The sequence below is a fragment of the Schistocerca piceifrons genome, chromosome 7, assembly GCF_021461385.2.
Source record: "Schistocerca piceifrons isolate TAMUIC-IGC-003096 chromosome 7, iqSchPice1.1, whole genome shotgun sequence".
Lineage (NCBI taxonomy): Eukaryota > Metazoa > Arthropoda > Insecta > Orthoptera > Acrididae > Schistocerca > Schistocerca piceifrons.
In genome coordinates this window covers 240,663,391-241,240,106 of record NC_060144.1, presented here as the reverse complement: position 1 = coordinate 241,240,106, position 576,716 = coordinate 240,663,391, and the positions used below count along the sequence as shown (strand labels likewise).

Genomic DNA, 576,716 nt, shown 5'->3' with positions numbered 1-576,716 from the left:
TGTAATGGTTTTGCGAAAGCATTATATATGTCTATATATATTGTAACTATACTTGTTATGTGCTTTTATAGGTGCTTCATGTTGCTGGAGCAACAGCTTGATATGCATATAACTGTGATTCAGTTACTGTAAATTTTCAATTTGTCAATCTGTGTTTACAATAATCACATACAATACAAACATTTGGACGTATAATGACACTATGTTTCTATGAAGAATATTTTGACATCTTTAAACCAAAACTAAATAACGTTCTGTGCTATAATTCTTATACTTTACAAAAATGTTTACCCAAAGTCTAAACATTCATAATCTTTCTAATTTTGTTGGCTTCTTAAGAAGACAAAAAATTGGTAAAGGGAAATAAAAATATATTAAGAACTGATGACTGAATTTAGTTCTGAAATACTCTATTATTGGCAATTATATTTATTATGTTAACAGTGAGTATTTTCACATAGCGTGAGTGGCCTCAGAATTCCTTATCTCATTCTCAATTGCTCACAGCCGTTTACTGGATGATTAAGATGGAAATGTTGAGCCCTCTGCACATTTCACCATCAGCAGTAAATGACTATTATGGCCATACAGAGCCCATTAAGAACTTTCATTAATGGTTAACATTCACTAACTTTATACATAGATGAAAGTAGCATCTGAGTGCCAGTTTTCCAACAATATTCAGGAACAGCATTAAGCAGGGATTTTTCTGTGTGATTTCCACAACATTTACTTGTAACTGCTCATCTGGTCGTCCAAATGTCACTCTACTAAATTCTGTAGACCACTTTTGCTGAAACGTTTCTGACAAACTGATAATTGCAAGATAAAAATTGGTCGTAGTAGTTTATGATGCATTGTTTACTCCTATTTAGCAGTTTCCTTAAAGGTGATTTATCTGAAACCGGTCGCCAAGAATGAACAAAAAGTGATTTTATCTGTTGTGTGCAAAGGTTCTTTATAATCAGTTACCAAGTGAAATAAGTATATAGACACTCATCAAAATTTTTTTTCTGAAACGATTAATGTATATGTGTTACACAATTGATTCCAATAGGAAGAAATGGACTATGCAATGTTTGATAAATCGATAAGTTCCGTATCCTGGTTGTTAGCTATTACTAAACCACTAACATATTATGGTCAAATTTCTCCTGCAGTGTTTTAGTGCATTTCATTATGATTTTGCGTATACACTGTCCTGCCGATGAAGAAACGTGGTGTAACATTCTCAGAACAACATATCTATGTAGTTGGTATGAATTTTCATCTCTGCCTCTGCTACCTATAGCAGGTTGGTTGTTTTGGGGAAGGAGACCAGACAGCGAGGTCATCGGTCTCATCGGATTAGGGAAGGACGGGGAAGGAAGTCGGCCGTGCCCTTTGAAAGGAACCATCCCGGCATTTGCCTGGAGTGATTTAGGGAAATCACGGAAAACCTAAATCAGGATGGCCGGACGCGGGATTGAACCGTCGTCCTCCCGAATGTGAGTCCAGTGTCTAACCACTGCGCCACTTCGCTCGGTACCTATAGCAGGACCAGACGTATGGCATTAGCAGCAATGATTCCCATCAAATCTCACAAATTGTTTCCATGACCATAACAATGTATTACCTATTCGTAGACAATGCAAGACAATGTACTGTTTCACTTAGTTCCCATTTCTTTACTAAAGTAGTTTGGGGTAGTGAAACATGATCTCGTTATTTGCTGTTATCTCAGGAGTCAAGATAGCGAGTGATACATAAATGAAAGTCATTCGTTATTTTCTCCGCTGTGATGGAAATATTATTAGGTGTTCAGCTGTTCTATTTCTGGCGATCATATCTACACTCCTGGATATTGAAATAAGAACACCGTGAATTCATTGTCCCAGGAAGGGGAAACTTTATTGACACGTTCCTGGGGTCACATACATCACATGATCACACTGACAGAATCACAGGCTCATAGACACAGGCAACAGAGCATGCACAATGTCGGCACTAGTACAGTGTATATCCACCTTTCGCAGCAATGCAGGCTGCTATTCTCCCATGGAGACGATCGTAGAGATGCTGGATGTAGTCCTGTGGAACGGCTTGCCATGCCATTTCCACCTGGCGCCTCAGTTGGACCAGCGTTCGTGCTGGACGTGCAGACCGCGTGAGACGACGCTTCATCCAGTCCCAAACATGCTCAATGGGGGACAGATCCGGAGATCTTGCTGGCCAGGGTAGTTGACTTACACCTTCTAGAGCACGTTGGGTGGCACGGGATACATGCGGACGTGCATTGTCCTGTTGGAACAGCAAGTTCCCTTGCCGGTCTAGGAATGGTAGAACGATGGGTTCGATGACGGTTTGGATGTACCGTGCACTATTCAGTGTCCCCTCGACGATCACCAGTGGTGTACGGCCAGTGTAGGAGATCGCTCCCCACACCATGATGCCGGGTGTTGGCCCTGTGTGCCTCGGTCGTATGCAGTCCTGATTGTGGCGCTCACCTGCACGGCGCCAAACACGCATACGACCATCATTGGCACCAAGGCAGAAGCGACTCTCATCGCTGAAGACGACACGTCTCCATTCGTCCCTCCATTCACGCCTGTCGCGACACCACTAGAGGCGGGCTGCACGATGTTGGGGCGTGAGCGGAAGACGGCCTAACGGTGTGCGGGACCGTAGCCCAGCTTCATGGAGACGGTTGCGAATGGTCCTCGCCGATACCCCAGGAGCAACAGTGTCCCTAATTTGCTGGGAAGTGGCGGTGCGGTATCCTACGGCACTGCGTAGGATCCTACGGTCTTGGCGTGCATCCGTGGGTCGCTGCGGTCCGGTCCCAGGTCGACGGGCACGTGCACCTTCCGCCGACCACTGGCGACAACTTCGATGTACTGTGGAGACCTCACGCCCCAAGTGTTGAGCAATTCGGCGGTACGTCCACCCGGCCTCCCGCATGCCCACTATACGCCCTCGCTCAAAGTCCGTCAACTGCACATATGGTTCACGTCCACGCTGTCGCGGCAAGCTACCAGTGTTAAAGACTGCGATGGAGCTCCGTATGCCACCGCGGTTCCTGGTGTGTCCGCTGTGCCGTGCGTGTGATCATTGCTTGTACAGCCCTCTCGCAGTGTCCGGAGCAAGTATGGTGGGTCTGACACACCGGTGTCAATGTGTTCTTTTTTCCATTTCCAGGAGTGTATTATATTGTTCATACAGCTTCAGTATATCTTATCCCACTCTCAAAAAATCACAAGCATTGCGTGATGTCAATGGCATTGTGGAGCGCTCTACGCAATGAAGCTTCGGCAGTAAATTTTATAATAAAGCCAAACATCGCTTATATGTTGTAACCTAGATTTATCATTTTGTACTGAACGACATACAGCACTCCATTCCGATGGCTCCACGCTGAGAACGTCACTAAGCCCAATTCACTATATTTATACACGGTCCTGTCCCCTGATTGTGACCACCGCGTATGTTGCATGAAACGTGTAACACCCACTCACAAGATTAATAGACGACATAAAAAGCGTGTCGGTTCGAACAGACGTCCATAAGGTCATTGTCACTGATGTTCGGACCAAGGGTGGAGACGTTACCGAAACGACTATGTTTGTAAGCTTTTGCATTCCGCCATGGTTAAAGCATATCGTGCGTGGCAAAATGGCACTATCCAAGAGCGGCTCGAAGGCAACTACGATGCACCACTGGTCACACATAACGGAGGTGGATATGTCTACAGACGAACAGACGTACAAACATTGAGTTATTGTGATCGTTTCATAGCTTTGGTTACTGATAATAACTTGACACCAGTGGCTATGTGTTTTAATTTGTACACTACAGCACCGAAGATGATCATTATGTGATTGAAAATCGATTTTGCTGTCAACAAACCATCAAAATTACGGCCAACACTGACCTTCCTTCTAATTAAATACAGAGCAACTAACCTTCCAGCTGATCCAAGGGGCTACCAATATCGTCTCCTCAGCGATCGTTCAGCAAATGTTGCCACGCATGGGTCTCCACAGAAGTTATACATGGATCAATGCTGACTGCTGTTCTTCGGTGACCAACGTAACTGGACGTCAGCCGAGTGGCGGCTGGTGGGGTTAAGATGAATACTGTCTTCTGCTCCATCTGATAGGAGGCTGTTGGCGTGTATTATGAAACCAAACACCCTGCTACAATCGCTGAGAGGATACAGGTCGGAGAAAAGAGTGTTAACGTCTGGGAATTGCTCTCATAGTATTACCTGGGTTATGTCATCATTTTTAACGGTGCAATGGATCAACACAAGTATTCATCTTTCCTTGAGGAACTCGTCCAGCCCTACATGCAGCTTTCCCTTTCATCAGCACGATAGCGTCTACCAGCAGGAAAAGGGTCACTGAGTACGTGTTATGAAAAGGGTTAGTGGTGAAAACCAAAAGCGAGCATCTTTTAATCTGAGTTTGATTTTACCATATCTCCCTGAATTTACTATAACTGGCTTGCTCCGCCCTAAAGTTAGGCCCTATATTCCTGGCCCAACGCGCTGCTTCAAGTGTCAACACTCCTGTTATACCAGCAATGGCTATAACGGTCAAGCTACAAGTGGGAGATGCGGCTTCACTGCTCACTAATCCGACATTCAATATACTGCGCTGTGTATGTTTTGAATTCTTCCCATGTCCACTCCGTTTCGGGCCCAGAATGACCTGTTTTCGTTGAGAAGAAGGAAATAGAGGAGATTAATGTGACACGACGTTTCCCATTCTCCGACACGAAAGGATGGTTAAGGTCTCGCAATCGTCCTTTTGTGTAGTCTTTTGCTTTGCCGTTGAAGCAGCGTATGAATACAGACCTCTATAGTTGATTAAGGAAGCTTCAACTTCTCTTGAAAATGCAAGCCTGTATCGGTAGCGCTACAACCCAGTAATAATGGCGGATGCCGGGTGTAGTGTCGATAACAGAGCCTCACAGCAGATGAGATCCAGAAAACTGATTCTATCAAAATAAAGTTGCCACTTGCCCCAAAATCGAAGCTGAGGCGAAAACCATCAAGGCAAAACTTTCAAGTCATCAGACCATGCGATTATGATCCTGTCAGATGGATAAGGTGATGACCATATTTATGATTGTATAAACATCGATCTCTGCTAAAAGGGAACCACGAGTCCCCTAAATATCCCCTCCCCCTGCCCCCTCCCTACCATACTATCAAGCTACCATGGAGTAGCGGATGGAGGGAGGACAGGAAAACCTCACTGTTAAAATGGTTTCGATAATACAGCGTAACTGAAGGGTTTCAAGACACATATGGAGGTATTACATCTATTAACTCAGGGTAGACTAACGTGTCCCTGACTTCAGGACACACATTTAAAATTCTCTAACATCCCTTAGCTATGTGGCTACATTCTCCACAGTAAGAACGACCCTAGTGAATGGAGAGCTAAAGGAGAAGTGGCTATTTTCGTCAAGAGCGCCTACCACTCCTCGATTATCTCCCTCACAACCATTGTGTAAACAGCCACGGTACCGGTATACGTGCATCAGTTTACGATATGTTCACTTTACCTGGTGCAAGGAAAAGAGATTCCTCATGACCTCCACGTCTTCAACGGGTTTGGTGATTTTATGCACATAATGTGGCTCGGGGCTCTGCAGACACGTGCCCCAGTGCTAGAGCAATTTAGAGCCTTCACTTGTCCCCACACATGTGTTTGTTGAACATGGTTTGGGACACGCACTTCAGCACAGCTTCAGGATTGTTCAGTGCCATCAAAATTGGCTCAAATGGCTCTGAGCGCTACGGGACATAACATCTTAGGTCATCAGTCCCCCAGAACTTAGAACTACTTAAACCTAACTAACCTAAGGACATCACACACATCCATGCCCGAGGCATGATTCGAACCTGCGACTGTAGCAGTCCCGCGGTTCAGTACCATCGATCTCTCGGTATAATCCCTATCCCTCACACATGCTGCTCAACATTTTCGATGAACTGCACATAAGTGACCACTATCTAGTCTGAATTCCCTTCCTGACACTGTCGTGCAAGTAATACATCCGCCACTTTGGATACTAAGTGGGGTATAGAGGACGCTTTACAGCTAACTAGCTGTTTTTGAACACTGCAACAGCGTCCAGGATTGGGTGGATTGTATTATCCAAATTATCAATCACACAGCTGGAGCATCCAGTCCACAGTCTTCAGGTCACTGTGATAGGCATTGCGTCCCATAGTGGAGCGACAAATGTCATATTGATCACGTTCAGGTCGGCAGTGCTATATGGGTTCAAGTGCCGGCCAACTAGTGAGAACCTTGCAACCTTTCGTGTGACGACGGCGAAATGTCACAAGAAGTGATCGTGGTAACCGTTCCTGACCATTACAAACCGTTTTACTAAAAGTACAGTTGTATAAGATGCCATTAGCGCGATATCTGCCAAGTGGCTTTTGAAATGGACAGTTGAAATGTCTAAACCACTCCGAGAGACATTTCCATACCACGGCGACCTTTTTTTCACAGGTAATCCAAACTGCCAGTCAGGGCTCAACTGTCCAGGGTTGGAGAGTGGTTGCTGAGGGGAGCAGTAGGGACTTCATTTCCACCACTGAGGCAGAAAACAAATTTCACTTATCCACGTAGGAGCTGCATTCTGCATTAGCTGCAGTTTGTGACACATTGTCTGGTCACAGCATAGTCCATTATAGTATGTTGCGCCTCCTCACAGGATGTAGGAGAAAAGATCATCCTAACCCTTTTTAACTTCATTTGGGCGTCGTATGACTATTAATTCCTCTTTTAAAACCTGTGTTGCCTTCACTAGTTGTGTGGGAGAAACCTTGGAGTGGATGGTAACAGCCATCTTCTCTGGATCTTAGAATCCTGTCAGCTCTTTAGCGTGGTTGCAGGAGGTATCGCTTCATATTTGATTTCCTGATCCTCCATGAAGAGGCTCCTGAGTATACTTTTTGCCATCAAAAAGGCTGCATGTTAACTATAGGTAGCTCAATGATTGGGATTTTCGAAGATGTTTCTCTTCTAATACTGTCCTTCGTCTCACCCTGTTATTCTACATATCTAGGTAGTGAGGTTTAGAGCAGGAGGACGGTGTCCCTCAAGACAGCGTTTTAAGTGTGATTGTGTTTACCACAGCTCTTAATAGTGCCAGATGTTAAATGTCACATCCAGTATTCTTTGTTCGTTGATGACTTCTCCGTCTTCTGTTCCTCTTCGAGCCTTGCAACAATAACTCGTCAAATGTAACTAACATTACGAACGGGCGGAGCAAAGCGGTTTTAAAATCTCAACCGAGACATCGGCGTACGCCCATTTTAACTGCTCTCTTCATTTTTAAACGTTCATATTTTACGGATGAGGACACTGGTCCTAGTTTTGAGTACACAGTGAGGTTTGTGAGTCTCACATTTGAGTTACAACCGTCATGATTGACACATGTTAGCGATCTGAAAAGATGCTCCTTGAAAGTTTAAAGAAATGTCTTTGATACAGTTAATGCACAGCAGACCATACTTCTTTGCTCCGGTTTTACAGGGTGCACGGTGTATAGGTTCGCACGAACTTAGCATTTAAAGATGATGGGCGTAGTGAACCATGGATGACTTGGGCTGGACACTGCGGTCTTTTGCATCAACCCAATTCCGATCCTATGTGCTGAGACGGTGAGCCACCGCTTCACGTCGGCGATGATTCCTCATGGTGCGACAAGCATCTAAGACACTGTTCAGACCAATGCACACCTGCATACCACACTATTTCTCAATCACCAGTGGAGAGGCTTCTACACGCAGGGAAACTAGGTCCTATGGGATTCTCGCGAAGGATTGCCTTTTAGAGATGAGTGTAGCTGGATTCAACTTTCTATATCAAGGTTGCAGCCCGTTATTATTTTAGATTTCATGAACTGAAATGAAAACTTAGCTCCCAATTTTACGTTTTCTTTAGCATGTTACATCTCATCACAGTTTTACAACTGTGTTTACAGATGATTACCAACAAGGGGACTCCTTTGGCTATTCAATCGTCTTTCCCGTCATACGTGCAGGATTCGCAGAGCTCCGTGTGATCCTGAAGGCCCCAGAGCTGATGAAGCGTCTTTAGGACACACAGAGTCTCCGATTCCCTTGCTGCCTTATAATCCATGCAGCGCATGTACCCTGCGGGGGACTGGCCCAGCTCATTCACGACCTACTGTACTCCTTACAGTTGTCATTCTTGCAAGAGCCAGGGCATAAGGAAAAGTAGGAAAATTAAAAAGCCGACAAAGCCTTCAAGCATACATGCATGGAACGTACCGTTACAGAATGCGCCATTTCAAGGCAAGTTGTCATTTCACAGATCCAAGCAGTTATGGGAATAGGAGTGGCTGGCAGCAACCGACAATAATCTACGACTAATGAAGCCAATTACTCGTGTCTGGAACATGGCGATCCTCATGCTGTCCGCTCTGACGAGATGAGGTGGTCTTGACCCGCCTCTGCAACACCACAGTCCCCTCACGCGGCTTTTTACTCTGGGGAGAGGACCACCAAGTCCAGTACACCTCGTCTGAAAGGGGTGCATTCTATTTTTTGACAAGTGGGCAGAAGAGAATTTAGGTGAGGATCTGTCCTCTACCTCAAAGGGGGCTCGCTCAAGCCATTTTCTTCCTGCACTCAGTCAGCCGCAAGTGTTTGCTGTCTTCTTCTAATTCTTTCCGCCGTTTTTTCCGTATTTTAATGTGTGATTTCCGATGTTTTGCATGTGTGTGTGTGTGTGTGTGTGTGTGTGTGTGTGTGTGTGTCTTACAGTTTTCAGGAATTGATTTCCTAATCTTCGATTGGGAAATCTCATTTTAGTAATTTTATGATAGTCCTGCACACTCGTCTCTTTCCATTTTAGTACCGACGCTTAAGATCTTGATGTCAGATCGCCACACCGGCCACAGCGTATTTGCGTGTTTTGAAAAGGACCAGGATGAGTTTGCTGTACTTCCCTGTCCAGCAAACTGCCCAGATTAATATCCAATGGAGAATCTGTGAGACCAACTCGACCGGGCTGTTTGCGCCATGGAACCTCAACCGAGAATCATAGAGCAACTGGTCACTGCACTGGAATCGGCATGGCTCCACATCCCCGTCAGAAATTTCCAGGATCCCACTTTTCTGCATGTCTCGAAGTGGACCCTCACTGCAGCAGGCGGCTATTGATGCTTTTGACAGGAGATCATATGACTGTGACTGGACAATACACCTTGTAAACCAAAAACATTTAGTGTCCAGTCTCGAACGATATCAAATAACAGTATTCAGTAGGACAACTACTGGAATGAAACACAGTATGATAAAACTTTTTAATTTCCACATATTTTATCGGCCACATCTGAGTGTCATCAGTCTAGATGGAATTCCCACAGTATACTGACAAATTTACACTGACCAAGGCATTAGGTGCTACTTTCTAGTTCAAATTATTCCCCTTGCCGGTAAAACAATTTATTAGAAACCTTTTATTGTTCTTGTGTGAGGTTCGCCTGTGCTAATAGATATACACACCCACAAATAAATCCTTCGTTATCATAATCTTTAGTTTTTTCGGTATCTTCAAATTCCTGCCTGTTCAGTATTGAATATTGCTGGATACCTCTGACTGTCACATCCATTACACATCTCCTTGAAATATAGATAAAACAAGTGGCGGTTGGATGCATTGCGACTATTTTCCTGTTTCTCTACAGTAGCACCTGATATCCCTTCTTGGAAAGTGGACTACGAACTAGGGTACTACTTTTCATACTTCCTTCCACCCCTCATTTCGCCGGAAGCAACAGCAATAGGTGTATCGAAAGCCGTAGCTGAAGGAAAAGAGAGTGTAATTACCATGATATTAGTGAATACTGGCATTTGTTAGACGCTGTCATATACTCTTATAACCATGTGGCCATAGTGGTACGCTGAGCGTAGCCAAATTTGACCAAGCTCTGTGTTCGCGTTAGTTCACAAGCATATAGTAGAGCCTGACAGGATATATTCATATTAAGGGTAACTTATAACTGTATCTGGGGCTTCGGAAGGTGACGGCGTTCAAACTGCAGGGTAAATTACTGAGTAACTTTGTATACGGGTCTTTAAACAGTAACAAATTTTACTGTCGTCGGGAATAATTCGATCAGTAGTAACCAGGCAGTAAGTTTACCAGAATTCAGAGTTACAGAATTATTCTGATTCCCAAATTGCTGGACACTGAAATGTTTCTAACTTGGAATTACGACACTTAAACCCAACCGACTCCGTGACCTCAAAGTGCCTTCTATCACATTACCACGTCATCTACACACCAACAAAAGAGGCATAGCTCTACTTAAGTCAACCTAGTGTTACTCAACCTGACCAGCAGTCATAAAATTAGATTTATTACAATATTTCCACAACTTTAAATATTCACATTAAACGCTCCTCTTTAATCTCACGTTTTCGTTCTGCAATATTATCTCTAAAGTTATCATCAACAATCAGTTTCATTTATTCTCTTTGCCATACACGGTGCTCCATCTGTTACTAGTCAGTAGAGCATGTTTACACACCGCCACATTGTTGCTATGCAACGTACCATTGCTGACAAAGTTCACGTGGCAATTTTGGCTGTTCACGTTCACGCCACAGTACAATGTTTCTTCACCTTTTGTGATACTGTGCTTCAATATGACAGGATGCCCGTTCACAGAGCTCGCATTATCTAGAACTAGTTGTGTGAGCACGAGAATAAAAGATGACATCTCCACTGTTACTAGATCTTTATGCTATTGAGCCTTTGTAGTCTACTTTGGAGAGAAGGGTGGGTGAAAGCTATCCAGCTTGCTATGTGGTCGTTTTCTCCTAACTGACACGGAACATAATTATCATTCACTTATTTAAAGTAGGATACCACATAAAGTTGTACAATGAGTGGTGCACCTGAATATGGATAGAAGTAAGAGTTTACAATAATCGTGAATCCCTTTGGGTTTGACTCTTTACGCTATCGAGTCTTACTTTCTGCTAACACTATTACTGAGGGACCGATATAGGCCGATATAGGATCTTAAATGTATTTCTTTCTGAAACCCTGTCAGAAGAGGTGGTCCAGACGTCTTGGGGCCGATAGAGGATGGAACTGTCCGGAGCCCCTAGCAAATTATGTGACTGTAAAACTTCAGTACTGTGAGAGCCTTAAGAATGCCTTATTAGGCAGATAGACATCTGCAGAGTGGAGAAAAACACGACACGCTTTGGATTCGAAGTACAAAGCTGTAGCAAGGAAGGGAGCACCCATAAATTCCTAATCAACCTTTCACAGCGGCTTTGGTTGGTTTACGATAATTATTTTGGAAGTAGAACTAAGGTCTCACATTTGCGTACGTGCCTTCCCTCTTATTGGCAAGGACAGTAAATCACGCTGTTGGGAGGAGATGGCTCCACTCTTCTGCCCCCACTCTTGCAGACAATTAACATCTTTGGTTAATCACTTCAAAATACGAAACGGAAGGGATTTTTGTAACATATTTCTCAATTTTTCACTGGTTTCACTCGCACTCTGTTATTGGATATAGCGTTTCCGCGGCTGGGAGAGCCACCATGATTTCTACAGTAGCAAGCAGACGACCTCCATCTTAGGCAGGCATTGACAGCTCAGCGAATCTATCTTGCACTGTTTGGACTCTGTAACAAAACTGAACAGAAGCTGTAGCTACACTCAGAGTCCACAACCACTGCTTCAGTCATCAGCTACTGCAGAACTGTATAAATCTGATGACAGTGTGCAGATATTGTGCGTGTCGTGATAAGGAGACCGTGAGCTTGTTTATTTTGAGATTTGTTTGGCTTAAATGAATTAGTTCTGGAGCTCATTTGACTTCCTGTGCGCTTAGGCAAGGGAACTGGTGCTACCATGTAATTTTCTTTATGTGAAATTTCTGTTCTGATCTTTACTTCCATTGATTAATGGGATTTGCAAATCATTGGCGTTTTAATCGCTTCACTCACAATCCAACGTCCAGCCACTCATGTCGTAGTCTTCCGAGAATCTCACTGACTCATTCTGTATTCCATGCTCACTGTTCAATCCACTTTTATTAACAATCCTTTGAGTTTTTTAGATACATTTGACTTGATTCTGACGTTTTGATTCATTTGATAATTTGATGAAACGGTTCTTGAACGTATCAGAGCGAGCTATAGACCCATGTAGTCATGTTTGTTACGACCATCCGTATTATCACTTCAGAATGCGTTAGGTCCCGTTTCGTGGCTTTTCGTTAATTATTTTCGTATGATTTCATAAGTGCAATGATCTCTTTACTGATCTTACTAACACCACAGAGGTATGCTGAGCAGCCAATAATAGCCTCACGTAAATGTTTTGCCGTCGCTTCTGGAATGCTAAACAGTTCAGTTGACACTTTACAGCCTCCACCTTTGTTACCTGATATTACCACTATTTTGCAGTAACAATGGTATAATACTCTTAATAAAGCGTTATAGGATCCACGTTTATCCATTCTGAGACGACATGATGTCATTTTCAATGCCAATTAGTTTATTACACTGTATCAGTCACGGGAGTGTGTTGTGTTTTTGGTGTTTCAATATTTTCTCCACCCCTTTACTCAAACGTGGGTTACATGCATTCAGTGCATGTCTAGATCATTTGCTTTTGATTTTGTAAACATTGTTAGTGTTAAACGTTGATACCTTTGTAGATCATAATTTCATATGCACGGTAATAATTTCACTAGCCGGAATCATGGACTGTCTTCTGCTTTTTCGTAGCATGTAAGCAATTTTGATATTTTCAGAGAGTAAGTTAGTTTTCGGTGTTAACCAGTTCCTGGCCGATATAGCCTCTCTTTCCGAAACACGCGGCGGCACATTGTCCCCCCCCCCCCCCCCCACCCCAACTCTCCTCCACTCGAAATTTCCAAGTCACTGAGCCGCTGAAAACTATCGAGCGGTCCCCGGCTACTCATGACTCGGTTGAATAACATAGGTACTCTGCCCAACGCCGAGGCTGGCATAAGTGGCCCAGCCACGTCACGGCTGCCATAAAACATTCAATTAACGTTCGGCATATACATACTACACTTAGGCAGCTCGCCACTCGTAATGACTCAGACTTACATACACTATCTAAGAAAAATTTAGTTCGTGTTTCACAGTTTTTATTTTTCATTTTCCGTTAGTATAGTGTTCTGCGTCATACACAGAATCCATCCCATATGCGGGGAGGTCCAAATAATGGCAGTATAAGTTTCACGTAAGTATCTGGCATGATAAACGAAAGAGGATGAAAGTTGATGTACACCTCCAGTATGTCTCTCTGTTTTGTGTCATTCAATTTACTTTCCATCAAAAAATTCTCAAAACATTTTTATAAATCATCGTACTCTTGCATACCACAATATGGGTTTATAAGGTTTCGACAATTATTTCTGGCTATAGCCTATGTCCTACCCTATGTCCTTTCAGAAGCACGCAACGTACATCCACCCATATTACTCTTTTAATGATGCAAGTATTTTCTTTACCTAAAGACGTTTGTTGGTTCTGCCCCACACTTTCTTTAGAGTTGTAAGAATGCAATGGATTTATGCAGGATCACTCATTACTCTACACAATACGCCCCAGAGGTGCAAATAGCAGTAAATACTTTTTATAACGTTTTCGTTGAATGTCAGGTTTGGCCTTCACAGACTAACATATCCTCGGCTGAACGGGCAGCTATTCGATCTATTAGAGAGAACGATGAATTATTAATTTTACTAGCAGACAAAAGCAACATTACCATTTTAATCTCCAGGGCCGATTATGTGAATAAGATGTATGATTTGCTTAAGGATCCGTCGTATCGTATATTATAGAAGGATCCCACTGATGGCATAAAACGGACGACGATTTTACCTCTGAAGAAGAGCTCATTGCCTAAGGACATTACTAAAAATCTTCGTCCTGGTGTGGCCGTTCCACCTACATTATATGGAATGCCGAAGGCCCATATGACAGGGTCCGGTTACGCCCGATTGTTAGTAATTTGGGTGCTTCGACTTAAAACTTAGCAAAATGTTTAGCGTCGGTCCTTAGTCTTCATTTGAGAGAAGGTGAACACCATATTTCGAATATCATAGATTTTATTTAGATTTGAAGTCACTTCATCTTGGTCCCTGTGATTTACTTGTCAGTTTAGATGTGGTGTCTCTTTTTACTCGGATCCCTCTTGAAGAGTCATTGATCTTAATGAAAACTTGCTATGGAAATGACGACGTCCACATATTTTTTATTCAATGACAAATATATTGAACAGACTGAGGGTGTGGCCGTGGGAGGTCGTTTACCCCCCACAGTCGATAATCTTTTTAAGGAGGACTTTGAGTATGTGGCCCTGAAAAAATCATTTTTGAAGGGTGCCTGTTTTTTGAGGTATGTTGACGATTGTTTCTTGTTGGGACACAAGGAATATATTCTCTGCACTGGTTATTTGAACATTTTAATTGTCTTCGTCTTAATATCGAATTCATGTAGTGATTTATGGGGAACTCTTGGGATGACCCAACTCTTGGCTACAGAGGTTGTAGGAAACCGACACTTACTTGTAGGTATTTACATGCTCTCTGATGCCACCACCGTTTCAAAGTACAGAAGTCAACGGGACCTTGGTCAAAATGGCATACGCTATCTCGGATGCTGAGGATTTAGCACGTGAGCTGCAACACCTGAAGAACATTTTTAATCATATCGGCTATACGGACAGACAAATCCGACGAACTTCTGAATTTGGATCACTACCTAAACCAGCTGAAGACATCTTTAGTTCCATGGCTTTCCTTTCGCATACTGGGAACGTGTCTGGCAAGATAGGAAGAGTTTTGAAGAAACATGGAATTCCGCCTGCCAGCTAAGGTTATAGCTCTTTTCGGCTCTATTATGAAGGATTTAGATTTGAGGGAGCCTGGCGTGTACAAAATAAGGCGTGAGTACGGTAAAATATACATTGTCCCAACTATTGCTACCGTCACTGACACACACAAACACACACACACACACACACACACACACACACACACACATACACGCACACATAAACACCATACGCTATCGTTACAACCTGACACGTCAACGGTGGCTGAGCACTCTCTCAAAGTGGAGCATTGGATGCTATACTATGAGACACAAGTGGCTGCAAGCGCCTCCGTGTTACTGGAACTGTTTTAAAAGAATGTCGAAATCTGACTAACAGATAATATCATTAGCCGTGATAATGAATACCCGCTAAGTAAAACTTGGAATGCTGTTTAATAAGATGTGGAGAAACTACATCATTTGAATCGGCCAGCCATGAGTAACAATTTTTAACAAAATATCGTTTTTCGAAAGTATTCACCACAGGAGGCGCTGCAATTCCTCTTGCGACAGAGGGCAGCGACAATGATGAAGCGCTTGCGCATTACCTTAATGAATGCGCTTTCGTATTTTCTCTGCATATAATGATGCCGTCCTTCATTATGTGAATCAGTTATCGGTGAGAGCGGCTCAGCTTTTCTCAGCTGATGATGGCAGCCAGGTAGACCGCGGAAATATTGTATGCAGATGACAGTTTGATCCGAATAAAGAACCGCCAAGAATCTGATCTATCAATATGCTGGGAAAGCCTACACACACACAAACACACACGCACACACAGACACACCTCTTAATTGCCACTAAGTGGGGCTGTGAGAAGATGTTATTTTGCAGAATCCACTAACATCTTTTTGAATTTTCTTTTTAAAATTTCATTTTCCGTACCGTCTTTATGCGATGTTATGACTTTATCTGTATTTCGTCTCTTGATATACCCTGTGGTGACAAAAGTCATGGGAATATGTTGTAATATCGTGCGGCAACACGTTTTGCCCTGCTAGCGCGGCAGCTGGGTGTGGCATGGACTGAATAAACCGGTGGAAGTCCCTTGAAGTAATATTCAGCCATGCTGCTTCTTTAGCAGCCCATAACTCGGGAAGTGTTGAGGATTGGGAACGAACTGATCTCTCTATTGTGCCCTATAAATGCTCGATGGGATTCATGTCGGGCGATCTGGGCAGCCAGATCATTCTCTAGGATTGTGCAGAATGGTCTTCTAACCAGTCACGAACAATGTGGCCCGTTGCAGTAAGTACTGGGAGATGAAGTAGGTTGCACAGGATAGAGTAGCATGGAGAGCTGCATCAAACCAGTCTCTGGACTGAAGATCACAACAACAACATCAATTTTTCTCCTTTCGAAGTATGTACAGGATAAACCAACATAAAATTGTGTGAGAGCTCTCATTTCTGTTATTTTGTTACAGTGGTTACTTCTCCCTATGAACGTAGTTTTCAATATAATATTTTGGCATTCGTAGGAGGAAGCTGGTGACTGATATTTCGTGAAAGGGCCCCGCTACAATGCGAAGTATCTATGTTTTAATTATTACCACCGCAACTCGCGCATCGTATCCCTGAAATGGCCTTCCAGATTACCATAGTACAAAACAAGCTGCTACATTTTGAAATTTGTCTATGATCTCCGTCAATTCTATCTAGTATGGATCCTAAAACACATAGCAATACTCCAGCCGAGGACGGACAAGAGAATCGTAGCCAGTCTCTTTAGGGGTTTGTTCTATCTTCCAAGTTTTCTGCCAATAAAACGCTTTACAGATCGGATTATGTTGGCTAGCGCTCCAATTTATAGAGTTCGCATTTGTACTCCGTAGTTAATTTACGTGGAATGACAGCCTTTAAAATTGTATGATTTACCTTGTAACCGAAATTTAACGGTTTTCATTTAGAGGTCATGTGGATGACCTCATAAAATTTACTATTTACAGTCGATTTCCGCTTCTCGCACAATACAGATAACTTGTCTAAATCATTTTACAATTTTTGATCTTCTGATGAATTAGCTTGATGGTAAATGACAGCATCATCTGCAAACGATCTAAGACGACTGGTCAGATTGTCTGGTAGGTAGTTCATATCGATTAGGAACGGCAAAGAGCCTATAACACGTCCCTTGGGGAACGCCATATATAACGTCTGCTTTACTCGATGACTGTCCGGAAGTTACTACAGACTGTGACCTTCCTAACAGGCAACTAATGCAGTCTCACAACTGAGACGACACCCCATAGACACGCAATTTGATTACAAGCCATTTGTGAGGAATGATATGAGAAGCCTTCCGGAAATCTAGAAATATGCAATCAATTCGAGATACGTTGTCGACAGCAGTCGTTGTTGTTGTTGTTGTTGTGGTCTTCAGTCCTGAGACTGGATTGATACAGATCTCCATGCCTATCTATCGCGTGCAAGCTTCTTCATCTCCCAGTACCTACTGCAACCTACATCCTTCTGAATCTGCTTAGTGTATTCACCTCTTGGTCTCCCTCTACGACTTTTAGCCTCCACGCAGCCCTCCAATACTAAATTGGTGATCCCTCGACGTCTCAGAACATGTCCTACCAAACGATCCCTTCTTCTAGTCAAGTTGTGCCACAAGTTGCTCTTCTCCCATAACCTATTCAATACCTCCTCATTAGTTATGTGATCTACCCATCTAATCTTCAGCATTCTTCTGTAGCACCACATTTCGAAAGCTTCTATTCTCTTCTTGTCTGAGTTATTTATCGTCCACGTTTCACTTCCATACATGGCTACTCTCCATATAAATACTTTCAGAAACGACTTCCTGACATTTAAATCTATACATAGTCGTTATTTCATCAGAATAAAGAGCTAGTTGTCTTGCGTACGACCGATATTTTTTGAATCCATATTGACTATGTGACAGCAGATCGTTTTCCTCGAATTAATTCATAAAATGTAATACCGTTGTCTTTGCTCTTCTAGGCAGTGAATCTCCCCATCCGAACAAGCCTCGGAATTCCCAAAGGTACAGATCGATCGCCGTGTGTACCTTGGCCGGTAGGCGTCGTTAGACGCCGATTTCGATTGGCATATGTTCCGCACATCTTTCTCCCGGCCGTAGTCAGTTTTCGTGACCGGGGCCTCTAGTTCTCAGATAGCTCCTCAATTGGACTCACAAGGGCTGAGTGAACGGCACTTGTCAGCAGCGCTCGGCCGAATCGGACGACCACCCATTCATGTGCTAGCCAAGCCGGTTAACTTCGGTGGTCTGGCGGTAACCGGTGTTACCACTACGGCTAGGCCATTGGAATCTTGGGGATGTGTGGATGATATTTCTTCGAAATGCTGATATTACGTATCCAGGCACTACAAACGAACTGGAATAGTTGTTTAGTTGCAAACTGGGTCAGTCTACCATACAGTTCCGCAACCCAGAATGCAGCACGCTTTTCAGCACCAGTTACACGTGTATTTCACACTGTAGGACAGTGGGATGAATCTGAGTCTGTGTCTCGTCCAATTTGTTCGAGGCGGAGGGATGTGAGGGCGATCGTGCGGAAAGTGTCGTGTGACGAAGACTCAATCCGGCGGGTAATCGCCCCCCGCCGGCGTCGCCCGCGGCCAGCGGCGATCAATAGCGCCTCTCGCCGGCCACCGGCTGGTTGCGCGCTGCGCTCTTAGGGCGGCCGACCCGCTCCGAGGGCGCTAGCCGCGACTTCGTGGAACGGGCCGGTCACCGCATTCTTCGTGGGACACTGACAGGCCTAGTAACTGATCGGCTACCTGCGGTTCCCCAAGGAAGCGCTACAAGTACTCTGCTGGTCCTAATCTGCACCACTGGTGCTCAACCCATCGATCGCGTTCTACTGGTCGATCGCAAAACTTCATGAGTCAGTCTCTGAAAACCTTTGTCCGCGAACTGCATTAGGTACTTTCCTGAAAAAATATACTAACGCAAAAAAATCGCTACACCAAAAATTATGTAAAAAAACTAAAATCTAGACTCAGCCAGAACGGGCTACGAAGGCCCTACGGTACCGACCGGCCGCCATATTATCTTTGGCCCTCAGGTGTCACTGATGCTGATATGGAGGGCTATGTGGTCAGCACACCACTCTCCCGGCCGTGCGTCAGTTTACGAGACCGGGGCCTCTAATTCTAAATCAAGCAGCTCCTCAGTTTGCCTCACAAGGACTGAGTGCACACCGCTTGCCAACAGCGCTCCACAGACTGGACGGTCACCCATCCAAGTGATAGCCCAGCCCGACAGCGATGGTGATCTGACGGAAATCGGTGTTACCCCAACGGCAAGGCCGTTGGCAAAATATAATGTAGAGTAGTGAAATTTCGGGAATACATCTGTCTGGATAACATATTTAAGTGATTAAGTTTCCAAGATTACTGGTGAGTGTAAGAGCGAATAAAGTCATTGCAGAAATGTGAAATGCTGGTATATTAGTAATCGGTATAACCGCCAGAACGTTGAATGCGATCTTGGAAACGTGCACGAACTGTGATGTATAGGTGTCGGATCTCAGTTTGTGGGATAGAATACCACGCATGTTGAACTTTACCCGTCAGCACTGGGACGTTAGTGCTGTTTGCTGGAACTGCTCGACCGCTACCGTCTAAGGTTAGAATCCTGCCTCGGTCATGGATATGTGTGATGTCCTTAGGTTAGTAGGGTTTAAGTAGTTCTAAGTTCTAGGGGACTGATGGCCTCAGATGTTAAGTCCCATAGTGCTCAGATGCATTTGAGCTGTTTGTTAATGGCGCTGAAATTGTTGTCCTATGATGTCCTGTACGTGGTCGATTGGAGACAGATCTGGTGATTGAGCAGACCAAGGCAATATGTTGCCAACCTGTGGAGGATGTTGGGTTATATGAGCTGTTGTGGGCCAGCGTTATCCATTTGGACCCCACCTCCTCCTGGAATGCTGGTTATGAATAACAGAACAACAAGTCGAATCAGAGGGCTGACGTACAAATTTGCAGTCCATGTGCGTGTGATGACCCCGAGAGTGCTCCAGCTGTCGTACGAAATCGAACACCAGACCATAAGTCCAGGTGTAGGTCCAGTGTATCTAGCACCAGACACGTTGGTAACGGGCCCTCAGCTGACCTCCTCCTAACCAACACACGCTCATAACTGGCACCGAGGCAGAACCAGCTTTCATCAGAAAACACAACATCTCCTATGTGATATCCAATGAGCTCTCGCCTGACATAACTGAAGTCGTCAATGGTGGCGGTTTGGGATCAGTGTAGTAAACGCTACAGGGCGTCTTGCTCGTAGCTGTCCTCGAACTAACCGATTTGTAACAGCTGTTACAAGCTAGAGAATCTGAAAAAGTTAAATGCAAAGGCTCAATCTAGATGTAGCAGGAGACAGTGAAGAGAAATGGAAAGAAGTCAAGGATATCTGGCCATATCAACAGCAGCAGAAAATGGTACAACGGTCTCAGGATTTGTTATGCATAGGAAGGTATGGCAGAGAGTGTGTACTGAACTGTAGGAAAAGAGCGATATTGAGCTTTAATGAACAGCTGCGGCGTCGTGGTTCCTAGTAGGCCTTCAGCTGCGAAACGGACGTGCGGCGCGCCGAGCAGCGTTCCACAGGTATGCGCTAAGAACTGCGTTCGTTGTGATTTCGTGCTCTCACGTTCAACGATTCCTACGCGCGTCCAAAGGCTTATGAAGTCGAATTGTTCTTCAGACGACATGCATGTTGATCCCCACGAGCTGATAGGCATATATGTCTACACCAAGATGAAGAACGAAGAGGTATGTGCCGACCTAGTCCGACGTTCCACAGCTTTCGCTATGTTAACGGTAACCGTTCGTACCATGTGCAAATTCGAACCGCATTTGGAAGTCCCGGCCGCGATCGCCACTGAATTCTTACGGCCTTATGGCACAGTGCTAAGCTACGTAAAAGAGAAATGGAACACCTTTGCAGCCGGCCGGAGTGGCCGAGCGGTTCTAGTCGCTACAGTCTGGAACCGCGCGACCGCTACGTTCGCAGGTTCGAATCCTGCCTTGGGTATGGATGTGTGTGATGTCTTTAGGTTAGTTAGGTTTAAGTAGTTCTAAGTTATAGGGGACTGATGACCTCAGAAGTTAAGTCCCATAGTGCTCAGAGCCATTTGGACACCTTTGCACCTACTATGTTCTTAGTGGAGTCCGACAGGTACGCATCGAATTCCACAAACACGTGCCGTCGTTCGTCTTCATCAGCGGTTGTCGAGCCATCATTATTTATAATGGACAACCGTGGACGTGTACCAGCTGTGTACACGAAGGAAGTGTCCGATCAAACTGCCTTCAGCACCGCCCTGTCCAGGTGCCACGTGCGGAACCAACACAGGCAGGGGTGTCGACCATACGTGGAAGCGATTCGGCCTGTGTGTACAGACGCGGCGCCCATGACCGCGAGCTCAACCGCCGATGACGCCGTGACGGCCCCGCAGCCCTATCAGGACACAGCGCCCGCCATCACCACCATCGCTACCACCAGCAGCACCGTCGTCGTACCGGTGGCGTCATTTCCAGACACCAGCCTCACGGAAAAGGTGCCGAGCCCAGGCCCTCGCCTGGGGTGGACACACGGTCCCGCAAACAAGGTCACGAAAGCGTCATAAGAAACGCCGCCGCTCGACAGAAGACGACCAACGAGGCAGAAATAGGAATCAAGCTGCCTAGACCATCTCTGACCCCTCGTTGCCAACAGACTTTATCAGCACTGCCCCAAGGCAAGCATACAACGCCAAAAAAAAGGGCGGCAGTCTTGCCCACCCCAAACGTACCCATGATACCCATGACTCCTCGGGACAAAGACGAGGCGATGGAGCCCATTGATCGTGACGATAAGCCGCTACCGACCCCTTCCTCAGTTGGTGAATAGGAGGCTGAAATGGAGGCAGAAGATGCACGAAACCTCATTGACGCTCCACCGCCACACGGTATTCGTGCCCCACTTGGGGAGAGTCAGCACCTGAAGAAGAGCCGCGTTATACATGCCTGCAACAAGGATGGGTAGCCAAACGGCCCAATTACGCCCCATTACCACAGAGGGGCTACCATTTGCATGTATATACTTCAAATTTGGATGTCCCACTCAACCGTGTGGTTACAATCAACGTCAGCGGTATGTCTCATAACATACTATGGGCAGCAGACCTGGATATCATCTTAATTCAAGAATTTTTTGTATGTCCATCCTTCTGACAGGAGGTCCTCGGGACGACGGCTGTTTGCTATTGTGAGAAAATGAAGCGCCTACAGCGGTCCTTATCATTTTACTCATTTTGTAGTTACCAGTTTCGGCGCATCAATGCGCCATCTTATTGCTGTAGTTGATGCTCAAAAAATGAATTCAAATGACTCCGAGCACTATGGGACAACATCTGAGTTCATCAGTCCCCTAGAACTTAGAACTACTTAAACCTAACTAAACTAAGGACATCACACATATCTATGCCCGAAGTAGGATTCGAACCTGCGACTGTAGCAGTCGCACGGTTCCAGACTGAAGAACCGCTCGGCCACCGTGGCCGACGTAGTTGATGCTGAGGGGCTTGACACGATCATCAGTGGCCAACATGACTGGTTAGGCAGACGGTCTGAAAGCTTTGGTATCAGCATTCCAACCCTCAACTCAGTGACACCGCAAGCACCGGTGGACACGGCAGTGGATTAGCGTGTCGACATGCAGTCTGCAATTGCTACACCATTTGCCAGCATTGCAGGACGTTTTATGCCAACGACCTGTGGACTGCCGACGAATACGATGGCATCGTGGGCGATTTCCCCTTCCGCAGAATAGTGGACCAGGACGACGCCTTTCTGGTTCCCATGGCTTCTGAAGACATAGCAGTGGCCTTGGCACATGGCGCCCTGAACAAATCACAGCTACCAGACGGCTTACTGAACGAATTCTACCGCGCCTTCTATTCCCTGATGGGATCTCAGTTGATTCAAATATTTCAAAATGTCCTCCGTGACGATTCTACCCCATTGATTTTTTCGAAGGCATCATGATACTTCTCCCAAACGCAAGTGGCTCTCTGCATTATCTCTCTTACTCCCTGAACGGAAAGCGCATTATAAACTTTTCGCCCGTATCCCTTTTACACGCCGTGGGCCACAGTTGGACACGTGATCCATCCTGAATGAGATTTTCACTCTGCAGCGGAGTGTGCGCTGATATGAAACTTCCTGGGAGATTAAAACTGTGTGCCCGACCGAGACTCGTACTTGGGACCTTTGCCTTTCGCGGGCAAGTGCTCTACCATCTAAGCTATCGAAGCACGACTCACACCCGGTTCTCACACGTTTACTTCTGCCAGTATCTAGTCTCCTACCTTCCAAACATTACAGAAGCTCTCCTGCGAACCTTGCAGAACTAGCACTCCTGAAAGAAAGGATACTGCGGAGACATGGCTTAGCCACAGCCTGGAGGATGTTTCCAGAATGAGATTTTCACTCTGCAGCGGAGTGTGCGCTGATATGAAACTTCATGGCAGATTAAAACTGTGTGGCCGACCGAGACTCGAACTCGGGACCTATGCCTTTCGCGGGCAAGTGCTCTAACATCTGAGCTACCGAAGCACGACTCACGCCCGGTTCTCACAGCTTTACTTCTGCCAGTATCTCCTGTCCAGATAAGCTTAGGCGGCGACAGCATCCACAGGGGACATAGCACCTACCGTGACGCCACGACGTTGGCGTTGGCCTACTGCCTCGGAGGCGCCCTGGTCGCCGTCGACTTTGAACACACTTTGATCGTATCGTTTCCTTCACTCCATGCCTGAACGCATGGGTCTCTCTCAGGCATCCGCAGCGTGATCCTAAGCTTAATCCATGGGGCGCAATCCCGGTTTATGGTCAACGTTCACCAGAGCGAACAGACCATTTTTCTATGGTCAGTGCGACAGGGATGTCCTTTATCAGGAGTTTATTCGCTGCCGCCTTCGAACCCTCACTGCACGGTCTTCACCAAGGACTGGAAGGTACATGCATCGAGATGTGACCTTTCAATGTAATGCCTTTCCTGACGTCATGGTGCCCTTGGCGCAGTCGAGCGTTGAAATTTAAGCGACCCTTCAGTAGTTGTGTCGCTACGGCGCAGTATCGGGCAATGCCGTCAACATGCGCAAGATGACGCACATGGATGTCGGGAGAACCCTGCTCTACCCAACAGCGATCCCCTTGCAGCAGGTTTCCGAACCAATAGCAGTGGTATGGTAGTCCTCCAGTACAATTCATCGAACTGCGACAGCCACATATCGCTGGCTATTACAATGGACACATGCGCGGCTCCATGACAGCAAATTCTCCGACATGGCTATGATTCTCTCGACAGTTACATCATCGCTTACCTAGGGTCTAAACATAACTATTTTGCATACATTCTTCCTCTAACGGTCTCCATGGCTTGGAGTTTTCAGCTGGCGTACGGATATTTTGTGGGCGTGGGTCGATACTCAAAGCCCGCTACACAACTTTAACGAGCCCTCCTTTGGTGGGAGTCCTGGGGTTAACTCAAGTCCCCATGCCGCTTGCCCAGCCCGACGTCGCCTCGCAACCACCACCGCTGTGGCGTTCCAGCAGCCCCGCGCGGGAGGCGGCGCCTTACTCTCCGGCGGCTGGGTTCCACTGCCTCCTTCAGGAGGACTTAGCTGCAGATCAGCCTACTGCACCGGGATATATTGGTACGGTCGCCGGTGCCGCAGCAGCTTTTCCAAGGGTGGAGAGGTGTTATACCGGAGCCAAGGTAGCCCCTAAGGGCGGGCGACCCATATTATACCACAGAGAACGAGGCTGTCTACACCCAAGGCGTGCCAAGAGCACCATGGAAAACACCAGCTATTTACATACATGACAATGGAAACATACATTCCGAGCACTACTTCCTGCAAGGGGAGCTCGAGCCACGGCCTGCAGGAAGTATCACTAAGGCTTAACCTGATTGGCTGGAGACAGCTATATAGGGGCTAGAACCAGTCCCGAAGTTTAGTTCACGCCGGATGCCGACCTCGTGTACTGCGACCGTTGAGGATTACGTCTTCGTCTCGGAATTGGAATGATACTAGTGTGTGGAAGATTGGAAGTGAACTTTGGTTTGCCTCAATTAAGAGACATTTTTTGTTATTGTTACCTTTCGTTTGTATGTTCAGTCATCAACCTTGTGAAAAATTGCGGATTGTCAGTCACAACAAAGACCATTCGTGCTTGACGTTAGCCACGCCAGTAACGCCCTGAGGCGCGAGATCACTCACTCTTCGCCTGGGACGGCAGACGAGGACCTGGCTCGGCAGCTGTCATCGGAATCTACCAAGCAGCACAATAAGGCATCTGCCACAAGGAAGAAGACGACTGTAAACATGGCTGATAAATAATTGAACTTTAACCATGTTTTACCATCGTCAGAGATGGTTCACAGGTAAGCAACTGTTCTCCTGACTTCATGCAAAGGGGTCTCCGCTCGGCCGCTCTGTGGTACTCCCGTTTACAGCCATATTCAGTGATGCTGCAACGACCCTATGGTCTCCAGGTTCTCTGTGCTACGAAAACTGAGTCGAAAAGTTGTAGCCTACTTGCCACCAGTCAGTTAACTGATTAAATTGATGGATTGTCTTACTACTTACTACAATACCTTCCCTATCACGATAATGTTCTTTCAACATGCGGTTCCAATAAAGTCAGTAATCATCTCAATATGCTGCAATGCGTTAGCGCTATCGGGAAGCCAGTTTAATGTCACATGAGCAATGCCATTTGCATAGTGTTTACAACAGAGCAGCCACAACCACTTATAGATGTGACTTTTCTCCTTGCACGATAAATACAGTAAATTCGCTTACATCATACTTATTCCGAAACAACCAACCAATCATTGTACAAAACAGCCCTTCGCTGTCATAGAAGTCATTATAATATTTTATTATTACAAATCAGGTTTTGAAGTAATTAACTGTGCTTTCAGTTCATTCTCTGTCACACTCGTGTCGGTACTATGTAACTTCGATACATCTTAGGATCATGCCAATTTCTGTAAATTGGAATTTCGTGGTAACGTCTTATGGGACCAAACTGCTGAGGTCGTTAGTCCCTAAGCTTACACAATACTTAATCTAACGTAAACTAACTTACGCTAAGGACAACGTACACACCCATGTCCTAGGGAGGACTCGAACCTCCGACGGGGGGAGGGGAGCCGCGCGGACCGTGAAAGAAGCCTCAGAGCACACGGGTACGCCGCGCGGCTCAATTTCTTGATAGTACTTAAAACTAACAACTGACTTCGTGGCTTACCCTTAACTTTAACCTAGAACAGACACAGAAAATAATGAGTAGCTTAATCATGGCAGCAAGATTCCTTGCTTCGATTTGAGTGGTTCCTTCCATACACGGCAACAGACATACGAGGCTTCTACAGAAAGTAAGTTCCTATCGGTCGGGATATGGAAACCACTGGGAAAATCCGGAAAAGGTTTGCACAGATGTGTTGGGCAGTGTCTCTAGTATGTCCGTAGACCGTGTCGCGTCGCTCTTTTCAGTCTTGAGTGAACATTGAGCACGTAAATATGGTTGGGGAACAGCGTCTCCTGCCAAGAATGACGGCCTGGTTAGAGATTTCGCCTGTGTCATGCAGCCCACATAACACAATTGTCGAGCAGTTCCTTCTTCATGCCGATTCTTTGCCGCACACTGCATGGTCAATGAAGACGCTCCTGCAGAGTTTCCGATGAGGAGTGTCTGATCACCCACAATACAGTTCGTAATTGGCTCCCCCTGAGTCTCACCTCTGCTCACAAGAACCGTTGGCAAAGAAGAAAAATTTTTCCACAGACAACGAACTGCACACCAGTGCAGATAACTGCCCGAAAGCTCAGGCGGCTGCTTTCTATGACTAGGACATTGGAAAGTTGATACACCACGAGAAAATAAAGTCGGAGCGGCGACTATGTAGAGAAGTAGGTGGAAGGTGTACCTAACTGTTTCAAATGAAAGGTTTCTGGTTTTCACTCTGGTTTCCATTTAGTGACTGATCGGCACTTACTTTCTGGACAACCCTCGTAAATCTCATGCTGTACATGTCCGCAACTCAACACTCTACTTAAATGTTGTTTTAGAATTATACTCTACTTATTATAACTGTAGCCCTGCTCACCTCATATGCCTCTAGTAATTAAATATCTATTTGATTCTCTAATTTTAAACTTTAGTTTCTTTACTCAGTAGCAATTACAGTTAACTATTTTTTAAATAGCTCCCTTTTGTGAATGAGTAAACCACTTCAAGCAGTCATAGTTTAATAATGTGCCTCAAACCCCTAACATGACAATAATACTATAGTAGCAAACATTATTAACCTGTATTCACACCCAATGTTTCTCCCTCTAGAAGAACTTCTGAAATACTATGAATTATTGTCCTTTGTACTATGCATACGACCCCCACAACATGGACCAGAGCCGTTTACATCATTTTCTTCCCAACAATTTCTGTAGTTGTCAGCTCAAGCAGTTCAATCATCTCTTCATATGATCGCTCCTGAAGATTTCGTACCCAAGGGCAGGGCGACTCCTTTGACTGCCCTTAGTATTCCGACCTCTGGCTGTAGTGTGACACATTTACTTTACTGTCTGGATGATCGACGCAACCAGTTGGATCTTGATTCAGCCAATAAAGGTTTCTACGGTCTGGCTAGTCATCTCAGTTACCGGGGTCATCTTCTTGCTAGTTGAAAAAACAATTGAACTGTCGATTACTTCATTTATTCCTCCTGCCAGTAGCCAGCGAGCCTTTATTGTTATTGGCCTTATGTCGATAGGTCTTTCCCAAGGATTTAGATTTCCCAACATCGTCTGATCCAAATCATCAAGCATTCCTTGTGCTTCGGTAAGATCCCTATCCATCGCCGTTTTTGAGTTCCTAAGTTCAATCGACTTTGGGCACCATTAGACGAGATACGATTCTTGAGGCCAGCTTGAGATTCGTTAAAAGTTCGAAAATTTTCTTTAGACATACAGCCCCATTGGTCAGCATGACCTCTCAAACAACCAACCACGAATCTGATCTTACGTGCTTCATTGTATACCTTTGGGACCACTCTTTGAGACTATTTCAGAAATATTGCTCGATGCATATACCCCAGATCATATAGAGCAAAGCTTTGTAATTTCTCGATCCATATTCTTTAAAAACAGTTACATCGTTTAATCCTTGAATTTTAGATTCCAATAATTGTTTATTTGTTATTTAGACCTACAGAGGCTATCTCAAATTATAGAACCTTTTCTTTTCCCAGAACCTTATCAGAATACACAACAGCAGTGTACTTCGGATCATAAACCATCAAACCATGTTCCTTATCCATTTCCTCAACTTTTTTATTTACTTAATTATATACAGTTTCCATTACTTCCGATTAGCCCTTATGTACATCACAGAAATGTACATCAGTTTGCTCCTTCTTCAGGCTGACTACAGAGTTGGGATTATCTATGATTAGGTCATCTTATTAACTACTGAAAATCCTTCCATAACTACTTTCTGAAATTTTAAATAATTATCCACGTACTTATTTATTACTTCCGATTTCATACTCTCACTTTCATGTTGTACCCGGCTAATATCCTCACTAAGAAATTTTCTTACTGAATTACTCTCAGGTTTTATTTCTTTTCTTAATTCTCTAGGTTGGTGGTGTAAGTCCTCTTGTATTTAGTTCGTAGATCTTCTAAATTCCAAAAATCAGATTTCAGTTCTTTATAACTATCATGTAATCATCCAACTTGCTTCCATCCTAACAATTTCAGTTTTCACTTCCCATAAAGACTGGAGCTTATTTGCGATTTTAACTGTTGACCACCAGATTCAATATTACTGCGCATCTAAGTGTTCCAACTAAACTCTATTAGAGTCTCAGATCCTAATTTAGAGTCTACCTCTCGAAACGTAATGTTGGTATCACTACATAAACTTCTCGAGCCCCTATTCCCAAAGTCACTTCCGTTTCTACTAGTTTCCTCCTGCTTTGGTTTGAACCGACAACTCATAACTTCGATCTCTATCATAAACATTCGCTACACATTCAGTATATGCTACAAATTATTCGTTATCACATTGTATGACCCGTAAGTCAGTTTTATAAGCTCCTTTCCCTTCCTTGAATCCGTAGTTCCGATATTAAAATAATAAATATGATTGTAGCTGGAGCGTTGATCTGCTGCTGACGTATTGTATATGTAGCTGATAGGCCAGTGATGAGTGGACTAGAGATGTGTCGTTTGCGAACTAACGGGTCCAACGGAACGGTTCACCAAGATGAACGTAACGAGCGAGGAACGAATTCTAAGGAACTGTCTTTCATAGTTCACTTCGGTCGCGGTTTTCTACTTCTAGTTCCCAGGAACCGGAAACAGTCGGTCTCGTTCCCGCAACAGTACATCGGCCGGTCTCGTTCCAGCCTCGGTCCCGTTCCCGTCTGCTTCGGTCTCGGTCTCGCTCGGCCGGTGTCGTCCTCCTCCGCGTGGCCACTCGTCACAGTTCCACTGCCGACTGTTCATGGTTAGTTCAATATCGAATTGTTGTTATTCGTTTCGTTCGCTTCGCGCACCCATTCTAGATGTGTTTCAAACTTTTTTGAACTCTGATATTCTGGTTCTTTTCGTATTCTATTCGTCGTCCACGACCGGTAATTAAAATGTAATTTATAATTACGTAAATTACATAAAAATTACCTGGTATGTAATAGATACATCTTTTCTGGTAAAAAACGGCGTATCAGCTTGCTTCACTAGTACTATATAAAGCAGAAGAAATACTTGTAAAAAGGCAACACTTTTTGTTATTATTCCTGGAAAGGACATCGACGCTGCACAGACAAGTGGCTATATTCTGTCTTTTGATCCAAGGTAAAAGAGCACATTCATTGTTATGGAATGCAGACCGACTTACAACCAAATGAAGCCCGCGCTTCTTAATCGAGTGTATGGTGTCACATTTGGTAAAAAAATATGATAAATCCTACAATATTATTTCAGTGGTACTTGACTGCTCTTTGTCGCTTACCAATCGTCATCTATTGTTTCGAAGTTGTTTGCATTAGCTTATCTGTTATTTCTTCACAGCCTAATGATTACATGTTTATCTACTCTGCTCGTTGCGGTTAACAAATAGTGCGTAATTGACAAGCAGTCTGTAACTGGGGCCGGTTTTTCGTGCACCACCTTATATTATTTCACTGCGATAAGCCATTTAACGCTACAGTTGGCTAAACGAGATGTTTCGCAGAATCACGAAAATTAAGTGTCTGAGAATTCTGTTATGAATAAAAACTCTGTACTAGAGGGGGAGGCAAGTGCTCCTCTTGGCGCCTTCCATCATCAGTCACCTATGCTACAAATTTTCAGTTTTTCATAAGAACCATATACCAAACACAATGAACGATGAACGAGTAAAAATGAACGGTTCCCTAAATCGAGCAATCACCAGTGAACTAGTTTCCAAGGATGAACGATTTTGCCCATCTCTAGAGTGGAGTGCAGTGGCAGATCCCTCCATTGAACAGGGACCAGTAACCCCTCGGTTATTCGGCCACTCGACTCACTGATGGCGCGATGCCCCAATAGCTGTCAATGGCTTCACATGCGCCAGTGACGCCTCCAGTCGCAGCTGACAGGTGCTAAGTGCGCCTGCTACTCGCACTGTTAGTTTTAGAGCCAGCACTGCGCTTCTCTCTGATGTGTACAGCACTCACCAGACAACACTTGAACAGTTTGCTCCACCCCACTCGGTCAACTCAATAGCCTGACGCCCACGAATTGCGCGCTCCTTGCCACCGAATTTCCGACCTCTGCTTAGACCACCAGTTCTGCGCCGGCTGACCTAAGCTCACGAGATTCTGTCACACAGATGAGTTGAACTGGACTCCATGCTGAGAAGAGTAGAGCAGCAGCTGTAGTGTCCCACCACGTTGACAGGAAGTGCCTTGTCACTGCTGGCAAACCAGTTTTACGAAATAACTTGAAATGGTTCAAATGGCTCTAAGGACTATGGGACTTAACTTCTGAGGTCATCAGTCTCCTAGATTTAGAATTACTTAAATCTAACTAACCTAAGGACGTCACACACATCCATGCCCGAGGCAGGATTCGAACCTGCGACCGAAGCAGAAGCGCGGTTCCAGACTGAGGCGCCTACAACCGCTCGGCACGAATTACTTCACATAAATTAACAAATTTCACGAACAGTCATTCCAGAAAGGTCAGCAGCTTGGCGACCTATCAGGAGAAATATCCTGAAAGATGTTCTTGGATTGATGGCCCAAACTACCCAGTTGCGGACAGCAGCCAAAAGGTGCAAGAAATATCCCCAACTTAGTCACGAAGTTTCGGGAAGCTGTTGTAACTGATTAAATCCCGATCTCTGATTTATGATCAATTTGCAGCACTGGGCACGTTCTAACAGTTGGTGCTAGTCACAGATTATAAATGGTTCAATGTCTTTAATGTGACCACCTGTCAAAAGCCTAAATACCCACAATTAGCAGCACAGAGTTTTGTAAGACTTACAGGATGAGACTTAGTGAAGTTATGGAATGTACCGATAGGAATGTGGAGTCATGCTATGTACAGCTCTGGTAGGTTCTCGGTTGGAGATCCACAGCATGAACAGCCCAGTCAAAATGGTCCTAGAGATCCTAAACTGGGCTTAAATCCGGTGAGTTTGGTGGCCAGAGGATTATGATAATGTCATCCTTGTGCTCTTTGAAGCAAGCAAGTACACAGCGATCTGTGAGGCTTGTTGTATTCTCTTGATGGTAGAGATCATCGTACTGTGACAAGAAATTGCATGTAGTGGTGAAAATGAGCCCCTATGCTAAATGCATGCGTGTATTGATCCACTGTACCTTCCAGAATGACGAGCTCACCTACGGATTGCCATGAAAACAACGCTGAGACCATAAGGCTCTCATCTCCGGCCTGGATGTTACCGACGGTTGTTGCTGCTTTCAGATGTTTCACGTCGATGGAGCACGACACTTCCTTCATCTGAAAAATCTACCGGTCTCCACTCAGCGTACATCCAGTTGCGATACTGGAATGCTAATTCCAGCCTTCATCGCCGATTAACGTCAGTCAGCATGGGTGCATAGATGGGGCACTTACTGTGGAGACCTTTACGAGGCAATGTTGGGAGAATGGTCAACGATAAGACACTGTTAGTAGAATCCTGGTTCACCTGGGCGGTCCACTGATCAACGGTATCACCTCTGTTCGTCTGTACAAACCCCCGCAGCCGGCGTTCAGCCTAGTCCACTACGGCCTGTGGTGCAGTATTTTCGCCTCATCGCCAGATTTGAACAGTGCCATTTTTGATCTCCGGCAGCGCGCGAACATTTTAGAAACTTAATCGTTTCGGAAACACTTCCACCCATGACCCAAAAGCCTATTCTTATGACCCTGTGGAAGTCAATTAAATCGCCTCATTTCTGCATTACGCCACCGATGTCCTCCAGTCACAGATTTATGTATCCTCCATCGCTGGTGTTACCGTCTGTGAGCAGTTACTGCTCGTTGACGTCGAACAAAGGTCACATTACGTGTCTGGACTGTGTATAAATTAGTATAACTAACTTGTTTTTTCTCGTAATTGTTTTTCAACTTCGAACTAAATGAAGTATTCATAGCTAGACTTCATTCCCTCTAGAATGATATCACATCAGTTATCATCTGACTGCTAGTCACAAAGTCATAAACTGCTGTAATACAAGTGACGTAGAATGTTTGTAAAGCAGTAGCATTACTGCTTATGTACGGTCGTTGCTTAGCTTATAGTTTAATTTTAAATAACATTCGATATAACGTCTATAAAATCTGGTCTTGAGCATTAGTCCTTTGAGAATACGATCACATCATGAACGTGTAACTGAAAATGCGAAAGAGACTTTTCAGAGTCTTCATTAATCGGCTATGACTTGCTACCAGTTGTACCAGTACATTAGGATGCAGCGAGGCTCACACTAACACTAGAGACTATTTCTTGATGGCTGAAATAAAACTGAACTCCGTCCGAACAGGTCTCGGTAGACCCAACAATACTGACCGGTCGTCGCGTCACCCTCGGCCTATATATGTTTTCTTGGCTGGAGCCACCACTTCTCGGTCAACTGGCTCCTCGGTTTGCCTCGCAAGGTCTGAGTGCATCCCGCTTGCCAACAGCGCTCGGCAGACCGAGTGATGTGATGCTATTATCCTGTCCCGTCTTCTTGTCAGTGTTCTCGCTGATTCTGTCCAAGAATTCCTCACTCCTTACCTTATCAGTCCACCTAATTTTCAACATTCTTTTGTAGCACCATATCTGAAAGCGTTCTACGCTATTGTTTCAGTTTTCCCACTATCCGTGCGTCAATACTGTACAATGCTGTCCTCCAAACGTAGTCTCAGAAATTCCTTCTTGAGATTGATGTTTCTGATTGATACCGGTGGAGTTATTTTCGCCAGGAATTCCCTCGTTGCCTGTGCTGATCTGCTTCGATAGTGACGAGTTATTTTGCTTCAAGGGTGGTGAAAGACCTTAACTTCATGTGCCTCGTAATCACTAGTCTTGATGTTAAGTATCTCGCTGTTATCATTTCTGCTTCATCTCATTACCTTAGTCTTTTTTCCGGATTACCTGGAATCCATATTTTGTTCTCATTAGACTGTTCACACCATCCAGTGTATCTTTTAAGTCATCAATTTCACTAAGGACAGCAATATCATCAGCGAATTCTGTCACAATGATATCGTTTCACCTTGAATTTAAATCCACCTCTTGGACCTTGGTTTTATTTCCATCACTGCTTCTTCGATGTAACAATAGAAGCAAAGGTCTACTTCCTTGTATTACACTCGTTTTAATCCGAAATCTAATATTACCGATCTGTGTTGGTTCTTCTGCACACTGTGCCTTATCCGTCTTTCCCCATAGCTTAATCCGATTTTCAACAAAATTTCGATTTTGCACCATTTTATATCAAACGCTCTTTACAGGTCGACAAATCCTCTGAACGTGTCTTGATTTTTTTCCAGCGTTCCTTTCGTTATCAAGTGCAACGTCAGCATTGCCTCTCCCGTGCCTTTACTGTTCCTAAAGCCAAACTGGTCGTCTGATTGTCTATTAACTGATCCTAATTTTCCTTTTCATTCTTCTGCATGTTACTCTTGTCGTGAATTACACACATCACTCATTAAGATGAGTGTGCGATAGTTCTCGCATATGTTATAACTTGCTAATTTCGGAATTGTATGGAATAACCTGTTGGTGTACTTCCAGCCTCATATATTATGTGCACCAACATTAACAGTCTCTGTAGATCCCTCGTCGACATTGAACAGCGGCTAGTCAAATATTTAATGATGAAATCCGCCAAAGAGTCGTGCTATTCGGATGTTCTTTTATTTTGTTTTCGGTACCAGTTTCAGCAATTCATTATGCCATCTTCAGCACCCTTATGCACCTCTAAAAAATTATCGATATTGGCATACTGGGGCCACATGTTCCTGAATGACATGAATTTGTAGCTCTCGTGCTTGAGTTGCAGTCAACTCTTCGAAGGAAGCACTTGAGCAACGAATTAACGACCTCCAAGAACATATGGCCCCAGTATGCCTAAATCGATTATTTTTGAAACGTGCGTATGGGGCCTGAAGATGACATAATGAATTGTCGAAACTGGTCGGGAAAGTAAGATAAAATAACATATCAACTGTACGTCTGTTTCGCGAATTGCATTGTTCAATATAAAACGTGAACAGTCGTTCGGCTGTCACTTTCCCCAATCATTTTCGGATTTCCGATGGAACGTTCTCTATCCCTTCTGTGTTATCGATCTAAAAAATTTTAAATATTTCCCATATTCTGACTGTTACTGGATCTCTTATGTCTTCCAAATCGACTCCTATTTCTTCTTCTATCATGTTATCAGACAAGTCATTCCATTGCGGAGTCCCTCCATGTGCTCTTACCTTCTACTGGTCCTCTCCTCCGCTTTTAACAGTGGAACTCCCATTGCACTCTTAATGTTGCCACCGTTGCTTTCAATTTCACGGATTTTTTTTTACTTTTTCTCTGTGCTGGGTCAGTATTCCCACGTCCATTTCTTTTCACATCTTTCCTACAGCCATTTCCCTTTGACTTCCCAAAACTTCATATTTATTTCATTCGTAAGAGTTTTATAATGCTATACGCCTGTTTTTCCCTGAATATTTTTTTTTACTCTCCTCTTACTTCGATTAATTGAAGTATTTCTTCTGTTACCCAAGGGTTCTTCAGAGTTATCTTACATGTACTTAAGTCAGTTTGTCCAACATATATGACTGCGTTTTTTTAGTGATGCCCACTCATCTTCAACAGAACCGCATACTCTGGTATTCCTTAACTTCATTCCTAATTACTTCCTTCCGCATTGATTCTTTCGAACGATTCTCCTAAACTTCAGCATACACTTCATCATTAGTAATCGCCTTATTATAAAGTATTTGATTTCAGAGTCTCTGTCTGCCCGTGATGTAAACCAGCAGCAACCTCCACGTATCTCCAGGCTTTTTAGAAGTACTGTATAACTCTTCCTCTTGTAATTCTCGAAAAAAGTATTCACTGTTACAACCTGAAATTTAAGGTTTCAAATTTGCTGCAGTTAATGTAAAACGCACTTCTTCTTACTAGAATTTTAGCAATAATGAAAAGTGCTATTATAATGTTCTACCAAGAACCGACGGAAGTTTAGTCAACAGGCTTTTGTCAATTTTTATAGGATGCAGAGGCTAGTTTTGCTGTCATATAGGAATTATTGTCAGCATCAGCTGCCTATGACGACGTAATCATAAACTCTGGCTCTGATGCAGTCACAACCATTTTTTCGGTAGAGAGTGGCATGAAATTTCAATAACAATCAGGTGATAAAGCTTCTACTCCCAGATGCGACCTTCGTGTAAAGGCAAACTCGCATTCCCCTCGTTAGCAATGCTTGGGCACTTACACTGAGTGGCAACTTCTACTGCGGCAGGCGAGGTGTAGGGTCACTTTGGGCGAAGTTTCATTGTCAGCAAATCGTTTATTCATACTGGTCAAACGTGGCAGCAAGTCGATTGGACAGAATTAAGAATATCCGATTCGTTAGTCATATCGACTTAGGTCGACACCAAAACCTGAGAACTTGTTGTTATACTGAAATTCGATGAGACATAATCCAAAGAAGTTCTATTTTGGGAGAAGCAAGTGACATCGAAATGGCGGAATATTGCAAGAAAAATAGAGATTGACCAGATAACAGCGTGACTGCAACCACTCCGTCGTATTGCTTAACATAGAATCACAATGGATTGATGTGCTAACTGTGACAAACCAGGAGTATCATTTGTGTGAAAAAGTAGATTGGTTCAGGAATACCAACTACTTACAGTGTTTAGGAAAAAAAAAAAAACATAAAACCGATAGAGACATCTGACGCGACACATGCATGGTCTAGTGTAAACCAACTGCGGTGCGTGGCGGAGGGTACCCTGTACCTACTCATTTCCTTTCCTATTCCCCTCGCAAATTGAACGAGGAAAAAACTACTGCCTACACGCCTCCGTATGAGCCATAATTTCTCGTATCTTATCTTCGTCGTCCTAGCGCGCAATGTATGTTGGCAGTAATAAAATGTGGCACACAGCTTCAAATGCCGGTTCTCTAAATTTTATCAACAGTGTTCCTCGGAAAGAACGTCGTCTTCCCTCCAGGTATTCCCATCTGAGTTCCCGAAGGATCTCTATAATACTTATGTGTTGTTCAAACCTACCGGCAACACATCTAACAGCCCGCCTCTGAATTGTTTCGATGTCTTCCTTCAGAGCCCAAACATTCGAACAGTAGTCAAGAACAGATAACACTAGCGTTCTGTATGATGTCCTACAGGTGAATCACTCTTTCCCAAATTCTCCCAATAAAAAGAAGTCGACCATTCGCCTTCGCTACCATAGTTCTCATGTGATCGTTCCATTTCATATCGCTTTGCAACGTTACGCCCAAATATTTAAACGACTTCACTGCGTCAAGTAGGACGCTGGTAATACTATATTTGAACATTACGGTTTGTTTTTCCTACTCATTCCCATTAACTTACATTTTTCCACATTTACAGCTAGTTGCCATTCATCACACCAACCAGAAATTTTGTCTAAGTCGTATCCTTCTACGGTCTCTCAACTTCGATACCTCATCCCATACCACAGGATCATCAGCTACCCACTTTCCGCCAAATCGTTTATGTATACAGAAAACAACAGCGGTCCTATCACACTTGCATGGGGCGCTCCTGACGATACTCAAGTAAAGACTTCATACTGAGTTCTGTTACTTACGAATTTTTCCAGCCACACATATCTGTGAACTTATTCCATATGCTCCTGCCTTAAAATTCTTTCCGGAAATCTAGAAATATGGAATCTTTTAAAACCATGTAGATTTGTGGACATAACATTCTCTGTCTCAATAAAGTTTAATGTTTTCGAATTGAGAATATTTTCAGGGATTCTGGAGGAAACCAACGGTAGCGATATTGGACTGTAATTTTGCGGGTCCGTTCTTTTAGCCTTTTTACATACTGAAGGGACTTGCTCTTCTTTCTAGTCACTTGGGAATTTGCGCTGGACGAGAGATGCATGATAAATACGGGCTAGGTGAGGGGCCAGTAGTGCAGACTGTTCTTTGTAAATTCGAACTGGGATTCCATCCGGATCTAGTGATTTATTTGCTTTCGAATGTTTCAATTGTTTCTCTACGCCAGGGGTTCTAATTACTATGACGTCCACTGGGGGGGGTCTGTCTTATGGTTAAATGAATGTATTTTTGTCCGATTCTTCTTGAACTTGAAATTTAAAACTTCGGCCTTCGTTGAGATGCCACTAGTAAACAAGGGACTGCATGAAAGCATTAGTTAGACCTGCTTAGTGATTTTCCATATGACCAGAATTTTCTCGGGTTGTCTGCCATATCTTTTGAGAAGGTGTGATGGTGGTAGTTGTTGTATGCTTCGCCCATAGATCTTTTCGCAGAAGCACAAATCTCTACTAAACGCCGACTGTCCTGATTTGTGCGTTATCTTTTGAATCGAGAGTGTCACAGCATCTGCTGTCTCATCACGCTCCGAATTTCGTTATTAAGTCATGGTTGACCTTTCCATACTTTATCCAATTACTAGGCACATAACCCTCCAGGACACCACTTACAATCTGCTTAAACACTGCTCACAATTCCTCTACACTCATCTTACTGAAATTAAGTTACGTGAATTCACGGTCTGAGTGGGTTGCTAACAACGCATTATCTGCTCTACCTAGCTGAAACACTCGCCTGGCTTTCTTTACTGGTTTATTAACTTTCGTAATCATAGTTTCTATAAAGACATCATGATCGCTAATCCACGTTTCTATACTGACGTTGTCGATAAAGTCCGACCTACTCTACTGGCCCTTAAAATTGCTACACCACGAAGACGACGTGCTACAGACGCGAAATTTCACCGACAGGAAGAAGATGCTGTGATATGCAAATGATTAGCTTTTCAGAGCATTCACACAAGGCTGGCGCCGGTGGCGACACCTACAACGTGCTGACATGAGGAAACTTTCCAACCGATTTCTCATACACAAACAGCAGTTGACCGCGTTGCCTGGTGAAACGTTGTTGTGATGCCTCGTGTAAGGAGGAGAAATGCGTACCATCACGTTTCCGACTTTGATAAAGGCCGGATTGTAGGCTATCGCGATTGCGGTTTATCGTATCACGACATTGCTGCTCGCGTTGGTCGAGATCCAATGACTGTTAGCAAAATATGGTATCGGTGGGTTTAGGAGGGCAATACGGAACGCCGTGCTGGATCCCAACGACCTCGTATCACTAACAGTCGAGATGACTGGCATCTTATCCGCATGGCTGTAACGGATCGTGTAGCCACGTCTCGATCCCGGAGTCAACACATAGGGACGTTTGCAAGACAACAATCATCTGCACCAACAGTTCGACTATCAGCTCGGAGACCATGGCTTTGGTTACCCTTTGCGCTGCATCAGACAGTAGCGCCTGCGATGGTGTACTCAGCGCCGAACCTGGGTGCAGGAATGGCAAAACGTCATTTTTTCGGATGAATCCAGGTTCTGTTTGCAGCATCGTGATGGTCGCATCCGTGTTTGGCAACATCGCGGTCAACGCACATTGGAAGTGTGTATTCGTCATCGCAATACTGGCGTATCACCCGGCGTGATGGTATGGGGTGCCATTGGTTACACGTCGCGGTCAGCTCTTGTTCGCATTAACGGTACTTTGAACAGTGGACGTTCCATTTCAGATGTGTTACGACCCGTGGCTCTACCCTTCATCCGATCCCCACGAAACCCTACATTTCAGCAGGATAACGCACGACCGCATGTGGCAGGTGCTGTACGGACCTTTGTGGATACAGAAAATGTTCGACTGGTGCGCTGGCCACCACATTCTCCAGATCCCTCACCAACTGAAAACGTCTGGTCAATGGTGGCCGAGCAACTGGCTCGTCACAATACACCAGTCACTACTCTTGATGGACTGTGGTATCGTGTTGAAGCAGCATGTGCAGCTGTACCTGTACACGCCATCCAAGCTCTGTTTGACTCAATGCCCAGGCGTATCAAGGCCGTTATTACGGCCAGAGTAATTCTTCTGGGTACTGATTTCTCAGGATCTATGCAACCAAATTGCGTGAAAATGTAATCACATGTCAGTTCTAGTATAATATGTTTGTCCGATGAATACCCGTTTATTATCTGCGTTTCTTCTTGGTGTAGCAATTTTAATGGCCAGCAGTGTATTCATAGGTACAACGTCTAAGATATGTCCATGGAGTGTGGGCTGCCGAGTTAGCTGCTCAAGACTATTTTCTGAAAACAGTGCTCAAACTACTTCGCGTGACTGTGTCTGTACCCCCAGCAGTGAAAGCGTAGTCCTCCCAGCCTATACTTGGTAGGTTAAACGAGCCTTCAGTTAGTGTTGCATGATGTGAGTATTTGTGTGCTGCTGACCGAAGACTTTCTTTGAATGATTCTAGAACTGTCGCAACGGAAACTGGTGGCAAATAAAAACATCCTACAACTGACTTGGTTTCTCTTACACCTGTTATACGCGATCAGATAACTTCACTGTCAAATTCAGCTTCGACCTCAGGAGAGAAAATATTTTTGTCAACTGTAATAAACACTCCCTCTTCTACAGCTTCTAATCTGTCTTTACGATTTACGTTCCATGTCTCGCTAAACATCTCAGAGCTTTTCACTTCGGGCTTCTGCCAGCTGTTGGTCTAAAGAATAATTTGAGTACTTTCCTGGTGAGCAGTAAATTCGGGAACTTTATTACAAATATTTGGACAATTAACCGATAAAATTTTGGGAATTGAAGTGTCTTTATTTTGAAGGCCATCTGACTTGCCTTGCTGCGTATAGACTAGTGATTGTTCATCAGAGCACCTTAAACCACCGTCTAGCCTAAAAATCCCTCACGTGCAACCCACAAGTACTGTGCTAACCGAGTAGCTGCTTCCTTTGTGTAGCGTAACACTGACCCATTAAGAGGAGTCCTACAAATCCCCACACGGTAATGCAGGTGAAGAAATTAGCAGCCAAGACCGTCACAGAGTTGGCGAAGCCTATGGTTTAGATCCTCGACTCGTCTCAAAACCGAAGGACCTCGATTAACTCTGGGATCGTGCGAGGCTAGCTGTCTTCACCACTTCCGCCAGCCGCCTGTAAGAACTGAAGATGGCCTCATAACCCATGCAACACGCGTTGTGGGTGCAAACGTGAGCTACAACTTGCAGAAGACTGCACACTGAATGCTCCATAGCCGCAACCAAGGCCCCTCCACATCTCGTTTTCACATTGACTTTACTTCCAGCCCTGAGCTAAAGATCTCTATAACGTGCCTAACGTTGGAGCAGCCGATAACTAATAATCACACCTCCGTGAGCCTGCTAGAACCCTGCTGAAGGAGCGACTACTTGTCCACTCACAGGGTGAACGGGCGAGGCCAGTCGTCCAATCTCCACATTGGCCCTACACTACAAGCGACGCGAACGCGTTACCAACCACCACTCACCTTGCTGTGTGGGTACACACAGTGTCAGGTGAACTAGATGCTTCAGAAGCAAAGGCCGTGGGCGAAACAAACGATGCATAACATGTCCTATGCTACGCCTCGGATTCTCCGCCTCCGCAAGAAGCCGAGACAGCAACTTGAAGATGTAAGGCCGTAGCCAAAACCGTATTCACCTGTTCGCGAACTGCGGCCAGCTCCTCCTGCGTCCGCACAAAGCATGCACACATCCTAACCACCCTAACACGACTAACATAGAAAGTGAACTGTCAAGGCAGACAGAATCCTTGATACATAGCTTGAGCTTGCTACCCTCCTGATGTGTCACCAATGAATGCTACAGGGTTAATGAAATATGTATCTGGCTGTTCAGTGAGCAACTATTGTGCTACATAAAGAATAGATTTACACTTACAAAAACGCAAGCACCAACATGCACCAACTTCAATAAATATATACGAGGAAAAAACTGTAAAAAATAAACACTTAACTTGCCCATCTGTAAAAGTATTTCAGCTGAGAGCTCCAACCTCGCTGACTGGCATACTAAATGAAGGGGCCGGCTGCTTTCCAAACAAAACAAAATAAATCAGCAACTGCTGTGGTACAGAGTGAACGAATTAACATACGAAAACTTATAATCAATCCTCTTAAACAGGAAATACGCGCGAAATGTAGTAAATATAATACGAGAAAAGCACAGAAGAAGATAAAAAAGTAATTGCTCGGTAGATGTGTATCATCCGAGAGCTGAATCCCCCGCTAAGTACCTCACTAAACGTGTCGGAAGCTGATTGTAAAACAAACCAAGTGAGCAACTATTGCGGTAGAGAATAAATCAATTTATATTTACCAAAACGCGACATCAAACCTTTTAAACGCGAAAACACGGACCAAATTTAATAAAAGTGGTTCGAGAAAAACCCAGAAAACAATAAAAAATTTGACTTGCCGCTTTGTAGATATGTATCAGATGAGATCTCAAGCGTCACTGAATGGCTTACTAAACGAATAAGCTGGTGCGTTCAAAACAAAACCAAGAGCTACTACTGTGCTACAGAGGAAGTGAATTTACATTTACCAAAACGCGACATCAGATCTCTTAAATAGAAAAACACGCACGTGTTTTGATAAATATAGCACGCGGAAAACACAGAAAACAATAAACACTTAACTTGCCGCTTTAACTTCGACGTCAGTGAGCAGTAACCACTCGCAGACGGCACATGGCAGCACTATCTGTGGAGTGTATATACTCGTGAAGCGTTTCGAAGGCGGCGGAAAACAGTGCACTCATTGTAATGCTTAAACGGTGTTTTTTATCTGACGTAGAGGAGGGTATGATTATCGGTTTTGACGTCAAAGGTGGAAAAAGTATCGGAATGGCTAAGTTTGTAAGCTTCTCCCTTACCGCCATGACTGAAGTTTATCGTGCATGGCAAAATGGTGCTCTCCAAGACCGACGCCATGGTAAATGCATTGCTTCACATGCCATAGATGACACGGCTGAATGATGGCTGCAGAATTGTGTAGAGGCGAATAGATGTACAACTGTTGAGCAACTGACAGCCATGGACTACCAATAGTGTCTCCCTAATGACCATTCAACGAACGTTGCTGTGTATTGTTTTCTGCAGCTCCTGCTAGACTGCTCATTGCTGGTCTTCGGCAACTAAGTATCACAAGTGGACGTCGACTGAGTGACGACAGATTTCCTGTTCAGATGACTCATGGTTCATGCTCCATCGGACTAATGGAAGTTAGCGGCTACCACGTGAAACGTAAAGCGTCCAGACTGGGAGCGATTCCCTTTGTGGTCATTCCATTCTAGAAGCCACAATTTATCTACACACTTACGCATATAAGTTTGGGGATCATGTTCGCCCGTACATACAGTTTGTTTTCCCTCGACGCAACAGCATCTACCAGCAGGACAATGCAACATCTCACTCACCTCCCAGTGTATGTTCATGGTTCGCACAGAACCAAAATGAATTTACTATACATGGCAACCAAACTCTCCGGATTTAAACCGAATCGAAAACCTGCGCGACCACATCGATAGGGATGCTCGAGCCATGGATCTTCAACCAAGGGACCTAGCGCAGCTGGCAACGGAACTGTGGCCTGCATGGCTCCACATCCCTGTCTGTGCGTCACTGACTCTCCTCCTACATGAATCGCCGCGTCAAGATCTGGTTAATCAGGCTTTGGACAAGTGGTCACATTAATTTGACTGGACAGTGTAGAAGCGATAAGGACAGACAAGGCAGAAACCATCAACATAAACCGCAGTACAGCAAAAGGATTCGTAATGAGAACAAGGGAAATGTATTTCTGTTCCAATTGCCCCACTTCAGTGCATCACGTGCTAGAGGGATGTTGGGGAATGGAGAACACTCTGATATCAAAAACTGTGCACGTACAAGATATCTTTACAGAAGAAATCTGAAAAAAAAAGCAACAGTGAAATCCTTATCTACGTAGGCCCCAAAAATGGTTCAAATGGCTCTGAGCACTATGGGACTTAACATCTTAGGTCATCAGTCCCCTAGAACTTAGAACTACTTAAACCTAACTAACCTAAGGACATCACACACATCCATGCCCGAGGCAGGATTCGAACCTGTGACCGTAGCAGTCACGCGGTTCCGGACTGAGCGCCTAGAACCGCTAGACCACCGCTACGTAGGCACAAAAGTGAGTGATTAGTTACGGTACAATGAAAGTCATGAACATTGTTTTGACTCATCAGACATTTGGCTCATTCAATGGGGCTCGATATGATTTTGTCTTGTGCCAACCTCTTCATCTTAAAGGAGCAGGTGCACTCTAGCTTCTTTAGCTTCTTTGAGATACGTACTAATTAGTACGCACGAAAGGCTACGCTCTTGTCTAGCACCATTTCAAATCGAGTATTTCGTTCTTGGTCTCCTGTTCTGATTAGAGTCTCTTGGTTATTGTGCACATTGTATATTATCCGCATAACTTACTGCTAGTGTGCTCAGAACTTCTAACACTTTGCCCCATTTTACACTGAAGAAAGCATTATCCAAGTTGCCATTTCGTATGAAGTTGTGCTACCTAACCACAGAGCACTTGGAAACACGACAGCAGCTGGTCCAACTCTCTCACAAAGAAATAGTGTCCGAAAAAAATTTAATTACTACCATTGATTGCTGATTCAGATTTACCTTTGAATTACGAGTCGATTGATACAGGTAACAGACTAATCGGTATAGTAGTTCAAAATACAGTGTAATTAAATACTAATTAAATCATATCAAACGAATTTTCCCCGGCAATTTGGGACCGCCGTAGGCTTGGGTTGTCTCTGAACTCCCGGCTCATGAAGAGATTATCATTTTCTGACGGCAGATCTAATTAATATCTTGTAAGATATGATATCTGGAAGAGGAAAATAGCCTTAGTTTCAATTTCAGTCCTTCGTCATCAGTGGTGGAGGGACAACCCACCACCATTTTCGCAGAAAACCTGCTATCCCTTGTCTCCCAACCTATGGATCACGGTCACTGTCTTCACAGGCCAGAACTGATGTGCAAAATACGCATCTGTTAGGTTGATCACGGGGCTTCTCTTCGGACCGGCGGAGGAATACATTGTCTTTGGGTGTTCGTACACAAAAGTGACAAGAGACGCCATTAACATCACAGCTAAAGTCAGTTATTGATTGCATCAGGCTCATGAACATCGTCAGCGAGTGGATTGCCGTCATTATGCATGGGTGTGCATGCTTGTCATATAGATAGCGGCCACTGATCGCGAGACTCGCTACAGTACGGTAAGTAATCAGTTTACACCTGTTAATCAGTAATAATTCCGAAGCGACAGTGTAGAGCGTGCACGAAACAGTAGGAGCGGTGATCGTATCATGTATCCGGAATAGTAATCTGAGCTGCACCTGCTCGGTTCGCTCTCCTCAGTTATCATGACTATTCAAGTATCTCTCTGTGCATTAATTGAGAGGTTAGACCATACAGCACAGTGTCGGTAAATGGGTTTTGTTTAATTGTTTTTGTGCCTTATCTGAAGAAAGACTGGTTCTCGCCAGTTTATTAGCTTAATCAGCGTCTAGCAATCATTGTCTAGTAATCATTATTCACTTGTAACAAGCTACCTCTCCTTTAACGTGTCCTTCTGATACAATAAATACATTTTACTAGATCTATGTGATTTTCCGTGGTCAGTGTGTTCCCCCTGTTGGCTCTTTTACTATCAGCTTATTACTGAAACTCCAGCTGAAGGTGATGAAGCTTGATGCTGGCCTAATTCGGAACATCTGCAGCAGCGCAGGTAAGTTTTAACACTGCCAGATGTCAAGGAGAACAAAGAAACTGACATCCAATTTAATCATTGCTAATATACTTTCAGTTAATGTCATCACTCGACATCGTTTCAAGAAACAGTGCAGCCTGAAAGTTATCTTGATATTAGCTAAGTCATGCTTCCATTATCACTCGCAACGTACAAAATGCCTTCCTGGTGCCTTTTTGTATATAATTCTTATCATAAATTTGGAAATATGAATCATTAAGCAGATTGCGCGATAGTTAACGCACTTATCCTGGACTAGATGTCTTCGGCTTTGTATGGATTATTATTTTCGAAAGTTTTACTATATGCCTCCAGTCTCAGAGATTCAACACACTAGCCTCAACACTCACCTGTATGCCGCATCTCCCAATGATATCAGAAACTCCTGACGAATGTTATCTATCTCTTTTGCGTTGTTAGGTCGCAAATCTTTTAATGCTCTTACAAACACTGCCTCTGGTAATGGATCCCCTAAGACTTCCTTTTTGACTCCCATTTCTTCCTTAATCATGTTGTCAGATATATACCTCAACCCACACGTAAAGGTCTTTAATGAATTCTCCCTACCTATCCGCTTCCTTGTTTGTGTTTAACGGTGGAGTACCCATTGCACTCTTAGTCGACGCACTCGCTTTTAATTTCACCGAATGTTGTTTGACTCTTCTTTCTGCTGAATCATGTCTTCTCTGCACATTCCATTTATTTCGTTTCTAAGTCATTTATACTGGTTTTTTATTGCCTTTGCGTAATCATTTTTACTGCTTCCTTTCGTCATTCAGTTGAAATATTTTTATTTCTTACCAAAGGTGTCGCATAGTTTTCTTCCCTATACCTGTAATTGTCTATCCACCAACCGTGATTGCCATTTTAGAGATGTCCACTCGTCATCAACTAAACTGCTTACCGTGGTGTTCATTATGTCAGTATCTAAAAACCCAGAAAATAACGCATCATCCTCAGTATTTTAGTTTGACACTTCATTTAAAACAGATACTTCCATAGGAACCTCTTAAGCTTAAGCGTACTCTTCATCATTAACAAGTTGTAAAGGTAGTCTACAACTGCTCCTGCGTATACCTTAGAATCCTATATCTAATTTTAGAGTCTCTGTCTTACCAAGACGTAATCCATTGGGAACATTCCCGTGTCTGAAGGAATTTTCCACACATACCTCCTCATATTGTCATTCTTGCTTAGTGTATTTTCTGCTACACACTACAACATATTACAGAGCTCAATTAGTCTTTCTTCTCTCTAATTACTGCTATCAAGCCATCATTTAACATTCTATTAATACCGCGTGCCCGTTTTCCATAATTATTTGACTGTCATCTCCTTGTATGAACAAAATCACCCATTCGATATTCCCATATACTTTCTCCATCTCTTCATGCTCCGTTCACAACATGTTATGGACGTCGGTTAGCTGTTGATTCTAATAAGGACAACCCTGTCACTGAACTGTTCACTCCATCTCACTGTCTGCCCTAATTTCCTACTCGCGCCGAATTCTACTATCGTTTTACCATTTTGTGATGCAGCATGATAATAATTGTCCGACCAGCCACCCTTATCTTCTTTCCACTTCGATCCGCTAACCACCATTACATTTAGTCTGAGCCTTTGCATTTCTCTTTTCAGATTTTCTAGTTTCCGTACTGCGTTCAAACTTCAGATATTTTTCCCTAATACTCATACTACGCTACCAATCTTTTTTTCATAGGTACCTCACTTTTGACAGTCCCGTCCCGGAGATATGAATTAGGTATTACCGTGAATCTTGTGTCGTTGGAGAAATCGTCAAGACAGATTTCCAGTTATCGGGCACATGTCCTGAGGACCAACGTTGCTTGTCTTCTATTGGAATGATTTCCATTGTCTAAATGAGGCCTTTGTAGAAGCATTCATCAAGAAGGCCGTTAAAGGAATCATAATGGCGGCTCGCTAATCCGATGTCCTGCAACGCATGGACATCTTGTGAAGTTCTAACAACTTTTCAGACATTTCTCTGAAAATATGATTCTGTACAGATTGATTTGAGAACTGAAGATATGTTTTAGCATTATTGCTTGTTCGAGCATAATTTATCATGAGTTTGAGAAAGGTAAATATTTAGAACGATTTTTTTTCTTTATTGGTTTCGGTCGGTTAGTATGATTGTTGAGATGTGATTAATAAATGGCATCTGCTCACATAACTTGGACTCAGAGTTGAAGATACATCATTCGTATCCTATTTCATTAACTGACTTCATTGAAGAGTCTCTTTTATAAGAAGTGATTTTTCTGAATATGCTTATATTGTTAAGGAATGCAATTCGTAATACACTTTTCTAATGCTAGTCTCTTTTCAGACATTCAGTAAGTTTAGTTTCTTCCGAAAATTTTGTTTCGTAATTTTGTGTCGCTGCATTGCACTTAGCGAAACACAGTTACGTACAGTAAGACATGAGGTTTTTATCATGGCTATTTTTCATCACATTGCACTTGGAAAGATGTTTCTTCAGTCGGTTTGCAGCGGCGCTGCATATTAATATACACCACTCGCGAGTAGCAAGGTATGTGACGAAAACTTTTTTCAGCCAGTTCGGTATTACAGTAAGAACGCAATAAGAACATTAAGTGTTGCATTTCAAAATCATTGTCAGAGTCTGTCTCGGTAAAGTTTTGATTTTCATTTCTTTGTCAGATAGTTTTATTCTGACAGCGCTGTGTTAACATGCTCACGTGTGCTTCGTTTAATGTTTGGAACTTTGTCTGTTAGTTGGGGGGCCGGCCGGTGTGGCCGAGCGATTCTAGGCACTTCAGTCTGGAACCGCGCGACCGCTGCGGTCGCAGGTTCGAATCCTGCCTCGGGCATGGATGTGTGTGATGTCCTTAGGTTAGTTAGGTTTAAGTAGTTCAAAGTTCTAGGGGACTGATGACCTCAGAAGTTAAGGCCCATAGTGCTCAGAGCCATTTGAAACATTTGTTAGTTAGGTACGGAAAATAACAGGGCATTTTCACCGACACATTTTGGATAGTTATTCTTTCAAAATTGGATGTGTAATTTTATGTAGAAATTTTATTTTGTTAGTTTTGTGTGTTGTAATTGTAAGACAAGAATTATGACGTCACGGATTGTCGGACTGTTTACTGCGCTGCACAGTACAAAACGTCACACAGAAGTCTACTGAGTATACAGTTTTACGTTTTCTATTGCAATACAGTTATATAGTTTCAGATTTATTTCGTGACTCTTTTTTATCATATAGCGTTTACGTAAGCGAATGACTTGCATAGTTCAGGTTCACATTACAACGCAGACACACATGGAATTTAAAAATAGAAAAGCAATATACATACACAACAACAACAAACAGCAAACTAAAACAGTTACTTCTACGCAAAACACCTGAAAGATTTTAGAAATTTTCTGTTATTTTCATAGGCAGATGAATGTACTTCGTCGATTGTGAAGTTACAGCAACCATTTTTTGCACCAACTTGCACACGCACTGCTTTCCTGGCGAATAGAGTTGGAATTTTATATAGTTCTCCTTATGTATTAACATTAGTAAATTGATGATTTGTGCTGTTTTAAAGCATTTTTTGGGTTAATTGCGTGATACTCGTAGTTTCACGATTTGGTGAAAAGTAAATGTGCAGATTAAGGTCACTGTAGTGCAGATTTTACGAGACTCCTTTTACTATATGTTGGATATTTATTAATTAGCCATTATCTCGGACAAATTATCTTCTCGTGCACTGCCAGTGATAGGCGGGGGACTCTGTGGCCAGACTCGCATGTTGACCGCTGCCCATTCTGCCGCCACGCCCCGTCCGCTGAGCAGGAGGGTGCCTGTGAGTCTCACCACGCCCCTGCGCCTTCTTGCCGCTTTGTCTACAGCGTCACTCCTATTAGTTCAGTTTCAATCTTCCTTGTTCACAGGTGCACATATTTTTTTGTCCCCATGGATTGGTAATAAAGACTTTTGTACGCTCTGTTGTCCCCCTCCCCCCCCCCCCCCCCCCCCGTCACGTCACTTGTAGAGTGCGCTGCGATATAGTGTCTAATGTTCGTCTCGTCCGACGCAGACCTTTACGTTGTGTTTATGCTTTAATTCTGTTTTTGCTGTTTAGATTCTTTATTTACCCTTAGAAGGGCACCGAGCGAGGTGGCGCAGTGGTTAGACACTGGACTCGCATTCGGGAGGACGTCGGTTCAATCCCGCGTCCGGCCAACCTGATTTAGGTTTCCGTGATTTCCCTAAATCGCACCAGGCGAATGCCGGGATGGTTCCTTTCAAAGGGCACGGCCGACTTCCTTCCCCGTCCTTCCCTAATCCGATGAGACCGATGACCTCGCTGTCTCGTCTCCTTCGCCAAACCAACCAACCAACCTTAGAAGGGCACAATTATAGGAATGAAGATGTTTTGTTTAACCTGCATTCCTGTTCAACAAAAGAAAGAAATCAAATCAAATCAAATAAAATGAAATACGGAGGGAGGTCGTTCACGGCAGAGAATGGCGAGCTACCGTGACCAGGCGTCAGGTTCCGACCTCTGCCCACCCTGTCTCCACCGGCCCGAACCTGACCGCTCTACTTCCATAAAATTATTTTTGTTGTTACGGTCTTCAGTCCTGAGACTGGTTTGATGCAGCTCCCCATGCTACTCTATCCTGTGCAAGCTTCATCTCCCAGTACCGACTGCAACCAACATCCTTCTCAATCTGCTAAGTGTATTCGTCTCTTGGTCTCCCTCTACGATTTTTACCCTCCACACTGCCCTCCAATACTAAACTGATGATCCCTTGACGCCTCAGAACATGTCCTACCAACCGATCCCTTCTTCTAGTCAAGTTGTGCCACAAACTTCTCTTCTCCCCAGTCCTATTCAACACATCCTCATTAGTTATGTGATCTACCCATCAAATATTCAGCATTCTTCTGTAGCACCACATTTCGAAAGATTCTATTCTCTTCTTGTCCAAACTATTTATCGTCCATGTTTCACTTCCATACATGGCTACACTCCATACAAAAACTATCAGAAACGACTTCCTGATACTTAAATCTATACTCGATGTTAACAAATTTCTCTTCTTCAGAAATGCTTTCCTTGTCATTGCCAGTCTACATTTTATATCCTCTCTACTTCGAACATCATGTTATATCCTCCTTCCAAGACACTGTCCATTCCGTCCAACTTCACTTCCAAGTCCTTTGCTGTCTCTGACTGAATTACAATGTCATCGGCGAACCTCAAAGTTGTTATTTCTTCTCCATGGATTTTAATACCTACTCCGAATTTTTCTTTTGTTTCCTTCGCTGCTTGCTCAATATACAGATTGAATAACATCGGGGAGAAGCTACAACCCTGTCTCACTCCCTCCCCAACCACTGCTTCCCTTTGATGTCCCTCGACTCTTATAACTGCAATCTTGTTTCTCTACGAATTGCAAATAGCTTTTCGCTCCCTGTATTTTACCCCTGGCTCCTTCAGAATTTGAAAGAGAGTATTCCAGTCAACACTGTCAAAAGGTTTCTCCAAGTCTACAAATGTTAGAAACGTAGGTTGGCCTTTCCTTAATCTAGCTTCTAAGGTAAGTCGTAGGGTCAATATTGTCTCACGTGTTCCGATATTTCTACGGAATCCAAACTGATCTTCCCCGAGGTCGGCTTCTACTAGTTTTTCCATTCGTCTGTAAAGAATTCGCGTTAGTATTTTGCAGCCGTGACTTATTAAACTGATAGTTCGGTAATTTTCACATCTGTCAACACCTGCTTTCTTTGGGATTGGAATTACTATATTCTCCTAGAAGTCTGAGGGTATTTCGCCTGTCTCATCCATCTTGCTCACCAGATGGTAGAGTTTTGCCAGGACTGGCTCTGCCAAGGCTGTCAGTAGTTCTAATGGAATGCTGTCTACTCCCGGGGCTTTGTTTGACTCAGGTCTTTCAGTGCTCTGTTAAACTCTTCGCGCAGTATTATATCTCCCATTTCATCTTCTTCTACCTCCTCTTCCATTTCCATAATATTGTCCACAAGAACATCACCCCTGTATAGACCCTCTATATACACCTTTCACCTTTCTGCTTTCGCTTCTTTGCATAGAACTGGGTTTCCATCTGAGCTCTTGATATTCATACAAGTGGTTCTCTTTTCTCCAAAGGTCTCTTTAATTTTCCTGTAGGTAGTATCTATCTGACCCCTAGTGAGATAAGCCTCTACATCCTTACATTTGTTCTCTAGCCATCCCTGCTTAGCCATTTTGCACTTACTGTCGATCTCATTTTTGAGACGTTTGTATTCCTTTTTGTCTGCTTCATTAATTGCATGTTTATATTTTCTCCTTATACAAAAAATTTTAAAAATTAAAAATTGGTTCAATGAGCGTTTGTCCACGAAAGGAAAAGTTCTAGGCGTCGGTGAGCCGTGCGTGGCTCGTTTCCGAATTATCTCTTAATTAACATCCTGTTTTCGCCGTACTGCCACCTCGTTACGTTGGTTTCAATTACTTGTGTCACTGATATGCTGCTTCGACTGCCCCTGAGCGGCAGCAGCAGCGCTTATCGGTATAACTCCTGCCGGATTACCTTCGCTGGGCTGCTATTACTTCCCGGTCGTCGTGTGTCGACCAGTTAGTTGGAACGTGCCAGCAGTTAGTTCGGACCTGGCAGTGTTTGAGTTGGCACGCGGCACAAGTTCAGTCAGGGCGCGGCAGCAGTGGGGTCCGGACCACCATCACTTGCCCGGCGGTTGCCGATACACATGATTGGAGTGGGGGCGACTTTCGTTGTTCGTCGGTCGGTCGTCTCGCCGGACGACGTGTATTTGGCCGGCGATAGCTTATTGGTTAGCTGTGTGTGCTGACTCGTGATTCGTCCCTGTTATTGTACAATCACTGCCGTTAGCATTGTCTAGTTCTTCGTGCATGTGGTCGTGTAACTGTGTGTAGTCTGTGTGATTTGGACTGACAAGTTGTATTAAATGTTGTCGGCGTACTGCCTCTGAGCAGTCGGTCGGTTGGCGTGGAGTAGCGAGGAATTCTCGGAGGGACGTAGTTTGGCCTGTGCCCGCTAGCGGACTCTATGCGGTACCGGTGTGTGTGGCTCTGTTCCCATTGCTACGAGGTCCGTGGCTCTCCGACCCTCGAACATCTGGGCGCCCTTGTGTGGACTGCATTATTTTTTTAACTTGTTCTTGTTGTTGGTAATTGTATGGCTTCTAGCCACACATTACAGTTTTCTTACTCTTAAGCCTTCAGCCTAGTTTGTAGTAATGTTTGGCATTTGAAAAATTTTTTGAATTTTTAAGTCTTCGGCCTTCAGCCGATTTGAATTTAACTTCTTTACTTCAATCAATTGAATTTTTAAGTCTTCAGCCTACAGCCGGATTCAGTTTCAATAGTTTCTTCTTAAGGCCTCCAGCCTATATTAAAGACCTGTTTCACGTAAGGAACTTGGTATTTAAAAAAAAATGTTTTGGAGTTTTAAGTGTTCGGCCTTCAGCCGACTTGAATTTAACTTGTTTACTTGAGCCTATCTAAAGATCTGTTGTAAAATAAGCATCCCTTTTAAATTTATGATTATGCTTGCGTTTTAAGTCATTGGCCTTCAGCCGTTTTTAAATGAAAGTGGCTTTCAGCCGGTAATTAAGTCCCAAAGATTAAATCGTGTGTTTAAAATATTTATTTTGGGCTCTTGTGACGTTTGATCAAATAATAAAGTTGTACGTTCGAGTGTAGCTGAAAACCCCTTATCTTGACCCTTCCCATAATTTATTCTAGCTGTCCTATCCTGCGGGTTAAGCAGGGCATTTCAGTCCGTATCTTGAGATTTAGAAAGGTACTACAAATATTGTATCATCCCATTAACAAAACAAAACGTACTTAATCCGGTATTTCAGTCGACACATGAGCTAAAAAAATAACGTACCCTTGTGAGTGGATGTTCCCCTAGCGGACTTCTTTGGCTCTACATCCGACAGCTGTGAGGTGTGCACGCCACGGCGCGTTTAGCAGATTTAAAAGCACCCGCTGTTCCATCGTAAACCAGACGTTAGTGCAAATTAGTAACTGATAAAACACTTCAAATGAAATTGAAGAATTAAAGAGAACTGCTGACTGAATAATGTAGTCAACATATTGACAAAAGCCGCGCGGGGTAGTAACGCGGTCTAGGGCGTTTTTTCACGGCTCGCCAGAGTGGCCGCTCGGTGCTAGGCGCTACAGTCTGGAACCGCGCGACCGCTACGGTCGCAGGTTCGAATCCCGCCTCGGGCATGGATGTGTGTGATGTCCTTAGGTTAGTTAGGTTTAAGTAGTTTTAAGTTCTAGGGGACTCATGACCTTAGCAGTTAAGTCCCATAGTGCTCAGAGCCATTTGAACCATTTTTGTCAAGGCTCGTGCGGCTTTCCCCGTCGGAGACTCGAGTTCTCCCACGGGCATGAGCGTGTGTGTTGTCCTTAGTGTAATTTAGATTAAGTAGTACGTAAGTTTAGGGATCGATGACCTCAGCAGTTTGGTCCCATAAGACCTTACCACAAATTTCTAACTGAGACAAATTTTGTTTGGAATGGAATAGTGTATCGTCAGTGAATCACATTCAAGTCCGATGATGGTCTTACAAAATGTCATTATAAGCGTTTCCCATCCACATCAAGTTGAATAACGAAAATCGTAGGGAGCACATTTACGTAGCGTAAAATAGCTAACTCTTGGGAAGAGCCGGCCTCTGTGGCCGACGAGTTCTAGGCGCTTCAGTCCGGAACCGCGCTGCTGCTGCGGTCGCAGGTTTGAATCCTGACCCGGGCATGGATGTGTGTGATGTCCCTAGGTTAGTTCGGTTTAAGTAGTTCTAAGTCTAGGGGACTGATGACCTTGGATTTTAAGTCCCATAGTGATTAGAGCCATTTCAACCATTCTTACGAAGAATCGCAAAAACATTCTGCCAACCCAGTTACAATACCAAAGTCCAATTACTACAGTTTTACTGCACTACTATTCATAAAAGCCAATCACGATACACAATCATTCGTGCCAAGCTAATGACCTTCAGTCACGCGGAAAGGGCAACAGTTAGAAGTATTGTGATCACGACTACGTCCATGTGGCAGCTCAAATTTTGTCACTCGCTAATTTTGTAAGAGTTGGAACTGTGCGGCAGCACTAGCGCTCAGAAATCTCAGTCCAGCTCCCGGCTAAATGCTGTCGAACCATTCCATATTCGACCCTCTCCATCTAACGCAACAACCCCAAAGACCACTAGGCACTCCAATGCCCCCTGTTTGAAACCTTGGAAACGCTCGTCAAATTCATGAGTTGTTACAGAACTGTTGTTGAAATGAACGTCATCTAAAATTACACACGTTTAAGTACAATACAACCCATCGCAACGTGACTCTTTTTCAAGCAGCATACTCTGCCACCGTCCAAAGCATCACAGCATTCTAATGTAAATATTATGGCATTTATCGATAAAAATAATTAGTGGTGTCGTGATGCGCTACTGTAAGATGTGTAAAGCATAAAGTAACATATATATATTTAAATGACTGTGCCTTGTAAAAACACATATATAGATCTTCAATAAAATTCTTCAGGGTATCAGACCGCATCGTCATAATTTAAAATGCGCCAACGTTTCGGCCAGCGTTGCAGCTAGCCTTCATCAGGGCCTTACGTAAGGCCCTGATGAAGGCTAGCTGCAACGCTGGCCGAAACGTTGGCGCATTTTAAATTATGACGATGCGGTCTGATACCCTGAAGAATTTTATTGAAGAAGACAACGGCCGCGGAAGCCTACGCTTACACATATATAGATTTCTATTAGTCATTGTGACACTTTCAGTCAATTGTTAAGACACTCTAGATTTAGAATATATGTGGTTTAAATAATGGCTAATTTCAGTCGACCAATAAATACATCACTTGGAACACAAGAAAAAAGGTATCTTATGTTTAATTAAATCTTATAACATATTCCATAGATTTTTCAATCTATCAGTTAAACTTCCCTCGAAAGTTTAAGTCTTAGCAATAGGTAAGACCTTGTGTCATATTCAGTACGTTCTGGTTTTTGGCCCTACTTACATATCGCCACCTCTTTAAAAATTGTGTGAGTGAAAGTCAATAGCCGTGCGATCTAGGGCGCTGCAGTGATGGACTGTGCGGCTGGTCCCGGCGGAGGTTCGAGTCCTCCCTCGGGCATGGGTGTGTGTGTTTGTCCTTAGGATAATTTAGGTTTGTAGTTTGTAAGCTTAGGGACTGATGACCTTAGCAGTTAAGTCCCATAAGATTTCACACACATTTGAACATTTATGAAAGTCAATAACAGTTGACAATTTTTTTTAGGTACTCACCTGTGGTAACAGACGTATAGAAAGAGCGTTGATTCTGCTAAATGTGCTAAATGATATTTTCATCTTCTAGCCCTGCTTGCAAATCAGTCCCTCTTTACAGAAATATATTGTTAATACTAAACAACAACAATTAATGAAGTTTGTTTTCTAATTTTTTTTAGGTGGGCTCAAAGTACCCCCCCCCCCCTCATCCATTCCCCTTTGTAATATCCGTTATTGAAAATGTGTTCCTTTTCCTAGGGTTAAAGGTATAAGTGAACCGTGCTGAAATCAGACTACGAGTTTCTGTAGATTATCTTAAGCTGCGGTTCATTCCACTGACTCGTAATAAAGTCGTCGTTACTCTAATACCAGTTGAGGTTCAGGTAATCTGTATATGTAGGATTCCGACTGACATGTCGACGAAGAGTGTAATTACATTGCAGACCACCAGTTTAAAATCATTGTTTACCATAATTAATGACAGTCTGTGTTACTCGTGAACTGGAGGTCACAAAGCGAAGTGTAACCAGCTTGGGAAATGGGGAAGCACACTTTGATACCCTCAGACTCTTTGAGAGGCCACAAGTTCTAATATTTTTCACGTATTTCTAAATTATATGAGGTTCGAGGAAAGCATCACTCGGTCACCGGCGCCAAACACACCGTTAACTCTTGGGTTTCACCTGTTGTTTCCAGTCGCCTAACCCCTTTCTATATACGTTAAACACGCACTGATGAACCGTCATACTCCGGCGTTGTTTGACCGTATCCAAGATAAGCCCAAACCTAGACTGTAAACTCACGCACTCTTTTCGTAGTAACATTTGCTGATTACCTCATATTGATACCTTGAACCATTCACGAAGTAAATGGGGTGTTGTGTCTGACGTGGCTTTGATTATATACACGTGTTTTCCGAGTTTCATGTAGAAATTCAAGCATATTTGTTAGACCACAGAGAAAACTACCACCGGCACCCAGGTAATACTTGTTCCAAGGCATACTTTTCAGGTGTATTTAACAGTCTGTGAAGTGAGTTCTGTTCGTGCAAAATCAAAACGTGACATGTTGGTCAAGAGGACCTCTGTTGATTTGAATCAGATTACACTGAATTTACAAAATTTTAAAAAGAAAATTAGGTAGGAGGACTATAAATGTATCACAGGTCAGTATAGTGAAATAGGAAGAAGATAGAAATTTCTGGTTATGATATTACTGGTAACGAAATTAATGGATACAGCACCTGAAAAAGTAAGATTAGAAATGAATTTGAAGGTATGTCGAAGAAGTTACTCCAAACCATTCGATGATCAGATTATTCACATCAGAGCACAAATCAAACCAACGTCAACAACTATAGTTCATTTATAATGAAATTCGCGTCCTTACCATACAATACGCTGAGGTGACAAAAGTCATAAGATACCTCGTAATATCGTGTCGTACAACAACTCGACGTGGTATGGATTCAACAAGTCGTTGGAGGTCCCTAGCAGAAATATCGAGCCATGCTGTCTCTACAGGCGTCGATAATTGCAAAAGTTTTGCCGGTACAGGATTTTATGCACGAATCGACCTCTCGATTATGTCCCATAAATGTTCGATGGTATTCAGTCGGTCGCTCTGGGTGACCAAATAATTGGCTTGAATTTTCCACATGTTCTTCAAACCAATAGCGGACAACTGTAGCTAAACAATGTCATCCATGAAGATTTCTTCGTTGTTTGAAAACATGACGTCCATGAATGGCTATAAATGGTCTTCCAATAGCCGAACATCCAGAGGTCCCAATCTATTCCATGTAAAGGCAGCCCATACCATTATGGAGCCACCACCAGGTAGCACAGTACTGACAACTTGAGTTCGTGGCTTTGTTTGGTCTGCGCCACACTCGAAACCTTCCATCAACACTTACCAACTGAAATCCTGACTCATCTGATCAGTCTACAGTATTCCGGCCGTCTAGGGTACAATCGATACTGGCAGGAGCCCAGGAAGGGGTTGCAGGCGATGTCGTCCTGCTAGCAAAGGCACTCGAGTCGGTCGTCCCCAGCCACAACCCATTAATGCTAAATTTCGCGTAATTGTCCTAACAGATACGTTCGTCATAGTCCTACAATGATTTATGTGGTTATTACACGCAGTGTTGCTTGTCTGTCAACACTGGCACTTCTAAGGAAGCGCCGCGGCTCTCTGTTGTTAAATGAAGGCCGTTGGCCACTGCGTTGTCCTTGGTGAGAGGTAGTGCCTGACATTTGGATTCCCGGCACACTCTTGACACTGTGGATATCGAAATATTGAATTTTACGCAATGGAACGTCCCATGCCTCCAATTCCAACTGCCATTCCACGTTGTATGGCCATAATCCGTTGAAAATGTTTTCACATAAATTATCTAAGTACAAATGACACCCCCTTTCTAATTAATGTACGAGATACTATCGTCATCTCTATATGTGCGTGTCGCTATCACATGACTTTCGTTACCTCACTGTATGTGTTTTATTTCGTCCTCATGCGTGTCGGTATTTTGCCATTGTGAAAGGACATAAGGAAGAACGAATCTGAATCAGCATATGAATCGAATAATACAGATAGCGAACCTGTACCACCAAAACACTGTTGATACGGAGAATGACGTCCATTTTATTCGTACTTCACATACTGCAACCTCTCTACTTTGACAGGTATGAGAGTGTGGCTAGTTGTAACAGCAAAAATGTCCACATTAGCTTTGCTCGTGGACGTCAGACACACCAGAATTCCATTAGGCCACTTTCTGTGTTCTAAGGCTTATTTCCTCTCGCAGAAGATCGCGCCCTGTTGTGGTCGCATTTACGATTTGAAACTGAATCTGTTACGGTAATAATGCCGGGCAATTTTCAGGTAAACAGTACGTAAATTCTTTTAAGAGATACCTTTCATTTGTTCAGTGATGCAAATTATGCCACAACACTGTTCACAACACAGTGATCAACGATCACACAGCATTCAACATGTACGACTGCTTCGTTCGACCTCTAACCAGAATGCTAGTCACAAACTTGAATTCACTAATGTAGATCATAGTTTAACATCCCTCAACTGCTAATGTCGACCAATATTAAACGTTGTCAACAGTGAACATACTTCTACTCAGACATCGAACTCTACTGGCAGTATCTGCTGTGGTCGCCACCCGACATGCAGTGCTGTAGAGATTAACGTTTAATAAAATTAGATGACTAGCAGTTTGTCTTTCTGAAAGGTAAAAGCACCAGAGAAGCAATTCTGACGTATCAGTAGATAATGGAAGGAAGACCAAAGAAAAATCAAGACCCGTTCGTAGGATTTGTCGACCTGGAAAAAAAACGTTCGACGGTATAAAATGGTGCAAGATGTTTGAAATTCTGGGAAAAATAATGGTAACCTATAGGGAGAGACGGGTAACATGCAACATGTTCAAGAGCCAAGAGGGAATAATAAGAATGGATGACCAAGAATGAAGTGCTCGGGTTGAAAAGGGAATCAGACAGGGAGGTAGTTTTTCACCCTATTCTTCAATCAGTACATCGAGAAAATTATGATGGAAATAAAAGGAAGGTACGGTTCCCTGATGACATTGCTATCCTGAATGAAAGTGAAGAATTACATGACCTGATGAATGGAATGAACAGTCTAATGAGTGAAGAATATGGATTGAGAGTCAATCGAAGAAAGACGAAATGAGAACAGCGAGAAACTTAACATCAGGATTGACGGTCACGAAATAGATGAAATTAAGGACTCCTGCTCCCTAGGCAGGAAACTAACTAATAACGGGCGGAGAAAGGAGGACATTAAAAGGAGACTACCACTGGCACAAGGGAATTACTGGCCAAGAGATTTCTACTAGTATCAAACGTAGGCCTTGATTTGAGGAAGAAATGTCTGGGAATGTACGTTTTGAGAATAGAATAGCATAGATGTGAGCCGGCCGGAGTGGCCGAGCGGTTAAAGGCGCTACAGTCTGGAACCGCACGACCGCTACGGTCGCAGGTTCGAATCCTGCCTCGGGCATGGACGTGTGTGATTTCCTTAGGTTAGTTAGGTTTAAGTAGTTCTAAGTTCTAGTGGACTTACGACCACAGCAGTTGAGTCCCATAGTGCTCAGAGCCATTGAAGCATAGATGTGAGACATGGACTGTTGGAAAACCAAAACAGAACAGAGTGGACGGATTTGAAATGTGGTGCTACAGACGAATATTGAAAATTTGGTGGACTGATAAAATAAGGAAATAGGAGGTTCTACACATAATCGAAGAGGAAAGGAATTTTTTGAAAAGCACTCACAAGAAGGATGGACAGGATGACAGAACAACTGTTAAGACATCAGGGTGTAACTTCCATTTTACTAGAGGGAGCTGAGAAGGGCAAAAACTGAGGAAGAAGACAGAAATTGTAATACTTCCATCAAGTAACTAAGGACTTGCTAGCAAGTGCTGCTCTGAGATGAAGAGGTTAGTACGCGGGAGAAATTCGTGGCAGGTCGCATCAAACCAAGCGTATTTCGAGCAGTGAACAAACCGTAGCTTATGTTACTAATTATGACTACTGGTGACCTTGCATTCCAGATCGCTGTCGTTGGCGTATGCCACGCAACTTAACTGTCAGCAGCAGTCTTTGTATTTTTGCTTGGACCAGTAAGAGGCCAGGAAAAGCAACACTGTCGTGTAAGGTGATACTACGACAAAGCAATGTGAAGTGGACAGGGTCTTTCCGTGCGAACAGATATATCGTTGTTTGAGAATACCGAACAGTTCGCCTTGGGTCAGTTCGTCAGAAACAGTGCACATGCCCTCCTTAATCTTTTGCAGAAGTGGAAATTCTCAAAGACAATTGACAATGTTTGACAAATAATGATGCAAATCAGGAATTTCATCAACTCAACTTCAGATTGATTACCTTATGTAATGCTTTATCATTTAAAACAAAATTAGTTTATGCTCTACATAAAATTAAATATTAATATGATCTTTTCTGAAACAAACTTATGGGACTGTTTCCCCGAAATGAATATAAAAGTTTTAGATAATTTCTGTCTACTTATACTCTTAAATTTATTTTTAGAATTCACACAGTTGTTACTGAATAACCTCAAACAGTAATATTACCCTCGATTATAGTATTGAACAGCATACATCATACATCATTCAGGATATATCTAACAATTTGTACAATGAAACATTATAAATTTATGAGCTTTTTTCTGTCCATGTTTTACATTAACCGCTATCAATAATGCCTCTTTCGGCAGTTTTCCGTCTCTTTAAAAGATCTAATTACTTGGAAAAAAATGAAAGAAAATACAGGATCATTCTCCATACTTCGGTGCCTTGCTGCCTTTTTAGGAGGAAGTCTTTACAGTCTCGTAATACAAAACCTCGTTCGACGGGAGTCATTTGCCTTTTGTGTGCTTTCAGCCAGGGTGAGGTGACACTGAAATCGCACCGTCTTTTCACTCTTTATTCTTGGCATGTTTCCGGTAATGTCAGTTCTCCGTCGACCTCTCTCGTCATCATCAGGATTTTTGCGGTAATAAATAACTTGTTTATCTGTAGAACTGTGAGTTACAACGCATACAAATTTTAAAATTTACGGTTTTAAAACAATGTACCGGGTGACCAAAAAGTCAGTATAAATTTGAAAACTGTATAAATCACGGAATAATGTAGATAGAGAGGTACAAATTGACACACATGCTTGGAATGACATGGGGTCTTATTAGAACAAAAAAAAAAAAAATACAAAAAATCAAAAAATGTCCGACAGATGGCGCTTCATCTGATCAGAATAGCAATAATTAGCATAACAAAGTAAGACAAAGCAAAGATGATTTTCTTTACAGGAAATGTTCAATATGTCCACCATCATTCCTCAACAATAGCTGTAGTCGAGGAATAATGTTGTGAACAGCACTGTAAAGCATGTCCGGAGTTATGGTGAGGCATTGGCGTCGGATATCGTCTTTCAGCATCCCTAGACATGTCGGTCGATCACGATACACTTGCGACTTCAGGTAACCCCAAAGCAAATAATCGCACGGACTGCGGTCTGAGGACCTGGGAGGCTAAGCATGACGAAAGTGGCGGCTGAGCAGACGATCATCACCTAACGACGCGCGCAAGAGATATTTCACGCTTCTAGCAATATTGGTTTTCTTTTTTCTTTTTTTTTTTTTGTTCTAATAAAACCCCATGTCATTCCAAGCATTTGTGTCAATTTTTACCGCTCCATCTACATTATTCCGCGATTTATTAAGTTTTCAAATTTATACTGACATTTTGATCACCCGGTACATATATCGATTAGAACCCCAGCCATTTAGGCAATTGTTGAGCTGTAGCGGATAAAGTTGTAGTCGAAGTCAGTGGTTAATGGCGGTCTCTGAGTTGTGTTGTATTCAACGGGAAAAGGAAGACACAGGCAAACATCCGTTCTAAGTCTTTAACATGAATAGATGATGAATAAATTCTTATATATGTTACAAAGGAAAATGTAGCCACAATATTAGTATTTACGATGACTAAAAAATTGTCCGAAAGAACTAGTAACATACTGAGATCAATGTTGACTGCTTCCACCGTTAGAACCAAGATCAGTAATATTTTTCTCTCGAGTTCGCACCATTTGTCACTATAACTCCGGTCGTCTTGGAATATCATACAGCGTTATTCATAAGCACGTCTCCCAGAAGAAATTGTGCAATACCTACACGATATACCGATATACACATACACGGTAACCCACACGATATACCGCTCTATACACATATCAGTGTATAGAGGAACTCTCCTAGTGTTCAATTCACAACATAGAGGCACAATACGGATACCGTTTGTGACGCAGAAAACCTCAATATGATAGTGAAACTATAGCCATACATGTCGCAATACGACAGGTTCAATATCAGTGGCCGTGATAATTATCCTTTTCGTAGCTCTTCCAAAATAAGTAGCAGTGGAGGCAACCAAACACATTCTTAAACATGACCCTGCAAAAATATACAGTTAAGTCAGGTGAGCTTAGAGAATAGGAGACGCATGATGGGAAGCACGACCAATCCAAATCTGAGACAGCTCAGCACTGCGGTAATTACAAATCTCTCAAGGAGAGTAAAGAAGAGCAGAGCATTGTTGCACCATGAAGTCTCCGTTGTCCTGAGGTAATTCTGACGTAAGCTGTTGCTTCAACGTGTCGAGGTGCACGGAAGCAGGCACATTTTCCTCCTAGAAGAAAAATGGTCCATATATTTTCAAAGGTAATTTGTCACAAAAGATGATTACTTTAGGTGAATTACGTATGTGTTCCAAAAACTAGTGTGCATCTGCTGCGCGTCAGACGCACTTTATGACTATTCATGTTACCAGGCACATGAAACGTGCCTTCGCACTGAAGACCAACTTCTGTGAAAAACCATCTTCCTCCGTAACGTATACTCAGTACGAAATTGTCGCCGAACAGTTGTATTAGACTTACATACAGCTAACTCAATAACACAAAACACAACATCGCACCACTAAATGTGTTCAGAACAGTGGTGTACAAACTCTCTTCCCCGGAACCGTTCCAACTGCTGCTCCTACCCAATCAATCGAACGTGACTAGGCAGGTACATGTTTGCGTAGGTGGTTTCACTGCAGCTGATTTATCATAACGGTGGGAGCAAAAAAATTAAGAAACCAAACTTAAATGAGATTGAAGAGAAATTATGAATTGGGCAATACGTACGCCATGAAACGGAGCTAAAGACCAGCAGGAGAAAAGTTATATTTATGAGGCAGCTTCAAATCAATCGGCAAGTGTCTCGCAATGCAAATCGTGTAAAATGTTGCTGAACACTCATTCCGAAACCTCGAGTGTGTTACGGCATGTTTGTATATTTGACCATCAGTTTCCCCACTCCATATATGTTTTGAAAGAGGACAAAGACGAAGGGGCTAGTGTGTGTAAATGTGTGCAAAGGGCTTGATGTCTTTTATCAGAATATAGACTTTTTAAATTTAGGGCAAATGTTGACTGACCAAGGAAAAGATATGGCACTGTGGCTATTAAAAACCACATTGTGGTAGTGTGCAACGTAATGAGAAACTAGATCTGAATGAAAGCTTCTTCTTTCACACATTTACTTTTCAAATCAACATAACATGAAAAACTAAGTTCGTGTGTTCTAAAATGCATTTACAGAATTTAGAATGAGCTACTTTGGCCGCTTAAAACGAATCCAATGAACCCGCAATACACACCTTGGAAAAATTATTTAAAACTGATATAACTGGTGTCATATTTGAATGGAACACATTAATGTTACAGAAACTAGACTTCCAGAACTTTATTTGTGTTTGCGTTGCAGTAGAATAGACTTCTTTAGGTTCTTAGGTACAAAGGATCTACTTTGAGACTTATTTCTCTTTAATACAGAAATAAGGTATTATAGGGGACCTGAAGATCGTTCAGACTGAGAACATCCAGTTGTAGTAGGAAGAGTGTAAAGCTGGAAAGGTTGGGTTGGGTTGAGTTGGGTTGATTTTTTTTTCGGGGGGGGGGGGGGGGGGGAGGAGACCAAACTGCGAGGTCATCGCTGTCATCGGATTAGGGAAGGATGGAGAAGGAAGTCGGCTGTGCCTTTTTAAAGGAACCGTCTTGGCATTTGCCTGAAACTATTTAGGGAAATCACAGTAAACCTAGATCAGGATGGTCGGACGCGCGATTGAACCGTCGTCCTCCCGAGTGTGTCTCCAATGTGCTAACCACTGCACCACCTCGCTCGGTGAGCTGGAAAGAAAAACGTTCATACCGAAAAGTAAATAACCCCGATATACGCCAGAAAGGAAGAAAAGGACAAATAAAATCCACCATTTTCTGGCCTACAATGACCCAAAATAAATATATACTTCGATGAGACTCGTCTGTTGATACCTAAGTATTTTCGTAAATATCCGTACCCTATTCATAACATTACAATGAAGGCGTACAGAAGAAACTGTTACTTAGCGTAGCATAGCTGGAAGAAGGGAAAGCAAGCAAGACTCCTTTAGCCCACTTGGGTTGGGCATAGATTGGCTTGAATGGGAGTAAAGCAGCTAGCCCGTTCCCCTGACAACGGACAACGTACGTGCCTGACTAACAGGCAAGCATGGGAAGGTTAAAAGCGAAGTGTGTACACCTCTGCTTCAAAAAACCTGCCACTAGTGGTGCTCTCTCCATGTGTGTCACGGCGCGTATTACAAATCGAAATTTGAAGAGATGCTCTATCCACGTTGTCTTTCGCTTCCCTGTATGCCTTATAGTTTCCTGAAACCCCATATGTTTATATAAGGCCCGTTGTATAAAACGTAAAACATCGCTAACATTCAGATCGATGAAGAGTAGCTAATTTTTACGTTAAGCCAAACTGTATTAATTCGGAACTAATTCACGGAAGACGAATCTCTTGACATCAGCTTTATTAAGTTCATATTCATGAAAGGCATAATACGACCATTCAGAAGTAATCCTCACAGATCAAAACATTTATCCAACTGGGAGATGAGATGTTCAATTCCTGTTTCCGTATCCACAACAGAACAAGAAGTGCAAATCACGTGGTGAAACGTCCAGGCTGTTCGGAGAATGTTGCGGGTGGTTACATGGTACCACCATTTCAAGCCCGAGGGCAAACCACAGGGTGAACAGTGGAAAAACCTCACATCTCTCTGCCAAAGATATCCAAAATTGTTATGATCTCCTTCTTCGACTGCAGAGAATAATTATGTTGCACGATAACGGGACCACACACCGCGAGTTGGATGAGGGCTACACTTTGGCAGTCTGAGTGGGAAACACTGCAGCACCCTCTGAACAGCCTCGTTCTCTCACTGTGTGCTTTTCACAGTTATGGCGACTTGAAGGAAGACACGTGTGGATGATGATTTCAGTCGGACGAGGAAGTGATAGAGTGTCGAAAAGCGAGAAGTTGGAGATTGAGTCCAAGGTGCTAGCATGAATTTCAGTATGTCACTATTGGGGCTGAAGATCGATATGTAATACAGCTGAGATAAAGTAATTCGAATTTAGCGACTTAATTTCGTATTATTTCGTAGAGCTGTGGGTCGTCAACAGAATTTTTTCTATATTTTATTGATTAAGGTTTCCGTGAGAACTGCATATAATATTACTATTAGTGATTGGTTTGGATCATTTTTATTCATTCTAAAACCATTATCTGCATTTGCAATGTTACACTGTACGTAGTACATTAGTTTCTGCAGCGTATCTATAAAACAGATGTTACTTCAACCGCGACATGGTCGCGTATACAAATAGTGATCCAATACTGTCAAATGTAAAATATTACATGTGTAACTGTATTCGTCTTTTAATGTATCACAATTTAGTTTCTATGAGAGTTATCAATTTTAAAAGTTTGCTACATGTACAATCCCAAAGAAAGCAGGTGTTGACAGATGTGAAAATTACCGAACTATCAGCTTAATAAGTCACAGCTGCAAAATACTAACACGAATTCTTTACAGACGAATGGAAAAACTAGTAGAAGCCAACCTCGGGGAAGATCAGTTTGGATTCCGTAGAAACACTGGAACACGTGAGGCAATACTGACCTTACGACTTATCTTAGAAGAAAGATTAAGGAAAGGCAAACCTACGTTTCTAGCATTTGTAGACTTGGAGAAAGCTTTTGACAACATTGACTGGAATACTCTCTTTCAAATTCTAAAGGTGGCAGGGGTAAAATACAGGGAGCGAAAGGCTATTTACAATTTGTACAGAAACCAGATAGCAGTTATAAGAGTCGAGGGACATGAAAGGGAAGCAGTGGTTGGGAAGGGAGTGAGACAGGGTTGTAGCCTGTCCCCGATGTTGTTCAATCTGTATATTGAGCAAGCAGTAAAGGAAACAAAAGAAAAATTCGGAGTAGGTATTAAAATTCATGGAGAAGAAATAAAAACTTTGAGGTTCGCCGATGACATTGTACTTCTGTCAGAGACAGCAAAGGACTTGGAAGAGCAGTTGAATGGAATGGACAGTGTCTTGAAAGGAGGATATAAGATGAACATCAACAAAAGCAAAACAAGGATAATGGAATGTAGTCTAATTAAGTCGGGTGATGCTGAGGGAATTAGATTAGGAAATGAGGCACTTAAAGTAGTAAAGGAGTTTTGCTATTTGGGGAGCAAAATAACTGATGATGGTCGAAGTAGAGAGGATATAAAATGTAGGCTGGCAATGGCAAGGAAAGCGTTTCTGAAGAAGAGAAATTTGTTAACATCCAGTATTGATTTAAGTGTCAGGAAGTCATTTCTGAAAGTATTCGTATGGAGTGTAGCCATGTATGGAAGTGAAACATGGACGATAAATAGTTTGGACAAGAAGAGAATAGAAGCTTTCGAAATGTGGTGCTACAGAAGAATGCTGAAGATTAGATGGGTTGATCACATAACTAATGAGGAAGTATTGAATAGGATTGGGGAGAAGAGAAGTTTGTGGCACAACTTGACCAGAAGAAGGGATCGGTTGGTAGGACATGTTCTGAGGCATCAAGGGATCACCAATTTAGTATTGGAGGGCAGCGTGGAGGGTAAAAATCGTAGGGGGAGACCAAGAGATGAATACACTAAGCAGATTCAGAAGGATGTAGGTTGCAGTAGGTACTGGGAGATGAAGAAGCTTGCACAGGATAGAGTAGCATGGAGAGCTGCATCAAACCAGTCTCAGGACTGAAGACCACAACAACAACAACAACACATGTATTTTACAAAATGTGTTTTTATCAGATTATGTTTTTGCGTAAATGATGACTACATCTAAGCCGACAGTAGCGACATCTATAGATGATGTAGGCAAACAGATTTCTGGCAGCTATTGTACTACAGTAGCCAGTAGCAATAATGACTGTGTGGACGATGCTGACTATTCTGCACCATATTTTAGATCCATACGACGATGCTATGCTGATTATATGTATATGTTTTGACGATGCCATTATGGCCTTATCACTTTAGGACATGGTGTAAAAAAGGTACGTTTTACCGTATTTTCTGTACATCTCCCTTGTTGTATGATAGTATATTGTGATACGTATTGCTGTGTTATGTTGAAAGACATACTGCTCACTAGGTGTATATATTTGTTTATTATGGATCTGATGATGGTCATTACGGACTGAAAGCGATCATCGTCCAAAGAATTCATATTGTGATCAAAGACTGGAATAAAAAACATTTAAACAGATGTTATGTGACTCTATCACGATTGTCTCGATACTTTCAAATTCCATAGGTGTAATTCGTGCATTTACGTAATTAACAAATCGTAAATGTATTGCGTTGTTGATCCCGATACCAATAACGTTGGAACTACGTGTATATTTGTTCTTCCCGACACGCATGTAACAAATTGTTTTAGTTTGGTGTGCAATGTCGAGCTACAATTTGCCAATGGAAACTGACTTACCAGAAAACAGCATTGCTGCAAAGCAGCATTTTTATTTAGATGAATAAAAATAGCTATGTAATAAGTTCGTTCAGATAGCCATCTAGTGCAGCAGCTGTTAAAAATCAGTTAGCAATCGTTTGTGGATCTTAAGCTTGCTGCAATTAATTAAAGAGAATTGTACACCAGAAGCGTTTCGATTTTATTTACAAACTATCTTCTGTGTCATTCTGCGCATTTGATGCGTACGTCTGCACATTGGTCGTAATTTTAGATTCAAAACATCATTTTGTTTATAAATCTTTGCAGTTCACTTACGGTGTAGTGGAATTAAGGAAAATGTGAAGGGAGGACCCACCAATAGAACTTTGTTTTCACACAACCTGTTTATTTAAAAATACATAAACAGTGTTTTAAAGGTAATCGAAGCATTTAACCATGAAATTTTATTTTGACCTTAAACCTTAAGCTGAATAAGCTGTCAATCTTTGCAAAAGAAATCTGAAGTGCTGCATTGCAAAACAGCAAACAATATGACAGTGATTACAAGACTCCCGGCCCTGCAGTCCGCCCATTATCGAACGAAACAGCGGTGTTTACTACCGCGCTGGACACATTCTGTATTATTAAATGGCCTTCAGCAACACATGAAAACTATATAAGGACCATTGATGACAAGAGTTATTCAATTACTCAGAGCAGATAACTTTTAATTTGAAAGCTGTATGTCCAAAGGTTCGGGATGCACATGCGTGACTGGGCTTAAAGGTTAAAAAGATTAGCAAAGAATATGACAGTGATAAGGCTTTTTAATTTCAATCGGCAACCAAGGTGCCAATGCATCTCAATCCATCCCTTCTGACCATTTTATTTTGAATAAAGCCCTGGGGACAGTTGGCTGTTAGTACTTTCAAGGTTACTCTGATAGTCAGTTATTAAGACCGCTCTGATGGAACGTCTTAAAACATTACTTGTGAACACTTGTTGCAAGAGAACTCACTTGGCGGAACCACAAGATCCAGCTGAAATACACCTATAAAGACTCGATCTTTCAAACACAACAAGGAACAGCTTAGCACAGCATGTTGTTCATATTATAACTAATGACTGAGGAACGCAATTACAATCAAAGAATTGCACCGGTTAACAGCTAAATCTAACCTCAAGGTCCCTCCTTTGTGTAACGCAACATGTGGCTTCGTACAATTTTTCTGGCTGTATTACGTCCAAGACATGATTAATTTAAATATTAACGATAGGGTACAAAGCAGAAACGACAGGAAATAAAGTAATAGAACAAATTTTCAAACGACAACTATTATCTTAGTACAACACTACTGCCTATATTTACGACCAAAGAGCCGACCGAGTAAGACTCTAAGGTTCGGATACAAACCAGAAAATAATAGGGAGGGCAAGTAGACAAAGAAACAAGTCACGACGAGGATTACGGAATGTTAGTTCCCTTTATCAGCTAGCAGTTCCGTGGATCTACTGTGCGTTGCAGCGGTTACTGAGTGGTGCCGATGAAAGCCAGGAGAAGAGGGCAGCCAGGCCACGAGCGGTCGTCCGACACAAATGTTGTCAACCAACGGACGGGATGTCGGCCTGCTGTTTGCAGTCGACGGTGACCCCGGTGAAGTACTCCGGTATCTTCGCTCTGCACAGGCCCTCCTCGCGCAGCTCGTGGCTTCGGTGGCTCGGACCTCGTGTCCCGTCTTGTCGCGATGCTTCGTACCTCCGTCTCGGGCCAGCGAACCCAGTAATTATTTATCGGCAAGGAAAGATCTAAGGACACAACACACAGATACCAACTCTTCCTCATAGATATTGGCAATGGGACCGCAAAAGGGATAGTCGAAACTAGACCTGAGCCAGTGATGCAAAACTGAATAGTCTACTAACTCAATGGCGCCACGGCTCAGTTTATACATTCTCCAAACGACTGCTTAATCCCACTTTGTTACCATAGGTTGAAGTCGGTATAAACTTCTTTACACATAGACACTTGGCAGTTTTTGCCCTTTTTCACTTTGTCTGGCGCTGCATCTGTGATATTTGCACTTCACCTCAGAACTGAAGTTATGTGTGTTCTCACTCAGCACAGTTTTACAGTGTTTATGTTTGTCCGTTTTTTTCTCGTGTGGGTTGTAAGCATTACCAACCTGTGAAACTACGTTTCTATATTTATGTAATTCGTGTGTGTGTGAGAGTGTGTGTGAGTGTGTGTGTGTGTGTTTGTGTGTGTGTGTGTGTGTGTGTGTGTGTGTGTGTGTGTGTAGGCTGATGGGGAGGGAGAGGAGGAAAGGGAGAGAGATTAGAAGATGGAGGAGGATAGAGGGAGAATGTGTGTGTGTGTGTGTGTGTGTGTGTGTGTGTGTGTGTGTGTGTGTTTGTAAACCAAACGTATAAACATAACTACTGTAATACCCCACTGAGTGAGAACACACTTAGCTTCAGCTCTGTTGCCTAAAAGTGAGATGAAGTGTGTACATCGCAAATGCAGTATGCCAAGTGTATATGCGTCACCAAGTTTCTTTCGACATCAGTTCAACTGATAAATAGGAAAGAAGTATGGTTTGGAGAGTATCTAAACTTAGACAGAAACACCGTAATTGAACTGCACACCAGCTTTATAAACAAAATGCTATTTTAAATCTAAAATCATAATAATATACAAAGGTGTGAACCCAACTTGCAGTATGTCCCCAGAAGATGTTTTGTAAATAAAAGCGAAACATGTCGGGATGTGAAGTTCTCTTGAATAAATTGCTGTAAACTTAAGTCAGATAAATCAATAATAATTGATATATTATACCTACTTTCACCGAGGAGGGTTAATAATAATCTTAAGTTACAAGTTATTTCGAACTTAACTGGGACAGGTGTGTGCCTTGTGGACCGCAGCCAGAGTCACTGGGAGGTGAGAGGCAGCCTCTTTCCGCCCCCGCCTATCTCGCCTTTACGCAGCCTCCCCCACTCGCCTTACAAGCCAACCACCCGCACTCCAGCCCCCTGCCCTGTGCCACTGGCGGCTTTTCCGGGCCGGGCCCCGGAACTTGGCTGCGCGGTCTGCCACGAGCCCACCGCCCCCGCAACACGCAATGAACTCCCCAGTCCGCCACCGTCACCGCTGCCAAACTTTGTGATATCCACCTACTTCCGCCGTACCAGCAGAAATACCACAAGGACGCTTCTCTTTCACTCCTCGTTCTTCTTGAAGCTCACTTACTTCCTGCAACCGATGCTCAAATGTATGGTATATTGACAGGTCTCTTACGTAGACGAGCGAGTCCAAGGCACTTTTCGATAGATTGATACTCGGGGTGAACTTGCACTCCACCGCCATAATTTCGGAGGATGGTCACGCGTATTTTCTGAGTACACTGTTGCAAGGGTCTGACGTCCCCGGTGACACGTTGGAGACTAGTTACATTTTGTTTGGTTTCTTATTCATACTTTTCTATGTATCGTGCACCGTCTGCCGTGTTCAATTCAATGACGCAAGCTGCTGTCGACAACAGCAGTGCCCACACTACTCTTCTACATTTGTGTCTACATGTACTAACACACTCCGCAAGCCACGGTGCCTTATACCACTCACGTTCCTTCCTGTTCCACTCGCAAATACGACTAGGGAAAAGCTACTGTTTGTATGCTTCCGTGAGGGCCGTAATTTTCGTTCCAGTAGATCCGTAATGAGAAATTTTCCTGAACGTAAGACATGTCAGAAAAATAAGAATACACATCAAATACACTGACGGAAAAAAACCACAACACCAAAAAATAATTATTGTAGAGCAATGAAATTTCGGGAAAACATTTATCTAGGTAACATATTTAAGTAATTAACAGAAGTTGATATAAGTCCGAGATAAGCCACTGCAAATGTGAATAACAGGTGGAACCATTAGAATGTTAACTGCAAACCCGTATCTGTGCATGCATTGTGCTGTACAGATACTGGATGCCATTTTGTGGGCTGGAGTTGCATGCCTATTGCACTTGTTCTGTCAGTACAGGGACACCTGATGCAGTTTGTGGATGACGCTGGAGTTGTTGTCTGGTGATGAGCTCGACTGGCGACAGATCTGGTGATCTAACAGGCCAAGGCAACATATCGACTCACTGTAAGGCACGTTGGGTTTCAATAGCGATATGTGGCGTTATCGTGTTGGAAAACAATCTCCTGGAATGCTTTTCAGGAATAGTGGCACACAGTCACACGAAATCGCACCCCTGACTACAGCTGAAGATGTAAGTCCAGTGTGTCTAGCACGCAGGCAGATATGTTACAGGCCAACTGGCCTCCTCCTAACCAACATATAGCTATCACTGACACCAAAGTGGAACCAGCTTTCATCAGAAAACCCTACAGACCATCCTGCCCCCTCTTGACATCACTGAAATCGCAAATGACGACGGCGTGGGGTCAATGGGATGCATGCTACAGGGCGTTTGGATCGAAGCTGTCCTTCAAGTAACCGATTTGATTTTTCGTTGTGTCACTGCGGTGCCAACTGCTGCTCAAACTGTTGTTGCAGATGCAGCAGAATGCACCACAGCCATACACCGAATACGATGGTCTTCACTCTCGGTAGGGTCACGTGGTTGTCCGGAACCAGGTCTTCTTGCGACTGCGGATTCTTGTGACCATCGCTGCCAGCAATCACGTACAGTGCCTACATTCCTGCCAAGTATTTCTGCAATATCGCAGGTGAAAGATCCAGGTTCTCGTAGCCCTATCACACAACCTGGTTCAAATTAGGTGAGGCGTTGATAATGGCATCTTTGTCGCCTTAAAGACATTTTTGACTGTCAACAACTCACCACCTGCCATCTCAGAGGTAGCTGATGCTCACGACTGTTTCAGCATATATTTAAATCAAACCTGATTTCTGTCCTCATAGCAGCGCTAGCAACGCCACTGTCATGCGACTGGCGCACAGTTTTAATAGACATCATGATTCAGATGTAGAAACACGCCTACCAACTTTCGTTTATGCCGCACAACTCCTTTTTTATGTTGCGACTATTTTCCGTCAGTGAATTTATAAAGAAATGACAAATGAGTTTATGTTTTGACAATCAGCAATTTTCACTCATTATCACTACTTCGCATAGTGCTCGTTTTCGTGTCTTGCGGATTGTAATGCATGTTTGGTTGTAACGCAAGACTTACGTACTTGGATGATCTGATAATGGATGAGCCACACGAAACTAGTCATCACAAATAAATAAACTTCCCACGCAGCTTAAGAATGTTTCTTTAACAGTTACTGTAATCACATAAAAAGCGGCAGACCGGTTCAAACCCACCAAGCTGGTGATACAGGAAATCAAACATACCACTTTACCTTGCACATACTCTAAGTTAATTGGACCTCATGGACGTGGATTATTGATTTCAACGAAAATAAGTAACTTGTCACAAGAGATGCAAATGTTAAATAAAATGAGGTGCATATGATAATCCTTAGGCTGTGTGTAGCATTTCATCATGAGATGGAAAAATCATTTTTTCTGCGCTATGTACAATGATCAAATTACTCCAGCGAATTTTTACTAAAGCTGAACTGTACTAGTAGGCGCATAATTTGATATCACATGTAACACAGTATAATGTATCATTTTATTCACAGACATTTTTCTGCGACCTCCACATCGTTAATTGTCGAACGAATTAGATTCCAGAGTAGTTCCGGCGAGATATGCAAACATAGCTGTAGTTATTTCTGTCTTCTATCAGAAAATATAAAAGGTATAACCGCCATTTTACTAGCTCCTTCTTAGAAAAACCTCAGTTCTTCATTAGAGCTCACTTCTTCAATAGACTCACTTCTTGTACAATACTCAGATTCTGAGCGGATGTTTGCTTAGGTTTCACTACGGCATTAGCGCTGATTGAGTCTAGTAACCGGAATAAATATTGAGAAATATGATTTCATCATAAAATTTCGGGCTCTTCCTGAAAGTATATTAATGAAGAAAGAATTCTAAAATAATGTAATCGGATGTAATAAAAGAATACGTAGTGTGAACTTACAACTGCAGAATTGTCTGTTGATTCTTATCAAAGAATTACTTCAGGGATATTGATAGGAAATCAAGAGTGTTTAATTGACAGTCGATTATTGTTTCTTAATCTTACCTGGAAGACTATAATTTCATATGCGTTATCCAGACTACTTTTTATTTTGCTGATATTCTAACGTGCCACTAGTTCAAAATGGTTCAAATGGCTCTAAGCAGTTTGGGACTCAACTTCTGAGGTCAGCAGTCCCCTAGACTTAGAACTAAATAACCTAACTATTCAAAGGACATCACACACATCCATGCGGAGGCACGATTCGAACCTGTGACCGTAGCAGCGGCGCGGTTCCGCACTGAAGCGCCTAGAACCTCTCGGCCAAAGCGGCCGGTGAACCTGCCACAAGTATCAGATATAAACATTCAGTTTACTCACATTAAAGCCTTTAATAATTCAAATGGTTCAAATGGCTCTGAGCACTATGAGACTCAACATCTGGGGTCATCAGTCCCCTAGAACTTAGAACTACTTAAACGTAACTAGCCTAAGGACATCACACACATCCATGCCAGAGGCAGGATTCGAACCTGCTACCGTAGCGGTCGCGCGGTTCCACACTGAAGCGCGTAGAACCGCTCGGCCAGCATGGCCGGCTCTTTAATAATTAATAATCGTTTCGAGTGTCAATTGCCCCCTGAAAAGACGTGTAATTGAGCTATTGAATACAAGCACTTGGAGCGACAGCGCAGTTTTCGCTACTCTCTTGCTAGTAGAAATTTTATTCACTGAATAGCCAAAGAAATTGGTATACTTCCCTAATATCGTGCAGAACCCCCGCGAGCACGCAAAAGTGCGACAAAACGACGTGACATGGACTCGACTAATGTCTGAAGTCGTGCTGGAGGGAACTCACACCATGATTCCATAGGAATACGAGGGGATGGAGATCTCTTCTGAACAGCACATTGCAAGGCCATCCCAGATATGCTTAGTAATGTTCATTTCTGGTGGCCAGCGGAAGTTATTAAACCACAATGTAGCAATTTTGGACGTGAGGGGTGTCGCATTGTCCCGTTCGAATTGCTCAAGTCCCTCGGAATTCACAATGGACATGAATGGATGCAGGTGATCAGACAGGATGTTTACGTAAGTTTCATCTGTCAGATTCGTATCGACATGTATCAGAGGCCCCATATCACTCCAACCGCACATGCGGGAGACCATTACAGAGCCTTCACCAATATGAAGAGTCCGCTGCTGTAATGCAGGGTCCATGGAATAGTGAGGTCGTCTACATACCCGTTGACGTCCATCCACTCGATACAATTTGAAACGAGACTCGACCGAGCGGGCAACATGATTCCAGTCATCAACAGTCCAGAGTCGGAGTTGACGGGCCAAGACGAGAAGTAAAGCTTTGTGTCGTGCAGTCATCAAGCGTACACGAATGGGCATTCGGGTCCGAATGCCCATATTGATGAAGTTTCGTTGAATGGTTCGCACGCTAACGTTTGTTGATAGCCTAGGACTGAAATCTGCAGCAATATGCGGAACTATTGCATCTCTTTCACGTTGAAAAATTCTCTTCAATCGTCGTTGGTCCTGATCGTGTAGGACGTATTTTTTCGGTCGCAGCGATGTCTGTGATTTGATTGGTTACCGGCTTCCTGATATTCATGGTACACTCGTGAAATGGTCGTACGGGAAAATCCCCACTTAATCGCTGCTTCTGACATGCTATGTCCCATTGCTCGTGCGCCGACTATAACACCACATTCAAACTCACTTAAATCTTGACAACATACCATTGTTACATCAGGAACGGATCTAACAACTGCGCCCGACTCTTGTTGTATTATACAGGCGCTGTCGACGGCAGCGCCGTATTCTGCCTCTTTACACACCTTTGTATTTGAATACTCATGCCTATACCAGTTTCTTTGGCCCTTCAGTGTAATAATGCCGGCCGAAGTGGCCGTGCGGTTAAAGGCGCTGCAGTCTGGAACCGCAAGACCGCTACGGTCGCAGGTTCGAATCCTGCCTCGGGCATGGATGTTTGTGATGTCCTTAGTTTAGTTAGGTTTAACTAGTTCTAAGTTCTAGGGGACTAATGACCTCAGAAGTTGGGTCCCATAGTGCTCAGAGCCATTTGAACCATTTTTTGTGATAGAGCATGGCAAGCGCCATTGTAGTGTACACTAAGAAATTAATCAATGGAATATAAAGAGCTGCCAACCAATAAATCCTTTAGGCACTTCTTAAACTGAATTTTATTAGTGGTTAAACGTTTTATGCTTGCTGAGAATTATTGAAAATGTGTGTTAATGGATAACGAAACCTTTCAGTACCGAAGATAGTGATTTTCAATCTGTGTAAAAATTATTCTTATTGATAGTATCCATTCGAAGCAAAAGTTGAAAAATTGAAATGTTTTTCGTGAAAAATTTGATTGCCAATGAAATATCCTGGGAAGCTGATGCTAGTAGTTCTAGTTCCCTGAACAGTCCTCTGAAGAATGTTCTTCATTTTACACTACAAGTAATGATTATTACACGCTTATGGATGCGGGTAAGTTTGTCCTGGCTACATTAATCAACCAAAAATACAATGCTATACGACATTATTAAATGAAAATAAGCATTGCATACTAAGATCATTTCGGTTTTACTGCACGGCATTGAAAATTCTGATCTTTGTAGGTGCTTCAGCACTTCTACGGTATGCTCATCCCAGCTGAATTTATCATCCATCTGTAATCCCAAGCTTACAACTCGCAACCTTTCCTATGTTTCTTTCATCATAATTTAGGCGTCAAATGACGGAAAGCTCTTGCAAGCTATAAATTGTAAACGGTATGTCTCTTTAAAGCTTAGTAAGAAATATTCGGCTAGGAAGCATGTATTAATATCCATGAGAATTTCAATAATACATATTTTTAAGTTTAGGGCATGGGTTGCTATTTATTGCAGTGTTTATGCCATCTGCAAACAAAACAGGTACAGATGAATGGTCACTGATACATCCAAGAAAAAGCAAAGGCGCTCAGAAGGAATCTTGCTGGACACCATATTTACTTACCTCACACCCGTGTGACGCGTGATAATACATTCACTATCGTGTGAGAGATGTAAGAGTTGAACCATATGGCAGCATTTTTTTGGTACGCCACAGAAATTAAATTTACTTAGAAGGATACTGTGGTTTACACAGCCAAACGCCTTCTAAAATCTCAAAATATGCCTTTAGCCTGTAATATACAAGGTACATCTCATTGTATGTGTAGATAGCATTCTCAGTACCACAAGTACATATAAATCCGAACTGTGACTTTATCGATATACACACATCAAAAATAATTTTGCATCACCTCAGGTCCGAGAGTTCTGGAACCTGTACAGAAAATGTGCTGTAGATTTATTGAGTTAAACTACAACGATTCATTAAATATGTCCATTGTCAATTACATTATAACTCAAATTTGCTCTACAGTGTGTGAACAGCATCACAACTCTTGTAGCCCAAGCACAACACAGTCCCGACTTACGTCGGTTAATGAAGAGCATGCCTATTTTAACTGTTTTTTGTTTTAATAATAAGAAAAAGTAATATCAACAGCATGCTACTTGCTGAAAATCAGTTACGTGTTTCGTCCATAGTCTGCCATTGCAACGTCACATAAGAGGGCTTAACAGTTGGTTTTTGAGCTTATGACGGCAGTAGCAGAAAGGACGTAATAAACAAGAAGTATATTAAATAATCCAGATGGTTTTATTCATGAAGAATGCTATCAAGTCACGCGATCTCAGTCTTAACGGAACACTATTGTTAGGACTGAAATCATGTGACACGATAGTATACACACATCAAAGAAAGTATTGCATCACCTCAGTTCCGAGACTGCCGGAACCTGTACTGAAAACTGTAATGGAGATGAACATAAACATCATTTCCGCCCTTCTATTGCTCATGGAAACCACACATTGCTTGTTGTACCACCATACAGCGAGGGCTTCAGAGGTGGTGGTCCATATTGCTGTGCAAACCGGTACCTCTAACACCCAGCAGCACGCCTTCTTGCATTGATGCATGCCTGTTTCGTAGTGGCATACTATCAAATAGTTCACCAATGCACTGTTTGTCCAGATTGCCCCAATCCTCAACGGTGATTCAACGTAGATGCCTCGGTCTGGTTGGGGGGGGGGGGGGTCACGTCACCCATAAACAGCCCTTTTCAATCTATCCCAGGCATGTTTGATAGGGTTCATGTGTAGAGAACACTCATCGGTGAAGAGAACGTAATGCCAAACCTGAGCGATCCATTAAGCATGTTGTTGGGCCCATCTGTATTGCGCTGCTTGGTGTCGTGGTTGCAAAGATGGACCTCGCCATGGACGTCGGGAGCGAAGTTGCGCATCATGTAGCTTATCGCACGCGGTTTGAGTCGTAACACGGCATCCTATGGCTGCAGCAAAAGCATTATTCAACATTTCGGCGTTGCTGTCAGGGTCCTTCCGAGCCATAATCTGGAGGTAGCAGTCATCCACTGCTGTAGTAGCACTTCGGTGGTCTGAGCGAGGAATGTCATTGACAGTTCCTGTCTCTCTGTATCCCTTTGATGTCCGGGGCGCCTGGACACTTCCCTTTTTGAGAGCCCTTCTTGGCACAAAGTAACAATGCGGACGCGATCGAACCGCAGAATTGACTGTCTAGGCATGGTTGGGCTACAGACAACACGAGCCGTGTACCTCCTACCTGGTGGAATGACCGGCTGTCGGACCCCCTCCGTCTAAAAGGCGCTGCTCATGTGTGGTTGTTTACATCTTTGGGCGGGTTTAGTGACATCTCTGAACTGTCAAAGGAACTGTGTCTGTGATACAACATTCACAGTCAGACGTCTATCTTTAGAAGTTTTGGGAACCGGCGTTATGCAAAACTTTTTTGATGTCTATATTATTCGTTCCGTTGCTCGAAGCTTTGATGACGGACAACTTGTAAATATGATTCTCGAGCAAGACGTTGGATGCCGTGATATTTCCACAACTTTTCGCCAGCGCAACAGTCCGACATCTTCAGGTGCAGTGAACACACAGCTAAGGCTGTGACCGAAGCCTCCTGTTTTTGCCAGTTTAGAAGAAACTGCGCAAGCATGAACGTGCCAGCTTCGGTGATCAATGCACAGATATCTTAGTCGGTTGCGAGAGCGACAATTATGAACATGTCGGACGACGGAATAAAAGCTTCGATGCGCGCACAGTAGCTGTCAATCATGCTGCGAGCCGCCGTCGGCCGCCACAGCGCCCTCTGTTGTGAGCCACATGCCGATAAACTTGTCGTGTGCCCATCCTAGCCGTTGTCATCTCTTTGCGGTCGCTGTGATTTCAAAATGGCCAGCACCAGATCCCATGCTGCACTAAGTTGGTATCTTGTGTCGCTATTCAACTAATTAGCCCAGCTGCAATTTTTCACTGTTTCCCTAATAGCACTGGCCCTTACGAAGACGTCGACGTATTGCTGCATTCCATCCTGTACTGGTACAAAGCTCGTATACTGTGTTGGACTAATTAGAGACATTACGCTAGTCCAAATTCTGCTCCCTATCCAAACATAGTCATTTAAATATCGAAACATATTCTAATACCTGGTCCTATACCTTAACGATTGGTACGCATTTAGGGTCATTTTAAATTCCTTTCATAGGGGTAACGCTGTCAGCAGCTTGCTCTTGTAGTGTTATAGGGAAGAGTTGTAATTAGTAACAAGAGTAACAGTAGATGTTAGTGTTATAGTCTGTTCATAACACTTGAAACAGTTAATGAATTTTATTTTGTTAAATATAATTATTGCTTTTTGTACCATAAAAAAACTAGGAAGATCTTAAATGACTTAATTTTCAGACATTGCATAACGTACATTGTAAGGAGAAATAAAGTTAGTAGTTTTCATTTGACTGAAGTAACTTTAATCTTGTCACTTTTAGTAAATGAATTCAAACCAGCTACATTTAAACAATTACTATTACAAAGCATTCTGTCAAAGTTTTGTGTCTGTTGCATTCACTGTTGTTACTATTCAACTGATATAAATAAAAGTGGAAACGTGCGTTTGTCAAAAATTGTGTATCTCCAAAAGTTCTTCACGGATTTCTTTGAAATTTCGACACAACGTTGCATTTAAATATCCGCGTCCGTTTATATATACCTACTGGCGCCCCGTATGGTATATATATTTACAACACAATTTTAATTATGGCTGACAGCAACAGCCGTCAATAAATTCTTAATATAGAAATCATACAGCCAGTCCGTTGCATAAGTTTAATGTAAAAACCGTGACCAAGTTTCACTATCAGAAAGTGTATATTTTCCAGATGGAAGTAACATATAATATTTTAAACACTTTATAAATAAACGTCTTAAATACTTAATAGGTGACAATATTGAAATGGAGAACATGGAATAAAACTAGTACTTAAGTAAATTAAATGAGTTTAAAATTGTAAACATATATAATAAGCTAAGGATCGTATGTCAAACGTTACAAAATGTGAAATAAAGTACTCCATGGAAACGGTAAAAACTGTTTCGCATTACAGCTACGTATAAAGATGAAATTGGACTAAGCGTGTAGCAACTAGTTACGATGTCAGTAAATGAAATGTAGGGCGGGCCATTTACTGGGGGCTTGTAGCGTGATAAAAACCTCAACTGTGTAAAACACGCTACCGTTGCAATAATGCATCACTGTGATACATATTTAGATGTTTTAAACAAAGTAAATTGTATGTAGTATAAAAGAAAGGATGTATGAAAGATAAAAAATGGAATATAATAATTTTTATATAAATGACCACTACAATGTGTAGTAGAAATCAATAAAATGGTTACTTACAAGTATGTGCTGAGAATAAGGACCGCACTTTACATAAAGTCTGCAAAACACAACGCGGTATGCAGTGCCGTCTGACGTGCAGTCGGGAAGGAAGAACAGAGTCCACAAAGGAGAGATAAGCAACGATTTCGAAACGGGAGTGAATGGAAACACGAACCAAAACGTCATATAGTTGCGAGAAACAACATAAAGGCGTTAAAGACGCTTTTGTTTTGTAACTGTAACTGTTTGTTGAAGATGAGGCCGTCGTTCCTGATCTTATGTCTAAAGATTTCTCGTTCTTCCAAGACATCAAGTTTTCATCTCCTCTCTATGTAGAACCACCATTTCATCTGCTCCTTTTGCATTGTGTATCATGTTCCGCGAAAGTAGTTATGAATGTTAATACGTTCCTTCCCTAGCAAGTGTTTCTTTAATAAAAAGCCGTACGGCTTTGTCCGGTATAAAACGCGGACACATACTGTAACTTTTTCAGTGTTTCCAAGTGTTAAGTATTTCAGACGTTTAAAACATAATGGGTAACTTTGTATCTTAAGAAGAGACCCTTAGTGGTACTGAAACTTGGTAGTGGCTTTTACATTATAGTTGTCCAACAGGTTGGCTGTATACTACATATATTGAGTCCCGCTATTCCGAGTTAATTGGGACTGAACACTGTTCGGCATAGCGGGAATTCAGAATAGGTGATTCTCGTGAATAAACATATTGACTTGCCATGGCGTAAATTAAGTCCGGGGACCTTCGACGACTCATAGAGCAGACGCCCTACCTGTCGCTCTTCCTGCCGCGTTCCGAACACGTTTGTTGCAAATTTATAGTTAAGCTTTGTTCCGTCAGTGTTGAGTTACTTTACCGTGGCACTGTGCATTTCTTATTTATGTTAGTAGTCCTTCACGCCAACTGTTAAACATTAAACATGACAAATAAACGAAGTCGCTCTTCGTGTGTTTAAAAAAAATCTTCATGTGTTAAAAAGACTGGACATAGGAGAAAGAGCTACTAAATTATCGCTCGAATATGGTGTTGGAGAAGCTATGATTAGTGACTGGAAAAACGTTCGCTTTAGCATTGAGCATTTTGTTCTGCTTCGAGTGAAGTAACTCCTGAAAAGCGGCAAAAATTGACTGAGTCTTGAAATGAAAATCTTGAGAGGCCTGATTTTCGTTGTTCACCAAAGAAATTCCCATTTCTGGTCCTTTGATAAAACAAAAGGCACTTCAACTGAACAAACTTATAGGTGGTGACCTGCCACATTCAGCTACCTCTTGGTTTTTGGATCTTTGAAAATGAGGACATGGAGTAAGACAGCTCACGATTGCTGGAGAGAAGCTGTACGCTGACAACGAACCAACTGTCAATTACCTAAAAGAATTTAAAGACTTTGTTGCTTCTCAGAAATGCTCAGCACAGCAAGTGTGCAAAGCGAATGAGACCGGACTTCATTTTAAGGCTTTGCTTACCGGAAGTCTTGTTTCGCAATAGGAGAAATCTGCCCTATGGTTGGAAATGCACAAACAACATCTAACTGTCTTAGCTTGCAGCAATGTCTGGGCAACAAACAAACTTCCAGTGAATGGTAATAGGCAAATCGGAAAAACCACGGGCATTCAGCAACTTGTGTGATAAGAATGAAAAAAAATTCTTGCTTGAGCTCGATTTCATCAAGGAATGGTCCGAACACAATCTGTCCCTAAATTGACTGCTATCAGGAGAGAAAAGGGTTTGCCTAATCGTCCTCTGCCGTTTATAGACAATGCTCCGTCACACTCAAAGGAAACGAAACTTGTCTGTGAAGCCATCAAAGCAGTTCTTATGCCAACGGATGTAACTTCAGTTCTCAGCCTGTGGATCTGGGTTTATTGCAGACCATTAAACACCTTCGCATCTTACTTAAAAAGGGTGAAAGTGAAATCACAATCCTGCAAAAACTTTAAAAAATTACAATTAAAGATGTGATTTACTCGTTGGTTGAAGCAAGGGATAACACCACTTAAGATGCATTACGAAAATCATGCAAAAATCTCTGGCGTGCATTGGAATTTGTTGAAACAGCTTTTGCACCAGTGAAGTACTGTGACTTTTTTCCACTAGTCAAGAAAACGTCTGGCTTTGATGGCACAGATGAAAGCTGGGTTGACGAGTGGACTGCTGCTGATAATGACAACCAGGCGTATGGAGACGAAGACATGGTAGAAATGGTGCATGGCTCATCAGTTCATATCGACTCGGAGGAATGAGAGCAGGAGGTGAAAGCTCAAACTCAACTCGTATCAAACACACAGGCGCGGCAAATGCTCTTGACCTCCCCTTACTATACGTCGAACAACACGCTTCATCAACAGCAAATGATGTTACGTTCGTGCGACGATGGCGGAAGATTACAGCCTCAATTCCATTCGGTGTTCTTCGTCGGAAAAAGATGACTGACTTTACGTCTTAAGTGTGTGTAAATTGGTTATTTTTTGTGTTTAGAAATGCTTACAAATGATTCTACAGAATTCTATAAATGGAGCCGACACATACTGTCTGTACTGTAGTGTAAGTAACCAGCTTTCATTCCAATACGGGCCGGCCGCGGTGGTCTAGCGGTTAAGGCGCTCAGTCCGGAACCGCGCGACTGCTACGGTCGCAGGTTCGAATCCTGCCTCGGGCATGGATGTGTGTGATGTCCTTAGGTTAGTTAGGTTTAAGTAGTTCTAAGTTCTAGGGGACTGATGACCACAGATGTTAAGTCCCATAGTGCTCAGAGCGATTTGAACCATTCCAATATGGTATCGGGCGTTTTCGTCAAGCTTAGGCTCTATGTATGTCTCTATTTAACTTATTCAAATAAATAATAAAGGTTCACTTCTTCACGAACGTCTTTTTAATTTATCCTGTTTTTGAGTTAAAAAATCGGCATTTTTTCTGATTTCTGTACGACATAGTAGGATTTGCGGAATAGCGGGCATAGGTATACCGGGGTCTAGTGTATAAACACGCTGGTATACGAATGCAGCACTGTGCCAAAATTTCAAAGGAATCAATAAAGAACTGGATATTTTAAACTTTTAACAAATGAACAAGGGAATTTTGTTAACAACGTATTGCCTTTTGAACAAGCTGACATGAGGATTTTTCTAACAAAGTCTCGTATATATGTTGTATATAGATGTATACCATATGGCGCTCCAGCAGGTATATAGAAACACGCACGTATTCGAATGGAAGGTTGAGTCAGATTTTCAAAGCAACCAGTGAAGAATTTTCGGAGCTTTGCGATTTGGCGGAAAGGAACATTCACATTTATTGACATAAAAATTTAAATATTCCAGGGTTCTAAATCTTAAAACTCCGAAAGTTCCTTTCAGATTTTGACGCAGCGGAACATTTCACTACCCGCGTGTTTTTATGTGCATCCTATAACGCCACATATAATATATAAAAATGTAAGTAGTAAGTATCTAGGAAATCTATACAAAACTTATACGTTCGTTTGTTCCAAATCTTAATACTCTGAAAGTTCTTCACTGTTCCTCAATATTATGAGACAACTTTGCAATAAAATTTGTGCGTGTTTTATATACCTATGGTTTTATATACATTACATACATTGAAGAGCCAAAGAAATTCGCATACCTGCCTAATATCGTGTAGGGACCCCGCGAGCACGTAAAACTGCTGCAACACAACGTGGCATAGCCTCTATTAACGTCTGAAGTAGTGCTGGAGGAAACTGACACCATGAATCCTGCAGGGCTGTCCATAAATCAGTATGAGTACAAGGGGGTGATGAACTCTTCTGAACAGCTTGTTGCAAGGCTCCCCAGGTAAGCTCAATAATGTTCATGCCTTGGGAGTTTGGTGTTGAGCGCAAGTGTTTAAACTCAGAAGAGTATTCTTTGAGCCACTCTGTAGCATTTCTGTACTTGTGGGGTGTCGCATTGTCCTGCTGGAGTTGCAAGTCCGTCAGAATGCACAATCGACATGAATGGATGCAGGTAATCAGACAGGAAGCTTACGTACGTGTCGCCTGTCAAAGTCGTATCTGGGGTCCCATACCACTCCAGTGCACAAGTTCCACGCCATTACAGAGCCCCTCCCTCCATCCCCCCCCCCCCCCCGCCCCCCAGCTTTTACAGTCCGCTGCTGATATGCAGGGTCCATGAGTTCATGAGGTTGTATCCGTACCCGTACACGTCCATCCGCTGGATGCAATTTGAAACGAGACTCGTCCGATCAGGCAACATGTTTCCAGGCATCAACAGTCGATGTTGACAGGCCTATGCGAGGCACAAAGCTTTGCGTCGTACAGTCATCAAGGGTACACGAGCTGGCCTTCGACTTCGAAATCCATATCGATAATACACTCCTGGAAATGGAAAAAAGAACACATTGACACCGGTGTGTCAGACCCACCATACTTGCTCCGGACACTGCGAGAGGGCTGTACAAGCAATGATCATACGCACGGCACAGCGGACACACCAGGAACCGCGGTGTTGGCCGTCGAATGGCGCTAGCTGCGCAGCATTTGTGCACCGCCGCCGTCAGTGTCAGCCAGTTTGCCGTGGCATACGGAGCTCAGTCGCAGTCTTTAACACTGGTAGCATGCCGCGACAGCGTGGACGTGAACCGTATGTGCAGTTGACGGACTTTGAGCGAGGGCGTATATTGGGCATGCGGGAGGCCGGGTGGACGTACCGCCGAATTGCTCAACACGTGAGGCGTGAGGTCTCCACAGTACATCGATGTTGTCGCCAGTGGTCGGCGGAAGGTGCACGTGCCCGTCGACCTGGGACCGGACCGCAGCGACGCACGGATGCACGCCAAGACCGTAGGATCCTACGCAGTGCCGTAGGGGACCGCACCGCCACTTCCCAGCAAATTAGGGACACTGTTGCTCCTGGGGTATCGGCGAGGACCATTCGCAACCGTCTCCATGAAGCTGGGCTACGGTCCCGCACACCGTTAGGCCGTCTTCCGCTCACGCCCCAACATCGTGCAGCCCGCCTCCAGTGGTGTCGCGACAGGCGTGAATGGAGGGACGAACGGAGACGTGTCGTCTTCAGCGATGAGAGTCGCTTCTGCCTTGGTACCAATGATGGCCGTATGCGTGTTTGGCGCCGTGTAGGTGAGCGCCACAATCAGGACTGCATACGACCGAGGCACACAGGGCCAACACCCGGCATCATGGTGTGGGGAGCGATCTCTTACACTGGCCGTACACCACTGGTGATCGTCGAGGAGACACTGAATAGTGCACGGTACATCCAAACCGTCATCGAACCCATCGTTCTACCATTCCTAGACCGGCAAGGGAACTTGCTGTTCCAACAGGACAATGCACGTTCGCATGTATTCCGTGCCACCCAACGTGCTCTAGAAGGTGTAAGTCAACTACCCTGGCCAGCAAGATCTCCGGATCTGTCCCCCATTGAGCATGTTTGGGACTGGATGAAGCGTCATCTCACGCGGTCTGCACGTCCAGCACGAACGCTGGTCCAACTGAGGCGCCAGGTGGAAATGGCATGGCAAGCCGTTCCACAGGACTACATCCAGCATCTCTACGATCGTCTCCATGGGAGAATAGCAGCCTGCATTGCTGCGAAAGGTGGATATACACTGTACTAGTGCCGACATTGTGCATGCTCTGTTGCCTGTGTCTATGTGCCTGTGGTTCTGTCAGTGTGATCATGTGATGTATCTGACCCCAGGAATGTGTCAATAAAGTTTCCCCTTTCTGGGACAATGAATTCACGGTGTTCTTATTTCAATTTCCAGGAGTGTATTTCGTTGAATGGTTCGCACGCTGTCACTTATTGATGGCCCAACACTGAAATCTGTTGCAATCTGTGGATGGTTGCAGTTCTGTCATTTTGAACGATTCTCTTCAGCCGTCGTTGGTTCCGTTCTTGCAGGATCTTTTCTGACGTCAGCGATGCCGGAGATTTGCTGTTCAGCCGGATTCCGTCGTACGGGTGAATCCCCAATCGTCTCTCCTTCAGAAACGCGATGTCTCATCGCGAGTGCGCCTACTATGATACCACGTTCAAACTCACTTAAATCCTGTCAACTTGCCATTGTAGCTGCTATAAGTGGTATGACAACTGAGCCCGAGACTTGTTGTCTTATGTAGCAGTTGTCGACCGCATCGCCGTATTCTGCCTCTTTAGATATCTCTGTATTTGAATATGCATACCTTTACGTTTCTTTGGCGCTTTAGTGTAGAAATAAGTAATACATAAAGGGCGAGTTGTTATTATCAAAAATTTCAAAAAATCCTTGACAAATTTTCTTTCGGCTTAAAAGCTTATTATTGAAATATAGAATGTGAATTTGCATCAGCAGTGTACAAGTCTCAGTATCAGAGGGATGGCTGGTGGGTGGGGGGGGGGGGCGGTGGCGAGAGGAGATGACATGAGATGGACAGAAGGTGGGAGGAGATGGAGATAGGAAGTGGAAGGTAGGAGATCGACGGGGGGAGGGGACGTGGGGAGAATATGAACAGAGAAAGAAGGGAGGATGTGACGAACAGAGGGAAGGGGAAGGAGGAGCAGATGGACAATGAGAGGAGAGGGAGTAGATGGCCAGAGACAAGGGGGTGAAGAAGATGAGAACTTATATCCGATTCGCAAGCATACTACAGACGTGTGCTTTATGTTTTCTTTGCTTTCCATTTATCCAGACTGAGCCACAGCGATGCATGGCCGAGAACGGCTGGTACCTTGTAATTTGTAAGATGCAATTAATTAAAGTAATGATAGATAGTTGAAATAAATTTTTAGAATTGAATGCCAGTGCACAGAAGAAAAAGCACATTCCGTAACTGTTGTCAATCACTAGTCTGGGTTTTCTTTAAGTGAATAATGAAATAAATTGCCTGTAGTTTGCCGTGTCAGAGACAGTGCTATTGAGAATGTTATGTAAAATTACTTCCAAACATTCTTCACGTCTCTTATCAAATGGCTCTGAGCACTATGGGACTTAGCATCTGTGGTCATCAGTCCCCTAGAACTTAGAACTACTTAAACCTAACTAACCTAAGGATATCACACACATCCATGCCCGAGGCAGGATTCGAATCTACGACCGTAGCAGTCGCGCGGTTCCGGACTGAGCGCGACTCTTATCAATTAGACACATCAAAGATTCTCTAAAGTATATCCGTGAGCAACATTCTTGCATTAAGGTGGTGCAGCTCTTGCAACAGACCGTTTATAATTATGTTCATGTCCGTAGAACGTTAAACCTTAATCTTCATTCCATCCAGTTTTTTCGTATTTTGATCTGAAAAAGTCTTGCATCGACGGCCACACCTTAAATGAGACGACGTATTATTTCGTAACTGCTAATTATTGCCCTCTTCTATAAATTATGGCAGTGTTAGCACGAAATAATTAATATCTTGACGAGGGCACCATTACATAACCATACTCAACCCCTAGTAGCTGCCTACTCCCCACATTTCAGTCTGTCTACGGTACACGTCGTTTCACAGAAAAGGCGGACAAAACGGAAATGACAAGACAAACCTGAGAACCCTGACTCCACCCTGTCCGCTAGACCAACCTACAGACCATTTGCCGTCGCAGAAATGGCGTTCCCCAGACTAAAAGACAAGGGGAAAAGCTTGGTCACCCTCAGGCCTAATGGATTCCTCATGTCTTTGGCAGAATACTACTCTTTCGTAATAATGTAAAATTGGCTGTGTAGTTTAGCTGTGAAGGTGATTCCGGTTTATGTACGTGATTTGATTGTGACCGCCGCAGGCCCTTGACAGAACAATTTCCATAACAGGGTGGTATTACGAGAATTGTGCCACTTTAATCGGTGTGGTAACACGTACTCCTTTCCTGTCGAACTTTCATACTGTGTTAAAACATTTCAGAATTTCTGAGAAAAACAGTGACACGGAGGGAGGAATAGCCAATGCTGAAGTTTCAGGAACTGGAGTAGGCTATGGTCGTTTCAGTTGTTTCACGAGGAAATGAAACAGGGAGGAACCATAAAATAATAGCCACTGCAGGGATCTCTTCTTTTCTTCCAGCCGGGACACTTTCAATCTGACATGCACTAAATTGAACATCATTTGTAGTTTACCTATAGAGGCAACACGTTGGCTACACTCATATTGGACCGTTACAGCTGAGCTGTAGACTCAAACATAAAGAACTTAGAGGCCGAGAAACTAGCTTCAGTGTCATTCTTCGGAAACACATAGAAATATGTGTGAGTTTCAATACCACTTGGCAAATAATTGTTTACAACATTCTCAGAAACAGCGGCTACCTTACAGATATGAGTATTTTAAATATTTAAGGATATAACAACGAAATGATTATGCAGGTATTAATTTTCAGAATGGTTTAACATCTCTTTCGAAATAATCATCTTTAAATCACCATTAATAAATGTTATCGGATATCGAAAACACACTACGTAAATATAGAAGTAACGCTTTTCTGCTATACTTTCTTTGGGAGTCACTTGTGTTAAACAATTTCTTAAATTTTAACCACAGGTAAAAGTACAGTGCTGCTAAGTCTGTTGAGTGTTAAGCCATTTTGTGTGATCAAAAGATCGCTTGAGCTATCTCCAATTTTTGTGTTCTTTAATTGTGTGTGCAGAATGGACAAGATATTTGATATATTTTACCTCGTGAATCCCGTTAGTTATGCCATTTTTTGACCACATGGACTGCCTTGCGTGTGGTGCGTTATCCTCCAATAATTACGCTGTATGTCTGTCACATCAGCCAAATGTGGATCAATGATGTGCATCTTCTCAAACCCTCTTCATAAGTTGGCGGACTAAGACAGTTTTATGGCTAATTATCTCAGCAAGCTTCGATTTCCAACTGACGAGCAATGTATATTTCGGAGACTGATTTGCGCTTGGTTTGTGGATGCTGCTTTGTAAGTGAACTTATCTTGTGTACCAACGCCGCACCACTTTCTAGTTTTCACGGACACTATTCGGAAACCTGTAGCTGATTTTGGTTATTCCCTTCGTTCCGTTGGTGAAGTGAAATACGATAAGGATTTTATGGGCTAGAAAGCAACATCCAGAGACCACCCTGTTGGCTGGTGACACTTGCACATTAAAGATGCCTCATAGGGACAAGGGGACACTGCGTTGTATCTGCTAAAATAATGGTGGCATTTCTCTGAACAGCTGCTGTTCGATTTGGCAGACGTATTTTATTCATCGCTTTTGTAGTACCGTTCAAAATTCTCATAGAGATGGGAAAGAGCGATTTGTATTCCCTTTGAAGAAACTTTTAACGTCCAAATCAATACTACTTATTCGTGATGACCACTTGCAGACTATCATTCTCTGACCGTCTTTTGATCATCGTGTTCCACTATGAATGTATCACGCATGCCATTATAGTGGATAGCAAGGAGTACATTCCACACAGGTTTGGACGCTGATGACCTCGCTGTTGAGCGACCTTAAGCTCCTGACACACACACACACACACACACACACATACACAGACAAGCGCTCGCTTGCAAACACACACACACACACGATACAGGTTTGTTAAAAAAAACAAAAAGAAAAAAAAAACAGATTTGTCACAAATAAATACTGAAATCCATGGGCTAGTAGGACAGAGTGGATGAGATAGCACTCGACATATAAACTTTATTTGTTAAAACACACAATCACACAAGCAATAATCAAAAACTCTCAAGGTTTTAACGAAAGGCCTCCTTTGATTCAATTTAGATCGGCTGGAGGCCACATCGAAAATCCTAGGCACAAGATCTAAGCAAGGAACTGAGGTACAGATCTTATAGAGGTTTTACTTCTTTAGAAAAAAGAATTTTTATCTTCAATTTAAATAGGCTGAAAGCCTGAGCTTAAATTTTTCCCATAGAACTCGCCTCAAGGTCACACATTAATCAATAACAGTGTTATGGCTTAAGTCCACGCACAGTCAGTGTAATGTTTACAAATGCGGGGTTGGCAGATGCCCATTTGACGTATGGATTAGCACTGGGCAATAGCCGTGGCGCGTTACGTCTGTATCGAGACAGATATCCAGAACGAAGGTGTCCCGACAAGAAGACGTTCGTAGCAATTGGTCGGCGTCTTAGGGAGCACGGAACATTCCAGCCTATGACTCGCAAGTGGGGAAGACCTAGAACGACGAGGACACCAGCAATGGACGAGGCAATTCTTCGTGCACTTGACTATAACCCTAATGTCAGCGTCAGAGAAGTGGCTGCTGTACAAGGTAACGTTGACCACGTCACTGTATGGAAAGTGCTACGGGAGAACCAGTTGTTTCCGTACCGTGTACAGCGTGTGCAGGCACTATCAGCCAGCTGATTGGCCTCCACGGGTACACTTGTGCGAATGGTTCATCCAACAATGGGTCAATCCTCATTTCAGTGCAAATGTTCTCTTTACGGATGAGGCTTCATTCCAGCATGATCAAATTGTTAATTTTCACAATCAACATGTGTGGGCTGACGAGAATCAGCACACAATTGTGCAATCACGTCATAAAGACAGATTTTCTGTGAACGTATGGGCAGGCATTGTTGGTTATGCCTTGATTGGGCCCCATGTTCTTCCACCTACGCTCAATGGAGCACGTTATCATGATTTCATACGGGATACTCTACCTGTGCTGCTAGAACATGTGCCTTTACAAGTACGACACAACATGTGGTTCATGCACGATGGAGCTCCTGCACATTTCAGTCGAAGTGTTCGTACGCTTCTCAACAGCAGATTCGGCGACCGATGGATTGATAGAGGTAATTTCAAGATCAGAGATATAAAAGGGATGGATAATGGTTCAAATGGCTCTAAGCACTATGGGACTTGACATCTGAGGTCATCAGTCCCCTAGACTTAGAACTACTTAAACCTAACTAACCTAAGGACGTTACACACATCCATGCCCGAGTCAGGATTCCAACCTGCGACCGCAGCAGCCACGTGGTTCCGGACTGAAGCGCCTGGAACCACTCGATCACCGCGTCCGACTCTAGGCCTCGGGAGTCCAACCTTTGAGCTTACCTGGGCCACACCGGTAGAAGAGTGTTTCTGGGCAGCACATAATATAATTAACGCTAACCATAACCACAGAATAAAGTCTTTAGATCTCCAATGTGGTAGTTTTGTAGGTGCAATTTAAGTAGCCATAAGATAACGGATCTGCGCATCTGACAGATTGTCCTGTTATATGAACGAAACTTTCGATGTTCAAGTACATCCCGGGCAGCAATGTTAAGAACGGGATGGAAAAACGAGACAATAGCATATTGTGGCGGGAGATTCAAATCGAAAATATGCAATTAAACGTAATTTTAACATCGCGATTGGCCCGTCTGAGGCCGAAGCATCGGGGCTTTCCTTTTTCTAATTCGTACTAGCAAGAAAACGAAATGAATGAGCACTACAACTTGTCTGAATGTTGAAAGTAAAGTGAGCTATCATTTAGCGTCACGAAATCTTTTCGTACTGCGTATCTGCTAGAATGTGAAGTAAAATGTCTAAACAGCGCAATTACCTTCCCATTAACTCAGAACGTTTGCCGCTCCTTAGCGTACAGTTAATGGCCCCCTCCGGTGTAGAAGAATTTACATGTTTGGGAGAAAATTCACGTCTTTTACAAATCTATTTTCGTTCGACTACTCTTGTATGATTTGAGTGATCAGAATGACTCCAGCAGTACGGGCAGACGTGTGACCGCTCCTCCGCTCCAGCTTCCACATTTTTCCGCAGAAGCGCGGCTGTTAGTCACTTGAAGGCCAGTTCCTTCTTTTGGATTGCGGTCCGTTCCAGAAGACAGCGGCATCCTCGCCTTACATCAGCGAGAAGTCTCGAGACGCAGCCGTCGCCGTCAGGGCAATTTATCCCTTGTTCCATCGCCCATGAAACTAACTGGGCTTTCTGGATTCATTTGAATAACTTGAGCGGCGAAGTTGGTCGCGCGTCCCCCACAGTCCCTGGGATGCCCAGGTGAGTTATGGCGCGCGGTTTCCAGGGGACGCGATTCTCCTTACCAACAAATAGCGCCATAAAAAGGCCGGCAGAGCAGTGGAAATGATTTGTGTCACTACCAAAGTCAGATTCCTCACCGTCCCCGACATTCTCTGGAAACACTTTTCGTTTCATTTAGGGCGCATCACTTAGATTCTTGTCCAAGAACTGTTTGTCAGCGGTAACCTAATCCGAAGACAGGCAGCTTTGGGCTCATTGCGTTTGAAGTTCAGTGTTTTCATTCGTGAAACAACAGCTTCAGATCACCAAAAAAGGGATATCCCGGAGCCTTCACTGACTGTACACGTGACAGAACGGCTAAATCAACAAATCACGGAACAAACATAGTGGAGGACGCAGTGAAATATGTTAAAATGTCGTATATCGGTATAATATCTGATAAATTAGCTAGGTTATTCGAAAACACACGCCTAAAAATTAGCTGCAGCAGAATCAAAACTCACCTGAGAGGCTTACATAAAACCGTTTGACACTCGGCTACGTACAAAATTAACTGCAGCCAATGCAAGAAATATTACATATTGTATAGTCTTAATGTGACTGAGTGGTTTAAGCATTGTATGATGTAACAGCCACTGCCCGGTTTTATGGTTCTGCAGTAAAGCCGCGAGTAATGAGTATAATGTGCAGGGGCACTATGAACATAATGCGGGACAGTAAGTTGCGATTGTGGGTCTCACAGGAGAGGTGCGAGAGGTAAGTCCCTGCAGTCGCAGTATCCTCTGTGACGTCGGTGGGTCAGATGGATAGCCGGCACGGTAGTTCAGCGTCTTTGGTCAGAGGGTTAGCTGTCCTCTGTAATGAAAAAAACTGACTAAATCGATCAACAACGAACTTAAACGGACGTCTTACTACGTCCTCCTCTTTCCCCCACCCCCGAGCAGATGCAACGAACGAATGCGAAGAAAATGAGATTAAGAAAACTAAAAAGTAAAATAAAAAAAAAGAAATATGGATGGAGCGTCTGTCATGCAAGCAGGAGATCCCGGGTTCGAGTCCCGGTTATGGCACATATATTTAACTGTCGCCGTTGACTTATATCAACGCCTGTATGCAGCCAATGGAATTCATTACATTGTAATGGTGATACATACTGCCGAAACTAGTAATCCCGTAAATTTGTTAACATAGCGATCTTGGCCAAAGAAAACTTGGTTTTCACAATAAGACAACACAACAAATCTATAGATCGCCTCTTGCACTGAATGATATGTCAGGCGACCAAATGTTACGTAGGTAAGACAGGCAGATTTAAATTTAAAGAACATATAGACTGCTACAGATTAGAAAAATGGACAAATGAGCAGTAGTACATACATTAGTGACACAGGACACCCTTTCAAATTAGATGACAAAATGTAAATTTAGCATAAAATAGAAAAAAGTGAAAGAATTGAAATCATCGAAGCAACGGAAATTCTCGTTCAAAACACAAAAAATCGTTGTACTGATCTTGATGAGATAACTGAATTCTAAAACTCAGTTTTCTCAGTAGGCTTAAACCACCACTAATGTCATAGATAAAATTATTTAAGATGTGCCAGTGTGAAACAAGCGACTACCAGACTGTAATTAACGTGAATATCGCTGAAAGAAATGGTAATCGGTACTCATTCACACGATGCTAGGTCGCCATATTGATTTTAAGATAATATACTCTTTCCATATTTGGAGACTGGTTTATGCAATGAAAGTACGTCAGGAAACAGTGCTCAAATAAGCAGAGAAATAGTGTAATGTCGGACAACGGCTCCTCCAATGCACCAACGATGCATATAGAGCTTCGGGACGTCAAAATCTTAAGTAAGGAACCGACCTTTAGAGGGTATATCACACAGGTGTCACACCATAATAACTAATACAAAATTAGATAGATGTATCTAACCAGTCTGTAGTTGCAACCACACCAAAGGTGCTCAGTGGCACACCAGCAGAAGACAGCACTGGACATCAATTTATCGATACCTACTGCTCTCCCCTTCTCCCACCCCCACCTCCACCCCCACCAACAACGACAATAGCGAGTCCTGGAGAAGAAAAATTAAACAAAAATATTCTAGGGTAAACAATTGAAAGTCCGAGTGGGAACATCAACAATTATGGAAGGACAGATCGCTACTCACCGCAAATGGTGAGAGGTATTTATCGCTTAATAGATGTTTTAAGTTCTAGGCTAATTGAGAGTAAGAGATTATAGTTCTAAGTAATATCTGTATGCATAAACGCCTGATGATGTACTAAACATGCTATAAACGCGTCCCAGTGTGTTAAATTAAACATAAAATCAATTATTAATGCTATTAATACCAGAATATTACAAATAATAATGGAAGGTGCTGATGTGTATGAACTGTCCGTCGTTCCAGCCCCCATCCCTCCCACCCCCGTCACCGGAAACTTATTTATCAGCTAACGGTGAAAAAGACCCTGACGGGTGGTATGGCGACTCCCAGGCGGTATCGACTGATCGAGGTGGAGCTGTCCACAAATTTGTACATTTCAAAAAAATGTTCAAATGTGTGTGAGTTCCTAAGGGACCAAACTGCTAAGGTCATCGGTCCCTAGACTTACACACTACTTAAACTAACTTATTCTAAGAAGAACGCACACACCCATGTCCGAGGGATGACTCGAACCTCCGGTGGGAAGGGCCGTGCAAACCGTCACATAGCGCCTCAATCAGCATGGCCACTCCGCGCGGCCTGTACATTTCAAAATACAGAAAAAGTGCCCAGGAAGGAGTGGTAGGAGAGAGCTGCTGAATGATACAAAGCTGTGAAGCCGTGAATACGTTGTTGTGCACTTCAGGCAACACAGCACTGGCTGCGAAAGACAAAGGTCCCAGATTCGAGTACCGTCCAGGCACACAGCCCAGTATGTTCTGCTGGAAGCTTACATTTCTTTCTGGAGAAATAATCACTGTTATTGAGAAGCCGGTCAAATGTTCACGTGCTACTTTTGTTAGCATCTTCGGAAAGAGGATGGGCATTGTGTGATGAAACGAAGATCACTAACGCCTGCTCCCGCTAAATGGTTCGACGCCCACAGAACGAGGGGTTCGGAGGCTCGTGTGTTCCGTGAAGTAGGATTGCTAGTGATTTGTGGCATCTCTGTCGACAGAGCACAATGCTGGTGCACGCACAAGTGCTTCAGAGCACGCCGTTTAGCGTACTGTTGATCATGCAGCTCCGCAGTAGACCACACCTATTTGTTCATATGCTGATGCCTCGACAACATCAATCACGATTTCCGTGGTCAAAGGCGCACTGAGTTTCGACCGTCGATCTTCTCGTGAATCACACTTTCGCTATACTATGGTTATGGTCGTCTTCGTAGTTGCCGTCATCGAGGTGAATGGTGGCTCGAAACGTGCAGCACACCATGGACGTAGGATGTGAGAACAATATTATGTTAAGGGAAACATTCTCCTGCACTTGAATGGGGGCAGTGGTAGTAATGGAAGACACGCTGAAAACTTCGAGTCACCCGCATCCCTTCATGCTAGGCGTCATCCCCGACAGCGATGTTGTATTTCAGCTGTATAACTGTTCGCGTCTCAGAGCCGGAACCGTGTAAAGTGGTTTGAGCAGCATTATAGCGAACCCACGCTGATGTCTCGGGGACCAAATTCGTCCACAAATCAGCGGCCGGTGCGACATACCTCCAAAATACTACCAACAAACTGACGGTTCCATGATAGGAAAAATTTGTTTTTTATTTCATTTCAAAGGCAGACAAACAAGCTATAGGGCAGGTGGTCATAATGTTTTGGCTCATGGGTATAGCTCGTCATGGACACTCAAATTGAACAATTGACTTCACAGTACCAAGCAGGTGCGGAACACCAAGCTGCTAGGTCACAGGAATTTTTTGACTGGTTCAAGTGCCGTGCCCCTTGGCAACGTCTGCGTACATCACATGCACGAGTCATGTTATCACTAAAAGTGATTTATATGTATTTGACGATGCTGGTGCTGATTCCGCACTTAACATTTGACGATGTCACTATGGCTGCAGCATATTAGGACTTTGATTTTATGAAACATATCTGATGATGGTCATTAAAGACCGAAACCGGTAATCTGTTAAACAGAAAAGATTGTGACCATAGACGTAAATTAAAGGAAACAAACCGGAAAATATGTTTAAGGAGTGGGATTGCACCAAATGCAGGTACTCCACCTTGTTACGCTTCAGCATGTGAAAAAGAACAATGATAAATATATATAGGTAGACAATGAAGGGTGGTCTGTTCTCATGCACGTCGATCCATTAAAAACACTGTAGCGTACGCCAATGGTAATTCCGTTTCTGTTTCTCTTTAGTAAACACGTCCATGTTGCCACTCTACTGAACCTGACTGTCGGACGATAACGATTTAGATAAAGCTGGAAGAAGTCGTGTTGTCGTTTAACTTTAACCACCGCACACACGTAGCTCGTCGTACACACGGCAGCCGTCGGCACAATCTGGCTAATTTTGCAACAGGTCGGGTGCGGCCGCAGAGGGCGCCAGCCATCCAGCTGGCGAGCGAGCGAGCGAATGTGCTGCCCCCGGTGGCAAACGCCCGCGTTGTCGGGCAATCAGGACGAGCGAGCAGCGTGTAGTCTGGCGGCGCTGCACGGCCTGGGCGGGAACACGGCGCGCGGCGCGGGCACAAACAGACAGGCGTCGCGTCAAACAGGCCAGGGCACAAACACGCGCGCGCCCTGCCGCGCTGCGTTGCGCTAGTAATTACGTATGCAAACTAATGCTATCAACGAGCTGGCCAATTAACTGCTACAATTGCAGCAACAGCGCGTAATTAATACGGCTGGCGGGAGGTACAGAGCGTGTCGGACGAGGCGACAAACGGCCGCCCCCCGTCTGGCGGACCCTGTGTCGGTTGTACTTGTAGTTGTGGAGGTAGATGGGGCGCTCGGCTCTCAGCTGCCACCACCGCCTTGGCGCTGTGTGCACACCCCTGTGCCGTCCATAACTGCCGCCGCCGCCTGCTGTGTAATCGGATAACGAGATCGCGCCAGCGCGTCATAACATCCGTTTGATAGAGGGACAAGCGTTTGCAGGAGAAATCTATCCCGTGAACTGTTTAAGCTAGTGACAAATTCTCTAACGTAATACTGCCGCTTACCGAACAAGCGTAAATGTCGAAATATTAGTATTGTTTTAGGGCGCGTTCGAAATACGTCATTTCAATCATCCCACGATTCCAAGAGGAGCTTCGCGGCTGTTATTTAATCACTGGCAATTCAACTAACACCTCTGTAGGACAATTTAAGCGGCACCCCACTAAGTGTTTGCGTAGAGGAGGAAGATCTAAACCATATATTCCTTCAACTTTCTCTGGACACACAGCGCATAATCGTACTTTCAATTAATCGTCGGTCTCTTGGTCATCATTTCTCAAACAGCCTGTTATGCCCATAGAAAATTTTAATTTTTATTCTTGCTTTTGTGACCATAATAAGAGTCCAGGCTCCATACGCAAACAGCCAGCTGACATTAAGGAACAGTCCACCAGGACGGAGGGACAAGATAAGTGGAGGAGGCTGCCAAGTATGTCTTGTTGATCAAATAACTTTGTGTTTGACTTCCTTCCAGAGGAAACAGCATAAATCAAACTTGCGCAATGGAAGACAGAAGCACCAGAGCGATAATACAACAAGAGAGAGTGTCAGTCAGGTGTGGAAAGGACTCCTGTGGAGCCAACTTAAGTTGTGTGCAGCTAGAAACGAAAGTGTCGTGTGGAACCGAAGGCATTCTTGCGCAAGCCGACCAATTAGAAACGAGAGTGTCCTGTGGAACCATAGGCATTCTTGTGCAATCCGATCACTTAGAAATGAAAGTGTCTTGTGAAACAAATTAACTCGTGTGCACCCAAGTACATGAGGAATGAAATAAAAGGTCAGGCAGCAGAATAGCTAGAGGCAGAGATTCAGATGCAGATTCAGAGCCAGTGGCGGCAATTTGGAGATTCCGCAGTGAGATACCAGCGGGGCCGAGTAGGCCCATAGCAGCCGATACAGCTGATAAAGACTTCAGCTATAAGAAGACGGTGATAGACTCTGGTGGACACTCAGGAACTGCCAGTCAAGTAGGATTTTTAGAGTTTCATTGGAATAGTGTTGAACAGAGGCTGTCAGTCTTTGTCTCAATTACTTACATAGATTTCAGTGCTCACCAAGAACAAATGATTGCTTAGTACTTGTTTCTTGTATGTGCCAGCAATTAACTTTGAAGTAGCCAGTCCGAATAAATAGACTGAATCTTACTAAGTGGTTTATGGTCCAACACCTCACTTAAGTATATGTGAGAATAAACTTGATAGAAACTAACCAATCTTTTCTGCCTATTGCAATTCTGTGACCTATTTTCAGGAAACTTATTTGCTTAAAACCAAGGAGATTCTCTCCCTCTCATCTCCGATATAAAGGCTGACAACAATTTATAACTAACCCATTGTCGTTAACGTCCCAATTGCGCTACAAAGTTCGCACTTACTTCATTCTGGTAGAGTGAGGCTGTGCCGGGATGCGACAAGCCTCCGAACCCGTATCAACTACTGTACAAGTGACAACATTAGAAAATATTTCCCTGTGGTGCTAATTAATACTCTTGGTATTTAGAATGCCACGTGAAAGTCACTGTGTATCTCCTATATGTCTGTGTCTGGATGCTGGTATAACTGTATGTATGGCCGTAATACCCAAACCTAATTCTTGTAAACTGTTCTGTTCTGTGTAGATGCTACTTATAGAGCTGCACACATATTCAAATCACTGTCCGCAGCTTTTGAAACAATTCTAACATGACATACAAAAGAACATTTCATTTTTAATTTAGATATATGTTCATTCATATGGATTGAAGTGGGAATACCCCAGACGTGTACCAATGGCCCAGCATTCTACCTATATGTATCCTGTATTACATTCTTGTCTTGTTTACTTTCAGTATACTGCGATTCTAAAAATTGTTTTATGTAATCAGTCCTTTGTTAAGCCTATGTAACTTCGTAGCATGGTACGACTTAAACTAATATCTACTTTGAATTGTCAAAACAAACTGTAAAATATGATTACATATCCAACGTTGAGGTGGCTGTATGGCCAAGTCCCGAAACCAAATAAATAAATAAATAAAATGTACATAAATAAGGGGTTCCGGAAAGCCCTATCTTTCCAACGTTAAAATAGCGTTTATAAATTACATGTTTTTTGATATAGTATTTGAGCTAGGTAGTTGAAATTTATATTTTTTTATTGGGGTTTTGGCTACAAATTAATGAAGTAATGTTTAAAAATTGAAATTCAGTTGTTGGCAATTAATTATTTTTATTGTAACGAGAATTCACTACTTTTTGTACAATTTTTTGTTTATATATTACACAATACACAGGATCTTGGAAAAGCCTGTGTTAAGTTACGCTGAAGGGACTGTGTAACATCCCTGAAAATTTCAAGCACATTGGTGAGGTAGATCATGGGAAAAAATGTAATTTTTTGTGAAAAAATAAAACTTCTGAGAATAGAGCAACACAGTTTTAATGCATTCCAGCTCTACAGGATGGATTATTTCTCATCTCCTGCAAACTCTTTCTCCTGCTTCCTCTTTGTCCTCCTCCAGTTTACTCTGGCTTTTATTTCTATTCTATTTAGAGCACTGTCAGCAGTGTGAAGAGGTTCCTTGTCTAAAGCAGGTATCATTCGTACCATGTTCAAACCTATCTTCATCCGCATATTTCAAAATACTTTGCACCTGAAAATGTTGCTGATCGCTACAGTCTCAGGTTCAAATCCTGCCTCGGGCATGTGTGTGTGTGTGTGTGATATCCTTAGATTAGTTAGGTTTAAGTAGTTCTAAGTTCTAGGGGACTGATGACCCCAGCTGTTAAGTCCCATAGTGCTCAGAGCCATTTTGAATCAAAACGTTGCCATCATTAAAAGTAGCAACAGCATCATACACACCAAAGTGAAGTGTCTCTACTCAAACAAACACAGTCTTCGGGAATCTTGATCATATAAACACTATTGAGCCGCGCACGGATCGCGTTTTTCCCATTTATTGTTTGTCATCTTCTATTACGGTGCTGACGCCTCGTTTTCTTATTCTGTTTACTGGCGTCACTAACTTCCTGCCTTACCTACCCGTGAGCGTCAGCAGCAGCGCATATCGATAAGTGCACTGTCGTACCATCTCTGGAGCGACCGACAGAATTTCCGGGTCATCGTGTGTCTGGCAGTCAGTTCGTGACGGAAGAGCAGTGCAGTCGGGACCCAGCAGCAGTGAAATTGGGGGACGGAGCGCCGGTGAGGCGCCGACAGCCAGTGCTCGCCGCCCGCTGGCGGGACGACCGTTGGTTGTTGGTCACATCGACCGTTGTCTACTTGGTCCTTTCACTGCTTTCTGGCCTGGGGAGTTGGTCGGTTGGCGTGGAACAGTGTGGAAATCTCCACAGCACGTGGTTTGACCGGGCCCACTGGTGGCCTCTATGCAGTGTCAGAGTGTGTGGTGCTGTTCCCATTGCTGGGAGGTTCGTGGCTCACCTATCCTGATCATGAAAGTTGAGTTTTGAATTAATCCACCAGCAAGTCATGACTGTTCACACTGTGACGTTTCGAGTTCATTGTCGGCTGTTGGGATATTCCTGCGATCAACGATGTGTGTTTTCAAGTTGGCAAATTATAGTCACCCTCCAGTGGAGTTTAACTGTACTTGGTTATTTGGATTGAAGAGCACCAGCGGAATCTTCGGCCTTGTGGCCGTTAACGTTCCAGTTACCTACACTGGCCGTAGACAAAAATTCGGGTAGTGTATTTTCCTCATCGTGTTGTCGCTGTCCAGTATGGTGTGTAGTTTGACAGCGCAATGTATAATTGGTTGTGGGCGCCAATACCTTCTACGTTTTTCCATTGATCTCCCTGTTTTGTGCTGGTCAGGTGAAGGGGAGGTTATCTCGTCGGTGGGTCCGTTGACTGTCGGTTGAGTTGTCGTTGGATCGACAGTGGTTGGGCCGATTGCCTGTTTCACCTAAGCGAGCGTTAATGCTTGAATTCCAGGCGGACCCTCGGAACTTCTGAGAGTTCTTGGGTGTACTGACTTTTCTAGTTTGTTCTTGTTATTTGTACTTGTATGGCTTCTACCCGATTTTATGAATTTAAGTTGTTTTGCTCTTAAAAGTGTCAGATTCTTTGTGCTTTCAGCCGATTTTGAATTAAAGTTGTTCTCCTCCTAAGCTGTCAGATAGTTTGGCCCTTCAGTCTAATTTAGGAACTATTTTACGTAAAGAAATTGGCATTTTTAAAATTAATGTTATTGAGTCGTAAGTGTTGGGCTCTTAAAATGTCATATTCTTTCAGCCTTCAGCCTAATTAAGGGACTGTTTTAAGATAAGGGTTTGCCTTTTAAATTTCTGATTTTGGTTGAGTTTTAAGTTATTGGCTTTCAGCCATTTTTAAATTAAAGTGATCCTGCCCTTAAGGCATGAGACTGTACGTCGCATTCAGCCACTAATTAAGTTCCAAAACTAGAGCTGTGTTTTCTTAAAAAAAAGTTCTTAGCTCTTGTAACGTTTGATCAAATAAAAGGTTGTATGTTCGAGTGTAACTGACAGCCGCTTATTTTGGCCACTTTCTACAAATTAAACTACCTGTCCTGTCCTGCGGGTTCAGCAAGGCGCTCAACAACGGGGCGTGTTTTTTAAATAAGTACAGTTTTGAAATTAAAAAAAGACGTGCTAAGATATCATAATAATTTTATTTTTACATGAAAGTCTGTACTTTAATCTACGCACTGACGCCATTACAGTCTGATTCTTCCTTGTTTGCGTTGTGTACCGAGCGTTTAAGGTGCCTCCGATGATCCTGAGTCGAGCCGACTGTGACGTATGGACTGTTATAAGATTTCTTAGTGCTAAAGACCTAAAAGCGATCGATATTCATAGTGAGATCTGTGCACTTTACGGAGAAAACATCATGAGTAATGGAATGCTAAGAAAGTGGGTGAGAGCATTTAAAGATTGCCGCACAAATGTGCATGATGAACAACGGAGTGGGCGTCATTCGGTCGTTGTGCAGGAAATGGACTTTCCTAATGTTTCTCGTAGTGTTTTGTATGGCATTGTGACCGAGCACTAGAATTACCAAAATTGTGCGCACGTTGGGTACCGAAAATGTTGACGGATGTTTACAAAACCAAACATTTAGACAGTGCATCGACTTCTCTTGAGCGATACCACAACGACGGTGATGATTTCTGAAGCCAAACTGTTACGGGCGATGAAACATGAGTGGCCTACGTCACACCAGAATCAAAGCAACAGTCCATGGACGTTGAGCAAGGGCTTCGTTTTGCTGCAAGAAAATGCCCGTCCGCATGTGGCGAATCAGACCAAAGATCTCATCACATCTATTCGATGGAAAACTCAAGATCATCCTCCGTACAGCCCCGATCTTGCGCCCGGTGACTACCATCTGTTCCGGCACTTGAAGAAACACCTGGACGGTCAGCGTCTTCAAGACGATGACGAAGTCAAAACAGTGGTGATGCATTGGTTAAGAAGTCAGGCGGCAGACTTCTATGATGAGGGTATTCAAAAACTGGTACAACGTTATGATAAGTGCCTGAATACTGATGGAAATTATGTAGAAAAGTAGATTAAGTTACAGGCTTTCATGTAAAAATAAAGTTATTGAGATATCTTAGAACGTCTTTTTTTTAATTTCAGAACGGTACTTACTTAAAAACACGCCTCGTATCTTGGGGATTCTTGACCATATAACACTACTTACACATTCATTGGAGATTTTAGTTTTTCCATGAATACACTTTTCAACAGTCCAGGTGCTGCAAAGTCTCTGAAAATAGGTTGTATCACCTCTATTTCCGCATCAGGCAGACCATGCTTATGAATGTACGCTTCACCAGTTGTTCTTACAACAAATGCTTTCTCTTTCGGGACACCAGTAATGACGGGAACTTTCATCGGTTGACAAAGTATGAAAAAAGAGCCTAAGAAGTCTTCTTCATTTCGTCGACACTGTGTGTGTTTTGCTAATAACCGTTCCATAATAGTTATGTATTTTGTCAATTACACCGTTAGATAACCTTTCCTTCCCATCCAATCCTTCACCATCACTGAGTTTTTATTTTTTGCACGAAGCTTTCAGTCGCCGATGTCTTGATCCCATCTGTTTCTGTACGTGTCCAATACATACTAATTTCTACACTACAGTCCCACCCTAGGGCTTCAGTTCTTGAATATTTCTGAAACTTTTAGCATCACCGTCACTAACGTAATTCACATATCCCACTTCATCACAACAGAACGTTCCAGTATACTAGCAAAACTTCCTTTCCACTACTACTGCCACTATAGTTAGTTGTGCAATTATTTTAATACATACATTTTTTTGGACACCTACAATATTACGATATTACCGCCACATGCACAACTTTAACTGTATATGTACCGGAAGCAGATACTACACCATGAAGAGGCTTGTTTCCCCATTTATGCCAGGTTATCATCAAATGCTGCAGTCAAGTCTCTACTACCAGTGTTTTCTACTACTGTCTCTTGCGCAGCGTTCTTCTTAGATTATATACAGACGTCTTCTAGTTTAGACCCTAATAATCAATTACAGTATATAAACTTGGTTGGGGGATTTGGAAGATTAATCATGTACAGAGAACTGCACCTACAGCAGTCTCTTGCAAACTGTAAGCAAGGCATAAAGAAAGCTAATGTTATGTTCATACTTTGTGCTACCATTTTCATCATTTGGAGTTACTGCAACACTGTTCCAAAAGGTGGTGAGGTATGAACACTTACCCCACTTCTAATCCATTTTATTGGCAAGTTCTACGTGATTTTTTGTAGAGTTCCAGACCAACTTCACTACACTGAATACATCCTACACAGTTTGATAAAATTGCGTTGTGAACTGACATATATATTTGATTCACATCCGATTCTCCCATAAAACATTTATACTTTTCACTAACTGAACCAAGCTTCCTCTGCAAAGTGCTTTCTTTCTGACTTTCATTGCAATGGCCAGGTGTACCAGCAGGGTTGGTTTCACATGCTTGGTTACTGTCATTGTTACTTACGGTAAAACACATACCTTTGGCTTTCCAACATTTTTCCTATTCTTAAAAGCCTTCAGAGGCTTTGTAGTCACTTTACTCTTACCCATGATTATCCTTCAATAAAACAGAGACTTCAATGAACAGAATTCTTTACTACTATTTTCAGGATTACACAAATTAAATAAACATGAAACACACGACAATCAAGTGAACGATATGTATCGAACTATCACAAGTTAGCCACAACACTTATTTTGTAACACTTATTTTCTCTCGCAACATCAAAAAGCACATGATGAGAATGTAGATTCATCAGTACAACAGTTTAAAATCGCCACAGTGGGTCACGCCATGCAGAACGTATTTCAAAAATATTTTAAAAATAGTTGTAGTCTTCTGGACCGAATAGATTATCCACACATAAAAAGAACCTTCGCATCAGCCGATTACTAGAACAACAGAAGATAGACGTTGACTGTGGATATTGTAACACAGACACAGTCCCTTTGACTGTTCAGAGATATCACTAAACCCGCCCAGAGATGTAAACAATCATTCATGAGCAGCGACTATCACACGCAGGGGGTCCGACAGCCTATCAGTTCCAGTCATTCCAACAGGAAGGTGGTACACGGCCCGTGTTGTCTGTAGTTCAATACTGCGGATCGATCGCGTTCGCATTGTTACTTTGTGCCAGGAAGGGAAGTGTCCAGGTGTCTCGGAGTGAACCAAAGCCATGGAGGAGATACAGAGAGACAGGAACTGTCGATAACATGTCTCGCTCAGGCCGCTCCAGGGTTACTACTGCATCACATGGCCACTAACAACGGAGGCCGGCTCGGAGGAACTCTGACAGCAACGCCACCGCGTTGATAATGCTTTTTATTACAGCCATAGCACGTCGTGTTCCGTCTCAGAATGTCCGCAAAAGGCTGCATGATGCGCAACTTGACTCCAGACGTCCATGGCGAGATCCATCTTTGCAAACACGTCACTATGCAGCGCGGTACAGTTGAGCCCAACAACATGCAAATGGACCGCTCAGGATTGGCATCAAGTTCTCTTCAGCGATGAGTGTCGTATATGCCTTCAAACAGACAATCGTCGAAGACGTGTTTGGAGGCAACCCGATCAGGCTGAACGCCTTAGACACACTCTCCAGCGAGTGCAGCAAGGTGGTTCCCTGCTGTTTTGAGGTGGCATTATGTGGGGCCGACGTACGCCGCTCATGGTCGGCTGTGCGATACTTGAATGCCATCCTCCATCCGATAGTACGAACATATCGGCTGAATATTGGGGAGGCATTCATCTTCATGGACGAAAATTCGTGTCCCCATCGTGGACATCTTGTGAATCACTTCCTTCAGTATAACGACATCGCTGGACTAGAGCGGCAAGTGTGTTCTCCAAACATGAATCCTATCCATCATGCCTGGGATAGACTGAAAAGGGCTGTTTATGGACGACTTGACCCACCAACCACTCTGGGGGATCTACGCCGAATCGCCTTTGAGGCGTGGGACAATCTGGGCCAACAGTGCCTTGATGAACTTGTGGATATTATTCCACGACGAATACAGACATGCATCAACGAAAGAGGATGTGCAACTGGAAATTAGAGATAGCGGTGTGTACAGCAATCCGGACCACCACCTGTGAAGGTCTCGCTGTATGGTGGTACAACATGCAATGTGTGGTTTTCATGAGCAATAAAGAAGGCGGATACGTTTTTTATGTTGATCTCTATTCAAATTTTCTGTACAGGTTTCGGAACTCTCGGAACTGAGGTGATGCAAATTTTTTTTGATGTCTTTATATAATTTGAAAGAGGAATGTCTCTTGACTTTTAAAGCGCAAAAATGTAAAATCTGAACTTTTCAGCCCCTTGACCAATGTGGTTGCGTCAATTCTTCGGAGTGGTCTGCTGCTGATTACTAGAATTTCTAACGTCTAAACCTTCTTATACAGGGGAGCAACCGAAATGTATGATCAAAACATTCAGCAAATTTCCCTCCCTGTGGAGGAGAAAATCTATTACATGGACGTGGGACACAATACGCTTAATTTCCATGTTAGAACTCAGTGTCTAGTTGAACACATTAACGATCTGCATGGAAACGAATCCTCATCTGAGAACAGCGCAATGATGTTAATAGCATGTCCACATTACCTTCGATCAAATGGAACAACAAACATTGGCGACGGACCTAAGAATGAGTGATTACAATAAATTCTAGCCTTATCTAATCAAATGGGAATTTTGAACATTTCATGTGAGAAAACGTTTCGCGTAATGTTGCTATGTTGTAATTCTGTGTTTTTCTCATGATTAATGTGATTATAAAGGCAAGTAATGAATGAGATCTAACACGGAAATAAAGCATTTCCGTATGCACTAAAGTGAAATTTGATACACCGTTGAACGAACCATTCGCGAAAGTGTACTGTGGAGGAAAGTCTCTTGCTGATGGTGCTTGCACACACTGTACATGGTACGGGTACGGCATGTTATCATATAGTACTCTTGAGACAGTGATATGGTCAACAGTACTTGGTGCAGCTAATTGTCACACACTGACGATAGGGTTCTCGTCAACAGCATCAAGGAGTTCCTCCTCTAGTTGGGATGTCCTCGTCTTTCTAGGTCAAAACGATGTTTCATTCACTCCCTATTTACTCTGCTTTACAATGAATGAGTTTCGATGAATCCTCTGCCAGCCTCTTCATTATGAATTGCAGAGAACCCATGGAGTTAAAGATGTTGATGTAGCAGACGTAATGTATAGCAACTCTACGATTTACGTCAGATGTTTAGCTCACAATAAATTATATCTTTGTCATTAAAATAAATTCCAGGGACCCTATTTTTGGCCTAATTTCGGGATTGGTAAACATTTGCTGGTTGTACACAGCTGCTGATACGGAATATAGCTGAAATGCTTGTGCTTCCGCTCTTCTGATGTCCTACTAACTGTCAAGTTCATCAGTCGCGTTTCGTGCACGCAGATTATTTTTTTCTTAATGTAATATTTTGTAGACACAACATAAGTTTAACACCTGCATGGTAAGCAGTTTGCTACTTTAGTCTCGTTTATTAGTGATATATGGTATTTAAAGAAACTTGTGAGCTACATTACAATGCAATATATCGTTACATGTTTCGGTAAGTCATCCACGTTTGCCAAGTGATACAGGTACCCAGTTTCGGGTACTTCAGGTTGCCCAATGTCGAACATCTGACAAATGTGCCCCGTTGCAGATTTCGCTTCTTACTTCTTTTCAGAAGATGGCTGGTGAGAAAAGAGGGTGTTGGTTGACTGGAAGAAGTACAAATGTGAAAACTGCAAATGACTCAATGTATTTATAAATGTATCATTATTGCAATCAATTTTTCCTCATGAAATAACTCTGTCCGAAATTAAGAACCAAACGATCCACTTTTAAGTGGAAAGAAGAACAGGAACTCCATAGATATATTAATCTTGTGGTTGACTACAGTGAAGCCCAATTTACTTTTCGCCCTGAAGCTTGCATTCGATGATGTTCCACTGAGAGTCTTGGGCTTGTGATTCCAACAGTATTCGTTGTGTGTTAACATTGATGCATAGCAGTGTGGATACGTTTACAGACGAAGAGTTGTCGAATATGCTCTTGGCGTTTGTGTTTACTGGTACACTGCAAGATTGTCACAGTGATCTGTTGCTGATCTGTTCCTGCAGTGACGGCAACCGAATCATAGTACTTTTGCCTGTGTGCACAGAAGCCTATAAAAATCCAGATCGTTTCAAATTAAATGTTTTGGTGATTGCTTATTACAGGCTTTAACAGAAGCAAAATTAACTAAGATGAAAATTGTATAAATCCTAATTACATCATTATCCCATCACAAGGCAACAGAGATTTTTGGGCCGTTTTACCAAAACATTCAGAAAATATCCCTAAACAACCTCCGGAATTTTGTTGTTGGCATTCTTTTAAGCCGCCTATCACAAAAGCTGGGATATTTCTGGAAACGAGCAGCGCAGTTAGTCGATACGATGTTTTACCCGAATAATGGCTTCAACAACTCTTGGCAGGGCTTGAATCACGCTGTAGTCTAGTCTTAAAATTTAGTGGAAGAAGGATGCCAATCGTGTGGACATTATAAAATGGTTCCCTGACACAACATAGATACAGGATCCATTTTACATTAGTTCATCGATCATCACGTTGACATCTTTCTGCAGTAGGAGGTACAGGAAATTTCATTTTAAGCACTTGTTCATTTGTGCCTTTTTACACATGAGGAGGGGAACGACGTACCCCAAACTAAATCATGATCGGCATGGTTGCGGCAGTTAAAAGGGCTTAAATATTTTGGTAGTGACCACAGTATGTTCTGCTTGTACTTACAGGTTGCTGCAGCTAGTGTGAATAGTAATGCTGACACTGGACATATCGAGGTTAAGTAAAAGAGGTAACTATGAATGGAACAAATTATTGATTAACATTTTGTGTTTTTATCAGGCAAAGTAATTCCTGTCGAGACTCTTTCTACTGAAACCGATAACCGTTTGTTCTTGAAGGGATCGGGAAGCGAAAATTAGTAGATTATGATAACTACTGTTGATCGACAGCTTGAGGATCTCGGACATTCCTTTCTTGTGAAAAAGGATATCTTCCTTCCGCAAAAGTCAAACATATTACCATTCCAGAAGAATAAAGTAATGGATTCGTAAATCTAGACGGTTTTCTGCGCTGGTAAAGAAAAGTTGTGAAAATAGTCTGCACAATGCCATCGGGAGATTAATAATTGGCAAAAAGTACTTCGAAGGTAGATGAGCAGAGAGCCCATTACGAAGGCGTCTCAGATTAGGTTCCGAAGTCTCAGTGTTTTAGAGTGTGAGGTTTTCTTTCAGTAACTGTTGAAGAATAAAAATTAGTGTTTACAGAAAGAGAAATAAATGGCTTGTGTTACGTTACGTGTTCTTTTCGACAAAACACCATCACCGCAGCTTAATAAAAAGTAGAAATACAATGGCATTACGTTCCCCAGGTTCAAATGGCTCTGAGCACTATGGGACTTAACTTCTGCGGTCATCACTCCCCTAGAACTTAGAACTACTTAAACCTAACTAACCTAAGAACAACACACACATTCATACCCGAGGCACGATTCGAACCTGCGACCGTAGTAGTCGCGCGGTTCCAAACGTAGCGCCTAGAACCGCTCGGGCACCCCGGCTGGCGTTCCCCATGTAATTTATACATTATGTATATTGTATGTTCAGCGCAAATCTCAAAGATGGGGCTGAAACCACAACTGAGTTTTTATAGAAAATTGCATTCACAAACTGATATTTAAGTGACGTACATTTTTCTTTGGCTTATATTCGTTATACTGGCTATGTTTCATTTGCGTTCGGTTGAGAATTGAAGCGAAGATTTTGAAGTGACAGAAAAGTATTACAGTCGATAAATCATTACGTAGCATGCCTGTTGAATTCTGTAATGTAGTTCCAAGAAGATACTTTTTTTAATTTAAATTTCAGCTAAAAATTATGCTAGTTGTAGAGGGCCTACTAATCCAAACGTTTTGTAAGTAGGCTGTTTATGTTTTCTTATTGGCAACGTTACGTAGCGCTCTGTATGAAAATCACTGGCTGCGCTATGTGCAGTCTGTGGCTGGTTTGCATTGTTGTCTGCCTTTGTAGTGTTGGGCAGCTGGATGTTAACAGCACGTAGCATTGCGCAGTTGGAGGTGAGCTGTCAGCAGTGGTGGATGTGGGGAAGTGAGATGAAGGATTTTTGAGAATGGATAATCTGGAGGTGTGTCCATCGGAAACAGTAGATTTGTAAGAGTGGATGTCATGAACTGCTATGTACACTCCTGGAAATGGAAAAAAGAACACATTGACACCGGTGTCTCAGACCCACCATACTTGCTCCGGACACTGCGAGAGGGCTGTACAAGCAATGATAACACGCACGGCACAGCGGACACACCAGGAACCGCGGTGTTGGCCGTCGAATGGCGCTAGCTGCGCAGCATTTGTGCACCGCCGCCGTCAGTGTCAGCCAGTTTGCCGTGGCATACGGAGCTCCATCGCAGTCTTTAACACTGGTAGCATGCCGCGACAGCGTGGACGTGAACCGTATGTGCAGTCGACGGACTTTGAGCGAGGGCGTATAGTGGGCATGCGGGAGGCCGGGTGGACGTACCGCCGAATTGCTCAACACGTGGGGCGTGAGGTCTCCACAGTACATCGATGTTGTCGCCAGTGGTCGGCGGAAGGTGCACGTGCCCGTCGACCTGGGACCGGACCGCAGCGACGCACGGATGCACGCCAAGACCGTAGGATCCTACGCAGTGCCGTAGGGGACCGCACCGCCACTTCCCAGCAAATTAGGGACACTGTTGCTCCTGGGGTATTGGCGAGGACCATTCGCAACCGTCTCCATGAAGCTGGGCTACGGTCCCGCACACCGTTAGACCGTCTTCCGCTCACGCCCCAACATCGTGCAGCCAGCCTCCAGTGGTGTCGCGACAGGCGTGAATGGAGGGACGAATGGAGACGTGTCGTCTTCAGCGATGAGAGTCGCTTCTGCCTTGGTGCCAATGATGGTCGTATGCGTGTTTGGCGCCGTGCAGGTGAGCGCCACAATCAGGACTGCATTCGACCGAGGCACACAGGGCCAACACCCGGCATCATGGTGTGGGGAGCGATCTCCTACACTGGCCGTACACCACTGGTGATCGTCGAGGGGACACTGAATAGTGCACGGTACATCCAAACCGTCATCGAACCCATCGTTCTACCATTCCTAGACCGGCAAGGGAACTTGCTGTTCCAACAGGACAATGCACGTCCGCATGTATCCCGTGCCACCCAACGTGCTCTAGAAGGTGTAAGTCAACTACCCTGGCCAGCAAGATCTCCGGATCTGTCCCCCATTGAGCATGTTTGCGACTGGATGAAGCGTCGTCTCACGCGGTCTGCACGTCCAGCACGAACGCTGGTCCAACTGAGGCGCCAGGTGGAAATGGCATGGCAAGCCGTTCCACAGGACTACATCCAGCATCTCTACGATCGTCTCCATGGGAGAATAGCAGCCTGCATTGCTGCGAAAGGTGGATATACACTGTACTAGTGCCGACATTGTGCATGCTCTGTTGCCTGTGTCTATGTGCCTGTGGTTCTGTAAGTGTGATCATGTGATGTATCTGACCCCAGGAATGTGTCAATAAAGTTTCCCCTTCCTGGGACAATGAATTCACGGTGTTCTTATTTCAATTTCCAGGAGTGTATATTATGACTATTAAGGTATATACAATTTTTGTTCTCAATTAAAATCTTTCATTTTCTAACTATGCCTATCAGTAGTTAGCGCCTTCCGTAGTTTGAAACTTTTATTTAGCAGCAGTAGTGGCGCTCGCTGTTTTGCAGTAGTTCAAGTAACGAAGATTTTTGTGAGGTAAGTGATTTGTGAAACGTATAGGTTAATGTTAGTCAGGGCCATTCTTTCGTAGGGATTACTGAAAGTCAGATTGCGTTGCGCCAAAAATATTGTGTGTCATTTGAAGCACAGTCATGTATAATTTTTCAAAGGGGACGTTTCATAAGGCGACCCTGCCAGGATTCGAACCTGGAATCTTCCGACTTTGTTCAAGCGTTGTGTCTAACTTTTGTAGCCTTTGTCCCATTTGTTGCATTAACTGTAATAACAATGCACTGGCATTGCTGCTTGTTTTTCCAGTTTGCATTTTTTGCCATTGCTTTTTGTGTTAATTGTTTTGTGATGCTGCATTGCCTCGTCCCTTAGTTTAGCATCTGAGCTCAGTAGATTTAAGTTAGCTTAAGATGGGGTAGGATATATAAGTGAACGAGTTGTGATGAATTCGAGGAAATGCATTGAGAAGCTATAAGAAAATGGTTTGGCCAAAATTTGACATGATAGGAGTGGCAACCTTTTACCATATATTACGAGGAGCCAACTAAAGAATTTGGTTCTCGGTAGAAACTTTTTCTTTAATTATTTCGAAATAAACCTCAATTTTTCTGTAGCATGCAGGGAAGTGTACTGAGGTCTAATGTGAGTCCTGCTAGCAATTAGCGTTAAGGAATGCAATTTATGCATTGAAACAAGATGTATTCATCATCCACTCAGACAAGACATTGTTTCGAAAATTCTCTACACAGAAATGATGATTGTGATTGTTAGGAAAGCTATGACTTTTCAGACATCATTAGTGAATCTTTTACAATTTGCAAGACACATTTAGCCAACTTTGTGTCGTTTCCAGGGAACACCACAAAGAGGTAGTATCTCTTCGTTCCACATTATATTTACAATATTCACAGGATGATTATTTATTTACGATTTTTGCAATAGGGCTATCGGCGTGAACTGAATCCCTTTTCAATATTTACAAGTGTTGCAGTAGCTTCAGCCATTTCCTTTTCATTGTAATTTCTGTGCATAAGCCATGAAAATAAGAAATGATTTTATATTGCCGTCAACTTGGAGTCTTGTATGGGTCTTAGAAACTCTCTCATCTGTCTTAATTGCGGACTTCTTTCTCCTTTTCCGACCTAAAAACTAGTTGGTGCCCATGATATTCTGCGTCTTCTCTGAGAATTTTTAGTAATGTATTTATCTTTCGATTCCATCCTTGTGAAACATTGTTGGTGCGGAGACGCCTTCCTGCACAGTGCCATATATCTCTTGGCATGTCTCCATTATCCAGCCATTGTTCAACAACATAGTCATAACAATCCTGCAGTTTTTCTCCTGAATGCATAGCCACCCATCATCTAACATGTCCAGGGGAATGTGAGCCAAAGCGGAACACAACCTTTTGTGAAAACGAATTTCTTCGTTTTCCTTGTAGGCAGCAACAAGGCCGCAATTCTTCACTTGCCTCCACAGGCACTGATTGAAATGGTAGTTGCAGCCATTAATCTTTGCATCAGGAAACAAATGTGTTACTGATTGAATGATTGCAGCTTCAAAATTCATCATGATAGCTATAGGATTCCATCCAGGTACGTTGCTCTCAACAGCTGTGAAAAAGCGATCGTACGTTTCTCGCTTTTTATTGGGTAGCAAGGCGTACACAGTTGGAACTGTGTTTGTTTCCTCCTCAGAACTAGATATATCAGCATGAACTATAAATAACTGTCCAAACTGCTTGCTGGAGCTTTTGAACATTCCATCGACAAAGAACGGATTACAGCCTGTTAAACAGGATTTTCCCCTTTCGCTGGCGAACACCGATATCCTATCATTTGGTCCTCTGTCATCATCTGCAAGTAAAAATTTGCTCCCATCTTTTATTAGCAAATGATGTTCTTGCAGAAATATTCCTGCACCATCGGTCGGATCTTGTGTAGATCCCATGCTTTTTGGCTGATGCGTTGTAGCGATCGTTTTGCACTCCTGTGTGACGGCAGTGATGTGACGATGCAGTAGTGAACTGCGGTGCGCTATCTGTCTGGTGTTCCTGTAGACCGCCCGCTACCTGTTCGGCCGGGTCTCCTCACAAATGTCGCTCCTCACGACTGTCGCTCCTCGCAAGTGTCGCAACCCCCTGCCGCATAGAGGAGTCCGTGACTGCCTGCTGCACATCCCATAGGAATTTTCGACCCTTCGAGGCTTTTTCTAAGGGAACGGGGAGGTGATGATCAGGAGTATAGAGAGAGTGTCTCCCCTTTGAGTTAGTGTAACATCAGTATTAGATATGTGATATGAGAACGTGCGTTATCATGAAACAGCAGACACAACGGTGCGTTTCGAGAGACATGTCATCTCTGTCAGCGAAGGAACGAATGACAGCACGTTAGCTCTCTTTGGGTGCATTTGATAATAGCTTTGCTCTAGTTAACATTTCCGTATTCACCGCAATCACGCCGGAAAGACACGAATGCCATCCTAGTCCCTTACCTACACGTCAGTGCAAACTTACCCACATATTGCATATATGCTGCAGCACCGCTTTCAAACGGAAACATTTTGATCGGCCCTTACAAAGAATGGCACACTAAATTCTGCCCCGAGTTTGGCTCTAAGCACTATGGGAGTTAACATCTGAGGTCATCAGTCCCCTAGACTTAGAACTACTTAAACCTAAGGACATCACACACATCCATGCTCGAGGCAGGACCATAGCAGCAGCGCGATTCCGGACTGAAGCGCCTAGAACCGCTCGACCACCAGCTGTTTGGAGATAATCTCATATACACAGATATTTTATAGGAATTAGTGGTAGGGACTGATCCATTTGCGAGGAAGGAACAAACTCTTATAAAAAATGCCCTCAGCCTCCAGCGTATGCTACATGTCGATAACGTGGAAGGACATTAAGCAGAAACAGTCCCTTAAGTTTAGACAACATTGTCCACAGGAGAACAGTGACCCGGTACTCTAATTTGGCTAAAAATATTAAATATTAAATTATTTGAACAAATGAAACCTATTAGATAGGTATTATTTTGAAATTATACCGGTTATCTTTGAGGTGAGGCTGAAATTTATTGGCATGACAGAATTATAAATAATGAACCAAGCGTGACACACTTCTTCCTCCCCGATAAAAGAGAGGTCTTCCAAGTTTTCTCTGGAGTCATTACAGACTTGCTAATATCGAGATGGTGAAAAGTGAAGAAACAGGAGCATATGAGGAGCTGCACGCTCCAGATGAAAACGCGATGATCGTTCTCACTGTGAATGGGTTCCAATATGAAGTAAGAGGAAGCAATCGTTCACTTCATATTATCCGGCGATACTAATAAGATGCGCCTGTATTGCGGAAGGGGGATTTCAAAGGGATTTTTCACAATGGACCTGCTGGGAGCGGAGCTCTGGAAGGGCAAGCGCTCTGTGAGCAGCAGGCGAGTTCGTTATCGGCGTTCTGTTACATGCCGAAGTTTCACCACGGCACGATGAAGAAGAAATCGGCTCTCCCCTACCACTGCGTTGCCCGTAATATGTAATAAAATATCTCCCTTAGCACTTTCTGAATTTGGTGTAGTTTCAAGATGGTCGTCAGGTGGTTTTCGTCGCTAAACAACGATAGTAGGAAAGCAAAGTGCTCTTTGGATGAAACATCCACTCTGGCCGTTCCTAAGAATATGGCAGTTGTCAAAATGGTTCAAATGGCTCTGAGCACTATGGGACTCAGCTGCTGAGGTCATTAGTCCCCTAGAACTTAGAACTAGTTAAACCTAAATAACCTAAGGACATCACAAACATCCATGCCCGAGGCAGGATTCGAACCTGCGACCGTAGCGGTCTTGCGGTTCCAGACTGCAGCGCCTTTAACCGCACGGCCACTTCGGCCGGCAGTTGGCAAAGGTAGGCCTATCGGAACAAGAGCAATATGATGCTTAGCTAAGCACCTTCGTTACCAATACGCACGATTAGACAATTTGTTCTCCCTAACACATTTTTGAACTCCACCTTCAGACATGCACCTGTCTTAGAAACACAGCAATCAGAACCTCTTAGCAGCGCGCGCGCGCAAACACACTCAGACACACACACACACACACACACACACACACACACACACATACGCACACTATTTTCTTCCACTCACAAACTAGAGTTTTACTGCCATAAAAACGAAAAAGTAACGAGCTTCCTACAGTAAGGATGCCGTTAAATCACTCCCCTACAGTGGACACGGCAACTGAGGAGGGTCTGCTAAGCGTATGCTGTTTCTTGGGCAGAGGTTCAGTCATACACTACATAAGATGCGAACATTACGAACGTAAGATATTTCGACAACCTACCAGAAATCGTAAACGCTAAATGAAAACTATTAACGGGTGTCGCGTTTAATTTAGTGAGCTACTGGGCGACTGCTAGTGATGCTAACAACAACGTCACATGCTGAGAAGTTCGCCCCAAAGCTCGCTCTTCTGAAGTAACAGCGACGAGCTGTGTCAGAAATTGTCAGTCTAGCCGACTGCAGCACCTTGGATCTACATTTTGCCAAGGGTCCTCTGTATGCCAGTGCTGGCGGATCCTCGCATTCTGATCGTGTTATCACAGCCGCTTCCCCACAATGAGCGTTGAAGGCTGCTGCCTCACCGAAATTCGCGATTGTGGATCTCTAGTTTCCTTGAATTGATCTGCACCTTCGCTAGTGGTAGAGCGTTGTAGAGGGGACATGGACGAGGCCCTGCGCTTTCAGTACGTGCTGCTCCGGAGGTAACTGCACCACGTGCTTCCATCGCTGGTATTCCTTATAGTTGGTAACATAGTATCTGATGTATTGGTAGAGATCTGGCCACTGATTCCTCCGTCTCATTCTTTATAGATTCCAAGAATTCTTAGATAACTGGATGTGAAAAGATGATCGAAATACTTCAGGATAATTAGCGATGGATGATCCGGGGTAACGACCAACTACTTTCATCCCATTGGATAATAGTTTCTCTTACTCAGTTCTCTGTTTATTAACACGAATTTTTCTTTGGTCGGGACCTCCGTTTCCAAGGCTTTATGATTTTCATCAGTGCTGTAACTTCCCACCGTTCTCCAGCAATGGCATTTAATATGGCGATGACTAGATTTTATCTCCACACTGCTGGGGTCTGCCAAAGGATTCCCTGAAAAACGTCGGAGTATTAGCAACCTGCTGTGGTGCCCCATTACAATGGTGAATAGTTTGATAAGAAATACCGCCGTGACATTTTGATGACCCTTACAACTGCAAGGCACTCATTCGCCTTCTATTGTAGTATCTCACGGATTTGGAGGGTATTCTGAAAGAATAATTATTCTCCATTTCAGTACCTACTAGAATTCACACCTATGCCGTAACTGCTAGCAATGGTATAAAGCTCTGTCTCGGCATTCTCTTCACGCAGCGCTAATACCAGAGGACATGTTAGCACCTCCATAACGACAAGGAATATTCATTCTTGCGTCTCGTTCCAGGTAAATACCATATCTCTTTCCAATAGATCTTGCAAGGGACTTCCCATGGTACAGAGGTTCTATACTAATCGGCAGTAGTATGAAAATATTTTAAGAACTCTTCTTACGTCACAAGCGTAGTGATGAGTCGGAAAATCTGTGACCGCACGTATTTTGTCTGCATCGGTACTCCATCGCTATTCTCTACATGCCCGAATATTTTCCTTTCTTGCGTGGCGCAGAGGTACTTCGTCGGATTCGGGCTGATATCTGCAGGCTAAACACTCTTCATCAGGTTTGTTAGGCAGTCAGCTTTTTTCGTGATAAGCACAATGATATCCTAGCAGGAAAGAGACGTCGTCTCTCTAATGAATTGAAGCTGGTTCTCCATCGTATATTCGAAGGCACCTGGAGCTTTATACAGTCCAAACGCAATAGCTTTGATCTCCGACACGGCCGGGAATCGAACCCGTGCCCGCTGTGTGCAATAAGATGCGCCGACCACTCAGCTAACGGCGTAAACTTTCGGAAAATGACTCCTCGTTAAATTTATCATTTTATCATCGAGAGTGAAGCATTTATCGTCTCTGGCCGATAGCGCTAATTTACTGTCATTTACAGTGGAAAGTACATGTAGCTTTGAACGAGTTATACACTGAACAATCGATTTATCCACATATTTATTAAATCATCCACAATGATGAGCAGTTTAATTTCATTCCGGCTATCAGGAATGATTAAAATATTATTAAAGTTAAACACGTTGGGCCTCAATGAGTCACTCACAGAGTCTTTAAGAGTAATTACGGCTGCACCCTGCTATTCAGCAAATAATTCATTAGCACACATAAGACTCTACGTGTTTGACCATCACTTCTTTCATGACAAGTTCCTATTCCAGCAAGTTAGTAATAAAAACCGCTAACACCGAAAGCACTTCAGCCCGATTCAAACAAAAATTCCTTCGCTGTGATTTTTCAGCCAAAGTGCTGCCAAACCGATATGATTATCGTCCTCAGATGATTCCAGATTAAATAAAAACATTTAAATAAACATCTACAGAGGCAGTTCTCTCCCTCTTTTTCAATTTTCATTCTGCCTCCAGCCTCTCCACAGCTCTTCGCTCCCCAGTACTGCATCCATGTTGAACACTCATTACTACCACTAGAGCCCTCCCATCGCGGGCCACAGTCACCAGAAGATCCAGTGTCCCAGTTGCAGCTTGTGATTATATCCACTGCCGCCCTTCCTGCTATTATCTGGCCCTTCCGCATCTACTGACTTCCACGGGTAAAGGAATTCTCCTGGAAGTTGTTAACATCACGCTGGAAGCACTTCACATCGGCGTTCTGCACTTCCCGCCAATTTTTATCTCTGCTATTGCTTATAATGGTTCTTGTACTACCGGCTCCCCTGTTTCGGCAACGTATAGCACCACACATTGACTCCAAGAAATCTAGAAACTTTGTTTTCATGGGCTGTGGGCCACATCCCACTGCAAATAAATCTGCGGCTCTTTAGAATGCAAATCCTGAGCTCTCCAACTGTTTCTCTAGTTGTGTTAATTCTGCACTTCAGACACAGAATTCGCGCATACTGCCTTGAATACCTTTTTAATTCGCTTCGTTCAGGGAAGCTTTCTGCTGTTGTATCTGCTTCCTTATACCTAAACATGCACTTAGCAAGGATGCCCCAACCGACCAATGACCTCGCTGTTTGGTTTCCTGCCCCGAATCCACCACCACCATCACCACCGAACCACGATCCCTAACTCACACAATCTGTTATCAGTGAACGCTGCCGCATTTTGATTCGCCCACACCTGTGCATCCCCGCCGAGCTGCTCCTTAACAAATTCAATTGTAGCCTCAACGGACATGTCTTCGACAAAACAATCGTTGGACGATGATAGAAGGTCTTCTCTCTGGTACTTGTTTTTCACACTAAATTACACTACTGGCCATTAAAATGGCTACACCAAGAAGTAATGCAGATGATAAACGGGTATTAATTGGACAAATATGTTATACTAGAACTGACATGTGATTACATTTTCACGCAATGTGAGTGCATAGATCCTGAGAAATCAGTACCCAGAACAACCACCGCTGGCCGTAATAACAGCCTTGATACGCCTGGGCATTGAGGCAAACAGAGCTTGGATGGCGTGTACAGGTACAGCTGCCCATGCAGCTTCAACACGATACCACAGTTCATCAAAAGTAGTGACTGGCGTATTGGGACGAGCCAGTTACTCGGCCACCATTGACCAGAAGTTTTCAGTTGGTGAGAGATCTGGAGAATGTGCTGGCCAGTGCTGCAGTCGAACATTTTCTGTATCCAAAAGGCCAGTGCAGGACCTGCAACATGCGGTCGTGCATTATCCTGCTGAAATGTAGGGTTTCACAGTGATCGAATGAAGCGTACACCCACGGGTCGTAACACATCTGAAATGTAACGTCCACTATTAAAATTGCCGTAATTGCGAACAAGAGGTGACCGAGACGTGTAACCAATGGCACCCGATACCATCACGATGGGTGATACGCCAGTATGGCGTTGACGAATACACGCTTCCAATGTGCATTCACCGCGATGTCGCCAAACACGGATGCGACCATCACAATACTGTAAACAGAACCCGGATTCATCCAAAAAAATTACTTTTTGCCATTCGTGTACCCAGGTTCGTCGTTGAGTACACCATCGCAGGCGCTCCCGTCTGTGATGCAGCGTCAAGGGTAACCGCAGCCATGGTTTCCGAGCTGATTGTCCATGCTGTTGCAAACGCCGTCGAAATGTTCGTGCAGATGGTGGTTGTCTTGCAAAAGTCCCCATCTGTTGACTCAGGGATCGAGACGTGACTGCACGATCCGTTACAGACATGCGGATAAGATGCCGGTCATCTCGACTGCTAGTGATACGAAGTCGTTGGGATCCAGCACGACGTTTCGTATTACCCTCCGGAACCCACCGATTCCATATTCTGCTAACAGTCATTGGATCTCGACCAACGCAGGCAGTAATGTGGCGATACGATAAACCACAATCGCGATAGGCTACAATCCGAGGTTTATCAAAGTCAGAAACGTGACGGTACGCATTTCTCCTCCTTACACGAGGCATCACAACAACGTTTCACCAGGCAACGCGGTCGACTGCTGTTTCAGAAATCAGTTGGAAACTTCCCTCATGTCAGCACGTTGTGGTCGTCGCCACCGGCGCCAACCTTGTGTGAATGCTCTGAATGCTGATCATTTGCCTATCACAGAGTCCTCTTCCCGTCGGTTAAATTTCGCGTCTGTAGCACGTCATCTTCGTTGAGTAGCAATTTTAATGGCCAGTAGTGTATTCAGTTGGGGCTTGCGTAGCCAGTGCCCCTCTTTCATTCACAGCTAATTTATTTAGCGTGGCTTCAATCGATAAAACCTCTCTTTCTGTCTTTCCGCCACTTAAGCTACAGTAGCGTACACAATACTCATCTCTGATTTCAGTGAATACGGGTCAGCTCTGACCCATTTGGCACAGAACTCTATGGCCTATATTATAAGACAATGGTTTCAGTGAAGACTGCGTCACTTTTCCCCTAATATCACACAATGTCCTCATAGTATCTATCGTCTGTCCCAAGTCCCTCTCCACCACGGTAATTCACTATAAGTATTATTTAACAGTAACTGACTTGTACTCCCAATATGTGTGACAGTGATTGATATATACTCCGAATGTGCGTGACTTACTTCTCTAAATACTGGATGTGGAATTGAGGCTGCATACGTACTTTGAAAAATACACAGATAAAGCAACAGGCTTCCAAATCGTTTAACAACCTCAACTGTTTAGATGTAATTTGTTGATATAGTGAAAGATCAACTAAATCAGTAAAATGAAACATAGACCATTTGGTATGAGGTCTGCTGATGTGAACACTAGTAGCCTTTCCATTGCATTGTCTCGAGTTATCTGCTAGCCGTAACGTCACGAAAGACAATACATGAGTGTGTGGCGAAGTGAAGCATTTCTCATTGATCTAGAACATTTAAAGAGGGTCAGGTAACACGACTAAACCCAGCTGATACAAAGAGGTAAAGCTACTTGGTTGTAAGCTCACTCAAATGATACCTTTTAATTCAATAAAATGACGTATGCAAATTGAGGGAGAAAGATATTACAATGTATTAAAAGATTTTTTGCAAGGTAGTCAACCCCATTAGTTCGATCACAATTGGTCTCAGTTACCGCACAATAATCGTCAGTGGTGCAGTTATCAACAAAATCAATGAAGACGTTCTTCCTACTTGAGAGTGAAATAGCCAGAGTTTGAACACAACTGGAGTTCACAAATGTGTTAATAGAACTGAATTTTGCTTGGAGACTTGCTTCCTAAATATTGTCAAAGAAATGCTGATTTTCGTTATAATTTGAGCAGATGACTGAAAAGTAATACAAACTGCAAAAACAATAGTGATACGTTTAAAATCCATAGACTGAGCAGAAAACGGGCAGCGATCTCATCCAAATGCATGAAGAACCATGTTCGAAGCGCGTATCTATTTCATTCATTCGAAAACTAACACCTTAGTGTCCCAACATCAAGAAAGTCTAAATCCAGAGTGGCTCCCTGTTGCGACCACGTTATCTAAAACTAAAATTTTTGCTGCGAGAGTTCTGATAGCTTGCCGTAGTCCAAAGTCTGATCTCATGAGACATCCGATGTGTGGCTAGACAGAGAGAAATTCCGTACACAGCAAGGTTATGCAGCATGTAAGAGCTACAATATTTTGGAAGGAAACAGATGACTGACGAGCTACGCAATTGCCCGTTAATAAAAGAAGCTGAAGCGTATAGACGACGAGTTTCGAGCTGAAGCCCGTAACGTATTGAAACGTCTCTAGGAGCGCTGCTTACAGCAGAGACTCAGCGTGGGTGATAATGATAGTGATAACATTATGGACATAATGTTGACAATCCTGGTCACTACGTAGACTGCAATCACTTGTCTAACATTTCACGTACATAATTGTAGCAGCGGAGATGACGAGCCGAGCATTCTTTTGGCGCCCCAGCATTATAGACTCTCCTTATCGTTGGCTCGCTAACAGCGAGCTGGAACGGCAGTCTTTATGTTATTTTTTTTCCTTTATTGTAAATTCCTTTGAGAAAAGGGGGGCTTCCAACGGCGCTGTTCGGCCTATAGAATAACAAAATCGTACAGGAAGACATACAAACAGATAGACATGAATGTAAAAAACAGTTTGTATGCATTAGAGTGTGATGGAGGTGTTCCGTGGACGGCACATGACACATAAGCAAGGTGGATAGAGGTACAAACGAAGGCAGTAAGTTGTCCACCGAACGAAGGAGCACACTCAAGAGAGCACTGACGCAAGTAACTACGATAAACACTGTTGCACAAAATCTGTAGGTTGCCTGTGCTGTTTTCAAATATGTAACAAAATTAACTTCTCCAACAAGTGCAAGGTTCGTAGGGTGGTCTGTACGGATACGACAGAATGCACTACCTAACGTTTTCCAGTAAGCCGTTCATAAAAGCCAGTTTTCCTGGGGCTCATACAAAATTTAATCAAAAGTATTCGGACACCGCAAAAAATATATGTTTTTCATATTAGGTGCATTGTGCTGCCAGGTACTCCATATCAGTGACCTCAGTAGTCATTAGACATCGTGAGAGAGCAGAATGGGACGCTCCGCGGAACTCACGGACTTCGAATGCGGTTAGGTGATTGGGTATCAGTTGTGTCATACATGTGTACGCGAGATTTTCACACTCGTGAATATCCCTAAGTCCCCGGTTTCCGATGTGACAATGAGGTGGAAACGGGAAGGGACATGTACAGCACAGAAGCGTTCATGCCGACCTCGTCTGTTGACTGACAGAGACCGCCGACGGTTGATGACTACCACCCAGGAATTCCAAATCGCATCAGGATCCACTGCAAGTACTATGACAGCTTGGCGGGAGGTGGGAAAACTTGAATTTCATGGTCGAGTGGCTGGTGATAAGCCACACTCACGCCAGTAAATGCCAGACGACGCCTCGCTTGGTGTAAGGAGCGTAAACATTGGATGGTTGAACAGTGAAAAAATGTAATGTGGAGTGACGAATCACAATACACAGTGTAGCGATGCGATGGCAGGGACTGGGTATGACGAATGCTGCTGAACTTCATCTGCCATCGTGTGTAGTGCCTACAGTAAAATTTGGAGGCGGTGAGGTTATGGTGTGGTCGTGGTTTTAATGTAGGGGGCTGTCACCCCTTATTGTTTTACGTGGCACTGTCATAGCACAGGCCTAAATTAATGTTTTAAGCACCTTCTTGCTTCCAACTGTTGAAGAGCAATTCGGGGTTGACGATTGCATCTTTCACCACGATCGAACACCTGTTCATAATGCACGGCCTATAGCTGAGTGGTTACACTAAAATAACATCCATATAATGGACTGGCCTGCACAGAGACCTGACCCGCATGGTATAGATCAACTTTGGGATGTTTTAGAACGCCGACTTCGTGCCAGGCCACACAGACCGACATCGACACCTCTCCTCAGTGCAGCACTCGGTGAAGAAAGGGATGCCATTCCCCAAGAAACTTTCCAGCACCTGATCGAATGTATGCCAGCAAGAGGGGAGCATGTCATCGAGGCTAAGGGTGGGTCAACTCCATATTGAATTCCAGTATTACCGATGGAGGGCGCCACAAACTTGTAAATTCCTTTCAGCCGCGTGTCCGGATACTTTTAATCACGTAGTGTAGCTGAGGTTCCACTGGTAATGTCGAATATTTTGTGTTGCTCTTAGGGAAGGTAACATTTATATACCCAACACAAGAATCGACTTACTGTAACTCTCGTGCAGTACAGGGTCAGAGTTTGAATGTTACACACTTTCTCCAGCTTAGGAAAATTGAGCAAACCGTTTGGTTATTTTTGCATTAGATTTGGTCGAAGGTGTGCGTGAAGGCGGGGTTCCTGAGAAACCTGAAGAAATCATTATCCATTATCGTAAAATCCCCCAAGAACATTGTTTTGGATGCCAAACCCTAGCCACCAATTCAAAAACAGCTAAGCACAAAAAACGGCTGAAGTTTTGGCGATATGTTCCTAAAATGCAGATATCTAACAACCATGGAAATTTCCTTAACATCTTTGTACCTTTTCTAGATATACAGGTACAGATTTATGCTACACTACTGGCAATAAAAGCTGCTACACCAAGAAGAAATGCAGATGATTAACGGGTATTAATTGGAGAAATATATGATACTAGAACTGACATGTGATTATCTTTTTACTCAATTTGGGTGCATAGATCCTGAGAAATTAGTACCCAGAACAACAACCTCTGGCCGTAATAACAGCCTTGATACGCCTGGGCTATGTGTCAAACAAACTTGGATGGCGTGTACAGATACAGCTGCCCATGCAGCTTCAACACAACACCACAGTTCGCCAAAAGTAGTGAGTGGCGTATTTTGACTAGCCAGTTGCTCGGCCACCATTGACCAGACGTTTTCAATTAATGAGAGATGTGGAGAATGCGCTGGCCAGGGCATCAGTCGAACATATTATGTATCCAGAAAGGCCCGTACAGGAACTACAACATGCGGTCGTGCATTATCCAACTGTAATGTGGGGTTTCGCAGGGATGAATGAAGGGTAGACTCACGGGTCGTAACACATATAAAATGTAACGTCCACTGTTCAAAGTGCCGTCAATGCGAACAAGAGGTGACCGAGACGTGTAACCAATGGCAACCGACCCCATCACGCCGGGTGATACGTCAGTATGGCGATGACGAACACACGCTACCAATGTGCGTTCATCGCCATGTCGCCAAACACGGATGCGACCATCATGATGCTGTAAACAGAACCTGGATTCATCCGAAAAAATTACGTTTTGACATACGTGCACCCAGGTTCGTCGTTGAGTACACCATCGCAGGCGTTCCTGTCTGTGATGCAGCGTCAGGGGTAACCGCAGCCATAGACTCCGAGCCGATAGTCCATGCTGCTGCAAACGTCGTCGAACTGTTGACTCAGGGATCGAGACGTGGCTGCACGAGCCGTTACAGCCATGCAGTTAAGATGGCTGTCATCTCGACTACTAGTGATACGAAGTCGTTTGGATCCAGTACGGCGTTCCGTATTATCCTCCTGAACCCACCGATTCCATATTCTGCTAACGGTGATTGAATCTCGACCAACGCGAGCAGCAATGTCGCGATACGATAAACCGCAATCATGATAGGCTACAGTCCCACCTTTATCAAAGTCGGAAACGTGATGGTACGCATTTCTCCTCCTTACACGAGGCATAACAACAACGTTTCACCAGGCAACGCCGGTCGACTGCTTTTTGTGTATGAGAAATCGTTTGGAAACTTTCCTCATATCAGCACGTTATAGGTGTCCCCACCGGAGCCAACCTTGTGTGAATGCTCTGAAAAGCTAATCATTTGCATATCACAGCAACTTCTTCCTGTCGGTTAAATTTCGATTGTGGACCACGTCATCATCGCGGTGTAGCAATTTTAATGTCCAGTAGTGTAGTTTTAAAATTCGCATGTAAATCCGGTGTGAGGCTAAAACGTTGTTTACAGTTGGTAGCATGGAGAATTATGCTGTAAAGTGTCCCCATTACGATTTGAAAGATTCTGGGAACGAAATTTTGGCATGCGAGCATACTCGTGCTTTTCCATTCTGAGAGAGGGCACAATGGTAGTGGCAGTGGTAGTGGGAAATAGAGTGAAAAGAAATAAGTACTGGGAAATATTAAACAATCATTGTGAATAGAGAAAGCGAAAGTGAAAGTTGCAAAAGAAAAAGAGGTACACAGTGACAGTGGAACGTAGTGACAGAACAGCTCTAGGAAAAGAGTGAAGGACTGAAGGAGACAGTGCCAGTGGGCGAGGATTAAGGAGAAAATGAGGGGGAGAGAGGGAATGACAGTGAGATGAGAAAGTGGCAGTGAATGAGATAATAGCAGTAAGAGAGAGAAAGAAAGAGACCGTGACAGCGACAGGAGGCAGGGCAGAGCGAAGGAGACAGTGGCTGTGAGACAAGAGACAGTGACACATTGACACAGGTAACGGCAATGAGTTGGGCTGATGAAAGAGTGACTGAGAATGGACAGGTGTGAATGCATAAATATAAGCGATTTACAGTACTGGGACAATGTGATTGACCGAGCTACGACTAGGGGAGCTTGTGGGACTGAGAGGCGAGTTGCATGTTAAAAAAGAGTCAGTCTATTTTCACAGACGGAGTTTGGGAAAACGTTCTAAGGTACTTATGTTGTTGTTGTGGTCTTCAGTCCTGAGACTGGTTTGATGCAGCTCTCCATGCTACTCTATCCTGTGCAAGCTTTTTCATCTCCCAGTACCTACTGCAACCTACATCCTTCTGAATCTGCTTAGTGTATTCTTCTCTTGGTCTCCCTCTACGATTTTTACCCTCCACGCTGCCCTCCAATACTAAATTGGTGATCCCTTGATGCCTCAGAACATGTCCTACCAACCGATCCCTTCTTCTGGTCAAGTTGTGCCACAAACGTCTCTTCTCCCCAATCCTATTCAATACTTCCTCATTAGTTATGTGATCTACCCCTCTAATCTTCAGCATTCTTCTGTACCACCACATTTCGAAAGCTTCTATTCTCTTCTTGTCCAAACTATTTATCGTCGATGTTTCACTTCCATAGATGGCTACACTCCATACGAATACTTTCAGAAATGACTTCCTGACACTTAAATCAATGCTGGATGTTAATAAATTTCTCTTCTTCAGAAACGCTTTCCTTGCCAATGCCATCCTACATTTTATATCCTCTCCACTTCGACCATCATCAGTTATTTTGCTCCCCAAATAGCAAAACTCCTTTACTACTTTAAGTGCCTCATTTCCTAATCTAATTCCCTCAGCATCACCCGACTTAATTAGACTACATTCCATTATCCTTGTTTTGCTTTTGTTGATGTTCATCTTATATCCTCCTTTCAAGACACTGTCCATTCCATTCAACTGCTCTTCCAAGTCCTTGGCTGTCTCTGACAGAAGTACAATGGCATCGGCGAACCTCAAAGTTTTTATTTCTTCTCCATGAATGTTAATACCTACTCCGAATTTTTCTTTTGTTTCCTTTACTGCTTGCTCAATATACAGATTGAACAACATCGGGGAGAGGCTACAACCCTGTCTTACTCCCTTCCCAACCACTGCTTCCCTTTCATGTCCCTCGACTCTTATAACTGCCATCTGGTTTCTGTACAAATTGTAAATAGCCTTTCGCTCCCTGTATTTTACCCCTGCCACCTTTAGAATTTGAAAGAGAGTATTCCAGTCAACATTGTCAAAAGCTTTCTCTAAGTCTACAAATGCTAGAAACGTAGGTTTGCCTTTCCTTAATCTTTCTTCTAAGATAAGTCGTAAGGTCAGTATTGCCTCACGTGTTCCAGTGTTTCTACGGAATCCAAACTGATCTTCCCCGAGGTTGGCTTCTACTAGTTTTTCCATTCGTCTGTAAAGAATTCGTGTTAGTATTTTGCAGCTGTGACTTATTAAGCTGATAGTTCGGTAATTTTCACATCTGTCAACACCTGCTTTCTTTGGGATTGGAATTATTATATTCTTCTTGAAGTCTGAGGGTATTTCGCCTGTTTCATACGTCTTGCTCACCAGATGGTAGAGTTTTGTCAGGACTGGCTCTCCCACAGCCGTCAGTAGTTCCAATGGAATATTGTCTACTCCGGGGGCCTTGTTTCGACTCAGGTCTTTCAGTGCTCTGTCAGACTCTTCACGCAGTATCATATCTCCCATTTCATCTTCATCTACATCCTCTTCCATTTCCATAATATTGTCCTCAAGTACATCGCCCTTGTATAGACCCTCTATATACTCCTTCCACCTTTCTGCTTTCCATTCTTTGCTTAGAACTGGGTTTCCATCTGAGCTCTTGATATTCATACAACTCGTTTTCTTATCTCCAAAGGTCTCTTTAATTTTCCTGTAGGCGGTATCTATCTTACCCCTAGTGAGATAGGCCTCTACATCCTTACATTTGTTCTCTAGCCATCCCTGCTTAGCCATTTTGCACTTCCTGTCGATCTCATTTCTGAGACGTTTGTATTCCTTTTTGCCTGTTTCACTTACTGCATTTTTATATTTTCTCCTTTCATCAATTAAATTCAATATTTCTTCTGTTACCTAAGGATTTCTACTAGCCCTCGTCTTTTTACCTACTTGATCCTCTGCTGCCTTCACTACTTCATCCCTCAAAGCTACCCATTCTTCTTCAACTGTATTTATTTCCCCCATTCCTGTCAATTGCTCCCTTATGCTCTCCCTGAATCTCTGTACAACCTCCGGTTCTTTTAGTTTATCCAGGTCCCATCTCCTTAAATTCCCACCTTTTTGCAGTTTCTTCAGTTTTAATCTACAGGTCATAACCAATAGATTGTGGTCAGAGTCCATATCTGCCCCTGGAAATGTCTTACAATTTAAAACCTGGTTCCTAAATCTCTGTCTTACCATTATATAATCTATCTGATACCTTTTACTATCTCCAGGGTTCTTCCATGTATACAACCTTCTTTCATGATTCTTAAACCAAGTGTTAGTTATGATTATGTTGTGCTCTGTGCAAAATTCGACCAGGCGCCTTTCTCTTTCATTTCATCCATATTCACCTACTATGTTTCCTTCTCTCCCTTTCCCTACACTCGAATTCCAGTCACCCATGACTATTAAATTTTCGTCTCCCCTCACTATCTGAATAATTTCTTTTATTTCATCATACATTTCTTCAATTTCTTCGTCATCTGCAGAGCTAGTTGGCATATAAACTTGTACTACTGTAGCAGGTGTGGGCTTCGTATCTATCTTGGCCACAATAATGCGTTCACTATGCTGTTTGTAGTAGCTTACACGCATTCCTATTTTCCTATTCATTATTAAACCTACTCCTGCATTACCCCTATTTGATTTTGTGTTTATAACCCTGTAGTCACCTGACCAGAAGTCTTGTTCCTCCTGCCACCGATCTTCACTAATTCCCACTTAGAAAGAAGGAATGAGGCCGTTGAACCCACTTGTCATTCATAATCATTTAAACAGGAGTACATCTTGTTAAATAGCGGGCGAAAAAATATTCACGCTGAAGAACGATCAGGCCGACCTTCAGTTGTGACTGACGATCTCAACAATTGAGGAAAGATGTCAACAATGTAGAAGACTCAGTATTTGTTGACTGAGCTTGAGCTGTCCTGCAGTTTCGTGAACAGGTCTTTATCAAATTTTTAGTGTTGATTTGGGCTGTATAAACATGTTTCCCAGATGAGTTCCTCCACTTTTGACACACGAACACAAATACATGGAATAGCAGCTGCACTGAATTTTCTTGCTCGGCGTGACGTGGATGGGAAGTAATTTTAGAAACAACGTTTTTACTGGTAATGAGACCTGGGTTTCGTTTAAAATGAGGCGCAAGTCAATGAAATGGCATTGTTCACTCATCAACAAAACGAAATAGAACCTAAACAAATTCTGAACGCAAAAAAGGTTTTACCCCAATGTTCTGCATCGAAAGGCCGTCCAGGTTATCGACTTTGTGCCTAAAGGAAAGACTGTAAATGCAGCAGCCTTCATTTCCTTTCTTTACCTACCACCTTGCGCCGTCGAAACAGTATTTTGCTGTCCAGCGGTATTGTGGGTCTTAGCGATTACCCTCAGAGGCATTCTTCCGCGTTAACAATGGATTTACTTCGTCCTTTTACGTGGAAACCTTTCGAACATTCTCCTTATAGGCTCGAGTAATAATCTTCTTTTCCTCAAACTGAAGTAATTTTATGAAGGAAAGCACTACGGGAGTACATCGAACTGAAAGGATACATTAGCGATTGTTACACAAATTAGCGGCAACTGGATATGCAGAAGGCTTCGGGAAGTTTATGTAGCGCATGTAGAAAAATAGTTAAGATACCGCAAAACAGATATACACTCCTGGAAATTGAAATAAGAACACCGTGAATTCATTGTCCCAGGAAGGGGAAACTTTATTGACACATTCCTGGGGTCAGATACATCACATGATCACACTGACAGAACCACAGGCACATAGACACAGGCAACAGAGCATGCACAATGTCGGCACTAGTACAGTGTATATCCACCTTTCGCAGCAAGGAGGCTGCTATTCTCCCATGGAGACGATCGTAGAGATGCTGGATGTAGTCCTTTGGAACGGCTTGCCATGCCATTTCCACCTGGCGCCTCAGTTGGACCAGCGTTCGTGCTGGACGTGCAGACCGCGTGAGACGACGCTTCATCCAGTCCCAAACATGCTCAATGGGGGACAGATCCGGAGATCTTGCTGGCCAGGGTAGTTGACTTACACCTTCTAGAGCACGTTGGGTGGCACGGGATACATGCGGACGTGCATTGTCCTGTTGGAACAGCAAGTTCCCTTGCCGGTCTAGGAATGGTAGAACGATGGGTTCGATGACGGTTTGGATGTACCGTGCACTATTCAGTGTCTCCTCGACGATCACCAGTGGTGTACGGCCAGTATAGGAGATCGCTCCCCACACCATGATGCCGGGTGTTGGCCCTGTGTGCCTCGGTCGTATGCAGTCCTGATTGTGGCGCTCACCTGCACGGCGCCAAACACGCATACGACTATCATTGGCACCAAGGCAGAAGCGACTCTCATCGCTGAAGACGACACGTCTCCATTCGTCCCTCCATTCACGCCTGTCGCGACACCACTGGAGGCGGGCTGCACGATGTTGGGGCGTGAGCGGAAGATGGCCTAACGGTGTGCGGGACCGTAGCCCAGCTTCATGGAGACGGTTGCGAATGGTCCTCGCCGATACCCCAGGAGCAACAGTGTCCCTAATTTGCTGGGAAGTGGCGGTGCGGTCCCCTACGGCACTGCGTAGGATCCTACGGTCTTGGCGTGCATCCGTGCGTCGCTGCGGTCCGGTCCCAGGTCGACGGTCACGTGCACCTTCCGCCGACCACTGGCGACAACATCGATGTACTGTGGAGACCTCACGCCCCACGTGTTGAGCAATTCGGCGGTACGTCCACCCGGCCTCCCGCATGCCCACTATACGCCCTCGCTCAAAGTCCGTCAACTGAACATACGGTTCACGTCCACGCTGTCGCGGCATGCTACCAGTGTTAAAGACTGCGATGGAGCTCCGTATGCCACGGCAAACTGGCTGACACTGACGGCGGCGGTGCACAAATGCTGCGCAGCTAGCGCCATTCGACGGCCAACACCGCGGTTCCTGGTGTGTCCGCTGTGCCGTGCGTGTTATCATTGCTTGTACAGCCCTCTCGCAGTGTCCGGAGCAAGTATGGTGGGTCTGACACACCGGTGTCAATGTGTTCTTTTTTCCATTTCCAGGAGTGTACTTTCACCGCCATAGTTACCTTGACCGCTCATACACCAAAAGTTTTACAGCGCTTTGCTGGCTCTCATTTAGATGTTTAGAACGTACTTTCTGGTAGTAAAGTCCCATCGGCAACATGTAGTGCCGATATTCTTACGCAAAAGCTGGCGAACCTGTTGTCACTTCTAATTGTATGCGAAAAATTGTGTTGAAACCATGTTGTGCAAAATCTATCGATACGATTCAACTGCCAAGCGATAACCGTAGGTGTTTTCACGTATATCATTTATGTTATGCGGTTAATTCTCAAATCAAACCACTGATTTGTTTTTTGTTCACTAGTATATCTCTGCCACTACATTACGTACTCTGATATCGTGTGAATGTTTTCTCTGTTTCGAGATAAGGCCTAATTTTGACCACTGGTCATGGTTACTACAGGATTATAGGTATGTAATTTTTAAGCAGTGCTGATGCCAATGACAGTGATGATCTAATAAATACAGTCATTAAGCATCTGTATATACGAAAAACAAGTGTCAAAAAATGGTTCAAATGGCTCTGAGCACTATGGGACTTAACTTCTGAGGTCATCAGTCCACTAGAACTTAGAACTACTTAAACCTAACCAACCTAAGGACATCACACACACCCATCCCCGAGGCAGGATTCGAACCTGCGACCGTAGCGGTCTCGCTGTTCCAGACTGTAGCGTCTAGAACCGCTCGGCCACCTCGGACGGCAAGAAGTGTCAGTCAAACTGCATGCAACAAGGGTTAGGAACTGCTTCAGGTACAACATATATTGTCAAGTATCTACGATAACAAGGAATGAAGTTTGCTTCTCTACAAGTGCTACACATCGTCTCGATAAATGAAGAACAAATAACCTTAAATCTAACTGTAATGGATATTTTGATACGAACGTAGATCATCTTAGATGATAAAATTGAAGCATTATGCTACATTCGGAGTTATGGGTGGGTTCCTCATTTTATGCTTCTTAATATTTACAATTTTTTTATGACGCTTAATAAAGCACTTGGAAAACTTCAGAAAAATGTATTTATTTTTAGGTGGTGGAAGTTTCATTGCGGTTTTGAAATATTGACCATAAAGCGAATAGTAGCTGACAGCCATGGTGGAAGTATAGGACGCACATGTATTACCGAATCCATGCTAACTTTGACCACGTAAAATTTTGCTATTAATTACTCTGCATGTTAGAAAATAAGTTGTACTAATGTGTACATAATTCTTTCACGCAAGTCTGTATGTTCACTAATATAAATATCGCTGAAGTGAAAAGAAAAGCATGGTAATCATATTTGAAATCTGAAAATCTTCAAAGTATACCCGGTTTACGGTATAAAAACATTTTTAATATAATTGTTTCATTGTCTTCACAATATAAACTGTCTGGAGGAACAAAAGCTATTTACTTGTAGAATCCCTTATGGAAGACCAACCACAGTCCTTCACTACAGAGTGGATAACGAGTAACGGCAACATTTAGTTATTATGTCATCGTTAACAAGACTTAAATAAACTAGTTGCTCTATCAGCGTTGTGTTTATGATCTCATACCAAAATCATATAAACTGCGAGATGTTCCATTGCCTGTGCTTTTACTTTGCAACCGAGAAGCACTGACGGGACGTTCTTGGTGGAATACCAAAATACTGCGGGCTGCTGCTTGAATTCAATACCAGAGGTTACTTGAATAGTAGAGATGGTAACACGTTGATGAAAAGAGTCGCAACACTAGGAAGGAGTTGCGGAATATAAACCAAAGTTGGTAGACATGTTTCTACATCTGAAAGATAATGTCTGTTCAAAGTTGGCACTAGTCGCATAAGAGTCACGCTGGTAGCGCCATTATGAGGATGCAGATCAGGTTTGCTTTAAATACACGCGGCAACGGTCTGAACGTTAGTTACCATTGAGAATGGACGTGGTTAGTTGGTGTCAGACAAGAATGTCTTTAAGACGACAAAGAAACCATTATCAAAAACGAGGTCGTTAATAGGGCTACGAGATGCTGTAAATTCCTTCTGCGACATTGCAGAAAGACTTGGCAGGAAAGCAGCCACTGCACGTGACTAACGGCAGTGATGTTAACGTGAATGTACGGTCACAGGAAGACGGGGCTCCAGAAGACCACATAGCAGTACCGAGAGGCAAAACCATCGTGTTCGGCGTATGGCTATGGCGCATCGTACGGCATCTGCAACAACAACCTGAAGAGTAGTTGGTACCACAGTGTCACACAGAACTGTACAAATCGGTTACTTCTAGGACAGCTCCGAGTCAGACGTCCTTCACTGTGAATCCCACTGATCCCATTCCACCACCAGTTGCGTCTTCAGTGGTGTCAAGCGACGGCTCATTGGAGGTTATGGTCGAGGTCGGTTGTTCTTCGATGAAGGCTGGTTCTGTCACGGTGTCAGTCATAGCCGTGTGTTGGTTATCAGGAAGCCAGCTGAAGACCTGCAACCAAACTGTCTGCTTGCTTGACACATTAGACCTACAGCAGGCGTTACGGTCTGGGTGCGATTTCATATGACAGCAGGAGCAGCCACGTGGTTATCCCATGCAGCCTGACCTAAGATTTGAAACTTCCTGGCAGATTAAAAGTGTGAGCCGGACCGAGACTCGAATTCAGGACCTTTGCCTTTCGCGGGCAAGTGCTCTACCATCTGAGCTACCCAAGCATGACTCACGCCCCGTCCTCACAGTTTTACTTCTGGTAGAGTACTTGCCCGCGAAAGGCAAAGGGTCCGAATTCGAGTCTCGGTCCGGCACACAGTTTTAATCTGCCAGGAAGTTTCATATAAGCGCACACTCCGCTGCAGAGTGAAAATCTCGTTCTGACTTCAGATTTTTTTGCGATCCCGGCGATTAGACCTGTTCTGCCGTCATTCACAAACAGCATTCCAGGGGTGTTTTCTAACAGTATAACAATCGATCATATACAGCTCTTGTAATGCAATAAGCTCTACAGAGTGTTGACATGTTGGCTTCTTCTGCTCGATCACCAGATCTGTCTGCAATCGAGCACGTATGGGATACCATCGGAAGACAACTCCACCGTCATCCACAAACAGCATTAACCGTTCCTGTATTGACCGAGCAAGGGCAACAGGCACGGAACTCCACCCCACCAACTGATATCCGGTAGATGCAAAACGCAGTTCACACACATTCACATGCTTGCTTTCAAAGTTGTTGCGATTACAACGGTTATGGTTATTAATGTACCAGCATTTCTAATTTGCAATGTCTTATCTCACACTTGCACTAGCCTGTCATTTTGCAACGTTGATCACGTCAATATGGTTCCTAGACAAATGGTTCCCGAAATTTCAGTACTCTACGTTAGTTATTATTTGGTCTTACTATTTTTTCCGTCAATGTATTTGGAATCAATTAGTCATAATTTGTCTGTAATTACGCAATTCCCTTTCTTTGACATACACTGTCAAGTGCGTCTCAGAGATGAGATGTGGCAACCACGTAGAATACGTGTCAGCGTAACACCCATCTCAGGTCAGGCAGGCGGGATCCTAGCTGGTGACACGGCGAGCCTCCGAAACCCGGCCTGACACGATCAAGAAGCAATTAGCACCTGGCACCTGCACCTGCCCCTGGACCCAAGGGTGACGTGATGAGGGGTCGGGGAGGGGGAGGAGGCAGTCGGGGAGCCTTTGAGCTCCTTGGCAGTAGCCCAGATTCCAGATTTGGCCTGAGAGTCAGCAAGTTAGTTAAATGCCCTCCCAGCGTTGCGCCAATTAGTAGCAAGAAGCTCCGAAGGCTGCGCCGACGTTCCCGAAATCATCCCCTCGTTAGAGATCACACTTTCAACTTTAGAAATGCGAAATGCTGGCACTCGATTCTTATCGAAGTGGTGTCGTGACGGGAACTGTCTAGTGAACTTCTAAATACAATAAATCGCGGAGTTGCGATAGAAGTATCATAACTAACATTTCTACCTCTAAATATGCACTCCGCAAGCAACGTCACAGTGAGTGGTGGACAATACCTTGCGCACTACTGCTCGTCATTCTCTTTCCTGTCACTCTCGGATACGAAGTGAGGGAAAAACCATTGTCTAGGAGCCCCATAAGAGGCCTGATTTCTCTTGGTGATCATTACGGGAAATGCACGTTGGTGGCTGTAGAAAATTTTGCCACCAGTCGCAATGGTGTTCCACTACAGGAGATTCCATCCGATGAAAGCTTGTCTTGATACCAGGTTGTGATACAAGAAGTTAAAAGAAATTATTACCAATTTCTACTTGAGGTAGTATTGGTCACAGCTGGAAAAAAAGTGCCTGTAATATGTCTGGAAATACCTGATAACATGTGGACCAATCTGGCTTCTCATTCCCATCTGTGTGTTACGTAGAATATTCACTATAGGCAATGCTCCAGTTGGTAACCACATATTCTGAAGCATTCTGAAGCACTTCTTCATATTCACTTATGCAATCTATCAGACACATCTGGTTCCCTTGCATCACACGCATTGGCCGCACTCTCCTGTAGTGTCTGCACGTCGTCGATGGGCTCGCGTCCGAAAACCGGGATGGGCATGTAGTTATCCCCCATCGCTCATGAATCGTTGTAGTGAGTCACTTTTCACACGATCGTAAATCACAGTAGTTGTAGTTAGCGTTACCGTTAGTATTCGCCAATAGCATCAGTAACTGATAGCGCAAAAATCGCTGACACAAAGAATCTGTTAATATGCGTGTAAAAGTGCATCAACGACAAATTCTGCCAGTACATTGATAGTATAGCGATACTGGTGCCCCATCTCCACGACTGTTCAAGGATTTTCATCTGCCTACACGTGCGTATTGCGGATTTTACTATCCCATCTCTTGTGGACCGTCACCCCGCGCACGTGTTCCCGGATTCGATTCCCGGCAGGGTTAGGAATCTTCCCTGCCTCTAGATAACTTAGTGTTGTTGTGTAGTCTTCATCATCACCATCATCATCGTCATCCATCCTCATTACGGTCGGCAGAACTCAATGGCAAACCACCTGAACTAGGACCTTGCCTAGTATGGCTGTGAGGGTCTCCCGTATCGTCCCCTACGCTCCTCGGAGTATGGGACCTAATCATCATCTTGTGGACCGTGCCTTATCGGTAAATTAATCGCAGGCTGTGAACTTTTTGCCTTCTGCAATATGTTGTAGAAGCTGTTGGCGGAACTGTAATCGAACATGGTTGTCCGCTGCCCGAAGAGGTTGCACGTTATGCTTGTGAAAGCAACTGCTCCTGCATGACTGAGCACGAAAGAGAAACATTAATAATTACAGCATCTACATTTCTTCCCATATTGTTTGAGGATCATGTTCTACATATCCTAATAACTGCTACTCTATGTACGGTAGGTGAAGTGTGCAGGGCATACGGTGGACCGTTGTCCAGTGTCTGCAAAACAATAGAATCGCCTGCTGTTCCAGCTGATGGAATGCAGCGCTGTGGATGTCGTTTGGCATACAGTTGAAGGGCATGGATTTTGCAGCCATTTACTAACCCATAAGATGAGAGCGTGGCACTCATTTTCCTCATGGAATGGTACACCTCCTTTGGACTTACAGCAGACTACATTTTTTTCATATTGCACGAACGAAAAATCTTGTTCGGCTAACGCAGTGGATTGGCAACACAACCTCGACTGACTGACGTAGCAGATCCGCACACTGCTATGACTGGTATTAGCACCACCATCCTTGTCCTGCATACAGAATCGTGCGGCATCAAAATAAACAGCAAGACTAACTACACCACCGAATATCACATGCTATCGTTATAAGTAAAACTGTCCTTATCTTACTAGGTAATGATTTCCTGTTCCGTATTTATAAGAACATTTCTTCTTTGCAGTTGGTTCTGTGGTTGTAGAGCTAGAGGAGGTTGTTGACGGATGGTGGGGCAGTAAGAGAGAGGAATGGATGACGAACAATGAGTGTGCGATTACAGGGACCGATCAGCATTCGCTCGTCCAAGTGGACGGCCACTTGTACCGGGGTGTGCTGGTGTGGAGTGTTGGGCTCGACGGTGTTGCACCCGATTGACTGTCTGGGTTAGCGTGTGACCGATCCCGTTGCTGGATGGCTCACTGTTCTGTGTCACTTTGTACCCAAGATACTAAATTCACTTTCTCCCTCTGTGTGAACTCCACCTAAGCGTGACATATTTGAGTGTACACCGTGTTTTCCTTTTATTGAAATTTGTTCAGTATTTATGCGACCTTGTCATTATTGCTTAGGCGTGAAATTAACTTGGTTACAATAGGTTTTTCGTTGTAATATGTTCTAGAGCATATATTACTGACCACTGAGGCCAAATATCGAGCCTGGCCTTTAACGGGGCAAGTTCTTGCTTGCCCAACTTTTGCATGAATTGTAACATCGGACATGGTCGTGAGAAGCAAACGCCAGCGGCCCAATGAATTTTGTCTCGTTTTCTGTTCACGCATTGGAAGGTCTTTGTGAGATCCTGTACGTCTCTGAAAAGAAGTAATTTATTGCTTTAATGCTGTAAATTATATTACTACTGTGATCTCGTGCTTAGGTTCAATGCGTAAGCATTGCTCCTTACTTTTTAAACTTACTTAAGTGAATTCCTTTTTCTTTTGTGGCCATATTAACAGTTGCTTGTTTAATCAAACTAATTCCTTTGTTTGGTCGTTACTGCTAGACGATACACCGGTTAACCTTTGTTTTAATTATGCAGACATTGTAACATATTCAATTCATCGTTTACTGCGGCATATCTTCTAAGTTCTTAATCTTATGGCTTTCACACCGCACTTTCAACCAAGGTGTCCGCTACCCCAATCCATCCATCGAAGCCTTGCCTCCACCAACCCAGTCTTGTCTTGTATTGCTGCTTGATTTGAGCATCTTTCAATTCTTAATTGTTGATTGCTGGGAATTTTGGAACTGTTATTACCTACTGTTCCACAACTGTTACTGCCCAAAGGGCGTTCCAAATCTTTGCTGTAAACCTGGACCTGTAAATTTTAAAATTATGTCAACAGCATAACTTATAATATTTTGTATATTGCTGAATTGCTATCGTCAAAATCGCCCTAATGTAATCTTAATTGTAATCCCGAACTTGTAAAATATTTCTAAGTAAGGACCACCTTCCTTGTTTGAAGTTTACCCCCTAATGAGTGGTTTTTAAGTTTTTATTGTAATGCTCTTTCTGTAATTTTAATGATTATAGACTTGCCCTAGCTGATATCTTACAGATACCTCAAGGACTTCCGCATGTATTTTTATGAACATCGAACTTATCTTAAAGAGTAACAGTTGTCCTGAAAAAGAAAATAAAGTTTGGTTCGCCTTACTGAAATCAATCTGGCAGTTACTTTTGAGTTACATATTATTGTTTTTAAGTATATTGTCACGTTCTTTAAAGAATATAAAAGATCTACGATTACGTTGAATGAAAGTCTGAGCTATGGTGTGTATACAAAGCTCGAGTTATCGTGTAGCTTGTTGTAACTCCAAATGGTGTGCTTACTTTGTGTTATTGTTACCAAAAACTTTGTACAAAGTGATTGGGCAATGCAATTCCCAATACCAATAACGAAATACAGTCACTGCAAAATATATTCAGGCCCTTAGGTACTGAATCATCTGGTCCTGTCCAAAACTGTTAACTTTGGTCCCTACGCAGATAAAAAATAAATTGAATTGTCTTACCTCTCAAGCAGCAACCAAGTAATGCGATATGCTCTGATCCCTCATCAGTATATGCTACCAAAAGGATCAGTACTGTGCATTGCTGGCATTAATACTTTGAAATGCACATGAAATTCTTTTGGCTTATAAATGAAATCATTTAAGAAAAATCTAACTTCTTTAAAAAACATGATCTGGACGGGGAGGCGGAACTGATCGTGGTGAATTACTAACAGATTATTTTAGTAAAATTATATTGCAAGTTAAGTTTGTATTTTGAAAAACATTTGACAATTTAAGTTACATTTTACTAATTGATCGACAAACAATGAGATTTATACAGCAAGTATTGTCTTACCTCACTAAAAGGACTTAAATACAAATCCTCAAATTACATACAGCTTTGTTAGCAGATCTTAGCAACATTAAAAAAGTGAAATATCTGACTGACCTTTTTATCAAATCAGTATACGTATATTCTGGGGCTATTCAATAATTGCTAATTATCAGCCAACTCATCTATACTAACGCTTTGGCAAAACCAAATTCATACTTACTTAACATCTGTACTTCGCTTGCATGTTCAACAATACTGACATACCTACAATAGTCTAACATTAGTTGGCTACACACAGCACATCACAAAAACTGCCTACTGCATCGTCATTCGCTCACAAACGGCTACCTACCGCTGTGAGACCGGCGCTGTCTTACTCCAACACTACAATCTCAGACCAGAAGCATTATCTTTGGCTCTGTGGTCGTGCATAGTCAGCGATCCGCATTATAAGGCCTATCAGAGGCATACATCGTTTGTAATAAAGTTTCAGTTTATTTTACGTAAATGTTCATATCATATTCGGGTGCGACACACAAGTGTGTCCCAGTAGACTCCTTTCACAACCCTCCAGCTGGGTTTAACAAATTTGACACATATTTGGAAGTAACTTTTAAAACAAATATGTGGTAAATTTGTTACATTGCTGATTAGTAGAAATCTTCAGTAGCACAAAACCATTGCAGTGTAGTCCTAAAGACCATTATAAAGTAACATGTCATGACTGTACATCAAAGTTTAACTATATAACAATTTAATTGAAAGAACTGAGAGTGCCCAGGAGCACTAGCGTTAATCATAATCTGGTTATAATATGAGTAAATTTTCTTGTAAACAAGGCTGCTGACAAATCATGTAAAGCAGAATCACTATATAATCCTGTCAATATAATGGTATAGGATTGGGCAAGGGGAAGCAATAGTCATGGCTGAAGCCTATGATCATGTTGAAGTAATTGCATCATAAAGTCCATTTCTTTTTGTTTTGTGCATGTTCAACAACTAAATAGTGACCAACGTGCATTGCAATCAGTGTACCAAGACATATGAATTCTGTATTAAGTTCCTCAGTCATGTGCAGCGATACAAGGGGTACTCAGCAACGCATTACAAACAACCACAGTTGGTAATTATCATAATGTCAGTAATCATCACTGCTCTTCATAGTAAAGATTCTTCTGAGATCAAACCGATATACATAGTCACTTATGTTGAAGTGTGAACATAGTAATAAATTGTTCCAGTACCATGAACAGAGGTGGGATCAGACTGGATAATGGAAGGTATGAAAAGGTAGCGAAGTTAAAGTAGTGGAACATGATCATTTCTACCAATGTCTCCATCGAGCAATCTATCTCATCAGAAAAAGTTCAGTATCCTAATGAAATTACGTGTGGGAAGACACAACAATGCTTTACAGCAGGGTGAATAGGCAAAACTGAAAGTGAAATCTGAATAAGACAACATAAATAAGTGTGGCAGCAGGCTGCCAATTAGACGTAGAATAACCTAACATCACAGAGAACGTCTGTGGCTCATAATATTTTACTATGGCTCTCAGTGGCCTTGTATATGCAATATTGAGAAACAATTACTTAAGAAAACGTAACAGTAAAACTAAGAATAGAATTGCTCCATGTGTCCTTGTACTCGAATTACTTGCATTCTTAATAAAGAAAATATCAGTGAGAGGCTCCTAGTGACATTTCGACATACATAAATTCTGATCTTAGAATCTAAAACAATGTTTCAGAAATCATGTTTGTGGCACACAGTGGCCTATTTTTACATACCATAAACATCAAAGCTGAGAAAGCATAATAAAATATCATTTACCTATAACTTGATATTGCACTCACAATAACATCATAAAATCGAAGTATGGCATCGTGTCAGTAAATACACAATATTTGCAAGTGGTGTAGCACCAATAACATCATAAAATCGAAGTATGGCATCGTGTCAGTAAATACACAATATTTGCAAGTGGTGTAGCACCATCGGGGCTTCATAAATTCGAGCCTACTTAGGCTTCTGTCTGTAACAATTTGCATATCTACAGGGAAGGATGTGGGAATGATTGATAAGGACATTGTACGTTACCTGTAAAGATAACGATTAACAGTCAGTCTTCATTTGTCTTGGGTCAAGAACTGCTATGGTCAAAGGAAAGAAAAATGTGATTACAGTCTATGCAAGCATAAAAACCGGAGTACTAAGTGCAATATAGCTTACTGACTAGATAAATTTAACACATTAAAGTAAATTATGAGATAAATATACAGAGATACGAATGAATTAAAGAAACAGTGGAACCTGGAAATGTGATTATTAACCTGAAAATGAAACATTCATCTATGCTAGCATAAGAAGGCAGTATCATATGGAGTCAATTTTTTTTAGCTGCAAAGCTTCTGTGACAGTCTCCTACAAACAACTCCTGTCATGTGGCACAAAGTAAGACAGATTTTCCTAGAAAGGACACAACATACAGAAAATACTTATTAATATCATACAATGTCGTTGTAGAAAGAACATCAGTATATAATCATTACTGGAGTGCAGTTCAGGGCATGAACATCATTAAACATCAGCATTCCATGATTATTCCAAAACTTTAGTTCAGCACATACCATGAATACATTAAATATTCTAACAATACTCTTATATATAACACAAATGGAGAGAAAAGAATTTCCTTAACCCTAAATCTTTATAGGCAATCTGCCTAATATTCCTAGTACACTAACAGGAAAATGTTTACAAAGGTCTGCCAGTAGACAGTGTGATAAGTGTCAGTGGTGTTTATTATTCCATATAAATGGCTTATATCATGCTTTCTTTGCAATGTATTTCCTGCACACGTTTACGAGCGCCACATTTTACACTTTCATGCGCTTCTACTTATGAGCTAGCTTGGATGCAATGAGACTTCGTTACACTGGTGCAGCAACTTATACATAATGGATAAGTATATCCAACAGACATGATTTACAGGGTAAACTGATTTCTTAAATCTACATAGGTGAATGCAAGCAAACTATTGACATCATAAAGTACAAGAGATATGTAGAAAAACAGAACACAACACTGGGCTTAAAAGAAGCATGGCAACATCTTAAAATACAAAGAGCGATTAACCTAACAAAAATATAGTAATTCATCAGTCAATAGAAAAATTCAGCATAGCATCATAAGAAAATAGCACATTACCTGATACCAGCAAAGACCAAATAGAATTAGAAATAAATGAACATAAGATATGCAAAAGCCATATACCAAAGGACAAAAATTCTTATTATAAAAAAAAAATGTTTGAGTTACAGTTTGCAGCGGCCAGGCCCCAAAAGCGATGTCATCCGCTGGATACATGTCAAAATAAATTGTATCTCTTTCAGTTTTATTCATGCACACGCTTGTGAAAACAGAAATATGCAAGGCCTTTAGTTTCGGTAGAGAACCGACTTGCAAGATTCTCCCTATCGGGCACGTCGCCACCTAATAAAATGTTGAATAATCAAGAGAAATTGTAATTGTTGTTTCCATCATTCTTACGGATTGTGACATCAGATTGGGCTGGCGCATCGTCGATAGTAAAACTCCGTTTGCTCAAAATAACATCAGTATCCGTGTTGAAATTCTGAATACGACTTCCACGAAGTTTCTGTGTTTCATTTTCTGTAGTAACGGACATCGTCTTCTTGTAGTTGCTAATTTTGGGTTCTAACTGTAGGTTCTCGTGATTATACGTAGCTGACTTGAAAGAGATAAACGGAATGGTGATATATTGCTTGGTTCCACAGAAATCCTTAGTAGATCGTACAGAAGTGCTGTTACAAAAATTTTGCTTCTTAAAATGGGCTGCTAAGTATTTCAGTGGGCTGTAAGGGGTATGCGTAGTTTGCTTTGCTTAATATTACTTGCATAATTCAAAGATACAGTGTAAGGGAAATCGTCATTTCCTTAAAAAAAATTGCGTTGTAACGCAGTGACAATCTAATATTTTCGGTATGTGTCACGGAAGGAAACAAACACAGTTCTGTGTGGAGACTGAAAGCGGCGTCTGATGTTTGATTGTTCCCATCATTAATCTTAGGGAAATAAAAGTTATTTGTTGAGGTTTCATTTTGTTCATAGGATCTGGTCTGCAAATCGATCAGTGGGGAATAGATTTTATCATCACAAAGGTTTGACAGAAGCAGGAGTATTTGCACACGATAAAGCGGAAAGCTGCTGTGTGAACGGAAGGTCTTCATGACAAAAGGCGGCGTTGTGTGTACCATTTTTGTGTTGATAGGAAACTTCGGTGCTATTAGTGTCATTATGCTTAACATGGGTCTCGATAGCTTCACTGTTAACCGTTTCAGACTGCATCGGTGGCTTAACAGGGCGGTAATGAGTGTTACTACAGACAGTGTTATCGTTAGTATCAACGAAATACAATGAAACTTCTGACGTGGGAAACTTAGCTTTGTTATCAGATTTGTTAGGAACAATAGACTCAGCTATGTTTTCCGAGATTAACAAACCGCTCTTGCTGACGGTAGCGTCGGAGGAAAAACTGACAATTTTATGATACGTAACAGAGGTCATTGCTAATGTCTCAGTAAAATTATGCTCCGTATTGTCGATGGGATTTTTAATAGGATGTGTTGGTTGCGACGTCTGTAACGGAATTTATACTAGCATCAACATGGAATGTAAGAATAGTGAGCAACTGCTGTACTACTTCCTGTCTTTGTACTGCTAATGACTGTAGAAACTGATTGCTTTCCTCTGTGTGCATTCGGAAAAAGCCTTAGTATCGCTCTTCTGAGGTCTTGGTATGAACATTACGACGTGCATCTAACATAGTGTCTTGTTGATCTATTTTCTCATTAATTGATTGTATTTCATTGGTAAGATTTTCAAAGGTTTCACTACATTGATGTCTTAAAGCATTAATGTCATCTCTCAGACGTTTGGTACTGTCTGTGAGTTGCCTGGCTATGGCTTCAATTTTATCCAAAGGCGTTTTTCACTGACAATGTCTGTATCTATCTGCTTTAAACGCTTATCAGTCGTTTCTGTACACGATTTAAGCTTCTGACTTACGCTGGAAAATTGTTCATTAAACTGAGTGGTGGTATCAAACATGTTTTTATCGTATTTCTCATTAATGATTAGTGTTGTCAACTATTTTTTCTCGTATTTCTTGTATGATGGAAAATCGTTCTCGTATGATGGAAAATTGTACATCATTTTAATTTTTCTGTTTAACCATTATTTGAATGAGAGTGTGAAGCATGGTTTCCGTCTTCTTTTGAACTGGTACTACGGGTGTCACCTGTGTTGAGGTTTGTACTGTGGAGATATCATCTGCAACGATGGAGGTCTCGTTGGTTGCATATCTGCATAATTACCGTTTACGGAATCAGACATTCTTAGAGACAGATTGAGTACTTTGCACTACCGTGTCTTCTGACATACAGTTGGCACTCTCATTGACTGTACAAGAACTGGAGAGTTCATTGTCCTGATTCAGTAAAACATCCTGTTCTGACACCTGCATGTTAGCATTAGCTACCTCAGCGTTGTACAGGGCTATTACAAATGATTGAAGCGATTTCATAAATTCACTGTAGCTCCATTCATTGACATATGGTCACGACACACTACAGATACGTAGAAAAACTCATAAAGTTTTGTTCGGCTGAAGCCGCACTTCAGGTTTCTGCTGCCAGAGCGCTCGACAGCGCAGTGAGACAAAATGCCGACAGGAGCCGAGAAAGCGTATGTCGTGCTTGAACTGCACTCACATCAGTCATTCATAACAGTGCAACGACACTTCAGGACAAAGTTCAACAAAGATCCACCAACTGCTCACTCCATTCGGCGGTGGTATGCGCATTTTAAAGCTTCTGGATGCCTCTGTAAGGGGAAATCAACGGGTCGGCCTGCAGTGAGCGAAGAAACGGTTGAACGCGTGCGGGCAAGTTTCACGCGTAGCCCGCGGAAGTCGACGAATAAAGCAAGCAGGGAGCTAAACGTACCACAGCCGACGGTTTGGAAAATCTTACGGAAAAGGCTAAAGCAGAAGCCTTACCGTTTACAATTGCTACAAGCTCTGACACCCGATGACAAAGTCAAACGCTTTGAATTTTCGGTGCGGTTGCAACAGCTCATGGAAGAGGATGCGTTCAGTGTGAAACTTGTTTCCAGTGATGAAGCAACATTTTTTCTTAATGGTGAAGTGGACAGACACAATGTGCGAATCTGGGCGGTAGAGAATCCTCACGCATTCGTGCAGCTAATTCGCAATTCACCAAAAGTTAACGTGTTTTGTGCAATCTCACGGTTTAAAGTTTACGGCCCCTTTTTCTTCTGCGAAAAAAACGTTACAAGACACGTGTATCTGGACATGATGGAAAATTGGCTCATGCCACAACTGGAGACCGACAGTGCCGACTTCATCTTTCAACAGGATGGTGCTCCACCGCACTTCAATCATGATGTTCGGCATTTCTTAAACAGGAGATTGGAAATCCGATGGATCTGTCGTGGTGGAGATCATGATCAGCAATTCATGTCATGGCCTCCACGCTCTCCCGACTTAACCCCATGCGATTTCTTTCTGTGGGGTTATGTGAAAGATTCAGTGTTTATGTGGTGTCACCGCCAGACACCACACTTGCTAGGTGGTAGTTTAAATCGGCCGCGGTCCATTTAGTACATGTCGGACCCGCGTGTCGCCACTGTGTGATCGCAGACCTAGCGCCACCACAAGGCAGGTCTCGTGATACGAACAAGCACTCGCCCCAGTTGTACGGACGACCTAGCTAGCGACTAGATGTACGAAGCCTTTCTCTCTCATTAGCCGAGAGACAGAATAGCCTTCAGCTAAGTTAATGGCTACGAACTAGCAAGGCATCATTAGCCTTACAGTGATTGTAATTAAAGTCTCCTGTGTATCGTCAAGAGCGATGTACCACAATGATTGATTAAAGATAAGTATTAATCCAGCTACGTACTTTTCTTCATAGCATTAATTACGTAGCCTGTTCCAGTACTTCACGCCCGTCTGCGTTAGTCTAGCGTGCATTTTCAGCCATCTCTATCTACAAGGTGTTGGCCCAGCTGCCGACACATCAGTTTAAACCTCCTCTACCAAGAAACGTGCCAGAACTGCGAGCTCGCATCAACTATGCTTTCGAACTCATTGATGGGGACATGCTGAGCCGAGTGTGGGAGGAAATTGATTATCGGCTTGATGTCTGCTGAATCACTAAAGGGGCACATATCGAACATTTGCGAATGCCTAAAAAAACTTTTTGAGTTTTTGTATAAGTGTGCAAAGCATTGTGAAAATATCTCAAATAATAAAGTTATTCTAGAGCTGTGAAATCGCTTCAATCATTTGTAATAACCCTGTACACTATACCGGAATTGACAGTCTCAGCAGATGGTAGATTGGATGAAATCATATTGTTAGAAAATTGTACAGTGTTTCGGAAAATTGAACTTACGTTATCTGCCGTGTTTTGTAAGTGTTCTCAACATTGTTCTCCATAATCAGAAAATCGTCCACCTCGTCATCTTTAATTGTCAGGTCACGCGCCGGAACCTTAACACTTTTGCGCGGCGCCGCGCTGGATTAGCCGGGCGGTCTAAGGCGCTGCAGTCATGGACTGTACGGCTGGTCCCGGCGGAGGTTCGAGTCCTCCCTCGGGCATGGGTAGGTTTGGTTGTCCTTAGGATAATTTAGGTCAAGTAGTGTGTAAGCGTAGGGACTGATAACCTTAGCAGTTAAGTCCCATAAGATTTCACACACATTTGAACATCTTTTTTTTTTTTTTTTTTTTTTTTTTTTTTTTTGCGCGGCATCGCAAATGAAATACAGGGTACAAAACGAACGACGAATAATACTGAACAATCAAATCAATGGAAACGAGGCTGAGCATAAGAATGCCCGTGAACTGTGGAAGAAATTTTGTGCTGGTTAGTAAACTGCGTTGCACCAAAAAGTCTAATGACTATTATACCAGACTATTTTGATATCAGAAATTTTGCAAAGTGAACGAATGCAGAGCTGTCGCGAAGTGCAACATTCTTTCAAAAAGAAAAACTTTCGAATACTTAGTAAAATTATTTTGCTTTGTACGGAACACACTGAATGATAGCGAGTGCATACCAATAGGTATATTGTCTTACCTCTAAACCCACAACGGTGGAATATGATATATTCTGAACTCTCACAAAAAATATAAATATGCTAGCTACAGGCTCAGCAGTGTAGAACGTTAGCCATAATTAATACTTTGAAATGGAAATTAAATTCTTCTGGCTGATAGATGAAAAGATTTAAGAAAAATCTAACTTCTTTGAAAAACATATGACCTGGACATGGAGGGGTTACTAACATAGACTTTTCATAGCATAATTACTGTTGTGGCGTAACCAGCTAGCTACGCCACGCTGAGAAGGAAGCCGAAAGGCACGCGTACACACACGCCGACTGGCGTCAAGTCTGGAACAGGATACGTTAAGACTGCTATCAAGAAAATACGTAGCTTTGGAATATACTTAACTTTATTCTTTGTTGGTTTACAACGTTCTTCTTGAGATATTTATACGATAACTCTCAAACTAGGTAAGGCTAATGGCGCCTTGCTAGGTCGTAGCCATGGACTTAGCAGAAGGCTATTCTAACTGTCTCTCGGCAAATGAGAGGAAGGCTTCGTCCGTATAGTCGCTAGCAATGTCGTCCGTACAACTGGGCGAGTGCTCGTCCGTATCTCGAGACCTGCCTTGTGGTGGCGCTCGGTCTGCGATCACACAGTGGCGACACGCGGGTCCAACATGTACTAAATGGACCGCAGCCGATTTAAGCTACCACCTAGCAAGTGTGGTGTCTGGCGGTGACACCACAATTACATTGCAAGATAAGATTGTCTTTTGAAATATATAGACAATTGGAGTTAAATTTTACTAATTGATCCACAAAAAATGAGATTTATATTTCAAGTATTATCTAACCTCTCTACAAGGACATAAAAAACAAATCATCAAATTACATGTAGCTCTGTCAACAAATCTTAGCAAAATTACAAAAGTGAAACATCAGACTTGCCTCTTTGTCAAATCAGTTTACGTATATGGGGTTATTCAACAATTAGAAATTATCAGCCAGCTCATGTATACCAACGCCCTGGAAAAACAAAACTCATAATTATTTAACATCTTTCCCATGCTTGCATGAAGACTTCTGCTTCCATGTTCAACAATACTGACATACCGACATTATCTAACACATGGTGGCATCACGCAGCTCACCACAAAAACTGCCTACTCCACCGATTTCCGCTCACAGACGGCTACCTACCACTGTGCGCCCAGCGCTCTCTTACTCAAACACTACCATCTCAGACCAGAAGCAGAATCTTCGGCTCTGCGGTCGTGCAGTCAGCGATCCGCATTATAAGGCCTATCAGAGACATACATCGTTTACAATATAGTCTCAGTTTAGTTCACATTAAAATTCGTATCATATTCGTGTGACACATACAAGTGTTCCTCCAATAGACTGCTTTCAATATCTTGTTAAATAAAGGAAATACTGTGGTTCAACAAACGACTTTCCGTAAACTCAGCCTGCACCTTTCTTCCATCCGAGCATCCACTGAGATTTCAGAATTTACCTTAAAATCTTTCTGGAAAAATTTACGGGAAGATCAAACTCCATAACTGCCAAGCGGCAGAAGGCTTAGAAATTGTCTAGAAATTTTTAAGTATTACATCAAGGTCAAGATCAGTTCAGAGCCCCCGAAGTTTTAGAAGTATTCCCATTAAAAAATTAAGAAGAATCACTTTTACAGAAACAAATCAAGATATCTACAGTTCTTACAAAACAGGAGAGTATATGCCCCTCCTCAAAAACCTAGACCATGGTGCCAGCTACCAAGTATGTAACAAATGTAAAAACAATGGCAGCAAGCAGACCTGTAGGGGGGTAAAAGTTTGGAAAATTGGCAACGATTCCCAGTATATGGTTGTGGTAAACTAAACTTGCAATAGATTTAACCTGGTAAAATTTATTCACTTTCTGATGGTTTCAAACAACCTTTCTTCTTACAAAATTTTGAGTCTTGATTCTGGGAGAAGAAGACAGATAAGGGCCAATTTAACAAGGAACTGACAATTTAGAAGTCCCTGAGACATCACAGAAAGCGTAAGACCTTAGGTGGTGCGACCGACGATCCGCAACTGCAACTTGTCAGGTATTAGTGGGCTCAAAGAGGTCCTAGCACCGTACTTCGCCCAGAACCACACCCGCTTCCTTTTAAGTTTTCAACTCAGCCGTGTATTGAGGCACATCGGAACAGTTTGTTAGGCGGTCGGACAGCCAGGAGCTGAGTCAACATAGAATATAGTTTGTAAGAGGTCCATGACTAAGGAACTTATTGCTAGCGCACTTGAGCTGATTTAACTTCGATTGTTTGCTCACGCGCTGTCTGCGATATGTAAGCTATAAGAGAATCTTAGACCAAAGAGCAGCGTTGTATGCAGTACGAACTGTGTGGCAGTAGGAGTAAGTTGTTGCTAGCAGTCGTGTGTATGGAGTTAGCTGGGCCGGTCGTGGGAGCGATGGCAGTGCCTCGATGTAGTACAAGGTAAAAGCAGCCTCGTGAATGTGTACTATTGTTATATCAAGTCCCATGTAAATATTTTTAAAAAATCTCTTAATAACAATCTTCCTTATACAAAAATTAACTTTTGACGATCATTCATATCAATGTGAAGAATTTACTAATTTATCCATTGCATGGTCATCCCGATCATTGTAAAGAAAAATCAGTTGTTTCTTTTTATACATGACAAATCTATCGGCCAGCAATGCGCTGGGCTGTGCCAGAATAATTTCTTATAGGAACAGATATATTTGCGTTATGCAGCGACATTATTGAGGTAAGAATTTTCAGTTTATTCAGTATGATCGTTCAGGGCCATGACGCAGCACTGCTGACGTCCAAAATTTACCGTTTTAAATGCACAGTCAATTATTGAAAGGTTATAAGTGAGCCATAATTTTAATTAGGACGTTAGTCACATTTTATTATTGGTAGGTTACGGAATTTATCTGTTGATAGGCTACGTTATATGTGAATGCTATAATATATATTTTCTTATCTGTGGGGAGGTTAACACTAAAATTGAAATATATATATATATATCTACTGTTGGGGAGGTTACACAAAATGTAAATATATATATATATATATATCTGTGAAGAGGATACACTTGGCCAGGATCGTATTTTTGTGAATTTCTGAGAACTAGTCAGTTATATATGTGCTCTTATTTGCTTAATGTTAACACAAAACGTGACATATTCAGATACACCATCACACAGAACAGAAAATAGAGTCGCTAATTTTGGCATGGATCACGTTATGGCAGTATTGGCACAACTTAATGAAAATTTCAAACAACTTAATGAATCGAACAAACAACTTAATGAAAAACAAGACAATCTTAATGAAAATTCCAAACAGTTGAATGGAAAACAGGACAACCTTAATTAATCGAACAAACAACTTAATGAAAAACTGAACAACCTTAACGAAAATCTCAAACAGTCGAATGAAAAACAAGACTACAATTTCAAACAACTTAATGAAAGTTTCAAACAGTCGAATGAAAACCACGACTGGTCTTTCAAACAAATTAATGAAAAACTTGACACCTCTATTGAACAGTTTACTGAACAGATTACAGCCGTTGCCGAGCCATGTAACGAAACTAAAAGACAGTTACATCAGGAGAATATGGCTAGTGCTAGGAATAGTAGGCAATAAATTAGATCCGTTGCACAAGACGCATGTAATACACATACAGCCACAACTAAATTGCTTAGAGCTGAAATTAGTGCAGTTGCTAAACAATATTCAGAAAATGCAACACAGTTTAAATAAATGTCAGCAGAACTTTCACGCACACTAGATGCGATAGTACCCACGAAATTTGACCATTAGAACAGCCAAATTGACGAACGGTTTAATCACCACCTACAAAACAGTGAAACGTGTTACCGTAAATTTATACAGGAACAGAATAAAGTAAAGATACAAGTCATGGAAAAATTAGTGCACAGAGACAGGAAGATTAACGTAAGTTGTTTACGAAAGCAAAAACGTACGTAGACAACAGCATTGCTACAGTATCACACGAAATCAAACAGTTGAACACCGAATTGCATGATGAAATATCCGATCTATAAACAAAAACAGACACTGATATTCAAACTTTGGAAAATAAATACACAGTAGACTTTCAGAGAGCGACCAGCAGACTATAACAGTTGGAATTAATACAAGATCCTGATGCCATTAAAGCAGACGTTAAGAAATTAAACAAAACCACACGTAAAATGTAAAAACAAATCGATGCCTGTGACACTAAAAATGACGATCAGGTAAAAGCACTGACTGAAAAATTTGATGAATTGGCCAGTCTTATTGACGTTATCGAAAAAAACAATGACACAAAATCAGATGATACGTCACCAGTTTCGTTCAATCAAACACCCGAATTCCAAAACATACAGCGGACAAATGATGCATTACGTAGAAAATTGCCATCTTTACAGCAAGAAGTGAGAGAAATGAGAAATGTTTCAGCCTTTAACACGACACAGCATACGCCACATTCCGAATATTTGTCACACTCACACAGCGAGTGTAACTTAGGTAATTTACAGAGAGTACGTCACTTGGATTCCAGGCAGACAAAGACAAACGGATTATCATACTATCCTGATCGAGTTCAGACATTTAGAGACGATAATTTTGATTACAAACACTCTCTATTCGTTAGGATCTTGAAGGTAGTTAATAATGATATAACACAGATTCACCCTTTGGATTGGATACAACGATTTGCTTTTGCATTTCCACCGGCTTGGCCTGTAATGCAGAAATTAAAATTTATTTGCAGTGCATATGAGGCCTCAGGGGATTCGTTACACTTCGATGAATATGTGGCGTAGCGTGCACAGGGCCCCGAGCCATAGTAGTGCTATTTCTTCTTTAGTTTTCTCCACTGCTGCCTACTCTTTTACTATCCTTTATATCTATCAAAACAGCTCTTCATCTATCGATCTATCTAGGATTAAGAATGAGTAAAGACAACCTCATACGACAAGTTTTATCTGAAAGTGACAGTTATCATTACACGCTCCAGAAACGACAACCACGAGAACTTTAATACCAGACAAAAGTTTAATCATCAGTATGTACAGAATTGTCAGCAACAGCAAAGCCATTTTGGTAACAACAGAGGTTTTTCCCGACAACAACAAGAAAACCAGCGGGTTAGCATACCTAACCAACAATGTAATGTGCAAGGTCAACCAAGCCTTAATGTTTCGCCGCCTACACGTTTAGCGTCGGGTCCACCAAATAGTAACGCACCGCAACAAGGAAATCAATGCGTACAGAAAACATATCATTTCAATTCCTATCGCAATGCGCCGTATAGGAGTGACTATCATGACAGACTTAGATGTAATGAGCACAGATTTCAGCGTACATCTAATAACAGTAGGTCTTACGAGCAGCAGACTCATCCGCAACAACAGATTATCATGAATGAACCAGAAAGTCGTTACCATCCCAAGCCAAATACGTCAGGAAGAAATAACAGAACAGTACAAATAGTGGAAATGCCACAGCATCCTCCCGCAAATGATAGCACGTCAGATAGAATTTGACTAGATACAGTACAGGTTGCATCTTCCAGCAACGTAAGCAATACCTTTGATACACAGAATGTTGTTCACGAAACTGTTATTACTTTTGACGACATCCGAGACACACTTTTACATGAAAAACCAGATATACAAAAAACCATTTCCCACCCTGTCATTGAAGTAAAGATTCTATCATCCACATTTTCAGTTGTAATCGATTATGGATCACCTATGTCAGTTATAAATGAAGAAACTTCCAGCGAATGTAACAAAGAGAACACCTATCCTACGTTACCATTAGGCAAATCTAAAGTCAAAGGAGCAGTATCTCGTAAGGGAGTAGATGTAAAATTACAGACACACTTATCATTTTGTATTGCAGGTCATACGTTCCACTCAAATTTTTGGATTGTTCCCTTATTGACAACAGACGTTATTTTAGGTACGAGTGTTTTGGTACAATGCGACGCAGTTATTGACTTTCAAAATTCCTATTTAATGTTAAAGGATGAAAATTTACAACTGGCATTAGAATTTCAGCACGCTTTATCTGCAGAAGAACAAGCAATTAATCGAACAGAGGTCACTTCGACATCGCGTAACATAGACTGTCATTCCACATTGTTCACAGATACGTACGTACACAACTACGATACACCAGACGAAGCCGACTACGGCGTTATGCAAATGATTTCTGAGAAAGTAAAACAGAGCAGGGCAAATACAGACAACGAACGTACTCAACTACGCAATATTCTTTTACAGCAAGCTCCAGTTTTTGACAACATCCCTGGTACTATGTCCAGTTTTATGTATGAATTTCAAGTTAAACAGCACGACACATTTAAAGCTAAATATTATTCCATTCCTTACATCCACAGAGAACAAGTTAAGAAAGAATTGCAAGCTATGCTTGACCAAGGAATAATTGAAGCGGCAGTTAGTCCTTACATACACCCACTGCATATTGTTAAGAAAAAGGATGGTTCACTTCGACTTGTGCCTGATTCGCGACATGTCAACGACATTATTATTAATGAAGCAGATCGCCCACAGATACTAGAAGAACTTTTACAGAAATTTCATGGTACTGCTATTTATTCCACATTAGATTTGAAATCGGGACTTTGGCAAATTCAGCTCCATCCGAACTGCAGAAAGTACACAGCATTTCTCTGTTTCGGTGACTGTTATCAATTTTGCAAATTACCGTTCGGTTTAACAATTTCTTCAGCAGCGTTTATTCGCGGTTTGAATACTATACTTCCGACAGAACCGAAAGACAGAATCACAACATATGTAGACGACATTCTTATTGCAGAAGCTAACTGGTCTGAACACAATCTGATTCTGGAACAACTGTTGCAAACTTTTCGTGCACAAGGTCTCACAGTTAATCTTAGCAAATCGCACTTTGGCAAAACATGAATAAAATTTCTTGGACATGTAACTTCAGCAGAAGGTATTGCACCTGACCCGAAAAACTTCAAGCTTTACGTGACGTTACTGTTCCAACGGCGAAGAAACAACTGCGGAGCTTTCTCGGATTAATTAACTTTTTCCGTAAATTTATTCATTACTCTGCTTTAGACACACCTAGATATGCCAGTTAACGGGTAAAAACGCTATCTGGTCCTGGGACAGCCAAGCACAGTCTGAATTTTTCAATCTGAAACAAGCTATATTGAACGCATCACTTTTATTACAACCAGATCCTACCAGATTTTTTTCATTGCCACCGACAGTTCTAACACCGCTTTAGGCATAAACATTTTTCAGGAAATTGCAGAAGATGGCACTACAGTAATTAACAACATCGCCTTTGCAAGTCGCATTCTGTCACCTGCTGAATGCAATTTTTCTGTTACAGAACTTGAAACATTATGTGTTGTATGGGCATTTACCAGATTTAGGCATTTTCTTTATGGAATACATACTACCGTTTACACAGAACATAGAGCTATACAGTTTTTACTTTCCGCTAAATGTACAGATGATAGATTAATCAGATGGAAACTTTATTTACAGGAATTTAATTTTACAATTGTTCACATTCCCGGTACACAAAATGTTGTAGCAGAGGCACTATCCAGTTCTCTCAAGAACAGTCAGCAAGACATCGCAACCAACTTCTGCCAAGCAAATTTTAGCGTCATGTATATTCAACAAATTGTATTCGAAAATTTCATTTCGTCGTTATTACGAGATATAGCACAAGAGCAGAGTAAAGACAAGGTATGGAAGGAAACTAAACACCTTTGGCAAGGTAGGAATAACCTAACCATTAGAAACCATTATACGGTACGCAATAATATTCTGTTTCGCCGCTCTCACCCTGACAGCTACAACTGGTTATTATGTATTCCTGACGAACTTGTTAACAACTTAATTTTGTATACTCATTTAAGTTACGCACATTATGGAGCCAGAAAATGTTTTCTTATATTGAGACAGAACTGTCATTTAGCAGACATGGAGAAACGTATTTGACGAGTTTTAGCGTCATGTAAAATCTGCCAGAAAGATAAATCAGACACGACATCACATATTCCTCTGTTACATCCCATTACACCCGTTAAATTGAGGCATATGGCCGCTGAAGACATTTTTGGGCCGATTCCCAGATCTAATAGAGGTTTTTGTTACATCTTTGTCGCTGTTGAACTCTCTTCGAAATTTGTTACCTTCACTCCGTTACGCAAAGTAACTGCTATATCTATTTCGAAAGCATTTGTAAAACATTTTTTATTTCATGTAGGGCATGTATTGAAAGTAATTTCTGACGATGGACCACAATTTCGATCTGCAATATGGACACGTATGTTACGAGCTAGAAACATTTCTCCGATCTATATATCCAGGTATCACGCTTCTTCGAGACCTTCTCAACAATTGATGAAAGAAATTGGTAAACTATGTAGGATATACTGCCATAAAAGACATATTAATTGAGATACACCCATACTCTCATTCCAGGATGTAATTAACTCCACACCAAAGAATCTACTATGCTATCTCCGACTGTTACATTGAAAAGTGTTGAACCACGTAAGAATATTAAAGAATTAGTTTCCTTTCCTACATCTCGTCGACTACGCCACCATTAAATAATTGACATTGCGTTCAACAACATCAAACGTGCCGCAGAACGCCGGAGAAGAGAGCAAAAACAGATTTGTACACGCCGTGACTTTCACATTGGACAGAAGATATTGTTACGCACACACTATTTATCCAAAAGTGGAAAGAGTAGATGCAGTAAATTTGAGCTTCTATACGCAGGGCCATATAGAATTCGCAGCATTCCTCATCCCAATGTAGTACATGTCGAAACTTTGACAACCAGAAAAGCAAGGGCACCGTATTTCCTATATTAAACCCTTTATTGAATAAACATACTTTATGACTTATCACACTGTAATACCATTTCCAGATATTTTTATGACCACTTATTGATGATGATTATATTTTTTCTTGGCAAGTGCCCGGAAAGGTAAGGTTAGCAGGTCGCATTTCTTGTCGTTATATATCAGACTGTGCACATTTTCATTATTGGCGTATGTATGATTGTTTTCCTGTCGAAAGTAGAATTTTTGATTGTATGCACTATGAAATCTTTAAGATGTAACAAACACCAGTTGACTTTAACATTTTGGCCTTATGATATCTCAATATGTTGACTATTCTACATTTTTTTCTACTACATTATGATACTGTGTGTACATTTTTTGCACTTGAAAATTGTTTATGGTTTTGACCTAATATGTTTTCTGACATGCTATGCTGTATGATTAGTTACACCACTAGAAACAGGTTTTTATTTAATGGGTATATGAATTCAATGCAAAATATTGATCCATATCCATCATTTTCAGAAAGCAATACCGTGTAAAAGAAATAAATTAAACAACCACAGTGGTTTACTACAAAATGGAAATTTTACTATCAGAATGAAAGAAAGAAAATGCAATACCTTGTCATGAAGAGTAAATGGATAAATATTAACAAGCATTAACAAAAATGTACTATACACAATGTATAATAGCAGTCTTAACTAATTATTTTTCTTTCAGAATATGAGGCGATCGATCATGCTGTCAGACAGAACTGCACATGTTAATTTTAGTGATGAAATATACTAGAAGTAAGAAACTCTGTACTAGGAATAGTTGTATGAAGTAAATGGTAATATGAATAATAAAGTGTCTATTTTTTTGCAGATGATGATAAATGATGATCAGTAGTTATATGAAGAATATGGTAATATGAATAATGGAGTTTTTCTTTGCAGATGATGATAATCATGAAGTTTATATATTTTCTATTAGTTAAGAAATGCTTTGTAGTTATTTAAGTATTTGTTGCAGTTCCTTTTGACAATATGTCTTATGTCGCATAGTATAATGACTGAATGTTATGGGAAAGACAGCTAGAGTACATACATATTAAGTACCCGTTTCATTACCTGTTAATTCGAAGTTTACTTCTTTTCAGCATAATATAATTTTTTTCTTTCAGGTCAGTAATCCATTCTGTATTTTTTCCAGGAGAAGCTTTTCATGATATTAATATGCTACAAGCATTTAATTGGTAAACCTGTTCTAGTACTTGCATTCATTTTTTATCCAGTTTTGTGTATCATTCATAAATGTGATCACATATACTCTATTTGTTTCAAAATCTTACTAAAGCTGACTCATGACGAATGACGTTATTAATCCTTGTTTCCAGCAAATATTTTCATGCCCCAGCAATTGACTATCCATCCCAATGCAAAGCACTGCTAGCACAAAAAATATTATTACCAGTCCCAGGTATTATCAGTATATAACTAAAAATTGCTATGAGTTTAAGATATATTTCTAGTCCTAAACATAACGCAAATTTTTCTGATGTATTGAATCCATTATATCTACGTATTATTGGACTACAGACATTGAGTAATAGTTACACAGTGTTACATTTTAAATATGTTTTATGTCACTTGCATGATATCATATATAAACACTAGCAGCTTGATGCTACACCCAATAACTCCTGCTTTGAATGATGACTTCTAAATAATGCATAATAAATGCCTTATAACTAGCCTATGATGCTACTGATTACTGTAAAGAGATGACTTATGCATAAATGCTATGCCAATAATTACTGTAATGAGATGACTTATGCATAAATGCTATGCCAATAATTACTGTAATGAGATGACTTATGCATAACTGAATGCCAATGATTACTGTAATGAAATGACCTATGCATAAATGCTATGCCAATAATTACTGTAATGAGATGACTTATGCATAAATGCCATGCCAATAATTACTGCAGTGAGCTGACTTATTAATAATGTTCTGTTACATTCCATAAATGCTATGCCAATAATTACTGTAATGAGATGACTTATGCATAAATGCTATGCCAATGATTACTGTAACGAGATTACTTATGAATAATGTTCTGTAATACTCCACACATTGTACATAAATGTTTAGTAACCAGCCAATGAGTGTCAATAATTATTCAAATCGGTTGATACACTAGTGTAATTCTGAATGATGACTAGCATAAAACTGAACATATCCTTCACCTTCCGACCTAATTACCAGCAATTACTGCAATATCCGTATGTCCTGTCCATCCTCATGATCATGGAGCACTATATTTGGTTTTTGCACTAACTCTACATCGTTGAAAGAGTATGGACTCTACAAGAATGTGGTGTTGACATCAAGCTGTCCACCACTCTGACCGGAGGAGATGTCATTATGGTCCTACTGTTTTGTGTACCTAACGTACCACCAAAATGCTAACATACAATATTAATACAACATTTCAGTGTCTTGGCTACACTGATAAATACTTCAGGGAAGAGAACTTCAGATTATCTCACTTGGTGTTGTGCTTCTGTAGAAAGATATGGACATTCAGTGCAGCTACATCCAACGCACTGTGCTACAACCATGATGCTGTCCTTCCCATTCCTTCCCTAGTTCATGTAAAAAAATGGTAGAGACTCATACGGTGCGTGTGTACTTTATTTCATCTTAATGTTTAATTCCTGTAAAAATGCTGAAGACTTTTGCAGTGTGTATGCATTTTATTTCATTTATTAATGTATTCAGTTCTTGTACAAAATTCTAAAGACTTTTACAGTGCGTATGCACTTTATTTCCCTTCTTAATGTATTCAGTTGTTGTAAAAACTGCTAAAGGCTTATGTAGTGTCTATGCACTTTATCTCATCCCTTAATGTGATCAGTTCATGTAAAATTGTAAATATCTCATCCTTAATGTGATCAGTTCATGTAAAATTATAAAGACTTATACAGTGCATGAGCACTTTATTTCATTTCTTAATGTATTCAGTTCATGTAAGTATGCTAAAGACTTCTACAAAAAATGGTTCAAATGGCTCTGAGCACTATGGGACTCAACTTCTGAGGTCATTAGTCCCCTAGAACTCAGAACTAGTTAAACCTAACTAACCTAAGGACATCACAGACATCCATGCCCGAGGCAGGATTCGAACCTGCGACCGTAGCGGTCTTGCGGTTCCAGACTGCAGCGCCTTTAACTGCACGGCAACTTTGGCCGGCAAAGACTTCTACAGTGCGTGTGTACTTTATTTCACTCCTACATATGTTTAATTCATGTAAAAATGCTAAAGACCTTTACAGTGCATGTGCACTTTATGTTATTTGTTAAGCGTGTGATCATTGCTTGTACAGCCCTGTGGAAATGGAAAAAAGAACACATTGACACCGGTGTGTCAGACCCACCATACTTGCTCCGGACACTGCGAGAGGGCTGTACAAGCGATGATCACACGCGCGGCACAGCGGACACACCAGGAACCGCGGTGTTGGCTGTCGAATGGCGCTAGCTGCGCAGTATTTGTGCACCGCCGCCGTCAGTGTCAGCCAGTTTGCCGTGGCATACGGAGCTCCATCGCAGTCTTCAACACTGGTAGCATGCCGCGACAGCGTGGACGTGAACCGTATGTGCAGTTGACGGACTTTGAGCGAGGGTGTATAGTGGGTATGCGGGAGGCCGGGTGGACGTACCGCCGAATTCTTCAACACGTGGGGCGTGAGGTCTCCACAGTACATCGATGTTGTCGCCAGTGGTCGGCGGAAGGTGCACGTGCCCGTCGACCTGGGACCGGACCGCAGCGACGCACGGATGCACGCCAAGACCGTAGGATCCTACGCAGTGCCGTAGGGGACCGCACCGCCACTTCCCAGCAAATTAGGGACACTGTTGCTCCTGGGGTATCGGCGAGGACCATTCGCAACCGTCTCCATGAAGCTGGGCTACGGTCCCGCACACCGTTAGGCCGTCTTCCGCTCACGCCCCAACATCGTGCAGCCCGCCTCCAGTGGTGTCGCGACAGGCGTGAATGGAGGGGCGAATGGAGATGTGTCGTCTTCAGCGATAAGAGTCGCTTCTGCCTTGGTGCCAATGATGGTCGTATGCGTGTTTGGCGCCGTGCAGGTGAGCGCCACAATCAGGACTGCATACGACCGAGGCACACAGGGCCAACACCCGGCATCAAGGTGTGGGGAGGGATCTCCTACACTGGCCGTACACCACTGGTGATCGTCGACGGGACACTGAATAGTGCACGGTACATCGAAACTGTCATCGAACCCATCGTTCTACCATTCCTAGACCGGTAAGGGAACTTGCTGTTCCAACAGGACAATGCACGTCCGCATGTATCCCGTGCCAGCCAACGTGCTCTAGAAGGTGTAAGTCAACTACCCTGGCCAGCAAGATCTCCGGATCTGTCCCCCATTGAGCATGTTTGGGACTGGATGAAGAGTCGTCTCACGCGGTCTGCACGTCCAGCACGAACGCTGGTCCAACTGAGGCGCCAGGTGGAAATGGCATGGCAAGCCGTTCCACAGGACTACATCCAGCATCTCTACGATCGTCTCCATGGGAGAATAGCAGCCTGCTTGCTGCGAAAGGTGGATATACACTGTACTAGTGCCGACATTGTGCATGCTCTGTTGCCTGTGTCTATGTGCCTGTGGTTCTGTCAGTGTGATCATGTGATGTATCTGACCCCAGGAATGTGTCAATAAAGTTTCCCCTTCCTGGGACAATGAATTCACGGTGTTCTTATTTCAATTTCCAGGAGTGTATTTTTTTATCTGTGGGGAGGTTAACAGGAAATGTGACTGATATATATACTTCTGCTGTTGGGGAGGTTACAAACTAAATAGCCCAGTCTGCAAGGCTGACAATCTGATCTTAGTATTAGATCAACGTACACAGCAACCATGCATAACACAAGAATAATCCTCTATTTAAAACGTATCCAAATTTGTTGCCAAATTAAAAAAAAGAATAACACATAAATAAGATTATAACCCTTGAGTCAAAGAAATAATCATAGATAACTACAATTTAACAATTTTTTTTCTACAGAACTCTGAAAATGTATATATTGACAGACATTTAAACAAGAGAGAAATATCAAGACAAGATTAATCCAAGGTGATTACAAGTTACCCTCCACACATCGACTACACTGACAGCGTAAGATTGACAGCCCATTGAAAAACGTCACTAGGTGCAAATACTGCACTTTTCCAGTATAGGGCATTCATCAATAGTCAACAGTGTCCGCTATATGACAGCCGTCTCCCTGTGCCGATAGGGCTAATAGACGCCCCATTGGATTGCCGACGTAATCCTAAAACTCAATTTAGAAAAAGGTTTACCAAGTCGGTGGAATAATCGCCTTGTAGGACTCCTATTAGTTCGACCCTTTCACAGAGCCACGAAAAAACAATATCATCATCATCATTATTTAAGACTGATTATGCCTTTCAGCGTTCAGTCTGGAGCATAGCCCCTTCTAAAATTCCTCCACGATCCCCTATTCAGTGCTAAAATTGGTGCCTCTTCTGATGTTAAACCTATTACTTCAAAATCATTCTTAACCGAATCCATGTATCTTCTCCTTGGTCTGTCCCGACTCCTCCTACCCTCTATTGCCTAACCCATGAGTCTCTTGGGTAACCTTGGTTCTCCCATGCGTGTAACATGACCCCACCATCTAAGCCTGTTCGCCCTGACTGCTACATCTATAGAGTTCATTCCCAGTATTTCTTTGATTTCCTCATTGTGGACACCCTCCTGCCATTGTTCCCATCTACTAGTACCTGCAATCATCCTAGCTACTTTCATATCCGTAACCTCAACCGTGTTGATAAGGTAACCTGAATCCACCCAGCTTTCGCTCCCATACAGCAAAGTTGGTCGAAAGATTGAATGGTGCACAGATAACTTAGTCTTGGTACTGACTTCCTTCTTGCAGAAGAGAGTATATCGTAGCTGAGCGCTCACTCCATTAGCTTTGCTATACCTCGCTTCCAGTTCTTTCACTATGTTGCCATCCTGTGAGAATATGCATCCTAAGTACTTGAAACCGTCCACCTGTTCTAACTTTGTTCCTCCTATTTGGCACTCAATCCGTTTATATTTCTTTCCCACAGACATTAATTTCGTTTTCGAGATGCTAATCTTCATACCATAGTCCTTACATTTCTGATGTAGCTCTGAAATATTACTTTGCCAACTTTCAATCGAATCTGCCATCAGAACTAAGTCATCCGCATATGCAAGACTGCTTATTTTGTGTTCACACATCTTAATCTCACCCAGCCAGTCTATTGTTTTCAACATAACAGTGGAGACAGGTTGCAGCCTTGTCTTACCCCTGAAACTACTCTCAACCATGAACTCAATTTACCGTCAACTCTAACTGCTGCCTGACTATCCATGTAAAGACCTTTAATTGCTTGCAAAATTTGCATCCTATTCCATAATCTCGTAGAACAGACAATAACTTCCTCCTAGAAACCCGGTCATATGCCTTTTCTAGATCTATAAAGAACAGATACAATTCCATGTTCCACTCATAACACTTCTCCACTATTTGCCGTAAGCTAAAGATCTGGTCCTGACAATCTCTAAGAGGCCTAAACCCACACTGATTTTCATCCAATTGGTCCTCAACTAATACTCGCACTTTCCTTACAACAAGATTTTACCCACAACACTGATCAAAGAGATACTTCTGTAGTTGTTACAATATTTTCTGTTTCCATGTTTAAAGATTGGTGTGATTACTGCTTTTGTCCAGTCTGATGGACCTGTCCCGTCTCCCAGGCCATTTCAAAAATGGTTCAAATGGCTCTGAGCACTATGGGACTCAACTGCTGAGGTCATTAGTCCCCTAGAACTTAGAACTAGTTAAACCTAACTAACCTAAGGACATCACAAACATCCATGCCCGAGGCAGGATTCGAACCTGCGACCGTAGCGGTCTTGCGGTTCCAGACAGCAGCGCCTTTAACCGCACGGCCACTTCGGCCAGCTCCAGGCCATTTCAGTTATCCTGTGTAGCCATTTAAGGCCTGACATTCCACTGTATTTGATGAGTTCCGACTTAATTTCATCCACCCCATCTGCTTTATTGCACTGCAATCTAATGACCATTTTCTCCACTTCCTCAGATGTGATCCTATTTCCATCATCATTCCTATCCCATTCTACCTCGAAATCTGAAACATTACTGATCGTACTTTCACCTACATTGAGCAACTCTTCAAAATCTTCCCTCCATCTGCCCAAGGCATCCACAGGATTCACCAGCAGTTTTCCTGACCTGTCCAAAATACTTGTCATTTCCTTCTTACCTCTCTTTCGAAGACTGCTAATTACACTCCAAAATGGTTTTCCAGCGGCTTGACCCATAGTCTGCCACCTCTTTCCAAAGTCTTCCCAAGATTTCTTCTTGGATGCTGCAATTATCTCTTTGGCTTTGTTTCTTTCTTCAACATAACTTTCTCTGTCTACCTGAGTTCTAGTATGTAGCCATTTTTGATACGCCTTCTTTCTCCTTTTACAGGCTCCCTTGACTGTGTCATTCCACCAAGCTGTTTCCTTCATCCTACTTTTACACACTACTGTTCAAGACATTCTTTAGCCACTTCTGGTACTGTGTCCCTGTGCCTTGTCCATTCCTTTTCCAATGACTGTAATTGACTACATTCAACTAACTAGTTCCTTTCTGAGATCGCTGTTATGCACTTGTGCCTGATTTCCTTATCCTGAAGTTTCTCCACTCTTATCCTCCTACATATGGATCTGACCTCCTGCACTTTCGGCCTCACAATCCCAATTTCACTGTAGATTAAATAATGATCAGTGTCATCAAAGAATCCCCTGAAAACACGTGTGTCCCTCACAGCCTTCCTGAATTCCTGATCTGTTATTATATAGTCAATGACAGATCTGATTCCCCTGCCTTCCCAAGTATACCGGTGAATGTTCTTATGTTTAAAAAAGGAGTTTGTGATTACTAAGTCCATACTGGCACAGAAATCCAAGAGTTGTTTCCCGTTCCTGTTGGCCTCCATACCCTCTCCAAATTTACCTATAATCTTTTCATACCTTTCTGTTCGATTTCCAATCCTGGCGTTAAAATCACCCATGAGCAGAACACTGTCCTTATCCTTTACTCTAACAACTACATCACTGAGTGCCTCATAAAAACTATCCATCTTATTTGGATCTGTCCCTTCACAATGCGAATATACTGACACAATCCTAATTTTCTTGCTAGACACTGTCAAATCTATCCACATCAGTTGTTCGTTTACATACCTTATTCCAACTACGCTGGGTTCCATTTCTTTCCTGATGTAAAGCCCTACACCTCATTGTGCTATTCCAGCTTTGACTCCTGACAGGTAGACCTTGTATTCTCCCACTTCCTTTTCTTTCTCTCCCCTTACCCGAATGTCACTAACAGCTAAAACGTCCAGCTCCATCTTACTTGCAGCCTCTGCCAGCTCTACCGTCTTCCCAGAGTAGCCCCCATTGACATTAATAGCTCCCCATCTCATTACCATTTGTTTGCCAAGTCGTATCTTAGGAGTCCGTGGTTTCTCAGTTAGAGGTGGGACTCCGTCACTTCCAAAGGTCCGAGGCATTTTGCTCTGATTGTTGCCAGCATCGTATTTAAAGTACCAGGGAAGCAGGTTGCTAGCCTTACTTGCCCCGAGTCCCATTGGGTTTTACCCCTAACGGTTGAGGGACTAACCAGTGGATTTGGTAGTCTTTGTCGCATGAGCACAAAGGTGACCACCACTCAGAATATGTCCGAGATGCCCAACCTTATTCCAAAGTAACTGGTATCCCGACTGTCGGGACCACTTACTTGGCCACTCATACGTTGCCCGTGGTTCATGAACTAGGACATGACCACAGGAACCCACACCATGAACCACAACAATAACACAACTCAGAAATATCAACCAGCCACTGTGCAGCAACAGGACCAAACGTAAGTAATCAAGGGCACACAGAACCCAGAAGCACTCAAAAGACCCAATACACGTCGACCGCTGTGACGAGCGACCGCACAACCACTGTCGTTCCAAACGAAATCACAGGCAAGGGAAAAAAATTGCAAGTGAGTCACTAACTGACTGCTGGTTGCCATGAGGTCATTTCGACAGATGGGGCAGCGGCAACACACTTCCGATGGCAAACCAATAGCCGTCAGCCACACGCAGAACGGAGCCTCTGGTCACTTCCCACACAATCGGCCAAGCGTCTTCTCGACAGCTTCAGCTCGGATCCCCAGCTTCCTCCCAACGCTGTTGAAGTTAGACTCGCACGCCCCGAAAATTCAGTCGAACGGCAACGGCGTGGCGGCAGAGCCACCGGACAACCAGAGGAGAAACCAAGCATCTACATCTATATCTAGATCCGTACTCCGCTAGCCACCTGACGGTGTGTGGCGGAGGGTACTTTGAGTACCTCTATCGGTTCTATCGTAGCAGAGGAAGTCGCTACGATACGAGCCGACACGGCTCACTAACACTTTTATTAATTGAAGTGTATTGCCAAATTTGTATTTATGATGATTACTGGTTCGGTTCAGTTACACAGCATTATGTGATCTATTGTAATTGCTGAGCAATCGTAAGTTATATGTGATACACTCAGCCTCCTTAAGTCACCGATGTACTTATGGAGACTGAGAGCAGCACACGCTAGTGAAGGGTGGTTACCGAGCTACAACAGATCTGAAAATCTTGTATAACTCGTGAATCGAGTACTCGTTATAAACACAAATTCCACAATAAACTGCAATAAAAGTATTACAATTCTGATGTGAGTTTATGGACCAGTTGCGTAAGACGTGATCATCGAACCGACTGGTAGAAAAGTTAATCTCGGAATTGCATCAGGTTCTCCTTTAATCCGACCTGGTGGCAATCGCAAACAGTCGAGCAGTACTCAAGAACAGATCATACAGATGAACTTCTTACGATCTCCTTTATCTCTGAGCTACAGCTTCTGATAATCCTCTCAATAAACTGAAGTCTGAAAACTATAAGTGCTCGTATCTCTGCAATGTTGCCCGTTGTTATTTAACCGACTTTACTGTGCCACACAGCACACCAATACTGTCTTCGACCATTAGAGGATTGTTTTCATATTGATCTGCATCGACTTATATTTTTACACCCTTAGAGCAAGATGCCATCACATCTAATATAAATTATGTGGAAGTCATCCTACATCATTCTGTAGTCACTGTACGAAGACTCTTTCCCGCACACAGAAACGTTATCGGCCAACATTGGTGTCCTTACAACATGTCACATCGATGGCGGATAAAGAGAACACATATATTACTATTACATTTATCTGGGGGATTCCTGACGACACTTTTTATCATTGATGACTCGCCATCCAGGACAACGTGTTCGATTATGTCACTAAAAGCCTTCGAACCACTCACATATGCGAGAAACTATTCCGTATTAGCGGACCTTCATTAACAGCTTTCTGCGTCAAACTGTGTCAAACGCTTTCCAGAAACCTAGGAATTTGGAATATGCGCTTCTGTTCGGTAACGTAAGTCTCAATGCTTACGTTATCAGACACTGAATGGCTTTTTAGTTCTGTAGATAACGTGGCAGGATGTGGCGAGTCTCGTGTTTCATGCTTTTTCTCCCAGGAAGCTTCATTCCTGAGTATGACAGGGCTATTTCTTGCGTAATATCTAACCCATGTGAAATATACCGTCGGAGTACCTGAGGACTGTTTAGGATCTCATTTTTCCTTTTAATTCTATAATGCATGATGAGTTCTTTTCTTCCATAGTTAGCGGATAATGAACTTGTGGCGCAATGGTTTCCTTGATACCCACCGCAGGCGAAGTGAACTGCCAGACGCAGAAGGAAGGGGGGGAGGGGGGTTGGCGGTCCGTTCTAGATCCATGAGAGTAGGCCGTCGACCTATTCTCCGTGCCCGAAGGTGAACCGAGCTTTTGAGCAGATTAGCGACACTTGCGGAGGACGGCATCTGTAGCCTGTGAGTACAGTAACCTACATAAGATCTCGCCGCATTGACAGATATGAATATGGAGTTTCTCCTAAAGCTTTTGACCACCCGCACAATGCCTGTGCGCCTCGGAAAGAAAGCATCTTACCGTAGCGTTGGAGACAGAGGACACTTCTGTACGCAAGCCTATGTATCGTGCTGCTAGGTCGACGGCGTCACGATCATAAACGTTGCTCGGCGCTCGCAACTTTTAACTTTTTGGAGCGACCGCTTACCATAGTTTGCGGCTTGCAATCTACCAGAAAGTAGCGCTGAAAATTCTGGAATAAAGTTATTAGATTTATTACTGGTAAAATGAGGATCACGGCCTCGAGTTGGCTTCGACTGCAGTAATCTAAATAGTGTAGAAAACATGTTGTTCCTTTAATTACATTTCAGAGATACCACCTTTAGTTTCAAAGTAAACAAGTTTTCATAAAAGTTTGCAGTCAGATTTTTTGATAACAATAGGTTTCAGACAGGGCATGTTTTTTCTTAGAATTCTGGCAACTAGATTTCTCAATGCATTCTGGCGGTAGAATTTTGTAATTTTCGTTACGCAAGCTATCAGTTTTAAGGGCAGGTGTGGGCACCATTCAAATCAAACCGGAAGGCCTACGTTTAGCATCTAACAGATCGCTCAGCATTAAAACACACAATAAGCATTACAGATACAATTTCTCGAAAATAAAATGAAGCAGATAATCTTCCACCTCTTGTACCAACTGGCAAAAACCGTCGAGAATTACGGAGAAGGGTTGTAAAAAAGTCACATCAATCAGCAAAGAAAATCGGTCGTGCGTGTACGAAACTCATATGAATGTCCGCTAATCAGATTGTGCATTTCAGAAACTGGTCATGCGTGTACGAACCTCATATGAATGTCCACTAATCAGATAATGCATTTCAGACCACACGCAGGGTGAAAGAACGCCGTGTAAAATATTAACACAGCGTTCGCATTTAGCAAACCGACAGAGAATACCATTGCTGATCGCTGTACATCTACAGGGTATACAGTGGAATTGATTTATTTATTTACTGAGTCATCAGTCTTCTGGTTTGATGTAGCCCTCCACGAATTCCTCTCCTGTGCCGAAATTTTCAACTCAGAGTAGAAGTTGCACCCTACGTTCTCCGTTGTTTGCTGGATGTATTCCAGTCACCGTCTTCCTCTGATGATTTTACCCTATACAGCTCCCTCTACTACCATGAAAGTTATCCAAGGATAGTTAACCCCTGATGCCTTAACTGATGTCCTATCATCCTGCCCCTTCTTCTTGTCAGTGTCTTTTACATATTCCTTTCCTCTCCGACATTGCGCAAAACCTTCTCAATCCTTACCTTAACAGTCCACCCAATTTTCAACATTGTTCTGTAGCAACACATCTCAAAGGCTTTCATTCTCATCTGTTCTGGTTTTCCTACAGACCATGTCTCACTACCATACAATGCTGGGCTCCAACGTACATTCTCAGAAATTTCGTCCTCTTGTTCAGGCCTATGTTAGAAACTAGCAGACTTCTGTTGGCCAGGAATGCCTTCTTCGCCAGAGCTGGTCTGCTTTTGAAGTCCTCCTTGCTCGATCAATGATAGGTTATTTTGCTCCCCACGCAACAGAATTCCTTAACTTCGTCTATATTGTGAACCCCAAATGCAATGTTTTGTTTCCCGCTGTTCACTTTTCTGCTAATTCTCATTACTTTCGTCTTTCTTCGATCTACTCTCAGTCCATATTTTGTATTCATTACACTGCGCATTTCATTCAACGAAAGGTGCAAGTCTTCTTCACTTACACACATGAAAGCAATATCATCAGCAAATTTTATCGTGATATCCTTTCACCCTGAATTTTAATCCCACTGTTGACCGTTTCTTTTATTTCCCTGATTGCTTCTTCGATACATAGATTTAACAGTAGAGGCGAGCGACTACATCCTTATCTTATACCCTTTTAAATGCGAATAGTTCGTTCTTGGTCTTCCAGTGAATAGTTCCTTCCTGGTTATTGTACGTATTGTGTATTACTCGCCTTGCCTTCTGTAGCCGGCCCCTACTTTAGCAGAATTTCGAACAACTTTCATCATTTTACATTGTCGAACGCTCTTTACAAGTCGACATGTCCTGTGAACGTGTCTTAGTGTTTCTTCAGTCTTGATTCCATTATCAGCTGCAACGTCACAACTGCCTGTCTGGTGCCCTTTCGTATTCTAAAGCCAAATTGATTGTCATCTAGTACAGCCTCAATTTTCTTTTCCGTTCTACTGCATATTATTATTGTCAGCAGCCTGGATGCATGAGTTGTTAGTCTGAACTATGCGATAATTCTTGCACTTGTCGGCTCTTGCAGCCATCGGAATGGTGTGGATGATGTGTTCTCCGAAAGTCTGATTGTATATCGCCAGCCTCATACATTCTATACACCAACGTGAACGCTCGATTTGTTGCCACTTCCCCACATGATTTCAGAAATTCCAATGGAATGTTATCTACTCCTTATGTTTCATACGGTCTTAAGTGTTCCAAAGCTCTTTTAAATTGTAGTATTAGATCCCCTGTCCCTTCCCTTTCGACTCATGTTTTCTCTTCTATGACGTAATCAGACAAGTCTTGCCCCTCGCTGAAACCTTCAATGTTCTCTTTCCACCCATCCGCTCTCTCCTCTGCATTTAACAGTGGAATTCCCTGTGGACGCTTAATGTGACCATCCTCGTTTCCAGTGTCACTGAAGGTTGCTTTTTCTACGTGCTGAATCCATCCTTCCGACAATGATTCTTTTCCTGTGTCTTCATCGTTTCACGCGCGCATTTTTCTTGAGTTTCATTGCACTTTCTCTTTGTTTCGTTCCTAAAGGACTTGTATTTCTGTATTCCTGAATTTCCCTGAAAAATTTTGTGCTTCCTCCATTCGTCAATCATGGTTTCACACGGTTGTCTTCCCTGCACCTAAGGTTTTCTTTCCAACATGTGTTATCGCCCTTTCTAGACATGTCCAACTATACTGCTTGCTGACCTAAAGCAGCAGAGGACTACAAACGTATCTCTTCATTCGCTAGTACTTCCGTCTCCCTTCCTGACTGCTCCTTTAACCTTCAGCCAACCCTTCACGATTACTAAAGAGTGAAACGAGCCCAACCTGCACATGGGTAGGCCTTAGAACCCAGTATATAATTTCGGAATCTCTGTCTTACCATGATGTAATCTAACTGAATCCTTACTGAAGCTCCTGCCCCTTTTCGAAGTATACCTCTTCGTTCTCCTGTGATTCCTGAGCAGAGTATTTGCTGACTGATTGTTATAGCAGAACTCAATTAGTCTTTGTCCTATCTTTCCTCTTTTCCCAAGCTCATATTGTCCCGTAACACATTCTTCAACTCCATCATCTAGAACAGCACTCAATTTCCCAATGACTATTAGATTTTGATCCCGCTTTGCGTACTGAACTGCCCGTTCAATATACTCATACATTCAGTATCCTCATACACTTTCTCTGATTCTTCATTTTCTGGTAGACACGTTGACATGTGTACCTGAACTACTGCTGTCGGTGCTGATTTCCTGGCGATTCTGATGAGAATAACGCTATCACTCTTTGCCCTACCTTCCTATTCATAACGTATCCTAGTCCCGTTAAGCTCTTTACTGCAGCTGCTGATATTAGACAACACTTGTCTATCCAGAAATCCTTGTCTTCTTTCCATTTCACTTCACTGACCACTCAATATATTTGGATTGAGCGTTAACATTTCCTTTTCACATATTCTAGCTTCCCTACCACGTCAATCTTCTGACATTCCACGCCCCAATTCGTACAACGCTATCCTTTCGTTGTTTAGTCAGTTTCTTTCTCATAGCCACCTCCCACTTGGCAGTTGCCTCCTGGAGGGACCCGAATGGGGGACTAATCCAAAATGTTTTGCCAACAGAGAGATCGTCATGATCGTTTTTTGATCACAAGCCTCATATTCTGTGGATACGCATTGTGTCTATAATGCAGTGGTTACCGTTGCCTTCTGCATCCTTATGGATTTGATCATCTCTGATTCTTCTGCCTTAATGGGCAGTTTTCCACCCTAAGGGCAGGAATGCCCCCTGAATCTCTATCCCCTCGTCCGCCCTCTTTGATTATGTCGTTGGCTGAATAAGAATGACTTCCTATGCTGTAAGTCTCACCATTGCTGATGATTGATGTTCAAGATTTAAGGAGTGGCGAGGTTCGAACCGGAACAGAGGATGTTTTAGTTGTGAACTTGATTCGTTATCACTAGACAATAGGCAGTGATCCACTGATAGTGTCCGGGCCAAATATCTCACGAAATAAGCATCAAACGAGAAAACTACAAAGAACGAAACTCGCCTAGCTTGAAGGGGGAAACCAGATGACGCTATGGTTGGCCGGCTACGTGCCTGTCATAGGTCAAACGGATATCAACTGCGTTTTTTTAAATAGGAACCCCCATTTTTTATTACGTATTGGTGTAGCACGTAAAGAAATATGAATGTTTTAGTTGGACCACATTTTTCGCTTTGTGATAGATGGCACTGTAATAGTCACAAAGGTATAAGTACGTGGTATCACATAACGTTCCACCAGTGCGAACGGTATTTGCTTCGCGATACCAACTGCACCGTTAAACTGCACCGTTAAACTGCACCGTTTACCAATTGCGGAGAAGATCGATATCGTGTGGATGTATGGCTATTATGTTCAAAATGCTCAACGGGCGTGTGCTATGTATGCTGCTCGGTATTGTGGACGACATCATCAAAGTGTCCCGACCGTTCGCCGGATAGTTATGTTATTTAAGGAAACAGGAAGTGTTCAGCCACATGTGAAACGTCAACCACGATGATGATGCCCAAGTAGGTCTTTTAGCTGCTGTCGCGGCTAATCTGCACATCAGTAGCAGACTAATTGCGCGAGAATCGGGAATCTCAAAAACGTCGGTGTTGAGAATGCTTCATCAACATCGATTGCACCCGTACCATATTTCTATGCATCAGGAATTGCATGGCAACGACTTTGAACGTCATGTACAGTTCTGCCACTGGGCACAAGAGAACTTACGGGCGATGACAGATTTTTAGCACGCGTTCTATTTAGCGATGAATCGTCAGTCACAAACAGCGGATACGTAAACCGGCATAATATACACTACTGGGCAACGGATAATCCACCATGGCTTCGACAAGTGGAACATCAGCGACCTTGTCGGGCTAATGTATGGTGCGGCATTATGGGAGGAAGGGTAATTGGCCCCCATTTTATCGATGGCAATCAAAATGGTGCAATGTATACTGATTTCCTACGTAATGTTCTACCGATATTAGAAGATGTTTCGCTGCATGACAGAATGGCGATGTACTTCCAACATGATGGATGCCCAGCACATGGCTCGCGTGCGGTTGAAGCGGTATTGAACAGCATATTTCATGAAAGGTGGATTGGTCGTCGAAGCACCATAACCTGACCCGCACGTTCACCGAATCTGACGTCCCCGGACTTCTTTCTGTGGATAAAGCTGAAGGACATTTGCTATCGTGATCCACCGACTTCACCTGACAACATGCGTCAGCGCATTGTCAATGCATGTGCGAACATTACGAAAGGCGAAATACTCGTTGTTGAAAGGAATGTCGTTACACGTATTGCCAAATGCACTGAGGTTGACGGACATCATTTTGAGCATTTATTGCATTAATGTGGTATTTATAGGTAAACACGATTAAACAGCATGCGTTCTCAGAAACGATAAGTTCACAAACGTACACGTTTCACATTGGAGCAACCGAAATAAAATGTTCAAACGTACCTAAGTTCTGAATTTTAATTTAACAAGCCTACCTGTTACCAACTGTTCGTCTAAAATTGTGAGCCATATGTTTGTGACTATTACAGCGCCATCTATCACAAAGCGAAAAAAGTGGTCCAACTAAAACATTCATATTTCTTTACGTACTACACGAATGTGTAATAAAAAATGGGGGTTCCTATTTTAAAAAACGCAGTTGATATCCGTTTGACCTATGGCAGCGCCATCTAGCAGGCCAACCACAGCGCCCTCTGGTTTCCCCGTTGAAGCTAGACAAGTTTCGCACTTTGTAGTTTTTTCGTTTGACACTTATTTCGTGAGATATTTGGCCCGGTCGCGATCAGTGGACCACCCTGTAGAACACAATGAAAGTTTTGTTTACTGAAAATTGTTTTTTGGTACTAGATTATCAAAGAATTGATAGAGGTACATCGGGTGGGAAAAATTAATCGAGACAATTGCTATCAGTTCATTAACAATACGACCCAATTATGTTCTCTACTTGCTCTCAGCGGAGACTACAGAATGCACCGAGCGCCAAAGCTGACGGCTACCCACCTCACAGCTAGGTTTTGCACCTCCGCTATCGAGAGGGATGCCTGATACCATGGGGACGGCCGGTTACGACACTACGGTGGTGACCCATTTGCGATTGTACATAAAGAGGTAAGGGGGGTGTGCTTCATGCCCGATTTAGTAGCTGCGCGGTCAGCTAGGCGTGTTTGCAAGCGAGGGGTCCCGAACTCTTATTTCCGGACTGGTCGGAGATATTCTCCGCTCGAGGACTCTATGTTGTGTAGTTCTTACCTTCGTACCGTGATAATTGATATTCAACTGTAGAGGTGGCTTAATGGGCACGTCCGGAAAGCAAAAAAAAAAAAAAAAATAAATAAATAAGGAAGTTGTTTAATATTAGGTTAAGCCACGGCTTAACGGAAGACTTGTGACAGGTGGGCAGATAGAATAGCGTATGAGATAGTAATACCTCTACCAACTGCATTCCTGAAACATCGAGGAATGAAGAGCATATCCGCTGTCAGTCCACAACTCCTAACGACCACGTTATGTGGAAAGTTGTTGCCGAATTTACACAACACTTTTCCTATTTGTGCTGAAGACGTAAAATAGGTTACGAGTTTAGTGCAATATTAGTTGTTCAGCACTAACCCTGTATTTCACCATGAGGAAGTGAGACTTTGCGAGAAGAAGCATCAATATTTCACTTGTACTATCCACTGAAGTGTATGACATGTACGACAAAACTGAGAAAGGCTCAAAATAACATCAAGGTGAAATATTAATATGATGTAACAGAACACAGGCAAAGAAAGCGGCTTACCTAATTTAAAGAAAGAAAGTGAAAGGGGTGAAAACAAACAGTGCATGCTTTATCAGTGTCAGAGTAGGCGTGAAAGTTTTTAGGACCCATGTACTGAGGGCCAAATGATGATCGAAAATAATACAGGAAAAGTTTGCTGACAATTCTTTAACATATAAACAATTATGTTCTGGTCATGCATGGAAAATGTCATCCACAGTTCGACAATACAGTGCTGGAAGAATGCTGCTACAGAATATTTCGCCCCAATTCGACTCTCTGGCGTTCGATACTGCTACGCTAGTGGGGTGTAATTACATAAATGGAGCGACTGTGAAAGCTGAATTCCCTTGAGTAAGAGAAATGAAATTTATGGAACCTGCCAAAATGTCTGTTAATCAACGCTTTTACCTGAGTGAATCAGTAACGCTAACTCATATCTTCGCGATTCGTTGTTGCTGGCTAGTGAATACTTCAGATTCACATTCCGGCCATTAATCTAATTACTGCTGCCTTACACCGACGTTGCACGACCAGCTTAGTGTATCAGCTCGACAAAGCATTTAATATTGAATGTAAAACTTTGACGTCAGAGCGTGGGGCTAATTATGGTGAAGTGGATATAAATCCATAACGACACAGTGCCAGAAAATGCTAATCGTGTAACCTATTCTCGCTGTTCTCCACACAGTTTCCTACAATTTGATGCGGTTTATCCCGTGTGTAACAGTTATTTCAAAACTGTTGTTTAAAAGTACGCTGGTTTCATTTACAAATGGCTGCTGACGACAACGGTACTTAGTTTCCCCATTTACCGTAGACGCATCGCAGGTAATTAGCTTCATTACCAAATATTATTTTTGAATTATCGTCCGAATTATCAATAATACTCAAGCTCTATATGACCTACTGCATCATATTGCGGCATATAGCGCAATGTACTTTCAATATAACATCTAAAAATGCCGTACGGAATATCTAGGTAACAAATACTGGATTTTAGATTCCATACGCCGATAACTCGCAAGTGATTACGCATTTAGTTGATGCAGAAAATAAAATACAACCATAATATACACAAGACTACCACTTACAAACACTGAATAATTATTAGATGGATGGCCGGCCGTGGTGGCCGTGTGGTTCTAGGCGCTTCAGTCCGGAACTGCGTGACTGCTGCGGTCGCAGGTTCGAATCCTGCATCGGTCATGGATGTGTGTGATGTGCTTAGGTTAGTTAGGTTTAAGAAGTTCTAAGTTCTAGAAGACTGATGACCTCAGATGTTAAATCCCATAGTGCTCAAAGCCATTTGAACCATTTTTTTTTTAGATGGATGCTGTTGATATAATCACAGATATACTTGAAGTTATATGAGGCTACAGATACTGCAATATGAAATAGCTCAGTAGGCAGTTCACTTGAAGAGAAATAGACACCTCTAAAACGAGCAGTCACAGAATTGGAAAGGAAAACATATGTACAAGGAAGACAACTGCGATGAAATCTTGGGTAACAGAAAAAACTTCAGTTGGTCGATGAAAGAAGAAAACAGTATTCAGGGAAAATCTGGAATACAGTAAGTCACTTAGAAAATAAATAAATAGGAAATGCAGGGAAAAAATGGCCACATGAAAAACGTGAATCAATTGAAAAACAAATTACGTTCGTACAGGCTGACTCTACATATAGAAAATCCAACCTTCGTTGAAATTAAAAACAAAGGCGGCAACATTAATAGTGCAATCGGAATTCCACTGTTAAATGCAGAGGAGAGAGTGGATAGGTAGAAAGAGAACATTGAGGTAGTCTGTGAGGGGGAGAATACATCTGTTGACGTGATAGAAGGAGAAACAGGAGACGAGACGGAAGAGGTATGGGATCCACAATTAGGATGAAAATTTAGACGAGCTTTGGAAGACTTAAAATAAAATAAGCCAGAAGCGATAGATAACATTCCATCGGAATCTGGGGTATAGGAAACAAAACTATTATTCACGTCAGTGTTTACGATGTATTAGCCTGACGGTAAACCATCAGACTTTCAGAAAAACGTCATCCACGCTATTCTTAAGGCTGAAGGAGCCGACAAGTGCGAGAATTATCGCATAATCAACTTAACAGCTGGTGCAAACAAGTTGCAGACAAGAACAAAATTTAGAAGAATTGAAACGAAAAATGAGAATCAGTTAGATGACGATCACGGGAAGAATTGAATTACCGAGCAAGCCAATTCGTCTAGTATACAACGTCTTAATTTAAGAAAGATATTTCTGAAAACGTACATTTGGAGCAGGGAAGTATGTGGCAGTGGGAATGGACTGCGGTGAAACCGGACCAGAAGAGAATCAAAGTACTTGAGATGTGGTGCTGCAGAAGAATGTGGAAATTTGGTGGACTGATAAGGGAATCACAAGGTTCTCCACAGAATTGCCGAAGAAAAGAATATATGGAAAACACCCAGAAGAAGACGGAATAGGATGGTAGGACATCTGTTAGGACATCAAGGGATAATATTGGAACAAATAAGCCCTCGGTCACAAATATTAAGTCAAAATTGACCTGGTTTCGACGCTATATAATAGGAGGAGCAGGTATCGCAGATGATCTTATAAACGCCAGAACATTCTGTAGGGGAGCGAATGGATTTCAAACTATGATTTAAGTTTCTCTTTACATTATTATTAGTAGAGAAGACAACATTGCAGTTGTATTTGTTGCGAAGCATGTGTTGAATCTGATAGGAAATGGGTCCTATGAAAGGAATAGAAAAACGTTTTTTTATGTTAATTTCAGTGCATGATGTTTTGAGCGTGGTAGTTCTTGCTGTTTTCTTTTTTAGGATATCGATCACTGTGTTAGGCGTATATTCATTATTAACTGCTATGGTTTTTAGTAAATTAATCTCCTCATAAGATTTTTCTGTTGAAAGTGGTATGGAGGTGGCGCGGTGGGCGGCAGAGTGAAAAAAGGCCATTTTTTGAGACAGTGGATGAAAAGAGGAAGCAGGCACCATTTGGTCAGTTTACGTTTCTTTTCGATAAATATTGAAAGTGATGTTATGTCTTCTATTGTAAGCGGCAAGTCTAAATAGTGTAATTGGCGGTTTTCGTTTTCCAGTTCAATAGCGAAAGAAAAAGTTTTTTCATGGAGGTCGTTAAAAAGTTTAAATATATGATCAACTCTATCGGCGGGTCCGTTATAGGTGACCAGAATATCATCAACGTATCTTGTGTAAGAAAGGATACCTAGTGAAGCGGCTGAGACACGGTTAAACAGCTTTTTTTCCAAGAAATTGATAAAGATGTCGGCAAGAATGCCGGATGAAGGGTTGCCCATAGCGAGCCCATCAGACTGCTGGTACAGTTGTCCGTTGAATTTAAAGTAGTTGTACTTGACAACGACATTATTGAGATTCATAAAGTCGGTAATCTGTTCATCTTATGGATATTTTTCAAGTTGACGTAAGTCTACTTCCACAATGATGAGCGTCTCATGTACCGGGACATTGGTATAAAGATTTTTAATATCTAATGAAAAATCATGGTGTCTGAACTGCATACTAAGTTTTTAATATTTTGGACTAAAACGTGGCTGTTAGAAATGGAATAATTATTTTCGAAAACGAAGGACTTTTTCAAAGTTTCGTGTAGAAATCGGGCCAAATCGTTATATGCGCTATTCATGCTGTTGGAGATTGGACGTGTTTTCAAGGGATAACTTCATTCGCTGATGAGGGAGCTTTAGGGGGTAAAAAAGCGGATCAGGACAATACAAATTCCTTAGGTGCAATGCACCACGGTGTAACTCATAATGTGTACTGGTGAAACAGTAATTCGTACTAATGAAAGTTACAACCAGATGTGAACATGCATAAATTTCCAAAATAATACTCGAACTCTCAATAGGCTACCATCAGGTTTAAAATATTTTAATGTGCGAGTTATGCAATTATCGGCAAATAAACTAGTCGGTAGTAACATTAGTAGCAATAATTTTATTCTCTCGCCTATCACTTTCACAGGGAGATTGAAACTGTCGTCGTATCTCAGGTTAAGAAAAAAAAGTGTAATTCCTTATCTACAGACATTTAATAATTAGGAGTCTAGTTTGACAAGGTCTAGAATACACTCCTGGAAATGGAAAAAAGAACACATTGACACCGGTGTGTCAGACCCACCATACTTGCTCCGGACACTGCGAGAGGGCTGTACAAGCAATGATCACACGCACGGCACAGCGGACACACCAGGAACCGTTGTGTTGGCCGTCGAATGGCGCTAGCTGCGCAGCATTTGTGCACCGCCGCCGTCAGTGTCAGCCAGTTTGCCGTGGCATACGGAGCTCCATCGCAGTCTTTAACACTGGTAGCATGCCGCGACAGCGTGGACGTGAACCGTATGTGCAGTTGACGGACTTTGAGCGAGGGCGTATAGTGGGCATGCGGGAGGCCGGGTGGACGTACCGCCGAATTGCTCAACACGTGGGGCGTGAGGTCTCCACAGTACATCGATGTTGTCGCCAGTGGTCGGCGGAAGGTGCACGTGCCCGTCGACCTGGGACCGGACCGCAGCGACGCACGGATGCACGCCAAGACCGTAGGATCCTACGCAGTGCCGTAGGGGACCGCACCGCCACTTCCCAGCAAATTAGGGACACTGTTGCTCCTGGGGTATCGGCGAGGACCATTCGCAACCGTCTCCATGAAGCTGGGCTACGGTCCCGCACACCGTTAGGCCGTCTTCTGCTCACGCCCCAACATCGTCCAGCCCGCCTCCAGTGGCGTCGCGACAGGCGTCAATGGAGGGACGAATGGAGACGTGTCGTCTTCAGCGATGAGAGTCGCTTCTGCCTTGGTGCCAATGATGGTCGTATGCGTGTTTGGCGCCGTGCAGGTGAGCGCCACAATCAGGACTGCATACGACCGAGGCACACAGGGCCAACACCCGGAATCATGGTGTGGGGAGCGATCTCCTACACTGGCCGTACACCACTAGTGATCGTCGAGGGGACACTGAATAGTGCACGGTACATCCAAACCGTCATCGAACCCATCGTTCTACCATTCCTACACCGGCAAGGGAACTTGCTGTTCCAACAGGACAATGCACGTCCGCATGTATCCCGTGCCACCCAACGTGCTCTAGAAGGTGTAAGTCAACTATCCTGGCCAGCAAGATCTCCGGATCTGTCCCCCATTGAGCATGTTTGGGACTGGATGAAGCGTCGTCTCACGCGGTCTGCACGTCCAACACGAACGCTGGTCCAACTGAGGCGCCAGGTGGAAATGGCATGGCAAGCCGTTCCACAGGACTACATCCAGCATCTCTACGATTGTCTCCATGGGAGAATAGCAGCCTGCATTGCTGCGAAAGGTGGATATACACTGTTCTAGTGCTGACATTGTGCATGCTCTGTTGCCTGTGTCTATGTGCCTGTGGTTCTGTCAGTGTGATCATGTGATGTATCTGACCCCAGGAATGTGTCAATAAAGATTCCCCTTCCTGGGACAATAAATTCACGGTGTTCTTATTTCAATTTCCATGAGTGTATATCTTATATCCTTCCAACACACTCCAGAAAGTTTGGCTATGCAGAGGACTGGGCAATAGCTGTTGTTGTTGTGGTCTTCAGTCCTGAGACTGGTTTGATGCAGCTCTCCACGCTACCCTATCCAGTGCAAGCTGTACTGGTGAAACAGTAATTAATGCTAATGAAAGTTACATCCAGATGTGAAAATGCATAATTTTCCAAAATAATACTCGAACTCTAAATAGGCTACCATAAGGTTTAAAATATTTTAATGTGCGAGTTATGCAATTATCGGCAAATAAACTAGTCGGTAGTAGCATTAGTAGCAATAATTTCATTCTCTCGCCTATCACTTTCACAGGGAGATTGAAACTGTCGTCGTATCTCAGGTTAAGAAAAAAAAGTGTATTCCTTATCTACAGACATTTAATAATTAGGAGTCTAGTTTGACACGGTCTAGAATATATCTTATATCCTTCCAACACAGTCCAGAAAGTTTGGCTATGCAGAGGACTGGGCAATAGCTGTTGTTGTTGTGGCCTTCAGTCCTGAGACTGGTTTGATGCAGCTCTCCACGCTACCCTACCCTGTGCAAGCTTCTTCATCTCCCAGTACTTACTGCAACCTGCATCCTTCTGAATCTGCTTAGTGTATTCATCTCTTGGTCTCCCTCTACGAGTTTTACCCTCCACGCTGCCCTCCAATGCTAAATTTGTGATTCCTTGATGCCTCAGAACATGTCCTACCAACCGGTCCCTTCTTCTTGTCAAGTTGTGCCACCAACTCTTCTTCTCCCCAATTCTATTCAATACAATAGCTACCCAACATGAAACTTTTGAAAGAACTGAAGAAATCCTAACTTCTGATCTACATATATTAAGCCCCTGTCTCCGCAAATGGAGGTTACAAACTTATTCAAGTAAAACAGAAGTTTCAAATTTTCATCTCTCCAATAGATTATCATACAGAGCCCTCGATGTCTATTTGAAGGAAACAAATTTCATCATAATATGCACTCAAAATACCTTGGGATGGTGTTACATAAGACACTTTCTTTCCAAGGAGCATTTGATGCTAACATCTGCTAAGCTCAACGCCAGAATCAAGATTCTCCATAATTCTGCTCCTCTCGTTGGAGATAGTCAGCAAACACTCTCTGCGTATCAGCATTGGGTTTGGTATACTCAGCACCAGAGTACTGTGCGCCCGACTGGTTTAGCAGTCCACTCATAAGAAAGATAGACTTACAACTTATTGAGGCTATGCACATTGTCAGTGGGTCAATACGATCTACTAACACATACTGGCTACCTCTCTTGAGCCACATTTCACCTCCTGATATCAGGCGGAAGAGCGAGCAAGTGCGTGAATACCAGAAGATTAGTAATAAAATCGATTTTCCAGTAGTGGACGACGTATTCCCTGTGGAGCGAAATAGACTAAACACAAGACATCCGACTCTCACTGCAGCCAGGACTCCCATGGAAACTGAATTCAATCCCATTGATGAATCCAAGCGCTGCTGGTAACAAAACTGGTCTCCACAATGCCCGCATCCAGAAGAAACCCCCTGGATTCGACCTTCCTCGGGTAATTTGGACTATCTTGAACCGCATCCGAACGGGCCATTGACGATGTGCAGACGCTCTCTACAAGTGGGGCAAATGTTCATTACCATCCTGTGACTGTGGTGCGGAACGCCAGTCAGTTGTTCATGATGAAGCGACACGTCTCGCACATGCCTACAAGGATCGTTTCGAAGATTTCGTCACAGCGACGAGTGGTTTATGAAATACATAAAACACCTTGATATCCGTCTATAACTGTTGTTATTTGGGGTATTCTACGCTGGAGAGCTGTGCTTAAATGTTGATGTTTAGTAATTTGTAATCTTTATGTATGTACTGCAATGCGATAAATAAGTAATAATTTATTTATTCCGGTTGTCTAGTATAACCTCTCCTCGTACTATTTCACAGATACTACCTACTTCAATTTCAATACATGTTTGTTGGTTGATTTGTGGGGGGAACCAAACAGTGACTTCGTCGGTCCCATCGAATTCATGAAGGATGTAGAAAGAAGTCTGCCGCGCCCTTTCAAAGATACCATCTCGGCATTTGCCTGAATAAATTTAGGGATATCACGGAAAACATAAATCAGGATAGCTGAACGTGGGTTTGAAACGTCATGTTCCCGAATGTGAGTCCAGTGTCCTAGCCACTGTGAATTCCACTCTACGGTAAACTACTTTTGAAAGACTGTATTCAATCTATCCTTTCTGAACACGAAGTCATTTGTAAGAATTTCGGATGAAGTTATTTCCGGCTGTAACCTGCTTTCCGTATCTGTAACTATTTGAGTTTCAATGTTTTCTATTAGATTTAAGAGCTCTGGTTCTTTTCCATCACAACTACGACAGTTTACATTTACAATATTGAGTGTCGCTATTTCTGGCCTCTTCCTGTATTCGTCCTACACCCTCTGAAACTGAAGTCCTTTCTGTACCTTTCCGAGATTCTCTAAGCTTAAGAGCCGCCCATTCCCCTCCACACAACTCTCATTACCTATGTAGCCACTTCTTAACCTATTTGGCGAACCTAAAAGCCGATCACAGCATGGCGCAAGTCGAGGAATTGGCAACCTGCACGTTCACAGAACCATCTGAGCCTCAGATTCAGACCCTCAACTCGGCCACAGTAGGTTCTGTCGACAATGCTACAGATAGCGAGCTCTGACTTCATTTTGCAAGCAAGACTGACCTTGAAGTCCGTCTGTCTGCCTGTCCGTCCGATGGTGAAATAGTTTTTCTGAGGATCGGGTAACTATATCAAGCTGAAATTTGTGTCACATACCGAAGCCTACAGTCGCTTGGGTGTGTTAAAAAGTGAAACTTCTAAGTAAATGGACTGAAAAGGTAAGGCCATTTGTGTACATATTTTGACGAAAATAACTCTTGAAAACCTATAGGGCACTTCCCGTAGACCCAGGACCATGACGTTTGGCAAGAAGCTGGGTGTCACTGTAGATGTAAAGGAAAAAATCAAAGAGTTGTAAGTTTTTAATATCATTATATTATAAAAAATTTTGTCATTTGTTATCCGACTGACAGTCTCCCCGTCCGTCTGTTAAGAACCTTTCCCCTCAGGGACGGGCAGGCGTATCAAATGGAAATTTATCTCACGTACTGAGGTCCCTTGCTTTGTAGTAAAAGCGAGATTCTGAGCCAATGCTATCATTTACATCACGTATTTTGACACTCGCAAAGTCACTCATCAGAACGTATAAGGAGCTTCCCATTGACCTAGAATCAGACGTTGGCGGTAAGAAGGGATTCGTAGTACAAGTAAAGGGAAAGACCTGAAATTGTAGTTTATAATTATACCATAAGAAACATTATGTTGTTATTTGCTAGACGGCTGTCTCTGTACGTTTGTCTGTTAAGTTACGTTTTTCTCAGGAAGGAGTAAACGTTTTAAATTGAAATTTAAGTCACATACTTAGGATTATTGGTGGTATAAAAATGTTAAACTTCAAAGTCAGTGCAATCGAAAGACAAGGCCATGTATGTCACATATTTTGAAATTTGCTAACTCACCCATTACAAGTCGTAGTGTACTTCCCCTTGACCTAGAATGAGAAAATTTGGCAACAAAACTAGGTATCGAAGCGGGAGAATAATTCGTAAATCTATCGCAACTAAAAAATTTCTTTTGGCGTTTGTTATCCTACTTAAAATTAAAACGGCCCCGTGTATGATACCTTGTTAGTATCAATGTAGAAAGCAGGCAAAAATCGTCGAGACTCTCAACTCTCGCGACGGCTGATGTGTCTATGACCATAATTAAGTTTGTACACAACACTCCGACCGCGAGTCCTGCTCTCACCTGGTCGATTTTTATTCTCTCATCATTACTCTGAAGAGATCTGATTCGGTCCGCCACGGATTCCTCGCTTCATATCAGAACAGCATTCGCAGGCCACGGTCTCTGTTATCTGCATTCTAATCTCTGTCTTCCTCTATAGTTGTTACCCTCTACAGTACCATGGAGATTATTTCCTCTAGTTTTAACACATTGTCTATCGGCCTGTCCCTTCTTCTTCTCAGCGTTTTCCTTACATTCCTTTCTTCGTCAATTATGAGGAGAATCTCCTCATTCATATCTTGCCAGTGGATCTAAATTTCAATATTATTTAGAAGTAGCGCTTTTCAGACTCTTTAACTCTTCTTTGTTATGGATTTCCCCCAGTCCATTATTCACTACCACTGACGTCTGTCCTCCAGACTTACCTCCTAAGAAATTACTTCTCAAATTACAGTCAATGCTTCATACCAGTGCACTTGACCAGGAATGCCCTCTTTGGCCGTGCTAGCCTCCTTTTTTTATCCTCCTCGTTGCGCCTGTGATGGGGTATTTTCTTCCAACGTAGCAGTGTTCCTCAAATTCTTCTATTTCGCCGTCAGTCTTGATGTTAAGTTCCTGACTGCATCTCATTAAATCTGTCTTTTCTCGGTTTACTCCCTACCCATGTTCTGTAGTCATCAGACTGTTCATTCCATCCAACAGATCCTGTAAGTCTTCTTCAGTTTCTCGAAGAATAGCACTGTGTAAGAGGTCCGAGCACATGTAATACAGATGTAATTTTATGTAAGAGGTCCGAGCAGATGTAATTTCGATGTATTGCTCATGCGCTACCTGCGATATGCAAGGTATAAGAGAATCGCTGACCAGAGAGCAGTGTTGACTGTACGAACTGTGTAGCTGTAGCAGTAAGTTGTTGCCAGTGTGTGTGTCTGCTCTGGTCTGGTCTGGTGTATCATGTTGGCTGGGCCGGTCGCGGTGCAGCGATGCCGGAGCCTGAGTATTATTGTACATGGTAAAAAACAGCAGCCTCGCGCATATCTAGTAATATCATGTAAACTCCCATGTATATCTTTTAAAAATGTCCTAATAATAACAAGCATTCATTTCAATTTAAAAAATTTAATAGTTGCCGACTTTGTCAAGGTGAGAATTTTTGCTTTTTATTCAGAATGATCTTACAGGGCCATGACGCAGCACTGATGTCGTCCAAATTTTACCAGGTTACTGAATTAATTTTTTATTACGAGGTTTAGGAATTTTTCTGTTTCGAGCCTATATTAAATGAGAAAATAATTTTGTGAGTACATTAAATGGGAACCAGTTTTCTTCTGAGGTTACACTATAATTAGAATCATTAACCAAATATTATTTAATAATATATATTTTTGTGGGGAGGTTACAACTGTCATCAGCGAATCTTATCATTCTTTCTTCCTGAATTTGAATCCTTCTCTCGAACCTTTCTTTCATTAACGTCATTGCTTCTTCGATGTGTAGAACAGTCAGTAGGGACGAAAACTGCATCCCACTGTCACACCATCTGCAACCAGAGGACTCCATTAGTGGTGTTTCAATCTTACTGTTTCCTTCCTCGATTCTTGTAGATATTGTATATCACCCATCTTTCCCTATAGCTTACTCGTATTTTAGTACAGTTTGTAGCATTTTGAACAATTTTACGTTGTTGAAAGTTGCTTATAGATCAGTAAGCCCTGTGAGCGTATCTTGGTTTTTCTTAAGCCTTGGTTCCCTTATCAGGTGCAAAGTCAACACTGCCTCTCAGGTGTTTTTATCTTTCCTTATGCCAAACTAATTGTAGTCTAAGGGAACATCAATGTTTTACCATTCTTTTGCCTCCTCGGCAGCTTTCATGCATGACATGTTACTCTGATTCTGCGATAGTTTCTGCACGTACCTGCCTCTCCTATCGTCGGAAAATGTGTGGAACCTCTGCACGCTTCTCCACCCTCTTGGATGAGTCCGTTGACACAACGAATGTGGCTTTTTGTGCTGGAAATCATTGTTTATTACTTTGTTCGAAATTCAAGCTGTAGCTACATTCGAACCCGTAACCCAGACCGTTTTGATTACTAGTCAAAAACGCTACACCTAGACAACGAGTACAGTATGACTGTGAATAACAACTTCTTCTCACTGACGATTAACTAGTGCCTAACTGATCAGACCCATGTTTTGTTTCCAAGATATTGCAGTCTATTCCAATTACCTCTTGCTACTGTTTTGCTTAAGATTATGCTTTTTGCCCTCTAAAACAGTTGGTGCTCTATCACACTAATATTTTAGCTTTTATTAACATAATTTTGCTCCAACGTACATATCAGGCTTTCTTGTTATTCTACACTCTACTACATAATCAGCATGGTTATAGTAATAATAATAAATTTTACTCGAAACCCTGTATCATCTAACACTGAAAGTACACCGCAGCAAAGAATCTGAAGTTATCTACTATCGAAAACTGTAAAGTCCTTCCTTCTGTTCGACTATTTCAACGTTAACTAAAGTTCACGCTATCCTTAGGAGTATTTAAGAATCTGTGGCTTGTCTTGGGAGTTAGCTGCATGTTGGAAATATATTGCAGTGTAGCTTAAACGTTAATTTTTTAAAACAATGTTGTGTTTCTTCCACGGACCATCCCATACCAGCTATGTTTGTAATCATAGCTATGTTTGCAATCATGTAACACAATTATTGTAAACGACTTTTGTAAATTATATTACAAACAAATGAATTTTTCGATCATATAATCTAAAAATGTTTCAACTGACTTATCAAACTACAGAAATGGTGAAGTTGTAATCCCCATAGTGACATCATCTTCATTTAGGCTTGTTGAGTGTTCCTTTAATTATTTCGACATCCTCGTGTGTATTAAATAAGGGATGAGTAGGCATGGATCCCTGTGGCAAAACATTATTCAGTAGTTCTGGGCAGCTAGTGTCCTTCCCTGCAGTTACTGTAAATGTCCTTCCAATGAACACGTAGTCAATTAGTTTTATCATATGGTTACATGAGACAAGTTGCAATAATTTATAAAGCAGTCCACGCCTACAAACTGTGGCACATGCTGCACTTAGGTCGATGAAAGTAACTGATGTTTTCTGCTTCATTGGATATCCTGGTTCAATAAATGTTGTTAAATATAAGACTTGATCAGTGTAGGTCTGTCCTGGACGGAATCCTGCTTCCTCAAGGAGAGGGTTGTAAACTACTACTGGACTAATCCGATTATATAGAATTTTTTCAAGGAACTTATAAATAGTGCGACTGGGTGGTAGTTTTTAGGCTGGTCTGGTACCTTGCGGGTATTAGATATTGCTATGATTTTTTATTGCTTCATTTTTTGTATGACTGAACCAGGCAGCATAATATCAGTGAAGAAATCCGCCAGCCATCTTTTTGCATAATTACCACTATTCAGAAGAAATTCTGCATGTATTCCGTCACTTCACAGTGCCTCTCTGGGTTTAAAGTCTTAAGAGAAGCTGAAATTTCAGGTATAGAAGAAGTTCTTGAGAAGTCAGATTGTTCCTTCACGTTCTTTTTGCGCTATGTAAGTTTGCGTCTGATGTGTGTTGTATGAGTTTTATACTTTGATGCTCTTCATGTGTCACAAACTTTTTCGAGCCTAGTGTAGATCTGGGTCAAGTAACAGAGGATGTAGGTTCATTATGCAAGGATTTCACAAAGGAGGATGCTGTGGTTATAGTGGGTGATTCCTGAAATATCATTGACAGAGACTCTGAATATTCCATAGAGAGTGACCTGTGAAGATAGCATCAACAACGAAGCATATGAGTGTGGGATTTGTGTCTGTGTTGAGACGTCATGAGCGGCCTCATTTGAACTCTTCCGTCAGGAGGGTGAACTTGGAGTTGGAGTGGCTGCTTAGGACGGGTATAGGGTCCCATATTGGTTTCATTCCTGTGGATGCTATCGATAGGTGGGACTACACTAGGCATGGCCTTCACCTCAATAGGAAAGGGAAGGGATTGATTGCAGAAAACTTAAGGGGGGATACTGTCGCAAGTGGTAAAATACCAGTGGTCACAGGTGTCAGAGGGATGCCTTTTTTAGGATAGGGAAGGGGGAAAGAAAACGAGTCTTAACAGAGATTGGCAAACACACTCAGTTTGAGAAAACAGATGAACAGGAGTCAGATTTTAGCATACAGCCTCCACTTAAACAATGTTTAACAGAAAGTAATCAGAAACCGTCAGTTCATCGTCGCCAAAGCAGTTACAATCCCATTAGTATGCAGTATCAGTTATCTTTATTATACCAGAACATTCAGGGACTCAGTAATAAAGTTGATGAACTACTCATTTGCATTGGTGAAATGAATTCATCTAACCAAATTGACATAATCTGCCTCTCTGAACATCAAGTGACCACTGGTATAGACATTTTAGACATTTCTGGATTTACACTAGCTTCATACCTCTACAGAGTAGATATGGATGGAGAAGGAGTTGCCACATTTATTAAAAAGTGCCATAAATTCAAGAACATTGACATTAATAAATTCTGTTTAGAGCAGCACCTAGAAACATGTGCAACAGAAGTAGAGTTCCATAACAGATCCTACATAACAGTAACTACTTACCGAGCACCTGTAGGAAATTATAATCTATTTATAAATCATCTAGAAGCTCTTTTGGGTTATTTAACAGGAAGAATCAAAGAAATTTTGATTGCTGGTGACTTTAATACAGATTTTCTAATGCTATCTTCCAGTAAGCATTTACTGCACTTAGTAATGTTGTCTTTCAATTTAACTCATACTTTGCAACTAGGATCACAAAATGCTGAAGGACAGCCATTGATAAAATTTTATAGACAAATCAAAGAAACAAAATCATATCATAAAATCTTTAATAAATGGACTATGAGATCATGACATGCAGCTCCTTGTTTCAGATGTAAATTCTAAGCAGATTATCAAGACTGCTAAATCTGAGTACAGGAGAGTAGTCAATCAATCAAAAATTGAGTTATTTAGAAAACTGCTCAATGATAGGAACTGGAAAGATGTTTATAGTGCTCATGACATGAATGAAATATATAAAAATTTCATGAACAATGTGAGTACCACATTTGAAAACTGTTTTCATCTAAAAGTTACTCAAATTAAACAGAAGTCTATAATAAAACCATGGATTACACAAGGAATAAAGATTTCCTGTAAGTCAAAAAGGAAAACATATTTGTCAACCAAGAATAGCTCCAATGCTGATGATTTAGCTAAATACAAGGAATACTGTAAAATATTAAAAAAAGTAATTCAAACATCTAAACAAATGTACTGTCAGGGAACAAAATAAAAACAACATGGGATATAGTGAAGGAGGCGACTGGTAGAACAGGAGCAAATAGCATCAGGGGTAGATGATGCATTAGTAACCGATGGGCATAATGAGGCAAATCTATGTAACAAGTACTTCATATCCCTTACTGATAGAATGGGATTGTCAGGATCAGTATATAATACCCTTGAATATCTGAAACTAGCCTTTACAAATAGCTTCAGGTACATAACTTCCATAATAAAATCTTTAAAAACTAAGCATTCTAGTGGTTACGATGAAATATCAACAATTTTAATTAAGGCATGTTCTTGGGAGTTTAGTAGAATTCTAAGTTACTTGTGTAACCAGTCAATTATAACTGAGACATTTCCTGACTGGCTAAAATATGGAGAGTTAAGCCTCTATTCAAGAAAGGGGATATAGACATAACATCAAACTACAGACCGATTTCTTTTTTGCCAGCATTCTCAAAAATTTTAGAAAAAGTAATGTACAGGCAGCTTCTCAACCATCTGACAACAAATAACATGTTGTCAAGCACACAGTTTGGATTTCTGAAGGATTCTGATATCGAGAAGGCTATGTACACCTACAGTGAAAATGTACTCAGCTCATTAAATAACAAATTACAAGCAGCAGGTATTTTCTGCGATTTGTCAAAGACATTTGATTGTGTGAACCACAACACCCTTTTAAATAAATTAGAATTCTATGGTGTCATGGGCAGTGCTGCAAAATGATTCAAATCATACCTCACTAACAGGAAACAACGGGTGTCAGTGCAGGGACTAGTGAATTAAGTCATCAGAATGGGAAGAAATTACATGTGGTGTCCCACAAGGATCCATGTTATGGCCATTGCGTTTTCTTGGGTGTATTAACGATCTCTCATCAGTTACACTGGCAGCAGCAGAGTTTGTTTTGTTAGCACATGACACAAGTATTGCAATAAATAATATGTCGAGTGTAGTTATAGGAAGATCTGATAATGATATTTTCATGGATATTAATAAATGGTTTAAAGCCAACTCACTGACATTAAACTTTGAAAAGACTCACTATATGCAATTCAGAACCTGTAAGAGGTTTCCACCCGGTATATACACAAAGTATGCAGAAGAGCAAATAGAAGAGTTTGACAGTCTTAAATTCCTGGGATTAAGACTTGATAATAAATTCAATTGGGAGGAGCATTCCACAGAACTGCAGAAACGACTTAACAAATCTGTATTTGCAGTTCGAGTGTTAGTTGACATAGGCGACATAAAAATTAAAAATCTTGCATACTTTGCCTACTTTCATTTCATAACATCATATGGTATAATTTTTTGGGGTAACTCTTCAAGTGAAACAAACGTTTTCAGAGCCCAAAAGCGCGTAATACATATTATTTGTGGAGTAAATTCACGGACGTCCTGTAGAAACCTTTTCAAAGAACTGGGTATACTAACTACTGCCTCAGTATATTTACTCCTTAATGAAATTTGTCCTAAATAATATATCTCTTTTTCCAACAAACAGCTCAGTTCATACATACAATATCAGGAAAGAAATGATCGGCACAAGGACTTAAAAGCACTTACTTTAGTTCAAAAAGGGGTCCACTACTCAGGAACTCATGTTCAATAATTTGACAGCAAACAAAAAATTTATTTACAAATAAAAATGAGTTAAAAAGGAGCCTGAAAGACTTACTACTGGCCAACTCCTTCTACTCCATTGACAAATTTTTTAATAGAAACAAATGGTGTATTGTATCATTCATGCTATTAGTATAGTTATTTCAGCTTGAAAAAAAAAAGATAAAGAAAAAGAAAAAGAAAATATTGATATGTTCCACATCCATGAGGATCTCTTCAGCACGGATCTATGGAACGAAAAACTAATCTAAACTAATCAAATCTAATGTGGACAACAGTTATGAAGCAACCATGTTAGCTGACATTTGAGTGTTGTTCATTTCCATCCAACTTCCTTAGTAATGACAGTAATGATCATGCTCTTCTACTTGGTGTTTGAAAACTGAGTGACTCATTAGTCTCTCTCCACCTAATTCGTCTGGCTGTGTTGAGGTTACGCAGTATGTTATCCGCTATCTTCGGGTCCCCGCGTTTTACAAATTCGCCATATTGTGTCCCAGTTGTTTCATTACAACATAGAATATGTTGCTTCTTGTAGCCCGTAGGGATGGTCTTCTTTGCTGCACTTATCATAGCTCCTACAAGCCACTCATAATTTTTTGCGTTTGGGGATATCTACCAAGATATTTGCCCAGATTTTTAGCTAATGCGTCCCTCTTTGCTTTCCTGAAGTTCCATCTACTTTGTGGAAAGCATGAAAGGAGTGGAATATTTGTCCCTATTTCAATTAAGGTTGGACGGTGTTTGCTGTGTAGGAAGTCTTCTAGCACAAACCATGAACTTAAAAGAGGTATTGTATTTTCATAAGTTGTCACTAAGCACTGATCGGGATTATACTCCTGTCTCCAAGATGCTGAAACGAACGTTGCATTATCCTTTGCATCAAACACTAAATCTAAGCCATCGTATTCTGCACAATTTTCAATTTCTTTACCTTTTCGAACACTTTCTGTATAGTTCCATTATGATAGCTGTTAAAATCTCCGAGGTGACACCGATATGACCTGTGAAGGCCATAGATAACTGGGGGTTTGTATAGATTAATTGCTGTTAGTTCTCCTATGTTTACGGTAACTTCGTGGTTGTCTTCGAGATCAGATACAGAGCAAAGATGTGCATTCTTCATTGAAGATCGTACTTACGTTGCCAATCCGTAGCACAGTGGTATGTAGTACCTAGTAATTCAAAGCCAAGAATTTTCCCTCCCTGATTTATTTGCTCTTAATTTTCAGTACGAGTTTCCTGAACAACAACAACATCGATGTTGTATTTTGATAAAATCTTCTGTAAGACTTGGCAATTGCAATTTCTCATGCCTTCAAAGATGATCTGACATATCCTGATGACCGGTCCAAAGTTTATAGCTGGAGATCCCGAGAAGAACCGCGTGAGTCTATGTCTTGTGACAGATTCATTTTAGCCTGGAGATCCTTGAGGTTATCTGGCTGCCTCTGCTTCTTGGCCTTAAATATTTGCCAAGAAGTGACTGTTCTTGTGCAACGTGCTGAGAACACGTGTGACTTACGGTATGTCACGGATGCGAGCAGTCATTGTCCCCCAGTAAATTAATAATTAGTTCCTTTTGCAACCCCCCCCCCCTTAGATAATACAGTTGCCGAACAGTTCAAAGAAACTTGTGTGACATTTAAAATAGGTACCCAATCATACAGTTATCGTTCGTGGTGACTTTAATTTACCCTCGATATTTTGGTGAAAATATATGTTTAAACTCGGTGGTAGACATAAAACGTCGTCCGAAGTCGTTCTGATTGTCACTTCAGAGAATTATTTCGGAAAACTAGCTCAGGAGCCGACTCGAAGTGTAAATGGTTGCGTGCGAAAGCATACTTCACCTCTTAGCAACAGCCGCGCGGGTTAGCCCCCCACCGGCTGTCGGAGTTTCGAGTCCTCCCTTTGGCATGGGTGTATGTGTTGTCCTTAATGTAAGTTTAAGTTAGATTAAGTAGAGTGTAAGCCTAGGGACCGTTGACCTCAGCAGTTTCGTCCCACAGTACTTACCACAAATTTCCAAACTCTTAGCAACAAATAATCCTAACCATATTGTGAGTATCATGTCAAATACAGGGATTAGTGACCACAACGTTGTTGTAACTAGGCTGCATGCCGTAACATTGAAACCCAACAAAAATAAACGCAAAATACATCTATTTATAAAAATTTGATAAAAATTCGCTTGACACCTTTGCAGGAGGCAGACGCCACTCCTTCCCAACTAACTCTGCAAGATAAGGCCAGATATTTAAATTCGAAGAAATAGTATCAAAGGCAGTTGAGAGATATATACCAAATGAATTAATAACAGATGGTAATATCCCACGAAGTACAAAAAGCAGGTCAGAACACTGTTGCGAAAACACCAGAAACAAAAAAATGAAAAATTTAAAACGAATTCCCCAAGATTAGCGAAGCTTTACAGAAGTTCAAAATTTAGCGCTAAATTCAGTAAGAAGCGCATTAATAGTTTCCAAATTGAAACTGTGTTAGGAAATCTGGAAGAAAATGCCAACGTAAGCAGCTTAGAAGTAGATAACCTAGGTATAGCCAAACAACTAAAAACAATCAAGGAAAGCAAGGACACAGGAACTGGTGGTACACTAGTCAGGTTCCTTTAACAGTATGCTGACAAAATAGCTCCACACTTAGCAACCACATACAGCCGCTCGCTCGAAGAAATGTTCTAACCCCAAGAGTTCAAAGTCCCACAAGTCACGCCAATCCACAAGAAAGGAAAACATCGATATGCAGTAGAACTTTGGAACATACGCTGTGCTCGATCATTATGAATCAGATCGAAGAAAACGATTTATTGACAAGTAGCCAACATGGATTCAGAAGATATTATTGTTGTCTAACGCTACAGCTCTCCATTCTCACAAAGTAATGAGTGCTATCGACAGGGGTGTCAAATTCATTCCACATTTTTAGTTTTTCAGAAAGCTTTTGACACTGTTCCTCACAAGCAACTTGCATTTAAATTGCATGTGTTCGTCAGGATAGTGGTCAGGAGCGGAGGGCGTTGTAAAATGAAAATTAATTGAAGTGGAATGGACCCAGTTTATTCTTGTAATGATGGTACAGTGGTGCCTACGTAGGGCCGAGCAGCCCCAAGAGGGTTTGCCGTCTGCTCATCAGAGTGGCAAAGGCTAGAGGAGCGACTACTCGGGGCCGAGGTCAGAAGCTAAGTGAGCGCGGAGCTGTTTCCAAGCCGCCCTCGCCGCTCCCGGCCGTGTCCCCACGTGATCACACGATTAGTCTCTGATTGGAGGATTTATTCCGCCAACGCGCCTTGCTAGTAGCGTACCCCCGTCAGCGCAACCAACCCGTGGGACTTGAGTCTGACCGAGGAGCACGTGGCAGGAATGTGCCGACCATGGTCTTCTGGTCAGCACCCTCCGGCCAGCCCAACATTATGCATGGAAAATTCTATTTAATCAAATTTTGTCGGCAATGATCCCTCTTGGGGGGTCTCCTCCCCGGACATCCTTTCCTCTTCCGAAGAAGGCTCTCTGGATGAAAATGAATGAGCTTATTCTAATTGATTATTCCATTTAAAAAATTTATGCAAATATGTGCAAAAGTTACAACGTGGCCTGAAGGGCCTGAAGGAAGGCTCTTGAATAACAAACTTCTGAAGTTGGTGCGACGGCAGTGGGGCGTCGCCATGCTGTGAGTGTGTGTCGGCGGTATCAGTGGTGGTGGGTACTCAGGCGATGATGAGGTGCACCGGAGCACAGCACACTGAAACACTCCACCCTCGTGGGGGTGAGAGAATGCTCCCAGGCCTAACAGTCACAAGGGGATTTTTCCCCATAATATTACTTTGAGTTCTTAAATCTAGTATTACAATGGTAATTGCCCAAGAGGGTGAATGAGAACATTACAAAATGACAAAAATTTAAAGAGAAAACAAAATGACTTACATGAGGGTTAAGATTCGACAGTTAAATTGTGATTCCATAGACTTTATATAGAAATACAAATCCATTACAAAATTAGTTCATTGACCTGCTACGTAGACTACAACTTAATTCTGAGGGGGGGTCATGCCTGATCGCATGCACCAAGGTTGGCAAGTAGTTTCAGGTGTGATATTCACCTTCAGGTTGTAGGGGTGGTACTACTTCTCGGAAGGAAGTGAAATATTTGCAAAACCCTCTTTTACCGAGTATCCAGGATACTATAACCAGAATCATTACAATGATGATTACCGAACCAGCGCTGCGTAATACAATTGTGGTTAATCGCTTGGTTTGTTGCCAATCAGCAATATTTATGGCCACTCGGTCAAGAGCAACTTGGTTGTGTTCCTGGGTAAGGAGATGATTGATCGGTTGGAGTAGATCTGAATCATTGGTATTCGGTAAATTCTTTAGCTTCTCATGGTGATGGAGTTTAAAAGAAAGTTGAGGAAGGTATAAGGTAAATGTGGGAATGGTGACACGAAAGGTGGGGTGCAATTGAGCTGATATCCTCATGGAAGCAGTGTATACGTTACATCTTGAACTATTATACACTAGGCCACTATTATTCAGTTTTACCCGGTACGATTCAGTCTCTGACATTGAACGGTGGCGCACGAGGGTGGCGGTGACAGTCTGTGGAACAGCGAACAGAAAACTGTTGCCAACAGGCTGAATTATTGGTTGACGAAGTGAGACCAGAACACGAAGACATGGAGGTGTAGTAGTTTTAGCTGAAAACAGTGACATCTCGCACTCAGTAGTGTTAGTGTGTAAAATTAGCGTGGAGCATAAGTAATGTGTTGTATGGAAGCAACTGGATAGTTCAGCTCGAGAGAGAGTGGCGTGAGTTTGTCGATCCCGACTAACTTTTAAAAATTCTTGAGTCTGCCAAACAACATGGTGGTGAAGGGTAGCCCAAGAGACTGGAAAAGTGTATATTTGATAGCACTCGTATTCGCAATTTGCGCACGTGATTGGCAACCTCAATCGCATCCGAATACCGTCCGAATTACGGGTAAGTCGGACCTGCAACGCAGCTTAGTAAAAGGGGAGGTTGCTTTCAGCTTCCAATGTTGATAACGGTCGACTGCGAGAGAAAGTATTAGTGACCCTACAAGTAAAAATTTCCTGGCTTACTGGATGAGTAATTCAGAGATGACAGAGGGGGTACAACGTTGTAGCAATAATTACCTGGCAAGTAGCGACGATGGACCGGTTCAGTCACGCTTACTGATGAAGACCACGAAGTAGAATCACGGCAGGCAACCAACAGTTTGGCAGCCGTGGGGGTAGCAAGGCGGCAAGGCAATGGGGTAATTCAACACTGAGTATCCGCTGATCAATCACGCGTCAGCAAAAAGGACTCTGAACGCGGAGGCAGTACCACGCAGCGCAGACTAAGCGTAACTCGCTGGAAAAATTTTTCCACCTGCTATGGGACGAAGGCCTAGTGTCGTTAATTAATTTGAGATTTTGTATGAAGAAAGTTGTTTTTTTATTTTATTTTTATATTTTTTATTTTTTTTAAATGAATAAAATCAGAAGGAATCCTGTGATCGCGGTGTAAACCTGCACAGCCTAGGCACCTCCCACGCGTTGGCCACTACGCAGAGGCACCCACCTCGCTAAGGCTCGACACGGCGAGACAGTCTCAAGTTAACTCAACAATCATAGGATCTTTACTTACAGAAGTGGTCAATAGAGAGATTAACTGTACTGAAGTCGGAAATGAATGTTAGCGAGAGCGAGTCTGTTGCTCGTGAATACAGAGGCTGGGCTTGAAGCAGTGGAGGCGGCGCAGCGCAGCTTTATCAGCGCTGAGCCGGCAGAGTGCTGAGCTCAGATAACAGCGTCGGAGAGCGCTAGTGGCTCTGCGTCCGAGACCAAGACATTGTAAGTGCAACTTAAAAGTAACAGTTTATTGCAAGGCAATAATACACGTATAGCTGATGTCACAAAGACGTTTGATTCCATTTTAACAGAACAACTTAAATGTTCAACAGGTAAATTGACTACGTTGTTGATTAAAGGAAACTGCTACTGAACATAACGTACATACGTACGTACTTCCCTTTCCCCTTCCGAAGAGCGGAGGGCATAAACGATAAAAGCCTTGTTCATGTACCTAGTATATGACAATAGAGGTCTGGTAACATCAACAAGTTACACCAAGGTTGTGTGGATATGAACAGTGTGAGTGTGTTGTAAGTTGTTATTGGGCGTATGAAGTGTTGTGTAAATGTGTGACTAATGGTAGCTGATGGCGGATACGAAAGTGTACTAACATTAATCATAACTATAAATTGATAAAAATAAAACATGACACTGAAGTAATAATAATTGACAAGAAATAAAATAAAGGGAATATTTCCTGAACGTAAACTTCCGAATGGGATACGAAATCCGTCAGGGGAAGTTGTTTTTTTAGTCGGTTGACGAAGTGAATATGGGACTACGTCAGTAGAATACGACAGTGTGTGTATATAACAACATTGTTCTTAAAAGTGTAGTTTGCACTGTCAGATGGTGAAAAGCAACGAATCCGTTCAGCAACGGAAAGGCTGCCATTTGGGGAACGGTATCTGAATCTTTGGCAGAATCCGATGATTTTGAAATGGAATTGCCATGTAGAAGAAAGTGGCGTTGTATAAAATGTAGCCGGCCGGTGTGGCCGAGCGGTTCTAGGCGCTTCAGTATGGAACCGCGCGACCGTACGGTCGCAGGTTCGAATCCTGCCTCGGGCATGGATGTGTGTGATGTCCTAAGGTTAGTTAGGTTTAAGTAGTTCTAAGTTCTAGGGGACTGATGACCTCAGATGTTAAGTCCCATAGTGCTCAGAGCCCCATTTTTATAAAATGTAATAAAAGAGCGTCTGGGGCTCAGTTCATTTGTGGTAGAGTGCCAAAAGCGTAGTGTGAGCGCAAATTGTCTCACGGTCATTGATGTATGAATTGTTTTGTGGTCAGCCGAGGAGCCTAGGATTCGGTGACGTGTAAGTACAAGTTCGCGGTGCGGATGAGCTACCTGCGAGTGACTCGACTAATAAGTTCAGCAGTGCATTAGTGCAATCTGCAGATTTGGATTGATGATTATTTAATTTGCAGGGCAATGGAGCAACCTGCGGACAGTGCTAAGGCAACCTGTCTAATAATTGAGGGGTTGGCAGTGCTTTGGAGCTATCTGCGATACCGTGGTTCAGCGGGCCTAAGCGCGTCCGTCTGACTTAATAAGAATTAGTGTAGGCACATGGGTTTCCTGCGATACATGGAATAAAAGTATCAGCGGCGTTATTAGCGACCTGCTGTACTAGGAAAATATCGACTGTTCAAGCAATAAAAATAGCTCTGAAGCTAGAATAGCATACATGCATAAATAGCGTCACTTTTTGTGCGCGAAGTATATAACACTACATAAAATGAAAATCATGAACTATAAATCACTAGCGCTAGCATAATGTCATAATTAAACACAATGACATACACTCCTGGAAATGGAAAAAAGAACACATTGACACCGGTGTGTCGGACCCACCATACTTCTCCGGACACTGCGAGAGGGCTGTACAAGCAATGATCACACGCACGGCACAGCGGACACACCAGGAACCGCGGTGTTGGCCGTCGAATGGCGCTAGCTGCGCAGCATTTGTGCACCGCCGCCGTCAGTGTCAGCCAGTTTGCCGTGGCATACGGAGCTCCATCGCAGTCTTTAACACTGGTAGCATGCCGCGACAGCGTGGACGTGAACCGTATGTGCAGTTGACGGACTTTGAGCGAGGGTGTATAGTGGGCATGCGGGAGGCCGGGTGGACGTACCGCCGAATTGCTCAACACGTGGGGCGTGAGGTCTCCACAGTACATCGATGTTGTCGCCAGTGGTCGGCGGAAGGTGCACGTGCCCGTCGATCTGGGACCGGACCGCAGCGACGCACGGATGCACGCCAAGACCGTAGGATCCTACGCAGTGCCGTAGGGGACCGCACCGCCACTTCCCAGCAAATTAGGGACACTGTTGCTCCTGGGGTATCGGCGAGGACCATTCCCAACCGTCTCCATGAAGCTGGGCTACGGCCCCGCACACCGTTAGGCCGTCTTCCGCTCACGCCCCAACATCGTGCTGCCCGCCTCCAGTGGTGTCGCGACAGGCGTGAATGGAGGGACGAATGGAGACGTGTCGTCTTCAGCGATGAGAGTCGCTTCTGCCTTGGTGCCAATGATGGCCGTATGCGTGTTTGGCGCCGTGCAGGTGAGCGCCACAATCAGGACTGCATACGACCGAGGCACACAGGGCCAACACCCGGCATCATGGTGTGGGGAGCGATCTCCTACACTGGCCGTACACCACTGGTGATCGTCGAGGGGACACTGAATAGTGCACGGTACATCCAAACCGTCATCGAACCCATCGTTCTACCATTCCTAGACTGGCAAGGGAACTTGCTGTTCCAACAGGACAATGCACTTCCGCATGTATCCCGTGCCACCCAACGTGCTCTAGAAGGTGTAAGTCAACTACCCTGGCCAGCAAGATCTCCGGATCTGTCCCCCATTGAGCATGTTTGGGACTGGATGAAGCGTCGTCTCACGCGGTCTGCACGTCCAGCACGAACGCTGGTCCAACTGAGGCGCCAGGTGGAAATGGCATGGCAAGCCGTTCCACAGGACTACATCCAGCATCTCTACGATCGTCTCCATGGGAGAATAGCAGCCTGCATTGCTGCGAAAGGTGGATATACACTGTACTAGTGCCGACATTGTGCATGCTCTGTTGCCTGTGTCTATGTGCCTGTGGTTCTGTCAGTGTGATCATGTGATGTATCTGACCCCAGGAATGTGTCAATAAAGTTTCCTCTTCCTGGGACAATGAATTCACGGTGTTCTTATTTCAGTTTCCAGGAGTGTATATTGACAGGAAAATAAAAACACAATGATGTATAATAATAACGCTGTAAGTAGTCGGAACACTCAACGTAAACATGTAACACTGACCACCTGGGGCTGGCTGCTAGGCTGCGTGTGTGTTTGTTTTAGAACTGACGATAACAAATTGAACTGAAAGGACAATTAGGCACAGTTCCCGTAGCGCTTACATCACCGGCTAATCAGACGCAAAGTACGTATCTCACAATGGATCATCAGCCGTTATTTTGGGGCAAGACTGCAACAAGGGAGAGCAATATCTCGGTGTAAATGGGTGGTAAGATTAAAAGACCTGTACTGTCGGAAGAGGGTACCTAACATGTTGTGGGGGCCTCCTCATCGACAGAAGAAGGAAAACAGGATAGAACAATGACCACGGCGGTAGAGTAAAATAAATCTGGAGGGCAAAAATAACTGCGTAGCAACCAAGGAACAACCGCCCACCGATATACGGCAGCCCGGACGACTGGTCGTTTGTGCCTCGTCAGTAGCGTGAAAAACCCGTGGCATTGCATTGGTTTGCCCATATCTGGCCTTGTCCAAGGAAGATAACGTTAAATGTCCTCATAGTTCGTTGTGTAAGAGGGTTAGGGCTGTAGTTTGTAGCTTATACAATGAATCAAAGCAGTAGTGAAACTTCACTTATAGGATTGGCAGACTAAGGTATGCAGAATAATGTAAATCGTTAAGAACTTCGTGTGATTTATCCAGCAAATGTGAAACAAAACAAGGAAACGAATTTAAACAATGAATCACATCTACATAATATTTATGTTAAGATTTATTGGGATGTTTGAATGAATTTTGTTTGCCGTGTCTTCCGGCTGCACGAAAGAAACCAGCTTGGAGCTGTTAGCGAGCGCGCAGCGCACGCGTAGGTGCGGAGTAGGCACCGGCACGTCAGCGGTTATGTGAGACGGCGTGTAGCCGCGAGAGACCGGCCGCTACTGCAGCGACAAATATCACGCGCTTAGCCTGTACCAGAAACAACGATGAATTAGAAATTGCTAATTATCTAGAATAAGAGTTTTTTAAAAAGGCTGTTAGTTATATAAAATGATGGTAAATGCATTGCAGTCATACACGGAGGATACGGCAGTAATTTGCGGTTTGTTTTTGTAACTACTCGGACGCGCCGCGTGTTGAGACGCTGGAGGCGGCAGCGCACGTGGTGATAAGATACGTCATCGCGCGGAGCGCTGTTACTGGCTGAGAAAAAATGATGGCCGCTGACCAGTTCTTGGCGAGGAGATGGGACAGCGCTGAAGAGAGGAGGGGAGGCGACAGCTGATGTGTTGCCCCGCCAACAGCTGGTCCCGTAAACAAAGCGTACGAGGCGTATGCATTTCAAGTCCTGGCTTTATCTGTTCCGATTATGTACGATTAGCTGCAGCAAATACAGAACTACGACATATAGTACAATACAGTAGACGTCAACGTAAAAGTATTAAGAAAAGCTCGGAGTAAAAATACTCCACATGTACTGGTTTGGCCAATAGATGGAAATAGAGGACATTGAAGAATATTACTCGGAGTTAGCAGCCGCGGTACTGCCAACACCAAGTGTGATGGTTGCATTTGAACCAAGTCAGTTGCGTGACGTCTAATGCGTAGCATTGCTTGCAAAACATAAAACATAATCATACATATAAAAATGAGCAAAAATACATGTCAGGACTGGAAACTGACAATTGAGAATGGCTGGGATCTCCGTGGTGGCCAGGCACGTCTTGCTTCCAAGTCCCTGGAGAAAATGACTTAAACTAAGCTGCAATAAAACATCACATAAAACTCTAATTAGGCGTGATTAATCACGCGACCTCAACCCATAAGGTTGTCGATTCCGCAAAGGGTATCTACAACCCTGTGGAGGTAATCTCCTCCGTTTTTTCTTTCGTCTTTGTTCCACTTGAGGTGGAGGTGACACACGCGGATCGGGGGCTGCGACCTGTTGTGGTGACACAGCCCTACAGTGGTAAGGTTGCAGGCGGTCAAAGTGCACTATCACCGTACGATCGGTTAATTGCAGTTCTGCATTGACTGGTGAGGTCAACCGTGCAATCCGATACGGGCCTTCAAAGCGGGGAGAGAACTTTTTAGTTCGTCCCTATTTGATTGCCGGGTTTCGTAGTAACACTAAATCACCTGTTTGATAAGTCGGTAAAACAGCATTTTTGTTCTGCCTGTGCAACTGTTTATTAGTAGCTTTGATATTATTCCTCTATCTTATACCAGATCGCTTTTAGCCGGCGGGCTAAACCTTTTACTTCCTTTATTTCTACACCTTGAGGTAGCTTGCCTATTTCGAACGGCGAATTCATCGGCCGTCCAAACACAGCTTCGTAAGGGGTATACCCCGTGGATTCATGTATTCGGGTGTTGTATGCAGAAGAAATATACGGTACATATCTGTCCCAATCAGCGTGCTTTTTTGCAACATAATAGGATAACATTTTACAAATTGTACGGTGTACGCGTTCAACGCGACCGTTGGCTTTAGGATGGAAGGGAGTTGTACGCCATTTTTTGATTCTTAGCAATTTACCAACTTGTACAAATAAAGCAGACATGAAATTGGTTCCTTGATCCGTTAAAATGGCATCAGGACTTCCAAAAGGTAGTATCACACGATTTACAAACTCTCTCGCCACAGTTTCAGCTATCATGTCGGGGAGGGGAACCAAAATTAGATAACGTGAAAAGTGATCAATAACAGACAAAATGTATTTGTTACCTTGTTGCGACTGTGGAAAAGGACCTTGGAAATCTAAAGCAAGAATTTCGAAGGGTGAAGATACCTGAGGAAGTGTTTGCAGCGGCACTCGCGGATGCCTATTTTGTGCTCGTTGTTCACACGGCAGGCAATATCTTACATACCTGTCCACGTCACGTTGTCGGTATTGCCACCAATAGCGTGTCGCAATTCGAGCGTTCGTAGCGCGTTTTCCGCTGTGACATGCTTGGATTGTATCATGGCATTGCCGTATTATACGTTGCTGCAAGCATTCCGGTATTACCAAACGATTTCCATGGGGAGTTCTTCGATACAAAAGGTCGTCTATTACTTCAAATTCTGGCAAGGTGGCGTATCTTTGACATTGTACGTCCACCTGCTGTGCTTCTTTTAACTCTTCAATTGATACCTCAAATGATTGAATGATACGCACTTTTCTACTTAACGCATCATCATTTTGATGCAACCGACCAGGCTTGTGCCGAACTTCAAAATCATATTTTGACAGTTTCATGGCCCAGCGCGTAAGTTTGCTGCTAGGGTATTTAAGATTCAATAACCACTACAGAGCAGAGTGATCGGTAAGAACTGTAAACTTGCGACTGGGTAAACAAGTAGAGGTGAACTGGTTAAAATAGTTTTCACTGTTTGAAAGGGGGTCGAACATTCATCCGTCCAAACAAAAGGAGTATCCTTTCTCAACAATTTAGTAAGTGGTTTGGTAATAGTAGCATAATCGTTAACAAAACGGCGGTAATAATTTGCAAGGCCAAGGAAGGATTGTAATTCCTTTAACTTTGTTGGAATAGGAAAAGTGTCTACTGCTTCAGTTAATCGTGGATCTGGCTTGACTCCGCTGGAACTGATGACATGACCTAAATACTGCACTTGTGATTCAGCAAAAGGACATTTTTCTAATTTTAAGCTTAAATTAGCATTTTGCAAGCGCAACAGTACACTGCGTAGATGTTCAGCATGTTCAGCAATGGATTTTGAGAATATAATTATATCATCAAGATACACAAGGCACATAGTAGGTTTCAACCCACGTAATAGCAGATCTGCAAATCGCTGAAAGGTTGCTGGCGCGTTGCGAAGCCCAAAAGGCATCCTTAAGAATTCATATAAGCCACCAGGAACTACAAAAGCTGTCTTAGCTCGAGCTTGAGGAGCAATTGGAATTTGATGATACCCACTACGCATGTCTAATGTTGTGAAGTACCGGCAATTGCCCAGACAATCGAGTGTTTCATCGATCCGGGTTAATGGATAATGGTCTGGAGTAGTAGCTTTGTTTACTGCTCGCATGTCTACACAGAGGCGATAGGATTTTTCTCCGTCTATAGATTTCTTTGGAACGACTACAATTGGGCTGGACGACACACTAGAAGAGGGTTGTATTATTCCTGCTTCTAGTTGCTGGTTTATAGTTTCGTCTACCACTAACTGAAAATGGTAGGGAATTCGGTACCCTTTTTGAGCTACTGGCCTAGCATTTCCGGTTGGAATCTCATGTTCGATTAGATCTGTTGCTGGTAAATATTTCCTGTCTTCAAACAACCATGAATACTCATTCAATACTTCATTTATTAGCTTTTGTTCATGCAATGGGAGGTGACTAAGCTTAGCTTTAAACTTATCTGTCAGATGTGACGTGATTATCAAAAGGTGTTGAGAGGCGGCAGCAGTCTTTTTCTTTTTCAGAGAAGGGGATCTCATTGGCAACTCATCTTCTGTGATAACCTGTAAGCTGGCTAAAACTGTACCGCGCGGTATTTAGCTTGCTTGTGACTAAAATAGTCTAAACACACGGGTACGCAATTTTCTTTCTGTACTTGCTGCGCTTTGCACGGGCTACGTTTTACGTGAACCTGCATCTGGTCAAGAGTTTCATTCTGGCAGAGTGGATCTACCAAGAAATGAACCTCTTCGGATTCACGTATCCCGACAGGCACCCAAAGGATCTTTCTTGTGCCTTCTGGTATTCCACGGGAATATCGGCTTTTAGCATCGTTACGGGAGACTCCGAAACTTGGGAAACGGATCCTTTTTTCCCAGCTCCGCTCGCCCGCAACGTGCAGTCACGTCCAAAACGGTGCACATTTGGACGGTATTTAACCTATAGTCAATAACCCCCTGGAAATGACGCAGAAAGTCACTTCCCAGGATGATGTCGTAATCCGTGCGCCTGTTCCGTACAACCTCCATCGTAAAAGCATATTCTGTGAATGTAAGCGTAGGCTTCCGCGGCCGTTGTCTTCTTCAATAACATTCTTCAGGGTATCAGACCGCATCGTCATAATTTAAAATGCGCCAACGTTTCGGCCAGCGTTGCAGCTAGCCTTCATCAGGGCCTTACGTTAACTGCTAAATGAACACACTTGGTTCCTTAAATAGCTGCACGAGAAAACCGTGTCGTTACTTGATTGGCTGTAAAAGGAGGAGGAGGAGGGGTGAAAGGTATGCTTTATTGGTGTTTCCTTTATTATCTGTCATTGGCTGAAATAGCTGTTTTCTATTGGTCTTTATATTAATCCACGCCATTGGAGGAGACGCACGAATAGCGAACAGGTGATGGCTGTGACGTCACACTGTTTCCATGCTGTCCAGAAGCCGGCTGCGGCGTGCCATTGCTTTGTGTGCTCGCGACCACTACTGTGGCTCTCCGCGTGTCTGCATGGGCCGCCGCGGCTCTGCCGCCGCTCCGTAGCCCTGCTATTGCAGGCAGCCAAGACCTCGGAAGCTTGTACCCGTCCTCTCTATTCATATTGGCGGGTCTTTTGGCTATTTCTATCGCCTCTCTAATCTTTCTTTTGAAAGTTAGAGGCTGTTTCGCCAGGACGCGGGCTTCTTGAAAAAATATTGGTTTCCCGCACTCGTCTCGGTGTTCCGCCACTGCTGGCTTCGTGTGTTGTTTCAGGCGGATATATCTTTCATGTTCCGAGAGCCTTGTGCTAATCGGACGTCCCGTCTCACCTATGTAGACTAATCCACACGCACAACCAATTTCATACACGCCAGCTGTGTGTAGTTTGTCAACTGCATCCTTGGTAGAACCGAGCATGTCTGATATTTTGTTTCTGCTTCGGAAAATTGGTTTGATGTCGGCTTTTCGTAGAATTTTGCCAATACGTTCGGTGACCCCATGTACATTTGGCAACACAGCAATGCTCTGTGCCTCCTTCTCCTCTTCCTATTAGTCTTCTCCCTTGTCGACCTGGTGCTGTCTATCATCTGCTTCCCATAGCCATTAGTTACGAAGATGGACCCGAGGCGTTCAAGTTCTGTCTTCAGATGTTCTTCGTCGCTTATCCTGTACGCTCTCTTCGTTCGCGTGTGCAGGGCAGACTTCTTCTGTGTGGGGTGATGGTGGGAGGAGGCGTGAAGGTACCTGTTCGTATTGGTTGGTTTCCTGTACACTTTGTGGCCAAGTTTACCATCAGGTTTTCGATAAACTTCCACGTCGAGAAAATGCAAAGCCACCGAAGCAAAACATTAACGCTGAGGAATACCATGCCATCAAGGAAGTCAGGGACAACCCCCACTTAGTAGTGGTACAGGCAGATAAGGGCAACGCCACTGTAGTCTTGGACACAACTGATTACAACAAACGAATGGAAGATATTCTCGCAGAAGCTATCTACAAGAAACTTCAGGGAGATCCGACTGCCAAGGTAATCAAAACGACGCAGGCACTGCTCAAGCACTCTAGAATCAACCTCGACAAGGCCAGAAGGTTCATCCCGCAAGTGACACAGGCACCAAGGATATATGGTGTACCGAAGGTACACAAAACCGACTTCCCCTTAAGGCCCATAGTAAACAGTATAAATTCGCCGACCTACTACCTAGCGAAAGAACTGGCACCTAGGCTCCGACACCTAGTGCATCAAACCGAGTCCTACGTTAAGGATTCCACTCACTTCGTGTCTCTCCTAAAGGAAATGCGTGTTACGGACCAAGATCTGATGGTTAGTTTCGACGTCAAATCCCTATTCACGAATGTCCCAGTGTCAGATACTGTGAACATCCTAGAAGAACGCGTGGCACCTGATATATGTGAGCTTGTGCGCCACTGTCTGACGACCACATATTTCAAGTGGAGAGGTCAATTTTATGAACAAACTGACGGTGTAGCTATGGGCTCACCCCTATCGCCTATCGCAACAGAAATTTTCATGGAGGCATTTGAGGAAACAGTCCTCCAGTCCGCACCATTACGTCCAAATTGTTGGCTTCGCTATGTCGATGATACTTACGTCATCTGGCCCCACGGAGAAGAGGAGTTACAGAACTTCCACAAGCACCTTAACCAACAGCATAGGAAAATTCAGTTTACAATTGAAACAGAGAAGAATGGGGTGCTGCCTTTTCTCGACGTGGAAGTTTATCGAAAACCTGATGGTAAACTTGGCCACAAAGTGTACAGGAAACCAACCAATACGAACAGGTACCTTCACGCCTCCTCCCACCATCACCCCACACAGAAGAAGTCCGCCCTGCACACGCTAACGAAGAGAGCGTACAGGATAAGCGACGAAGAACATCTGAAGACAGAACTTGAACGCCTCGGGTCCATCTTCGTAACTAATGGCTATGGGAAGCAGATCACGTTTGTCTGTATGCCTTTCAATCGACCCTGTTGCAAGGGACTGGAAGGTAGGGGCATTTTTCAAGCTCTCGACCGACGGCACATAGTTCCGCGCTTCGTCGGTGAGTTTCATTTTCATCACGTTTAAGAGAAATTCATCTGGCCAAACGCAAAGCTTTCCAATGTCCTGGATATTCTGGACAAGCGTTTGAATATCCTCGTGCAGCTTTCCAGCGAACGCCGGAATAAACGCTACTGCTAGAAAGCTCTGCACCAAAGTAGAGGTGGCTACTGCCACAGGTGATTCTGCACTAGTGTGTGGTGGAGTCACCTGCTTCGGCTGTTCTTCCAGTAGCACTTGCTTAGCAACATTAGATTGTCGAGAAGCCGTTTTGAGATCATCTATCTGTTACTTAAGCTCCGCTTTAGTTAAAATTAATTGATTTAACTAGGACTGCAGCGCCAAGAGGGGATCTTCATCCTCTCCGGCTGCTCCTGCCTCCGATTGCTGCCTGGTGATCGGCATGTTACAATAGTGTGGGCATCTACACCACCGTAGCGTCGCTAGCGACTTACATTATTTGGTGGCGTGCAGACGACGGACGGCGGCGGTGTCGACGAGCGGCGGCATGCGCGTAGATCACGCGCGGGCGCAGCAGGCGGCGGGCGACAGCACGGACAGCTGCGACAGCACGGACAGCTGCGACAGCACGGGCAGCTGCGACGGCGGGGCGGTGCGAGGGCCGCACCCCGACCCTGGCGCGGGCGGTGACCCGTGGCAGCTGCGGACAGCGGCGGCGGTGGCGGCGGCGTCGGTGAGCGTGACTGCATCGCGGACCCTCCTCGGCTCGCGTCCGGCGGCGAACTGCGTCACGCTTGTGGTGCGCTAGTGCGCGGCCACGCACATTCTGCAACGCGGGCGACCGGCTGGCACGCGCATGGCGCGCTGCAGCCTCGCCACGTTCGGTCTAGTTTCCTTTACTTGCTCAGCCTCGGCCCCTTTGTAGTACTCATACTCAACTGATGGGTTGATTTTACAACCGTAAGGTGGGTCGCACTTGTTCGTCAGGATAGAGGTCAGGAGCGGAGGGCGTTGTAAAATGAAAATTAATTGAATTGGAATGGACCCAGTTTATTCTTGTAATGATGGTACAGTGGTGCCTACGTAGGGCCGAGCAGCCCCAAGAGGGGTTGCCGTCTGCTCATCAGAGAGGCAGAGACTAGAGGAGCGACTACTCGGGGCCGACGTCAGAAGCTAAGAGAGCGCGGAGCTGTTTCCAAGCCGCCCTCGCCGCTCCCGGCCGCGTCCCCACGTGATCACACGATTAGTCTCTGATTGGAGGATTGATTCCGCCAACGCGCCTTGCTAGTAGCGTACCCCCGTCAGCGCAACCAACCCGTGGGACTTGAGTCTGACCGAGGAGCACGTGGCAGGAATGTGCCGACCATGGTCTTCCGGCCAGCACCCTCCGGCCAGCCCAAGCCGGCTACGGCCGAACTTTATGCATGGAAAATTCTATTTAATCAAATTTTGTCGGCAATGATCCCTCTTGGGGGGTCTCCTCCCTGCACACGTGCCTTGGAGTATAGTTCAAATATGGTTCAAATGGCTCTGAGCACTATGGGACTCAACATCTGAGGTCATTAGCCCCCTAGAACTTAGAACTAGTTAAACCTAACAAACCTAAGGACATCACACACATCCATGGCTGAGGCAAGATTCGAACCAGCGACCGTAGCGGTCTCGCGGTTCCAGACTGCAGCGCCTAGAACCGCACGGCCACCTCGGCCGGCTGGAGTATAGTCTGATTTGTGTGATTGCATTCGTGATTTCCTGTCAAAATGGTCACAGTTCGTAATAACAGAAGGAAAGCCACCGATTAAAACGGAAGTAATATCTGGCATTTCCCAAGAAAGTTTTACATTCCCTCTCTTGTTCCTGATCTACGTAAACGATTTAAGAGGCAGTCAGAGCTGCCGTCTTCGATTGTTTTCAGATGTTACTACCATTCACCGTCGTATAAAGTTATCAAATGATCAAAATGAATTGGAAAATGATTCACACAAAATATATGTATGGTGCAAAAAGTGGCACTTGACTGCAAATAACAGAAGGCGTGATGTTATTCACATGAATACTAAATGGAATCCATTAAATTTCTGATCCACGATAAGTCACACAAATTTAAAAGTTGTAAACTCAAATAAATTCTTAGAGACTACAGTTACGGATAACTCTAATTCGGACGATCACATATAAATTGTTGTGGGGGAAAGCAAATTGCAATTTATGAACAGAATTGTCCGCCCCCCTCTGAAGTACTGCTGAGTGGTGTGGTATCCGCATCAGATAGGACTGACGGAGTACATCGAGAAAGTTCAGAGTGAGGCTGTTCGTTATGTACTATCGCACATGAGGGAAAGAGTGCCACGGACATGATACACGAATGGGATGACGGTCATTTCAAAAGAGACGTTTCCCGCTGTGGCAGGACCTTCTCATGAAACTTCAATCAACAACTTTCTCCTCAGTGTACGAAAACATTTTTGGTGAAGCCCACCTACAGAGGGAGAAATCGTCATCCTAATAATATAATAGAAATCAGAGCTCGCACGGAAAGATCTAAGTGTTCATTTTTCCCGTGCGCTGTTTCAGAGTGGAACGGTAGACAAGTGTCTCAAAGGTGGTTCGATGAACGCTCTGCCCGGTGCTCAATTGTGAATTGCAGAGTAATCGTGTGGATGTAGAAGTGATACTATAAGGATTCCGTTATTACCAATTGAGGTATGGAAGCCTAAAAAAGAAGAAAAATATACCCATGTGCTTCTTTGAAGCCATGTGGTTTCTTTAATGCAATGGTGTTGGTATATTTTAGAGGCGTCTCGGATTTTGTTTTTCGATGACAAGACAAAATGTACTTCTATAACTGTGACTCAAATAACCGCAGATAACTACTACATGCACATCACTTGAGAGGAAACAACTCGCTTTACGTGCCTTGGGACATGTAGCTACTGATCACTGTGAGTGAATACCCAATTCCTTCAGCAAACGAAGAACGACCGATCCTCCACGTAAGATGACGTGTTTTCAGCAGTGAGACCCGTTCGCGTCTTAATGCCCTCACATCCTAAGTAGTTTAGACATATAATTCACACACATTTACAATAAACATTCTGAATATCATTTTCTGTAGGTGTAAGTAATTTTTAAAAGGGTGATAATTTTCAACTGTAAAATACTTTGGAAATCGTAAATTGGCACAATAGCTGCATATCAGTAAAAGAAAAAAAAAAAAAAAAAAAAAAAAAAAAAACAAACCAGCATATCCGTCCTATTATGATCCTTTCTGTCCAGCGTAACCATACTCTAGTGTAACTTTAATTAATTGGGAGATTTTTAGGTAAGAGTGGTTTACCTGTAAAGGACACCGCATATAGGACGGTGGTGCGACCTGCTCTTCAGTACTGCTCGAGTGTTTGAGATCCGTACGACGTCGGGTTGAAGGAAGACATCGAAGCAATTCAGGGGCCAGCTGCTTCATTTGATACCGGTAGATTCGAACAACACGTAAGTGTTACGGAGGTGCTTCGGCAACGCAGATGGAAATCCTTGGAGGGAAGGCGACGTTCTTTTCGGGAAACACTGTTGAGAAATCATCTTGAGTATAAATAACCACTTCAACTTTATTTAATCTTTTATTATTGTGTCACTACAGGTTTCGTGGCACTAAAAACCATATCTTGAGGTGGACATATGACATTTGAAGCTTACTATGGAACGATTCTAGCGTCGCCGACATACATTGCGCGTAAGGACCACAGAGATAAGATACGAAAAATTAGGGCTCATACGGAGGCATACCGACAGTCGCTTTTCCTTCGTTCTATTTGCGAGATTAGCAGGAGAGAAAATTACAAGTAGTGGTACAGGGTACCCTCCACCACGTACTGTACGGTGGCTTCCGGAGTATCTATGTAGATGTAGATGTAGATGTAGAATTAATGCAGGAAACTATCTCATTGACGCATAAGGCAATATGCTGACAGGACAAAGGAATGGGCAGACTAAAATATGAAGAGAAAATGCTACTTCAGTCTGTGGCTACGTACTTCTTACCTTATGGATCAATCCGATACTCTCCTGCATTTTGTAAGTTCGATGTATTTAATGCGTAACGTTGATCTTGGTATTGGTACAAATGGTCGCAACTAGCCACATCTCTCATAAATAATGTCGCTGTAAATACCTGAATATTGTTCTTTTACGATACTTGGTCGTTTACTATGTATGGTCGTCTACATATAGCCTTTATGACACACCATGATTTTTCAGAAATACTCTTATCGACTACATGCGGAAATGATAAAATTTAGTTACTCTCCTGAGGAACCCCAGGGACTACAGCTCCTAAGCTTACATTGTCAGGGGTACGCCTCTTACCTATTTCTCGTATTAAGGTCGGTACGTGTAAAAGAAAAAGAATTTTACAAAGCAAACCAGAGAAAGTAATCAGTTATTTGTAACAAGACCGCTGAAACTTTATTTTCAGTAACGAAGTGGTTTTCTTGAGTTTACCTTGAGGAAAACAACGTACAGATTTTGTGAAAATAATCGATTAAAATTAACTGTGGATTTTGGAATGAAATTACGTTAATAACAACTTGTATGATCTAGTTATGTAAGTCTCTTCAGAAGGGCGAAATCCCTCCGACCCAACCTATCACGATACCCAACAGTAGTAGAGCACTTTCACGTCACAGACCTTTCCATGAGTTTACGTCGAGGAGGATCATTGTGAAGAATTCTTCGCACATTCAAAAGGTCTTATATCTAACAGCAGGCAACCCACAGCTTGTGAAATCACAGCAAAATCTAGAATGATGTACAGTTGAAAGCTTTATGAGAATGACAGAACATCATAAAATATCTTAAATGTAATATGTCTGTGAACCTTTTATGCGGACAAAGAATTTCAGAAGAAGTGGATCGATAAACTCGTCACAGAAGTCAAGAGTATCACGAATAAATTTAATAAGGCGACAGAGAAAGGTTGCATTTTTCATAGTCACTTACATCTTCTTTCCTCCTATACACAAACTCGTTCCTATCAGATATGTCAAATATGGTAGATCTACGCACACCGCAGATGCATTAGGCCATTTAATGCAATGCAAGCAACCACTGTTAATGCTTCTACCATTGCCAAACCTACACTCCTGGAAATTGAAATAAGAACACCGTGAATTCATTGTCCCAGGAAGGGGAAACTTTATTGACACATTCCTGGGGACAGATACATCACATGATCACACTGACCGAACCACAGGCACATAGTCAGGCAACAGAGCATGCACAATGTCGGCACTAGTACAGTGTATATCCACCTTTCGCAGCAATGCAGGCTACTATTCTCCCATGGAGACGATCGTAGAGATGCTGGATGTAGTCCTGTGGAACGACTTGCCATGCCATTTCCACCTGGCGCCTCAGTTGGACCAGCGTTCGTGCTGGACGTGCAGACCGCGTGAGACGACGCTTCATCCAGTCCCAAACATGCTCAATGGGGGACAGATCCGGAGAACTTGCTGGCCAGGGTAGATGACTTACACCTTCTAGAGCACGTTGGGTGGCACGGGATACATGCGGACGTGCATTGTCCTGTTGGAACAGCAAGTTCCCTTGCCGGTCTAGGAATGGTAGAACGATGGGTTCGATGACGGTTTGGATGTACCGTGCACTATTCAGTGTCCCCTCGACGATCACCAGTGGTGTACGGCCAGTGTAGGAGATCGCTCCCCACACCATGATGCCGGGTGTTGGCCCTGTGTGCCTCGGTCGTATGCAGTCCTGATTGTGGCGCTCACCTGCACGGCGCCAAACACGCATACGACCATCATTGGCACCAAGGCAGAAGCGACTCTCATCGCTGAAGACGACACGTCTCCATTCGTCCATCCATTCACGCCTGTCGCGACACCACTGGAGGCGGGCTGCACGATGTTGGGGCGTGAGCGGAAGACGGCCTAACGGTGTGCGGGACCGTAGCCCAGCTGCATGGAGACGGTTGCGAATGGTCCTCGCCGATACCCCAGGAGCAACAGTGTCCCTAATTTGCTGGGAAGTGGCGGTGCGGTCCCCTACAGCACTGCGTAGGATCCTACGGTCTTGGCGTGCATCCGTGCGTCGCTGCGGTCCGGTCCCAGGTCGACGGTCACGTGCACCTTCCGCCGACCACTGGCGACAACATCGATGTACTGTGGAGACCTCACGCCCCACGTGTTGAGCAATTCGGCGGTACGTCCACCCGGCCTCCCGCATGCCCACTATACGCCCTCGCTCAAAGTCCTTCAACTGCACATACGGTTCACGTCCACGCTGTCGCGGTGTGCTACCAGTGTTAAAGACTGCGATGGAGCTCCGTATGCCACGGCAAACTGGCTGACACTGACGGCGGCGGTGCACAAATGCTGCGCAGCTAGCGCCATTCGACGGCCAACACCGCGGTTCCTGGTGTGTCCGCTGTGCCGTGCGTGTGATCATTGCTTGTACAGCCCTCTCGCAGTGTTCGAAGCAAGTATGGTGGGTGTGACACACCGGTGTCAATGTGTTCTTTTTTCCATTTCCAGGAGTGTATTTCTGTCAGGATAAAGACTCAACTGATTCACAGAACCCGGAAACTAGAATTTACAGAGGTGCCAGTAAATGCACTTGACGAAGATGAAGGAGCATCAGCAGCCGGTACTATTTCCAACCTCATTCCTCGGCCACTGGGAACATTATCAACCTAAGTAAGACAGAAGAGATTCAGTAGCAACTATCGTATGAGACTTGCAATATCAAATATATCTTTGTAATGCTAGCTGTCTTTTTTTGTGGAGCTTGGAACTTAGAGGGCTCTGTTCCACGAACCATAAGCAGATTACATACGGTAGTCATATTACTGCTAACATGACTACAATACGTAATCTGTTTATGGTACGTGGAATAACAAATATAGATTTAATCTGTAATTGCAAATTAATTTTATGTACGTAAATAAATAATTGCCGGTGCATAGGGGAATAATGTTCTACAAGATTGTTAAATAATTTCATCTAATTAGAAATTGTATCAGGCGATAGCAATCACACATGAAATTATGTGACTATTAACGATTTCTCTCGCTATATACAATTACTGTGCACTTCTCGCAGCGGATCACAGAGTTTTCAAGTACACCTACAAACGTACGTGTGCAGTTATTTCCTCTATAAAATAAAATAACTCATTTGCTGTTTTTTTATTAATACCAAAGGAAGTTAACGAATGCACATATTCAACAATAATTTTCGATGTTACTGAGCAAAATATTTACGACTTTAGATTATTAATGCAACATTTAATTTAATTCAACAACTAATTTATTCCACGTTTAAGTTTAATGTCAAAATTGGCTCAAATGGCTCTGAGCACTATGGGACTTATCATCTGGGCTAACTAACCTAAGGACATCACACACATCCATGCCCGAGGCAGGATTCGAACCTGCGACTGGAGCAGTAGCGCGGTTCCGGACTGAAGCGCCTAGAACCGCTCGGCCACCGCGGCCGGCTAAAGTTTATTGTCCGTAGGCTATGAATCTATTTGTACAATTGAAACACTAGTCTGTTAATCGTAACTGAAAAGGAGATAAACAGGATTGGCCGAAATTGGACCCGAATTTGTGTCGCGTACATATTGTATGCTATATTTTAGAAAGACAGTTTTGTCCGTTTCTTCGTAGTTACGACCACACGTCTTTTTCCCGGCACTCGACAACCCTTATACGATCTGTATCCAAGGTTAAGACGCAGCTTAATGACGGAACAAGGAGGTTGTAATTTTTAAAGGCGCTATATATATAAAAAAACTTCAGTAATCGTTCATCATCCACCTACCGCTGCCATCATATAAAGACAAGTATGACTGTAAACGGCTACTAATACCTACCAGTTTAACAAAATCCGTGGCTGAACACCACAACACACTATAAAATTTAAAATTACGTTGACCAGCAACATTCATGCGAGTAAAACTTTGAACGTAGCCGCAAAGGTTCAGTGACCGTGTCAGAATTATATTGTAACAAATAAGCCCTCGGTCACAAATATTAAGTCAAAATTGACCTCGTTTCGACGCTACTATGAGCGTCGTATTCAGAATTAGACTAACTGTACTAAAACATTAGGTATATAGTACATTAATAAAATTAAAGTTTGTACTGACTCGAAACTATGCAATACTTACAAGTCACATATTCAAAAAATTTCGGCCGGAAAGGAGACGTCATGATCACTTGTCAGATGGCGAGCCGGTAGGGGCTGCTCGTACTGTTGGCAGGGTTTGCAACAAGACTGAGGTGCCCACTGTAGAAAGTGTGGGCAAGCAAACATGGTGTTGCTACGAGCGCCATCTAATAGCCGCAGAAACAACTAGGCTACTGTACATTCAAAATTAGACACATGAAATTGTGATGCAGCTGATTCAGGCATAACGTAAGCATTAATAATAACAGGATGAAGTTACATATTTATATGCTTTAAACAGAGATACATTTTGTAACGTAAAAAGCGTTAGTTATGACATGCAAGAAAACAGCAAAGATGTGACAGGAAAACAACATTTCGGTAAACTGCATGAGGATATCTGAATCAAAGATCAAGCAATGGCTTTATACAGTGAAAAAAGTTTTTATTTCGCAGCTGCAGCAGTTCGTTGAGAATGAGGCCATCATAACGAGTGAACTGATTACTGATTTTATGAATCTCATTAATGTGGTTTTCAAGTACAACTACTTTGTATTCAACGAACAACTGTACCAGCAGTCCGATGGGCTCGCTACGGGCCGACTTCTTTATCAATTCCTTGGGAAAAAAAGCTATTTAACCGTGTCTCAGCCGCTTCACTAGGTATCCTCTCTTACACAAGATACGTTGGTGATATTCTAGTCATCTATGAGGGACCCGCCGATAGAATTGATCATATATTTAAACTTTTTAACGACCTCCACAAAAAAATTTCTTTCACTATTGAACTCGAAAACGATAAACGCCAATTAAATTATTTAGACTTGACGCTTACAATAGAAGACAATAACATCACATTCAATATTTTTCGAAAATAAACGTATACTGACCAAATCATGCCTGCTTCCTCTCTTCATCCACAGTCTCAAAAAATGGCCTTTTTTCACTCTGCCGCCCACCGAGCCACCTCGATACCACTTTCAACAGAAATGTTTAATGAGGAGGTTAATTTACTTAAAAGCATAGCAGTTAATAACGAATATACGCCTAAAATAGTGGACGATATCCTAAAAAAGAAAACCGCAAGAACTACCGCGCTCAACACCTCATGCACTGAAATTAACCCAAAAAACCTTTTTTCTATTCCTCTGATAGGATCCATTTCCTCTCAGATTCAGCGCATGCTTCGCAACAAATACAACTGCAATGTTGCCTTCTCTACTAATAATTATCTAAAGAGAAATTTCAATAATAATTTGAAATACATTCGCTCCCCTACAGAATGTTCTGGCGTTAATAAGATCATCTGCGATACCTGCTCCTCCTATTATATAGGGCAAACCGGACGTGCTTTCACCGTCAGATATAAAGAACATCTTTTGAGAAAGAACGGCACCAGTCCCCTAAATTCATCCTTTGCCTATCATCTCTACAAGTGCCTAAAGCCATGGGTGATAACAATATTCCGCGTACCGAAAAGAAGGGGCGTAGGTTACATCTCTTGGAGGAATTGGAAATTTTCAAACATCTCATTCGTCATGAGGGCCTCATTCTCAACGAACTGCTGCAGCTGCTAAATAAAAACTATTTTGACTGTATAAAGCCATTGCTTGATCTTTCATTCAGATTTCCTCATGCAGTTTACCGAATTGTTGTTTTCCTGTCACATCTTCGCTGTTTTCTTGTATGTCATAATTAACGTTTTTACATTACAAAACGAATCTTTATTTAAATCGGATAAATATGTAACTTCATTCTGTTATTATTAATGCTTACGTTATGCCTGAATCAGCTGCATCACAATTTCATGTGTCTAATTTTGAATGTACAGTAGCCTGGTTGTTTCTGCGGCTATTAGATGGCGCTTGTAGCAACACCATGTTTACTTGCCCACACTTTCTACAGTGGGCAACTCAGTCTTGTTGGAACCCCTGTCCACAGTACGAGCAGCCCTTAGCGGCTCGCCATCTGACAAGTGTTCATGACGTCCTCTTTCCGGCCGAGATCTTTTTTAATATGTGACTTGTAAGTACTGCATCGTTTCAAGTCAGTACAAACTTTAATTTTATTAAGGTACTATATACCTAATGTTTTAGTACAGTTAGTCTAATTCTGAAGACGACGCTCCTAGTAGCATCGAAACGAGGTCAATTTTGACTTAATATTTGTGACCGAGGGCTTATTTGCTTATTTTTCACAATATAATTCATGCAAGTAACGGTTCATAATACACTCCTGGAAATGGAAAAAAGAACACATTGACACCGGTGTGTCAGACCCACCATACTTGCTCCGGACACTGCGAGAGGGCTGTACAAGCAATGATCACACGCACGGCACAGCGGACACACCAGGAACCGCGGTGTTGGCCGTCGAATGGCGCTAGCTGCGCAGCATTTGTGCACCGCCGCCGTCAGTGTCAGCCAGTTTGCCGTGGCATACGGAGCTCCATCGCAGTCTTTAACACTGGTAGCACACCGCGACAGCGTGGACGTGAACCGTATGTGCAGTTGAAGGACTTTGAGCGAGGGCGTATAGTGGGCATGCGGGAGGCCGGGTGGACGTACCGCCGAATTGCTCAACACGTGGGGCGTGAGGTCTCCACAGTACATCGATGTTGTCGCCAGTGGTCGGCGGAAGGTGCACCTGCCCGTCGACCTGGGACCGGACCGCAGCGACGCACGGATGCACGCCAAGACCGTAGGATCCTACGCAGCATCGTGGTGTGGGGAGCGATCTCCTACACTGGCCGTACACCACTGGTGATCGTCGAGGGGACACTGAATAGTGCACGGTACATCCAAACCGTCATCGAACCCATCGTTCTACCATTCCTAGACCGGCAAGGGAACTTGCTGTTCCAACAGGACAATGCACGTCCGCATGTATCCCGTGCCACCCAACGTGCTCTAGAAGGTGTAAGTCATCTACCCTGGCCAGCAAGTTCTCCGGATCTGTCCCCCATTGAGCATGTTTGGGACTGGATGAAGCGTCGTCTCACGCGGTCTGCACGTCCAGCACGAACGCTGGTCCAACTGAGGCGCCAGGTGGAAATGGCATGGCAAGCCGTTCCACAGGACTACATCCAGCATCTCTACGATCGTCTCCATGGGAGAATAGCAGCCTGCATTGCTGCGAAAAGTGGATATACACTGTACTAGTGCCGACATTGTGCATGCTCTGTTGCCTGTGTCTATGTGCCTGTGGTTCTGTCAGTGTGATCATGTGATTATCTGACCCCAGGAATGTGTCAATAAAGTTTCCCCATCCTGGGACAATGAATTCACGGTGTTCTTATTTCAATTTCCAGGAGTGTATGTATTATTTTATGCTCTCCTTTTTTATTTTACAATAATAAACTTCGAAACGAATAAAACTGGTTAGTTAGTTTCCCCTCTTGTACTGTAATGTTATTCAACCGATTTCTGCTTGATGTTAGTAAATAACTGTAGCAGCACGTAGATATCGTACAATGATACCTCATTTCGGCACTAGGCGAACACAGACAGCATCAATACATTGTATTCCTGTTACAGTATACTCAATGACAGTCACTTCAGTTCAAATTGGATTACGTGGTTCCTTTGCGCAGGAAATTTCCCGTAGAACTATAGATAAGGCCACAGCATCTACTACTTACGAACAGAAAGTTACCTACTGGCTACTGAACACGCCTGCATTGCCACGATGTGCTCAGCTATCTGAGTGACCAATTATATTTCACAATACGAAACACGAAACAGGTTTTTCAACTGAGAGGTAGAAGTTAATAGTCGTATAACAAAACTAGTCGTGAATTTATGACATATGCAAAATATCGTGAAATCGAAGAGACATAAAACACACACCACAACAACCGACAAATTACTTGTATTATGCAATAGTTATCAGGCATTAAATACATTTTTCAGTGCTGTTGATTACTTCTTACATTATTTTACGTTACTGTTTATTCAATCAAGTTGTCTCCATTTATTCCACTCACAACAGAATACAAGTATACATCGACTCTTAACAAATTTTCCATACAACAAATAATCCCAGACACTTGTCGACCTAGATCAGTGCTGGCTTTCTATTTTTTTTTCTTTTTTTTTCATCTTGCATTCGTTGAGGTGTCAACTTGATGTGGAGTAAAACGATTCTTTCTGTGGGAATTTCGCTAGACAATTAGTTATCGTTGAAAATTTGATACATTTGATCAGAACTGCCGTTTTCTAATTAAATAGACGCCACATCGAAATTACATTATTCTTAAATGACTACTTCCTAAGTGGCATGAAGAGTTCCTTTTCTTGTGTCGATTCTCCTCATTTCGCAAAAGAACTGCTGTCTCATACTTTCATTATTTGTAAAGTAATAGCCGGCCGGTGTGGCCATGCGGTTCTAGGCACTTCAGTCTGGAACCACGTGACTGCTACGGTTGCAGGTTCGAATCCTACCTCAGGCATGGATGTGTGTGATGTCCTTAGGTTAGGTAGGTTTAAGTAGTTCTAAGTTCTAGGGGACTGATGACCACAGATGTTTAGTCCCATAGTGCTCAGAGCCATTTTTTTTTATTTTGTAAAGTAATAAATTTATGGCGCCTGATAATCCTAGACAAATATTTATGATCAAAAGCGATTCCGTGTCATTAAAGAAGTTTTGTTTGTTTTGAAACTACAGTGGTTCAGTTTTGTCGCACGTGTAGAAGCTTCTATTCACACGAATCTATGCCCGGCAGTGTAAGGCTGCTGTCCCAAGGCAGCCTAATGAGTTTCAGTGAATGGAAGAGTGGAGGGAGGTACACTTCACACGCAGCGGAAACGGGGTATTTGGGTGAGGTTGCAGGACTGAGAGGCCCGATGTCGCTTTGAAGCAATCATGGAAGTGCTCAGCTGCAAAGATTTAAGGACACAACGACAAAATTATACAGGAAATCTGAGTCCAACTCTTCTCCAACTTGCGTCAATTACCTTAATCACTGAAACGTCGTGGTTTGATAGAGCTACCATTACAGAGACGAGTCGTCGTGAAAGAGGAAACTGCTGGAGGGCAACATACAAATCTGTTTCTCGAGGACTGCGATTTACTTACTACCTCTTTCTCTGTATACAGGGCCCCCATTACATTTTCAGCATAAATACAAAGTGTGGTACTTGGACGTGTCTCCCAGTTACAGAAGCAGTTCCTAACGAGAAATTTCAAGTACGAAAATTATTGGCGTGGGAGATGAGTCGGTGTTAACAGTTTTCCTCGGAGAGTTAAATGGCGAATGTGGCGGCGGTATCCACGAGAGCGACGCCGAGGAGCCGGCCGGAGCGGCACTGTGGCCCCCGTTCTCTACCACCCTCCTGCTCCCGCCCGGTTCGCTCCTCTCACAATGGTCCGGGTCTCTGGTGGCGGCGCAGGGCACGGCACAACCGCCAAACGAGCGCCTAAATGGAGCCACGGTGAGGCGTCGTCAGCATCGGCCGCGCCTCGTCCCCATCCGGAGAAAGTCGCAATGGATCGAGGGCCCTCTCGGTAATGACGTCATTAGTGACGATTCCCGACGCCGTGACTCCCGCGGGCCTCCTAAGGACCCGGATCGATTCCATGGCGACGCGGCTGCCGGCCCCGCCGAGAGCTGTCCCTGCCTGATGGATGAGCGCGCCGCTGCGCCGCGCTCGGACTCCCTCGGCAGGCCGGCTCCCGCCTCTGCCCCTAATAGAGACGTTCGTTACCGGCCAGCGCTGGCCCGGCTCCAGGCTTTATCGATGCGTTATCTCCACTGTTTCGCTGTATGGCCATGATAGCATCAAGTTCTTGATGGCGTCAGTCTACGAAACTGTAATGCGCTCTAAGTTCTCAGCCTATATCTCCCTTTCACAACATCTATTCCATCCATGACAGAGTTCCCAGAGTGAAATTTTCACTGTACAGCGGAGTGTGCGCTGGTATGAGACTACCTGGCAGATTAAATCTGTGTGCCGGACCGAGATTCCAACTCGGGACCCTTGCCTTTCGCGGGCAAGTGCTTCACCATCTGAGCTACCCAAGCGACCCGAGAGTCCTGCTTGGGTAGCTCTGATAGTAAAGCACTTGCCCGCGAAAGTCAAAGGTCCCAAGTTAGTAGCTCGGTCCGGCACATAGTTTTAAACTGTGTACTTTTTCTCCCGGTTGGACATGAACGTCAAATGTATACATTATATGTTTTTACGATAAGTTGTTGTTGTTGTTGTTGTTGCGGTCTTCAGTCCTGAGACTGGTTTGAGGCAGCTCTCCATGCTACTCTATCCTGTGCAAGCTTCTTCATCTCCCAGTACCTACTGCAACCTACATCCTTCTGAATCTGTTTAGTGTATTCATCTCTTCGTCTCCCTCTACGATTTTTACCCTCAACGCTGCCCTCCAGTGCTAAATTTGTGATCCCCTGATGCCTCATAACACGTCCTACCAACCGGTCCCTCCTTCTTGTCAAGTAGTGGCACAAACTCCTCTTCTCCCCAAATCTATTCAATACCTCCTCATTAGTTATGTGATCTACCCATCTAATCTTCAGCATTCTTCTGTAGCACCACATTTCGAAAGCTTCTATTCTCTTCTTGGCCAAACTATTTATCGTCCATGCTTCACTTCCGTACATGGCTACATTCCATACAAATACTTTCAGAAACGACTTCCTGACACTGAAATCAATACTTGATGTTAACAAATTTCTCTTTGTCAGAAACGATTTCCTTGGCATTGCGAGTCTACATTTTATATCCTCTCTACTTCGACCAACGTCACTTATTTTGCTCCCCAAATAGCAAAATTCCTTTACTACTTTAAGTGTTTCATTTCCTAATCTAAACCCCTCACCATCAGCCGACTTAATTCGACTACATTCCATTTTCCTCGTTTTACTTTTGTTGATGTTCATCTTATATCCTCCCTTGAAGACAGTGTCCATTCCGTTGAACTGCTCTTCCAAGTCCTTAGTTGTCTCTGACAGAATTACAATGTCATCGGCGAACCTCAAAGTGTTTATTTCTACTCCAAATTTTCTTTTGTTTCCTTTACTGCTTGCTCAATATACAGATTGAATAACATCGTGGAGATGCTACAACCCTGTCTCACTCCCTTCCCATCCACTGATTCCCTTTCATGCCCCTACACCCGTATAACTGCGATCTGGTTTCTGTACAAATTGTAAATAGCCTTTCGCTCCCTGTATTTTACCTCTGCCACCTTTATAATTTGAAAGAGAGTATTCCAGTCAACATTGTCAAAATTTTCTCTAAGTCTACAAATGCTAGAAACGTTTGCCTTTCCTTAATCTTTCTTCTAAGATAAGTACTGTATGAGTAACATGTGAATTTTACCAAGGAACAATATATTATTCTACAATGTATGCCTATTCCATGGAGTTGAGATTCTATGTGTGAACTCTGACCTCTCCTGTCATTACTATTTTTCTTCTTGGCTTATAATCTGGACGCGAACCGTAAGGAGCGTATAACGAAGGTTCATCTTGCTGTTTCAGCCAATGTAAGTTGTTAATAAAACTGAAACTAGAGTTGTTTGTGACTTAAAAATTGTGTCCGTGTTGAAATCATTTGTAATCCTAAACCTTGCTTGTCTAGAGTAGACATGGGCCTTAACAGAAATTCATCCTTGTTAGGCGCCATCTTAAAAAATAATTAAGAACTTTCTTTTAGCTCATCGTAGAGACTTACCGCCGGTTGGAAATCTAAACCTTTCTTTCAGATTCTACGACCCTGGCGGTCGCTGCAAATAACTGAAATAGATTCACTTAGAGGTTGTCTCAAAGTTGCGAGATAGCATCCCAGGCAGGAAGGCCTGGTGACAGGATTCTAGTTCTGGTATAAAATTTTGTTTGAAAAAGCTACGCTTGTTATCTTATATTGGGAATCAAGACGAAACCACGATTCTGATTTACGGAATTTATTGTTGTACATTGAACGGACTGGTGAAATATTCTCTGGTGCTACAAGCACTCGGCTTTTGACTTGACGTTGACTAGGAATACATTGAGGAATATCTGTGGTGTTTTAAAAGATAAACAAATGAGTATTTACAATTCTTTAACCCCTGAGAACTGAGCTAGTTTACTGAGTGCTTATACGCCTTGGGCTAAATTAAACAATATGTTAATAATATTCCTACATTACTTACTTCTCTTTTATGCTGAGCCACTGCATTAATGTGTGTTTCATTCTATTACATTACACTGATAGTAAAGAAAAAGAGTCACAACTATTTTTATTTTATTACATTACATGTGCCTGGAAGTTTCTTATCAGTGCACATTCCGTTGCAGACTGAAAATCTGGCTCTGGAAACATCCCCCTGTCTAAACCATGTCTCCGCAATATCCTTTCTGCCGAGAGTGCTAGTTCTGCAAGGTTCGCAGAACAGCTTCTGTGAAGTTTGTCAGGTACTAGACGAAGGACTGGGAGAATAGACGCTGTGAGGACGGATCGTGAGTCGTGCTTGGGTAGTTCGAATGGTAGAGCACCTGCCCGCGGAAAGCAAAAGTCCCGGGTTCGTGTTTCGGCTCGGCACACAGTTTTAATCTGTCAGGAAGATTCATGTCAGATTCACTTCTTAACCCATTAAATAACTCTGATATGAATGGAATGAAGACTGTTAAATCGTAAATCGAGGAAAAGATTTAGGCTGACAGTAATTACAGTGACAGGAATACCCATGGTGATATTCTTAACCGCTTAAATACACAGAGGTGACAAATGTAATGTTCACCTCCTAATATCGAAAGTAACTGTTTGTATGCCGCCAGCAATGTTAACAAAACCGCGTCGCAAGTGGTGATATTATTTTCAACTTACGTGGCGAGCAGTTAACTCTTTTTATTAGAAGTCATGGCGAAAGACCACTTAATGGGCACTTACCGCAGAGTTGCCCACTGAACTGCTCATAGTGCTGGTTGTCCATCGCTTTCTGGCTGAGTACAAAAATAGTTTTCAGGCCCTCGTAAAAGACTGCGAAGCACTAAAATTCTTATCTAATACGCCCTTGAAGGGGCAGACTTTCGTGCGCAAATTAACGAGTCGATCATGTCCAATAAATGACCGACGGGAGTCATGTCGGGTGATTGGCCAGGTGAAAATTCCATTGTTGTTGGGAAATGGTTTACAAGTAAATGATCACAAACATATCCGGTTAATGATCGGTTCAGTTGGACCAGAGGACCCAGTCCACTCAATCAAACACAGACCACACCATTATGGTCCCACCATCAACTTGTGAAGTGCCTTGTTGACAACCTGGTCCAAGATTTCATGGGAGCGCAACCAATACGAGCCCAGGAAAGGCGCTGCAGGAGATGTCGTGCTTTTAGCAAAGGCGTTCGCATCGATCGTCTGCTGCCAAAGCCTATTATCCTTGTCTTAACGGATACGTTGGTCAAACATCCTGCACTGGTTTCTGTAGTTATTTCATACAGAGTTGTTTGTCGGCAATGACAACTCTACCCAATGCGGATGCTCTCGATCGTCAACACTGCACCGTCCATGGTGAGAGGTAACGGCTGAAATTTGGTATTCTCGACACACTCTTGACACTGTGGAGCTCAGAATACTGAATTCCCTATCGGTTTGCGGAATGAAATTTCCCATCTGTCTACCTCCAACTACCATTCCACGTTCGAAGTCTGTTAACTGCCGTTGTGCGGTCATAACCTCGTGAGAAAACATTTCACATGAATCACCCTTGTACAAATGATAGCTCCACCAGTCCAATGCCCTTTTATATCTTGTCTACGCGATACTGCCGTCGTCTGTAAGGGTGAAATCACTATCACATGACTTTCGTCACTTCATCGTATTATTATAAGTATCCCCGTGACCACAACCGAGATCACTAACACACGCCTGTGTAGTGGCATTCGACATGGCGGTAAGCTGGTTAGAATCCTAGCGCCGGAAGACGTTTTCACCGCCAGTATTTGGCCGACGAGGGATGGAGGGGTGATGGCGTGAAATCCTGTCCATCAGTGTTTCCACTAATGTCGTGATTTAAATTCCGAACCTCTCCACAGTGTCTCAGGAAATGAGGGCACGTGAAACCTGATGGTGACCCGTCCGTTGGATGGGGAAGTTAAGCTTGGCGGCCACTGCTACTGGAGAGGTGTAGGCTGTGTGGCGGCACTGGGTATCGCTGTCTCTCTTCTCTCATCACACTCTCACAAACACAGCACACACACACACACACACACACACACACACACACACACACACACACACACATACACACACACAAATTGGTGCAAATGGCTCTAAGCACTATGGGACTTAACATCTGAGGTCATCAGTCCCCTAGACTTAGAACTAATTAAACGTAACTAACCTAAGGACATCGCACAGATCCATGCCCGAAGCAGGATTCGAACCTGCGACCGTAGCAGCAGCGCGGTTCCGGAACACACACACACACACACACACACACATACACACACACAAATGATACCTGCTACCATTACACTCACCTATACGCTAAAACAGCACATTCTGCACAACTCTTGCATATTCTCAAAGTGAAGTGCCAAGGCGCATGGAAGGTCACCTGCTCCAAAAAGCATCTGAACCCACACAATGAAAAAAACCATTTAGTAATGCTGTACAACATTTACATATATTTTTACCATAAGAATCAGTATCATGTGCAACTCCAAGGGGTGGGAGTAGCTAAATTGGGATCAAGAACCTCCTCTAAACACATCTAGACAGAGCTATTTTTCATTTATTAAGTCTCCAAGAATTAATAGTTAATTTGAGAGAGTATATAAATTCACGTGTGGTTTAGTCTAATCAAATGTGCTAGGACTCGGGTTTCAACATCTCCACTGCTTAAATTTTGAATAAAAATCGTTAACAATGGCGGCCGAAGACCTCCAGCACAAGAAATCAGGCTCGTTCTTCCAGCAGCCCTCTGAAAGAGGGCAGAGGAGTGAACCGACATTCAGGACTCTTGCTTGACGTTGGTGTGGGAATCTAACCAAAAGAGGCGGAAGAATCAGCAATGATAAACGGCATGAGAATGCAGAAGGCAGTAGAAGTTACTGCATTAAAGACACATAATATGTATCCACAGGAAACATGGCAAGAAATAGGAAACGTGTCATTGTCAAAGTGTTCCGGACTAGTGACCCATTCGGAATTGCGGGAGGTGGTTGCCAAGGGGCAGATGACCTTGAAAACTGGTTGAATAACCAACTAAAGGATGTTTTACGAGCCGGGGTGTGAAATGTCTGAAGTCTGAATGTAATAGGAAAGTTAGAAAATCCTAAAAAATGAAATGGAAAGGTTGAATGTAGGTATGGTAGAGATCATTGAAGTGAAATGATCGGACGAACAAAGGGGTAATACCAAAGGCAGCAGAAAATCGTATAATGAGAGTAGGATTGGTTATAAGTACGAAAATAGGGCAGCGATTGAGCTAATGTGAATCTTTGAGTGATGAGCTCGTTCTCATCAGATTAGACAGCAAAACGACGCGGACGACGATAGTCAGGTGTACATGTGGACGTCGGAAGTAGCAGATGAAGAAGCAGAGGAAGTACATAAGGACACTGAAACGGAGAATAGTATGTAAAGTGAGATGAAATCTAATAATCACGGGTTTGGAAAGTGGCTGTAGGATAAGGAATAGAAGAAAAGTTTAAGGTAGAATAAAGCTTCGGCAGTAAGAAGAGAAAGACTAACAGAGTTCTGGAATAAATTTCAGAAGGTAATACGCGAATAATCTGTTCAAAAATTGCAAGGGGAACTGGTCTACTCGGAAAAGACCTGAAGATACCAGATGGTTCCAGCTGGATTAGATCAGCGTTAGATAGAGATTTGGAAAAGCGTGTCCAGGAGCACATACTGACTCAGATCACAGCTGAGTAATGATGAAAAGCAAACTGAAGTTTAAGAGAGTTGTCCGAAAGTGGGATTCTGCAGTACTGAGGAATGACAAGAGGAGTCTGAATTCGCTAAGACTGTGGGCACTGGAGGAATGGAAATGAGCGTACGTCATTGTGGGCCTCGAGTCCCTATAAGGAACACCAGGGGGGGGGGGGATTTCAATTGACGAGGAGTGAACTTCGCTAAAAATAAAGGACTATTACATAAACTGGTCAGAAAAATCTTGGTATAAGAAAGGTAACGGCGAAGAAACCATGGGTAACAGATGAAATATTTAAATTGATATTCGAAAGAAGGAAATATCAAAATGTTAATTGAAAGACAGAGTTTCAGCGTCATAACTCACCTAGGAATGAAATAAATAGCAAGCTTAGTGCAGCGAAGGCGTATAGCTATAGGAAACGTACGAAGAATTCGAGAAAGAAATAATTTTGGGGAAGCTGCCTCAGGTAGCAAAATTAAAAACAACCTTCGATAAAACTAAAAGGAAGGGAGGTAACATTAAGAGTGCGATAGGATGGCAAGAAAGAAGAATAGGGGGAGGATAAGTGCAAAGAGGGTCTCTATGATTGAGAGAAATTGTATGACGACGTGACAGCAGAAGACATTGGAGTTGATTCGGATCACACAGGGGATCCAGTAATAGAGTCACAATTTAAAAGAGATCTGGAAGAATAGAAATCTATTAAGGCAAAGGGGCAGATGACTTTCAGTCGGAATTTCTAAAGTCATTGGAGGAAGTGGCAACCAAAAGACTATTCAAGATTATGTGTATGAATACGAGACTGGCGACGCCCAACCAGGCGTCCGGAGAAATATCAGTCACACAATGCCGACGATATTGAGGGCAGATAAGTGCGAAAACCATGGCGCAATCCGTTTAACTGCTCGTACATCCAAGCTACTGACAAGAATAATATAGAGTAACATGAGAAAGAAAAATTAGGATCTGTTAGACGACGATCAGCTTGGCTTTAGCAAAGATCAAGGCACCAGAGACGTAGCTCTGACTTTGCGATTGATAAAGACCGCAAGGCTGAATGAAAATCAAGACACGCTCACAGGATATGTCAACCTGGAAAAAGTGTTTGACAATGCAAAGTGGCAAAGTAGTGCAAGATGTTGGAAATTCTGAGGAAAATAGCGGTAAACTATAAGGAAAGACGGGTAATACACAATGTCTACAAGAACAAGGAGGGAACAAAACAATTGGAAGGGCAGGAACGAAGTGCTCGGATTAAAAACAATGTAATACAGGGATTCAGTATTTCGTCACCACTGTTCATTCTATACATCGAAGAAGGTACGACATAAGTAAAAAAGTGGCATTATTATTCAGGGTGAAAATTTATCAATGATGAGGTTCGCTAAGGACACTCAGGAAAGCAAGGAAAAATTACAGGATCTTTTGAATGGATTGAAAAGTCTAATGAGTACAGAAAATGGATTGGAATCGTAGAAACACCAAAGTAATGAAATGTACCAGAAATGAGAGTAGCGAGAAACTTAACATTAAAATTAGTGACCACGAAATAGTCAAAGTTAAGAAATTCTATCACCTTGAAAGCAAAATTACCCTTAACGGACGAAGCAAGGAGAACATCAAAGCAGACTAGCACCGGCTTAAAGGGCATTCCTGGCCAAGAGCAGTCTACTGGTACCACACATAAGCCTTGATTTGAGGAAGAAATTTCTGCGGAAGTACGTTTGTGCCACAATAGTTGTGATAGTGAACCATGCACTGTGGGAAAGCCTAAACAGAAGGGAATTCAAGCGTTTGAGATGCGATGTTACAGAACAATTTTGAGGATCGGTGAAGAAAGGAACATATGAAGAAAACTGACAAGAAGAAGGGACAGGACGGTATGGCAAATGTTGCAACGTCAAGGAATAACCTCCACGTTGCTAGAGGGAGCTCAAGAAGGTAGAAAATGTAGGGGAAAAGAGAAATTTGAATACTTCCAACAAATAAATGAGGACGTAAAGTGCAAGTGCTGCTCCGATATGAAGAAGTTTGCACAGGATAGAAATTTGTTGCGGGCCGCATCAAACACGAAACCATTCAGAAACATGATGACCCCCCCCAAAAAAATGGCACTTACTTCCCAAAGGTAGATTGAAACTTATGGAAGAACAGAACTTCTCTTACTCGCTTGTATCGCAATAGTACTCAGAAATCGTCATAGTTCGGACGGAGCACCGATTGTATGTTTGGTTGATGTTGTTGAGAGAGTTTGTTATTGTTGTGGCTCTTAAATTAATGGCGTAACTCACGTTCTTCGCAAACTTTCGGATGATATTATTCTAGTGTTGCATTTATCTACACTGCAGTTCACTGCAAATTACGCTAAAGCAATGAGTTAAATACTAACGTAAAAAATTATTATATTAAAATATGTTTTACGCCGTCTAAAAAACTACGTATACCAGAATTTTGGGTGTTCAGAGGAGATAAACGAGACACAACCTTTCTATGTGAGAGAAGTCACAAGGGCACCGTTTACTTACTCGAGTTCGATGCGGGTTTTGACGTTTACAGTTATAGCCCTTATCGCTGTGTGGTTAATACTGATTTTACACAATCGTGACTTCCTAATGTTTTCTTTTCCATGGGAAGGGGCTGGGGGGGGGGGGAGGGGGAGGGTGAGTTAGACATTCCAGAAGGCGATTATTCACATCAGAATGCCAAATGTGAATAAATGTAAACAGACGACATTCGCACCAACATCTCTAAAACAATGTTCTCTAGACTGCAGTAAACGACCGTTGTAAAGCACAGCTATCGTATGCGCAGACAACTTCAGCCATATGGTGCCGTTCTTCTGAAGACAGCCATCATAAAGGCCGAAACCGGTCATCATTTATAAATAAATAATGGTTTTCGATCTTGAGTGCTTCATTAAGTGATAATTGGCATAATATGGCTCTTTTATTTCCAAGTATGTTATCTACAAATATTTTACTTGCGTGTCGCTCAGGAATTACGGTTTACAGTTTATTTACGTGATCAACATGAAAATATACTAGTAAAACACAAAACTACAAAGACGCCTTCAAGAACCTCCTAAACTCAGACTTTATAAATCTGGGAGGAGTGTCAGTAACAACGCACGTTAACAAATTGTTTACCAACAGCAGCAAACAAATGGACTCATGTCAGCATCACGAGGCAGCAACATGGCATGTCAAGACCGAAGAAGAAAACTGCACCACACACATAAACGGTGTCTCCTTCTACACAGAGCTGCTTTCCCAGGAAAATCCAGCCTTATCAAATCTACCGATGCGAACACCACAAGGATAATGAGAATGGAACTTTACAAGGCTCAGAGGTGAAATCGAAGTACATTAAATACTACACTTGTAACCTCCCCCCTCACTTATCGACCTTAATGACAGTGAAAAATTAAACCGCGTGTACCTAATGGAAACTTGGGAAAAGCAATCGTCACCGAAGTTAATCTATCGGTAAAGAGGGAGGAAAGGGTTACATCTAAATGAAAGGAAAAATGCAAGTGAAACTGGTGGAAATTAATTTTGAAATAGGGATAAAGTTAATAAAGAAAGTAAATGTGCGGTCGTTACGTCAACAATCAACTAGCGGTAATTAGATATTTGAGATTTGGGGGAAATTACGGTCACCAGTCCTATGGACAATTACTATAATAACTGAAAAGGAAAGGTTATTACACATATAATTAGCACTAGAAGCGTGGCAACTGAAGGTTGACACGTGTAGTGTGAAAACTGAAAGTTTGTCAGAAGTAATAAGTTTCGCTACACTTAATTTAGCAAAAGAATTAATGAAAACGGAAAATCGAAAGTTAATTTAGTGACTGAAGTAAATAGTGAGCTTTCTTTCTGAAGCACATCGAAATACAGTTAGTCTTGGACTACCTCAACAATCATTTCTAAAGCTACTTGAATCTACGCAATTTAGAAAGAAGAGATTTAACTTTGAACTTGAATTAAACGATTCTGAACAATTAACAATAGTAAAATTTAGTACGTACCAAGCTGAGCTGCAGTCACAGGTAAGCTAAAATACGGTAACAAAACTCGCACTCTTAATTTGTGCTTGTGTAATCTAACTATTGTAGCCAGCTAATGCTTGAATTGAACTTTGAAATTAAAGCAGTGAAATGGAATTATGCTGGCGTTTGAATTTCAACGACACTCGGGTTCAATTCGGAAAAGGAAGGGACCCTGCTTGGCAATGCAATTGGGACAATGAGCAACAAAGGTTCATGCTAAGTTGCTGTAATTTTGCGAGGCAAATGGAACAATTTGAAAAGCTGAGGTCTGCCATACAGTTCTGAAACTTTACGTGCTTTTAGTCTTCCTAGTTGGTTGATTGAAGGTTTGAAGCCGTCGATCGAGGAGGTGGCGACAGTCACTCATTTTCGGCCGTCGCTGTTGCAGAAGCTGGATGTTGGCGCGCCTTCTTCTCGACACGGTCACCAGGCGAAACGGGCTCTTGATGTGCGCCAGCTAATGCTTCCCGTCCGCGACACCATGTCAGAAACTATCATCGCGAGTCGAGCGCAATTACATGCTGCCAAACCCCGAAAGCGCGGCAACTCGCGGGAGCGTCACACAACCCTGCTCCACTCGCTACTCCCGCCAGACTCTCCCTCTGCTCCGCCCGCGCTTCACGCGGCAGAGTTAACACTACCAAAGATCCTACACACTTTGATTCTGCACACGACCTATCGATGTAATCGTTCGATAGCAGTTTTCCCTAGGCAAGACCCAGCGTAAAATACAAATAATATTTACGAAACAAACCAATTATACATCGACGTAAATGCATAAATATATATATACAATAAGTAAAACAATTACAATATGTAAAGACACAGAAATGTCATATATTCAGGTAACAAAAAGGAAAAAAATAATAGTACAATAGATGGAAATAGGAGGATATGCATTTCCGGCGTTACACGTGCCCCACATTGTCTGAGGATGTTCGTGTAACGTAAACAGACTCAGAAAATGTCCCAAAAAAGAAACAGCGGAAATGCATATGCTCAAAACATCAACAAAATTTAGCATTCGTCTAATTAACCATAAATCAATTTTTAGACCATAATAACTGAGTGGAGACACTCCTAATCTTATTCCACTCTGTCATCTTGCACAAAATAAAACAGGTTGACAACATATTAAAATTCATAGAAGATATAGAAAATGGTTTAGCTATTCCAAAATCGTCAAAATTCCTAACAGTATCAAGAAATGGAATACTATTTACAAAATTAATCAGAGTACATGGTCATAAAAACAGGTAGATCAAAATACGAAAATTAATAATTAATTACATAGAATACACATTTTTACATAACCCTTTCATAATTAATATTCTCGTCCATTAAACGCTAAACAAGAAAATAACACACATCAGAACGAAAAAAAACATAAATATTCACAGTAGAATTCTTTCAGCTGTCCAGGAAGAAAAACAATTCCGCCTTCCGTACTCGCAAGTACAAAGAATGCCGACAGCGGCCCAAGAGCCGACAGCGGCACCGCCTCGCCAGTATTGTTGCGCCCGCCTGTGCGGCACGCTTGATCTCACTGGCCTGTCTAACGGCATTTCCAGAACGTCCGTTTCACTGAATTCTTTCGGAAAAACTCACTCCCGAGTAATCTCAAGGAGTCCATTAACACTATCACAGTGGATAACTCAACACTGTCCATCATCACACATGTACAAGCCTGAAACTTAAAACAGCGTCTAAGTACATCGGCAATGACTAGTAAAACATATACTTCATGGAATCTTACAGCTAGTTACAAAATCATATTTACATTGCTTAATCTACTGTGACTCAGCTGAAAACTTAAACTAGCAGCTTGGATTTTTAAACTGATTAATATTCAGTAACTCTTAAATCATTTAATCAACATAAATTACTTATTAATTACAACTTCTTTAATGACCTCTAGGTCAGGCAAAAGCATCGCCACATGGCACATCCTTAAATCTTACACTCTATATCTACATACTGTACAAATTACCCTATCTGTGGTACTAATCAATCCTTGGTTGGTACAATTTCAGGTCTACAATAGCTTTCCAGAGCTTGGATACTCTAAGCAATAAGCATTTGTGTGAGGTATACCAATGACTTTATATGGTCCATTATAAACAAACTTAAATTTAGAGATTTCATTGTCTATCTCGCTCGATTTCTCATGAGCTTTTACAAGTACTAAGTCTCCGATTGCAAACTTAGCAAAACGCACTTTAGCGTCATTACGACGTATGCGAGCATCGGCTTTTAGCTTCATTACTTCTCGCAAACGATCGTTTTTCACACCAATACTAATGTCAATCCGTGGAGGGAATTTGATTATCTCTTCCAATTCACTTTCTACACTTTTGTCAATGCCGAACTTCCTCACACTACGGCAGTAGTTCAAATTCATACCTACGTCAATACCATTCGGCCAGTTAACAATGTGTATAGGCTGGTATTGCCTATGCACACCGTCTCCTGCCTCGTCAAAACTAACTACTATTGTTTTATCTTGGGACGTACATGTCAACGTTTTGCTTTCGCAGTTAATCACTGCACGGTACTTTAACAGCCAATCTAACCCGATAATTACTTCCGTAGTTAAGTCTGGCACGACGACAAACTCTTGTTCAAATCGTGCCCCACATATCTCGAAGTTGACAAAAATCTGTTTTGTGACCGGTTTACTGGCCTTCCCAGTAGCACCGATAATTTTCACTCCTGTTACTGGCATAACTACGATGCCAGGCCTGTCTTTCAGTAACTCAAATATTTTCCCAGATACAGCACTCAATTCTGCACCGGTGTCAATCAACACGTTTAGTTGTAGGTCGTGCATATTAACAGACACTACTATCTGTCTACACTTGTCCTCGACTGTTTCTTTATTTTCCCACAGTAAATCCTCGTCTATATCCAGGTCATTCCAGAAAAAACCATCCGGCTTTGATCCTAAATCCGGCTTATCTGGCGGCTTTTTCAGCCTCTGTTCACATACAGTTTTAATTTCAACACGTTTGTCCTGAGGCTTAGTCTCTAGCTTCGCCTCCAATACCGAAACCTTTTCCTGTAACTCGTCAACTAGTGAGTGTTGCTTTGCTATCAATTCACTAATTGTCACCTTCGTTGATTCCTCTTTAATCAGATTGATCTCATCTGCCAAGCTACCTGGAGGAATGTGCCCAGTCGCATCTGAAATTACTTCCTCTGGATCTGCGCAACCCACACTGCTACCGTCTGACCGTATAACGTCAGCTCTAACCTCATACACGCTGTAATCTACGTGCTTTTCTACCAATCGTTTCCGGCTATCACTAAAATTTTCGTAATCTTTCTCCTTAATACTCTCGCAATGTTTAAACTGGATGTTCGCGTCGGATGGGTCGGCTACTTCTACCACTACAACTTTCGGTAAAGTCTGCCGGTTAGGGCCAGAACTTTCCGTTACTACTTCAACATTCAACTCCTGCGGGACGAAACACGACGCATCTTGCTCGTGCTCCCCATTAACATCAACTATTTCTGGTAAAGTCTGCCGGTTAGGGCCAGAACTTTCAATCACTTCACAAATACTGTCTTCCTGTGGGACGAGACGCGGCAAATACTGCACGCGCTCCCCATAAACACTTCTCCCATACAGACCCCTATAATCTCTTAGTTCGTCGTATAAGCGACCGAACTGCCTTAACCAGACCTCATCCCTCTCTGCATCCCCTCGCTCGATGACGGACGTTTTATCCGACATCTGATCTTCTCTCAACAATTGCGAATCATTCTTAAACTCAATCTCCAGTTCCGCTGTGGGTATTACAGCTGGCACCTTATAATCGATTTCCGGAACACTACTTAAATTGTTCTCACTGACAGTGAATGTACCTTCTACTGCCGTGTATACAGCTGATCTACTACTTGTGGGCGCACTCCTTTCTCTTAACACTGGCACACTCTCCCGCCGTTGATTATTCCACACGGAATTTTCATACCGACGACACCTGGGTTTTCTCCTGCTATTGGGCCGCCAAAATTTCTCCACGCCCGGTCGGCCCCTCACCGGCGCGGCTAATGGTTTCCCTGTCTCGTCCCAGCAGATACGCTCCCCGGATGCTGCTGAGGCGGCTGATCACACCCTTTGGCGTTATTACTATTCTGTGAAGCCCGTATCACGTTAGTATGATACTGGTTTCCGTCATTCCTGTTATTATTTGCATTGTACCGATTGTTATTACGGTCCGAACCATTATTGTTATTGCTGCCATGGTTGCGGTATGCATTATTCCCGTGGTTATCGTTGTTGTGGTTGCTGTGGTACCCGTTGTTGTTACCACGGCCTCTGCCACTGTCGCGATTATTGCGCCAATTGTCCTCGTCCTCCACTCTTTCCAGGAAATCATTGATTGTCCTGTAATTGCTTCCTACGTATCGTTTTGTATCATCTGGAAGCTTCTTGTAGAGTTCCCAGACTATTTCGGATTCCGAGCGGCGGTCACGCAAATATTCCAACTTGCGGATCCAGCCCTCACAAAACTCCTTCATCGAACCGCGCGAATTCGCATCGAAAGGCCTCGATACGACAAATTCGCGCCAGACACTTTGCTGTTTTTGCTCTGACCAGTATTCAGCCAGAAACAAGTTTTTAAATTCGTCAAAAGTCAGGTTCGTAATGTTGAGGTTTAAGCCCCAACGCTTGGCATCACCAGCCAACACATCAATAATCGCATTAATTTTTCTCTCATCAGTCCATGATCTGGGTAAAACTCTTTCACAATTTTTAATGAAATCCGTCGGGTGTATACCGCCTTTTTTCAAGGGGTCGAACCGCTCCTCTTTCGTCAACAATTCCGAACTATGTGCACAGATTGGCACATAGATCTGTTTTTCGTCAAGTTTCTTTTCTAATTCCGACACTCTCGTAATTACTTGGCAAGTGGTTGTCGCAAGCGTTTCCACTTCCCTCTTTTTCTCTTCGCAGGTATTAGCCTGCTCCCTCACTTTAGTGTCTACTTCGGACACTAAAGCCTTTAAAGTTTCCACCTTCTGTTGATCCTCTTTTTTCACTAATTGAATTTGTTCCGTCACCTTATTCTCGATGATCGGAGCAACTGCTTCTCCTACACTTTTCTCGATTCTGCTAATTTCGGAATCAAAACGAGTATTTATGCTCGCAATTTCCGCCTGAACGCCTATCATTTCCTGTTTAAGATTACCGATTTCGGTATTAATTACAACAATATCTTCTTTGATTTTATCAACTTTTGTATTAACAACTCCAACATTGTTGTTAACAACATTAATAGCTTTGTTCTGATTGTCTAGCTTTCGTTCAATCTTTTCAGAATGAGCTTCTTGCTTGGCAGCCTGAGCTTCTTGCTTGGCAGCCTGAGCTTCTAGCTTGACCGATTGACTCTTGATTTCGTTAATCAAAACATTCAATAAATCAGTTAAATTCCCGGAAACTACCGGTTTTACTTCCGTAGCGGATTCCTCTTTAATTGTCCCCACGTATTCGTCATCAAGGGATTCAGATTTGATTTTCACTTCTGATTCCGAAACATTTTCTAAAGTTTGGAATTCCATTTCTGCTCTTTGTTGCGTTTCGGCGGTCGCATCTTTCATGCTAGCCGCCTGCCCCGGAACAATGGGTACCGCTGTGCGCGTTTCCCACTGTTCGACCGATTGTTCCATATCCAAGTCTACCAAATTTTGGCAATTGTTGCCTTCACTCATTTTAATAATTTTCAATGTAACTGCCAAATCTCAAATATAATTAGGATTACTCCCACTACTTATTCTCGCTGACGTAACGGCCTGTACGTAACCAGTACTTTGTTACGAGATTTGCGACATACAAAATTCGTGTCCAGAACAACCTCAAATCCGAAGATTGTCCTGTCACCAGGTCGCCACGTGTAACCTCCCCCCTCACTTATCGACCTTAATGACAGTGAAAAATTAAACCGCGTGTACCTAATGGAAATTTGGGAAAAGCAATCGTCACCGAAGTTAATCTATCGGTAAAGAGGGAGGAAAGGGTTACATCTAAATGAAAGGAAAAATGCAAGTGAAACTGGTGGAAATTAATTTTGAAATAGGGATAAAGTTAATAAAGAAAGTAAATGTGCGGTCGTTACGTCAACAATCAACTAGCGGTAATTAGATATTTGAGATTTGGGGGAAATTACGGTCACCAGTCCTATGGACAATTACTATAATAACTGAAAAGGAAAGGTTATTACACATATAATTAGCACTAGAAGCGTGGCAACTGAAGGTTGACACGTGTAGTGTGAAAACTGAAAGTTTGTCAGAAGTAATAAGTTTCGCTACACTTAATTTAGCAAAAGAATTAATGAAAACGGAAAATCGAAAGTTAATTTAGTGACTGAAGTAAATAGTGAGCTTTCTTTCTGAAGCACATCGAAATACAGTTAGTCTTGGACTACCTCAACAATCATTTCTAAAGCTACTTGAATCTACGCAGTTTAGAAAGAAGAGATTTAACTTTGAACTTGAATTAAACGATTCTGAACAATTAACAATAGTAAAATTTAGTACGTACCAAGCTGAGCTGCAGTCACAGGTAAGCTAAAATACGGTAACAAAACTTGCACTCTTAATTTGTGCTTGTGTAATCTAACTATTGTAGCCAGCTAATGCTTGAATTGAACTTTGAAATTAAAGCAGTGAAATGGAATTATGCTGGCGTTTGAATTTCAACGACACTCGGGTTCAATTCGGAAAAGGAAGGGACCCTGCTTGGCAATGCAATTGGGACAATGAGCAACAAAGGTTCATGCTAAGTTGCTGTAATTTTGCGAGGCAAATGGAACAATTTGAAAAGCTGAGGTCTGCCATACAGTTCTGAAACTTTACGTGCTTTTAGTCTTCCTAGTTGGTTGATTGAAGGTTTGAAGCCGTCGATCGAGGAGGTGGCGACAGTCACTCGTTTTCGGCCGTCGCTGTTGCAGAAGCTGGATGTTGGCGCGCCTTCTTCTCGACACGGTCACCAGGCGAAACGGGCTCTTGATGTGCGCCAGCTAATGCTTCCCGTCCGCGACACCATGTCAGAAACTATCATCGCGAGTCGAGCGCAATTACATGCTGCCAAACCCCGAAAGCGCGGCAACTCGCGGGAGCGTCACACAACCCTGCTCCACTCGCTACTCCCGCCAGACTCTCCCTCTGCTCCGCCCGCGCTTCACGCGGCAGAGTTAACACTACCAAAGATCCTACACACTTTGATTCTGCACACGACCTATCGATGTAATCGTTCGATAGCAGTTTTCCCTAGGCAAGACCCAGCGTAACATACAAATAATATTTACGAAACAAACCAATTATACATCGACGTAAATGCATAAATATATATATACAATAAGTAAAACAATTACAATATGTAAAGACACAGAAATGTCATATATTCAGGTAACAAAAAGGAAAAAAATAATAGTACAATAGATGGAAATAGGAGGATATGCATTTCCGGCGTTACACACTGTGTACTCTAAGAGAAAATAAATTAAAATAAAACAAGATAATGAGCTTCATAAAGTGAACAAGTCAATAACGAAACTTCCTGGCAGATTAAAACTGTGTTTCGGACCGAGACTGGAACTCGTGACTGTTACCTTTCGCGGGTAAGTGTTACAGCACTTTTCGGCGAAAGGCAGAGGTCCTGAGTGCAAGTCTCCGTCCGGTATACAATTTAAATCTGCCAGGGAGATCCATATCAGCGCACACTCCGCTGCAGAGTGAAAATTTCAATCTGAAGTCAATAACGCATTGGTCTACTTCTGGCCCTTACGAAATCAGATATTCGGCCGGACATTAATTGATAGACCTGTTGGATGTCCTCATGAGCAATATCGTGCCAAATTACGATGGTCAACATCCCGAGACTGTTGTACGGCCCTACCCAAAGTGCTCTCAACTGGGAGAGATGTGGTGACCTTGATGGCCAAGTTGCTGTCTTGTCCGAATGTAAGCCCTGGATGGCTTGCCATGAACGGCAACAAAACAGGGCGTAGAACATCGTCGACCTACTGCTGTGCTGTGAAGTTGCCGCGGATAACAACCAAAGGATTTCTGCTGTGAAATTAAATGGCCCTCATATAATCGCTCGTGTGTGCTCGTACTGGAGGCTACACTCGGACTGATATCCTGCCTCTGTCCTTGGCCTGTTCAGACACTTCTTCGTAGGGCATGGGGACTCAGTTCGAAACAAGACTCATCACTGTAAATTCTACACAAGTCGATGAGGTTCCAGGCCGGAGAAATATCTGGAGAGTCCCTGGACAGTGGTGGGATACCATCCGGACGGTCGCCACCAATACGGCCCGAAAGCCGGGAGTGCTGTTCTGTGGTGCCATTTCATTTCATAGGAGAACCCTTTAATTCTAACACGTAGCAACTTTGGAGCACAACTGAATTTCGATGATATTTTACGGCCCTTTTGTTGTCCTTCATGGAAAGCCATTCTGCTGTTATATTTCAGCAAGACGATTCGCCTGCTCACGATGGGAGCTGGTTGTGTACCTCCTTGACAAATCCTGTTTTGGAGAGGAGGTTCGTCGGAACTTCTCCCAATAGAGAACTTTCGGAGCATAATGGTCAACGCCTTCACGGTCTTTGTGTTTTTTACCATCTAACGTGCCAACTGGACAGAATTTGGCACGGTATTCCTCAGGAGGAAATCCAAAAACGTGTCAGCCAATACCAAGACGAATAACTGCTTGCATGAGGGCCAGAGGGGACCACCGCGTCATTCAAATGATCAAATGTGTGTTAAATCTTATGGGACTTAACTGCTATGGTCATCAGTCCCTAAGTTTACACACTACTTAACCTAAATTATCCGAAGGACAAACACACGCACCCATGCCAGAGGGAGGACTCGAACCTCCGCCGGGGCCAGCCGCACAGTCCATGACTGCAGCGCCCTAGACCGCTCGGCTAATCCTGTGCGGCCAACGCGTTATTGATTTGTTGAATTTGCGAAGGTCTTCCTCTAGAATAAATCATCCAGTTTTTCCGAAATTGTACCCATTTGGGTAATTCCTTCGTGATTCCTCTTCTTTTTGTCTTAGATTGTAATTTTTTGGTATGTTTTGTGCCTAATTAGATCCGCATAAATAATCATTAAACGATTATTTCTCATCGCCACAGTAGGCAGGAAATTGCTTGTAGCACAAATCGCCCATCTTTTTTGGTTGGGTTTCAAAAGATATGGCCATCAGTAACATTTATTTACAGTAAAATATGTTTGTCACTGTCACTGTCAGGTATCATTTATCGTTCTCATTAGGTGGGGCTCTCGTAAAGCATAGTATTTTTTTGCCTTTTTTAGGGTGCCATTTATTGAATATTTGCTTGGTGATGTAATCTGAGGGCTTTATATTTCATAATTAACGCCATATCTTAAGCACCGCAACCTGCTTCTTACAGTAAATATATAAACGACGCCTCTATCACAACTATGTATTTAATAAAAGTCGGTTTCAATCTGCGATGCAAATCATCTTCAGCTCTTTTGCCTTAAACCGCAGTTTGTCAGCGTTTGGTGAAACCAATACACGCAGTACTACCAGACTGCACTTTGCACCTGAAGATGATCTGCACCTCAGATTGAAACTGGTTGTCGGTAAATAAAAAAGTGTTGGACTTTACATTCCTCTTATGTTGTGTCTACCAAGACCGCTGGAATCACCTTGTGTTTGTCCCTATGGATATGAACACTTTTAGCGTACAATATATCGCTTCATCGGATGCTCTTTCGTATAGGTTTAAATCTTCTTTAAGCTTGTACATCTCCTGCACGTCTGTAATAAACACGTCTAGATTTTTGGCGAAAGCTTTATAACTTCATGTGAGGACCCTCTGCAAGACCCACGTAGTCCGAGAGCCGGTATTAACTGCACTCCCACTGTTAACTTGCACAGACTGAGGCGATATAATTCGTGGGACGCGAAAGGCGAGCCACAGTTAACGCCCTCTCTTAGTGTCGTCGCAGTGCTAACTTTTACTGTCCGCGGTGGGAATGTTATTCCTCCTTACCAGTAGAAATTCTATCCTGTTAGCGTAATGTCTTATTTCTGAAAATCACTGTGTACCATTGAGGCGACCACAAGATCCGGACTACACACATGATTACTTATAAGCTAAAACTTGTCACTGAAGTTTGCAAGGTTCCCTGTGGGACGCTTCCACGGCTTTTCGGCCCTCCGCAAACCACAGTGTGATATATAGCCCCCACTGAAAGGACACCCGTCGGAATTTGAGTCTCGCTGTTTTCTTTCGTCCTGTCAACTGCGGAAACTTTTTAATACCACTTCCTTCCTCTCCTAAAGGAGAGCAAGTGAATCGTATTAAAGTTGCTTCTGAAACCGAACTTTCGCGAAACTCCCTAGTTGGCGGCGCGTTCTCCCCCCGTCCTCTCGCTCTTCCCGCAACCGCCGCACTCTTTCGGTGCTGGCGGACCTCTTCCTCTGTGGCTCCAGCTTCCTCTTTACACGCCACAGTCCTTTCCTCCTTTTTCCGGTGTTTGAGTGATAGATGGGCTGATTCGAGGATTCCCGCAGAACTACGTTGCTTGTGGGGAAGAGAGTAACGTCCAGAATTTGACAAATTTTTCGCATTTTGTGCATCTACGTCTACATACATCCTTTGCAGACCAACGTGGCGGAGTGTAGCTTGTACCACTGCTATACGTATCCTGTCCTGTTGACTAGCAAACACAGATTCCGAAAAACGGGTGTCTAAAAAACGACATGTCTTCGTGGTCCTCACGCAAACTACTTGGGAGACAATAGAATCGCCCATAGTCGGGATCAAATGCTGGTTCTCTAAATTTGTGCAGTGGTGCCATGCGGAAAGAGCTTCATCTTTGCGCCAGGGATTCCTGTCTGAGTTCACAAAGCATCTCCTCAGTTCTTGCATGCTGATCGAACCTAACGGCTACAGATCCAGCACCCTTCTGTACTGTTTCGATATCTTCCTTTAAACCGACCTGGTGGGGTCCTAAACACCCGAACAGTACTCAAGAATGGGTCGTCGCCTTTATGGATGTTCTATACGTTACCAAAATTCTCCCAATAAACCGAAATCAAGCATTCGTCTTCCCTACTACAAACCTGGCGTACTCATTCCATTTCAAACCGCCTTGCAACATTACGTCTACATATTTAATTGAAGCGAATGTACCATGCTGCTCTCTTCTAATACAGTATTCGAGCGTTACAGGACTGCTTCCCCCTGCTCATCCACACTAACTTACGTTTTTCTACATTTAGGGCAAACTGCCATTCGTCACACAAATTTTGTCTAGGTCATCTTGTATATCCCTACAGTCACTCAACGACGTCACCTTCCCGGACATCACAGCGTCATCAGCAAACAGTCGTACATTTCTGCTCACCCTGTTCCTCAGGTCATTTATGTATATAGGAAATAATAAAGCAGTTCTATCAAACTTCCCTGGGGCACTCCTAACGATACGTTTGTCTCTGATGTACAGTACCCGTAGACGATCACATATTGGGTTCTACTTAAAAAGTCTTTGGGGCACTGCCATATCTGTGAACTTATTCCATTTGATCGTTCTTTCGTTAACAACAATGGTACCAAATAAAAAACAGGTATGCCTTCAATCTAGCACCTTCAGTTGAGTAAAATTACCAAATACCAACAGGCAGGACTGCAATAACAACAGTTTCAGTTAAGTAAAGTTACCAAATAGAAACCAAGCAAGCCTTCAAAGACAAGAGTTTCCGTTAAGCAGGCCATCAATAGAAACACTTTCAGTTAAGAAAAATTACCAAATAGAAATCAGCCAGGCCTTCTTTAATAACAGCTTTAGTTAAGTATAATTACCAAACAGAAAACAGGTAGGCATCCAGTGATAACAGTTTGAGTTAAGTGAAATTACCAAATGCAAAACGGCCAGTCCTTCTTTCATAACAGGTTCAGTTAAGTGAAATTACCAAATGGAAAACATCCAGGGCTTCATTGATAACAACCTCAGTTAAGTAGAATTGGCAGACAGAAAACAGGCAGGCATTCAATAATAACTGCTTCAGTTAAGCAAAATTACCAAAAATCAGCCACGCGTTCAATAATAAAGTTAAGACTTGAAAATCCAAAATTTAACGGAAGTTCACCAATTGAAGTTGAAGGTTGCCGATTCCAAAGGGGGCTTAGAATTCAACGCAGCGAAACTGGCTTTAATGTTTCATCTGTGTGGCACGTCCAAGAGGTGGCTGGGCAGGCCACGCACGAAGACAGCACTCGATATCAGCCACGGATTCAAAACGGTCCACAAATACGCCCAGCAACCACTCGACAAAGTCCGTGCCCTAGTCGCTTGCGCAGGTGCTAGCCATACTTGCCAGGCGGACCTCTCACGTCATCCTCCTCGCTCCGTTACCACTCCCCAACTCGCTAAGCCACAACAAGTTCCGTTCCCCATCAAGAACCTATAGCAAAAATCTTAGTGTCCTCAAACCAGAGGGATATCGCACGACAGATCGAGCTAATGGCGCCAGGAATTCGAAAGACGATGCTCGCAGCCCGACCACGGCTCATTATATGCGTGTTGCATCCTTGCAGGGTTTGCAGAAAATGGCAAGCCGAATTCAGCACGAGCGATGCTTTCTAAATACGAGCTAATCTGTGGACACAACCTTGTCTGTCTAAAGGATATTTATTATATTCGGACTCAGAATGTGTTTACGGATTCTACAGGAAACCGATTTTAAGGAAAGTAGTTTGTCATTATGTGGGTCAGTTCTTTAACCTTTCTTACGTTCAGAGGTCACATGTACTTGACTCCATTCACTTGAAACTTTTCACTGGGCGGGAGATTCGTGACAAATGTAAGCTACGTAAGGGGCCAGTAACGCTGAGTAGTGTCTGTAAAGGTGAAATGGGATTCTATTTGGACTTGGTGACTTACCTTTTGGACTTTTTCGGTTGCTTCTCTACGCCACGGATGCCAATATCTATGTCCTCTATGCGGGAGTCTGTACGACAGCTAAGTGACTGTACATATGTACGATAGTGATCTGTCGAAACGTCACGCAGAAGAAAGTGTAATTAGATGAATGACGAATACTAACTTCACTTAACGAAGGTTTATTCAGCACTTGCACATACAAGATGGCGGAGCGATTTGTCTCCTATCAGAACACATACAGCATATACACAGCTACAGAACATTCTAGTACAATGATTCTTGACATTTGTGGATACTTCTTAGAATGTACTCGAACCGAATATAGAAATTAAAATCGTACAGTCCAGGTGAGTTGGGAACTCACGACCCTCGATGCAATGGTTTAGTATCGTAACCGCTACACTACGGAGCTACTCAGCTTTTCTGCGACATTGCTCCCTCCTTAACCGAACAGCGTCTCATTGTTACGTCGTCCTGGTCCGGAAACGAGTCATCGGTCCTGCATACTCCGACTGCTGATGACTGAGTCTGGCCCTTGCGGTGACAGTATAACTACTTTTGTCGCTACGCTCTTCATTATCTTTCCGCTTGTAGCCTGTCGCTGGAGCTTCGGATTTACCCTCGGTTGCTGAATCCTTATAGGGCTTCATTCGGGGTCGAAATCTTCAACTTCATAATTAAAATCAAGCAACTATCTTACACCCATATAAGGTCCAAAGTAGCGCCTGAGGAGAGACTAACCTTCCAAACAGGAGTGAAGATCCAGACGAGGTCACCAAGCTTCCACAGCTCTGGTTAACACCTTGCCGATGTAGTCGTCCTCCACGTCATCAGGATACAACGAAAACACAGTGTCCATCGTCGTAGTCGCCTCACGCCAATGCACCAGGAAGAATGGCGTAAATCCTGTGGTGTCTTGTTTGGCGGTGTTTTAGGCAAACGTCACGAAAGGTAGCATCTCATCCCAGTTGTTTTGCTCAACATGGACGAACATTAATAGCACGTCTGCCAGGGTCTTATTAAGGCGTTCAATAAGCCGGTTAGTTTGCGGGTGGTAGGCAGTCGTCGTGTGATGAGTAGTGCTGCACCGACGGTTTATCTCTGTCACAAGATTCGATTGAAAAACTTTCCCTCGATCCCTAATAAACGACCTGTCTTATCATACTCGAAGACTTGATCACCCTATTGATTGACATTATTGTTATGTCCTAGCCAGTAATGCCACCCGAGCCCGCTGCCAAAAGGTTGGCAGTATCAAAGTCCGGACGCCGTCCGCATAAGCAGCGCCAGCGAGACAGCAAATCGCCGCAAGTCTGCGCGCGCCACCGCTGGCTTCTGGCTTCTTAAGCGCTGGAGTCGCGAGCGCTAGGACAGTTCTGTATTCGCCGCTCAGTTGTGTACTCGCCACCGATTTGTGTACTTGCTAGTCAGTTGTGTGTTCATCGCAGCAGAGTTGTTGTTTGTCGTCAGCCGACGCTGACCTAGCCGCTCCGACTCGAACTAGACAGATTTCTGTAGACACCGAGTTCACTACTGTGTTACTGTATCTTCATTAATAAAGATAAGTACCGACTTTATTTTAATCAGAGTGTTTGGGTATTCATCTTTCTGTTCACTGTTCCAGCGGACAGGTCGGCCCGCTATTAAAAGTGTGGCGGTGACTTCGTAAGCCGTTTCTACAGCGAATTGTTTGTCGCTACGAACACCGCCACAAAAATTATCAACGTAAATAGTTAACAGACATTTACAAAAAGTAATAGAAAGACATTGACAAAATTCCATAATCTTCTCTATGAGGTACCAAGTCCGTAATTTTCCATGTGAGCAACTGACCGTAAGTGTCAATAACGACAAAGTGGGCGACTGTTGCAGCTTCAATGAATAAACCGGCAAATGGCAAATATACATGGCAGATAGACGTCAAAAATAAAACTAATATACACCATTTGCTGTTGGGAAACCTGTTAAACACCTCATAGCAACAAATTGTCGAAGAAGAGGCTTGCCTAAATCCACACTAAGTGTACGCACGTATCGTGAATCAGCGTGTTGCACTGTATAAGAGCGTCATTCCGGCTTATATTCCGTTTCGTTGCTGGCCTTGTGGACGGCTTTCTTGCCATGCGCTAGACAGCTCTCAAAGTGCTTCAAAAAAAGGGCACATTTTTTTATTGTCTGCTCGCTAAGCACCGTGCAATTACGGGATATCAAATTGCAGAAAATCTCCATCTCCTCAAGGAGATCGAGACATCTACCGTTCTATAGCAGCTCAAATTGCGATATCAATTCACGAGGAGCATGGTCCGTATCAGTCAAAAGTACAGCAACATTGGATCTATCGGCAATATCCTTCCTACCCAGTGCAACATGTTCACGATATCTTACTTCAAGTTTTCTCCCTCTCTGCTGCACATAAATATCATTACAATCAGCACCCTTGCAGACAGTTCTCTTTATTTATATTATTAATTAACAAATTATGGAGACTATCTTCAACTGAAAATGAGAAGCTCACAATTAATTTATTGAAAATCTTGTTGTAAGGTAAAGTAGCAAATTATTTCTGTTCATTACTATGCGTAACTGGCACACATTCCTTCTCATTGATCTTGATCTTTTTGTTATAAATATTTCTCACATAATCATCAGGGTAGTCATTCACTCTAGCTATGTACGACATAGTTTGAAATTCCGTTTTGAAATCGATTTCTGGTAATGGTGATCTAAGCATTCTATTGACAGCAAAATTGAAACACTCATTTATGTTGATCTGGATGGTGAGAATTACAATCTAAGACTGTTTCAGTGCACGTACTGTTCCTAAATATTCCAAGGTTGCGCTTACCGTTTCTTATAAATAGGTCTAAAAAATTTATAGAACCCTTGGTCCCTTTCTCAACCGCAAACTGAAGTTTATGAAGTAAGCTGTTATTCTTAGTCACTCTTCTATCAATTTGTGCACTGTCTCCTATGATTAATAAAAGTGTATCGTCAATATGTCTGTAATATTAGCTAGTTTAGAATAATATGGAGAAATTTATCTTCAAGTTAACTGATAAGAACATCAGCCAGAAAATCTGAAATTGCGCTACTCATACTTAATCCATATATCTGAATATATATTTTATCATCGCTCCTGAAATAATTATATTTTAAGCAGAGAGAGATTAAGCATCTACTTTGTAAATTTTGTGTCTCTGACCAACTAAATTTTCTTTGAAGCCTGGCTGTGACAATGTCAACAGTCTGGGTCACAGGAGACTTAGTATATAGGTTTACAATGTCCAGTGAACCAAACGTCATGTCACCTAATATCTGTACATCCTTAATCAAGTTTGTTGACACTGTGCTATTTCTTACTGAAAACTGCGGATTAAATTTATAATATTTCTTAAAATATCGGTGGAATTTCTTAGCCATCTCGCATGAGGAGCTTCCCTCCCACTTACAATCGGCCTTATTGGATTTAATTCTGTATGAACCTTAATTTATGCCCTCAATTGGATGCACGAGGGTTCATTAGTTTAAGAAAGTATGCGTCATTAAGTTACAGAATTTCTACTAAAGTTTTCTGAATGTCACTCGTGGGATCCCTGTCGACGCTGTCAGTCCCATTTTCTTGGAAAAACTATAAAGTTTTTTCGATATATTAATTTTTAGGAACTTCTATAACTGGTCTCTTTATGAGGTTTCATGGTAAGAGCCCCTTAATCTACTACTTTCTTGTTGATGCCTTTCACTAATTTTATGTAATTTATGTATTTGTCCCTTCTCTGATTAGATTCTTGCCTAAGCACTTTATCGACTGTCAGTGCAAGTTTATAGTTCTCAATTTTTGGTACTTTGAGACTGTCTAACGCAAATCTAAGATGAACAAATGTATTAATCTTTTTATTTATGTTATACTTAAGCCCTTTTTGTAGCAATGATTCTTCGTAACCGTCAAACACAATTGCAATTTAACTAAAAACCTTAGGTCAAAGATTAATACTAGATTTACACACTTTAAAAGGAGTGCACGAGTGCGCCATCAAGTTTACAGTCTCTTTGTTATTATTTTTCATTGTGCGCACTTTCTCTACAATAATCTATGCACTCACTAACACTAAATGGAACACTTTAGGAGACGCTAGATTAGCAAGTTCACATTGTGAGTGAAGGAGGACTGATGACCTCAGATGTTAAGTCCCATAGTGCCAGAGCCATTTGAGTGAAGGAACTCTGCGCTGATTTTTTCCTTTTTTTAAATACGACTTTCTGATTTCACTCAGCAGTAACACCACTTAATTTCCTCCTAGATAACCTTCCTCTACTCATCTTATTATTGAAGTGCTCCTGTGCACACCGTGGAACAATTTTCTTTCTCCTAGTTCGACATTCAGGTTCTTTAACTTGAAATATATTACACATTCCCAGCTACGCAGAATATCCTTGCTGTATAATTATACTGAAAACCGTGTGCACCACGACCGTACTACTGTCAATGTATTTTGGGTACGCGGCAGCATAGGTCATAAAGAATCCTTTATTTTACAGATCGATTTCCGTCACTCTGTGACTATCTTCAGAGCTAAAAATACATATGAACCATCAGACATGATGATTTTAATGCAAAATACAGAAACAAAATATATACAAATATACAAATTCTCGTACATATCAAATTATTCGAGCCTTGCAGGCCCATATCGTAGCAGCACAACATTTCCCACGAGGTTTAACATGTACTGTGATGATTTCTTCCCACGGATATATTCAGTTTTACTGCACACCACCATTACTTTTAAATTTACGGAAGTGCCTACCTTGTAACCTTAGCATTAAATCTTAACAGTTGCCGATCCAACGTACAGTGAGTTTATAGCTTACACAGCCAACTACCTAAGACCAGTACTGCAAAAACAAGCAACGTAGTGACGTCTATACTCCAAAGCGTACAACGCGCAGACAATACAAACAACAAATACCATCAACAGAAAAACCAAAATCTTACACCAAAAATAACCTTTCAAATCATATGACGATTTTTTACCGTGTGAAGTCATAGAAAACATTGAAAACGCAGAACAGACACAATAAAAAAATTTGGTAAAGTTACGCCCTCTGATGTAAAGACGAAGATACCATTTTATCGCAATATTCCTAATGTAAGAGCACATAGTAATTTCTTAAAAACAAATACAGCAAAGTTAACAACATTAACACCCTGCTTACGTTTCCAAAACCATCAATTACGTGTAAAAGCATTAACGCTTTACAATAAATAGGACGTTACGCCCTCTCTTATCATACTCGAAGACTTAAGCAACATATTGATTGACATCATCAAAATAAATTCATAACAGACATTTACAAAAAGTAATAAAAAGACAGTGACTAAAATATAATAATGTCCTCTATGATGTACTAACCTGTAATATTGCTATTTTTCGTGTGAACAACTGATGTTATATTTCGATCACGACAAAGTGGGCGACTATGGCAAATTCAGTGAATAAACCGGCATATGCCAAATTATATGTTGCTCCAATCGAAGCCTCAGTTTCAAGTACTCGTCACAATGAAACTGATATACAACCATGGTTACGTCTAAGGAGAAAGCAGGAACTGTTGTCCAGAGGACAATATTTTTGCATGTCCTTCTTACTGGACAAGGCACACCGAGGGTAATGCTCACTGATATATTATCTGCTGCTGGTTTATTCTACATCTAACCCGTGGACTATGGGTAGCCGATACGTTAGCTCAGCCTGTTCGCCTGTAATAAATGACTGTGTGATGGGATCAACAATGGACGACCAAATACAATGAACAAAATGCTAAAAAAAAAAGAGGTAGGTTGTTGATTAGTAATCAAAACGTCTTCGGTCCTGGGTGTGAAACCCAACACCGCTTACCTTTTTGATTAATAATCATCATTGGCGCCCTCATAAGAAGTCACCCTCAATCAGCCAACACCAGGTTGTCTTAAAGTAGAAAGAGCAATAATTTTCTTTAAATCAAATTCAAAATTAGCACCCAATGGCCTTTTCAATGAGGGTGGAGGAACGGATAGAGGTTTAGAGCACTCTCATGCCGTTGGTGTGGGAAGCTGACCCTAAGGGCGGAAGAATTTGTGATGATCAACTGCATGAGGATGCAGAAGGCAATGGAAACCACTGCGTCAAAGACACAACGTGTGTCCACAGGATATGTGACCCGGAATTGAAATAAAGTCATGATGATCTCTCCGTTGGCAAAAGATTTCGGGTTAGACCCCTTCGGATCTCCGAGAGGCGACTGCCAAGTGGTAGGTTACCATGAGAAAGAAACTGGTTAACGAACAAAAGGATGGCGTTCTACGAGTCAGGGCGTGGAAAGTTAGAAGGCTGAAAGTGGTACGAAAGTCAGAAAGTCAGAAAAGGGAAATGCTAACGCTCAATCTAAATATAGTGCGAGTCAGTGAAGTCAAGTGGGGGACAAGGATTTCTGGACAGACGAGTATAAGCTAATATCAGTAGGTGCAGGAAATAAAATAACGGCTGGGGATTCGTTATGAACAGGAAGGTAGGGAAAAGAGCGTGTTACTGCGAACTGGTCAGTAATAGGGTTGTTCTTATCAGAATCGACTGCAAACCAACGCCGACAACGATAGTTCAGGTATACATGACGACATCGTAAGCTGAAAATGAAGATATAGAGAAAGTATATGAGGATATTGAAAGGGCAATACATTACATAAAGAGATATGGATATCTTATAGTCGTCGAGGACTGGAACGCAGTTGTAGAGGAAGGATAAAAAGAAAATTTTACAGCAGAATATGGGCTTGCGACAAGGACTGAAAGAGGAGAATGGGTAATTGGGATTTTCAACAAGTAGTATAGAATACTCTGTTCTAGAATCACAAGAGGAGGAGGTATACCTGGGAACGGCTGGGTGAAACTGGAAGCTTTCTGTTAGATTACATCGTGGTCAAATAGAGATTCTGAAATCGGATACAGGATTGTAAGGTGTACCCAGGAGACAGATCACAATGTAGTAGTGATGGATATTATGTTGAAGTTCAAGAGATTAGTCAGGACGATTCAATATGGAAAGAAGTGGTATACAAAAGTATTGAGTAACACTTGAAGTTCTCTAAGGCTGTGGGTACAGCAATAAAGAACTGCCCAATAGGCGGTAGAGTTGAAGAGGAATGGAGATCTTTAAAAGCGACAGTCACGGAATTTCAAAAGAAAGGTATTAAGAATGTAACTGTGAAGAATCCGTTGATAACAGATAAAATTCTACAGTTGATCGATGAAAATAGAAAGTACAAATATGTTCTGGTAAATTCAGGAATACAGAAACGCAAGTCTCTAACGAATGAAATAAGTGGGAAATGCAGAGACGCTAAGACGAAATGGCTACAGGAGATGTATAAATAAACCGAAAAGTAAATGATTATTGGAACGACTGATCCACATACAGTAAGGTCAAATCAACCTTCCGTGAAATTGAAAGCAATGGTCGTAAAATTAAGAATGCAAAGGGAATTTCACTGTTAAATGTAGAGGGGAGAGCAGATAGATGGAAAAAGTACCCTGAAAGCCTTTATGAGGGGGAGATTTGTCTGATGTGATAGAATAAGAAATAGGCGTCAATATGGCGTTCTACGGATCGGACCGTGGAATGTCAGATCCCTTAATCGGGCAGGTAGGTTAGAAAATTTAAAAAGGGAAATGGATAGGTTAAAGTTAGATATAGTGGGAATTAGTGAAGTTCGGTGGCAGGAGGAACAAGACTTTTGGTCAGGTGATTACAGGGTTCTAAATACAAATTCAAATAGGGGTAATGAAGGAGTAGGTTTAATAATGAATAAAAAATAGGAGTGCGGGTAAGCTACTACAAACGGCATAGTGAACGCATTATTGTGGCCAAGATAGACACAAAGCCCATGCCTACTACAGTAGTACAAGTTTATATGCCAACTAGCTCTGCAGATGATGAAGAAATTCATGAAATGTACGACGAGATAAAAGAAATCATTCAGGTAGTGAAGGGAGACGAAAATTTAATAGTCATGGGTGACTGGAATTCGTCAGTAGGAAAAGGGAGAGAAGGAAACATAGTAGGTGAATATGGATTGGGGGGAAGAAATGAAAGAGGAAGCCGCCTTGTAGAATTTTGCACAGAGCATAATTTAATCATAGCTAACACTTGGTTCAAGAATCATAAAAGAAGGTTGTATACCTGGAAGAATCCTGGAGATACTAAAAGGTATCAGATAGATTATATAATGGTAAGACAGAGATTTAGGAACCAGGTTTTAAATTGTAAGACATTACCAGGGGCAGATGTGGATTCTGACCACAATCTATTGGTTATGAACTGCAGATTGAAACTGAAGAAACTGCAAAAAAGTGGGAATTTAAAGACATGGGACCTGGATAAACTGAAAGAACCAGAGGTTGTAGAGAGTTTGAGGGAGAGCATAAGGGAACAATTGACAGGAATGGGGGAAAGAAATAAAGTAGAAGAAGAATTGGTAGCTCTGAGGGATGAAGTAGTGAAGGCAGCAGACGATCAAGTAGGAAAAAAGACGAGGGCTAATAGAAATCCTTGGGTAACAGAAGAAATATTGAATTTAATTGATGAAAGGAGAAAATATAAAAATGCAGTATATGAAGCAGGCAAAAAGGAATACAAACGTCTCAAAAATGAGATTGACAGGAAGTGCAAAATGGCTAAGCAGGGATGGCTAGAGGACTGATGTAAGGATGTAGAGGCTTGTCTCACTAGGGGTAAGATAGATACTGACTACAGGAAAATTAAAGAGACCTTTGGAGAGAAGAGAACCACTTGTATGAATATCAAAAGCTCAGATGGCAACCCAGTTCTAAGCAAAGAAGCGAAGGGAGAAAGGTGGAAGGAGTATATAGAGGGTTTATACAAGGGCGATGTACTTGAGGACAATATTATGGAAATGGAAGAGGATGTAGATGAAGACGAAATGGGAGATAAGATACTGCGTGAAGAGTTTGACAGAGCACTGAAAGACCTGAGTCGATACAAGGCCCCGGGAATAGACAACATTCCATTAGAACTACTGATGGCCGTGGGAGAGCCACTCCTGACAAAACTCTACCATCTGGTGAGCAAGATGCATGAGACAGGCGAAATACCCTCAGACTTCAAGAAGAATATAATAATTCCAATCCCAAAGAAAGCAGGTGTTGACGGATGTGAAAATTACTGAACTATCAGTTTATTAACTCACAGCTGCAAAATACTAACGCGAATTCTTCACAGACGAATGGAAAAACTGGTAGACGCGGACCTCGGGGAAGATCAGTTTGGATTCCGGAGAAATGTTGGAACACGTGAGGCAATACTAACCTTACGACTTATCTTAGAAGAAAGATTAAGAAAAGGCAAACGTACGTTTCTAGCATTTGTAGACTTAGGGAAAGCTTTTGACAATGTTAACTGGAATACTCTCTTTCAAATTCTTAAGGTGGCAGGGGTAAAAATACAGGGAGCGAAAGGCTATTTACAATTTGTACAGAAACCAGATGGCAGTTATAAGAGTCGAGGGCCATGAAAGGGAAGCAGTGGTTGGGAAAGGAGTGAGACAGAGTTGTACCCTGTCCTCGATGTTATTCAATCTGTATATTGAGCAAGCAGTAAAGGAAACAAAAGAAAAATTCGGAGTAGGTATTAAAATTCATGAAGAAGAAGTAAAAACTTTGAGGTTCGCCGATGACATTGTAATTCTGTCAGAGACAGCAAAGGACTTGGAAGAGCAGTTCAACGGAATGAACAGTGTGTTGAAAGGAGGATATAACATGAACGTCAACAAAAGCAAAACAAGGATAATGGTATGTAGTCAAATTAAATCGGGTGATGCTGAGGGAATTAGATTAGGAAATGAGACACTTAAAGTAGTAAAGGAGTTTTGCTATTTAGGGAGTAAAATAACTGATGATGGCCGAAGTAGAGAGGAAATAAAATGTAGACTCGCAATGGCAAGGAAATCGTTTCTGAAGAAGAGAAATTAGTTAACATCGAGTGCAGATTTAAGTGTCAGGAAGTCGTTTCTGAAAATATTTGTATGGACTGTAGCCATGTATGGAAGTGAAACATGGACGATAACTAGTTTGGACAAGAAGAGAATAGAAGCTTTCGAAATGTGGTGCTAAGAAGAATGCTGTAGATAAGGTGGGTAGATCACGTAACTAATGAGGAGGTATTGAATAGGATTGGGGAGAAGAGAAGTTTGTGGCACAACTTGACTAGAACAAGGGATCGGTTGGTAGGACATGTTTTGAGGCATCAAGGGATCACAAATTTAGCATTGGAGGGCAGCGTGGAGGGTAAAAATCGTAGAGGGAGACCAAGAGATGAGTACACTAAGCAGATTCAGAAGGATGTAGGTTGCACTAGGTACTGGGAGATGAAGAAGCTTGCACAGGATAGAGTAGCATGGAGAGCTGCATCAAACCAGTCTCAGGACTGAAGACCACAACAACAACATGGAAGAGATAGGGGATCCATTACTAGAATCAGAATTTAAGAGAGCTTTGGAGCATTTAATATCAAATAAAGTAGAAGGGATAGATAACATTCAATCAGAATTCCTGCAGTCATTGGAGGAAGTAGCAACAAAACAACTATTCACTTCGGAGTGTAGAATGTATGAGTCTGGCTACATATCATCTGATTTTCGGAAAAATATGATCCACATAATTCCGAAGTCTGCAAGACCTGACAAGTGCGAGAATTATCGCACAATCAGCTTTACAGCTCATGCATCCAAGCTGCTTACAAGAATGGTATGCAGAAGAATGGTAAATGAAATTGAAGAGCTTTTAGATTACGTTCAGTATGGCTTTAGGAAACCTACAGGTACCAGAAAGGTTATTCTGACTTTGCGATCGATAATGGAAGGAAGACTAAAGAAAAATCAAGATACGTTCATAGAATTTTTCGACCTGGAAAAAGCGTTCGACAGCATAAAATGGTGCAAGGTGTTCGAAATTCTGAGTAAAGTAGGGGTAAGTTGTAGAGACGGGTAACATAAAATATGTACAAGATCCAAGTGGGAGTAATAAGAGTGGGCGACCAAGAAAGAAGTGCTCGGATTAATAGGGTTGTAAGGTAGGGATGTAGTCTTTCGTCCCTATTGTTCAATCTGTACATAGAAGAAGCAATGATGGAAATAGAAGAAAGGTTTCAGGATGGATTTAAAATTGGAGGTGAAGGGATATCAATGATATGATTCATTGATGATGTTGCTATCCTGAGTTCAAGTGACTAGGAATTACATGATCTACAGAATGGATTTCAACAGTGGAATGAGTACAGAATCTTGGATTGTGAGTAAATCGATGAAAGACGAAATTAATGAGAAACAGCAGAAATGAGAACAGCGAGAAACACAGAATCAGTATTGATGGTCACGAAGTAGACGATAAGGAATTCTGCTACCTAAGCAGGAAAATAACCAGTGATGTAGGGAGGACGGAGCTTCGCAATTACCTTTTTTGTACTTACGTTTTCCTTTCCAACCTCCGTTATTGCCCTTTTTACACATGCCCAATGCTCTTCAACTGTACTGCCTACTGAGCTATTCTTCATTGGTGTATCTATAATCTTCTTCTTCTTCTTCCGTGTCCGGATGCACCAATTATATCTTCCCTTCCCAGAAATTAGCAACGTAGATTGCTTTGTCATTGACTTTCAAAATATCATCTTTAGTGCATGTCATAGACATATCTGGGCAGATCAGTAGGTGGTCCAAGTCCTGTATTGCTCCGCATTCACACCTGTCGCCATCACTGTAACCCCATTTAAATAGGTTTGATTTGCACCCAGTTACTCCAGTGCGCAGCCGGTTTAATGACCTCCAAGTTGTAAAAGGTAGTTGAAATCCTGCAGATCCCTCCTCAAGTAGATCCATTGTGGAGTGTGGCACCATTTCTTCCCAAAGAGATAGCCGCCTTGCGGCGGGTTTGGTGACGAGCTCTTCAGTAGTTTCAATGAAACTCCTGCGGGATTTCAGCCGGACACGTTGTTTTCGGTGCATATGCAACGGGTGTCGAGGATCATTCTTTTGTTTTGATCTTTCGATCTCGGCGGCTACTTGTCTGCGGATAGTGGGTGGTGTTATGCCTATGATGGGGTAAATGATGTCTGTGGGAGTTGGTTTGAGGCATCCTGTGGCAATACGTACAGTTTCGTTTACGGCGACGTCAAATTGCTTAGTGTGAGCAGAGTTCCTCCAAACTGGCGCCGCATATTCCGCTGCTGAGATACTCAGCACCAGACCCGTGGTGCGCAAAACATGTGGTTGAGCTCCCCACGATGAACCTGTTAGCTTCCGCAGTATGTTGTTCCTGGCACAGACCTTTTTTTTAGTGTTGTGACAGTGCTGCTTAAAAGTAAGTGCTCTGTCCAATGTTACTCCCAGGTATTTTGGGCTGTTTGTATGTTTCAGCTCTTCCCCTTGCCACATGACTCGGAGTTTCCGTTTGGCTTGTTTGTTCCTAAGATGGAAGGCGGATACTTGAGATTTACTAGGGTTTGGTTTGAGATTATTGCCGTCGTAATAGGTAGCAAGTTCTGTTAAGGCTCCTGTGAGATTCTCCTCCACTTGTTCAAAGGTTTTATCCTGTGTGGCCACTGCTGCATCATCAGCATATATGAACATTCGTGTCCGGCGGCTGATGGGAAGATCATTGGTATAGATGTTAAATAATATTGGAGCCAAGACACTACCCTGTGCAAGTCCATTTTTCTGTGTCCTCCAACGGCTGTTTTTAGATTGTAAGGTTACATAGTAGCGTCTGTTTTGTAGCAGACATTGCACGAACATAGAAAGGGTGTAGTCCTTAGTGACATTATACACTTTCTGGGTAAGCAACTTATGGTTAACTGTGTCATATGCAGCACTGAGATCCAGGAATGCGACCCCAGTTACTTCTCCTCTCTGATAGCCGTCTTCGATGTACTGTGTGAGATTAAGAATTTGGCCGCAGCATGATTTTCCTGGTCGGAATCCAGCTTGTTCGTTAGTGAGGGCTTTGTCCACATAATCAGCTATGCGTTTGAGGACCATTCGCTCCAGCACTTTAAATAAATGACAAAGCAGTGATACAGGCCGGAAATTTTTAGCTTCAGCTGGGTCTTTCCCTGGTTTTAGTAATGCAATAACCCGAGCTTTCCTCCACAGTTTAGGAATTTGCATTGTTGTAATACAGTTATTCATTAGCTCTAGGATCCATGCTTGTACTCCCGGTCCAAAATGTTTAATTTGCTCAGATCTCAGATCGTCGAGGCCAGCGGCCTTATTGTTTTTCAAATCATTGATGGCATCTTGTAGCTCCTGAATGAAGAACGGGCGAGCTAGGAAGCTAATCTCCTCGTTCAATTTTCTTTTAATTTTGCCATTCCTGATCTTCCTTTTAGTTTTTCCGTTCATGAGTAGTTGGTGAGCTATCTGATCGGGTGTAACTTCACTGTAATTTGGTTGTGGTTCTGTTGGGTCGTTGTTGAGACTTTTGACCAGTTTCCATGCCTTCCTACTGCTGTGCTTCATGTCCGTCTCTTGTAGGAGGTTGCACCACTTTTCCTTTCTCGCTTCGGAGATACCAGACATCAGTGCCTCACCTGCCTGGATCGTTTCCTCTGAGAAGGGGTCCTTATTGTATAGTTCTTCATACTTTTTCAGAGCTTCCTTGCTGCTACCATTTAGTCCAGCGATATACTGGGTGCGGCACCCTCTAGGTATGCGCCGTCGAGAGATTTTCTTGACGAGGTCTATGAAAGTTTCATATGATTGTATCTCTGGTTTAATTACCAAGATCTCCTTATCAAGGTCCTCTGTAAAAAGTTCCCAATGAGCTTTTTTGAAATTGAAGCGTCTCTTAAAGGGCATTACATCTGATTTGATTACTGCAGTAATGCAGCAAGTTATTGCTCTGTGTTGCGATCTTGGAATTGGGTCCTCGATTTGCTTTACAGTTTGCAGGGATACCTTTTCGGAGACAAAGATGTTATCTGGATTAAATCCTCGTTTCCATCTTCCACTGTTAAATGATGCAGGCAACTTTGGGTCATGTATCAATTTCAGTTTAGCCTGGTCTGCCCAGGTCTCCAGCATTTCGCCATCATCATTTGTCTCTTTATAACCCCATGCGAGACCGTGACAGTTAAAATCTCCTAGTACAACTTTAATGTTTTTTGAATGGAAATTTCCAGGCTCCGTAAATTTAAACCTCGCACTGGGTGGTTTGTACACGGATGTTACAGTACATGAATGTAGCTCAATAGTTAAAATTTCTATATTTTTTTCGCAGGTCAGAGCACAGGAGCGTACGTCTAAGTTCGGTTTCACAAATATAGCACTTCCGTACCTTTCGTGTGGTCTCTCGAGAACTAATTTCATGCCCTGTATTTTTGGTCTATGGCTAGTTGGTGCTCTGTGTGTTTCTTGTAACACTAAAACGTCACAGTTATTTCGTTTGCACATGTCAGATAATAAAATTTCTTTATTTACAGATAAGCCTTCAATATTGCAGGAAGTTGTCACTAGTGATGGTCTTGATAAAGGCCTTTTTTGAGTCTCTTCGGAGAGTTTTGTCATCTTTGGTTTTGGTGCTCCGGTGTTTGCAGGATTGGCCGACTAGGTCGTTTCCAGGGGACGCCCGATTGCTTGTTGTTCGAGTGGTGAACGCAATCTTCGTGGAGGCTCCTGCAGTGTCCCCCTCTACAATCTTAGAGAGCTTCTATCGTCTATCGTCATTCCTTAGTACTTCCATATCCCAGTTTTTTGCATATTGATTCTTCCTGACTAATCTCTTAAACTTCAACCTATTCTTCATCACTACTAATTTGTGATCTGAGTCTATATCTCCTCCTGGGTAAGACTTACAGTCCAGTACTGAATTTCGGAATCTCTGCCTGACCATGATATAATCTAACTGAAATCTTCCGTTATCACCATGCCTTTTCCTTGAATACCACCTCCTTTGTGATTCTTGAAGAACGTATTGACTATTACCAGTTGAAATTTGTTGGAGAACTGAATTAATCTTTCTCCTCTCTCATTCCTTGTCCCAAGCCCATATTCTCCTACAAACTTTTCTTCGACTCCTTGCCCTACAACTGCGTTCCAGTCTCCCATCTCTATTAGATTTTCACTTCCTTTTACGTACTGTATTATCTTTACAATGCCCTTGTATACTTTATCTCTTCACCGCCAGCTTGCGACGTCGGCATGCATACCTGGACTATCGTTATCGTTGTTGATTTGCCATCGATTCTGATCAGAACAGCTCTATCGCTGAACTGTTGACTGTAATACAGTCTCTGCCCTGCTTTCCTTTTCATAGCGAATATTATTCCTGTTATACCACTTTCTGCCGCTGTTGATATTACCCTATACCCATCTGACTAGAAATCTTTGTCTTCTTCCCATTGCACTTCAATGACTCCAACTATATCTAGATTGAGCGTTGCACTCTCCTTTTAGATTTTGTAGCTTCCCAAACACATTCAAGGTTCTGGAAGTCAACGCCTCGACTCGTAGAACGTTATCCTCTTGTCGGTTATTCAGTCTTTTTCTCAAGGTCACCTGAGTCTTGGCAGTACCCTACCGGTGATCTGAATGGGGTACTATTCCGGAATGTTTTGCCAGTGGAGAGGTCATCATGATACATTTTAAATTGCAGGCCACATGTCCTACGGATAAACTTGTTGCCTTTAATGGTTTCCATGGCCAACTGCATCCTCGTGCCATTTATCATTGCCGATTCTTCCGCCTTTAGGTTTAGGTTTCCACGCCAAAAACAAGAGGGTGTCCTGAACCTCTGACTGCTTCTCCGCCCTCTTTGACAAGACCGTTGGCCTGATGAGGGTGACTTATTACACACAAGGTCTTCGGTAACCAGTGCTGATCATTAATCAAAATATAAACGTTTGCGGGTTCCGAATGCGGGACCGAAGGCGGTTGATTACTATTAAAAGGTGTTACACTTTTTTCCCCCATTGCCTTAACCTTTTTCTGTGGACCCTTCCCAGCGCCCAACGGGAGGGTTGGGGGTAAAGTGGGCAGTGGTCTCAACCCGAGGCCTGGTCACCATGTCCCGTTCCCAGACACCAGGAACCAACGAAAGTGTAAGTGACATGGATTAGTGGTACAATGATCATAGTTTATTTACTTATTTTCTTTTTCATTCTTTTTATTTTTATTCATTTAGTTGTTTATTTTTGTCATCAGTACTACCAAGAATATGAGGAAACCAGCATCATGAGAGGAGGAATGCACAGCAAGACGTCAGACAAATTGAGAAGAACATTCTGATGACATGTGACTATCTCGGTTCCGAATGTGGATCAACTCTCCATGAGAGGAACACCTCAGCTCTGGGGTGGGTTAAGGAAGACACCGCAAAGGGAATTGGATAAAAGTTACCTGTGTTTTGGATTGCGGACTACTGTGGTCATTAAGGAAATGCCAAAAGTCAAGGATACTGTGGTGTCACTGCCAGACACCACACTTGCTAGGTGGTAGCTTAAATCGGCCGCGGTCCATGTAGTACATGTCGGACCCGCGTGTCGCCACTGTGATCGCAGACCTAGCGCCACCACCAAGGCAGGTCTCGTGATACGAGAGAGCAATCGCCCCAGTTGTACGAGAACCTAGCTACCGCCCAGTTGTACGAAGCCTTTCTCTCTCATTAGCCGAGAGACAGAATAGCCATCAGCTAAGTTAATGGCAACGAACTAGCAAGGCGCCATTTGTATCAGTGCCTATAGCTTACGAGTATTCAAGAGAGATGTATTCCAAGGACTAATAAAAAGATAAGTAATAAGCATCTACATACTTTTCTTCTTATTCATTTATAAGTTCTCATGTTCCAGACTTCACGCCCGTCTGCTTTAGCCTTGCGTGCCCTATCGGCTACAGCGTTAGTCTAGCATTCCTTTTCAGCCATCTAAACTTCACGGTGTCGGCCCAGCTACCGACACAACAGATACTTTCCTCGAAATCAGCATACAAGTAGTTTGTTGCATGCCCACAAATGCAATTCACAGAGTACGTCTTCGCGTGTGGGAAGTATCCCGCGTCCAGAACGATGAACAGCTGAGTAGCTATCTGATGAGATAGCCTGGACCACGGGTTCATACGTAATTAGTACCTAGAGACTGAAAAAATGCAGGTCATTCTCCTTTCAAGAAAGGGTCGTAGGATAGATGCGCATAATTACAGGCCTACTTCGTTGACACCAGTACGCTTTCGAGTTATTTTATACTCATGTATTACTTTGTAATCATGTATTACGACGTTTTTTTGAGACACTAAAATCTCCACGGGTGAAATGTATGAATTAGTGAAGGTCTAGTGAAGAGTTGTTGTATCTTTACCAGGACCCGCCTCTGCTGCTGTCCACATCCACCGTCTTTGACAAAGAACCCAGCCCACACTCAGAAAACCTACCTCTCTTGCATTTACACTGGAATCAAACATAGAACTTAATTTTGGGAATGAATTTTTGGGAAGTACGTTTGGAGAACAGCATTGTCTGGTAGTGAATAATGGTAGTTTGAAAACCGGAACAGACGTGAATTGAAGCATTTGAGTTGTGGTAATAGAGAAAAATATTGAAAATCACATGAAATGAATGAGGGGGTTCTCCGTAGAATCGGCTAAACACGGAACATATTGAAAACACTGAAAAGAAGAAGGGACTGGGTGATAGGACATGTGTTAAGACATTAGGGAATGTTCTCCATGGCACCAGAGGGAGCTTTAGGGAAGAACTGTAGAGGAAGACAGAGATTGGAACACATCCAAAAAAAGAAAAAGAAAAGAAACCAAAGGCATCTGGTTTTAAGTGTGTCTCATACAGCAGGCAGATCAGATGTTAATTCGTCACGGCAAAAAGAAGGACTGACTTCCCATTCGTTTCTCTTCCGCTTACATCTGGGACGGGCAAAAATCTGGCACATCACACCCCTTGAATGAGTACGCAGCTCTCTCGTCTGGCAGCACACTTCTTTCTCCGTCATGCCACGCTGTCAGTTAAGGAGGGAGAAGAGGAGAAACTGCCAAGGGACCACATTTAGAAGACTGCGTACTTGCACCGCATACGATATGATTTCATATTTTTCAACAATATAGGTAGCAAAGAAAACAATTTTTTGCCTCACTGATGACATTATATAATTTTTATCTCGTAAAACTGTCTGCTTATTGATAGACATCAATAATTTCACATATATTTGCGCTCTTGCAGCCAAGTAATCGCGATTTATTTAGTTCCAAAATCGAAAAAAGCCTTCCACACGAATATCTCGATCTACATAATTTATCATGTTTGAAACCTCATTATAGAGACGTGCAAACTTGACCTCCAGCACGGTTTCAAAGTAAAAGAATCTGTCTTTTACATGGGCATTACATTGCCGATCAATCGGTTCAATCTGCGCATGCACAGGGCCGCTTTCAATCAAAACGGAAAATTGTCTCGGAAACAGCTCTAAAAGAAATGTAAGATTGGCGGTGTACTCACATCGTTAAGAGAACTATCCATGTAATTCTATACAGGCGACAATGAATTCTTCAAAACTAGCGTTTTCTTTAAAGCCAGTGAAATCGTGAAATGGGTGACGTTTTTGTCAGAATTTGTCCTTTCCAGTATAAGATTTTCAATGTAAATGCATCCAGTCAATTCAGAAATCTATTATTTTTCACCGTGCTTTAGCTTACTGTGGGCTGTGTGCAGTCAAGTGCACTTAAAATGCAAGGGCCGAGATTCATTTCCGTTCCTGCTCTCTTCCATAAATTCAGCAATAGCGGCTTTTAAACAAAAAAATTCTAATCAATGTTCTCTGCTGTAATATACTGAGTTACCACAGCCTTCATTTAATCACATCTAAAACTGTTGCACTTCCACACGCTCTTTTTTCATTTCCATCAAAAATTGTTGCAAATGACGCTGGAATAATTCGTGCGACTTCCGAAAATTTGCTATTCGTGCCACAAATTTCATCAAGTGCTCTGTGCCTGTGAATTTAGTACAGAATACTTCTTGATTTACAGCACAACGAATCCCGTATTTAGATTGTCGTAATTTTTTGCGCTTTCATCATCAACTAAACTTTTAAATTCTTTCTGCATGGTGCTTCACTGTCGTTTAACAGCAAATTTGTGGTACCCATCGATTATATGATCTCGCAATGGATACTGATAATTCTCATCCTTCTCTTCTGTCGTTCTCACTGTTTTCGAAGGCTTGTGACGATAATTCACTAGAATGCCTCTTTTTGTGCAGACAGACACTAGACCTGTCAATTTTTTTATACGATGAACAAATAGCGAAGTGTACTCAGCACCGCCGAGCGAAAACGGTCTCACTCCTATGACAAATGAAATGTCGGGCTGTACAGAATACTTCCGAGAAAGACCTAGCAAATCCGAGACATGCCGAGTTTCGACACACGGGCGCGTTAAGCACGTCGTGCTTGCGGTCATTTTTGCACGCCGTAGCCGACCCGGGATTCCGATGACGGGGCCCCACAATGCAACTAGAAAGCGCCCAATATCGTGGTGTGCAGTGCTCATCATGTTGTGGTGATTGGTTTATGTTACTCTGCTGATCTTCGCAGAGTAGTTACAAGTGCTCGTTTACTACAAGGCTGGTTCTATCATAAGATATACAGTGATGCCTTACATTTATCACCCTTCCCAGACGTTATCGGCCTAGGCGTTCTGGAAAACTCTGTAATTGGTATAATTACTGATAGTAGTAGAACCCAACAGGTAATAATCCCATTATGTGCATCTTCAGGTTTTACTAAATTGTATGTAAGGCATCATATATACATTTCACATATGTTTCAGGTGTGGAATTTTGTTGATTGTATTTTGTGCTCAATATCTGGATCTGGCTTCTACTCTTAATTTAATCAGTATTAGGTATTCCTACAAATGATTACATTTATCCTTTAGCATCTATGTCAACATCTACACTCTGCAAACCGATGTGATATGCACAGGTAGACAGTAGGTCCTACTGTACCAGTTATTAGGACGTTTTCCAGTTCCATTCACATATACATCTTTGTCTTCATCTCATTATCTCCTTTATTTTATCACTGTCTAGATTGAAATCCTAACTGACCTACACTGTGGGATTCATTTCGCACACTATTTCTTCATGTATTTGTTTCCTTCAGGACAACATATTTGCTGAGCTACATTTTTATCTTAGCCTTTTGGATTATAGACATGTGGCAATTGCTCCGTCCCTAATTACTCCGTCAATTATTCCTTTTCATACGTACCCTTTAGGTCTTTACTTCACTTTCTTCTCATTTTACAATTTCAAGGTTTCAGTTTTTCCTGGTAGGTGCAAAGATAGCTCTATTTTATCATCTCCATCAAAAAATTTACAAGTATATCGACTGTGTTCCTTGCAAAGCTACCGTTTTGGCACTGGCGTAATCAGTTCTGGGAAGTAACGGGATAACCGGGCTGGATTTACATCCCCGTATTTTCCGAACGCGAATCTCGTGCTTTAAATCCTTCCACATCTCTTTTGGGTTATGTAAGTTATATTGGAACGCAGACCGTGAGGTAACACGTAGTTAGCCGAGCACAGCGACGTAAGCCAGAAAATCCGTTAGGAACGAGTACACCAGTGCCCCGTGTTTCCGAGTGCGGGAGAGTTCTGACCAAACGAGGAGAGGATCTCCATACAAGGCCGGTGGAATCTGTACGCCGCTTTCACTGGTCCGCTACATAGCCGGGCGCAGTTCTGCAGCCCGGCAATGTTTTTACGAGCAGTCGTAAACACGGCCAGCGACTCGCCGGATCAGCGAATGGAATCTGACTGCACTTCCCTCCGGCTGTGGTAAATATGGAAACGGCGGAAATTCGCGGACAGAGGCCGCGGTGAGACCCCGGCAGCTGGCCGCTGCTCTTGCTACTGTATTCACACTCTCCAGCTCTTCTACAGCACAGAAATGTGGCGCTTAATGTATCGGAAACTCACAAGACAACAAACTATAGCTAGGAACGACGTACTTACACGCACTTGTCATCTGCGAGTGTTCGGGCTTCTCCTGGATACCAGACTGTCGTGGACTGAACACGTTAACCACATTTTTAAGGAAAAAGAAAATCTCTAAATGTGTTGTTGAAAGTCGTATGTGATGGGAAATCAAACGGGACATACTCAATTGTCTTGTACTGTAGACTAATAGGGTCTGTAATGGATTACAGATTGTATCCATTTGAAAATGCACAATATACACTACAAAAGCTAAATATCCTTCCATTTCGGCTGTTAAGCAGTTACGTAGTCACCAAACAACGTCCTTGTAATAGTAGCGAAAGAGATACTTCTTGTCGAACGTAGAGGACTAATTGGTAAAACGATTTTACATCGAAGGCCCGCAGTAACTAATCACCCTGTGAAAGCTGAACTTTTGGCAGAAAGAGGATACATGGGAGAAAGAAAACCAGCACCACTGATTGGTAAAGACTTCGTATGGATTAGATTCACGGTTCCTTTGACACTATGGCACGAAATGTTGCCGGTATTCTGTAAAGAAGACGAAACAACAGTCTGACAACCTGAAATTTTTAATCTACCAGACAGAATATGTCATGGGTTTAGAACTAATACTGATGTAATAAATCACCTGGAAAACGTATGGCCCGAGTTTTTTGCATATATATATTTACACTGTTGAAGTAACAGCAATTAAAGAAGTACTTACGTTTCGAACTGAAAATGAAACGAAACACTATTTCTGTCTGATTCTGCAAGTGTTTTTGAGTAATTAGAGCACCACAAGTGGAAAGCTGACAACATATATATGTATTTACCATGGTGGAGTTAATAACGAAAGCCAACAAAGAAAATAAATCCATTCATTAAGGTGGATAGAGGGGCACTCAGCTATTCGGCATAATGAAGTCATAGATGGGTGTACAAAAGAAAGCATCAAAGGTGTGGACCTGCCATCTACAGACTTTCCATTCTACAGCACTGGAATAACAGACTTACCACATGCACCAAATATCGCAAAGATGACGGAGATTTTGATAATGTCATGTGGGCGTGTTCCAAAGACACTTGCCTTGAAAGACAAGTTCAGCTTTAACAAAAGTACAGTTTTACCTGAGACTGGAATAGTCCTGGTGTCCTAAGTGTTGATTGCTTCATCAGTCCTGAACTGGGGCTGAGTGAGTCCATCCTTTGCACTACATCAACTTACGCACGGTGGCACTGCAGTGCTGAGAGAGAGGGCGTCTTTACATTCACCTCCCATTTGTCGTTACAGATTGCAGCGAGATATCATCGATGTCTCTGGTATCGATGCACATTGCCGGTTCTGTTGTGGCACCACTATCTTTGGACGGTAACACACATTCGGCTCAATTTCCCGGCGTTTATAGAGGCGAAATTCCAGAAGCGACCAATATCAGATTCAAACTGATACAGTCAAATGGTGATACTGTTATCATTTAGATAAACAAGAAATTGTGTCATTTATTATTACTCGTAAATGAATGAAAAACTTCGAAATTTTGGATGAATTTCTGTTCTAAGTAGCACTCAGAGTACGAGAAATTTTTCTTATGGGATGAACTCGAAATTTGAAACAAAATATGCGTCAAATAAGATTATAATTAAATCACTTATCTTATAGTGACAGTGCAGTATCTATTCGGGCTTCCTTGAAAGAGGGCACCTGGTGTTTCTTGATCACAAAGTTAATCTACTGTTGAAATGTAATCCCTTAAGAAATGCCTTCTGTTACACAAAGGTCTCATTTTAAAGGCACGAATTACAAGCCCAAATACAAGGTCAATCTGACTATAGAGTAACAGCACATATTGTTCACTGCACAGCGCTCTGCCTTGCAAGACTGCGTGATGAACCAAATACGAATTGAATTGTGTATGGTTAGTTCCACCAGGTAGCATGTGTGTGATTTTTGGGCGGTTTTCCACGTACGTTTAGGGAAATGATGGACTATTCCCGAACCACCTTATCCGAAAATACGATTTACTAGCAGTTAAAATATTATAATGCATTGAACAAAACTTACACGATGCAGTCTACTTCCTTTCCACCGTAAAGTTAACGAACGACTGTGGCAATAGGAAGGGCGTCCTGCAGCAATGTCGAATAAAAATAAATAATCCAAATTATGATAACTGCAGACCTATTCGAAGGGATAAATACTAACAGAGATAGTAAAGGCAGATGCAAGTAAATGCAATCTTGAGTGTTAATTTTCAATGTTGCTCATAACTTTCTTCATTTTGTCAGGTTTTTATTTGAAACGACCCCAACAAACGTAACAACTTTTATAGAAGAGGTGGTTAGAATGCAAGGAGCGCTTGACTGGAGGATTGCCTTAGTGACATACGACTGCCATTCCTCATGTTTGACAACAGCAGAGTTGGACAAGCATTTTGCCTAGGTTTACACACTCTTTGTTTAAATGGAGTTCCAAGTATTGAAACATTAGTTGGAAATGTATGCCGTTTTTTTAGATTACATTGCGAATCACTTTGCTGCAGTGTACTATACAATATATTTAATTTTTTGATGTGACTCTGATAAGTAGCGTATATTCTGGCATGTTTGTATAACAATACTTGCTAAAAGGAATCTTCTGAAAGCCGCTGGAAAATTGCTGGAACACTCGCAGTAGAAAAGGCAAACAATACAATTATTGTGGTACAGACCACCACCGTTAGATTTTTGAGTCCCGTTATCGAAATACGGATCTGTCATATCTAACTATTTTTGTTATATAGCGTCCTCACAGGAGTCTAACTTTTAATACCACAGTTCTCAAGACCAAGTAGTTATTTATACCTGATTGAGCATCGAGAGGGGATTTGATTTTTTGGTACATTCATTGAGATTCATAAGGTCTTCAGACAAAAAATTTCGATTTGGTTATTACCTTGAAGGAACGCATTTAACACTTCGTTGCTATTATATGTGACTTAATTCGTTTTTGGTAATCGTCTCCACTAAAACGAAATAATGTAGACTATTTAAAACTTATATGTGAGTTGAAATTCCTAGGATAGAGTGGATGTAATTTAAATGGAATTATACACTCTAGACATACGGTTTTATATCTGCAAAAATGTTTCCCGAATGTAGACAATATCGCGTATTTAAAAACCGAGTGAAGGGAAAGCATCTAGCCCCATTGCATTGGAAGCCGTAGGCTCTAATTAAAATAAAACTTATTATAAGTGGCCGTTAACATAGTTTTTTCTATTAGCGGACCTGCATTGTAGCTTGCGGTACTGAATATCCAAATAAGGTTTTGTATACATGATAATCAATAAGGGAGGTCCATGCCTAAATGACGTCTGTATTTCTTGCCATTACGGTCAACATTAGCTTACCAATTGCAGCCACTTCCTGGGGGAGGTCTGGAGAAATCCTGTTTACTTGTGAACTCAGCGCTGGCGGAAACAACACTGGGTTCCACGGTTGGCTTTGGCAAACTGTTGTAATATAAACGAGTTAGTTCGTGTGTGTGTGTGTGTGTGTGTGTATGTGTGTATGTGTGTGTGTGAGTGTGTGTGTGTGTGTGTGTGTGTGTGTGTGTGTGTGTGTGTTTGCGTGTGTGAGTGAGTGAGTGTGGGTTATAAGAGTCCCGAATGAGTGGTAGTGAAGAACGTAAATATACTGAAAGCACACTGTACGCGAAGTCCCCGAAACAAATTTCAGAAGACCAGTATTGAAACGTCTTTGACGTCCTAGAAATGCCAGGACAAACGTTCACAAATAACAATTGACGATTAATGATTTATGCTTAACGTGTAATTTAGCCGAGCATCTGTACCCTTACTTTAAGTGGAAGTTATTATGTGATCATAATAAGTCGCAAAATGAAAAGGAACATGTTTAACGACCGCTTTGTAACATATGACTGTAGAGATATCGTTCATGAACTTTTTCTGCTTCAGTTACAATAGCAAGGTTTTGGAGCCAGAGATGAAATTTCATTAACAGCTACGGAAGTAATAAGTTAATATGCGAAGAAGTTTGCCTACTTGATCCTCTGCGTCTGCTTTATCTTAGTTTTTGCCGATACTGAAAACGGACTGCAGCTTACGGTTGTGTGGAGGGACTTCTCGGTTCACTCAGATATACTTCATGCTCCATTACTTCCGTGGGCGGCTTCTCTTCCACTTCGTTGGTCAAAACGAGTATGGTACTCTCTGATAGTTTTCACGCACATTTATGTTTCTGTTTATTGAGGCAGGATTGGAGTTTAAATCATTTGGATAGCTCATGTGGTAAGAAGAAGGCTATTGATGCACAAAGGAATGATGTAGACACTGCAACGAACCTAACTACAAGACACCTTGTGTGCAAAAAGAGATAAATCAGTAAATCGATGAAGAAAGAAAGTACAAATATGTTCACGGAAAGGCAGGAACACAGCAATATAAGACATTTAGGAAGTACATGCTGGAAGCCAAGTATAGCTGACTGCAGAAAACTTGCGAAGAAACGGTTGCCGGAAAGATTGATTGAAAATACTGAAAAGTTAAAACATATTGGGCGAAATTCAAACCAAAGGCGTCAAAATGACGAATTCAAGGTACATTGTATAGGTAAAAGCGGAGGCAAGAGCGTATGAGTGGAAAAATCACGATGAAGGCCTCTAGGAGTAGAGGCAACTGTCTGATGAGGTGACAGAAGAAGAAATGATAGGCGATATGAAAGATATAGGCGACCCAGTCTTAGAGGCAGAGGTTAATAAAGCTTTGCGAAGCTTCCATTAAATAAGGCTGATTGGGAGTGAGGTCAAATTGCAGCCAAAGGACTTCTGAAGTTGGATTGTAAGGTGAATGAGTCTACAGACATACCACCAGGTTTTCGGAAAAGCCGTCATCCTCACAACCCCGAAGACAGCATCAGTAGAAAAGTGCGGGAGCAAAGGCGCAATCAGCTTACCACGTCCGGCACTCCGGCCGCTGTCAAGATTGAGATACAGAAGAATGGAACAAATAATCTGAGATGAGCTAAATGGCCATCAGTTTTACTAGGAAAGACAGAGTCACCGTAGAGGCAGTTCTGACTTTAAGTCTGATAGTGAAAGCAACAATTAAGTCAGACGCGTACGATTTGTCAACCTAGGAAAAGCGTTCGCCAAAGTAGAAAGGTGCAAGACGTTCCAAATACAAAGGAAAACAGATGTAAGCTGTAAGGAAAGATGGGAAACAAACAACGCTTACAAGAACCAAGTGGGAAAAATAAGTTTTATGTTTCTCTTTTCCATTTTCTTTAATAATGTTCTGTTTTTGTTGACTTCTCTGAAAACTTCCAGGTTAGTTTCTCTCTCTCTTCAGTTTGTTCTTGTCATTTTCCGCCATATCACCGTTTCAGCAGCTTCAAGTATTTTATTTCCAATGAACCCAGAGTTAATTTTCATTTCTATAGACAGTGTAATCCGTACATATGATTTTGCAAAGGATTTCCCAATATATGTATTCATATGTTTCCTAGGTAAAACGATTCTCTCGGACATAGACGCTAGTTTTGTCAACGCTATCCTTCACTTCCATTAAGCATTTATTGTCCTCAGTGAATTTACTACCGAGATAACAATATTGTTTCATCTGTTCAATTCTGACGAGAAATTTTTATACTGGTTTTAATTTCGGCGATATTTTTCCGTACTACCATTACTCTTATTCGCTGTTTGTTCAGATTCAGTTTTCATAATTTAAGAGTGTCTGACAGGACTTGCAACATTCCGTTCATTTCTTTTTCGACGTGTGCAACTATCACGATGTCATCAACAAATCGAAAACAATGTATTCTTTCACCATTAGCTTTTATTCCCTTTGTCATCTCCTTCCTGCTCCGAAGTAACTGGGTACGCGAAAGGGGATCCCAGAGTACTCAGAAGTAAGACATACTGTTAGATGTGGGAAATGTGCCAATCAAAGTGTGACACACGGAATGACGTAGTAAAGGAAAAAGAATAACCGTGTAAATTACAAAGTAATGAAAAAATATTACTTCTCGTCTGATGTTAACAAATTACATGTATTATTAAAATGCTGTTTTTATTTTAAGTGTAATTACTCAAGTTTCGGTTTGAATCAATGAAGTTCTTCACACGTTTTTTCCGTTTTCATAACTGCATGTTGACTACACGAAAACAATAGCGCTTGCCACATTTTGTTTTACACTTCGAGTCTTTTTCACTAGGACACAGTTTGCAACACTGGCAGTCCCTTGCAGAGGTTCCATTAACCTTGATTGCTGCGTTACTGGGCTTGCATTTTCATCAAACAATATGGCAATTGCTTCACTGATATAACAAAAATTCGCTCCTCTTGTTGTGTGCAATAGCCTTTCAGTCAGAATAGCATGTCTTCGAAACTACCTAAGTGTTTATGGCTGTTGTACCAATCATGTTCAACAATAACACATCTCGCCGTATCTTGGTAGTCCTACTGCATGATTATTCATTTGTCATTCTGTCGACTCTATCAACAGAACCTTTGTTTTATTGTAGAGTAGAATAATATTGGGTTTGACCTCCTCATTTTCTTTGCCGCAGTTGTCATCACGATGTTCAGAACTCAAAAGAATTACTGCATTGTTCTAAGATTAGATTTTCATTGAAAGCAAACATAGATGAAAATTGTAGTTTCAGTCTCACTGGTTAGGTTCAGATGGGATTTCAGGCTTGTTTTTCCTAAACTGTCAGTCGAAGTTTGGCTCGTGTTCAAGAGATCCGGTGCAAATGGAAGACTCTTAAACGCGATGTAAGATCCATTACAACTGTATCACCTGATTAGTTTTCGTAGATCGTTCTTTCCCTGAGTATACAAGCAAGTTAAAGCATCCAAAGACACAGCATCGTAGTGGACCAACAACTTGATTTCATGTAAACACTTGATGGGAATTTGTGCGAAAAGCTACCAGTTGCTCATTCCCTGTCAAATAACTACATAGATAATAAATAGTGTACACAGTATTACTGCGCAAAAGTTGTAAATATCTCTCAAAATGCACATAGTCTGTCCATTTGGCTCCGTTTCTAACTAGTGGCCATGTCGTGGAAACTGATCCGAGAAAGTTCAGAAAACCTATTTCTCGCAAATAAAGCCAGGAATATTTTCCTTTCGTACATGGGGCCGTTAGACAACAATATAGAAAGTGGTTCTCTTGTAGCTTTTAGTGCACCCATAGTTACAAGCGGCAGTATGTAACCGAACATTGCTATCGTTTTTGTTGGCATGCACTTATGTTTGTTAGAAGGACGAGTCGCATTTAATAAATTATAAATTATATATATTTTTACGTTTTAGTGCTTTGCAGCTTTCTCTCTCATTTTAAGTCTAACGAAAAATATGGAAGTTTCCATAATCTAAAACACACCAGGAAGTCTTTCTGAGAGTGCTATATGTAGAGTATACATAATTTTTCTGACTCCTAATTGTTCGTTTATAGATTGATTGCCATATCGTTCCATTTTTTGGCATAATCACTTCATCTTTGTCTCTTTCTTCAATAACGTCTTCAACCCTGTCCATTTCTGCCACATACATTTCTGAGCTCAAAGACTCCATATCACTATCTCCTGGTTTTGATTCTACTTATGTTTTTGTGTATCTCATTCATTGTGTAAGCGATATGTCTCATTTAATTTTGCCATTCAACAGAACGTGGAATACCAACATAATTGTAGCAAATGGCTAACAGAGAAAAATATTTGATTGAAATCATTACACACAACATTGCATTAAAATTTAAAACATGCTTTTCACACTTGTACCAACATAACTTTCTACAATGTTCATTTACATATGATTGTTTTGTTGTCACACACCCTCCCAAGCAGGTACCAAATGATCCCAATAAAATTTTCAAGTCTGAAAATTATGAACTATATCAAACACTTACTAATAATAAAATAGCTTCGTGCTTTTCTCCAGTAACCCGCTTTGTTTGCAGAAGATGTTGTGTCCCAGGTATAAACTACCAAATGGGATGGCGGAATTAATTAAAACTTAGAAGATTTATTCTGAAAACAAGATGGAACATAACAGCTTAATCATGCGTGTCGCGGTCCGTAGCCGAAGTCCATCTCCCGTAAACACTACCACAGTAACAGCGTCTCGACTTGGTGGAGACCTGCTCCGTACTCCAGGGGGCCCCCAGACAACTCCACCCCCGCCCCCCTTCCGGGCCTCGACGGCGTGGCTTAATCACGTGCAGCTGCATCCTGGTTGGCTCCGTTGACTCCAGCGGTATGACTGCTGCATCTGTCGTGGCGCCCCCATTGTGAACACTTTGAAGTATGCCGCGCTGCTGCCACTGGAGCGTTGACACACGGTGATCGAGAAGGCGGTGGCCGCGTCTTACGTGCGGCGTTTGCGCTGTATGAACGTACAGCACAAAAGAAGGTTACATAAACATGGGGAGAGGAGACATCCTACCCAACTCCTTTTCTAACCTTGAACCTCTTCCTCTACGTTATTTACGTTTTTTTTTTTTTTTTTTGTGCTTGGGTTATGGTACCATTGATTAATCGTTCTTCTATCTTTTCAGTCAATTCTAATTGTTGTCACAATTCTAAAGAATAACTTCCAGTTCACATTGCCAAAAGTTTTTTCTATGTCAATGAGGGTGAAGTACCAGTGAGTCATTGATATTCATCCCTCTCTCCTATAGTATGCGCATGGCCAAACCCGTTTCTCCTGTTCTTCTGCCTTCTCCAAGCACAAGCTATTCTTCTCTAATACGTGTATCTACTTTTGCTTATACCCTGCATTTAAGTGTATTAACGTGTTTTGGAGGCATGTCCTAACATTCATAACGTTCCTTAATTGGTGCTGTCAGCTGCCATTCCTATTTTAGGTATAGTAATGGCTCGGTGTTGTGTGACGTCTTCTGGAATGGTTCTCCTTTCATAACAGCCAACTTACTCTGACTAACATTGGTATCTCATGGGTGGTTGTATAGGAGAATATTGGAAATTAAGTGGAGTAATAAGGTAAGAAATGAGATTTTCCGCAGTATCAGGGACGGGTGGAACATGTGGAAAACTATGACAATAAGAGGTGACAGGATAATACAATATGTTAAGATATCATGGAGGAAGTAGCACTTGCGCCCTCATGTATCCAACAAATAAGAGAATACGTTAGGTATAACCACAACTGGGAGATAATGAGGTTGGTATCGAAATCAATTCGTGGTGTGCCGCATGAGACTAGTCAGAAGTCAAATAAAAAATAAAAAAATATAAAACGCTTTTCAGTTAACGGTAGAGTGGAGGAACTGTTCGGTACCCCTCAGAGAATATTCCTATTATGTTATCTCCGTGGATAGCTTCTCTTTCAGTTCGTTAGTCGAAAATAGTGTTGCACAGTCCTCTGGTGTTGTTGTGACTTGGTATGTTTCTGTTTACTGGCTCACTGTACTGTTTTTGTCGAGTTGTATTGCATTTAGTTATGCTATATTCCATGGAGCCCTTTTGACATGAGGTTTCTTGTAGTTTTGCTGTGGTCTCTCAGTACTTTGTGCGACTCATCTGGCCGCGCGGGGTAGCCAAGCGGTCTAGAGGGAGGGGGGGGGGGGGGCTTGTCACGGTCCGCGCGGCTCCACCCGTCGGAGGTTCTAGTCCTCCCTCGGTCCTGGGTACGTGTGTTGTCCTTAGCATAAGTCGGTTTAAGCTAGATTAAATAGTGTGTAAGCTTAGGGACTGTTGACCTGAGCAGTTTGGTCCCATAAGACCTTACCACAAATTTCCAAATGTCCGACTCATCTGCCTGTTAACAGAATGAAAATTATTTCTGGTTTTCAGTTACACATATTGCACCTTGTTTTCCTGATTATGGTGTTGGTGCGTATCTGACATGTTAATTTTGTGGATAGGGGTGTTAAACATTAACGTCAATTACGTCATTAATTTAGTTACGAGTATAGAGCTTTACGGCTCATGGTATAGCACTCTCTTCGTGACTAGCTTATTAGTACGTTCCTCTTGCCTAATTTTACAACTCCTGGTTATGACTGCGTCATCGCCTGAGTAACTGTTGTAGAATTCAGGAAATGAACGTGTGACTCTTGTTCTCAAGCTGCTCATTAGATACAACTGCTGTGTGGCACTTGCATAAGGACCTCACGAAGTAGACTACACACATCCTCCAACGCTAAGTCCACCACGCAACGTGATTGTCTCACTGGCAGAAGAGAGTACGTGTTCCAAGTTTCCTGCAGAGACGGGTTTGCTATAGTAGGGATAAGAGGTGCATCATAGTTTCCATTTGAAATGCCATAGATAGTGGACATGTACTACAAAGGCGAAGTAGACGGGACGGTACGATTTTTCTGGGCGAAACGTTTATACTGCGCACAGATTCATTGTGAAATTCTTGCGGCATATGTACCAAATTTATGTCGCATCCAGCCGAGGTGAGATGGTGCCAAAAATTTGACAAAGGACGATGCTGATCAGGTAGTCCATATCTGGCCCATTCGACTTAGGACTTTTCGGCAATCTGAAAGAATATCTGGAGAGAGAAAGATTTTCCAACGGTGACGAAGTTCACACAGTGCTTCTCGATCGGCTTCTTGACGAAGGAGTGGAACTCTATTATCGTCTAACTGAATGGCAGTACGTTCCTACCGTTGTTTGTTTGTAGAAACTTAGTACCTATATAGAAAAAAAGGCGTCCTTTATGTGTCACTTTGAAGTTTGCAGCTACAGACTACTATGAACGTTGAATCAGCCCCAGCAAGGGAACCTCAGGCTCTCTGAACCTGTACTATGGGATCTGACCTCTTTAAGATCATCGCCATTTATCACGACCCACGAATCACAGATGGCTTAGCGAATGTCACACACGTAATGACCATTGTCTACCACCCCCACTCGCCCTCCCGCTTATGTACACTGAAAGCAAGTTCATTCCAAACGGAGGCGAAGTAATTCCGCCAAAGACATGGGTACAGAGGGGCGAGAGAGGTGCGTATTCTGCCTATGACTCTAAATGGAGTATTCATCATAGTGTCATTCGAACTATGCTATTTCGTGAAGTAGCATCAAAAGCAACGAATACTACGGGGAGTGATGCTACTTCGCTACTTTACCGTATGATCTCAGAGGTTGGCGTGTGGGTGCCGAGGCAAATACGTTAATTTTGACGATTTGTTATGAGCAAAGACTGGAGAGAGCCACGAGAACGGAAAAAGAAGCATTTTGGTGCCAAATATAGAAGATATATTAATACATTGGACATAGGTAAGGAAGAACACTGCCCAGTCAAATTATGTGACCACCCGAATATCAACGTAGCGTAAGCTGACATATAAATGTGTCAGCTTACACTACGGTGACATAGCTTAAAACCATAATATTACTTGATAACGGCGTAAGGCCGAAACTGAAATAGTGTAATAAACACTGATAAAGGTCACTGCCGTAAAGATGATTCCTTCAAAAAATATGTGCCTACCTGTCAAAAGACTTAATAACCACCTTTTGCAACGCACATCACTGCGATACTACCAGAACGAGAGTCAATGAGGTTCTGGAAGTGATGCTGTGGAGCCATGCCGACACCAGTGTTGTGGTCAGCTGCACTAGGTTTCTCTGTTGAGGATCCATGGTGCAAACAGTCAGACCGAGGCGTTCCCATAGATTATACGAGTTTAAATCCGGTAAATTTGGTGGTCGAACCACGCAAGTACACTTCGAAACACAAGACAGGTTGCGTTGTTCTGCTGGTAGATGCCAGCATGCCGTGAAAAAACAAATTGTATATATGGGTCGACATGGTCCCTAAGGTTAGTTGCGTACCTGTTTTGATCCACTTTGCCTTCGAGAATGACGAGATCACGCAGGAATTGCCACGAAAAGGACTCCCAGACATAACGGTCCCTCCTTCTTTGCCTCAGACGTTTCACGCCGTACACGTCAACGACCATCTGACGCATAAAGCGCGGTTCGTATGAAAAAGCCACCTGTCGCCACTCAATGGATGTTCCGTTGTGGTACCTTCGTGTCAATGAACAGCAGTCGGGATGGCTGCATGAGCTAGGGGCTTCCTGCGAGGGCGCCGATTCTGGATAACACTATCTTTCCAAGCGTGGCATACTTAAACACAGCAACACGTGATCAGTTTACAAGCTAAGCTCTTTCGGAAATGCTTTCATCCTTGCCCATAAAACCAATAGTCAGGCACTTTTGCCAGGTAAATCGCTGCGTTTCCGCATTACAGCAACTGCATTGTTTACCGCGTCTACCCGACGCACTTTACATACTCTTCACTGCCAGCGCTGCCATCTGCCGTATCTGAGTAGTTATTGTACGTTGACGTTGAACACAGGCGGCGGTCACATTTGTATGAGTGAACCGTGTAGCTGGTTTCCAATTCCACACGAAAGAGCGTATCACAACATTAACAAGGCTTCCCATCTTGATATTCTGAAGTTCTTCTTGCTGCATATCTACATAACAGGTGCAATTCCGATTCATCTATAATCGATTTGATCTATACTACAAGTAATTTGAAATAATTTCTCATACCCTAGTGGACACTGGAAAACACGCAGTTACTGTTTTCTCTGTAGAAGCAATTGGGACAAAAAAGTAACTAAACTAAATTCTGTGTACAAGCAGAAACTGCTGCTGGATGTACAATCGTCAGCGGATGTGGCTACAGCGGTTTTACCTCGTGATCGAGTTGCATGTGTTGCCGAATCCGGTGGGCCTCCATCGGGAAAAGTATATATGAGTACATCTAATGTGACGGGTTGATACCAGTTGTATTTTAGGTAGTAACGACGGTCCTCGCCAGAAATGTTTCAAGCGTTTAAGTAATATTATTTGGCACCAATTATAAAATTTATCGAAATTTGTAGAAAAGAGATGTACCAGGTTATTCTTCCTAGTTGAGCAATTTGTGCCTTTCATTATTACAATTATCTGTAATATATTTCTCTGCTTGTTGTAGCTCCTCTATTCCAGTAATATGTATATAAACTAAACTAAAACAAAACTCCGTCTGAACAGGTATCCGAACGCCCAACGGTACCGTCTGACCACCATATCATCCTCATCCCATAGGCGTCACTGGATACGGATACTGTGGAGCATATCGTTAGCACACTGTTCTCCAGGCCATTGTCAGTTTTCGTGATCGGAGCTGCCAGTCCTCACAATTTTCAATTGGCCTCACAAGGGTTGAGTACATCCCGCTTACCAACAGCGCTTGCCAATCTGAAAGGCCACCCATCCAATTGCTATCCAAGCTTGACAGAGCTTAACTTCCTTGAAGTAATACACTACTGGAAAGAAATTAGTAGACCATTTTAACGAGTTTCCAAATATCCCAAGACTTATTATTCAACAGTACATCGATTTCGTGAAATGATTGCCGCGCGGAGTGGCCGCGTGGTTAGAGGTGCCATATCACTAGTCGTGCGGCCCCTCCCGACGGAGGTTCGAGTCCTCCCTCGGGCATGGGTGTGAGTGTTGTCCTTAGCGTTAAGTTAGTTTAAGTAGTGTGTAAGTCTAGGGACCGATGAGCTCAGCAGTTTGGTCCTTAGGATTTCACACCGACACACACACTCGTGAAATGATTATATTAACAAATAAGTAATTCAAGCGATTCTGAGGTACTGGGTATCGACCCACACCTAAACATCCATGTTAATACGTGATGTAGCCTTCACGGACGGCAAGGCAGGCCCTGCCTCTGGCATTCAGGTGATCGTATAGATGGCGAAATAATTCGTAGGGTACGTTATCCCACACGTTTTCAATCTGCTGGTTGAAAAATCGCACGATCATTTCTCGTCCCATGGTATCCCACACATGCTCGCTTGGAGACAAGTCTGGAGTACGTGCTGGCCGAGGAAGTTGCTGCACATCCTTCAGAGCATCGTGTGCGCGAGTGTTTTGTTAGAACAACAGATACTTTCCTGTTGCAAAAATGTCAGAAAACGGGTCTAACAACGATCTGCACATACCGAGCGCTGATTAGCGTCCCCTCCAGAAACACCAATGGTGAACGAGAGTTGTAGCTTACGGCATACTATACCATAAGGCCTGGTGTGGAGCTAGTCCGTCTTGGACGGTTGCACGGCGATCGCCAGATCTACGCCGTACGCGCAGGCAGAACCTGTATTCATTGCTGAAGGCCAAGGCGCATCATTCCAAGTCATCCTCTGATGGCACTTGTCGAGCCGTGCAAGTCTACGCTGCAGCGTGAGTGGAAGGCGGCTAGAGGTACTCGTGCACCGAGTCTCTCTCACTGTTAATAAACGGTTCGCAACAGTTCGTGTTGACATGGCTTTGCTAATCTTTGCTGTGACATCTGTACGATATACCACTGCTGCCCTTACAATACGACGATTATGGTGCGTGTCTGTGCTGCATGTACATCCATAACCTCGTCTACTGGCGAGGAAATGTTCGTGTGACCACTGCTACCAGCATCATTGCACAACTGACGCTGCACGTACAACTAGTGCGGCAAGTCTCCGAAAGAACCATCCCACCTCTCGGGAGGCCACAGTTTGACCCCTTTCAAACTCGCTCAGTTGGTTGTAGGAAGCACGAGTACATCTCCGTGGCCTGCTCGCCTCGCTCACACGTTTGTACCACACTGAGCCTTCTGGCTGAGAGCATTTCCTATTGACCGGTAGACACTTAAGGTGCACTCATAATTATGCCACTACGCGAGCTGTTGGCGGACGACTTTGAAACCGTATGTCTACAATCCCCAGGTGACATACCAACATCCAATAAAACTCAAAGACATATCGAAAAGTCAAATGCTAATATTTTATCAGACACAGTCTCTTAAAAAAGTCCTTTCTACACTGAAGCGCCAAAGAAACTGCTATAGGCATGCGTATTCAAATATAGAGATAAGTAAAGAGGCACAATACGACGCTGAGGTCGGTAACGCCTATATTAGACAACAAGCGTCTCGCGCAGTTGTTAGATCGGCTGCTGCTGCTATAATGGCAGGTTATCAAGATTTGAGTGATTCTCAACGTGATGTTACATTCGACGCACAAGCGATGGGACACAGCGTCTCCGAGATAGCGACGAAGTATGGAGTTTTCCCTACGACCATTTCACGAGTGTACCGTGAATATCAAAAACACGGTAAGACATGAAATCTCCGACATCGCTGCGGTCGGAAAAACATCCTGCAAGAACGGGAGCAACGACGACTCAAGAGAATCGTTGAATGAGACAGAAGTGCAATGCTTCCGCAAATTGCTGCAAATTTAAATGCTGGGCCATGACCAGCGTGAGAACCATTCAACGAAATATCATACACATGGGGTTTTGGAGCCGAAGGCCAATTAGTGTACCGTTAGTGACAGCTCGACAAAAACCTTTACGCCTCGGATGGTCCCTTCAACACCGACAATGGACTGTTGATGACTGGAAACATGTTCCGTGGTCGGGAGAGTCTCGTTTCAAATTGTATCGTGCAGATGGACGTGTACAGGTATGGAGACAACCTCACGAAGACATGGGCCCTGCATGTGAGCAGGGTACTGTTGAAGCTGGTACAGGCTCTGTAATGGTGTCAGTCGTATGCAGTTGGAGTGATATGGGACGCCAGATACGTCTAGATACGACTCTGACAGGTGTCACATACGTAATGATCCTGTCTGATCACAATAACTCAATCGTGTCCATTGTGCATTCAGACGGACTTGGGCTATTCCAACAGGACAATGCGACATCCCACACGTCCAGAATTGCTACAGATTAGCTCCAGCGAGACTCTTCTGAGTTTAAAAACTTACGCTAGCCAATAAACTCCCCTGACAAGAACATTATTGAGGATACCTGGTATGCCTCGCAACGTGCTGTTCAGAAAAGATGTCCACCCACTCGTATCCATACTGATTTATGGACAACCCTGAAGGGTTCGTGGTGTCAGTTTTTTCCAACAAAACTTAAGACATTAGTTGAGTCCATGCCACATCATGTTCCGGCACTTCTGAGTGCTCGCGGTAGCCCTACACGATATTAGGCAGGTATACCAGTGCATTGAATCCCATTATTAATAAGAGTATGGTTCAGAATTAATCATATACATATATATTATATAACAGGTTTCATATTGTAAACCTAGTAAACTTTTCGAGAGGTCTGTCTGTGATAATTATTTTCTGTTTAGCATCTTCGAAGGGTATCTTCTTCAGGAGTTAACGGGCGACACGTTTGATCTCATCCAATGATTAACTATTTAAGAAGTATTTCGAAACACAGTGCACATAATCCATGCAGTCCTACTACTCCCCTACCACTCGAAAATAGCAAAAAATATCTTTTTTTTAGTTTACGCTAATGTCTTAGATGTGGCTTAACCAAATGCATATCACTTTATTTCGGTATCATAATCTTGTTATTGGTTTATGGATCTGGATCGCAGGAACCTGGCTACTTCGCAGTATCTTACCACCACACGCTGCCTCCAAACGCGCAAGCTAAATAGTCTTTGTGTCTAGCGAGCGGCGTTTCCCTCTCGTCGATTGGCTATTTCGCAGTCGCCGTCGCCGTCGCCGTCGCCCGTTGCCGGCCGTTTCCCATCACGGCCGGCCGGTTAACGAGGCGCGGCGCAGCCGTTGGGGCAAGGGCTGAGGGGCTGCCCTGAGCCCCCTGCAGGCGGCGCCGGGCAGGCCGGCCCGCTCGCCACGCAATCGCCGGCCCGAGTCTGGTTGCGCCGGTCCCGCCCGGTCGGTCAATGCGGGGCTGAGTGGGCGGCACCGCCGCCGGGCCCCTGCTAAGCCGGACCCAGCCGCCCGGCGCGTCCATCTGCAGCGGCGCCGACCGGCCCCGAAAGTAGTGCGTCCTCTGATGAGGTCCGCCCCGCTGATGGATTAAAGCCGGCCGCTCGGTAATTGCCAACTCCGCCGTGCGTCGCCGTGTCCACGGCCGCCGACCTAATTTGCCAACTCAATTCCCCGCACCCGCACTGCCAGCCTCACTCGGTGGGCGCACAAAAGCAGACACCACTGCTGACCCTGCTTTGTCGTTGCCCTCGGCAGTCATTCCGTCCCGAAGGGCTGCTTTTCTCTACGGCGTTTATCTCTGAAGAACGCTCCTTATCTCCTGTCGGTTCTCGTTACTGTGTCAAGAGGCTCGTGCTTGATGGAGCTGTGTTTCTGTACAAAAGGCCACATGAGAAGAAGGCCTTTCACTAATCATTGTAGCTAAATAAAGGCCTGACCTAATCGATGCGTCATTGTAGAGAAAGGAATTAGTGAGCGTGATGTCGTGATAGCGACTTTCGTTGCTAAACTTGATAAGAGTAAGTCTAGGAGAGTATTTCTGCTAGAAGGAGCAGACAGACTGTTGTTAGCATCCCACTTAGACAACGACCTGACATTACTTAATTCCAAGAAGACGAACGTAAAGAAATTATGGCTAAAGTGGAAATGGATTGTAAATCGTACTTCTGGAGAAATAAGTCCCGAGTAAGTGGATTAAGGATTGAAAAGATCCACAGTGGTTGAACAAGAATACTCGAAAAATGCCAAGGAAGCTAAGGCTGTTCCACTCTCGGTTTAAAATAGAACAAGCAAATGACGACTGCAAAAAGTTAATAGAAATTTATGCTTCAGTAAAACGATCAATGCGCGAAGCTTACACCCACTAGTACGATCAAATCTTAGCAACAGATCTTCCCGGAACCCGAGTCAATTATGGTCTCTACGTAAACTCGCTAAGTGGGTCTTTCCAGTCACTCCTTGACTAGTCTGGCGGGTCAGTAAAAGATACCAAAAGTAAAGTCGACGTTCTAAATTTCAAATTTAAGAAATCATTCACGCAGGGGAATTATAAAAACATACCGTTGTTTAATCGCCACATAGACTCCCCTTAGGAGGACATACACTCCTGGAAATGGAAAAAAGAACACATTGACACCGGTGTGTCAGACCCACCATACTTGCTCCGGACACTGCGAGAGGGCTGTACAAGCAATTATCACACGCACGGCACAGCGGACACACCAGGAACCGCGGTGTTGGCCGTCGAATGGCGCTAGCTGCGCAGCATTTGTGCACCGCCGCCGTCAGTGTCAGCCAGTTTGCCGTCGCATACGGAGCTCCATCGCAGTCTTTAACACTGGTAGCATGCCGCGACAGCGTGGACGTGAACCGTATGTGCAGTTGACGGACTTTGAGCGAGGGCGTATAGTGGGCATGCGGGAGGCCGGGTGGACGTACCGCCGAATTGCTCAACACGTGGGGCGTGAGGTCTCCACTGTACATCGATGTTGTCGCCAGTGGTCGGCGGAAGGTGCACGTGCCCGTCGATCTGGGACCGGACCGCAGCGACGCACGGATGCACGCCAAGACAGTAGGATCCTACGCAGTGCCGTAGGGGACCGCACCGCCACTTCCCAGCAAATTAGGGACACTGTTGCTCCTGGGGTATCGGCGAGGACCATTCGCAACCTTCTCCATGAAGCTGGGCTACGGTCCCGCACACCGTTAGGCCGTCTTCCGCTCACGCCCCAACATCGTGCAGCCCGCCTCCAGTGGTGTCGCGACAGGCGTGAATGGAGGGACGAATGGAGACGTGTCGTCTTCAGCGATGAGAGTCGCTTCTGCCTTGGTGCCAATGATGGTCGTATGCGTGTTTGGCGCCGTGCAGGTGAGCGCCACAATCAGGACTGCATACGACCGAGGCACACAGGGCCAACACCCGGCATCATGGTGTGGGGAGCGATCTCCTATACTGGCCGTACACCACTGGTGATCGTCGAGGGGACACTGAATAGTGCACGGTACATCCAAACCGTCATCGAACCCATCGTCCTACCATTCCTAGACCGGCAAAGGAACTTGCTGTTCCAACAGGACAAAGCACGTCCGCATGTATCACGTGCCACCCAACGTGCTCTAGAAGGTGTAAGTCAACTACCCTGGCCAGCAAGATCTCCGGATCTGTCCCCCATTGAGCGTGTTTGGGACTGGATGAAGCGTCGTCTCACGCGGTCTGCACGTCCAGCACGAACGCTGGTCCAACTGAGGCGCCAGGTGGAAATGGCATTGCAAGCCATTCCACAGGACTACATCCAGCATCTCTACGATCGTCTCCATGGGAGAATAGCAGCCTGCTTGCTGCGAAAGGTGGATATACACTGTACTAGTGCCGACATTGTGCATGCTCTGTTGCCTGTGTCTATGTGCCTGTGGTTCAGTCAGTGTGATCATGTGATGTATCTGACCCCAGGAATGTGTCAATAAAGTTTCCCCTTCCTGGGACAATGAATTCACGGTGTTCTTATTTCAATTTCCAGGAGTGTAGTAATAAGTCTCGCTGGTGCGTAGAAACAACTGAATGAGTTGAAAGCAAATAACTCGCGAAGTTCCAATGTATCTCCAATTCGGTTTTACAAATACTCTACAGCAATAGCCCCTTACTTAGCTTGCATTTATCACGAATTTCTCGCCCAGCACAATGTCGGAAGTGCGTGGAAAAAGCACAGGTAACTCCTGTATGCAAGGAAGGTAAGAGAACGGACCAGGAAGTACAGAACAAAATCTTTAACACCGGATTTCTACAGAATTCTTCCACACATTCTCAGTTGGAGTATAATAAATTTCCTTGAGAAAGAAAAGCTTCTGTCCACACATCAGCACGGCTACAGAAAGCACCGCTCTTGCGAAACACAACTTGCACTTAACATACCGGCTGTTAACGAAGGTACAAACGTAAGGAACAGGCTCCCAGGTATGTGGAGTGGCCCGAAGGCTTCTGAAGTGACAGACCCCAGTATGCTGCCCTCGATGGCGACTGTTCATCAGAGAATTTTAGTACACTGTGGCTCATCTGTGGAGGAGACGCCATGTAAGACACCAGTGCGTTCCACTGTTGAGTACTGTTCAGGGTTTTGGTATTCGCACCAGGTCGGATTAAAGGAAGACATCGGAGCAATTCAGAGGCAGCCCCCTAGGTTTGTCACTGGTAGGTTCGAACAACATGTAGGAATTACGGAGATGATTCAGAAACTCAAGCGACAATTACTGGAGGGAAGGCGATGTTCTTTTCGAGGAGGCTGAGTGCAGAGTGATTCTAATGCTGCCAACATACACATCGCGTAAGGACCATGAAGATTAGAGAGATTAGGTCTGAAGAGAAAAGGAGACAACTTCTAGTATTAAAGGATACCCTCCGCCAAGCACCATACGTTGGGGTGCGGAGGATATATGTAGATGTTGACATAGGACGTAGTTTGAGGCAGAGTCTTAAAACACGAAACTAGAACAAGGATAGTCAAATGCGGTCGAATTCAATCAGGCGTTGCTGAGTGTGGCTTAAAAGTAATGAATGAACTCTGTACTACTTGTAGTCGGTATTGTCGAGACATACAGGGTATAAACCAAGGCTACACCGGCCTACTTGCTAAGGATTTACGTGCTCCTCGCCAGGTTGTGTGAGCCCAAGGCATGGCTACCGGCCGCCGTGTCATTAGCTGCCTTGTGGCGGATGCCGTATGAAGGGAAATGTCAACATACCGCTCCCCCGATCGTTTTACAGTCTCCAGAACGTGGAACCGCTACAACTCGATCAAGCAGCTCCTCAATTGCCATTGCACAGCCGAGTGCAACGAGTAGCAATCAAGGCAATGATTTGGCAGTGTACTACGTTGATCACCTTTTTTGTTAAAGAATTTCTTCCATCAATTTGCAGTTTCATTAAGTAAAACAGAAAATAATTAAATCGGATGGACTAGTCTGCCATGCTACTGGAACTGAAAACTAACGTCGCACTTGCATCTCAAGACAGGTATAGAAAAACTCTTCTTTTTCCTTCAGTCCCACCTATGTTGCCTTCTCGGATGAGCTTCTTTGCCTATATTTGTTTCGGCTGTTGGGCGAATTCGAAAATGAAAGAATTTTTCTGAACTCCTGATTAACTTAAGCAAAAACTTTTACTTAATTTAACAGTTCTTCTGAATGATGATTCGAGAATAATTTAAAATATTTGGTTCTTCTGCCATGAATGAAATAAGAAAAGAAAATGGCGTCTTCTGCCAAAATGAACTGTTAAAAAACTGCATTTGCCTTAAGTCGACAATGCCTACGTCAGTTGGATTGAGCGAAAGCAGAACTCACTGTTTTTTCATACAGTATTAAAGAGCTGCTGAGTGTGTCTTCTTGTAATAAGAAACTTAGTGTTTGTTCTAGCTGATCTACATTTTGCTCAGTCTGTGGCCATATTCAATGCAACGGATAAAACTAACACAATTCAGTTGTAATATGGCATAGTTTCCCTTGGACTAAACACGTCAAATGCTTAAATTGCATTGAAGTTGGTGCAATGTGAACTCTTGACATGGATAGCCCAAGAGAGGCTATGCCAAACAATGGCTGAAATATGTTGCTTACTGGTGGCGGCAGATTTGGGGACAGCTCAGCACAGATTCGTTTTGCCTTTCTTCAAATGCATTCAGTGAGCCCATACGCGAGGTGCATATCAACCAGCTCCTAACCCGTAAACGTAACCATAACACTTTTGTGTATCACTGTTAGCGGCCAAGAAATACTGGCGGAAAATAAAATCAGAGACTGTAACGAGGTGCACTAAAAGCAAACTTAGCACAACTTGTTAATGACAGCAGTACTGTTGTCAACAGCAGTTATCGTGAGCGAATGGAAACACGACACACAGGGCGTACAGTCAATAGCTAAACTGTTGTTCACTGATTAAATGAAACACAGATAAAAAGCTTACTGGGGCAAGAAATCGACGAAATTTAAGAACGTTGTAACGAGCCGTCGGAGACCTCAGGTCATTTGTAACCAAATACTCCACAAGGCGCCGGTTTAGCGTTTAGTATACATCTGAGATGCTACTGTGGTGTCACCGCCAGACACCACACTTGCTAGGTGGTAGTTTAAATCGGCCGCGGTCCATGTAGTACATGTCGGACCCGCGTGTCGCCACTGTGATCGCAGACCTAGCGCCACCACCAAGGCAGGTCTCGTGATACGAGAGTGGACTCGACCCCAGTTGTACGAGAACCAAGCTACCGCCCAGTTGTACGCGAACCTAGCTATCGCCCAGTTGTACGAGAACCTAGCTACCGCCCAGTTGTACGAAGCCTTTCTCTCTCATTAGCCGAGAGACAGAATAGCCATCAGAAGTTAATGGCTACGAACTAACAAGGAGCCATTTGTATCAGTGCCTATAGCTTACGAGTATTAAAGAGAGATGTATTCCAAGAACTAAATAAAAGATAAGTACTAAGCATCTACATACTTTCTTCTTATTCATTTATAAGTTCTCATGTTCCAGACTTCACGCCCGTCTGCATTAGTCTAGCGTGCCTTTCTTTTGGCTACTACCGTGTGGCGTAACAGTCTTGTTACGTCACTACAGATTGGCGACGAGATAAAGAGTTTGTATTAATTCATTTGCACCATTGGCCGAATTCCAGTGTTCTGATTGCTTACATTTAATTGTGTCATGGCTTCGCCACAATCTCCAGATGTACTGTCCGAATTTTATCGCTTGCAGAATCAGCAGACGCAGGCGTTACTGGATGCCCTTGGACAGCTCGTCCAGGGTCAACGTGCGCTGCACACCGATGCGGCCGCCGCCGCTTCTTCGCTACCGCTGCCACTGAACGCTGTTGCACCTCCCTTTCGACCATACGTGGCAGCCGATGAGACCTGGCAAGAGTGGTCTCGTCAGTTCGCCTTTCACATGGCTGCCTACAGAATTCAAGGTAATGAGCGGCAGCCGTTTTTGCTTTCTTGTGTCGGTGTGTCCACATACCGTGTGATAGTGAAATTGTTTCCCCGACGCGACGTCGCAACTTTGTCATACGAGGAAATTTTGTCTGCCTTAGATGTCTATTTCAAAGAAACAGTTAATGTGGTTGCAAAACGGTATACGTTTTTTCGTACAAAACGTACGGCCGGTCAAACTAATAGGGAGTGGGTAGCAACATTGCAAGGACTTACTAGGGACTGTGCCTTTGAATGTGACTGTGGTCTTTCTTATTCAGATACAATGGTGCGTGATGCAATTGCACAGAACGTTTCTGATGTTCGCATACGGGAGCAAATTTTGAAACTAGTTAATCCCTCCCTTCAACAAGTGATAGACATATTGGATAGACAGGACACACTGGACTGTGCTCAGGAATCTTTTGAAACTTCGCCAGCCGTGTGTAACATTAACCGGCCCGCTGGACGCGCTGTGCGACCCGGTAACCGGGCCTCGCGCACGGCGATACAGCGACCGCCGCGTGCTAAGCCAGGTGTGCCGCGCCAGCCCGCAGATGTAGTGAAATCATGCCCGCGGTGTGCTACTAGACATTCGCGTGAACATTGCCCGTCACGCCAGGCTATTTGCTTTTTCTGCAATAAGAAAGGACATGTTCAAAGTGTTTGCCAGAAAAAGCTCAGATCAGACAATCACAATCATTCCAGGCCCTTTGCTTCGCGCCGGAATCGAACCAAGGACACTCAGGCTCGGGGACCTTCGCCTATGGACATTCATGTCGTTAATTCCGCTTCGTCCGGTGACACTTTCTCTAACAGTAACTGTGATCGTCCCACCAAAACTGTGCGTCGACGTCGCCGGAAATCACGTCAATTAGCAAGTGATTCTGTACCAGTGTCTGTTCCCATTGCACAAAACAGTCGCTCTTGTCGTCAGCAGGACAATAAACTTTTTGTGGACTTAGACTTTGAAGGCAAAGTGATACCATTCCAGCTCGATACCGGAGCTGCAGTTTCATTGCTCAATCACGACACGTACAAACAACTGGGCGCACCTCCGTTGCGTGCCGCCAATGTTAAGCTAACTACATATTCAGGACAGAAAATTCCTGTGTTAGGACAGTGCAGCCTTCTTGCAACATACAAGGGACAAACAAAACTTGTGTCATTTTACGTTCTTCGTTCTTCTTCTGCAGTGAACTTGTTTGGGCTCGATTTATTTAAGTTGTTTAACATGTCTATTGTAAATCAAGTCCTATCAGTGAATCAGACTGTGCCTACAGACAGTGTTTCTCGGCTGTGTGACGAATTTGCAGACATTTTTGCACCGGGCTTCGGTTGCGCTAAAAACTATGAAGCACATTTAGAACTGAAGGTAAACGCGCAACCGAAATTTTTCAGGGCGCGCAATGTTCCCCACGCATTGCGTGATGAGGTCGCAAGAACGTTACACGATCTCGAATCACAGGGTGTAATTGAACGTGTGCAAGCTTCTCTCTGGGCCTCACCCTTAGTAATTTTGCCAAAACCTTCCGGAACATTGAGACTTTGCGTGGACTTCAAGGCCACAGTGAATCCACAGCTAGTGACTGCTACTTTTCCTTTGCCCCGCCCGGAAGATCTTTTTGCTAAACTGTGCCCGGGAAAATATTTTTCAAAGTTGGACCTAGCCGATGCGTACTTGCAAATACCGGTGGACGACGAATCCCAGCGCGTATTGGTGGTTAACACGCATCTTGGATTGTACCGCTTCAAAAGACTGCCATTCGGGTGTGCATCCGCCCCTGCCTTGTTTCAGCAATATTTACAAACTATTTGTGCGTCGGTCCCTACTGCAGCCAACTATCTGGACGATATAGTGATCTCCGGACAGACAGAAGAAGATCATCTTGCGAATTTACGAACATTATTTCAAGTCTTGCGGCAAAATGGTCTTCGCTTGAGGAAGGACAAATGTGTGTTTTTTGCTCGTGACTTACCATACCTGGGACATGTCATTAATGCCCAAGGTATACATCCGAGTCCAGAGCACCTCCGTGCCATACACGATTTGCCTTCCCCTCAAAATCTGAAACAGCTACAGAGTGTGTTGGGTAAAATTAACTATTATCATAAATATGTGCGCAATGCCTCTTCCATTTCAGCTCCGCTTCATCGCTTACGCCGTAAAGGTGTTCCGTTCGTCTGGACGACGGAATGTGAACGCGCCTTTCGCCAGTTGAAATCGGCGTTGCTTTCTCCTACTTGCCTTACGCCATTCGATCCCCAGAAACCCCTTTTGTTGATGGTAGATGCATCGGATTTCGGGATCGGTGCTGTGCTTGCGCACAAAGTTGGCTCACATGATCGCCCTATTGCCTTTGCGTCCAAATTGCTCTCGTCTGCGCAAAGAAATTATTCACAGATAGAGAAAGAAGCTTTAGCTCTCGTGTTTGGTGTTACTAAGTTCCATGATTTCTTGTATGGTCGTCACTTTACCATCATCACAGACCACAAACCTTTGACATCGCTTTTTCATCCGACCAAGCCTGTACCTCCACGTACAGCGCAGAAATTCATTCGCTGGTCTATTTTCCTCTCGCAGTACCGCTACGATATCTTGTATCGGTCCACTGCTAAGCACGGAAACGCCGATGCGTTGTCCCGTTTGCCTGTTGCTGAGGATAAAGCATTCGATTCTTCCGAACTTGCTTGCATGTTCATTGATTCGGAAACCGATGAAGTGGTCGAATCGTTTCCGATTGATTTTCGTCGTGTAGCTACAGCCACAGCTGCTGACCCTGTCCTTGCTACTGTTTTACGTTTTGTTGCTACGCAATGGCCTTTGTCAAAGTCTCGGATCGAGGATCCGTTGGTTCGCCGATTTTTTGCTCACAAGGAGAGACTTTTTGTTCGACGTGGTGTTTTGTTGTTGCGTTCTGATAATGATCAGTCCAGAGTCGTGGTCCCACGTTCGTTACAGTCCTCTGTTTTACGGCTTCTTCATCAAGGACATTGGGGTATAGTGCGAACGAAACAACTTGCTCGTCAGCACTGTACTTGGTTCGGAATCGATGCTGCGATTACGAATATGTGTTCTTCGTGCCCGGCGTGTGCCGAACAACAATCCGCACCACCGCGGAAAGTCTTTGCATGGCCAAAAGCCACTTCCCCTTGGCAACGCTTGCACATTGATTTTGCTGGTCCATTCTGGAATGCTCGATGGTTGGTTCTGGTCGACGCCTTCAGTAATTTTCCTTTTGTTGTCCGGATGTCTTCCACGACGTCCTCCGCCACCATCCAAGCGTTGTCTGCTATCTTTTGCATTGACGGTCTTCCGCAGACTATTGTTTCCGACAATGGCCCACAATTCATGTCCGCAGAATTTCAGTCATTCTGCCAGGCCAATGGTATTCAACATCTGACATCCGCGCCGTTTTCGCCTCAGTCCAACGGTGCCGCTGAACGATTGGTCCGGACTTTCAAGTCACAGATGTTGAAATTGAAAGAGTCGCATTCTCGGGAGGACGCATTGTTGCTCTTTTTGTCTTCGTATCGCTCTCAGCCCCGAGATGGTCGCTCGCCGGCTGAGTTGCTCCACGGTCGTCCTCATCGCACCTTGATGTCTTTGCTGCATCCGCCGCATCAGGTTCCTGTGCAGCGGCAGACTCCTGCTTTTGCTCCAGGCGACGTTGTATTTTATCGCAACTATCGCGGTTCACGGCGTTGGCTCGCAGGGCGCATTCTTCGCTGCCTCGGCCGCGCGTTGTATTTGGTTTTGGGGGCCTCTGGTGAGGTGCGTCGGCATCTCAATCAGCTGCGCCTCTGTCGTCGCTCGGGTTCTGCCGCTCCCCGTCTGCTTTCAGCGACGGTGCCGTCCGGTCAGCGCCCTGGGGACCCATCTACTGGCTCGCCTCATCCCCAGGTGTTACCGACGATGCCTTCCATTTTGCCCCATGGCGACGCGCCGCCGCCGCCGCAGCAGCAGCAGCAGCAGCAGCAGCCGCCGCCGCCGCCGACCGCCTTCGACGCTTCGTTGCCGCCGCCAGGCGCCTCCCAGGGTCACGCGCCGCCGATCGCTTCCCGTGACCAGCTGTCCGCCGCCATGGCACTCCCGCCCGCTCCGGACCACGTGACGTCATCGCGCGTCGGCTCCCCCGACGCAATGGAGGTCGACACTTCGGCCCCTCATGTTTCTTTACGGGCGCATACACCGCATGTTGACGTGCACCCTGGACTAGTTTTGCAGGCGTTTCCTAGCTCCCCTCGGACCGGATGGCCGGGTGCGGGTGGCACAGCCTCGCCTGTTGTTAGGCTCCCCACCTCATCGCATACGTCAACATGTGGTCCTCCCCACGGCGGGCGGAAGCCTTATCTCACGACCGTTCGCCGATTTGCGGGGGAGGAATGTGGTGTCACCGCCAGACACCACACTTGCTAGGTGGTAGTTTAAATCGGCCGCGGTCCATGTAGTACATGTCGGACCCGCGTGTCGCCACTGTGATCGCAGACCTAGCGCCACCACCAAGGCAGGTCTCGTGATACGAGAGTGGACTCGACCCCAGTTGTACGAGAACCAAGCTACCGCCCAGTTGTACGCGAACCTAGCTATCGCCCAGTTGTACGAGAACCTAGCTACCGCCCAGTTGTACGAAGCCTTTCTCTCTCATTAGCCGAGAGACAGAATAGCCATCAGAAGTTAATGGCTACGAACTAACAAGGAGCCATTTGTATCAGTGCCTATAGCTTACGAGTATTAAAGAGAGATGTATTCCAAGAACTAAATAAAAGATAAGTACTAAGCATCTACATACTTTCTTCTTATTCATTTATAAGTTCTCATGTTCCAGACTTCACGCCCGTCTGCATTAGTCTAGCGTGCCTTTCTTTTGGCTACTACCGTGTGGCGTAACAGTCTTGTTACGTCACTACAGCTACAACATCGAAACACGGTGACCTGTGAGGTGTACCGTTGTTCCAGATGAGGTGAGTGAAGTGAAAAGGCAAAGTCGACTAACTGAATTAAACAGAGGTGATTGAATTACTTTTGAATGCATTACGGGAACAGCAGTGATCAATGTCTTGTAAATAATTACTATTAAAAACAGTCTTGATCACGATTTATTTTATAAGGTGACCGGTTTCGACCACTACTGTGGTCATCTTCAGACCATTGAGTGGAAACCCCTTTCTGTTGGATTCTCCAACAGAAAGGGGTTTCCACTCAATGGTCTGAAGATGACCACAGTAGTGGTCGAAACCGGTCACCTTATAAAATAAATCGTGATCAAGACTGTTTTTAATAGTAATTATTTAGAGGTGATTGAATTGAACATCAAATACGAATACCACAACTCACAGAGAAATATTGATAATGGTTTCCATCAAGTTACTAAATGAAGCGAAAGGTCACTATAACTATCAGATTTATTGTTGGATTTATTTAAATTATTCGAATTATCGAATAAAAGAAGCAGTCAGTTACAAGAGAGTACAAGAATGCAAGAAGAACCTTGGCACAAATACAAAATCTGAGTTTACGAGTGTCCTCAATCATTGCAGAAAAAGCGGATAACCGAAAGAAAAGACCCATAAAAGTACAAACAAGCACCACTTCTCTAGCTTAAGCGCATAGAGTGAATCTAGCTGACTATGAATTACTTCGGAAGACTGAAAATTTGCCTTGAAAGAAATAGATCTGCGGTCAGAGTCTCGTGGCGACTAACGCTAATGTATGTGCATGCTTACCACTCTTCTGATACTCACTCATGTGCTGGGGATGGCTGCGGGAGTGGCTGTGAATTAAAAATTCAGATCCAGGGTTGTGATCACCTGTAAGCTGAAGACATCTGTCTTCCTTCTCTGACACCCTAGACGAAGAAGTGTACTCTTTCATGACCTGAAACGATTTCTCTCACAGACGCTCTGAGACTAACAACAGAACATCCCAAGTGTCACTAAACTATCTTCATGAAACTTGTCGGTGTGTACAGGGGAAAAAATACTGCAATATAGACTATCCCGCAATTTTGCTTTTAAGGGGTAAAACACACCCTGAAAGGTAATTTGCCGTATTAGGTTTGGGTGGAATGTCATCGAAACGATGATGTATAAAAATGTTTTCTTATAAAAGCTGATATGTAATTACAGTTCTTCGGAACTGTATAACAGAATTTTGTAACAATCTGAAAGTTTGGAAAATACACCACCACAGTTTATTAATTTTGAAAATGAAAGCTTATGTTAAAGCATAAATTAAAGACGCTTTCACACTACATACATCCTTGGGTAATAAAGCCCATTTCTCAAATATTCTTTTTAGAAAGTAAGCTGTACACAACGTTCTGTCAGAGTATTCAACATACTTAAGGTATCCAAACATTCGTTATTAGTCTAGTTATTCATTTTATTATATTTGTTTTTCGTTTTAAATTGTTATTTTACCTTTTACATTCACTTTTTTTTAATTTACCTGTTTCCAATCCGTGTATTTTGTTAACTGGAAATAATAAGTGATTCATTACTATCACACAAAATCTTTTTTTTTTTCCATCAGTCTACTGACTGGTTTTATGCGGCCCGCCACGAATTCCTTTCCTGTGCTAACCTCTTCATCTCAGAGTAGCACTAGCAACCTACGTCCTCTATTATTTGCTTGACGTATTCCTATCTCTGTCTTCCTCTACAGTTTTTGCCCTCTACAGCTCCCTCTAGTACCATGGAAGTCATTCCCTCATGTCTCAGCAGATGTCCTATCATCCTGTCCCTTCTCCTTATCAGTGTTTTCCACATATTCCTTTCCTCTCCGATTCAGCGTAGAACCTCCTCAATCCTTACCTTATCAGTACACCTAATTTTCAACATTCGTCTATAGCACCACATCTCAAATGCTTCGATTCTCTTCTGTTCTGGTTTTCCCACAGTCCATGTTTCACTACCATACAATGCTGTACTCCAGACGTACATCCTCAGAATTTTCTTCCTCAAATTAAGGCCGGTATTTGATATTAGTAGATTTCCCTTGGCCAGAAATGCCTTTTTTGCCATAGCGAGTCTACTTTTGATGTCCTCCTTGCTCCGTCCGTCATTGGTTATTTTACTGCCTAGGTAGCAGAATTCCTTAACTTCATTGACTTCGTGACCATCAATCCTGATGTTAAGTTTCTCGCTGTTCTCATTTCTTCTACTTCTCATTACCTTCGTCTTTCTCCGATTTACTCTCAAACCATACTGTGTACTCATTAGACTGTTCATTCCGTTCAGCAGATCATTTAATTCTTCTTCACTTTCACTCAGGATAGCAATGTCATCAGCGAATCGTATCATTGATATCCTTTCACCTTGTAATATTATTCCACTCCTGAACCTTTCTTTTATTTCTATCATTGCTTCCTTGATGTACAGATTGAAGAGTAGGGGCGAAAGGCTACAGCCTTGTCTTACACCCTTCTTAATACGAGCACTTCGTTCTTGATCGTCCACTCTTATTGTTGTGGCTTGGCAAGACAGCCAAGCCACTATGAGGAAGCCGAAAGGGCACGCGTTTAAGCTCACGCAGGATGGCGTGAGGTCTGGAACAGGACAAGGTCTTTATAGTAGCAAAAATAGTACGTAGCTTCTGGAATACTTAACTTTAATCCATAATTGGTGAACATCGGTCTGTCGGTACATGCATCACAAGATAAATAGCAATTGACAATGGCGCCTCGCTAGGTCGTAGCAAATGACGTAGCTGAAGGCTATGCGAACTATCGTCTCGGCAAATGAGAGCGTAATTTGTCAGTGAACCATCGCTAGCAAAGTCGGCTGTACAACTGGGGCGAGTGCTCGGAAGTCTCTCTAGACCTGCCGTGTGGCGGCGCTCGGTCTGCAATCACTGATAGTGGCGACACGCGCGTCCGACGTATACTAACGGACCGCGGCCGATTTAAAGGCTACCACCTAGCAAGTGTGGTGTCTGGCGGTGACACCACACTTATTATCCCCTCTTGGTTGTTGTACATATTGTATATGACCCGTCTCTCCCTATAGCTTACACCTACTTTTTTCAGAATCTCGAACAGCTTGCACCATTTTATCTTGTCGAACGCTTTTTCCAGGTCGACAAATCCTATGAAAGTGTCTTGATTTTTCTTTAGCCTTGCTTCCATTACTAGCCGTAATGTCAGAATTGCCTCCCTCGTCCCTTTACTTTTCCTAAAGCCAAATTGATCGTCACCTAGCGCATTCTCAATTTTCTTTTCAATTCTTCTGTATATTATTTTTGTAAGCAGCTTCGATGCATGATCTGTTAAGATGATTGTGCGATAATTCTCGCCCTTTTCAGCTCTTGCCGTCTTCGGAATTGTGTGGATGATGCTTTTCCGGAAGTCAGATGATATGTCGCCAGACTCATACATTCTACACACCAACGTGAATAGTCGTTTTGTTGCCACTTCCCCAAAGATTTTAGAAATTCTGATGGAATGTTATCTATCCCTTCTGCCTTATTTGACCGTAAGTCCTCCAAAATCACTACAATGTAATAATCTGTGAATAAACGCTTAAACCAACGTTTTCTTGCACCGTGAACTTAAAATGAACGAATTTTTTCACACAAAATACACAACAGAGAACAATATAAAACGAAATTCAGCAGGGTTCCTAATTGTCTAGGGTGACGCTTAAAAGTACCGCAATTTGCAGGAGGCTTATTTCCGTGGAGGGCTTATTAGTTACAGACTCCACGGCCTGCTCGTTCACCGGATCTCAACCTGCGCGATTTCTGGTTTTGGGGCCATCTCAAAAGTATAGTCTGCCTGTGAGACTGTTCTGATGCAGACCGGCCGATGTGAACGTGTGAGACAAAACACGATACGGGGCAAACACGCATGCGTTGAGGCACATGGAAAGCATTTTCAACATATACTGTAACTGAGGCTTCATGGTACAGCGCGTACTAGACCGCAGTGTCTGTAAGAATTTATGACAGAAAAATAGTCTCCAGCATGGAAAGCATGGATTTCCGGACACAAGTTCACTAGATCTTTTTTGTTCCGCATTCTCTCATCTATAAATCCCTAGATTTTGTACATTGTGGAAAAAATCACCCTCTATAAAATCTCGTGCTAATTTGGGAAATCACACATTGGCCAGACGTGTTGCACTGTTAAAGATAGATGCGCTGAACACAGACGCCACACCAGACTGGGTGAGCCAAAAGAATCTGCTATGGTGAACACAGCCTTGACACGGGATCCAGCTTCATCTACGGAGAGACAAAGATCCTTTCGTCAGCTTACACGTACTGGGACTCTATCGTTAAAGAAGCAGTCGAAATGTGTATAAGTAACGACCTGATCAACAGAAACACGGGATTGCAAATCGGTAAGGCATGGGAACCAGCGTTGGCGGTACTAAGGCATCGTCGGTCACCACAAACGGGGAATCAGAGTCCGCACATTTTAACTTGGCGCCAACAAAATCCCCGCTCGCACGCTGGGCCACTATTTGCGAGGCGTATTTCCCTCGTCGCGAATACGATGACCTGGCCCATTTCTCTTACAGGTCACTGGATATTGCCCTGTTTTATGATTGGTCTACGACGACGTTGTAACATCACCCCTTGGCCCTTGTGCCTTTCTAGCGAGTCAGCGTGTAGACTGGCGAGCAGCTGCAGCAAAACGTCAGTGAGAACCTGAAGAAGACAGCGGCTTTCTCGTTGAAATATTATACAAAATTTTTACATACAGAGCAGTGACTTTCTTAGGCCTGCGATGGCCGTCTCCTACGCTGAGTGCATCATGTTTCTCTCCTAACGTCACAGATTTTATCTTTTCTAAAGGGCTCTACGCTCCTCGCGTTCTGAAAGTTTCCAACATGCTGGGCTTTCTCTCTCGGGTTCCTCTCTCAGTCACCACCTGATGCCTTCATCTCCGCAAAAATAACTACATCCTGTCCCTGCGCCGTAGCTCCTTGACTCCCAGCTGTCAGCAACAACATTCATATTGTCTGCCTACCGTGCTCCCCTTCGACGTTCCTGTTTCTTCTCATAGCCGGTTGGCTATCTCACGTTGCAGAAAAGTACTGGGAGACAGATTCAAAGAGGAAAGTACTATTTAAATTGGTAATCGTTGGTATTAGATTTAATCGTTTGCACAATTTCATGCAAAATGTTAATGAATTTGGTATATTCATATGATATTGGTGTATTAATGGTCTTATTTAAAATCGCTAATTGTGTCTATGGTTTCTATTCAGTAACTCGTCGGCCAGACTGGCAGGGCAGTAGAAGGTAGCAAAAGTAAAACTCGAAGGTTTTAAATTTCGCTTTTAAGAAATCGTTAATGTGGATGGATCGTTCTGACATATCGTCGTTTGACCGTTGCATAGACTCCAGTCTGGAGGACATAGCAATAAATATCCCAAACAACTGGGAAAGTGGGAAGTAAATAAGTCTCCAGGTCCTGATGGAATTCGATTTTGCACTACCGCACTGCCCCCTTACTTAGCCTGCATTTGTCGCGAATTTATCGCTCAGCCCAAAGTCTCAAGAGACTGGAGAAAAGCGCACGTGATCCCTGTAGATAAGAACCGACTCACAGACCAGTCTTCCTAACTTCGGTGTGCTGCAGAACTCTTGAAAATTTTTTGGTTCACATATAGTAAATTTTCCTGAGAGAGAGAAGCTCATGACCGCAAATCCGAACGGTCTTAGAAAGTACCACTTGTGCGATACGCAGCTTGCCCTTTTCTCCCATGAATGAAGGGCATCAAGCAGAGTCCATATTTCTAGATTTCCGAAAAGAACTTGACACTATGTCCGACGGAAGGCTGCTACGAAGGTACGAGTGTATGGAACAGGTGCCGAATATGTGAGTAGCTCGAAGACTTCTTAAGTAATAGACCACAGTATGTTGCTCTCGATGGCGAATGTTCATCTCAGAAAAAGTTATAATGAAGAGTGGACAAGTGTGATGGGGCAGCTATTGTATCCTATGAACATAAATGAGCTGATGGACACAATAGGCAGCACCCTCGCTGTGGTTTCTCGAAAGGTGTCGTTGAGAGACTGTAGGATCATACAAGATGACTTGGACAAACATTGTAGTTGGTGTGTTCAATCGCAGCTAGCTACAAATGTTGAACGAATATAATTTAATGTAGAGAAGAAGGAAAATCAAACCGATCGTGTTCGAATACAGTATTAGTAGTACAGTATTACTGTGTGCTGCTTGAATCAGTCAAGGCGATTAAACATATGGGCTGAACGGGTCAAAGCAGTACGAAATTGAATGAAGGAGTGCGGATTGTAGTAGGGAAGGCAAATAGTCGACCTTGCTTTATTGGGAGAAATTTAGGAAAGTATGAATCATATGCAAAGGAGACCGTATATAAGACACTTGTAAGACCGTATTGCTGAGAACTCTTTTGAGTTCTTGGGATCCACATGAGGTCGTATTAAAGGAACACTTCGAAGCTATTCAGAGGCGGGCCGCTAGATTAGTTAGCGACAGATTCCAACAACATGCAAGTGTTACGGAATCTCGGGAACTCAAATGAGAATCGCTGGAGGAGAGGCGATGTCCTTTCCGGGGAGCACAACTTAGGGAGGATGACTACAGTACAATCTACTTCAGTCAACGAATATTTTGTGTGAGGACCATGAAAATTAGAGGGATTATGGCTTGTACAGAGTCATACAGATAGTTCTTTTTATCTCGATATGTTCACGACTGGAACAGGAACGAAAATGGCTTGTAGTGATACAAGGTATGTTAGGCCACTCACCGTTCGGTGGCTTTCAGAGTATGTAAGTAGATGCAGATGTATGTATGAAGATGTAGTAAGGTTATGGAGCAGCTTTGTGAAGCTGTGCCCTAACAATTGCAAGTATCCTTGAGCAGTTTATTAAAAGCTCTGCTGAAGTTCAGGTTCGCCCTGTGTACCCATTACATATTATTCGTTATTCGCTGCTTTCGTTGCGAACGTCATTACTGATGTAGACGTGCCATATAAATCTTCAAAGATAACGTAGTATGTTGTGAGTATAGCAGTTCTCTTCAATGCGCCGTTTGAATAGGGTTCTCTTTCCTGAAAAGATTTTTTCTGCATAATGTATTAGTATTGATAGTAATAGATGCAGTTGCAAGAGTTATACGCGTTGCCATATCAAAGTTGTTCCGGACTGAACCGCCCCTCCGCTGCCTCGAGAAGAGCGCTACAGCCAAACATCGCAATTCTGGCAGGCGGTTGGCTGGGCCCTATAGTGTCCAACTGATCGAGTGACCTATTGTTTAACACAATGGATTCGCATTTGGGAGGACAACGGTTCAAATCCCCTTCCAGCCATCCAGATTTCTGTTTTCCATGGTTTCTCTACAAAAAAATGTCTCTGAGCCCCATTGGACTTAACTTCTGAGGTCATCAGTCCTCTAGAACTTAGAACTACTTAAACCTAATTAACCTAAGGACATCACACACATCCATGCTCGAGGTAGGATTCGAACCTGCGACCCTAGCGGTAGCGCGGCTCGAGACTGTAGCGCCTAGAACCGCTCGGCCACAGGCCGGTGTATCTCTACAGCATTCCAGGAAATTCCGACATGATCGCTCTTAAAAACGCTCGGCCGGTTATCTTCTCATCCTTTCGTAATCTGAACTTGTGCTCCATCTCTAAAGACCGAGCTGTTGACGGGATGTTAAACTGTAGTCTTCCTTCCTTCTGCAGCGTCAAGGCACGGTGACATTCTGTCGCCGAACGGCAGTAGTTGTGTTAAGGCCACTTCTGTAGCCCTGTTGTAATCCACGTGTAACGCTGCGGGATATCAGCGACTGGCCGCATGGCGAAAACATTAGCATGAGAAAGTAACTGGAGAATTACTAAGAACGCCGATCTCACACCAGCCGGACACAAGTTGCATGTGAGAATGAGTTACAAAATGTATTCTACACTTCATGATAGTAACGACGAGCTCCGTTGGGAATAAGAGGGAAAGAACACGAAAAGTACTGAGATGATTAGAATGAGCGAGAAGGAGGAGAGGCGAGTAACTAAACGTTACTCCGCGTCCGCTGAGAGTAAGGAACTGGAGGAAAACGAAACTGCTGAATCCTTCAGGAACTGGGTGTGGGCAAGAAAACATGTGAGTAACAAAACGTTTCATAGAGTAACCGAACAGTACTCGTATAAGCATTATTCAGTGATGAATACAGAATTATCATACGCCCCTAACGCTAAGAGAATTCGATTAGGAAATGGGGCAATAAAAGCATCAAAGTTTTTCCTGTTTAGCCAGCACTTGAACGTGGTGAACAAATTGGAGATGATATAAACTGCAGACTGGCAACAGCTAGAAACTCGTTTCTCAAAAACAGAAACCTATCAACATCGAATTTAAATCTAAATATTAGGATGTATTTGTCTGAAGATTTTTGTCTGTCGTATAGATTTGTGCGAAAGTAGACGCAATATAACTGAGCCAAAAGGCTAGGTTGAGGTGAGCGTGGTGCTTTTCTTCAAAAGGAGTTACGCTTTGATTTCAAAAACCCTCATTATGAGAAGTCAATAGCATTCAAAGTCAGTCACCTTCAACATAAAATAATTTCAAACTGTGAAATGAATGTACCTCCAAAACTTGGACAGCAATTACAAAATGCACTTACAACAATTTAAGGAAGGCTGTCCAATTAAACAAATTTGATAATACAGATTTAGAAACCCCCATAATATCCGAGGAATGGTTACGAAATAACGGGACTATTGTTATAAAAAGTTTTATTTAAAAAATATACATATTTAGTTATTGCAACTCTCAATATTCTCCCCTCCTCTATCCCTACAATGCGGATTTTCCATCGGTGGACAGTCTTTCTCTGTGAGCTCTTTGAAGAAGTGTGCCCTCTTTTTTCTTTCACTACTTCTAGGGACTGATATCTTTTTCCTTTTAATGTAAAATGACCTCAGGGAATAGACAAAATTTACATCGTGCCAAGTCAGGTAGATAAGGGGGTTCATCTAGCATTTTATTCTGTACTTCGCTAGAAACCTCTTAACAGATAATGCTCTATGAGGAGCTGCGTTGTCTTGATGTAGAAACAACGAGTTGCTCTTGTAGAAGTCATATCGTTTTTTCTTCACATCTTCTCACGGAGTTGAGCAAAAACCTCAAAGTTGTTATGTTGAGTAAAAGTGTGACTTTCAGGCATACAATTCCATGAACACCGGAAAAAAGTCGTCATCGCTATGAATCTTGATTTGTAGATTCGAGCTTCTTTCCCTCACGATAAAGTTGAACCCTTCCAGTGTATGGACTCGTGCTAGGATTCTGGATCATTAAGTGAGCAACCAATAAGCATTTTCAGTGGTATTCAAAATGTCAGTACAAACATTTCCACAAGCTTCTTTTTTGTTGAATCGTGACAAATTTCTGCACCACTTTCGCCCACGTTTTTCTCATGATATGCTGATTACCTAAACGTTGCCTTACGCATTTCTTGTCAATTCCTACGATTTCAGCTATAGATGGAATACTCAACTTACGTTCATATCAAATCAGATTAGCTATTTTTTCGACATTTTCATAGGTTTTTATGTTGAATAACGTGCGTGCTTGAGTCATCCTCAGTGTGTTATCGGTTATCTAGCGAACGTTATCATTCTTCTGACTGTTTTGATGTGGCCTGCAATGAATTCCTATCTCTTCATCTCGATGTAACACCTGGCAAACGACTTCCTCAAATATTTGTTCGATGTATTCCTGCCTCTGTCTCCCTTTACAGGTTTTACCCTCTGCTGCTCCCTCTAATACGAGTACAATGAAAGTTATTCCCTGATGTCTTACCGGATATCCTATCATCCTGTCCTTTCTCCTTGTCAGTGTTTTCTTGATATTCCTTTCCTCCCCTATTCTGCACAGAACCTCCTCTTTCCTTAGCTCAGAAGTCCACCTAATCTTCAAAATTCGTCAGTAGCACCACTCGCAACTGCTTCGATTCTCTTCTGTTCTGGTTTTCCCACAGTCCATGTTTCACTACCATACAATGCTCTGCTACTGACCTACATCTTCAAAAATTTATTCCTCACATTACGGCATATGTTTGATAATAGCAGTTTCCTCTTGTCAGCAATAGCCTTCTTTCCTGTACTAGTCTGATTGTGATGTCCTCTTTGCTCCGCCCGTCATTTGTTATTTTGCTGCCTAGGTAGTATAATTTCTTAAATTCATCCACTTCGTGACCATCAGTCTGGATGTTAAGTTTGTTCCTGCACTCATTTCTGCTGCTTCTCATTACTGTCGTCTTTCTTCGCTGTACTCTTAATCCTTATTCTGTGCTCATTGTGCAATCCCCCATGAACCTTGCAACTTTCCGTTGGTGGGGAGGCTTGCGTGCATCAGCGACATACATAGCCGTACCGTAGATGCAACCACAACGGAGGGGTATCTGTTGAGAGGCCAGACAAATGTGTGGTTCCTGAATAGGGGCAGCAGCCGTTTCAGTAGTTACAGGGGCAACAGTCTGAATGATTAATTTATCTGGCCTCTTGCTGTGCCGGTACCGCGAACGGCTGAAAGCAAGAGGAAACTTCAGCCGTAATTTTTCTCCAGGGCAAGCAGCTTTACTGTATGGTTAAATGATGATGGCATCCTTTTGGGTACAATATACCGGTGGTAAAATAGTCCCCCATTCGGATCTCCAGGCGGGGACTACTCAGGAGGACGTCATTATCAGGAGAATCATATCTGGCGTTCTGCGGATCGAAGCGTGGAATGTCAGATCCCTTAATCAGGCAGGTAGGGTAGAAAATTTAAAAAGGGAAATGGATAGATTGAAGTTAGATATAGTGGAAATTAGTGACGTTTGGTGGTAGGAGGAACAATTCACCTGATTAGGTGAATGCGGGTTTATAAATACAAAATCAAATAGGGATAAAGCAGGAGTAGTTTTAATAACGAACAAAAAAAGAGGAGCGCGGGTAAATACTACGAACAGACTCGGAGCCCACGCCTACCACAGTAATACACGGATGCATGCCAACTAGCTCCACAGATGGCGAAGACATTGAAGTAATGAATTAAGAGGTAAAAGACATTATTCGCATAGTGGAGGGAAACGAAAATTTAGTAGTCATGGGGGACTGTAATCCGATTGTAGCAAAGGGAAGAGAAGGAAGTCTAGTAAGTGAATATGGATTGAGGGTAAGGGATGAAATAGGAAGCCGCCTAGTAGAATTTTGCACAGAGCATAGCTTAATCACAGCTAACACTTGGTTTAAGAATCATGAAAGAAAGTTGTATACGTGAAAGAGGCCTGGAAACGCTGGAGGCTTCAGATAGATTGTATAATGGTAAGACAGATATTTAGCAACTAGGTTTTAAATTGTAAGACATTTCCAGGGACAGATTTGGACAATGACCACAATCTATTAGTTATGAACTGTAGATTAAAACTAAAGACACCACAAAAAGGCGGGGATTTAGGGAGAATTGACTTGGATAAACTGAAATATCAAAAAGTGCATAGAGAGTGTCACAGTGAGCATTAGGGAGCAATTGGCAAGAATGAAAGAAAGAAATACAGTAGAAGAACAATGGGTAGCTTTGAGAGTAGAGGATCAAGTAGGTGAGTAGTCGAGGGCAAGCATAAATACTAGGGAAACAGAAGAGATATTGAATTTAATTAACGAAAGGAAAAAGTATAAAAATGCAGTAACTGAAGCAGGCAAGAAAGGAATACAAATGTTTCAAAAATGAGATCGACAGGAAGTGCCAAATTTCTAAGCAGCGATGGCTAGAGGACTAATGTAAGGATGCAGGAGCAGATACCACTAGGGCCTACAGGAAAATTAAGGAGACGTTTGGAGAAAAGAGAACCGCTTGTATGAACATCAAGAGATCAGATGGAAAACCAGTTCCAAACAAGGAAGGGAAAGCAGAAATGTGGAAGGAGTATATAGAGGACCTATACAAGAGCGATGTACTTGAGAGGAATATTATGGAGGTGGAAGAAGACGTATATGAAGATGAAAAGGGATATATGAAACTGCTTGAAGAGTTTGACAGAGGACTGAAAGATCTACTTCAAAAATAGGCCCTGGGAGTAGACAACATTCCATTACATCTAGTGATAGCCTTGGGAGAACCAGATTTGACAAAACTCTACTGTCTGACGAGCAAGATGTATGAGACAGGCGTAATACCCTCAGACTTCAAGAAAGGTACAATAATTCCAGTCCAAAAGAAAGCAGGCGTTGACCGGCGTCAAAATTACCTAACTATCAGTTTAATAAGTCACGACTCCTAAGAACTAACTCGAATTCTTTAGAGACGAATGGAAAGACTGGTAGAAGCCGACCTCGCGGAAGATCTGTTTGGATTCCGTAGATATGCTAGAACACTGAGGCCATACCGTCCCTATGACTTATCTTAGATGGCAGATTAAGGAAAAACAAACCTACGTTTTTAGCGTTTGGAGACTTAGAGAAAGTTTTGAACATGTTGACTGAAATACTTTCTTCCAATTTCTGAAGGTGGCAAGGGTTAAATACAGGGAGCGAAAGGCTGTTTACAATTTCTTCAGAAAGCAGACGATAGTTATAAAACTCGAGGGGGCGTGAAAGGGTAGCAGTGGTTGGGAAGGGAGTCAGATAGGGTTGTAGCCTATCCCCGATGTTATTCAATCTATATATTGAGCAAGTAGTAAGGAAAACAAAAGAAAAATTTGGAGTAGGAACTAAAATCCATGGAGAAAAAATAATATCTTTGAGGTTTGCCGATGCTACTGTAATTTTGTCAGAGACAGCAGAGAACCTGAAAGAGCAGCTGAACGGAAATTGACAGTGTCTTGAAAGGAGGATTAAGACGAACAAAAAAAAAAAGATGAAGAGGATTTTGGAATGTTGTCGAATTACATCATGTGATGCTGAGGGACTTAGGTTACGAAATGAGACACTTAAAGTAGTAGATCGGCTTTGTTATTTGGGGAGCGAAGTAACTGATGATGGTCGAAGTAGAGAGGATATAAAATGTTGACTGACAATGGCAAGCAAGGCGTTAAAGTATTTGTATGGAGTGTAGCCCCGTATGGAATTGAAAGATGGACGATAAACAATTTGGACAAGAAAAGAATAGAAGCTTTTGGAATGTGGTGCTGCAGAAGAATGCTGAAGATGAGATGCGTAATTCACGTAACTAATGAGGAGTTACTGAACTGAATTGGGAAGAAGAGGAATTTTTTGTACAATTTGACTAGAAGAAGGGATCGTTGGTGGGAAATGTTCTGAGGCTTCAAGGGATCACCTGTTTAATATTGGAGGGCAGCGTGGAGGGTAAAAATCGTAGAGGGAGACCAAGAGATGAATACACTAAGCAGATTCAGAAGGATGTAGGCTTTAGTAGGTACTCGGAGATGAAGAAACTTGCTCAGAATAGAGTAGCATGGAGAGCTGCATCAAACCAGTCTCTGGACTGAAGACCAAACAATAACATAGATTGTTCGTTACATTCAATAGATCTGTTATTATACTTATCATTTTTCTGTAATACAAATTGACATCTGTTACACAAAAGAAGGCCATGGCCACACAGAATTATGTACAGAAACCAGAAATGTCTATTCGACTGAAAGGGCTTCACGCTTCACAGCTATCAGTCGTTCAGCTTTGGTGCTTGCGTGCTTTGTGACAGCATCAGTCCCGTTGTTTTATACCCACACCTCTCACGCATGGGAAATGTAACATGACTTAGGGTAATCCTCAATAAGGGAAAAAATATTTTTACAGGGACAAACATCCATTCATATTTATTAAGAAAGTTAATGAAAGTAAATCTATATACTCTCCCATAGCTGAGCTCCTCTTAAATGTAGCAGCTATCAAGAAAGTATGTAGACACTACGCTGACAAACATAACACAGCCAACTTAGGCCAACCACACCAGCGGTTTATTGAATCGCGACCAGAGCTTCTCTGGGTAATAAATCAGGCCACTAAGCACTGCTGAGCATATAATGAAGTACACCAGGGTTCACAAGCCCGGACAGACGGCAATTAGCATATTGGTTCTCTCGGTTGGTATGTATGTATGTGTGTGTGTGTGTGTGTGTGTGTGTGTGTGTGTGTGTGTGTGAATTTCTAAGGGACCAAACTGCTGAGGTCATCGGTCCCTAGACTTACACACTGTTTAAACAAAATAGCTAAGAACAACACACAAACCATGCCTGAGGGAGACTCGAACCTTCGGGCAGATGGTCCGCGCAATCCGTCACATGTCGCTTCTAACCGCGCGGCCACTCCGCGTGGCTCACTCGGTGGTAGACGCCGCCGTTGATAATGCACAGCCAGAAAAACAAACACGTCGAGAGCTCCAGCAGAGTGCTTCTATGGTCGTTACGCATTCCAAGCTGGTGGCGGAAGGAACTGTGTTTTTTCCGCCCTAGCAGATGGTAGGCTGCTTCGTTTCGGAGGCGCACAGTCGCACTGTCCACAGTGCTGGCTGCTCTGGCTCGCGCTGGAGTTCGATTGGAGTGCAACAGCGGCCACTTTTGAGTCGGAGCAAAAGTCGAAAATGAATGATAAGCAGTTCTGAAAAGTAGAGAATAAAAGCTTGTGGAAGACAGTGCTACTAGAATACACTGAATGAGACACTGAACCGAACTGAGGAAAAATGTTTGTGACACATCTTGACTAAAGAAAATGGGTTGGTAGGACACATCTTTAGGCGTCAAAGAAATGTCAGTTTAATAAAGGAATCAATATTAGAAGCAAGACTGTCAAAATGTAGACGGGGTCCAAGGTTTGAATACAGTTAGCGGGATGAGGCGGATACAGGTTGCAGCTGTTAGGATGAGACAAAGAGACTCATGCAGGATAGAGTAGTTTAGAGCGTCTTATTAATGTGATTGCGTATTATTACTAACTCATTTTTATTATGGTTTGGATTAGTGATTCCTTTTTGCCGTTTGCTCCTTTTATTTGGGTGCTTTTAATTATATTTTCGGTGGTTATGAAGTCTCTATTGCTTACTGTTCTGCTTTAGTTGAAGAATATGGTAATACAATATGGGTTTCGCTGCAGCAGATCTCGGTTGAGTCTCCTTGCTGGAACTTCTCCACCTGATATCGCTAAAGATAATTTATCACCGGCCGCTGTGGCCGAGCGGTTCTTGGTACTTGATTCCGGAACCGCGCTGCTGGTACGGTCGCAGGTTCGAATCCTGGATGTGCGTGATTTCCTTACGTTAGTTAGGTTTAAATGGTGCTAAGTTGTTAAGATGTTAAGTCCCATGGTGCTTAGAGCCATTTGAACCATTTTTAATTTATCGCTCTACGGTAATCGATCGGTACAGCCAAGTGCTATGCTGTATCATGAGTATGGAGTGTGGCGTCTAACTTTAGTTCGTGAAATTATTTAGGTCTTCAGAGAAATATTCTCGATGAATCCCAAAACCGTACCAAACTGCAGGTTCGCACCATCAAACCACACAACACGACAGGCGTCTTTATAATCACTGAATGTTTCTTTTGAAATGATTAAGGGTTATGAGCTCCACACACCTTATACTTTGTGCTTTTATATGTATTTATTTTCTTCAATACCATAAAACATAGATATCTGCCTTAATGGCGGCTTCCAACAATCTCCTCTCCATCCGACATAGAACATCTATCCAATATCCAAGAGGGAAAAATTATCTCTTTTCCGAAGCTTAACACAGTATGCATATCTTTGTTATCGGGTTCACACGGAGTTGCTTAAATTCGACATAGTATTTTTCTCTCGAGAAGTATTACATTTATCGTCGTATTAATAGTCCGACGCACTTGTTTTTTTGATTTTGTATCACAAAACGCTACTCTAGCTTAGAGATGTGGATCAAACTAGCCCTAGAATTGATAACCACAACCTTAACGCAAGAATGTTACGCACCAGACACCAAACAAAAGTTAAGGCATATTCAGTGCGATAGTGGAATTGCAGTCCAAAAATAATGCAACTCTCAGTTTACTGAGAACTCGAGCTTCTTACATGACTTGTACTATAATATAACTGAAACAAAGATCACTTTTCGTCAGATAAATCTATTTTCTAGGAACTTGACATTCTGATGACATAAGTCATGGGACAACTGCAAATATCGACGTCGACCTTCTTTTGGCCTCCGTAGTGCAACAACTTGACGTGGTGTGGACTCAACTAGTCGTTGGATAAGTATTGAGCCATGCTGTCTCTATATAGGCGTCCACAACTGCGAAAGTTGCGCAGGACTTCGAAAACGTACTGACCTCTCGATTACGTCCACAAGTGTTCGATGGCACTCATGTCTGGTGATGTGAGTGGCCACATCACTCGCTCGAATTGTCCAGAAAGTTCTTGAGACCACTCGCGAACAGCTGAAGTCCGGTGACATGGCGCGTCATCGTTTGGGTACATAAAGTTCATGAATGGCTGCAAAAGGCCCCCAAATACATGAACATAACCATTACAAGTCAATGATCGATTTAGCTGGACCAGAGGAACCAGTCTATTCCATGTAAAGAGAGCCCACGTTATGTAGCCACCATCAGCTTGCACAGTATCTTGTTGACAACATGGGTTCATGGTTTTGTGGGTTCTGAGCCACACTCGAACCTACCATCAGCTCTACCAACTGAACTCTAGACTCATCTGACCAGGCCAAAGTTTTCTAGGCATCTCGAGCCCAACCGATATGGTCACGACTCCAGGAGAGGCATTGCAGGCGATGCCGTGCTTTCAGCAAAGGCACTCGCATCGGTAGCACTGACAACTCCACGCAAATGCGTTGACGCTGGCCGTTAAGTGAAAGCTGTCGGCCACGGCGTTGTGTGTAGTGAGAGGCAATACCCCAGATTTTGTGTTCTCCTACACTCTTGACGATGTGGATCTCGGTAAACTGATTTCCGAAATGGAATGTCCCAGACATCATTTTCAAGTTCCATTTCACATTAAGAGTCTGTAAATTCCCGTCGTGCGGTCATAATCATGTCAGAAACCTTTTCACGTGAATCACCTGGGTACAAATGACAGTTCCGTTCTTTTGTATACTGTGTACGCGATACTACCGCCCTCTATATACGTACATCTCACTATCCCATGGCTTTTGTCACCTCAGTGTGTTTAATACAGAGTATGAGGGCCTTTCATATATGTCAACCTGAAATCTACATACCGTGCCCCATGAATTCATTCAATAAGTATTGGTATAGTCTATTCCATTTTCCATACAAACACTATGAACTCGGGAATTCTGTACACATCACTGAACTCCGCGACACTGGTGAAGCAACAGTTATTAATTACTCGAAATAAACAGACTCTGTTGCAAAAGGCTTTTGCAACTGGCACTGTTTTTCCTTTTTGGGTTACTTCCGAATTGTCATTCGTATACCTGAATTCTTCGTGTGATGCTGATGAACGCTTCAATGACGACATCAACGATGTTGCCCCTTTATTGTGAACTACTGATTTGTTCTTCCAGGCCGGCCGAAGTGGCCGCGCGGCTCTGGCGCTGCAGTCTGGAGCCGCGAGACCGCTAGATCGCAGGTTCGAATCCTGCCTCGGGCATGGATGTGTGTGATGTCCTTAGGTTAGTTAGGTTTAACTAGTTCTAAGTTCTAGGGGACTAATGACCTCAGCAGCTGAGTCCCATAGTGCTCAGAGCCATTTGATTTGTTCTTCCAGGAAATGGTGATGTAACGCTTCATTTACACCATCGACAGTGTTGTCCCTCTACATTTTGCCCTTTATAGACAACAATGACGTCCGATGCTCCCGTATGAAGCCACGCCCAAATTTCACAGACCCCCCTCTGCGTTATCATCACTGACGTGATGTATCTTGTGTGCAGCATTATCAGGTTCCCTCAACATTCGGTGATGGCTATCATCTATCAGACATATCGGGTCTATGTAGTACAGTCTTTTTGGTACAGCCTCGTGGTGGCCCTGATGAAGCCTTTACCTATCATGGCGACAGTCTGGCCGGGTACCACCTAGCCATTTTTAGATAAGCAAATGAATTTCTAATAGTGTAACACTGTATTCAGACGTCCGATACATATGTCTAAAAACCCCTGTAGAGCATTCGGTCACTGGCCTTCTTATTTGTTTCGCTATATACTTGTATGGTCTGTGCATCGTACTGTGGTGGGTGGGTGTCTTCATCAAACTTATGCGGAGAGTAGCACGATACAGTGTTCGCTGACTGCACCGGGAACATTCCTTACAGAAAGAAATTCCACCGCAACAATGTGTAATCTAATGTACAAATTGTCAACGCCTGATGTAGCAATTCGGCAGACCCTATTATTGGTAGCACGTATTGTGTTTTGGATTACTTACTTCACTCGATTTCACCCACGCTAATAAAAGGACGTTAATCGCAGTGAATAGAGCTTTGCATGAAGTCGCGTTGAGATAAACTTATTAGACTCCGTGATTTCGTCCATTGAGGCACCGGGAATCACACAATGCACTTGACAAATATCCGCTCCAACTTCTAACATAGCCCCCACTCTTACTACTTCCGCAAGAACGAAAACCTAAATCTGTGCAGAATGTTTTTTCTATCATAAGATAAGACCCTGCCATGTAATCGCTCTTACACTCTAAAACTATTTCAATGAGTGTTTGAGTTTGATTTAAGCCTTTTCTACGCTACAATTCGGTTACTTATGTGCTCATTGGGCTCCAACATATGCACGGTTCATCTGATAACTTCGTAAATGTATTCAGGAATAACAGAATACGAGTGAAAAATTAATCTGCTCGTAACTAGTATTGCTAGTTATAGCCAAAATGCTATGCTGAGTACTTCTTGTATAACTATATCTTCCAGGCAAATGGAATAACAATTTGAATATAGCGTACCCTGTTAACGCTACTTTTCGTCATCAGTACGATAGTACACTATTGTTTATATAATATTAGTTTCCTACATAAATCCCATCTTGGGTCGAGGTGTCTGAATACATAATAATTTCATAATTACGTATAAAAGAATCTTAGATGGTGGTCATCAGCATACTTTTAAACCTCGCAAGATTACATCTTCGCCGATTCAATTCGTATAACTAAAAGTAATGCTATTCAGAGAAGCAAACCCGATATTTGTATCCCAACGTTCATACGATAATTAAAGGTTAAATGTTCTAGTTACAGATTATAAATCTTTCTTCTAATGTCAGCGAAGAATGGTAGCTACACATCAGCGATATAACCCTTCCCAGACTGACTGTTAATAATCTCCTTCTTTACTGCGTTTGCAGAATATTTCGAAATGTTCATCAACATCATTAGTGTTCTGCCAAAAGGCAGGTTTTCACATTTTAGTTCTCCAGGCTGCCCGGCCTTCGCAACAACCTTGTCTAACACCTCGTCGAATGCTGCTATCTTCTGACATTTCATTTCCAATCCTTATACTTACTTTCTGCTGTAAACACAGATTCTGTATCAGTCGCCTCTCTCTACAATCTACTCCTTTCCTCTCCAAAATATCCATCAGCTGGTTCTACTGAAATCTGTCAAAAGAGACTTTTCTCAATCTATAAAAACAGCAAAGATCTCTCTCTACCTTTTTCCATGTATCTTTCCCCTATAGTTCTTAACAGGCCAATTGTATCTCTTGTTCCTTTTCCTCTTCTAAATCCGAACTGCTCCTCTGCAAACCCTCTATCCAACTTGCTTTATAGCCTTCTATTCAACACTCTCAGCAATACTTTAGTTGCATGAGAAATTAGACTGATGGTCCTATGCTCTTCACATTTTTTAGTGTTTCTCTTTTTCTCTATTGGTATCATAACTGTTGCAAGGAAGTCCTCACGCCTAGTAGTAAGAGAAATACAAGCGTAATCGAAAAAAGTCTGGAGAGGTAAAGCAAAAGAAAGACTAGGCTTAGAGAGACTCAAAGAGGTAGGAAAGACTTCAGATTTGGAAAACAAATTTACTGAAAAATGGTAAAGAATTAGTGTTTATAAAAGTGTTAATGACAATTGGATAATAATGAGGGAAGGACTCATGGACTCTGCCAAAGAAGTACTAGGAATTAGAGTATCCGAAACTACCAGGAAATAATGGATAACAGAAAATATGTTGAAAAAGATGGAAGAGCAGAGAAAATGGGAAAAACGTAGAAGAGAAACTGAAGAAGCAAATGAAAACGGATGAAACAAATATGTGACGAAATAGAGAAAATGGAGAAAGAGGGAAAGTATAGACTGGCTAGTGAGATATTTTTTGAACATAAAAGAAAGAGGAATAACATGGAAATAGAAAGAGCGGATGGTACTCTAGCAGAAGAACCAGAGGAGGTTTTGAACAGATGCCAAGAATATATTGAATGTTTTTTTAAGGGGGATGATATACAAAGCGAAATTAAGGTTGAAGATGAGCAATATGTGATGGAACCTGGAAAGGGATTCATCATGTTGGAAGCTAGAATTGAAAAGGCGGTGAAGTAGATGTAGAACAGGAAGACATGTGGAATTGATAATTTGCCAGCAGAACTGTTGAAGAGTCTGGGAAATAAGGCAAGAAAAGAAACAGTTTACCTCAAAATGTTCATTGTTCGAAATCTTATTTCTTCTCCTGAATGCTCAAGTTAATGCTCCCCTTTCTGGTAGAAATATTCCTAATTACTTTTTAGACTCTTATTTTCCAATTATTTCTTTTCGTATTTTGTGAACACTTCTCAATATCTTTGATTATTCCATGAGCCTAAGAACTTCCTACCGTTTTGGAAAACCTGTCTGATTTTTCTTCTCGTTGTATTTTCTTTCTTAGAATTATTATTTTTTTATTACTTATTTATTAATTTTTTTTTTACTTCAAGGGACAGATTTTACATCAATTAATTAATAAGTTCAAATGGTTCTAATGGCTCTGAGCACTATGGGACTTAACAGCTATGGTCATCAGTCCCCTAGAACTTAGAACTACTTAAACCTAACTAACCTAAGGACAGCACACAACACCCAGCCATCACGAGGCAGAGGAAATCCCTGACCCCTCCGGGAATCGAACCCGGGAACCCGGGCGTGGGAAGCGAGAACGCTACCGCACGACCACGAGATGCGGGCAATTAATGAGTCGTAATGTATTTGTTTTCGTTAAATAGCAATATTTTATTTCTCCTTTGCAATACAGTTGAGCGTTGATATGTTACGAGGGGTGGCAACTTCTGACAAGCGGACTAAACAACAGTAAAATGAATAAAATAAGCCACTAAGGGCAACCGCCATTTAAACTGTGACATTTGACAGTTTAGGCTACAGAGTCATTTCAAGCAAACTAAAGACGCTAATTTAAGAGTCGCGTAACTTTCTGTTCTGAGCAGATGGGCCAGCTGTATATGTTCGTCAGATGGTTCCGTCGTTACCTCTTCATTTCCAGTGACGGCAAAGTTATATCTCGAAATCTCAGCCGAAAATTAAGTCACTCACCAGTTGCTGTCATTATATAGTGTTTCACTGAGGTACTCTTTGTGCTTGTCAAAAAGTCACCTAAGCGTGAAAAATTGCCATAGTCTCACACATTGTGGACAAACCCACAGCAATTCCACAAAGTATCAAAAACTTCCACTCAACTTACTGCGAGCGAACTAGACACACGAAGAAATTTTTCTATTTCGGAACAATCGGATCACCGATCCTAACCAAATATCATTAAACAAATCAATTTAACCTCGTCCATGCGGATGTGTGGGAAGGTCGATCTTGTAATGTTCTGATACAGTACTACTAGTGCCCTGCTTGACATAATCAGGTCGTTTAAATATCTGAGCGAAACATTGCAAAGTGATGTGAGGTGGGACAAGCATGTGAGAACTGTGGTAGGGAAGGCGAATGGTCGATTTCGGTTTATTGGGAGAATTTTAGGAAAGATTGGTTCACCTGTAAAGGAGGCTCCGTATATGACGCTGGTGCGACCTGTTCTTGAGTACTGCTCGGGTGTATATGATCCGTACCAGGTCGGAATGAAGGAACACATCGAAGCAATTCAGAGACGAGCTGCTAGATTTGTTACCGGTAGGTCCGAGCTATACGTAGGTGTTACGGAGGTGCACAAATGAGAATCTCTGGAGGAAAGGCGACGTTCTTTTCGAGAAACACCACTGAGAAAATTTAGAGCACTGGCATTTGAAGTTGACTGGCGAACGATTCTACTGCCACTAATATACAGGTTGGTCCATTGATAGTAACCGGGTCAAATATCTCCGAAATAAGCGTCAAACGAAAAAACTACAAAGAACTAAACTCGTCTATCATGAAGGGGGAAACCACATGGCGCTATGGTTGGCCCGCTAGATGGCGCTGCCATAGGTCAAATGGATATTAATTGCGTTTTTTTAAATAGGAATCCCAATTTTTTATTACATATCCGCGTAGTATGTAAAGAAATATGAATGTTTTAGTTGGACCACTTTTTTCGCTTCGTGACAGACAGCGCTGTAATAGTCACAAACGTATGGGTAAGTGGTATGACGTAACATTCCGCCAGTGCGGAGCGTATTGACTTAGTGAAACATTACCCGTGTGAAAATGGACAGTTTACCATTTGCGGAAATGGTCGATATCGTGTTGATGTAGGGCTATTGTGATCATAATGCCCAACGGGCGTGTGCTATGCATGCTGCTCGGTATCTTGGACGCCATCTTCCAAGTGTCCGGACCGTTCGCCGGTTAGTTACGTTATTTAAGGAAGCAGGAAATGTTCAGCCACATGTGAAACGTCAACCACGACCTGCAACAAATGATGATGCCCAAGTAAGTGTTTTAGCTGCTGCCGCGGCTGATCCGCACATCAGTAGCAGACAAATTGCGCGAGAATCGGGAATCTCAAAAATGTCGGTGTTGAGAATGCTACATCAACATCGATTGAACCCGTACCATATTTCTATGCGCCAGGAATTGCATGGCAACGACTTTGAACGTGTGTACGGTTCCGCTACTGGGCACAGGAGAAATTATGCGATGATGACTGATTTTTGGCACGCGTTTTATTTAGCGACGAAGCGTCATTCACCAACAGCGGTAACGTGAACCGGCATAATATGCACTATTGGGCAACGGAAAAACCACGATGGCAGCGACAAGTGGAACATCAGAGACCTTGGAGGGTTAATGTATAGCGCGGCATTATGGGAGGAAGGATAATTGGCCCCCATTTTATCGAGGGCATTCTAAATGGTGCAATGTATGCTGATTTCCTACGTAATGTTCTACCGATGTTACTACAAGATGTTTTACTGCATACAGAACGGCGATGTACTTCCAACATGATGGATGTCCGGCACATAGCTCGCGTGCGGTTGAAGCGGTACTGAATAGCATATTTCGCGACAGGTGGATTGGTCGTCGAAACACCATACCATGGCCCGCACGTTCACCGAATGTGACTGTCCGGATTTCTTTCTGTGGGGAGAGTTGAAGGATATTTGCTATTATGATCCACCGGCAACGCTTGACAAGATGCGTCAGCGCAGTGTCAATGCATGTGCGAACATTACGAAAGGCGAAATACTCGCTGTTGAAAGGAATGTCGTTACACGTATTGCCCAATGCATTGAGGTTGGCGGACATCATTTTGAGCATTTATGGCATTAATATGGCATTTACAGGTAATCACTCTGTAACAGCATGCGTTCTCAGAAATGATAAGTTCAGAAAGGTACATGTATCACATTGGAACGATCGAAATAAAATGTAGAAACGTACCTACGTTCTGTATTTTAATTTAAAAAACCTACCTGTTACCAACTGTTCGTCTAAAATTGTGAGCCATATCTTTGTGACTATTACAGTGCCATCTATCACAAAGCGAAAAAAGTGGTCCAACTAAAACTTTCATATTTCTTCACGTACTACACGAATATGTAATAAAATGGGGTTTCCTGTTTTTAAAAACGCAGTTGATATTCGTTTGACCTATGGCTGCGCCATCTAGCGGGTCAACCAATGCACCTTCTGGTTACCCCCTTTCGTTCTTTGTAGTTTTTACGTTTGACGTTTATTTCGTGAGATATTTGGCCCGGTCACGATCAATGGACCACCCTGTATATTGCCCGTCAGGACCACGAAGATAAGATACAAGAAATTAGGGCTATTATGGAGTCATATAGAGAGTCGTTTTTCCCTGACTGTTTGCGAGTGGAACAGGAAGGACGATGACAAGTCTTGGTATGGGGCTATGGGGTATCCTTCGCCACGCACCCCGCGGTGGCTTATGGTCTATCTGTGTAGATGTAGATGTAGAATGAGAGATGAAGTATAAAAGAATTACCGATATAGAACAAAGATGTCGCAAAAGATGTTGAGGGACAGAATCTGCAAGACAAAAACATAAAGACAAAATAACTATAGGGAAATCGATTGTCAGGAAAACAAATGAACAATATTGGGATAATTTTGTGAGCAAAACTGAACACAATATGCACAGAAGACCGTCTTTATAGGTGCATCCAAGTTTTAACATGCCCGATATTCTTTTTCTTTTTCGCATACTAATGACACGAAAACTGTGAAACTTGTGTCACTTATCGAGGTCATCTCCCAGTTGCAGAACACATTTTTCACGTCGACACAATGATTTCATTGCCGCTGGGAGCTCTTCTTTATGAATCTGGTTTCACCACTGGAAAATCGCTGATGAATTATGTGATCAAAAGTATTCGGACACCGCCAAAACATACTTTTTTCATATTAGGTGAATTGTGCTGCCACCTATTTCCAGGTACTCCGTATCAGCTAACTCAGTAGTCAGTAGACCTCGTGAGAGAGCAGAATGGGGCGCTCCGTGGAACTCACGGACTTCGAATGTGGTCACCGAGCGAGGTGGTGCAGTGGTTAGCACACTGGACTCGCATTCGTGAGGACGACTGTTCAATCCATCGTCCGGCCATCGTGATTTATGTTTTCCGTGGTTTTCCTAAATCGCTCCAGGCAAACGCCGAGATGGTTCCTTTGAAACAACACGGCCGACTTCATTCCCCATCGCCAGCCAGAGTGGCCGAGAAGTTCTGGGCGCTACAGTGTGGAACCGCGCGACCGCTACGGTCGCAGGTTCGAATCCTGCCTCCGGCATGGCGGCATGGTTGTGTGTGATGTCCTTAGGTTAGTAAGGTTTAAGTATTTCTGAGTTCTGGGGGACTGATGACCTCAGAAGTTAAGTTCCATAGTGCTCAGTGCCATTTGAGCCTTCCCCATCCTTCCCTAATCCGATGAGACCGATGGCTTCGCTGTTTGGTCTCTTCCTCCAAACAACCCCAACCTAGAATTTACTCAGGTGACTGGGTGTCACTTGTGTCATATGTCTGTACGCGAGATTTCTACACTCCTAAACATCCGTAGGTCCAGAGTTTTCGAAGTGATAGTGAAGTGGAAACGTGAAGGGACACCTACAGCATAAAAGCGTACAGACCGACCTCGTCTGTCGACTGACAGAGACCGCTGACAGTTAAATAGGGTCGTAATGTATAATAGGCAGACCATCACTCAGGAATTACAAACTGCAGCAGGACCCACTGCAAGTACTATGACAGGCAGGAGGCGAGAAAACTGGATTTCATGGTCGAGCGGCTGCTCGTAAGTCACGCATCACTTCGGTAAATGCCAAAGAACGCCTCTCTTGGTGTAAGGAGCGTAAACATTGGACTATTGAGCAGTGGAACAACGTTGTGTGGAGTGACGAACCACGGTACACATCGTGGCAATCCGATGACAAGGTGTGGGTATGGCGAATGCCGTGTGAACGTCAACTGCCAGCGTGTGTAGTGACAACAGTAAAATTCGGAGGCGATGATGTTATGGTGTGGTCGTGATTTTCATGCATGGGACTGGCAATCCTTGTTGCTTTGCATGATACTATCACAGCACAGGCCTACATTGATGTTTTAAGCAACCTGTTGCTACCAACTGTTGAAGAGAAATTCGGGGATCGCGATGCATCTTTCAACACGATCGAGCACCTGTTCACAATGCACGACCTGGCGGAGTGGTTACACGACAATAACATCCATGTAATGGACGGTCCTACAGAGAGTCCTGCCCTGAATCCAACAGATACCTTTGTTTTGGAACGCCGACTTCGTGCCAGTCCTTACTGACCAACATCGATACTTCTCCTCAGTGCAGCACACCGTGAAGAATGGGCTGCCATTCCCCAAGAAACCTTCCAGCACCTGACTGAACATATGCCTGCGAGAGTTGAAGCTGTCATCAAGGCTAACTGTGGGTCAACACCATATTGTATTCCAGCATAACCGATGGAGGGTGCCATGAAAGTCTTGGGCTTGTGATAGTCTGTCAGCATTCATGGCGGACAGCTGCAGGGTACTTTTGACATATTCAGGTTTTCATGCTGGATTGTGTTCACAGGTTCTACGCAAGTGCTATCCTTGAAAGCAATGTGTTCCACTCTCATCCTGTGATCCTTTAAATTTCTACTTTGGCTCGATCATGTTGTCAGACAGGCTGTTGCGAGACTTAGGTTTTCTTTGTTTGTTGTCGCATTCTGCCTTCTAAGGACCGTCACAGGTACGGACGTACATTAAACATCCATGACAACATCACCACATGTCTCACTCCACTGTCTACTAATTTCAAATCTCACCTCGAAAATGGAGAAAACGAATGTTTACTAGGTGTTCTATTCTAAGTATCACACCCAGTCCTCATTCTCACAGCTACTGCTTGTTTTCTGTGCACCATCTCTGTTTTTATTCTATTTAGTCATTAGTCTTCCGGCTGGTTTGATGGGACACGCCCCGAATTTCTCTCCTGTGCCAACCTCTTCATCTCAGAATAAGACTTGCAACCCATGTCTTCAATTATTTTGTGGATGTATTCCAAACTCTGTCTTCCTCTACAATTTTTGCCCTCTACTACCATGGAAGTCATTCCCGGATGTCTTAACAGATATGCTATCATCCTGCCCCTTCTCTTTGTCAGCGTATTTCCTGTCCGATTCTGCGCAGAACCTCCTCTTCCACACCTTATCAGTCAACCTAATTTTCAACATTCGTCTGCAGCACCACAACTTAAATGCTTCGATTCTCTCCTGTTGCGGTATTCCACAAACGATGTTCCACTACCATACAATGCTGTGCTCCAAACGTATTTTTAGAAATTTTTTCCTCAAATTAAGGCCTGTAGCTTACCCCTAACTTTCGGAGGAATTTGAGCACCTTGCACCATTTTAATCTTAACATTCAACACGTTAAACATTAACATATTCTGAAACAAAATTTTTCTGAGGATGGCACCGTGCCATACATATGATGCTCTACGACTATAGTGGCCTTCTTCTTGGTCCAACGTTGGTTTCTCGAGCATAGTTTTTTCTACATAATGACTCAGTACCATGCTGAGAATACCTTTATGTCAATTGACTCTGGCCGCGAAAGGCTACTCAATGACATACGAAAAAATACTGAAAAAAAGGGCAATAAATGTCATCATCAGAAGTTAAAACGATAGGACATTATAAACAGCGCACGGGAAAGCGGTCTGCGTGGCGCCACCTGGGGAAGGTGTGTTGCTTTCCGAAACTGGATTAAAACCGCCAGGAGACCCTCTGATTCCCGGAAACCTTCAGAATGTCTGAAGTGCTCTGTGGCTCAGAGGAAACTGAGTGGGGCGGGGACCGTAATGTCCTATCCCGTGGCCGTGACGTGGCCCCGGCGCTCAGTAACCCCCATAGATGGGGTGAAGCTAACACGGGAAGGGCCGTCCATGCATGACGTTAAAAGGCTAGCCCTTAACTGGGTGCAATCCTCACTGAACCGCATTGACCCACCATGAATTATCAAAAGCGGTGGGTGAGACATGGTCGGCCATGATCCCCCAGTACGTGTGGAGGCCCTCCGGGGAACGTAACTCGGGTTTGAGTGCCGCACCGTCTCGATGATGTCAAACTCCACAATATAAGACCCGGGCCATACCATCATTTATATCACATCATCACTCTCATAACACCTCCGGGCTGTGGAACGGTGAGGGTTGTCGTTGTGTCAAGAAAGGACGTTAAACTCCCGTCAAGGTATGACGTTAAACGCCCCCAACCTAAGGCGAAAGCGAAGGGTGCATGGCACAGGGGGAGCTGTGTCTGAGGGACTATACATCTGTCCCTCCCTTATTTTCGCAGGGCACAATACCAGCTGGTGCTCTGCATGCCGGCGACCTCGTTTGTCGGCGTGGGACCTCGGCGCGAGTCGGCAAGTGCCCTTCGCCGCGCCCGTGGGTAACCGGGGCGTGTTCTGCCAAACCCAGGGCGTGGTGACATCGCCTGGGCCAGGTTAGCTGGGTCCAGACCGTCGAACGACTGGGTGACCGGCCCGCCACCTGAGTAGGAGCGAGTCCCTGGCCAGCAAGGTGGGAGCTCGGGCTAGTAGGCGGCGAAGGACGAGAAGTGCATCCGCTTCTCCGGGGTGCGGGGTGCACTTGCCGATAAACACTGGGAGAAATCGTCGGTGACGAGGCCACTGAAGGGGGCCAGGACACTGGCAACGGTGTACTGAACTCGGCGGCTCAGGGATGCCCTTGACCTAGGGACGAGGTTGGTGGGCGAGCTGCATCTTAGTCCCCCCATGCCAGAGTAGCCGGTCCGGGGTAAGAGACGGGCTTCCAACCCTATTTTCGCTTGTCTAACAATGATGGCCACTGAAGAGACAAGCGACTTAAGTGCGCCCATAAGTGCTTCGATGCTATCTGATCCCTCGCCACAGGATGGCCTGGGTCAGACCACGGAAGAAAGCAATTTAGAGAGACATATGAGGATTACACAGCTTTTAGATCAAAACATTAAAAATGGGAAAATTAGTCAGGTCTCAGTGCAGGCAATTAAAAATGAACTGGCGGCATGGGCGATAGCCAATGCGAAACTAGAAGGGAGAATTGAAGAGCTGGAAAGGGGAAACGAACGGCTCAGGAAACAACCAGGGAAGACATGGGCCGGCGTCGCAGCACAAGCTGCGCCAAAGGCCCAAACAACAAAAGAGACCATTGCAAAAGTCTCTAAACGACCAGATACAGCAGTCTTCTTAAGACCATTACCAGGCCAGGACATTAAGAAGGTGCAGAAAGTTTTTGCTACCACAGTAAATCCCGTTAGAGAAAAGATCAGGGTTAACAAGGTAAAGGTAACAAAAAATGTAGTTATCGTAGATGTAGCTTCAGAGGAAGATAAAAATAAGCTTTTAGAAAACCAAAAATTATGTACGTTAGTAAAATGTGAACCCCCCCGAAAGCGAAATCCACTGGTCATTCTGTATGATGTCCCAAAATCAATGACGGACGAGGACCTATGTGAGATCCTGTATCAACAAAATCTTGACGATTGAAACATAAGTATGGAAACCTTTCTGAAAGATATTAAACTCAGATTCAGGACAGGACCTAGGGACAGAGACGTAGTTCACAATGTTGCCGAAGTTACAGGGGGACTATGGAGAACACTGACAGCTATGGGCAGGGTGTACATAGGTTTTCGTGCCATAAACGTGAAAGACTACCTAATCGTACCCCGTTGCCACAATTGTGGGGACATTGATCATATTCATAAATATTGCAGTAGGACTGCTCCAGATGCGGAGAGGACGATCATGTAAGAAAAGATTGTAGGAAATCCGCTGTATGTATACCATGTATACGAAGGGGCAAAAAGACGTGCTGCACAACCGGAAGGAATTGCCCAACATATAAATTACTTGAACAACGCCTAATCTCCAGGACAGATTATGGCTGATGGTAACAACGAAACCGGGTCAACCAACAAAAGAAAATCTCCAAATAAGAAGAGAAGGGACGCAGAAAGGGCAGAGAAATTCAAAGAATTTCTGAAATCTGTCCAGGAGATAAAGAGAAAGGAGATAACTGTGGTTGACCCAAACCGAACCAGAAATAGAAACCGATGAAATAGAAGAAACGGCTGACTCAGATACTTTGACAGAGCCCAAGACTCTGGATCATTTGTGTGTCAACTCGACACTCAACCCAGAGGCAGATATTTTCATCACCAATCATGAAAAAACAAGCCCAAAACAGACAATCATGGTTGACCTATGCATACAGACGGAGCCAGAAGAGGAAACAGAAGACAGTCTGCGACCGGTAGAAAGTAATAGCATAGTTCTGCTTCAGGAAGGATCTCTCCAAGCCATTTTACAAGATAATACAATCACAAGTACAATGCATATGGAAGTATTTCCGAGAGCCCCAGATCCGGATCCTAGAAGGATCTACCCGAACCTGGAGCTTGCTATGCAACTTTCACGCTTGGAGCAGCCGGCTGTCCTTACCACAGCTCTCAGGCACGTCGTACGTATATGGCATAAATATGGCAGAATGGTCCCCTTCTCGACAATGGAGGCTGTGGATAGGGTACAGTTAAAGTCAATGAATCTTCCCACAGATTTCTGAGCTCTGCGTGACTTGCTCAGAAGGGTTTCCGAGAGGAGAGGTGAGGAATTCAACATGCAAGAGATCTATGTGCAATCAGTCCTTGCAAATGGCCGAATTGCTACAGATTACAATAAACCATGGCCTGATTGCTATGTCCACACCTACTTCCCATATCATCTGAAATTATAATAGGACAAATAAACACCCATAACAGTCGGCTGGTCATGCAGGAGCTTCGGAAGGTAGTGGAGGAGAGGAGACTGGATGTAGTCTGTCTGCAGGAGCCATACTCCAGGGCGGGGCAGATCTCGTTCATGTCTACCACTTGGCAGACTATCTCTACCGGAGAAGAGCCGAAGGCAGTATTAATAGTCACAAACAAGGCCCTAAGGGCAACTACGCTAACACAGCTATCAAACAGTCATTGCAATGTGGTAGAATTACAGACACCAGTAGGAGTAATACACCTCGTGAAAATGTATTTCCAATACGGAGGAAATTTTGAAGATTTCTCAGACCACCTTGCGAGAATCATCACGACACTACGCGGGCGTAGGGTTATTGTTACAGCAGACATCAATGCCAAATCCCCTATGTGGTACAGCGGCACAAGGGATGCAAATGGTGAGAAGGCTGAAGAATTAATCATGGCTTCCCAACTTGTAGTGGCAAATACACCTGGTAATCCCCCCACCTACAGTAGAGGTGGAGGGAAGGGGACAAACATCGATGTCACCCTGGCAACTGCTAACGCCATCAGCATCATTGAAGGCTGGAAAGTTATTGAACACGCCACTACAAGTGATCACAACTTAATTACCTTCTGCCTCAGAGAAGAAGGGTGCCGCTGGGACCTAGGATGAGAAATCCAACTAAATTACAATAAAATTGATTGGGAGTGCCTGGCTCGGGAGTGTGACATTCCGCCATTGCTGGAAGGTGACCTGGACATAGATAGGTACGCCGAAGAGCTGGTAGGGTCGATAGTCAGCGCGGTCAAGGCCACTGTGCCAACCAGGAGGAGAGCCGTGGCGGCTTCCACATCGCTATGGTCTGCCGATCTTGAACGTATGCGTCAGTCTGTGAGACGGGCGAGGAGGTACTACCAGCGAAGTGCCGTCTGGCAAAAAAAAAAACAGTTCTGGCTGCAGCAGTATAGGGAAGAAAAAGAACGATTCCAAAAAGAATTAAAACAAGTAAGAATGAAAAGTTGGGAGAGGTATGTTCTGAGCCAGCTAGCCACAGATGCTTGGGGAATACCATACAAACTGGTTAGGGAAAAGATCAGGTCCCCTGCGTTTCTCTCGACAATCAGAGACGGAGACAGAATGACAGAGTCGTGGCAAGAAACCGCTGAAGTTCTCCTGCGCACTCTGCTGCCAGATGACGAGGCAAATGAGGAGGATGACCTTCAACAACAAATTCGCAGGGAGGATCTAAATGAATACACCAACAACACCATGGTGTACCCCTTCTCAGAGGAAGAAGTGGCTGCACAGATCAAATCACTAAAAAAGGGCAAAGCACCGGGGCCAGACGGCATAATCGCGGAGGTGGAGCAGTTCCTTGCCTCCCAGATAGTGGCGTCTTTCACGGGACTGTTCAATGAGTGTCTAAGAACAGGGAGATTCCCTAGAATCTGGAAAAGGGCCAACGTAATAATTATTAAAAAAGGGAAGGATAAGGACCCCATAGAACCCAAATCCTACAGGCCAATCTGTCTCCTGGACAATCTAGGAAAACTGTTGGAGAAGCTACTGGCTGACAGACTGACAGCGCACAGGATACTGTGCGGGATGAGCGACAGGCAGTTCGGCTTTAGGCCGAGGCGATCTGCGTCTGACGCAATTGCCCTGGCAGCTGAGGTCTGCAGCTCAACCCCGCACTAGTGTGTGGTAGGCATCATGGTGGACATCAGTGGCGCCTTCGACAACCTGTGGTGGCCCTCGCTCTTCCCCGCTTGCGTGAGAAGGAGTGCCCAGGGCCCCTCTATGGCTGTCTGAGGAGCTATTGCATGGACAGGGAGGTATGGCTATCGTCGCCTAGCGGAAGAACAAGTAAAACCATCACGAAGGGGTGTCCCCAGGGTCAGTTCTGGGGCCACTCTTTTGGGATATAAACATCTAACCCCTCCTAGAGAAATTACAACTAAGTGAGGACGTGCTAGACGTGATAGCTTATGCTGACGACCTCCTCCTGCTGGTAGGCGGCCGCAGCCGAGAGGAACTTGAGCCTAAGGTAGAGCAAGCTATGATAGTGCTTCAGAAATGGTGCCAAGAAGCAAAAACGAAAGTTGCACCGCACAAATCCACATATCTATTAATGAAAGGCAGACTCGTCAGAAATCCAACTGTCAGAATAAAGGGAACTCCAGTTTTTTGGCGTCGAGAGGCTAGATATGTGGGAGTCACAATAGATGAAAAATGGAATTGTAATACTCATATAGAAAACATTACGCATCAAGCATTAGAAGTTCTAAATAATCTTATCAGTATAGGCCATAGAAGATTCCACCTACCTCCCAACTTCATCAAACTTTATCACAACAGTATCCTAACATCCTTAGTAGGATATGCGAGCGGGGTTTGGGCACACAGGCTCACGAGGGTGGTGCCCGCAGTGACCGTGAGAAGGGTGCAGCGGAACATCCTGTTGCGTTCAGTCGGGGCATACTGAACGACACCTGGCGGGGGGGGGGGGGGGGGGCTTACTGAAAATAATAGGATTATGTCCCTTAGACATAAAAATCAGAGAACAGGGAGCGTGTTACTGGGTCTCCAAAGGAAAGATAGATAAGACCAGGGAAATCATGGGGGTACAAGTTGGGGATAGATGTGCAATAAAGAGAAGGGGCGAAGAGTTATGGCAACAGCAATGGGAAACTGAGGAAACGGGAAGAGGGGTATTCCAGCTACTACCAAACATCAGAGAAAGGCTTCAAATCAGCCACTTTGAGCCGAGCAGAGGACTGCTGCACATTCTTACGGGTCACGGGCCATATCCGACATATCTATGTCGATTTGGAAAACGGACGACACCAGCGTGCGACTGTGGTGCTCCGTATGGAACACCCGAACATGTCGTCTATGACTGCACGTTATATGGCGATGTGGCGCTCGAACTTAGGAATCAATTACCAAACAGACACACATACACACTACTGCGACGTGCCGAGACCTTCAATGTCGTCAACAATTTGGCAAATGAAATATCCCAAAAGATCTTGAGGGATTTTATTAGTAACCAACACGGTTAGAGATCAAAAAATATGACCCGATGAAGACTCAGGTGCACCTGCAATTTCCGCCGAGCGCGGTACTGGCTGGTTGCTTCACAACTGGAATCCGCCGCGCTGTCGGATCAGGGAGCAGGAGCACCATTCCCGGACTTGACATATGCACTAAGATTTGATAGGAAGTAGTTACACTAGAATAACGTAAAATTAGAATACTAACATCACTAACATAGGTTGGGACTGCAGCGATTCCTAAAGTAGTAGGCCAGCCCAGTGCCAGGGGCACGCTCACTGGGATTAGCTCAGTGAGCAGGCCGCTTTAGTAGGTTTGTATTTCGTCTGGCACACCTGTAACGCTGCAGAGTAGCTAGACTTAGAATAACCAGAGTAGTCAAGTAGTTAGATTAACCCTGTCCATAGTAAGTGCCATTAATTAAGTAGTATAAGCTGCTTGTTTTTCAAGTATAATAATTGGACCCACTAATTACATAAGGTGGTGAGTTAGTGTGTATCATACAATGTTTGTTGTTTATAAATAATTTGTATCACAATACCTTCTTTTCGATTGTTTTATAATGTTGTTATATCAATAAAGTTTAAAAAAACCGCTCTGGTGTAATGAAAACAAAACATTAAAGGAGGAAACATCTGAAATAGGTAAGCCATACGATGGCGATCTCACAGCGAAAAGCGAGATCCCATATGGATAATGCTTCTACTCTGAAACAAGTTACATACTCTTAGAAAGAAAGAAAGTTCAACAGGAAAACAAGTTCATCAAAGAAAGAGGCATCGCATTTCTTGTCCTCTACTATGAAGATATTAATGTGTTGCACAGCATATTAGAGAAGAAAGAATATTCCCATAAAATGATAAAGGTGATAGAAAACCAATAAAGGGATAGAAATGTAAGAATGAAAACTAAGTATGCCATTTGAGGCGGCATACCTACAGACTAAGGATTCTGACAAGGGTGCACCTGATCACCCACAAATTTTAATGTACATAATGAGAATTTGATGGAGACATAGAAATAACTAATTTATCCAAGCTTGAGACTATCGGATGAAATTTTTAATACAGTGATTTTTGCAGAATTCCCTGTAGTCAAACGTGATAGTGATTGATTTCTCTATAGATTTAGTGGAATTTCTAAAGAGTGTAATACGAAAGTATCCATTCCAAAAACAAAAGCTATGGCCATCAACTGCACAAATTAATTACTCCAATTACCTGGGAAATGATGTAAGTGACGAGAATAAACTCGACATTGATAACAAACAGAAAATATATCAATTGATGTGCGGAACAATCAATAGAACATGGAGAAACGATATTAGGAGAGACACAAAAATTAAGTTTGATAATGTAATTGCCACGGACTCTTTGCTATCTCAAAGTAGGACAACACCTAAACCACAAAAAAGTTGAATCCGAGCTTCAGAATGAAATTCTACGAGGATTAAAGGGATCCACAGGATTAGCCAGGCAAAGAGACGAGGACATAAGAGCAGAACTTGGGATGTATGTAACAAATGAGATCAAGTGTAATCAACAAAACAGGCAGTTCTGAATTCATTTACACGCTGGGTGGTTCTTTAGTGGATGCAGGAGCGTGAAGCAAATGCCGTTCATGAATAGAAAACTCAAATATTAATTTATTCTACGTGTAATACCAAACAGTAAAAAAATACATAACTATGTTGCAGAAGATACAGCATCAGTTAATAATAGTAGCTTTGAATACTGAAACATATACAGATTTAGAAGGTTTATAAATACGCCTCTCTTCCATCCAATGCCTCTTCAGAAGACGTCGAGCCCTGGCCAAATGGTACAAATGGCTCTGAGCACTATGGGACTTAACTGCTGCGGTCATCAGTCCCCTACAACTTAGAACTGCTTAAACCTAACTAACCTGAGGACATCACACACATCCATGCCCGAGGCAGAATTCCAACCTGCGAGCGTAGCGGTCTGCGGCTTCAGACTGTAGCGCCTAGAACCGCACGGCAACTCCGGCCGGCAGCCCTGGCCACTACGGGACTCTCTACATTTTATTCAACTGGCAACTATACAAAATGGACTCAGTGCATGAACTTTTGAACTTAAATAGACCCGCCGCTGGTGTTCCGGAGAGGGGATAATTACATCCCTTTGGCAGTGGCGTAATGGTTTGTGTCAGCGCCCTCGTGCCACGGTAGCGACTGTAGGAATGGCGGCGACGCAGCTAACAGCGCGCGTATTTGAAAGTGCAGCCGACCGGATATCGGACGAAACAGCCCTAGCAAGAACGCCAATCTAAAAAGAATGACAAATTGGAGACTATCAAAACAAACTGTAATTTCGGACCATTAGGAACTAGATACGTAGGAAACTAATGAATAGATGGCTGGATAGAAGACGGAACAGACTTATGGCTTAGACCATGATGAAAGAAAAAGAATCTGAATGTGGTATTTAGCGGTAGTTCGACACGAGTTAAGAGACTAAGTATGATGGTGTCTCCGTGCATGATCGGATACCTTCACATTTTCTCTGCAGGATCCTATTAGAGAAGGGAGATCACAACTTTTATGCAGATGATCAGCAACTGTTACGTTTTTATGCAGATGATGAGCAACTGTTACTATGGAGCTTTGGTGAGTCCCATTCTCTTCCGCTGCATTCTAGGTTCCCTTCAGAAACATTCTGACGATTTGAATGTGTAGACGAGCCGACAACTTCGCCTCCTTTACTGATTCCTGAAAACCGTCCCCTAAGTGGTGTATTTTGTTTTCATATACAAACGTTAAGTTGGCTAAATATAGGACCTCACACGAAGATATCTCTAATGATCAGGTCGGCGATGAGGGCGTTTAAGGAACACACTTAGCCTCAGGTAGCACTGATGACGACAGCGAACTACATTATCGAAATATCGTGCTTGGATGACAGTGATACCTAACAGAATACATGAGACCTCAAAATGTCAATTTACCTCGTGGAAATCCGGAAGATTTTATGTATCTCTTACTTTTATTCCATTCCAGGTCTTAACTACTTAATATTGCGGGCTAATACATATCAAAGTAACCGTGGTCTAGGAGCCGGCACGGTAGCTCAGCGTGTTCGATCAGAGCGTTAGCTGCGCTCTGTAATAAAAAAACTGAGTGAATGGATCAATAACGAGCTTCAATGGGCGTCAGGAGACGTCCGCCACGAACAATTGCAACGAACTATTACGAACAAAATGAGATTAAAAAAGAAAAAAGGGGTAGCGTCTTTGATTCATAATCAAAACGTCTTCGGTCCCGGATTCGATCCCCACCACTGCCTAAATTTTGATAAATAATCAGCATCGGCGGCCGAAGACTTCCGGCATAAGAAGTCAGCCTCATTCTGCCAACGGCCTTGTCAAAGAGGGCGGAGGAGCGGATAGAGGTTCAGGGCACTCTCTTGTCATAGGGGTTGGAAATTGCCCCTAAAGGCGGAAGAATCAGCAATGACCAACGACATGAGGATGCAGAAGGCATTGGAAACCACTGCATTAAAGACACGTAACGTGTATCCACAGGACATGTGGCCTGTATTTGAAGAAGTGTCATGATGATCTCTCCATTGGCAAAAGATTCCGGAATAGTCCCCCATTCGGATCTCCGGGAGGGGACTGCCAATGGGGAGGTTACCATGAGAAAAAGGTTGAATAATCAACGAAAGGGTAACGTTCTACGAGTCGGGGCGTGGAATGTCAGATGCTTGAACGTGGTAGGAAAACTAGAAAATCTGAAAAGGGAAATGCAAAGGCTCAATCTAGATATAGTAGGGGTCCGTGAAGTGAAGTGGAAGGAAGACAAGGATTTCTGGTCAGATGAGTATCGGGTAATATCAACTGCAGCAGAAAATAGTATAACAAGTGTAGGATTCGTTATGAATAGGAAGGTAGTGCAGAGGGTGTGTTACTGTGAACAGTTCAGTGAGCGGGTTGTTCTAATCAGAATCGACAGCAGACCAACACCGACAACGATAGTTCAGATATACATGCCGACGTCGCAAGATGAAGATGAACAGATAGAGAAAGTGTATGAGGATATTGAAATGGTAATGCAATATGTAAAGGGGGACGAAAATCTAATAGTCATGGGCGACTGGAATGCAGTTGTAGGGGAAGGAGTAAAAGAAAAGGTTACAGGAGGATATGGGCTTGGGACAAGGAATGAAAGAGCAGAAAGACTAATTGAGTTCTGTAACAAGTTTCAGCTAGTAATAGCGAATACCCTGTTTAAGAATCACAAGAGGAGGAGGTATACTTGGAAAAGGCCAGGAGATACGGGAAGATTTCAATTAGATTACATCATGGTCAGACGGAGATTCCGAAATCAGATACTGGATTGTAAGGCGTACCCAGGAGCAGATATAGACTCAGACCACAATATAGTAGTGATGAAGAGTAGGCTGAAGTTCAAGACATTACTCAGGAAGAATCAATACGCAATGAAGTGGGATACAGAAATACACTCCTGGAAATGGAAAAAAGAACACATTGACACCGGTGTGTCAGACCCACCATACTTGCTCCGGACACTGCGAGAGGGCTGTACAAGCAATGATCACACGCACGGCACAGCGGACACACCAGGAACCGCGGTGTTGGCCGTCGAATGGCGCTAGCTGCGCAGCATTTGTGCACCGCCGCCGTCAGTGTCAGCCAGTTTGCCGTGGCATACGGAGCTCCATCGCAGTCTTTAACACTGGTAGCATGCCGCGACAGCGTGGACGTGAACCGTATGTGCAGTTGACGGACTTTGAGCGAGGGCGTATAGTGGGCATGCGGGAGGCCGGGTGGACGTACCGCCGAATTGCTCAACACGTGCGGCGTGAGGTCTCCACAGTACATCGATGTTGTCGCCAGTGGTCGGCGGAAGGTGCACGTGCCCATCGACCTGGGACCGGACCGCAGCGACGCACGGATGCACGCCAAGACCGTAGGATCCTACGCAGTGCCGTAGGGGACCGCATCGCCACTTCCCAGCAAATTAGGGACACTGTTGCTCCTGGGGTATCGGCGAGGACCATTCGCAACCGTCTCCATGAAGCTGGGCTACGGTCCCGCACACCGTTAGGCCGTCTTCCGCTCACGCCCCGACATCGTGCAGCCCGCCTCCTGTGGTGGCGCGACAGGCGTGAATGGAGGGACGAATGGAGACGTGTCGTCTTCAGCGATGAGAGTCGCTTCTGCCTTGGTGCCAATGATGGTCGTATGCGTGTTTGGCGCCGTGCAGGTGAGCGCCACAATCAGGACTGCATTCGACCGAGGCACACAGGGCCAACACCCGGCATCATGGTGTGGGGAGCGATCTCCTACACTGGCCGTACACCACTGGTGATCGTCGAGGGGACACTGAATAGTGCACGGTACATCCAAACCGTCATCGAACCCTTCGTTCTGCCATTCCTAGACCGGCAAGGGAACTTGCTGTTCCAACAGGACAATGCACGTCCGCATGTATCCTGTGCCACCCAACGTGCTTTAGAAGGTGTAAGTCAACTACCCTGGCCAGCAAGATCTCCGGATCTGTCCCCCATTGAGCATGTTTGGGACTGGATGAAGCGTCGTCTCACGCGATCTGCACGTCCAGCACGAACGCTGGTCCAACTGAGGCGCCAGGTGGAAATGGCATGGCAAGCCGTTCCACAGGACTACATCCAGCATCTCTACGATCGTCTCCATGGGAGAATAGCAGCCTGCATTGCTGCGAAAGGTGGATATACACTGTACTAGTGCCGACATTGTGCATGCTCTGTTGCCTGTGTCTATGTGCCTGTGGTTCTGTCAGTGTGATCATGTGATGTATCTGACCCCAGGAATGTGTCAATAAAGTTTCCCCTTCCTGGGACAATGAATTCACGGTGTTCTTATTTCAATTTCCAGGAGTGTACTAACGAATGACGAGATACGTTTGAAGTTCTCTAACGCTATAGATACAGCAGTAAGGAATAGCGCAGTAGGCAGTACAGTTGAAGAGGAATGGACATCTCTAAAAAGGGCCATCACAGAAGTTGGGAAGGAAAACATAGGTACAAAGAAGGTAGCTGCGAAGAAACCATGGGTAACAGAAGAAATACTTCAATTGATTGACGAAAGGAGGAAGTACAAACATGTTCCGGGAAAATCAGGAATACAGAAATACAAGTCGCTGAGGAATGATATAAATAGGAAGTGCAGGGAAGCTAAGACGAAACGGCTGCAGTAAAAATCTGAAGACATCGAAAAAGGTATGATTGTCGGAAGGACAGACTCAGCAAACAGGAAAGTCGAAATAACCTTTCGTGACATTAAAAGCAACGGTGGTAACATTAAAAGTGCAACGGGAATTCCACTGTTAAATGCAGAGGAGAGAGCAGATAGGTGGAAAGAATACATTGAAAGCCTCTATGAGGGTGAAGATTTGTCTGATGTGATAGAAGAAGAAATAGGAGTCGATTTAGAAGAGATAGGGGATCAGGTATTAGAATCGGAAAAGAGCTTTGGAGGACTTACGGTCAAATAAGGCAGAAGGGATAGATAACATTCCATCAGAATTTCTAAAGTCATTGGGGGAAGTGGCAACAAAACGACTATTCACGTTGGTGTGTAGAACATATGAGTCTGGCGATATACCATCTGACTTTCGGAAAAGCATGATCCACACAATTCCGAAGACGGCAAGAGCTGACAAGTGCAAGAATTATCGCACAATCAGCTTAACAGCTCATGCATCGAAACTGCTTACAAGAATAATATACAGAAGAATGGAAAAGGAAATTGTGAATTCGCTAGGTGACAATCAGTTTGGCTTTAGTAAAAGTAAAGGGACGAGGGAGGCAATTCTGACGTTACGGCTAATAATGGAAGCAAGGCCAAAGAAAAATCAAGACACTTTCATAGGATTTGTCGACCTGGAGAAAGCGTTCGACAATATAAAATGGTGCAAGCCGTTCGAGATTCTGAAAAAAAGTAGGGATAAGCTATAGAGAGAGACGGGTCATATACAATATGTACAACAACCAAGAGGGAATAATAAGAGTGGACGATCAAGAACGAAGTGCTCGTATTAAGAAGGGTGTAAGACAAGGCTGTAGCCTTTCGCCCCTACTCTTCAATCTGTACATCGAGGAAGCAATGATGGAAATAAAATAAAGGTTCAGGAGTGGAATTAATATACAACGTGAAAGGATATCAATAATACGATTCGCTGATGACATTGCTATCCTGAGTGAAAGTGAAGAAGAATTAAATGATCTGCTGAACGGAATGAACAGTCTAATAAGTACACAGTATGGTTTGAGAGTAAATCGAAGAGAGACGAAGGTAATGAGAAGTAGTAGAAATGAGAACAGCGAGAAACTTAACATCAGGATTGATGGTCACGATGTCAATGAAATTAAGGAATTCTGCTACCTAGGCAGTAAAATAACCAATGACGGACGGAGCAAGGAGGACATCAAAACAGACTCGCTATGGCAAAAAAGGCATTTCTGGCCATGAGAAGTCTACTAATATCAAATACCGGCCTCAATTTGAAGAATAAATTTCTGAGGATGTACGTCTGGAGTACAGTATTGTATGGTAGTGAAATACGGACTGTGGGAAAACCGGAACAGAAGAGAATCGAAGCATTTGAGATGTGGTGCTATAGACGAATGTTGAAAATTTGGTGGATTGATAAGGTAAGGAATGAGGAGGTTAACGCAGAATCGGAGAGGAAAGGAATATGTGGAAAACACTGATAAGGAGAAGGGACAGGATGATAGGACATCTGCTAAGGCATGAGGGAATGACTTCCATGGTACTAGAGGGAGCTGAAGAGGGCAAAAACTGTAGAGGAAGACAGAGATTGGAATACGTCAAGCAAATAATAGAGGACGTAGGTTGCTAGTGCTACTCTGAGATGAAGAGGTTAGCACAGGAAAGGAATTCGTGGCGGGCCGCATAAAACCAGTCAGTAGACTGATGGAAAAAAAAAGAAATACATATGAGAGGCACGCTCACCTGCGTGCAGAGTTGATACCAAATTTGTAACATGCGGAGTGCTCTCGTTTTTGTGTAATCAACGCCATCAGTTAGCCTGTGAATGCACGCCTTGCCACGTAGGGAGATACGAGACACGACCATTGTGCGATCCAGAAAAACAGCTGTTGCTGGTGTACCTAAAATTCTTCAGTGAGGAAGGGGGCCACCTATTTTTGGACATACAAACAGTCTATTCCCTGTACATAGATACTTTTATTGCATGCATTACCGTAAACTTTTGGGTTCAGGATGCGAAAACGGTAGTCTTAGAAAAATCTTATACAACCTAGGAACATCTTGTGTCAAAAAATATAAGCAAGAAAAGTGGATTCATCAAATTTAATGAAACTTAATAGAAAAAATGTGACACGAATGCGTCAGAAATATTCCCTCTGACAACATAAACTGAGCTGCTGTAGCTGGGCTATTTTTCCTACGACCTGTACGACTTATCCGAATTTAAACCTCAGCGTAACGTTGCTGTCACTAACGCAGGGGAATTCTAGCTATTACTTCAAGCTTACTCAGTTCTGAAATGAAATCACAGTAGTTCAACATTTAGTGCCTCAGCAATGCGTCGTTTACCTTTCGAAGTGAGCAGCGATAGTTATGGCGGTGGTCGGCTGCTGCCTGCGACGTGTCTTGTATCTGGCAACCTAATAGCACTATGCCGGCCTTTGACCGAGTTTAGTCGAAAACTAGGTTTCCGTGAAGCGGTAGAGTGTATGTGTCCCCAGGCAAAGACAAAAGAGTCCCTTGCAACACTCGACAACTCTCAAGAGAGCCTCAATTATCCATCCGTAATTGATTACATTGTTGTCAACGTCTTCCACTGTACCACAGCCTTGCCTCGCACCAAGACTGATATCGACCAATGAGAGTGCTCGGCACTTGCTTGTACGAGCAAATCAGAAATATCCTAGTAAACTTTTGCGTCTCCTTATCTCCCTTTCGTTCAATCATCTTACGAGTTTTTGTTATTGTGTGTAAGTTTCGCCAGGGCAGGTGTCTCTACATGTGAAGCCACGGGCTATTCATGACAGGATTACGTGATACGAGTCTTTACTAAAATAATGACTCAGAGGGTTTTGTCCACCTGCTTTAAAAACTCGCAGACGGTGATGACATAAGTTACGAGATGAACAGGAGAATACCTTTTGGTGTTAATACACAGACGGCCGCGGTGGCCGTGCGGATCTAGGCACTTCACGGTCGCAGGTTCGAATCCTGCCTCGGGCATGGATGTGTGTGATGTCCTTAGGTTAGTTAGGTTTAAGGGACTGATGACCTCAGATGTTAAGTCCCATAGTGCTCCGAGCCATTTGAGCCATTTGTTAATACACAGCACTTCCAATCAATAGTGTAGAGACTGCTGATGAAGCTGTCCGATAAGATTTGTTGCCTGATAAGACTTGTGGACTGAATCATTCGATACAACGAAAACTGGCATTTCTACTTCGCTTTTCTCGTAACGCTTGGCGTTACCGAATCTTTTACTGCACGTCAGCTAGTCCACGTGAAACTACTTCACGGAACACTGTCCACTGACAGTTCGAGTTCCTTCGTATTGCTCACCGCAGTGAAATTAAATTCTTTGAATGCTCTTATTTAAAGGGCTGTAGCGCGTAGAAATTAAACTTCGACAAAAAGTACCAGAACATTCCATAAAACGTTTTAGATGAACAAGGGAAAAACGTAACGTGAGAGAAACCGCTGCATAAGGGATTGACGGGTCAGGGGCTCGAACCCGAATTTCCCGCTTTATGCGAGTGGTAGCCTTAATTGCTTTCTCTGCCCCTGCACGACTCACAGCCATGTCCAAACTTCATCTACATTTACATCTATGTGATTACTCTGCTATTTACAATAAAGTGCCTGGCAGAGGGTTCAATAAACCACCTTCAAGCTGTCTCTTCACCGTTCCACTCTCGAACGGCAAGCGGGAAAAACGAGTACTTCAATTTTTCTGTGCGAGCCCTGATTTTTTTATTTCATCGTGATGATAATTTCTCCCTATGTAGGTGGGTGCCAACAGAATGTTTTCGCAATCGGAGGAGAAAACTGGTGATTGAAGATCCCATCACAATGAAAAACGCCTTTGTTTTAATGATTGCCACTCCAATTCACGTATCATGTGTGTGACACTATCTCCCCTACACAGCGATAATACAAAACGAGCTACCCTTCTTTGTCCTTTTCCGATATCATCCGTCAGTCCCACATGATGCCGATCCCACAACGCTCGGCAATACTCAAGAATAGGGCGGACAAACGTGGTGTAAGTAATCTCTTTAGTAGACCTGTTGCACCTTATATGTGTTCTGCCAATGAATCGCAGTCTTTTGTTTGCTCCACCCACAATATTATCTATGTGATCGTTCCAATTTAGGTTATTTGTAATTGTAATCCATAAGTATTTAGTTGAATTTACAGCCTTCAGATTTGTGTGACTTATCGCGTAATCGAAATTTAGCTGATTTCTTTTAGTACTCATGTGAATAACTTCATACTTTTTCTTATTCAGGGTGAATTGCCTTTGCAAGTCGTTTTGATCATCTGATGACTTAACAAGACGGAAAATTGCAGTATCGTCTGCAAACAATCTAAGACGGCTACACAGATTGTCTCCTATGTCGTTAATACAGATCAGGAACAACTGAGGGCCGATAACACTTCCTTGGAGTACGCCGGATATTACTTCTATTTTACTCGATGACTTTCCGTCTATGACTACGAACTGTGACCTTTCTGATAGGAAATCACAAATCCAGTTGCACAACTGAGGAGATATTCCGTAGGCACGCAGTTTGGTTAGAGGACGCTTCTGAGGAACAGTGTCGAAAGCCTTCTGGGAATCTACAAATATCGAATCAATTTGACATCCCCTGTCGATAGCACTTATTACTTCATGTGTCTAAAGAGCTAGTTGTGTTTCACAAGAACGATATTTCTGAAACCGTGCTGACTATTTCCCAATAAATCGTTTTCTTCGAGGTACTTCATAATGTTCGAATATAGTATATGTCCCAAAACCCTACTGCAAATCGACGTTAGTGATATAGACCTGTAATTCAGCGGATTACTCCTACTTCCCTTTTTGGGTCTGTGCGGCTAGTCCCGGCGGAAGTTCGAGTCCTGCCTCGGGCATAGGTGTGAGTGTGTGTGTGTGTGTGTGTGTGTGTGTGTGTGTGTGTGTGTGTGTTTGTCCTTAGGATAATTTAGGTTAAGTAGTGTGTAGCTTAGGGACTGATGACCTTAGCAGTTAAGTCCCACAACATTTCACACACATTATCTTTACGGGTATTGGTGCGACTTAAGCAATTTTCCAGTCTTAAGATAAGGATATTTCTGTAAGCGAGTGGCTGTATATAATTGCTAAATGTGGAGCTATTTTATCAGCACACACTGAGAGGAACCTGACTGGTATACAATCTGGACCGGAGGCCTTGCCTTTATTAAACGATTTAAGCTGCTTCGTTACACCGAGGGTGTCTACTTCTATATTTCTCATCTTGGCAGTTGTTCTTGATTGGAATTCGGGAACATTTACTTCGTCTTCTTTGGTGAAGGAGTTTCGGAAAACCGTGTTTAATAATTCTGCTTTAGTGGCACTGTCATCAGTGACTTCACCGTTGCTATCGTCCAATGAAGTTATTGATTGCGTCTTGCCTCTGGCGTGCTTTATGTACGAACTGAATCTCTTTGTGTTTACTGCCAGATTTGGAGACAGAATTTCGTTGTGGAAATATAAAAAAACATCTCGCATTGAAGTACGCGTCATATTTCGAACTTCTGTAAAACTTTGCCAATCTCGGGGATTTTGCTTCCTTTTAAATTTGGCATGCTTTATTCTTTGCTTCTGCAACTTCCATCTGTCGTCGTTCCTACGTGACAACCTCTTCTCTTTCACACATTATGTAATTCGTGTGCGCAGGAGAACATTTTAATTAAAAGTCGCTGCCTACTATCGGCTAATAAATACAAAATGACAGAGCCTGCGTTGTAAACAAGAAGGATGTAATGTTCCCTCGGACATACATGCATCCAATTAAAAAATGTACATATTGTAGGTACGAATACAGGATGCGAAAGAGGAATGATGGTGACATGTGGAAGTTCGGGATGATGGTGAGCCGTGCGCAGATAGCCAAAGCGCTTAAGACGACAGCTCGTGCAAAGCGGGAACTCTGGGACGAATTCCCGACCGGCTAAAATTTTCATCGTCGCCTTTCCTTCATACTGGTGATGGTTATTTGTATTCTCAACTGCGAAAACATATAACCTATCTCATATCAGCAGTAGTCACCTCAGTGCCTGTTCCTTCGATTTGAATGCGTGTGTGAATGAGCTTCGAATCGTTCTTCTTAACAGCACATGAACTGACACATCGTCACACATTTAAACCTTTCCGAGCACGATCGCCAGCGCAAATATTTACTCCAGGGAGGCTGGCCACCGTTCTTTCGAAAGTAAATTCAGAGGCTTACAACTCCGCCGATTTGATCGATACAATGACGAATCGTCTAGATGTGGAGTTTCCGAGCGTGTTTATTGTTGTTAAGGAAACAGTCGTTACTTCTCTTACACGTAATTTTTGCTGTTGTATTACGCAGCTAAAAATATCGTGTAACATTTTCTAGAATGGGTATCAGAGAACTTAAACTGACAGTACCTAAGATACATGTACGCGGCGTGCACACAGTGAATGGTATTTACTTCAAGCAAGAAGCACGGCAGAATCCGTTGCCGAGCAACGGCACGATCCCGCTAAAGGGGAACATATCGCCTCCGCTCTGTACTAGCGCTCGGAGTGATATACGGTCGAGACAAAAAGTAGTTGCTGGTCTCGCTCACAGACAGAACTACTACTGCACGTTCGAAGCCGTAGCTCCCTCATGTTATACACTTTTTATATCGTAAATTTCCAGTTACGTGGTCCACATCAGAGTCGTAATATCGGAATGATAGAATCCTCTTTTCGTGAACAGTAGGCTGAGAATTATTATTTCGTTTTATTTTACTATTTCGATATCTTCTCCAATAGTTGTGTAATTTGATACGATAAAATTTTGAAAAACACAGCCCTCAGTCGCGAACACAATTAATTTGTGACCTAGGTTTCGGTGGAAATTTTCTAGCATTTACTTTCGAATGACGGACTTCGTCTCAACGAACTGGTGCACTTGCGCGGAAGAAGTTATTTCAATGGTATAAAGCCGCTGCTTGGCGAGATCTAACATTTTGATGTACCAAGTATTTCTTGCAGTTTCAGAGATACCTTTTCTTTCTAATTTTTACGGCTCATACACGTAAACTAAAAAACTTTTTTGGTTTTTATAACGTATCTATTATAGCAAGCAGTAATGTCATTTAATTAATTATTTCGTATATATCTTCTTTATACATTTATTCTGGAATTTTTGTACTAAAGCCAGTCATTCATTAGTTGTATTTTATATCATGCAGTATCCCGCTATTGTAATTACTTCATGTACACCGTTCAGGTGTTCGTTTATTTCCCTCTCTGCAGGTACGAGAGATGTTTACAAAATAGCCTATTTTACCAATTAGGCATCAGATGGCTGTATTGTCTTGAAGTTGCCGTGGCGCACAAGTCACATGATGTTTCAGTTTTGTGTTGACTGTAACAGAGGACAGTTGGCAGCCCTTCGTGGCTTGCACCTCTGTTGCATTTTATTTTAATTCTTACTATCTGACGCTGTCATGTATGACCGCAGCTTTCATATTTTTTGGTGCGTTATGCTGTAATATTTAGTTTTAATTTTGACGAAGAAGTTGTCCCTTGTGACACCGAACCTAGGTCACAAATTAATTGTGTTTGCGACTGAGGACTGTGTTTTTCAAAATTTTGTATTATACAACAGTCGCTGATTGACAGCCGTGTTAAAAACCTTACTTTGATACCTACTATGGAGCTAATTTATCCAAAGCTCTACACCAAAGGTATTACTGTAGGAACATTACATAAAAATGTAGAGAAATTATCAGGACACATTCCCAACACATGGTAGAACGCAATATGTGACATACACACAAGGAATTATTTGTTTCCATATGAGCACTCATATTCTACAGCTCTTCATAGTAAATTAACATGGGAAACCAAGAAGAGCAACAAGTACGAGCATATGACACGAAACTATTTCCAGGGCTATTACAAACGATTGAAGCGATTTCATAAATTAACTGTAGCTCCATTCATTGACATATGGTCACGACACACAACGGATACTTAGAAAAACTTATAAAGTTTTGTTCGGCTGAAGCCGCACATCAGGTTTCTGCCGCCAGAGCGCTCGAGAGCGCAGTGAGACAAAATGGCGGCAGGAGCCGAGAAAGCGTATGTCGTGCTTGAAATGCACTCACATCAGTCAGCTGGACGACACTTCAGGACGAAGTTCAACAAAGATCCACCACCTGCAAACTCCATTCGGCGATTGTATGCGCAGTTTAGAGCTTCTGGATGTCTCTGTAAGGGGAAATCAACGGGTCGGCCTGCAGTGAGCGAAGAAACGGTTGAACGCGTGCGGGCAAGTTTCACTCGCAGCCCGCGGAAGTCGACGAATAAAGCAAGCAGGGAGCTAAACGTACCACAGCCGACGGTTTTGAAAATCTTACGGAAAAGGCTAAAGCAGAAGCCTTACCGTTTACAATTGCTTCAAGCCCTGACACCCGATGACATAGTCAAACGCTTTGAATTTTTGGTGCGGTTGCAACAGCTCATGGAAGAGGATGCGTTCAGTGCGAAACTTGTTTTCAGTGATGAAGCTACATTTTTTCTTAATGGTGAAGTGAACAGACACAATGTGCGAATCTGGGTGGTAGAGAATCCTCACGCATTCGTGCAGCAAATTCGCAATTCACCAAAAGTTAACGTGTTTTGTGCAATCTCACGGTTTAAAGTTTACGGCCCCTTTTTCTTCTGCGAAAAAAATGTTACAAGACACGTGTATCTGGACATGCTGGAAAATTGGCTCATGCCACAACTGGAGACCGACAGCGCCGACTTCATCTTTCAACAGGATGGTGCTCCACCGCACTTCCATCATGATGTTCGGCATTTCTTAAACAGGAGATTGGAAAACCGATGGATCGGTCGTGGTGGAGATCATGATCAGCAATTCATGTCATGGCCTCCAAGCTCTCCTGACTTAACCCCATGCGATTTCTTTCTGTGGGGTTATGTGAAAGATTCAGTGTTTAAACCTCCTATACCAAGAAACGTGCCAGAACTGCGAGCTCGCATCAACGATGCTTTCGAACTCATTGATGGGGACATGCTGCGCCGAATGTGGGAGGAACTTGATTATCGGCTTGATGTCTGCCGTATCACTAAAGGGACACATATCGAACATTTGTGACTGCCTAAAAAAACTTTTTGGGTTTTGTATGTGTGTGCAAAGCATTGTGAAAATATCTCAAATAATAAAGTTATTGTAGAGCTGTGAAATCGCTTCAATCATTTGTAATAACCCTGTATTACGTGAAATGCTCGAAATACACTCCTGGAAATGGAAAAAAGAACACATTGACACCTCTGTGTCAGACCCACCATACTTGCTCCGGACACTGCGAGAGGGCTGTACAAGTAATGATCACGCGCACGGCACAGCGGACACACCAGGAACCGCGGTGTTGGCCGTCGAATGGCGCTAGCTGCGCAGCATTTGTGCACCGCCTCCGTCAGTGTCAGCCAGTTTGCCGTGGCATACGGAGCTCCATCGCAGTCTTTAACACTGGTAGCATGCCGCGACAGCGTGGACGTGAACCGTATGTGCAGTTGACGGACTTTGAGCGAGGGCGTATAGTGGGCATGCGGGCGGCCGGGTGGACGTACCGCCGAATTGCACAACACGTGGGGCGTGAGGTCTCCACAGTACATCGATGTTGTCGCCATTGGTCGGCGGAAGGTGCACGTGCCCGTCGACCTGGGACCGGACCGCAGCGACGCACAGATGCACGCCAAGACCGTAGGATCCTACGCAGTGCCGTAGGGGACTGCACCGCCACTTCCTAGCAAATTAGGGACACTGTTGCTCCTGGGGTATCGGCGAGGACCATTCGCAACCGTCTCCATGAAGTTGGGCTACGGTCCCGCACACCGTTAGGCCGTCTTCCGCTCAGGCCCCAACATCGTGCAGCCCGCCTCCAGTGGTGGCGCGACAGGCGTGAATGGAGGGACGAATGGAGACGTGTCGTCTTCAGCGATGAGAGTCGCTTCTGCCTTGTTGCCAATGTTGGTCGTATGCGTGTTTGGCGCCGTGCAGGTGAGCGCCACAATCAGGACTGCATTCGACCGAGGCACACAGGGCCAACACCCGGCATCATGGTGTGGGGAGCGATCTCCTACACTGGCCGGACACCACTGGTGATCGTCGAGGGGACACTGAATAGTGCACGGTACATCCAAACCGTCATCGAACCCATCGTTCTACCATTCCTAGACCGGCAAGGGAACTTGCTGTTCCAACAGGACAATGCACGTCCGCATGTATCCCGTGCCACCCAACGTGCTCTAGAAGGTGTAAGTCAACTACCCTAGCCAGCAATATCTCCGGATCTGTCCCCCATTGAGCATGTTTGGGACTGGATGAAGCGTCGTCTCACGCGGTCTGCACGTCCAGCACGAACGCTGGTCCAACTGAGGCGCCAGGTGGAAATGGCATGGCAAGCCGTTCCACAGGACTACATCCAGCATCTCTACGATCGTCTCCATGGGAGAATAGCAGCCTGCATTGCTGCGAAAGGTGGATATACACTGTACGAGTGCCGACATTGTGCATGCTCTGTTGCCTGTGTCTATGTGCCTGTGGTTCTGTCAGTGTGATCATGTGATGTATCTGACCCCAGGAATGTGTCAATAAAGTTTCCCCTTCCTGGGACAATGAATTCACGGTGTTCTTATTTCAATTTCCAGGAGTGTATACTCATTTAACATGTTATGGTGTGCTGAAAGTAATGCTTCTAAATTTTTGATGTGAATGCTCTTAAAGCCTTTTAAATACAACAGAAAATTATTAATATATTCTTTATTCTTCCTTTCTACATTTTGCAGCCCTCTGCAACTAGAGGGTTCCGAATTGTAGTGTGTAATGTGATGATGGGTCACGTAACTATGTCTGTGCGTGAGATACAGCGTGCTGTAACTGAGCTACGTATTCGAATAGTTCGTCCACATATGTAGATCGGTCACATTCAGCATGAGAATGCCAGACCACACATGAACGCCGCAACGTCTGCGCCAATCCTACATCGCAGGTTCACTGCCATCGATCATTCTCCCGAAAAAAATTGACGCCATCCGATTTTAGTGTGTTTAGAGGACGTGAAGAACACCTCAGAAGACTTCAATTTCATAGTGATGAAGCGGTACAAGCAGAAGTGAGCATGAGACAGCATCAGTAATGTCAGACATTCTACAGTGACGGTATCAAAAAAGTGGTCTCGAATTGGGTGAACTGTATTCGTCGCCAGGGTGACTATGTTGAGAAATAAACATATAGATATGAACTATAAAGATGTACAATGGTAGGAACGCTTGTTTTATGTCATAAATTCTAAGAGTTGCTTTTTAGCAAGCCATTGCATATACGTACGTCATCCTGCCATGGCACTGATTTCGCAATCCGCTAAAGATTCTGTGGAGTATTAAGTGTCATTAAGCAACCATAAAAAATGAACATTTTGAGAAAGCCTTCGACTATATTTCAACAATATTACTACCGACAATGCCAGATATACGAGGAACAAATTCCACAGTGTTTTTAATTTCCAAGAGTGTATACCTTTGCAGTTGCTGCCATTACTTTTTCACATACTAGTGAGAGAACTGAAAGTGAGACATAGCAGGGAATGATGCGGCGGCCGATCGATATTGTTAGGTCTCAATGTTTTTATTACGATGTTTAGTATAGCCAGACTAATAGATTTCATATGCACAACATGTTTCTCAGTGGGTCTTATCATGGAGAACGAAGGATTTCGTTTAGTTGAGTTTTGTGTAGGATCTACTGCACGTAACCCACGAGAATGGGCGGAGGAACTTAACAGAGCGAGTTATAAAGTGGGCCAGTAAGCTGACTGGAATATAACTAAAATCACGTGTCGCACATGGAAAATAAATTAGCGCAAAATTAACAATGAATACGTCCTCAATTATTTGCTGGACGTATTCCAGTCTGTGTCCTTCGCCATGGTTTTTAGCCTCTACGGCTCCGTCTAGTACTATAGCAGTTATTCATTGATGTCTTAACTGATGTTCTATTATCTTGTCCCTTCTTCTTGTCAGTGCGACCCACATATACTTTTCCTCTCCGGTTCTTCGCAGAACTTCCTCATTTCTTGCTTCATGTGTACACTAATTTTCAACATTCATCTGTAGCACCACACCTCAAATGCTTCGAATCTCTCCTATACCGATTTTCAACCGGTCCATGTTTCACTGCCACACAATGTGCTCCAGACGTACATTCTCAGAAATTTTTTGTCAAATGATGGTCTGTGTTTGATACTAGTATATTCTTCTTGGCCAAGTATGCCATTTTTGCCGGTGATAGTCTGTTTTAAGAGTCCTCCTTGGTCCTGCGCCTTCGGTCAGTGGTTATTTTGCTGACTAGGTTGTAGAATTCCTTAATTTCATCTCCTTCGTGAATATCAGTCCTGATATTAATTATCTCACTCATCACATTTTTGCTGCTCCTCATCATGTTCGTCTTTCTTCAGATACTCTCAAGCCATATTTGTACTCATAAGATTGTTCATCCCATTCAGTAGATCATGTAATTCTTCTTACCTTTCCCTGAGGATAGAAATGTCATCAGCGAATCATATGACTGACTTTCTTTCAAGGTGAAATTTTATTCTGCTCCTGAAGCTTTTTTTTAATTTCCATCATTGCTTCTTCGAAGTATAAATTAAAAAGAGGTGGCGAAAGACTATACCTCCGTCTTACAACCTTTTTAATTCGAGCGCTTCGTTCTTGGTCGTCTGCACTTATTATTTCCTCTTGGCTGTTGTACATATTGTATAAACTGTCTCTATCTATGGCTTACTCGTAATTTTCTCAGAATTTCGAACATCTTGCACAATTTTACACATTCGATCGTTCTTTTTTCAGATCGACAAATCCTAAAACCGTGTTTTGATTTTTCTTTAGTCTTCCTTCATTTATCTATTACAAAGTCAGAATTTACTCTGTGGTGCCTTTAGCTGTCATAAACCCAACTGATGGTCATCTAACAGATCCTCACTGTTCTTTTAAATTCTTCTGTATATTATTCTTGTGAACCTTTTGGATGCATGAGCTGTATCCCATTTCTTTGAGAATTGGTTCTTCCTGACTACTCTCTGAAACTTCTGCCTACTCTTCATCATTACTACATTGTGATCTGAGTCTATATCTGCTTCTGGATACGCCTTACAATCCAGTATTTGATTCTGGAATGTCTGTCTGACTATGACGTGATCCAACTGAAATCTTCCCGAATCACACGCACTTGACCAAGTATACGTCTTCCTCTTGTGACTCAACAGTGTATCTGATATTGAGATCTGAAATTTATTACAGAACTCGATTAGGCTTTCTTCTTTTTCATTCCTTGTCCCAAGCTTATATTCCCTTGTAAACTTTTCTTCTAATCCTTCCGCTAGAACTGAATTCTAGCCCCCATGGCTGTTAGATTTTGATCTCCCTTTACGTACTGTGTTGAACTTTCAGACCCACATATACTTTCTCTATTTCATCTTTAGCCTTCGACGACGGCATGTATACCAGAACTATCGTTGTCGATGTTGCTTTCCTATCGATTCTGATATGAACAACCTTCCTATTCGTAACGAGTCCTACGGCTGTTATGCCATTTTCTGGTGCTGTTGACATTACCCTATACTCATCTGCCCAGAAATTGTTGTCTACGCCCTATCACTTCACTGACCCACAGTACATCTAGATTGAGCTTTTGAATCTGCCTTTTCTGATTTACTATCTTCCCTCCCAAATTCAAGCTTCTGACGTTCCACGCCTGCCTCGTAGAACGTTACGCTTTTGTTGATTATTCAATCTCTTATTCGTGGTCACCCCCGTCTTGTCAGTCTCCCTCGGAAACCCGAGTGAGGGACTATTCCGAAATTTTTGCCAGTGGAGATATCATCATAACACTTTTTCAATTAGAGCCCACATGTCCACTGGACTGGATACACGTTATGTGACTTAATTGCAGTGGTTGCCATTGCCTACTGCATCCTCATGCCGTTCATCATTGCTGATTCTTCCGCCTTTAGTCCAGCCCCTCCCCCCCCCCCTCCCACGGGCAAACGGACAACAGAGTGTCCTTAACGTCTGTCCGTCCCTTCCGCCCTCTTTATCAAGGCCGTTGGCTGATTGTGGGCGCCTCCGTATGCCGGAAACTTTTGATAGTGAATGCTGATTATTATTCTAAATTCAAGTGGTTACAAGGTTCGAACCCGTTACCGAGAACGTTTTGATTACTAATCAAAGACTCTACTCGTATACACGGGTGCAAGTAAATAATAAATAAATGCAGTTAATAATCGTCCAGGCGAAAATACACTGAAGAGCCAAGGAAACTGGTACACCTGCCTAATATCGTGTAGAGCCTACGCGAGCACGCAAAAGTACCGCAACACGAAGTGACATTGACTCGAATGATGCCTGAAGTAATGCTGGAGGGAACAAATTCATGAATACTGCTTGTCTGTCCGTAAATCCGTAAGATTACGAGAGGTGGAGAATTCTTCTGAACAGCAAGTTTCAAGGAATCCCAGATGTGCTCAATGAGGTTCATGTTTGGGGATTTTTGGTGGCCAGCGCAGATGTTTAAACTCATGGGAGTGTTTCAGGAGTCACTCTGTAGAAATTTTGGGCGTGTGGGTTGTCGTATGGTCCTGGTGGAACTGCCTAAGACCGACGGAATGTGTAACGGACAGGAATGGATACAGATGGTCAGACGTAATGCTTGCATACGTATCACCTGCCATAGTCGCATCTTGACATATCAGGAGTCCCATATCATTCCATACGCACAGGCTCTCACCATTCCAGGGTCTCCACCAGCCTGAACAGTCTACTGATGATATACAGTGTCCATGGATTCATGAGATTGTCTCCATACCCGTACACGTCCATCCGCTCGTTACAATTTGAAAGGAGACTCGTCCAACTAGGCGGCAGGTTTCCAGTGACCAACAGTCCATTGTCGGTGTTGAGGGGCCCAGGCGAGGCGTAAAGCTTTGTGCCGTTCAGTCATCAAAAGTACACGAGTGGGCGTTCGGCTGCGAAAGCCCATATCGGTGATGTTTCGTTGAATTGTTCACATTCTCACACTTGTTGATGGCAAGCATTGAAATCTGCAGCAATTTGCGTAAGAGTTGCACTTCTGTCATGCTGAACGATTCTCATCAGTCGTCATTGGTTCCGTGCTTGCAGGATCTCTTTCCGGCCACAGCGATGTCGGAGATTTGATTGTTTACCGTATTCCTGATATTCACGGTACACTCGTGAAATGGTCGTACTGGAAAATACTTACTTCATCACTGTCTCGCTGCGCGGGATTAGCCGAGTGGTCTGAGGCGCTTCAGTGATGGACTTTGCGGCTGGTCCCGGCGGAGGTTCGAGTCCTCCCTCGGGCATGGGTGTATATGTTTGTCCTTAGGATGATTTAGGTTAAGTAGAATGTAAGCTTAGGGACTGATGACCTTAGCAATTAAGTTCCATAAGATTTCACACACATTTGAACATTTTGAACATCGCTGCCTCGGAGATGCTGTGTCCCATCGTTCGTGAGCCGACTGTAGCACCACGTTCAAACTCACTTAAATCTCGATAGCCTGCCATTGTAGCAGTAATAACAGACCTAACAACTGCATCAAACACCTGTTGTACTACACAGGCGTTGGCGACCCCAACACCGAATTCTGCCTATTCACATATGTCTGTATTTGAGTACAAATGGCCTATACCAATTTCTATGGCCCGTCAGTGTATCATTTGCAGAATTTTGCGGTGCCCTGGCCATTAATAAACATAAGATAAATAGTGTGAATTGTTCACCAGCTTCACGTTGTTACTCGGAAAGTGTGCTCTTGCCTTGGCCAGAGCTCTGCCACGCTGTGATTTTGATACATCTTGAAGATCACTGCTCTGCTTTTCGTCTGTCCTACTGCCTTCGATTCACCAGTTACAATCCACTGAATATGGTCGAGCGGCGGAAAGAAAGACATTTATTTTTAAAAAAATCTGTAACTTGCTAAAACGTTATTTACAACAATGAGCAACGACTCTTGACGGAAACATTTTGGATGACGTCCATCTACACAAACTATTTTCGGCTCTGATAACATCACTTCATGGTTTACAGAGATGTGATACATTCCATTATAACCATTATAAAGTTTGCATCTGAATTTCTCCGTGTTTACAATACTACATATTCCTTCTAGGAAACTTTCGGATATTGGTAAGAAATCTAAATTCATTATTGATTTACTGTCTGCAATGAGAAATAGTTACTAGTTTGTGGAAATTTCTGTGTATATTTCGCAAGAAATTCCGAGAGCGAAAAAACATGAATTTTTATTTGGCTCTTTCAATCTGATTTCAGCAGTGAATTATCCTCCTCATGTGCTGCAACATAGCAGGACCCACTTAGAATATTTTTATGTAGAGAGTGCAGAGGTAGAAAGAATTAATAGTACACAGTTATTAATAAACTGACTGATCATGATGCACAATTAAAGGAAATAAACAGAGTAGTACCATTTAGCTCTGAATAATGTACATACAAAACAGTGTGGCCTATTAGTGAAAACATTATATAGTGTTTCAAGAACGAGTTGAAAGAAATAGTATGGGATAAGGTATGCATGAAAACAATTTTTGATGTGAACTTCAATATATTCCATAGTAAATTAATGTCATACCTGAAAGTAGCTTTCTTAGAGCTTTATTCTGAAAGTTCATTAAAGAAAAGTATGTCATGAGTAACTAACGAGATTAAAATACAAGGATAAGGGAAATTTATATGATGTCCAGAACATATTACTATATTTCATACCACAAAAATACTGCAATATTTTAAGAATAGTCTTCAAAATTTCATGAAATATTGAATGTGTGAGGTTAAATTTTAACCTGTGAGTTCATAAAATACTATGACTCCGGTTTTAGTGTCTTCAAACGCCCTCCTTTATATGAAATCTGAACCATAAGTGACAAAAAACGCAGTCTAATGGTCTTTGTTATAAATGCAACTGTTAGAAATGTTGTTATAAATGTAACTATCTTACAGAGCGACGGGAGTATTAAGGGGGAATTAACGTAAAATAACTCAAGATAACTGATATGATAATCTTTGCAACAGGGCCCATCTACATTAACTGTGGTGTATAGTTGGTATATATATTCTGCAGAAAATGATTGTAAAGTCTGTTATTCTTAATTATAAGTGCCTGCCCTTGTACCGTCCACGTGAACTTAGTTGACCGAAAACTTATAAAAGTCAACGAAAAGTAGCCCCATATCCTTATTAACGACCATAGTGTTAATTAGTGGCCGAAAAGCAAGAAGAAAAGCAACAGGCCGACCTATAAAACTTGTAACAACAACAACGCTGTACTATTGTACATATGATAATTTTTTTCTTCTGATTTTCGATAAATTAGTGTAAGCAATGTTTTGATTTCATTTCTTTTTCATTATGTTAAAGAAACTGTAAGCAACTTTCGATGTGAATATTAATATTTATGTCAAATTTCAAGCAATGCTACAACAGAATTGAAGTGTAACCCATGTTGAATCTATTGTAACATGTTTAAAGTTGTACTTGTGCGTCTGGTCCATATGTAGGCAATGTATTAGGATATGTGGAATGCATAACCTTTGGTGAATACCCTGTCTGTAGGGGAGCGGTAAAAGGTGGATGGCAGGCGAGCGCGGGAAAATGCACACGGGCCCTGCACGGCACAACGGGCTCAGCAGTAGTAGTCGGAGTTGGGCATCGGTCTGAGAAACACGCTCTGGATCGATGAGGCTCTCCTGGAAAACGTGATTTCTTTGAGCCTCGGATGTGCCGTTTCCGACGACTATACAGCATGGCTATATTCCATAGGCACTAAATGGAAAAGTATTGCGACGCTATGAAGAAGTAAAGTGCCGATACATCAAGAGCCATAGCTGTGCTTGTATGTGTGCTCTGCGCCTCGTCATCTCGCCGCCCGCCAACCGCCGCTTCGATACGAACAGGTTGAAACTTTTAGTACTGTATTCGTGTAGACCAGTGTTACTTTTGTTCCTGACTGTTCAATAACAACTTAACTTTTACCAGAACTGTCCTATTATTTAATTATCCTCATCACTAACCTAGACAGGGTCCTTTCCACATGTTGTGCAATCCGAGTGTCCCGAAATGAAGATTTAAGATTTATGTTAATAATACTTACCTGCAGACCTATCTGTGTTAGAATGATGTTTAAAGAACTTTGTTGTTAATGAATATATAGGTCTGGCAAAGTTGGAAGATAATGTTGAAATTGGTTTAGTAATGAAGTTTAATTAATCTGGGACAAAAATTATGGTAGTTAAATGAGCAAGAAATAAGCTAAAAAGAGTGGTAACTCACCTATTGGAAATCTTGAGTGCTTAATGAAGCCTTTAATCAATATTTTCAATACAGTGAACATAACAGTTTCAGGGTCTCCCCTCCCCACTTTTTTTTCTTTTCTATTCATTTGAATTCTGAAGTGAACTGAACTGATTTGACCAGCAAAGTTAAAGTCAATATAAAACCAAAATTTAATAGTGTTCTACCTTTTTCAAATTGACATTGTATGTGTGTTTCAAAAGTGCTATTTCTAGGATAACCTATGCCCGATTTTAATCAGATCAATAGACAGTACGAAGTTCGTAGTAAACATTATGGTGTATTGTTGTGTAATTTTGGCTTGTCCATATTGGTACAGAAAGTGAAATTATTAGTTCAGTAGATTTTCTGGTTCTAAAATTTACCATATTATGCAGTGCTATTACGTGTTTTTTATATGAACGTACATCAACTTGTACTGGGAAGAAACTCAGTTAATGCCTAATTAGGCTGGCGACCGTATTATTAACAATTAGGTAGCATCTGCTGTGTCGTTTCTTGTCCGTCCTAACGTGGAGTTGCACTTCAGACCTGCTTGACGTATCATTGTTGTTACTGAGTGGGTGGAAGTCTGATTTTGCCTCTATTCAGGTACACGCGGTCAGCATAAATACCAAAATCCTTTCTTATAAGGTGAAGCGCGTCAACTTACCATAATACAGGCTTCAGTAAGTATCGTGCGCAGTAGCGTAGTGTTAAATGGTTCAAATGGCTCTGAGCACTATGGGACTTAACAGCTGTGGTCATCAGTCCCCTAGAACTTAGAACTACTTAAACCAAACTAACCTAAGGACATCACACACATTCGTGCCCGAGGCAGGATTCGAACCTGCGACCGTAGCAGTCGCGCGGTTCCGGACTGCGCGCCTAGAACCGCGAGACCACCGCGGCCGGCAGCGTAGTGTTACAAACTGATTAGAAATTACATACTGATTCCACAAGTTCTAGTGAAAATGTGAACTCGAAGAAAGGCTTAGCACTGCTCACACGAAATACAGCTGCAAGGTATGTGTCTCGCGTAAATGAGTGACGTTTAACGACTGTAGAAATAACGTGCAAGACGAACGGGGACCTCAGAAAATAAGATTTTTGAACAGCCGCAATTGCATCAACTTTTATTTATTTACATTTTTCGCTTGTCCCGAGTATCTTCAGAAGTTTAGTAGTCGATGGTTAAGCGTTCAATGTTTCTAGGCGTGTACATGCCCGACGTCTGTCGCTTCTGAAGTATATCGCGTCTGAAGAGCGAAACATGTAAGTACAGGATAACTGTTGCGACTTATGGTTGCTACATAATTTTCTTTTAAATACGAGGTCCAACGTGATGAATATCATACAAAGGCACAGCAAGCAACCAAACATCTCACGATAATTCAGAACAACGTCGCTGCAATATGCCCGTTTCGTTTATCACATGACAAAGCGTCCTTGCCAAACGGACTGATACGTCCATGCAACAGCAGGCAACAAAGCAGTGTGCAATAGCCATGCGGGCCTCGCTGACTGATACTCTGCCCAGAGGAAAACGACTGATCGGCCAATCTCATAGTTTAGCGACTTGCTTTATTATTCGCTTTTATAATTCCTAAAGAGAAATAAAGCTACATTAACCGATGGATAAGAAATTATACGTTCTTCGAGGCATAAAAGATTTTGTCGGCACGTGCAGGAATACGTAGCGTGAAAGACGTCTAGAGCAAACGGCTTTCAGTACGCTTATATGGAAAGAAGTTAATAATGTGGATAATGAAAGTAAAAGATTATGGAACATTGTGAAACTGGAGTCAGGACAACCAGTTGGTGTACAAGATATTATTACTTCTACATTTAACGCGCAGTTGCGAGTATTTTTAACATATAATGTCTAAATGTAGCAGCAAAAATAGGATTAAGGACACAGGGCTTTTCTTCCGGCTCCATATTTTGTGACATTCAGCATCTTTATTTTCCATGCACTATTTTCTTTTGTAAATATTTTAACTGTTTCGTAGTTTACCACAGCCAACGACGAACTCTTCATAAAATATTTTCAATCGTTTTGAACGATTTAGTGCGTAATGATGTTCATAGAAAACATTGACTAACAAGGGAACCTCCCCATCGCACCCCCCTCAGATTTAGTTATAACTTGGCACAGTGGATAGGCCTTGATAAACCGAACACAGATCAATTGAGAAAATAGGAAGAAGTTGTGTGGGACTGTGAAAAAATAAGCAAAGTATACAAACTGAGTAGTCCATGGGCCACACAGGCAACATCAAGGAGCACGTGAAGTCAGGAGCGCCGTGGTCTCGTGGCAGCGTGAGCAGCTGCAGAAAGAGAGGTCAGGAGGTCCTTGGTTTAAGTCTTCCACAAGTGAAAATTTTACTGTCTTTATTTTTGCATTGTTATTAACTGTCCGTTCGTTCATTGACGTCTCTGTTCACTGTAATAAGTTTAGTGTCTGTGTTTTGCGACCGCATCGCAAAACCGTGCGATTAGTAGACGAAAGGACGTGCCTCTCCAATCGGAACCGAAAACATTTGATCGCAAGGTCATACGTCAACCGATTCCTCCACAGGAAAACACATCTGATATATTCTATACGACACTGGTGACGGCATGTGCGTCACATGACAGGAATATGTTGTCGACCGACCTAACTTGTACACTTGGCGAATGGGTAAAAAGATTCTTCTACCTTGCCCGATTTAAGTTTTCTTGTGGATGTGATAATCACTCCCAAAAAAGTGATGACAACATAAGAGTTTGTCACATAAACTGAAAATAAGAAATTAAAGTTTTCACTCGATGGAAGATTTGAACCAAGGACCTTTCGTTCTGCAACTGCTCACGTCACCACGAGGCCACGGCGCTCCTGCGGTCCCATTTCCTTGATGTTGCGTATCTTCCCATGTACTACTCAGTTTGTATATTTTGTTTATTTTTTCACAGTTGCACACAGCTTCTTCCTGTTTTCTCAATTGATCTGTGTTCAGTTTTTCAAGGCCTATCCACTGTGCCAACTTATAACTAAATCTGAGGGGGGTGCGATGGGGAGGTTCCCTTGTAAGAAAGTAATATTGTATATTTTCTAAACTGCTACTTCAGATTTATTAAACCCAATGCACATGTGAAGGAGACCAACTGTTTACCAGATATGTAAGACGTATTGGCTGAGATACTAGATCTATTCATTCCGCAAATTAAGTTTATTAACCACTATACAAATTATTACATCTTATATTTAAATTTTAGAACATGTATCATTACGTGTAAAATTGTGGAGTGTGATGATATAATTACGTAATCATTTATTGTCGCTGCATTTGCTTTGATAAAGTGGTGAAGTGTAAGCAATGTTATGATATAGGTAATTGAACAACAAGCCACAGCGCGCAACAGAATTAAGAGACCACTATTTCGAAAGCCCTTAATTTTCACTCACTTCGACTTTAGGTTAGAAATTTGTTTCAAAGGTGCGTACTGCATGTTTATAATGCCTGTCGCCCTCGGAATTCAGCCTCGGGCTCGACGACACTTCAAACACAAGGTGTCGACACTTGGAAAAAACGCAACGTCTCAGAAGTTTATGTGACGTGCATGGTGGGTAAATGACTATACATTGGCAAAAAAAAAAGAAAGAAAAAAGTCACCACAATTCCGTTGACTGTCACCGTGGTTAGGCCGTCACACTCCCTCACACCACCACATTACACAACTTCTTCTGACACCTTTGAAAAGTGTGTTTTGAATTACATCTGCTAATACTCTATTTTAATTATCTGATATTTTACATGCTAATTTTTGGTAGGCACCGTCAGTGCTAGTCAGAAGTAAATTGAAGTTGGAGTTCGACCAGCGTTCTTCTGACAAGGGAACCTCCCCATCGCACCCCCCTCAGATTTATTTATAAGTTGGCACAGTGGATAGGCCTTGAAAAACTGGACACAGATCAATCGAGAAAACTGGAAGAAGTTGTGTGGAACTATGAAAAAAATAAGCAAAATATACGAACTGGGTAGTCCATGTGCAACATAAGCGACATTAAGGAGGTGGTGACCTCAGGAGAGCCGTGGTCCCGTGGTTAGCGTGAGCAGCTCGGAAGGGAGAGGTCCTTGGTTCAAGTCTTCCATCTGGTGAAAATTTTACTTTCTTTATTCTCGCAAAATTATGATCCGTCCGTTCGTTCATTGACGTCTCTGTTCACTGTAATAAGTTTAGTGTCTGTGTTTTGCCACCGCACCGCAAAACCGTGCGACTAGTAGACGAAATGACGTGCCTCTCCAGTGGGCACCGAAAACATTTGCTCGTAAGATCATACGTCAACCGATTCCTCCACAGGACAACACGTCTGATATATTCTATATGACACTGGTGACGGCATGTGCGTCACCTGACAGGAATATGTTGTCGACCCATCTAACTTGTACACTTGGCGAATGGGTAAAAGGATTCTTCTACCTTGCCAATTTAGGTTTTCTTGTGGATGTGATAATCACACCCAAAAAAGTGATGAAAACATAAGAGTTTGTCACATGAACTGCAACAAATGATTGCAACAGTTTCACAGTCGCACAGTTTTCCCTGTGCTCTGTCAAAACATATGTTTCTAAAGTTTTCAAATTTTTCCGTGTGTAGACCGTCAAATCCTGCATGTGTCCAAGCAAATCTGAACATGTCCTGGAATTTTGGAGAGCGAAGTTGATTATGTTTGAGTGCCTTAACTTTGATAATAGTCTGAAAATAAAACATTTTTCAGACGAGGGAGGCTTGAACCAAAGACCTCTCGTTTCGCAGCTGCTCACGCTAACCACGGGACCACGGCGCTTGGGAGCCTGCAATGCCCTTGATGCTGCCTATCTTGCGCATGGACTACTCAGTTTGTATATTTTGCTTATTTTTTTCATAGTTCCACACAACTTCTTCCTGTTTTCTTGATTGATCTGTGTTCAGTTTTTCAAGGCCTATCCACTGTGCCAACTTGTAATTAATTCCGAGGGGGGTGCGATGGGGAGGTTCCCTTGTGAGTTCAACCTTCTAATGTTTCTAGTTTTTATATAAACTAGAATTTCACTGTAAGAAGTTAGGAGTGGGCAATTTCAACGCGGTTTGAATGCTAACTGAAGCTGGAGACCGACATAATTTGTGCTTTCAATTAAATCTGCTTATGTCCTAGTTTGTAATAATCGAAAATATACATGAGAGCTTTGTGTGGGCCACTTCATTGCTGGTTTGATGTTAACTGAAGCTGGAGCTTGACCAGCGATGTACTTTGTGTTATAGCGTGTAATGTTATTGTTTTTAAACGATTGCATTTTACATACCAATTTAGGTTGAACGCCTTCAGCACCAGTTCCTGTTAACTGAAGCCCATATTTGCCCAGACGTCTTACACTGGCTTGTGTTTGTTTCTTGAAGTGTTCTTATTAGTAGCGTTGTTAATGTTTCAACTAGAAGCTAGATATATTGTGTATATTTATGAGAGGGACGGGGCCTCAACCTCTGAAAGTGGATTTCTTTCTCTTTCGATGACCTTCTGGAAAATAAAGTTTTCGAAAATCTGTATATGTCTTTCAGCCCAGCACCACAGCTCCCCAAAGACCAGCTCCAGTACAGAAATGGTATGGGATGGCATTTCATTTCACAGCAGGACCACTTTGGTTGCCATCCTGGGGACACTTACAGGACAGTGATACGTCGACTACGTTTTGCACGTCGTTTTGTTACCCTTCATGCCAAGCTACAATGCGCTTACATTTCAGCAAGATAATGCCCTTCCGCACATGGCGAGAGTTTCTTCTGCTTGTCTTCATGCCTGCCAAACCTTACCCTGTCCAGCAACGTAGCCGAATCTCTCCTCAGTTGAGAATGTTTTGAGGATTAACAATTTAACTGCTCTCGACGTGTTAACGCGCACCTTTGTATCTGTCCATGTGTGCTTTGAACGTGTCTACGCGTAGACACGTTCATAGTACCAGGTAGAAGGACTGGTGGCTCGCGTAAACACGTTCAGAGCAGTTAAAGGGTTAAGGGCAGGGCCCTCGAACCAGCTCGGGATTTCGCGTATCTAACGCTCCAGTTGAACATAATTTATTACGATTACCCTGGGGAGTGTATCGCATAGCTCTGTGAATAATTACCACACTGAATAACTGCTTACTTCAGGGCCAGATCTAGACTAACGCGTTACTGACTAGCTCAGTTTGTGAATCTCTTTCTCTTGAATAAATCATCCAATTTTTCTGAATCTGTAATCATTTGTTCCTCTGTAAGTGTAGGTCACATTTAACGATTTACACCCCATTCCGGTAATTCCTTCGTGGTGCATCGTTTCTTATGTCTCAGACTGTATGTAGTGGCAGGTTTTCAGAGTGTTTATTCCCAGAGGTTTTTCATGCGATCAGTCTGCAAGGCGATTTACCACTTGGTTAATTTTATTTGATATTTCATTCCTTTCGCTATTTGGTGATGAAATCTCAATAACTAGATAATCTGTATGAAGTGCGGCTTTTACTTTTCTGTTGTAGATATGAATGAGGAGAAATTGATGAAAGCATTAAGTAGTGTTGGAATTGTCACAGCACTTAGAAGAACACCCTTCTTATATGTATCACATTTGCTTCATGTAAAATTTATCTTAAGTACAATAATCATTCCTGTGTGAAGTCACATTCCCAGAGCACCAGAGATTTTTTTTAGCTTTTCTAGCAATTTTGCTCCTCATATATTCCTCATATATAGGCTCCTTTAAAAGAAACCAATAATGCCATGCAGGATTGGATATAGTGTCGACGAAAATGTTGTTCTATCTCTCTTTTCCTGAAGTTGTCTTTTTATGGCTTTACTATAAACGGAAAACCGGAAAATCTAAATCTGGAAATTTTGGCGGTTGATATTAGAGGATAGCACTTTTTTCTGTATCTACTTAGATGTACTGTGGCTACCTCATCATCCAGAATTTCACACAGAGGAAATACGTCACACATTGTCTTTGTTTACGTTAAATCACAAAAAAATAACAGCAGACATCCATTCTCAAACACAAAAATCTTCTTAAGATACCTCATCACTTCCAGTAACTACATCTAATGGATTCAGCGAAGGAATTAATAATCATGTACACCATGAAACGCTAGGTTAAGATATAAGAAATAACAAAGCTAGGTAATTAATCGATTAAGTTTTTAAAATTTTTTTCTTGCACATTGGAACTATAACATATCAACGAATGCTTTCAGTGTGTCACAGATCTTCCCTGTGTTTAACATCTACTACCATAGAATGATAAAATATCTTTGCAACAAAACAGTGTAAGGAAATAGAATGTGAGGCGTGTGTATTATAATTACAGACAACAGTTACCAGTTACCATTTAATGTCATACAAATAAGTTGTGGATGCGAATGAGGGAGCCACAAAATCTGAATGTAAACAAAAATGTGTTAACCAAAAACAGTTCAGGGCACATGTTCTGTGAAATTTTTTTTTCTTATTTTGGTTCATACTAACATCCATGAAAATTTGTCGATGGAGTTATTTTCATGAAATTCAAGTGATTAAAAATATACGTTTACAATACATACTTGTGTTCACGTAACTGTCTGTCAGGCGCATATGAGATTTTATTTTAGTTGTGTATGACATATGTAGACAACAATAATTTTTGTACCGTACATTACGTATGTTAAACGAAAACGTTAAGCTTGAAATAAAACTACTATATTAGGTAACGTCATATTATATTACTATAAGAAAATGTAAAACGCCTTTGATGCCCAAGATTGTTCTAACAATTACCTTTTGACGATTACATGCAGAAAAATGTCGAAAACCAGTAAATAGCAAATAAACGTTAAAAGAAAATTAACACTGCGGTCTTGCCATCAGAATGTGACGCAAATATTTGAAGAAAATTAGCTTAAAGTTGAAAAGAATCCAATAGTTTACATTTGCGCATGACATTTTCGTTCAAACTACGTAATCTGTGCATTCCCTAAAATAAAACGACACCTGCACAAAAACTCACTCTCTTCGCGAGCTCTGGGCCCTGCCGATCTACATACTGCGACAGTTCGCATTGCTGTACCTTTACTACGACGCATGGCAACGTAATCCTCGTGCACTGTAAGACTGTGAAAAGTTCTCATAATGTGGCGTGTCGGTGATAATGTGCAACACCATTACATTTATCTCGGAAAGAGCAAATGAGAAAGCAAAAATCTCATTAAACTGTGTGCCTCGGGGGTAGAAATTCTAAACGCGCAAGAAGGAGAATAAACAAGGGGAGAGAATACATGACTGAAAGTACTTCCCGAAGTTTCATATCTTCAGAAAAACCAGTCAAAGGAGAACATACTACCGAAAACGTTGTCAGGCACGGGTACGTAATTTCAACATATTTAACACTGTCGGTGACAGAGTTATCGACGCTGTGTGATACACCACATTTTGTACCACTTCTTTATTTCATGTGAATTTCTTGTGTCACTTATTTGCTTTGGTTGATCTTTTTTTTTCTATGAGACTATCTTACTTTCGCTACTATGCGGAGAAAATGTTGATTTCGTAGATATGTTTTCAAGGAATTACTGACAGTAGAGACAGATGCAGGCTCGCTAACTGTAGCCTACGAATTATGCGAGACACACACTGCTCTACCGACCGTCAGAACGAGATAGGTAAAGCAATATAACATATTAACTACTCGAAAGGAGAAAAGGGGAGCATGTTTCCAGAGGCATCCCAGTGCTGCAAAGAAAGATCGACGTCACATGGAGTGAGTTTAATGCGGCTATATTGGATAATGGTGCTGGTCCCGAAACAGAAACTACTTAAAAGAACAGGAAAAGAAAGCGTGTGTAAATCAGCGAGGAATTACGGTGGAATGTGGTGGTGTTCTTCATTGCAACATGGCCCATTGACAATGACTCCACGCAGGAAAAAAATCATGAGGAAAGTGGAAAACGACAAACTGTGGCGATGGCAGCCAGGAAGTCAGGTTGTGCTTGCAACATCATCTCATGTGCATGTACGGATAGCGGTCCATAACACAGGTACTGTTGCCCGGAGAAATTAGTCGACCACCTTCAAGTACAGCAGCAGACGACCAGTATATTGCGCGACGCGATGGGTGTAATTGCAGCCACTTTAACAGCACAGCAACGCACAGGGTGTTACGCTCCGCAGTGAGAAGCCGAATAAATATTGGTCGTCCCTTTGTCGGACGATCGTTCCGTTATGTTGTCTTGTGATGTGTTCAGTTGACACAAGCACATCCGCGGCACCTCTTGCGATGGTGCCAGGAGCAAAGGGACAGGACGAAGGGGATTAGGGTCGTATGCTCTTCCCATATGAAAGCAGGTTCTGTCTGACTACTGATTCTTGACGTACCCTCTTATCGCGAGAGCTGGGAAGACATGTACCCAGGAGCATTGTCGAAAGTAATCGATTTGGTATGCAGAAGTTATGGTGTACCGAGGCTTATGTTGAGGGTGTACCGGCCTCAGTATCTCTGAACACGATAGACATCTACGTTATCGTGACACTGTACTCCTTCCCTATGTGAAGATATTTTGGACGACGATGCGCGACAGCAGCGAACTGCGCAACCGGCAGTGCCCTTGGAACGAGGAGCTATTTAGCGAATGGAAGGCCTGCCGTTCCCCGACTTAAATCCTATCAAGAACATATAGGATATGTTGAGGAGGGTTATTATAGCACGCATCAGCCGTCACTAAGCAGCTGTCAACCACGCTGGTGGAGAAATGGAACGCCCTACCACAAGAACACCTTACCAATCTTGTGGCCAGAACGTAGTAGAACGTGCATTGGCGTTGTGGTTGACAAGCAGCCTCTTTGACCGACGAGTAAGAAATGCAGTCGCTCAGGGATGGAGGGCAGGGCAATAAGGAAGAGCGAACAAGGAAGCAAGACAGCTGGCTGTGTAGGAACACGGAAAGTCACCGCGTATGTCTGTCATATAGCACCTGCTGTCCTGTCCTCTGCCCGCCCCCACCTGCCCCACCTTGCTTCTACCACACTCTTTCTCTAACTCTGGGCTGCGCGCAAAGCAAGGCGACTTCCGATTTGGTTCCATGTGGAAATGACGAGAGCGGCTAGCAGGAATAGCAACCGATTCAAGAAGACACAGTCGCTATCAGTGGCTTACGTGAACCTTCTTGCGAGTGAACGGTTCTGTGGACACGAAAGCGCAGTAAAGGCCGTTCAGGATTGTTTCCTTCTGGCTGTATTGAATCAATGTTCAGACGGCGCTGTCCTGAAGACATTTTTAGCGTGTCAATAAGGCTCAGTTGCTTCGTAGTGGTACTGACCCCCATTATCTCTCATTGCAAGTGGTAGGAGTCTGTCCTAGAATAGAAAGTCACGTTGTATCTTGATTTAATTGCAGTGGTATTTAGCATACGTTCCTGGCCAAGAGAAGTCTACAGCACCAAGGATTTCGTGACGGGCCTCATAAAACCAAACAGAAAAATGATAACTCAAAAAAGAAAAGTTACTTCAGTTTCTAGATGGCTAAGAGTAACTGGTTCTCTCCTGCACTTAGTACTGGCAGGTGATATTAAAATTTTATTAATCGATTACTGTATGTATTTTAGTGAAAGATTTGATTTGTTACGTAAGTCATCATATACTTATATACCTCTGAATATTGTCAAAGCTTATTTCAATTTTAAACTCATCGTTTTATTCGTGTTGATTTTAGAAAAAGAAGTTACTGTCATTCATAATAACTGAAATTTAAAAATATGAATAAATCCTTTTTTGTTATCAGTCTACTGACTGGTTTCACGAGGCCTGTCACGAATTCCTCTCAAGTGACTACATTTTCATCTCAGAGCAGCACCTGCACCCGACTTCCTTAATTATTTGCTGTATGTATTCCAGTTTCTGTCCTCCTCCACAAGTTTTACCCTCTACATCTCCCTCTAGTATCACGAAAGTTATCCCCTTACACCTTAACAGATGTATCATTCTGCCCCTTCTTCTTTCTCGTTTCTTTCATATATTCCCTTCCTCTCCAATTCTGAGCAGAACCTCCACATTCTTACCTTATTAATCAAATTAATTTACAACTTTCTGCTGTAGCACCATATCTCAGAGCATTAAATTCTCTTCTGTTCTGATTTTCCCAGAGACCATGTCTCCCTGCCGTACAATGCTCTGCTCCAAACGTACTTTCTCAGACCTATGTTTGATACTAGCAGACTTCTGTTGTTCAAAGATGCCTTCTTCACCAGTGGTCGTCTGCTTTTGATGTCCTCCTTGCTCCGTCAATCAAAGGCTATTTTGCTGCCTAGGTCGCAGAATTCCTTAACTTCATTTACATCACTATCCCCAACTCCAATGTTTAGTTAATCGCGCTTCTTATTTCTGCTGCTTCTCATTACTTCTGTCTTTCTTCGATTTTCTCTCAATCCATAGTCTGTATTCATTAGACTGTGCATTCCATTCAACACATGCTGCAGTTCTTCTTCACTTTCAATGCGGGTAGCAATCTCATCAGCTAATTTTATCATTGATAACCTTTCACCCGGAATTTTAATCCTACTGTTGAACGCCTCTTTATTTCCCTGATTTCTTCTTCGATATATAGATTGAACATTAGGGGTGAGAGACTACATCCCTGACTTACACATTTTTTAATGCGAGTAGTTCGTTCTTGATCTTTCAGTGTTATTGTTCCTTCTTGGTTATTGTACATACTGTACATTACCCGCCTTTCCCTCCTATAGCTTACCCCTGTTTCCTGTCAGAATTTCGAACAACTTGCACCATTTAACATCGTCGAAGGCTTTTTCCAGGTCGAGAGATGCTATGAATGTGTCTTGGTTTCCTTCAGTCTTGCTTCCATTATCAACGGCAACATCAGAATTGCTCCTCTCGTGCCTTCACCTTTCCTAAAGCCAAACTGATCGTCATCTAATACATCATCAATTTTCTTTCCTTTCTGCTGTATATTATTCTTGTCAGCAACTTTGATGCATGAGTTGTTAATCTGGACTGTGCGATAATTGTCTCACTTGTAGGCTCTTGCAATCTTCGAAATTATTTGTATGATGTTTTTTTTCCGGAAGTCTTATGGTATATAGAAAGCCTCATACGTTCTACACACCCCCAACGCCTTAAGAGATATGCTATCATTTTGTCCCTTCTTCTTGTCAGTGTTTTCCATAGGTTCCTTTCCTCACAGATTCTGCGGAGAACCTCCTCGTTTCTCACATAATCAGTCCACCTGATTTTCAATATCCTTCTGTAGCACTACATCTCAAATGCTTCGATACTGTTCTTTTGACGTTTCTCACACACCAAGTTTCACTACATTACAATGCCCTGCTACAAACGTACGTTCTCAGAAATTACTTCCTCAAGCTAGGATCTACGTTTGATAGTAGCTGACTTCTTTTCGCCAGGAATGCCCTTTCCGCCAGCCCTAGTCCGCTTTTTACGTCTTTGTTGCTCCTACCATCACTGGTTAATTGGATGCCTAAGTAGCACAATTCTAAAAGTTCCTGAGTTTTCTTTTCCGTTCTCCCTTACATATTCTTGTCATCAACTCGGGTGCATGAGGTGTAAAGCTGATGGTGAGATAATTCTCGCACTTATTAGCTCTTGCTATCTTCGGAATTGTGTTGATGATATTTTTCGAAGGTCTGATGATTTATCAACAGTATCATATATTCTACACATAAACGTGAATGGTCGTTTTTCTGCCACTTACCCCCTCCCCCCTCCCCACCACGATTTTAGAAATTACGGTATAATGTTATGTATCCCGCCTGCCTTATTAGATTTTAAGTCTTCCAAAGCTCTTTTAAATTCTGATTCTAGCACTGGGTCCTTCATCTCTTTTAAATAGACTCCTGTTTCTTCTTCTATTACGTCATCAGATATGTATTCCCCCTCGCAGAGGCCTTTAATGTACTCTTCCCTCCTATCAGCTCTCTTATCTGCATTGAACAGTGGAATTCCCATTGAACTCTTCATGTTGCCGCCCTTGCTTTCAATTTCACTAAAGATTGTTTTGACTTTTCTAGATGCTGAGTCCATTCTCCCGATAATCATTTGTTTTTCTCTTTCTTCACAGTTTTCATGCAGCCATTTCGCCTTAGCTTCCCTGGACTTCCTATTTATTTCGTTCTTAAGTGAAATGTTCAAAAAATGGATTTGAGTACTATGGGACATAACTTCTGAGGTTATCAGTCCCCAAGAACTTAGAACTACTTAAACCTAACTAACCTAAGGATATCACACACATCCATGCCCGAGGCAGGATTCGAACCTGCGCGACCGTAGTGGTCGCGCTGTTCCAGACTGTAGCGCCTAGAACCGCTCGGCCACCCAGGCCGGCTAAGTAACATGTATTTCTGTATTCCTGATTTTACCTGAACTCTTTTTTACTTCCTTCTTCGTCGATCAGTTGAAGTATTTCATCTGTTACCCTCGGCTTCTTAGCAGTTGTCTTACTCCTACTTACGGTTTTCTGTACAACTTCTGTGACTGGTCTCTTTAGTGATGTCCATTCCTCATCAACTGTCCTGTCTGCTGAGGTACTCGTTATCGGAGTGTCTGTAGCCTCAGAGAAGCTCAGACGTATGTAATGGGCTGAGAAAGGGAATTAATACCATCAGTAATAATCAGATGAGCCGCTCGGAGTGGCCGCGCTATTTGAGGCGGCAAGTGACGGATTGCGCAGCCCCTCTCGCTGGAGGTTCGAGTCCTCCCTCGGGCATGGGTGTGTGTGTGTGTGTTGTTCTTAGCATAACTTAGTTTAAGTAGTGTTTACACTACCTCAGCAGTTCGATCCCTTAGCAATTCACACACACACACACACACACACACACACACACACACACACACGCACGCACACACACACACACACACACACACATACACACACACACAAACACACACACACACAATAATGAGATGTAGATTGTTATTTAAGATTAGAGCTGCACCATTCCACTTTTGATTTCCTGAAGTAATAGGCGCATCAAGTTAAAGGAATTGCTTGTTATTTAAGATTAGAGCTGCACCATTCCACTTTTGATTTCCTGAAGTAATAGGCGCATCAAGTTAAAGGAATTGCTTAACGTTAATCTACTCGTTTCTTAGTACTTCCATACCATACTTTTTTGCGCACTGGTTTTTTCTGACTAGTCCCTTAAACTTCAGCCAATTCTTCATATTTACTAAATTGTTATCTGAGTCCACATTTGCTCCTGGGTACGCCTTACAATCCAATATCTGATTTCGAAATCTGTACCTGGCCATGTTGTCGTCTAACTAAAATCTTCCCCTATCTCTCAGCCGTTGCACATTATATCTCCTCCTCTTGTGATTCTTGAACAGAGTATTCGCTATTACTAGCTGAAATTTATTACAGAACTCAAATAGACTTTCTCGTCTCTCATTTCTACTGCCAAGCCTATTTCTGCATTAAGTCTTTCTTTTATTGCTTCCCTTATAACTGCATTCCATTCCCACATGACTATTAGATGTTCATCTCTATTTACGCACTGAAATATTCATTTGGTATCCACGTATACTTTCTCCTGTCTCTTCTCCTTCGGCTTCCGACGTCGGCACTTTGATCAGCACTGTTGTTATCGGCGTTGGCTTGCAGTCGATTCTGATGAGAAAAGCCCTGGTTTCGCATTCGCAACGAATTCTACTCCCGTTATACCGTTTTCTGCTACTGTTGACATTACTCTTTACTCATCTCAACATCAGTCCTGGTTTTCGTACCATTTCACTTCCTGACTCTAACTGGATTAAAGCTTAGTACGTCCCTTTCAGACTTTCTAGCTTCCCTACCAAGTTCTAACTTCTCACATTCCACGCCCCGACTCATAGAACGCTATTCTTTCATTATCTATTGAATCTTTTTGTCATGGTCACCTCCCCCTCGGCAGTCCACTGCTGGAGATCCGAATGGGGGACTATTTCGGAATGTTTTGCCAGTGGAGAGACCATCATGTCACTTTTTCATTCACAGAGCACATGGTCTGTAGATACACAACATGTGTCTTTATGCTGTGGTTTCCATTGCCTTCTGCATCCTCATGTCGTTGATAATTGCTGATTCTTCCGACTTTAGGGTCATATGTGTGAAATCTTATGGGACTCAACTGCTAAGGTCATCAGTCCCTAAGCTTACACACTACGTAACCTAAATTATCCTAAGGACAAACACACACACCCATGCCCGAGGGAGGACTCGAACCTCCGCCGGGACCAGCCGCACAGTCCATGACTGTAGCGCCTCAGTCCGCTCGGCTAATACCGCGCGACTTAGTTTCCCACCCCAAGGACAAGCGAGTGGTCTGAACTTGTATACTTCCTTCCGCTCTCTTTGACATGAGGATGACTTCTTAGGCCGGAAGCTTTCGGCTGCCGTCCCAGACGAGATTTGTTCCGTTTTAAGCGGTGGAGGAGTTCGTGGACGTTCTATTACTAATTAAAGACGCTACCCCTAGACCACAAGCATCCGTCCAAATTGTATATGGAGCACGTAACTGAAAATAGTGTCATTGACATTATGTAATGAAACAGTTTTTTGTGTGAAAGGTACAGCCCTCGAATTTTTACTACGATTAAATGCAATGTAATTTTGAAAGCTTCATTTCGAAGTTCTTAATTTTGCTGTTTGGGTATTAAGAAGGGTCTCTTTGAGACAAGTTAAAATTCTGGACTGGTCTCCTTTTATTGCAATAAACTGTTAAAAGTGTAACTTGTTGCCACGCGGGATTAGTCAAGGGGTCTAAGGCGCTGCAGTCATTGACTGTGCGGCTGGTCCCGGTCGAGGCTCGAGTCCTCCCTCGGGCATGCGTGTGTGTGTTTGTCCTTAGGATAATTTAGGTTAAGTAGTGTGTAAGATTAAGGACTGATGACCTTAGCAATTAAGTCCTATAAGTTTTCACACACATTTGAACATTTTTTTGTAACTTGTCCAGAATGATTCCCTCAAATTCTACACCTTATTCGATGCTGTGTTTTATTCTGGTACCCATGTTCTACTTGTTGTTGTCATCTTCAATCCAAATACTGGTTTCACGCACCTTTGCATGCTGCTCTGTCCTGTGCAAGCCACGTCATCTCCGAGTAACTACTGCAACCCAAATCCTTCCGAATCTCGTTACCGCTTTCAGCTCTTGATCTCCCTTGACGAATTTTACTCCTCACATTTCCCTCCATTACTAAATCGGTGATGCCTTGATACCTCAATATGTGTTCTATCGGCTGATCGCTTCTTTTAGTCGGGGTGTATCACAAATTTCTTTTCTCTCTAATTCTATTAAGTACCTTCTCATAGTTACGTGATCTACTATTTTCAACGTGTCTTAACTGTTTATCATCCATGTTTCACTTCCATATACGGATACACTCCATACGAATACTCTCAGAAAATACTTCCTGACAAGTAAGTCTCTATTAGATGTCAACAAATTTCTCTTCTTCAGAAACGTTTGTCTTGTCATTGACAGTCTACATTTTACATCGTCTCATCTTCGTCTATCATCTGTTATTTTGCTGCCCATATAGCTAAACACATGTACTACTTTAAGTGTCTTTTTCATAACGTAATTCCTTCAGCATCACCTGCCTTAATTCGACAACATTCCACAGCTCTCGCTTTCCTTTTGTTGATGTTCATCACATATCAATCTTTAAACACACTGTCCTTTCTCTTCAACTGCTCTTCCATTTTTTTTTCTGTCTCTGGAAGAATAACAGTGTCATCGGCAACAGTGAAAACTTTAATTGCTTCTCCCTTAATACATATTTGCTATTTATCTTTTCTTTCTTTTACTACTTGCTCAATATAGAGTTTCAATAAAATCGGGGATGGGCCACACCCTATCTCACTCCCTTCACAACGACTGGTTCCCTTTCATGCCCTCTATTTTCATAACTGCCGTTGGTTTGTATACAAGTTGTAAATAACCTTTCACACCCTGTATTTTACCACTGCTACCTTCAGAATGTCAAAGAGAGTATTCCAGTCAGCGTTGTCAAAAGCATTTTTATTTTCCCTTGTGATATTTGCTTCTCATTTTTTTGACAGTTGTATTGCTCTTTGCCAGTTTTATTTGCTGCATTTTTATGTTTTCTCCTTCCATTAGTTAATTTTAATATATCTTTTGTCACCGAAGGATTTCTACCATGCTTTAACTTTTTACCTATTTGATCCTCACCTGCGTTGATTGTTTCATCTCTCAAAGCTATCCATTCGTCTTCTACTGTATTCCTTTTCCCCTGTTCTAGTCAAGCGTTCCCTAATGCTCCCTCTTCCCTCTATAACGCTCTACAATCTATGGTTCTCTCAATTTATCCAGGTCCCGTCTGCTTCATTCACTACCTTTTTGCAGTTTCTTTAGTTTTAATCTACAGTTCATAACCAGTTTCCGAAATCCCTGTCCCACAAGTACATAATCAGTCTCAAATATTCCTGTGTCTCCACGTCTCTTTCATGTATACAGTCTTCCTTCATGATTCATAAACCACGTGACAGCGATGATTAAATAGTCCTCATAAAATTATAAGTTACTAAATCATTAAGCAAACATTAAGAACCGCCACGAAGACAAAATATGACCATAACTTTAACAAAGGAACTCTAGTTAAGACACAACAGAAAATGTGTACCAACATAAACAAAGCCCAAGCTTGTAAAGCCGAAGGTTAACCACGAACGGTGGAACCGACTGAGAAAATGAATACTTAACTTCGAACCAAAACGTAGCTCCGTTTGCAGCCCCACGTCGAGTAGGCCACAAAAATGTGAACGAAGCAATCGCTACCGAAGAGGAACACACGAGCTCAAGCGAAGTCCACCGCCTGCAAGCGAAACTTATAATCTAAAGGGCAGCTCTACGCTTCGATTGCCCACTGCCTCAACTCACTGAAACACAGACCACACCCGACACAACTAGGCAGGAAACTTTTTATTAACTTTAACATCTAAGATAGACCACTAAGTTAACTCTATAAAATCGAGGCTAAACAACAACTAATTTCAGTAGCAAGTCCTTCAAGTGAAACAGTACTTGATAAACACTAAGAGTGGGAAATGAACTGGCTCACGAGAACCGACACTGACTAGAACTTAGGGACACACAACTGCAAATACATCGATATTACACGGAAGCAGAGCACACGCTTAGTAAGAGGCCTCAGATGAAATCAAACATACACAACATCACACGTCTAGCAACGTCTTACTGCACCAAGAAGAATCACAATGACAGTTAACTAAGCGGTCTTAGTAAATAGCGTACTTACCTTGGTATCTTGATAATGGGGCGATTTTGTGAAGTTGTAAAAGCATCGCTTAGCAAGACCATAACAGCGTGACCTTCCAAGGGAGCGGACACGTCTACAGCTCACGAGGTTGCCGAAGAATTCACAGCGCCGGCCAACTCCCGCCGACTCTAGTGCAACCACGTGACAACCGCCGCCCGGCCTCAGACACGCCGTCTTCGCTTCTGTCCGTGAACCAATCGCCGACTCGCGCACCGCGGCATAACATTCTCAAACCGTTGTGTCCTCACCCCTAATCGCGGTCGGCACACCCTTATATCTCCAGCCGGCCAAAGCCCAAAGACAACCCTCTGCACTAGGAAATCGATCTTACTCATGTCAGAGATACAACTGACGCCAGTCCCGCCATGGCTCATTGTTCATCACAGTACGATAGTTTTTGAGTGGTTCAAGCGTTTTCCAAGACGACAGATAAGGCGTTCAAGATGAGTCACGCAAGGTACGCCTTTCAACATCAATCCGGAAAACGTGGGAAAAGTAGGTAATGTGATTCGATAAGGCCGTCGGTAGACTGTTCTGAAACTGTAGTTACTCACAAAGACTGCTTAAGGCAAATTATATAAGTGCGAATCTCGTGCAAAAAATTCTCACGATCGAACAAAAAGAAGTTCGTGAAAATGTTTGTACCGACACTTTGAATGCAACTGAAAATGATCCTAGTTTCTTGGAAAGAGTGATAACGTATGGCTCAGTTGTGATCCAGAAACTAACCGCCATTACATGCACTGAGAGCGGAAAAAACTCGAATGAGGAAATCGAGATTCAAAGCGAAAATGATAATTTCTATATTATCATACCAAGAGTGGAAAAAGTTCGAATGAGGAAATCGAGTGAGGAAATCGAGATTCAAATCGAAAATGATAAGAAACTATCATTCTCTCTTTGAATCCCGATTTCCTCATTCGAGCTTTTTCCGCTCTCGGTGCATGCATATATATATATAAAGAAATTATCATTTCCGCTTTGAATCTCCATTTCCTCATTCGAGGACGCAATTATGACCCAGTAACTAACCGCCAATACATGCACTGAGAGCGGAAAAAGCTCGAATATATATATTCACTGAATTCCTGAATGTCGTACTGTTAATCAACGTTACAACCTTGAGGTTCTTGCTCAACTTTTTGAGAAAATTTGAAAAAAAAGAAGATCCAAATTATGGAGGAACTAATCACGGGGTTCTGCGTCAAGACAAAGCATTGGCTCACACCGCATTGTCTGTTGAGACGTTTCTAGCGAAGTTTAGCTTCCCAATCTTAGGCCGCCCTCCTTTTCTCGCCAGACCAAATTCCATGTGACTTTTATACCTGCTCGATGATCAAATCTGCATCAAAACGAAAAAGATTTCAAACCGTTGAAGCAGTGAAAGGGAAAGCGACACGTGTCTTCAAGGAGCTCATAGAGGAAGTCTTCCCGGACTGTGCCCAACATCGAACATTCGCATTTAGAGTTGTAGTAATAGGGGAGGGGAGTATGTTGAGCGTCGCAATACATATGGCTCTGAGCACCATGGGACTTAACTTCTCAGGTCATCAGTACCCTAGAGCTTAGAACTTAAACATAACTAACCTAACGACATCACACACATCCATGCTCGAGGCAGGAGTCGAAGCTGCGACCGTAGCGGCCGCGCGGTTCCAGACTGTAGCGCCTAGAACCGCTCGGCCACCGCGGCCGGCGACAATACGTAAGGATATATGTTTGTAACAGTTTTACAGCAGTAGCCCGACTATTTTATAGCCATAACTCATAAAAGGAAATCATTGATTTTGGTGAAATAAGCAATACATATACGGAAGAAAAATTGTATTTTGCTGTGGCAGGCCCATTTTGAGGACCTATTTATTTGAAAGGAAACATGGTCTGTTCGACCTCAAGCGAGAATTGCTTTTTAAACAGCGCAAGTAAATTAAGCCACTGTTATTCGGAACGGAAGCATGTTTCTCGCGCCGCGGTGTATGTTCTTTCACTGTAGCCATTGTCTGGGTTGCGGGGAGCCCGGCTCGGGAAAGACAAGGCCAGGAGGTCGGGCAGGATGTGCTGGCGTGCCGTGTAATTCCGCGACTGGCGGCGGCGGCGGCGGCGGCAGCGGCGGGGGGCAGCTGGCTTTTCTTAGGTCGGCCGACGGTTGCGGCGGCGGCGCGCTTTCAGGAAATTGCTTTCACGGCTTGAGGCTGTCGACCGGGATGGGCCGGGGATTGCAATGAGACAAACACCGGCCCCGCAGGGAGCGGCTCGGCCCGCCCCCGCTCTGCCGCCACCGCCACCGCCTCCTACGCCCCCGCCTTACTGGCTGTCGCGGCCGCAGAGATGCGCGCACCACTTTCCCTGCCCGCGGCCGAGTATTTCCCTTGCGAGCTCGCGGCGCCGCGCGCTGTCACACTGCTAACAAGGAGCCCGCCATCAACACGAACACGCCCTCGCAGAAATGGAACGTCGGGGCGAAATTATGAGCTGAACGGCGGCGCTCTTGGAGGTAGTTGTTACGCAGATAAATGTCTAGCAGGTATCAAACCGCCTCTCAGAACTTCATCCACTTCTGTAATCAGGGTCGCTAATCCAAACTGGTGACGTCAAACGAGATACGAAACTGCTGACCGTTAAATTTACATATCCGCCTCTGTAGTCTCTGTAGCCAGAGGTACACTACTTCGAATCCCGGAAGTGGCTGAAATTTCCAGTGCTATTATTTGGCTGGAATGGGAAGGAATAATAGTGGCGTAATGTTTGTGTTGTGTACATACAGGGTGTTTCAAAAATGACCGGTATATTTGAAACGGCAATAAAAACTAAACGAGCAGCGATAGAAATACACCGTTCGTTGCAATATGCTTGGGACAACAGTACATTTTCAGGCGGACAAACTTTCGAAATTACAGTAGTTACAATTTTCAACAACAGATGGCGCTGCAAGTGATGTGAAAGATATACACTCCTGGAAATTGAAATAAGAACACCGTGAATTCATTGTCCCAGGAAGGGGAAACTTTATTGACACATTCCTGGGGTCAGATACATCACATGATCACACTGACAGAACCACAGGCACATAGACACAGGCAACAGAGCATGCACAATGTCGGCACTAGTACAGTGTATATCCACCTTTCGAAGCAATGCAGGCTGCTATTCTCCCATGGAGACGATCGTAGAGATGCTGGATGTAGTCCTGTGGAACGGCTTGCCATGCCATTTCCACCTGGCGCCTCAGTTGGACCAGCGTTCGTGCTGGACGTGCAGACCGCGTGAGACGACGCCTCATCCAGTCCCCAACATGCTCAATGGGGGACAGATCCGGAGATCTTGCTGGCCAGGGTAGTTGACTTACACCTTCTAGAGCACGCTGGGTGGCACGGGATACATGCGGACGTGCATTGTCCTGTTGGAACAGCAAGTTCCCTTGCCGGTCTAGGAATGGTAGAACGATGGGTTCGATGACGGTTTGGATGTACCGTGCACTATTCAGTGTCCCCTCGACGATCACCAGTGGTGTACGGCCAGTGTAGGAGATCGCTCCCCACACCATGATGCCGGGTGTTGGCCCTGTGTGCCTCGGTCGTATGCAGTCCTGATTGTGGCGCTCACCTGCACGGCGCCAAACACGCATACGACCATCATTGGCACCAAGGCAGAAGCGACTCTCATCGCTGAAGACGACACGTCTCCATTCGTCCCTCCATTCACGCCTGTCGCGACACCACTGGAGGCGGGCTGCACGATGTTGGGGCGTGAGCGGAAGACGGCCTAACGGTGTGCGGGACCGTAGCCCAGCTTCATGGAGACGGTTGCGAATGGTCCTCGCCGATAACCCAGGAGCAACAGTGTCCCTTATTTGCTGGGAAGTGGCGGTGCGGTCCCCTACGGCACTGCGTAGGATCCTACAGTCTTGGCGTGCATCCGTGCGTCGCTGCGGTCCGGTCCCAGGTCGACGGGCGCGTGCACCTTCCGCCGACCACTGGCGACAACATCGATGTACTGTGGAGACCTTACGCCCCACGTGTTGAGCAATTAGGCGGTACGTCCACCCGGCCTCCCGCATGCCCACTATACGCCCTCGCTCAAAGTCCGTCAACTGCACATGCGGTTCACGTCCACGCTGTCGCGGCATGCTACCAGTGTTAAAGACTGCGATGGAGCTCCGTATGCCACGGCAAACTGGCTGACACTGACGGCGGCGGTGCACAAATGCTGCGCAGCTAGCGCCATTCGACGGCCAACACCGCGGTTCCTGGTGTGTCCGCTGTGCCGTGCGTGTGATCATTGCTTGTACAGCCCTCTCGCAGTGTCCGGAGCAAGTATGGTGGGTCTGACACACTGGTGTCAATGTGTTCTTTTTTCCATTTCCAGGAGTGTAGAAGACAACGCAGTCTGTGGTTGCGCCATTCTGTACGTCGTCTTTCTGCTGTAAGCGTGCGCTGTTCACAACGTGCAAGTGTGCTGTAGACAACATGGTTTATTCCTTAGAACTGAACATTTTTCTGGTGTTCGAATTCGACCGCCTAGAAAACAGTGTTGTTGCAACAAGACGAAGTTTTCAACGGAGGTTTAATGTAACCAAAGGACCGAAAAGCGATACAATAAAGGATCTGTTTGAAAAATTTCAGCGGACTGGGAACGTGACGGATGAACGTGCTGGAAAGGTGGGGCGACCGCGTACGGTAGGTGGTGGAATTCCAACACCAGAAAAATCCTCAGTTCTAAGGAATAAACTATGTTGTCTACAGCACACTTGCACGTTGTGAACAGCACATGCTTACAGCAGAAAGACGACGTTCAGAATGGCGCACCCACAGACTGCGTTGTCTTCTATATCTTTCACATCACTTGCAGCGCCATCTGTTGTTGAAAATTGTAACTACTGTAATTTCGAAAGTTTGTCCGCCTGAAAATGTACTGTTGACCCAAGCATATTGCAACAAACGGTGTATTTCTAGCGCTGCTCGTTTAGTTTTTATTGCCGTTTCAAATATACCGGTCATTTTTGAAACACCCTGTACATGTGGGCAGCATTTGGTTTACTGAAGAAGCTTATTTTTACCTGGACGGCTTCATCAATAAACAGAACTGGCGCATATGGGGAACCGAAAAGCCCCATGCTGCAGTCCCATCGTCCCTGCTTCCTCAAAAAGTACTGGTCTGGGCCGCCATTTCTTCCAAAGGAATCATTGGCCCATTTTTCAGATCCGAAACAATTACTGCATCATGGTATCTGGACATTCTTCGTGAATTTGTGACAGTACAAACTGCCTTAGACGACACTGCGAACACCTCGTGGTGTATGCAAGATGGTGCCCGGCCACATCGCACGGCCGACGTCTTTGATTTCCTGAATGAAAATTTCGATGATCGTGTGATTGCTTTGGGCTATCCGAAACATACAGGAGGCGGCGTGGATTGGCCTTCCTATTCGCCAGACATGAACCCCTGTGACTTCTTTCTGTGGGGACACTTGAAAGACCAGGTGTACCGCCAGAATCCAGAAACAATTGAACAGCTGAAGCAGTACATCTCATCTGCATGTGAAGCCATTCCGCCAGACACGTTGTCCAAGGTTTCGGGTAATTTCATTCAGAGGCTACGCCATATTATTGCTACGCATGGTGGATATGTGGAAAATATCGAACTATAGAGTTTCCCAGACCGCAGCGCCATCTGTTGTTGAAAATTGTAACTACTGTAATTTCGAAAGTTTGTCTGCCTGAAAATGTACTGTTGTCCCAAGCATATTGCAACAAACGGTGTATTTCTATCGCTGCTCGTTTAGTTTTTATTATCGTTTCAAATATACCGGTCATTTCTGAAACACCCTGTATATCGCCGTCATCAATCCTGTGCCCTATATCGTTAGCGAATGTCTCTCGTGCAGCAATGGTAGCGGCGCTGAGGGGTTGCCGCATTTGAATTTTGTATGGATAGAGGTGTAAACTCTGGCGCCTGAGACGATGCGTGGACATTGGCGTCATTTGGACCGCAGCTGCAACACGGCGAACGAAAACCCGAGGCTGCTGTTGGATCACCTGCTGCACTAGCTGCGCGTTGCCCTCTGTGGTTGCCGTACGCGGTCGCCCTACCTTTCCAGCACGTTCATCCGTCACATTCCCAGTCCGTTGAAATTTTTCAAACAGATCCTTTATTGTATCGCTTTTCGGTCCTTTGGTTACATTAAACCTCCATTGAAAACTACGTCTTGTTGCAACAACACTGTGTTCTAGGTGGTGGAATTCCAACACCAGAAAAATCCTCAGTTCTAAGGAATAAACCATGTTGTCTACAGCACACTTGCACGTTGTGAACAGCACATGCTTACAGCAGAAAGACGACGTACAGAATGGCGCACCCACAGACTGCGTTGTCTTCTATATCTTTCACATCACTTGCAGCGCCATCTGTTGTTGAAAATTGTAACTACTGTAATTTCGAAAGTTTGTCCGCCTGAAAATGTACTGTTGTCCCAAGCATATTGCAACAAACGGTGTATTTCTATCGCTGCTCGTTTAGTTTTTATTGCCGTTTCAAATATACCGGTCATTTTTGAAACACCCTGTAGTTACCTAAGAAATAACAATTACAATAGTATTAATATAATTTGAGCGTCTGTAGGGACAATATGAATTAGTAATAATGACTATAAAATAGTAAGTTAAATAGTGGCTGTATTGGAATAGTCCGCGCAGAATACAGTGGCTGGTAGAAGGGTAGATGGCTGGGCACACATGGGGAGAGCGGTAGTGGTGGGGCTTACGCGCAGGCGTTGTAGGGGAAAGGCCGAGCACGGGTGAAAAGGTGCCGTTCTGAACTGAAGCCTACGCTCACATTTTTGTAACTATAATTGCTGCACCTCCGTGACCGCACTTGTATGGTGACCATTAAAAAAGATCTACCATCACTTCAGCTTTCACTAGTATCTTGAAACAATTCTCCCGAAAATACAGAGATTTCTTTCCGTCTGGCTTATTAACCATTTGTAACTTTCAGAGACGCGTCATGAGTGACGAATTTCTACACATTTCTCTGGGTGCAATGTCAAAATTTGCTTCTTTTGCCAAAACAAGCAAAGTTTAAATTGTGTCACCTCACTATCACGTTGTCCAGACACAGTTGCGAGAGAATTCTGACACAGTGGTTTATTAAGTACATCAAGTGAGAACTGCGTAGAAGTAAGGTCAGCAGCTGCCGAAAAAGCACATCATCGGCTTAATATATATAATGTCTTGACATATGTTGTTCTAAACCCATAGCACTTCGCACTTCACCAGCTATCGAGCGCCCTTAAAAACTGCATTTTTCACCCAAACAGTCTGTAGTTATTGGAATAACACGGTACATAATGAAGTTTTACATAATAGCAAATTTGCCACAATCTCATTCCGACATCTGAAATCGTTTGTGAAATATGAGGAATGTTTGACTTTATCGCTGGCGCGGCGCGATTGCAAATAAGTGTGCTACAACAATTTTCTCAAGATTAGTGACAGACAGATACCTCTACCCAAGTCTAAAGAAAAATTAAATATCTTATTTAAATGTCAAGCACAATATATTATGTAATATGCACCAAAATCAAATTCGTAACGACCTCTATTTTCCGAATTTCACACAATGCCTTACTTTCACATAAATATCACAATAAATATGAACATTAACGAAGCGATGGGCACATCATTATGAATCTGATATATAAAGCTATAAATGAAGCAAACATGAAATGTTTTTACCACATAGTCTGTACAATCATTTCAGAAAGACTGCAGGCTTCGCATCTCGATTTTGTCATCGCTGAACGACCGAAGGGTGAAAAATACTTATCAGGGAAACGAATGAACTCGCCCATTGCTTTGGACGAAAAGTGGCCACTGCGCATCAACCATCGTATCCTGCGCGAGCTATGCTGCGGCTGCGGCTGCTGCCACTAATAAAAGTGACAATAATATCAAAAATAATAGTGTCAGATATAAAAAGAGTTTCTAAGTACACTAGATAGGTGTTTGATGATATAGGAAGTTCTGGAGAAACTAAACTTAAGAAGACTGCAACAACTACGAATACCGTGAAATGAGGAACATCTAGTCGTACAGAAGGATGTATAAGGGTAACAAGTAAGTACGACAAGGTCAACCGTATTCGTTAACATTGCTTTAGTACATTACCTGCCTTCTGAAGCTGGAGATGTTATTCAGGTCTCTCATACACTTCGGAAAATTTTGTCCAGAATCGGGTTCCTGCTACTGAAAGCGACTTCCAGAAAGTGGTGGAGTGGGACAGAAAGGATTTTGCTCTGATGGGAAGGCTGTTGTCGTCATTTTGTCCATACAAGAGCGCTAAAATCTAGGAAAGATATGGCTGCAGCATACATTAATGAGGTAGTAGAGGAGACATTGTGTGTGAAATTCTCTGCTCTTTCTTGCAAGCGGACAGGATGGTGAAATATTACCATAGAGTCGAACATCATAGATACGGGGTGTTCAAGAAGTCTCTCCGCTGTGCCGTATAATTGTTAGCCGCGCGTGCCGTATGCCGCAGTGAATATACCGAAATGATACTCAGTGAAATAAAACTTATTAATTTATTGAACATTCACTTTTACGTACAATTTTTCACATTAAATGTTGAAAGTCTCCCCCCTGTTGTTGAATACACAATTCAATTTGTCTAATCATGTTTCCAAACAAAAGCTGTAACATTTCTTCTGTAACGGAAGCAGTGAAAGTTGATATAGCAGTTTTCAATTCATCGATGGATTTTGGATGGTTTTATAGACAGAAGCTTTCGCTGCATACCGGAAGAAAAAGTCAGGTCGTGTTAGGTCAGGCGATCGTGGAGGCCAAAGTCCGTGTGAAATTATGCGATCACCAAATACATCAGCAAGCAGTGACATTGAAACGCGAACTGTATGCGCGGTCGCACCGTCTTATTGAAAATAACCGTTCAGTATTTCTCTTACCACGAATTCTCGTATGAATGGGTACAGAATATCACTGCGGTATCGTTGTGCGTTTATTATTTCGTTGAAAAATATAGGACCCACAAACCGAAGTCTAGAAATTGCAATCCAAACCCCTATTTTCACAGAATGAAGTGGGTCCTCATGAATACATAACGGATTTGCAGTACTCCACATACGAGAATTATGCGAGTTTATGTACCCGGATAGCCGGCCGGTGTGGCCGTGCGGTTAAAGGCGCTTCAGTCTGGAACCGCGTGACTGCTACGGTCGCAGGTTCGAATCCTGCCTCGGGCATGGATGTGTGTGATGTCCTTAGGTTAGTTAGGTTTAATTAGTTCTAAGTTCTAGGCGACTGATGACCTCAGAAGTTAAGTCGCATAGTGCTCAGAGCCATTTGTACCCGGATAAATGAGACCACGCCTCACTAGTGAAAAACGTTTCATTAAGAATGTCCCTTCCATTTTGTTGAACGAAATTTCTGAACCATTGACAATAATGCAGTCTCTTGCCACGATCAGTATTTTTCAGTTCTTGCACGGCTGCCACTTTGTATGGGAAAAGTTCTAATTTTTTCCTTACAGCTCTGTGGGCAGTAATGATATCGATATCCTGGGCGAGTTTTCTTACTGACTTGTTTGGACTTATGGACATGTCATCGGAAAAATCGAGTAGTTTTCCCTCAGACAAAACGCTAGGACCACCATTTCTCGTTGGATCTTTCTCTGAAGCGGAACTTCGAAATTTGTTAATCAAATCTCACACAGTATCGTGATGTGGGAGTGTTGTCTCCGGGAAAACTGAATTAAATGTTTGACAAACTGAAACTGTTTACTTACCGCCAGCTTTGAACACTTGTTCGACTAATAACATATGTTCTTCAATGGTTAGCATTTTAACACCGGCAAAAACGAAACAAACGAACAAAGGAACTGAACTTGAACGTTCACGTCAACACGTAACGACACACACCAACGATACTATTGACGCTGGCCGAGATAAACAAAACAGTAGAAAGTTGGGAGAGTCCTCGCGAAGGGAAGTAACCCAGGCAGGCGAACAGTCATAGGGCACGCGCGACTAACAATCATACGGAACTGCGGAGAGACTTTTTGTACACCCCTTATAAGGAACCCAGGCATTCATAAACAATTCCAAGTGCCGTGAAGCCGGCCGCTGTGGCCGAGTGGTTCTAGGCGACTCATGAGGAACCGCGCTGCTGCTACGGTCGCAGGTTCGAATCCTGCCTCGGGCAAGGATGTGTGTGATGACCTTGGGTTAGTTAGGTTTAAGTAGTTGTAAGTCCAGGGGATTGATGACCATAGATGTTACGTCCCATAGTGCTTAGAACCATGTGAACCAGGCGCCGTGAGATTTCCTGAGAAAGGCATTGCAGGATTACATCAATTAATGAATAGCTGTAAATGTTTGTGCAACTTTTTTTCAGGTCGAGACAGCAGAGATTATGTGGGGCACAGGTGTTACTGATGCCCTCTTGCACTTTACAGTTACGTGCTCAGTCCAATTTTGTTTTTCATCTATTATTACTCCTAGACTCTTTGCTGGAGAATACAAGCTGTTATTTGTCTCGTTCGGGGCTAAGGGTGGCAGGAATTTGGGGTTTTTGGTTGGGCTGAGCTTTCACTCTGTATCCAGCACCGATTTCGAAAGCACCCACAGGGTGATATTACGATTCTAGGTTACGTGCCAGAACAATGTTTCACCCTTTGTCTTACTTACGTGCGCAACAACACAAACGTAAACAACACCGTGTCATCAGTCGTCGGAGTCATCCGCACGACACAAATGCACGCCTGAGACTTGCTATCATGTCGGCGGAAGCCGACGCAAGCCACCTCCATTAGATTCTAAGACAGGTGTTTATACAACGAAGGCTTTTGTGACAGGTTCTAGTGGCTCCTAGTGAATCTTTCTGATTGTATGGTCGTGGCCTACGAAACTTCTGAGGTTTTGTCCAGAGCTGTGTCGAATATCTTCAGGGGTGCTTATGTTTCTGTTTCGTGTTACCTTCTGCCTGTTCGGAATTTGGAGAGCGACATAAAACTACAAGAAATGGGCGTTGTAACAGTTCCAGAGATATCTTTATTAGAGATACAAGGGAAATTTCTTCAAAAAATAGAAGCCTCTAAAGTTAGTGACATATGGACTAAAGCTCTACAGAGTCGATAGTTTTATCTCTGACGGACGATAGTTAAATTTTATCTCGGACAAGGATTATCTCTGTCGGTCACGCGTAAGCTTCTACCACCCCGCTATTTTACGTTATTTATGTCGTTCTGTGGCGCCTGATACGTCTGCTGGTCAGATTCACAAGCGAACATTCCCAACCGTAAATAGACGATCCGCATGAAACTTGGCGGGTTTGTAAGGACGGCCTTATAGTGCAAGCCGTATTTTCTTCAATGCCTTGGAAAGTAACTTGGCATATTAGGTTTAGAACAATATCTTTCAACCGAAGGCACACGAAAATGATATTCATATAAAATTTGATATTTAATAAACGTAATTGAAATCTCTATAATGCACTTTTGCAATAATTTTAAATCTTTTAAAATATCCCATCACCGTCAATGACTTTTGAAAAATGAAAATTTTGTTAAAAGAGAAATGAAGGAGGAAAGTTTCTCATACGGTGATCCCAGAGGACTCGACAGTACAAATACAACCATGGAACGTATACGGCTTTAGATGTTGGAGCACTTCGTGAGAAGATTTTCAGATCTAGATCTGTTGAATGATTATGATGCCAATTTCCTCATTCGAAATAATGTACTCAAGCTTCAGTCTCTAGTACGTAATCAATTCTCTTCGTTAAGGCTTGCCAAAATACTGAAATATGCCTAATACAAATCTCTATATTTAGCTTATCATACATGATAATTTGAAATCCTGAGGAATACCATTTCATAACTTGTTCTGCGACTTTTGTATTATGTTCAGAAATTTCGTGCAGTTTATGTCTATGTTATAAAATAACATTACTTTTTAAGCATCATTTATAGATTATCAGTATTGTAAGGATTTTGTATCGTAACAGTACCGTAAGTTACCTCTTAGTTTCAGTTAACAAATTTCACGTATCTGAAACGATGAAATAGAAACAGAAGAGATAATGGATCTTAAAGGTAAAATACCAATTTAAAACATGAAATAACTGTAGATAAAATAAGTAATTAAAATAATAACAATTATGTCAAAATATTCCGGAAACACATTGTGTGCAGCTCATAGTCTGATTTTACAGATTTCAGTAATTTTTATTAATTATCAACTTTTATATTAAAAATACTTTTTATATATCTTCAGTTGAAAGATACTTCCCCTAAACCTAAAATGCCAAATTACTTTTCGTGGTATGTTTTACCCTTAAAAGTGAAATTGGGCACTTACAAAAATAGAAGTGTTGAATTATAGTAGCCTCTCTCGCCAAGTTTAATAATGATCGCTTGTTTACACTTGTGGTAGTTCCATCGTTAGTGAAACCAAAAGCAGTTCCGAAAATGTCTAATTGCATAAGTTGAAACTGAGTGTATTTTTTTCTACTAGAGGACGCCCCATTTTTTCCTGCTCATTGTCAGTTACCCCTTCTCATACCGTGTAGATATTTTGCCTAATTAGTTTTATAACTCGTTTTGATTGTGTAATGACTTTGCTAAAAGGTAAACGAGAGTATCATTTACAAACAATCTAAGAAGCTTCTCAAATTGTCTTCTAAATTGTTTATGCAAAGTGGAAACAGCAGCTTGTAACACTTCCTGGGGAACCCCACGTATTTTGTTGCTTTCAGCAGATGACTTCTTGTCAGTTACCATGAACTCTGACATTTGTGGGAGGAAGCTATGAGTCCATTCACACAACTTAGATAACGTAACATTTTTCCGAGTGTGCGGTTGCATGTAACTGCTGTGAAAATTTACTTATTTTATAAGCATTGTCCAAAGGGAATGAAATTTGTAGACCTTATGATATGGGAGACTTACCTTCGATTTCTTTATTTAAACTGCTTTCATCCACAGAGGGTATCTATGAGATGTGTTCAAGAAGAAACATGCGAAGCGAAACTGTGGGTATACCTGAAATTTATATTCAGAAGTACTTCTCTTTCACTGTTTTATGACGGTCCAAGGATCTGAGATTTTAATACACCTTCTGTGACACTGAAGACGCATCGAGGCGCGTTATTGTGAAGTCGCAGCAAGCCCTCATTGAGCAACCCAGGCCGTTTACTCATTGTGGACTTGCATAAGGTACAGACTGTCTCACAGTACACGTCACTGTTAATAGTTTTTCCATGCTCCAAGAAATCGACGAGTATCACATCTCAGACGTTGGACGTTGAAAAAAAAAAAACGATGAGGATCACTTTGCCTGCTGGGCACTCAGGGCTACATTTGCGTCCCTTAAATCCTCACTACGTTGTCCCTAACCGGAATACACAAATTTCAATCGGTTCTGGTTGTTAGGACGTTTAGTATCTTTTACATCTAAGCACAAGTTATACTTTCAAATTACTTATGCTGACAGTTGCTCACCACGCGAAGTGTCTCTTTTATACACTGATCAACCAGAACATTATGACCACCTACCCAATAGCCAGCACGTTACCTTTGGCACGGACACCAGCGGCGATGCGTTGTGCTACGGAAGCAACGAGGTTTTGGTAGGTCGCTGCAGGGAATTGGCATCACATCTTCACGCAGAAGTCATCTAAATACCTTAAATTCCATGGAGCGTGGGGGGGGGATGAACTCTGACGCCACGTTCAGTCGCATCCTACATGTGTTCAATCGGGTTCAGATATGGTGAGTTGGGGGCCAGCACATCACCTCGCCATTGTGTTCCTAGAACCACTCCATCACACTCCTGGCCTTGTGACATGGCGCATTTTCTCTCTGAAAAATGCCACTGCCGTCACCAAACATGATCGTCATGAAGAGGTGTACCTGGTCAGTAACCTGTGTACGATACTCCTTGGCGGTCATGGTTCAAAATGTTTCAAATGGCTCTGCGCGCTATGGGACTTAACATCCGTGGTCATCAGTCCCCTAGAACTTAGAACTACTTAAACCTAACTAACCTAAGGCCATCACACACACCCATGCCTAAGGCAGGAATCGAACCTGCGACCGTAGCGGTCACGCGGTTCCAGACTGAAGCGCCTAGAACCGCACGGCCACACCGGCCGGCGGCGATCATGGTGCCTTGCATGATCCCCACTGGGCCCATGGATGCCCAGGTGAACGTTTCCCAGAGCATAAGGGAACCTTCGCCGGCTTGTCTCTGATCCGCAATACAGGTGCCGAGGAGCTGTTCCCCCGGAAGACGACCGATGTGCGGCCTCCACCGGCATGATGGAGAAGGTATCGGAATTCATTAGACCATGCAACGCTCTGCCACTGCGCCAACGTCCAGTGCCCGTTTCAGTAGTAGATACCGATGTCATGAACATTGGCACAGGCATGGGTCGTAGCTGCGCAGGCCTATCGATAGCATGGTTCCGTCCACAATGTGTCCACACACACTTGTACTCTGCACAGAATATCAGTTTGATGTTAATTCCGCCCAAAAATTGCCGCTTGTCTTTTATTTACCATCCTGCTACCCTACGACGTTCGACACCTGTAATAAAGGGTGGTCACCCAACCCCACAACGTCTGGTCGTGGCTTCACCTTGGTTTCGACACGTGTTGAAGGCACTCACCGCAGCACTCCTCGAACACGAGACCACCAGCGCAGTTCCCAAAATGTTCATACCGAGCCTCCAGTCCATCATAATCTGCCCTCTGTCAAAGTCAGGTATATCGCGCGCCTTCCCAATGACACGGACAGAACTAATACTACGAGTAATCCAATGAACTACAGACCTATATCATTGACGTCGGTTTGCAGTAGGGTTTTGGAGAATATATTGTATTCATACATTATGAATCACCTCGAAGGGTACGATCTATTGATACGTAATCAGCATGGTTTCAGAAAACATCGTTCTTGTGCAATGCAGCTAGCTCTTTATTCGCACGAAGTAATGGCCGCTATCGACAGGGGATCTCAGGTTGATTCCGTATTTCTGGATTTCCGTAAAGCTTTTGAGACCGTTCCTCACAAGCGACTCCTAATCAAGCAGCGGGCCTAAGGCGTCTCGTCTCAGTTGTGCGACTGGATTCGTGATTTCCTGTCACGAAGGTCGCAGTTCGTAATTATGTGTGAGACTACATTGGAAAGTGAAAGAAGAAAATAAGATGAAGCAATTAGTTCAGGGACCCACACGATGTGTAAATGGTTGCGACAGCATACTAAACCTCCTAGCAAATAGAGAATGTCGGGACGGATAAATGGATTTGTGACCGCAACGTCGCATCGAGTAAAACTGATGTGATATCAGGTGTTCCCCAGGGAAGCGTTCTGGGACCTCTGCTGTTCCTGATCTATATCAATGACCTGGGTGACAATCTGAGCAGTTCTCTTAGGTTGTTCGCAGATGATGCTGTAATTTACCGTCTAGTAAGGTCATCCGAAGACCAGTATCAGTTTCCAAGCGATTTAGAAAAGATTGTGGCAGGTGACAGTTGACGCTAAATAACGAAAAGTGTGAGGTGATCCACATGAGTTCCAAAAGAAATCCGTTGGAATTCGATTACTCGATAAATAGTACAATTCTCAAGGCTGTCAATTCAACTAAGTACCTGGGTATTAAAATTACGAACAACGTCAGTTGGAAAGACCACATAGATAATATTGTGGGGAAGGCGAGCCAAAGGTTGCGTTTCATTGGTAGGACACTTGGAAGATGCAACAAGTCCACTAAAGAGACAGCTTACACTACACTCGTTCGTCCTCTGTTAGAGTATTGCTGCTCGGTGTGGGATCCTTACCAGGTGGGATTGACGGAGGACATCGAAAGGGTGCAAAAAAGGGCAGCTCGTTTTGTATTATCACGTAATAGGGGAGAGAGTGTGGCAGATATGATACGCGAGCTGGAAGTCATGAAAGCAAAGACGTTTTTCGTCGCGGCGAGATCTATTTACGATATTTCAGTCACCAACTTTCTCTTCCGAATGCGAAAATATTTTGTTGAGCCCAACCTACATAGGTAGGAATGATCATCAAAATAAAATGAGAGAAATCAGAGCTCGAACAGAATGGTTTAGTTGTTCGTTTTTCCCGCGCGATTTTCGGGAGTGGAATGGTAGAGAGAGAGTATGATTGTGGTTCGATAAACCCTCCGCCAAGCACTTAAATGTGAATTGCAGAGTAATCATGTAGATGTAGATGAATACTAGATACGCTGTGCATGTCTGGCTAGCGGACATTCCTCGCCAGGTGGCTCTGCTATCTCCTGGACGGGTTTATATTGATAGCAAGTCGGTGGTCGTAATGTTCTGGCTGATCAGTGTGCTTTACACACTATCAGAACGTATTTAGATCTACTGTAAGTTTAGAGACACAGTTTTACTGCGCACACTATTAAAATTAGGTTCCATTGAAGTCCATGCTAAGCTTCGAACATACGTAACTGTCGCCAATCTTGGAGATTTTGTGTTCTTGTGGTTGTAGCGTCGTTTTTTCTTATATTTTGTAACCGTGTCCACACTTCTTCGGCGTGGATTGGAGGATCTGTCCCTTTCTTATTAATTTACGTGGTTTGAAACGCTTAACCGACGTCAATATTATCTTTCTGAATTTGAACGAAATGTAGTCGACTCTTACACACTATGGAAAATTATTTCCTCCGATTCCGATGGCATATAAGTCGCACCAACAGTTCATGTGACCCTTCACCACTGACATAAGTGATGACACTAAAGTGTTTTGTGCATGTGTCAGTCGGTTGTAAGTTTTCATTGCAGTAAAGTAAAGCGACTAGAGGACGAACAGAAATGAGGAAAATAGCAACGTTTTAGGACAACACCATGAGTGAAGTTATCGGCTTTGTTGTTTATGTAAGTGGACTGTGCAACGTGTTTTCAATTAGTGGTATTCCAGCCATACCTGTGTGCCACGGCGTAAGAATAGTGTTACTAAAAATATCACAACTGAAGTGGACCGGAAACGAGTGTCGAATACTGTCAGTGGCAACAGGTTTCAAACTCGATATGAACTGCTGCTGTCATAGTATGCAGGTCCATCTCAACCTGTTTCCGAACTCCATGCAACAGTAATTTGAATCGAGTACCTCGGAAATGCCCACTACTCAAAGCGCCATATAAGACCGTATATCTCCAATTGGCCAAACAAAAAATACATTTGCCAGTAGCTGAGTAGCGGAGAGTATTGCCTTTTTCAGGATGCTAGTGTCGAATGTACTGACAGACAAAAGAGCCAGTTTACTGTCAGTGTGTAGACAATAAATACGGTGCAGTAACACCCATGTCACCACTGAATATGTTCGACATCAACTTGTAACAACCAATCAGAGGTGGCAATTGACAGCACTAGCAATGGCGGTAGGTGTACAGCGTCGGTGAGACGCGGACAACAGTGCAGTCGTTGTTGTAATGCGGAAACGTTGTGAGTCATGTGACGTTCAAAAGGGCGCGATATTTATCTTTCGGGTGAAGGGTTGAATCTTTTCCGAAAAGGCTAAGTTTGTAAACCGCTTGCTGCCGTGTTTAAAGTATACAATGCGTGACAAAACGATGCTATCGGAAATCAACGCCGAGGCAACGTGGGTCAGAAATGGGCAGGCTGAATGATGGTTGTGGAAAAGTGTACGGGCGAACAGAAGCGCAAGTGTCTAGCAACTAATTGCTTAGAAAAACCGAGGGGTTACCAACAGTGTTCTCTCAACGAGCGTTCAGTAAACGTAGTTGGGTTTCGTCCTCTGCAGCAGATGCCTCGTTTATGCATCTATGCTGACTGCTGTTAATCGGTGACGAAGAATGAACTTCGCTCCCCAATGCCCCAACAGTACGTCCATTGCGTGGCGACCGGTGATCTTTCCTGATGAACCGCGTTTTAACGCTCCATCGGACAGATGCCCGTTCGCTGGTACGGCCCTGCTACAATCTCCGGAATTGTCTGGACCGGAGCAGAGAGCCTTTTGGTCTGGGGAATGTTTTCTTGGCATTATATGAGTGATCTCGCCTTTCTGGAGGACACAGTGGATCAACAAAAGTGTGTATCTATCACTCGAGAGCATGTCCAACCCTATATGCAGTTTATTCTACTCTGCACAATGGCACTCTGCACGTTTGATGCAGCTCTCAGCGTAGGTTCAAACAGCACCAGGATGGATTAACCACCCAATCGAGAATCTGTGGGACCACCTCCACTGTGCCGTTAACGCCATGGAACTTCAGCCTTGAAACAGAGAAACTGACCGCAGCAATGGTGTGGGAATGGCCCCTCACCCATACCGGTATCTTTTAGAACCTCACTGACTATCCTTCTGCATGGCAAATCAGCAAAAGGTGGTTATTCAGGCATTTGACAGAGTCACATTAATATAACTGGACAGCGTAGTTCCGATCAGATGTGTCTTTTATGTTAACGACTGTTTTCGTGCCATGACTTGGGCCTATTGATTCGGGTTGCTGTAAACATGAAACAGAATCATTATTTCAATGTTTTCCATAAGTAAGTGTTTCACTTTGTTGTTTTTGATCTTCATGATGGCACGCTGTCAACACGTGCGTGTTCCAAATGGTGTCCCACTGAGACAGATATACTCATACGTCCTTGGATTGTCAGACACTCCGATACTCTACTGAACCTCAGCTGGCCCGTTCAATTACCCGACGTTAATCGAATATAAATATCTGTCTATAGAAAGAGTTTCGGGGCGAATCATAGTAATCAGCAGTCCAGTAATATGGTAACTATGCGAGATCTAATCATCACTGAGTGGCTACAGCTACGAGAAGATACCTCTGCACTCCTTCTTGGATGATATGAGGCCATTATCATGGTTGAAGGTGGTGTTGCTAGATATTAGCTTCGTATCTCACGGGCGTTAAGAAGTTTACGGAAAGTATGCCTTTTTGCTAAGCTCACATTTGAGGAAAAGTAAACGTGGACAGAAAATTACCGTAATTTAGTAGGTCTGCCATAAAATAAGACTGAATAATCAGGTACCAGCGATTCCAAAAGATATCTGATCCAAATAGGTTACGGTACACGGCAATTGTTTGAATAAGGGGCGATCAAAATCTTTCCGTTTGAGGCCAGTGTTGCAGCACCTTTGCAACTAAGCGCCACTCCGATTATGGTGTATAAACGCCGACACGTAGATTATTAGTGCGGCACTTGTGTCTTTCCACATGCTTGCGGTAAATGCAGAAACGTGAACTATGCTGACGTTAGTACCAAATGCTTCCAAAACAACTAACGGGCTATCATTCTTTTCTGGGTTGAGATAGGACAAACATCGGTGGACATCCGTCGGATATGAAGGATGTGTGCGGGATAGCGAGTCGGTGGAAAGTCACAGTTGTAGTCTGGTGCTGCAAGGGGTGCTGCTCCTTCATGAAAACACACGCCCACGTAACGGGTATTCGTTAGACAGATTTATTATACTATAACTGACATGTGATTACGTTTTCACGCAATTTGGGTGCTTAGGTCCTGAGAAATCGGTACCCAGAACAACCACCTCTGGCCGTAAAAACGGCCTTGATACGCCTGGGCATTGAGTGAAACAGAGCTTGGATGGCGTGTACAGGTTTAGCTACCTATGCAGCTTCAACACGATAGCACAGTTCATCAAGAGTATTGACTGGTGTATTGTGTCGAGACAGTTGCTCGGCCACCATTGACCAGATGTTTTCAATTGGTGATAGATCTGGAGAACGTGCTGGCCAGGGCAACAGTCGAACAGTTTCTGTATCCAGAAAGGCCCGTACAGGACCTGAAACATGCGGTCGTGCATTATCCTGGTGAAATGTAGGGTTTCGCAGGGATCGAATGAAGGGAGAGCCACGAGTCGTAACACATCTGAAATGTAACGTCCACTGTTCAAAGTGCCGTCAATGCGAACAAGAGGTGAGCGAGACGTGTAACCAATGGCTCCCCATACCAACACGCCGGGTGATACGCTAGTATGCCGATGACGAATACATGCTTCCAATGTGCGTCCATCGCAATGTCGCCAAACACGGATGCGACCATCATGATGCTGTAAACAGAACCAGGATTCATCCGAAATAATGACGTTTTACCATTCGTGCACTCAGGTTCGTCGTTGACTACACCATCGCAGGCGCTCCTGTCTGTGATGCGGCGTCAAGGTTAACAGCGTCCATGGTCTCCGAGCTGATAGTCCATGCTGCTGCAAACGTCGTCGAACTGTTCGTGCAGATGGTTGTTGTCTTGCAAATGCCCCCATCTGTTGACTCAGGTATCGAGACGTGGCTGCACGATCCGTTACAGCCATGCGGATACGATGCCTGTCATCTCGACTGCTAGTGATACAAGGCCGTTGGGATCCAGCACGGCGTCCTGAACCCAACGATTCCATATTCTGCTAACAGTCATTGGATCTCGATCAACGCGAGCAGCATTGTCGCGATACAATAAACCGCAATCGCGACAGGCTACAATCCGACCTTTATCAAAGTCGGAAATGTGATGGTACGCATTTCGCCTCCTTACACGAGGCATCACAACAACGTTTCACCAGGCAACGCCGGTCATCTGCTGTTTGTGTATGAGAAATCGGTTGGAAACTTTCCTCATGTCAGCACGTTGTAGGAGTCGTCACCGGCGCCAACCTTGCGTGAATGCTCTGAAAAGCTAATCATTTGTATAAAACAGTATCTTCTTCCTGTCGGTTAAATTTCACGTCTGTAGCACTTCATCTTCGTGGTGTAGCAATTTTAATGGCCAGTAGTGTATAAGAAATATCATAAAGCTGAAGTCACGCCATCTCAAGTGACAGTAATTCGAGGACCCATCCTTTAGTCCTGATGTATTCCCTTGCGATTATCACGCTTTCAGTCCCTTAAAAAAGGAGTTTGGTGAATCGGTGAGATGACGGCCTCATTGCTCACGGTGATCTTCGCTGAGAGGCATTTAGATTATGGACTGCATGGAATTGGAATGGAAACTTCCTTATCGCCCCTTTTAAATGTTATTATTACCATTACCATTCCATCTATTTCTAAAACTCATAGAAAACAAATGTGGGTATTAGTGAACGTGATAGAAGTTTGGATAGGGCCGTAAAAGCAAATTGTGCATGCTCGGTAACTGTTTATTACCAGTATGTTATCGTGACATTGATCTGAGATTTTGGGAAATACCATTTGGACATCCTGGATGACGTTAAAGGTCCCGACCCGAAACTAGTCATCAAGTAAATAAAAGTCAAATTTGCAACCTCGGCTCTTTTTCCGTTGTACTGCTTAACACAAGATGATGCCTTGCAATCGACGACACTCTGGCTTCACTGTAATTTTGTTTACAAGCCACTGAGTAGAGTTATGCAGAGAACTGAGGGAACTATACTAACTCTAAATTCTAGCGCAGCTTGAAGGATTATAGCAGCGCACTGCAGTCAAAATATGAAGAGGCGTTCTTCGAACCACGCAAGCACATTACGAGCAGTGTGAAACGTTGCTTTGCCCTACTGGTGGATGCCAGCATGGCAAGGAAAAGCAAACAGCATGTAGTGGTAGACGTAGTCCCCATGGATATATGAAAACCAGTGTTGATCCACCGTGCCTTCTTGACCTAGGAAATAACCCAGGCAATGCCACGAAAACATTCCATAAATCATATCGCTCCTCCTCGGTTGTAGGGTGTTTGCTTTCAGACGTTTCACGCCGTAAGTGCTAACGGCCATCCGTCCGATGGAGCAAAAAACATAATTCACCACCTGTCACCACTCAGGCGACGTCCGTATGCGGTACTGGCGTGCGAGTTCCAGCCTTCGTCACGGTTGAACAGCATCAATATGGGTGCATGAACGAGGCGCATGCTACAGAGGCCCATACGCAGCAACATTCGTTGAACGGTCTTTCTGGAGTTAATGTTGGTGGCCCCTTGGTTCATTTGGGACATCAGTTCCTCAACAGCTGCACGTCTATTCGCCCGGACACATCTCCGCAGCCATCGCGCACATGGTGCATCACAGTTGTGACAACTGCGGCGGCCGCGAACAGTTAAAAGACGTAACCGTCTCGGATATGGTTCCATCTTGGCACCAAACCCAGCTGTCATATCATTTAGGAAATCGCTCCGTTTCAGCATTACAACAACGGCTCCATTATTTCCACATCTCCCCGACAAGCTTCATACACCCTCCAATGCTAGCGCTGCTATCTGGCGTGTGTGAGTGGTTATTAGACCACTACATGTGGTGAGAAGCGAATTTATCACTGTGAAAGGGGCGGGGAGTAGGTTAAAAGCGGAAGAAACCAATCGCAGATTGAAAAGCACTGCCAATAGACCAGATATCACAATGGTCGAGGAGCTCTTCATAAGCCACACATTTCTGAAATTAGTGTAAAGTGAATCTTGAGGTGATGTGAAGAACGACGTCAACGGACAGTAGATGACCGGAATCGAGTCATTTAGAGTCATGAATAACCTTTCGCTGTGGAAGCGTTGGGGTTTGGCGAATTGCTGGAGAATGTGACTTTCCATCATGTTTGGTGCCAGCAGTGTTGAATGAAGGGGGTGGTGTTAACGTATGGAGGCGTTTTTACCGCTTAGGCATTGTCCGTTTATTGCGCTTAAGAAAACGCTTAGTGTACCGCGTACAGCAGAGGAAGATGACTGCTCGTGTCAGCAGGACATCGCACCCTTTTATAAAACAGGCTCTGAAAATCAATGGTTTGTGGATACTAACATTCCTGAAATGGACTGCCCTATTTCGAGCTCTGAACAGAACCCAATGGAACATCTTTGGGAAAAGTCAGAACTATACCTTTGCTTCCGATCCCAACATTCATCATCACAGTCTTCTCTGGATTCGGCTCTTGAGGAAAAATGGGCTGCCATTGTCTGACAGACCATCACATAAGTTACTGAAAGTGTCCCCAGCAGAGCTGCAGCTGTGTAAAAGCAAAGTGTGAACTCACTGAGCAATACTGTCAATTGATATCATGCAGGTTTTCTGCGAGTACTCTGTGTCACTGGTAATCTAACTTCGAAGCAGAAGTCTGGCAGAGTGGCCTGGTGCACACATTAAGTATGGAAACTAGGAACAACGAAGGAAACACATGATCCGCTGCAGTGCCTTGAGTAGCGGCTGGAGTGTGTATCGAAGTTGTGAACTCGACCACTGAGCACGTAGGGCAGTCATGAGCTGTGCCCACCAAATGCAGGCTTTTTGTTTGTCTGCCACTTCTCGATGTTTTTCACGGAAGACGGGGTCCGCATGAGATGCTGTATAGCAACAGTCATCGGTGTCAGGTTGTCGGCCTTTCGTTACCTCCATGTCGTATACCGAATACGGCGCCCAGATGACCTCTATGGACTTACCAGCAACAGATGTAAACTTTCAGCATGCCATTTTCTCCCTGTTCAGTGTCTGGATTACGGTCTTCTGTGGACACTAGCATGATGCTCAGTAGAGGCCGCTAATCGTCGATCAGATGCGTGATGATGATGATGATTTTTGGTTTGTGGGACGCTCAACTACGCGGTTATCATTGCCCATGCAAAGGCCCAGTTTTAACACAGTTCAATTTCTTTTACACATTCCAATCTAGCTACGTTCACGAATGACGATGATGAAATGATGAGGACAACACAAAAACCCAATCCCCGGGCAGAGAAAATCCACAACACGGCCGGGAATCGAAATCGGGACGCCGTGATCCAGAGGCAGCAACTCTAGTGAGTAGACTACGAGCTGCCAACTCAGATGCGTGAGTGACATTGTTCTTATGTATGTAGAATGATGTGGCGAGTGAAAATTTGTACCAAGAGCGGGAATCGAATCCGAGTATCCTGCGCGCTCGGTAGGTGCTTTAGCCACTAAGCCACATTGGCACAGCAGTTCATACAAGTGCGCGGATTACCCTGTCACGACTCCCAACTCGATCGAAATTGTATCATTTGATTTGCATAAGTACCTGCACCTAGGTTTCAGGCCGAATCCACCATTTACGTTTGATGCTGAGGTGCTATTGAAGAACAGCAGATCCTGGGCAATTCTGTTCGTGTGTAAGGGGGAACTTAAAGTAGACTGGGGCGGCAGTGAGAATTTTGATCTAGAAGGTAGGTGAGCCAGTGTAATCCGTGCAGTTGTATTAACTGTTGTGCCAAGCTGGCTCAGTGCGTAACGCACCTGCCTTTTGAGCAGGATACCTGGGTTGCATTTATGTCTTTGATGAATTTTCACTCGCCACTTCTGTCTATAAACATAAAATCGTATCTGTATGAGACCACTACAGTCTCTGATATTTTGTCAGTTCGTTCGACAATTTTCTGTTGGTTACCATCCTTCCTGTGGTTTCGTGTTGCCTTTTTGGTGCTTCGGCTGTCTCGTGTGACTCATGGAGTTATATTGCCGTTACCTACCCCATGTTAGTTAGTGTCTCGTTAAACTTTATAGTCAGTTGTTTGGTCGCTCGTGTAAGTCAGCTGTCTTCTCTATCGTATCAAGTTTAGTTCTCGTTTGCTCCTGTTTGTTGAACTTAGTGTGGGTTGTGGTGTGTTTGTCTGTCATCACTTGGTTAAATGTTTCTAAGAACTAACACGCTTTATTCAGGCATAAAGATTTCCACGTGACTCAAGTTAGTTGGTTTACATTTCCTACATGTTGCTGTATAGAGTTTCCTGCGAGTAAGTTAACTCTAAAGCGCCAGAGTATGCATGAATTTCGATGTACCGTAAGTTGACAGATGTACCTGCCATGTATGTTCTTGCGTAAAGTTATACGTGAATTTTCACTGTAAAGAATTAGCTGAAACCTTTGTCTTATTGTTTAATATTGGGCAACAGCACTCAGTTGTATACATGAGTTTGTTTCTTTTTCTTCATGTAATGTGGATGAGAACTTATAGTCATAATTTTTTATAGCAATTACAATTTTAAAGATTTGTTGTTTTACACCAAAATGTAAGAAATATATCTAGAGATCTCTGTTGTGATCAGTCAGCCTGAATTCCCTCTTGACGTATAAAGTTAAGTTTTGTTTTCTATTAATAAATGATGAAGTTAAATTTGACCAGTAAAACGACTAGCATTGTGTACTGCAACGCTCCCACAACTTCCGCCGTTTTAGACACCATACGAAAGTCTTCACTAACAGATGTTCAGATAATTTTGAACAGATAGTATAAATTCAGTCCAGAGATGTGGAAGTCATATCGCTGCCACTCAAGTTACAATATATATAGCTCGCACGCGGCGTCTGAATTCATTCGACGCGTCTGAAATATATCTGGGAATAAGGAAGTGGAGACCATGAATTCTGTTGACTCGACTCAAGTCGGATACGAATTAAATGCGCTAAATATACGCTGATGACCTTGTTGTTTTGAGCCATCATCCACAAATCATCTTCATCTGATGTCATGCGAGTAAAGAATGTCAGGGTAAAGAATTGGAGGAAAAGGAAATCTTGAGAGTCGAACGTAGTCGAGCACGGACTATTTACAGGTAACGAAACGCTTCAGGCGGAAAGGAAATGTTACCAGGAGTCTCGGGCATGTTCTGTATTCAGTAACGAATACTAACAGTATCCAACAACACTAAATGTGGCGCAGCTGAGAATATTTCGAGAATAATTTTTATCCGCGTGCTGCACAAAGAGCGGAGATAGAAAGGACGGGAGCACTGAGGCGGGCGTTCCCATCCAGTGCTGAGCGGCTTCGCGAGGGTCTGTCTTCGCCGCTACGGCCTTGGCTGATGCATCTGGCGCTGATCTGCTGTTTTTGTTTCGCTGAGATGCCACCGGTCCCGTCGCGGCGCCACCGGTCCCAGACACACGGTGCACAGAACACAGGCCGGACCCCCGGGGCGGACACGTGCTGCAAAGAAACGTCACGTCCGCGCAGGCTTCCCATCTGCCCCGTCCCACCCTGCCCTGTCCTGCCCTGTCCTCTGCGCCTCCAGACACACAAAGGGGAAGTACGGCCCACGGAGGAACCCGCCACGTGGCACCAACGTTCCTTTATCAAGCGCTGATGCCCCTTGTCATCCTATTTTTTCTTTTGGGGCTGTCAAATTTTAGTTCAGTAGATATTAACGTCCGCAATGAAAGAAGACATACTTCAAAGTACGCACGTACAAATTTAATTGTAACCAACCAGCGGAAACTAAAATGCAGTAGAAAAAATGGAATTCGGAATGAAACAGCTAAGACCGGGCACGACAAATGCACTGCACTAAACACACTTATTCGAAACCCCGCAGTTGCCTCCGATTGCGTCACCGAAGTTTGATATCTGGATCAGAGGTATATATGATATTTCTCTATAATGATGCAAAAACCTGGCGCCGTGCGACGTAATACTCGCCCTCGCCGATGCTTCGAACAGGAGTACGTTGACACATGAGATAAAAAAGGTTACAGCTTAGAAGTACATGTGAGGTGTCACTTGGGTTAATGATGTTATGTGGGCGCCAGATTTCACCACAATTCTGCCCAGCGCCATCGTGGACGCGTGACTCGAATGAAAAGTAGTCATAACACCTCTGACCCCCATTTCGTACCTGCTTGTAACGTCTCAGCGATGGAGGTGATAACTGTGAATCCCAGCAGCGAAATCGCACCTTTCTCTTCTGGCTGCCCGAGGGGAAACATTTTAGGCACCCTCCCGCTCAGAATAGACACAATGAGCCCTCAGAATGTAACTTGAAGGGCGTCAGTGAAACTCCACCTTCCATCTAAGCGTTGAGTCCCATACATTTCGCGGTTGAAAACGACAAGTGTGTCGGAGGGGTTGCCTCTTCTCAGCCACTAGCTCATCCGTAACTCACCATTCAGCTGAATGGGTGTTAAAGTCTCTGACAGCAAAATTTTTATTGTGCTCAACAAAGGTGCATCGTTGCCACAGAGGTTGCTGCCAAACTGTGAGGAGGGGAGGGGAGGAAGGGTCTTAAAGCGACTCTTTGCTGTTTTATTCAAGGACATGTCAATGTTCCACTCCTCAGTCACAGGACGGCACGAAACAGGAGGGTTGCAAAAGCATAAACACCATTTACTGCTTCGGATCACGTTGAAATTTCGTGGAATGGTATGAAAAAGTACCTAATTGTCCCGCCCTGTATACTAGAGGGACAGTTGCTCTCATACATTAGTCCTAAGGGGTAAGGCAAGAGGAATAAGGTATCATGAGCGTGAACTTCATCTTGTGTTTCATGGACTAGACGCCAACGATTCCCAAATGTTAGCTTAAAGATCCTGTTAACTCGTATGAGAACTGGGAATGGCATTCGTTGTAGGTACCACACGGATTGCTGTATGTGCAGTGGGAAAGCTTCAAAAACTGCGGTAAAACAGCGTCCAGTCACAATGATGTTCAACCCCTACGTGCAGTAATTACATAAAGACGGCAGGTGGCAGCATTAGCAGTGGAGGGTATATAAAGCGTGTTGTGAAGACGTGGAAAATAGTGTAGTCGTTGTTGCAAGGCGAGAAAAGAGCGACTTACCTAACGTCGAATAGGACATCGTCATTGACTTTCAGCCACGGGTGGAACCATTTCCGAAACGGTCAAGTTTGTAAGATGTCTGCGTGACGCATTGTTAACTACACCGTGCACGGCGAAATGGCACCAAGGCAAACGAACTGTGGTGCACCACGAGCCGTAATGATAGGAGTGAACAGCTGTGGGGCTGTGTCCAAGCAAACAGAAGTGAAAGTTTTGACTAACTGACCAGCCACACGAACCTTAAGGCTACCAACAATGTCCCCTCAAAATCATTCAGCGAACGTTGCTGTGCGTGGATCACCGCAGACATCTCTGGTTCACGCACCCATGATGATTGCCGTTCATCGACGAAGGCTGGAATTTTCCCGTCAATACCGCAACTGGAGTCCACTGAGTGGCGACAGGTGGCTTTTTCAGACGAGTCACGTTTTATTCTCCATCGGACAAAATGACCATTGTCGTAGTTGACGTGAACGTCTGAAAGCAAACACCTTGCAACAATTGTCCGAAGGGTCAAGACCAGGGGCATTCCCTGATCTTGTCATTCTGAACAGTAGATCAGCGCAAGGACTCATCTATCCTTGGGGTCCATGTCCAGACCTACATGCAGCTTGTTTTTTCTCGACGGCATCTACCAGTGGAATAATGCAATACGTCGCGCAAATCGCAGTTTATGAGCGTGGTTCGAAGAGCAGCAGGATTAGTTTACTGTACACATCTGACCACCAAACATCTCGAATTTAAAGTCGATCGAGAATCTGTGGGACCACATAGACAGGCTTGTTCACGCCATGGATCCTCACAAGGGAAACGTCGCGCAGCTGACCATGGAATTGGAGTGGCCATGGCTCCATGACCATTTAGAGTAGTATCAATAAAGCTATGACCAATAATGCGCTTGCTGAGAAGCTCGCTCTACGTGTTGAGAGTCAAACGTCGTTTAATACTCACTTCCCTCAGCTAGCCTTTTAAAGTGTCCAGTAACGCAGAATACGAAGATTCTTTTTCACTGATTCGTAAATGACGCTGCGTCTACGGTTTATTCTTGCATAGCAATGGTCCGTCACTTGTTGTCTTTCGTAGACACCATTCTGTATACCATACCCGACTTGGCCGGTCATTACTCCGTAGCCATCAATGAAATACAGTGTGGTTTAGTGGACCATTGGAGATGTTAGAGGCTGCCAGAGTCTTTTTCAAATCAGAAATATTTTTGTGCTGCCATGTGAATCTGATTTTTATCATCTCTGAAGTGTCCTCGGTATATTCATCGTGAAGATATGGAGTAGTAATATTTTACTGTGACCAAGTATGAGGTGCACTTGTTGAGGGGTGGTAGGAAGTGGTGAGGGCGGTGCTGTGATGCTGGAAGTGGTTAGGAACCTGTGATACAGCATTGCTCATCGGTTGATGCCAAAGGCCTCTGGCATGGAGAGCTTTGGAAGTAGGGTACTGGCGGTGTGTCTCGCTGTGGCGGGCCCAGTGATGGTGCTCAGCAATGTGCATCCTAGTCTGCAAACTTAGGCAAAATGCTACAGGTAAAAGTGCCACTTACAGCTGCCAGAATATCGTGGTGACCATCAGGATCCTGAAGAAGAGCTAACCCAAGAGGGGTGACGATGGCAGGTACGGATCATCAGGGTAAAAGGAAAATTTCGCCAAGTGGGCGATTATGATAGGTGCTGGATTGTTCTCCCGGATATAGACCTGCAGGCGTCTGCACAGCCCCTGCACAAACCACTGCTGTTCAAGGCAGAAGCCCAGCTGCAGCTGAAGAAAGCCTGAAAACGGCTCATCCGTTGGACACCCTAAGTTCCCAAGTGGTAGACATTCTATTGGGAGCTGGTCTGACGGAGATGGCGGCCCAGACCGCCATCGGTTTCTTGTTGTCCTGTAACCTGGCGGCGACCAGGGTGACCCTCATGTTATGATAGGTGCTGCCTGACTCCTCTTCTCTCTGCTAAAATCAACGGTTATTTATATTTGTTTATGGCACTTTTGTTATGATGCCGCAATGCCTCTAATCACATACGAATCATCATTTTGTGACACAGTGAGGCTAACCCATGGCAGGTCCCAGAGAGGCGCTGGCGCGTCGTCAGTATTGTCAGGCGCGACCTGGGCCCTCGTGTTGGGTAGACAGGCTTGTTGATGAAATCGGTATACCAATGACCCAGCGCCCATCGGCGGCCCATGGCTTTCAAGACAACCATAGCAGACCTGCTGTCGATATGTCATACAGCACAACACAAGTCACTGCAGCTAGTGCCCACTTTAAGTACTCTTTGGCCAATTAAAGATGTACAGCTTTACGTATCATCGTAATTGGTGGCCCTTTATGAGGTACGTCTATATGCCTGTCCATTATGCACATTCCCTTCGCAATGTTCTTTCGAAAATTAGTTTGGATGGACTTGGATTTGTTGTGTCTAGGAATTCTGCCTAGTCGGTTCGCTAGATAAACAACCAAACAAGTCGTATTAGTAAGTTTTATTATAATAAGACAATTAGAAATATTTAACTTTGGCAGTTACACAGATGTGACGCAAGCAGAGGTCGACATACGAAATGACCCGTATAATCAGTCTTTGCAGTGACTACTAATCTCGAACTGACAAAAGTCTTTCCTGAACTGCTATCGAAGTGCCTAACGTTGACGCTGCTACCCAAGTCGTTAACCTTGAAGCTGCTACTGAAGTCGCTAATCTTGAAGCTGCTATTGCAATGCCTAACATTGAAGCTGCTATCCAAGTGTGCCGTGACCAATCGCGTGCGGCGCTTATGTCCTCTTCACGTAGTGGCCGCTGCTGTCGCATTGTCGTCCTGGAAGAGTAGTCGCTCAGCGTGCGATCGGTTGACTTCTTCTCACGGCCTTCCCTGTCGTTCCCGACTGGCGTGCCGGCGCTGACTTAACGCCGTAACAGGATTCGCTGATAGTAGGACTGCAGCTGAAAATGAAATGCACTGCGAGACAACAAAGTGAAGCACCCAGAAGGAAAGAACGAAAATAAACTTCGAAGCTTGAAAGAATATGAGATCTTTCAGTGATTACAAAGACGAGTTAAATTTAAACTCAGCAGTACGAGGGCAATTAAATGTATGACGCTTTGCATCCCTTCTGCATTAGATGAATGGAACGATTCGAGTGGAAATTGAGTTAAAAGCCATTTAACCTCTCCTGTTGTAAATAGCCCTCGAGTTCCTGGATACTGGGACAGAGTTAACGTCCGAGCTGGGCAAACGCATGTTCTGTGGGGGACAGAGCTGGGAGTATTACTGGCTCAGCACCACGCAGAGAATTATAGAAGCCGGCCGCTATGACCGAGCGGGACTAGGCGCTTCAGTCCCGAGCCGCGCTACTGCTACGGTCACAGGTTCGAATCGTGCCTCGAGTGTGGGTGGGTGTGATGTCCTTAGGTTAGTTAGGTTTAAGTAGTTCTAAGTTCTAGGGGACTGATGACAGCAGATGTTAAATCCCATAAGTGCTTAGAGCCATTTAAACCATTTGAAGAATTGTAGACGAGCATAGTTCTTTGAAAAATGTCACCATGAAACTTTAGAGTGAGAGAGAACTTATGAAGGCGCGGGGCGCCCGTGTCGCATCGTTTTCCGCCAGCGTTTCTCCTAGTAGCCAACATCCTTTACCTGAAGTCGTACCTGACGGTTCCTCACACCATGATATCAGCAGCAACTGTTGTGCTTCTAATGTGCTTTGGAAGAGTGGGACCTCTCTGTCGTCGACAATCTCCATTCGGGCAGGGCAGAACCACGACTCATCGCTGAACGTAATACGATGCCATTCACCAATAGTCCTTGCTTCGAGGCCACGACATAACTCCAAACGCAACCATTTTTGGTGTCCAGTTAACGACAGCCTTTGCGTGGCACGGTAATTTCATAGTTCAGGTACTCCTAGTCTCCTACCAATGGTGTGGAATATCACAGAATGTTTGCAGAGATTACATTACTTGTTCTCAGATGGCAGACGCAGATATGAGGGGGTGCAATGTCCTTTGTGCAGAGTACAGCGATCCTCATCTGCTTCGGTCAGACGTGGTCGACTAGGAACTAGATGACAAGTTTGCCTGCCCCCACGTTGAAGTACGATGCAACATATGGCACTGTCACAAACGAATGCCCCACAAACCTGGATATTGCACGATTCGACCTACACACCAAATGGATCCCTACAGTGAGGGCCTGTTTCAAACTCTGTCACGTGCTGGTAATGTTCACAGGAGCACACATTTCTATGTCATTCATATCGATGACTCAACATCTGACGACGTTTACTACCAAAATATATCTTAATAAGCCTGCTAACAACATAAAACACGAACAACACTTTCTTTCACAGAGAACTGCAAACCCCGGTAATTGAACTACCAGAAGATTATGTGTGCATGTACGAAATCACGTTGACAACTTACCATTTCTTCTGGGGGTTTCACATTTTCCAGGCAGTGTACAATGAACAGGTTTAGGCGTCAGTCACTTGCTTACTCTACCCATGTTAGTTGTGTTTGCTCATTACTGTACAAAAGGTGTTACGCTGTTACTTTATCAAAGACTAATATTTCTTGTACTTCTTCCTTTTTTCCTCATTACGCTGAGAGGTTGCGCTCTGTAGTAGTTACATAATTAGACCTTAAAACGACCGTTAGTGTAGGTTGAAACTCTTTATCTTAGTGAAAATTAGTCTTTTGTGGAACAGTGTAGCAAGTCGTACATAGTGAAGAGCACATAAAATAATCAACTTTGTGACTCAACTTCTTGGTACTCATTTACCTCACAAACCTTACGTAAACATATTTCCAACAGACCTGCTTCAGTAAAACCTATCTGTGCCCTGTACTGACACCAAGAGTGTAGCTATGTAATTTCCACCTGGAAATGGTGTGAAATGCCTCGTCGAAAAATTTACTAGTTACCTACGCGGGAAACTTTTCTTTACACAGTTCTGTCAAGTTAGTAAGACAGTCACTTGTATTCTATTGGTAAAAAATTAAAAAAAAACTGTTACAACTTTCATATTTGTAAGGTAGAAGTGCACTACTTCGGAAACAGTTTGTTTGAAGAAGATTTTATGATTTTGTAAATACAATTCGTGAGTCACTTTCACCGAAATACTCATTTATAATAAACTAACATTCAGATAACTGCACTCAGAGGAAGACAAAAGTCAATTCACTCATTTTAAAGTTGTTTTCCCTCTGGTCCCGTAAACATTGGAAATCTATTGCGAAAACCAATCCCTCAGGACGTAATACATTATTCGCAAGGTCGCTAAAATGATTACCGCAGCAGTTGATATCCATTTTCGAGTTCGACCATAGCCTTCGCACACTCTGGCAAATCCCGTAGTATTCCCCTTGCCCTTGTTCCTTTCTTCCACTGGTGTAGCAGCACGGAAAGAAGGGAAGAAGTAGGATTGAATTTCAGCGGCAGAACACTGTTCTCAAGGGGTAAACACATTTGTCGACGAAAATTTTTCCGGTAGGGGAACAACAGCCGCATAAAACATATCTCTTGCTACTGAGGAATGGATACGACATTTCTCGGAGAGGACGTGAATACAGATCGTAAGAGACATGTACTCAGTCGAATACAAGAACGCAATTCTGTGAGACCCCTCCCCCCCCCCCCCCCACAACCCCACCTGAGTTCATCACCGCTTGTAGATGAAAGAAAAGCTTTTGACAGTGAAATATGGCACAAGCAATTGTACAACTAAATGCAGTAGATTTCAGTTACCTAACATGGTATTGTATAACGGCTCTCATATTAAGCTTCATATATGAGTTCAGTGTCCTTTGAGCGAAATTTCATTTGTAAATCATTGAGCTCTACGAAATAACAAAACAGGAATTGATACCACAGTACCCGCTTATCAAGAAAGGTAGAGACGTAAATATACTACACGATCTCATTCACTAATACCCTTTGAAGGTTATTGCAACTAGAAACATATAAAATTGTTTTATACATAAGCACTCTGCATCCGATTATTATGATCAGTCTTACAGGTTAACACGAGAGCATTAATTCACTAAATCTTGGTCGTTAGTGGATTACTAAAATATAAAACACAAAACGTATAATAAATTATAAAACTGATGACAATAAAGCTTAAAATGTCTGAAGATATCCTACATTGGATGGGCTAGTTGACTAAAGGCATTACATTATGCCTATGCAGTGGGTGCCCCACAATCTGTAAAAGAAATAGCATATCATCAAATGAAGTTGGAGACTGAAAAACATTATACGTTGTCAGTGTTCAAACTGCCGATGAATAATTTTCAATATCAGAAACCTTTAGACGTTTCATAGTAACCGAAACTAATGTGTGAAGCAAAAATGCTGGGTACTACAATAGCATGAAGGCGGGATGCAACGAACTTCAAAATAGCATGAATTTTCAAGGGATGAGCCTATAGCTGCAGCCGCTAAAGAAGTTGGAAGGGATGTCAACTACAGTGTATATTAATATAGACAGATCATACGGCAGTTCTCATTTAGCAACCGCATTTGAGTGCTAGGATCTTTTATCGCGAGTTGTCGGAATCCGACAGCAGGTAGTGCTTAATCGATCCGTGATTTTGCTAATTTCATTGGTCAGGATCCAAGTAATGTCATGTATAACGCGGGATCGCAACAGCACTACGCGACTGTTACTAACGGGAACAATATATTGTTATCGCTCGGCTGTACAGCGTTGTACTGCCGCGTTTTGTGCAATAAGCCAAAATTTAGATTTGTATCTTGATTTATTTTTTTATTATTTTTCCTTTTATTTTTTTATTTCACTTTTAATTTTTTTTCTTGAGTCATTAGTCTTCTTACTGGTTTGATGCAGCCTGCCACGAATTCCTCTCCTGTGCCAAACTTCTCATCTCACAGTAGCAATGGCAGCCTACGTCGACAGTTATTTGGTGTATGTGATCCAATCGCTGTCTTCCTCTAGAGATTTTCCCCTGTACAATTCCCTTTAATACCTTGGAGGGTATCTTAATATATGCCCTACCTATCATCCTCTCTCTTCTTCATGAGAGTGGTTTCCATATATACCTTTCCTTGCCTATTCTGCAGAGAACTTTCTCATTCCTTACCTTATTAATAGATCTAATTTCAAAGTTCTTCTGTAGTACTACTTCTAAAATAATTCGATTCCCCTCTGTTCCTCTTTCCGCACAATCCATATCTCACTACCATACAATGCTTTTCCCCAACCGCACATTCTCAGAAATTTCTTCCTCAAATTAGGGCCTATGCTTGAAACTAGCAGATATTTCTCGGCCAGGAATGCCGTTTCTGGCAGTGCAAGTCTTTTTTACATCCTCTTTGTTTCGTCCTTCATGAATTATTTTGCTGTCTACGTAGCAGAACTCCTTCACTTCGTCTACTTCGTGATTCCCAAATCTCTTGGTGAAATCCGCGCTGTTCTCATTTCTGCCTCTTGCCATTAATTTCGTCTTTCTTCGATTTACCTTGAATCCGTATTCTGTACTCATTAGACTGTTTATTCCATTCAATAAATTCTGTCATCAAGGCATCTTGAAATTCATACATTTCACATCGAATTTTAATTCAACTCTTGATGCTTCCTTTTATTTCCCTCGTGGTTTCTGCCATGTGCAGCTTGAACAGTAGGGACGAAACACTACATCCCTGTCTTATTCCCTGTCTTATATGCTTTCTAATCCGAGCTCTTCGTTCTTGGTCCTCCACTCTTATCATTCCCTCTCAGTCCACGTACATATTGCAGGCTATATTACTCGCCTTTCCCTATATATTACCCCTTTCAAAAATATTGCATCGCTTTACATTGTCTAACGTTGTTCCCAAGTCGACATATTCAGTGAATATGTCATGATTTTTCGTCAGCCGCGCTGCCACAACTGCCTCTTTGCTGCCTTTAATATTCCGAAAGTCAAAATGATCGTAATCTAATAGATCCTCAGTTTTCTTTTTATTCTCCTTTGCATTTTTCTTGCCAGCAGCTTCGATGCATGAGCTGTTTAGCTGATTTTGCGATAATTCCCACATATGTTGGCTCTCGCTATTTTCAAAATTGCGTGGAAGACGTTTTTCCGAAAGAATGATGTGTATCGCCAGAATGATAAATTCTACACAATAACTTGGATTGTCATTTTGTTGTCACTTCCCATAACGATTTAGAAATTGCGGTGGAATGTTATCTATTCATTCTTAAGTCGTCGACAGCTCTTTTTAATTCTGACTCTTATACTGGATTCCCCATCTCTACCCTGTCCACTCCTGCTTGTTCTTTTATCACGTCATCAGGCTAGTCATGCCCTCACAGTGGGACTCCTATTGTACTCTTAATGTAGCTGCCCTTGCTTTTCATTTCATCGAAGGTTGTTTTTACTTTTGAGTATTCTGAGTGCGTCCTTCCGTCTGTTAGTTCTTTTTCGATTTCTTCATATTTTTCATGCAGCGATTTTGCCTTGATTCCCTGCATTCACAAGTATATTTAGTTCCTAAGCGAACTGTATTTCTGTATTCCTCAACTTCCCCAGACCTTTTTGTACTTCCTTCTTTCTTCAATCAATTGAAGTATTTCTTCCGTTAGTCATGGTTACTTGGCGTTAACCCCCTTTTACCTCTGTTTTTCGTTACAACTTCTGTGACTGCCTTTCATGAAGATGTCCAACCATCTTCAACTAATCTGCCAACTGAGATATTCCTTATTACAGTATCTATAGCCTTAGAAAACCTCAAACATATGTCTTCATTCTTTAGCACTTCAGTATCCGTCTTCTCTGCGTATTGATTCATCCACACAAACACCTTAAGCTTCAGCCTTCTCTTCATCACTATTAAGCAATGATCTGAGACTATACCTGCTCTTGAGTACGGCTTACAATCCACTGTAAGATTTAAGAATCTCTGCCCGAACATGATGCAGTGTAACTGAAATCTTCCCGTATAACTCGACCTTTCCCTTGTGTACCTCTTCCTCTTGTCATTCTTGAAGAGAATTCGTTTTTGGCATCTGAAGTTTATTGCAGAACCCAATTAAATTTTCCCTTCTCCCGTTTCCACTAGCAAGCCCATATTCTACCGTAACCCTTTATTCTACTCCTACATTTACAATTTCGTTTCAATCCCATATTATTATTTAATTTTCGCTTGCGATTGCGTTTCGAATTACCCGTTCAGTATCCTCATATGCTTTCACTACACAAAGGAAAAAATAAAAGCAAACAGAGCTACGCCGTCTGGGACACCACGTAATTTCAGCATTGCGACCATTTTTGGAGAGTACCTTGATGCTACAACAGAAGGAAGCGCGCTTATAGTGGTGCACGAACTAGAATTTGTGACGAAGTAGTTTCGTTACGACGTATGGAAAGGGGGTTCTACATTCATGTTCGCAATAGATACATCCGTGTTTGAAGCGCCCTGAGAGGTCGAACGGCGCCAGACTGAATTCGTCATTATCACGTAGACCGGGTTGGCGTTATGGTGGAAATTGCTACTGTGAGCGCAACACGAGAGTTCATGGTTCATGTAGCAGATAATTTGGGTGATATCACTTAGGTTTCTGACGTGTTAGACCAGTCGCTTTGCCATGTCTTCAAGATCTACGTTATGTCACCTCGCAATAAGGTAATGCAAGAACAAGGATTGTCCACCGTGCCGTGACCTCCGTCTATAAACATTGTCTTCGGCTGTTGGCCTAACCAGTCCGTCGCACAAATCTTTCATTGAAAACAGTTGGTCATGGCTTGCTGAGAGAGTGTGCCAGCCATTGATGAACTGTGACATAGAATTCAAGGAACATGGAATGACATACCTGTACCTCTCATGCTAGCTCACTTGAATTGTTTGACCAGGTTGGTCAAAGCCATCATTGCACAGGTAATTGGCAGCCCTGTTTACTACATTTCGCAAAATCCTTTCTAGTACTGAAATTGTAATAACTATTAGTGTATTTAATTTCCTACTATTTAAATATTATAGTGGGTTTGTGCCGGTTCTGGCCAAGATAACGTTCTTATCTTAAGCACACCATGCAATTCGGCCATGCAACCCGGGAGACCCTATCCCACAAACGCCTGTTGGGCAATTGCGTGATGAACGTTCGCAGTTTGGATTTAACCAGACACCTGTGAGACGTCCACCAATTACCAGAGCTAAACCTCCTGGGACGTGTGCAGTATGTTCAAGGTCATGATGTAAACAGATACATTGCCCACACCTGAAGAGCAAGTGTGTAACTTAAAAGTAGCTGAAAAATGAGGTTCATTCATTTGCTGTGAGATTTCTAAAGCCAAAGCCAAGTTTACCCTCCTCCCAAAGACTTACACCAGTCTGATGACTTGAAAAATGCACAAACCCTCCCTCCCACCTAGACTATTATGAATCACGTTCTCTGTTCCACTCCCAGCTATACCAAAAGGAATCCAAATTCCCTATCCTTTTTATTACTATTCCAATTGAGTGTGTTTCATCATAAGAGGTCTGTACATACTAGTGAAGAAATCAAGATCACTGGCCAATATCAGCCACTGACTCCAAACATAGTTAAATGAGCAAGTCAGTCTCGTTTTAAATTAAGTAATATCATTATTGAGTATCTGCTTACAATTACACATTGCGTGTAATTTCATGAATAAATATGATTTTTGTTTCTGTGTGTCAACAGTCCAATGGTCTCCTGATGCAGGATTAGCAAGAATGACGGATGAGAATCTATTGTATGTGACGCCACAGCAGCAGCAGTCCACAGTCGACCTTCCTGATTTATTGGTTATTCATATTTGGGTGTCCTGCACCGCCACAGCCGCAGCTGCGGCAGCAGCAACAGTTGCAACTGTAATAGATGCTTGAACTCGCTGAGGTAGAGTTAAGTAGTTCAGGGGTACTGTCCCGTAACAATACTTAAAGAGTGACTACCAGCAGATAGAAATGCATGAATGTAGGAATGGTACCTGATGTGACTTTCATGCAATAACTGATTGCAAAAGCTCTGTATGGTGATGCTAAAGTGCAGTATACACGGTACAAGTAGGACTACCTACGTTGTTTGATGGAGTATGCTGAGAGGATCATGATGACCAATTTTGATCCATCTCATACACCTGTTACTGTCCGTGTGTTCGGAAGGAAGAAGTCTGTAGCCAATATGTATCGAGAAGTAATGCTGAAAATAACTTCTGGAAACACATAGATTTACATAAAACATTCAAGTGCTATCAACTTGCACGAGCTATAAAGTGAGTCAGCTACAACAACAGAAAGGCAGACTGACTACCTGGCAGCTATATGTCAGAGCCAAATTCTATGACTTTGTAAGTTGTTTGCATGAGCACAGTGTAAATATGATTCAGTTACAACAACGTAAAAATTGCTGTGTTCGTCGAATTCCAAAATGTGCCACGTTCGTCATTGTAATTATAAATTATACAGAAATGGAATTTAGAGAAAGAATATCGGAGTATTTCGTTGTTCTTATATGGTTGAATGCAGCAAAAGTGAACATAAGGCATATACTTAGTATTCATTTGTGAAATACTGTAGAATATAATGACTGTAGTCATTTGATGGTGAACTGACACTGTGGGTATATTTGAATAATCAAAAAATATCTTCTGCAAAATGGTTTTTATTTTTTCCCTTCACATCATGTCATTGAGATATTTGTGTTGGCGCTAGTCACAGGCTACTGGAGATACAGAGGTATCCACTCACACATCAGAAGAAGAAGCATTTTCTGAAACTATTCCCACTGCAGTAAAAATTTGTTGCAATGTTACTGATATTCTCCCACTTTGGAAGAAGAACGTGATGAAAATACAAGACTGACCCATTAGCACACTGTAACAAATACAGAGAGAGTCAACGAGGAACTGGAGTAATGTGTATTTTTTCTTGATAACTGGGTTGCTCAGGGCTTACCGCAGCTGCCTCTGACTCGCACAAAAGTTGTTCATGCCCAGTCATGGATGGCCGCAGTGAATGCACACATGACAGTTGCACCACTCTCGACAAGTCAGAAGGATATAACAGGCAATGATCACAAACCACACACCGCCCTAAAAGTAAGAAATCATGCCTTGCATGCAATATATGATTTCTCTCGCTAACTACCAAAGAGAAATTCTACCAGTCATTCAATGTATGGAAGAGGTGTCAACTGGTTTGATGTGCAGTACGCATCTAAACACGTATGTTTGCTATATCACTACACTAGTGATAGTCGATGCGGCTTTTTGTTACACATGATAGATAACGTGTGGTAGTGTTCAGATGATGCCTACTGTCCCCAGCAGTCACACAGACACGTAACTGAGACAGTAGTTCGGTAGCCTCCTCCAATGCCAACAGATATTGTGATTGTAAATAGAAATTAATAAATATCTGAAGTCACAGTGGCTCAGCGGGTATGCTGGTTTATTCCTAAACAAGACTTTGGCAGTGCCCGGTGCACTGATTTCCTACCTAGGAAGTGGCACTTTAATATGCACGACTATCAAAGTGGGACACATACGCTGCTGTTAATGTTATGTATTTCTACAGTAGCTGACACATTATTCACCCAGTTGTGTAAGTACTCTCAAAAGTACTCTCAAATGCTAAACACGTTGAAATGATCTGAAACACTCCCTACGTCAAGACAGCTGTGACAATAAACACAGCAGAGTGTGAATACACGTGGAATATGAGTTCTGTCTAGTGGGTACTTTCGAAGAAAGTAATGCGAAATACATATTATCCTGGCTGAGTGGATTCCCCTGTGTGACACATCAAAGCAAGTTGCCTCCATGTTCCATGGAAATGCTCTCTCTTCCTCAGTGATGCTTGGTGATCATACAGTCCCCAAAGGAGCTTCCTGTGAAAAGTTATATATCAGAAACTATTAATGCCAGAGAGTGCACTCATGTACAAGAGACTATATTTAAAAATGTAATGCATGCCAGTTACATGATGTAGAATTATCTAGCTCAATAAGCTGGCAAACGTATCTGTACCGATTGCAAAAGATAATACGGAACCATCTGTGGCAATTAGTGCACTAAGCTCTTCATTCATCAGCAGAAACCATTGCTTAACAATATGATTCGTGTTGTGCATCGACAGTTATACGTATTTAAAAAACTACTGTGCCAAATGTAGGAACAAAACAAAAATTGTAAAAGCTACCATGTATGATTCTGTAAACACATTGTCATCATGATCAAATGTATGAAATGCCCGCACTACAAGGTCCTCGTTGTAAATAATTGGTCCTGCAAACTCGGAGAAGATGTTGATTGGATCAGTACTTTCCAAAAATTTGCGGTCTTTGATTGTTGGTCCATTTTCATGTAGCAAGACTGAGGCTACAGCCATTCGATCATGTTTTCCACATGCATTTGTGCTGGAATTCACGCTGACAATACCACTATTTGTTGACGGGGATTGATCATATAATGCGTTTTCCAATATTGTGCGCCTGTGTATCCATACAGTTCTGGTTTCATGTGGTGCGCACATACTGTGGAGCATTCGATCTGTGCGTCGTCATGATGGGCACATCCCACGCACACAGAAAATGCGCTGAGATTTTATGATATGTCAGATGGGTGCAGTCTTCCAGGAAGAACGGCGCTACGAGAAGACAAAAATCTGTAACCTGTGTAGTAGCACAGTGCAGTGACTGATACTTTCCTGAAACTTATTCGTGTGAGTTCCTTGGCTTATTAGATTAGTTACTAAACACAGTTTTTCATATACTGTAGCATGCTTAAAAAAAAATTAATACTCTTCTGCCATGTCCACACAATGTCTCACTACCGATTTGCCAAGCATACTGTCGAACTGTCGGTACTATTTTGTGGAACACCCTATATGCAAATTTTCACTATGATGTAAGCGGATAGAGTAACTGTTGGTTTTGCAGCTCGCTGTTCGGTTTAAAGATAGAATATACTTCCAAGCGTTATTGTTACAGTATCCACCTTGTTTTACCGTATAAAGTGTCACTTGTCAGTTCATCTGCATGTATACATCATAGAAATTCGAGTCTTGAAAGCGTCTCTAGAACCATATAACTTTATTTGATTATAACACATACACCTGGGATTCAGGCAGGATCCCTTGTTTCTTTCAATGCTAAAGTGCTACGCCAGTGAAGTTTATGCAGCAGTAAATGGTCTGATGCGTGAATGGAAATTTGAACTACATAGGGAGATTCTCTAGGATGGTTCACACAGTTGTCCAAAACCACTGTGCGTGGATAGCGTAGTGCTTAGCGCATCTGGCATCTGCATTGTGAGCAGGAGACCTGGGTTAGAATCCCAGCGTTAGTATAAATTTTCATTCGTTGCTTCAGTGTGCATATATACGTCACTGAATGGATTCGCTCCGAGCATGTACATAAACTTTAAAAAAATTCTTTTAATCCAGGTATCAGAAAGTTTTGAACACTATCCATGTGTAACATACCATATTCAGTGTGAGCAGTGGCATCCCACCGTGTTTCACGATAATGCAATGGAGAATCTGGATGAAATACGAAAATATTTCTGTTTTGACCTCCGTATGGGAGTTGACGTCTTTCATTTGAGCCCAGTATTTTACATAACTCCAAAGTAGTTAGTAAGAAATATCATAAATGCTAATGTAGTTTCAAACGGTACAATACGAATATAGGGCATTTCCATCAAGTACTTGTAGCAACCGACGTAACATTCAATGAATTAATTAGCATGTGTGAGAATTACGGTAAAATGAAAAATAAAATAATACAGTGGGCGATGTAGACGTAATTGTGAGGAGTTTCTGTTTGGAAGATATTGTTACCGTTGGATAACTATGCCGCGCGGGATTAGCCGAGCGGTCTCAAGCGCTGCAGTCATGAACTATGCGGCTGGTCCCGGCGGAGATTCGAGTCCTCCCTCGGGCATGGGTGTGTGTGTGTCTGTCCTTAGGATAATTTAAGTTAAGTAGTGTGTGAGCTTAGGGACTGATGACCTTAACAGTAAAGTCCCATAAGATTTCACACACATTCCTCGTTGGATAACTATGTCAGTAAACCGTTGACTGTCGACAAACGTGCAGGCAAATCATGAACTCATTCAGAGGGATGATGTACAGAGCAAACATTAATTTATACCTATATAGAAAAAGCGAAGCAATAAGCGGAATTCTTAGAAACTGTTCGATAAAAATTGAAAATATCAACGGAACTCCTAGATGTCATATATGCAAATGCAGACATTTGGGGGTGCTATGAAAACAGGAATTCTGAATGTCCACAAAACTTAGATAACATTAGAAGATGTAAAAAAATTTCTCATATAAACATTATGTAAAGGAGAGCTTGACAAGACTGAAAGAGCTTTAGACATATCTACAACAAACCCTGTACAAGTTTTACAAGGGCTATAGCATAAGGTGAGTACTATCCCGAAGTCGGTTTAACGTGCAACACCATATCGACAAAACAAAAAACCCATTGAAGTGCAGAAGGCTGTTCTATAGAAATTAAGACTGCAAAAATTTGGACAGCCGGAGCGAATCATTCTCTTTCAGAAACTTAAATTTTTGACTCACTAACAAAAAGCATTAAAGAGTTCCCAAGCACGACAAATCGAGGGATAAGGGGAGAGAAGAACGAGATTACATTAACCCTCACCGCGTTAGCGAAAAGTTTTTTAATACACGGGGTCACAAGGGAACACTATATATGCTGGGAAAGCATCCTATGTGTTTACCCAAGCGCTCTCTACAAGTTGGGGATATTGTATTTTAAAGAAAACGTGATCTGGTGAAACTAATATTCGAAAAAACTTCGAATCCTGACAATTATCTGCCAAAGAGATACAAATGTATGCTGCGTGGCTGCCTTTATTTTTGACTTCACCGAATCTCCTCTTAACTTCTATGTATGTTAAGTAAGTCTTTTTCTAGTTCTTCACAATCTTACTGCCACTTTACCTTTGCTTCCCTGGACTTTATTTTATTCTTAAGTGATTTATATTGTTGTATTCCTATGTTTCCCTGAACTTTCAATGATGAACTGAAGTTCTTAATCTGTTACCCGAGGTTTCTTCGGAGTAACAATGTACCTACCTCTGATTGTACTGTTACCCCCTTTTGAGATGTCCACTTCTCTTTAACTGAACTCCCTGCTATATTATTCCCGTTCGCTGTATTCACACTCTTAGGTAACTTAATACTCGTCTCATCATTCGTCAGTACTGCAATACCTAATTTCCTTCCGCACTGATTTTTCAAACGATTGTCTTTAGCTTCATTCTACTCTGCGTCGTTGCCAAATTATGGTAAGAGTATATATCTGCTCCTGTATACGCCTCACAGCCTAATATGAGATTTTAGAATCACTGTTTTACAATGTTGTAACACAGATAGAATCTTACAGTCCCTTAGAATATTTTCCTTTTATACTTCCTCTTCTTGTGATCCTTAAACAGAGTACTCAATATTACCCTCTGGAATTTATTGCACGAAATTAGTCTTACTCTTATTTCATTCCTACAGCCTACCTCCTTTTCTTCCATACCCCTTCTTCCATACCTGCCATTATGTTCCAGTCTTCACTGAATATTAGATTTTCATATCGATTTCCGTACTGAATGACCCGTTCAACATCCTCAAATACTTTCTCTGTCTCTTCGTCTCTGCTTGCGATGTCACCAAGTGTGTGTGAACTATGGTTATCGGTTCTCGTTTGCTGTCGAATGTGATGTGAATCACACAATCCCAGTGACTCAGTCTCTGCCCTGTTTACAACGAATACTGCTCCCGTTGTACCATTTCCGCTGTTGTTTAAATTACCATGTTACCTTCTTTCCATGTCGGTACACTAACCCTCAGAATATCGGGACTGGGCCTTTTCATTTTCCTTTGAAGTCTTTCAAACGCCTGGTATTCCATGTCCAGACATGTAGAATGTTATCCTTTAATTGTTTATTTCATCTTTTTGTCGTGGTCACCTCCCCCTTGGCAGTCTTCTCCCAGAGATCCGAACCGGGGACGAAACTGGCATCTTTTGCCGGAGGAGAAATCTTCATGACAGTTTTTCACTTACAGAACAAATGTCCTGTGAATACACATTACGTTCCTTTACTGCAGTGATTTACACTGCCTTCTGTATCCTCATCCGTTGACTTTCGCTGATTTTTCCGCCGTCTGAGGCAGTTTCTAAGCTCTGTACGACTGTCTACTCTCAAGTCCTCATGGTATTCCTTCATAGCCAAAGTGAAACCGTGCAACAAGCGTGGTCTGGTGTGGAAGTGACTTATAAAATGACGATATTTCCAAAATGATGGAGTACGACTAACGTGAAATACCGTATAAATAAGTAGTAATTCGATGTTACATCGTACTGCAAGTACAACAGTATCAATATATTCACCGCACTGAGGTTCATTTATTAAGACTTTTATATTACGATTGCAACAAAACCACAGAAGCTAATAGATCACAGTAAACGAATTCGCTTACAAAAATTATCGAAATTTGGGAACTACTGAATATTTTATACTACTTCAAAAATGGAGAAGTTGGATGATAGTCTAACACACTACAGTTATCACCGTAGCTATCACCGTAGGGATTCTACAGATCCGACCATGGATGTTAGAAGTTTGAAAGACTGGAAAGGAAAGTCAAAAGGATCAGTCCAGCATTCATTTATTACATTGTTACATGTTTTAAATATTACAATGAAGTAAATGTGTCACATCATAATACTCTCCACAGTCATTTAACAACTGAATACAGTATGGCACTTCCCTTATCTCTCCACAGACAGACACATCTTGTATGTCTACATTAATAAGTCTTTACTGTTTTTTTGAGTCGGCAGTCTTCTGTCTGGTCTGATGCACTCCGTCACAATTCCTCTCGTGTACCAACTTTTGATGTCAGAGTAGCACTTGCAACCTACGTCCTCAATTATTTGCTGGATGTGACCCACTCTCTATCTTCTTGTATAGTATTTACCCTCAATAATTTCTTCTATCACTTAGGAAGCAATTCTGTGATGTCTTAACACATGACCTATCATCCTGTCCTTTCTTCTTGCCAATGTTTTCCATATATTCCATGCCTCGCCGATTCTGCGGAGAAATTCCTCATTACTTACCTTATCGGTCTATCGAATTTCCAAACTTTCAACAATATTCTGTAGCACAACATCGACATCGCCTTGATGCCCTTCAGTTATGGTTTTCCTATAGTACATGTACCATAGAGTTCAGAGTTCCAGACGTCCATTCCTCCTCAAGTTAACACTTATTTTAGATACTAATAGACTTTTCTTGCCCAGGAATTCCCTTCTCAAAGTGCTAGTCTACTTTTTATATCCTCATTGATATGGGTTGTTTTGATGATTCGCTGGCACAATTCCTTAACTTCGCCTACCACCAATTCTGAAATGAGGCCTTTCTCTGCTCTCATATCTGCAACGTATCATTAGTTTATTCAACTAAAAGTGAATTCGGTCATTATTGAAAACGCTCGTGACTGAAAGATAGCAAATTGTTTGTAAGATTAGATACCATCACTCGATTGAACGCGAAAAGGTGCATACATTGACCAGACACATTTTATTATTTCATATCTCTGGACGTACGTACCTGTGTTATTACTCATCAGCATTGGAATCAGTATTTGACAGAGGTTCGGAAGATTTAAAATGAGATAGGACAATAGGGATACAAACACTACATTAGAATTTCTAAAATCACATTTAGAAGTTGGAAAAAAATCGACTATTCACATTCGTGTGAAGATTGAATGATGCAGACGATGTACAACCTGACTTTCGGAATAATATCGTCAACACAATTACGAAGATTGCAAGAGCCGACAAGTGCGAGAACTATCGTACAATCATCTCAACAGATCATGTATCCAAGATACTGACAAGAATAACCTAGAGGAGAATGGATGCGTTAGATGACGATCACTGTGGCTTTAGCAACGGTAAGGGCGCTAGAGGAGCAGTTCTGAAGTTGCGATTTATAATGAAAACAAGACTAATGAAAAATTAAGACACGTTCATAAGATTTGTTAACCTAGATATGATGTTCGAAAATGTAAACTGGTGCAAGATGTTCGAAATTGTAAGAAAAATAGGGCTAAGCTCTAGGGAAAAACGAGTACCATACGACAAGTGCAAGAGCCAAGAGGGAACAATAAGAGTGGATCTCTAGGGAAAAACGAGTACCATACGACAAGAGCCAAGAGGGAACAATAAGAGTGGAATGTCAAGAACCAAGTGATAGGAATATGAGTTGTGTAAGGCAGAGATGTAGTCATCCACCCCTCCTGTTCAATGTATATACCAAAGAAGCAATGACGGAAATAAAAGGAAATTTGAAAAGCGGAATTAAAATTCAAGGTGAAAATGTGGGAATAATAAGTTTTGCTGATGACATTGCTGTTCTCAGTGGAAGTGAAGAGGAACAGTCTTATGAGTATAGGACATAGATTGAGAGTAAACCGAAGAAAGCCGAATGCAAAGAGAAGTAGCACTAAGTAGATGAAGTTAAGGAATTCTGCTAGCTAGGCAGCAAAATAATCGAATACGGATGGCGAAATGAGGACATAAAAAGTTGCCTAGCACTGACAAAAAGGGCATTACTGGCTGAGAGAAGTCTGCTGGCATCAAACATACGGCCTAATTTGAGGAAGAAATTTCTGAAAATGCACGTTTGGGGCAAGGCTTTGTATGGAAGTGAAACGTAGTTTGTGGGAAAACAGGAGGAGAAGAGAATCTAAGCACTTATGATGTATTACAGGAGAATGTTGAAAATTAGGTGGATTGGTACGTTAAGGAATGAGGAAGTGCTCCGCAGAATAATGGAGGATAGGTACATACGGAAAATACTAACATGAAGAAGCGAGATGATGATTGGGCACCTGTTAAGATATTAGGGAATAACTTCCATGGTACTAGAGGGAGCAATAGGGGGTAAAAACTGTAGGGTAAGACAGGGACTGGAATACATTCAGCAAATAATTCAGGTCGTAGGTTGCAAGAGCTACTCCGAGATGCAGGGGCTGGCACATGAGAGGAATGCTTAGTGGACTGTATCAAACAAGTCAGAAGACTAATGATCCAAAATAATAGAAAAATAATAAATAAAAAAAGGAACTATTACGTTTTGGTCGGGAAGCGGGGTCGCTCTTGGAAAGGGAATTCCGTAGTTCATGCTGGTGCAGACCAGTCATCAGGTATCGTGCTGAAGAGCCGCTTGTGCGGGAAAGTCTTAGTTTCAGGGTGGCAAGAGGCTGTATAAATACATTCTCCATCTTAAATAAATTCTAAGATAATTCGTACTTCGATTTTCGAAATTAGCTGGAACTTAAAGAGTTCACGAACTTTACAGGATGTTCATCATATAGCGGTAACGTTATGTACTTAATGTTTGAGAATTGATAGTAGATTACACGAATCTATTTAATACTCTGTGAATTACATGAATCTACTCATGATTTCGCTAACTTTAGTATGTCGATCGCTACTGTCGGCTAAATCTATTTATGAGGTGGCGATTATTTTGTTCTTAGTTGAAAAGTATGGTGCTCTGTATTTTTCACAAACCACTGATGACTCAATAATGCCTGAGAAATATGATACCATTCTAATTATGCGTACACGGACACTTTACTGCAGTTGAATATTATTCTATTTCTCCTTAAACGCCGGCCGGGGTGGACGAGCGGTTCTGGGCTCTAGAGTCTGGAGCCGCGCGACCGCTACGGTCGCAGGTTCGAATCCTGCGTCGGGCATCGATGTGTGTGATGTCCTTAGGTTAGTTACGTTTAAGTAGTTCTAAGTTTTAGGGGACATTAATAGGGTTGTACAGTGCGTAAAGGAAGATGAAAACCTAATAGTCATGGCGAACTGCAATGCAACTGTTGGGGGATGAAGTGGAAGAAACGGTTACAGGAGAATATGGGCTGGGGACAGGGAATGAGAGATGAGATAGAGTAATATAGCTCTGGAATGCATTCCAACTAGTAATAGCGAGTACTCTATGAATCATAAGAGGAGAAGGTATACTTGGAAAAGGCTGGCTGATACGGGAAAATTACAGTTAGATTACGCCATGGTCAGACAGAGCTTGCGAATCAGATACTGGATTGTAAGGCGTATGTAGGATCACATATATACTCAGATCGCAATGTACTAGTGATGAAGAGTAACCTGAAGTTTAAGAGATCTCTCAAGAAGAAGCACTACGGAAAGAATTGAGATACAGAGGTACTAAGGAATGACGAGATACGGTTGAAGTTTTCTGAGGAAATGGATAGGCAGTAAGTAATAACTCACTAGGTAGAACAGTTGAAAGGAATGGACATCTCTAAAAAGGGCAATCACGGACGCTGAAAAGAAAAACTTAGGTATAAAGAAGGTAACTGCGATGAAACTGTGGATAACAGAAGAAATACTTCAGTTGATCGATGAAAGAAAGAAGTACAACAATTTTCATGGAAAATGAGGAAGATAGAAATACAGTTCGCTCAGGAACGAGATAAATAGGAAGTGCATGCAAGCTAAAATGAAACAGCTGCATGAAGAATGTGGATAATTCGAAAAAGAAATGCTTGTCAGGAGGTGTGTATCAACATGTAGGAATGTCAAAACAACCATCGATGAAATCAAAAGCAAGGATTTTAACATTAAGAGTGCAACCGGAATTGCATAGTTAACTGCGGAGGACAGAGCGGATAAATGGAAATAACATACTGAAGAACTCTACGAAAAGGAAGATTTGTCTGATGTGGAATTTAATAGAGCTTTGGAGGTCTTCAAATCAAATAAGGCCGAAGGGATAGATAACATTCCATCAGACTTTCTAAAATTATTGAGCGCTGTGGCAACAAAATAACTGCTCAAGTTCGTGCGTAGAATCTATGAGTCTGGCGACATAGCACCTGACTTTCGGGATAGTATCAACCATACACTTCAGAAGACTGCAAGTAGTATCATGTCTCAGAATTATTGCACTGTCAGCTTAACAGCTCATGCAGCCAAGTTGCTGACAAAAATAATATACAGGAGGGTGGAAAAGAAAACTGAGTATTTGTTAGATGAAGACCAGTTTGGCTTTAGCTTAGGTAAAGGCACCAGAGGGACAAATCTGACGTAGCGGTTGATAACAGAAGCAAGACTAAAGAAGAATCAGGATACGTTCGTAGGAACTGTCAACGAAAAAGAAGCGTTCGACAATGTAAAATGGAGCAAGACGGTCGAAATTCTGAGAAAAATGAGGGTAAGGTATTATACAACATATACAAGAACCAAGAGGGAGTAATAAGAGTGGGCAACCAAAAACTAAGTGCTCCGATTAAAAAGGCTGTAAGACAGGCATGTAGCCTTTCGCCCCCACTATTCAATCTGTACATCGAAGAAGCAATGATGAAAATAAAAGAAGCGTTTGGAAATGGGATTAATGTTTAAGGTGAAAGGATACCATTGATATGATTCACTGATGGAATTGTCACACTAAGTGAAACTGAACAATAGTTGCATGATCTGCGGATTGATATGAATAGCCTAGTTGGTACGGAATATGGATGAGAGTAAGCTGAAGAGAGACGAAAGTAGTGTGATGCATTAGAAATGAGAACAGCGAGAAACTTAACATCAGGATTTATGGTCACGATGTAGCTGAATTGAAGGAATTCTGCTTCATAGGCACCAAAATAACCAATGTCAGACGGAGCAAGGAAGACATCAAAAGCGGACTATCTCTGGCACATAAGGGCGTTCCTAGTCAAGAGAAGTCTACTAGTATCTCACGTAGGCCTTAATTTGGGGAAGAAATTTCTGAGGATGTATATTTGAAGCATACCATTGTACTGTAGTGAAACATGGACTGTGATGAAAGCGGGAAAGAAGAATATCGAAGCATTTGAGATGTGGTGCTGCAGACGAATGTTGAAAATGAGATGGATCTATAAGGTAAGGAATGAGGAGGTTCTATTCATAAAACCAGTGGGAAGAAGGATAACGAAAAAAATGATCAATCCCGCAAAATAACGAGGCCCAAAAAAACAAATGAAACAGTTGTGAAGGCCAGGGAGCGGCACCGATTCCAGAGTGACCTTTTCGTTAAGTACGCTATAATGGATCACCGGTCGGTAATTCTCACCTTGCCCTTTTGGCACCAAAACCGTCGGAGAAGGGTACAGTAAAGTTGACGGCCTGATGACCCCATCCCGAAGCATGCAGTTAATCTTCTGCGGCAATAGTCTCATCATCGGTGGGATCAATCGACCTGGGGTTGACGTACAAGAATATCATCAACCGTACGCATCCCGTATTGGGATTCTTTCCATTACTCCCTACTAATTAGTATCATCAGGGAAGTGACTTAAAATACCCAACAACCACCTGATCTCATTTCCTCTAAGATGAAAAACCTCATACTCGGAGTGCCCTGTTTCAAGAAAATTGTCGTTGTTAGTGGTAGAGCAGGAACAGAGTGCTATCTGCACGGAAGGGCCAAACTTAAAGCAGAAGTTGTTGCTACTAAAACCAACACCACGCCCGATTCACATACAAGAAGAAGGACAACAAACAAGATTTTCACAACAGTTAATTTATTGGGCTAGCAAAAATTACAAATGACAGCTTCCCTCGCACCGCCCTCGCGAGATGCAACTCCTGGAAATTCGCAACCTGACAGCTTTCCGAAAAAGAGCGCAAGGGAGGAATCTTGCACAAAATCCTAAATTCCAAATATCAGCTGTAACTGAGTAACGAAATAGAAGTCCCCGAATCCAAAAAGCTGCAGGCAGATTGTAACGTTCTTTAAAATTATTGAAATACTTAAATGAATGCCTGAACTGGGAATGCATACAAAACTGGAGTTATTGTGTAGCGTGTTGGAAGTGCAAGTGGTGTGCTTCCTCTGTGTTACTGTTAGCAAAACTTTATACGAACTGACTGGGTAATGCCACTCTCTATACCAATAAAGAAATACACTCACCGCAAAATACATTCATCACCTTAAGTACTGAATCCTCTGGTCCTCTTCAAAACTGATACCTTTGATCCCTGTGCATATAACAAAAAAATAAAGTCGTATTACCTCTAAAGCAACAACGGTGGATTGCTTTATATTCTGCCCTCTCATGAAGAGTAAAATATATAAGCTACAGGTTTAGGCGTGTGCAATGCTGGCCGTGATATAAATGAAATTCTTTTGGCTGATAAATGAAAACATTTAAGAACAATTGAATGTCTTTAAAAATATGTATGATCCGGACAGGGAGACAGTACTAATTCGTGTGAATTACTATAACTGACTTTTTCAATAGTGAAGTTGTATTCGAAATTAAATTTGGGTTCTGAAAACATCTGACAGTTGATATTACATTGCTCAGAAAATTCCATCATTTTTACTACTTTTCACATCCTTTCTTTGTTGACATAGTTACAAACAACGACATCTGTACAGTAAGTATTATCTAACACCACTAGAAAGCATAAAGACAAATCATCAGATTACGTATACCTGTGTTAGGATATCTTAGAAACATTAGAAAAGGGAAATATCTAATTGGCCCATACAGCAAGTCTGTTTACGTACATTCTGGGGTTAATCAACATAGAACTCACTATTACCAATTATCAGCCAACTCATTTACTCTTACTCTCTGGCAAAAGGAATAAAAAATTAACTTCTTTACCTTAACTGCGAAAGACTTCTGCTTCCACATTTATATGTCCAATAACACATTTATTTGTAAAACTTCTTTGTAATATCAATCCAGTAATCCTTTCTTGTCACAATTAAAGTTACATTTCATCATTTCGATTCACATTCCATTATAAAATCACGCATCAAGTTTATCAATCTATTTTACGTTCAGTGTAACACAAAATATTGATATGGCTTTATAGAGCACAAAAACTGCCTACTGCATCCTCTTTCGCTCACAGAATGATAAAGACTCAGTGCTGTGCGCCAGGAGCTCTCTTAGTTCAACACTACAATCACAGAAGCAGTATTTTTGCCTCTGCGGTATTGCACAGTCAGCGATCCGTTTTATAGAGCCCATCAGACACATACATCGTTTACAATATAATAGTTCCGTTTTAGTTTACATTATTATCATTACAATATTCGGGTACCACATATAAGTGTACCCCACTGAAACTTTTTTCATGCGACTCCTGCTAATTCGCGATATGACATGTCTCCCCGAAGGACAGCGCAAGGGAAGGATCTCGCACAAATTTCTAAATTACAAATACCAGCTGTAATTGATCAACGAAATAGAATTTCCCGAATCAAAAAGGCAGCAGATGAATTCTCGATTAAGTTTCAAAAATGGTTCAAATGGCTCTGAGCACTATGGGACTCAACTACTGTGGTTATCAGTCCCCTAGAACTTAGAAATACTTAAACCTAACTAACCTAAGGACATCAGACACATCCATGCCCGAGGCAGGATTCGAACCTGCGACCGTAGCAGTCGCGCGGTTCCGGACTGCGCGCCTAGAACCGCTAGACCACCACGGCCGGCTTTCGATTAAGGCGAGCACCTAAGTACCGAAGAGAAAGATTCCTAACGACCAAAAACGTGCCCTGCTCAAAAAGGATTTATTCGTCCCCCAGTTGCGTGAGCAGTTAGGCGTTGGGCTGTCACTAATCGTAGACTGGCGCACAGAGTGATCACCTGCGCGAAACCGATCTAGGGACTTGGGAGGTCGCTCATGTGGGTTGTCAGTCCGGGGATGAGCCCTGGTCCTGGACCCCTTTCCTTGAACACGATGCTCGCCCGCGAATGTAAGTACCTCCATAGAGAACACCAAGTCATTCAACTCCAGAAAGGCGGCAGATTTTTGTAAGAAAACAACACGTGAGGGATCTTCTGGCTTTATTCCCTCCATAACTATCATCAGCAAGACGGACATCGCAGTGCAAACACGCTCAATACAATCAACCTGGGCTTCCATCGGTGTTCGTAGCTGCTAATAATAAGGAAGGTTCGAGCTCATTTCCAACGTGTGGCGATAACTTGTGATCTATTACACGGGATATCAGCTCGCCTAAGGTCGTCTGACTCTGGAGAATTCCAGAAAACAAACTACTCAACAACCCTTCAGACGGAGAATACAACAAACGAAGGATAACAGAGTGTGAAATGTGTAAGACATCTGCATGGTGTTCGAAATGCACAGTCAAACAAAATACCTTCCCAGACTGGGCTAACTGTTCAATAGACAGTTCCAAAACAACGCGAAGTAAATGCGTGATAGGTTCAGACAATTTACAAAAGAAATCAGGAACGGGTATATTAAAATCCTGTGCGACTGTATGCTCTGAAACGTGGACTAACCCACTAACTGAGGGGAACCCCCCTCTATACCACCCACCTCTTCATGTAAACCCAACTTACTTTCACTTACTTCACATGCACCGTCAAATGATTATCCATGTACTTCTGTTCCTTGTTAAGCTGAAAATGCCACCACGACGCTGCCATTGATCGGCAGTCATCAAATCTATTCATATTCTAATCGTCGCGTTTTAAATATGACAGACCAAATGAAAACTCCATGTTGCATTACGGCATATTGTCGTCCTGTAACCAATCAAATACAATTTTTAAATAACACCAAATTTAAACTTCAAATGATGAACGATTTCAAAGGAGGAAGACAGCTCTCCATCTACCTTCCACCAATGGAAATGTAACCACACTCAGCTACCAACGAAATACCCAGGAATAGGGCAAGGATCGGTACTTCTCGTGGAAGGCTAAGTCACAGCTATGACGTCATTCTACATCTCTCACAATGTGAATTCAATTTTTAAGGAGATAATCTCAATTACTAAAGGGCGAATTTGCTCCAAATGATTCAAGTAATTGTAAACAGTTAATGACATCACAAGTTCAAATATTGTACTTCACAATACATTTTTAAGGGGAGCACCAGAAATCTAAAATTCTTAGTTGAGGCAGTGCTGAATGACAATTAGAAAACATACAGAACTGGCATATATGGTGCTGGATAAATATTCAATGCTGAATAACATGTGAATTTAACAAAATTAAACGAGTAAAAAACTTATAGTTGTATTTAAAGTAATACCAAGTCAGCAGTGGTTCCTGAGACAAATTGACAACAACTTTCGAGGAAGGTCCATTCTAAAAGACTGAATTCATTAGCAAAAATACAACTGAATAACAAGTGTCTGAGTGAAGAGCAGTAAGTCCTTAACGCCACACAATATTGTACCTTCGGTAACGACCAAGGGCTAGAAAGAAGCTCAGTACGTCAGCCACTGGGGAACAAGTGACTAAACTCAAAGTACGAAGCTCACGAAGTGATGTGGAAAGTGTCTGCAGAGGAAAGCGAGGGTGTCACACCTCGTGTTGCCCGAGAAACAGCAGCCGAGCAGGCGACCGCGGCAGTAGACTGCCACTCCAGTACCAGGTAGCCAGCCTCCTGGCCCCTCAACCAAGGCCAAAGCGCTGCCATATATTAAACAGGACAGCGAAGAAATCGCCTAAGCAAGACAGATTAAAATCAGACAAAAATACAGACACAATCGACCTTCACCAAAAGAAGCGTACGATAAAGATACGTGCAAACCGCTTCAATTAAGTGCAATTAAACGACGATTTTTTTTAAAAACTGAATCAAGTTACTGCCAACTAGGTTAGGATTTTAGTATACATTGAACTACGTATTTAACAAATTCACCCAATAAAAGTTCTAAAGAGACAAACAAAATTTAATACAATTTGCAATAACAAATAATGAAACTCTTAATAGCCACAATAACTTGCCCTGGGGGATAGTGAGGAAGGTCACATAGCGCCCCGAGAATTTTTGAGGGTTGGGGCACGAACGTAAGAATCGAGGCGGATGCAGTTACGTAAGAACAGACAAACAAGACCTTACATCAGAATCAGACAGGGCAATGGCCAGCAACTAACCGATTTCTCCTTATTAACGGCCTTAATAAACACCTTGTGGACCTGGCCAGGCCACGCATCAAAATATAACTAAAACCAACACAGTTTCTAACGTGGCTGTTTCTCAGCAACCCCATACCAGTTTCAACATGCAGCCAACTGGTTGTAAATAACTGTTTGGCACTCTGACCTAGGTTCCGACAACACGAAGAATATCGTCATCAGAATGAAATTTTGAGAAACCCTATAAAATAATACATAGAAAATTAAATAAACTAAATAAGACAACAATCATTAACCAAATGAGAACTGTCATGACGTACAAAGTCAACTTACGTAAAATTATATTGCGAGAAAGCAATGGTCAGAATTAAGACACCAGTTACGCTCAGGTAAAAGAAAAAAAAAAAAGGAATACATAAATAAATAAAATAAAATAAAATACTTTGATTGCTGACACGAAAACAGTACAAGTAGCACTGCCTATCGCGCGGGGACAGTCACACGTTCCTGTTCGAAACATTACAACGGAAATAACAAAAAAAAAAGGACAGTTAATTTTGAACGAACTGCAAGGGAAGAGCTGTTAATGTACTTTGAACATACACAGTAGTCAAGCAGATTAAATACAGCTAAGAGCTCTCTATTAGGCTTTACAGCAATTACTATTACCTAAACAACAGAATAACATAGAAAACTTACATATTATTTCATGAACATACGTGAGATGAATAACTCCGATTATGCACTAATGAGCAGAAACGCGTATGATACTAGCACACCGGCATGGGAGAATATTAAACAACAGTGACGTGCCCCGAAACTTTCAGGTCAGTACAATAACCATAAACACATTATGAGGTCACTATGAAAGGCAGTGATAACGTCTTGTAGAGGAACTTTCAGAAATTATTTGGTCAGAATAATGGAGATCTTAATAGGGAAATAATCACAAATAGAAAATATAAAGTCTGTATTGATACAGATTTACTCACAGAATCTTTAATAAAATACCAGGAGGCATTACGACGCAAGACGAAGCTAGATGCAGCCCGTCCCTAGCCAACTCACGTCTTTAACAGCCATGCCATTGAGCGTTTCGCCAAATGCACGAGAAACTGTAGGCTCTCGCAGGAGCCGTTCTGCCTCTAAGTTAATGTGCATAAACCGCCAGGAATTCGTTTAGCTGGTCCACTTCGCCCATGAATGGAATGCACCAGAAAAATACCTTCCCAAACACCGACCTTTCTAGGTTCCCCATAGGTCAACATTCCACCGTAACGGATTCAACATACAAGGCAACAAAATATTTCAACACAAGCACCGCCTCGTGCCGCAACATCCGTCTCCTCCTTCTTTTACCTAATAGGCACCTAAGATGATGTTCGAAGTCTTTACCATTTAGCTACATCTAACCACAATTTCAAACAGAGCTGTGCGTTTCCCAGTCCCATAGATTCCAGTACAGTCGCAGTTGACTGATTTCGTCAGGGATAAATCAGCGACAAGGGCAGATGAATTCGCAACTGGAAGACCCATGTTGTTCCATCATCTTCTATCTCTCGATATTTCGGCTTTTAACCATGACTTCATTCCGAAGGAAAGTGGATAACTGGTTAAAACTGCTTGGCATAGTGATATACTATGAGGTAAATGTGCACACGTCGCAAAGAAGACAGTCGTTATGACAACGCCTTTCACAGAAAAACCTAAGTATGAAACACAGCAATCGCTGAGTCAGAAAATTCACAGCGCTTGCATAATATGTGGCTAATTACTAAAATGAGTGTCAAGGCAATGAAGACTCGGAATAATAATTTGTTCGAGAGCGCAGACGGTAAATGAGTAGATTTCAAGAATTGTCGAGCCGGAAATCCTTGGTCCCGTTCAGCAGGTTGTCTGCCTATTCTATTTCCAGTTGTTGCTTTACCACTTAATCCCAGCAGGACAAGACTCTGGCCAGTATCTTGACTTTCCGTCATCCATGGAACGGCTCCTGGAAGTGCTGTTTAGTCCTCACAGATTTGGATGTACGAGGCGGGTGCGTGGTTTCTGTTCGACGCACCACACTTACGTAGCGCGTGTTGTTAATCCCTATGCAACTTTTACCACATTTTCAGGCTTCTGTACAATCAGATCCTCTTTCAACAGTTCTCCCATGAAATACCTCCTTGGCTGGTGAGAGGATTGTCACATCCATTTCGTACCACTTCACCATCTGGCAGTTTTTGAAGAAACATTATCCAAATACAAAAGAAATACCGTATGCTTTACACCTCTTCTTCCTTTTCATCTGGTTTGTCCCGCGATTTCGCTTTCGAGAGCTCTGTTAATATTATGTTTTGTCCATCCACTTTAGTGAATACCGCTTCCACATGTAGTAGCTCTTCCTGTGTCAGCGTCAGACATTATATGAACCAGTGAAGTAAAGGCTAAATGACGATCACGGTGTGTGACTGATGATTACAGTGGACTCTTGTAAGTATAAATCACAATGGGTTGGCTTACGGAGCATATTCTGCCCTGAAAACTCCCCCTCCGTTGCCCAACTAATATATAGTAAAACGATGTGCAGCCATTCATCTACCGTTCCGTGGTAATCCTAATACTTTCATGACTGGATTTAAGAGCCTCAAAAAATACAATTAATGTACTCTGGTTGTGGGGCCAAACTAGGAATGTGTCATCAGAATATCTCCAGCGTATCTCAGAATATCTTTTGAAACAGAAGAGGTGTATATTTTTCCTTCAAAATCCTCAAAAAATAGAATTGTTGTTCAGAAAACGATTCTAAGAACGACAGGAACTGACATCTCAGAGACAATTGCCAGTCACATTTGATAGACACATCTTTCATTGAAGAGGAATGTTAGTGCAAGGTGTTGTTAACAAGGGAAGATAGCACACGATTTTTGGGTAACTACCGTTTAATTTCTGGGAATTTTTTGTGAACTCATGTTTCTTACCGTAGGTCCTGTTTTCTAAAAAAATATTGTATGTATTATCGCCTTGCTGGTGGTGCGGAACTCTGTGAATGTTTAGTCAACTGACGCCATCAACGGAAAACACGCAGGAATATTTTGTGACTGCGAAATGATGTTTAAAATTTTTGATGAACATTTAATTAGGAGTATGGCAGATTATGGTTAAAGAGTAATGAGGCACTTCATATTGAAAACTGTGACTCCACCGCCGAAGAAAAGGGTGAACATTGGTAGAATCATGAAGAAATGCGAAGCGGTAATGTCGTGTTTAACTCCTAGTTATCTCCTAAAGAACTGTCAGCAAGTAAACTTAAACAAAGAATAAGCAGTGATCTATTGACTAAACGAAAGTGGTAAGAAAAGCTTGTGTGTGAGCTCTCTTGAAAAGAGAATTTCGCTTTGTCAGTTGTGAACAGAACTGAATTGGCGAAACGTGTCAGAACGACGTACGAGTGGATCCGATATGATGGGAACGTCAATCCACTTTTCTTCTTCCTTTTTCTTTCTCCTATTTTTTAAGAGAAAGGATAAATGAAGGAAACCACACGAAAGACTCTTTCGGTGACAGCACCCTGCGCAGCTATGCTTGAGATATTACTACCGATTCAGGCGTAAACATATTTCTCGTTTGTCATAACTAGATCAGTCGCTTTACAAAATTATAAGAAATAGTTTTTTTTTCGAGGAATAAATCAGAAAATTAAATAATTCCAGCTGAAGTAATTTGACGTTTTGTGACAGACGCAAAGCATAAGATCGTTAGTTTCAGTGAATGTTACTTTAACAATGCAGATCAGTCCAATTTTAAAAAGAAATCCAACTAGAAAGATGCTTTCACTGCAAGTAGGAAGATATAGGAGTAGGCTACTGCGCTGTCCACGATAGTACTCATTGATATACAACAATGCTCGTTATGTGCATTGATATCCGTCGAATACTTCTATTTCCGAGAATGGACCAGAAATTCAGAAATTTTGGGCTATATGTGAAAAGATCAAAGTTCTGGAGAGATAATGTGGGTTGAGATAATGTGAATTCTCCAAGTCAGACAAAAAGGAAATAGAAACGCTATAGTTTTTTTTATGACATTTTTCTTTTCTGTTTTGTGGGAAAACACCTTTCTCCTAGCAGACTGTCAGGTACCCTCCTTAATTGTTCATCAAACATATAAGTCTGAAATATTATAGCAATATTTATCGTTTTTTTTTGCTGCTGAGAAGGCATAAACGTTATAGTGATGTGATAGAAACCATACAGCAATTCGGGCTCATTTTTGTACAGGTGTTTAATCGTATTAGGACTGCTTTCAATCGGCGATTCAGCGGTCACGTCGCTAGCCAGTAGAAGTAGTGAGGAAAGAACACCACACCACACAGCGAGAAAGCTAGGTTATGCCTCGTTGTCTCCACAGTCCCTGACAATTAAGCAGAATTGGGCGTGGCTGATAATTGAAAGGCTAGCCTCCCGGACACGCTACGAGCTGCTCAGAGTTCCTTTTGCCTTACTGGCAAAAGAAAGGAGAGGTCGAATAAACATCCTGAGCAGGAGACTATGAGCCAATGTGTTGGATGGAATTCCAAACCTGACCACACAGTCTCACTGAGTGTAGGCATGTGGCACTACTGAGCCGTCGTATAGGGACGATACGCTCGGACGGTACCCAAGCGGTTCTAGGCGCTTCAGTCCGGAACAGCGCGACTGCTACGGTCGCAGGTTCGAATCCTGCCTCGGGCATGGATGTAGGTGATGTCCTTAGGTTGGTCAGGTTTAAGTAGTTCTAAGTTCTAGGGGACTGATGACTTCAGACGTTAAGTCCCAGAGTACTCAGAGCCATTTGAACCATTTTTTTGTTACGCTCGGTGGATGTTGATACTATACGAGAGGAATATGGTATGAGCCAGCACTGGGCTTCACATTCTAATTCCCCTCTTTTCCCATCATTATACTACACACACACACTCACACACACACACACACACACACACACACACAAACACACACAATGTACAGTCTCCTACACGTACAGACACCCTTAACTAAGAACTCTTATACTTGGCTTGGAAAGGTGCCAGTGCTTGCGAGGGATAAGGGAACACTCTTCAGTTAGGCCACTGAAGGTCAACCGGCTGCTCCCGGGCCACATCCATCCCATGACTGGTTTCAATACGCTCCGCAGAAAAAATTCCGTGTGAACACTGTAGTATTGTAGCTTATCGATACTGCCGGAGCCGGTGAATCAAAGATGTCTGCGGGAGCCGGGAGCGGTAGGCTTTGTGGCACGTCTTCTAGTTCAGGCTTACTTCTAGCTGCTAGTTGGTCCCCAACGTTGCATGGAGTTGTTCATAGTAAGCTGCACCGACAAATATTCCGTGTACATAGACGCACATCTGTATGGGCCACGCTTAAGACAGCCACGTCTGCCTCAATTTGTCAACAGTCTAGCAGTTTTTTCGCATAAGTTGTGTAAATCACGCTGAAGAATTAAAGAAACTGGTGCACCTGCCTAATATCGCGTAGAGCCCCAGCGAGCACGCAGAACTGCCACAGGACGACGTGGCATGGACTCGACTAATGTCTGAATTAGTGCTGGAGGGAACTGACACCATGAATCCTGCAGGGCTGCCTGAAAGTCCGTAAGAGTGCGAGGGGTGGAGATCTCTTTTGAACAGCACGTTGCGAGGCATACCAGATATGCTCAGTAACGTTCATGTCTCGGGAGTTTGGTCACCAGGGGAGGAGTTTAAACTCAGAAGAGGTTCCTGGAGTCACTTTGTAGCAATTCTGGACGTGTTGGGCTCGAATTGTCCTGCTGGTACTACCCAAGTCCGTAGGAATGTACAATGGACATCAATAGATGCAGGTGATCATACAGGGAGCTTACGTCCGTGTCACCAGTCAGACTCGTATCTAGATGTATCAGGAATTCAATATCACTCCAACTACACCCACCTCACACCATTACAGAGCCTCCACCAGCTTGAACATTCCCCTGCTGTCATGCAGGGTCCATGGACTGGTGAGTTTGTCTCCATACCCGTACACATCTTCGCTTGATATAACCTGAAATGAGACTCGTCCGACCACGCAACGTGTTTCCTGCCATCAACAGTACAATGTCGGTGTTGACAGGCCCAGGCGAGGCGTGAAGCTTTGTATCGTGCAGTCATCAAGGGTACACGAGTGGGCCTTCGGCTCCGAAAGCCATGCTGTTACTTGAATGGGTCGCACGCTGACACTTTTTGATGACTCAACATTGAAATATGCAGCTATTTTCGGAAGGGTTGCACTTAGACATGTTGGACGATTCCCTTCAGTCTTTGTTAGTCCCGTTCTTGCAGGGTCTTTTTCAGGCCTCGGTCATGTCAGAGATTTGATGATTAACCGGATTCCTGATATTCACGGTACACTCTTGAAATGGTCGTGTGGGAGATTCCCCAACTCATCGCTACCTCGGAGATGCTGTGTCCCATCGCTCGTGCGCCGACTATAACAGCACGTTCAAACTTACTTAAAGCTTGATAACCTACCACTGTAGCAACAGTGACCGAAGTAACAACTGCGCCAGACGCAGGGCCGTATTCAGTTTGTTAACATATCTCTGTATTTAAATACACTTGCTTATACCAGTTTACTTGGCGCTTCAGTATATATTGATTTAAAAAGCACTTGTGTGCCCTAATCGTTTGCTCGTTTCCCAGATGCCTGCTGCCACACCTCTGTCCGCTTTCCACCCATTTATCATTAGTAGCAAGGGCGTAACATTTGATTTCCCCGCACATACCGTTATCGACTAACTCATAACAAGCACAAAATTAATGAATATTTAAATACGCGTGTATTGGGGCATAATTTGCTGGCGTGGTGTGTCATGAAAGGGGTGCCATCCACCTCGGTGTGTCACCTCATAAACATTAACTTCACGGACGCTTTAGGTTTGGTTTTATGCACTAGGAGCGATGCTTTCGCGTGACGAGTCAGCCCGCCAGCTTAAGTGCGTGAATCACGCCCATGGGTCACGAAAGGTTGCCAGTGCCTTAATTAGGTGAAGTTAAAGGGTCTTTTAAAAAGTTTTGCGGTAAGACCCTCTAAAAACTGTAGACTCCGCTTGTAGCTGCTAATCCTCTTTTATTGTGAGATCAAGGACAACCGGTTTCGCGATAGTGAATCACGTCTTCAGGTTGACCTACAACATCAAACATACGTATAACAGGCAGGTAGATGCTGTGTTTCTTTACTTCCGCAAGGCGTTTGATACAATTCCCCCTCAGTCGTTTAATGAACAAAGTAAGAGCATATGGACTATCAGAACAATTGTGTGATTTGATTGAAGAGTTCCTACATCACAGAACGCAGCATGTCATTCTCAAAGGAGAGATGTCTTCCGAAGTAAGAGTGATTTCAGGTGTGCCACGGGGGAGTGTCGTGGGACAGTTGCTACTCACAATTGATATAAATGACCTTGTGGACAACATCGGAATTTCACTGAGGTTTTCTGCGGATGATGCTGGAGTATATCGAGAGGTTCTAACAATGGAAAATTGTACTGAAATGCAGGAGGGCCTGCAACGAATTGACGCATGGTGCAGGGAATGGCAATTAAATCTCAACGTAGACAAGTGTAATGTGCTGCGAATACACAGAAAGAAAGATCCTTTATGATTTAGCTACAATATAGCAGGTCAGCAACTGGAAGTAGTTAATTCCATAAATTACCTGGGAGTAGGCATCAGGAGTGATTTAAAATGGAATAACCATATAAAATTAATAGTCGGTAAAGCAGATGCTGGACTGAGATTCATTGGAAGAATCCTAAGGAAATGCAATCCGAAAACAAAGGAAGTAGGTTACAGTACACTTGTTCGCCCACTACTTGAATACTGCTCACCTGTGTGGGATCCGTACCAGATAGGGTTGATAAAAGTGATAGAGAAGATCCAACGGAGGGCAGTGCGCTTCGTTACAGGATCATTTAGTAATTGCGAAAGCGTTACGTAGGTGATGGATAAACTCCAGTGGAAGACTCGGCAGGAGACGCTCAGTAGCTCGGTACGGGGTTTTGTTGAAGTTTCGAGAACATACCTTCACCGAGGAGTCAAGCACTATGTTGCTCCCTCCTACGTGTATCTCAAGAAGAGACCACGAGGATAAAATCAGAGAGATTAGAGCCCACACAGAGGCATACCGACAGTCTTTCTTCCCACGAACAATACGAGACTGGAACAGAAGAGAACCGATAGAGGTACTCAAGGTACCCTCCGCCACACACCGTCAGGTGGCTTGCGAATTATGGATCTAGATTACACTGTCCACTATAAAGAAGATACAAAGGTAATCATTTCCCTGGATTATACTAAGGCATTAAAGCAATAGATCTCCCAATCTTCTCTAAGTCATTTATACTGGAACATCAAATGCAATGTATGCTGAAAGATCCATCAATAATCTTAGAAAATTATGGATCATCAATGAGGGACATAGTAATTTTAACCCGAAAAATACCGCGAATAAATGGAAGAACACTGTTGCATCAGAATCCCAGAAATATAGTATCTTAAAAACCTACCGGTGTTTATTTCCTGATAGTGCTTAGAAAAATGGTTCTTGGTCTGCGACGAGGCAACTAGGAGGTTGGACGTGAAAAATTTGACATTTCATAATTGTTCTTCAGTAGCTTCGCCTTCTTGTTGAAGGCTGAAATTTAGAGCGTGGATCTTAACAGACGTTATCTACGGTTGGCAGAAGAAAATGGGAAGATTTGGACACGAGTCTGACCATTCCCTCATAAGAGCTCAAAATTTTACAAATTTCGCAGTACAGGCGGAGTGTCCTGGCGAACGTAGTGAGAAGGAATTTTGAAGTGAGCACAGTGGGGTAGGAGGGCATGGAGGGGTAGAGGGGGGGGGGGGGGTTCTAGTGCCGAAAAGACGTTGCGCTAGTTTGGTGTCAAGTATGCGAGATCCGCCGAGGCGACGCGCGGCGCCTCGAGCTACGTGGCAAGCGCCGCGACGCTCCGGAAGCTCAGCTTCGTCGTAAATCAGCAGACGGAGAGGAGAGCAGGATGAGGGTGGCGAGGAGGGGAGGGGGAAAGAGAGGAGCAGTGGAGGAGCCCGGCGGGTGGGGGAGGGAGGGGAGGGGGACAGGACAGACGCCACCCTGCGTCGCGCTTTTCTCGCCGGGAATCGCAGCGGCAAACGGCGGGGGCGCCGCCGGAAAGTTTACCACAGATAAATTGGCTGAGGGGATCTTTTTATAAATCCTTTGCCCGCGCCATCGCTCTGCGCGCGGCGCACTGGCGCGAATTACTTGCGCCGGTCGGATTTATGCGCGGCTATGACGTCGGAACTTCCATCTTCATCTTCTTGGCGTGGCCTTTTCAGGGCGCCCCCCTGCTGCCGGTGATTATTTACTCGGTCGGTTTCGGCGCTCGGCGCTCTGCAGACGGGCTAAATGCGTTATTTGTTCCGGAAGTCGGCTCGCAGAGGGAGAAGGGCTCCTGACTCCACGTTGATTCCCGAACGCCTCGGTCGGCGGACGTTGATACCGGCTCGTATCTTCTAGCAGCAAACTGCTTAAGGCAGTCGCTCCTGTTTATTAGGTACTAGCTGAGTTGTCAGTGCTAACAGACAAGCAATACAGCATGTACCACCCACAGGGATCCCTTAGGACAGTGCGGCGAAACTCAGTATTTATGGGATATTGCGGCAGACGGCTAACACGAGTGCCTTTGCTAGCAGCACTACATCGCCTGCAGCGCCCCTCCTGAGCTCATGACCACAGATTGGATCCTAGACTAATGGAAAACCGTGGCCTGGTCTGACGAACCCGGATTTCAGTTGGTAAGAGCTGATGGTAGGGTTCGAGAGCGGCGCAGAGCTCTCGAATCCATGGACCTAAGTAGTCATCAGGGCACTGTGTGTTTACATGGAATGGTGTGGGTCCTCTCGTCCGACTCAACCGCCCGTTGATTAGAAATTTTTATGTTCGGCAATTTGGAGACAATTTGCAGCGATTCAAGGACTTCATTTTTTTGGATGACAATGCCACACGTCACCGGGCCACTATTGTTCACTATTGGTTTGAAGAACATTCTGGCTAATCGGAGCAAATGATTTGGCCACCTTGATCGCACGGCTTCAAACTCATCGAACATTTTTGGGAATTTATCGAGAGATCGGACCTTGCACAAAATCTTACACCGGCAACACTTCCTCAATAACGGACGTCTTTAGTTGCAGCACGGCTCAATATTTCTGAAATGAACTTCCAACGTCATGTTGAGTTCATGTCACTTTGGGTTTCTGCACTATGCAATGCAAATTAGGTCCGACACGATATGAGGTGACATCCCCTGGCTTTTGGCACCAAAGTATACTGAAGATACCGGAAAGAAATTCGCAATGACATGAACAGAAGTGACCCTTTAACTCAAAGGCCATAATGACACAGATGTCACACCACTTGATATGGTTCCTTGGAAAGGACAGAAGGTGTGCGATCACCTCTAATGGTAAAGTACGTTCTGTAGAGTGCATTGCCGCTGGGCACAAGCTCCATGTGATAGGGCGTTCTATACATCCACTAGAACAATTGACACTAGAGTTACATGATCGTCGATAAAAGTGGACGTGCTGCTCCCCAAAGCATCCCACAGGTGCCCGATGGTATTTACGCGGGGGGCAAACGGTAAGGCCAGTCCTCTCTCCGAAGGTCCTTTGGTTCCATTAGTTCCTCCACTTGCCCAGCCCGATGCGGTCACGCATTGTCGTCCACAAAAATTAAGTCATATCTTAATCCACAGCTGAAAAATACACATGAGGATGGGGTGCAGTGACAGAGTAATTTTCAGCCGAATGTAGATTTGGAGGTTAGCACACGCACGCAATCTATTCCTAAACCATAAAGCTTTGACCACAACACCGCTCATGTTTGACAATGTTCTGAGAGCATTATGTGTTCTAATCTCTCGCTGTATGAGGGTATATCACCATTGTCGAATAAAACATTTTGTGTCAGTCCTGTTCATCTCATTGTGTATATCTCTCAGTAACCTTCTGTGTTATACCTTTGCAGTTCTTTCTCTGTATGGTGCAAGTTTCATTGAGTTCCGTTACTCTCCTGGGACATCATGCGAAAGTTATTTTCACCCTGAAGTTCGGCTCATCGGTGTCTTTATTATATTCACCGATTAGTCTATCAATATGAGTTTGGGCGATAACATTTACTCCCAAACAGCTATTCTCTCATGCCTCCTAACAAATAATTCTTTCTTTTAGGAAATGTTGCCCCACAGTTACATTTTTCCTCAATTTGATTCAGTATCTGGGCATGAGTTATCCAGCCTACACATTGAATCTTCAGTGCTCTTCTATAGCGCCACATTTCAAAACCTTATAACCTCTTTCCATAGGAAATGCATATCGTCTGATTTTCTTTATTGCGAAAGGCCACACGCCAGACTACTGCTTTCAGAAGAGTCTTCTAATACTTTAACTTATATAAGATAATAACATATCCGTGTTTTTCTTAAATGGTTATCATGAAATCCCTAGTTTACTATTTCATATCCTCTGTAGTTCCGTCATCATCAGTTTTCTGTTGCGAAGATATAAACTCATCTACAACCGTTAGTATCTCATTTCCGAATACAATTTTTGTAGTAGGGCTTGTTTTAATTTGGGTACCTTCCATTACCCATGTATTACATCGGTTCACATTCATCTAACAATCTCTTTTCAGGAACATGCTCATTCCATTAAGCTGCCCTTCCTAGTTCCTTACACTGTTATACAGAAATACCACGTCACTGGAACACTTGTAAATTTTTACTTCCAAATTCCTTCTTGGATAATTTTTCGGCTTGCTCAGTGCTCAGGTTGAATGGCATTCAGTATGATCAAAAGCAATTACAAACTTCCTTCTCAAAAATTGCTCCTGTTTCAGCACTTTCGATATTTGTAACTGTAGCGTAACAATCAATTGTGAGCGCTACATACACTGACATGGACGTGTGAAGATGGTGCTTCTCTGTTGTAAATATTTTATTTTTGACAGATCTTTGTGTAATGTACGACACTTTATCCACGAACATTACAACATGGAATGAGGTTCCGACTAACAATGAACATGTTTTGTAAAAAAAATTTTGAAGACCTGAAGATGATAGCAAAGTTTGTCGAAACCAGATGCTGAAAATAAAGAAATATTCATGCGATCTTGGTTTTAGGAAGTTTTTTTATCACGTAAATGAGATCGCTCCTTCTCATTTCTCAAAATGAGAGATTTCAATCAAATTACAACTGTAGTCTTCTTTCTATACTAGTAATAAATAAACATTCGTTTCCCATATTATATCCCTGATACCTTCAAAGTATGAAAGAGCTTAACGCCAGGCAACATTTTCAAAAGCTATCTCTGAATCAACTAACGCTATAAACGTCATCGAAGACATGTCGTAGGGACAGTAAGGTTTTGCGGTTACATACATGTCATTATTTACAGAAGATTGTAAAAGCTAGGAAAACGCGACCACGCGGAATACAACTATAATATTCAGTGACATGTGTGCTCTGAATCATAAAGTTGTATTCCACGTGGTCGCATTATGCTAGCTTTTACATTCTTCTGTAAATAATTCACCAGTATTCTGTAACCACGATTTACTAGCCTGGAAATTTCGTAATATTCATACATGCAAACACCTGCTAAAAACATCTGGTTTTCGAAATTTTGTAAGGTAGCTGATAAACATCTTATTTTTAAATTTTTAGATGCTATAGACGAACAGTACATACACTTGAAGACAAAACAGTATGTAACCTAATGGATGAAGCACGGTACACAATCTGGAGACGAACCACTGCTCTGACCAGCTATTCTGACCTGCCTTGTGGCCTTATGGAAACAGGTATTATTCTCTACGAACAGGATGTGGGTCGTCCTTCTGTTTCTAACACTAACTTGGCAAGGCACTACTGGAGTTTGCAGAGAGTCAGACAAAATGAGTGAATACGAAGGAGTTGGAAACGTTAACATCAGCAGTACACGAAGTCCTCCTACATAGGCGTCGTCGATATGCCCACGAAGTGCACCGTTTTGGGCACTATGGGGGACGGAATAGACATAGCGATGACGTTTGCGCTATTTATCCTAACAGCGAATGGCCGCGAAAGATTTGTTTCTCCAGTGGATCCGGAAAACAGAACCGTTATAAGGTTGGTATTACTCGTGGTAATGAGAACAGGAAGTCCCAGAGTCACTGTGTCAAGGATTTTGCACGACTGTATCATTCGTTTACTCTTTTAAAGACGACTACTGTCAGCAATGGTATGTACCGGTGATATTAAAAGAATTCGCTGTACCAAAATGAAGAGACTATCTGGAGCGTGTATGAAGAGAAAATGAATACGGTTTGGCGTTGTCCATGTCACTAGGAGTGCAGCGTTGGGGGATAGGCACTTTACGAGTTACCTTGTTACTCGTTAAAACTAATTGTGGCGATTTATTGCAGTTTAAAAGTTAGTTAAATATAACGATAAATTATGGCTACACCGTAAATCACTTAAAAGAACAATCAGTTGTTGACAGTGGACGAGACACACAAGGCCCTCATAATAGTTCTTAAACGGTAATATTTAATTTTGGTTCTCAACAAGTGGCAGTGAGATGGATCCGCCAGGCTCATCTCACATATTTATCAGCTCTTCTAGGTCTTTCTTTCATTCTTTCTTTACTTTACCACTCTCTAACTGTTTGTGAAGGCATAAGGGTAAGTCAAATGAAAGCGATACAGATGGGAAGAAAGTAAGTAAACTTTCTATTATTTCAAAAGTATAAGCCCCAAGTGTTAATACATTTATCCAACTGTAAGGCAAGAAGCCCAATGACTTCACGGGAAAATGTCTGCGGTGGCCTACTCACCCTTGATTCTACCCAGACTAGTATCTCCTCGTGTGAAGCAAATCGACAGCAATGAACGTTCTCCTTCAGTGCTCCAAAAGCATGGAAATAACATGGGGAGAGATCGAGACTAGGAATCCATTACACTTGCTTCATTCAGTCCCGATCTTTTCCCAACCGATTGTCATATGTTTGGAGCCGTGAAGAGAGATATTCAAAGAGCACACCACAGAGACGACGGCAAGATGAAAATTTTATGTCTGCTTACCAAACGACCTGTCTCCTGATTTAAAGTCCGAAAAATAAAATAACTATTCTTGTTAAGCACCGATTGGATCAGGCCATGGATGTATCAGAACGCACTGTTGTTCATCAAGCGGACTGAGAATGAAATGTGGTAACTTAATATTAACCTTATATAGTGGCATCAACACTAGTTTGGACTTCGGAATACAGGATGCAGATTCTAACTGAAATGATGTGTTCAAACAGCAAGATGCAATGTGCTATCACTCTGCTGGCTTTGTAACAATGTATACCAACCTTCCTGATATATCTCTTGCTAAAATAGAAGATACATCACATAAAAACATATGTGAGGAATGTTTAGGTGACTACATTAACCCTTAACTATTCTAGTGAAATGCTCATATGCTAATACTCCAGTGGGATCTCGGAGTAACCCTATAAGTTAAACGAAACTGTAATTTAAAGAAATTTTGTTTTGAATTGCGCTTTTATCACTGAATATTATAAATATTTTTACCATTTGAGATATGATTACAAATAATTTTGGCACACTGAAAATCTGTGATCCGAACAAACATGTTTTAAGCATTTTTCACAAACTATTTTGGTTTTCTTGTCCGCATCTCTTGCACACATGTAGCACCTTGCTTTCCTCACGGGTTCTGGCTCTGAAGATGTTGTGGCAAGGGAAGTACCATAAAGTTTAACAACAACGTCTCTCAGTTCACGAGAAAAGGGGACAGCGTCTCATTGTTGTATATGGGGGTTTTACTTAATCCACTCCAAGCCTCCGAAGCAATTCTCCTCTTTTTAAGTCATCAGCTTGATCAAGTTGTTTGGTGCACTGAAGTAAAACAGCAGCATTGACTCCTACTATGTTTAAAGTGCCATAAAATACAGACATTGGCCATGTGCGTATTCGCCGTGGTATCGAATAGTTGGCGCACATTTGGTCCAATGCGTCCACTCCTCCTTTTGTTGCACTGTAATCAATGGTCCTTTCAGGTTCTCTCTTTTGAGTACTAATTTTCTGATCTTGGTGCATAGATGAAAGCGATGCAAAAGCTCGACCTTTGCGAGGAACATAAGAACAAATTGACTTTCCTTCGTTATGCCCAAATAATGCAGATTCTACCAAGCGCTTTCGGTTTGGTTTTTTTCTGGTATCTGCGGTTTATTTAGCCTTAGAGTGTCTGCGAAAGTCACCATTTTTGTTTTCATTTGATCACAGAGTTCAAGTAACATGAACCAGTTTCCTACTGTCATATTTCTATTGCTTCCCCCAATTTATGTCATTAATTTCAAAACATCCTGACATAACTTTGAGACCGCATTTGGCTGGCTTCTTAGGCATACACATGCAAAGTTTGCACCTATCAGGAAAGGGTACTAACATTTCATCGATTGTGACGTTCGCTCCTGGAGCAAAATTCTTCTGACATTGGTCTATAAACAGTTCTCAGGCATCTCTAATAGCTGCACATCTGTCATCATCCTTCCCAACATCTCTTAAAGTAGCAAAATCGATAGGCAAACAAGACAAAATGGATAAAAATCTATATACGCTCAAAGTGGCTCGAAAAACATCACGACCAGTTCTATCATTAGCAAAATGTACAACCATATTTTCGTGATTACATTTGATTACTCAAGATAAATACAGTAGACCTAGGAATCCTCTCAGTTCTATTATATCTAGCGGCTTCGTGAATGCTGTTTGAGGAGCTCTATATTTGTGTGGCTTGTCATGTATCTTTTTGTTTGCATTGGTGTGAGTTGTAATAAATCTTCAGTAATGAACGATTCCCAAGCAGATAATATGTCAGTTGAATCAAGCGTTTTTGCTTCACATCTAGCGCCTGGAAAGCCACTGACTATATTGTGAGGACGGGTACGAGTTGTAGGAGGAGCTTCTTTTGACCACTTGTAGCACTGCTTTTTTCCAAAAATTTGTTTGTCAGCGGAAGCATAGTACACGCCTCTTAATCTGATTATTCACAGCTACTTTCTGATGTAACCTCAGAGGTGGAATCACGATCACTTACTGTGCTCTCCTCATCAGTTTGCAAAAACGCAGGATCAGTCACTATTCTTTCCAACTCTTCATCTGTTAATGACTTCGATGATGGCATTCTAAAAATAATGCACACATACTCACATAACCTTAAAAATTGACGTTAGCATTGAAATTTTTCCCTTTTAGAAGTACTCTAAGACATCAGTCGCGTAAAACACTAATTGGGATAATGAAAAACAGCTTATGTTAATAGTCTGATGGGGAACTCTCAGACCATTTTCTCCTTATCTCACAAAATATTACGGGAAACATCGCGATAAATGCGTCACTTCACTGGGGATTACCAAGAACACAGGCGCCATCTGTTGTTCCTTTCACTCCAGGACCTCGCTACAGCTGTTAAGGGTTATTGGCATGCTGTTTTGATAAGGATGCCCAGTTATTATTTAGAGCAATAGTACAAGATTTACTAGTTACACATAGCTAAGAATGTACTGCAAGACAGAACAACCGAGAGCAATTAACAGCAAGGAGCTTCTTCGCCCAAGCTTCTACTCTCCTGACAACTGACAGTTTTGTTATACAGCGACACACTTATTTCCATTTATTCACTTACATAAACAGTCTTTTCTTTTGTACTCTTATTGAACTGTCAGTTTTCTATTTTACCTTATGGTTGGATGGATAGATTTTGTTATAACCGTATGGAAAATAAAAAGGTCAGATTATTTTATTTTTTATGCTTTACTGCACATATGTATTTGTCAAGTAGAGTGATTATTTACATGGGTGTAGTGTTTTACGTCAGTTTGAAGTAGTGTAATAAAATGGATTTTGTGCGTTTCTTTAGTAATTATTGAGTGAAGTGCCTGCACCTTCAGCACTCACAGAGCGTATGGGCTGTTCTTCTATTTTAAGTTGAATTTTACAGTGGGAGAGTTTTGTTTTTGTACACGCAGTCGACTGTCGAACCACACGAAACTCAAAGTGCATTGGAATTCAGTCCCTTGCTAATCAATTGTTCGATCCAAATTGAAGGAACAGAATGACATATGTTTGTGTGGATTATTTTTCCTTATATTTACGTTGTGGAATTCTCATTATTTAATGTTTGGCACTTACTGTGGGCAAAGTCAAGGCCTCTCTGCTGAGTATACAGAAGCGTTTATTATAGCTTTTGGTAATAAAAAGTCAAAATTAGATGCGGCATTGATTTAATGATCCAAATGATGAAAAGTAATCAGTTGCATTTTATGGAAGCTATTACCAGGCATACATCGTATGTGGGACAGTAAATCAGTGAAAATTAAAGAAAATAAATAAGAATGAGGTTTGTCTCATTGTGGGGTTGTAAATTAGATGCACTCTAAATCCTCCATCCCACTTGCCCAAATAACTGTGCAGTAGGAACCTTTTGTAAGTACGATGTGAAAAAGCTGGAAGTTTTGTGTGGTTAGCTTTCGAAACTCTGTAATATGCCCCAGCAGTTTTTCTTATTGTGCTGGTCTGTATTGAATGGAATGAACAATATCATGATCATAGAATATGGACAGAATAGACCGAAGAAAGGCGAAAGTAATGCGGTTAGCGATAAACCACAACATCAAAACCGAGAATCATGAACTAGAAGTAGTGAAGAAGCTGAACAACTGTGGAGGCTAAAAGATGGACAAAGAAAGGGTATGTTTAAGATACTTACCGGCACAGGTGAAAACGGCAATATTTATTACAAGTTACACGCAAAAGTCATTACATGAGGTAGAAATTTCTGAGTACGACAGTGGAGTACGGAAGTTAATCATGGGAAATGGGACAACTGGAAAAGAAGAGAATCGAAGTACTTGACACAAAGAACGGAGTACTTGGAAATCAAAGAGAAGAACAAGAGACAAAGCCATATGACTTGGGTTAAGACACTATGGAACAATTTCCATGGTGTTACAGCAACCTTTGCAAGGAAATAACTGTAGGAAAGACAGAGATTGGCATGTATCCAAAAAATAGCTCTGGGCATTGGATACACGTGTTATTGTAAGATGATGTGGTTCTCAAGGGAGAGGAAGGCATGGTGAACCACCGGAAACCACCCAGAAGACTAATGAGCTCCCAAAAATCTCTTGTTTCATAGAGTTTGCGACTTCCTTGTATATGGGGATATAGTGACAGGAGTAGTGTAAGAAGTTATAGATGTTGTTCATAGTTTCTGCGTGTAACATATTCCTATTTTCGTTACCACAACACTTCATCAAAATCGTCTTGACTTGGTTTTTCCTTAAATCGTATCATGTACTAACTGAACTTACAACAGCTCTCTCTTACATACCACTAGAAGAGCTATAGTATTTAATATCTACACTCCTGGAAATGGAAAAAAGAACACATTGACACCGGTGTGTCAGACCCACCATACTTGCTCCGGACACTGCGAGAGGGCTGTACAAGCAATGATCACACGCACGGCACAGCGGACACACCAGGAACCGCGGTGTTGGCCGTCGAATGGCGCTAGCTGCGCAGCATTTGTGCACCGCCGCCGTCAGTGTCAGCCAGTTTGCCGTGGCATACGGAGCTCCATCGCAGTCTTTAACACTGGTAGCATGCCGCGACAGCGTGGACGTGAACCGTATGTGCAGTTGACGGACTTTCAGCGAGGGCGTATAGTGGGCATGTGGGAGGCCGGGTGGACGTACGCCGAATTGCTCAACACGTGGGGCGTGAGGTCTCCACAGTACATCGATGTTGTCGCCAGTGGTCGGCGGAAGGTGCACGTGCCCGTCGACCTCGGACCGGACCGCAGCGACGCACGGATGCACGCCAAGACCGTAGGATCCTACGCAGTGCCGTAGGGGACCGCACCGCCACTTCCCAGCAAATTAGGGACACTGTTGCTCCTGGGGTATCGGCGAAGACCATTCGCAACCGTCTCCATGAAGCTGGGCTACGGTCCCGCACATCGTTAGGCCGTCTTCCGCTCACGCCCCAACATCGTGCAGCCCGCCTCCAGTGGTGTCGCGACAGGCGTGAATGGAGGGACGAATGGAGACGTGTCGTCTTCAGCGATGAGAGTCGCTTCTGCCTTGGTGCCAATGATGGTCGTATGCGTGTTTGGCGCCGTGCAGGTGAGCGCCACAATCAGAACTGCATACGACCGAGGCATACAGGGCCAACACCCGGCATCATGGTGTGGGGAGCGATCTCCTACACTGGCCGTACACCACTGGTGATCGTCGAGGGGACACTGAATAGTGCACGGTACATCCAAACCGTCATCGAACCCATCGTTCTACCATTCCTAGACCGGCAAGGGAACTTGCTGTTCCAACAGGACAATGCACGTCCGCATGTATCCCGTGCCACCCAACGTGCTCTAGAAGGTGTAAGTCAACTACCCTGGCCAGCAAGATCTCCGGATCTGTCCCCCATTGAGCATGTTTGGGACTGGATGAAGCGTCGTCTCACGCGGTCTGCACGTCCAGCACGAACGCTGGTCCAACTGAGGCGCCAGGTGGAAATGGCACGGCAAGCCGTTCCACAGGACTACATCCAGCATCTCTACGATCGTCTCCATGGGAGAATAGCAGCCTGCATTGCTGCGAAAGGTGGATATACACTGTACTAATGCCGACATTGTGCATGCTCTGTTGCCTGTGTCTATGTGCCTGTGGTTCTGTCAGTGTGATCATGTGATGTATCTGACCCCAGGAATGTGTCAATAAAGTTTCCCCTTCCTGGGACAATGAATTCACGGTGTTCTTATTTCAATTTCCAGGAGTGTATAAAAGTAATACCGCGAAAGTTGTTTACGTCTCCGTCACGGCTTTTTCGATGAGTAATGGCTCTAAGTGCTATGGGACTTAACATCTGAGGTCATCAGTCCCCTAGACTTAGAACTACTTAAAACCAACTAACCTAAGGACATGACACACATCCATGCCCGAGGCGGGATTCGAACCGGTGACAGTAGTAACAGCGCGGTTCCGGACTGAAGCGATTAGAATCTCTTGGACAAGCATCCTTTTCAATACGTACCTTATTGCTTCATTTTATTTTCACTTGCGCACATTGCGGGTAATGCGTCTGTCTATGTAATTTACCCCCTTCTTGTAAGGACTGAAGATCTGATTCCACGTTTTTTCTCTTCGTGGACAAGCAGTAATTAGGTAACATGTTTTCTCGTTAGTATGCAATCCATTCAACATTACAATTTCATCAATTTATTTCTAGTACTTCGCCTTTTTCTGGAAATAAACTCACCTTCCATAGTTATAATTTATATTACTGTACATAGTAATTTACAGGTGCCATTTTTCCATCTAATTGCCTGCTACTTCTCACCTATATCCCCATGCTGCTTCTTGCTAATATGACGATAATGGTAAGAAAATATTTAATAGCCTAAATCACACAGATTCTTTATTTTCGACCACCGATTTGGGCAGTGTTTGTTGCCATCATCTGATCTTCAAATGTTTTTGTTACAAAACATGTCGCTTTGAAGTTACAACTTCATTCTATGTTGCCATATCAGCATGTGAAATGTAGTACATTACAGAAATGTTTGTCTGACATAAAACATTTGCAATTAAACGCACCTTGTACACATGTCATGACCGTATGATGATTTTTAAGTCTCCAAAATCACTATATACAATAAAATTCACGTTTACACATCTGTTTAAGCTCGTTTAACTTGTTCCTTCCATTTGAAGATCTATCTTAGACCAGGTACATGGTACTATTCACGAAATCCATTTACTCTCTTCTTCGGTATTAAGGCATTTTTATTTTAACGTAAGATGTGGTAGGGATTATTGAAGTAAAGGTAAAGAATATTTAATACACTATTGGTGTGGTGTGTATTCTGCACACTCTTAAATGCGCCTTACATATACGCCGACGAGGATCAAGGTTGCTACGTAAATACAAATATTAGTAAAAATTGGTACTGTGTTGCTTTTACTGGTTTCATTACGTTATCTAAACTCGCAGATACCTCAAAGATTATCAGAAGTTGCAAGAAACTATAAATGTTATTGCCCATTAACCTAATTTTTGCGAAGGGTGAGGCGATATGACCACCTACGTAACGCATGGATTTGACTCACGATAAGTAAAACAAAGTTTATAGCAAGCTGGCTTCATTTTAGGTTAAGCATTTCCTTGACAGAAATAAATTTAATTGGAAACTCAAAGATATTGTGAAGCAAAGCTAAGCCTTGTGGCCTGCTTCAGTTAAGTCTACCCATGCAGTTCGTTAAAAATTCTGATGAAATAGGCTCTGCAACCATTAATGCTTGAATAGTGTTATCAAGATTCGAAGTACTTCTAATTCTAACTTGTTATATTGAATTAAATATAGCGTAATGGTCGCCTATGCGGCATTACGATAAAAGAAAGCCATACCGGCAGTCTCTACACAACTCATTTTAAGTATTTACTTTTCCCTTAAATACATCCACAGAAAGGGAGAGGTTTTGAATAAGAAGAGGAGAAATTCACTTTTTACCAAATATTAAAGAAGAAAATATGTACATCAAGTATTTAGTGTATCAGAGCTAAGCAACTTAATTCTTCAACACTAGAGAGAAAAGTAGCCTACTGTATTCGAACCAGATCCTCTTTTAAACTTATAGAGATAAGATGTCCAATGATAAAATTTCTTTTTTGCATTTTATAGTAACTCTTTGATGCTAAAATACAATTTTATTAACATTTGTATCACGAAAAGTATATTGATGAGGTGTAGGATATATAGTTATGTATAGTGTTAACTACGTTTCTTATCGACAGAAATAAACTCCATTTTGTGATTTCATTACGCTTCACACTTCTGGTATAGGTAATCATCTTAAGGTTGAAGCTCTTTTGTCCATGAATGCTTCAACAATACATATGTTTTTGGATGGTGTCCGCCTTTAGCAAAGCACAATTTTCTTTCTTATCCCAAAATGTTTGGCTTCAGTTGCAGCTACATCAGTGGGCTCTTAATTCATGGCAGTTAAACATAATTAATGTTCTTTACCATTTTTATACATGTAAATATTAATTTTTAAATCGTAATTACAGATTTTTCAAGAATGCATGTATTCGTACCTTTTTACCACATGATGTGGATTTCCTGCTGTATTATGTTTTTACAGTGTCTGTTTTCTTTTACAGTTTGTCATCTGCAACCATGTACAACTTAATGTAGTCAAATTATTTAAGCAAAATTTATGAATTAGAATCTATCATGGCTGTGCCTGAAACTAATTAATTTTATGTGGAAGGTTTTGTGTGTGTGTGTGTAAAAGACAGAGAGTGAGAAAGAGTAGGTTTGGAGATTTTTTATTATTATTAGTATTACTATTATTATTTCTGTTTTTGGTTCTTCTGTGTTATTTGTATCTGGTTTTAAGGTTTCTGCTTGTCTGTTGTATGTAAAGCGATTTGCTGTCCTGACATGTTAGTTCGTGAATATCAGACGTGTTGTATTTGTCTGTGCTTGCGTCGGTGTTGTTTTCTCTGTGTTGATTTGTCTGTCCTGTATATTTGTAGCCCTTGTTTTTGAGTATATTGCCTGTTCTGTGGGTTGCTTTGTTATTGAAGGTGAGAGTGAACCACTTGTTTGTTGTTGTGGGTATTTGGTATTCATGTGTGCTAACATGTGAGTTCTGTGTCTTTGTACGTTGGTGAGACAGCTTTTGTTTTTGTGTGCTTGTGTCCTTTTTAATTTTGTGGTTCAGTTTATCGATACTGTTTGTATCATAGCCATTCTCTACAGCTATTTGTCTGATTGTCTGTACTATGTTGTTACGTTTATTTTCAGTGAGTGGAGTATTGTTCACTCTGTGAAGCGTATATTGGAAACCGGCTATTTTGTGTGCAGTCGGATGATTAGAATATTTGTAAATGGCCGTGCAGTTGGTGATAACTTTCCAGACAATGGAGGACAGGTGATGGTTGTTGTGTCTTTATATTGTCAGGTCAAGGATATTTAACATATTGTCATTTTCAGTTTTTATGGTGAAATATACTTTTGGGTGGACTTTGTTTATATTACTGTGGAGTTGTTGGATGCGGCTACGTGATTCATCTACAAAGCATATGACACCATCTGCATTACGATATCTATATATTAGTCGGTATTGTTTGGGTCTTACTACTGTTTCAAATATTATATTATCAAGGTGATTCAGAAAAATGTTGACTAGAACTCCGCTGACTGGTGACCCAACTGGAGGCCTGTCTTCTTGTGAGTAGAACTGATTGTCAAATGAGAAATGGTTTAGCTGTGTGATTAGTTTTAGAACGCTGGCTATTTCTTTTATGTGGGCTTAGCGAATTTCTGCGTGTATTTCTAACTGTTCTTTGCTGATGCTCATGTTTTCTGTAATGGGGATATTGGTGTACACGGATTTGATGTCAAATGATGTGAGTGTTGCTGCTTTGGGTTATTTGATGTCTTTTGGTTCTTTTTGTTTCAGCTCTTTGGTGTTGTTTATGCTTGTGTAATTTGTATATATGTAATGTTTCTGTAATTATGTGTGTATTTCTCTTGCTAAGTAAATGTGGGTGTACTTCTGAAATTGACAACGGGGTGTCTCGGAATTGTGGAGCTTTAGTAGGCTGTTCAGTGAAGGCGCTAGAGATAAATTTTTTTCAGCCACTTTTATTTTCTGTTTTGTGAATACGAGTGAGGTATTTTTTAGAAGTGTTTGTGGGTTTTTCTAGTATCTTCGTGTTTGCTTGCTGGTTAGCTGTGTTATGTTGTCGTCTTCCAGAAATTTTTTTATTTTATCCTCATATTCATCGTCTTTCATTATTACCATGGTCCTGTCCTTGTCTGGTCTCGTAATGAGTGCCTCATTGTTTTTAAGTTTGTTCTTTGCTTTTCTGGAGGCGTTTTTCTTCTTCTGCTTCTGTTCTTGTTAATATGTTGTCATTGTTTTCCTTTATTATGCTTCTTATTTCTTCTGCAACTAATTCTCTTGTCAGATCTGCATTGAAATTTTGGTTACTGTATCTTTCCTGTTGTTTTATGATGTATTCACTTTCTGTGATACAATTCTCCACTGTCTTGTGTGTAATGTGTATGTTTATGTTGTATTTTGAGCATTTTCTAGAAAATTTATTTCTTGGTTTGTTAGTTGTAAGTCAGCAAGGTTGATCAGACTTTTGTAGAATGTGTGGTTCGTTTGCTTTCTATTTTTATGTATAATGATTTCATTTTGTTTTGAAAGAGTGTTTGGTTTTTGTTGTTGTTTATTCCATTTTGTTTTTATTTGTATTTCTTTGTTTTGTTTGACTGTATTTATGATATTATTAAATATTTAAGAGATTTGTAGTTCCAGGTGAATTTACTTCCCGCTCTTTTGCACTATGTATCTAATTTATTGCTTCAGCCACTCAGTTTTGGCTTTCTGTTTGGCATGTCGGACTCCTTAAGAGAACAGCATCTTGGTGTTACGTCTTCCTAGTCCGGGAACGAGGTCCTGCATACACCGACTCCTGATGACTGATTCTCGTCCTGGCGGTGATCTTCTTAGAACTTCTTTTGCGCTACGCTCATCGTCACCTTTCCCCTTGTTTCCTGTCGCTGGAGCTTCGAATTTACCCTGGGTTGCAGGATCCTTACAGGGCTTGGCTTCATTCTAAGGACGTGGACCGTATCACTTATCTTTTGTCGTCTTGTGTCGGGGGCGATATCTTTAACTTAATAAGTAACATCAGACAACTGTCTTACAACCTTGTAAGGTCCAAAGTAGCGCCTGATTAGCTACTCAGAGAGACCAACATTCCGAACAGGAGTGAAGATGCAGACAAGGTCACCAGGCTGGTAGACAACAGGGCGGTGGCACCCATCATACCTTCGGCGATCGTTTTCTTGAGCCTGCAGCGAGCGGAGTCAAGCTAACTGCAGAGCTTCCTTAGCTTTTCTTAACACCTGGCCGATAGTCGTCGTCCACGTCATCAGGATGTAACGGAAACACAGTGTCCATCGTCCTAGTCGCCTCACGCCCACGCTCCACGAAAAATGGGGTAAATCCTGTGGTGTTTTGTTTGGCGGTGTTGCAGGCAAACGTCACAAAAGGTAGAACCTCATCCCAGTTGCTCTGCTCAACATTGACGAACATGTATAGCATGTCGGCCAAGGATTTATTAAGGCGCTCAGTAAGCCCATTAGTTTGCGGATGGTAGGCAGTCATCATGTGATGAGTAATGCTGCACCGACGGTTTATCTCTGTCACAAGATTAGATTGAAAAACTTTCCCTCGATCCGTAACTAACGACCTTGTGGCATCGTGTTTTTTGTAGTGGACTGACAAGACAGCCAGTCCACAGTGACGGGTAACCGAAAGGCACGCGCTTAAACTCACGCAGGCTGGCGTGAGGTCTGAAACAGGATACGTAATGAATGCTATAAAGAAAAGTACGTAGCTTCTGGAATACTTAACTTTAATCCACAATTGGTGAACATTGGTCTTGTTGATACAGTATATGCGTCATTAGATACATAGCAAGGATAATTGGCGCCTTGCTAGGTCGTAGCAATTGACGTAGCTGAAGGCTATGCTAACTATCGTCGCGGCAAATGAGAGCGTATTTCTCAGTGAGCCATGGCTAGCGACGTCGGCTATACAACTGGGGCGAGTGCTAGTAAGTCTCTCTAGACCTGCCGTGTGGCGGCGCTCGGTCTGCAATTACTGACAGTGGCGACACGCGGGTCCGTCGTATACTAGCGGACCCTGCGGCTGATTGAAAAGGCTACCACCTAGCAAGTGTGGTGTCTGGCGGTGACACCACATTTTTAGTACAATGTCTTCCACGATGAATTTGGCTACCTCGGATGATTCGGCTGTTTTCACGGCTTTTGTAATGGCAGTGTCAGATAATCGGTGGAAGCAATAATCCATCTAGTGCCACGTTGGAAATCGTCCGAGGAGGTCAATCCCAACACAATGGAAAGGCGTTTAGGCTGGTGGGCTTGGTATGAGTCGGCCAGGTGGTTTCTGAGGAACTGCCTTTCTGCTCTGGCACTCTCGACCGTGCGACTCATAGTGACAGACATTGCTAAATAAATCTGGTCAGAAAAATCTCTAGCGCATTCTGTAGCATGTCTTAATAAATCCTAGATGTCGGGCCTCAGGTGTGTCATGGGATTTCTGTAGAACATAAAAGCCCATGTTTTTACGAATCACTGGTAACCACCTCTTCCAAATGGATCAAAGATTTTCTGACAAAGTAATCCATTAACTGCCTTAAATTGTACTTTCAAATCCTTAGACCGATTTAAGGCAAGCATAATTTGAAATATCTTAGTGTTCTTCTTCTGCTCAGCAGAGAGATCCTTTAGTGCAGCGAGACAGTCACTGTCAAAGTCTTGATGGTCTTGCACAGGGTTTCTTGAGAGACAGTCGGCATCTTGGCGTTTTCTTCCAGATTTGTACAATATTGTAATGTCACACTTTTGAAGATATAGTGCCCACCTGGCGACTCATCCTGTTGGATCCTTAAGACCTGTCAACCAACAAAGTGAATGATTGTCTGTAACAACTGTGAATGGCCTTCCATAGAGATACTGTCGAAATTTGCACATGGGCCCAATCACAGCAAGACATTCTCTGTCTGTAGTTGAATAGATTCTTTCGGCTTTATAAGTGTCCTAGAAGCATAGGCTATAACCTTCTCTTTTCCATCCGAAATTTGCTCTTTAACAGCACGGATCCCATACCCGCTAGCATCTGTGTGTAGTTCTGTAGGTGCTCTCTCATCATACAGACCAAGTACAGGTTCAGTCATCAGATCTTCTTGCAGCACATCGAAAGAATCTTGTTGAGCACGACTCCAGAATATTTTAGTATCAGCTTTCAACAACTCACGGAGTGGCCTGGCTTTGATACAAAAGTCCTTGATATAACGAACGTAATAAGAACATAATCGAAGGAAGCTTGTCACGTCTCTAATACCTTTAGGAATAGGAAATTCCGTTATAGATTTCACCTTTACTGGGTCTGGCCGCACACCTTCGTTTGACACAAGGTGTTCAAATATTTTGATTTCTTTTGCTCCAAAGAGACACTTTCTTGCATTAAGTGACAGTCCACCTTCTTGGAGACAATTACGAACAGCCCTCAGATTTTTCATATGTTCATCAAATGTCTCTGAGAATATGATGTCATCTAAATAACAAAGACACATCGTCCACTTCAGATGCCTTAGAAGATTATCCATCATCCGTTCAAACGTTGCTGGTGCATTACACAAACGAAACGGCATTACCTTCAACTCATACAGGCCCTCAGGGGTGATGAATGCAGATTTCTCACGTTAGCCTCATCTACTTTGATTTGCCAGCATCTCGAGTATATGTCTATGGTTGAGAAAAACTTAGCCGCCTTCAGACAATCTAGTGTATCGTCAATTCGTGGGAGAGGGTAAACGTCCTTTTTAGCTATCTTGTTAAGCTTCCTGTAATCAACACAAAAACGCCAACTGCTATCCTTCTTCCTGAAGAGGACAACTGGTGACGACCATGGGCTCTGCAAAGGTTGGATGATGACATTCTTCACCATTTTCTTTACCTCGTCGCGAATTATTGGACGTTCCATTGCTGACACACGGTATGCTCTCTGGCTTATTGGTTGATGGTCTCCAGAGCTAATCCAGCTCTTCACTGCCGATTTAGCCGGCTGGAGTGGCCGTGCGTTTCTAGGCGCTACAGTCAGGAACCGAGCGGCCGCTACGGTTGCAGGTTCGAATCCTGCCTCGGGCATGGATGTGTGTGATGTCCTTAGGTTAGTTAGGTTTAATTAGCTCTAAGTTCTAGGCGACTGATGACCTCAGATGTTAAGTTGCATAATTCTCAGAGCCATTTGAACCACTGCCGATTTGTCCAATATGCTCTTCACCTGTGGACTGAAGCATTCTGAGAACTCATGTTGTCCTTAGTGAGATCTGTTGATAGTTAAGCTAGAAGACCTTGTCTCGTAGTGGTAGCGCTAATTTCGCCGACAGACTCGGCATGAGAGGTTTCAATGACGCTCAGCTATTCTTCAACTAATGGCTCAGCGTTTGCTACGTACATGCGTCTTGGAAGGACTGCGGTTCTCGGCAACAGTTACCTATCGACCATTCACCGAATCCGTTCTTAAACGAGACGACAGAGACTGGGATGACCAAGTTATTCTTCAGTGGTGTGCTTCTCTTACATTCCACTCCGAGATCCATGGGTTGATGCATGGCATGACACATGACAGAGTTACCTTTCTAGCGCAGACGTCAGGAATGATCACTTAACCCATCACAAAAAAATGGCTCTGAGCACTATGGTACTTAACATCTCTGGTCATCAGTCCCCTAGAACTTAGCTTACACCTAACTAACCTAAGGACATCACACACATCCATGCCGAGGCAGGATTCGAACCTGCGACCGTAGCAGTCGCGCGGTTCCGGACTGAGCACCTAGAACCACGAGACCACCGCGGCCGGCTCATCCATCACACATAGTCTCCACACACCCTGATGAGCATCTTCCTGCCCACAGTATCTCATCTCGTCTAACATAATCTTCGAGTGACCACAATCTGCAATTGCCTGAGAAGCTTTCTAAATGTCCCATCTGAGATGACGACGTAACTACACACTTGTAAGACGATGAATTCTAAGAGTTGTGTATGGCCACTTATACACAAACTAATGGTACATATTTCTGTAGGTTTTACATATTTACCATTAGCCACCTTCAGCAGAAATATTCTGCTGTCGACGAATACGGTTTACTGCAACTGGCGTCGGTAATTCTCAGAAATGACTGAATATGATGCTCCAGAGTCCACAAGAGCTTGGGCTATTAGGCCATCCTTGAGCATATCGACGTAGTTTCCTACCATTTTTTAGTGATCGACGGCGGAGGATTTTTCTCTTCGGCGGCCTCACCTCGAACGAAGGTGGCACCCTTTAGTTTTCCAAGTTGCGACGGCTAGGAGCTTCTAAACGGAGATGGAGACACCGTTCGGCGTGTTGGGGAGCGTTCTCCCCAGCGGCTAGTTTGCGGCGATGGTGACCCACGTCGTCCTGCACCCACATCTTCTTGTTAATCTTCATCGTTCCGGAGTTGGCGTCGGCTAACGTCGTTCTGCTGTAATGGCACCATTTCATGAAGTCGTCTCCTGTCGAAACCTCCTTCAGGAGTAGGGCTACACGTCCTCAGCAACACCCTTTATGAGATGTGAAACCTTATCTTCGTCCTTCATTCTAGGATCCACTATTTTACACATCTCCAAGACGTCTCCAATGTATGATGTTGTCGTTTCTCCTATATGCTGTGCCCTGCAGTTTCATTTATCTTCGGCTTTGCACTTCTATCGTTGTGTATTGCCGAAATACTTGCGCAGTTCCGCCTGGAATACTTCGCAGTTTGTGAAATTCTCCTCGTTGTTCTCATACCACTGCTTGGCAGTACCCTCCAAACAGAAAAATGCGTTAGCTAAACACACGTTGTCATCCCGTTTGTTAAACTTTGCTACACGCTCATATACCTACAGCCACTTGTTTGGATCTTGTCCATCGTCACCAGAGAACCAGGAAGAACCCGGAAGTATGTCTCATGTGGTGGCACACAATTGCTGTCATCGTAACGTCCTCTTCTTCTTATGTCTTCGATAGATTGCGATCTGTAGAATATGGCCCGAACTCGGGTTTCTCGCCACGTAACCGCGGCTCTGTAGTAGCCTGATGGGAGCAATTGTGTCATCGATAATGTGCCCTTTCACAAGTTCCAATACATGGCTCCTCCACCAGAATAATGTCACATAGAAGAAGGTGTAATTAAATGAATGACGTACACTAACTGCAGTTAACGAAGGTCTACTCAGCACTTGCATATACAAGAGCGCGGAGCGAACTACCTCAGTCAAAAAATGGTTCAAATGGCTCTGAGCACTATGGGACTTAACATCTATGGTCATCAGTCCCCTAGAACTTAGAACTACTTAAACCTAACTAACTTAAGAACATCACACAACACCCAGCCATCACGAGGCAGAGAAAATCCCTGACCCCGCCGGGAATCGAACCCGGGAACCCGGGCGTGGGAAGCGAGAACGCTACCGCACGACCACGAGATGCGGGCCTACCTCAGTCCAGAACACATAAAATGTGTATACGTTACAGAGCATTCCAGTACAATAATTCTTGATATTTGTGGATAATTCTAGAATGTTCTCGAAACCGAATATACAAATTCAAATTGTACAGTCCAGATAAGTTTCGAACTCACGACATTTCGTGCAACAGTTTATTATCATTATCACCACACCATGAAGCAACTTTGCTTCTTCTGAGACAATATTGTGGAAGGTGACAATGGCTTGAATATACAGTATGCAGGTTAAAACTGAAGTAAGTGGAAATTCTTTGTCTCAAGAAACACACAGTCCAACGCAGTGCCTTCGGCAGTGATTGACCAGTGTTTCGAAGTTGTCGTAGCGACTACTGGGGAGAGAAGGCAATCCTGAGCTATGTACATCGAGTGCAGATTGTTTGTTTGTCTGCCATTTTTCGGTATGTATATATGTGTACTTTGTGTCTGTTGTGTTGGGCATGTCCCACAAACCAGACATCATTCTGGATGACACGCCTCGTTTATTCATTTGTGTGAAACAGAGAATGGGGAAGAAGGGCAAGAGATGAGTGTGGTGTGACTTCAGCCGTATACGTCATTGTCGTAAAGCAACGGCGAAAGTTGAAAAATTTGGCTAGACTGGGAATTGAACCCGAATTTACCGTTACTTATGAGGGGTTGCCTTACCCACATCGGCCATCCGGACACGATTTCAGACCGACCCAAATTACCAACTGATGGCATGCATTAATCACTACTCTCAAATTATACATTCGCATAGGAGTTTGGACGAAATTAATGCATCTGCACTTACGGAACGGGACGTATAACGATACCACACTCTACCTCCCACCCCACAACCTGCGTGGATGGCGGGGAAAAATATGTAATTCTAAATGGGAACCCCGTTTTGTATTGCAGATTACCATTCTGTATGTTTTATCTGAAACATTATTTCATTTCGGACGGAAGGCGCTGTAATCAGAGGAATTGGAATGGGTACGCAATGGTTATTTACGACATCCTACTAAGTCGCCGTTGAATATCCAATAGCACGTGGAGCCCAGCTCCATGGCTCAAATGGCTCTGAGCACTATGAGACTTAACTTCTGAGGTCATCAGTCCCCTAGTACTTAGAACTACTTAAACCTAACCAACCTAAGGACATTAAACACATCAATGCCCGAGGGAGGATTCGAACCTGCGACCGTAGTGCTGGCGCGGTTCCAGACTGTAGTGCCTACAACCGCTCGGCCACCCTGGCCGGCACCAGCTCCATGCTGCCATTGTAAGACAGACTAGTGTTTCGTAACTTCTGATGGGAAACCTCATTCGCAACGTTGTACAGCATCAAGAAAGGCCACACATTTGACAGAGTACGCGAAAGAAGAACTTGCCCCCCTTCTAACAGCCGTGTTCCACAAGTCTCTAGAGGAACGGAAGATTCCAAATGATTGGAAAGAGAACAGGTAGTCCCAGTCTTCAAGAAGGGTCGTCGAGCAGATGCGCAAAACTATAGACCTCTATCTCTGACGTCGATCTGTTGTAGAATTTTAGAACATGTTTTTTGCTCGAGTATCATGTCGTTTTTGGAAACCCAGTATCTACTATGTAGGAATCAACATGGATTCCGGAAACAGCGATCGTGTGAGATCCAACTTGCTTTATTTGTTCATGAGACCCAGAAAATATTAGATAAAGGCTCCCAGGTAGATGCTATTTTTCTTGACTTCCTGAAGGCGTTCGATACAGTTCCGCATTGTCGCCTGATAAACAAAGTAGGAGCCTACGGAATATCAGACCAGCTGTGTGGCTGGATTGAAGAGTTTTTAGCAAACAGAACACAGCATGTTGTTATCAATGGAGAGACGTCTACAGACGTTAAAGTAACCTCTGGCATGCCACATGGGAGTGTTATGGGACCATTGCTTTTCACAATATATATAAATGACCTAGTAGATAGTGTCGGAAGTCCCATGCGGCTTTTCGCGGATGATGCTGTAGTATACAGAGAAGTTGCAGCATTAGAAAATTGTAGCGAAATGCACTTGGTGCAGGGAGTGGCAACTGACCCTTAACATGGTCAAATGTAATATATTGCGAATACATAGAAAGAAGGATCCTTTATTGTATGATTATATGATAGCGGAACAAACACTGGTAGCAGTTATTTCTGTAAAATATCTGGGAGTATGAGTGCGGAATGATTTGAAGTGGAACGATCATATAAAATTAATTGTTGGTAAAGCGGGTACCAGGTTGAGATTCATTGGGAGAGTGCTTAGAAAATGTAGTCCATCAACAAAGGAGGTGGCTTACAAAACCCTCGTTCGAACTATACTTGAGTATTGCTCATCAGTGTGGGATCCGTACCAGATCGGGTTGACGGAGAAGATAGAGAAGATCCAAAGAAGAGCGGCGCGGTTCGTCACAGGGTTATTTGGTAACCGTGATAGCGTTACGGAGATGTTTAGCAAACTCAAGTGGCAGACTCTGCAAGAGAGGTGCTCTGCATCGCGGTGTAGCTTGCTCGCCAGGTTTCGAGAGGGTGCGTTTCTGGATGAGGCATCGAATATATTGCTTCCCCCTTCTTATACCTCCCGAGGAGATCACGAATGTAAAATTAGAGAGATTAGAGCGATCCACGGAGGCTTTCAGACAGTCGTTCTTCCCGCGAACCATACGCGACTGGAACAGGAAAGGGAGGTAATGACAGTGGCACGTAAAGTGCCCTCCGCCATACACCGTTGGGTGGCTTGCGGAGTATAAATGTAGATGTAGATGTAGACTTTGAGGACACCAAGGTGCTTTGCCGAACGGTCGGCTATTGGGACAGCGTCGTAAAAAGATTCCATCCATATTTGGGATGACGAGAACCTTGTGAACAGAGGGGAAGAACAGCAACTGAGAGCTGCATGGAATCCAGTGATAGCGGGCATTCGACGAGAGCGCGCCCAGCAACATTTTCCTCACGATGCAGTGCCGGAACGTTCTGTCAGGGATACGAACGGCTGGGCCGTTACCCTCACCCTTCCCGCCCCACCACGACTGATACCCCCATCCCTGCCACCGGCCTCTGTACTCAACCTACCGGATCCAGGTGCTTGGGTACACACCGCAATTTTAAGTAGAACGTCATTCACAAAATCTCAATTCTTTGCCAGAAGATGAAAAATACGAATATGTCACTCGCTGAAAAGTTGCGGTTTTATAAACTCCCACCCGGCTGAATATCCGAGAGCTGTTTATTAATCCTGACTGAATCCTACGCTGTGTAAAAAATACTGTGTTATTAGTGAGTTTTTTCCCCTAGAGAGTTAAATATGTGTTGCAATGTGCATAAATTATCGATTATGAGTATATTGTTTTCCTCAGATATGCCACAGCAAAAACATACTGTGTTTCTGTGTGGTTCATAAATGATAAAGTGTAGTAGTGAAAGTTCAAAAAGTAGAAAAAGAGAGTGTTAGAGGGAAGTGATAGATATGTGTGTGTGATAAACCTCTTCAATCAAAAACATTTCTGTCCTTCATACGTGCTGTGTTACCACAGATGACGTATTACTGATCTAAGATTGCAGGACACGCCAGATACCGAACAAACCATCTGTCATCGTTACCTCACACCACACTACATCATCTTGCCACTGCTGTCTTCTCAAACGCTCTAAAAAGAGTTGCTAGTAGCCGAGTGTGATGGCTGTAAAGCCATAAATATTAGATTCTCCTTACACTACGTTTACACTTCCCTGTTAAGTATTTCATTTTAAAGAATTTACTGAAAACTTGTTCTAATATTTTCGATTTTAATATTGATTACCAGCGCTCAGATTATAACATTTCATGTATCATCGTGCTTTGATGACCTATGTATGTGTAGGTTTATCAGCTGTTTTATAAAATGTGCATGAGATATTACAGCTATGCATTTTGATATCATTCATAAACCAGAAAGTAATAAACGTACTTCGAAATCTAACTGTTTAGACCAGCCAGCATGAATTTGCACTAGTAGTGATGCGTTATTTCCAGATTTGGTTTCTATTAATAAACAATTAAATTAAATTTGTCCAGTAAAATTACTAGCACTTTCAACCAGCCCACTTTTTGCTTCCTACAGATTAAACTATGAGGAAGAGCATATTTCATTATCATCTGCACCAGGAGACGTTAAACCATCTGTAACGGAGATATACGTTGATTTCGAGGCTGTTATTTAAACACTCATTTATTCAAGTAAAATGAAAAGGGTAAAACGCTAACTGTACTCTGCAACACAACAAAATGCCACGCCAAAACATGTACTCAGTAACATTGGGATTTAAAATGTAGAGGCTCTTTGTGTAAACGCAGAGACCAAAGACGAGTAGTAACGTTTGTCCAGCAGTTACCAGAGAAACAATGCATAAAGAAAGCGATACGCTTTGTGCGTAATTTAATGGAGCACCGCCCGCTAGGTAGGGTCAATGCCAAAACAAGTTGAAATGGCATAAGTGACGGCGTGGCTGCCTGCTAATTACGCGCACCTGGCTTGTCTGCTATTACGCGCACACGTGCCACAGTCCACCCGCAGCACTGCACAGAAGCCACATTTGCTGCACTGGTGAGCAGATGCTTCGCGTGTTGCTGGTTGCCGGCTGTCAGAGGTACGCTGTGCCGCTAGCAGGCAGTAGAGGCCGGCGCAACAGCGCATTCGTAGGACGCTGTGTGTAACGAGGTCTGTCCGGACGTGTTGTCCGTGTCAAACACGCACGCGCGCGTACACACACACACACACACACACACACACACACACACACACACACACACACACATGGGCGCTCGCGCAGTGCGTAGCACGTACATGAAGAGCGTGTGAGAAAGAAAGGCAAAGAGTGAAGCAGATGCAAATGAAATGCCATAAAACACTCTAAAAGGCACACACAGATGATCCAGCTTATTAAGTGGGGCATAGTGGGGAGATCGAAACATCGATGTAAACATTTACCTAGGAGGGATCGAAGATTCTGAAGTTCTGCTGTTTCTAATCAAGTCGTTCTCTAATTTTTGAAGCCACGTGTTGAAGGCAAGTCATGCCCACAGAAATAATTTTTGCAGGAGAATGACAATTTTTATTGTTTTTAAAAATAGTGATAGTCGTGCGTTTAATATTATTCTGTAGGCAGGTTACTTTGATACCTGTCATGTGTTCGTAAAGGTAATGTTACATTTTTAGTACACTATTTGACATTTCATTCTTACATCACTAAACGCAATGCATTCTATGAGTTAAAAGATAAAGGCAGCTAAGTATATATTTTATACAGGGTGGTCAGAAACTGTCTGAAGAGCTTGTAAGGGTGTTTGCAGGGTGGGCTGCGCTGAAAAATAATTGTTAAGAAAAAATTCAATACGTTGTACTGTTTGCAAGTTAATAGCATTGAAGTTAGCTAATTAGACCATTTCACGCACACATTCAAGCGGCTTAATTAATGTCAGTTGTTGTCATAGATCAGATGATAACATAAGTGCCTGCTACCCTTTGGCTCAGGATCGATCCTTACTATGGTCCCATGTTCAATTTCTGCATCGCCCAGTTGCTGGTGTTTAGAAAACCAAAAGAAGAGTACATTTGCCGACGCCATTAATGTCAGTTGTTGTCATAGTGCAGATGATAGCGTAAGTGCCTGCTACCCTTTGGCTCAGGATCTATCCTTACTATGGTCCCATGTTCAATTTTTGCATCGCCCAGTTGTTGGTGTTTAGAAAACTAAAAGAAGAATACGTTTTCCGACGCCATCTCTGCAGCGGGCCGCTTCAATTTGCGCTTAGGGACCTGACTGGCTAACTGCAATTCTAATTAATTCGAAAAGGCGCAATTTATACATTTCTTTCTTAACATCTATTTCTCTGCCCAATCTTCTGTGTAACATCCTTACAAGTTTTCCAGGCTGTATCTGACCACCCTGTATATGTTCGAATATCTTGGAGTGATAGTTAATATTACTAATTTTAGGCAGACAAAAATGAGTGACTGGGGAAATCCAATTAACAGCAACATAAATTTTCACATTTCGTTAGTAAATATATAATGTAAATTAACTGGAAGTAAACTTTAGAAAAACAACTTGAAGTCACACACGACACTTCCTCTGTTTAGAAAGTTTCACATTCGACGATGGCAATCGAACTGTTGGAGTACAGTCATGCCATTTGTTTCTTAGCGTCTACTGTTGGAATTTCATTGACTAATAATGTCTGTATTTGTAAAATTAATCACGGGTCCAGCACCAGACAAGACCGATGCAGCTCTTAGCAACACTTTCCTTGAGTCACCAGTTTTCTGACTAGTTTCATGCCGCCCACCACGAATTCCCCTCCTGCGATATCTGCTTTATCTCAGACAAGCCTTGCACCCAATGTCATCAATTATTTGATGGATGCATTTCAATCTCGGTCTTTCTCTACACATTGTACCCTTTACATCTTACCCTAGTACCATAGAAGTTATTTTGTGACGTCTTAACACACTTCCTACCATTATGTCAGAGTTATTCATATAGACCTATCTTCGCCCATTCTGCAGGGAACCTCCCCGTTCCTGATCAGTCCTCTTAGTTCTCAACATTCTTTTATAGCACCACTCCCAAAATGCAGCAACCCTCATCTGTTTTGGTTTTGCCAATGTCCATCACTCAGTACCATAATCCCAGAGTATCTTCCTCAAATGAAATCCTATGAGTGACACCAGTAAACCTCGCTTGACCAGGAATGCTATATATTCCGTGGTATTTTGATTTTTATGTCCTCCTTGCTCCGTCCGTCATGGATTATTTTGTTCCCAAGGTAGCGGAACACCATGACGTAGTGTAATTCGTGATCTGTACTGAAGTAAGGTTTTTCATTGTTTTCATTTCTCCTACCTCTTTTTTTTTTTTTGCTTTATTTTCAGTCCATTTTCTGTGATGAACTGATATTTCATTCCACTCAACACATCCTGTAATTTGTCTACACTTTCATTGAGGATAACGATGTCATCATCTAATCTTGTTATTGTTAACATATCATCATGAATTTTAATCCCATTCTTCAATCTTTTATTTCCGTCACTGTATCTTTGTTGTATTGATTGAACAGTAAGCTGACTGGAACATACACATGTAGCTGTAGACGGGCGGAATGTGCAGTGAGTCGATGAACGTTTGCAGCGCTTTACAGTATTACATAGAACAAGGAAATTACCGAATTGGTAACCCATATGTATATATGCATACAGGCTATCTACGCAGCGTATTAACTTATTTCTCGAGACTTGCGGAGATAGTAATCGGTTGAAAAGATATTTTGTGTTATATCCTAGCCAGTAATGCCACCCGAGCCCGCTGCCAAAAGGTTGGCAGCATCAAAGTCCGGACGCCGTCCGCATAAGCAGCGCCAGCGAGACAGGAAATCGCCGCAAGTCTGCGCGCGCCACCGCTGGCTTCTGGTTTCTTAAGCGCTGGAGTCGCGAGCGCTAGGACAGTTCTGTATTCGCCGCTCAGTTGTATACTCGCCACCGAATTGTGTACTTGCTAGTCAGTTGTGTGTTCATCGCAGCAGAGTAGTTGTTTGTCGTCAGCCGACGCTGACCTAGCCGCTCCGACTCGAACTAGACAGATTTCTGTAGACACGGAGTTCACTACTGTGTTTCTGTATCTACGTTAATAAAGATAAGTACCGACTTTTATTTAATCAGAGTGTTTGGGTTTTCATCTTTCTGTTCACTGTTCCAGCGGACCGGTCGGCCTGCTATTAAAAGTGTGGCGGTGACTTCGTAAGCCGTTTCTACAGCGAATTGTTTGTCGCTACGAACGCCGCCACATAACTGGCGACGAGGACTTCCGAACTCGTGTGCAGGGCTGGTTCTACTAATTATAGTGATAAAATTTTGGGAGCTGGTTTAATTTGTGTTCACTATGTCTGCCGAATTACAACAGTTGATCTTGTTACAGAGTCAGCAAATACAAAGTCTGGTGGAAGCAATCGCCAAACAAGCGGCTAATCCTCCAACACAAAAGGAACAAGCACAGGCAGCACCACCTTTCCGTGCTTTTGATGCATCAAGAGAAGAATGGCGAGAGTATTTCGCGCAGTTGCAGGCGCACATGACAGTCTACAAAATCACAGGTACTGAGCGGCAGCTTTATTTAATTTCCACTGCAGGCGTGGAAATCTATCGACTACTTTGTAAGTTGTTCCCGGAATCCCAGCCAGAAGCTTTAGACTATGACGTTGCTGTTAACAAGCTTGCTGAGTATTTCGAGTCGCGAGTTCATGTGGCAGCAGCCAGATTCAAGTTCTTCAAATTAAAGAAACTGCCACATCAATCTAATAAACAGTGGTTAACAGATTTACGGGGCCTCACCCGTCAGTGCCGATTTAATTGTGTGTGTGGAGCTTCCTACAGTGATGTCATGTTACGAGACGCTATTACTCAAAACATTGCAGATTCTCGTATTCGTGCTGCTATCTTAAAATTGCCTGACCCGTCATTAGAGACTGTGATGAACATCATTGAAGCCCAAGATACTTTTTACTATGCTGAGTGTGAGTTAGATCAGCCATGTATTTCTCAAATTGCCTGTGCTAAGCAAGTTATGTCACGCCCGCGGCCGCACCGGCAGAGTCAGACTGTAAACACTAGCCGGCCGCTTCATGTTAAACACATTCGGCAGCCGCGTGTGCAAAATGATAGAGTTAAGTCTTGCCCTAAGTGTGTTCTTGCTCATCCGCGTGAACGTTGCCCGTTAAGAAACGCGGTTTGTCACTTTCGTCAAAGGAAAGGACACATCCAGACTGTTTGTTTGCGTAAACGCAAGAACAATTCTAGTGCTGCCCAGCCCATGGATATTCATGTTCTTCAAAGCCAGCCCGCCCAGAAGGTCACGTTTAAAGACTCTTCCACGGTTCGTGTGGGTAATAAACTTGTTCGCAATGAGCCACCCACCCAGCCCTCTGCTATGCGACCCAAGCGTAATTCAAACGCTGTAAAAAGTAATGTACAGACTGCAAGTGAAGCGGGAGTTGTTGTTCCACCCGCCCAACCCACGAGTTGTCGTAAGCAGCGAACACGCGCTAAACGCGCTGATTTGTGTCTTCCGCCTCCACTGCACCGATCCAGAGACAGTGTAATAAACTATTTGTGAAGCTACGCATCCAGGATAAGACCTTCAATTTTCAATTAGACACTGGTGCGTCTGTGACTCTCATAAATAGTGCTACGTATGCGGCTATCGGCCGCCCTAAACTTTCAGCGGCAAAACATTCTTTGGCTACTTATAGTGGAGAACAAATTCCTGTGTTAGGTGTATGTAGCGTGCCAGCCACATTCCGTGGCAATACAAAAACAGTTTCATTCACAGTGCTCCGCGCTACAGACAGTGTAAACCTTTTCGGATTGGACTGTTTTGACTTGTTTGGCCTGTCTATCCAAGACAATGTGTTGCAAATTAATTCTGTTGTTGTTCCTCAAGACAGCATAACCGCTTTGTGTAAACAATACAGTGACATATTTAAAGACGAACTAGGTTGTGCTGCGAACTTTGCCGCTCATATTACGTTAAAAGATAATGCTCAGCCTCGATTTTTTCGTGCTCGTCCAGTGCCTCACGCCCTCCGGGCACCTGTAGCAGATGAACTTCGTCGTTGGCAAAACAACGGTGTTATTCAACCCGTTTCAGTGAGGCAGTGGGCTTCTCCCTTAGTTATTATAAAGAAACCGTCTGGCAAGTTACGTTTGTGTGCTGATTTTAAGTCGACAGTTAATCCTCAGACTGTCATTGATTCTTTTCCTTTGCCTAGACCGGACGAGCTGATGGATAAGTTAGGGGAAGCTCGTTTCTTTTCCAAAATTGATCTCCGTGAAGCATATTTGCAATTGCCCCTCGACGAGCAATCACAAGAGTATTTTGTCATAAACACGTCGTTGGGGTTGTTCCGTTTTCTGCGTTTGCCTTTTGGTTGTGCGTCAGCTCCAGCTGTTTTTCAGCGTTTTTTGTCACAACTTCTGGCTAATGTGCCATCGTGTTGCAACTATTTAGACAATATTGTTGTGTCCGGTCGGACGCCTGCTGAACATTTCCGTAATTTGGAGTGTTTGTTTACAGTGTTGTCTCAGGCAGGCCTACGTTGCAACATCGATAAATGTTCATTTTTCCTTACGGAGATGGAGTATCTGGGACATGTTATTAATGCTCAAGGCATTCATCCCTCCCAGTCACACTTAGCAGCTATTCGTGATTTGCCCGCCCCTCGCAATCTGCAGGAATTGCAAGCAGTTCTTGGCAAATTGACATATTATATTAGGTTTATACCTAATGCATCACAGATTTCTGCACCGTTGCATCGTCTCCGCCGTAAGAATGTTCCGTTTGTGTGGTCAGCTGATTGCCAATCAGCCTTTCAGCAGCTTAAAGAGGCTTTATTGAATGATCGTTGTCTGGTCAATTACGACCCTAACAAGCCTCTGGTGTTAGCTTGTGATGCCTCTTCTTTCGGCCTCGGTGCTGTGTTGTCTCACCGAGTCGGTAACACCGAACGTCCTATTGCGATCGCATCTAAATTGCTAAACAAAGCTCAGTGTAATTATAGCCAATTGGACAAGGAAGCGTTGGCTATTGTGTTCGGTGTCACAAAATTCCATCACTACCTCTATGGTAGACCATTCTATTTAGTAACAGATCACAAGCCCCTGACGTCACTGTTTCATCGGTCTAAACCAGTTCCTCAGCGGACAGCTCAGAGACTACAACGTTGGGCTCTTTTGTTATCACAATACCAGTATGAGATACTGTATCGCCCTACAGCTCAGCATGCAAACGCTGACGCGCTTTCTAGATTGCCGATTGCTGCGGATGATGTCTTCGATTCCTCTGACGACTCTTGCCATCAGATTGACGCCGATGAGCATCAATCCCTCCGGGATTTTCCGATTGATTATCGTCAGGTGGCGCGTGAGACAGCTACGGATCCTCATCTGAGTTTACTATTATGTTTTGTTCAACGTGGTTGGCCGTCCAAGGCAAAGGACATATCGGATCCTGTGGTTCGTCGCTATTATCCGCAACGTCATCTGTTGTCTGTTTCACACGGAGTTTTGCTGTTACACACCGAGAATGACCAGCTTCGTGTAGTGGTTCCCCAAGTGCTCCAATCCAAGGTCCTCGACTTGTTGCATCAAGGTCATTGGGGAGTGGTCCGCACCAAGCAGCTTGCCCGCCGTCATTGTACATGGATCGGCATTGATAAGCAGATTACGCAGATGTCTACAGATTGTTCGACGTGCGCCGAACACCAAGCTGCTCCGCCTCAACGCTATTTTGAGTGGGCACGCCCTGCCGGTCCCTGGCAGCGAGTACACATTGATTTCGCTGGTCCATATTGGAATTCTCGTGGCTCATCGTGATAGATGCATTTAGTAATTTTCCGTTTGTTGTGCCCATGCAGTCTACAACGTCTGCACAAACTATACAGGCGTTGACTTCAATTTTTTGTATTTAGGGTCTTCCAGAAGTTTTAGTGTCTGACAATGGTCCACAATTTACCTCTGCTGAATTTGAAAGTTTTTGTTCTGCCAATGGCATTCGCCATGTTCTTACTCCGCCGTTCCACCCTCAATCGAATGGTGCAGCGGAACGTTTTGTACGCACATTCAAGGATCATATGGACCGCCTTCGTGCTACGCACTCTCGTCAGCAGGCCCTCATCACGTTCCTGTCGTCGTACCGGACCACGCCACGTGACGGCCCTTCGCCTGCGGAGCTTCTCCACGGCCGTCGTCATCGCACCCTACTACGGTTGTTGCACCCCCCGGATCGACCCGCCGCTTCTGAGCATTGCACGCGATTTCAGCGCAACGACGCCGTTTTTTCAGAGTTTATCACGGTCGCCGTCGTTGGGAACGTGGTACCGTCATCAGTGTCCAGGGTCGCGGTTTTTATACTGTTCAAGGTGCTACTGGGGTGCGCAGGAGGCATCAGAACCAGTTGCGCCGCGCTGACCGCCCGGATACTGCCGCTCTTTCTTTGTCCACAGATTTGGTCCGCGGCGGGTTCCAGCCGCGCCTTCCGACTTCGCTGCCGCCCCCAGGGCAGCAGCAACAGCCGTCGCCGCTACCACGCCGACAGCCCGTCCCGTTGATGCCTCCCGCGCAGCTTCATCCGGGAGCGCCCCAGGTGGTCGCTCCGGCGCCTGCGGTCCCTCTTCAGTCGCCACCGCCTTCGGAGCTGATGGACGTCGACCCCTCAGCCGGACCGCCTTCCCAAGCGGTTGCTGTGCAGCCTGTCCTGCAGCCGCTTGCCTTGGGCACCCCCAAGGAGTCTGACACCGCAGCGCCTTGTCCGGCGCCTCCTCAGCAGCCGTCGACGAAGCGTCAGGAGACGCTGCCTCTCTTCGTGGGTCCGACGCCCCGTCGCGTCCAGTACCAGAAGCTGCGCCCCTGGTCACAGGCGTGCACCCTGACCTCGGTTTTCAGTCGGTGTTTCCCGAGGCCCCGCGCAGCCAATGCTGGGGTGCGGACCGGGGACTGCCACCGACAACAGTCTCCGCCCCGGTCTCTTCTGCGACCCCTGCGGCCAGACCCCTCCCCCGCCGTCGACGCTCGCCACGTCATTATTCAACGACGGTGCGGCGATTTGGGGGGAGGAGTGTTATATCCTAGCCAGTAATGCCACCCGAGCCCGCTGCCAAAAGGTTGGCAGCATCAAAGTCCGGACGCCGTCCGCATAAGCAGCGCCAGCGAGACAGGAAATCGCCGCAAGTCTGCGCGCGCCACCGCTGGCTTCTGGTTTCTTAAGCGCTGGAGTCGCGAGCCCTAGGACAGTTCTGTATTCGCGGCTCAGTTGTATACTCGCCACCGAATTGTGTACTTGCTAGTCAGTTGTGTGTTCATCGCAGCAGAGTTGTTGTTTGTCGTCAGCCGACGCTGACCTAGCCGCTCCGACTCGAACTAGACAGATTTCTGTAGACACGGAATTCACTACTGTGTTTCTGTATCTTCGTTAATAAAGATAAGTACCGACTTTTATTTAATCAGAGTGTTTGGGTTTTCATCTTTCCGTTCACTGTTCCAGCGGACCGGTCGGCCCGCTATTAAAAGTGTGGCGGTGACTTCGTAAGCCGTTTCTACAGCGAATTGTTTGTCGCTACGAACGCCGCCACAAAATTTTGAATGCTGCTTATTCCATGGATGATTAATCTAATTACCTCAAGATTCCATCAATGAAACTCAGCATGGCAATTGATTCTTCTACACGTTGTATTATGTAACGGTTATGTATTACCGTATTATATGCTTATTACTGATTGTTTTACCATACTAAAATAACGTGAGCAAACATCAATTGCGTTCTTCTCTTCTATACAGACAACACTTTACGTTTATTTGCAACTATTTCCTACATCAATCTTCGATTCTATGCAGTTTTTATTTGTGCATTTCGCTACATCCTACCGGAATATCAATCCTGATATAGCATAATCAACAACTACATTAAAACACCTACTGTTAAACTCATTTGCAAAAATAATGTTCAAATGTGTTTGAAATCTTATGGGAATTAACTGCTAAGGTCATCAGTCCCTAAGCTTACACACTACTTAACCTAAATTATCCTAAGGACAAACACATACACCAATGCCCGAGGGAGAATTCTAACCTCCTCCGGGACCAGCCGCACAATCCATGACTGCATCACCTGAGACCGCTCGGCTAATCCCGCGGAATAACTCATTTGCATTGCATGACGCATGGTACACTATAACAGTAGTATTCCATTTCATTTCTGTTCCACTATCGCACACTGATGGAGGAAAGATATTAGAGTCTATATGCATTAATCCCTCTTTTGATCGCTATCATGGATACACAGTGATGGTGACATTGTCAAACCTCAGTCTTCACTGAATGTATTTCCTCTGGATATTGTTTTTGGAGAAATACGTCCTCTTATTTCATAGCTTCTTCTGTTACATACTCGTGTGGTAAAGTGACATTTATGTAAGTTTTTTCACAGTAAAATGTGATACTTACAGTAAAGCCCCATGTACTCCGATGAGCCAAAACATGATGATTGCCTCCCACCGCGAGGTTGTACGCTGCCTGACGGCGCTGAGGGCACGTGACGTGGTAAGTAGTATATGAGGTGAGCAGAGACGAGTGGTGAATCATTATAGCGACGGTGAAGTGCGCAAACGCGGAAATCCACCGCCATAAGAGACTTTGACAGAAGCCAGATTGTTGTGGTTCAGTAACTGGGAGCGAGCATCTCGGGAACGGCGGAGCTGGTCGGCTTTTCGCTTGCAACTGTCTGAACATCTGTGGAAAGTAGTTTAAGTATGCTGAAACCACGAGTAGGTGACAAAAGTAGGACGTCGATACCCCATCAGAGGACACATGGATGGGAGGCTTGTCCACTATCTAAAGCAGGATAGACGGCCACCTGAACTGGTGAAGGCAAAAGTGTTTTGGACCGCACAGTTTAGTGCACAGTGTAGAAAATGGTGTTCGGCAGCACAGGACCACTACATGGTCCCATGTTGGAGCAACAATATCGTCAGTTATGGCGGGATCATCGAGATAGAGCCGTGTATTTTTAAACCAGATCGATGGTCCAAATAAGCCGTCATCCAGGTGAACGGGTACACGAAACACGCAGCGCGCTAAGGACTCAGGCCAATGGGGAGCAGTGTTATACGACATTCACCTGGGCTTCCATGGGACCTACGGTAGAAATGAAGGCACCATGACAGCTGTGGACAACGTGAACGTTATTAGGGACCACCTGTAACCCCTTACGCTTGATGTCTTTCCCGACAGAGATGGCATCTCTCAGCGCGATAACTGCTCGTTACGATGCCAAAATCGTGCTGCAATGGTTTGAGAAGGACTGCACTGAACTCACGCTGATGTCTTGACAACAAATTCGGCTTATTTGAATCCAATGAAGCCAAACAGGGACGCTATTGCGACCAGCTCTAAATCAACAGACCACACTTCGAATAGGCATCTTGTGCCACAAACATCAAGTACTTGTTGAATCCATGGCACGCAGGATCAGTACTGAATTGTGTTTCGGAGGTGGACCAACACTCTTGAAAGAAGGTGACCGTATGTTCTAGTTCATCAGTGTATTTGCGACGTTTTTTGATGATTGATTATTCTGACTCGTGGTATCCCACCAGAAGTTAGGGCACCCGTTGTGTATATATACAGATAATATATCCCATTTGCAGAAAGAAAGTCTACCGGATCAGCGTCTAGGTGATTCGGAAGAGCAAATCAATGCTTGCAAACCACTGATATCGTCTGTATAGAGAAAGACTGTGTGATATTGGACAGGTTGCCAGACAGGTTTCTTCGGGATAGACACAGCTGATTTTCACCCTTTTCCTTACCTAATCTACAATTAGACTTCCTTTGCAGTTAACATCCCAGAATACGTTATTGTAAACGTGTATACCAACTGTATGAGTTTATGTAATCACTTTACACGTCAGATAATTAAAACTACTGACAGAGAGGCTATAGCTCATAATATTTTCCCAGTGTTGATTATCTGGATGGTGTATATATTCAGAGGGCAACCATTGTGTGTTCTTGTTACCCCAATAAACTGAATACGGAATGACAGTAATGATACACGTATAATTTATATTCGAAAGAAGCCAATCGCAATTCGGTAATACTCATTTTTGATGTCCTATGAAGATAAGCGTCCTTGACAGATAAAGAACATGTTTGTCTTCAGCATTAATAATATGATACTTATGTATAATACCTGTACAGTCTACGGTGAGTGATGTCTAAATACAATGTTTAGACAGCCATCCCGTTAGAATATAGTTTTTGTGCCAATCAATTCAACATTGCAGTAAAAGTGTATCTGCTTGTTCAACTAATGGGCGGTGGTAACCGTCAAATATTAAACTATGGGATAACGATAGGCACTCGCTGGCTGTTAGATAGCGTCTCTACTCTAATTGAGTAGTTGACACACCACCGCAGCCGTAAGCTGACCCAACACACAGTGGTGGGGTCAGGTGGGCAAAGTTAAGAGTGATATCCTATGGTAAAATTTGTTGAGACAGTGCGGGAAACATTCCAACACTGTTGTCCATCTCTGAGGAACAGGCTGTAGAATCCACATTTGTGTATCTCTAATTCGATGCGAACTATGCAGAATATCCAAACAACTGATAAACCTCCCACATCCCTTATGTACAAAGTACCAATTGAACTAATATATAAATGGTAAACTGTGTTTAATTCATCATCTTCATTCAGATAAAACAATGTGCTACCACTCTCCTAAATACCAAACAATTTTATGTCAAAATTAGTCAGTTATAAGTATGTCGAAATCAATCAATTCTATATCGATGTCAATGATTTTATATTGAAAGCATTCAGTTCCGAAGCCACACTTTACAATTTGAGCTGTAACTTTCAACATCTTGATAGCCCTTGGGGGTATCTTTTATGTCTGTTCAGGTGCGTAGTGACCTAAGAGGAAGGTGACTACAGTATCGTTGTCACGCCCGTTTCGTTATTCGCTTATCGATCATATTTTCCATGTTTTTCACATTTCCATATTTTCCACATGCTTATCACTTACAGCACACAGTTTTAACTACTGTGTGTGTGTGTGTGTGTGTGTGTGTGTGTGTGTGTCAATGTGTGTGTCAATGTGTGTGTCAATGTGTGTGTGTGTGTGTGTATGTGTGTGTGTGTGTGTGTGTGTGTGTGTGTGTTTGTGTTTGTGTGTGTGTAGCAATAGAACCGAACCATATATTATGTGTTTGATGTATGGCAAACAGTTACTTCTTGAGATAAGAGATAGTAGTGGGTCTAGGAAATTCAGTTTACTTCTAAGGAACCTGAAATTAAATTGACACCAACTTTTTCGTCAGCTGTTACGTATTCTTGAATAGTGAGATTATTTCATTCGGCTCACTGACATGGAGCAAGTTTCTCAATAACATGCTACTTTGGTAACTTGCTTGTCTCTAACCTAAGCCAGTTACAAACTGAAGAAAGGGGACCTACCGTTAAAGGTATAATCTAAGCCACATGTTGTTTCCGGCGAATCTTCGCAACAGTTTTAGGTAAACGCTGACTCAAAAAATGCATAGTCCAACCAGAATACACCTTTAGGACATTTCATTTACCAGGCACGCACCTCACTGCTGCGCAACCAATTGCAACAAGCTTGAATGAGACTCTTTAATATTAACCCGTTGACTGTCATGAGGCCGCCGGCGAACACAGTAGAGCATCACACATTACACCATTTGTCCGTCGGTGGCCGCCGGCTCTACATTGTTTAGTACAGTATGTTGATAACTACTATACGGTAATATGTATTTCTTCATTGAGTTGTCGTTGGTGTACAGGATATCAAGTACCATATCTTGAGTTTTTCGCGCTGTATAGAACGTTCAAATTGTTGTGTACTATTTCGCACACAACAGTAAGGAGAGTTAGGCTACAGAAAGGTGCAGCATCTGTCGTCGAAGGGAAGCTGGCCAACAGCAGAAAAGATTAGCGAACCTATAAATACAATAAAGAGAAAAATTTACTTAAAATATAGGTTTCTCCATGTATTGCGATGAAACTTAACAAAACAACTAACATCAATGAAATCCAGCTATGAGATATAAGAAGAAGCAAACTGAAGATTACGAGGCCCCTACCATTAATGCACGACCGAACTGTCGAATGCAGACTATGACTGACGACTGTCCAAGACTGTCTACACCTACGTCTACATGGATACTCTGCAAATTACATTGAAGTGCCTGGCAGAGGGTTCATAGAACCACCTTCACAATTCTGTATTATTCCAATCTCCAATAGCGCGCGGACGGAGTGTATACCTACATCTTTCGGTACGAGCTCTGATTTCCCTTATTTTATCGTGATGATCGTTTCTCCCTTTGCAGGTCGGTGTCAAAAAATATTTTCGCATTCGGAGGAGAAGGCTGGTGATTGGAATTTCGTGAGAAGATTCAGTCGAAACGGAAAACGCCTTTCAATTAATGATTTCCAGCATAAATCCTATCATTTCTGTGATACTCTCTCCCATATTTCGCGATAACACAAAACGTGCTGCCTTTCTTTGAACTTTTCAATGTACTACGTCAGTCCTATCTGGTAAGGATCCCACATCGTGCAGCAGTATTCTCAAAGAGGACGGACAAGGGTAGTGTTACTTAATAGGTCTGTTACATTTTCTAAGTGTCCTGCCAATAAAACGCAGTCTTTGGTTAGCCTTCCGCACAACATTTTCTATGTGTTCCTTCCATTTTAAGTTGTTTGTAATTGTAATACCTTGATTTTTAGTTGAATTTACGGCTTTTAGATTAGACTGATTTATCGTGTAACCGAAGTTTACCGAGTTCCTTTTACCACTCATGTGGATGACCTCACACTTTTCGTTATTTAGGGTCAAATGCCACTTTTCGCACTATTCAGCTATTTCTTCTAAATCGTTTTGCAGTTTGTTTTGATCTTCTGATGACTTTATTAGTCGTTAAAGACAGCGTTATCTGCAAACACCCGAAGACGGCTGCTCAGATTGTCTCCCAAAACTTTTATATAGAAAAGGAGCAGCGAAGGGCCTATAGCACTGCCATAGGGGACCCCAGAAATCACATCTGTTCTACTTGATGACTTTCCATGAGTTACTATGAACTGTGTCCTCTCTGACAGGGAATCACAAATCCAGTCACTTAACTGAGACGATATTCAGTAAGTACGCAATTTCAGTACGAGCCGCTTGTGTGGTAAAGTGTCGAAAGCCTTCCGGATATCCAGAAATACGGCATCGATCTAAAATCCCTTGTCAATAGCACTCAACACTTCATGTGAATAAAGAGCTAGTTGTGTTTAACAGACACGATGTTTTCTAAACCCATGCTAACAGTGTGTCAATAGACCGTCCTCCTCGAGGTAATTCATAATGTTCGAACGTAATATATGTTCCAAGATCCTGTATAGCGACGTTAACGATATAAGCCTGTAATTTAGTGGATTACCCCTACTACCTTTCTTGAATATTGGTGCTACCTGTCCAACTTTCCAGTCTTTGGGTACGGATCTTTCATCGAACGAACGGTTGTATATGATTGTTAAGTATGGAGCTAATGCATCAGCATTCTCCGAAAGGAACGTAATTGGTATACAGTCTGGATCAGAAGACTTTCCTTTATTAAGTGATTTAAGTTGCTTTACTACCCCGAGAATATATACTTCTACGCTACTCATGCTCACAGCTGTACTCGATTCGAATTCTGGAATATTTAATTCGTCTTATTTTGTGAAGGCATTTCGGAAGGCCGTGTTTAGTAACTCTGCTTTGGCAGCACTGTATTCGACAGTATCTCCACTGCTATCGTGCAGAGAGACATTGATTGTATCTTGCCGCTAACATACTTCACATACGGCCAGAATCTCTTTGGATTTTCTGCAAGGTTTTGAGACAAAGTTTCGTAGTGGCAACTGTTATAAGCATCTCGCAATGATGACCGTGATAAATTTCGAGCTTCTGTAAAATATCGCCAATTTTGGGGATTTTGCGTCTGTTTAAATTTGGCATGTTTGCTTCGTTGTGCTGCAACAGTGTTCTAAGCAGTTTTCTGTATCAAGGAGGTTCAGTTCCGTCGTTTGCTAATTTATTCTGTATAAATCTCTCGATTTCTGCTGATACTTTTTCTTTAAATGTAAGCTACATCTCGCCTACACTTATTTTATTAATTTGGAATGAGTGGAGATTGTCTCTCAGGAATACGTCAAGTGAATTTTTATCTGCTTTTTTGAATAGGTATATTTTCCGCTTATTTTTCGAGGATTTGGGGATTACAATATTCAATATTGCCACGACAACCCTGTGTTCACTCATACCTGAATTGGTTTTGATGTTCGTTATTAACTACGGACTATTTGTTGCTAAGAGGTCAAGTGTGTTTTCATAACCGTTTAGTATTCGAGTGGTCTCGTTAACTAACTGCTCGAAATAATTTTCAGAGAATGCGTTTTGCACAATTTCAGATGATATTTTATGCGTACCTCCGGAATTAAACATGTATTTTCGATAACATATCGAGTGTAAATTAAAGTCATCACCAACTATTGTCATATGAGTCGGGTACATGTTTGAAATCAAACTCATGTTTTCTTTGAACCTTGAAGCAACTGTATGATCTAAATTGAGAGGTCGGCAAAAGGATCCATTTATAATTCTATTCCAGTTGCCAACAATGACCTCGGCCCATACTAACTCACAGAAAGTATCTACTTCAATTTCGCGACAAGTTAAACTACTTCTAACACCAACAAACACGCCACCGCCAACCGTGTTTAGCCTACCCTTTCAGAACACCGTTAGATTTTCGCAAAAATTTCTTCTGAGCTTATACCGGGCTTAAACCAGCTTTCAGTGCCTATAATCATTTGAGCAGAAGTGCTTTCTATTAGAGTTTGGTGCTCTGGTACTTTCCCAAACGGCCGGTGCGGCGGAGCGGTTCTAGGCGCTTCAGTCTGGAACCGCGCGACCGCTACGGTCGCAGGTACGAATCCTGCCCCGGGGATGGATGTGTGTGATGTCCTTAGGTTAGTTAGGTTTAAATGGTTCTAAGTTCTAGGGGACTGATGACCTCAGATGTTAAGTCCCATAGTGCTTAGAGCTACAACACAGCTACAACAATTTACAACGGTTATATCAATTGTTCTTGTATCTACGTTCTTCCTGTGTTTAGCCTGCATCCTTTGTGTCTGAACCCGTTCTTATGTTTTCCCGAGACCCTCTGAACTAAATGACCGCCTAGTCCACGCCTCACAGCCTCTGCTACCCGTGTAGCCGCCTCCTGCGTATTTTGGACACCTGACCTATTCAGCTGAACCTGAAACCCAACCACCCTTTGCCGCAATTCGAGGAATCTGCCGCCTACACGGCCACAGAACCGCCTGATCTTCTGATTCAAACCCTCCACTCGGCTCTGTACCAGAGGTCCCGAATGTATTCTGTCGACTATGCTGCAAATGGTCAGCACTGCTTTCATCTTGCAAGCAAGACTGGCAGTCTTTACCACTTCAAGCCCCTCGAAACCAGAGAGAATCTCTTCTGATCCAAAGTGACACATATCATTGGTACCGACGTGAGCAACCACCTGCATTTGGCTGCACCCTGTGCTCTTCATGGCATCCTGGAGGACCCTTCCCACATCTTTGACTAAGACTGGGGTGCTTGGTTGCCACTGGCGGAGGGTGTTTGTAGTCTCTAAAGGCTTGGTTCAGATGGTGGACATCATGGGGTCTGACTGGCCCCTAGCTACCTGGTATCCTTGGGAAACGTGAGTTTCATTTACCAACTGTGAGACGCCAGTGAAGGCGGTGTTGATCTTTGGCACCTCAGAAGTAACTTACGAGAATGCTGCCGGCTTATTGAGCCAGTACGGCTAGCTCTTTTTTTAAATTTTTATTTTTTTAATTCACCCGCCTTCTCAGTACTCGCCGCGATTTCAGTATCGAGATCGGATTGGAGTCTCATGTCGCCGCATATCTTTGGCGAGTTCGCTTCCCGTGCTCCGCGAGCCGACATAAAGTAGAAGAAGGGGACTATGCGTGAGGAGTGACGTCGGTGTTGGAGGGCAAGACCGCTTGGTCGGTTGGGTTCGGAACGCAATGGGTTCGAAGATCCTAGTGTGTAGGGCCGGTGTAGTCCCGATTGCAGGAACCACGTGATCATTCAACGGCCGAGAAGTGATTGCTTGGTTCTACCCGTGGATTCCGAATAAGAATTACTGCAGGTTTGGTCTATGAGGTGAACATAAGTATTATAAAATAGTTCACGTTGGTGGCACGTATGTTAGACTTGTGAGTGGTGTGAGCTTTCTTCGGTACTGCAGTCTCCAGTTTAGAGAGCTGCTTGGAAGGAGGGTGTTGATATCGGCGTTGTCATACATTTAGCTGCTTTAAAGTAAATGATTGTTTTGGATCGAAGGTGGATCCCAGTGAGAGAGCGAATCATTTCTTGCCTTATTAAGAAACACAAGTCGGCCCCCAGCGTGTTAAACTCTGTTATCTGCAGTTATAACGAGTAATTTGACACTGTGGTAGCGTCCACGAATGAACTTCCGAGGTAGTGTTAAGTGTTTATGATAATGGGAAGACTGTTTGTGGCGCTTTTCAGTCGGACTCATGAATCGGGGAAATTACTGTTCACTTCTCATGCTATTTTACGGTTCTACTTTTCGTTGCGAAATCGCCGATAGTATTTTCATAATTTAGCTTGGGACGTCAATCTGTGGATTGGTTTGGCCCTCCGTAGAGTTTATAGCCCTAAATATACTTTTTACTGTCTTTGCTGAGGTTGTCCTGCAACAGTTGTGTAAGGTTCGTGTCTGATCAACAACAACTGTGTAAGCTGTAAATAACTTTGGTTTAATGTTGCAAACGTATCAAAGAAATACGTGCATTTACGCAGTTTACAATGTGCAAATGTTATGACAGTTGTCAAACGAATGCATCTCGTCCTGAGAAAGTGAAATAATCCTAAACACACAATGGTAAATTTTAACTAGAAGTTTCTTTACTAAATTATTCTTATGACTTCGTCATGATTTTGGACAGTACTACGATAAATCATCCGATTCCAATTGAAAGCTCAGCACTATTTCCGATGACAATCAAGTCTACGGAGGATAGTTAGTTTTGTGACAAGTTGAGCAAAAGATTACCCAAGGTCGCTCTAGTTTACAGTGGATACAAGCTGGTGAACCACCAAGTTTATGCCTCTACATGCAGTATTTACTTTACCTACAATGAGCTGTCGTTTGCATGGCTGCTTTCGCCCACTGAAATTCCTATAAAATCTAATCAAGCCTTTGTTGACATTTTCAGCAGAAATTCTCTCTATGTTTCTCGTGATGCGAGAAAATATTCACTCATCCATAGTTTTGGAATATGGCGATATGCACGCGCATGGATGGTGCAGCGTGCATATTAAAATGCCCTCTCAGTCCTCGCATACACAATTAACTAATTGGCTGGTTCGTTTCTCCATAGTGGGAGATCAACGATGCTACGGCTAATATCCAGCTGAATGTCAGCTGCAGTGAATGCAGCGTCCACTCAAATTTTTCCTCAGCGTCGTACAGAGCTGTAAGCGCTCCATTCTGCACTTGAACCAGTTCAAAGAAGAGTCCACGAAAATTTCTCTCTCATCTTATTTTGACCAATAGGAGCGTTCCTCTTATTTAGTGGAAACTCCCTCTACCAATCGCAAGGGCCGTATCATTCAAATGGTTCAAATGGCTCTATGCACTATGGGACTTAACGTCTGTTTTAACTAACCTACGGACATTAGAAACACCCATGCCCGAGGCAGGATATGAACCTGTGACCGTAGTCGTCGCGTGGTTCCAGACTGAAGCGCCTAGAACCGCTCGGCCACAACAGCCGGCGGCCGTATCTTTGAACTGCATTGAAATCTCGGCACTTTACTCTTTCCTAGTCCATTTCCGTGAATCGGACGTTTTGTGCCCACTCACATGTGTACCATTAACTGCTCACGCGAAAAACTGCGTCACTAGTTATGTTCTTATCCATTTGGAAGTTCGAAAGACAGTTTTCTAAAGCTTTTTTCAGTCCTGCTTCTGGTTGCTCTGCAGTATGTGTCACCCGTCCGGTCGCTGACTCTCACAGATGGACGCCCCTTTTGAGAGCTTTCCGTAATGCATCTGCCTGCACTAGCTTCCAGACAAAACGTTTCCTCACTCTTGCTTGTTTCACCTTTTGCTCATTGACGTGCATTATATAGGAGTCGTGCATAATACTGTTGATACAGTGTCATACCTTTTGAGTTATACATACTAATAGGAAAATCTGCTCATTACCGCCAAAGTAAGTTAGGTGTCATATTGACCTTCACATTATTATGTATAAAACTCTGATGTAAGGTGCTGACCTTCTTTTATTCTGCCATCTTACATATCCTCGTCCTTCAGTGTTGAATTTTGCGCTGGGTCCATCACTGGTTGAGAAATTGATTAGAGTCAGTGCAAAATTGTTTGCAACTCCTGACTGCAACAATTGACTTATTTACTGAACAACTTCTTATTTTATTATTTTGTATACCTTGGACAGCGGCTCAATCTAGTCTCCCTATTATTTTATTTCACATTGTCCTTCATTTTCTGGACAGGCATTTGAGCTCTTAAGTCATGTTCTTTTTCCTTTCAAAATTTAATATTCTTTTTAATTTTTTGATTTTTATACAATTCTGTTTAACTCATCTAAGTTCCATTTCTTTCATTATAGTTGTCTACTTTTTAATTCCAATTTAAATTCAAACAATTGGTGCTTATGTTTAAATGTACCTCAGCCCTAAAAATTTTAAGTTTGAGACTGATAATTTCTGCTAAATGATGATGGATATGTACTGAAGTTGAGGAAACTATCATTTATCATTATCTTCCGTTTTTCAATATCTCCAGCTTTCATATCAATCACAATCTAAGAAAGTCTCATTTCTTATAATAAAGCTTTATGGTTTATTTTAAATCAACTAAAAGATTCCCATGAATTTACAGGCATAATCCTATTCATGAACATCTTTATATTCACCAAAATCTTACATCTATCCACTATAACTTTACAAAAAATTTCAAATTTTACTTTTATAAACATATTAAATTTTTAATCCTATTAATTACTTTACAAAACTTAAACAGACATCATGGAATACCTAAACGTATTTATATTTAACCATCTTCTCTTTTAAAAAAACCTATCACACACTAGAATCTTAACATCTCCAAAAACGTTAACGTCAGGTTTTCTTAATTAAAACACAGTAACAATATGAAATACTAGGAAATATTATCGTTGTGTCTATATAAAAATCATTAAACATTTCTCCTATAAGGATGTTGTTGTGGATTGGCAAGAGAGCCAACCCACTAATGTTAGAGGAAGCCGAAAGGCACGCGTTTAAGCTCACGCAGGCTGGCGTGAGGTCTGGAACAGGACAAGGAAATTAGAACTTAGAAAAATGGACGCAGATGGTGGCATACTTAACTTTAATCCATTAATGTTGAACGTATCTCTTGTCTGTACATTTTTTACAATATCAATAGTAACTGATAATGGCGCCTTGCTAGGTCGTTGCAAATGACGTAGCTGAAGGCTATGCTAACTATCGTCTCGGCAAATGAAAGCGTATTTTGTCAGAGAACCATCGCTAGCAAAGTCAGTTGTACAACTGGGGCGAGTGCTAGGAAGTCTCTCTAGTCCTGCCGTGTGGCGGCGTTCGGTCTGCAATCACTGATAGTGGCGACACGCGAGTCCGACGTATACCAACGGACCGCGGCCGATTTAAAGGCTACCACCTAGCAAATGTGGTGTCTGGAGGTGACAGCACATTCCTCCCCCGCAAATCAGCGTACGGTTGAGTTACAAGGCTTCCGCCCGCCGTGGGGAGGACCCCATGTTGACGTATGCGACGAGGTGGGGAGCCTAACAACAGGCGAGGCTGTGCCACCCGCACCCTGCCATTCGGACCGCGGGGAGCTAGGAAAGGCCTGAAAACCTGCTCCAGGGTGCACGCCAACATGCGGTATATGCGCCCGCAGAGAGACAGGAGGGGCCGAATGGTCGACCTCCATCGGGTCGGGGCACCCGACGGGCGAAGACGACATATGGCCTGGAGCGGGCAGGAGTTCCATGTCGGAGGACAACTGGTCACGGGAAGCGATCGGTGGCGCGTGACCCGGGGAGGCGGCCGGCAACTACAGCGAAGCGTCCACTGCGGGCGTCGCCGGCGGGAGAACAGGCAGCGGCGGCGGCGGCGCGTCGCCATGGGGCAAAATGGAAGGCAGCGTCGGTAACACCTGGGGCTGAGGCGAGCCAGTAGATGGGTCCCCAGGGCGCTGACCGGACGGCACCGTCGCTGAAAGGAGACGGCGAGCGGTAGATCCCATGCGACGACAGAGGCGCAGCTGGTTGAGATGCCGGCGCACATCACCAGAGGCCCCCAAAACCAGATACATAGCGCGGCCGAGGCAGCGAAGAATGCGCCCTTCGCGCCAACGCCGTGAACCTCGATAGTGGCGATAGTAGACAACGTCGCCTGGAGCAAAAGCAGGTGTCTGCCGGTGCACAGGAACCGGATGCGGCGGATGTAGCAAAGACATCAAGGTGCGATGAGGGCGACCGTAAAGCAACTCAGCCGGCGAGCGACCATCTTGGGGCTGAGAGCGATACGAGGACAAAAAGAGCAATAACGCGTCCTCTCGAGAATGCGACTCTTTCAACTTCAACGTCTGTGACTTGAAAGTCCTGACCAATCATTCAGCGGCACCGTTTGACTGTGGCGAAAACGGAGCGAACGTCAGATGTTGAATACCATTGGAATTGCAGAATGCCTGACATTCTGCGGACATGAATTGTGGGCCGTTGACGGAAACAATAGTCTGTGGCAGACCTTCAATGCAAAAGATAGCAGATAACGATTGGATGGTGGCAGATGACGTCGTGAAAGACATCCCGACAACAAAGGGAAAATTACTCAATGAATCGACGAGAACCAACCATCGAGCATTCCACAATGGACCAGCAAAATCGAAGTGTAAGCTTTGCCAAGGGGAAGTGGCTTTTGGCCATGCAAAGAATTTCCGCGGTGGTGCGCACTGTTGTGCGGCACACGCCATGCAAGAAGAGCACATATTCGTAATCGCAGCATCGTTTCCGAACCAAGTACAGTGCTGACGAGCAAGTTGTTTCGTTCTCACTATACCCCAATGTCCTTGCTGGAGAAGCTGTAAGGCAGAGGACTGTAACGAACGTGGGACCACGACCCTGGACTGATCATTATCAGAACGCAACAGCAAAACACCACGTCGTACAAAAAGGCTCTCCTTGTCAGCAAAAAATCGGCGAACCAATGGATCCCCGATCCATGACTTTGACAAGGGCCATTGCGTAGCAGCAAAACGCAGAACGGTAGCAAGGACAGGGTCAGCAGCTGTGGCAGTAGCTACACGACGAAAATCAATCGGAAACGATTCGACCACGTCATCGGTTTCCGCATCAATGAACATGCAAGCAAGTTCGGAAGAAGCGAATGCTCTGTCCTCAGCAACAGGCAAACGGGGCAACGCATCGGCGTTTTTGTGCTTAGCAGTGGACCGATACAAGATATCGCAGCGGTACTGCGAGAGGAAAATAGACCAGCGAATGAATTTCTCCTCTGTGCGTGGAGGTACAGTCTTGTTCTGATGAAAAAGCGATGTCAAAGGTTTGTGGTCTGTGATGATGGTAAAGTGACGACCATACAAGAAATCATGAAACTTTGTAACACCAAAGACGGGAGCCAAAGCTTCATTCTCGATCTGTGAATAATTTCTTTGCACAGACGAGAGCAATTTCGACGCAAAGGCAATAGGGCGATAGTGCGATCCATCTTTGTGCACAGCACCTGTGGTGTCACCGCCAGACACCACACTTGCTAGGTGGTAACTTAAATCGGCCGCGGTCCATGTAGTACATGTCGGACCCGCGTGTCGCCACTGTGATCGCAGACCTAGCGCCACCACCTAGGCAGGTCTCGTGATACGAGAGTGGACTCGCCCCAGTTGTACGAGAACCAAGCTACCGCCCAGTTGTACGCGAACCTAGCTATCGCCCAGTTGTACGAAGCCTTTCTCTCTCATTAGCCGAGAGACAGAATAGCCATCAGCTAAGTTAATGGCTACGAACTAGCAAGGAGCCATTTGTATCAGTGCCTATAGCTTCGAGTATTCAAGAGAGATGTATTCCAAGGAATCAATAAAAGTTAAGTAAAAAGCATCTACATACTTTTCTTCTTATTCATTCATAAGTTCTCATGTTCCAGACTTCACGCCCGTCTGCTTATTGCCGTTCGTGCACTATCGGCCACAGCGTTAGTTTAGCATTCCTTTTCAGCAATCCACATCACGGTGTCGGTCCAGCTACCGACACTACAGCACCGATCCCGATATCCGATACATCCTCCATCAACAAAAGGGGTTTCTGGGGATCGAATGGCGTAAGGCAAGTATTGGAAACCAACGCCGATTTCAACTGGCGAAAGGCGCGTTCGCATTCCGTCGTCCAGACGAACGGAACACCTTTACGGCGTAAGCGATGAAGCGGAGCTTAAGTGGAAGAGACATGGGGAACATAGCGATGATAATAATTAATTTTTCCTAGCACACTCTGCAGCTGCTTCAAATTCTGCGGCGAAGGCAAGTCTTGTACGGCACGGAGGTGCTCGGGACTGCGATGTATGCCTTGGGCATTGATTACATGTCCCAGGTAAGGCAAGTCGCGAGCAAAAAACACACATTTGTCCTTCCGCAAGTGAAGACCATTTTGTCGCAAGACCTGAAATAATGTTTTGAGATTGGCTAAATGTTCTTCTTCCGTCCTTCTGGAGATCACAATATCGTCCAGATAGTTTGCTGCAGTAGGGACCGACGCACAAACAGTTTGCAGATATTGCTGAAACAATGCAGGGGCGGATGCACACCTGAATGGCAGGCGTTTGAAGCGATACAAACCAAGATGCGTGTTAACCACCAAAACGCGCTGGGATTCTTCGTCCACCGGTATTTGCAAGTACGCATCTGCTAGGTCCAACTTCGAAAAATATTTACCCGGGCACAGTTTGTCAAAAAGATCTTCCGGGCGGGGTAAAGGAAAAGCTGCAATCACTAGTTGTGGATTCACTGTTGCCTTGAAATCCGCACAAAGTCTAAATTTTCCGGAAGGTTTTGGCAAAATTACTAAGGGTGATGCCCAGAGAGAAGCCTGCACACGTTCAATCACACCTTGTGATTCCAAATCATGTATTGTTTTTGCGACCTCATCACACAATGCATGGGGAACATTTCAGTTGCGCATTTACTTGCAGTTTCAAATGTGCATTATTGTTCTTAGCGCAACCAAGGCCCGGTGCAAGAATGTCTACAAATTCTTCACATAGGCGAGAAACACTGTCTGAAGGCACAGTCTGGTTCACTGATAGGACCTGATTCACTATAGACAAGTTAAACAACTGAAATAAATCTAAACCAAACAAGTTCACTGTAGAAGAAGAACGAAGGACGTACAGTGACAAGCTTTGTTTGTCCCTTGTATGTTGCAAGAAGGCAGCACCGCCCTAACACAGGGAGCCTGTGACCTGAATATGTAGTTAGCTTAACATTTGCAGCACGCAACGGAGGTGTGCCCAGGTTTTTGTACGTGTCTTGATTGATCAGTGAAACTACAGCTCGGGTATCGAGCTGGAATGGTATCACTTTGCCTTTAATGTCCAAATCTACAAAAAGTTTATTGTCCTGCTGACGACAAGAGCGACTGTCTCATGCAATTTGAACTGACACTGGTACAAAATCACTTGCGACATGACGGCATTTCCGGCGGTGTCGACGCACACTATTTGTGGGACGAACACAGTCACTGTGAGAGAGAGTGGCACTGGGCAAAAGTTCACGAGCCTGAGTATCCGTGGTTGGATTCCGATTCCGGTGTGAAGCAAATGGCCTGGAATGGTTGTGAGTTTCTGATCTAAGCTTTTTCTGGCAAACACTCTGAACATGTCCTTTTTTATTACAGAAAAATCAAATAGCTTGGCGTGACTGCAATTTTCACGCGAATGTCTAGTAGCAGACTGTGGGCATGATTTTAGCACTGCATTTGCTTGCCTGCGTGGCACACGTGGCTGAGAGCCTGGTGGCAGCTGCACGGCCGGGTGCAAGGACTGTTTACTGTTCCATGCAGCGCGCCCGGCCGGCCGGTTAACCTGAGCAAAGTCAAGTGAGTCCTGCCGATCCAATATGTCCATCACTTGTTGAAGGGAGGGATTGTCTAGTTTCAAAATCATACCAACATCAGAAACGTTCTGTGCAATTGCATCACGTACCATAATATCTGAATAAGGGAGTCCACATTGACAGTGAAAAGCACAATGCCTAGTAAGGCCTTGCAAAGTGGCAACCCACTCCTGATTAGTCTGACCTGCCGTACGTTTTGTACGAAAGAAGGTATACCGTGTGGCAACTACATTGACTGACTCTTTGAAATATGTATGTAATGCAGACAAAATTTCGTCATAGGACAGAGTTGCTATGTCGTGTCGGGGAAATAATTTCACTATCACATGGTACGTGGTCACCCCTACGGAGGAAAGGAGAAAAGGCTGCCGCTCATTACCTTGAATTCTGTAGGCGGCGAGATGGAATCCAAACTGGCGTTGCCACTCCGTCCAGCTTTCCAGTGCAGCATCAAAAGGACGAAAAGTTGGTGCAACAGCGTGTTGTGGCTGCGATAGCGGTGGAGCAGTGGCTGCCGCATCGTTTTGCATTGCTCATTGACCCTGGACGAGCTGTCCAAGGGCATCCAGTAAGGCCTGCGTCTGTTGATTCTGTAAGCGATAAAATTCGGACAGTACATCTGGAGAATGTGGCGAAGCCATTACACAAGTAAGTCAGGGCAATATGGATAAGAACGCGGGGGCCTCGTCGCCAAAATGTTGTGGATTGGCAGGAGAGCCAACCCTCTAATGTTAGAGGAAGCCGAAAGGCACGCGTTTAAGGTCACGCAGGCTGGCGTGAGGTCTGGAACAGGACAAGCAAATTAGAACTTAGAAAAACGGACACAGATTGTGGAATACTTAACTTTAATCCATTAATGTTGAACGTAGCTCTTGTCTGTACATTATTTACAATATCAATAGTAACTGATAATGGCGCCTTGCTAGGTCGTAGCAAATGACGTAGCTGAAAGCAATGCTAACTATTGTCTCGGCAAATGAGAGCGTATTTTGTCAGTGAACCATCGCTAGCAAAGTCAGTTGTACAACTGGGGCGAGTGCTAGGAAGTCTCTCTAGACCTGCCATGTGGCGGCGCTCGGTCTGCAATCACTGATAGTGGCGACACGCGGGTCCGACGTACGCTAACATAACGCGGTCGATTTAAAGGCTACCACCTAGCAAGTGTGGTGTCTGTCGGTGACACCACAGAAGTGTTGCTAACACATAAAAGTCTTCAAAAGTAAATATTTTCAAACAGAATTCAAAAAATTTTTCTTATTTCCTTTTGTTCGGATACTAGTCTGTCACAGACAGTTCTATCTCCTGCATCTTTAACATGGTTAATTGAAATCGTCACTTTGTTTGTCGACATGCATCCGTCGAACGTGGAATGAAGATCGGCCATGGGCCTCGCCGCGTCTCTGCTGAGCATGGAATGACGGTAGGCATAGAGAAATGTTACTGAAGGTCTGAGCGTGTCGTGAATGCGAGGTTTCCTTTGTTCCATTTCGCATGTGTCTATGGCGACATTGTATTGGAGATCTAATCTTAGCAGCCTAAACTTTACTTCTTCATTTGACGAACCTTTATGTCGCTTCATCAATGGTCTATTCGTCTCCAGCTTTTCCAGGTAGTCATCTCTCATCTCTCGGTATGATATCTGAAGCTGTTGCAACTTACCACAAGAAATATCGGATTTTTGTACTGCTAGAACAGTTAAATGCCATAATGGTTTTATATGGGAAGGGATTTGAAAATGTTTCTTGATCTCTTCTCGTCTGGGCTCTTCTTTCTTCCACATCTTCTGCGTTGCATCTTCTGACCTTGGTGCTTCTTGTTGTCTTTTCACTTGTGTCTTCTCTGATCTACTGAACCTCGTTATCGTTTAATCCGTTCTTATGGTGTCTTCTTTGAAATTGTTTTGTATTCTTTTATTGTATTTGGTTGTTCATCTATATAGACAGCAGAGCCTTCCATCGTTTTCTTGCTTCGTCCCTTGGGTATTCAGAGGTTGTTTCGCAGTTGTTGCATCCATTATGGTCTGATAACCGTTTAAGCGATTCTGCACATTGCGTTACAGAAACACGTCTCTTCTTCTTCCTGTGTTGAATTCAAACATCCGCTTTTCTTCGCTGTACTATGTCCGCCTCCCTTCCGGTTCGGTAGACATCCCTCAACTCTCCGTATGCTGCTTTGAACACTTTCGCAAAACCATTGTTAAAGAGCTTCTATATGGCTTTCTTATGAATAAAGTACACGCCAGGGTACATGTTGATTGTGTCCAGGTTGCGTTGCTGTTCTCCAAACTTTTCCCGTAGAGGTGTTACCCTCTGGGAAAGTTGCTTCCACAAAGGCCTCTTCTTTCGTCATCTCGTATGGTGACGTATCAGGCAATAGCGAACAATGTCCTCTTACGCCTAACCGCTCTCCTCAGTCTTGCCGTCGATCTGACAGCAATGATGGTGCACCATGTCTGCTGTCTTCATATCTAATACAATGTTTGTGCCTGCTTTGCCTATCTTACTCCTCTTACGTCCTCATCTGTTCTCTATTGTACATGATATCGTTATTTTATTATATCCCTTACTCCCTTTAATTACATTACAACTTTACAAACATAAAAACTGTCTTACTAAATTTTAAACATCAATTTCTCTAAAAATATTTTTCTTAACACTGGCTTTATTTATTCATCTTTCCTCCCCATTGTACTTGCTTTTTTTAATGTATAGGTAATGGTTTGATTTTCATCTTGGTGGATAGTAAGAGTGACACTGATGGTGATGACTGTTAGTAAGATAGTGAGTTATTTCTTTTTCTTCCTTTTAGTTTTCTGACTACAAGAAGATTATATTGTTTTGAAAACTTCGCACCTTGACTCCGACATCCCCGACTTTTTTTTTTTTTTGCAACCTCTTCTTTTGGCATTCCCTAACATACTCTTCCATATTGAAATCTTTCCTGGGTCAATTTTACTTCCTGCTGCCTACCTCCTTCCACGAAATAATCTGTTTCTTGCTTAGCCTAATAATTCAATTCTCTTTCCTAATTATTACCTCATATCATTATTTCAATATCAGTTTGTGGTACCGTCCACAAATCATCTATGCTTCACATATTCCCCAAAAATATCTCCCCAATTATTCGTGCACTGTCCTCGACATAACAAATTGGAAACGACTATATTCTTCATACCTAATCCTTTTTTTCCTTCGTATTTATATGAATCCTTTCATCCACAAAATTCAAGTTCCTTATCCTTTACACTACGTCTTTAAGAGAAAATCTACTATTTCGTCAAACTATCCACATGCTGGCTGATCTGTATCTTCCTCCTTGCTTTCTACTCTTCCTCCAAAACACATTTCGTTTGCAGAAGAGTTACAAGTGTGCATTTTGTTTACTTTCTTTAATTCCTGGTCATTTGATACAACTAAATTGTCGTGTGGAGTTCCTTTTTTTTCTTTTGTTTACCGTTTATACAATTTCAAATGACTTGCATGGTGCAAACCCAATGATTTTCCTGTTTTTGGATGAATCATTTCCATGAGGCCTTTGTGTATAGAAAAGAACTTGCGGCTTGTGCGTTTCTTTCTCCTAGAGAGATGGTGGGTTTTTACTAGTGCCTTTTGACCTAGTGAAAATATTTGTGAGTTTGCCGTTCTGTCCGCTCGGTTCTTTCTCTTTAACGCCGCATTCTTCAAATTGCTCGGTGCTAATTTTATTATATGCTGATGTTTTACTCTGGGTACTGGTGGGAATGTAATTATTTCTCAGATTTTATCTGGTGCTGGTTTATCTTCCGCTCACAGCTGCAGGCAGCGCTGACTTTTGTCGCGCAGCTTGAGGCAGTTGCCAATGGGCACCACTGTGTGGAGCCTGACTTGGGTACCACGGGGATGTCATCCTCGTCCCGTCTGTCACCAGATCGGTCTGCCGCTATGGTTGCCCCGGTTGCTGCCTGCAGTGGGGCTGAACCCTTGCCTGTGGTTGATTGGGAGGTCGTTCCAAGGTGTGGCAGGCAGCGAAAGACGTCCCCAGAGGCTGATCAGAAAGCCTCCCCGGTGCGTCTGACAAACAGGTTTCAGGTACTGTCTCTGGCTGAGCCAGATGCAGCTGCCTGCCCTGTTTCAGAGGATGATTCTCAGCTTTCAAGGTCTGGGCAATCGCAGCGGGTGGGCTTATTGGTAATTGGGAGCTCCAATGTTAGGCGCGTAATGGGGCCCCTTAGGGATATGGCGGCTAAGGAGGGGAAGAAATACGGACGCCATGAAGAGCACAGGGTGCAGCCAGCTGCGAGTGGTGGCACATGTCGGCACTAATGAAAGCTTTGGATCTCAGGAAATCCTCTCTGATTTGGTGAAGGCTGCCGGTCTTGCTTACGAGATGAAGGCAGAGCTCACCATCTGCAGCATCATTAACAGAACAGACTGCGGACCTTTGGTGCAGAGCCGGGTGGAGGGTCTGAATCAGAGGCTTAGACGGTTTTGCGACCGTGTTGGCTGCAGATTCATTGACTTGCGTCGTAGGGTGGTGGGGTTTCGGGTTCCGCTGAATAGGTCAGGAGTTCACTACACTCAGCTGGCGGCTACACGGGCAGCGGAGGCTGTGTGGCGTGGACTGGGCGGTTTTTTAGGTTAGAAGGACTCGGAAAAGTATGGGGTGCGCTGCAATCTCAAAGGGTGCATGGCAAATACAGGACGTGCTTGGATCAAGGAACAGTCGGAATTGTAGTTGTAAATTGTTGTAGTTGTGCTGGCAAAGTCCGTGAGCTTCAAGCGCTAATAGAAAGCACAGAAGCTGAAATCGTTATAGGTACAGAAAGCTGGCTAAACCCTAAATAAGTTCTGCAGAAATTTTTATGAAGTCTCAGACGGTGTTCAGGAAAGATAGATTAGGCAGAATTGGTGGTGGAGTGTTTGTGTCTGTCAGTAGTGGTTTATCTGTTAGTGAAGTTGAAGTAGATACTCCGTGCGAATTGGTATGGGTGGAGGCTATACTTACCAGCCGAACTAGGTTAATAATTGGCTCCTTCTACCGACCCACAGACTCCGATGATATAGTTGCTGAACGGTTCAGAGAAATTTTGAGTCTCGTAAAAAATAAATACTCCACTCATAGTTGGTGGGGACTTCAACCTTCCCTCGGTATGTTGGCAAAAATACTTGTTCAAAACCGGTGGTAGGAAGAAAATATCTTCCAAGATTGTCCTAATTGCTTTCTCCGAAAATTATTTCGAGCAGTTAGTCCACGAAACCACGCGAATTGTAAATGGTTGCGAAGACACACTTGACCTCTTAGCCACAAACAATCCAGAGATAATAGAGAGCATCATGACTGATACAAGGATTATTGATCACAAGGTCGTTGTAGCTAGGCTCAATAACGTTTCTTCCAAATCCACCAGAAACAAACGCAAAATAATTTTATTTAAAAAAGCGGATAAAGTGTCACTAGAAGCCTTCCTAAGAGACAATCTCCATTCCTTCCGAACTGACTATGCAAATGTAGACGAGATATGGCTGAAATTCAAAGATATAGTAGCAACAACAATTGAGAGATTCATATCTCATAAATTGGTAAGAGATGGAACTGATCCCCCATGGTACACAAAACAGGTCCGAACGCTTTTGCAGAGGCAACGGAAAAAGCATTCGAATTCAGAAGGACGCGAAATTCCGACGATAGGCTAAAGTTTACAGACGCGCGAAATTTGTCACGGACTTCAATGCGAGATGCCTTTAACAGGTTCCACAACGAAACATTGTCTCGAAATTTGGTGGAAAATCCGAAGAAACTCTGGTCGTATGAACACTACACAAGCGGCAAGACGAAGTCAATACCTTCGCTGCGCAGTGCCGATGGTACTGTTACCGACGACTGTGCCGCTAAAGCTGAGTTATTGAACGTAGTTTTCCGAAATTCCTTCACCAGGGAAGGCGAATGGAATATTCCAGAATTTGAAACACGAACAGCTGCTAGCATGAGTTTCTTAGAAGTAGATACCTTAGGGGTTGCGAAGCAACTCAAATCGCTTGATACGGGCAAGTCTTCAGGTCCAGATTGTATACCGATTAGGTTCCTTTCAGATTACGATGGTACAATAGCTCCCTAATTAGCAATCATATACAACTGCTCGCTCACCGATGCATCTGTACCTACAGGTTGGAAAATTACGCAGGTCGCACCAGTGATTAAGAAGGGTAGTAGGAGTAATCCATCGAAGTAAGACTTATACCATTCACGTCGGTTTTCAGTAGGCTTTTGGAGCATATATTGTATTCAAACGTTATGAATCACCTCGAAGGGAACGATCTATTGATACGTAATCAGCATGGTTTCAGGAAACATCGTTCTTGTGCAACGTAGCTAGCTCTTTATTCGCACGAAGTAAAGGCCGCTATCGACAGGGAATCTCAAGTTGATTCCGTATTTCTAGATTTCCAGAAAGCTTTTGACACCGTTCCTCACAAGCGACTTCTAATCAAGCAGCGGGCCTATGGCGTATCGTCTCAGTTGTGCGACTGGATTCGTGATTTCCTGTAATAGATGGCAAATCATCGAGTAAAACTGAAGTTATATCAGTTGTTCCTCAGGGAAGCGTCCTGGGACCTCTGCTGTTCCTGCTGTATATAAATAACATGGGTGACAATCTGAGTAGTTCTCTTAGGTTGTTCGCAGATGATGCTGTGATTTACCGTCTAGTAAGGTCATCCGAAGACCAGTATCAGCTGCAAAGCGATTTAGAAAAGATTGCTGTATGGTGTGGCAGGTGGCAGTTGAGGCTAAATAACGAAAAGTGTGAGGTGATCCGCGTGAGTTCCTAAAGAAATCCGTTGGAATTCAATTACTCGATAGATAGTACAATTCTCAAGGTTGTCAATTCAACTAAGTACCTGGGTGTTAAAATTACGATCAACTTCAGTTGGAAAGACCACATAGAAGATATTGTGGGGAAGGCGAGCCAAAGGTTACGTTTCATTGGCAGGACACATGGAAGATGCAACAAGTCCACTAAAGAGACGCGTTCGTCCTCTGTTAGAATATTACTGCGCGGTGTGGGATCCTTACCAGGTGGGATTGACGGAGGACATCGAAAGGGTGCAAAAAAGGGCAGCTCGTTTTGTATTATCACGTAATAGGGGAGAGGGTGTGGCAGATATGATACGCGAGTTGGGATGTAAGTCATTAAAGCAAAGAAGTCTTTCGTCGCGGCGAGATCTATTTACGAAATTTCAGTCACCAACTTTCTCTTCCGAATGCGAAAATATTTTGATGAGCCTAACCTACATAGGTAGGAATGATCATAAAAATAAAATAAGAGAAATCAGAGCTCGAACAGAAAGGTTTAGGTTTTCGTTTTCCCGCGCGCAGTTTCGGAGCGGAATGGTTGAGAGATAGTATGATTGTGGTTCGATGAACCCTCTGCCAAGCACTTAAATGTGAATTGCGGAGTAATCATGTAGATGTAGATGTAGATGAAGGGTGATTGGATGTAATAACGTACTGCTTTGTGGCATTTCGTTTAATCATGGAAATCAGACAAATATGTATCCCATGTTTTTAGCTGCTTGCTACAATAAAAACGACGGAGGGTTCCCAAATCTTTCATCATTCGTTCGTCTCGTCAGTTCTGTCTCTTACCTTGGTTTTGTGACCACAACTCGATTTCCTGTACCGGTTCATTCGACGTATTTTGTCCTGCTAAAGATTCATTTTCCCAACCTTTCTGCGGTCTGGATATTCCGTTTCAACCTGAGTAACCTGGATTTTGTTGTTGAAAACCTTTCAACTTTCCTGCCTAGTTTGCACGGTGGCTATAACTCGGATTATAGTTACCACCGTAGCTTCTAGGACCACATCCACTATTGTAGATCCGCGGCCCACCAAAACCATATTTGTTAATTGACTTCTGTGCATTTCCGAAACCATAGTAGTTATTGTTATGCCATGGGCGATTACCATTCCTTCTAAAGGGATTACCTTTTCCAACCCTATTATTGCCATTATAACTATTATTAAAGCCTAATCGGTTGCTGTTATTCACTTTACTACGGCTTTCTCTCACTGTACGTTGTTTCTTCGCGTCATCTTCACTGAAAATGAATTCAAGTTCTCTTAACATTCCTGTAAATGATTGTATATTATCTCCTGTCCTACCAACCAATGACTGCTGATAAGTTAACGGTAACTTTATTGTGCACATACGTATCAGTTCCCCATGACTTTATGGATTATGTAAAGACTGATTCTTTTTTGTCATTTCTTCGAATAATCTAACTGGTTTCTTTTATTCTGAATTTTCGAATAACTCTTTATGTAACAATGTATACTTTATTGTGTTTTGGGTTTCCGTGGACCAGTATCGCTCCTAGATTGCGGATTTAAATTGCTCTTGTGATTGACAGTTTGCAGCTGCTATGTGCATGGTTTCCTCTATTGCGTCCTCCTTATGCCCATAAATGAAGTCAAGTTTATGTCTAAGTGGCCATTGCTCCGGTAAACCTATCTTGAACTGATTTTAAACGTGCGTGGGTGTAAGCCGTTCCCACTTTCTTTGTAATGTTGGAATTTTCTGTCGAAAAGTTATCATTGTAAAATTTTTCCATTCCATCATGCAGCGTTTGTGTTTTCTCAACATTATCCGGTCCCTTGAACTGTGTCATGTTTCTCGTGTACCTTCTACCATATTTGGGTACTGAAATGACAGATTTACGTCCCATTTTGCATCGTATCTAAGAAGTGGTGTGCAGTTACTTAAACCGTACCGTAGCCCATGTATCGGACTGAAAGATTCGGTTAAATTTACCGTTGCTGGATCAGTGTCTTTCCTTACTATTTGATTCATATTGACTTGCGGTCAATAACCGGTTAAACTATCGCTTGGAAAATGAGAAATTGGTACATGTGTTGTCGCCACTTGTTCTGTTCTCGCGTCACTCGCTTACTTTCGGATGGTTGGCTGCCGCTCTCTTGGAATGCGCACGTTTACATTTTCTCCCTCTACTGCCCGTTGTGACCGCACATGGCCTGCTTCGCTCACCTGTGTTAACTGTTCCCTTCCAATTTGCTTCTCTTTCGTTTCGATATTCATTGACGCTACCTCTCGTGGATGTATGACTGGAATCTCATGCCACATTTGCTTCCGCTACTGCCAGGGAAGACTGAACAATTGACTTTTTTACTTCTGGATTTCTGTCTATCGGTATGTCGGGTGATACTACCGATTCTGTTGCCTCACTACTACTTTCTGTACGGCTCTCGATACACTGTTTCAATTCTGTACGAAGCTGTTCATACTGTTTCAGGTGTTTTGAGACTATGCTTTTAAAGCTGGTATCGATTCTTTTTAATGCGGCTCGCATGGCAAGTTTTCTGATATTGAGCTCTTCCACTATTTGTAGCGCCTTACCAGACTTCTTACGTGCTAATTTGGTGGCTCTGAGCACTATAGGACTTAACTTCTGAGGTCATCAGTCAAGTAGAACTTATAACTTCTTAAACCTAACTAACCTAAGGACATCACAAACATACATGCCCGAAGCAGGATTCGAACCTGCGACCGTAGAGGTCGCGCGGTTCCAGACTGTAGCGCCTAGAACCGCTTGCCCACTCCGGCCGGCTACGTGCTAAGTTGTTAACTCTTTGGTTAACATTAGACACTGCATCCTGCACCTGGTCAACGTCAGAACGCATTTTTTTCTGGTTAGCCATTAACGATTATATAAGCTCGTGAGAGTCTCTCGCCTTTCTCCGGATTTCAGGAAGCTGTTCATAAACTTCTTTTCGTAGTTTTTGCTAATCTTCGCTGACTTTTCGAATCCAGCATACGTTTCACATCTGAGACTATTTAAGGCAACATTAGTTGCCATAACCCCACATCTGTAGCTGTTTTTAAATTCGCTGTTTCTGTTTGAAGTCTGCTAACCCTGCATTTGTCTGCTCTACGACAGTAGTGAATTGCTTCAATATTGCGAAACCACTATCCGGCTCTTCGCCTTCATCGCCTGTCACTGTTTGACGTAAATTTTGCAGTTCGCGGTTTTCACGTGGTGTCTCACAGACTTCCGTACACAGTGCGGACGCACTTACACACATTCTTTCTGTGGAAACTGTCCCGTATGATTTAGAATCACAATATTTGGTTGCACGTATTGCAGTTTCTCGTCCTTTGATTCTGCTTCTGACACACTGGATCCGTCATTTATTTGTTTTTGTGCATTCTCAGACTGTTCCACCAATGGCAAAACTACCAACAAAGCCCTATCTGCGATAATCTCCGTTCTTCTGCCATCTCCGATCGTCTAACTAAGCTACGTCTTTCTCGAACTGCGCGAGCCTGAGCTCTCGTCAACATCAAGTTATATGATATTGCACGTTTCCAGAATATTATAGAAAGTGTCTTTATGTGAACATCATTAGCAGCTCTGTTTACTGTTTGTAGAATTTCAGACCAACTCAACAATGCTGTGAATAACTTCGCGCTGGCTGGCAGGGTGACGCACAAGCTACCTTTACACTAAAATAAGACTTATCTCATTTGTTAATGCAAAGTGTATGCTTTGGAGTACATATTTTCTGTATTCTGACCCCTATACCTATACATACATTGGGTAACCTCGTCACAAAACAAGAAAACAAAAAGAAGTTTTTTAATTGAGTACAAACACTTTAATTTCCCTTTCTAATTTGACGAATTGCCATCCAGGCAGACCAATTACCATCCTGGCAGAATCGCCATTCTGTAGGGTTCGTGTCTGATCAACAACAACTGTGTAAGCTATAAATAACTTTGGTTTAATTTTGCAAGATTATCGCAGAAATACACGTATTTACACGGTTTACAATGTCACGAACGCATCTCGTCCTCAGAAAGTGAAATAATCCTAAACACAACAATGGTTGATTTTAACTAGAAATTCCTTTACAAAATTATTCTTACAACTACGTCATGATGCTGTCCAGTGCTACGATAAATCATTTGATTCCGGTTCAAAGTTTGGTACTATTGAGGATGACGATCAAGTCTATGAAGGATGGTTAGTTTTGTGACAAGTTGAGCGAAAGGTTAGCCAAGGTCGTTCGAGTTTACAGTGGACGCAAGCTGGTGAACAACCAAGTTTACGCCTCTGCTCGCGGTAATCACCTTAGATGAGCTGTTATCTGCATGGCTCCTCTCGCCCACTGAAATTCCTATAAAATCTAATGAAGCCTTTGTTGACTTTTTCAGCTGAAATTCTCCCTATATTTATCGTGATGCGAGAAAACATGCACTCATTCCTAGTCTTGGAATATGGTGATATGCATGCACAAGGCTGGAGCAGCGTGCATATTAAAATGCCCTCTCAATCCTGGTGAGGACAATTAACTAACTGGCTCGTTCGTTCCACAATAGGAAGGAAAATATTTTATGATCATAGAGGCTATGTGGTTTGAGTGTACGTTGATAGTAATCAGATTTTACTGCATTTAAGTTGTTCTTTTAATTATAATTTTATGATCAATATTTTATTGCCTTTAGAGACCACATGTGATTATCTGGGAAAATTCTGATTTGGCTATGTGCCGTTAGAATATTTGATGTAACCTTACATTAAGCAATCCCAACATGCCCACAACACTACACAAACATCTATTAGGCGCACTACGGATGTAGTGTTGTGGACATGTTGGGAATGTGGATCTCACGGTGAGCGTGCAAGGAATAAGTCCCTGCAGACGCCCTATCCTCTGTGCCCGCGGTGGCTCAGATGGATAGAGCGTCTGCTATGTAAGTAGGAGATCCCGGGTTCGAGTCCCGGTCGGGGCACACATTTTCAACATGTCCCCAATGAAGTGTATCAACGCTTGCTTGCAGCTAGGGTGTCTATTTCATTATCATTTTATTTCTAGCAAAGCTGCATGGTTATCCACGGTAACTGTTCTTTCGGGAACAGATACTACCGTCAGATATAGTTAAAAATATGGGTTCCCGATCTTTGACCTTCTTGTGCGAACGCACACGCTATGCCCGAACTCGTATGGGACTTGGTAGATTAATCTGCCACGAGTAATGAGCATGATGGGCAAACATCTATTAGGCACACTACGAATATAGTGTTGTGGACATGTTGGGAATGTGGACCTCACGGGGAGCGTGCAAGGGATAAGTACCTGCAGACGCCCTGTGCCCGCGGTGGCTCAGAAGGATAGAGCGTCTGCCATGCAAGCTGGAGATCCCGGGTTCGAGTCCCGGTTGGGGCACACATTTTCAACATGTCCCCAATGAAGTGTATCAACGCCTGCTTGCAGCTAGGATGTCTATTTAATTATCATTTCAGCTTTAGGAACTTTTATTCAGAAACTATATTTACGATCATATTGGTTATCATGGCGAATGTTAATTTGGTATTTTAAAATCAAGTTATAAAGGGAAAAAAGTCTTTTGTTAGAGAAATAGAGCCTGGCTGTGCTCCCCACAACTTCCACATATTCAAGATATTGGCCTTCAAGCGTTGTCTTATGTTTTCTCCAGTATACACAACAGCTAAGTGATGTCTTTGAAAACGGCTCTTTTTTCGACATGTGCATACCGTATCATTTTCAAAGCACAGATGCGTCTGGAAAATGATACTGTCTGCACCTGTAGACTTACTGGCTGTGCTAAACATGTCACCTGACTGTGTTCCAGTAAGTTATTTGGGATACTGTGAATTGTCCAACATCCTGAATATTGTTCACTGAAAGTTAAACGCAGTTTTCATTTCTAATTCTTAGAACATTTCAACGTCCCTCTACATGCATTGCAAGGTCGACTGCTAGTATATATTCTGGTATGAAAAGTCACTGACCCAGGAGCTAAGAACATAGCCAAGGCTTCCATGCCTCAACAATACACCGAAGGTGCAGCCACAGCAAAGGGGTATCTGTGGACAGGCCAGACCAACATGGGCTTACTGCAGAGGGACAGCTACGTTTTCAGTAGATTCAGGGTAAACAGTCTGGATGACTGCCTGACTTTGCTTTGTACCAAAAGCAGACACAGCCTTGTTGTGCTGACACTACGAACCGTTGAAAGGAAGGGGAAACCAATCCCATTACTTTCCCTGAGGTCTTCCAGCCATTGACTAAAATATTCCGGGAGTAAAGTTCTTCCCCATTCAGATATCCAGGAGGGCATTGTTCAGGACATTATCATCAGGAAAAACAAAACAAATGATCTTTGGCTCGCAGTGTTTAATGTTAGGTCACTTAATCGGGTAGGTTACGTACACGTACAGACACTCGTTAAGACAGTGATAAATTCCAACAGCAGAGTCATCATCTGCCTAAAGTGTCACTGGATGTGGTATGTACGTCCCTCTCTTTGCTACTGTCAGCTATCACACACAGGAGGCTCCTCAGCATACTTCACGAAGCTGAGAGCACAATGTACCAGTCGTCCCATCCACCCATCCACATCGCAGATAGCCACGCTGACCACTCAGCTGTGGTTGTGGAACTATATGGATAGGTAGTTTAGGACATCTCAAAAGGGAAATGGATAGGCTGAAGTTTAGTATAGAGGTGATTACTGAAGTTCGGTGGTAGGGTGATCAAGACTTTTGGTCAGGTGTGTAAAGGATGATAAATGCTAAATCGAAGTAACGGCGTACTGGGTCTAATAATTAAAAATTTACCGATCCTCAGATGATTAAGTTGCTGAACAGCACAAAGAAAATTTTACGATCAACGCAAGTAGGTACCAACAACAGTCGGTGATGACTTCAATCCACCCTCGATACATTGGCGTAAATACGATTTTGAGCCAATGATGCTGTAGCAGCAGCACCGTTTAGGATAGGGAAAGTTAGTTTTCTGCAAAATTTGGAGCATGAGTTACAGCCAGGTGTGGGCTGGATTGCAGTATGATACGCATACCACCATTTCAGAAAGCAAATAGAGGCCACAGGGGCATAGAAGTGCCGGAGAGGGCGCACACAACAGTTTCCATGGCGCAGGTCACAGGCAGAAGTGGACCCCTGGCCAACCTAAGTATTATGCATATGTGACACGAAGCAGCACGCTTGGCTAAACAGAGGCGCACAGCCGAGTATAAATAGGTGCAGTTTTCTAATGAGATTCATTCAAGTGTGGCAGCTCTCCTGGACAGCGGGGCGTATCACACCATCAGGCTACATGCAGCAACAGACGGGGCTCCAGAGGCCCAGTCCACGGCGGGTCGTTGGTTCGACCCTCTGTGGCCGACGTGGGGTCCACAGTCAGCGGCAGGCCACTCTTCGGCACGCCACTGCGGGCATTCATCGCGGCTTCCGCACATGCCAGAGATTTCGCGAAGGCCGCAAATTCGGACGCCACATAACGGGCGCTTGTTCGTTGCCACGATCTCAGCCGTGCCAGCGAGGAGAAGGACGCCTCTGGCCACCCGCATCTCACACGAAGTAGTGCTGAGTCAGCGGCTGCCACAGCCATCCTGACCATCAGAACTCAGCAGGCTGGCCAAGACTGGCGCGACACAGCGTTGTGTTGCACAGGCCAGTGGTTTGCTTCCTCAGCATTGCAGGGCCCTGTGACGCAGACCAAGGTGAACGGAGCACTGTAGTGGAAGCAAATAAATCATTTGGAAAGTTATCGACGAGTTTTAATACGGCTCCACCTGGCACCCACCCACTACATTTGAGGTCTTCTTGCTACATTTGGTCATTCTGGTACATTCGCTGGCAGAAGTCGCCACTACAATACGTAAAAAATATCAGCAGAAATTGTAATAACTTCTTTATCCGAAAGTAAATTTGAAAAGTTGGTAGAGATGCCCACTCAAAGAATAAACGGTAGTGAAAAGGTACTTCACCATATAACACTAAATAATTCTGAGGACCATGATGGATACAAGATTTAGTGATCTTAAGATCGTTGTAGTAAGACTGACCACCGCAACACGCAAATCCACCAAAAATTAACGCAAAATATATCTATTTCAAACATCAGACAATAATTCACTTGACTTAATCATACGAAACAGTTTCGCTCTTCCCCAAGTAACTCAGTTTGTGAACCAGAAGTTGCTTGCATTCTAGGATGTAGTATCTGAGGCACTTAAGAGATTGAATCTAATTAAAATAATGAAAGATAATGCTGATCACCAATTTTATATAGAACAGGAACACTGTTGCAGAAGCAACGAAAAATTCAGGAGAAGTGTAGACAAAATCTCCATGATTTACGATCTCGTACTGAAGCTCGAAATTTGGTGATGACTTCAATACGAGATGCTTTTAATAGATTCTACAACTAAATTCCCAAAATCTAACAGAATATCCATAGAGAATCTTGTCATATGTAAGGTACACCATAGGAAAAACCAGTCAATACATTGCACGATTCAATGACAATATTACCCATTAAAGCGCCACTAAATCGGAGTTATTAAACACAGCCAACTTTACTTAGGAGTGTATAGCCTCAGCCTCGCGAAGTAGTTGAAATCACTTAAGAGAATCTCCTTTTCCGGTTAGTATAAAAATTAGGTTCATTTCAAATTATGATGGTACAGTAGACCCATATTTATCAGCCGGTGGCTCGACGAAAAATCCGTACCAAAAAACTGGGAGATGGCATATATCACAACAGTGTTCACGAAAGGAAGTTGGAGTAATCCACTAAATTACAGACCTACATCAGTGACGTCTATGTGGAGTAGGATTGATTGAACATTCTGAATAAACTCGAAGGCATACAGTCTATTGTCGCATAGTCGGCACGGATTCAGGAAATATCGTTCTTGTGAAACTACTACCTCTTTACTCACATGAAGTATTGAGAGATATCGTAAACTGTATACATATATCTTGATTTCGAGAAGGCTTTTAACACTGTTCCTCGCAAGAGACTTCTGATTCAATACCAAACCTCCCGAGGTTCGCTTCAGTTGTGTGACTGGATTCGTGATCTACTGTCAGAAAAGTCACAATACGAGATGATTGACGGAAAGTCATCCAGTAAACAGAAGTGAAGTCTGGAGTTCCGCAAGGAAGCGTTACAGCACCTCTGCTGTTCCTAATCTTCATAAATTACTCAGAAAACAATCTGAGTTCCAATTTTAGATTGTCTGCAGATGACGCTGTCGTTTGCCGTGTTGTAAAAATCATCAAGAGGTCAAAACCAATTACAGAGTGGTTTACATGTAATATCTATATGGCACAGAAAGTGGCAAATGTCTCTCAGTAAGAAAAAGTTTGACGTCATACGCATGAGCACGATAAGAAATCCATTAACTGATATGACATGAATGATGCAGATAGTGGAGGAGGCATCTCCGTACCGTTGGCTGTCTCCGAAGAACAGACTTCAGAAAAAAATCACGTAAATTTATTGATTGTCAATTCAACTAAAAATCTAAAAATTAAAATAACTGCCTAGTTAAATTGGAACAGTCACATACTAATGTTCTGGGGAAGCAAACCAAAGATTTCTGGTTGGTTGAAGAGCAAAGAGACTGAAGAACAGTGTTATCAGTTCTTTTTCCTCACTCAAACTGGTCTTGGATTGAAAACATTCCTTGAAAGAGTCTAGGAAAGTAGAAAAGCCCTAAAACTAAATAAGAACCACACTTAAAGAGAAAACGAAAAAAAAGAAAGGCGAAAACGTGGACTACAAGCAAAAATAGTGCTATAAGGTATTAAAGGAATGTAACAGATGACCTCGGCTGGCTGACCACAAGAACAAAAAGAAGAATGAGCTAGTCGCTCTGCAACACACTGAAATCTGTACCTAAAACACAAGGCTAGCGGAGCACATATAGGGAAAAGACGACCTTCAAAGCTAACAAACAGCTAAGAAAGAGGGCTGAAGAGTTGAAATGGAGGGAGGATAAAGGCCCAGGAGAGAGGACTAAACGCCCACCCTTAGACTGAGACATAAATACACCCTCTCGAAGAAAACTACATCGGCCGTCGAGGTATTCTCATAACAGCGTAGGCAGTGTGGCGGAAAGGTTAAAAGCCCACCACAGGGCGGCTACAATTGGGTTGTCCACCGAGAGGTGGACCACTATCGAGTGGGGACCACAGCGACGCTGTGGTGGATCCTCAAGACAGAGAGCTGTCACTGAGTCAGCGAAGTATGGCCGACGCAGGGCCGGCAAAGGAATGCGTTTTATTTCGAACCCTTATGAGATGCAATACGCCTTCTAAAGAGACTGCCTACACAACAACTTTCTGTCCCTGTTAGAGTATCCCTGTACGGTATGGGATCCGAACAGAAAGCACTGATGGAGGACATTGAAAAAGTCCTGAGAAGGGTTATCGCCAAACAGGGATGGACATCATTAAAATAGGGGCGTTTTTCATTGCAGGGAGCTCTTTTCACGAAACTGCAATCACAAACTTTCTTCTCTAAACTTGTTTAACATTTATGAAAGAAGGTTGTACATGTGAAAGAGATCTACAGACAAAGGAAGGTTTTAGAGTGATTACACAGGCTAAAGGTGGAGAAACGTTACTGCAGAAAATACCTTAGACTTACGTTTTTATGGTGGGAAATCCTAATATTTTACTTAAAAACTATATTATCCACCATTTCTTCACATTTTACAGGAAGATTTATTAAATTAAGCGATTTTTAAAAGAATGTAACAGGTTTTATATAGTTAAAATAATTAAAAAAGAGTTGTAATGACTGTAAATGCGTTGGTAGCACTGCTGAAAAAACTTTGCTGCCAATTATAGCTCGATTCTGTTTTTGTTTTAACAGACGGTGTTTTGTTGACTATCAACCATACCTCACTTTTCCATTTCCTATATATGTGCTCAGTACAATGTCTAAACGTAGTTGTAATATCTCTGGTGACAGTTTTTGTTATATTTGTGGTGAATTTGTGATTAAAAAATACCAAAGAAACATTACAGACTTTGTGAAGAAGATTTATCTATCATACTTTGCATCTAAACTTAGTGATCAAGATAAATCTTGGGCGCCACATAAGGTATGTTATGTGTGTGTTGAAGATGTGAGAAAATGATCCAAAAAGGAGAAAAAAGCCTTTACATTTTCTGTTCCTATGACATGGAGGGAGCCGAGAAATCATTTCAATGATTGCTTCTTTTGCATTGTTGATATTACTGGTCATAATTCGAAAAACAAGAAGGTAATAAGCTACCCTAACCTTCCGTCCGCCATCCGAACTGTAGGGCATGGTGTACATTTGTCTGTTCCTCAACCACTAGATGATTTAAATTATATTCCAACAGAAGTATTTTCTGATGTACAATGTGAATGAGATGACCCAGATGATGCATTCCATTGTAATACAGAAAGTCTAGAGCTCAAATTGTTTACACAGACCGAGCTTATCGATTTGGTTAGGGATATGGGCTTAACGAAAGGAAAGCTGAATTGCTTTGCTCTAGATTAAAAGAAAAAAACTTATTCGCACTTGGAACCAGTATATACATGTATAGAAAGAGAGAGCAGTGATTTTCCAAGACTTTTCAACAAGAAGGTGGTTTTGTGTACTGCTCACACATTCCCTGTCTGAAGAATGATTTCGTATTGAATGCAAAAAGGAAGACTGGAGGCTGCTTATTGTTTCATCCGAAACTATTGTAAAGGCAGTTTTATTGCACAATGGTAATATGTATGCATCTATACCTGTTGGACATTCTGTACATTTGAAACAAAGCTTGAAATAATGATAAATAAAGTAGGATATTCTGCTAATGGTTGGACGATATGTGGTGATCTAAAAGTAACATGCATGTTCCTTGGCTTTACCAAATTTCCATATTTCTTGTGTGAACGGGACAGTGGGGCTAAGGATCAACATTGGTGCAGAAAGAACTGGCCTGTGTAGGAGTCTTTAAAACCTGGTTAGAAGAACATTCCACACAAAAACCTTGTAGATCGAAAAAACGTACTCCTACCACCTCTACATATATATAGTTAGGGCTAATGAAGCAGTTTGTAAAGGCTTTGCCTAAAGATAGTCCTTGTTTATGTATCTCTGCCAGAAGTTTCCACACCTTAAAAAAAATGGTTCAAATGGCTCTGAGAACTATGGGACTCAACAGCTGTGGTCATAAGTCCCCCAGACCTTAGAACTACTTAAACCTAACTAACCTAAGGACATCACACACATCCATGACCGAGGCAGGATTCGAACCTGCGACCGTAGCAGTCACGCGGTTCCGGACTGAGCGCCTAGAACCGCACGGCCACCACAACCGGCTCCACACCTTCCAGAAGCTAAACTAAAAGAAGGCGTTTTTGTCAAACTGACATTAGAAAATCGGTATTTGATGTTAACTTTGAATCCACAATGACCTTAAATAAGAAACAAGCATGGGTATCATTCAAGCAATTCGTTGCAAGGTTCTTAGGACATGAAAAAGACCGAGAATATGTTTCTATTATAGCTACAATGTAAAATAAGTTTAAAACTTTAGGCTGTTTCGCCAGAACATTAAAGTGATGGAAAAACGCTACCAAGGCCGCTGGGAACACCAACATGATGAGGGACTACTGTTGGTCACTTCACCGAGAGGTTCAGCAAGCGACTCATCGTAGAAAAAGCTACACAAGAAGCTTCAAAGAAAAAAGAGAAAGTAAATACAAACCAATTCCAGCTGACATGTGAAACCTCTATTAACACAAACCATTATTTTAAGTAGCTTACTGTAAATATAAACCATGCTTATGTTGTAACAAAGCGTTTCTTTAATTTCTCCATTTACCGTGTAGCATAGGATTTTATACTGTATTGTGAAAAGAATGTTGCTCGAAAACTGTGGGTGATACAAAAAAACTAAGGCTAGCTTTGGATTCAGCTCATAAAAATCTATAATGATCAGCTATCAAAGTAGAAAAGATTTAAAAAAAAAATTCGTTCGCATGTGTTGTCTTAAGGAGGTGGGAGCAGTATAAGTTGAAAGGGCAGAGGTTTCCGAGAGTTTCAAAGGGAGCGTTAGGCAACGATAGAATGAAACAGGGGAAATGAATTGAAAGGCAAAGCTCCAGATTTAGTGGGGAAGTGGATAGGACTGGTTGTAACTCGAACATTCCTTACTAAAAAAATTATTAATTTTCAGTAGCTGAACAATCATTTTTACACAATGGCTGAACTTGCATTTCATGCATTCCGCTGATACCATGTGTTAGTCTCTTCCTTTATTTATGCTCCAATTATTATTTAATCAGCTTCGGCTTACACTGAAATCATTTGTTTTGTTTTTTGGCATTGAATTACAAGAGAATATGCAAAGATAATACCCAAAAAATTAAAAAAATAGTAAAACATTTTTTAAAGTTAACCTCCATTGAACAAAGTATCATTTCAATCCAGTAAGCTGAAATTAAGAAAGGACAATACCGGAAGACAGTTCTTTTACAGTAACATAACAATTCGAGAGCACACTTACCATGAAATTACCACAAGTTAAGTCGGTCTACCAAAAGCATTTACGAGAGCACTTGTTAACTACCCAAAGCTCATGGAGAAAATGATCAGCTTATGTTCCCACCCGATGATTTGTAGTAGTTAACTAAAAGAAATGCAATTTGTAAAATTCAGCTTACCAAAAAAGTTACCAACATATTAACCTGAGAGCTCTCCACTATTTCCGATAATTACTACACCCTGTGTCAGTACACACAGTCTTCGAACAAGAAATAATTCCTGTGTACCATATAACTGTACACAGTGAGATTTTGCAATGACAGAAAGGATAACCTTTTATCAAAGTACCATGTACGAACGAACTTTACTTAACTTCTGCCCACCCCTTGGACCAGTCGTGCCTTTGTACTACTCATACCACATTTCTCAGGACTGACTACCAGAACAACAGGCCCTTCTCGACCAATACGGCAGGTTACTGTTCGTGCCTTACTTTACACAAACCAAATCGACTTATTCGTTACCGGCGTTGTCCATATTTATCCCCCCCTTAGAATATCAGCTTAACAACACAGTTCTATGAGGTACCGGAACAAGATCCTTCCTCTGGTGAAACCGAAGCCAATCCTCTCGCTTTCAGTTACCAAAAGTTTCAGAAGTTCCGCAAGTGATGTACCAACATTCTACGTAAGATGGATCTCATGCCGTGCCGTATTCTTTTTCCGAACTAGCCAAAGTCTGAGCTTGGGCCTTCCTTCACACATGCATGCTCCTCCGCTCTCAGCAGCCTCAGCAAAGCCGTCCAACCGATACCCGCTATACTTGCCAACTCTCACTGCGCGTTCAGAGCCATTTTTCCTCCTTGCCTCGCATGCCTCATCCATCCAAACAAAGACATGTGTGAAGACAAACCAGTCATTGATCTCAGAGGAAATGTCGAATCATGTAACATGGGTCATGAATATAGTAGAAAGCGAATGGGTAGCTTTGAGAGATGGAAGCTATGGAGTCAGCAGAGGATCAGATAGGTGAAAAGATAAGACTTAGTAGAAAACCTTGGATATCACAGGGCATATTTAATTTGATTTATGAAAGGGGAAAATATAACAATGCTGTTAATTAAGCAGGCGAAACAGAAGAAAAGTTTGAAAATGAGATTGAAAGGAAATGGAAAATGGCTAATCACGGGTGTCTAGACAAAAATTGTAAATTTATAGAAAAATGTGCAACTTTGAGAGATTTGGTAGTCCTAAGAGAAATTAAACAGGCGTTTGGAGTAAAAAGAAGCAGCCATATGAGTATCAAGAGCTCAGACAGAAAAACAGTTACAAGCAAAAGAAGGGAAGCCTGGAAGGTGGAAGGAATATGAAGAGGGAATATTCAAGGGAAATGAACTTGAAAGGCAACATTTAGAAAGGGAAGAGGAAGTAGAGGATGTAGAGATGGGAGTGTATGGCACTTCCTCTGAGTTGGTTGGTAATAACAGCTCACTTTCTTAATGATGACTTTTTGCTAATTAATAACGTTTAATTACCGTCGATGAATTTCAGAAAGTGCAACCACTATGTTTATTAACGTCTTTGTAGACGACATTTATGAAATCAGAATAAGGAAATCATGCCACGAGGTTCTAATAACACCTTGAACTTTGAAATGATCAATTCTGGGACAATAATACCTAACGTCAACCATTACTCACGAACTGACAACCAGAACTGGCGCACTCCATGCCAAAAACGAGCAACATCGTATTTGTATCTTGTAACCAAAAAGGTTCAGCACAAGTTGTCCAGCTCACAGAAGCTTTATTTCTTCTCCTAACGAAAGAGGCACAGCAATGACGTCAAATGATGTGGTCATCTGAAGCCCCCAGCGCGCCTTGCAGCGGCGCGAAGACACCTGCAGCTGCTGCGCGAGGCAAGATATTAACTTTGCCCCGTAATCATGCTACACAGTTTCACTACAGAGGTCTTGACAGAAAACGCACTTCTTCCACAGAATCACCAACAGAAAAGTATTAGCCACGTAAACGAATGAAAAAGTTATAAAAATCAAAAAATATGCCAAAAGAAGATTGGCAAATACCAAATTTATGCCAGTGTGTATGGACAGTGATAGATAAAATTTTATCTGTACATATGGTCACAAAACCATGCAGTCCTAAATGACAGTGGCATTTACAAAGTCATTCTTCTCACGCTCCGCATGTGGGGGGAGCAGGAAGAAAAGTAACATGTGTTACATTCATTTCACAGTGATTTGCAAAGTACAGATGCATGTATTATGTGTCTACATTTTTATCTAGTATCAACTTACTGATAAATGTCAAATATTCTGGATAAATTCAGAAGATTTCATCGATGTGGTAAAAGGAGTCTTTCAGCAATCCTTTTTAAAGAGATATTTCTCAGGAGTTATTGAGAATGCAAGAGAATGAAGACAGTACATTGATGACTTTTTGAAGTCTGTAAATAGTGCACACTGATTGATGGCTACATACATTTTTCTTTGTGGATGTATATATTGCAGCTACTGGTATAGCGGCTAAAATCTTTCAATGGTATTTTGCAAATATCCGCGTTTCATTGAGACTCCAAATATCCTATGTATCTTAGATCCACTGATGACATTTGAAGAATATTGATTCTCTGTGATAGTTGTAACCAAAATAAAAATTTTCTGCATCAGCTCATGTGAGTTCATAGTATCAAACAAACACAAAGCCAAGTATATTGCTGGAAACTGTTAAAATACCTGGAAAGACGAAGTCAATTTTGATCCGTGACGGAATAAGCCACTTGTGGGGTAGCAGACGTAATGATAATAATTTCAACGTCGTCCGCCAACAGACACCTTAGTGGCATAGCTATCAGAGCGCCAGAAGGCTCAGTATGGTGCAAACATGTAAAGTAAGAAGGAAATCACGCCACGGAGACTAACTCGTGCTATCTATAGCCACCTGAGCAAGTGGAAGTCCGAGTAGAGGGGTGGTTATTTGGTGAACTGCCACGCAAGTTGGACTTCTGCGTCAGTTGCGCAACTAAGCTGGTATCAGAGGACCTTTGAACATTCTCACAGCCGTAGACCGTTCTAAACACCCATGCCGTATAGACGCCTGCCAGGATCGTCGTATTGTATGGACGGCAGTGGCAGATCGTACATCTACCACAGCACATATAAGACGTGTCAACTGGAACTATTGCAATGGGGATTCAAGCACGGGCACCTCTAACGTGTCTGCCACTCACGCACAGTGTCGGTGTGCTAGGCTCGACTGTTACCGAGAGAGGACCATTTGTGAGATGAAATGACGGGCCATGTACTGCCTGCACGCAAATCATTGTCCTTTGCACAAATGACGTACACCTGGTGACCACTGTGTCAGACTCCATTCGTACAAAGCACACTGGTCCTTATGATCAGGGATGCGATAAGCTACAACCCCCGTTCCCCTGGAGGGGACACTAAGCAGAGCTCGATAAGTGCATGTTGTAGTTAGATACGTTTTTATACAAGACGTGGAACACCTTTACTGGCCAACACAATCTCCAAACTTGTATCGAGTCAAGCACGTGTGAGATATGATGAGAAAGAAAAGTGACCCGTGCAATTCGTCAACCGACAACTTTTACAGAACTACTAGGCCGGTCATGCACGCGTGGCATAACGCATCTCAGGAAAGTAATAGCCATCTGTACTATGGGCTGGATGCCAGAATCACTACATGCATTGCCGCCCCTGGAGGACACACGACGTAATAATATGGGTTTTTCAGTACGGCTCGATATCTTGTACTGCGGAATCGCTTGTGTCACCGATCTGTAATTGTAATGATTCCATGTACGCCACATGAACTGTTGCAACAGTGAATTTTGAGTGTATAGCCTATTAAAGTTCTAAAAGGCAGTACTAATTCCTTTTTCCATGTAGTGTATTTCAAATGTGGACGGCGAGATGCCAGTGTTCCTTGCGTACCAATTCTTCATGAATTATGCAGGGAGAAGTTGAAGAATCACAAGCACGAACCACTTACAAGCATAACAAAACTTTTTTTTTTTAAATTTCCTCGTGTCATCCATTCTTTTACACGGAAGTTACATTACAGCACGAAAATTTTCACAACACAGAATAAAGGTATATACGTGACGCTTAGTAGTTGCATGAAGTAAATGGAACAGGCGAAAACTGTGCAAGTAAGTTATTGACATTAGTTAGGTGCCACAAGTGGAAATTTTACAGTTGACTTTACAGTGGTCGTAACAGTATTGATAAATACAACACTCAATTGAAAGACATTTCCCCTTCATAATGAACCACATTATAGTAATTTACGGACTGGGACTCTACTAGAGATTCTATTTACCCTATACTCCATGCTCTATTTAAAAATTATTATATAAGATGAATTGGAACTTAGGAAATAGGGATGAAGGGTACACTTAACATGGAAGGTCAAGGCCTCTATAATGTCACTCTTTAAACACAAAAACTAGCAATTCAAGAAACAAATTACCATTTTATTATAGACCACATTAATCAGATAGCTAACATACAACCAAAATGTGGCCATCGTTAAGATAATATCGAAAAACGACAGCTTCCTTCTTCAGCAAGCAGCAAATTATAATTACTTAACGAACAGTAAATTACATCAGAAGTGGTTTAAAGATATGTGGAATGTGACACCAAATATATATATTTCTTGAGCAATAACACAAGTAGCACATTAGAGTTAATATAATTCGTAGGAAAGGAATTTAAAAAAAAATTAAATTATACATGCGAGTTTATCAAACGGGCAGTGACGCCAGGCTGACCTGGGCAAAAGGTGACTAACTTAAAATGCTGGAAGCAGCAGATCAATCGTCCAAATCAACACCTAAACGCCGGGGCCCAACCGGGTGTCACTTCCCACTAGACGACACGTCACAGCTTCTGTGCACTGAAGCAGAACGTGGCGCCGCTCCCACACACCCCAACTCGTAGAAAGCGAACACAAACAGACCGCAGAAAACACGGCAAACACCCAACAAATACCAATTAATATGAATTATGAGATCAATAATATAAATTAAAAAACCGATAAGTGACATTAACAGAATATCAATGCTGCAAAACATTTAAACTAAGAAATGTACACAAATCCAATGATGAGAATATAGTGTCAGACCTTTACACTCAGTTTTCCAAACAATATTTCCACATGATAAAGACCGACAATGAAATGGAGAAATTTCAAGATAATTTTACGTTAATCAAATGCACAACTTCAACACAAACTAGGTTTTGTGCACCTTAATTTCATTACATAGGTCTGCAATGTAACTGAATTGTTTAAGTTTGGTATGCAGCAAATTACAACTAGATTATGACCTAATATCTTCAATAGCTTACAGTCACTACATATTTCGGGGACGCCGATTTCCTGAAGGAAGTATTGACTGCTGGTCTCCTTCCGGTCACACCTCTTGCCGGCTCCTCTTATTTCATCACCATATACACTAGACCAACCAAACAATCCACAAATGACAGTCGCTACAACACAAATGGTTCCACGAAACGAAGGCACCAAAACCACTTACACCTCCGATGGAGAGCGTTGTTCAATTTGGTCTCGAGGAAATGGTCTGTTCGAGAAAACAGGTTCCAAGGCAAAGGCGACGAGCAGCACCCGGAGTTGAGATCAGGCTGGTGCAGCACTAACACGCGACCGTCCTGCAAGGTAGACCGGCCGCGCCACTGCTTGCCGAGCACGCGTGTTTTGTTCCTTCATCCCCTGAAGCACGTTCTAGCGCCTCGTAGCGAGTCCGACGACCAACTCCCCTACCGTAAACACCCGCCGCCAGATCACAGCATGGGCAAAGATCGTATTACAGCTGGGTAATCGATAGTATTGCCAAAGAGCTGGTGTGCCAGAAAAGGATCACCACTTCTCACGAATCACTGGTTTTTGGTCTTCTGAGATTTTCAGGTGCGAAAATTTTGAAGAGCATTAGGTTAAAATCCAAGAATATATGAAATGTTAAATCTAATATTTAAGTGTCTCACTCTTATCAATGCATATTTATCTCTGGTCAGGTTATCTTTTTAAGAAGAATAGCTACTACCTATCGTCCGCCCCCGGTATCTGAGTGGTCAGCGCAACAGAATGTCAGTCCCAAGGACCCGGGTTCGATTTCCGACTGGGTCGGAGATTTTATCCGCTCAGGGACTGGGTGTTGTGTTGTCCTAATCATCATCATTTCATCCCCATCGACGCGCAAGTCGCCGAAGTGGCGTCAAATCGAAAGACTTGCTCCCAGTGAACAGTCTACCCGACAAGAGGCCCAAGTCACACTACCCGTCGACAGCTTTAATTAAAGTAATAAACAAATGGTCTCATATGAAAATATTTGCCTCGTTTGAGCCGTGCTTGTTGAAACTCTTTGCCTAGTGTTGTCAGCTACAGTCTCCTTGACATTGTAAGTGTTGACACTTTCGTGGCACGGTAAGGGATTTAAGAGAGCGTGCAGATGACTCATGATCTGCTTGGAAGAGCTGTTTCCGTGAAGCTTCGCGTGATACCGCGACATGCACTAGCTGATCACGACATTATTTCACTTGGTCTCCCGTGGCTTTTACCGAAAACACGCGGTGACGTTACAGTAAACAACTACAGTGGTGACTAACGAAAGCGCAGAGCACTATTAATTCCTTCAAGACAGCTGTGCATATTCAGCCCTAAAGCATCGACTGCACACCGACCAGCGCAGTGTCCCGAAACGGAGTTAAGAAGGCGCTGCCCCCCACGCCAGTGGAAAGAGTGGGTAGCGCCCTACCTCCTGAAAGACAGTCTTCAGCGTCTCCTGTCATCAGTGATTTAACCAGCCGTTCACTGCTGATCGGCCCAGTCCGGTCACCGGGTTCGAGAGCATCAGTACTAAGTAATATCAAGACGACACTCAGACTGCGTTCTGCGAGTAGTAATAGTGAAAAGAACTTGCATGTAGGAGGCTGGGGTGCCATACTATAGTGGTGGACTAATATCTGAGGGCCGTGGTGGTCTCATCATTCCTGTATGACTGATGTTTACATCTCGGGCCAAACATTTGCGTACTGGGGAGTTGCACCTTCCTCATGCCTGTGCAATGGCAACCCATTTTCTGTAGCTAAACTTGAGGCGTGTTGCTGCTCCTTTGACTGGTACGTCGCCACATACATCATCCATGTTTCTCTTTGGCCGCCTGCGGCAATGATAGTCAGCAGCATTCCTTGTGGCGTTAAGCTTTGGTGATTCGATTGCCCACAACCTTCCCCACCCTTTCTCCCCTCCATCTTACGCAATCATTGCTGAGTGACGTTTGTTATTTGACAGTAAACTGAAGCGGATCGTTCTATGGGCTGTGTCTGGCCTCATCCTTTATGTGGATCAGCATCCTGTTTGCAAGACGCTGCCTAAATCAAATAATTATTTAATTGTAAGTGGGTATCAGTTTCAGAATAAGAATTAAAGTTTCACTCTCTGCCGTTTCCTGTACTTAACTGCCTTTTATGTGTATGTTAGTGCATAAGTTCGTAGCGTTTTTCCGTAAGATTAATAAATGCTACAGGTACACGTAACAGATACTTTAGTCGTCAAAAATATATTCTACACTATTTATAACAGACCGCCAACGCTGCGGTAACTTCTCGATTCCGCTGCGGTAGAAATCACGTGGTTTCGAGGCGATGAACTTGTCCAGCCACATTCGGAGCGCATATCCGTCTGAAAAGTAATTTCCTTGATGTTTGTTCCACGGAGAGCGGAAAACATTAAAATCTGAGGACGCCAAATAAGGTGAATAAGGTGGGAACGGAATGACTTCTCAAACCAACTGGTTTACAGTATTTTGTGAGTAAGAGAATGCTGGAGGACCTTATAGTGGTGTATTTTCATGCAATGCTCCTGGTCGTTGATCTTGGATTGCATCTACGAGACGTCTCAGTTGTTGACAGCAAATGGCAGCAGTGATGGTTACAGCACACCGCTGCTGTTCGACCAGATGCATTGCACTGTCTTTTGTGGATGTGTGCAGGTATTTCTCCGGGCAGTTGCTGCATTGTTTAGTCTCAACCATTCCTTTCTCTTTCTTATGCTAGCGTAAAGACACCATTTCTAGTCACCAGTTACGATACAGGATAGGGATGGTCAGTATTGCTCACTAGCTAGTTGATGAGCAAAAAGATATGCAAATATCGTCACACACTCATATTTGTGACTTTAGCTTAGAGCAAAGAAGTACCCATACACTCGATATTTGAACCTTCCTCATTGCATGCAAATGTCGCACGAGGGTGAAATAATCAAAGTTGATCATATTGACCAATTCTCAATTACAAGGAAGCGGATCGTTGAGGATTAATATGAGTAAACGAGATTCACCACACCCCGAAGGTATTCCTGAACGTGGAAGGCCACTAATGTCAAAATGATCCTTCTTAAAACGTGAAAACCATTTTTTGTCGTGCCCTACCCAGTCGCATTATTCCCTCATGCGGCACAAATGTTTCTGGCTTCCTCTCCTGCAGTCACCCCTCTGTTGAATTCCAAAAGAAGATTATGTCGGAAATGTTCCGATTTCTCCACATGCAACTTCGTTTTCTAGCGTTCACTGCTTCACTCACTATCTCCAAATGACAAAATGTCGCTAAGTAAACTCAACCGGCTACAGTGAACAACAAATAAAAAATGAAAAGCGATAAACAAACCCATAGACCCGGAATACCAACACGCAAAACAATAACGCTACGAACTTAATCACCAACCTAATATTTCATTTTGGTGCTATGAAGCTAAATGAGCTTAGTAGTATTTCATCGTGCTTGTGTTGTGGTTGGGTGGCCGTGTACTACCTGCCATTCCCTCGCTCTGTAAAATTAATTTGTACTTTGTATGTTTTAGAATTTGTCGACCAAGTGTCTGAGAGATCGACCGAAATGTAGCCGTTGCCGTAATCGTCTAGTTCGTGTGATCTAGGCCTATCACTTGTCTGTGATTTTTCTGCACGTAGAAGTGCTTGCTAACGTTCTCAGTCTGCCTCACAGACATCTACATTTTTTTCTTAATGTTCTGTTTTCTACAGTTTCATTTATGAGTGAAATAGTAATTCCCTTTCGCTCCTTCAGAGTAGAGTATGTAATGTTCTAATTTTTTTAACTAATTTTCTCTTCCATGTGATTGACATATGTTGGTGCAAAAGTTTGCTTCACAGATGTGGGTACTTGAAATTTTCTTCTTTCCATGATTGTACGAATTAGTTGGGCAACTATACCCTCTGGTTGCTTTCCAGCTGTGTATGACTTTCTTTTAAAATTTTGCTAGTAACCATATTACGTATCGGCTCCGCCTGCTTCACAAACGGGTATATAATTTCAAGTTTTGGACACCTCTAATGAAAGTTAAAGAAATTGTTGTAAAAAGAGAAAATTATTTCTTAGAATTTTGTACTGTACATATTAGCGGGATAACATTCCCTCAGGCTGCTTCACGGCCGTAATGTAAAAATTTACTACTTTTAATTCTTCCACCTATGTGTTTTGTAATTTATTAGTGCTACATATCTTCTGTTTATCACAGACCTATACATTATTTTAAGTGACGGCTATCTGCTTATACGAATTAAAGAAACTTAGTTGAGGAAATTTTGCTATGGTCGGAGACTACTTGCAGTAGTATATCTAAATCGGGCCTCTGTGGTAAATAAATTATTTTGTTCTCCAAATTATTTTATTTTCATTCAGCACCTTACGACTGCAAACATCCTAGCTCACTACCAGTCCAACATTATAGATTATCACCACACTATGTAAAATGTGTTATAATGTAACGGCGGTTTTTATGTTAAGTTGAGGTGCCTGTTTCATTTAAAATCTCATCACTCACATAAATATCTTCTCGCATTCGCAGATTCCGTGACGTGACCTGGGACTGTCACTACTTGTGCTATAAAACTTTAAAGAAACTGTTGAATGTTGATATTAGAAAGTACTCCCTACCGCAACGATTTTACACTCCTAATCTCGACAACGTTGTACAATGCTAGTCATTGCCGAACTACGCCATCACATCCATGGCTGTATCTTTCACGTCTCTCAAATCCACGTTTCAGATCTCATATAACATGAGTGGAAAGCATTATGAAGCAATTTTTTTTTTTAGTTAAGCGTTCTTTTGTGGTTATAGGATCAGTCAATTATTCGCCTTCCTATTTGCTCCGACGACCCCTGCTAATCACAGAAGATATGCCTCGTTACCGGTTCCACGTCAGCTTCTAGCATGTGTTTTCTTTTCGAGTATCGTACGTCTAAAAGAGAAAACACAAGTGTTTCGCCGCAAGCAGACCGGATTGGCTATGGACGTTATAGTCTTCAGATATTAATACGATTCTTGTCGAGTGGTGTGTAATATCTGTAGGATTATTCTTTTAAAACAATATCAATGTAATAATTATTCATAGAAACTAATAAATACTACAAATCTTCAGATTGAAACTATAGTATACTGTAAAACATAGGTAATTGCGGCATCAAAATTAAAGTCTTTAGAGGAAGAGTGAAAGGATGTCCACTTGAATAAATAAATTTATTTTGCCTTTCATTTGCTTTCATACCATATAAACAATATATTAAGTCGTACTGCAAGTATGTCAATACTGACGAGCATTCAAAGGAATAATTAGTGACGTTGCGGTATGATGCTCCATTACCTGCAGCAGAAGGTTGCACGAGACTTTTCTACGGCCAGGTAAAAACACACAATATTTAAAAGTGGCTCTCGTATCTCAATGGCCTGAAAGCACTTTTCAGTAGCCGGAAAAAGAACCGAAACGCTGGCAGTACAAAATTCTGCTCTCCGCAGATTGCGAGATCACTCAACCGTCGGTAGCGAAGTAGCTGACAGCGATATTCCATTTTGAAATTGAGCAACTCGTGGTCTGTGAAGCCTTTCTCAAACTCGCATTGCGCAGTTAAGTGTTCATCTCAGATGACGCTTGATAGTGATACAGTCCACTTTACCTGGGCTGCGCAAAAACTGTTTTCGAGTTTTGCTACCAAGAAAAAAACTTTAACTGAACCGTTGAACACTTCCTGTGACCGAACGTTTTATAATAACCGCAGCAAAGTTTTTTCATCCAGATATAATAAAAAAACTTTAACAGGGAACTAGAAATTACATTTATACAGCGTAAGATATCTGACGATGTATGTTGGAAAGTAATTCGTGCCCCAACGTCACTTCCTTACTTTCGTCTTCCAGCTGGGAATATAAGACTCCGTTGTGAGGTTGAGTAACTACTGTTTAACTTTCATGGTATTTTTCCCGGTATGAATAAAGGAGAAAACTACCGGCAGTACACAGGCCCTCGTACATACATGTTACAGCTGTCAAATGCTAAACAACCACATATCCTGGTCCCATTATCCTGTCTGAATACCTCCTCCAAATTACATTCTATATGATGTATGTTTGATATTGATGAAAACTATCTATATTATTATGACGACCAGCCAAAAACTATACCTTCATATGATCTTTCTGATAACAAGCAATGTCACCAAAAATGAAAGCAGAAAAACAATAGAACTTTATCGGAAGTATTATATCGTCCTTAATCGAAATTTTAAATATATTTCAAGTTTAAAAATATTTGACCTAGAAATTTGTAGGTGTACTGATGAACAGTTTGTAATAAATATGTATGGTCATATGCAAGACAATTTTCATTGTGAGAGTTAGTAGTCTGATTTTCGCAGTTTGAAGGACCAGATATAATGCTCCTAATTTTGTCTGGAAATACCTCGTCACGTCTTAGCTTTTGAATTCTAACCCACTACTGTCAGTAATAGGAGTGATGGTTTATTGAGGTGTAGGCTTCTTGAAAAGCATCTGCAGTCGCAGTAAGAACTTCTACGCATTGCTGCAAATAATATATATATATATAAGAGCATGATCTAGATCCCAATACATCAGCCATAAGATAGAATTCGAGTAGTGAACAAGGAGAACAAGAAGAAGAAACGTTGTGTATCTCTCATTAATCGTGTTAGTAATAACTTACCTGTAGAACCCCGCTTCATGTCTATTCACGCTGTTATCAAGAAACAAAGTAGATGAAACGATCATAAAAGGTAGTGTTGGAGACATTCTATTATATGAGAATTCAAGGAAAATAAAATCACTTATACATTAAACCCACATAATTTGTCAGACATGAACGGAAAAGAGTAAAAGCAGAAGATGTTAATCTTAGTGAAAGATGAGCTACCTTAGGAGTGTCTCGTTCAGCGGAAGCTGAAATAAAAATTAATGGACAATATAATTTAAACAGTTCGAAGTAGTGTTACAGACTTAGTAATTTCATAGCAGCTGTTACATACAAAATAGCTTCAATAGTTACTCCAGAAGCAAAATCTCTCGAAATAAAGGGTATTACAACCATCCCGGGAACAGATAGTATATTACCTCTGATTCCAATATTTTCCGCATTATCAGAGCTTTTAGGAATAGCTGGAGGTGCAGCGTGGATTGCTCAAGACGTTAATCATGCAGAATCCGCTGACAAACCGACAGTATAAACAATAATGCAACGTTGCAACATCACTTCATGACGAGAAAGGCATGTACATAGGATAGTAACGGAATAATGGATTTGGTCTATCTTTCACAAAAAACCGTTTTTAAACAGTGTTCCAATAAGACAGCTTCTTAACACTGCGATGATCATTATGTTAAAAAAATGTATGTACTCGTTTGAGATCGTATTTGTGTGCCATACTTTCCCTAAAAAGCTCAAAAGATATGAGAGTGCTGTTGTTCACTTCAAGACAGAAACTGAACCAGCTTCTACATCTACATCTACATTGATACTCCGCAAGCCACCCAACGGTGTGTGGCGGAGGGCACTTTACGTGCCACTGTCATTACCTCCCTTTCCTGTTCCAGTCGCGTATGGTTCGCGGGAAGAACGACTGTCTGAAAGCCTCCGTGCGCGCTCTAATCTCTCTAATTTTACATTCGTGATCTCCTCGGGAGGTATAAGTAGGGGGAAGCAATATATTCGATACCTCATCCAGAAACGCACCCTCTCGAAACCTGGCGAGCAAGCTACACCGCGATGCAGAGCGCCTCTCTTGCAGAGTCTGCCACTTGAGTTTATTAAACATCTCCGTAACGCTATCACGGTTACCAAATAACCCTGTGACGAAACGCGCCGCTCTTCTTTGGATCTTCTCTATATCCTCCGTCAGACCGATCTGGTGCGGATCCCACACTGATGAGCAATACTCAAGTATAGGTCGAACAAGTGTTTTGTAAGCCACCTCCTTTGTTGATGGACTACATTTTCTAAGCACTCTCCCAATGAATCTCAACCTGGTACCCGCCTTACCAACAATTAATTTTATATGATCATTCCACTTGAAATCGTTCCGCACGCATACTCCCAGATATTTTACAGAAGTAATTGCTACCAGTGTTTGTTCCGCTATCATATAATCATACAATAAAGGATCCTTTCTATGTATTCGCAATACATTACATTTGTCTATGCTAAGGGTCAGTTGCCACTCCCTGCACCAAGTGCCTATCCGCTGCAGATCTTCCTGCATTTCGCTACAATTTTCTAATGCTGCAACTTCTCTGTATACTACAGCATCATCCGCGAAAAGCCGCATGGAACTTCCGACACTATCTACTAAGTCATTTATATATATTGTGAAAAGCAATGGTCCCATAACACTCCCCTGTGGCACTCCAGAAGTTACTTTAACGTCTGTAGACGTCTCTCCATTGATAACAACATGCTGTGTTCTGTTTGCTAAAAACTCTTCAATCCAGCCACACAGCTGGTCTGATATTCCGTAGGCTCTTACTTTTCTTATCAGACGACAGTGCGGAACTGTATCGAACGCCTTCCGGAAGTCAAGAAAAATAGCATCTACCTGGGAGCCTGTATCTAATATTTTCTGGGTCTCATGAACAAATAAGGCGAGATGAGTCTCACACGATCGCTGTTTCCGGAATCCATGTTGATTCCTACATAGTAGATTCTGGGTTTCCAGAAATGACATGATACGCGAGCAAAAAACATGTTCTAAAATTCTACAAGAGATCGACGTAAGAGATATAGGTCTACAGTTTTGTGCATCTGCTCGACGACCCTTCTTGAAGACTAGGACTATCTGTGCTCTTTTCCAATCATTTGGAACCCTCCGTTCCTCTAGAGACTTGCTGTACACGGCTGTTAGAAGGGGGGGCAAGTTCTTTCGCGTACTCTGTGTAGAATCGAATTGGTATCCCGTCAGGTCAAGTGGACTTTCCTCTATTGAGTGATTCCAGTTGCTTTTCTATTCCTTGGACACTTATTTCGATGTCAGCCATTTTTTCGTTTGTGCGAGGATTTAGAGAAGGAACTGCAGTGCGGTCTTCCTCTGTGAAACAGCTTTGGAAAAAGGTGTTTAGTATTTCAGCTTTACGCGTGTCATCCTCTGTTTCAATGCCATCATCATCCCGTAGTGTCTGGATATGCTGTTTCGAGCCACTTACTGCTTTAAAGTAAGACCAGAACTTCCTAAGATTTTCTGTCAAGTCGGTACATAGAATTTCACTTTCGAATTCAATGAACTCTTCACGCATAGCCCTCCTTACGCTAACTTTGACATCGTTTAGCTTCTGTTTGTCTGAGAGGTTTTGGCTGCGTTTAAACTTGGAGTGGAGCTCTCTTTGCTTTCGCAGTAGTTTCCTAACTTTGTTGTTGTACCACCGTGGGTTTTTCCCGTCCCTCACAGTTTTACTCTGCACGTACCTGTCTAAAACGCATTTTACGATTGCCTTGAACTTTTTCCGTAAACACTCAACATTGTCAGTGTCGGAACAGAAATTTTCGTTTTGATCTGTTAGGTAGTCTGAAATCCGCCTCCTATTACTCTTGCTAAACAGATAAACCTTCCTCCCTTTTTTTATATTCCTATTAACATCCATATTCAGGGATGCTGCAACGGCCTTATGATCACTGATTCCCTGTTCTGTACATACAGAGTCGAAAAGTTCGGGTCTGTTTGTTATCAGTAGGTCCAAGATGTTATCTCCACGAGTCGGTTCTCTGTTTAATTGCTCGAGGTAATTTTCGGATAGTGCACTCAGTATAATGTCACTCGATGCTCTGTCCCTACCACCCGTCCTAAACATCTGAGTGTCCCAGTCTATATCTGGTAAATTGAAATCTCGACCTAAGACTATAACATGCTGAGAAAATTTATGTGAAATGTATTCCAAATTTTCTCTCAGTTGTTCTGCCACTAATGCTGCTGAGTCGGGAGGTCGGTAAAAGGAGCCAATTATTAACCTAGTTCGGTTGTTTAGTGTAACCTCCACCCATAATAATTCACAGGAACTATCCACTTCTACTTCACTACAGGATAAACTACTACTAACAGCGACGAACACTCCACCACCGGTTGTATGCAATCTATCCTTTCTAAACACCGTCTGTACCTTTGTAAAAATTTCGGCAGAATTTATCTCCAGCTTCAGCCAGCTTTCTGTACCTATAACGATTTCAGCTTCAGTGCTTTCTATCAGCGCTTGAAGTTCCGGTACTTTACCAACGCAGCTTCGACAGTTGACAATTACAATACCGATTGCTGCTTGGTCCCTGCATGTCCTGACTTTGCCCCACACTCGTTGAGGTTGTTGCCCTTTCTGTACTTGCCCAAGGCCATCTAACCTAAAAAACCGCCCAGCCCACGCCACACAACCCCTGCTACCCGTGTAGCCGCATGTTGCGTGTAGTGGACTCCTGACCTATCCAGCGGAACCCGAAACCCCACCACCCTATGGCGCAAGTCGAGGAATCAGCAGCCTACACGGTCGCAGAACCGTCTCAGCCTCTGATTCAGACCCTCCACTCGGCTCTGTACCAAAGGTCCGCAGTCAGTCCTGTCGACGATGCTGCAGATGGTGAGCTCTGCTTTCATCCCGCTAGCGAGACTGGCAGTCTTCACCAAGCCAGAGAGGATTTCCTCCGATCCATAGCGACACACATCATTGGTGCCGACATGAGCGACCACCTGCAGATGGGTGCACCCTGTACCCTTCATGGCATCCGGAAGGACCCTTTCCACATCTGGAATGACTCCCCCCGGTATGCACACGGAGTGCACATTGGTTTTCTTCCCCTCTCTTGCTGCCATTTCCCTAAGGGGGCCTGACGTTGGAGCTCCCAACTACCAGTAAGCCCACCCTCTGCAACTGCCCGGATCTTGCAGACTGAGGGGCAACCTCTGGAACAGTACAAGCAGCCATGTCAGGCCGAAGATCAGTATCAGCCTGAGACAGAGCCTGAAACCGGTTCGTCAGACAAACTGGAGAGGCTTTCCGTTCACCCCTCCGGAATGTCTTTCACCCCCTGCCACACCTTGAAACAACCTCCCACTCTACCACAGGTGAGGGAGCAGCCGCATTGCGGGCAGTATCCCGGGCAACCACAGTCGTAGTCCGATCAGGGGATGCGTGGGACGAGCTGGCCGTCCCCGACAAACCCCCATCCGGACCCCCACAGTGATGCCCATTGGCAACAGCCTCAAGCTGTGTGACCGAAGCCAACACTGCCTGAAGCTGGGAGCGAAGGGATGCCAACTCAGCCAGCATCCGAACACAGCAGTTGCAGTCCCTATCCATGCTAAAAACTGTTTTGCAAAGAACGTCTGAACTAATCTACAGAGAGCACAAACAAATCGACAAAATTTAAACGGTTATTAAAATACAAGATTGCCTAGTAAATGCAGTAATGCTGCTACTTGCGCACTGCTGACACTGCTCGGCGGCGGAAGGAGACTAAGCGAAATTACACTATTCAGGTACTAAAACGCGATGCTACACTCTCAAATACTATAATACGACCGAAATTTATGAATTAAACAATGCAAGTTAAAAAAACACGCAAAGAAATTAAGAATTAAACTATGTAACAAATGAGTGAGCTAGGAGTATACGACTTGCTGCTCAGCTGCTTATCCAAAGCGGCAGGGGGCACACTGACTGTGACCAACCGACACTGGCCGTTCAAAACAAAAACAGTAGACAAACGACAACGCGAATTTACACTATTCAGGTACTAAAACGCGATGCTACAACTCTCAAATACTATAATACGCCCGAAATTTATGAATTAAACAATGCAAGTACCAAAAACACGCAAAGAAATTAAGAATTAAACTATGTAACAAGCGAGTGAGCTAGGAGTATACGACTTGCTGCTCAGCTGCTTATCCAACGGCGGCAGGGGGCACACTGACTGTGACCAACCGACACTGGCCGTTCAAAACAAAAACAGTAGACAAACGACAACGCGAATTTACACTATTCAGGTACTAAAACGCGATGCTACAACTCTCAAATACTATAATACGCCCGAAATTTATGAATTAAACAATGCAAGTACCAAAAACACGCAAAGAAATTAAGAATTAAACTATGTAACAAACGAGTGAGCTAGGAGTATACGACTTGCTGCTCAGCTGCTTATCCAACGGCGGCAGGGAGCACACTGACTGACCAACCGACACTGGCCGTTCAAAACAAAAACAGTAGACAAACGACAACGCGAATTTACACTATTCAGGTACTAAAACGCGATGCTACAACTCTCAAATACTATAATACGCCCGAAATTTATGAATTAAACAATGCAAGTACCAAAAACACGCAAAGAAATTAAGAATTAAACTATGTAACAAGCGAGTGAGCTAGGAGTATACGACTTGCTGCTCAGCTGCTTATCCAACGGCGGCAGGGGGCACACTGACTGACCAACCGACACTGGCCGTTCAAAACAAAAACAGTAGACAAACGACATCGCGAATTTACACTATTCAGATACAAAAACGCGATGCTACAACTCTCAAATACTATAATACGCCCGAAATTTATGAACTAAACAATGCAAGTACCAAAAACACGCAAAGAAATTAAGAATTAAACTATGTAACAAACGAGTGAGCTAGGAGTATACGACTTGCTGCTCAGCTGCTTCTCCAACGGCGGCAGGGAGCACACAGACTGTGACCAACCGACACTGGCCGTTCAAAACAAAAACAGTAGAGAAACGACAACGCGAATTTACACTATTCAGGTACTAAAACGCGATGCTACAACTCTCAAATACTATAATACGCCCGAAATTTATGAATTAAACAATGCAAGTACCAAAAACACGCATAGAAATTAAGAATTAAACTATGTAACAAGCGAGTGAGCTAGGAGTATACGACTTGCTGCTCAGCTGCTTATCCAACGGCGGGAGGGAGCACACTGACTGTGACCAACCGACACTGGCCGTTCAAAACAAAAACAGTAGACAAACGACAACGCGAATTTACACTATTCAGGTACTAAAACGCGATGCTACAACTCTCAAATACTATAATACGCCCGAAATTTATGAATTAAACAATGCAAGTACCAAAAACACGCAAAGAAATTAAGAATTAAACTATGTAACAAACGAGTGAGCTAGGAGTATACGACTTGCTGCTCAGCTGCTTATCCAACGGCGGCAGGGAGCACACTGACTGACCAACCGACACTGGCCGTTCAAAACAAAAACAGTAGACAAACGACAACGCGAATTTACACTATTCAGGTACTAAAACGCGATGCTACAACTCTCAAATACTATAATACGCCCGAAATTTATGAATTAAACAATGCAAGTACCAAAAACACGCAAAGAAATTAAGAATTAAACTATGTAACAAGCGAGTGAGCTAGGAGTATACGACTTGCTGCTCAGCTGCTTATCCAAAGCGGCAGGGGGCACACTGACTGTGACCAACCGACACTGGCCGTTCAAAACAAAAACAGTAGACAAACGACAACGCGAATTTACACTATTCAGGTACTAAAACGCGATGCTACAACTCTCAAATACTATAATACGCCCGAAATTTATGAATGAAACAATGCAAGTACCAAAAACACGCATAGAAATTAAGAATTAAACTATGTAACAAGCGAGTGAGCTAGGAGTATACGACTTGCTGCTCAGCTGCTTATCCAACGGCGGCATGGAGCACACTGACTGACCAACCGACACTGGCCGTTCAAAACAAAACAGTAGACAAACGACTACGCGAATTTACACTATTCAGGTACTAAAACGCGATGCTACAACTCTCAAATACTATAATACGCCCGAAATTTATGAATTAAACAATGCAAGTACCAAAAACACGCAAAGAAATTAAGAATTAAACTATGTAACAAGCGAGTGAGCTAGGAGTATACGACTTGCTGCTCAGCTGCTTATCCAACGGCGGCAGGGGGCACACTGACTGTGACCAACCGACACTGGCCGTTCAAAACAAAAACAGTAGACAAACGACATCGCGAATTTACACTATTCAGATACAAAAACGCGATGCTACAACTCTCAAATACTATAATACGCCCGAAATTTATGAATTAAACAATGCAAGTACCAAAAACACGCAAAGAAATTAAGAATTAAACTATGTAACAAGCGAGTGAGCTAGGAGTATACGACTTGCTGCTCAGCTGCTTATCCAACGGCGGCATGGAGCACACTGACTGACCAACCGACACTGGCCGTTCAAAACAAAACAGTAGACAAACGACTACGCGAATTTACACTATTCAGGTACTAAAACGCGATGCTACAACTCTCAAATACTATAATACGCCCGAAATTTATGAATTAAACAATGCAAGTACCAAAAACACGCAAAGAAATTAAGAATTAAACTATGTAACAAGCGAGTGAGCTAGGAGTATACGACTTGCTGCTCAGCTGCTTATCCAACGGCGGCAGGGGGCACACTGACTGTGACCAACCGACACTGGCCGTTCAAAACAAAAACAGTAGACAAACGACAACGCGAATTTACACTATTCAGGTACTAAAACGCGATGCTACAACTCTCAAATACTATAATACGCCCGAAATTTATGAATTAAACAATGCAAGTACCAAAAACACGCAAAGAAATTAAGAATTAAACTATGTAACAAGCGAGTGAGCTAGGAGTATACGACTTGCTGCTCAGCTGCTTATCCAACGGCGGCAGGGGGCACACTGACTGTGACCGACCGACACTGGCCGTTCAAAACAAAAACAGTAGACAAACGACAACGCGAATTTACACTATTCAGGTACTAAAACGCGATGCTACAACTCTCAAATACTATAATACGCCCGAAATTTATGAATTAAACAATGCAAGTACCAAAAACACGCAAAGAAATTAAGAATTAAACTATGTAACAAGCGAGTGAGCTAGGAGTATACGACTTGCTGCTCAGCTGCTTATCCAACGGCGGCAGGGGGCACACTGACTGACCAACCGACACTGGCCGTTCAAAACAAAAACAGTAGACAAACGACAACGCGAATTTACACTATTCAGGTACTAAAACGCGATGCTACAACTCTCAAATACTATAATACGCCCGAAATTTAGGAATTAAACAATGCAAGTACCAAAAACACGCAAAGAAATTAAGAATTAAACTATGTAACAAGCGAGTGAGCTAGGAGTATACGACTTGCTGCTCAGCTGCTTATCCAACGGCGGCAGGGGGCACACTGACTGACCAACCGACACTGGCCGTTCAAAACAAAAACAGTAGACAAACGACAACGCGAATTTACACTATTCAGGTACTAAAACGCGATGCTACAACTCTCAAATACTATAATACGCCCGAAATTTATGAATGAAACAATGCAAGTACCAAAAACACGCATAGAAATTAAGAATTAAACTATGTAACAAGCGAGTGAGCTAGGAGTATACGACTTGCTGCTCAGCTGCTTATCCAACGGCGGCATGGAGCACACTGACTGACCAACCGACACTGGCCGTTCAAAACAAAACAGTAGACAAACGACTACGCGAATTTACACTATTCAGGTACTAAAACGCGATGCTACAACTCTCAAATACTATAATACGCCCGAAATTTATGAATTAAACAATGCAAGTACCAAAAACACGCAAAGAAATTAAGAATTAAACTATGTAACAAGCGAGTGAGCTAGGAGTATACGACTTGCTGCTCAGCTGCTTATCCAACGGCGGCAGGGGGCACACTGACTGTGACCAACCGACACTGGCCGTTCAAAACAAAAACAGTAGACAAACGACATCGCGAATTTACACTATTCAGATACAAAAACGCGATGCTACAACTCTCAAATACTATAATACGCCCGAAATTTATGAATTAAACAATGCAAGTACCAAAAACACGCAAAGAAATTAAGAATTAAACTATGTAACAAGCGAGTGAGCTAGGAGTATACGACTTGCTGCTCAGCTGCTTATCCAACGGCGGCATGGAGCACACTGACTGACCAACCGACACTGGCCGTTCAAAACAAAACAGTAGACAAACGACTACGCGAATTTACACTATTCAGGTACTAAAACGCGATGCTACAACTCTCAAATACTATAATACGCCCGAAATTTATGAATTAAACAATGCAAGTACCAAAAACACGCAAAGAAATTAAGAATTAAACTATGTAACAAGCGAGTGAGCTAGGAGTATACGACTTGCTGCTCAGCTGCTTATCCAACGGCGGCAGGGGGCACACTGACTGTGACCAACCGACACTGGCCGTTCAAAACAAAAACAGTAGACAAACGACAACGCGAATTTACACTATTCAGGTACTAAAACGCGATGCTACAACTCTCAAATACTATAATACGCCCGAAATTTATGAATTAAACAATCCAAGTACCAAAAACACGCAAAGAAATTAAGAATTAAACTATGTAACAAACGAGTGAGCTAGGAGTATACGACTTGCTGCTCAGCTGCTTATCCAACGGCGGCATGGAGCACACTGACTGACCAACCGACACTGGCCGTTCAAAACAAAACAGTAGACAAACGACTACGCGAATTTACACTATTCAGGTACTAAAACGCGATGCTACAACTCTCAAATACTATAATACGCCCGAAATTTATGAATTAAACAATGCAAGTACCAAAAACACGCAAAGAAATTAAGAATTAAACTATGTAACAAGCGAGTGAGCTAGGAGTATACGACTTGCTGCTCAGCTGCTTATCCAACGGCGGCAGGGGGCACACTGACTGTGACCAACCGACACTGGCCGTTCAAAACAAAAACAGTAGACAAACGACATCGCGAATTTACACTATTCAGATACAAAAACGCGATGCTACAACTCTCAAATACTATAATACGCCCGAAATTTATGAATTAAACAATGCAAGTACCAAAAACACGCAAAGAAATTAAGAATTAAACTATGTAACAAGCGAGTGAGCTAGGAGTATACGACTTGCTGCTCAGCTGCTTATCCAACGGCGGCATGGAGCACACTGACTGACCAACCGACACTGGCCGTTCAAAACAAAACAGTAGACAAACGACAACGCGAATTTACACTATTCAGGTACTAAAACGCGATGCTACAACTCTCAAATACTATAATACGCCCGAAATTTAGGAATTAAACAATGCAAGTACCAAAAACACGCAAAGAAATTAAGAATTAAACTATGTAACAAGCGAGTGAGCTAGGAGTATACGACTTGCTGCTCAGCTGCTTATCCAACGGCGGCAGGGGGCACACTGACTGACCAACCGACACTGGCCGTTCAAAACAAAAACAGTAGACAAACGACAACGCGAATTTACACTATTCAGGTACTAAAACGCGATGCTACAACTCTCAAATACTATAATACGCCCGAAATTTAGGAATTAAACAATGCAAGTACCAAAAACACGCAAAGAAATTGAGAATTAAACTATGTAACAAACGAGTGAGCTAGGAGTATACGACTTGCTGCTCAGCTGCTTATCCAACGGCGGCAGGGGGCACACTGACTGTGACCAACCGACACTGGCCGTTCAAAACAAAAACAGTAGACAAACGACAACGCGAAATTACACTATTCAGGTACTAAAACGCGATGCTACAACTCTCAAATACTATAATACGCCCGAAATTTATGAATTAAACAATGCAAGTACCAAAAACACGCAAAGAAATTAAGAATTAAACTATGTAACAAGCGAGTGAGCTAGGAGTATACGACTTGCTGCTCAGCTGCTTATCCAACGGCGGCAGGGGGCACACTGACTGTGACCAACCGACACTGGCCGTTCAAAACAAAAACAGTAGACAAACGACAACGCGAATTTACACTATTCAGGTACTAAAACGCGATGCTACAACTCTCAAATACTATAATACGCCCGAAATTTATGAATTAAACAATCCAAGTACCAAAAACACGCAAAGAAATTAAGAATTAAACTATGTAACAAACGAGTGAGCTAGGAGTATACGACTTGCTGCTCAGCTGCTTATCCAACGGCGGCAGGGAGCACACTGACTGTGACCAACCGACACTGGCCGTTCAAAACAAAAACAGTAGACAAACGACAACGCGAATTTACACTATTCAGGTACTAAAACGCGATGCTACAACTCTCAAATACTATAATACGCCCGAAATTTATGAATTAAACAATGCAAGTACCAAAAACACGCAAAGAAATTAAGAATTAAACTATGTAACAAGCGAGTGAGCTAGGAGTATACGACTTGCTGCTCAGCTGCTTATCCAACGGCGGCAGGGGGCACACTGACTGTGACCAACCGACACTGGCCGTTCAAAACAAAAACAGTAGACAAACGACATCGCGAATTTACGCTATTCAGATACAAAAACGCGATGCTACAACTCTCAAATACTATAATACGCCCGAAATTTATGAATTAAACAATGCAAGTACCAAAAACACGCAAAGAAATTAAGAATTAAACTATGTAACAAACGAGTGAGCTAGGAGTATACGACTTGCTGCTCAGCTGCTTATCCAACGGCGGCAGGGAGCACACAGACTGTGACCAACCGACACTGGCCGTTCAAAACAAAAACAGTAGAGAAACGACAACGCGAATTTACACTATTCAGGTACTAAAACGCGATGCTACAACTCTCAAATACTATAATACGCCCGAAATTTATGAATTAAACAATGCAAGTACCAAAAACACGCATAGAAATTAAGAATTAAACTATGTAACAAGCGAGTGAGCTAGGAGTATACGACTTGCTGCTCAGCTGCTTATCCAACGGCGGCAGGGGGCACACTGACTGTGACCAACCGACACTGGCCGTTCAAAACAAAAACAGTAGACAAACGACAACGCGAATTTACACTCTTCCGGTACTAAAACGCGATGCTACACTCTCAAATACTATAATACGCCCTAAATTTATGAATTAAACAATGCAAGTACCAAAAACACGCAAAGAAATTAAGAATTAAACTATGTAACAAGCGAGTGAGCTAGGAGTATACGACTTGCTGCTCAGCTGCTTATCCAACGGAGGCAGGGGGCACACTGACTGTGACCAACCGACACTGGCCGTTCAAAACAAAAACAGTAGACAAACGACAACGCGAATTTACACTATTCAGGTACTAAAACGCGATGCTACAACTCTCAAATACTATAATACGCCCGAAATTTATGAATTAAACAATGCAAGTACCAAAAACACGCAAAGAAATTAAGAATTAAACTATGTAACAAGCGAGTGAGCTAGGAGTATACGACTTGCTGCTCAGCTGCTTATCCAACGGCGGCAGGGGGCACACTGACTGTGACCAACCGACACTGGCCGTTCAAAACAAAAACAGTAGACAAACGACATCGCGAATTTACGCTATTCAGATACAAAAACGCGATGCTACAACTCTCAAATACTATAATACGCCCGAAATTTATGAATTAAACAATGCAAGTACCAAAAACACGCAAAGAAATTAAGAATTAAACTATGTAACAAACGAGTGAGCTAGGAGTATACGACTTGCTGCTCAGCTGCTTATCCAACGGCGGCAGGGAGCACACAGACTGTGACCAACCGACACTGGCCGTTCAAAACAAAAACAGTAGACAAACGACAACGCGAATTTACACTATTCAGGTACTAAAACGCGATGCTACAACTCTCAAATACTATAATACGCCCGAAATTTATGAATTAAACAATGCAAGTACCAAAAACACGCATAGAAATTAAGAATTAAACTATGTAACAAGCGAGTGAGCTAGGAGTATACGACTTGCTGCTCAGCTGCTTATCCAACGGCGGCAGGGAGCACACTGACTGTGACCAACCGACACTGGCCGTTCAAAACAAAAACAGTAGACAAACGACAACGCGAATTTACACTATTCAGGTACTAAAACGCGATGCTACAACTCTCAAATACTATAATACGCCCGAAATTTATGAATTAAACAATGCAAGTACCAAAAACACGCAAAGAAATTAAGAATTAAACTATGTAACAAACGAGTGAGCTAGGAGTATACGACTTGCTGCTCAGCTGCTTATCCAACGGCGGCAGGGAGCACACTGACTGACCAACCGACACTGGCCGTTCAAAACAAAAACAGTAGACAAACGACAACGCGAATTTACACTATTCAGGTACTAAAACGCGATGCTACAACTCTCAAATACTATAATACGCCCGAAATTTATGAATTAAACAATGCAAGTACCAAAAACACGCAAAGAAATTAAGAATTAAACTATGTAACAAATGAGTGAGCTAGGAGTATACGACTTGCTGCTCTGCTGCTTATCCAAAGCGGCAGGGGGCACACTGACTGTGACCAACCGACACTGGCCGTTCAAAACAAAAACAGTAGACAAACGACAACGCGAATTTACACTATTCAGGTACTAAAACGCGATGCTACAACTCTCAAATACTATAATACGCCCGAAATTTATGAATGAAACAATGCAAGTACCAAAAACACGCATAGAAATTAAGAATTAAACTATGTAACAAGCGAGTGAGCTAGGAGTATACGACTTGCTGCTCAGCTGCTTATCCAACGGCGGCATGGAGCACACTGACTGACCAACCGACACTGGCCGTTCAAAACAAAACAGTAGACAAACGACTACGCGAATTTACACTATTCAGGTACTAAAACGCGATGCTACAACTCTCAAATACTATAATACGCCCGAAATTTAGGAATTAAACAATGCAAGTACCAAAAACACGCAAAGAAATTGAGAATTAAACTATGTAACAAACGAGTGAGCTAGGAGTATACGACTTGCTGCTCAGCTGCTTATCCAACGGCGGCAGGGAGCACACTGACTGTGACCAACCGACACTGGCCGTTCAAAACAAAAACAGTAGACAAACGACAACGCGAATTTACACTATTCAGGTACTAAAACGCGATGCTACAACTCTCAAATACTATAATACGCCCGAAATTTATGAATTAAACAATGCATGTACCAAAAACACGCAAAGAAATTAAGAATTAAACTATGTAACAAGCGAGTGAGCTAGGAGTATACGACTTGCTGCTCAGCTGCTTATCCAACGGCGGCATGGAGCACACTGACTGTGACCAACCGACACTGGCCGTTCAAAACAAAACAGTAGACAAACGACTACGCGAATTTACACTATTCAGGTACTAAAACGCGATGCTACAACTCTCAAATACTATAATACGCCAGAAATTTATGAATTAAACAATGCAAGTACAAAAAACACGCAAAGAAATTGAGAATTAAACTATGTAACAAACGAGTGAGCTAGGAGTATACGACTTGCTGCTCAGCTGCTTATCCAACGGCGGCAGGGGCACACTGACTGTGACCAACCGACACTAGCCGTTCAAAACAAAAACAGTAGACAAACGACTACGCGAATTTACACTATTCAGGTACTAAAACGCGATGCTACAACTCTCAAATACTATAATACGCCCGAAATTTATGAATTAAACAATGCAAGTACCAAAAACACGCAAAGAAATTAAGAATTAAACTATGTAACAAGCGAGTGAGCTAGGAGTATACGACTTGCTGCTCAGCTGCTTATCCAACGGCGGCAGGGAAGAAGAAGAGTAGAAGAGTAGTTTAATGTTGGATATTACTTCTATAGTTTTGCTGTTAACTGCTTCACCTGGAAATAGTACGGCATTACAAATTGTCACTACAATTCATTCCAATGAATTGCAAGTCAAACGTGTGAACACCTAAATTGGCAAATTTCAGCACACTCTGATAGTATCACAATACATCCCGTCGAATACAGTGTAATGTTTAGCCTATCAGGTAAAAGCTCAATTATAATTGGTGTCTTTAACCTGTTAACACACACTTTTTGTGTGAATTTCTTTGAATTCTTTAAAGGAAATGGTTAAAAGGTCTAAAGTAACATAAAACTGAAGTTGAAAGTGATTTCCTCAGACATAAAATATAAATAAATACTCTCCTATGAATAGCACGCTGGGTGCCGGCGATGTGATATAAAGAAAACATTCTTTGTTCACTGTTATTTTCTGTTTTACAATTTTTGTTCCACTTTATTCTTAAGGAGATAAATTAGAATCAAAACACTAAATTTCAGCGTGAGAAGGATTTATTTAAATGCTCAAATTACGAAGTAAATCTAGTACACATAAAAATATTTGAGAAATAATTTATGAAAATCTGTAGTTAGCCTCTAAATGGAGTCATATCTGACATACAATTGGTGAACAAGCGTAACTGTGATTATCTGCGAAACTTAGTGATAAGAACCCACAGAATCAATGAGTTATACATACTGAAATGTTGAATGTAATTATTATTGATCTAAATGTTGGAAACAAGTATTTATAGAAATTAGACTCTACTTATATGGTATAATTACAATCAAACCACTTACTTTCAGTCTTGTTGGTTATGAAATTCTGGGAAACAAAGAGTACATTACATTTATTACAAAATGTCAGAGGCTTCCCCAAACAATTTAGAAATAGTCATCTTCTCTGCTTTTCTCTTTTTCCAATAATGTTACCTCTCCCATCAAGCCGCAGAGTATGTATAACTTTCTACCAAGAGGTTCGAAATGATACTTGTCTCCCAGTGCTTCTTTTCGCATTTCGTACGATTTTCTGTATGATGTGGCAATATCTTCGAAAATTCTTGATGATTTTGACCTCTTGACACACATTGATTCAATAATTCTAAAGGAAACTGGCCAGTACCATTCCTATCCACGAACTGCGATCAAAATGTTCCTGCAGAAGCCAGTCATGGTGGTCTATGTCGCCCATATGTTTGCTGTACTTACAAAATAAGGCTGCCTGATGAGCTTCTTTTTATTTTGTCGTCTAAAAGCTGAAACCAGAGTCTCAATTAGATCAAAAATAGTTGCCAGTGGAACACACGTGCTGTCATTCCACTTTAGTATGGTGATTTGTACGGGTGTATCGAAATTGGGATAGTAACTTCCTCCAACTTTCTTTGCTAAGACTTAATGCTCTTCTAAAGGGCAATAAGCAGTCCTGTTCTGTTTTATGGCAGCTGTGGCATAGAATATCTTCTGTTTTAGTTCTACAGACAGATAGTATGAACTAAAAATTTAATCAAAGTATAAAATGTGACTGTATGGGTCAGCGACACGTCCAAGCATTTTTCTAACGACTCCATTCCCCAACGTTTGAGAATCTTCAGAGAAAACCCATCCCACAGTGTAGATCAAAATTATGACAACAGACCCCACTTCTCCACAAAGCCTAAAATTTATATCAAACCGTAATGTGTTTCCCTTATAGAAATTGCTTCAGAGTATGATGATCAAAGTACCAGACCATCATTTTATCGATGGAGAGGCTTTCATAAAAAAATTACCACTTTTGGAAGCTTCTTTTCATACTGTAAATCAAACTTCAGACCTTGAACCCTCGATCACTTCCGCTAGCATTAGCTTCGTTATTATGAAGAAATGAGTCTCTGCTTTTTATTACGTAGTATGGCATCTTTTACAAGGACCCCATCAGATCTTCATGCCTGGGCCAATAATCTCTTTGGATGGGCGATGTGTGGTATCCAAATAAAATCCAGAAACCACTAAAAATGTTCAGTTCATCTACTAAGGTGGAATACTGTGGCTTGTATTTTTCTCTTTTCGAATAGTTTTCAGTTCTTCCACAATAATATCTATCATCTCAGAAGTAAGCAACTCCTCAGTTTTGTCGAGTAGCTTATGTCGTTGTAGAGCGTTCACCATTTTTACGGTTAGTTTGCATCAGATTATCTAAATGGCCGAAACTGTAATTAGGATTTATCTTAGACCATATTGCCGTTGGTTCAAACATTTTCTTTCTAGGAGAACATTCTGCGTTGTGACTTAACTACAGTATCCTTGGCACTAGATGATGATTCTGTAGAATAGCTTTGAATGTCCGGCACTTTGATTCCTACTGTCCCTGGAATATCCTGCGCCATAAGACACCTTTTGCATTGTCATCAAAACTTTTCTCGTCTGTCAGTTCATCGACATAATGTATATCTGACTCTCACTCTAAGCAAACAAGTATTCTACAGCCTCCTTTGCCGGTTTGAATATTTCCTGCCTGTGTATATTAGAATTCCTGAAAGAAAACGGAGCATAGGCTGTTGGCCTAGTTATCGGACACTATTTTCAAGTCAGATTTGTTGATACGAGATTATCAGGTTTCATCAGGTATTCTATAGAGCTGGCATAAGTAGACTTCAACCATTAAAATACTAAGTAACCCAGGTTACTTACCCTTTTCGTAAGATTCATCAATGAAGGAATTGTCTTATTACTAGAAAGCTGGGAGCTAATGTTCAACGAAATCGCCATGCTCAACTTGTTTACATATAATTCCATACTAAATGTTACCCAATGAAACGGTAAGTTCTACTTCTATAACGAGGTAGGTGAACAGGAAATTCTGGGTTGAGTTACTTAAAAATGTGGAGCCTACGAGCACCGTGATATTCTGTGCGCCTGGTTAACACAGATAGTTATACAACATTAAAAATGATATTGAAGGTGTTGTGGAGTAAAGAAATCTACGTGAAACTTAGTATTAGTTTCCATTAACTTCAGTATTATGTGTTATGTTGAGTAATGTGTATCTTGCTCTTAAGCTGGATTGTTTTATAAGTTCAGTTTTAAGTTCTGTGAGAAACGTAATTCAAAAATAATCCTTACGGGAAGCAAAATATCTAGAAAACATTTGCATCACTGAAGTCGTATGCGTTGGATGTAACTCCCCTGAGCTTTATTGTACAGTGTTGCTTCCACACGCACGTTGCGTCAGTTTGGCCTGCCGTATTGCGTGGATATAATACAGGTGTATCGACAAGAATCATCGGTTCTGGCACGTCTATTTCTGAAACTAATAAACATAAAAAATGAATTTTGTTTTTTTTATGAAGGTATATTCAAAAAGTTCTCGTCGTAACTTTTCATCAGCGTTCAATACGGCCCCCTTGAGATGGACGGCATATGTCAATGCGGTATACAAATTGTTCCCGCACTGCAGCGAGCATGTCTTGAGTTTCAGTTTTCACAGCTGCTGTTATGATATGTCTCACTTCATTCATAGTTGTGTTGTAACGGAGGCACATAAACAGAGCCTATTTTACACCCTCTCAAGAAGTAATCACATACAACATTGTCGGATGGTCCAGTAATGTATGGTTGAATCACTTGGTCCAGTGCGACCGATCCATCCTTCAATAATCTTCTAATTTAAAAATTCCCGTGCATCCAGATGCCAGTGTGGCGACGCCCCATCCTACTGGTAAATTAAGTCGCTTGCATCAGTCTCCAACTGTTCTCAAGGATATCGTGATAAGTGCTTCCTGTAACACTGTTCTCGTCAGAGAAAAATGGACCATACATCTTTTCCCGTGAAACTGAACAAAACACATTAAACTCTGAAGAATCCCACTCATGTTGTACAACTTCATGTGGTTGTTCCGTACCCCATCTTCTCACATTATGGCAGTTCACCTTTCCATTTAAATGGAACGTTACCTCGTCATTAAAGACTAAGCGTGGAAGAAAAATGTCATCTTCCATCCTGCCAAGAACGAGATTACAGAACTCCATATTACAGAACACGTTGTTGTTGGTGAACTACACGAAGAGCTTGCAGCAGATGAATTTTGTATGGTTTCGTGTGTAAACGACGACGCAACATACGGCAGACGGACATCGGTGGCAGGTTGAGCTGTCGAGATGCATGGCGAACGGATTTCTGCAGACTTCTTGTGAAGCTATGGCGGATGCGTTCGACGTCTGTGTTAGACACTAGGTACAGCCCGGCTATTTGCCTTTACCCAAACAACCTGTTTCTTGGAACTGTTAATGTCATCCTCGAATTCTCTGTGCTGTAGGAGGATCCACACCATACCTAGTATGAAAGTCGCGCTGAACGGTTATTACTGACACGCACTGCGCAAAACGCTTTCTGTTGTCCCGAAACCATTTTTACTAGAACTAAAGTGTGCACATACTGCTACTACCTAGCGGGAACTATATAAAACTCGAGAGTATGCTCTTTCCAACAGTAGGTTGTTCACGCACATTTCTCAAATAACATAAGTTATGAAGTTCCTTAAATTGGATGATTCTCTTTGATACATCCTGTATTTTGGACTCAGGGAATTTACCATGCACATGCCAGTTGAAGCAACACATTTTTCGTAGCTATGTCTAGCAATTTATAGACCGCAAGCGCTTGTGGAAGCAATATATTTGATTAGAATCTCGTCTCCTCTTCTGATGGCAATTTGACACTTTAGGTGGCAGACCTCTTGCTTTAGAGGCGAGCCTGAACTCGGTAGTTACATACTGCTTATTCCAACGTTTTTTCCGTAAGGCAGTCACTCTGCTTTTTTGACTGCCAAAGGTTCCGCACAACATAAGAACATTTTGTTCAGAGTGAAACTGCTATTGTGATATTTTGAGGTGTGGTTTAGTTGCCCCTAGCGATGTCACTCTACGTATCACAACTCCCTACTTGCGCTGGATATAATTTCAGAAAAATTATTAATAGAATATCATCATCAGCATTATAGCAGTATTGGTTCAGCAGGTATATCGTTGCAGATAGCACTTAATGGGTCGTGCTGAGTTATATTATAAGAGTTTTGTGTGTTCGTGCAGGTATGGAAGAAGTAGTGGGCTAATGATTTGTTTCTCAGAATATGAACTGTATACTATTGAGGACAACGTCACCACTTTCTACACTGCAACTGAAAACTGGTGTTTACAAGTATACTATATTATCAGAAATATCAGGACACCCATGTGCAATGCGGAATTGACCACTATGCGTATCGCAAGAGGAGGAACCGCAGGTATGTAAGGAGGTGGTGAGTATTGTGTTGACAGTACATAATCAGTAACAGTAGAATGGTTTTGTCAGGGATAACTTCGAAAGTGGTCTAGTCATGGGATGACACTGGAGTAACAAATGCGTCACACAATTCAGCCCTTCTAAAGCTACCCAATTCGAGTGCGCAAAAACGAAACACTGGGGTATAATGGTCGAGCAGCTTCCCATAAACCTTACATTTCCGTTGGCTGTGTCAATCAATGTTCTAACAAGGGAACCTCCCCATCGCACCCCCCTCAGATTTAGTTATAAGTTGTCACAGTGGATAGGCCTTGAAAAACTGAACACAGATCAATTGAGAAAACGGGAAAAAGTTGTGTGGAACTGTGAATAAATAAGGAAAATATACAAACTGAGTAGTTCATGGGAAGATAGGCAACATCAAGGACACTGAGAACGAAGGAGCGCAGTGGTCTCGTGGTAACGTTAGCAGCTGCGGAACGAAAGGTCATTGATTCAAATCTTCCATCGATTGAAAAGTTCAGTTTTTTATTTTCAGTTTATGTGACAAACTCTTATGTTTTCATCACTTTTTTGGGAATGATTATCACATCCTAAATCGGGCAAGGTAGAAGAATCTTTTTACCCATTCGCCAAGTGTACAAGTTAGGTGGGTCGACAACATATTCCTGTCATGTGACGCACATGCCGTCACCAGTGTCGTATAAAATATATCAGATGTTTTTTCCCGTGGAGGAATCGGTTGACCTATGACCTTGCGATCAAATGTTTTCGGTTCCCATTGGAGAGGCACGTCCTTTCGTCTACTAATCGCACGGTTTTGCGATGCGCTCGCAAAACACAGACACTAAACTTATTACAGTGAACAGAGACGTCAATGAAGGAACGGACAGATAATAACTATGCAAAAATAAAGAAAGTAAAATTTTCATTCGAGGGAAGACTTGAACCAAGGACCTCTCATTCCGCAGCTGCTCAGGCTAACCACGGGACCACGGCGCTCCTGAGCTTCCAGTCTCCATAATATTGTCTGTGTGGCCCATGGACTACCCAGTTTGTATATTTTGCTTATTTTTTCACAGTTCCACACAACTTCTTCCTGTTTTCTCAATTGATCAGTGTTCATTTTATCAAGGCCCATCCACTGTGACAACTTATAACTAAATCTGATCGGGGTGCGATGGGGAGGTTCCCTTGTAAGTAGCCTTGAGAGCGATGCCGTTGGAAACAGACGACTGGACACGAGACATTTCGAGTGACGCATCACGTTCTAAGCTATGCCGATCCATTGGAGTGTTTTGGGATTGGCAGGTGTGGAAAATGTATCAGCAGTGAATAACGGAGGAAGTGGTGCTGAAGTACGGTTTTTTTTTTTCTCCTGGTTATAGAGGGTTTTCTTATGGCTCCTAAGGAAATGCTAAATTCAGAAGAACAAGAACACCTTTGTACCATTGTTTACTGAGGACATAACAAGAATATTTAGGAGGTGATGATCGTTGCTGTCAGCATGACGACGTATCCAGTATGAGGCACTATCTCTGAGGTAATCGATTGTGGACAACAAAATTCATGAAACGGATTGACCTGTCCTCAGTTCCAACTTGAACCCAGTGTAAAATATGGGGATGAGTCAGGCTGTCGGCTTTACTTGAGGCCCTAACATCCAGTATCACTACCTTCTGTGGTTCCAGCTACCGATGAAGAGTAGGCTACCACTCCTCCACAGACATTCAGATGCCTCACTGAGAGTTGAAGCCATCATAAAGGCGTAGGATGCTCACACCCTAAGTTAATGTCCACGAACAAGTGTCCACATACTTCTGATCAAACAGAGCGAAAGCCAATGACTGCAAAATTCAGTGTGAGGAGTGGCATGAATATCACTTGCGAGATTTCTCATTTGACAACAATGAGCATATTGTTCTTGAACAAACAAAGAAATGTCCATATGTAGTAACGATTTTATAATAAAATTTGTGTGTACTTTATCTTCGTTAGATCATTTGTTTTTTTTTCTTTTCTAATACATCATGGGAATAAATATTTTATTACTGTCGCCTCATTTCTATGAGACTTGTTCTTTTTGGTAACATTACTAACGATCACCCTCGTAGGAAAAGCAACCTAGCTGAAATATCTGAAAAACTCCACGTTACAGAATTCAAAAGTTACCCAAGGAGTGTAGTAATCATGGAAAAAATTGATAGCTTTCGTCAGATGATTTAGCTGACCTGATTTCATATTCTAAATGCACTGAGGCTATATATATTTATTAACAGTTTCTGATGGTTGCTACTAATCTGCATGTGTCCTGCTTTGAATATTGCAACTTGTACTGATGTAATGGGGAAACATAGGATTTATTACTACCTATCTTTTTCTGTTTTGGGAAGTGTTGCGTTTCAGCAGGAATAATTTTCAGGCATTACTCTATAAAACTTCTTTGAGGTGGACTGACATGATGCATAATGTAATAAGTCAATACCATCGTACAAAAATATGGAACATTTAATATTAAGCCAGTTTTTGGGTACTGTGTATAATAATATCAAGGTAATTCTTTCGCGTAATACTAAACTGAAATTCGACGATTTCATTAGAATTAGCAAAACGTGAGGAAATTTTCGAGAAAAACTTTACCTCAAACCGGTTTACAAAAGTATTCAAAATTTAACCAGTTGGTGAAACAAATTCAAGAACGTGTCCGCTGGAAGATTATTTTAGGTGACCTGTAGCAGGAGATTTAAACAGCGCATAACACAAGAAAAACAAAGGAATGAACACTAAATACCCCTCCGCGTAACTGAAGAAATCACACGAAGAAAAGTGAATGAGGTTTTTGTGAACTGGCAGGCTTTTGATAAAACACAGAACTCGTTGATTACTTTGCAAGATGGTGCCTGTGTTATGACTTATCTTAGTGCAGACAACGAAACAAATGCCTGCAAAATGGACAGTTACATAACTGCCATCATTACTATACAACAGTGGTATCATGTCTGCACGTCCATCTTCACTTCAGGAATATCTGTGATCGGCGGTTTCATTTTTTACAGCAGTATAATGCTAGGGTGAGACTGGCTGTGCAACACGGTTGGGTATTAAGATCTCTGACTGGCCTGTTTCCAATAAGGGGGTGTTGCTAATGGAGTGGAAATATATGAAAGTGAAAGAAAAATATAAAAATGTGTGTGTTAACTTAGAAGATTTCTCACTGGTCTACTTACAAGAAAACGGTGTAGCTGGAGGGGTGGGGGGTTGGGGGGAGGGGTGAGGAAAGGGGAATGGAAGGAGGATGGGGAGTGGTGGAGGATGGGACGGGAGAGAAGGGGTGCATGATGTCATGCAATTGCCCCTGTTACTACCATAATAGTCTGGGTTTTGTCAAAGATGCTAATGTCAGTAAATTTTACTATCTATTGCCTACATCGTCGGTAGAACGCGTCCCATTTGTCTCTGCGCCAGTCACACACGGTCCTTACAGCGTTACGCGCCCTAAACGCATCCAGGCGGCTTCTAGTCGCATGATGGGCAGTGGTTCCGTCTGCTCAATACTTATGCAGTCTAGAGGTTGAGAAGTGTAAGCGTTTACTCTTGGCTCTAAATATTAATGAGGTTGGTAACTGTACTCTCCATTATACATTATTCAATATTTCATGTAATGATTTACATTTTGCAAATTTATCCTGTAGTGAAATTATTGCCAGTGTGTAATTTGGTTGCGAATAGTTTGTTGGGTTGTGCAGCTCATTGATGTAAGTACTGAAACTTCATTAAAGTTTGAAAAATAAGTAGGCGTACAGGGAGATATTACATTATGACAGTTATCCTAGGTAGTCGCTCTGCGTATAAGACGACAGAAATACGATATTTAAAATATGGCACTTAAACTAGGTCTATATTTTGTCCTTATTTTTCTTTCCATCTGTGGGTCTTAATAACAAATTTTGATGAAATTGGGTACCCATTTAGGAGATGCACTGTTCGCTGTTTCTATGCATGTATGGCTGTGATTAACTTCTAAGATTTGAGGTGCCGGATGCACATCTTCACCAACACATTTTAATAGTTGATAAAACTGATAACGAGAATTACTCTTTTCAAACAAAAAACCGTTCTGAAAAACAGGTTTATGAAATATAATGTCTTTTTATCAAAACAATAAAACCACAATGTTTATGTAAGCAATAGGTGCTGCAACCTGTCGATGTAGTGGTGTTACTTTAGTTCCTAGTTATACTCGATAGATATCGGCACAAGTCAGTAGTATTCGTCAGATTGTCAACTACTGCCAGCAGAAACGTTCAGTTACAACGTACCTGCTTATTGAACATGTGTCCAGTATCAATTAGTAAAAGGCTGCTAACATTTCGCGATGCATGCGCCGTGCGCGCAGTTGATCAGCAGCTATGGCACAAATTACGACATGGAACAAAATAGATTTCATAAAAGCTCACTATGCAGACGCGCATGCTGAAACATTCATTGCATTTTGATTTCGCATTGGCACACATCACGGGACGTCGCCAGGCTACTAGATCACTGAGATTGCTGGCAGTCGTAAACGAAAGGCGATATATACCGTTCTCAACTTCAGAAGGAAAATCAACTTATCTTAGGTATACTGAAAACACACACAGACGCATACACTCACGCGCGCTACCTCGCCCCACGACCCAGCCCACCGTACCACGTTGGTCACCCTTTGTCACGTTCCCTTGTGCCGGCGCAGCGTCAGAATATAGTTACGTTGAGTTTTAATATAGCGTGCTACTCTAAATCTCCGACACTGACCTGTTCGAGTGAATTAAAAAAAAAGAAAGAACAGAAAAAGGAAGATCTCCCTGGAAGATACCGAAAGCCCCGAGCATTGGTGTACGTGCAATTCTAACATCGCGTTTCCTTAAAGGACCAGGAGCTCAGTCTATTATTTATTTAATTTTCTGTGACAGTTGTATATAACGTTTAATGGTGATTAGTGTCAAACTAGGGCATTCGTTGACGATTGACAACACCATGTGGTACCATAGAATGAAGAAATAACATTTAAAATATTAAAGTACACAAACAGTTTTCAAGCATTCTCTAATCACTGATCACAGTTGGTTACGACATACTTTCATCTCTAATATTTGACTACCATAATTCCAATGGAACTTTCGGAAATCTTGTCCATACACAATACACAAAACAAACGTGGTTAGAACTTGACAGGCACACTCAGTTGTTTGATATGTGTTTGTGCGCATTGTGGTCACATCATAGGACCCGTACATTCTCCATTTACAGCAGATAGAGGCTCACAATTTCATATTTACATTCCCAAATGAATTTCACAATTTATTTTTCAAATTTCCCTTTAAAAACTATTCTAGTTGTCATTAGGGGTGAATGTGACACTATACCCGTAACTAAAAACTGAAACTTAAAACTGTATACATACGTTAGGTAGTATTACCACTGGCCACAGGTGCTGCTCAATATACTTACAGCTATTTTATAGTTACCTTTTTAACAACACTTGACTCATTGCAAATAACGTGATCAGTGGTGTAATATATATTTGCTTAAAACAATAAAACTGTATTCATAACCATAAAATGTCTAGACTAGAATAACAGGCGCTGTTGTATGGATAAAATTTGTTACGAATGGAATGTTATATTCCATTTTCAATTACTAATACAATGTTACAGTGGCATTTGATGTAAGCTGGAACAAATAAAAAATTGGAAAAAAGTGTGTAATATATGTTTGGGAATGTAAATATGCAACAATGGGGTACTATTTGCTGTAAACAGGGTCATACCGATACTGAGTTACGACGACAGGACATATGAACACACAGTAAACATAGTGGAGCCAGTCAAATTCTCCCAGTCACGTATATTATGCTGACTTGCTGCGTGTAACACGCAAGTAAGGTGTAGTAAAACTCAGAGCCTAGAGTTGTTTTTAAACTAGTTTCATCGTTCAGAAGGTAATCACACAGTTCATTGATTTAGCTTTTGCTTATCAGTCTATAGTGACAAACTGGGGAGAGGTTAAATAATGTGAACATCTGTACTTACTTGGGTAATTATATTTAATTAGGGGTTGGACCCCCATTTGCCCGTAATCCAGCTGCGGTTCTTCTTGGTATACCAGAATGTAATGACTGTATAGTCTCCAGTGGAGTGTTATGCCACTCCTCGATCAGAACCTCTTCTAAATCCTATAGTGACGAGGCAGGCGGGAATCTACTCCGGAGTCTGCGCTCCAATACCGCCCGCAAGGTTTCGATAATGTTCAAGTCCGTAGACTGTGCTGGCCAGGGAAGACGCTGCAGTTCAGTTGCATGCTCCTCATACCACTACTGTACTGTCCTGGCATTCTGAATGGGTGCATCATCGTCCTGAAATATAGCGTCATTGTTGGGGAACAACATTTGCTAGAAGTAGTAGCAGAGAAACGAATATTCTTGAAATATAACTCCATAAAACCGAACTCCCTGCACTCGACATGGGGATGACGGAGCAGTGCAGTGTTACATTTGTGTATGCATCATTTAGCGTTCGGAATACTGTTTAGTAAGCATTTACAAAGAAAGATTTTGGTTATTTATTGTTTCAGATTTTTATTTGTAATTTTATGTAATATTTTTTATTCTGTTATTTTCATGAGCTGAAATTGCAAGTCACGTTTGATGACGTCACGTAAATTGCACTGCACTGCACTACTCTACACCACACAGAATCGCAGGAGAGTTTCTTTAGCATACAGTTCTAGGCTTCCTTATTGGTTTGGTAAAGATTTATTCACATACTGTAGTACAATTTGAGATAGTCTGTCAACTCTTTTTATCAGATAGCATTTCGCGATCACAAGAATTGCATTGTTTGGGGTTACAACAGGAAAACACAGGAAGTTTAACATTCAACACATTATTTATTTTTATTCAGGCAGGTGACAATCGTCAGTCATATATTGTTAAATGTGTAGAACTAAATGACCTGAGAGTAATGTCAGACATGTAAGATATAGATTTAAAATTCGTGCTTAAGAAACTACAGGTGCACTCCAGATCGCATTTTATATTTTCTTATAATATTTGCAGACGAAAATATTATTCATGAGTTATCAGCGTTGGCAAAATTGATAAAGTAATAACTAACGCGAAGATGCACTCACTTCTGTAAGCAAGTCATTTATATTCGCGACAAAACATTTAACCTATCATGTCACACGTGCGTACCTACCGCACCTACATACGTCCATATGGACCTGCTTGCTATATTTATTCCTTGGTCTCCGTGTACAATTTTACGTGTCCTCCCACAGTTTTTTTGGTATCAATGTGACGATTTCTTGATGTCTCAGGACGTGTCCTATAAATGAGCCCCTCCTTTCTGTAAGTGTCTCACAAATTTCTTTTTTCTTCAGTTCGATACAGTACCTTCACACCAGTTTCTCGATGTACCCATTTATTTTTCAACTTTTTTCCGTAGCATAAAATTTCCGAAGCATCTATTCTTTTCTTGATTGAAGTAATTATTGTCCATTTTACAGTGCTGTACAAGGCTAAACTGCAAACAAATACATTCATAAATGTCTTCCTAACACCGACTTTTATGCTTGGTGAAGTTCTTTTTACAATCTTATCTTTCAACGATGTAGGAATAGGCTTCCTAACGTGCAATTTCTTGGCACTCGTATTAGAGATTAGCTACAGCCGCAAAACCTCAGAAATGTTGATGCGCAACAAAAGGTTTCTAATTTACTTTTGATATGCAGTGAGAATGATGTGAGCTCTGTTTTCAGTTGAAGTGCAATTCTTCGAATCAGTAGTTTGTATATTTTACCGGTAGTTTTCAGAAGTGTATATATTACACCACAAAGGTTCTCAGTATAAGCACAGTGACCTTTGGTTGTAAGTGGCACTGTCGTTGCCGTAGCATTATGTGAGAAGTAGATGAGTAAGTCAAAGCTGTTCACACTACTCGAAATAGCTCGCAGAGCCCAGGTATAATGATACAGAGGATGTTGAATTTGAGGAATACGATTTGGTACAGGTTAATTTGAGAAGTGCGAAGATTTCCAGGAAGTGTTGCTGCTTTGCTTGTCTGTACGTGATTTATGATGTGTTTAGAAAACGGAAAGTTTTAGTGGGATTTTTTTCAATGGTTCGGGTTAGTTAGCTTCATTAGCCAAACATGAATAAGTAAAATTATCTGTTCACATGGTCTGCACTCATAAGTTAAAGATTTACCACATATTTACCATTTCAATGATTAATTTCATAGCAAAGTCATATTTGTTATAAGATGTAAGTTCTGTAAATGTGGTTGTAATTGTTAAGGAAGTTGTCAGTGTTTTAATATAGTTTTTGAATAACAGCCTGTTTACATTGTTCAGTAAATGCACTATCCTCCACCGCCTCCTTACGTTTTTTATTTTTTGACTCTCTGTCGCCGTAATGCGTTGAGTGCAACAGAATTGCATAAAAGCGAAGATAAAGTTTAATGTGCTTAGCATAGTTGAATGTGCTTGCATTGCTCTATGCAGGGATTTCATTCCTTTTAGCTAGTTAGCTGCTGAGCTGCATTCTTTATATTCACCCCTTTCAGATAGTACTGAGTTTTAGTTTCCACAGTTATGCCATGAAACGTTTTAGAGCCTGTTAAAACGTCTCTGTTAGATTTTTTCATGTTATAAAACTTGTATTTCATGTTGTCAAGCTCAGTCATTTGTAATTCCGTTTCTCAGTTCGTATGTGTCCCCATTCAGTGGTACAGAATACCATTAAACTATCAATTTTTCCATTATGCACCTAATCCCCCCATGAACCATGGACCTTGCCGTTGGTGGGGAGGCTTGCGTGCCTCAGCGATACAGATAGCCGTACCGTAGGTGCAACCACAACGGAGGGGTATCTGTTGAGAGGCCAGACAAACGTGTGGTTCCTGAAGAGGGGCAGCAGCCTTTTCAGTAGTTGCAAGGGCAACAGTCTGGATAATTGACTGATCTGGCCTTGTAACAATAACCGAAACGGCCTTGCCGTGCCGGTACTGCGAACGGCTGAAAGCAAGGGGAAACTACAGCCGTAATTTTTCCCGAGGGCATGTAGCTTTACTGTATGATTACATGATGATGGCGTCCTCTTGGGTAAAATATTCCGGAGGTAAAATAGTCCCCCATTCGGATCTCCGGGCGGGGACTACTCAAGAGGATGTCGTTATCAGGAGAAAGAAAACTGGCGTTCTACGGATCGGAGCGTGGAATGTCAGATCCCTTAATCGGGCAGGTAGGTTAGAAAATTTAAAAAGGGAAATGGATAGGTTGAAGTTAGATATTGTGGGAATTAGTGAAGTTCGGTGGCAGGAGGAACAAGACTTCTGGTCAGGTGACTACAGGGTTATAAACACAAAATCAAATAGGGGTAATGCAGGAGTAGGTTTAATAATGAATAGGAAAATAGGAATGCGGGTAAGCTACTACAAACAGCATAGTGAACGCATTATTGTGGCCAAGATAGATACGAAGCCCACACCTACTACAGTAGTACAAGTTTATATGCCAACTAGCTCTGCAGATGACGAAGACATTGAAGAAATGTATGATGAAATAAAAGAAATTATTCAGATTGTGAAGGGAGACGAAAATTTAATAGTCATGGGTGACTGGAATTCGAGTGTAGGAAAAGGGAGAGAAGGAAACATAGTAGGTGAATATGGATTGGGGGACAGAAATGAAAGAGGAAGCCGCCTGGTAGAATTTTGCACAGAGCACAACATAATCATAACTAACACTTGGTTTAAGAATCATGAAAGAAGGTTGTATACATGGAAGAACCCTGGAGATACTAAAAGGTATCAGATAGATTATATAATGGTAAGACAGAGATTTAGGAACCAGGTTTTAAATTGTAAGACATTTCCAGGGGCAGATGTGGACTCTGACCACAATCTATTGGTTATGACCTGTAGATTAAAACTGAAGAAACTGCAAAAAGGTGGGAATTTAAGGAGATGGGACCTGGATAAACTGAAAGAACCAGAGGTGGTACAGAGATTCAGGGAGAGCATAAGGGAGCAATTGACAGGAATGGGGGAAATAAATACAGTAGAAGAAGAATGGGTAGCTTTGAGGGATGAAGTAGTGAAGGCAGCAGAGGATCAAGTAGGTAAAAAGACGAGGGCTAGTAGAAATCCTTGGGTAACAGAAGAAATATTGAATTTAATTGATGAAAGGAGAAAATATAAAAATGCAGTAAGTGAAACAGGCAAAAAGGAATACAAACGTCTCAAAAATGAGATCGACAGGAAGTGCAAAATGGCTAAGCAGGGATGGCTAGAGGACAAATGTAAGGATGTAGAGGCCTATCTCACTAGGGGTAAGATAGATACCGCCTACAGGAAAATTAAAGAGACCTTTGGAGATAAGAGAACGACTTGTATGAATATCAAGAGCTCAGATGGAAACCCAGTTCTAAGCAAAGAAGGGAAAGCAGAAAGGTTGAAGGAGTATATAGAGGGTCTATACAAGGGCGATGTACTTGAGGACAATATTATGGAAATGGAAGAGGATGTAGATGAAGATGAAATGGGAGATATGATACTGCGTGAAGAGTTTGACAGAGCACTGAAAGACCTGAGTCGAAACAAAGCCCCCGGAGTAGACAATATTCCATTGGAACTACTGACGGCCGTGGGAGAGCCAGTCCTGACAAAACTCTACCATCTGGTGAGGAAGATGTATGAGACTGGCGAAATACCCTCCGACTTCAAGAAGAATATAATAATTCCAATCCCAAAGAAAGCAGGTGTTGACAGATGTGAAAATTACCGAACTATCAGCTTAATAAGTCACAGCTGCAAAATACTAACACGAATTCTTTACAGACGAATGGAAAAACTAGTAGAAGCCAACCTCGGGGAAGATCAGTTTGGATTCCGTAGAAACACTGGAACACGTGAGGCAATACTGACCTTAAGACTTATCTTAGAAGAAAGATTAAGGAAAGGCAAACCTACGTTTCTAGCATTTGTAGACTTAGAGAAAGCTTTTGACAATGTTGACTGGAATACTCTCTTTCAAATTCTAAAGGTGGCAGGGGTAAAATACAGGGAGCGAAAGGCTATTTACAATTTGTACAGAAACCAGATGGCAGTTATAAGAGTCGAGGGACATGAAAGGGAAGCAGTGGTTGGGAAGGGAGTAAGACAGGGTTGTAGCCTCTCCCCGATGTTGTTCAATCTGTATATTGAGCAAGCAGTAAAGGAAACAAAAGAAAAATTCGGAGTAGGTATTAAAATTCATGGAGAAGAAATAAAAACTTTGAGGTTCGCCGATGACATTGTAATTCTGTCCGAGACAGCAAAGGACTTGGAAGAGCAGTTGAATGGAATGGACAGTGTCTTGAAAGGAGGATATAAGATGAACATCAACAAAAGCAAAACAAGGATAATGGAATGTAGCCTAATTAAGTCGGGTGATGCTGAGGGAATTAGATTAGGAAATGAGGCACTTAAAGTAGTAAAGGAGTTTTGCTATTTGGGGAGCAAAATAACTGATAATGGTCGAAGTAGAGAGGATATAAAATGTAGGCTGGCAATGGCAAGGAAAGCGTTTCTGAAGAAGAGAAATTTGTTAACATCCAGTATTGATTTAAGTGTCAGGAAGTCATTTCTGAAAGTATTCGTATGGAGTGTAGCCATGTATGGAAGTGAAACATGGACGATAAATAGTTTGGACAAGAAGAGAATAGAAGCTTTTGAAATGTGGTGCTACAGAAGAATGCTGAAGATTAGATGGGTAGATCACATAACTAATGAGGAAGTATTGAATAGGATTGGGGAGAAGAGAAGTTTGTGGCACAACTTGACCAGAAGAAGGGATCGGTTGGTAGGACATGTTCTGAGGCATCAAGGGATCACCAATTTAGTATTGGAGGGCAGCGTGGAGGGTAAAAATCGTAGAGGGAGACCAAGAGATGAATACACTAAGCAGATTCAGAAGGATGTAGGTTGCAGTAGGTACTGGGAGATGAAAAAGCTTGCACAGGATAGAGTAGCATGGAGAGCTGCATCAAACCAGTCTTAGGACTGAAGACCACAACAACAAACCTAATCCTATATATATATTGACTAAGTTTTGTGCTCGCATACGTTTTACGATTGTACTCTTGAAGTTTACACAAGTTTTAGTAATTATGTTTTGGTCATGAATATTGATAAAATTTGCAGATGTTCACTGCAGTTTACCTTAGTTTGATCTGCACTGCTATGCAGATAAAGTTCTTTGTCAGAAAGTGTTCAATAGTATGTTTATTCACAACAATTCAATCATAGTGGTAGGGATGAACCTCTTAGCCTCTGACATACTATAATGGACAAAATTCTTTTTATCTCTATTCTTGTGTGTGCGGATCGTGTATGTTTCTTTGAACTTTTCCCATGCGCATCCGAAATTTCCTTTTCATTTAGCATCGAAATGTATCTCAGCACTGAATATAATAATAATAAAATCGAGTAATTAAAAATCGAGTAATTAATTAATTAATAACCAATGATAGATCATTGTTTTAGAACAACTTTTTGAATTGTTAATATGATGTTTTATTTTAATAAACTGCGTTAAACTGTGATGACACCTTCTCAAATGAGTCACCCGTTTTCTGTAACATTATTTTAATCATCCAATCTGGCGTTTGTGAAGCAAAAAACGCACGCCTTATGTTGGTATACATTTGTGTGACTATCTTATTCTCTCTGTTGACGTTTCAGTTTCCTCTTGCTCTGCATTATTTATCGTTTTTGCTCAAGTCCTTCCCGTATATTCATATATTCACTTGGATCATTTTATTAACATTAACACATTAGTTATGCTTAACAAAGCAGTGATTAATTCAGTTCTTGTATTGAACTGTCCTAATTTTAATTACATTTGGTGGCGACCCAGCATAATTTTACGGCACCCAAAACTTACAGTAGACTAGAGAGCTCCACATTGATTAACATCCCCCAGTTTCTGTTCGCAAATCACTTTCTAGATAATCATTCACCCATTAGTAACCGTTTACTGTTACATAGTAGTGAAGATAAAAAGATCATTCATAGTTCCGTGCTGCGTTTTGAAACTAATATCAGGTTCAGTTTAGGTAAAGTTAAGTGGAGTTTAAATTACATTTCTTGTCAGACAGTCTCATTCTCACAGAACGTAGTTAGGTATCTCTCAGTGCTTGAAATTTTATTTAGTCAGTTGCTTACGTACAATCAGTGGCCAGTTTTTGGGAAACTACTTTGATTATTTGTTCTTTAAAAATTCGTTTTGCAATTGCATGTAAATTTATCTTCTGTTAGATTCGTGTGTTGAAGCTACAAGTCAAGTAGTGCGAACCCAGACATTGCAGCACTCTTCATTGCACTGCACAATATAGAATTTTACTGGACAATTCCGTTAACCTACAGTTTTAGTTGTTCTGATTATTTTGGCAAAGATTTATTCAAATACAGTTATACAATAGTTTGGTGATTCGTATTATCAGACAGCGCTTCGTAATTACACCGTTTGCAGTGTCCACGATTATAACATAGATGCACATGAAAATAAAGATAGGAAACATGTTCAGTTCACTTGTAGCTCACAATAATCAACTTATCAAAATGGTTCAAATGGCAATAAGCACTATGGGACTTAACATCTGAGGTCATCAGTCCCCTAGACATAGATCTACTTAAACCTAACTAACCTAAGGACATCACACACGTCCATGCCCGAGACAGGATTTAAACCTGCGACCGTAGTAGCACCGCGGTTCTGGACTAAAGAGCCTAGAACCGCTCGGCCACATAGGCCGGCCATCGACTTATAGTTTGTTATTTACGGAAAAGATATAACAATGCTTTAAAACATCTGAGTGTAGTTTAGAAACGCGATGAGTTATAAAACATATATCCAAGTGACTTTAACATCATCTCTAAATTCTGTATCGATCTTCATAATGTGCCAACTGCGACTCTAGAGTTACATTTGCAAGGTCTTCGCCTAGCTTGAGAGTGGAGCGAGTGTTGCTTCTACCTGGCTAGAGACTGTACAGCCGGTGGTAAAGGCAATGAAGCGTTGCTTTTTGATCGTCTGACGGGGCAGTCGACAACTGAAGGTCATTGTGGGATGCAGGCTGTAATGTAACGCTGCCCGACTACTAATGATTAGCAACAGTTAATGGAAGCTGCTATGGGCAGGCTAAGTTGCCTAATTGGGTTGATAATAATTTTAACTTAATGTTGATTGTAAGCTGTCAACGAATCGATAAGATTTTGAAAAGTGAAGACGGAGTAGCTGATCCTGGAAGTACTACCTACAAGTATACAAAAAATCTAATTGTTTTTGCTGCATGGGAACTGTTCATTTTAAAAGAAAAAAAAGAGCATTTTAAGTTGTAGGTTTTGCTGAGTGGCAAATGCAGAATAACTTTCTTACGGCAATTTCTTAACTAGAATATTAATATCATTCCGACTCTCAGTTTACGGAGCGAGGTGGCGCAATACCTAACACTCTGGACTCGTATTCTGGAGGACGACAGTTCACACCCGCGTTCGGCCATCTTGATTTACGTTTTCGGTGATTTCCCTAAATCCCTTCAGGCAAATGCCTGGATGGTTCCTTTGAGAGGGCACGGCCGATTTCCCTCACCTTCCTTCCCAAATCCGAGCTTGTGCTCCGTCACTAAGGACCTCGTCGTAGACGAGACTTTAAACTCTAATCTCCTCCTCCTCCTCTTTGACTCGCAATTTAAAAATAATAGCAGTACTACCCTCCCGCCAACGCCTTTACGTAATTGACCTGTGTCTGTATGTAGATGCCGAATGAAGACTATACATAATCATTTGTTGCTCAAGGACTTTATGCTAAATTGTGGCCCTACAGATTTCAAAATGATAGTGGAATAGTGACACTGTAATTTAATTTTGTGAACATGTCAGGTAAGAATGTAATGAAAATCAAAGTCACCATAAGATATGTTGCTTATTATAAATCGTCACACAAAACCAGTGCAGTAGTTGCATTGAAGTATTACACGAACACGACTGTTAACATCCTATTCACTGAGAAAATGTCACAAGAATATTAAAATGTTATCTTCTGTCAGCATCGATGTCTGCTCGCGGCTCCCGTCCGCTCACCCTGTCCAGCGCACGTAACAGCCGTACCAGAAAGCTGTCCTGTGGGGAGTTGGAGTGACCTTTGGTTGGTTGGTGATTTGGGGAGAGGACCAAACAGCGAGGTCATCGGTCCCATAGCAGTGTCATTTGAAAATAAAGAAGTCCAGTATTTGAGTGAAGCGATTTAAGGAAATGACGGAAAACTTAAATCAGGATGGCCGCAGTCCGGTTTGAAGTGTCGTCCTCTTGAATGCGACTCCACTGTGGTAATTAATCACTGAGCCACCACGCTCAGTTGAGTCACCTTTACAACATGCCTTAAGTTAATCGTGCCCATCGGCCTAAAAGTACCTTATGTGTTGGCAATCACTACCGGATAATCTTTAATATAAATAAGGAAACATGCTATTTTCAAATCAGTTTAATGTGATCTTCATATAACTATGTATAATTTGTTTCCCAAATATAGATAGTGTGAAAGTCGGCAAAGCTGCCAGTTTCGACAACCTTCATAGCGATTTTCTTACGTAAATGTCGTATTATATCTATTCGAAAGAATTTCTTTAACTGTAAAAAGTTTGTTAACAAACCAGTTGTCAAATATTTAACTGAACTTCATAACAACTGTACTGTCATATGGGCATTCAATTTTAAAATATATAAAGTGGTACCTTATTAGTACATGTTACTGTTTCTATCGCTCAAGAGATGTTTTAGCTGCAAAAGATTTTCGGGCTGGCAGTTTTAATGAGTTAGGAAATGGAAGGTGTTATTTAACAAACCACTTGTCAGTTGTAATTCTTCATGCTTTCCCTGCGATCTGTTGACATCTTGGATATTTGGGAATCCAGCCGGATATTCGCGTCGTTCTCGCACGATATTTCAACAGCGTGCCTCGCTGTCTTCTTCAGATGCTACCTGAGACTGGTCCTTGGGTCGATCCAGTATTTATGCCAGAAAGGAGCTAGGCGTTCCGTCTTCGGTCAGCGGCTAGTCGAGCGTTCCCTCTGTGGTCCGCGCCCACCAGACTCGGCTTCAATGGACCCTTCCAGTATCGGATGTTCCGACTGCCGTCCGCGCCCGTTTAGCCGTCCCCAACAGTTGTGGACGTTATCTGAGGTGTGTCATATCCGATCTGAGATGTTGGGTACTCTGTCTCATGACTGTTACTATGATTTCCACTTCTGTTTCGTGCTGGGAGCTCCATAATCGGTCCGCGCCGTGTCGTGTGTTCCATCTGTTGTCCGCGCCCGCCAGACGCGGCTACATTGGCCCTCTCTGGTCGCCAGTGTTCCGACCGCCGTCCGCCGCCGGCCTGTCTGTCTTCTGAAGTATATTTCATGCTCTGGGAGTGTGTAAAATCTGGTCTCCAATGTCCGACACCTTGTCTCACCGCTATTCTCTCGGTCTCCGCTTCTATTTCTTGTAGAACCCCAGAGAGTCATGCGTTGAGTTTTCACAAGCTCAAGTGCTGGATTCCAGGCAGTGCTGATTTGGTACCACGAGTCACGGTTGATTAGATTATCTGTGATCTTAATCTCAATGACTTCTTTATTGACACTGTCCCAAAATCTTGATGTCTCTGTCACAATCTTGGTGTCATAGTAATCCATTGAGTGACCAAGTTCCAGACAATGCTCTGCTGTGGCTGATTTAGTTGCCTATCTGAGTCTGGTGTGTCTCTGGTGTTCTTTGCATCTGATGTCTACAGTTCTGGTGGTCTGGCCGATGTATGACATCCGACACTGCCGTGGTATGTTGTAAATACCTGGGTTGCGTAGCCCTAGGTAAACTTTTATTTTCCCTGGCATAGACCCAATTTTGGTGGGTGGGGAAAATATGCTCTTGATGTCATATTTAAGGAGAATCCTGCTGATTTTGGCAGAGATAGGTCCAGCATATGGCAGGTAAGCCATCTTCATGGCTTCTTCTGATTCGTTTGGCTGATTGGCAGGTTGAAGCGCCTTCTGGATATCTCTAGTGAAGTACCCATTCCTGCTGATCACTGATCGGAAGTGTTCTATTTCTCTGGCCAAACTATCAGGATCTGACAGAGTTTGTGCTCTGTGGACCAGTGTTATGAGCACTCCATTGTTCTGTGACAGATAGTGGCAACTGCTGGCTTGTAGGTATAAGTCAGTGTGCGTAGGTTTGTGGTATCCATTGTGTCCAAATATCTGCCATCAGCCAGGCCGGTCGCGGACGTCGGTCGGAACACTGACTACCAGAGAGGGCCAATGTAGCCGCGTCTGGCGGGCGCGGACCGCAGATGGAACACACGACACGGCGCGGACCGATTGTGGAGCGCCCAGCACGAAACAGAAGCGGAAATCAGAGTAACAGTCATGAGACAGAGTACCCAACATCTCAGATCGGATCTGACACACCTCAGATGACGTCCACAACCACTGGGGACGGCCGAAACGGGCGCGGACGGCAGTTGGAACATCCGCGATCAGAGGGTCCATTGAAGCCGAGTCTGGCGGGCGCGGACCACAGAGGGAACACTCGACTCGGTGCGGACCGAAGACGGAACGCCCAGCTCCTTCCTGGCATAAATACTGGATCGACCCAAGGACCAGTCTCAGCGGGGCACGCTGTTGAAATATTGTGCGAGAACGACGCGAATATCCGGATGTATTCCCGAATATCCAAGATGTCTACTTGTCAGTTTCTTACAAGAGAGAAGGAGATTACTGTTTTATGTCCCGTCGACAAGGAGATCATTAGAGATGGTGCAGAAACTCGGATTAGGAAAGGATGGGAAGGATATCGGCCGTGTCCTTTCAAAGGAAACTTCCCACCATTTGTCTGAAGCGATACAGGGAAATTACGGAAAACCTATGTAGGGACGGTTAAACGTGTGTTCGAACTGTCGTCCTTGCGAATGCGTATCCAGTGTGCTAACCATTGCGTCATGTCGCTCAATTTACTATAACTAAAAGAAATATTTCTCGTATATTTCAGATTTAAAACAGTTTAAAAGTTACCGTATGTTTATGTGTTTGTTACATGAAATTTAGTTGTCAAAATTTATTGTAAATAGGTCAAACTTTAGTTCTACGGTTTTCGTCCCAGTCAAACTGCAACATCAAGAGAGAGGACTTGTAGCGCTACTTTATAAAGGAACTAACTTTTTTCTGTAATAAGGCTCGCATTCTTGTGTTTAACAATGGGGCTTCACCTATAAAACCTGCGATTTAATAATAAGGCTCAAATCATGTCTCATAGTCTTCAATGGAAGGCAGGTTAACAGTCACAATTTAGAAATTGAGTATGTGCGTGAATATTCCTTCCTTGCGAGACAGGAAAACATAGACAACTTTTCAGTTCCAGCTCCTTCTTCCTTATTGCATCTAAATTTTGGAAATTAGTGGTAGGTTCCTATGAGACCAAACTGCTGAGGTCATCGGTCCTTGGGTTTACACACTGCTTAATCTAACTTAAACTAACTTACGATAAGGATAACACACACACCCATACCTGAAAGAGGACTCCAACCTACGACGGCGACAGCTGCGCGAACCGTCGCAAGGCGCCGTGGACCACGCGACTACCCCGCACGGATTGCCTCTAAGATCACAGTTTTGACTTCCTCTCTTGCGGCCCCTTCCTTGCGAGGCATTGTATTACGTGCAGATTTATGTCTAAATGCACTGACAGTCATGAATAGTTATGCCCTACCAAAGCCGTGTACTGTGCTGGTTGTTCTATTTACAGATGTGTTGTTCCGTCTTGAATGTTGTCTTGCAACGAACGAGTAGAAACATTGAATGTCAGAAATGTGAAAAACTGAAAATGGGATTGCGAAGCGTAAATACAGATAGAGTGCGAGGTAAACGAAAGATTTAGGAAAACAGACATTGGTTTCTTGTGAGATGAATACCGGGTAATATAAATAGCAGCAACAACAGCAGAAGCATGTGTAACAGGAGTATTTGTCGTCAGGAATATGGAGGTAACGCATAGAAAAATTTCCTGTGAACACTTCAATGACAAGTCTGTTTTCATTACAACAATAGTTTAGGTGTAGAAGATGACGTCACAATAAGAGGAAAAAGAGATATAGTACATACATGATGAAAGTCTTGTAATCATCTCAGGTTGGTAAGCTGTAGTAGGTGAAAGAACGGTTGTTAGATTGATATGAGAATGTGGGCTCGGTATTTTGAGATGAGTCAACGACAAATTTCAGCACTCTCTCTCTCTCTCTCTCTCTCTCTCTCTCTCTCTCTCCTCTCTCTCCCCCTCTTTTTGAGTCACCAGCCTTCTGACTCACTTACTTTTAGGATGTACTCCAATCTCAATCTTCCTCTACAGTTATCACCCTTTGCAGTTTCCTCTACTACCATAGCGATAATTCCTTAATGTCTTAACGTATGTCGTATCACCTTGTTACTTCTTCTTGTCAGTGTTTCCCATTCGACCCTTGCTTTGCCGAAACTACGGAGAATCTCCTGCAGACATTCCCGCTTCCCTGACTTCATATTCATTTCATTTCTATGTGCTTTACATAGCAGTGTTCAGGACTTCATGTAATCATTTTTGGTATTATTCTTTCGGCGGTCAGTTGAAGTACTTATTCAGTTACCCAAGGTTCCTTCGCAGTTGCTTACTCAATATATATGTTTGTCTTTCCACCATCTGTGACAGCTCTTTTTGGAGATGTCCACTTCGCATGGACTGAACTGCTTGTTGTGTTATTTCCTATTGTAGTATCCACAACTCCAGTAAATTTCAAATAAGTGGCATCCTTCCTCGGTGCTTCAGTGTTTCACTTCTCTTGACACTGATTTTTCCGGACTATTCGTTTAAATTTCAGTTTAGTCTTCATTGTAGCGAAATCGTGACCGGTCTACACAGATAAGCCAGATCGTTATGACCACCTACCTAATAGCCAGTGTGTCAATGTCTGACACAGGTAACAGTGGCAGAGACGCGTAGTGGCTTGGAAGCAATAGGGCCTTCGTAAGTGGCCGGAGGGAGCACCATATCTGTACACACAAGTCACCTAATTCCCATAAACTGTTATGACTTCTGACACGGCCCCGAGAGGGCCAGCACACCAACCGGAACTCGCCACTGTGTTCCTCGAACTTCTCCATCACTCTCCTGGCCTTTGTCTTGTTGAAAAATGCCACTGCCATCGTAAAATCTGATCGTTCTGAAGGGCAGTACTTGGTCTGCAACCAGTATTCGATACTCCTTGGCCATCATGGTGTTTAGCACGAGCTCTACTGGACCCATGGGTGCTCACATGATTGTTTCCCAAAGCATAATGGAGCCGCCGCCGGCTTGTCTTCCTCCCGCGGTACAGGTGTCAAGGCGCTGTTCCCCAGGAAAACGACGGATTCGCCCCCTCCGGTCGGCATGATGGAGAAAGCATCGGGATTCATAAGACCATGCAATGCTAAGTCCCTGCACCAACGTTCAGTGCCAATGGTCACTTGCCCATTTCTGTCGTATTTGTTGATGTTGTGGTGTTAATATTGCCACATGGATGGATCGTTGGCTGAAGTGGCTTATTCTTGGAGGTCTTCGGTGCACTGTGTGTTCAGACACAATTGTGCTCCTCGCAGCATTAAAGTCTGATGTTAGTTCCGCCACCCTTCGATGCATGCCCTGTTTTACCAGTCTCTCCAGCTTACGACGTGCGACATCTATAATGAGGGGTGCCGCTCTCCCCAACGACATATGGACGTGGTTTCATCTTGGTTTCGCCACGTGTTGAAGACAATCACCACAGCACTCCTCGAACACCCAACAAGTAGCACAGTTTCAGAAATGCTTGTGCCGAACCTACGGACAGTCACAATCTGCCCTCGTTAAAACTCAGATAGATCGCGAGACTTCCCTATTCTATACACGTACGGCACGCTCGTTGGTACTACATGCACCGTGCGTATGTCTGACTAGCAGTTATCTGTCGCCAGGTGACGCCGCTATTGCCTGGGGGGATTTATACAGGGTGGTCCATTGATAGCGAGCGGGCCAAATATCTCACGAAATAAGCGTCAAATGAAAAGCTACAAAGAACTAAACTTGTCTAGCTTGAAGGGGGAAACCAGATAGCGCTATGGTTGCCCCGCTAGATGCCGCTGCCATAGGTCAAACGGATATCAATTTTTTAAATAGGAACCCCCGTTTTTTATTACATATTCGTGTAGTACGTAAAGAAATATGAATGTTTTATTTGGGTCACTTTTTTCTTTACGTTCTACACGAATATGTAATTCAAAAATGAGGGTTCCTATTTAAAAAACGCTGTTTATATTCGTTTGACCTATGGCAGCGCCATCTAGCGGGCCAACCATAGCGCTGTCTGGTTTCCCCCTTCAAGCTAGAAAAGTTTAGTTCTTTATATTTTTTCGTTTGATGCTTATTTCGTGAGATATTTGGCCCGGTCACTATCAATGGACCACCCTGTATCCATAGTATGTCGGAGGTCACAATGCTCTGGCTTATCAGTGTAGGTCTGCCACTGGGTATACCTTAAAATCCAAAATCTGACTTGTGAATCTTTGTATTTGCATTATGTAATCCAGCTGTAGTCTTCCCGTGTCTCCAGGCCTTTTTCCCCTATATCCCACCCCCCCCCCCCCCCTGCGTTTCTTCAAGAGGTTTTAGATATTACAAGGCGAACTTCATTGTAGTACTCTGTTAGTCCTCCACCTTTCTCATTCCTACTAGCGAGCCCTTATTATAGTATTATCTTTTCTTCTGCTCCTTCCCCTACAACACATTCTAATCTAGCAGGTCATCACACTTTTTCGTACTGATTATCCTTACATAATTTCACTGGTCTTGGTGGTGGACTACAGAATACTCAGGCCGCTTTGACAGGAACTGTCCAGTTGGAAAAAGCGTTCGACAGTGTGGAATTGCGTAAGATTCTTGAAATTCTCAGATTAATTGGAGTAAGCTACAGCAAAAGTCAGTTGATATACAACATGTACAAGGAACTAGAGGGAACAATAAGACTGGACATACAAAAATGATGAGTTAAGATTAAAAAGTGAGTCTAGTATGGGCGCAGTCTTCCTTTGCTATTGTGAAACCTAACAAATCGAAAAGCAATGACAGGAATACCAGAAAGCTTCAAAAGTGAGATTAAAATTCAGGTTGAAAGGTTTTTAATGATCCGCTGGTGAAACACCTATCTTCAATGAACGTGAAGAAGAATTACAGGATCCGTTAAATGGAAATAACAGTCTAATGAGAATAGAAGCTGAAGAAGGATGAGAGAAGCTGTTAAATTGAATGTAAAATTTAATGAGTGTAGAAGTTGAAGAAGAATTGCAGGAACTGTTATCTGGAATGAATAATGTAATGAATACAGCATACAGAATGTTAGTAAACCGAAGAAAGACGGATTTAGTGATAAGTAGGAGAAATGAGAATAGTGAAGAACTTAACATCGTGTTAGGTGATCATGAAGCAGGCGGAGGTACGCAGTGCTGCTAACTTGGAAGCGAAATAACCCATAGCAGACATAATAAGGAGGGCCAAAAAGGCAAACAATACATTCTTCGTCAAAGTAAGTCTACATCGGAATAAATTTGAGAGATAAATTTCTGAGACTGCACATCTGTAGCACTGCACTTCATGGTATTGAATCACGGACAGTGGGAAAACAGAACAGAAGAGAATCGGCGTTCGATATGTGGCGCCACGGAAGAGTGTTAGACGTTACGTGGACCGATAAGGCAAGCGATAAGGAGGTTATTCGCAGAAATGGCGAAGAAAGGAATGTGTGTGAAACAATGACAAGAAGAAGGGATAGGATGATAGGACATGTGTTAAGACATCAGGGTACTTTTTATGTGGCCCACCATGAATTCCTCTCTTGGTCCAACGTCTTCACCTCAGAGAAGAACTACAGATTTTACCCTCTGCAGCTCCCTGTAGCACCATAGAAGTTATTACCTGATGTCTTATCAGATGTCCAATCATCCTGTCCGTTCTTCCTGTCTGTGTTTTCCATTTATTACTTTCCTTCGCCGATTCTGCGAGGAAGCTCCTTATTCCTTATCTTACGAGTTCGCCAATTTTCCCACAGTTCACATTTCATTACCATACAAAGCCGTGCTCCAAACGTACGTTCTCAGAAAAGTCTTCCTGAAATTAAGGCCTATACTTGCTACTAGTAGACTTCTTTTGGCTAGGAATGCCGTTTCTGCCTGTGATAGTCTGCTTCTTCTGTCCTCCTCGCTCCGTCCAATATCGGTTGTCTTCCCTATTCCGTCAGTTAGGCGTTATTTTGCTGCCTAGGTAGCAGAATTCCTTAACTTCATATGCTTTGTGATCACCAGTCCTGAAGTTAAGTTTCTCGCTGTTCTCTTCTCTGCTACTTTTCCTTACATTCGTCTTTCATCGATTTATTCTCAGTTCATATTCTATACTGATTAGACTGTTCTGACCATTCAACAGGTCCTGTAATTCCTCTTCATTTTCACTGAGGATAACAATGCCATCAGCGAATCTCATCATTGATATACTTCCAACGTCTGTTCAATCTCTGCTCTTGAACCTTTCTTTTATTTTCGTCATTGCTTTTTCCATCAATAGACTGAACAGTAGAGGCGAAAGATTACATCCCTGCGCTACGCTCTCTTTAATCCGAGCACTTCGTGCTTTGCCTTTCACTTTTATTATTCCCTCTTCAATACTGGGCACACTGTACATTAACAGTCTTTTCCTACAACTTACAACTATTTTTTCTAAATTTCGAACATCTTACTCCGTTTTACATTGTCGAAAGCTTTTTCCAAGTCGAAAAATCCAATGAACGTGTCTTCATTTTCCTTTAGATTTGTTTCCATTGTCGGCAGCAACGTCATAACTATCTCTCTGATACCTTTACCGTTCCTAAAGCTAAGCCGATTATCATCCAACAGATATTCGGTTTTCTTTTCCCACCTTCTGTATATTATTCTTGTCAGCAACTTGGCTGCATAAGCTGTTAGGCTGACTATGTGATTATTCCTTCACCTGTCAGCTCTCAAATCTTTGAAATTGTGTGGGTGATGGTTTTTTGAATGCTAGACGATACATCACCGTACACATACACACCTACATGAATAGCCGTTTCCTTAAAACTTTCCCCAATGACGTAAGATATTCTCATGGAATGTTGTCTATCTCTTCTAACTTATTTAATCTTCGGTCTTTCTAAGCTCTTTTGATTCTGGTTCTGATACTGAATGCCGTATCCCTTCTCTATCGACTCCTTTTTCTTAGAGATCTTCAATGTGCTCTTTTACTCTTTCCACGTATCCGCTCTCTCCTCAACACTTAACAGTGAAATTTTCATTTCACTCTTAATATTACCACTCCTGCTTTTAATTTCACCGAAGTTTGTTTTGACTTCTATGTACGCTGACTCAATCCTACCGACAAATCTTTCTTTGTTTGGATTTCTTCAGATTTTTCATGAAGTCATTTCACCTTAGCTCCACTGTACTTCCTATTTATTTCACTCCTTAGCGACTTGTATTTCTTCATGCCCAATTTCCCTGAACGTTTTTGGACTTCCTTCATTCATCGATCAACTAAAATTTTTCCTGTCATATTTCACTGATCCACATTGTATCTATATTGAGCCTCAGTACATCTATTTTCAGATATCATAGCTTCCCTAACACGTTCAAACGTCTGACGTAACCACGCCCCACTTGTGCAACACTATCCTTACGTTGGTTTTTTGATCACTTCCTCGTGGTCACCTGATGCTCCACGGCCGAATGGGGGATTAATCTGGAATCTTTCGCCAATGAAAAGACCATGACGACACTTTTTCAGTTATATGCCATGGATACACATTACGTGTCTTTAATGCCTTGCCTTCTGCATCTGATCACAGCTGATTCTTCTGCCTTTTAAGAGCAGTATCCCACACTTTCCAAGGGCAACAAAGGACTCTGAACCCCCCTCAGGTCCTCCACACTCTCTGACTGTCCATTGGCAGAACGATGCTGTCTTTTTATGCTGGAAGTTTTCAGCGCCATTTCTGATAACTTTTACCCAACTTTTAAGCAATGGCTACGTTCGCATCTGGGAGTAAGGATGGATTGATTACTAGTCAATTAGCAATACGCTATTCACAAAACAAAAGGGGAGGAGGTATACTTGGAAATGGCTTGCGTTCCATCACCCCTACAATTCAAATAATACATTGGGAATGCGATAGTGGAAATAAAAGGAAGATTAAGAAGTGGGATTGAAATTGTGGATGAATGAATATGAATGATAGAACTCGCTGATTGCGTTCCTCTCCTCGATTAAGGTGAGGAAGAACTGCAGGGCTTGTAAAATGAAATAAACAGTTTAATGAACTCACACTACGGTGTTAGAGTAAACCGAAGGAAGACGAAAGTAACGAGGAACTGCAGATATTAGGCTAGGGATAAATTTGACATCAAAATTGGAAACCTGGAGACAGACTAAGAGAGGAAACTGTAGCACGATGGAAGTAAAATTAAGCAGGACGGAGGAATCTAGGAGAATATAAAAATCAGACAAAAACAAGAAAATAGGGAATTCTTGGCCAAGAAAATTCTAGTAGTATTTAATATATACCATAATTTGGGAAGAAATTAGTGACAATGTTTGTTTCGAGCACAGCATTGAAGGCTAGTGTAAGATGGGCAGGGGTGAATCCAGAAATAAAAAGAATCGAATGATTCAGGATATGGTGCCATAGAAAGAGTTTGAAAGTTGGAATGATAAGAAAAATGGAAGTTCTTCTGAGAATAGGTCATGTGGAAATGGTTCAAATGGCTCTGAGCACTATGGGACTTAACTTCTCTAGAACTTAGAACTACTTAAACCAAACTAACCTAAGGACACCACACACATCCATGCCCGAGGCACGAGGCAGGATTCAAACCTGCGACCGTTGCGGTCACGCGGTTCCAGACTGTAGCGCCTACAACCGGGTCATGTGGAAGACATTGTCATGTAGAGGAGGCAGGAAGAATAGAAGTACCTCCTGACATCAAGGAATGGATGGTTGTAATATATTTAGGAAATAATTGACGACTTTTGTTGCAAGTGTTACTTTTTGATCAGAGAAATTTGCTGTGGATTTCATCAGACCAATCATAAAACACATAAAACCAAATATAAACACCTGCACAAGAGTCTGTCAGTCATCAATTACAAATTATTTTTATATCACAATGCTGGCTTACGTGCACTTCATAAATTTGAGATATTTCATTGCCGATGTCTGTTGATATACCTTGCAGAAACAGATTAATACCGACAAATGCTTTACTACTACAATCTGTTGAATCTTCACTTTATGTTGTCTCCTGGTGAGCCCTATAAAAATTAAACCTATTCCAGACGTGTGAATATGGTCTAAAAAGGTACAAAACTGAGCGTATTTCTGTAGATAAAAGCGGTAGCTAATACAACAGATAACTATAAAACCTGCAACTCGTTAACTTGGTATTTTTGTGTTAAAAATGTTAATAAAATATGTATTTGAGTATCAAAGAGTAACTATACCATGTACAGCAAATTTTGGCTTATCTCATTAAGGTTAAAAACGAGTTGGTTCAAAGATTGAATACCACTTTTGTCTCTTCGTCTTCCGACTTCAGGCCAAAAGTGGCCCATCGGGACCATCCGACCGCCTTATGATCCTCAGCTGAGGATGCGGATAGGAGGGTCGTGTGGTCAGCACACCGCTGTCCCGGTCGTTATGATGGTTTTCTTTGACCGGAGCCGCTACTGTTCGGTCGAGTAGCTCCTCAATTGGCATCACGAGGCTGAGTGCACTCCGAAAAACGGCAACAGCACATGGCGGCCCGGATGATCACCCATCCAAATGCCGGCCACGCCCGACAGCACTTAATTTCGCAGATCTGATGGGAACCGGTGTATCCACTGCGGCTAGGCCGTTGCACTTTTTTGTCTCTGCTGTTGAAAAGTTAAGTCGCTTAGCTATTCTGACGCACTAAATATTTGATGACGGTATTTTCTTTTATAATATACGAAAAAAAGTGAATTTCTTCTGTTCTTAATCAAAATCTCTCCTTCCCTGTGGAAATATTTAAGTAGAAGTAATAATTAAAGTGATCTCTGTAGGCTGCCCATATGGCTTTGCTTTGTTGTAACGTTGCACAGGGGTCCATTACGTAACATTTGATTAAATATTAAATATTGGGCTTCATCCTCAAATTAACACTATAAATACTTTGAATACCGTTAACAATTAGTAAGCATTAATATCTGCAAAGTTCATTTTATCAGAATTTTTACGGAATTGCATGGTTAGACGTAACTGAGAAGGCAAAAAGACTTAGGTTTGCTTCACGATATCTTTAAGCTTGCCGTTAAGTTTAATTCTAACAAGGAAAAGCTTAACATAAAATGAAGCTAGTCTGCTGTCAATGAAATTATTTATAGTGAGTACAAATGCTTACACTATGTAACAACAATTAATTCAACAGGCAATAAGAGTAATAGTTTCATGTTACTTCTGATTATGTTTGAGTTGGTCGTGAGTTTAGAAGCGTAATTAAACCATTACAGGCAAAACTACACCCATTTTTGCTAATCTTTGTGCCTGCGTAGCAACATTGATTATCGTTGGCGTGAATGTAAGCCGCATATACGAGTGTGCAGAATATACTCGTTCGCGACTCCAGTAGTGTATTAAATATCGTTTACCTTTCTCACAACAATTCCGACCACATCTTACATTAAAATCCAAATACTTTAATATCAAAGGAGTTAGAGAGAGACGATATAATGTTTGACGTCAGTTCTTCACAAGAAACTGTATTTTTCAAAAGAATCATCAACCTCCAGCGAAAACTGGAATCTCTGACCACTGCCCACTATAATGGCAGCAATGGACAGAGTTTGTACCATCGACCATTAGATATTACCGGATAACTGCATTGTCCCGCTTGGAAATAGATTCAGATAACTGTAAGCGTAGGCTTCCGCGGCCGTTGTCTTCTTCAATAAAATTCTTCAGGGTATCAGACCGCACCGTCATAATTTAAAATGCGCCAACGTTTCGGCCAGCGTTGCAGCTAGCCTTCATCAGGGCATTACGTCAACGTAAGGCGCATTTTAAATTATGACGATGCGGTCTGATACCCTGAAGAATTTTATTGAAGATTCAGATAACATTCGGAAAACATTGATGTTCACTACCACAGTTTCAGTGGTTGCGTTAGTCTTAGCTGATGCTTAGCTGATGATGGCTCCTGATATCAAGAGACTGCAAGGACAGAGCGTGCATTTCTTGTCCCAAGCAGAAGTACTCCATGAAATTTCAGCTGCCCACTGCTCAGTTTTCATCGCGGAAACGATAGCCTCTCAAATTTAATCGACATTTGCGGCTGACAGTTTTAGACTCAAAAAACGTCTTGCAGTCTATTGTAAAACCGATGTAGAACAGTAAAATGAAAGGCCATATACTGGAAATTGTAACAGAAACAATGTAAATTAAGAAAAGGGCTATGAGAATCTCTTTTCCATGGGTCCCTGGTCTTATAGTATCGGTTTACAGCTAGAAGCTCAACTAGACCATTGCATCTGATTCTGTAATGAACATCATTTTATCATCCGTCGATTTCAATTTTTTAATACCGTGAGAAGAGGAACAATGGCAAGGGTTGACGCTTTTCTGTCTCTATATCACTTTACGATCGGTACACTTTTAGAAGCTCACCTGATTTTAAAATTCCAGGCTAACAGGAAACTGAAAACTACCCTAATACGAATAGAGAACAACTATTGTTCAATTCATTCTCACTTACTTTGGATATCCAACAAGAATTGCCAGTTCCGCTTTAATCAGAGGGAATAAGAGATGTAAGCCATCTTCTGTTTCCCAGCAAATTCTTCAAAGTACAGGAAAACCGGTTACTGTAACTGAAGGTACGTTCTTGAGTCAAGTAAGCGAATGTATAAAATCCTTAAGAAAATGCCAACTTCGTTTCTTTGTTTTATGGGTGATAGTGAACATGGTGTACCATCTATGGTTGCATAAACGCTCATATCGTAGGTGTAAGACACCCAATTTCTTTTAAATTATTTTTTATATTGTATCCCGTCTACAGGTGATATGTTATAGTTACAGTTATTGTGCCCGTGGAGAAACTGTAAAATAATTTTAAATTATTGTTCACATTAACCATCTTACGGTTTCTTTATGTATAAAATTTAGCATTTGCGCTACCTGTTGGCAGTATGGTTCTATAAATTCACTCAAAATTAAAAAAAGTTACGAAATGTCTGCATCGTCGACGAACTGGAATAGACTGAAGGACGGAGATAGCTACCGTACATGATTGAGTGTTAAAAGTATCAAACATCCGTCTGTTTCTCGTTGTATATGTGAATCTTCACAAGTTCCATGTTGTCGATGTTTTTGCATTCCGAGCTAGTTTCCAGTAGGATCTCGCCTTGTTGAGCATCGACCGTAGCAAGATGGCCTGCTTATGTTTCTGTTATTTTGACGTTGATGAAGACAGTTTCCGCTCTTAGTCCTTCACGTTGGTTTTGTCTACAAATCTTTCATTCGTCAATTAGAACGGTCAGGCTTCGTAATGCTAAACGCTTCCTCATCTCCAAGTATCTCTGGGTAATCAACGTCGATCGTGAGAATGTTGCTACCGTGTCTCGTTGTAACTTACCCTACATAATGTGAAGAGTGCAAAAGAAATCCCACCGTTAGTCACCTAGGAGAGAAGTCATATATGGAAAGAGTACACTGAAGGCCTCTACGAGGAACTGTCTCCAGACGTGTCGCAGATGGGAATCGATATGGTAAACATGGGGACAAACTATTAAAATATAACGGAAGTTCTGACTCACCACAAGGAGACGGCAAGTCATTCAATGTCCCACGTTCATCTTCTGTTAGCTCAATGTGATCCCACACTTGACAGGCCAAAGCAAGGTGACACAATAAATGAGCTCGCACAGCCCTGGAATATGCATGTCCTGACAAAATCTTTTCAACGCTGTTTTCAGCGAATATTACACCAAATAAGTCCTATAACCCACTTCAACCCATGATCATACCGTTACATCCCATGAACGACATAAGGCAATGGAAACCTTCAAGTCAGACCTCCACATTACGAAATTCAGGAAGGTCAATCTCCACAACATCCCTTGCCTTCCAATACAGAGGCTGATCAAATGCGACAAAGCATGTAGTCTGATTATGTCTTTTACATGCATCTCTAGCTATCATCAGTATATATGGTGTCATAATGGGTTGGTGATGAATTAAGAAATGGAAGACACTTTATTTTAGAACGTTTATATTCTTTGCCTGCCGTCAAGAGTTCCATGTAACCATTCCACCCTGAGACAACTGCATTCTGAGACCATCTACAATGTAACCACGTAATTTCCGCTGTTGAGATGACGATCTCACCTTTTTCACGAGCAACTATGTCCAAATCTTCAATTTTTATAGCCTTCAGCCCTCGAACTTGTGTTCTGTGGAATGGCTGTATGTCATTTTTTCCGGATTCACTAACAAGTTGAGCTGAGGGACGATGATTAAACTTTTTAAATTTTTCTGAGGAAGCAATGCACGCAATCCGACGTGAATGTCTTCGTAGTTACTGAATATGATGCTATTTGTCCTGGCCCTGTAGCAGCAGAGTGAGATGGTAAATTCCAATGAATAACATGATGAGTAATACGTTTATACTACACAAATGGAAACTGAAATAACAGTGTTAAAAAACTAGGTAATTTGCCACTTTGCTCGAAATTTGAAAAATGGTATTTTTTGACGCGCTGTAGAGCCTTAGATACTGGGAGTAGAAAAAAAGGTAAGAATCAAATTTGTAGAGAATTTTGCGCGCTTTAAAGAAGAAAATAGACGTCAAAGCGATAGGAGCAAATGAAACTGAGATATTTTGAAAAAAACTGAAAAAAGTCCGAAATTTTTTGACTGCAGAAATTTTGCTGGAAAAACTTGGTTTTCTAACCTTTCCAAGAATATGAAAGAGTTGAAAAAATAAAACCTTCTACCCCACATTTTGAGAGGTACAGGCTTTTTTTCTGACAGTTTCACTGGACTAGTAAGGTAATTATCAACACCAGCAGCAAACGGTATAAGGGGAATAGGATACAGTATGAATATAAAGATAGGTCAGATTCAGTTACTGTGAACAGATAATTGATAGCGTTGTTCTTATCATAGCAGACAGGAAACCAACACCGACAACGATACGTTAGGTATACGCGCCGATGTCTTAGGCAGAAGATGAAGAGATAAAGGAAGTATGTCTGGATACGGAAAAGCTAATACAATACCTAACGAGAATTGAAAAGGTAATAGCGATGGTGCACTGAAATCTGATTGTAGGAGAAGTAGAAGCAGAACGGATTGCGACAGAGTATGAGCTTGATAGGGCGCGGAGTGAAGAAACACTAATTATGATCTGCTATAAATTTTGGCTGGTAACAGCAAACACTCTGTTCAAGAATCACAAGAGGAGACGGTATACTTGGAAAGGCCAGTAGATACGTAAAGATTTCAGTTGGATTACATCATAGTCAAGTAGAGGAATTAGGTATTCGTTTAGGGGCCTACCAAGGAGAAGATACAGACTCAGAACATAATTTAGAAATGATGAAGAGCAGAAGAGCAAATTGAAATCCAAGCGACTACATAGGAAAAATCTGTGCCCAAAAGTGTGGTATATTGAAGTACTAAGGAATGGAGAGATACGCTTGAAACTCTCTGAACCTATAGTTATTGCGATAATGAAAAGTTCAGTAGGCAGATCAGTTGAATGGACATATCCAAAAGGGCGATCACAGAATTTGGAATGAGAAACATGGGTACGAGAAAGGTAGTTAAAGGTTACCATTGGTACCATAAGAAATATTTCAGCTGATCGACGAAAGAAAGATGTTCAAATTTGTTCAGAGAAATTCAGGAATTCATAAGTACAATTCACCTACGAGCAAGATAAATAGTAAGCGCAGGGAAGCTAATGCGAAATGGCTGCATGAAAAATGTGATGAAATCGAAAAAGAGATGACTGTCTGAAGTACTAAATTAGCATGCAGTAAAGTCAAAACAACCTTTGGTGAAATTAAATGCAAGGACGGTATCATTAAGAGTGCAATGAGAATTCTACAGTAAATGCAGAGATGACAATGGGTGGTTCGAATCAGTAGACTGAAGACCTCTATGAGGGGAAAGATTTACCTGACGATTTAATGGAAGAAGAAACAAGAGTCCATAGTACAGAAATTATAAATCCAATGTTAGAATCGGAATTTAAAAGAGCTTTGAATGACTTAAGATCAAGTACGGCAGAAGAGAGAGAGAATATTTTATCGGATTTCCTAAATCATCCGAAGATTGCAAGAGACGGTAAGTGCGAGGATTATTGCTCAATCAGATTAACAGTTGACTCACCCAAGTTGCGAGAAGAATAGTGTATATATAACAGTGAAAAAGAAAATTAAAGTTTTGTTAGATGACGGTCAATTTGGCTTTAGGAAAGGTAAAACCACCTGGGAGGCAATTCTGAAGTTGAGGATGATAATGGAAGAAAGACTAGAAAAATGGTGGACGATATTTGCAATTCTGAGAAATATAGAGGTGAGCTATAGGTTGAGACGGGCGATGTTCAACATATTCAAGAACCTAGAGGGAATAATAATATAAGTGAAAGACGAGGATGAAGTGCTCGGATTAAAAAGACAGAGATGTAGCCTTTCGCCCCAACTGTTTAATCTATACATCGAAGAAGAAAGGTTCAAGAGTGGGATTAACATTCAAAGTGAGAGGATACCAATGATAAAATTTGCTATTGATATTTATTTCCTCGGGGAGAGTGAAGAAGAATTACAGGACCTGTTGATTTGCGTGAACCGTCTAATGAGTACAGAATATAAACTGACTAGCCAGAACATTGTTACCACCGAACTACTATCGATATAAACCAGGCGAGATGACAGCAGCGTCACCTGGCGGAAAATGACTGCTAGTCGCACACACGCACTGTGGATGTAGTATCAGTGAGCGTCCTGTTCGTGTGTATAGTGGGGAAGACGCGCAGTCTATCTGAGTTTGACCGAGGGCATATTGTGAGGGCCCGGAGGCTCAGCAAGAGCATTTCGGAAACTGAAGACTTGTCGGATGTTCGACGAGTGCCGCGGTGAGTGTCTGCACCAGGTGGCGAAACCAAGGTGAAAGACGTCGCTGGGCTGGGGCGGCAGACTGGTAAAACAGGACGGGTGGCTTTTGTGGCGGAATTATCATCCGACTATAATACTGGGCAGAGTACAAGTGTGTTTGACCACACGGCGCGCCGAACACTCCTAACGATGGGCCTCCGCTGCCGGCGAACCACACCTCGACGTCGGCAACTACGACTCAGTTGAGCAGTGACCGTCAGCAGTTGCCGTTGGTGCAGTGGCAGAGCGTTGCTTGGTCTGGCGAACGATACCTTCTTCACCATGCCGTCTTCCAGCGAGGCTTGCTGGTGGAGGCTCCTTTTTGCTCTGGGGAACATTCGCGTGATCATCCATGGCTCCAATGGAGTTCGTGCAAGGCACCATGTAGGGCAAGGAGTATCGAGCACTGGTTACAGACCACGTACATCTCATCATGACGATTGTGTTTCCCTACGTCAGTGGCATTTATCAACAAAATAGTGCACTATGCCATTATTCCAGGAGTGTGGTTGAGTGGTGCGAGGAGCCCCGTGGCGAGCTGAGACTGATGTGCTGACCACCCAAGTCGCCAGATCTGAATCCGATCGAACACACCAAGAACGTTATTCAATGTGGCGATGTGGCATCAGAGATCCTCGCCGCCACCCTCCCCCAACCCCCCCCCCCCACCACCCACCGCCCACCCTCACGGAATTTACGGGAATTAGATGACTTCTGTGGACAGATGTGTTGTGACAACTCCATCCTGCGACCTATCAAGACCACATTACTTCAATGCCATTGTTATCTGTGTCATAGGTGGACATACCGATAATTAGGTACGTGCTCATAATATTCCGGTCAAGCATTGTAGAATGTAATGAAAAGTAGCAGAAATAAGAACAGCTAGAAACTGCGAACACAAAGAAGATGAATTTAAGATAGTAAACGTATCAGAAAATAAATAATTTTCGAGAAGTATGCGTTCAGCAATAGGTAACAGGACCGCTGAAAAAATAGTTATGTTAAATTGCTTGTAACCTGTTTCATAATCGAATATTCAGAACTCAATAGTCGGTAAAGTCAAATCATTTACAATGCATGTGCATGCAAAATTCGTTACTGCCAGTGACTGCATTGCTAATTGCACTGATGAACTAAAACCTTATGACCACCTGCTTGTTTCTAGGTCTTTGGAAAGAAATCCGTCAGTGATTCTGCGTATCACGGATCCGACAGTTTATTGGTAGGCTTGCGGATGTTTGTGGAGCCGATCATCAGACTATTGTTGCAAAAATGTGATTCACCCGAAGAGTTGACACGTTTCCATTGATCGGCCGTCGAATCCCAGTGGTCCCGGGCACATTGAAATCGTAATCGACGATGTCGTTGAGAAAACATGTGAACAGGTTGGGAGTGGTTACTCCGGAGTTTCATGTCCAACAATGTACGATGAACGGTGTGCTCCGAAACACTTGTGCATGCACCAGCGTTACGCTCTTCCAACAGAGATTCCACAGATCGCCGACCGGGGTGGCCGAGAAGTTCTAGGCGCTTCAGTTTGGAACCGCGCGACCGCTACGGTCGCAGGTTCGAATCCTGCCTCGGGCATGGATGTGTATGATGTCTTTACGTTAGTTAGATTTGAGTAGTTCTAAGTTATAGGTGACTGATGACCTCAGAAATTAAGTCCCATAGTGCTCAGAGCCGTTTGAACCATTCCACGGATCACCATCTGACCCTCTTTACAAAGCAGACAAGCCTCCGAACACCACGTTCCGTGAAGAGTCGTGGACGTCCAACCATTTAGCGCCGAATGGTAGTTTCACTGTCCTTCTACCTCCTTTGCTTGATGCTCACGACAGTACAAGTCGAATACTCAATAAGCCTCGCCATTTTCGAGATACTCATTCACAGGTTCTGTGTAACAGTAATCTGGCCTGTATCCAAATCGCTTATCTCGAAGAATTTCCGCTTTTGCAACCATTATCGTTGCTAGGGTGATCTCCCATCCGTGTCTTCTAGGCTTACACGGTATTGTTGCCGCATCACGTGCCCGAAACGCCACTAGTTGGCAGCCAGCGTCGCGACGGTCAGTGGTTGTAATGTTTGGCTGATCCGTGTATTTCCACTTCTCCATTTATGTTGAGACAGTATGGGCTCTTGTCATTTCGGCAGCCATGTAGAGATATTTAGATGGCTTACAGAAGGGAACAGAAAAGTCCTAAGTTGTCTGGCGCTAAAGACTGTCCTCTGTACAGGTATAAGAGAACTGATGATGGGAGTCTGCCTTTTCTACCCAGCGGAAGCACTGAAAACGCCGGGCAACTTGCTCTAAAAACTGCATTTTCGAGTAGTGAAAATGAATCATTTTAGGTAGGTAAGAATCTGAAGGCCACATGAAAACATGAGACTTCCTGATACGGGAGCAGCCATTCACTTCCGATGTGCCCTGCCGGAACGTTTGTTTATGTTATAGTACTGTATTTTCTTTCGGTAGAAGCGTTAAATGTCCACACATGCAAATTTGCAGGGCTTTTACACTGACATAAGTCATAGGATGACGATGTGCGCATAGAAGATGGCGGTAGTATCACGCACACAAGGTAAAAAAGGGCCGTGCACTGACCGTCATTTGGTGACGATAATTAATAGACATCGAAACTGAGATGGTTGAAATGGCTCTAACCACTATGGGACTTAACATCTGAGGTCATCAGTCCCCTAAACTTAGAGCTAATTAAACTTAACTAACCTAAGAACAACACACACATCCATGCTCGAGGCAGGACTCGAACCTGCGACCGCAGCAGCAGCGCGGTTCCGGACTGAAGAGCCTAGAACCGCTCGGCCAGAGCGGCCGGCAAATTTGAGATGGTAGTAGGAGCTAGACGCATGGGACAGTTACGGAATTCTATATCCCTAGATTCACAGTTTCGAGAACGTGCCGAGAATAACATATTGCAGGCATTACCTCCCACTACAGACAACGCAATCCACGACGGGCTTCGTTTGAAGACCGAGAGCAGCGGCGTTTGCCTAGAGTTGTCAGTGCTAAAAGACAACCAACACTATATGAAGTAAACGCAGAAATCAACCTGGAACGAACAACGACGTTATCCACAAGGACAGTACAGCGAAATGTTGCAGATGACTACCCGTGCGAGAATCTATTCTAACAGCACGACCTTGACTGCAGCGCATCTCCTGGAGTAGAGACCATAGCTGTTGGACATGGAATAGGCTGGGTCCCCTGTTCAAAGTGAGACGGTGAGTGACATGAAGTGGATATGTTAGGCTACTTGGAGGCGATCCCAAACAAAAATGTCAGGATACCAGACCACAACTATTCGCAATTGGTTTGCAGAAAATTCCGAACAGCTAGAGGGAGACTTGGTCACTCACATGACCCGACATGAATCCCATCTAACGCTTATCAAGACATCAGTTCGTGTACAACAACCTTGAACGGCAACTGTCACTGAATGTGGGCGAACGTAAGTTAATCCGGATTAATAGAAAGAAACAAACCTGTAATGTTCGGATACAGTACTTCCAGTGTCCAGCTTGAAACAGTCAAGACTTTTAACTATCTTGGCGTAACGTTGCAAAGCGATATGAGGGGGAACGATCATGTGAAAAATGTGGTAGGTGAGGCAAATGTTCGACTTCGGTTTATTGCGAGAATTTTAGGAAACACTGGTTCACCTGTATAGGAGACAGCTTATGAGGCGCTGGTACGACCTATTCTTGTATAATGCTTGAGTGTTTGGGATCCTTACCGAGTTGGATTAAATGAAGACATTGAAGCAATTCAAAGGAGGGCTGCTAAATTTATTACCGGTAGGTTTAATCAAAACGTAAATGTTACGGAGGTGCTACGAGAACTCATCTGGGAATCCCCGGAGGAAAGGCGGCATCTCTTTCGGGAAATACTACCGAGAAACGGCATTTGAAGCTGTCGAACGATTCTGCTTCCGCCAAGGTACGAGGGTGAGTCAAATGAAATCCTTAAATTTGTAATAACAAATTGAAATTTTGCGCCGTTATCCTGTAATTTGGTAAGCGTCTACAAACGGCGTGCTGAATAGCCTGTAGGTAGCAGCATAGTGCAGATGCCCACATACCGCCGCAGTATCAGTATACAGATAGCCGCCCCAGTTGCGACTTGCACCAGGGAAGAACAGCGTTCTGTCATTCGGTTTTTGAATAGTGTTGGTGTGAAACATATTGAAATTCATCG

General features: G+C 42.8%; 1 non-coding gene across 1 annotated transcript; it reads left to right on the top strand.

The window, feature by feature from the left end:
* Window positions 1–498,260: 498,260 nt before the first annotated feature.
* On the top strand, window positions 498,261–498,335 carry Trnat-ugu. The gene has a single exon. It is a non-coding gene; the product is annotated as a tRNA-Thr (tRNA).
* The last annotated feature ends 78,381 nt before the right edge of the window (window positions 498,336–576,716 follow it).